Genomic DNA, 534,033 nt, shown 5'->3' on the forward strand with positions numbered 1-534,033 from the left:
ATACCATGATGTCAGTCATATGGCAGGCGCTGGGAAGGCAGCCCTCTTGGAGACTAGTAGGGAAAACTAACATTGGAAGGGAAACACACGCACGCACGCACGCGCACGCGCACACACACCAAAGTGACTACAAATGAACTACTAATTCAGTTGCAGGAGGGAGTCAGGACAAGTATCTTAGGTCTAACTGGAGCAGAGATCAGGCTTAGGCAGGCCTAGGCTGTGCAAATGGTCTGCGTTGCTGGGGCAGTAAGCAAGCCTGAGTTAGCAGCACGGTCTTAATTTTTTTTAATTGTGTGTGTGTGTGTGTGTGTGTTTGCACGTGGGTGCAGCTGCACGAATGCACAAACGTACACCGAATGTGGAGGCCGGAGGACAACTTGTAGGAAATGGTTCTCTCCTTCCCCCATGTGGGCCCAATGGATCAAACTCAGGTCAGCAGGTTCAACAGAAAGCAGTGAGCCTTCTCGCTGGCCCTTGGGTCTTTTTCTTAGAAGATCTCTCCACCAAGCCCTACCACTCCCTTCCGTTTCTTCCTGGACCCTGGTGGCCAGGACCTCGGTTAGGCTCACCATCCCATACCATCTGCAATATGTTTGGCAAAGGGGGCTGGAGAGATGGCTCAGCGGTTAAGAGCACGGACTGCTCTTCCAAAGGTCCGGAGTTCAATTCCCAGCAACCACATGGTGGCTCACAACCATCTGTAACGAGATCTGGCGCCCTCTTCTGGCGTGCGGGCATACATGGAGGCAGAATGTTGTATACATAATAAATAAATCTTTAAAAAGAAAAAAAAATATGTTTGGCAAAGAAAAGCAAAACAAGAAAAGGTCGATGAAGATCTAGCCACTCAAGGAACTGCAATAAACCATGAAGAAATGTGTTTTATTTCTCTCGAAGTCCACACAGTGGGGGTTTGGTGATGTTTGAATAAAGACAGAACTATGGTCTGTAATTAAGACACAGTTTGAACACATGGGCTCCAAACTGTGCGGTCTGTACCATGGGATCAGTAAAAGCCCTGGAAGAAGTGTTAAGGGGTATGGAGAAGGCATATCCCTTGGATGTGTTGAATATCCCCTGGTATGGCCTACAGCGGTGACTCACGCTGTGCACACACCCTCCTGGGGGTGAGCGCTGATCTAAAGTCTGGGCCAGTTAGTCACCAGCTTTCCTTAGGTGGAACTTTCTGGGGTTGAAATCCTAGGCACAGGATATGCTAATCCCTCTGCTCTTCCTGGGGACCAGGCCCCTACTCAGAGTGGGGGATGCCAGTGGAAATGGCCATAGAAGGAATACCACCCACATCCAGTCGGGGTGGGGTATTATCCCTCTGAAAGGTTCCCACAGACACCATTCTCTCCATCCCTCATGAGACATGTCACTCGAAAGAGATGACAATGGCCTTAGCTTATCCTAGGATGTGTATGTATGGGTGGGTGCTAGAAGTCGGAAGTACCAGGCCTGGCCTGCCTCCTGCTCCCAGGTTAGGCCATTCTCTGTTCTGTAGAGGCTGTCCCCTTCTTTTCCTTGGGATCCAAAACCCCAAACCTATGGTCCCCAAGGCACTGAAAACAAACATCCTCTCCCATCCGTGCCTCTACCTCTGCTTCTAAAAGAAGTCTGTTTATTGTTTTTTTAAGACAGTTTCTCTGTGTAGCTCTGCCTGTCCTGGAACTCATCTGTAGACCAGGTTGACCTCAAAACTTGCCTCTGCCTCCCGAGTGCTGGGATTAAAGGGGTGTGTGACCACCTCCTGGCTAAGAAGTCTGTTCTTTTGGGTAGATTCATATATTCTGCTGAGTTGATGTAGGGACACCTGGATTTGCCACTGCCTTCCTCTAGAATGTATCCCTGGTTCTCCCACTGCTCAGGCCACACCCCCCTCTGTGGGGTTTGGGTTAATTCTAGTTCTTCATTGCAAGTAGGGCTGACTTACCAATGAGGTGACCAGTGCCAGCCACGCCCAATGGCCAGCATCTGCTGGCTTCCTAAAGCAGTTACCACACTGACTGAGGTTTGCTCACTACGGGCCCCACTCTGTGCACTGACCCCGGGAAGTGAGCTGAGGATGGCAAACCTCCAATTCCCTGAGCACCTGGTTCCCTATGGGAGTTCTCTGGGCTTCCCTGTCCAGCAGAGGCTTAGCTTCCTCCAGCCAGGGCAACTGGGAAAGCTTCGGCACAAGGAGGACAGTGGGAACCTGGCAATAGCTACCGCCCAAACTCACCAAGAGTTACCAACCCTTAGGTCTACCTGCTTGCTCATCCTGGTGTCTCAGCTGGCCCCAGGTCCTGCGAGAAGCCCTGTTATCTCCAGCTCCAACCTCAGGGCTCCCCTCCCATGGGCAGTGAAGTGATGGAAGACTGATCAAGGGGCAGATGGACCTGTTTGAAGCTGCTGACCAGCGAGCAGGGTACAAGAAGGGCAGAGTGGCTGCCGTAGCCCAGGGGCCAAGGCAAGGCCAGGCCCATAGGGGATTGAGGCCTTGCATCCTAGCCCAGGCCTTGCAGTTCTGCCTCGGACTTGGCGTGGCTGAGGGGTCGCAGAGTCCGTGGGAGCCTGCCCTCAGGACCACAGTCCTGCTCTTCATAGGTGGGGTTCAGACGGCCCATGCTGAGTGGGCAGAACAGGCTGCGCTCCATCCCGGCGTGGCTCTCCACCAGGGCCTCCAGGCTGGGGAACTCTGCTGGCAGGTGCTGGGGAGGAAGGGTCTTTAGCTCTGTTCCTTGCCCCACGCTTCATGCCATAGATCAGCACCCCACCCCCACCCTGGTCTCCCATCATGGAGAGGGATACAATTGGAAAGGCGGAATGTGCAGTGACCATGGGACCAGTCACCATTTCCTATTCTTTCCAACCTGGGCAGGACTGAGGCAGTTGGTATGGAAGTACAGACGCCGTGTAAAAGCCTTCCCAGCCCAGTCCTGGAATCAGACCAGAGACTCAGAAGCTGTGTGCCTTTAGGTCAGCTCTACTGGAGGTAACCTCTGGATGACTCCTCTAGAGGGGAGGACCTCGGTGGTCAGGAACCTCAGAGATTCTCCTTGATGTCTGTGGTTAGCACCCAGCCAGAAAGAATGAAAGTAAGGGCTGGTGTGGTGGCCCACGCCTTTACTCCCAGCACAGGAAGGCAGGGGCAGGAGGCTCTCTGAATTTGTGGCCAGCCTAGTCTACAGAGTGAGTTCCAGGATAAGCAGAGTTATACAGAGAAACCCCGTCTTAACAAAACAAAACAACAACAAAACCCCAAAAGAACAGAAGTAGAACCAGCAGGGCCAAGGGGACAGGAGTGGACTAGGAGAAGGGGTGGGGCCAGAGAGCACCCAGTGGGCGGGCAGGATGAAGTGAGCTGGGTTCAGGAGCTCAGAGGGCTGGAAGAGGGCAGAGTAAGCATGACAAGGGATGGAGCCAGCGCGGGGGTGGAGCTAGAAGCCCCTTAGGGGAACCCCACAGTCTCACCTCTAGGCAGTACCGGCCCAGGTGGTTCCGGAAGACCTGGTGAGGCACCACGCCACACTGGGTCCGTACAGACAGGCTCCACTGATCACTGGTCCCCGGTTCTGGCCACAGCAGGAAGGCCCCATGCACATCTCTCCGCAGCAGGGCAAGAGCACAGGACCTGGGGGGACAGAGTCAAGGTTAAGACCACCAGTCTGACCCTAGCCCCAAGAGCTTGATGGTGGTGACAGAGGACTGATGTGTGCTCTCAGATGTTCTGGACCAGATCAGCCAGCCACCCCGTGAACAGAATTCGAAGGAACTCAGGCCTTCTGGGGACCTGACTTGCTGACTTCAAGGCCCTGGTCAGGAGAGGTCTGAGGAACCTTGGAAAGGCTGGCAGGGACAGGCCAGACACTGTGTCTTGTTCCTCTCCCATTTTACATTCTGGAAAACTGAGGTTCAGGTAGAAAAAGACCATGCCCTGACCTAGCTGGGAGCATCCCACACCCCCCAGTCAAGGCCCATACACTCTGCCTATGCACCCCATACACACAGGACAGGGGCCGGCCTCACAAACCCAAGGGACAGAGCTCCCTTACCTGGAAAGGCCAGCAAAAGCCCAGATGTTCTCAGTCAAGCTACCCTCATTCTCCACCAGGCACGAGGGACTGCCAGGGCTGCGGGGCCATGCCTCCCAGGCAGCAGGAACTGCGGAGACCACAGAGATCAGAAGGAGCATGGAGGACCCTCTCAATGCCAGACCTGCTCCTCTACCACACACACACCCCTATCGCTGGTCCCCCACCAGAAACCCTACGCTCACCAGCTAAAGTCCATATACAAATGTTTAGTCTCCCTCAAGCCTGATGCACAGGCAATCAGGGGAGGAGGGCGGGTACTAGGGGGTGAGGTCACAGCCTCAAAAAAATTATGCATGGGACTGGAGAGATGGCTCAGCGGTTAAGAGCATTGCCTGCTCTTCCAAAGGTCTTGAGTTCAATTCCCAGCAACCACATGGTGGTTCATAACCATCTGTAATGAGGTCTGGTGCCCTATTCTGGCCTGCAGGCATACATGTAGACAGAATATTGTATACATAATAAATAAATAAATCATCATAATAAAAATTATTCATGAATCCCTGCCCCCTGACAAGTCCACTAGCCAGCCAGCCACCTCCTCCAACTCACAGGCCTCCCGTGCTGATAGCTGCAGCTGAGTCTCGTAGGTGCAGCCTCGATAGGCCCCAGAGCGGATCACCTTGCTGCGAATGGCCTTCTTGCGCACCAGTGTGGGAGAGCAGTAGGGGTTCCCCAGGCGAGTGTGACGGCTGCCACCGCGGCCCTCGGGCTCTGGCAGCTCCTTCTAGGGCACCAAGAGGGGCCCGTGGGCAGGCAGATTCAAACCCATCTGTTAGAGCCCAGGCGAACCCTGCAAGAATCCCACCCCTCCAACATAACCCCCAAGCCCCTGATCCTTCCCCCCATCCACTTCCTGACTGGGGTGCTGCATACCCCACTACTGTCCAGTAGCCCTTCTGCAGGAACTCGACGGAAGGAAACCAGGGCGTGGACGTTCTGTGATAGCTGATCCCGGCTAAAGGGCTCTCGCACTAGGGCAGGGGGTGCCCCAGGGCTGCAGAGTGGCTTCGGGGATGTGTCCCCCATTGGCCCCAGGCAGGGCTCAGGCTGTGCCCTCTCCTCCGGGTGTTGCAGGAGGTAAGCAAGCTGGAAGGAGCGGCAGAGCAGCAGGTACAGGATCTGGACCTAGGACAGAAGGGGTGGGCTCAGCTGCAGCAGTGTCCCGGAAGTCCCTCATGCACCAGCCCACTCTTCAGAGCTGCAAATGCCCCCCTGGCTTCGGGTACCCCTCCCAGGACTTCCCGGGAAAACTCCTACTTAGCACTCAAAATCCCACCCCAGGCAGCCCCCGACAGCTACCAGCTCTCTCTAGTCTGTTCACTACCAAGTCAGTTTGTGCCGGGCCTCAAGCTGGGAGCAGAGAGCACAACCCTGGGCCCGCTTGCACGCCTACACCACACTCAACATCCTCCCAGTGCCCCAGCCCTCAACACCCCGAGAAGGAGCAGCTAGCAGCCTTGGCCCCGGCTCTCTCAATTAGGAGCTGTTGGGTGACCTAGGGGACAGCATGGCGCCCCTGTGCCTGTTTCTTCATCCTCGCCTCCCCACGATCCTCTGAGGAGTTAATGAGATGGGGCACTGTCTGGGGCCTGAACATGGAACCCCCTTACTCACTCACACAATCCAGACCCAGGATGGTGGAACCCTCAGCTTCAGCCACCTGCCACCCAGGGTCCACGTCCAGAGGTGAGGCCAAATGCCGGAACTCACTAAATGACAGGTGACCACGCCCTCTAGTACACCTGCCTATGACCTACCCCGTGTGCTACACAGGGTCACCTAGGGACAACTCAAAACCTGGAGCAAGCCTCTGCAGTTAAAGGACTCAAGGGTCTTGTCATCAGGGACAGCCCCTTGCTGGAGTGTGGATCATGTTACATTCCGGTGGGCTGGGCTTTGAAGGGTGATGGGAACTAGCCAGGATGAGGGAGGGTGGGCACCCTACAGCAGAGAAAAGTACCGGTTAGTCTAGGGAATGTTACTACACAGGGTCCTACGAGGGAAGAGCCAAAAGCCGGGATGGTGAGGCACGGATTCACTGCTACCACCTGATGACAGCACAGTCCCCTCAAGGCACACTACCCCCTGGGTCTCAGGTACCTCTCCAGGCTGGCTCCCCACAAAGAGGTGGCAGAAAAGCTTGCTGGCTGGGCTGCGTGGGTTCCGGGAAACAAAAGCAAACTGACAGGCAGCTGGGCACCAGGTGGCATAGAGGATGCGCTTCAGGGCATGGGCCATCAGGAGCACCTGTGAGGCATCGTGGTGACAACAGGTCGCACTCACCTGTGTGGCAGTGGCCTGAGGGCCTCACATGTCTGGCATAGGCCACCCACCTCCTGGGGCGAAGAGATCCTTCTTTCCCAGAGGTCTGCCAAGCCCCAGCCCTCAGCGCCCATAGCTCTGGGCGTGTTGCAGACAGATAGGTTGGGATGGTCACCCCAAGTTATGGAACCAAGGGACAGAACAGTGACCCAGCAATCTCTGGCTGGAACCACACAGAGGCTGTTGCAGCAGGCCCTGGGGTTCTGCACTGGTACCTGGGGTAGGCCGCTTGGAGTTCAACTCCCAGCTCTGCCACTCACTCTCCTCGCCATAGGAGGGCAGTCCCCCGAGTGTCTCTTGCTGTCACGTCAGACAGTAGCAATGCCTCAGGCCCGTGGTGTAGGACTCCTGAGCATTGCCACACCCAGCACTGGGCTTTCTAGAAGAAGCCTGCAGCTGTGGGTTGCATAATCTGGCCTGGCAGTCAATGGGCAGCCATGTTGGTTGTACAGTGGGAAGCCAGGGAGGGGCAGGCAAGCATGCAAGAGCTCCCTGTCATTTCTAGCCCATGGCTGTCCACAGCCACTAGCCAGTGCTGGGCCAGGCACTTGGAAAATCTCATGGAGTGTTTGTCTCTGATATTTAGGACAGGAGGTGGCTTATAGAGAAGATTCTGGAGGGCTAGGCAAGCAATTGCCTTCTGAGCTAGTCCTGGGTGGGCATAAGGCAAACTGTAAGAAGACCAGTGTGGCCCTCACCGCTGGGGCCCCCTCTACTCCTCCTACCTCACCCTCCCCACTGTAGACCTTGAGACCCTGAAGGCTGAATTTCAGGATGATGGCGCGGCGTCGGGAACAGTCCTGAGGGGACGAGAGTTGGCAAAGGTGGATGTCACTTCCTAGTTCTGGCCCAATGCAGTCCCGCCACAGTGCCCTTCATCAAGGCTGTTCAGCCAGTTTCAACACCCGTGCCCTGGGACGGAGACCTGGGTGACAGTCATGCTATGACCTGTGGGTCATGGGTCCCCAGGCATGCAGGAAGAGTCCTGGGACTTCTCAGAAGACCTTTGGTCCCATCGTGCTCCCTTGGCCCCCCATGTGTCCATCTGGACGATGTGGGGGTGAGGGGAGACTGGCCTTAGGGCTCCATCCAAGGCTGATACTCACAGTGTGCAGCTCTGGGTTGTGCCCCCCAAGACCCTCACCTGCAGTGCCCACAGCTGCTGCTGCACAAGGTACACACCCTCCTGCGTATCCAGGTCATCCACAGGAAAGGATCCCACATACTGGCGGTGACAGAGAAGCAAGACACAGAGTAAGGGCCACAACTCCAGCGCACACAGCACTCGCTCTGCAGATACTTTGTTAATGTTTTCAGCAGGAGACCCTGGTCAGGTCACATGGGCCTCTTCTTCTTACTTACACCAATGTTCACGTACACACATCATCCACTCCACAGGAGATGGAGTTAGGTCCTTGGGCCCCAGGTCCTCCCCAATCCCAGGAAGCAACCACCCCACACCTGTCTTCTAGAGCACACAAGATGGACACCCACCCACCTGGGCAAGCTTGGCAATGCACCTGGGCCGGTAAGGTACAGGCCCACAGTCGGAGGCCCTGCGGGCCCCGGCCCCAGCCCTCTGCATGGTCCCCAGCATGCCCAGCTTCGAGCTCCACGGAGAGAAGGCTACAAAGGGCAGGGCAGAGGTTGGTTTTCAGGCAGGAAGGTTGAAGGCTCCCTCTCAAGGGCTGGTGTGTTCATTCATTTGCTTGCTCCAACACTCATTCATTCATTCAGCCAACCAACAAATCCTCACTGAGGGCCTGCTACGTGCCCATCAGTATTCTGGGCCCAGGACAGAGAGACAAAAGACAAACTGTCTGCTTCTGAGAACAGCGCTCTTGGGCGGGGGCAAGGCGGGAAACAAAATAAAAAGCCCTGAACAGGTGAGACGGTGGCAAAATGGAGAAGCGCGACAGATGGGGTTGGAGGCTCCTCTGTGGCTGAAAACTGCACTGGCAGGCGGTTTGGGGAGGGACTGATTAGAAGTGGGATGGCTCATGGCATGGGCCACTGAGCTACAGCTGGGGCTGCAGTGCTGGCTGGCCCCTCTGTGATGGTGGAAGCTGGTAGAAATTCGGAACCAGTTCTTATTTAGTGCCAGAAGGAAACTGATATCTGCTAGTAATTCTGGCTTCTCAGGAGGCCAAGGGAGGGGGGCCAGAATCATTTGAACCCAGGAGTTCAGGGCCAGTGTGGGCAATACAAGACCCCCATCTTGAGAAAGGTGTCCTAGGAAAAGTCTAACGGTATGGGAAGAGTCCACTGAAGAACGGAGCAGCAGCTGCAGGAAGAAGGGAGGCCCTGCAGCGGACTGCCAAAACAGCCGGCTGCATCCAACTCAGGAGCAGCCTTAAAATGAGACTTGGGCTGCAGACAACGGGGAGCCATAGCAGGCCCTGGGGCAGCAGCAGGGCCCGGCGGTGGTGAGCTGCATGGCTGGCATTGGTGATGCCAGGAACCTGTTTTAAAGGCTGCTGGCGCATTTGTACCGCCTGACTCCAGTCCCTTCCTGAGTCCCAAAGCCCTTTCTTTGCAGGGCAGGAAAACCACGATCCATGCAAATGGGGCACCAGTACTTAGTGGGATGTGGAGAAGACGGACAGTTGCCCAGGAGACTGACAAACAGCACTCCTGCTTTGCCCCTGTTGTGTTTTTTTCTGGGACCCTTGGCCAGATCCATGGGGGAGGGGAGGTGGGAGAGTCATGTGGGACAGATGAATAACGGACGGCTATGCAGGGCAGAATCCCACAGACTCACCTCCCCCCCCCCCCCCCCGCCGCGCCCCGACACTCCTCTCTCACACTCACACCAACCTTTTTGCAATTACTGACTTGAGTCAGAGAAGTCTGGGTGCAAGGTCTGCGTGGCTTTGGGCCACCTGCCCTACCTCTCTGTGCCCTCACTTACTCACCTGCAAGCCTTGTGGAATTAGTGAGGTACCTGGCATGATGCCAACCTGACATGGCACAGGAGATGGTCCCGAGCCGAGCCGCGGTTGGGAAGGGAGCTTGGGAAGACAGCAAACTCTAGCGCTTTCAAGACTTTTGAACTGGAGCCCCTCACCACCACTGGGAGTAGGCTAGGAAGGCTGGCTAGAGGCTTTGACTCCCCTGGAGAGACCAGGGGTTAGTAGTGTGGCCTGGGTGTGCCAGAGTATCAGGTGTGCTTGGAAAGGGAGGGACTTGCTGCCTTAAAATTGACCCTCTTAGAACCCTGGAGAGGCCCTCCATCTCTAACTGACAGTGACCTTCAAGCCAGAGGCCAGCCAGGAAGAGCGGGAAACAAAGGCTGCAGTCTCCCTCAGAGCCCACCCAGACCTCCATGAGGCTGCTGCCAACCTGGGTTCTGACCCTCCCTTTCTAATCCTGCTCATTTTCCAGTCGCCTGTCCCAACGGCACATCTGATGTTTGCGGAAAGCAAACCACACTCCACCTGCCACGGGTTGCCCGCCCCTTCCCAGCAGGGGGACCGGGTTACCCGAGAGGCAGTGAAGAGCTTCTTCACTTTCCCATCACCCTTGTAGGCAGAGGGGAGCCAGGGGGCAAAGACCACAAGACACACAGCAAGCAATGAGATCCACAAGGAAGGGGGGTGGGGGGAGGAGGAACAGGGTGAGAAGAAAAGCAACCACAAAAGAGACAAAGAGCTGTCAAGAGCCCTTCATGCCCTGCCTGGGCCACAGGGCCCAGCAAGCACCAGGGAAAGGAGGGGTAAAGAACCAAGGGTTAGAGCACCTCATACTTTCACACAGAGACCCACTTGTTGTCTCGTGTGTGTGTGTGTGTGTGTGTGTGTCGAGGTAACAACCGCACACCCAGCTCATCTCTTTGAATCAAATCAAAGTTTTTCACAGGGATCTTCTGGGCCAGGGCCTTCCTACAGAAAGACACATTTGGGATGGTGCTGAGCTTCTGTTTTCTGGGTGGTTCTGCTTAGGAGCAGGGAACTGGCTAGGCTGACTGCAGAATCACAGGTCCCTCTATACCTTATAGCGGAACTACCCATCCCCCCAGGCTACTGGGGAGACAACCCTGCCTGCAGATCCCAGCTACTTGACCAAAGACACAAAGCACAGGATAGGGAGCTGGCAAACCCAAGACTCTCTGCCTAGGCATGGCAGTGCCCTTCTGCCTAGAGTCTATGGGTCCCCCAAGCAGGCGTCCATCCTTGGCACACACTGAATCTGGGTCTGCGCAGGAATAGGTGCCGCAGGTACAGCAGCCACTAGTAGAGTCCCATAGTCCGTAACAACTCAGGAGCTGGGGACAGAACTGTTTAGAAAGGCAGAACTCCTTCTCCCAAGCCCATCACACCCCTGATCCCCTGCGCCCTCGCTCCCCGCCCCCCACGAGTTTTGGACCCGCGCAACCAGGGACAGGACTGGGGTTCAGCAGGGTTAGTTAGTGTGACCTTGTCCTGCCAGCCTCCAGGACCTCAGCTGTGGAGGGGACCGCGAAGGCAGCCATGTCCTGGGAGCTGTTCATCAGCCTCTGTTCCTCCCGATAATCTATCTGAACGCGCAGAGCACGCTGGCTGGATGCGGAAAACACCGACACGGTCGCGCGCGGAGGTGCGGAGCGCGTGCGAGCGTTGACAGCGACCTCGCAAACGTCACCGTCCCCACATTAGGTTTTCGGGGAACTCAGGTGCCCCGGCGCCAGGAAGGAAGGGATGGAGACGAGGGCTGGGATGATGACAACAGCTCGTGGCGGGAGGTGGTGGTGTGGCTCGTTTCTGGGAGACCCCCTCCGACCCGACCCGCGCCCGGAGGGTCCCCGCGCGCACTCACCACCGCTGTCGCGTTTCTCGGCAGGTCTCACAGCTCGGGTCCTCGCTGCCTGCGCGCCTCCCCAGCGCCGAGCCCGTCCCGCCCCCGCCTCCCCGCCCCCCACGTGGCCCAGGGACCGATCCTCGGCGTCACCTGGCCGCAGCGCCGGCCTCACCAGCCAATCGGAGCCAGCGGAACGGCTCCGCTCGGCTCCGTCGCCCAATCAGAGGCTGTGAGGGTCCCTGGCTCCGCCCACGCCGCGGCCCGGGGCTGGGTCCTCCTTGTCGCTCCTCCTCCGAGAAGCCATCCTGACCCGTGGAGCTCAGGGCCTCGCGACTCGCCTGGTACTCCCACCTCCCACTCCAGGGCCCAGCTCCGCTCGGTTGCTCCATGACCACACCTTCACACGCAAACGGCAGGGGACTTGGTGACACGGATTACCTTTCCATGGAGGGATTCTCTGGGCTGCTCGGCTGGGGTCCAGCACAGAGCGCTGACCCTGTCCTTAAGGCTACGTGGAAATCCACTTAAATGGGGAAATGGTGGGTGAATTTAGCCAGCGCTCACAGAGAGAGGGCCCTTCTGATCCCATCAAGCAAGGAGCGCTGTAGGTGGCCCAAATAAATGACAAATTCGAGCCAGGCAGGCACTTGGTGTGTATTAAACCCGAAGTCCGCGGAGAGAACATATCAGAAACTGCCGATGCCCCACACGACAGAAATCCAGGACACCGGGGTTCTGGACCAGGGGGAGTAACTGCTGTCCCCATCTCATGGGACACCCGGGCAGATGACACCGCCAGCGTGAAGGTGAACCTGAATTTGCTGCCTCAGAGGAGTTCCCAGGGGCAGGTCGGGAACTAGGCACCCTGTCTCTACAGGGCTCCTGGCACCTTTTCAGAGGCAACAGTGAGGTATGATCCTTAGAGACCTAACCCACAATGGGGCGCTTCCTGGCTCTGAAGTGGGACTTGGATAAACATTTTAATCGCGTTAATCCTCCAGGGCCTCTCCAAGGTTGTTGCCACCCCTGACTCACAGCCAGGTAAGGATTGGAAGGCGCTGGCCAAGGCTTGAACTTGGCCTGGTGAGTGAAGGATCAGTAAATCCCGGTGATACCTGTGCAGAGCGCTAAGGGACCTAGCTGACAGTCTCCAGGCAAGGGCCAAGAAGGAGCAACGTAGCAAACTCAGTTTACCATTTGGCAACTCAGTAGACATAAAGATGAAAGGGCTAAGAAAAAGAAAAGAAAAGAAATATTTGAAGTAACTTACTCCATTTAAACTTATTTAATTTTGATTTATTTTTAATTGTGAGCAATGGTAGTTCATTCCTTTCTTCTTTCATTTTATTTATTTTTATCTGTATGGGTGTTTTGCCGGGTTGTATGTCTGTCCACCACATATATGCCTGGTACCCTCGCAAACAGGAAGAGGGAGTTAGACCCTATGAAACTGGAATTACAGTTTTGAGTTGGCTTTTGGGTACTAGGACTTGAACCCAGGTCCTTTGGAAGAGCAACCACTTAGCCATTTCTCCACGCAAATTTATTTATTTATTTTATTTTATTTTTTTGTTTTTCGAGACAGGGTTTCTCTGTGGCTTTGGAGCCTGTCCTGGAACTCACTCTGTAGACCAGGCTGGTCTCAAACTCACTGAGATCCGCCTGCCTCTGCCTCCCGAGTGCTGGGATTAAAGGCATGCGCCACCATCGCCCGGCTCTCCACCCAAATTTATGAGTATTTTGTCTGTATGTATGTAGGGATGCATGTTTAGTCACATGCATGCCTGGGTCCCTCAGAGAACAGAAGAGGGGCCCACACCTCTGGATCTAGACTTACAGATAGTTGTGAGCCACCATGTCGGTGCTAAGAACATAACCCAGGTCCTCTGCAGGAGCAACTAATGACCTTAGTGGCTGAGCTATCTCACCAGCCCCCAAATAAATACAACTTTTTTTTTGAAAGGAAAAAAATGGCAGGAGATCAGTGGTAGAGTATTTCTCAGGCGTGTACAAGGCTGAGTTGAGTTCCTAGCACTGACAAAAGAAAAGCCAGGCAAGATGGCTGAGTGGGTTAAGGCACCTGCTGCCAAGGCTGATGACCTGAGTTCAATTCCCAGGACCCACATCGTGGAAGAAGACAACTCCTAACAAGTTATCCTCTGCCTTTCAAACGTCCACAACCTTACATGGGCACGCACAAATAATGAACAAAATGTTGTAATAATAATAATAAGTTGTCCTCTGCCTTTCAAACGCCCACAACCTTACATGGGCACGCACAAATAATGAACAAAATGTAATAATAATAATAATAATAATAATAATAATAAAATCCTATAGGCTGGAGAGAGGTACATTGGTTAAGAGGTCCCAAGTTCAATTCCTAGCATCCACAGGGTGTTTCACAGCCACCTAGAAGTCTAGCTCCAGAGGGATCCAAGACTGTTCTCTGACTGCCTTGGGCATCAGGCATGCATGTGGTACACAGACACACAGGAACACAAAACACCCATACACATAAAATTCAAACAAAACCCTACATGCTCAAGGGTTTCCATCAAAGGTGACAATCTTTGGCCATCTCTGGGCAAGCTGACCAAGTCCCACTGAGAACTGTAACATGAAGCGGTTGTCACTACCTCATCTGTCACGCGTCTAACCCTGCATCCCTAAAGGCACGTGCTCAGGAGTTACCAGAAGCAGCATTTCAACTGGATGGGTGACTCACCTGTGCAGGAAGCCTGGTCTTACCCATATTAAGCAAGGAGAGGGATGTCAAATAAAAGACAGGCTGGGGCGGGAGTCATGATTGCCAAATGTGTTAGTGCTCACCTTGGTTATTTCCTGATGAGTCAAGCATGATCACTAAACCACACAGGTGGGAGCTTGCTATCACAATCTCCCCTTTTCTCCAAAGTCCCTGAATCTGGTGGTGTGCTTGCCAGCTGACGAATGTGAGTGGGAGTAACTGCACATCAGCAGCAAGCTGCTCTCCAGCCGGCTGCGGGGCTGGGTGATGCATCTCCTCCACCCCAAGTATCCAGTAGAGTCAGTGCCCAGGAGAGATGCCGTTTTCCAACGCGGAGAGGAAGCGGTCTGACAAGGGGGTGTCTTCCCAGGAACCTAACAGTTGGTTGCTGAGACAGACTGGGCATCTGGGGATGCATTTCCTACAGGAAGACTGTGCCGTACCCAACCCACTCTCTAACACCTACATTGAGAATCGGAAGCCGCTAAGACAGGGCTTTGCTTTGTACCCTGGATTTACCGAACACCTTCGGTTCTGCCCTCGCCTCTGCTGTTGATCCATGCTGACAGAGGTGCCTGCTGATGGCTGCATAGGCCTTGGAAACCCACATGGAACTGTCTGGTTTCTGACCACTGAGCCATCTCCCCAGTTCCCTACTACTGTATGTTATCAGCAAGATGGACTTATACCAACAGGCAAATTAAGAGGGTTGACAGAAGAATTCCATCAGATCCAAGGCTCCAGAATGGTGAAATGGAGTGAGGTTGTTGCACAACTCCAGTCTGAGACGAACAAGGGGAGGCTGGCAGGAAATGGGTTGGTAGTGGAGGGCTGCTATCATTCCAGCTCACGGCTGCTAAGTGAATAACCTACATTCTGGGCCTTCTCTTGGTGGGCATCATGGAAAATGAGCTCTTTTTTTAATATAAAGTGTTAAGAAGCCAACCTTTTAACACGGAAAGTTCTACTGACGCCATGGCTCCTGGGACAGCTCATCCTGTGTACTGGGTGGTGGTCCTGGTGATGGTGGTCCTGGAGTAAACTGACAGTACCAAACACAAAGCGTTCCAGGGCTAGCACCTGAGAGTGGCCGAGCATCTGTACAGTCCTCTCAAAACCTTAAGACCAGGAATGGAGAACTGGCTCAGTAAAGAGCACGCACAACTCTTGCAGAGGACCCCAGTTCGGTTCCTGATACTCATGTGGGGATACTCACACTTGCCTATAACTGCAGCTCCAGTGGGATCCAATGCTCTGGCCTCCCAGTAGTAGTAGTATTAGTAATAATAAAAATAATAATAATAATCTTTTAAAACCCTTAGGGCCACATAGATAGTATTTCCCAGTATATAAACAGCCTAACATTCTGGCAGCAAACACTATACTGAAGCTGGATATAGGGGCTATTGCCTGTAGACTCAGCACTGGGAGGCAGAGGCAGAAGAATCACTGCAAGCTCAAAGACAGTCTGTTTTATTGGGGAGTGCTAGGCCACCCAGGAATATATAGAGACCCTGTCTCAAAACACCCAAACAACAAAATGCCTGCCTGCCACCCTGACTTATTAGTAAACCTATCTTCCAATGGTTTCATTTCCCGGTCTTCATACAGTTCTTTGCTGTGGGACAATCCTTCCGTACACTGTATGTATTGCTTTCATTGGTTAATAAAGAACTGACAGGCCTGTAGTTGGGCAGGAACAGATTGGGTGGGAAAGCCAGACTAGGAAGATGCTGGGAAGGAGAGTAGAGTCTGGATAAGTGACAAGATGCAGAGAGAAGCAAGACGCCATGCTGCGACAAGGTACCAAGCTACGTGGCAAAGCATACATAAAAATATGGGTTAATTGAAATGTGTTAGCTAGTAACAAGCCTGAGCTACTGGTTGAGCATTTATAATTAATATTAGGAGTGGCTTGCAGGACAGAAACTTGTGCCTATAGTTCTTTCCAAGGGTAGCGATAAGTCACTGGGCCAAGAGGCACTTGGGACAATTCAAAAGCTTAAAAAAAAGAAATAAGGCCCAGGGGGGAAGTAATCAAAATGGTTCTGTAGTCAAAGTGCATAGGGCAGTAAGATGTCTCAGAGGGGAAAGGCACTTGCCACCAAGCTAATGACTTGAGTTAAATCCCTTGGTCTGCTGTGGTGGAAGGAAAACCAACTCCAAGTTATTCCCTGATCTCCACATGGGAGCCACAGCCATATGGGTGCCATATCACATGAAGACACACCAGATTTTTTAAACTGCACAGGTGCTAACTCCACCTTGGCATCTGCTTGTGACATACTGCAGAATTTTTTCCTCCCATAAAATGGAGACAATAAACCATTATCATAGAACTGCTAGGTATGTGATAACACAGTACAAAGCCTGGTGTACAGACAAGACTACTCTTATTATTTTAATTAATTTATTTTGGTTTTTTGAGACAGGGTTTCTCTGTAGCTTTGGAGCCTGCCCTGGAATTAGCTCTTGAGACCAGGCTGGCCTCAAACTCACAGACATCCACCTGCCTCTGCCTCCCAAGTGCTGGGATTAAAGGCGTGCGACACCACTGCCCGGCTCTATTATTTTTTTAAAGATTTATTTATTATGTATACAACATTCCTTCCATGTACACCTACACACCAGAAGAGGGCACTAGATCTCATTACAGATAGCTGTGAGCCACCATGTGGTTGCTGGGGAATTAAACTTAGGAGTCAGTGCTCTTAACCGCTGAGCCATCTCGCCAGCCCTACTCTTATTATTTTATATTAAGTGGTTTGGGTATGTGCTCCTCCAAAATCTTAGTCACCAGGTAGTGGGAGGTAGCAGAAGCTTTAATAGGTAGCAGTCCGGTAGAAGTTGTGCCCCTGCCATGCCTTACTAGAGAGCCAGTGTGTGGTGATTTGGATGAAAATAGGCCCATAGGCTCATTTATTTGAATACTTGGTCCCCAGTGGATGGGAATTGTTTGGGAAGGATAAGGTGTGACCTTGCTGGGAGGTGTGTCACTGGGGTTGGCTTTGAGATTTCAAAAGCCCATGCCACTCCCGTTCGTTCTGTCTCTGTCTCTCCCTCCCTCTCCCTGTCTGCTTTGTGCTTGTGATTAAATAGCTCTCAGCTACTGCTCCAGGGCCACATCTGCTGCTATGCTCTCTGCCATGGAGTCATGAACTCTAACCCTCTGAAACCACAAGCCTCAAATCAAACACTTTCTTTAATAGGTTGCCTTGGTCATGGCAATTGGAAAGTAACTGAACACAAACTAAAGGTGCTCCTCCTTATAGATTCCTTCTGCTGTTTTGTCACAGAAACAGAGAGCTAACACATTGAGTAGCAAGCCAAGTTTATATCCAAGCCAAGTGTTGCATTTGTTTGGTTCTTGTTTTCACATAAACTTCCCACAAACTATTGCCAACAGTCATGACTGAAACAGCTCCTGCTGCGGTGATGACAGGCCTGGACACCACTGTCATGGCTCCACCCTCGACCAGCAAGGAATGACGCAACACCCGGAGCTCTTCTTGCAGCAGTTTTCAGGACTTTATTCACAGCAATCTATCTCCTTCTCCTTCTCTTTTTTCCTCTCTCTCTTTTTTGCTCTTTCCTTGACCTCTCTCCCCGGGCAAACCTCTCCCAGCCCATAAGTAGGCATGGGCTGCCAACCCCGAACTGCCAGGTGGGCACTGCCCATAGGCTCACGCATATGCAGGCAGCTGATAATCATTGCGTGATCATAGCATAGGTCAGGCCTTAGCCATCTCAGGAGTTGATCATACATCTCCATCAGGTGTGACACCATGCAGCTCGCTACAGTTCCCCCTTTGTTAAGCAACAGGTAAGAGTAGAGGTCTGATCTCTGTTAAAAATGAAACATACACTAGTGTTTGTCCAGGTGTCATCCACTCAGAGAACACTAGTCCTGTCCGGTGCCTTTTTACAGAGCTGGGAGCTAGACACCAACGCACATGCAATCAGACTTGCTCTTACATCTCTAGCCAAACTTGGGGAGACTGTCCTGCTTCAATGGCCGTGAAGGCCTGAATGATCATAACTGCATTGCGATGCTGTGAAACCCTTATGTGACAAATGCACCATAGGCATACCAGGGAGGCAAGCACCATTAAGCCTTGTTAGGGCTCCTACTCCCGCCCACTCCTTCAGATGATCCATGGAGTGATCCAGGAGGATAGTTCTTCTGCCAGGCTGGTATCCATGCGTGTGGAATCTGCAGTCACCATCGCCACCCGCAACTTTTCCAGTTGTTGTTCGAATTCACCAGACCAATTACCTAAATGATAGCTAGACAATTCTTTAAATTTTTCATATCACGCACACAGCCCCGGATGGATAGAAATGTCTGACAGACTAGGGTATAGACTTAACATACCCAGCTGCCATACCCCCGTGGCACATTCATTCTTGTCAGCTGAGTGCATGGAAGACACCTTCTCCCTCGCACCTCTTAGGCTTCCCTAGCAGCTCAGCTGATCCTGCTTCTGCTCTGAAAGGGCCCCGCTTAAACCGTGTTTTAGGGAATTTGGGCGTTGTCAATCTCTCTGGCTACTTCCTGCTGAGTGGGGACGTCGCATTCTTAAAGGTATTTTCTACAATCTACTGCCTTTTTCTAGTCGTGCTTGGACTCAGGTCGCAGAGACTGCAGGGGAGAGGCGGAGACTTCCCCACCAAACTGAAAGGTGGAGGCGTGGCTGCCCCGGGCTAGGACAGAGGTTCAGGCCAACAGGTCTTACCCGTGCTGCGCTGCGCTTCTATGCCCTGAGGCAGGTCCCGGTGTTTGCAGTTTTGCCGACCCTCAGGGCTGCTTGGCCTTGGAGCCGCCGCTGCTCACACTCCACTACAAACTCCGGAGGCCTCAGTAACTCAAACCACATGAATATAATTCCCTTCCTTAGCATACCTTGTTCAGCGGCAAAATCCAGATCCCTACCAAGCCTATCCCAGGATGACACATTAAGATTGCCAGAGACTGCAAACCAAGGTGCAATTGTGCCACATTCAGTCAAGAACCTCTGCAATGCGCTCAGCAACAGCTCTTTAAGAGCCAGAAAAATCAGGTGTGATGTTGAAGCGCCATTCTAAAATCCCATTCTTCCTTTTATTTTCATTTTAAACCATCCACTTTGGTCGTGGCTATACTTTAAACCGTCCGCTTTGGTCGCAGCCCTATTACCCCCACTCTCCCTTCTTTCCGGCAAGAGCGGAAAACCCGCTTTTTTTTCGCGGATCCCCAATCTTTACCTTGAGGATTATTTGGTGCACCCCGTGACTGCAGCAAGTTCTGGGCTCCACGGAGAGAGATTTGAAGGTTCCCCATACGGGCCACCAACTGTCACGGCTCCACCCTCGACCAGCAAGGATATGAAGCAACACCGGGAGCTCTTCTATTTTTTTTTCTTTTTTTCTTTTCTTTTCTTTTTTTTTTTTTTTTTTTTTTTGCTTTTTCGAGACAGGGTTTCTCTGTGGCTTTGGAGCCTACCCTGGAACTAGCTCTGTAGACCAGGCTGGTCTCGAACTCACAGAGATCCGCCTGCCTCTGCCTCCCGAGTGCTGGGATTAAAGGCGTGTGCCACCATCGCCCGGCCACCCGGAGCTCTTCTTGCAGCAGTTTTCAGGACTTTATTCACAGCAATCTATTTCCTTCTCCTTCTCTTTTTTCCTCTCTCTCTTTTTTGCTCTTTCCTTGACCTCTCTCCCCGGGCAAACCTCTCCCAGCCCATAAGGAGGCATGGGCTGCCAACCCCGAACTGCCAGGTGGGCACTGCCCATAGGCTCACGCATATGCAGGCAGCTGATAATCATTGCGTGATCATAGCATAGGTCAGGTCTTAGCCATCTCAGGAGTTGATCATACATCTCCATCAGGTGTTACACCATGCAGCTCGCTACACACCACGCCTGTCAACTCTGAAACGGACACAGGACTAGATCTGCTGTAATTAGGCTCAGGTGGACCAAGTCTAACCCTCGCTAAATGGAAAGACATCAGAGAATGTAGCTTAAGTCAACCATCTTCCTTCCAAGCACCTTCAGATACTCATTTACCAAAGAGTTTGTATTTGTAGCAAGTGGCTTCGGAGTCTACAAAACACTGTAAACCAGCTCATTAGGCCAGAGATCCACTTGCTCTTCCCATTTAACACAGAAATGCAGATTATAAAGGTGTTCTGCTGAGTGCACAGAATTAAACAAAAATCAAGACATCGTCTATGTCAGTGCAATGAAAGTGTGTGTGTTTGACAGTTGGGGCTTTCCAACTGAGCAATCCAGTCTTTTCCCTTCTGATGATGTTAAAGCAGACTGTCCTAACCTGAGAGTTTGTAAAGTAATAGAATTCACAGTGGAAAGAGACATTAAATGACTTCAACTTCTCATACTACACGCTAAGTGCCTGATGTACATACAGATACCAGCTGATCACTCAAAAAATCTTTTCAGAAGGGCTGGAGAGGTGGCTCAGCGGTTAAGAGCATTGCCTGTTCTTCCAAAGGTCCTGAGTTCAATTCCCAGCAACCACATGGTGGCTCACAACCATCTAATCTATAATGAGGTCTGGTGCCCTCTTCTGGCCTGCAAGCATACACGCAAACAGAATACTGTATACATAATAAATAAATAAATATTTTTTTAAAAAAAATCTTTTCAGAAGCAATATCATAAAACAGATAAACCAAACCTCCAACTTTTGATTCCAAACCAGCAGAAAATTGTTGATATAGGCAGCTAACAACACATTATGAGTAACGATTACCTGGCAAGAGGCACAAGAGAAATTCAAACACTTTCTAGAATGAAGTCTCTAGTGTAGGCTACTGTCCTTTAACTATGCTGTCATTTTTTCCAGTCTAAGGATTTCCCTAAATATTGAATATTAATTAAACAAAACTTAGTATTAAACTCTTATGATCTTGAGAAAAGTCTTTTATAGAAGGTGATTCCTTAAGAAACCTTTAAGACTGGCATGGTGACACGACACACACCTTTAATCCCAGCACTTGGGAGGCAAAGGCAGACAGATCTGTGAGTTCAAGGACAGCCTGGTCTACACAATGAGTGCAGGACAGTCAGGGCTACAGAGAAACTGTCTTCAAAAACAAAATTAAAGAAATGAAAGAATAGGAAAGAAATAAACATTTGATTCATTAAACAACCAGCATACAAAATATTTACAAAGGAAACATCATTGACTATCAAAATAGGCTGAAGCTTGTCTTTAAAAAGGAAGTAAGCAGGGCTGGAGAGATGGCTCAGCAGTTAAGAACTGACTGTTCTTCCAAAAGGACTTGGGTTCAGTTCCCACATGACAGCTACAGTTTCAAGGAACCCGACACCTTTATGATGTGAGATTCCCCTCTGTATGCTGTGAATACCACTGGTTAGTAAAAAAAACTGCCTTAGGCCTGTGATAGGGTAGAGTAGAGTTAGGTGGGGGAAAACTAAACTGAAATGCTAGAAGAAAGAAGGGTGGGTTTAGGGAGACGCCATGTAGCCCTGCTGGAGACAGACACCGGAACTTGACTCAGTAAGCCACAGCCACGTGGTGATACACAGATTAATGGAGACGGGCTATTTTAGAATATAAGAGTTATCCAGAAGTACACTTAAGCTATTGGCCAAACAGTACTACAAAAAATATGGTTTCTTTGTGATTATTTTGGGGCTGAGCAGCCGGGAACAAACAAGTGGCCTCCTACAACAACACCCTTACAGGCAAAATAGCAATGTACAATAAATAAATTAATTTAAAAAAAGAAAGCAAGCAATAGTATTCCTTGCATGAGCAGAGATTACAGGGTAGGTAATGTGAGTTACTCTTGAGAGTACACTGAACACTTCTCGATGTAAGTTGTAGTTCAGCAGCTTTTAAAATTCCATGTTTATTCATATTTCTCAAAATATATGTACATAAAAAAGGAAGATTTACAACAGGAAAGATTGCCTTACATGCAACACAAATCCCAATGACTCATGATGGGATCTCACAGGTTATCACCCAATTCAAGCCCATTTTCTCAAATCCGTTTCCCAGCCATATGTAAGCTGCTGGGATCCCAGGAGACACTGCAAGTGGAATGAATCTCAAACAAACACATTCTCCTCTGGCAGTATGTAAGGGGCCAGAGGATGTACATCAAAAGTTTAAGACAATTAAAATGTCAAGTGCTACAGGGAAGGAATAAATGATAAGCAGAAACTGTATTTCTCAAGTAGAAAGCTAGTGCTATTTTACACAACCTCACAATATCCTAAAACAAACACAAACAAAAAGGGTTAGGTAGTACAGCTTCATTTGCTCTTCCCCCTCTCCTCTCTTCTGTTAAAATATCTCAAAAAGGAAACCATTTGCCTAATATCAAAAGTGTTATGGAAAGGGGGGGCACACAGGTGAATCTGAAATCTGGTTATTTTAGCAAATTATATGTTTTATCACTTAACATTTCTACATTAGTAATGGAAACTTGCAAACGGACTGACAACTCATGCCCCACATATTAAAAATATATCTAGACATTTGATCAAGAATATTCTGTCATTTTTGGTAATATAAGCAACACCAGAAATCAGATTCCACGTATTCCTGTACTTCCCCTTCAGTCAAAAACCAAGTGGTGCAGACAATTTGTGCTTGCTGTTACGGGAACAATGCTCTGGGCAGCAAAGCGTGCTTGGCAATTGGTCAGGGCGACCAAAGGAGCGGAGATCTTTAGAATCTAGAGGACCACAGAGACGAGGGCTTCTCCAAAGTTCAAGCTGGAGAGAATGGTGAGTGGAGTGACTTCATAGCCGGGGTTAATCACCACAGCTCGAAGTCTCCAGGCAGAGGCAATGCCTTTCTGAAGTGTGCCTGCCTCCTTGTGACTTCCAGCACCTGACCTGTTGGTGCTTACTACAAATCTAAGTCTTTGCAACTGTTTAGATTAACTTGAAGGGGAAAAAACCCAAATCAGACCATTTAAAAAAAAAAAAAAATGAAGGTTGAGATTAAGAGGAGCAAAAGGAATAGGGTAGATTACGTAGTTCAGCAAAGTCCAGGATTATTGCAGAAATGAAGATGATGAAAAGGCAGGCACTGAGAACAGTACCTAAAGCTAACAAATGTCTACATTGGTTTGTTTATATTCCTTCCCACAATGCTCATATGGGAAGAAAAAAAAATAAAATTTGAAAGCGTCATGACTAAAACAAAAAAACAAATGCACACTGACCTTATAAAATAAGATTTTGAATTCTATCATGATACCCTTTTTTTCCTATAAAATTTACTTTTTTGCCTTGAAAGATCTTTTCATGGTAGATCTGCCCTTATCAGGCAGTTTCATCTCCTTTCTGGCACTGGCTGTGGGCTTTTTTGAGGAGCTCCCGCTCGACTTCTTGATGAGTGAGGGTGAGGGCCTGGCTTTCTTGGCAGGGGTCTTGGCCTTGGGGGGGGCTTTCTTGGGCAGCGGCCTCACTTTCCCTCTCTGGGCAGCAGGGACTTTACGCACAGGCTTGGACCCTCTCTGCTTCATGGATGCAGCCTTCCCTTGGGACTTGGCTGGAGTTTTCTTCTGTAAGCTGTGAGAACAAAAGAATAAAGGGTATTCACTCTGCAGGACAGTCACTTTGCCAAGACAAGTTCTTTTTGCTTTAAGAGAAATAGCTTATACAGAAATCACTATGTTAAAAACAGAAATTTGACTTGATTTCTCCATACAGGGTATACACAAATTTAACTGATTCATGGAAGTCTACAGATGACTTCTTAAGATAGTATGGAATTATTTTTCTTTGAATAAACTACAGACATGTATATTATGTTTGAACAAACAAGAAACTACTTATTCACACTGCCTGAAGTTTGGAATCCTTGAATTTTCAAGGGAGATCATTTAAATATTACTGAGAATCTGAGAAGGATCTCAGTGGTTAATACACATTCCTCTGCTCAGCCCCTCCTATTAGTACCACTGGATTCTGAGTGATACTAGACACACTCTGTGCGAGCACTCTACTACTGAGCTATGTTCCTGATCTTTTATTTTTTGAGAGAGGGTTTCATTAATTGCCATGAATTTTCAATTTTCCTGCCTTAGCCTCCCTGATAGCTGGAATTTTATCCATCTTTAGCTTTGAGATAGTGATTATTCTGCCTCAACAGATTCCTTGTCTCACACCTTCTCTTGGGTGGTGGTTCTTCATCCTCAGAGTCCTCTGATGATTCATCCTCATCCTCATCCTCATCCTCATCTTCATCTTCATCCTCATCCTTAGAACCATCTGGCTCTTTCTTTGGAAATAGAACTCCTGGGCTAAGGAGGGGGAAAAAGTTAAAGTCTCATGTAGGACAAGGAAAATAATGTGACCCTAGAGCCTGTCACCAGACATGCCAATTCTAGACATACTCCCTCAAAAACGTCATTAGGTTACACATATCTGTTTAGAATTTAACCTACTTTGAACATATGCACAAAGTCAACATAAATCCAGGAAAGCTCTCCATCATATTTCACCCCCTTCCTACCATCATGCAGTACAAAGGTCCATCCTGTAGTAAGCAGTCACGAACCTTCTGCCCTGTGGATCTGCCCCCAAATACACAGCAGCGAGGGGTCTGCACAATAGTCACCATGTTTTGCATTCACAATACCAGCAAGTAACTCAAAAGCTAAAGCTCTTCAAAGTTTTTGAGAAATTGGGCAAGAATCTTGTTCTCTACACTCCTCTTTAACTTTTCTTAATAGTGTGTCCATAAATTAAAACACGTATATGACCTAACTATTCAATCTACTATTTAATGTCTAAAAATTCATGTGTACATTCACTAAAGTAATGTCTTTGTTTTTAAGAATTATATAAGCAAGTCTCAATGTAGAGCTGCCGAAAAAGAGCCCACAGCTCAGGCTATGGTCTTCCTAGAAATGGAAAGGCAGAGGGCTCCAGTACCAATACACAGAACGATGCATGGCTGTTAAGAGCTTCATGCCTGTTACTGTTTCGACAAATACATCATGAATAGGAGACAAGTTTTTCAAATAAAAGTTTGAAGAAGGCAGAGCTATGATTTATGGAAACAGGCAAAGGTATTCCCATCTGATTTTCTAGACAACTAAAATATTTAATTCTCTGGTAATCTGACTGCTACTACCATTTAAAAAGATTAAGAATGGCATCAAGTTGATTTCCCAAGAACTCGCAAACCTACAGCTCTCCTAGGACGGCAGAGATGCCTGTCCTACAAAGAACCTTTTGTAGTTGTTATTTTCAGATAGTTCCAGTTCAGAGTAACAGTAACGAGGCAAGCTCTTTAACCCAAGGCTGTAACCCAGAAGCAGATTCAAGCCTACAGTGGCCAGAGCTTCACTTTGGGAGCTCACCTGGGGTAATACGGGAAGCACAGCTGGAAAGTCCCACTGAACCCCTTCCCGGAGATCTGCTCCATCCACCCATTCTTCTCACATTTCTGCAGAGTTTTTTTCAGCAAATGCACTTTACAAAAAATTCAAGAATAAAGAAAAGTTTAGATATTCAGATTTGGTGAAATCGACCACAATTAAACGCAAACCAAGTTAACATTGAACACACATACTATCTATCTAAGTCCTTTCTGCCTAAATGTAGTAATTAGTTCTTAAAACAATTATTTTTGTGCCCATATATTTGGCCAAAGTACAGAGAGACATTAGAATCCATTGAGCCAAAAACTTTTTCACAGAAGAGGCTATTGATTCCATTAGAATGGATCAGTGTCTGCAGTCTACAAGTTCAGAGTCCTGTTCTCGGGTAGTACATAACTGGTAATCACAGTCCTGAAGCTAAAAATGTCACTTCTACTCATCTAAGCATCTAATGTGTAACCTCTAAATATACTGATATCACCTCAGAGTTATATATAAAGATGGGCAGGGGCTGGGCAGATGACCCCACTGGTAAGTGCCCGAGTCAAGGTTCGTACCAGACATGGCAGTGCGCATCTGTAACCCTAGAACTACAAGTGGAGACAGGAAGATTCATGGAGCTCAATGGCACGTGTGCCATGTGTACATGAACATACTAACTATATACAGAGACATAATGCACATGCAAAAAAAGATAAGCAGGACAAATTTCTTAAAAATAAAGAGGTAAGACTCCTGAGGACTTAGAATTCTCATGCAGAAACACATCGAGAACAGTAGGATAATTCAATTAATACAAGCCTTGGTGTGAGTGAAACTGAAAAGGTTACTAAATTGGCTTCCTGATGGTTGTGGTGGTGTCTACCCAGCTACTTGGGAGGCTAGGGCAGAAGGATTTTTGTGTTCAAAGCCAGCCTGGGCTATTTTACTTCTCCCCTACCCCAAGACATGGTTTCTCTATATAACCTTATGCCCTGGAACTTGCTCCATAGTTCTTGTTCTGTATGCTGGCATTTAACTCAGAGGTCTGCTGCCTCCCAAATTCTGGGATCAGTGCCACCACCACCTGGCCCACCTGGGCTACTTAAGGAGACTCTACATTATAAAAAAGAAAACTATTATTTTCATTTTTGTTTTTTTTTTTTTTTTTGAGACAGGGTTTCTTAGTATAACCAGTCTGGTTGCCCTAAAACTTACTCTGTGAACCAGGCTGGCCTCGAACTCACAGAGATCTGCCTGCCTCTGCCTCCTGGGTGCTAAGATTAAGGGCGTGTGTCACCACGCCCCGCAAAAGAAAGAAAGAAAGAAAGAAAGAAAGGCAGAAAGAAAGGCAGAAAGAAAGACAGAAAAGAGAAAGAAGAGAAAAGAATGTTCTTTAGAGCAAGTGCAATAGTATATGCCTTTACCTTGAGTGCTGAGGAGGCAGGCAGATTGGAGTTGGAGGTCAGCCCAGTTTGTATGATAATTTCTAAGCCAGCTGGGACTCACAGCGAGACCCTCTCTCAAAAAAAAAAAAAACCCAGCTGGGCGGTGGTGGCGCTCGCCTTTAATCCCAACACTCGGGAGGCAGAGGCAGGCGGATCTCTGTGAATTCAAGGCCAGCCTGGTCTAGAAGAGCTAGTTCCAGGACAAGAACCAAAAACTACGGAGAATGCTGTCTCGAAAATCCAAAAAAAAAAAAAACCCAAACCAAAACAAAAAGAAAACCAAAAACCAAACAAACAAAAAACTCCCTCACACTTCAAGATTGTGTTTCTTCTTTCCTTTTTTTTTTTTAAATTGAGATGGGATGTTTTTTTCTTACTAGGCTGGCCTCAAACTAATGGGCTTGAGTGATCCTCTTACCTAAGGCTCCCAAGCAGCACTATGTAAGACTATATTTAAGACTATCTGTCCTGCATGTACCATCATATCATGCAAAAAATTACTTAAACAGGGACTGGAGAAATGGCTCAGTAGTTAAGAGCAATGGTTGCTCTTCCAGAGAACTCAGGTTCAATCACCAGCACCCACAGGGCAGCTCATAACTCTCTGTAACTCCAGTTCCAATGGACTTCCTCACACACAGGCAAAACACATAAATAAATCTTTAAAAAAAATTAGATAAAATATGCTAATTTGTTGTTTCTGTTAGTTACAGAATTTCCAAGTCCTTGATAGTAAATCCTTACACAATTCCCTAGGAGCTTTTGATAAGGGGCCAACCTTGCCACTCTCTCCCAGAAGATTCAAAAATGTTAGGAACTGAATTACAACTAATCTCTAATCTCAAAGTACTACTTCTGGTAAATGTAATTTCCTAAGGTAAACGACATCTTGTTATAGGACATAAGGAATAACAGCCTGGAGTAACTGCAAATAAATGAAAAGCCCCAGTAATACCAGAAATCTAGCCCCTGAAAGGCCCGAGGATCCGAGTGCCATATGAGACAAAGAGACATTATCTCAAAAATGAAACCTCTAAGGGGTGCAGAGATAGCTCAGCAGTTAAAAGCCTTTCTGCTCTTCCACAGGACCTGAGTTTAATCCCAGCAGTCATGTTCAGGCAGCCTACAAGCACATATGACTTCAGCTATAGGGGATCTAACACCCTCTTCTGACCTCTACAGGTACCAGAGACATGGCATACACTCACACAAACATATACACATACACGCAAATAAAAATAATCAAAGTAAAATCTCTTTAAGAAACATAAAAATCAATCAGTAAAAGTCAAGTCTTGATTGCTTCTGTTTCTTTTTATAAATGACAAATCTGTAATGCCTCCCCTCTTAGTTTCTAGTTAGTCAGTAATCAATGCTTCAACATTAGCAGCATGATCTTTATGAGAATATTTCTCTAATCCCATATAATGCACAGAGCTCTGACTCTTACTTTGATAGTTAGAATTGGTCCCTGGGTGGTTCTCCAGGACGTACTTCTTCAGAGCAGTGGTGGAACAGGTCTTCGGTTCATTCATGGCAGCAATGGCAGACAAGATTGCATATTCCATCAGGCTTCCACCAAGCAGGGGTTTCTCCCCTGATTTCTTCAGCTGTTTTCCAAGGAGGAAGAGAAAAGCATCAAGACAACACTCTCCCAAAGCAGGTCAAGACAAGACTCCTCTGCACCAGGTGGGTCGGAGCTCCTGCATCAGCACAGATATGTTTTATAATGAATTATCAGATCAGGGCTTTCTCCTCCCACTCACCAGGTTTCAACCTAACTGAGGAGTCCCAACCCTCTTTTGGATTATTTCTTCTCCCATCAAACCCTTCAACTCTCCTAAAACATCAAGAGATACTGTAAACCCAAAGAGACTGATATCCTTATGCCCTGGGCCTGAAAAATATTGATAAATATATAAGGGATCATACAACAGGAAATTACATGGCCTAATAATTCCAGGCAGAGACTAAGAAATAAGGATTACTAACAATAAAGCTGGACATGGTGGCACATGCCTTTACTCCCATACTTGGAAGCAGAGGCAGGTGGATCTAGGAGTTTGAGATGAGCTTGGTCTTTACAGTAAGTTCCAGGGCAGCAGGGTTCTCTATAGAAAAACCCTGTCTAAAACACACACCCACCCCCCCACCCCCCCACCCCAATAACCAGCACAATAAGTCAAATGGGAAAAGAAAACAAGAATGCTTTACAGTACTGACTTATTTTTTGAGACAGGGCTTCAGGTATCAAAGTCTGGCCTCAAACATATATGTGGAAATATGGCTCATTCAGCAGATTGTTTGTCTAGCATACATGAAGCCCTGTGTTCAAACATCAACATCCCATAAACGATGGTAGCATATGCCCACAACCCAAAGACTTAGGAGATAGAGCAGGAGGATTAGAAGTTCAAAGTCATCCTCAACTACATATAAAATTCAACACTAGCCTGGGTTACACGAGACCCTGTTTCAAAAAAGTAAAAATCCACAAAAGCAGAAAAAATATTTAAAATTCTATATTTGACCAGGAACCTTTATCTATAAAAAAAAGTGCTCCTAAAAAATGGTCAATTTTTAAATTTTCTTTGATACAGGGTTTCTTTGTTTCTTTGTCCTGGAACTCACTCTGTAAACCAGGTATGACCTATAACCCTGAGATCAGCCTGCCTCTTTCTCCTGAGAGCTGGGATTAAAGGTGAGCACTACAACACCCAGGGAAAGTTATCTCTTTTTCTTAAGTATTTCTGCACGAGGTTTGACTTTCTTCATAAACCGATAATATATTAAAACAACTACTCTTTCCTACTTAAGCTGGACATTAAAAACATTAGCAAAATGTAGAAAGTGTTTCCTCTTAACCAGTTTTTTGAAGACAGGTATTTTTCATGACATAATATATTATTTAGCATGTAAGGGTTTAGTATTGTAGGATTTTGTTTGTGCTTTATTTTTTATTCCTACACATCTTTGACAGTCCTGGTATTCATTATGTAGACAAGCTGACCTTGAATTCATGGCAATTCTCCTGCCTCAGCCTTTTCAATGCTATGAGTAAAGCATGAGCAACTAGTTACTATTATTTTTTTTACAAATTAATTTAAAAAGATAGTTTGTTTTGGTTCTGAAACAGTGTCAAGTGGCCCACACTGCCTTTAACCAAACAGTCGAGGAGGAATCTCCACACATGATTCTCTGGCTTCTCCATCCCAGCATACTGCACCTAGGCAGTCTGAAGCATTAACATAAACACCTAAGAGTTTATGTAAACTCTCAGGAGACAGAGACAGGCAGAGCTGAATTTAAGGCTAACCTGGTCTACAGAAGAAGTTTCAAGGCAACTAGGGCTAAACAGAGAAACCCTGTCTCAAAAAACAAAACAATTAGTGTAAAATATCCAGATTTTCAAAAGTTTATTATTACATTTACTTATTTATGTGTATGTATGTGGATTCACACATGCCATGACACATGTGTGGAGGTCAGAGGACAAGCTGCTTCTCTCATCCTACCACATGAGTCCTGGGGACCAAACTCACATCATTAGATTTGGTAGAAGTTCCTTTACCTGCTACGTTATCTTTCCAATTCTTTCTATTTTGAGATATAACCTCACTATATAGCTTGCTGGTTTTGAATCTGAAATCTTCCTACATCTGTCTCCTGAGGCCTGGGATTACAGGTGTGTGCCACCATGTTTGGTTCTGAGTTTTAATTTCTTATTTAGTAAATACTGATAGATGTTAATACATATAAACAAAATTTTTGAGAGTTTTCAACACAGTTTGAGAATAGAAGAGGTTCTGAAACCATCTAACCTGGAATGTCCCCGAAGCCCCTTTGCCAGTTATCTGCTCTAACTGGCCTCTCTCCACTGCTCTCTGCAGAGCGTTCTTCAACAACTGAGGCCTGCAGAGAAAAAACAAAAAAACAAGGGATAAATCTGTTAATGAAAGAAAACTTGCAGAGAAAGAGCTGTCCTATTTCCAGATCTAAACGTGTAATTCCTGTTATGTGTAGTATCCTGTTAAAATGAACAAACACAACACCAAACAGCTGGCATCCTGGACAAGTAGAATTTTTTTCCTCTTAAAGAAGCTATTATTGACGTAGATATAATCCTTACCATACAGAACAAACTTTTCTAATTGCCAGGATGTGACAAAACCCTGTAATTTACTAACATCAGACTGATGAATGCCCTGAACAATTAAATAAAGCAAAGGCATCTTTTTCCCACTAATGGGTGCTAACCTGCTATGTTGTTCAAGTCACACAAAGGTTTTGGCTTTAATCATACCAACCAAATTCATATGTGGGATATATAAGAATACTTTAAAAAAGTCATTTTGGTGGTAACTGATACAGGTCCTAAGGAATAGCATCTGAAGTTGACCTCTGGCCTCCACATGCACATGTATACACATGAGTGTGTGTCCCCCAATATGTACACTCTATCATCCCAAAAGAAAAAAAGTAATAAGGGATCCTGCCAGCATCTTAACACAGTATGATTATAGATAGAAAACACTCATGCTTATCCACTATAACCACAGACTTCCAGACTGCATAACTGTGGGAAGCAAACTTACATTGTAATGTCAATGACAATGATGATGATGACAAAGCAATTAAAGCAGTCCACTGGAATGACTTTAAAGACCTGAGCAGCCAATGATACGGCTTAGTCAGTAAAGGCCTTTGTCAAGCCTGAAGACCTGAGATCACTCACGTGGTGCAAGAGAAGAACTGACTTTAAAAAAAAAAAGGGGGGGGCGCGATGCTGGAGAGATGGCTCAGTGGTTAGGAGCATTGCCTGCTCTTCCAAAGGTCCCGAGTTCAATTTCCAGCAACCACATGGTGCCTCACAATTATCTGTAATGGGGTCTGGTGCCCTCTTCTGGCCTGCAGGCATACACACAGACAGAATATTGTATACATAATAAATAAAAAAATAAATATTTTTAAAAAAAGAGAGAAAAGAACCGACTTCCACAATCGTTCTGTGGTATGTGTACTTGACACAAATACACACAGTAAAAAAAACTTTTTTTCTTTAAAAGGTTGTCAGGACTTCACTGTGACTGCTGAGAAAAAAAAGCGGGGAGGGAGAGATTTACAATAAAAAGGTGATGGAAACTGGGCAGTGGTGGCACACACCTTTAATCCCAGCACTTGGGAGGCAGAGGCAAGTGGATCTCTGTGAATTGGAAGCCAGCCTGGTCAACAACTATGACAACCTAAGTGATTGGTATAGATGTTCTGGGAGCCAGATGTGATATAAGCCTTTATTCCCAGCTTTCAGGAGGAAGAGACAAAGGCAGGTGGATTTCTGTGAACTCAAAGGGCAGTTTGAGCTAAATACTAAGACTCTGTCTCAAACACATGAAACACACACACACAAAGATAGTTTTATGTTTAAATGATGAAGATATGCTATTTCTTTTTTTTAAATATTTATTTATTTATTATGTATATAATATTCTGTCTGTGTGTATGTCTGCTGGCCAGAAGAGGGCACCAGATCTCATTACAGATGGTTGTGAGCCACCATGTGGTTGCTGGGAATTGAACTCAGGACCTTTGGAAGAGCAGGCAATGCTCTTAACCGCTGAGCCATCTCTCCAGCCCCAAGATATGCTATTTCTATACATTTATTAAGTTATCTCCCCTTTAAAAAAGGTTTTTAACTACTTTTTGTGGGCACATGTATGTAAATCAGATGACAATTATCAAAAGACAGTTTTCTCTTTACACCATGTGGGTCTTGGGGACCATACTAAGGCCATCAGGCTTGGCATCTCTATGGCTTCTATTTGCTATTAAAGCCAGAGTCCTCATCTACTCCCACAGTCACAGCAAATAGAAAATGAGTATCTAAAGCTGACATAAAGTTTGTTTTTGTGTTTGTTTGTTTCCTAGAGACAGGGATTCCCTGTGTAGTCTGACTGTCCTGGAACTCCCTCTGTAGACCAGGCTGGCCTCAAACTCAAGAGATTTGCCTGCTTCTGTCTCCTGAATGCTGGGATTAAAGATGTGCATAACTACTGCATGGCAAAGTTACTTTTTAATACTTATATGTTTATGGGTATTCTCCCTGCATATATATATATGTCTGAGTACCTGGTACCTGAGGAGGCATCAAATCCCCTGGACCTGGATGGCTCTGAGCTACCATGTGGGTACTGGGAATCAAACCTGGATCCTCTAGAAGAAGAGCCAGTAGTCCTAACCATGGAGCTATCTCTCTCTAGCCCAACAGGAAAAGAATTACAAGGACTGGGAAGATGGCTCTGTGGGTGTGGTGGTTTGAATAAGAATGGTCCCCATGGGCTCCTATATTTGAATAATTGGTTCCTGGTTGCTGGAACTGTTTGGGAAGGATTAGGGAGTGTAGCCCTGTTAAGGGAGGTGTGTCAGAGGTGGACTTTGAGGTTTCAAAGGACTGGTGCCATTCCTTTGCTTTGCCTAAATGGACTCTAATTCATTGAACTCATAAGCACAATTAAACACTTTTGTTTATAAGTTGCCTTGGTTATGGTGTTTTGCACAGCAACAGAAAAGAAACTACAACTGTGTAAAATACTTGTCATTTAAGTATGAGGATTCAAGCTCAGATCCCCAGATACCATGTAAAAGCCAAGTAGGTGTGGTGGTCCACCAGTGTTCTCAGCTTACAGGAGGCAGAAACAAAAAACTCTTGGAGTAAGCTGGCTAGCCAGACTAGCCAGAGTTTAGTGGGATAATCAGGATAGACATTCGATGTCAACTTCAGATAACTGTATGTGCGTATGCATCTGAACACACAAATACATGCCCCATATATATTCCAAAAGCACATGCACATCCATTGAGTGTGCTGTTACAAACTGTGAGTTCATCACTTGGGAGGTGGAATCAAGAGGGTTAGCAGCTCAAGATCATCCTCTCTGTTATGTAGCAAGTTGTGGCCAACCTGAGCTACATGAAGCCTTTTCAAAATAACAAAAACAAAACAAAACACAATAGGAACTGGGTGGTAGGGGCACACACCTTTAATCCCAGCTCTTAGGTGGCAAAACTCTGTTGAGTTCAAGACCAGCCTGGTCTACAGAGCTAGTGCTAGGACAGCCAAGGCTATACAAAGAAATTCTGTGTCTTGAAAAACAAAAAACAAACAAACAAAAAAAGCAGTAAGAGAAAAAGAATTACAGATGACTCTATATACTGCACTTTCTGCAGGAACAACTGGATCAAAAACATCTGGGGTGGGGGTAGCTATACCTATACTGAATACATATATACTTTTCCCTTACCATTATTTTATACATTACAAACCTATTTACATAATAATTATGTTAGGTATTTTAAGTATTCTAGGGAAGATTTAAAATATACAGGAGAACAATACCAGTGGTGCAGGCCTATAATACCAGCTACTCAGCAGGCTGAGGCAGGAGAATCACAAGTTTAAGGCAAGTCTAGGTAATTTAATGCAACAGTGTCTAAAAACAAAATGTAAAGAAGGATATAGTTATGTGGAAAAGGCTTGTCTAGCATGCGTGAAGCCCTAGCTTCAATTTTCAGTACACCAAAGTTAAACACACAGAAGCCAGGCATAATTCCACTATTAAGGGAGAAGCACAAATTCTATGAGTCTGAGGACAGTCTAGGCAACACAACGAACTATCTTAAGAACAACAAAAATTATACATGGAGACGCACATTGAATCACTCACAGACAAGACTATGTAAAGGTATGCTTGAGCACCTGGAGGACTTTGGTATCAAGGAGGCTATTGGAACTGCCTGAGAAGACACCTAAACTCTGTTAAGATCATGTAAGAATATGTAGTTTATGTTTAAACAATAAACAAAAGAACAACAAAACTCCTTACACATGGTATAAAAAAGAAAACATGGGAATTTGGAGACAAAAAAATAAAACCATACAGAAAGTTTTACCTCTGTCTCACCCTAAAAAAAAAAAAAGCTTCTTAATATGTCAGCTGTTTCCTTCTTCAAGAACAAAATGCACTGCTTTAGAGTTCAGGGCAAAGCTAATACCTGATATCCACTCTAAGCTTAGGGTAATACTGAGACACGTATTTCCTGATGAGACTGTAGGATGCTTCTTTAGGTTCACAAAGTCGAGTAAAGGCCAATGGGAGAATATCTTCCAGTTTTACTTGTGGTTCTGGATCCACCGCTGAGCCCTTCTGCAACACAGCACAAGTTACAATCATTACACAACAGAAAGCTGTCAGCCCACATGCTACCTACAATTCTAGGGCTTTCCTGCATCACTGTCAAATCAACTGGCAAATGGAAAAGTGTACTTTCTCCCATATTCAAGTAAAACAGAGCATGAGGTTCAGAGTGTAGCAATTTCAGATTCAAAGAATAAAAAAACACACAGAGAAACCAAAAGGAAGAAGCAAGTCATTCAAAGACCCACTTTCTCTCTTCATCTCCAGTGACCAGCAATGAGGTGTAGCACCAGGAAGCACACCACCAACGCTCTTTTCCAAGTGTTAGAGAATTCTATTTTTAAAAGGTATGAAGCTGTGCCTGGTGCTGCATGCCTTAACCCCAGTGTTCTTGAAGTAGGAGGATATCTGTGAGTTTGAGGCCAGCCTGGTTTATATGGTAGATTCCAGGATACCTAGCGATATGTAGAAAAACTGTCTCAAAAGTAAAATTAAAATAAATTTTAAAAGGCATAAAACTTTCAGAGTTATAAGAATGATACAGATCTTCATCATTGACACAGACAAATATTACTTCATTTAAAATTTTTTAGCCATGTCAGGTAGTGATGATACCACACCTTTAATTCCAGCACTCAGGAGGCAGAGGCAGGTGGATCTCTTGAGTTTGAGGCCAGCATGGTCTACAGAGCTAGTTCCAGAACAACCAGGGTTACACAGAGAAACCCTGCCTTGAAAAAACAAAGCAAAACAAAAAATTTTAGTCATTTTTTTTTTAAAAAATAAAACTGTTTTGGGTGATAGTACTTACAGAGCTGAGAAGAAAAAGGGGATCTGAGGTTTGGAGTCTCGTGTTGCAGAAATATACTTTTATATTTCCTCAAGCTTAATATTTATTTCACAAAAGAGTAGTGTAATTCATACAGCTGCCCATAATTCAATATAAGACATTAAAGACCACAGACTTACCAAGGATGGAGTGCTAAGGTTTGTAATCTGACTGGTCTTCACACTTATCTGGGGGATTCCTTACAACGTCTCTAGCCCTCAGTAGAAAGGCTGCACTTCAAATAGTACTATTCACGGGCATGCAATTAATGCTGCTGTCTACAGTCATAGTAATAACAATTCAACACCCAAACTGTGGTATAAACTTACCTTTCTGTTTCTGGATTTCTGAGGTGTTTTTCTTGATTTCTGAACCACAACAAAACTGCCAGATGCACCTTTTCCTTTGACCTAAAGTAAATATAATCTGAGTCATTCCAGTATTGAGTTAGTAACTTCACACTAGAGGGTTACAGAGCAAGAAGCAAAAGCTAATGTGAAGTGCTGCTTAAATCTGGAGAGAAAAGAACAATTGAGTCAGAGGCAAAATTTGGGATAGGACACCACACTAGTAAACTCTGGATAATCCTGTCACTCAGACTCATCTAATGATCAAACATTTCACAAAAATAAAATAGATTTATCAATCACATAAAAAGGAAATCACCACACAATAGAAATCACTTTATGTATATATGCACCCCTAAGTACCCACCACAAAGAATACACTCAACATATACGTACTGAATGAACTACTCACTGAGGGTTCCTAGGCAGAGTTGAACAGACATACCCCATCACACTCTGTAGAAAGTATCAAAGAACCCCAGGAGCTCTTGGAATGTGATAAACTACTTCCTAAGACTAGCTCTTTCTGCTATCATGGGATCTTAGTGGTTATTTTTATCACTGTGGACTTCTGAAGAGTACTTGAGATAAAAGTCCATTTTTGCCTTAAGGTTGTTGTGGTTTTATTCTAGGACAAGGTGATCAGGACTTCATGTGTGCTCAGACAAGTGTTCTAGCTGGAGTTGCAATGCCCACCCTAAGCTGTTCCAACTCTAAGCAATCCTTTGAGGAACTACACAAAGTTACACAGATTATGCTTGAAATGAGAGTTAATTCTATTCAGGTTTTATCCGATGCCATCTAGCTCTCAGGTGTTAATAGTTTAAATAATAATCAATTGAGGCGAATCTACTTAAAAGTCAATTTATTAAGCATCCAGTTGAATCACATACGTTAAGTTTTAGAGGTAACAAACCTAAAACAAAAGCAAATCTTCTGTTATGCAACAATAGTATTTCTCAACCTTATTATCATTTTTAGAGCTATGTAATTTTCATTATCATCCAGTCTCCAAAGACCCAACCAACAGCAAGCAAGCAGAGAAAACTCATACCATTGTAATGCTCTATTAAGAGTGACCTACAAAGGCAACTGCCAGCAGGATCTGAGGTCTGTCCTCACATAGTGAGACTAGGTCCAGTTGAATTGTTTTAGTCATGTAGCTTACTTTAACAAAAGAAAGATAAACCTAACTTGCTAGAAATGGACTTAGCATAACTAATATATGACATAATCGAGTTTTCTAAAGTGGTGTAATACCTGTTTGATGACTCCTCTGCTTAACTCCCTTTTCAGAGCTTGCTTAAGGAGATAGCCCCTTCTCTCCAGATCCAGAGAAGGGTACTTATGGATGATGTACTTTCGAATAGCAACCACTGATGCGCCACTCTTCTGGAAGCATGCCTATAAAATTTTCAAACCATACATATTAAACTAGTTATTTTTTATTAGAGACTCTGTATCATTTTCAAAATAAGTTCTTTTAGAAGTGAACTAAATGGTAAAGTGGTAGGGAAGAACGAACAGTGCTTCAGCTAGCTCAACTTAAGCATGTAAAGGCCATGGAGAAAAAACACTAACAAGTACTTCTGCAACAATTTTAATTTTTCAGAAGCACAAAACTCTGAGTATGGTGGCTCACACCTGTAATCTCACCTCTATAAGGTGGGTAGGTGCACTGCTGCAAGTTCAAGGCCAGTGTAGGCTACAAAGTGAGAACCTGTCTATAAAAAGCAAAACAAAATTTAGGTAGTGGTGGCGCCCACCTTTAATCCCATCACTCAGGAGGCAAAGGCAGGTAGAACTGAGTTGGAGGCCAGCCTGGTCTACAGAGCAAGTGCCAGGACAGCCAGGACTACACAGAAAAACCCTGTCTTGGAAAAACAAAAAACCCCACAAAACAAGAACAGTCAACCCCCAAACCATCTTAATTCTGAGTGGACCATTCCCTGGGCAGGGACTCCTGGGCAGTATGAGCAGAGCGGGAACTAAACAAATGCATGTATCTATCATTCTTCTGCTTCCAGATGTACAGCCACCACTTCCTTTTATTTTATTTATAGAATTTCTCCATGTTGTCTTGGCTGCATAAAACTCTTTTTTTTTTTTTTTGTTTTTTGAGACAGGGTTGTAGCTTATGAGGCTGTCCTAGACCAGGCTGGCCTCGAACTTACAGAGATCCGCCTGTCTCCACCTCCCGAGTGCTGGGATTAAAGGCGTGCGCCACCACAGCCCGGCAAACAAAGGGGCCCCAGGTGCCCAGTGCTCAAATACAGGGCACAACAGCTTTCTGTTTTTTTGTGTTTTTTTTTTTTTTTTGCATGAGATTCTTAAAGAGAGACTACGTAAAGGATAGAGGTCTTGGGGCTGGAAAGCTACCTCAATATGCTCTTGTGGAGAAACTGTACTTGGTTCCCAGCATGAACACAGTAGCTTACAACTGCCTGTAAGTCCAATTCTAGGGCGTTCAAGTCCAATGCTTTCTTTAAGTCTCCAAGGGCTCCTGAACTCATATGATATAATAAACTCACTCAGAAATACAGAAATAAAATAAATCTTTTTCTTTTAAATACAAGGCGGGGGACGGGACTTAGGTTTAACTAGCACAAGGCCTGATATTTGATCCCCAGCAGTGGGGATATTGGGAAGAGTTACATAATGAAGGCACTCTAAGATCAGACTTATTTCATCTGGTCGAACAGGAAAAACCTATAATCTTGCAGATGATTACAGGTTCAAAGTCATTCTTGACTATACAGGGAGTTCAAGACCAATCAGCTTGTGCTCCATCAGTAAATTCACCCTGAACCTCCCCCCCTACATACCTGACAGCTACATATGCTAATAAAAACGCTATGAAGGAAGGCTAATACTTTGAAAGGGTTAGTGAAGAATCAAAGCAACAGGATTTGAAGGATTTGAAGTTTCTTATTCTAGGTATGAAAAGTGCTTTATATCACCAGGCAGTGGTGGCACATGACTTTACAGCCTGATCTATCGAGAAAGTTCCACGTCAGCCAGAGCTGATACACAGAGAAATCCTGTCTCAAAAAAAAAAAAGAAAAAAAAGGGAGGGAGGGAGGGAGGGAGGGAGGAAGGGAGAGAAGGAGGGAGAGAATGATAAAGGAAGGGCTGTATAAATCATATATGTATGATATATTTGTATTAGAAACTCAGCTGTACAAACAAAACTAGAGAATAACTTTCAATAAAAGTTCTGCATGTTTTCTAATGATTCTATTTTCTATATGTATGTGTGTGTGTGTGTATGTGTCCCTGCAGGTGGAATTATAGATGAGCCAGTCAATGTGGGTGCCAGGAATAGAACCAAGTCCTCTGTAAAAGCAGCAAGTGCTCTTAACTAACAAATCATCTCTCCAGCCCCTTAATGTGAATTTTAAAAAACAAATGTGCTTTCAGGGAATGGTGGGGCACGCCTTTAATCCCCACCACCACTACACTTCTGAAGTGGGGCAGGCAGATCTATGAGTTCAAGACCAGTCTGGTCTACAGGGCAACTTCCATGACAGGCAGGGCCACGCAGAAAAACCCTGCCTCAGAAGGGGAAAAAAGTGCTCATCAAAGCAGGATTTCTGACGTCTGGACAAAATAAGCTGCTTTCAAATAAGGAAAGCTGAAGAAGGCAAACCTGAGTTGACTGCATGAAATAACAACTTGCCTTAATGGCCTCAGTTAGGATTGCATCCATCTTGGGTCGTGGGGAAGAAGCCATTGGTGTTTGTTTCTGGGCCCGGGCTAGCTGACTGGCAGAAAGAGTAGCCCAGGAAGGTATTGTTTTTTTCACCTTCTTTTCCTTTTCTTTAGACTGATCTTTCTCACTGAAAAACAGAGTTTTCATTATGAAAGATGAATTCTTCTGAAACACAATCAACATTCTGTACTCACAGACTTCACACATTTGCATTCTGCACTCAAGGACTATAAACACTTTAAGGGAAACAGCATCTGTACTGAACACGCAACTTTCTTTTCTATCATTAAGTCACATAGCACAGTAACTGTATACAAAGTACTCTCAGTGCATTAGGTTTAGAACATATAGGAGGACACACCTAAATCACATGTAACACTAAACCAACTCACAGAAAGGACTTGAGCACCTACAGATCTTGGTACTGTAGGGGTCCAAGAACCAATGGCACACTAACACCAAAGGGCAATCATATAAAGAAAAAAAAAAAAAAGGTCACAGAGGGAGAGCCACGTATAGGGGCTGTAATTCCAGCACTAGGGAAGCACAGTAACCCTAAGTTCAAGGCTCCACTAGCCTAGGCTAGATAGCAAGTTCCAGGACAGCCACAGGTACAATATGAAAACTTGCCTGGGGGGGAAAGGGAGGGAAGGCTTTAATTTATTTATACTTATAAATAAACTTATATTTACATATAATATATTGTATAAATTATTTAATCTATATACAAATTTAACATTTATAAATTGTTTTATTTATATATAGAATAAGCAAAAAATTACAAGATATTAGAAACTTTCTGGTACTATAACTGAATCAAGAGATTCCTCTTAGGTATGAGCTAGAAAGATGTTTCTCTTAGGCACAGGAAAGAGCAATCACATTAGCTGTCACTAAGAATGAAGTGAAAATTCTAGCTGGAGGGTTAAGTTCAGGGTAGGAGCACTGGCTGACAGAGGACCTGAGTTTGATTCCAGTACCCATAAAATGGCTCACAGCCATCAGTAATTCCATTTCCAAGGGATCCAACATTGTCTCCTGGGCTCCATGGTGCCCAGGCATGCACACGCAAAATACCCATACACATAAAAAATATAATAATACAAATTTGTAATCACTTCAAAAGATGCAATGGGATATGGGAAAAGATCTTAAAGTCCTAAGTGTATGATGTTAGTGTCTCAATCATCTAAACAGAAAAACAACATCAACTACCTTCAAGGTAAAGAATAAACAAATTTGAGGCTAGAGATGATGTGAATTCATTTTAAGTAGTAACAGTAATCTACTCACCTAACAGAAGTATTAAAATACTACAGAGTAGGCACAGCCAATAAAAAGCACAGGCCTTACTCTTAAAAATGGGGATAATTACTTCTTAGCTGGGCGTTGGTGGCACATAACTTTAATCCCAGCACTTGGGAGGCAGAGGCAGCCGGAACTCTGTGAGGTTGAGGCCAGCCTGGTCTATACAGTGAGTTCCAGTATAGCCAGGAGTGTTACAAAGAGAAATTGTCAAAAAAAAAAGAGAGAGAAAGAGAGAGAGAAAAGGGAGGGGAGATCAAAGATTTCCTGAGTATACATGGGAAAAGTATAACTATTACTACTATAGTTAAAAAAGAAATTGTGTTTGTGGACATGTGATGTGCTCACAGAGACAAAGGTAAACGTTGGCCGTCTTCCTCAATTGCTCTCTACTTCTTCCTTTTAGAAGAAAGACAGGCATATGGTGGCAAATACCTGTACCTCAGCACTTGAGGTGTCACCAGATACAGAGCTTATGCTGCTCTTGATATGATGTGACTGAATATTTTAACAAGCACATAACAAAGGGTGAAGTGTCTTTCAAGTCAGGATTTTGGTAGTTACCACTTCTTAATGAGAGTCTATCAAAGCTTAAAAAGTATCAAATGTCCCTTTAAGGAATTCTAAACACAAAAACACATTCCAGAAAACAGAAACGCTTACTCAGACTATCATGCTAACTAACACTACAAACTCTAAAAGGCATAAAAGCGCATAGTAAAACTTTTCCCAACAGTGATTTCACAAAGCAAGCCCAAACAGTGAATGCCCAGCACGAACAGCTGACCTGCAGTCTCACACAGCCTTCAGCTATAAAGAGCAAGAAAGCGTAGGCCTTACTCCTTCTTGGTCTCCTCAGAAGACTTGTTCTCTTCCTTCTCTCCACTCTCGGGCTCCCCCTTGGGCTGCTCCGCCTCACTTGATGGAGCAGGCGGGGTTTCATTCCCCTGTTCTTCTACAGTAGAAATGGACTCCTCGGAACTTCCATCCGGTTCTAAAACACAGAACCCCCCACCCCATCCAGTAGTCAATAAACGTCAAAGACATGTTACATAACAGGCTTGCCAACTGTTCAAATTAACAGATGCATTCTAAAATGAATCACACGGCTGTGGCATAAGAGTGCCACCATTGCACTGGCACCCTCTTCCATCTTAAATCATGAGTTGCCTGTTCAAGTAAGTGTTCACCCAGACCATTATGTGAAAAATACCCAACACTGCATGAACTAGGCAGAGGTGAGGATAGGGGTTTTCAAGGTCACCCTTCTCTACACAGCAAGTTCCAGGGATTGCTGTATCAAGCCTAAAGACTAACTCAAAAAAGAAAAACATTTTAAAAGAAGAGTTTAAAATTTGGACATGATTTCTAAAAATTCTTATGAGTGAGTCAAAAATGTAAGGGTTTGGTTTTTGGTGGTGGTTTTTGGGACAGTGTCATGCTATATAGCCCTGACTGGCCTCAAATTCAAAGCAACATTTCAGTCTTCATAGTATGATATATCATTCTGCTACACGGCCTGTAAACTGACACTTATCAGAGATGCAGTGATAAATAATCAACAGTACTTTTCAGCTCTGCCTCTCACATTCCCTATTACCTTAAGCATGACTGCTCAAACTGGGCAGCACTTAAGGATTCTGAGATAAAATCCAGATTCAAAAGAAGAACCTGACAGGGAGAGAATGGTGTGCTCATTTCTGCAAACCCAAGATGTACAGGGGAGAAATTTAAAAAAAAAAAAGAAAGAAAGAAAGCAAAAAGATCACATGACAAAGACTAAGAGGGAGCTGGAACAGGAGGCTAGAAACAGCGTGAAGGAACACCATTTCCCCAGGCTGATGGACCTAGTTCTCTGCCCTCCAGTCCTAACCGGCTCATATCCTCTCCACTGACACAGATCATACACAATGTTTTACAGCCCACAAGATTCACTATGGCGGGGCTGGAGAGATGGCTCAGTGGTTAAGAGCATTGCCTGCTCTTCCAAAGGTCCTGAGTTCAATTCCCGACAACCACATGGTGGCTCACAACCATCTGTAATGAGGTCTGGTGCCCTCTTCTGGCCTGCAAACATACACACAGACAGAATATTGTATACATAATAAATAAAAAAAAATGTAAAAAAAAAAAGATTTAAGAAAAAAAAAAAAGATTCACTATGGCCTTCTAATGATTTCACTGCCCATCCTGAAAGCCCAAGCCTTCCTGAATTCCAGAGCTATCTCTCCCAGGACACTACTATGTCTAAAATGTCACACCAATTGTTTCTCATTGTTGTTTTTAATTCCAAGAACATTATATTTTATTTTACAAAAGGTTTCAAATAGAAAATACACTCTTTACTTACACAGTCCAGCATGACATACCAATATCTGCTACTTCTATGTTCTTTAACATTTCATCATGAACACGAGAATAATTAAGTCCAAAAAGATTTAAGGAATATTTCAATTTTTTTTTTTTTTTTTTTTTTTTGGTTTTTTTGAGACAGGGTTTCTCTGTGGCTTTGGAGCCTGTTCCTGGAACTAGCTCTGTAGACCAGGCTGGTCTTGAACTCACAGAGATCCGCCTGCCTCTGCCTCCCAAGTGCTGGGATTAAAGGCGTGCGCCACCATCGCCCGGCTGGAATATTTCAATTTTTTAATTGTGGCTACTTTACCTTACCTGGCTTTTCTTCCTCCCCTTCAGCAAGCTTGCTTTTGGGTGGAGTTTCTCGGGTGGAATTCACAGTTCGACGTATCGGCATGGTGCTATCCTCTGCCTTCTAAGAAAACAGATGCCCATAATCACACAGGATAAAAAGATACCTGTCTCTCAAGGGACCTAACTGGGTATCAAAGATGTAGGAGAATTCTTCAAGTCTACTCCAGGATCTGAATCAAATTACTTTTAACAAACTGAAATTACTTTTAACAAGCTGTTTTTTTTTTAAGTGAAACATGATTTTGAAAATATTCAAAATATTCATTTGAGATAGAACATTAAACGGAAAGTTATAGGTAATGTGGAATCAATTCAGAAGGCTGAAAGTTTTATAAAGAATTTAAGGGGAAGATGAAGAGAACTTTGTATCTATGAAGAACCCAGCAGAGCCTGAAGTCAGGGATTGATCCAAGAGTGAGCTTCAAGAATGCATCAGCCCCTACCTCACCTAACTTGTCCGGGTGGATCAGCTGAGCTCCTACTATAAGTGGGAGTGCCTTAGGATGGACGAGTTCACCTTGAGACATATCAGTCGCCATTTAAAATAATTTTTAGGCCTGAATACTGGTGACACTCTGAAGCCTCTGCTGTTAATCACAAGGGTTTTTCCTAATGGCTTCAGTGTGAAGAGTCAACCTAAAGCACAGAAAAGACTTGGTGTGAAGATCAATAGAAACAAAACTAAACTAAATTCAATATTCCAAAGGGAATAAATATAACTAAAACTTTAAGTTACAGATGACTTAGTTATTACTAAAAAAGCAACATTGTTAGCATATTAATGTAAAGCAGCGACTAAGATGAACGCGTAAGCCACAGCAGCTTTGCAATTTCCACAGGAACCAAGGCAGCAAGGACAAGAATGAGCTAAGGAACCTGACCCCCAACCCCTCTTGCCATTCATCTGGAACTTAGGAAGAAGACTAAAGGCAGGTCTAGCCAAGGATCAGTTTACTAAAGATGACTTTTGTTGTTATCATTCACATGAGGTCAAGAAAATTATCTGTAATCTTTAACTCTATCTCCATTAGAGAGTAAAAATTTTCCCCTCATTAAAGAGAAAACCGAAGGGTAAAATTACTACTGAGAATCTAACATGGAAGAACCCCAAGAGCCAGGGAGGTGAGTTTAGCTCACCACCTAGATGAACAGAGTATACATCTAAGACCTTGGCCTAGTGTAATGTAAGCAAATGCACATAGAAAAAAAGAACATAAACAAATAGCCACAAAAAAGTCAGGCATGGTGGCTCATGCCTGAAATCCTAGGGCTCAGGAAGCTGAGGCAGGAGGGGGATGCACTGCATTCTAAATTCTAGGCCACAGTAAGCTAAAGAATAGACCTTAACATGTGAACAAATAAGCAAGCAAGCAAACAAACAAACAAAAAAAGAATCACAAACCTCATGCAGTTACCTAAATTTACCTTCTTGTGCCCTTAAAAAGAAAAAGAAAACAAACAAAAGAAAAAACCACTAATGTGGGTGGTAGTGGTTCAGAGGGTAAAGTGCTATGAAAGCATGAGGACCTGAGTTCAGATCTCCAACACGCATGTAAAAGCTGCATGTTTGGTGCCCATCTGTAAGACCAGCACTGGGAGTGGACAGGCAGATCCCTAAAGCTCAAGAGCCAACCCATGTAGCTGAAATGGTGAGGTCCAAGTTCAGTGTGAGAGACCCTGTCTTAAAATATTAAGATGGAAAGCAACTGAGGAAGAATCCTGTATGTGACCTCTGGCCTCCACACACGCACACATATGTGCACACAACTCTAATATATGACCCTGATGTTCTATAATAAAAATCCCTTAATAGAAGAAAATGGATATTTAAGTGTTTAGGCCTATGCACTAGTGAGCAATTAACAAAGATGGGAGTAATTAATTTCTACTTTAATCTCTAACTTTTTAGAAATCGAAGAGCTTTTATCCTGTCATGAATAGTCCCAGGCCACAGCAAACTGGGGTAAAATTATAAAACATTAACAGAGTGCTTTCAATTAGAGAAAAATCTGCAAACACCAGCGGCAATTCCATATTCCTCTATTAGCTGCAAAGAGAACTGAAAGAATGCAAGCTGGGGCAATGCACTCAGCAGTAACCCTGCAGTATGGGAGGTTGAGACCGGATGAGCACAAGTGCAACATCACCCTGGTCCTACCTCAACCTACCCACTCCCCCTACAGTGAAGTAGAAATATTTACAAGTTAAAATTCTTAACAGCACAAAGCATGTTGATAAGGTGAAGCATTCATTTAATCCCAGCATTAGAGGGTAAAGGCGGCAGAGAGATCTCTGAGTTTGAGACCAGCCTGGTCTACATAGTGAAAACCTGTCTCAAACCCCATTCCCCATTAAAAAAAAGTAAATAAATAAATAAATAAATAAGGTCAAGATGGTTCAGGTCATTATTTAGGTTCTTTGCATGGGGATTTAAACGCCAACAAGCAATAATGACACAGCAATGTGTTTTCCTGAAAATTACAATTAAAACTAAGGTGGAATTTTCCCAAGCAAACATATACAAAAGTAAAAACTAGGATCCCATCATCCTTTGTAAAGTGACAGTGCTGAGGAATTCTTCCTAACGTACACCACCACGAGGTGGACAAACATGCTGTAAAGGAAAACATACAGAGCTCCTGAGCATGGTATCCATCCACATGGTTAAGAGAAACCGTTGTCTCTGACCTCAGCACAGGCATGGCGCTGAACATACGCCCACAACTCACCACCCCAAATAAATAAAAGTATTAAAAGTCATAAGACACCTATAGTTATTGGGGGAAATATTTATTTATTTATTTAAAAAAATTTTTTTTTAAAGACTAGTCAAGTGCAGTAGTGAGAAGGGGGAAAGTATAGAACAGGAGTTCAGTCTGTAACTGACTGTGAACAATCAATTGAGATAACTCACTACCTTCGGACCAGCCTGGGGGAAATATTTAAAAACGTCTGCCTCAGCTCTTAATTTACTAAAAGGCCACAGTATTTTTTGTTCTTCTTTAATAGGGTAATAAGTTATGCTTGTTTTTGATACAGGGTTTCTCTGTGTAGCCCTGGCTGTCCTGGAACTCACTATATAGACCAGGCTGGCCTCAAACTCAGAGATCCACCTGCTTCTGTCTCTGGGATTAAAGGCATGAGCCACTAAGCCCAGTTTAAATTCACTTTTCATTAACAGCTAACAAAGCTACATGGATGGTTAACCCAGACTGCTTTAATTAACACTATCAATGCAACTTGTAACTGAATTTTCTGTTATAGCACTGTGAATGATGAAACCTTTCAGACAGCTATATTAGCTCCCTAGCAGGGAGTTTTGGGGTTTGGGGGTGGGGTGTTCCTGTAGCCCAGGTTGGCTTTAAACTTGCTATGTAGCAGAGGATGACTTAGCTTCTAACCCACCTTCCCAACGCTGGTTATCACAGCTGCACACTACTCTGGAAAGGGAACAAGTATTTTCAACTGAGCCATGGATACAAACCAGATGCCTAAAACATAGCAGGGTTAGAAGAGGAGTCTTTAAAAAGTATTTGTAGAAGAATAAAAAATTGCTTTTTAACATGGGTTCATATGGTGTGAAAACCAAAATATATTTTCACCTGTAGCTTATAAAGTTCTCCTATGGCCCCAAGTTTTTGGGTTCTTTTTAGCTGAATGTAAGAACAGTAACACAGACTTACTTTTGACAAAGGAAACGCCTAAACTGTTTTATTATAGGCAATAAAGGACTTGCAGAAGTGGAAAGCCCAATCCGTGGCTGTAGTTTGCTCCATTAGGAAGAGCAGTATGTCTGGGGCTGCAGCATGTGTTTCAAGCCACTGCTATCCTTTCGAATTTGTGGTCTTTAGAAAAGGCACCAGCTTCTCAAGCCACTCTACACCTCGTGCAATACACACGCTTCCTAACGTCACTAACAGGGGGCACTAAACACCTCAACCAGCTCCCAGGCTGAATTTTCACACTACACTCAGTAACTGCTGGCAGCTCTCCCATCTCGTTATGCAGCATGGAGTGATGTCTATCTTGGCTGAGCACACGGCTCCACATGTTGGAGGTAAGGCTTGCAGCGACATAGGCTTCAGTAACTTCCTAGTCATCTTCCAGTTGTCCAGCTTCCAAGTAACATTTGAAGAGTAGGGCCCAAACCCCAATCCTCAGGCTGTTACACATTAACCCTGAGATGACAGTGGCACCAATCCTCCCAGCACTCGCACTGAGAAAGTTGAAACAGGTTCAGAGCGAGTCCCAAGGCAGCAAGGGCTACATACAGGGAGACCGCCTCAAAAACTAAACTTGAAATAAGTTTTGAGCAAACTACTCTGAAACTGAGGTCCGACGTTTTTAAAAGTGTGTGGTAGTTTTTTTTTTTTTTTTATACCTGTGCTGATGAAGGAAAAAAACATGGAACGCTTCTCTAATCGCTTCTAGGCCTTTGGGCTAAGATCAAGTGCAGAATGACGCTCTAGTTTTATGTGACTCTACGATGCTTGCGCATAAGGTCCCAGGTATAAAAGACTCTCGTTCTCCAAGGCAAGGGACAGCCGGAGAGGTGCAGTAAGAAACCGCGGAAGAAGTGATGGGCAATTCTGGCTGGGCGGGAGGGTTTAGCGTCAAGGGCCTTAAGACTGCCTAAGTCTGGATCAACTCGGGCCCGGGCATCATGGCTGGCACTGGCAACCCCAGCTGCGTCGGCCTAGGGAGCGCGCTGGGGATGAAGGAGTCGTAAGCAGGCGGGGACGCGGAAGCGCATGGCCGTCATGGCAGCGGCGACGGCAGCAAAGCGACAGCGCCCACAGAAGCTGAGCATCGCCGGGAGGAGCAGCGAGGACAAAGGCGCGGGAGGCCCCGCGACGGCGGAAGAGCAGAGCGGGGGGGGGAAAGGTGGGGGGAGCGGGGGCCGAGACCGGCGCGGAGCTGCTGCGGACGACTGCGGTGGCTCGGAGCAGTGACCGCCCCGCGCTCCGATCCGCGAGGCCTCGGCTCCGCGCACTCACCACTGGGAGCTCCGTAATGGCGGCCGCGACGGCGGCGGGGGCGGAGAGCCCGAAGGGGCGGGTCCGCCGCAGCCAGTCACTACCGCCGGCATCTTTCGAACCGGCTTGGAGACCGTTGAGAGTAGGCCGAGGGGAGGGCGCGGCGGAAGTCGGGCCGCGGGCCTCGGAGCATGCGCGAGTCCGCAGCCAATCGGGCGCCGCGCTGCACGCCGGTGCATGCGCACTGGGACGCACGGGGGGGTGGGTGTCTCACACACACACGACAAGGGAAGACCTGCCCCTCCTCCCCAAATCCAAACAAAACAAGGGCGGGAGCGCGCGTCGCCGGGCCCCGGAGGCCTGCGCGGCAGGGGCAGGGGCCGGGTGGCAGGCGCGACGCGAGAGGGCGCAGCGGCCGGGGCGGGCGGACAAAAGGCGCCGGCTCCCGGGCCCCGCGCCCCGCCCCCTGCGCCTGGGCAGCAGCGGCGTCAGCGCCCAGGCCGGCGGCCTCCGCCACTCGCGCCCGGGGCCCGCGCTCACTTCTCGCGTGCCGGGTCCGTCCCGAGTTACCTCTGAGCTCCGGAGACCCGGCGCCCGCGATCCGCACGGCCTTTCTGCGTTGCCGCCGCCGCCGCCGCCGACCGCCGACTCCGACACCGCTGTCCTCCAGGCCGGGCACCGAGCTCTACCGCCCCGCCCCCCTGCCCGCGGCCTCGCGCGCGCGCCCCCGCGCCGGCCCCGCCCCCCGCGCGCGCCCCCGCGCCGGCCCCGCCCCCCGCGCGCTCCCTCGACGGTCCCGGGCGGGCGCGGGGGCGCGAGAGGGCGCTCGGGGACGACGGGCGGCGCGGGGCGGACGGGAGCTTCCTGACTGTGTCTGGCGCGCTCGGCTCGTCCTCTGTCGCCGACCCAGGGCCCTTCATGTTTCGGGTTCCAGCCTCCCGTAAACCCTGGAAGACGGCGCTGGACTAAACGCCAGCCACGATCCTGAGTCCACACGGGACTGGCAGTGTAGTGGCCAAGGACTGGAAGATGCTGTTCTCCATCGTGAGCCGGTCTGCCCGAGCTTCCTGATCAGCATGCACAAACAGGCCCCCCCCCCCAAAAAAAAAAAAACCTCGGGATTAAGAGAAGGGAGTTGCCTTTGAATTGGCACTTTACGTTGGGATTTACACAACCACCGCTGTTGAGAACTGTCATCTTGGGTCTGGAGAAGTTGTCAGTGGTTGGGATTTGTCTAATGTGAAGAAAGCCTTGGGTTCATTTGCCAGCACCTCAGAAAGACTAGTGTGCTGGCGCAGTCTTGCAAAGCTAGCACTCAGTAGGTGGAGGCAAGAGGATCAAAATTTCAAGGTCATTTTGGGCATGGAACCAATTTAAGGCCAGTTTGGGAATGCGTGAGAACCGGTTGAAATACGGAAGGGACATAAAGGAAAGGTGGTAGGTGTGATTCTTCAAAGCCAATTTGGGAAGAACCAAGTGTGTAAAGTAGCGGGAGTCTGTGGATATGGAGCTGGTCTCTGATGATGCATGCCTTGTGTTGAAGCTGGTGCGGTGGACCACTCAACTGTAGGTCAATCTTTCTAATGGCTGACTTCGGAAACCAGTTAAATATACCTCTATTCCCCTGATCTGCTATTGGCCAACGCTCCAAAAGTTCTAAGTCGATTAAATCACCACCGTTAAAAACTCCTCACTGGTGAGCATCAGCACTGGTGACATTACCAATCCCTGGAACACTGGTGTCATAGTCAAGCCCTTCAAAAGGGATTTATGGGGAGACCAGAGTTGGATTTATGAGGAGTTGAAGGAGGGAAAAAAACATCAAATATATTGTATGGAGAAAATATTAGAAAATGTTAAAGGGGGAATTTTGGTCATTTTGAGGGATTCTGTTTTCTTAATAATTCTATATCTTTTTTAAACCCTCTCTTGGAAATGTTTTTATTCTTGTATATGTGTGTATGACTGTGTGTGTCCTCCAAGTGTTTGCAGGTATTTGAGGATAGTCTGCATCCCTGGGAATTTAGTTGAAGTCAGTTGTAAACTGCTGGGAACCAAACTGAAGTCCTCTACAAGAACAAGGGACCTAAACCACTGAGACACCTTCTGTCCCCATCCCACTTGTGGTGGTTTGAAAAAAATGGTCCCCAAAGGGAGTGCCACTATTAGGAAGTATGGTCTTGTTGGAGGAAGTGTGTCACTGTGGAGGTGGGATTTCAGGTATCTTTTGCTCAAGCTTTCCTCAGAGTGGCAGTGGACTTCCTGTTGCCTGTAAGATGGAGGACCCTCAGCTTCTCTTGCAGACATTACCATGTCTGCACACCAGCATGTCACCATTGTAAGCAAGTGTTACAGCTCTGGAAGGAAAGGTATCCTGACTCTTCTGGGAGTCAGGCTGTATCTGGAACTGCAGTGGGCAGCCCTGGAGGGAAAGGTATCCTGATTTGTTGGAGAGTCAGGCTATATCTGGAGCCGCAATAGAACAGCTCTGGAGACTAGACAAGGGGACACCTGAAGCTGGGGTAAAGTGGGGGATGGTCTCCCCGCAGGATGCAGCAATCCTGCTCCTCTCCTAGAGAAAGCTGTTAGAGCTGAGCTCCACTCCATTCTCCTATTGGAAGCTACACGTTTCTTCCCATCTGCTCCAACCCAAGATGTCATTTCTGTTGTACTCTGCTAAAGGGGAAGCCCCTGCAGAAATGTAGCAATCTCCTTGGGCTCTGGTGAAAAATTAAAAATTACCTTTTCTGCTTAACTCCCAAGGGAGTCTCCTAGCAGATGTAACTGTTTCTTCTGGTTTTTCTGCTCAGCTCCTTAAGGGAACGTCTCAGGATGATGAAAGATCTTCTCCCAAAACTCTTTTAAGAAAGATTTATTTGGGAAGGAGTAGTTTTGGAGAGTGGCTGCCTCTGCCAGGGAGGGAAAGGATAGCCAGCTACTGAATAGGCAGAGGGGGTTATATAGGGTGTCTTAGGGGTGGAGTTTTCCAAAGGAAGAGTTGGCTCTGGTTTCAGGGTCAAACTATTTCTTTCACTGGCCTGTTTGTTTGTTTTTTGGCTCTAGTTTTGGGACCAGGACATATTTCTTTCGCTGGTTCTAATTCCAGGGCCAAAGTGAGTTTCTTTGGCACTGGTTTCAGAGTCAGGGTGTGTTTCTTCATGTTCTGGGTTCAGGGCTAAAGGGTGTGATTCTTTCACAGCTCTGGTTTCAGGGCCAGAGTGGGTTTCCTTGGCTATCCCTTTTACCCTGCATTCCCCCCTTTTTTGTTAATGAACCACCAGTGGAGGTTGGAAAGGGGGCAACATTTTTGTTAGACTACTTCCTGCTGAATGGGGGCATCAAGGTTCATGGGACAGTCTTGATCTTCATCCTCAGGATGACCTGTTTACCCTACAGCTATGTTCCTCACCATGCTGATAATGGACTGAACCTCTGAACTGTAAGCCACCGCAGTTAAATGTTTTCCTTAGAGGAGTTGTATTGTCATCGTGTCTCTTCACAGCAATAGGAAACCTAACTAAGACACCACTTTTGTGTATGAATATTCTGAAAAACTTCCTATAATTGGCATATGTTTGTATTTAAGACAGGATCTAAGTAGTCCTGTCTGTCCTAGAACTTACTATGTAGACAGACTGGCCATCTGCTACTTTCTACATTTTGAGTCCTCTCTCATGCAAGATGATTCCAATAAGAATTGGGAGGCATCTCCACAGATTTATACCTAAAATTAAAAGTATCTCATTCTGTTTACAAGAAAGCAGAATAAGAGAACAAAAATGTAAAGAACACACAACCATGTAATTGCCAGAAACTGAAGCTGTAAATCTCAAGAAAGCACTTGTAACCTGGTGTGGTGGCACACTCCTTTGATACCAGTACTTGGCAAACAAAGGCAGGCAGAGCTCTCTTGAGTTCAAGGCTGCCTGGTGTATATAGTAAGTTTCAGGACAGCTAGGGCTATGTAGAGAGACCCTGTCTAAATGGGTAGGGGCAAACACACACACATGAAAAAAAAAACCCTGGGAAATGTTCTGACCTACTGTTCCTTTAAGACACAAGCCATGCCTACTCCCCCTTCCACTTCCAGCCTCTTCCAGCCAATACTCTCTCTGTCCCCATCTCTCTTCTGAAGAGGTGGCTGAGGCCTCTCTCTCCTCCTCTCCTTTCCCTTTCCTTCCATAACCCACTGAATGAACTATACCCAAAACCCTCTCTCTCTGCATGGCGTCTATCCAGCTCTCACCCACCGCAGATCCTCATGGGACAGACTGCCTTGCTGAGGTCTCTCACCCGTCACCTCCCACCGCCTGGGACCCACAGAGGCCTTGGGTGGTGGGGTCTGGCTGCTGCTCATGGCCCACTGCCGCCTCTCAGGTAACTGTGCCGTTTTACCATTAGAGGAATGTCATCACATCATATCTAACTTTCAACAAAAGCTAAGGTGTATTTAACTGGACATAAAGCAAGCTTTGCCGAATCCACAGCCTGTTGTTAAGGCAATAATTGTTTTTTTTTCTCCCTCCTTGTCAGATTTATAGATGTATGGCATTTAAATCTGTTAGACTAAAACTTGATATTTGAATAGGAAAGAACAGGTGGCTTTGGGGTGTTTGGCATACAGATGGAGAAAGTTGAAGCCACTGATGATGACTGAGTTCCACCCCAAAGCAGTATCGTGGTCTTGAGGCTGAGCATGGAACAATAGTTACTGTCTTACAACGTGGCTCCCATTTGCCAGGAGCATGATTCGGTGCAGCAGGACCCATCAGGTCCTCCTAGAGTGCTTCCTCGGGGCTTATAGACAAACAGCCAAGACTTTCATTGTAAGAATAGGGTTTTTTACTCAGCCTTGAGTGTGCTGGGCAAGTGTCTACCCTGAGACACACCCTCCACTCTAGGATTTCCAGGACCACTGTCGAGTTTGCAGCATCTTTCATCTTGGAGCATTTACAGTTCAGCTCTCAAAGCAAGAACACAGAGACTGTTGTCAGAGATGTCTTTCCGTGTGGGAACAGATGCTAGGGTCCAGGTTACAAGCCTAGTCTGGCTAGTAAGGTCCCTCCCCTCCCCTTCCTTGATACTGGAGGGACCACAATTGCATTGGAGCTGATGAAGACCTTGCTTGCTGGGTATGCTAGAAAGAACAGACCTAGTTTTGATGTCACTGTGTAATAGAAAGTAAAAATGAGCTGGGCATGGTGTACACAGCCCTAGGGAGGCAGAGGCAGGCAGGTGGATCTCTGTGAGTTGGAGGCCAGCCTGGTCTACAGAATGAGTTCCAGGACAACCAGGGCCAGTCAGGGATTGTTTTTCTACTCCTTTGGCTCCTTGCTCTTTTGGGGGTCTGCCACCCAGTTCCCAAATCAACACACACACACACACGTAGTCTTTTTCTTGTAAGTGCCCAGCCTTAGCTTGACTTTTTAGCCAGCTTTTCTTAACTTTAAATTACGCCACCTACCTTTTGTCTATGGGCTTTCATCTTTCTTTTTTCTTTCTTTTTTTTTTTTGGTTTTTCGAGACAGGGTTTCTCTGTAGCTTTGGAGCCTGTCCTGGAACTCCCTTTGTAGACCAGGCTAGCCTCGAACTCACAGAGATCCTCCTGCCTCTGCCTCCCAAGTGCTGGGATTAAAGGCGTGCGCCACCACCGCCCGGCTCATCTTTCTTATTTTTGTATACCTTTTCTTTCCTTCTTGTTCCGTGTCTGGCTGTGTAGCTAGGTGGCTGTCCCCTTCTTTTCTCTCTCCTTTTTCTCTCTTGCTTCCTAATCCCTCTTTTTCTCTATTTATTTCTCTCTGCCTGTCAGCCCTGCCTATCCTTCTACTGCCTTTCTATTGGCTGTTCAGCTCTTTATTAGACCAATCAGGTGTTTTAGATGGGCAAAGTAACACAGCTTTAGAGTTAAACAAATGTAACATAAAAGAATGCAACTCACCTATAAAAAAGCACAGGCTAACAGATTAGATACGAAAACAGAATCCATCCTTCTGCATACAAGAAACACATCTCAACCTCAAAGATAGACATTGTCTCAGAGTAAACGATTGGGAAAAAATATACCAATGAAATGGACCTCAGAAACAGGTGGGTGTAGCTATCCTAATATCTAACAAAATAGACTTCAAGATAAAATCAGTCAAAATAAGCAAAGCAAAGCAAAGATTAAAAAATAAAGCAAGTAATGTGCTGGCTTTGTGGGAGCCTAGCCAGTTTGGATGTTCACCTTCCTAGATATGGACGGAGGGGGGAGGACCTAGGACTTACCACAGGGCAGGGAACCCTGACTGCTCTTTGGACTGGAGAGGGAGGGGGAAAGGAGTGGGGGTAGGGGGAAAAGGGTGGGAGGAGGGGGAGGGAAATGGGAGGCTGGGAGGAGGTGGAAACTTGTCTTTTTTTTATCCTTTTCTCAATAAAAAAAAAATAAAGCAAAAATAAATAAATAAAGCAAAGAAAGCCAGCCTACAAACCACAATCCCAGAGAACTTACACAACAATGCGGACACTAAGATTTACATAGATTTAATCTACATGGGAAGTAGAAAGTAGAAAAAGACAAGATCTTCTGAGTAAATTGGGAGCATGAGGACCTTGGGGGAGGCTTGAAGGGGGGAGGGGAGCAGAGAAAAAAAATGTAGAGCTCAAAAAATATCAACAAAAGTATATAAAAAAGAATGCAACACATCTTTGCATCATTAAACAAATATTCCACAGCATAAACAAATGTAGCACATAATATTCTACAACACAAAAACCAAACAAAACTGAAACAAAAACAGTAAAAGTGCCAACAATGCCATCCCTAGTCTTCCTTTTTTTTTTTCCTGGAAGCTGAACAGGTCAGTCTTTGCTGGGTAGTAAAGCAGCAGAGCCTGTGATAGGTAGCCAGAGACAGTGAGTAGGCTCAGTGACACCCAGTGTGACCAGCTGTCCCCATATATTCACAACTTGGAGGTTGGGAGTTTGGGAATGTACAGTTGGTGGTAGACTGGACTTTCAGGTTTATCTTCCTTGACAGTTTCTCTATGCAGCTCTGCCTTTCCTGGAACTATGGAGACCAGGCTAATCTTGAACTAGCAAAGATCCTTCTGCCTCTGCCTCCAGAGTGCTGGTATTAAAGGCACACACCACCATGCCTGGCCAAACTTTCAAATGGGCCTGCTTCTTTTTGCCAGGTGTGCCCCAGAAGCTGCCCCTACCTGCATCCGGAACAGCTTCAAGGCTACTGGCTGAGATGATCCAGCCTCACAGACTACTCCAGGCAAGACTTAACCAACATGACTCTTCTCAGGGTCCCCCAAAGATGTCAGCTTGCCCAGACAACAGGAAGCACAGACTACTCCAGGCAAGACTTAACCAACATGACTCTTCTCAGGGTCCCCCAAAGATGTCAGCTTGCCCAGACAACAGGAAGCAGGCTCGAGAAACAGCACGTCCAAATTCTCAAAAGACGGGATATAGATATTTGTCATCAGTTAAGGGGGATTGGTTACAAGTTGTTATTGATCAGTCATGAAAAAAACTAAACAAAAGGGTTAAATTAAAATATCTCTAAAGAAAAAAGGGGATATGATATAGAAATGAGATGAAAATGGCTGATTATTGAAACCATTTTAATCCAAAAAGCAATTATTAATCTCAAAATATTTTACATTGGTATAGATTTTAGATTATTGATACAAGCTTAAAGTTAGTTTTGCTATAATGTATGCATAATTTTACTCTTGTTTTGGGGTATTGTGCTTATGCAGCTCACTTACAAATACGGGTTAGTAGTTAGTCATCTATAATAATCAAACTTATAGTCATTTTAGTCATCCTATGTTTTCAGGGTTAGATAGATGGTCTTCAAACACTTCCAGAATATGTCACTTAAAATATTTTGAAAGGCTTTTCTTGACAGGGAGAAACATCTCCTCCTGATGGCATCAATTTACTTCAAAAGATGATGATGAACATCAAAGATGATCCATACATATGGAGTTTGCTTTCTTTATGGCAAAAGCTAGTCATTAGTGCAAGAAACTCACCTTGCCTCAATTGCTGACAGTATACTGTCCACACTGGACCAGCAGAATGCAAAAGAAAGCAACTCCTAACTTCGCCAAGGTAGGACGGTTCTTCAAAATTCCTGCTTCTCAAAAATGTCTGTCACATATACTAGGCCTGTAGGCCAAAGTTGGATGACCCAATGTTACAGAACTTTGGGTGACTGTCCAGGCAACCAGATGTCCCTGTCAGTAGGTAACATTACACCCTTCTGGAGTCCTGATGGAGTTAAAGATTAAATAATTAAACAAGTTTTTCTTAGTTATGATAATAGATTAGGTATAAAACTTTAGACTCACAAAGATAGACAACAGAGTATTTTCTCCAATTCTGCCAAATACAAATGGACTGGATATTGTAACTGTAATTCTTTTTTATCAGGGCGATTGAGTGCTAGCCTCAGATGCCCCCTCAGGATTCAGAAGGGTACAGTCAGTGTACGGCTCAAAGGGTCTGAGGACAAAGAAATCTCTTACTCTGTGCTTCTTTGTCAGTTTCTTTTTTTTTTTTTTTTTGGTTTTTCGAGACAGGGTTTCTCTGTGGCTTTGGAGCTCGTCCTGGAACTAGCTCTGTAGACCAGGCTGGTCTCGAACTCACAGAGATCCGCCTGCCTCTGCCTCCCGAGTGCTGGGATTAAAGGCGTGCGCCACCATCGCCCGGCTGTCAGTTTCTTTTTATTGTCATCTCGTGCTGCAAAGTTTTGTGCACACATACATACATACATACATACATACACACACACACACATACATACATACACACGCAATTCTCTGGTAACTGCAGTAGAATTTCTCAGGGTCATAAAGCAGGTAAGTGCTGTCCCTAGTGACACTATCAGCTTTTTTTTTTAATTTATTTTATTATTATTATGTTCATGGGTGTGAGGGTCAGATGCCTTGGAACAGGGATTACAGACAGTTGTGAGCTACCATGTGGGTGCTGGGAATTGAACTCAGGACCTCTGGAAGAGCAACCAGTGCTCTTAACTGCTGAGCCATCTCTCCAGCCCCACTATCAGCTTCTTTATGACCCCAGGGAGGTGTGGCTAGAAAGATGCCCAGTCAGCACTAAGAAGCAAAAAAGTTGATTTAGGAAGCTTTAAATTAGAAGGGAGAAGTTTGTGCACAATACTACCTTCGCAGGTTAAAATCCTGTATTGAAAAACCAAGTTAAGAGTAGGTGTAGGGCGTCTAATAACTATTTTAGGGCTAGAGCTGGGGGTCAACTTTCCCAAGTTGGCTGTGGGAGAATTTGGGGCACCCAGTCTCCTTATCAGGAAGTACTATGAATCAAACAAGCTCAGATTGCCATACCCCTTTATCTCTGAAGGTCCCAAATGTGACCTATATGAAAGACTCCTTTTCTGACCACATGTCCTGCCAAGTGGGAGATAATTGTGGGGGGTTGGCTCCTAATGTTTACCTCTGGGAATGGAGGGGAGAGTAGACTGTGGAAACCAAGGTTTTTGACTATGTGACTAAATTCACTGGAGGTCCCAACAAGCAAAGGTACAAAACAGGCTTTTAAGTGGCCAAAGTCCTTATGGGGCAAATATTCAATTATGAAGCATGTCCCAGTATACATTCTATGTATCAAAACTATTTGCTAAATTAAGTCATCTTCCTGACCACCCAAATATATGTCCATAAAGTTGAAATGCAGTCAGATTATGTATACACATCACATGAGATTACAGTGCAGGTACCGGGGCAACACCAAGCTCCTTTAGCAAAAGTGAGCAACAGTTTTCAGTCCTGCAGGCCTCACCTCCATCAGAGAAACACTCCTATGGTGGGTTGACATCTGAACACTAGGTGCCACCTGCTGTAACTGTCATGGCCTCTGACATCTTTTATTTGGGGGGGGGGGTGTGTGTTCAAGACAGGGTTTCTCTATGTAGCTCTGACTGTCCTGGAACTCTGTGTAGACCAGGCTGGCCTCAAACTCACAGAAATCTGTCTGTCTCTGTCTTCCGAGTCCTGGGATTAAAGGTGTGTGCCACCCCTGCCCAGTGTAATTCTTACTTGATAACTTTGTTATAATTTTACTATGTCAAAGTTAAAACCTTTCTTTTTAATTAGACAACAGGGGGAAATACTGTGGAACAATCTTTGTACACTGCAAATTTGTATTACTTTTAGGTTAATAAAGAGTTGACTAATAGCTAGGCAGGGTTCACAACTTCATTTAGAACTCAGAACTCATTAACTCCAGAATGACCTTGAGCTCAAAGCAAGTCTTCTCAGTTTCCCCCACCTCCATGCACACCACCAGCTCCTTCACAAAGCCTGCACCTCACAGGAGCTTCCTGGATGGGAATCATCTGCAAGAGGGTCCTGGAGACGTTACCACATTGTAACATTCAATCAGGTGACTGTTCTGAAACTTCCAAGGCCCCCAGGCCCCCCCAAACCACTTCCCAAGTTCACTATTATGGCTGATGCTGCTGACTCTTCCCCACAGAGGAACAGGCTCCATGACCGCATCCACTTGGATTCTGAGTGTGCTCAGCCCGGTGCAGGAAAGCCCTTTACCACAGTAGAAAACTGCTCTGCTGCCTCACGTCGGCAGGTCTCCTCCTGTGGACACCGTTAGGCAGAAGCGGGTACAAATCTCAGATTATGTGGATATGGAATACAAAGTGTTTATTTGGGATCAGGCTGGCTTTGTTCATAAATACATTTTGTAGGGTGAAAGCCCAGCAACAAACTCCATCTCCAAGTACTACCTTCATGGAAGGAAAGGAGAGAAATAGCAGCAGCATAGACCAAGCAGGTCACCAGAGGCCTCACACCCACAGAAGGGCCTGATAAAGCTCGAGTGGAGTGATGTGGTCATTCACACAGCTCGAGTGATGCTGAACTCTACTCCTACCGCAAAGCAGCACTTAGCTCTCGATTTTTTCCCCATTTTATGCATGTGTGTGTGTGTGCGTGTTCACACGCATACACATGTACCTTGAGCACAAGCACACGGGCATCAGCGTGCATGGAGGTTGGAGAACAATTTGCAAAAACTGACTCTCATGCCAGCATGTGGGCCCAGGGGTCAAGCTGAGGCCACCATGGTTGTCAGTGAGCACTTTTACCTGCAGTGGCATCTTGTTGGCCCAACTTCGTAGATTCCTTCTAAAGTTACCTTTGGGATTCCTTTTAATTTTTTTCTAAATGATTTTTTATTTTATGCATATTGGTACTTTGACTGAATAAATGTCTGTGTGAACGTGTTGTATCCCCTGGAGTTGGAATTACAAGCATTACAGTGGTGAGCAGCCATTTGTGTGCTGGGAACTGAACCCAGGTCCTCTGTAAGAGCTGCCAGTGCTCTTAACCGTAGAGCCATCTTCCCACCCCACCTTTGGGATTCTGAACTACTATAATGATTAATGAGAGATTTAAAAATCAGTGATATTATGGGGTGCTCTGCTGCCTAGAGTCCTCATACACACAGCTGCACTCCCATCTACCCACAAGCACCCCTGTATCCACACTGGACAGACACACATGGCTGTACACACATCATCAGCCACACCGTCAGAAGCAACTGGGAATAGGTAGTTAGCAGCCAGCCAGCACCTCCCAAGCTGTCAAAAGGAGACGTCGCTTTATTTTAAACTTGCAATGTTTGTCTTTATTTTGTTCCTTATATCTTGAAAGTGAAAAGAAATAGTATTGAGTCAGTTCCTTTTTATGTTTTTAAATATCTGTTCTATGTATTTACAAGCCTTAAGATTGCTCTAACGATTTCAATGGTATTCAGGGTATTTCCAGGGTAGCACTTTTTTTTTTTTTAAACAATTCTTGAATTTTTCTGGTCCACAGTACTTCCTTCTGTTCCGAAGTTATGTATGTTTTGATTACTAGTGTGATTTTTAACTTTTGGAAGCAAGCTGAGAGGCAGGCAGAAAGATCTGATCAGGGGTGGGAGTGGAACGAGAAAGAGAGAGAGAAAGAGAGAAAAGGAGGGGGAAAAAAGGATCTTTCTTACCTTGTTCACCCCAAACCTTCAAGTCTGGACTAACAGCTGTGTCTGAACACAGATGTGGGTGTAACTGAAGGGGAGGGAAATTGATTTCTCTGCTTTTCTATTATACAAGTTGTTTACAGAAACTGCAAATTAAAAATTACACACTGGCATTTGCAGTCCTTAAAATAAATTAAAAGTTCTCAACTGTTTTTTTTCCTTTCTTTTTTTTTCTTTTTTCTTTTTTTTTTGCTAAATGTGTTTTTTTTTTTAAGTATGAGTCCTCGTTTAAAAAGAAAAGATTAAAACAGAAAATATTTTCTATAAATAGTACATGTATTTTGGTTTTCGAGCTCCCGCCCTCAGGTTTGCTGTCTCCTTGTTCCAGCACCTTTATCCTCCATGATCACCTGTTTCCTTTTCCCTCTCCCACTCGTGCACACGTGGGGTTTCTGCGAGAGTTGGCCTTGCTGCACTGTGATTGGCGAAGAAGTGAAACTTTTTAAAAAAATACTTAAATTGTTTCTTTTGTTTCTTTTGTGTATTTGAAGTATTAGTTATCCTCGGACTCCTCTTCTGCTTCCCGCAGCCACGTGAAAAATGCTGTGACAGATTTGAGGGCCACGCCCTTCCCATTCTGCTCTGCAGGGTCCTTGCTGCTCTCCCATTTATAGAAGGCATCCTCTGAGATCACCTCCTCGTCATACAGGCAATCAAAAAACATCCGGAGCAAATCTGCAAGTGGGTGGAAACAGCCATTGGTTGGGGCATCACAGCAGCAAGGGAAGCAGTGATGTGTGGACCAGAGAGTGAGTGAATGGACCAAGGCAGTGAACAAATACTCACTTCCTAGTACCAGGCTCTACACACTTTTGATGCTGCAATCATTAACAGCCATTTGCAGAGGAAAACCCTAAACAGTCTATATTATTTTATACCTTTTATTTTATTCAAATCTAACATATTCAGATACTGGGGAAGCTATTTCTTATTATATAGTTATCAAATTAAACACTTCACAAATTCTAAGGCTGTATGAAAAACAAAGAGTGACTTTGTACAGAAAACATGGGCCACGGTGATCTCTGCACTTTGGGGTATTAAATATCTCAACTGTTTGAATAATTGGAATTATTTTTCTCTTACAGTGGAAAAGGGAGAACACTGGTAGAGACATTATGCTCCTTTAAATGTATTTATTCTTCCTTTAAAACAGTTCAACCCACAGCACAGCAAGAGAGAAAAAGATAATTCTATCATGATGGGGTTTTACTATGTAGTATGTAGATAATTCTATCATAATGGGGTTTTACTATTTACTATGTAGGCTGGCCACAAACTCACAGAGCCTTGAACTCACAGAGATCCAACTGCCTCTGCTCACTGAGTGCTGGATTAAATGTGAACACCATCACCCCTGACTCTTAGGACTCACTGCAGCTGGCTTCCTGACCATCACACTAGCAGAGGAGGCAGTGAATGAATGGTAAATGTCAACTAGTATGAGAACCAGACAGATTCATAGCCACATTTCTTGATTAATCTTTGTAATTATAATAGTTTAACACTGAAATAAATCATGCCAAAACCCAACAAAAATAAAATCAGAACAACTCCAGTTCATCTACAGGGAAATGGAACAAGACCACAAGTCTGATGGTGGCAGGTTCCCAAACCAACAGTTCCCAGGATGTCTGCGGTCGATATACCTAATGTTAACTTGGCAGCCACTTACTTCATCAGACAGCATCTCATCTGAAAAGCTACTGTCCTCTTCTGCAACACCTCAGAAGGACGCTATCCTGTCACATGACCTCACATGACTTTGAGAGAAGGAAAAACAACTACAGTTTTGGATTCAGACTTCAGGGCCTCTCTGACTAACTCTGATGATTAGATGCTTTAGTCCTTCCTCTCCTCTCTCAGGAGTCTTTCAGGAGCACTTCCACCTTCAGAGGATAACTCTGAGAACGTCAGAAGACAAAGTATCTGGGAACCACTCAAGGCCATCCCTGAAATAAGCCTGCTCCATCCACATGTACAAACTGCAGTAATTCTTGAGGGTGTCCAAGATTCACTGGCCAGCACCTGACACTGGGGTACATGGGTAATGGAAGCCTTGGTAAATGCCAGTGCTCAGGATGCTGAGATCACTGGCTCTCCTCTCAAGGCCATTAATCTGCATCTAAGATACCCACATGGGGCTACCTAAATGCAAATTAAATAAAATGGGAAATTCAGTTCTCAGTCACAACAGCTACATTTACATGTACCACAGCCACAAGCATCTCAAGGTGACTAGGTTGCCATACGGAGCAAGGTATACATCCATTGTGACAGCAGAGCCATTAGACCTGGTCCTATGGAAAGATCAACTCTACACCAGTTGCCTTTGAGATATATTCTTACACTGCAGCCCAAGCTGGCTTCTCTTGCCCTAGCCACACCCAGGGATGATGGGAGAACGTTACCTATCCAATTCAACTATGTATGTGTGTATATCTGTGCACCATGTGCACGCCTGGTGGGTGTGTAGACAGGAGAGGGAGTTGTATCTCCTGGAACTGGAGTTAAGACCGGCTGTGGGTGGCCATGTGGGTACCGGGAACCGAACCTAGGTCCACTGGAAGAACAGCCAATGCTCTTTACACTTGAACTCTCTCTCTCTCTCTAGGTTCTAAGCTAGACTTTTTTCCCTCCCAGAGTTTGAGACAGGGTTTCTCTGTGTAATAGCCTTGGTGGTCCCAGAACTTGTTCTGTAGCCCAGGCTGGTTTCAAACTCATAGAGATCCACCTGCCTCTGCCCCGAGTGCTGTGATTAAAGGCGCGCGACACCACACCCTACTTAGCTAGACTTAATAGCATCTTCTCAATAGATTTTCACACTGCTGATTCTGTAAGCTGTTGCAAGTCATCCCACTGCCCATGTCCAAACCCCAACTTTCAAGGCTTACAAATAATACTTGATTGGCTGGACTCACTGTACCAAGATGGAAACTTACTGGCAGGTTGGTCAAGTTTTACTATTGATGCTTGTAGTGCATAAAGTGCTTGCAGTTCCTTCTCCGTGTCTGAGTCTAGGTACTTGAGTAAGATCGGCACTCTCTGCTTGATGACAGCAGTGTCCACTCTGAAGGTAGAACAGTCAGCTGCAGTGACAAGAACCAGAGTTAACACAGAACCCTCTCTACTGCTGAGAACAGACATGCACATCTATGGAAGGAGAAGTAAGGGGCTCTAAAGCAAAGACTGAACTCTGTACACTCTTCTGTTGCACTGAACCAAGTGCCTCACACACTTGGCAAGCTATCCCTGAACTTTTCATTTTGAGACAGGGTCTCACTAAGCTGTCTCATAAGCCTTAAATATTCTCTGTAGCCCAGGCGGGCCTTGCGCTTTTGATCCTGCTGCCTCCACTTATAGGCCTCTGACACTAGTACACTTTTAATGGTATATTCTATAGAAAATGATATAAACCCTGAAAGGGAAACGCATGTGGAAGGCAGATTTCCCAACTTTTTACCTATGTAGATTATAATGAAACAATACCAAGGTTTTATGGCAACTTAGGAGAGCCATATTAATCAGATATCTCATCATAAAATTGGAGAGCTGACAGATATGTTGATTAGCTTGATTTAAACATTCCACATTGTAGACATTATCAAAACATCACTTTTAGCCTACGAATGTGTACAATTATAATTTGCCATGCCAATTAAAAATATTACTAATTAATAATGTGGGAATTCAAATGAATACTTTAAAAATGCAAAAATAAAGCAAAATTGGGAGCTGGAGTTATAGGTCAAGTTTACATGGCATAGATATTTAAACAATAAGCCAAACTTGGTCACAGGTAACTATACTTTTAACACAAGGGAGGCATAAGCAGGAGAGCTTGAGGTTAGCCTGGGCTACATGAAACCTCACCTCAAAAAAACCCATAAAAAATATTCAACCCGCTCTTGAATGGAGGACATGGCCTTGATGATGGAAAGAAAAAGTGGAAGGAAAAGTCTACGTGCACCCAAGGAGCAGTGCACAATTCCACTCAACTGCAGAACATGAGGTAGGCAGGCGAGGGAGGCTCAGACCTGTTCTTACTGAGAGATCAACTATTAACCCTTGGCTGAGACAGCAGGTAGCACGATATGATGCCACCATTTATGCAGAAACTGCAAGTGCCAAGAAATATAAAATGAGATCATGAAACGCAGAGGAGACAATGTGTACTTTAGATGCTCGGAACCACAACCGGCAGACACCACTCACCTATGATAGCTGCTTTGCAAACGGCCGTCATTAAAGCTCTAAGGAATGTAGGCGAACTCATCTGGTTTTCATCTAGATTAGCCTGGAAGTGAAAACAGAAAGGATGTCTGTCAGTGTAAGGCGCTTGCACTTGTCTGTGCAAACGCTCCAGGCAGTCAGGCAGGTTTGAGGACTTCGTTCTCTGACCTCAGTCAATCACGCAGCACCATGGATTATGGTCATTTAGAGCTGCAACCACTGAACAACATTCCGCCGTCACAACCCACAAGGAGACCCAACCTGTCTACGTATGCAAAAGTGACCGCACTACAGGCGAGGGGCTGCTGCCCATGTCTAAATTTTAATTTTAGCACTGAGGGTTTGGGGAAGGGGAAGAGAGAGAGGACAGAGGAGGACATTCTGTGAGTTCTAGGAAGCTTGGTTTACAAAGTGAGCTTGAAGCCAGCTAGAGCTACATAGGAAGATGCAGCTGCACCATGAAGCATGAATGCATTGTAGCCTGGATCATATTCTCACCATGCGACTGCATCCTTGGACCAACACTGCTGTTCATTTTCATCTACAGCAAACAGGGTTGATTTCCAGAACAGTCTGGAACCTTTCAGGTGTTGAGAAATTCATTCCACTGATGTCTAATGAAGTCAAAAGGACCCTAGATTCCACTCCACTGCATGGATGCTGCTTAGCCTTACACTAAGATGATGGGAAGCAACAGAAAAAGGCAAATGCACCGGGAGACAATCCCTAAGAAAGGGTTTCAAATATTTCCATAGTATCCCAGGGACTTTTCCATCAGAGAGGCAGCCTGAACACAGTGCCTGGCAAGAAACACTGAACATGTCATTGTTTGCTTCTGGGTTTGAAAGTTTAGCCATGTAAGGTCGTTTAGAGACAGGCCAGTGTAGGACTTTACAACTGAGGCAGATCAAGGAAACCTCTTCCTGACACCTGCCCTCAATCCCACTCAGCAGGAACTTGCGGGATCAGTGAGGGCAGGCAGTCAGATGGTCAGATCTTTGGGACCACCACTGTAGCTAGGAAGGACTTTATTCCATTAGAGTTTCATGACCAGGACAATCGCAGAAACAGAGGCATGTGGGGCCAGTGCCACATCTGGGGACGGACTATGGAAAGCAGTGGGTGCCAAGAGACATGCTGACAAAATGCACCTGCTTTACACTACTTTAAAAGTACTCAGCTGGACACGGTGAAGCACTGTCTGGTGAGCAGTGCACGCTCCAGGACTGCCTGATCTCTATAGAGAGACCTTCTCTCAAAAAACAAACTCAAGCCGGGCGGTGGTGGCGCACGCCTTTAATCCCAGCACTTGGGAGGCAGAGGCAGGCGGATCTCTGTGAGTTTGAGACCAGCCTGGACTACAAGAGCTAGTTCCAGGACAGGCTCCAAAGCCACAGAGAAACCCTGTCTTGAAAAAACAAAAAAAAAAAAAAAACAAAAAAAAAAACAAAAAAACAAACAAACAAAAAAAACCCCAACAAAACAAAACAAAAAACTCAAGATAACCAACAACAACAACAAAGGACAAAAACAAAACAAAAACCAAAAACACCCACACACAAAACCACCCATATAACTATATTTGGATTGAAGCCAAGCCTCAAAGAGTTACTTTTTCAAACATGGGAACAACTATTTTTGAAGAATAAATAATAGAAAAGAATAGTGTGTTATTTTAAGATAATGGGCTTTTACATTTTCACTCAACAATATTTTTATTTACGTAAGTATGTATGAATGTATAGGCAGGGCTTCTTTTGTAGCCCTGGCTGTCCTGGATCTCACTCAGTAGACCAGGCTGGCCTCAAACTCAGAGATTCATCTGCCTCTGCCTCCTAGATGCTAGGATTAAAGGTGCGTGCTAGCACTGCCAGGCTAAACTGACATTCTTAAAAACTCCAAATAGGGGGCTGGAGAGATGGCTTAGAGATTAAGTGTACCAGTTGTTCTTCCAGAGGACCCAGGTTCAATACCCAGCACCCATATGGCAGCTCACAACTTTCTATAACTCTGGCTCCAGGAGATCCAACAGCCTCACACAGACATACATGTAGGCAAAACACCAATGCATATAAAGTAAAAATAAGTAAGTTATTTTTTTTAAAAACCTCAAAACAATTTTTTTTTATTTAGCTTTCAGTTAGGCTGCTGGAATTGAAGTTGTACACCACCACTGCCTGGCCATTCAACAGTATTTTTTAAAAAAAGGTTAGCAGAGCAATTCTAAGTACTGGACAATACTTGAAATCCACAAAGGATGAGATTCCAAGCAAGGAAGCAAATAAACCAATTAACTAAATGTAATTAGACAACACTTGTAGACCATTTGAGTGTTTCTCCTCAACAGCTACAAGGGAATGAACTGCTCCTTCCTTGCACAAATAAGGACAAGTATTCGAATCCTAGCATCTCACAGTAGAAAAGACTTGGAGAAAACGGCAAAGAAGCCTCCAGGTTAAGCAACAAAGTGAAGGAAGGAGGATGCTAGGCCTGCTGAAGGCTGTTGACAGCCAGACTCACAGGCACTGAGAGATCAGCCACTACTATGGCTTTCCTGCTCTCTCTTCTTGGTTTTTAAAAAGTTTCTTTTATTAGGTAAAATCTACATTTGTTGAAACTTATCTTTATTTATTTGGTTAGAATAAGGCACGTGTGTGTGTGTGTGTGGCTGTGAGTAAGGTCAAAGGACAGCTTGCAGGCGCTGTCATTCCTCCATCATGTGAGTTCTGGCGACTGAACTCAGGCTATTAGGCTGCAACAGTCTTTACCTGCTGCCCTCTTACCAGAAGAGACATCAGCAAAAACATCAAGCTGGCTGGGCCTGGTGGCCTCCCTTTAATCCCAGCAGAGACAGACAGTCTCAGTGAGTTTGAGGCTAGCCTGATTTACAGAATGAGTTCAAGGACAGCCTGGGCTACAATAATAAGAGAATTTCTTTCAAATAAGATCAAAACAAACAAGCCGGGCGGTGGTGGCGCACGCCTTTAATCCCAGCACTTGGGAGGCAGAGGCAGGCGGATCTCTGTGAGTTTGAGACCAGCCTGGACTACAAGAGCTAGTTCCAGGACAGGCTCCAAAGCCACAGAGAAACCCTGTCTCGAAAAACCAAAAAGAAAAAAGAAAAAAAAAAAAAAGGAAGAAAAAATTCCTATGGAAAAGAAAAGAAAATCCTATAAAGCTGAGTGTGAACTGGGGAAGGATTTGGGAGACCTAGGGAGGGGAAAGAATATTAAAATGTATGGAATTCTCAATTATCCCTGCTAAGACTGTTGAACTGAATTCTAAAGAAACTACTGCAAATGTTAGTGCAATAGAACATAAGAGTGGACAAATATATGCATTTTTTTGGTAAAGCAATGTTAATTTATAACGAAGTTGGACAGTTTAAAGAACAAAAAGTAAAATCACAAGTATGTAGTGAATTCTGAAATGAAAGTTCGACCACCGACACATTGTCCATCTACAAAGTCATGAGGGGACGGCACTAAGCACATGAGTGGAGACCTGACTTTCAGAACAGAAAGCAGGAGACCCACGGCTCAGGCTACCTGAGTTCAAGAATAAAAACTGTGCTGCTGGCACAGTGGTCAGCACAGCTGCCGTCTAAGACTCATTATAGCAGAATGGGTTAAGATTAGGAAAGAGATGGCTACCCATCTATGGGTGGGAGTCCCAGAGATAAGCACTGCGGGAACCAGGAATGGTCAACACACAGGGTTCCTGAAAAGGAAGGTATCAGAAGCTGCGACCCATCCAGAAGGCTGGGAGACCTTTTGGGCTTTGTGAACAGACTATACTGATCCTCCCCCAAACCTTTATTATGAGCTTCTCAATCTACAGAATCCATCTTTATGGAAGATGTCACATGTAGTCAATCTACAGAACCCATCTTTATGAAAGATGTCACATGTATTTTACAAAGAGTTTCAAAGTAGTCATATCTTAAGCTTTATTGTACACTAGGATTTTTTTTTTTACCAAAATGTGCTAAGTTGTCTAAAATAAACTACTTGGGATTAGATTCCAAAGTTTGGATGAACATGGCTACTTAGTCATGTTGAACCAAACCACCTTCGTGCCTCCCTCAAATTGTTACTCTGCTGACCATGATAGTCACAGAGACCCCTGCAGCTACAATCGAAGTAATATTCAGAAAAATGTAGCCATGTTAAAGCAACCTTTAATCTTAATTACTCTTCTTAGAATGAGACACAATTCCTGAGTCCAGCAAGGCATCTGAAGCTATCTAATGATGGATCTTCCCTTGTGGGTGAGGTATAAATGGTAACTACAAAGCCAAGTGGAGGACAGCAATGTCCCCAGGTGGGGGAGCTGGACAGTTCGCAGTTTTGCCCTCAGAGCACTGCACTCATCCACCCCTCAGTTCCCCTCAGACCTAAGTGACAAGGCGGGCACATGAATGAAGCCTGAGGATGATGAAAAGTGAAGACAGCAGATGTCACGATTCAACCCAAATCGTAAGTATTCTCAGACCAGAAAGCTATCTGACTGAGAACTAATTTGAGTCCAGTGTGGGAGTTCCCAGGGAATAGCCCCAAATCAAAGTGGAAGATAAGGCTGGTGTGGTTGTGCACACGTTACATAGCACCTGAGAGGCGGAGCAGGAGGACCAGGAATTGGAGGTAGTCTTTAGAGACATGGGGGTAACACGTGACTCTGTCTCAAAACAACAAAAACAAGTATCTATTCAATGCATCTCACGCCCTAAACTGCTGGTCTGCACGTGCGGCCAAGCTCAGACAGCACAGACAGCACAGACAGCTTTCAAGGGAATGCCAGAGCCTGCCTGTCATCGTAAAGATGGTTCACAGGTCCAGTGCTTACTGCTCATGTCAAGAACAGAGTTTGCATGGGTGGTGGTGGAGCATGTGTTTAAACCCAGTTCTCAAGAAGCAGAGCCAGGTGGATCTCTGTGAGTACAAGGCCAGCTGGTCTACAAAGTGAGTTCCAGGATAGCCAGGGTGATACACAGAACACATAGAGAAAACCTGTCTAGAAAACAAACAAACAAACAAACAAAGAGTACCCTTGCTGTGCAGCTAACAACAACCTACAAATAATAAATAAATAGAGCAGTGATTAAGAGCTTGGAGAGATGGCTCTGTACTTAAGGAAACTTGCTGCTCTTCGAGAGAACCTTGGCTTGATTCCCAGAACCCACATGGTGGTTTACAACCATGACCATATGACACACTCTTCTGGCCTTCTTGCGCACCAGTCATGCACACAGTGCAGACATATATGAAGGCAAAATACCCACATCATAAAATAAAATATTAAAAAAAATATATATATAAGCAGTGATAAAAAAAAAGAGAGAAAGCAAGATTTCAAGAAAAGATTACCAGGTACTGACAAAAGAGAAAAAGCAATCAAGTTATTAGGGTCGGTTGCGTTATTTCTCAATGCCTGGAGTGGTTAAAGACCACAGCGGGTTGTTGTAAGAGAGGCCGCTTGTTGGTTCCTGGCTGCTCAGCCCCGAAATAATCACACAGAAACTATATTAATTAAATCACTGCTTAGCCAATCACTTAAGTGTACTGCTAGCTAGCTCTTACATCTAGTATTAACCCATTTACAGTATTTTATATTTTACCATGAGGCTTGTGGCTTACCGGCAAGGTTTCAGCATGTCTGTCTCTGGTGGAGGATCCATGGCTTCTCCCTGACTCCACCTCCATTCTCCCAGCATGTAGTTTAGTTTTTCCTGCTTAGCTAAATTCTGCCTTGCTATAGGCTCAAGCCAGCTTTCTTTATTCATTAATGGTAATCACAGCACTCAGAGGGGAATCCCACATCAGCGGACACAGTGGGGTAAGGGGAATTCTGCTTCTGTGACCTCATAAAAAGCCTGTAAGCACCTTCACAGATAAGCATTACCACTCAAAGAAATATAGCAACAGGTTAAAACACACAACATGCTCGAACACTGAAGAAAAGTCAGTGTACGTCACAGCAACTGCATGCTGCTCATCAATTTCATCTAAGCTAGTACACAAGTGATAGAATATGGAATGCATTCTAATGAAATGAAGTCCAGAGAAATGGGTCTGTGCTCTGAATAGGTTTTTACTTGACTTGTTAAAGACTAAAATTGACTGGGCATGGTGGTGTATACAAGCAGAGGCAAGGAGATCTCTATGAGTTCAAAGCCAGTCTTGTTTACTTAGCAGGTTTCAGACTAGCCAAGGCTACATATGTGATCTTGATTTAAAACAAAACAAAAAATAACCAAACAAACAATCCCCCAAACAAACCAATAAATAAATAAAAGTGGTAAAGAAGACTGAGTACTTGTAAAAACCCTCTGGTCTTTGAATTTCAAATACGCTACACACATATAGGCACAAAAGAAACAGGGCACGGGGGAAAGGTCTGAGGAAAAGGACTGCCGTGGGAACTCCAGAGAGACAGACAGCAGAGCGTGGCTGGTGTCCGTACCTCTATCCAGTCAAAGATCCGCTCGTCGTCTGCCCTGTCCTCCATGATGAGTTTCTCCAGCCGCTGAGACAGCTCCTCAGCAGAGAGTTCTTTCTTCGAAAGTGCTTCAGAGGAACAGGAACTTTCTGACTCTATGAAGTCCAATTTCTGGAACCAAATAGGTAACACTGATATCATTCGGTGTGCCGATTCCATGATACTGGTACTGTTCAATGTGACAATTATATGAGACACAGGTAGTGTTCACTGTCACTACCACGTTCAGTTCCATGGACAGGGAAGGTTGGCCATGAGCAGCAGACACACTCCACACGAAGCTGTGAACGTCTGCTACTTCAGCAGCATGTCCATCAGTCTCCAGCCTTTCAAACAAATTGTATGTAGGGGACAGAGAGATGCTCAGTGGTTAGGAATGCACACTGCTCTTACATAGGCTCTGGGCTTGATTCCCAGCACCCACTAGGGTATCACAACTGTCAGTTACTTCTAGCTCCAGAGAGATCCATTGCCTCTGGCCCAAGGGCATCTGCACTAAGAGACACATACACTTAATTAGATCTAATTTTTAAATTGAAAAAAAAACTATTTAATATTTGTATGTATGTACATGATATGGAGGCCAGATAATAACTTTTTAAAAAGTTATTTTAGTTTTAATTACGTGTCCTTATGGGCATGTGTACATGCAAGCGCAGGTGCTCTCAGCATCCAGAAGAGGGTGTCTGACCTCTTGGAGCTGTGAGTTACAGGTGGCAAGACATCCGCAGTCTGCCACGGAACTGACCTCCACAGCAACTGTACACACACTCTTATCTGCTGAGTCATCGCTCCACCCACACTTTGGGTCCCAAGGAATAAACACAGGTCCCCAAGGCTTGTGTAACAAGTGCCTTATCTGCAGCCATCATGTCAGCCCAATCTTCAAACTTTTATATTGTGCATTTCTATGCTCCATAAAAAGGCAAACTAACTCCCCATGGTTCTCTCTGCCTTGCTACCTCCAGATCACTGTGAACTGCATGCAGTCTTGCAGGGAGTTAGGATGCAGGGGGCCCTGAGGGTTAAGACTGCAGCTTCTCCATAACCCTACAGAGACAGCAGCAGCAATACGCCCTAAGGATCCTGACCATGCTAACCACAAGGGCGAAAAATGATGGTATCAACTGTCATGGAAACAGTAACCAAAACCCACACTGTTCCGTCAGGCAGTAAGTAAGATACATGGCTGTGCCTGGCTTTAAACCATATTTACATAGGAGTACTAAAGATAATTCAAACCAAGTTTTCTCCAGTGCTTTTTAAAACTTGGTACTGATTAAAAACTAAAACCTGGGCTGGAGAGATGGCTCAGAGGTTAAGAGCACTGGCTGCTCTTCCAAAGGTCCCGAGTTCAATTCCCAGCAACCACATGGTGGCTCACAACCATCTATAATGAGATCTGGTGTCCTCTTCCAACTCATTTGGATTCTGTTTTTGATTCCAATGTTTTATTTCTTCCACACACTGCCTCTCCTATCTCTCCTTCTCCCCGTTTTTGCAGTTTTTAGTGGAATCCGAGACTAAGAACGTGTCATATAAGCATTCTGGCACTAAGCCACACCAGCCTGGCCCAACATTGTTATAAAGTATTTTTCTGTTTCAGTGTTGGTAAACAGTATGCTCCTCACACTTCAACACACATAAAGAAGCCTAAGAGGACAGACATAAGTTTTATTAAGAACGATCAAGAGCTGGAGAGCTGGCTCAGTGATTAAGAGCATTGCACTGGACACTCTTCTAGAAAACTCAGGCTCAACTCCACCCACATGGTGGCTCACAACCATCTGTAATTCCAGTTCCAGGAGATTTCACTCCTTCTTCTGGCCTCCTTGGGCACCAGGCATCCACCTGGAGTCCATACATACATACAAACAAAACACCAACCCACGTAAATAAAAGCCATCAGTGTGTACAACTACAAACTTTCCATGACATGACCCAATGCTCTGAGGGATTAAAGTATCTACAAGGAAAACCTAACATTTCACCAGAATTTACAGAACTTACTTTGAGCTATGAAGCAATTAACAGTATTAACATATCAATAAAAGTAAAAAATTTTGAAAACAAAGCTTCACCACTGATGAAGGCAATGCTCAGGGAAACACACGTACAGTCCCTGTATAGTATTTGTAAAAGTTACCTCTCTTTCTAGAACCTTGAGCACTGGGCTGACTTTCACTTATACCCAAGTTCACCAAAGCAGCTTTTATTGTTGTGGGGTTTTGACACAGGGTCTCTGTGGGAGTTTGAATGTACTTGTCCCCAAGTGGTACTTCCTTGTTGAAGGAAGCAAGTCATTCTGGGAGCAGACTTTGAGGTTTCCTAGGCTTAGGATACCGTCTAGTTTCTCAGCTGACTTCCTGTTGCCTGAAGATGTAGGACTCTAAGCTACTCCTCCAGCACCATATCGGCCTACATGCCACCATGCTCCAACCACAATGATAAATGGATTGAACTTTTGAAAATGTAAGTGAGCCATCTCAATTAAATGTTTTCCTTATAAGATTTGCCATGGTCATAGTGTTTCTTCAAAGCAATAGAAACCCTAACTAAGACAGTCTCACAGGCTAGGTTGGTTTCCAATTCATTATGTAACCAAGGAGAACCTTTAACTCCCGAACCTACTCCGCACCTCCCAAGGGGTGGATTATGATGCTTGACCTCATGTCTTTGAAATCACAGGCAACAAAGGGAACATAGCCCGAATCCGAAGCCCACTTTTACACTGCCAGGACTACCAGAGGGTCTCCTTTCAAGTATGACTTCTGCATTGCTTCCCATATCAGCAACTTCATTTCCCTGTGTTCAAGAAAGAATTTTCAGCAGGGTCTCACTATGTGGCCCTGGCTTGGCCTTGAGCCAAGAGATCAGCCTGTTTCTGCTCGGCGAGGACCAGGAAAGTAGACACACTTTCTTGGTTTCCTACAACTGAAAGATTGCTTTGTGGAGTTCAGTATTATTTAGTATTACAGAAAGACCATGGATTCTCGATTTGTCTTTGCAGGAACATTTTGAACTACAACCTAAATTCTTGTTCTGGATACTGGTTCCCTTCAATGAGGCTAATGAATACAGTAGCATAGAACTGACTCAGACATCTGACTCACATTTTGGAATAGAATTCATAATAATGCCACTACTTTCTGTTGCAGTGGTGAGCACTCTTGCCTTTTCCTTTAAACTTTTCTTCTAGCTCTGTGGTGGTGGTGGCACATGACTTAGTTTTTTTTTTTAAATATTTATTTATTTATTATATTATGTGTATAGCATTCCTTCCACGTGTGCCTGCAAGCCAGAAGGGGGCGCCAGGTCTCATTATAGATGGCTGTAAGCCACCATGTGGTTGCTGGGAATTGAACTCAGGACCTCTGGAAGAGCAGTCATTGCTCTTAACCTCTGAGCCATCTCTCCAGCCCACATGACTTAGTTTTGTTCTGTTTTATTTTTGGATACAGGGTTTCTCTGTGTGGCCCTGGCTGTCCTGGAACTCACTTATGTAGACCAGGCTGGTTTTGAACTTACAGAGATCCACTTGCCTCAGTGTTAGCTACAGTGTGAGTTTAAGACTAACTGCTCAGCCATCTCTCCAGCCCTGTGGTTCTTCCTTCTATGAGCATGTCCCTAGTATACCTAGACTACAGCCGCAACTGCAGCAAATGCACAGCCACCCAGTCACTGTCTCTGTGCCCAAGATGACACTTCCTTGCTTTGGTTCTGTTATACTGCTCAAGCTGGCCTCAAATTTCTGGTAAACAAGTGATCCTCCTGCATCAGGCTTCTGAACAACCGTGAATTCAAGAACATCCACCCCATAGCGCACATCTCAATACACTGCAAGTAATTAATTAATTTATTTATTTTTACTGACATTATTTTTACTACTGTGGGGTTTTGTTGTTGTTGTTGTTGTTTTCTTCAATTTTTTACCCCCTTGGAGATAGGGTAGCCCTGGATAGCTTTCTCTATGTAGACCAGGATGGCTTCAAATGCACAGAGATGCCCTGCTGACCCCTGAGTGCTAGGATTATGTGCACCAGTAGTTATGGTCATTACTGATTATGTTATGACTGGCCTTAGTTTAACTTTGTTGGTCTGAGACAGTATCTCACCATTTAGCCCAGACTGATCACCTGTAGATCCTACCTTCAGCCCCCATGAGGTGGGATTCCAGGGACTGGCACACAATGCCCAAACTCAAGGGATTCAGGATTTGGATTTGCAGGGGTCCTGTGTGCCTTGACTTGGTGTCTTACAGTGGCTTGTTTAGTACCAGAATGTACTCTGGCTTGGAAATTTCTGCATTTGGCTATCAAATAGGAGGAAGCTAAAGAAGGTTCTGGTTTTAAGATCCCTCCAACTAGTATCAGTGGGGTTTTAAACAGTCTGTCTACAATTCTCTCTCTTATAAGCGGCATTCTAGTCCCACCTCCCGCCCCCCACACTCGAGAGCACCTCGTGGCTTCAAATTGGAGCTCAGAACACTGGCAGCTTTTGTGATGTCACTACTTATCAAGTCCACTTCTAGATCACCAAGTCAGTTAAGTATTCTTTTTTAAACTATGTGTGTGTATACGGGGCTATAGTCATGTGTGTACATGTGCATATATAGGTGTATATGCACATCCATCTACCTTGCTTTGAAACAGGGTCTCTCACTGGCCTGGAATTCACTTACCAGGCTAGACTGTCTGGCCAGCAAGCTTTACCAATCTTCCAGTCTCTGACTACTCAGTACTGGGATACAAGTCCACACCATTTTTTTACAGAGGATTAAATTCAGGTCTTCAATGCTTGCACAGCTTCCTGGTGTTGAGAACAGAGGAAGTCCCGAGTGTGCGGTTATCCTTGGTGAATGAGCTCCGCGTCAAGGACCCATTAGCCTCAGATCCAGGGGGAAATGGCAAAGCCTTCTTTACTGGTCCATGCAAAAATGATGATAGTGTGCGCAGAAATGTCCACTACAGCCTTTCCCACTAGACATTACGGCCTGAATACTGTCCCCTGCAGAGACTGCGGCTTCTGAGATTCATTAAAATTGTCTCTTTGTTTATCTGTATGCAGAAATCCCACCTCTCTGTTCAACGCTCTATAATAAACACGCTGAGCTTCCCAGAGAGGCCAGTTCACCCAAATAAAACTTTCCTGCCCATGCACCTACTATCAGCAGAGGGTCCTGAGATGTGCTGGATGTGGTACCTGACACCTGCCTTTACTATGGTTCTCATCTAAGTTGCTGAAATGTTGGGGTCAAACCCAAGGCTCTACTGAGCCAGTATCCTAGTCCCTTAACAGTACTACTTTTATTATTATCATTGTCTTCATCTGCAATGATGTGCCTAGAACCCAGGGTCTCATGAATGCTTTAAGGGCTCTAACAACCTCAAACCAACCATCGTCAAAAGGAACTGTTACTCACCTGCTCCAAGAGAAAATTATGTACATCTTCCCCTTCTGGTAGAAAGTCCTTCCAGCTGAGGTCAGCCTCCCTCCATAAGGCGCCTACTTTCTTATGGCTCTAAAACAGAGATAAACCAGTTTTGCTTGCAAGAAGGAACAAAATTTTGCGTGATATACCTCTAGAGACTAAAAATAAAATAAAATTCAGTACTGATCCTTACTAGCGGGACTATTCTCTTCCAAGTGGAAATGTTTGAATACATGTAACTGTAATGGTGATTCTGGCCAAACCAAGAACGCCCATACTTAGGAGGCTGAACTCATCTTGAGTTCGAAGCCAGCCTGCACTACATAATGAGTTACAGGATAGTCTGGGCTACAGAGTCTCCCAAACCTAAAAATAAATATATACATAAATAAATAAAACGGTGAATGACTTAGCATAACTGCTTATGAGTCAACTATTCATTTGCTAGATGCTTAATTTAGGACACTGCCAGCAATTACTAAACATCCTAACCAACTAATTTTACATGTTTATACTGCTTCCCCCTCCCAGACAGCTCTGCTTATACACTTCATGAAGCAGACACAGGCCTCTCTGGCACCCCGATCAGGGATCACCTTTTGACTCAAGCAGAACCACACTCAGCTGGACAAATATGAGCAGGTATCCTTGCTGCTTCACAAAGATGATGTAACAGAAAACACTAGAGGCTAATGACATCATCATATAGTAGAGCAAGAAAAGAGTTGGTTTCAGTTGCAGTGTGGCACATGCCTGCAATACCAATACTTGGGAAGGTAGCAGGAAGACAGTTATAAATCTGAGGCTAGCCTAGGCTGTGAACTGGAACTCTGTCTCAAAATCATAAAAATATACAAGTAAAAAAAAACCCATGAAAAAGAGACAAAAACACACATCAAAATCCTGGGTTTTGTTATTTGGTTTCTGTTACTGAAAATTAAAGTAGATAACAAATTTGAAGTGAGAACTGAAGAAGGTAGAAGAGGGAAAGCTGAACTATAGGAGTTCAGTAAACACTTTAGTGTTGCAAGGCAGAGAGAGCTATCACAAGACAGGAAGTCCCCAGAAGTGGGCTGTTGAAAGTGTCTAGCTATGTAATACGGGTTCCACAAATGGGGTCCTGAAGGGCTTTTGCATGTCAGAGTGAGACAGAAAGCTGTGGTTTAAAAAAAAAATAAAAATAAAGCTAGGCAGTGGTGGCACACACCTTTAATACTAGCACTTGGGAGACAGAGGCAGACATATCTCTGTGAGTTCAAGGCCAGCCTAGTCTACAGAGTTCCAGGACAGGCTCCAAAGCTATAGAAAAACCCTGTCTCAAAAACCAAAACAAAAAAGAATGAAAACTTACTAAACTGTAATCTATCACCCCAGTACCTCCAGCTCAGACAGAATCACAGCAGGAGCCCCCAGCATCTTCCCAGAGTCCTGCTGTGCTCTGACATCCTCTTCCAGGCAACATTGCCAGGATGGAGCATTCTTACCCCTTCTGCGTGAATGGCTCACCCCTGCCTATCTCCCTCTCCAGCCTACACAGACTTTGAAGGCTTAGTTATCTTTGAGTAACAGACATTTCCCTGAGAAAAATTCATCATCCCGTAAATCACTTTAGCACTTCTCTGCAGCCACATGAGACTAGACCTTGGCAGTCAAGGTACTAAAATCAACTGTTTGTGACTCCAGAAGCCCTGGAGCAGAGTTAGAGTCCTGAGTCACCATGTGGGTGCTGGGATCCGAACCAGCATACTCTGCAAGAGCAGAAAGTTCTCTTAATCACTGAGCCATCTCAATTCCAAGTATTAACACAGTCATTTTGTTTCAAGAAAAGACAAACTCACAGTCACAAATACTAAGTCTCTTCAGATTCTTTCGAACTATTATAGCAAACCATTCTAGTTGAGACTGAACAATTCTTCCCAGAGATCCTGATAAAAGAGTGAAGGCAACTCTGACAGAAACAAGCCAAGCAGTGGCACACTCTTCTTCCCGAGATCAGAAAAGGAACAGACTCACTGTTCACATCACTGCCCTCTGACCACACCAACAGGCCTGACGTTCAGCTAACGCTCACCATTTGTTTGCATAGAAGGCGCAGTATTTCAGAAAGCAGGATCCCAGCTCTTCCCACGGGAAGCAAAGGCTTGCTAAATTCTCTGTAAAAGACAGGAGCAGTTGAGTGAGAACTGACATAGCTTCTGTTCCGTAGCAGTCCACATTGGAGGCGTGCCAACGGAGACTGTGTGGGCCAGCTACTCAGACTCCCTGGCCACCTTAGGCTTGGTGGATGAACAGGAGTGGGACTGTGGGAGCCCGGGATTTGTCTTTATTGTTAGGACTTAGGTGACTCTACTTACCTGCGACATCAAATGAAAGAGTGATGTTCATTTAAGGCTCAGTCACAAGTACAGTTAAGAGAAAAATTTCTTTTCTTTATGGTATTTTCTGAGTGAGGTGAAAAGAAACCACTGTGCCATAGTCTAACCCAGTCTTTCCTAAACTAAGTTCTCTAGGGCCAACATTGTAAGCTCCCCAAGAAAAGGTTCTTCTGCCAAATAAATGAGACTATGCCCAGTTAAATCATTTTTCTTGCTTGTTTTCTCGTGAGAGTCTCAAAATACCCAATGTGCACTTTGGAAATCTTTAAGAGGAGGGTCATGTGATACACGTAGTCAATCTTTAAGGGTCATGTGGTTTGCAGAGTGTGACAGTATAAACTGCTTTAGGGACAGCAGTGTTCTGAAAGAGAGACGTATCAGTAACACAAGCAGCACTGATCCCAATTCACACCCAGTTCAGGATGCTGTCATTTTAACTGTGAGCCTGGGATGTAGCAGAGCAGCTCAGCAAAGGCAGGCACAAACAGAGACTAATGGGAAACTTCCAGAAACAATCACTTCCTGGACTCTGAGCTGTGTCTGCAATGACTGCCACCCTCCAAGGACCACAGGGCTCTTGTGTCCCAAACATATCTCCAGTGTACACAATGTAACAATTTCTCCTTGAAATTGAAGGCTGAGAGTCAGAGGCTGTGTTTCATGAGTGTCCAGAGGCACCAATGGACAGCACTATGCCAGAGCAGGGAAGTTTTGAGACCATTTACCTTAGTAGATGTTAAAAAGAACAAATACAACTTACACAATAAGTTCTCTCATGGAAATTCCCCCTTCTTTTAACAAGGGGGTGACTAGTTCAGCCAGGTACAACCAAATATGCGGAATATCAATGGCCATGTCATCTGCCAATTCCAAGGTTTCAGAAAAACTGAAAAAAGAACAAGAGAAAAAAAAATCACTGAAAATGTAATTTAAAAGTTAAAATTACACGGGGACCCAAACCAGTAAGGTACGAGTTTGTGGACGCTAAGCCCATCCTCTGTGCAGGCACTGGTCAGCTGCAGAGGGACACGAAGATGGGTGCAATGCTCTGGAGCTCACGTTAGTGTGGGGCGGGAGAGGCCAACTGAAGACAGAGTGAAGAGGCAAAACGGGCATGATGGGCAGCGCCAGTGGGGGGCAGAGAACCTCTGTACGGATGTGACTTCTCAAGTACTTAGCCATTTAAAGTGTGGGACTAAGCACATGCTACCATATAGCCAGAGACACGGGAGGAAAGACAGACTTCCATATCTTAGGGAGACACAGGACAGGAAAGCTGGAAGATGAGGCCGGACTGCTACAAACACTATTCTAAGTTGCAAGTTATGATGGTAGAAGAGTTCTGGCTTTTGTGCTATGGAATGTAGGTATTTCTTTATGTGAAGTAAAATAAAGAGGAATTAAATATAAAACTTAGAAGAGAGCTGGACGCAGGGTCACATTCCTGCATCCCCAGCTGTTTGAGAGGCTAAGGTAAGAAGGCTAAGTTCAAGTTTAAGATGAACTGTAACAGAGCCTGACCGTGTCTCAAAAACACAGAAAGAAAGAAAGAAAGAGAGAGAGAGAGAGAGAGAGAGAAGGCTTCTGGGAGTCAGTAGAGTCGTGTGTGCTGAAGGCTGCAGCTATGGACAATGCAAACTATTCAGGTCTGTTAATGGTTTTTCTGTCTTCCTACACCCCCCCCCCCCCCCCCCCCCGCCAAACTCTGGATGTCCTGAAACTCACTCTATAGACCAGGCTGGCCTTAAAATTCACAGAGATCCGCCTGCCTTTTGCCTCCCAAGTGCTGGGATTAAAAGTATTTGTTACTACGGCCTGGCAATGGTTTTCATATACAACAGATTTTAAAAGATTTTAAAACCAGAGGCAAAAAACATGCACAAATCTGCCAGCTAAGTCAAAAGAAGGGAGGAATGAAGGGAAAGCCAGGAGCAGTGACTGCTGTGTCCTTAAATACCACATGTGCTTTTTTCCAAGGCAACACCATATTCCAGTCAGGAGTCACCCAGCTGGGAGGGGGGGAGGGGCTCCACACTACTTCATTTCCATGTAAAAGGAGCTTGCTCTATAGGAGCTACCATTTCAAAACATTTGTACACATCATCTAACTATGCTTTTCAGATATGCTACTGTCAATGCTACGCAGAAGAGATTAGCCCATGCTCTCATTATGTACGCACACTCTGAGGTTCATGTGTCTCTGGGGGACACAATGGGAAACTCCAGGATTTCTGGGTTAATGACTTGATCTTGTCCACTCATGTTCTGTGTGCTCTCAGCATATAATGTGCCCAACAGACAACCGAAACCATCCTTGTTATTCAATAATAATACATCATTTTCATCTCGTAGTACAACTAAAAGCCACTCATATTCTTGATATTTGTGTTTCCACTTTGCAGTCAGCCAACCTTAGAGCAGCTGACAAGACACAGCTGGGAATCAAGTCCATACTGCTGATAAAACCACCACCTTTCCCCCTTCTCAACATAGGGTTTCCATAGTACAAGTTTTCAGGTATTTTTTCTTTCTTTTTCTTCTTGGGAGGGGGAGGGAAGGACAGGGTTTCTTTATATAGTCCTGGCTGTCCTGGAACTCGATCTGTAAACTGAGCCGACCTCAAACTCACAGAGATCCGCCTGCCTCTGCCTCCCAAGTGCTAGGATTAAAGGTGAGAGCTCAGCAGTATTCCCTTTTTAAGTTTATATAGTTAAGAACTTTTAGAAGAAAAAATTTTGGGGTATGCAAATTACTTCTATTTGCATTACTTAACCATCTTCTGTGTGTTGAGGGAATGAGAGAGCAGGATCATGCCCGTGTCCATGTATGCAGTGACCACAATGTCCATGGGGCTGCACAGGCTGTAGTAAACTGTGCTCTGTACAACAAACAGCAAACCACTGACCAAGGAAAAACCACTGACCAAGGAAATCCCTAGGTCTAAGTCTAACCAGGAAAGTAAAAGACCTCCACTCTCCTTAGTGGGAACTCTGAGGACATTAACAAAAAGTGAGGGAAAGAAAAGTCATCTTAAGACAATGGATTAGAATATTTAAAATGATAAAACATTCACTATCATTCAAAATGATCCACAGATATAGAGCAACTTGTATCAAAATTTCATATATAGCTCAATTTAGGATTTTGAAAAGCCCAGAACTTAAAATATCTTAGAATTACAAAAGACCTCAAGCAGCCAAAATGTTGGAGGAAAAAAGCTCCAAACAACAAAACAAAATTAAACAAAACAAAGTTGAACGCATGCCTCTAAAGAAATTATCTCTGAATTCAAGAAATTATTTCAAAAAAGTATAAAGCAGTTGTAAGCAAAACAGAATGACACTGGATAAAAACAGACCCACTGGCCAATGAAATAGGAGAGAAAACACAAAATAAGCCCTGCGCACAGCCAGTTCACAGTCCACAAAGAAGAACACGTAGTGGGGACAGGACAGTCTGAAAAGGGCAGTGAGAAAGCCAGGTCTCCACAAGCAGAACAGTAGGCTGATCCTCTGGCCCATGAAAAACTCCAAAGTGGACTAAAGATGTGACATTAGACCTGAAACTACTAAAAGCTCCACAGTGCTAACCCAGGAGACTCAAGGTTGCAGCAACCTAAGCAGCACTAAGACAAACAGGATGGGAGCGAACCCTGAAGCTGTGGAGCACAGGGAAGCACAAAATATAGACAGACACAGACAGCAGGCAGCACTGGAGCTAGGCAAGAACGCTTAACTGCCTCCCACCAGGAAAACAACCGGGGCACACTGTGTCATTTCAGCTTCTGGGAGGAAGAGGCGGTGGGATTAGCAGCTAAAAGTCCAACTGAGCTACACAGCAAGGAACAGTCTCAGGCAATCTCTGAGAACTCCATAAATTTAGACGTTTCTGGAGGAGAAACACACACATCAGTAAATTTCTTTCATGAGCCTTGTGATAATGAGCTGTGGTTATTTTGGTCAGGTCTTTTACATTACAGACATAAGATGGACGTCTCAGAGAAAGCCAGAAGATGGATGCATAGCCTAGCCTAGTATAGAGATTGCCATTATATCAATCAGCATTGCACATGATGTTAAAATACTACAGTAGACATAAAGGTCATTGATGGAAAATATTACCCATCAGCTTAGATGTGAGGATACCAACCCTTTGAAAAAGTCCTGCTTGCTGAGTTTTTCTGACTGCACCAGCTGATACAGTAACTGGCCCATGTGATCCCTGGTGATCTGGCTCCGTTCCAGGGTGAATTCGACACCCACCTTCACAAAAACATGCAGTGGGCCCTGGGCACCCAGCTCCTCAATGCACTGCGTGGCCTCCTGTTCAAACAACAAATAAAGGCTTGCTTCAAAACATACTTACATTAAAAGCAGTACAAAGCTTTATAAACAAGACAGTTTTCAAATCTAAGCTTTTATCTTATTTAACGTTAAAAAAAGCTTTTATAGCAAATTCCTAAAAGAAAGGAGGAAAGAAATAAAAATGTTCAGTCAGGTATGGAGACATGTATAAAGAAGGCCAAGGCAGAAGAATGCCTGGGCTATACACTGAGTACAAGACCTGCCAGGGTGACACTACTAGGGCCCATATCAGTAAATAAGTAAAAAAAAAAAATGTATCTAAATATAAATCTGAACACGGCGATACACATCTGTAGTCTTAGTTGTGATCAGCTGGTTGGAAGGTTGAGGCAGGATGATCACTTTAATCTGGCTTGAAAGTGGTAATTCAGTGAGACTTGAGCCTCCTCCCCTCTCAGAGGACGGCCTTACATGGCTGATACTCTGGGTGCATTTTAAATTTATCTTTGTAATTTACATGTGTGCACGCACCTGAATGTATGTATGTATACCACAGGCGTCTAAAGTTGGTTATGAGACTTGTGGGTGCAGGGAACTGAACCTGAATCCTCTGCAAGAGCAGTAAGGGACCTAAACTGCTGATCCATGTCTGTAGCCCTTAGGTCAACAGTTTTATTAAAAGTAATTCAAAGGACCAGCATCAAAATATATCCTAAACAGAGTGTGATAGTTCATACCTGTACTCCTAGCACTCAAGAGGCTGAGGCAGGAGGATTGTCACAAGTTTTGAGGCCAGTCTCCACTACAGTAGGAGAATGTTTGAAAAAACAAAAACATAACATATATGTGTGTGTGTATTATTTTATACTGTGTTTACTGACTTTGAAAAAAGATGTTAATTAACATTTATGCATATAATGTATATGGATGGTAGGTTGGTCATAAAACATCTTAAAAATCTAAAAACAAGATACTGTGAAACAGAAAACCGAATACCAAAATTCAAAGACCTTAATGTGAGTTGGAAGTGGTGGTGCATATCTTTTGTCCCAGGACTGTTTCACAGGGGACCTCTTCCCCCAAATACAAACAAGACCTAATGTCTCAATGAGATCAACCTGCCTTGGAATGCCAGCACTGGCACAATCTTCCATTGCACAAAGTTACATGGATTATGGAGCGACCTGGCTAGGCAATTCTCTGAACTGGAGAACAAAATCCCATCTGCCTGGCCTGCTCAGTTTCCAAAGCAGCTCTCTGCCCTCAGCTACTACAAGGGCTGGGGGAGGCGAGAAGGTGGCCACTGACTGCAGAAGTGTCTGCAGGTGTCTCTGTTTACACGGGACACAGGCTGCTGCTCCCTAAGTACAATGCAGCTCTTTGTTGGTGTGTTCAATAGAGAGCTGGAACCCCTTGTCATGCTGTGTCTTTAGAGCCCTCTAGTTACCACATCCCTGACATCTGAGACACATTCTTGCCAGCTGTCTTGGGACTGCTGCCTTTCTGCTCACCTTATCCTTGACAGGAGAAAGCACGGATGCAAACTATTCAGTCTCCAGGCAGCTGTACATGGCATGTGCCATGTGTCCCAGGAGACCCATGAGTTTGGCTCAACACATTTCAGATGACATGTCACATAGCTGGACATGGGCTGGTGAGACAGCTTAGCCATGGGGCGTGGGAAGACAGACGACAACTTGCAGTTCATGCCTTCCTTCTGGTCATGCGGGACCAGAGGATTAATTCCAGGCCTGCTAGCACGGCAGCAAGTATCTTTACCTGCTACATCATCTTGTTGGCCTTACTTTCCTTTTTCTAACTTCTGTCTGTCAAATTTCCCCACAACAGCCCACTATGCTATTTACCATATAGTAAATCTAGGTAGCATTCCCTAAAATGGGGTTGAAACACTTTAGAAAGTTCAGTAAGTATAGATAGCATAGGCTAAAAACTTATGTTAGAGAATAGCCTGGTTTATAAAGAGAGTTAAAGGACAGCCTAAGCTACATGGTGAGAACCCTTCTCAAAACAAGAAACAAAAACATACATGGTAGAGCAGGACAAATAGGAAGTCTTAAGTTCTGGCTCTGCCTATATTACTATGTGATTGCAACAGTGTAATAATTTCTTAGTCACACACACACCACTCCACTTCTCAGCTGGGGTTCACATGGAGCCAAAGTTAGCCTTGAACTCAAAATGTTTCTACTGTTTCTACCTCCTGAGTGCTGGAATTGCAGGTACACACTACCAAGCCTGCTAACTCAAAACCACAATTTTCTAAGAATGGGTGTATGAATGCATGTGAGTATGCACTTGAGAACTACCAGTCACAAAATAAAGGTTCCACAAACATTACCTTGCACTAGCACTGGTACCAGATAGCTAAAAGAGCACTTAAGAAGGTAGGAAGCACTTCCCTGGAGTGAGCTCTGCAGGTCCTTGTGCACTAACACTGTACAGGACATGAGATGAAGCTGTTTGTGGTCTGCAGCTAAACTCAGTATTGTATCTTCACAGGCGACTCAGAATGGCTTTACACCTTGTTTTTCTTTCTGCAAACGTGACTTTCACCATAATGGAAACTTCAGGACTCATGAGGTAGCTCTATCACTGGCTTCAAGTGCAGGAAGTACTGGGTCCAATTCCAAGGAACCCATAAACCAGGCATGATGCCTGCAGTTAAGGCAGCAGGGTCAGGAGGTGAAGGGCATCGTTGGCTAGATACATTGGGAGCTTGAGGTCAAAAATCAAGAGGCCAAAATCACTTTCAGAGGGTACTATATGGATTATGCAAAGCAATATATAAACGACTCGCAGAAGAGCAACCAGCACACAGCAAACTGTCAGAACTGTCTATCACTGTCCAGTCCACACAGCCCGTCTGCATGCACAGCTGCCTTCTGTGGGGAACAAATGAGGCCTATCTGACTCCAACAGTCCCATCCGGGAAACCTGGCTCAGCCCTATTCCTCGAGTTTAATAAGAACTTCCCCCTGGCTGGGCAGTGGTAGTGTACACCTTTATCATCATCAAAAGCCAATTTTCTAGCTAGGTCTGGTGACCCATGCCTGTAATTGCAGTAAGGAGGAAGATGAGGCAGGAGGATTGCCACAAGTTCAATGCCAGTCTAGTCTATATATTGCATTCCAAGTTAATATGTGCTACTGAGCAAGACCCTGTCTCAAAACAGAATAAAATAAAGCTGTGTTGGTGGTACAAACCCAGCACCTGGGAAGCAGAGGCAGGAGAACTCAAAATTCAAGGTCAGACCTGGCCACGGAGGGAGTGTGAGGTTGGCCTTGGCTACACAAGCCTAGGTTTCAAAAGCAACCAAAGCCAAAGCAAAATAAACACAACCAAACCAAATACAACTTCTCAAAACAAACACAACCAAACCAAATACAACTTCTCAAAACAAACACAACCAAACCAAATACAACTTCAAGCCTGGGACGCACATAATCAAGAGAGATGCACACAAAAAGCAGGTATGGACTATGTTATTCAGAAAAATGGATGATGAGATTTTCGATACTAAAGCAAAGTTATTTAAGACAGTTGACAAATGTTTAACAGAAGGGATACTTCCTGACCTCAGCAGAGAACTAGATTGTGTCACGTGACCTTTGCCATTTGCCAGCTCCTCCAGCTCAGAGGACATTTGTGGAGTTATCTGCTCTGTCTGTCACTGGACTGTGGGTTTCTGTCAGGCAGAAGGCCTATCCTACTGACCATCATTTTAAAGTCTAGGTGGAGAAGTTAGAAGGGCAAAATCACCTAAGGGTCTTGAAGTGTTGTAAGGCTGCCTGACTTGGAACACACAATGTCCTTCTGTGCTTCCCACTTACAAAATAAAGAAAAGTGGTGGCACCCATAATTCAAGTCAACATGAGAATGACGAGGATGTGTTCAAGGGCTCAGACAGGTGTAAGCTTCCCACTTACAAAATAAAGAAAAGTGGTGGCACTCATAATTCAAGTCAACATGAGAATGACGAGGATGTGTTCAAGGGCTCAGACAGGTGGATGTGGAGCCAGGAGAAACCAGTTGTAACATGCTGCCTCTGATCCCAATGCCACAGTCAGTTTAGTCTCCACTCGGTTACACTGTCACTAGGATCCATTCTCTCTTCCCATTACATTTGTGAATGACAGAGAGCATCAATTTAAAACATGGTACCTGTCAGAAATGCTTGAGCTAAGCAAACTGAACCTTGAGGACTCGATTACTTAATCTATGCCTTATTCGCTCATATTGACACTGTTCAGACCCAACCCCACGGCACTCTGACTCGGGCTGCCTAAGAGCTACTTCCCTTCGTCACTGTCAACATTTACCTTAAAGTCATTGATGTGCAGGAATTCATCAATGATAGACTTGGACTTCCTCTCCACTTCTTCTTCTGACAGTGCAGGCTTGTCAGGGGCTGACATTGCACACATGTCTGATTTCACTATGAGTAAGACCAGAAAGAGCAGGAAGTATCAGTAAAGCAGGGTCATGCTGGTAATATTTACACGCCTTTACATCAGTTTTGCAATGGAGATATTTTCTAGGTAGCAGTTTGACAGAATCAGACACATGAGAGCAGAATCAAGAAGCCCTTTACTTTAGAACAGACAGGCACAGAGTAAAGTAACACCGTGGTCTGCTCTATAGCCACGAACAGGAGTTGGGATATTGTTAACCTTTAGCGTTTATTTATTTTTTACATTGATTTCCCTGCAACATTCCAAGGTTTACTACACGAAGGCCTATAGCACACACAAGGGCTGGGGTCCTGCAGGCCACACTGATCCAGTGTGGTACCTGTGTAAACACGCCCTGGCTTTTCCCACTGCAACTGTGCATGCTGCTCCCTCAGCAGAGCTTCCCCTGCTTCACATCTGCTCATCTCTATCAGGCAGGCATCATGACCTCTAAGACCATTCACATCTTCACATCTGCTCATCTCTACCAGGCATCATGACCTCTAAGACCATTCAAAACCACTCTATCAGTTTTGATCCAAAAATGTCTTTATGCCAGTTTCCCACTTTATTTTTGTAAGAACTGATAAGAGTGTAGGTGCATGGAAATAAAAACAGAGCCCAGATTAAAGACAGTTACGGCATCACCAAAGCAAGTTTGGGGAGCACATGCATACTAAATACAAACAGACCCCACAGAAGTTACCAGAGAGACTGGAAAAGACATTCTGATACCTTCTCTTTGTTAAGCAGAAATAACGAGAGCCTTCACACCCTTCAGGGTCTTTAACCAGCACAAACACTCTAATGACAGTGGACAATGAGGGGCTGAAAGGACTTGTGAGAAACTCAGAATGACAAACATAAAGAAAGAGGGCCCTGTCACCTCGACACTCCAGAGACAGGGAGACGGAGAGCACTGTGAAGACAGCTCAGGAAAGAGACCCATGGCAGCAAATGACACTGCTGTGCAGGTGCTGCCAGTGTGGGCCCTGGATTCTGCCCATGCAGGAAGTCTTTGTGGTTTTCACTACTCCTTATCTCCCTTCATGGGTATTAGTGTTGTGCCTGCACCAGAGTGCTGTGTCCACATAGGTCAGAAGCGGGTGCCCAAACTGGATGGCTGTGAGCCACCATGTGAGTTTTGGGAAGGATCCCCTGGAGGAGGAGCCGGCGTTTTGAACTGCTGTTTCTCCAGCCCCTGTATTTTGCTTCTGAATTTGATGTCAAGAGCTAGTTCTGTCTTGTTCCCAAGAGCCCTCTCACCTAGCTCCCTCGGCTTGTTTCGGTCAGTATCGGAGCTGGCCCTGTCGGCGCCCACACCTCCAGTCAGCTGCTTCACAGTCTCCAGCATCTCTCTGCGTTGCTCCTCCTGAGACTGATCGTCTAGCAGGTCTTTGCTGCTGCCCCTCAGGAAGGTGTTGGGACGGGCTGTTCCAGCTGGAAGTGGCTTGTCACTCTTCTCCCTGCCCATGCTTCCACGACTTAAAAGACAAAAAAGATATGTTTTAAAAGACACTTTATATTCAAACCACAGAACAACACTGTAAGCATTACCAACTACCACTGAAAATGCAGGTTTTCTACATAGAACTATATTTTAGATGCGCATGTCATGGCCTTTAAGTAGAGGTCAGAAGGCAACCTTAGGGAGTCAGAGGTCTCCCCCACCTTAACATGGGTACTGGCGATGAAATTCAGGTCATCATCCTTGATTGGCAAGCACATGACTTGCCGATCCACTTTCCAGCCTCCCACATGACTTTAGATACAAGGCGCTGACTATATTTCAAAGCATACTACTCTTGAAACAGGCTCAAATCCAAGTTTCCAGAGGAATACTCCCTAAGATGGTTTCATTTCACCTGTAGTAGGAAAAAGGATACTTCTTTTTTAATCTGTGTGGTCTTTGATTTTTTTACTTAGAGTAATTTGATGGATCTTATATATAAAGTGCGACAGTTTTATTTTCAAGGATCAAAGGCCTCTTTAAAAATTCCTGCATGAGCCAGGTGGTGGCGCTCATCTTTAATCCCAGCACTCTGGGAGTAGAGGCAGGCTGATCTCTGAGTTCTTGGTTAGCCTGGTCAAGAGAGCAAGTTCCAGGACAGCCAAGGCTACAAAGAGAAACCCTATCTCCAAAAACAAAACAACAAAAACCAACAACAAAAACACCAAACCAACCAACTAAAGACTGCAGAGTCAGGAGCTTCTCATAAATGACACTGCTGAGGGAGACAGTCTGTTCTCCTTAGCCATGTGAGCCATGGCCTGCTGCCTATGCTCCTGTGAATGCCCTACGCCAGGGAGCATCTGGGCAGCTCTAACGCTACAATGGTTTCAAATATAGATTTGTATGTATAAACAAAAAGGAGCCAGGTGGTGATGGCGCATGCCTTTAATCCTAGCTCTTGGGAGGCAGAGGCAGGCGGATCTCTGTGAGTTTGAGGCCAGCCTGGTCTACAAGAGCTAGTTTCCGTGACAGAAACCAAAGCTACAGAGAAACCTTGTCTCGAAAAAACCAAAAAGTAGAAAGTATGAAGTTGGAAGGAGAATATAGGGGAGGAGGGCCCAGTGGTTTATAGGAATGTGAATAGATCTAAATACACTGTGTTCATATGTGAAATCACCAAAGATAAAAAGCTATTAAAGTGGAGGACCGTGAGAGCTCAGCAGGTAAATGACTGGAGTTTGATCTCCAAGACCAAGTCTTCCCAGTCGACCTGTCCCGAGCTCCACACATACCACTGCACCTGCCAGCCCCTCCCAATGCACACAAACGCAGTAACTCAAAGTGCAGAGTGGAGGACAGAGCTGTTTCCAGGAAGCACCGAGAGTCTATGTGATAAGACTGCAGGCCTACATGGCACAGCTCAGAAAATTTCATTATCAACTGGATGGTTCTGAGTATGGAGGTCTGAGATTAAACCCAGAGCCTTAAGGTGGTTAAGCATACGCCACACAGTCTAGGTATACCTCCACTTAACTAAAATATTTTAGAAGTCAATGCTAATTCCTTATTCATTTATAGAACAGCAATGAAGAGTGAGCCGAATGAATGGCAGGAAACCACCATTAAGAGAGCCCAGACTGGGCTGGAGAGATGGCTCAGAGGTTAAGAGCATTGCCTGCTCTTCCAAAGGTCCTGAGTTCAATTCCCAGCAACCACATGGTGGCTCACAACCATCTGTAAAGAGGTCTGGCGCCCTCTTCTGGCCTTCAGGCATACAGACAGAATATTGTACACATAATAAATAAATAAATAAATTATACATAATAAATATTTAAAAAAAAAAAAAAGAGAGCCCAGACTCACAGCCTGAGAGACTCCAGAAACTTTAGAGACTCGGGAATTATCTGAGAGAAGCACAAGTAACCTTTACCAGCTAAAGGCATGCACTTTATTATCTCAAGAGAACTCTGACGTCTCCCTGATGATTTATTCAGACAATTCTCGACTGTTGCGATGTAGAAGCAGAACACTGATGGGGGGGCGGGGTGGGGTGCAGAGGCAGACAACTCAGGCTGGACAGAAGTTGACCCAAAGAACATACACCAGCACATGAATATCAGAACCACCAGAGTCCACAGAAGCAGCGGGCCACAGACTAGTACTCAACAGACCTCTGCAGAAGCCTCAGGAATGAGTGACTGGGTCTAGACGTCTACTAATGGAATACAGTATTGAGCTTGAAGAACACAAGAGACAGAACTAAACGGCTGGCTAGTGACTGCTCGTGATCCTTAATTTACACACTCGAGTGCAAGGATATTTCCACGCTGGAAGAACGTTCCAAGGCCTAGACCTGCCTGCACTGTTCTCTATCTGGGCCACCAGACTTTCCTAAGGAAAAGTAAAGCCAGATATCCTGCTCTTCCCTGATTCCACCAGATCCCAACGCCAAAACATGATTATATCCCTACCTTAGAAACTATGGGGTGTCAAGGTTAAAGGAAGACATTAACTTTAGGGATGACAAGAATGCATGCAAGGATTATTACCATAGCTCACATGTGTTACAGGGAGAGAGAGAGGGAGAGAGACGGGGAGAGAGAGAGAGAGAGAGAGAGAGAGAGAGAGACAGACAGACAGACAGACAGAGGAAGGGACAAAATACACCCGTGTGCCAGGGAACAGCCATTAGTAAACGCGAAAAGTAAATTCTCACCTGGTTAATGCCCTTCGGGAATCAAACTCTAAAGGTGTGGCTGATGGCGACCCTGAAGGTGCTGGAGGTTGCAGAGGAGAAAATCTATTTAAACTGGAAGCACTTGACCGTAAGGCATCTATAGGTGTTATAGATTTAGAAAAAAAAAAAAACAACAACAACACAAATTACATGGTCAATATGTAAATACTCTGTTTTCTTGCCTCCCGGGAGTAATGAATAAAAGCAGGAATTTCTTTCCTTTTAAATCTGAAACAGGTCTATGTTGTCCAGGTGGGCTCTGACTCCGGGGACTACAAGTGAACTCCATGCCCCCTACTCCCCTGCCACCCTTGTTCATTTTTTGATAAGAACTCATATAGGCCAGGCCAGTATAGAACTCACTATGTAGCTGAGGATAACCTTTAACTTCAGATCCTCATGACTCCCATCTTCTGCAAGCTGGAACCACAAGCATTCTCCACCACACCCATTGCTTGAGTTACTAAGGCTCAAACCCAGCGCTCTGTGCACACTAAGCAGGGACTCTACCAACTGAACTGCACCCTAGCCCGGAGGGCAGAAACTTCTCTAAGCAAAAGAGTGGAAATGGACAGTTTATCAAGCAAGAGAGCCAAGGAAAGTTAGAAGCTCAATGACCAGTAAATGCTCCCATCTGAAGTTCTAACCAGGCCCACTGCTTAGTGTCTAGCAGTAGCAAAGGGGACATGGCTACAGACAGTAATTTTTTTTTTTTTTTTTTGATTTTTGAGACAGGGTTTCTCTGGAGTTTTTGGTGCCTGTCCTGGAACTAGCTCTTATAGACCAGGCTGGTCTCGAACTCACGGAGATCTGCCTGCCTCTGCCTCCTGAGTGCTGGGATTAAAGGCCTGTACCACCACTGCCTGCCCAACAGAGACTTCTAACAAGTGCAGCTGACACTTATCATATTCTGACAAGTACATTACAGGGCTTTAGCATATCAGAGCCTAGAGAGTTTGTTCAGCACAAATCTCTCTCCTTAAAAACATTTTTAGCCAACCACAAAAAAATGAACAGAAAAAGCCCCTAAGTATGTAAGTCACCTGAGTAGGGCACAAAAACAGATGTGGTAAGCAGGTGGAAGGGAACAAAGCAGGACACAGCACAAAACTACCCAACATAATGCTGTCATTTATGTAGAAGTAAAAAAATAGACATTGGGATTGAAAAGAATTTAAGAAAACTTAAAATTTCTTAGTTTTCCTTTGAGTCATTGGGTTTCTCAGGTCTTCAAGACAGGTTTTTGATGGTTCAGGCTTTTTCCAATTTGGTCACATGTGCTAGAGGCATGAATTTGGACCAAGATAAAACAATGATTGCAACAAAAACACTGTGAGATGGCAGTTGGTGGTGACACAGGCATTTAACAATCCCAGCACTCAGGAGGCAGAGGCAGAGGCAGAGGCAGAGGCAGAGGCAGAGGCAGAGGCAGAGGCAGATCTCCGTGAGTTCAAGGGCAGCCTGTACTACAAATAAAGTTCAAGACAGTCAGAGCAATTACACAAAAAAACCTTGACTCGAAAACCAAACCAAAAATACAGTATTGTGAGAATTTTGCATATTTGCAATAAGACTGTATGGTTCTTGAGCATAAACTTAAAAAATATTTTTACTAATTCCTTAAGAATCATACAATGTATTCTAATCATAATTACTCTCAATCCATTCCCCTAAATTCTCCCAGATCCACTCCTAACTCCTCTCAACTTACTGTTCTTCCAAAACAAAACAAAAAAAAATGCCCCACCAAGTTCAATTTGTGCTGCTTATATTACTTATGGGCATGGATCATGACAGACTTATCAGGGACCACAATTATTTTTGGTCTGTTTTTTGAGACAGGGTTTCTCTGTGTACCTTTGATTATCCTGGAGCTGTCGCTGTAGACTAGGCTCACTATGAACTCAGAATGCAAAAGATCTGCCTACTTCTGCCTCCTGAGTGCTAGGATTAAAGTCATGAGCCACCATTGCCCTTTCTTAAAGAAAACTAATCCTTCCTCCCTCAGAGGTCATCAAAGGTTAGTGTGGGAATGTGTGCCCTGCAGATGATAATATCCTGTCAGAATGTCACTCATTCTTAGTCCAAAAGTCAAGTCTGTAAAATATCTGCTCTTTCTCTCCTCCTCTGCTGCAGAGTGGCCCTTGAGCAGTTAGGCAAGCAATCCATAAGCCACACATTGGCCTGCTCTTTGTTTCTGAGACATGGTCTCACTGGCTTGTAGCTCTGCTGGTCTGGACTGATGGAGGAAGGTCATTGGTTAAATAAAAAGAAATTGCTTGGCCCTCATTGGTTAGAAGATAGGTGGGAGGAGTAAACAGAACAGAATGCTGGGAGGAAGAGGAAGTGAGCTCAGACTCCACAGCTCTCCTCTCGGGAGCAGACACCTCAGAAGACATGCCATGCTCCAGGCTCCTGGGCAGACACACGCGATGAAGCTCCGACCCAGGATGGACATAGGCTAGAATCTTCCCCGTAAGCGCACCTAGGGGCGCTACACAGATGATTAGAAATGGGCTAAATTAATATGTGAGAATTAGCCTAGAAGAGGCTAGATAGAAATGGGCCAAGCAGTGATTAAATGAATACAGTTTGTGTGTTATTTCGGGCATAAGCTAGCAGGCGGCCGGGGTGCTGGGGACGCAGCCCCGCCGCTTGTATTTCAACACTGGACCTTACTGTGTTGCCAAGCTGCGTGCCCAAACTTACAGCAGTTCTCCTGCCTCATGAGGGCTAGTATCACAACACCTAGCTGCAAACTAGCTTTCTGAAGATATGTAACTTAGGCAGGCTTGAACAGAGGATCTTCCCATCTTAATCTCTTGAATTCTAGGAGTTGAGGCATTTGGAGGAAAAAACAAAACAAAACAAAACACCTAGTGCTGGCCTGGCATGTCTTTAATCTGAATACTCGGGTCTATATAGTGAGTTCCAGGCCAGTCAGGGATACAGAGTGAGAATCAGTCTCAAAAAACAAAACAAAATATGTAAAAATAAAACAAACAGCTTGACTAAAAAAGATATTTTCTCTAAAGTTTAAATGTTACTCAGGTAGTAGTGGTGTACACCTTTAATCCCAGCATTTAGGAGGCAGAGGCAGAACAACACACAGAAACCCTGTCTCAAATTACCACAAACAAACAAACAAAAGCAGTAAATGTGGAGAGGGCTGGAGCAACAGCTCAGTGTTTAGAACACTGAATGTTCTTCCAGAAGACCTGTATCAGTTCCCAGCACCCACAAGGCAGCTTATAACCACTTGCACCTCTAGGTCCCAAATTCCAGACCCTCTTCTGACCTCAGCAGGCAAGAAGCAGGCATGTGGTATACATACAAGCCTCCAGGCAAAAATGGTCATACTGATAAAAACAAATCTAAAAAAGTTTACAATTTTTTTCTAAATATTGAGAGAGCCCTATAAAAAAAGAAGCTTCTATGTGATGTTATGGAGAGGCACTGAGGAAGTCCAGGCAGGTTAGACTATAGACCTTTTCCAAACAGTTCCAGATTCTGGGGAAGTGACACAGGGCAACGGTATTACAGACCCAGGCAGCCAAAAAGGGCCCTCCACACATACCAGTCTCGCTTGCCTTTGCTCCACCGCTGCTGCCTTTGCCCCAGCTGCCCAGCTGTGCCTTAGGAACCAGCTGAATCTTCTCGTCAATGGTGGGCTGTAACAAAAGTGGCCAAGGATTATTCACAGGTAAATTCTAGAATGGTTTTCTTCAGTGCAGTACAAACAATTTTAACAAACAAACAAACAAAAAAAAAAAAGTTGGTCTTTCAGTTTAAGAAACTTGAATTTCTCTGTAGCTTTGGAGCCTGTCCTGGAACTAGCTCTTGTAGACCAGACTGGCCTCAAACTCACAGAGATCCAACTGACTCTGCCTCCCAAGTGCTGGGATTAAAGGCGTGCGCCACCGCCACCTGGCAAGAAACATGAATTTAAGCAGTGGTGCACACCTTTAATCCCAGTACTTGGGAGGCAAAGGTCCACGCCAAGCCTAGTTTTACATAACAAACTCCAGGCCAGCCAGGACACCCTGCTTCAAGGTAAAACAACCAATTTTCTTGGATTAGGCAAACCAGACCTACATGATGGCCACACTGGTTTCCAGGATACTCAGGTCTGCTCAGAATGGCTTATTAACTTGCCAAATGAAACACAGTTTCAAATGACTCTTCTAATATAACAATGCCAGCAGTTTGCAAACTGTTTTGTCAATTTGTTTACATAGCCCTGACTGGCCACAAATTCATAGCAATCCTCCTGCGGTAACTACCAAAGTGTTAGATTTACAGGTGTGTACTGCCACACTTATACATGTTTAAAAATCTCAACACATACACCATACACCTATTTGGGGCTTGTGGGCTGCAAGGTTTCATGTAGCCTAGGCTGGCTTTAAATTGCTGTGTGGCTGAAGAGGACACGGACTTGCTCTGATCCTCCTAATCACTGGGATTACAAGCATGCACCCAGTTTTGTAAATTTTTTAAGCATCATACTTCTTGGGCAGTGATGGCACACAGCTATAATCCCAGCAGAAGCAGTGGACCTCTGTGCGTTTGGGGCCAGCCTGGTTTACAAGAGCTAGTTCTAGGACAGGCCCCAAAGCTACAGAAAAACCCTGTCGTGAAAAACAAAAACAAAATAAAACATTATGCATCATAGTCACCTTAGTGATTTTCAGAAATTTGGAGGGGTCCAGAACTCGGCTGTTCTTGGCTCCTTGAACAGTATTCCATCCACCTTCGTCCACTCTTTGAACACCTGCAAGGGGGACATAATATATCAGTTCCTCATCACCTCAAGTCAGTCTGGTACTAGGTGAGCAATACTGTCTACTGAGAGATGCCAGGAGATGACAAACAAAGTTATTAAAATATTAATGACATCCCTGTTGAGGAAGTTCATTTTCCCTTTTTAGAGACTGAGTTGTACTGTGTATACCAGGCTGGCTACATATGGAAGTAAACCACCACACCTGGTCAAGAACCTTTAATCCACATAGCATGACTCTCAACAAACATTACCAACAGATAAAAACAACCGACACAAATGACTCCTAGCTATTGGCTGAGGAGGAAGGAGTCTGGTGTGGGCAGAGCTAATGGTAACTGTATCTGCCCCATGGAAAGAGCTAAATGAATGGTTCTGTGGAATGGGCATGCTCTCCTCTCTCTCCCGATTGATCCTTAGGTGCTCAGGAGGAAAATCCTGACTTCTTTCCCTTTCAAACTTCATTTCTAATTGTAAGCTCTTGCCAAGTACACCTTTAAAATATAAGCAAAGCCAGGCATGGTGGCACATACCTGCCAACTCAGAATTTGGGAGGCAGAGGCAGGAGAATCGGGAATTCTAGGCCAGTCTGGGCTACACAGAGTTCCAGACTGGCCACATATACATAGCAAGACCCTGTCTCAAAAACAAAAGATAAAAGAACCAAATCACATAGTATGAGGATGGAGCCCTTTTCAGGTTGCTGAGTTCATGGCAGCTCTAATCAAGCTTCCAAGATCAGGATAAGAAATGGCTTTGGCTCTGTATCATGGCCAATAATGTGTTCTATAAAGTACAAACATCTTGCTGTTGTTCTGTTTGAAATACATCTGGTTGTCGTCATCCCAATGAGAAAAAGACAAGATGTACTAACAAATGGCCTACAACTAGTTATCAGTTTTCTGGTTCCCAGTGCTCTGTCCCTGTCTTTTGTGACCCTTTACCATCTAGGTCCAGAGCTCTAAGCACACTCTTCCTGTTGCGGGCCTTTGAGCTTTCTCTCCTCTGTACATCTCCCTCCTTACTCAGATGTGCGCATAACTTCCCAGCCTCACCTGTTTCAGGCTGGCTTGGCAGCACCAGCTTCTCCCTCATCTCCCTGGTCAAAGTCCTCGGGGATGGTGAGATGGCTCAACAGGTAGAAGCAGCTGCTGCGAGACCTGATGACCTGAGTTTGATACTGGAACCCACATGGTAGAAGGAGAAAACAGGCTCCTTCAATTTGTTCTCTGACCTCTAAGGCAGGCCATGGATAAAAACTATAAAAACTGCACCCACTCCCTTTAACTTTTTTTTTTTTTTTCGAGACAGGGTTTCTCTGTGGTTTTGGAGCCTGTCCTGGAACTAGCTCTTGTAGACCAGGCTGGTCTCGAACTCACAGAGATCCGCTTGCCTCTGCCTCCCGAGTGCTGGGATTAAAGGCATGCGCCACCGCCGCCCGGCTCCCTTTAACTCTTGCATTCCCCTCAGTTCTCTCTCCTCACTGTTCCATGGAACTGAGCAGTTCATCAATGAAATACTCTGCTTCAGTGTTTATTCACTGCTGCCCAGCACATGACCTAGCAAAGTGACAGGCACTCGGAACTTGAACAAACGAAGGGATGAGCGGTCACTTCCCTGCCATGGACTAACGGCTACCTGATCTTGGTGCCATCAACACACTCGTGGCTTTCAGTGGCACCAACACTCTAGCTCTTTCCCATCACTCTGCTGTCAATCACTTTCTTTTTTCAGTCACATGTGCACATTTCCTATGAATTAGGCCTTAACAAAATCTCTGATTCTTTCTCCATTTTGCTCACCAGTAAACAGAGGTCATTACCTGAAAGGCATGCTGCGAAGTCCTTGGTGGGGCAGCCCTTGAAATACAAATGTAAACTTTGCTTTCCTGACTGCTCTACAATGGGTGAAACTGTCTGCACCAGCCAATAGCAATTGAATGTTCACTCCAAGCCAGATGTTACTGCTAGACAAGGCAAAATTCCTTAAGTCCACCTTGCAAACAGTATCTTGTGCAAGATCATACAGCTATGAAACAGCAGAACTGACACGGGGAGCCGGCAGCTCGAGTTCATGCTTTTAGCCATTGCTCTACAAAACCTAGCCGAGTATGTCACCCACAGAGATGCTAACTACTGTGCCTGCCGTGCTCACTGACACGCAGGGCACACTAACATGACCTATGTTTACCTGTGACAAGTTCAAAAGAAATTGACTCTTTTGGGAATGTTTGGAAAGTTTCTTTCTTCTTCTTCTTCTTCTTCTTCTTCTTCTTTTTTTTCCTGAGACAGGGTTTCCCTGTGTAACAGTTCTAGCTGTCCTGGAACTAGCTCTTTCTTTTGGTTTTTTGAGACAGGGTTTCTCTATGGTTTTGGAGCCTGTCCTTGAACTAGCTCTTGTAGGCTAGCCTGGAACTCACAGAGATCCGCCTGCCTCTGCCTGCTGGGATTAAAGGCGTGTTTCAGCACCACCCAGCAAGTTTGGAAGGTTTCTACTTCTGCTGCTCCGAGGCCAATTTCAGACAGAAGGTGCCTTCTGCATTGACTTCACACAGTTGTATCTGTGGGTATGGGTGTTTTGCCTACATGTATATCTATGAACCATATGCACCCTTGGTGTTCTCAGAGGCCAAAATAGGTTGGATCCCCTGAGATTTAGAGTGACAGATGGTTGTGAAGCACTGTGTGGTGGTGGGAACAGAACCTGGATCCTCAGCAAGAACAGCTATTGTTCTTAATCACTGAGTTATCTCTCTAGCTCTGATTCCTTCTATTTCTATTGGTACAAAGTCTCAGCTCCTTACACACAGAATTTCAGAGACAGTTGCAATGCTGAGTTTTGTGGAATATTACTTGAACTATGTAAAGATGTGCTACATTTATTTAACGATGTAAAGCTGTGTTGCTTTGCCTGCATAAGGCACCTGATTAGTCTAATAAAAAGCTGAACAGTCAATAGCTAGGCAGTAGAGGAATAGGTAGGGCTACTGGGCAGAGAGAGTAACCAGAAGGAAGAATCTAGGCTGGGGGGGACACACACACCTCAGGCTGGCCAGCCAGCCAGCCAAACACAGAGTAGGACATGCAAAATAAAAATAAAGATAAAAAGACTTGAGGTAAAATGTAAATGAAGAGAAACATGTTAATTTAAGTTATAAGAGCTAGTGAAATAAGTGTAATGATGAAAATTCTTTTTTTAATATTTATTTATTTATTTATTATGTATACAATATTCTGTCTGTGTGTATGCCTGCAGGCCAGAAGAGGGCACTAGACTTCATTACAGATGGTTGTGAGCCACCATGTGGTTGCTGGGAATTGAACTCAGAACCTGTGGAAGAGCAGGCAATGCTCTTAACCACTGAGTCATCTCTCCAGCGCCCTGTTGAAAATTCTTAACTAAAATTAAGTCTTATGTCATGATTTGGGGGATGGCTGGTGCCCGCCCCCCAAGAAAAGAAAAAAAAATTGCTACAATGGAGTTTAACAAACACATATGATTGGTGCAAAAAGCCACAAGCCTGGAGCTTATAGGACATCAACTGCAGCCTGTCTAGCTGACACACAAAGGACAGGCGTTCTCTTGATAATTCCACTTGCTTAACATCAGTCCTTTGTTTACACGCTTAAGAGGGGCAGAAACTAAGTTCCTGATCTCAGTTCTCCCAGCAAACAATGTCCACTTGGTCCGAACATGAGAAATTATACCCGAGACAGGCTGCTTACTCCCCTTAGGAACTGAGTGTTTATTCACTTCACAATGAAAACCCTTTAAAATAAAAGCCAGGTTTCATCTATTTCTGGGCTCCTCCCTTAGAACTTCACACCATTCTTAAATCTAAATTTTAAAGCCTACATAGAAAATCTGTCTGCACAGAGGACAGCCCCATGTTCTCTCTACACATTATTTCCTGCGGCATCAAGCCGTGCAGTTCCAAGAGAGTTGTTTTCCACTGCTTCTCTTACCTTGCACGGATAGTGTAGAGGGAAGATGCTCACTGCAGGCCTATGAATGCCTGGCTTTGCATAAGTGAACACCCATTTAAAAGCAGCACTCTCTTAGTCAATGGTTGGTCTTAGGTGTCTTTGTGTTGCCTGACAACCACCTCTCTGTTCTTTGTGACCTCATTTCCGGCTCTTACCTAAGAGTACCAGCACTCCATCCCACCCCAGCCATCTCTGCCCTCACCTGGCCTTCTCTTCTCCTTGGTCATCAGCTGCTGGACTTTCCTCTGCTCTTCTTGTTCTTCTATTTTGGCCTCTTTGTGAATCTGCTCAATAGTTTTTGGGCCCTGATCTGCTCTTCGGGACACCCAATTACACTATGAAATAAGAAAATAAGCTTATCATTCAAGTAATGCAAAATTTCACAAAAAGGGCGGGGAACCTTGCTTGGTGCTTGCCTAGTATGTACAGGAACAATACCATAGTAATTTTCCAAATAAAAATAAATTAAATGCCTATACTTTTGCCTGGTGGTAGTGGCACACACCTTTTTTATTTTTTTTTTATTTATTTACTTTTTTTGGTTTTTCGAGACAGGGTTTCTCTGGTTTTGGAGCCTGTCCTGGAACCAGCTCTTGTAGACCAGGCTGGTCTCGAACTCACAGAGATCCGCCTGCCTCTGCCTCCCAAGTGCTGGGATTAAAGGTGTGTGCCACCACGGCCCGGCTAGTGGCACACACCTTTTATCACAAAACTCCAGAGGCAGAGGAAAGTGAAACTCTGTGAGTTTGAGGCCAGTCTGGTCACAGAGCGAGTTCTAGGATGGCCAGGGTTACAACAAAGAAACCCTATAGTGAAAAACAAACACAAAACAACAAAACCTCCCAACTCCATCCTCCACCAAAAAGAGCCTGTAACTTTCCACCACAGGGAACCAAAGGAACCCAATAAGATAGCGACACAAAATGGAGCACTGTGCACATTCTTAGCTGGTCACAGATGATGTGTGCTCTAGAAACTCAAGCTAACAAAATGATCAACTCTGGCAGAGTGCAGGGCACAATCCAACAACTGGTGGGTGAAATCAAAGGAAAGAAGATTCCGATACAGCCGTCATTACTGTCATCATGGGGAAAGGAAGGGACGTGGACCAGGAAGAACGAGGATCCCCCAGGACCTAGTAACATGAGGACTTGCCACAGTTCACAGGGTTCTGCGTCAAGGGCAATGGTCATTTTTAGTACATCAATAACATGACTCTGATCCCAGAACTAGAATGCCACATCAAACCGGCCTCTCTCTCTTCAGGAGACAAAACCGGTCTCCCTCCATCCTGGCTACCTCTCAACAGTTAAAATGAGCAAGTGTGGTGGAGATGGGTAGAATTTAGTGTGTGGGATCTAATCATCTGGTCACAGCTTTTGCTACTGAGGTCACACCTAGGTTTAGTGAGACAAAAGGGCCTCATCAATGCCATGGGGACTGGGTGTAATGAAGTGGGGCCTAGGATTTCAGCTGCAGTAGTCAACATAGGGCGTAAAGCAAGAGAAAAGGAGGCAGACAAACACTGCAGCTGGAATGACAGGGTGCACGCAGGGTACCGAATAGTACCATCTAGGAGTTTGCACTGTACACAGTTATCTCACTGAACATTTGTAAGACCTCAAGGGTAGCAACAGTGCTATTGTGGAAAGGAAAACACGAGGCTTAGGAGTTTAACATGTTCACTGTGGAGATGAGGCTTTGAGCTTACAAAGAGTGGGTCTCATTGCCCACCACTGGATTCAAATGGCCAATGTCAGAGCTGCAGTGTGTGAAGACACACTCAACAGAGGGCAACTTCCTCTTGCTGGGCAAGAAGGAAAACATCTTTTCACCCCTACAATCATCACCGTCTTATTTATCCAATTCCTTAAAACAGATGGGACTCCATTGTGGTTTTGTGGTTTCTTCTTTTTTCCTTTTTTGTCACCTTAACACAGAGTTGTCTAGGAAGAACTTCCATTGGGAAAATGTTTCACCCAGATGGTCTGTAGGCATTTTCATAATTAATGTAGGTGCATATAAAACCTGGACTGGTGATCCATGCCTGGTCAGCGTGCTAGTGTACACCTTTGATCCTTCATTTGGGAGGCAGAGGCAGGCAGAACCCAGTGAGTTTGAGGCTAGCCTGGTTTACATAGTGCTTTTGGTTAGGGTGTTTATCGAAATGACAGAAACTGAGCATACCAGTCTGAGGTCTATCACATCCTGAAGCATGAATCGAATCCTGGATGAAGTTTTTCTTTCCTTGACGATTTTCTCCATCTGGTTAAAGTACTGGTCCATACGTGGCTGCAAAACATAAAGCCACCAAGATTTCTGGCTGAGAAACCCAACTTTCTTCTTTCCATGTACTTTTGTTTTTTTGTTTTTATTATAAAGGGTCTCTTTCTGCAGCCCAGGCTGCTTTAAACTTGTGATCCCCCTGCCATAGTCTCCTCAGTGCTGGGATTATATAGATATGTGCAACCATAAGGTAACAAGGAAATTCTTACGTGATTTAAGAATAAGATTTTAGTTGGGCGATGGTGGACATGCCTTTAATCCCAGCATGTGGGAAGCAGAGACAGGTGGATCTCTAAGAGTTCAAGGCCAGCCTGGTATACAGAGTGAGATCCAAGACAGGCTCCAAAGCTACAGAAAAAATTCTGTCTTGGGAAAAAAAAAAAGAAAGAGAGAGAGAGAGAGAGAGAGAGAGAGAGAGAGAGAGAGTGTTAGATCTTGCCAGGTACTGGTGGCGTACACCTTTAATCCCAGTACTTGGGAGGCAGATACAGGAAGATCTCTGTGAGTTCAAAGTCAGCCAGATCTACAGAATGAGTTCCAGAACAGCCAGAGCTATAGTGAGACCCTCTCTCAAAACAAAACAAGAAAAGATAGTGACTTGAGGCATGCATGGTGATGCACACATGTCACCCCAGGGTAACATCTAAGAGGAAAGAAATAATCCTACTAGCTAGTTTTACTCCCATTTTCAGGTCTGGTGTGTTTCTTAACCCATTTCTGCTTACAGCCTATAAAATGGTAAAGAGGAAAAAAAGAGAAGGACCAAACAAGCTAGAAAATCTACAAACTGATCTGCATTTTACTAGGGACCTCCTCACCTCAGATCTAAAGCAACAGTACAGCCAATTTCTGTACTTGACTGAGAACCGCTACTCAGTCTTCTGAGTCCCTGGGTCTTTACCTTTGCTTTCTCGAAGTCCAGGTCCTTGCCGATGGTGGTGAGCAGGCGACACAAGCACTCTAGGGACTCTTCGTCATGGTTCTTCAGTAGCTTCACCACGCAGTCATGCATTATGGCCTCTGTCAGCATCTTGAGTTTAAAGAGTTCTCCAATAAACTTGATGTTGCCAATGGATCTCCGACGGGCTTTGTCCTTGGCTTCCTCCAGTTCATCATGAAGCCTTGTCTTCTCCTCTGGCTGTTGGGTAAAAAGGGGTAAGAGCATCTAAGATCTGGGGCCTAACGCTTTTTGGACTGAAATGCCCTCTGGGGCTCTGACATAGAACAAAGAAAGGGCCTAACTCCTCGAAAAGAAAATTACTTGCAGAAATGTGAATACATGAAGATTTATAGAACCCAGCATCCTCTCTCAAGGACAAAGTTAGACTGACTTCTGGTATGGAGCTGAGTGCCCCTGACATTGAGCAATAAAACATCGCTACATGCATGCGCACGCGCGCACGCACGCACGCACGCACTAAAAATAACAGGTCCCTTCGCATCTGCCACAGCTAGCTATGGGACCATTCTGGCAGTACTTGATGTGAAGTCCTTACAGCGCTGGCAGCTTCCAGTTCTTTCTGCTTCTTCTCAAAGACATCATCATCTGCTTTATCTTTTTCAAACTCCTTCTGGCAGCGGTTTAGCAGCAGTTTCCGGAAATTCACCGTGTTACCGGGCTTCTCTGCCATGGGAACCTTCAGCTGCATTCAGAGAATAAAGTACAAAGGCAGCGAGATTACTTAACGCAGATACACAAACAAGTAAGCATTCTAAAAAAGGCATTTCCACAGTCCAGTGAAAAGGAGAAAAATGACACACCCTCAGACACACCTCTTGTCTTTTGTGAATATGCTTCCTACCAACATCTGCAATCAGCACAGCTGTTAGCCTGGGTATACCTAGACATAACTGGGGAGGGTTACCTCTTTGTTTAAACCTTATTTATTATTGTATTTACACAAGGAGTGTATGTATGTATGCGTGTGCTCATATACACACATGTTTCATGGTGCATCCATAGAGGATTCTCACTTTCCACATGGATTACAGAGATAATTCAGTCTATCAAAGTGGTGTGACAGCGCCTCTGCTCACTGAGCCATCTCACCAACCCTTTTATCTATGCTCTGTTAAGGGCTTGCGCGCAACCGAGGTGGCCCTGAATTCTGATCCTCCTGCTCCACCTTCCAGGAATTTGGAATACAGGAGTGCCCTACCATGAAGGGATTTTGCACAGCATTGGGGGTAGGAGTTGCATGTATGCCAGCCACCCTACTGCCTGAGCCACACCCAAAGCCCCTAGATTAAAAAACAACAACAAAATGATTTAAACAATTTTTGCTTAAAGGAACAAAACGAAATAACAAAGTAGGGAGAATTCCAGGACCACAGCAAAACCTGGGAAAGGGCAGGGCTTTTGAAGACTGACTGTTGCCCTAGCTTTTCTCAGAGGGACGTCCTTACACTGGACCATACTTAGCAAGACTATCAGTATGCAGTAGGGTGTTTACTTTTGTTTCTTTTGGAGACAAGCCACAGAGTGTTGCCTAGGCCGTTCCTGAATTCACAGCCGTCCCAATTCAACCTCTAGAGGCATGCACCACAACACCTAGTCTTTTAGGTGGCAAAATAAAGATCGTGTTAGATTTGAGTTTGGCCTACAATTAGCCATTTTAGAAATTTCCTGACAGCATAAAGACCAGAGTGGAAGGGCTAGTCCACATGGAGGCAAGCAGTGAGGGTTTCTAGCTACTCCCAGTAAGAACTGCTTCCCAACACCTTCAATGGCTCCCTCCTATTGTTCCTATCACCTGTAATACCCTCTACCATCAACTTCTCCTGAGCAGTTACTGTACAACATCCAAAAGGGCTTTTCTGGGCTCACAAAGAAGATCCAACAGGTCTGAAATTGCACTGGAGGACAGAGCCGTGCTATTGTAGAGCAAGGGAGGACAGAGCCGTGCTATGGTTGAAGACTAGTCAAGTGCTCCCTCTGATGCAGGAAGAATTATTTACAGTTTCTCCTCAACAGTCCAGGGGCCAACACAGCAGCAGGAAACACTAGCCTAGGAAGCAGGGCAAACTAGGAACTGCAGTTTAGACAAATGCAGCAAAGCTGCCATAAACCAGATGTCAACCCACAAAACACAGCAATGAGATCATGATGCAGTCAGGCCCACAGCCTTCAAGATGACAGAGACTGTGATGGCACATGTGAAGTGGCACAGGGCTGCAAATCCAGCATTTGGGAGGTGCAGGTGGGAGAGGGAGGGTCAGAAGTTCAAAGTCATCTTTAGCTATAGAAGTTGGTCTAAGCTACAATAGAATTCTATCTTAAAACAATCCCTCCCACCCCCTTGAAATGAGAGAAATGAAAGCAAATGCCTTCCAAAGTCAAAGCCAAAGCTAGACCATGCCATCTACTATATGACACCCAATATATGGCAATGACTACAAAATACAGCAGAGAATCAGGAAGTGTATCTATCAACAGGCTGGTATATGAGAGAACACTAACCTGACTAGATTCTAGAAATACCTAAAGGTTCTTTTTTTTTTTTTTTAAAAAAAAATATTTATTTATTTATTATGTATACAATATTCTGTCTGTATGCCTGAAGGCCAGATGAGGGCGCCAGACGTCTTTACAGATGGTTGTGAACCACCATGTGGTTGCTGGGAATTGAACTCAGGACCTTTGGAAGAGCAGGCAATGCTCTTAACCACTGAGCCATCTCTCCAGCCCCCCTAAAGGTTCTTAATACCCCTATTTCTATACACTTTGGTGCTGTCCAAGGACACAAGCAGAACCAATACAGTTCCACCAGCATTTTGGAAAACCCACCAATCTCAATTATAATAAGTGCAAAACAGAGCGAAATGGGAATGCCAGGCTAACTGTCCATGGTGGTGCATACCCCTAATCCCAGCACCAGGGAGGCTGATGCAGGAGAGTGAGTTACAGAGCAGCCTCAGCTATACAGAAAGGCCCGATCCCAACAGGCCCAACCCTACGCCAAGGGGGTCTGACACTATACTATCAGCCCTCATGGGATGTTTCCTGTAGTAGAGATTATGTAGAAAATGGGAAGAACATGGAAGTTCAGAAGTGCACTACCCACAGTACAATGAAATAAACACAACTTGTGGTGGTCTATGCAGTGGGAAGAAATAAAAATGAGATGAGTCAGAGATGGAAAGATGGCTCAGCAGTTAAGAGCACCTGCTGCTCTTCCAGAGGATCAGAATTCCGTTCTTAGCACCCATGCCTAGCAGGTCAAAACTGCCTATTAACTCCAGCCCCAAGAACTCTGACACCCTCTTCTGGCTTCCATAGGCAGCCTGAACACACATAGCATGTACTTACACAGAAACACACACTCATACAGAAAAAGGAAAAGAAATCTTAAAAGAAATGAGCTGAGTGAAGCATGGGAGAACGCCCCACATACAACACTGCAAGTCAGGGGAACCTTTAAAGCTAGGCTGAGAGAGCCAGGCCAAGGGTTCAAAACCTCAAGTTCTAGTTATTTATGTTCATATGTAATTATGGATTGGATTAAATGTCTGTGGACTTTTTTATTTTTAACATTTATTTATTATGTATACAGTGTTATGTCTGCATGTATCCCTGTAGGCCAGAAGAGGGCACCAGATCTCATTACAGGTGGTGGTGAGTAATCATGTGGTTGCTGGGAATTGAACTCAGGACCTCTGGAAGAGCAGTCAGGGCTCTTAACCGCTGAGCCATCTCTCCAGCCCATCTGTGGACATTTAAAGAACAGGAAGGTATTTATTTATGTGCTTTTTGCTGTTGATAGGATCTTACTCTGTATCCTAGACTGGCCTATTCCTAGCACGCCTTCTCCTGAGTGCTCGGATTGAAGGCAGGAGCTAATACGCTCAACAGGACAGGAAATGATCAGATTTTAAACATTTTTGGTGACAACTATCTTTTCATTTCCAGAGGCCAGAATTAGAACAGTTAATTTAATTTTAAATTTAGTTCATGTTAAAGTTAGCAGCTGCTCTCGTTCTATAAGATGACACTCCAGACATAATTCCACATTGCTAACTTAAGCATCCTCAGTCTTTCCAGGTTGGAGGAATCATAAGCCTATGCCAATTTCAATCAATCTCCATAGACCCCCCAGTGGTGGGGACAGACATTACTTTGGCACAGATTCTTTTTAATCAATAAGGACACTACACATGAGCACTAGCAATATATTCTCCCCTTTTCATTGCCCCAATAACACTCTGGGAAGAATGTGCAGCGAGGGGAGAATATACCTCTTGGCGGTTCTGCTTTAACTGCTTCCTCTCTTCTTACCGTTACTAGGCATCGACACATGTTTGCATACGCCACAGAGAAACTGGGCTCATCAATAGCCTTCTCAAAGACCAGGTCGATGACTCCCTTCAGTCGCTCCTCGGTGTCCACGGTAAGTCCTGACACTTGTTTCATTAGTTGGTTGAACATTTGTGGTGTTAATTTATTTAAGATACTCCGAACTTTTCTGAAAAGTTCCTAGGAGGGTTAAAATAAAAAGAGCATTAACTAGTCTTACATACATCCACGTAAACAAGGCCAATGCCCAACACCCACTTTCGGGTACTGAGCATTTTAGGAAGGAAAGACTTCAGTTACTTAAAGGTCAGAAAAGTCACCTGCAGTTTTAATGCCCCCTATGGCCCCAGGAATTCCACCTGGGGCTCCCAGTACCCTATACAGGACCAACTGCAGAACAGCCTATTGTGCCTTTCTCAGAAAACAGGAACAAGAGGCAGCTAAAACTTTAAAAAGGTTACATGAACTTTTAAATCATGATTGTTTTTAGAAATTTATTGCTAATTAGGGTTAAGTAAAAAGATTTTAATTGCCAGGCAGTGGTGGCGCAAGCCTTTAATCCCAGCACTCGGGAGGCAGAGGCAGGCGGATCTCTGTGAGTTCGAGACCAGCTTGGTCTACAACAGCTAGTGTCAGGAGAGGCTCCAAAGCTACAGAGAAACCCTGTCTCGAAAAACCAAAAATATAAAAAAATAATAAAAATAAAAAGATTTTAATTAAAATGAATCTTTAAATAATGTAGAAATGATCCAGGCAGTGGTGGAATATGCCTTTAATCCCAGTTCTCGGAACACAGAGGCAGGTAGATCTCAGTGAGTTCGAGGCCAGCCTGGTCTAGCTACCAAGTGAGTTCCAGGACAGCAAGGACTGTTACACAGAGAAATCCTGTTCAAAAAAAGTACATGCATGAAAATGTCATAATGAAACCCATTATGTAAAAAAAGCATGCCTCATATGAACACAGTGAGAGCCACAGAAAAAGACACAGTGATTTCTTCTTTTATCTTTGTATTGGGGATCAGACTACAGCCTTGCCCAATCTCGGTAAGCCTTTGCAGAGTGACATTTAGATCCACCAGTAAAGACAAAATAGATTATCATTCCTAAGGCTTACAGAACAATGACATTAGAAAAAAAGGATAAAAAGCCAGGTATGATGGCTAACATTTTTAACGTGTCAGAATCTCTATGAACTGGAGCCAGCCAGGACCTGTCTCAAACAAAACAAAACAAACCTTTCCACATACTAAAAAAGGCAGAAGAACTTACAAAGGAAGGCTCAAGCTCACGGAGCACAGGCACAACCTCCTCACCTGCGTTTTAATGCTTTCAGGGTCGTCGGCCTGGTTGTCCCGCTTCTGGCTGGGCTTCCATGCATTCTCCGCCTTTCTCAAGTGCACATCTTCCTTTACAGACACGGTGATGATCTTTCTAGGCTCCCTTCTCTGGCCGGGCTGAGACCTTCGAGGTCCAACATTCAACAACTAGGACAAGAACATTACATTCATTCATTCAGAGAACCCAGAGTGCCTGCGTCTGCAAGGCTGCTCAAGCTTCATGCTCACAGCAAACCTTCTCCATGAAAAGATGAGGCATTAGGTGTTCGAGTTAGAAATAATCTTAAGAGGAAGAAAAATGGTCTCGAATACCATCACTACAACATCTCTACCTCTTAAAGTGCCAAAAGGATAAAAAAAAAAAGGGGGGGGGGGTCCATCTCTGATAAAGTGCCGTTTCCAGTCCTGCTCAGGAAACCTGTGCTCCAGGGAAGCTGCACTGCACAGGTCACGGTGGCCGAATCATAAACACTCACAGAGTAGACCACAGTGGCAATCTGCCCCAAACAGTAGCTGTTAAAAAAAAAAAAAAAAAAAGACAAGGAAAGAAGAAACTATTTGTACCAGTTGTGGTAGCACACACCCATACACCTGTCATCCCAGCACACAGGACAGGACACAGAAACATCCACCTGAGCTAAAGGTGAGACCCTGTAGTCATATTTTGTTTGTAATCTAACAAACAAAGCTTGCCTGAAGATCAGAGGGCAGAGTTAAGCCATTAGAGGCCAGGGAGTGGTGGCATACATCTTTAATTCCAAGACTTGGGAGACAGAAGCAGAGGGATCTCGGTTAGTTCAAGGCCACCCTGGGCTACTTAAGATTGAAATATGGCTAAAAAAAGAAACAGCTCACACAGAGGTAATCCCAAGCACTAGGAAGGTGGAGACAGGAATGATATGGCTGGGTGGAGAGAGGAATGTCAGGAGGGAGGAGACAGGAGCTCAGAGCAGTCTGAGGATCACCCCTGCAGTCTGAAGGACATGATGGTCCCTTCAGTTTGAACATCAGCAGACGTAAAAATTCTCTCTAGTGGCTGCTCTGCTTCTCTGGTCCTTCAGTTTTCATCCCCTAATATCTGACTCTGGGTTTTTATTATTAAGAACAATTAGAATTTGTGCTACATTTGACGCCCAACTTTCGGGGTACGAATTCATGAAAAAGCCACTTTCCTTATAGGTTTGGAGCCACTGGCCCACCAGCTAGGTTTTCCTTTTTTCTTTCCTGGTGGTATTTCCTTGGACCCTCTTCTGGGACTGCTGCCAGACTAGGTAACTGTCTTATAACAATCATCAATCATGCACTAGGAATGGTAGTGACAAGCGGGCATCAGAATAAAAGTTTGAATCCCCATTGAGATTGTCAGAAGAACAAGTAAGGACACAGCACTGATGACAGGGTCACAAACATTATAAACAAACAAGTAGATGGGGAGACGGCTCAGTGGTAAGCATCAACTGCTCTTCCAGAGCACCCGGATTCAAATCCTAGCACTCACATGGCAGCTCATACCTGTCTATAACTCCATTTCATTGGACCTGACATCCATGGGAAAACACCAATGCACAAAAATACAAAAACAAAACAAAAAACAATATGGGTTAACTGAGAGACACTAAAGACTAGGAAAATTCCATCAGGGACAGTTGCTAAACCAGGCTCTAAGGACACTCACTTACAAATGAATCTTCTACATAAGATCTAGGTCAAACAACTCTGTTAAGACACTCAGCCAAAGACAGTATGGATTTCATGATCCAGATGATGTTCCTGAGGCAGATCCTGTGGGTAAGTTATCTTTCCATCTGGTGGATATAATTCAACAACAACGTTTACAGACATTCAATCTAACACACACTTGGATATGAAAATGTGTCAGAACAAATGCAGTTGGGTAAAATGAAATGACATAAAGTCACGGAGAAGTCATGGAATGAGGGATTGGGAGACGAATTGGGTATCAAAGAGCAGGCTGCACAAGATAAGGACTGGAGTTCAGAATCTTCAGCATCCATGTAAAAGACACATGCATGGACGTGACAAAGCATATCTGTAATCTCAGTGGACTGGGGCGGAGACAGGTGATCCTGGAAGCTTGCTGCTAGCCGGTGTAGCTGAAATACGGTCTCAAAAAGTAAGGTCAACTGTGATACGGAAGGGCACTAGATATGGAACTCAGGTATGACCACGGGCACATACCCTGTCACACATTTGCACCATACACACATGGACCCCATACAACAAAAACTTTTATCTGAAGATAGTCACTTACAAAGACTACTGCAAACACCAGTGAGCAGAGCTCGAGACTATAACCTCCACCAGTCACTTACAAAGACTACTGCAAACACCAGTGAGCAGAGCTCGAGACTATAACCTCCACCATCTCTCCACACGCTTCATTCAATTCCCAGAGGAAGTCACCCTGAGATTAAAAGGTCACATACAAGGCAAACTGATATCTGAGCTTCTGTGAACCTGGAAAGCTGAATGTCACAGGTCCTAAGTCACATTGTCCTGGCTCCCGTATTATGCCATTTATTGTCCATCTCCGTGTTTGACCTAAAATCCCTGTGACCATTAGGCAATTCTCTTGGCATGTACTCACAAAGTGCTAGCTTCCACTAGCAGAGGGGCTAAGAATGTCATCCGACAGCCTGTGAGGCCCGAGGCCACGATTTCCCTGCTTGGTTATAACTCCCTACCTAAAATCTCCACCAGTATATTTGAAGAATGATACTCTTTTGCTGTTAGTACAAAAAGTCACAGAACTGCTACTAAGTTAGACTATGATATTTGACGAAACCTGGATCTGTTTTCCTGGGCTTTGACCACTCATACTGGGCTCTGGGATAAACTCTTACTGGAGTTTAAGATGAGAGCTGCAGTTTCCACTGACACTATAAATCATCAAATTTAAAGTATGTATTAAAAAAAAATAAACATATACATATATTCTTTAAAAACAGTTCCATATCGTGAATGACTTACATCCCACCCATCCATATACATATATAATTTGAACCCACACATGGGATCCTGTTCTGTGATTATGACAGACTGAAAACGAGGTGCAGGGGTGATAGGTGAGCACTATCATGTCTACACCTGGCTTTTCACATGAGTTCCATTCTAGGAACTGAACTTAGGTCCTCAGGTTTAGTGGTAAGCACTTTACCAACTACGCACCTCTCTCTATTCATTTTCTGTTTTCACTATTTTACAAGATACAGCTTGTCCCCAACTTACACAGCTTCCTCTGGTTCAACTATTGGAAAACAATGAAAAAGCTGGGAATAAAAACTGGGAAGGTACATGGCAAGGAGGCACCTTAATCTGTAACGTTCAGGAGTGACTTATGGACAATATTGAGCAAAACAGGAGTAGCACAGATGTCACCAGCCAGAGAATAACCAATCATCCCAGACATCTGCAGCTCTGCGAAGAAGTAAGCAGGGGCAAGTGTGATGCCCAGCGCAGATCCCCTGGGGATGCCAACTCCTCCTCGGAAAAGCCTGCCACTGTGTATATGACAACCTGTAGGTTACCAGGACTACACTTGTCATTTGTCTAAATTTCGACTTCATGGCCTAGAGTAAATAAGAGCAAACAAAAACTACATCACCACAGACATGTCTAAAAAATAAAATAAAAAGATCTAGTCAGTACACCCCTATAGGTAAACTCTTTAGGGGTGACACAGACATCACCACCAGTGGAGTGCAGCCTGGGGCTGTGCTCAGTTCCAAAACTGGCAATCCATGCCTGCTCTGTACTTAGTAAATCTGAGGAAACAAAGTCAGAGAGGATGAGCTGAGTGTCACTGGACACTCTAGGTGACCGTGATGTCTCAGCATCCTACCAAGGTTGGTGCTACAGCAAAAGTATGTGCAGGCCACTTCAAAAGAGAAGTCAGAGACAAAGACCAGACCAGCTCAGTAGAGAAAAAGGCATGCAGAGGTGCACTGTGTTTTTCTTTGGTATTGATAAGGACGCTATGGAGGGTTGTTTTTGCCTCTTCTACTTCTTGATCACAGGACTCAACAAACAATGACACCACTTCCTGTCCTCAGACAAGATGTCTACCACAGCTTTCTAACTGACTTGGTTGTTGTAGGAAGAGGCACTTACAGGCACGCCTCTTCCGCCAGGCGTATGCCTTCCAAAATCTGCAAAGGCTGGGGTGAAGTCGGGTCCGCGAGGCAAAATGCGAGGGTCCAGGGTTCGCATTGGCAATCTGGGCTGGTTGATCTGCACACATGAAGAAGCACAGAAAAGCTTAAAGCACACAAGTTCCCGTTCATTCAGGGCCAGAAAGTTAACACAGACTTCTGTGATGCCGCGAGCTGACGAGGTAAGTCCTGGACTCTCCACCAAAGGAATTAGCTCCTGAGCCACTAGGATGTCAGTGGCTGTCTCCAGGGACGATCGGCATTAGACCTGTGAGGCGCGGGTTTTACCCATGCTTCACCCCATGCCCTTACTCTCTTTTTTAAATAAACAGCCCTGATTTTTAATAATTTTCAGCATGCACCATATAAACCAAATATAAAGAGGAAGGAAGCTGGGGCTGGGGAGACAGTTCAATGGTTAGAGCACTTGCTGCCCTTGCAGAAGACTGGAGTTTAGTTCCCAGCACCTACGTGACAGTTCACAACATCTGGAACTCTAGGCCTAGGGGATCTGATACCCTCTTCTTGCCTGTAAGGACGTTAGGCAAACACGTGATACACATACAATCATGCTGGCAAAATCCCACAGACATAAAGTTAAGAAATACATACTAAAAATTCAAAATAGGAGGGATGTCTATCTAAGTGCAAAGGTCTAGGGACTTTAAATCACTTTAAGTAACTATTAAGACAATTTTTATATATACAATATCTGAATTATGTCGCCTGCCAGTGAAGCATCATTTTGGAACTGTCTCCTCGGGTTTCTGACCCCTCCTTGTTGCTACCATATCAAAGTTTAGAACCCGGGAAAGAGCGCTATGAATGCAGCCTTGTCTCTTCAACCTCACAGAAGGTTTTATCCCATCACTAGAAGAATAAACAATAAACAGACACATTAATACAGTCTTAAAAACCAACACTCAGGGCTCAGTAGTTAAGGGCACTTATTCCTGCAGCAGAGCAGGGTTCAATTACCAGCACCTACACAGTGTGGCTCACAAGGATCCTCAACCCCAGTTCCAGGGAATCTCTGACACCCTTTTCTGACCTCACTGGGCACTGGAAGCATACATGCACGTGAAACACTCATACACATAAAATTTAAAAGAAACAACAATTAAAAAAAAATCAGTACTGAAGAAGGGGCCTAAACATGCTTTTCAATATACTAAAGAAGAAAGTAATTTGGGAACACCTAGTTCTCAAGCATTGCATGTGGTACTTGGATGCTTATGATCTGATATAGATATGAATAATTTGTATTAGTATAGATTTTGCTTTATTGATAGAGATTTAAGGTCAATTTTGTTATATGTATATGCATATTTCTGCTATTGATTAAGATATTGTGATTGTGTAGTTCACTTAAAATGTAATATACATAGCTTATTAATAGATAATCATAATAGTCAAGTTTGTAGTCATGTTAGTTAAGATTTTCTAGATTTGCATAGATATATCTTAGATAGGCATTCTTCATATCTATCAAAGATTATAGGATATGGCATTTTAAATGTTTTAATAACTTAGGGTTTTTCATGACAATGAGACACTCTGCTCCTGGCAGCACTAATCTACTTCAAGAGGAAGATGGGCATCGAAGAGGATCCTTATGGAGTTTGATAGCCATTTGGGCAAGAAACTGCTCTTGCCTGGACGATTGCATAAACTGGACACAGAAAACCCACAGAGAGTGGACTGCTGAACTTGCCTAAAGGTGAGATGGTCTTTTGGGGTTCCTGATTCATGAAAGAGTCTGCGAGACATTCTGCAGGAAACAACAGATAGTGACTGAACTGACTTTGAAATTTCCTGCTTTGTGGAAATGTCTGCTGGAAACTATGGGCCTGTAGGCTGAACATGGATGCCCCAACGGTACAGAGGAACTTTGGGTGACTGTCCAGGCAGCGAGATGTCTCTGTCATTTCTAGAGTTTTAAAAGTTGCTTTTTTCTTGTTTGCTTAGGTAATATTGTATCTTTCTGGAGTCTTTGATGGAGTTAAGAATAGTTAGTTATAGTTATAGTTTTCCTTAGTTATGATAAAGATTATTGTAACTTTTACTTGATAACTGTTTTGTTATATTTTGCTATGTTAAAGTTAAAGCCTTCCTTTTTTTGTTTAAACAGAAAAAGGGAAATGATGTGGGAGTGTCATATATCAATCTGTTGATTTCATTGGTTAATAAACAAACTGCTTGGCTTCATAGCTTAGAACATAGGTGGGTGGAGTAAACAGAACAGAATGTTGGGAGGAAGAGGAAGTGAGCTCAGAGACTTGACAGCTCTCCTCTCGGGAGCAGACGTCTCAGAGAGACGCCATGCTCCCGCTCGTGATGAAGCTCCGACCCAGGATGGACATAGGCTAGAATCTTCCCGGTAAGTGCACCTAGGGGCGCTACACAGATGATTAGAAATGGGCTAAGTTAATATGTGAGAATTAGCCTAGAAGAGGCTAGATAGAAATGGGCCAAGCAGTGATTAAATGAATACAGTTTGTGTGTTGTTATTTCGGGCATAAGCTAGGCAGGCAGCCGGGGTTCTGGGGACGCAGCCCCGCCGCTCTTATTACTACAAATGGCGCCCATACGTGATGGACTAAACCCACTTAAAAAACCTGAGAAGGCTTAAAAATAAGGGAGAGAGAGTTTAACACAGATTTTTGCTGTTTGTTGGTGGCGTGCTGTGGAGAGATTTCCTGATTCGGCAACAGCAGCAGAAAAAACGCTGTGTCATTTTAAAGCGCAGCTTCTTGGGGCTGTGCTACCAGCATGAACTCTGGCTTTAAAGCATTTCAATGCATTTTATGGGACTGGATGTTTGTGTTCCCACATGGGATCGGAAGGAGAGTGCTCTGAGACGTGCTGATGGCTCAGGGCTCCCCGCCTGCACCTGGGCAGATGGCTGAATCAGGATTAGGCAGGTGGGAGAGTATGGAGGATTCCTGCCGCCATATAGAGACGTGTTTTCAGACTGCACAGTGCTCTGCGTGTCAGATTTGGATGTAAGTTGGATGAAAAGAATTTCTGTGCTGCACGCTCAGTCTCAGAATTAAAGTGCTGGCGGCCCCAGAGCTAGCACAAAATGGTACATCCTCCATTTTGAAATTTTCCTGACTCAGCAGCAGGAAAAAAACCTGTGTTGTTTTAAAATGCCAGCTTTCTGGGCCATCCTGCCAGGGCAAACTCTGACTGTTTGAGGCAGGAGGGCCAGCTACCGAGAGGACTTGAGTGTTGTCTGTTGTAGCTCGCTGGCTGGCAGGGACCTTGAAACTCCATAGAGTTGTGGCTATAAACATGGCTGCAGCCTGTATATCCGCCACGAGGCTGGAAAGCTAAGGAATGGACTGGATCTAGGTGGCAAAGCCACGGCTTTAGTCCTACTGATATTGCTTGGTAAATTAAAGACTCATGTGGTCAGAAAAAGAGAGATATACAGTAAAGAGAGATTCAAAGACAAAGAAAATTTCTAAATGGTTTACATTGTGTTAAAAATATATGCAGGCTAAAAGTTGAAATTCTTAAAGTAAAAAAAAAAAGAAAAGAAAGAAAGAGAGTTGTTGGGTGTGGTAGTACACACCTTTAATCCCAACACTTGGAAGGCAGAGGGAGATTGATCTCTGTGACTTCAAGGTGTGGTAGCACACGCCTTTAATCCCAGTGCCTAGAAGGCAGAGACAAACAGATCTCTGTGAGTTCAAGGTGTAGTAGCATACACCTTTAATCCCAATGCCTGGGAGTCAGAGACAGGCGGATCTCTGAGAGTTCAGGGACAGCCTGGTCTACAGAGTTACTTCAGGTCAAAGATACAGAGAACCTGTCTCAAAAAAGCAAAGAGTTAAAAGTAAAAATAAAAAAATAGAGGTTAAAACAAAGCTGCACAAAGATGGAAAATACACAGAGAATTTTGATACTGTATGCTATTATGCTCTCTTTAAATTATTTAAATGCTGAGGAAGGAGCAACAGATGCTAAAAGATATTTGTTTATAAATGCTGCTGAACTAATCCAACATAGATATTTTGATGCCTTGACTTTGAAATTTGGATCTAAGGACATGATGCTTTGGAAAGGCGTTTCTTATTTTGTTTTCACAGAGGATGAGACCCTGTTCATTTCTTCTATTCCGATTTGGTATGATGAACCAAGCCCTCCTGAAGGGTTGGTGTGAACACCTTCAGAAAATTGCTTCGCTCAACTGCCAACTGAGATGAAACTAGCACACAGGTTATACCATGAAAGACCTAATTAACGACGCCCCCATTCTGCAGGAAGCAGTTTGGAGAGAAATAACTGCGCCCATATTTCCAAAAAATGTTTATAAATGTTCTTTTACATTTAAAGGGGGATATGATATAGGTATGAATAATTTGCATTACTATAGATTTTGCTTTATTGACAGAGATTTACGGTCAATTTTGTTATATGTATATGTATTTCTGATATTGATTAAGGTATTGTGATTGTGTAGTTCATTATTAAAATGTAATGTATAATTAGGAAATATAGGTTGTTGATGGATAATCATAAATAATAGTCAAGTTTGTAGTCATGTTAGTTAATATTTTCTAGATGTGCGTAGATATATTTTAGATAGGCATTCTTCATATTTTTCAAAGATTATAAAATATGGCATTTTAAATGTTTTAATAACTTAGGACTTTTCATGACAATGAGACACTCTGCTCCTGGCAGCACTAATCTACTTCAAGAGGAAGATGGGCATCGAAGAGGCTCGTTATGGATTTTGATATCCATTTGGGCAAGAAACTGCTCTTGCCTGGACGATTGCATAAACTGGACACAGAGAAGCCACAGAGAGAGGACTGCTGAACTTGCCTATGGTGAGATGATCTTTCGGGGTTCCTGATTCATGAAAGAGTCTGTGAGACATTCTGCAGGAAACAACAGATAGTGACTGAACTGACTTTGAATTTTCCTGCTTTATGGAAATGTCTGCTGGATACCATGGGCCTGAAGGCTGAAGATGGATGCCCCAACGGTACAAAGGAACTTTGGGTGACTGTCCAGGCAGCGAGATGTCTCTGTCATTTCTAGAGTTTTAAAAGTGGCTTTTTTCTTGTTTGCTTAGGTAGTATTGTATCTTTCTGGAGTCTTTGATGGAGTTAAGAATAGTTAGTTATAGTTATAGTTTTCCTTAGTTATGATAAAGATTATTGTAACTTTTACTTGATAACTGTTTCGTTATATGTAATTTTGCTATGTTAAAGTTAAAGCCTTTTTTTTTTTTTTGTTTGAACCAAAAAAGGGGAAATGATGGAGGAAGGTCATTGGTTAAATAAAAAGAAACTGCTTGGCCCTCATTGGTTAGAATATAGGTGGGATGAATAAACAGAACAGAACGCTGGGAGGAAGAGGAAGGGAGCTCAGACTCCACAGCTCTCCTCTCGGGAGCATACGTCTCAGAAAGACGCCATGCTCCCAGCTCCCAGGCAGACGCACGCGATGAAGCTCCGACCCAGGATGGACATAGGCTAGAATCTTCCCGATAAGTGCACCTAGGGGCGCTACAAAGATGATTAGAAATAGGCTAAATTAATATGTGAGAATTAGCCTAGAAGAGGCTAGATAGAAATGGGCCAAGCAGTGATTAAATGAATACAGTTTGTGTGTTGTTATTTCGGGCATAAGCTAGGCAGGCAGCCGGGGTTCTGGCGACGCAGCCCACCGCTCTTATTACTACAATGATCAAGCATTTCCCTACGAGCTGCTCATACTGCACCTGTCACACGAGCACTCAGACTACCTGGCTTTCTTGCGAGCATGAGGCTTACCTTGTCGAGAACCACGTCGCTGATGGGAGGCAGCCCCTCTGGTTTTTGGATACAGGGAGGCATATACTGGAAGTCCAGTAGGAACTCCCTGTCATACTGCTTCTTGCCTTCAGTATCCACAGGCTTCCAGGACTCTAAAAGAGCATCATAAGCAGAAACCGTTTGTCCAAACCTGTTTCAACACCTCCTCAAGGAAACAAAGGAGTCAGCTAAAAAGCCAGCACAGGATGACAGCCAAAAGAATGAACACTCCAAACCAATCTTGGCTCTTTCAAAATTAGGAAAGCCAAAGCAAGGAGCAAGCACTTTCTACACATCCCCACGAGAACCTTATGACAGTCTCATAAGGACATACAGTAGTGCTTTTAGTAAATAAACCTTAAGCCAAGAAGACAGTAGGAATTGGGTAAGACGTCGTTTCCTGGGAATATGGTTGGCATATGGTTGGTTGCTCACATAAAAATGTTATTTTAGAGAAAAGAAAAGGTAAATAAAAAGACACAAAACAAAAAGAATTTGCTTCAGACAATGAAAATCTAGTCAGCTGAATAGAGATTTTCTTCTTTGTCTTCAGCTTAATTTGAAGAAAGCTGAGGGTACCCACACCCTTCCTCTACAACACCCTGACTTACAGGTTCTCTGAGTGAAAATGTCATTGTGTGTTTGGAAACAGTATGTCACTATGGAATTCAGCTCAGACTTCTGGGGTAAAGTGTGAACCACCAGGACTGTCTTAGCTCTCATCTTTATTAGGAAATTTGAATTAGTAGTTTGCCATAGAATTTACCTTTCTATTTGTACTATATGAACTATATAACCTCACCCTTGTAAAAAAAAAATCAGTTAAAACATTTAATTATGTGTATGTATGTATCTGTGTGTGGGATTGTGTCCATGAGAGCAGGGCCTGCAGAGGCCAGAAGAGGGAATAGGATCCCCTAGATACAGGCAGTTGTGAGTTGTTTGAGGTTAAGGCTGGGAATTGAACTCTGGTCTACTGTATGATCAGTATGTGCTTTTAAGGGTGTAGCCATTTCCAGACCCCTGACCTTACCTTTATTACATAAAATTAGAAAAATTCTATATGAAATTTTATTGGACATTAAAAGCAAGCCATTATCTCCTTCTCTCCTTTCCTTCTTTGACAAAATTCATTGAAAACAAGCCCCAGGCTGTAGTGGTGGTGGTGGACGCCTTTAATCCCGACATTCAGGAGGCAGAGGCAGGCAGATCTGAGTCTGAGGACATCCTGGTCTACAAAACAAGTTCCAGGACAGCCAAGGATACAAAGAGAAACCCTGAGGGGAAGAAGAACAGAATCAAGCCCCAGATCATGCCAGTGTAGCAATCTATTTTATATTAAATAATTTATTAAACATTAGGTAATTTATTGGGTCCTAGGATTAAACCACCCCATTCCCAACATTACTGCTACACACTGGATTACAAAGTCAAAGGATGTCAGAGAGCTGGACCCTGCAACTGGGCAATGACAGTACTGTCATCACAATTTGTGAAGAACAGGCTGGTGGTCACCGTCAGTGTTTAGTGATCTGGTATAAGACGGTACCTGAAATACTGTTCCTGAAGTTTAAAAAGAAGTTTTTAGGCAAATGGATTTTTTTGTTTAATAGTTACAAAATTCAATGTGCAGTATGAATGTAATACCATGATTTCAAAAAGCCCACGCCCAGCAGTGGTACCATACACAACAGGCCACTTGGGGAAGTATATGCATGTAATCCCAGTTCTTCTGGAGGCTGAGGCACAAGGACTGCAAGCCAAGGTCAGCCTGGAATACAGAGTGAGTTCTGTTGTAGCCTGGGTGACATCATGGCAGACAGTCTCAAAAGTGAAAAGAAAAATAGAGCTGCAACACAGCTGAGTGGTAGAACATTTTCCAAGCATTAAAAACTAGATAAAAATTTTAAAAATTAGTACTTCAAGATGGGAAATATAGGTTAGTCACTTCCAAACATTCCGGACTACACAAATGTTCACAGGACCTGGGGAAAGTGAGAGGAAGGAGCTGGAGAGTTGATATGATCAAGATGCATTGTATGTGTTTATTAATTTGCCCAAGAATAAATAATCATTTTTAAAAAGTCAGGAGTGGTGGACGGTGCCTATAATCAATCTCTCGTTAGGCTGAGGCAGGAAGATCGACACAAGTATGAGGACAGACTGGGCTGCATAACGAGATCTTGACTCAAATAAATTAATGAAGAAATAAGGATTTCATGAAGTTAAAAATAGAACTAAAATAAGTTTCTCAGAGCTATACTTACTTCTACGACAAAAAAACCAACAACAAACCATAGCAACATTTTTCATTTATTATGCTTTGTAATTTTACTGCTTATTGCTCTGCAATTGCAGCCTGTACATGGAGTTAAATGCTGCAGTTTGAGAAGCCCTGGCCTGGGTTATCTCCAAGTCTCACATGTTTACATTCTAACTCTGCAACTTTACTTTGCACTGGGAGTGGAAGAAAACCTTTCACCAATCCCAAACTTCTCATGCAAGGAGCCACCTCTCCACACGCCGACAACAAGGCCCTCCATAATGTCCCACAGCAATTAGGTGTGCAGTGGTTACTGAGGTGCTGAGACCAGATCAAACCTCTGTCATGCCAGGACAGGATCTGTATGCACCCACGGTGTCCGGCTGTGAGTGAGACCCTCCAGAGCGCATGACCCCCACTCTGCAGCACCTCCTCGCTATGCAAGTCCACTCTACCTGGATGGTCTGTACATGCATTCAGTCACTAAGAGTCAGTTCAGTCAGGGGAAAACAGACTCTCAGGGTACTGCTTATCACTACAATATAATACCCATTTGACCAGCGCAAAGAGAAAAGCCCCGTTTCCTCAAGCTGCACTGCAGATTCCCACTGGCTGCTGCTCTCGGGCAGTAAGGTTTGGACAGGACTCTAGATTTACTAGTCACTAAGCGCCATATTAGGCTAACCTATCTGTCCTGTAAATCTTACTTTAGAATGAGTATTTTTCTGTGGAGACATCTCCTTAAGACCACGCAGGAGGAAACCATGAAAGGACACAGGAAGCCAGGGCCAACTTACCTGCTTTAAATGGTAAGGTGATCCCATCCCCAGAACTATCAGTAGAGCCTGAATTGGCGTCACCTCCTTCCCCCTCAGAAGTACTCTCGGCACCATTGCGTAGAGGCTCAGCTTCTTCTCCATTTTCTTCCCCAGCTTTCACTCTTTTCAGGGCAGAGGGGTCTCTCTCAAAGTGAAACCCTTGGTTCATTTTATCTTGCTCAGGTTCAAGTACTCTGTCATCTGGAAGCTCCTCTTCAGTTTTAGGCTGGAGCACAAGGCAACACAGAACTCACATGAAATATACATAACAAAAGCATACACTACTCCATCAAAACAAAAATAATGAAACACAGGGAAACACGCCACTCAAGCTGAGTATCTGGACTCAGCACACGGCATAAGAACCATTTCATCAGTTACCACACGACAGACAATTCAGACAGCTATTGAAATGCTTCAAGCTGGGGCCGACGGAAGCTAAATGTAGTAAAGGCTTCGTGAGAGAACTGCTAACTCTCACTCTCTCTCTCTCCTTTTTTTGAGACAGGGTTTCTCTGTGTGTAGTACTGGCTGTCTTCCTAACTCACTATATAGACCAGGCTAGAAATCAAGAATACTCCTGCCTCTGCCTCCCAAGTAGACCATCCCCAGCTAAGAATTACTAATTGTTAAAAGCTTATGGCCATGAAAGAATCCAGGTCAGAAATCTAAGCAAGTATGTTCCTCTTGCTACCATAATTCATCACATATCAAAAGACACTAGAGGGCAGAGGATCCTACAAGCCTCTAGCTTTGAAACAGTATTGGGTAATTGAATTAGAGTCCTATAATCATACTCTACTTTACAAAGAGGCCATAGGTAGTTAAAAATCTGTTGTTAGAATCCAAGAGCATATATAAAGAATACACATACACAAGAATCATTTACAGAAAAAAAAAATCTCAGAACAGTGTCTTTCTGGGAGTCTATAGGCCAGGAGAAACTATTATTCCTCAGTTCATTTCTACCAAAAGTCTTGGTGTTGAGCAAGATGTCAAAGGTCTTCATGAGCAGCTGAACTCTTGAGCCAGCGCTCTCTGTGAAGTGAAGTGTCTGGTAAAGGGGGTACCCTGAATACAAGCCTTCCCAACCAGCACTCACAAGGAAGGGGTTGCGACAGAAGGTACTTGGCAGATAAGCAACGGAGCTGCTGCAACAGCACACTGTCCAGCACACAGGATGCTTTACCTTATCTGATTCATATTAAATCAATTTTGTTAAACTCAAACATTTTTACTTTATCAATTAAGTATTGAAAAATACTAGCAATGTTTTCCTACAATATAGCAGATAACAAGGAAAGACACATTTTAGCGTTTTATCAAAAGATATGGATGATCTAAAAGACCTACACCTGCCGAGTGGTGGCGCACACCTTTAATCCTAGTAATTGGGAGGCAGATCTCTGTGAGTTTGAGGCTAGCCTGGTCTACAGAGCAAGTTCCACGACAGGTACCAAAGCTATACAGAGAAATCCTGTCTCAACAAAACAAAACAGAAACAAAAGACAACAACAACAAAAGACCTACACCTACATAACACACATACCACTTATTATTCAAGGTCATCGTAGCTACATAGAAAACTCTCTAAAATCAGTAGCAGGTGTCATGCAGAGACTTGAGGGCTAGTATGTGATCTATGAAACGCTGTCTCAAAACAAAAAAGCAAGCAAGCAATCTAAACTCTAAAATCTAAATGTAGGTATCAACTTCTAAGAAAACAGACTGGAAATGATTTTTTTTCAAGGAGGCCACTTTCAACTTTTGCAAAAAGAAGACTGGGTGAAGCTAATGGTTAAGAGAAGGGCCTCAGTCCCATGCACCTGACACTTTAGCATGCTCTGAGTACACTGACAATGATCTTGAGTTACAACTTTCCACTTCAGTGCAGGTCATCCAGAAGATTCCTCTGCTACAGCTTCCAGCAGGGGGAACCACAGGCTCTATCACTAGACGATATCACTATTCTTCCCTCCTTCCCCACAACAGTCTGGCTGCTCTGGAACTAGCTCTTGTAGACCAGGCTGGCCTTGAGTTTACAAAGATCCTGTCTCTGCCTCCCTCCCGAATGCTGGGATTAAAGACATGTAGCACCACCGCCTGGTCTATATCACAGTTTTAAAAATTCTTACTTAAGACCTTGCGGGAGAACTGTCTACATTCTGTCAACCATGTTTCAAATAAACGCTGATTGGCCAGGCAGGAAATATAGGCGAGAAAACCAGACAGGAAGTAGAAATGACGTAATGAGAACAGAAGAATTCTGGGAAGGAGGAAGTTGATTCCTCCCACTCCTGCCCAGACCACTGAAGCAGCAGGATGTGATCTGCCCCACTGAAAAAAGGTACTGAGCCACATGGCTAATATAGATCAGAAAAATGGGTTAATCAAGATGTGAGAGTTAACCAGTGAGAGGCTAGAGCTAATGGGCCAATCAGCTTATAATTTATGGAGACCTATGTGTGATTTTCTTTGGGGCTAAACAGGTGTGGGGTACTGGGCAGTACAAAAAACACAAACAAGCTGCCCCGTTCATGTAAAGTGTAGAGGTGAAAGTCATTTCCTAAAACCAGAAGCAGGCAATCATGTACAAACACAGACTTGACACTTGGAAATCCAATTTGTAACCACAAAAGAAGCACAAGACACCTGTGGCATGAATAGTAAGCCCCAATGTAAGGAGGATACAGAATCACTGAGGAGACCATCTTGCTGATCCTTAAGGAGCAATTTTAAAGTATTTTCTTTTCCTCCTATTTATTTATTTGTTTGTTTACTTATTTATTTATGGTTATTTAAAGACAAGCGTTCTCTGCGTAGGCCTTACTGTCCTGGAACACACACTATCACTCTATAGTTCAGGCTGGCCTCGAACTCAGAGGTCCACCTGTGTGTGCCACCAAATGAGTGTATTTTCATGTACATTTTTAAGGCTGTAAATGACTAAACAAAACATTTGTATGAACACCAATATGTAGTCCCACATTAACTATTCCTTAGCTATATTATTTTTAATGGCTGAGAAAATAATGTATGAAAGGGTGAGACTACCTGTGAAAATTAAGGTAAAAGCAGCTAGTATTTAATACACTGCTCTCATGATTGTTGTATTAGGAAAGCACAGGACTACAATTCCTGAATGAAGACTATATGAAAAGGAGAAAATATTTTAAAAATTATAAAAATATTTCATTTCTGTGAGTGTGTACGTGCACATTCATGTGGGTGCAGTACCCATGGGGTCCAGAAGAAGTCATCAATCCCTAAAACTGGAGTTATAGGCAGTGATGGGTTACCCACTACGGATGCTAGGGTGTTCTGGAACAGCAGTCTATTCTCTCACCCCTCTAGCCTCACTACTTACAATTTTACACTGTGTAATTAGAGAGTAAGTGGCTGCTTCGCAAGGAACCAAAGCAGTTTTCACATCCCCACAGCACGACAAAACAGGGCTACAACAAACTCTTGCCCACAGTCTGGTTCTGGCTCACAAACTACTTTCATAAATTGTACAAATTAAGGATAATTTTTATTCTTGCTACGGTTGCTATACCAAAAAGAGCATGTGTCTTTTAAATACAAATTCCAATTTCAATACACATTAATAAGTTTACTGGAACACAACCACATTTCATCACTGACACAGTGTGTACACTGTGTGGCCTCAAGGGTTGTGGTGGGAATATTAGTATCACAACCTTTTAAAAGGAAGAGGTCCTGATCCACACTAAAGAAAACAATGAGTATGTGAAGGTTCATCCCTTCAGTATTCAGTAACTCTTAGAAATGGGTCCAGAGCACAACATGAAAAGAGTAAACTAAAGTGAATGAGCTAAACCCGGTGACGTCTCCAGAGGAACCCACGTGCGCCGCTCAAGCCTTACCCGGACTGTGTGTGACTCCCCAGCCTCTAGGAAGTATCTTATCCTCTGCAGGAACATCATTTTCAAAGCAAGCTTCAAGGCAGGAACCAACTACTTATACCTCTCTAACCTAGTGCTAAATCTTGTCCCTCAGCAGCACGATGATGTCACATCCATACACCTTTTTAGTGGTTGCTAGGGAACTCACTGTGACATCAACAGAGCGCCGTGTAAGGAAAATAATAGGACTGCAGAAGCAACAAAGGATACAGTTAGCTTTGTGAACAAGACCAAGTTTTTCATAGAAACAATGGCCTCATAGAATTATCTGAAAGCTGCCTTAGGCAGCGAGAAGCCTCCACAGGCAACACTTGCCTTGAAAGGCTGATGACATGAATTGGATCCCCAGAATCCACACAAAGGTGGAAGAAAGACCTGACTCCAAGGGGCTGTTTTATGACACATGGAACATGACATAAATGCAGGTACACAAACACAAGCTGACTCAATGGAGTGAGGCTTAGAATCTCCCTCCCCAATCCAAGTCTAAGTTGTAAATATGCCCCCTTCCTTTAGAAAAATACAGCAACCCTAAAATGTAAACATATTGTATCTTCAGTAACATGTAAGAACGAAAGAGTTTAAGGGACTATCAAGAAAGTCATCTGGGAATGTCCACTACAAAGTGCTAGGCACAAGGAACCCCAGGGTACAGAAAGGCATATCACTGGAACTCAGTGACCAGCCCAGCTAACTCATCTCCAGGTTTAGTGGCGACGGACTAGAAAGTTATGGATGAGGTGACAGAGTAAGACATCCAATATGGATGGTTTATACACATCTAATGTACATGCATGTACCTCAATATACAGATTCAAACAAATGTAGACGTATCACACACAACACACAAAACAACAAATAAAACCACAAAAAATCCTAAATATACAGTTCCTAACTAGGAAGAGTCGAGCAAACTTAACTATTTATAAGAAATATTTTCACAGAAGAGCAACAATTATTCAAGGAAATCAAACATGTTATCAAAAGTCTTAAAAACAACTCCCCCTCCCGACATTAGATTTTTAGTTTGATAAACCAAGATCTGATTGGAAAATGTTATCTCAAGAAAGCCAAATGTTGCAAGGTGGTGGTGGTGCACAACTTTAATCCCACCCAGTACTCGGGAGGCAGAGGCAGGCGGATCTCTGTGAGTTCGACGCCAGCCTGGTCTACAGAGTGAGTTTCAGGAGAACCAGGGCTACACAGAGAAACCCTGTCTCAAAATGACAAAAAAATTCCCCAAGCAAATAAACAAACAAAAAAGAAAGTGGGGGCTGGAGAGATGGCTCAAAGTTTAAGAGCACTGACTGCTCTTCCAGAGGTACTGAGTTCAATTCCTAGCAACCACATGGTGGCTCACTACCATCTATAATGAGATCTGGTGCCCTCTTCTGGCCTGCAGGCATACATGGAGGCTGAACACTGTACATAATGAATAAATAAATATATATTTTTTTTAAAAGAAAGAGGGCTGGAGAGATGGCTCAGAGGTTAAGAGCATTGCCTGCTCTTCCAAAGGTCCTGAGTTCAATTCCCAGCAACCACATTGTGGCTCACAACCATCTCTAATGGGGTCTGGTGCCCTCTGTTGGCCTGCAGGCATACACACGGAATATTGCATACAAAATAAATAAATAAATAAATAAATAAGAAAGAAACAAACAAACATGTCTTCATGAAATGACATCACTGGCCTTGGAGAAGCTCAAGGGGGCTGTCACTCACCTCTGCCTCTGCATCTAACACCTCATCCGGGGTTCGGGTTCGCTCTTTCACTTTCTTCCATGTCTTTGGTGCAGTGGTGATGGTTTGCACTGAAATACAGGATCAGTTCTGTTACTTACCTCTGCAGTCTGCATCCTTTACGTGATCCTACACGTAAAACATCCTTGCATTCAAACCCAGAAGCACAGAGAAAAATCACCTATGTTCAGGAGCCAGATGACGGCCAAGTGAACACTCATACGGCAGTAGCCTCACTAATGCAATGTAAGGTAAGTGTGTTAGACACAGCTCAGCTTTCCACTAGTGGCATGTGATTCAGAAGGGATGGAACACCCCTAATCTAAAACTTCAGAACCTAAAGTTTTGTTTTGGGTGGTTATTTTTGAGGCAAGAGCTCACCATGATGTGCTGGTTGGCCTGCAACTCTATGTAGACCAGACAGATCTTGAACTGAGAGAGATCTACCTGCCTCTGCCTCCAGAGTCTGAAGCAGCTGGACTTTCAGTTAGAGACACTCCTCTAGTCGTGTCTGCACGTGCACTTCTGAACTGCAAAGCTGAGGTCTGAAAGGCTGAAGTTCCCAGCACATCAGATCATGGTGACACAGACTGGCAGGAGAGCTAAGTCTAAACCCGAGTCTGGTCTTACTAGGCAATGTGTGATCTTGAGAAATCCCCAGTAGAGGTCAGCTAAGACAAGGTGTTCCTTGAGATTCAGGCTCCGAAAGCTCTCTGTGTAAGGAAAGCTCTCTGTGTAAGGTTTTTCTATGGGAGGCAGCAGTGACCAATACCCACCTTCATCTAAGATCAATGTCAATGGCCAAGGCTTTTATGGTGCTGGGGAAAACTGACCATAAAGGTAACTTTTTCCAAGTATTTCTATTGGATCAAAATTCTAAATGGAAGATTGAGTTCACAAAGGCTCTTCTCTTGTTGTTGTTATTTGTGGTGGTGTGGAGGACTAAAGGCAGAAACACAGCCATAAAAGAAATAAAATATTCATTAGACTTATGGATCTCTCACAGATCCCACGTCTGTGTCAATACACGGATATGAATTTATCTACAATTTAGTCATCACAGGGTGAGCAGAAAATGTTAGAAGGTCCAAGGGCCACTAAAGAGGACTAAAGATAGGCAGAATTTTGAATTAAGGAAAGTCACTTAACAGAAACACAAGCAGAGTACACAAGCCCAGAGTAGAAGGGCTCCACGTCTCCATGGCTGTACTGTGAACACACAAACTGTTTAGGATCATCAACATTCTCAAAATCACTCCGCCATCACACACATGCTACCGTCACTGCAGGAACGTGACGGCAGACCTCAGGTCCATTTACCTTTAATCTGTTTTTCTTCAGGGATCACACTCAGCAAGAAAATATTATGCCAGCTATTATTTTTCTTTTGTGGCCCATATGAAATAAAACATTTCGTCAGAGTATAGAAGTTGTGGGGATATATATTCTGGAGTTACCTGTTTCTCGTGGGTCTTTTGGTCTGACATAGACACAGCCTATTTAAAACAATTCTCCAGAATGGTTTTGGTTCTCATTTTGCTTTCACCCTACTAAGAGATACAGAGTTTGAAAAATCTTAGTATTTTAGGTTTCATTTATTTTAATATTGGCCTAAACTCGGTCCTAAATTCCATTCACGGAAAAGGCAAGGACATTTGAAGGATGATTTTTTTTTTTGTGTGGGAGGGAACTAAATATAAGCTCAGAAATAGTTTTCTATAAACAACAAAAACAACACAAAACATGAAAACCTATCAGTGATTTCTTCCAATAAGCGATGAAATACACTTAAATCTAATAAGCAGCAGAAATTGATACTAATAACTGGTAGCCGCCTTGTTCAACTGGCTAAAAAGTTACTTAAAAGAATCTGAAGCAGTAAGTTGTGGCGCACTGGAGTGGGAAGTGAATGAAAGAGATACCCCTTCCTTCTGAAAAACCGAGCGCTGCACGCCGGAGACTGCTCCTCCATTCTACCATGACTGATGGGGTGGAGCAAAATGCAGGAGTGAGAAGCTATCAGCTCTGGAGGGAAGAAGTTAGGAGGAGAGGCAGAGCTGCAGGCTCAGATCCCAGGACTTGGTGAACTAGGCTGAGGAAGGTGCTACAGTTGACAGGGCCTCAGGCTGTCGCTATTCTGGTCCCCTGCAGTTGCACTCGACAAGACCCAACAGGCTGTGGAAAAGAGGCGAACTGTTATTATCGTCTGCGCTATCAACAGTGCATCAGGCCCCACACATGCTACATTGGTAAGCCGCACCAGCAGTCTGAAAGAAGCATTTGAGACATTTCCCAGACAAGGATGGGGGGTCTCCACTCTTGTGCCAACACTGTTCAGGCAATAGAAACCCTGAGGTGTTCCTAGTCATATAAGCCTAGACATGCCCAGCTTTTCCCTTTAAGAATGACATGTCTACAAGCATGCATAATCAAAACATAAAATACTAAGTAACACAGATGACCCATGCAACATTATCATCCCATCCTTCTCCACACTGTTACATGGTCAGAGGAAAACTATTTAATTTTCAGAGTTTTCCATGAAGTGACTCACTGACAACCATGAGAACTTAAGGGAACACAGGAACATAACCAGCAGATGTTCACAAGACTGTCTTATCTGGAGGTTTGGAATAGAAATTAGAGGCGGAATTAGGGCAGGCATACTCCCAGTTACCCAGGCACACAATTCAGACCCTATATAATATTGTGCCACATTGGCTGTGTCAAAGAAAACCTAGAGCACATGCATCTTCCCAGTGCCTAAAAAAGGTGTAAGAACAAGTTGGACTTGTGTTTTAACACATTCCTCACGTAGTCTCTACTAGAGACAAGCTGCATTCTTCCAGAAAACTGTCTTCATCCAGTGTGGTGGTGCACACAATTGATCCCAATATTCTGAAGGCAGTGGAAGGCAGATCTCAATGAGTATGAAGTCAGCCTGGTCTACAGAGTGATTTCTAGGCCATCCAAGGCTATATAGTGAGACCCCCATCACAAAAAACAAAACCAACAATCATAACAAAAAAAGAATTAAGTATCTTTACAAAACCTAGGAGATAAACTTTGTCAGTGAAGTCAACAACTAGGTAAATGCAAAAACCCATACATCTGCTGATGTTTATTAAACCCATGTGCTAAGTTAGGATTCCTATTACTGTGAAAAGACAGCATGGCTACAGCAACTTTCATAAAGGAAAATATTTAACTGAGGTGGGGTTTTATGGTTATCATCATGGTGGGGAACATGGCGGCACAAAGGCAGGCGTAGTGCTGGAGAAAGAGCTGCTGCTACAAGCTGACTGGAATGTAATAGAAATTATCTGAGGTACTGGGAATAGCTTGAGCATAGGAGACCTCAAATCCCACACCCAAGGCCACACTTTCTCCAACAAGGCCAACTCTACACTAACAAAGCCACACCAGCCTCATAGTGCCACTCCCTTTGGGGGTATTTTCTTTCAAACCAAATGTGTTACTGTTTCTGTTACTATTACCTTGAGACAAATGTGGCTGAAATGGCTTTAACCTTACTGTATGACCAAAGATGACTTTGATCTACCTGTCATCCACTAAGCATGGCCAAATTTATTATTAATGATCTTTTCCAAAGCTCAAGGCAGTTAAAATAGTGAGCAAAACTAAAGTGTTGGCTCTCCAATAGATCCAGCCAAGAACAACTAAGAGCCTGGCTTATTCTGTATCCCAAGAAGACAGGTGGTTGAAATCATGACATTTTTCTCCTGGAGTATTATGCTCCATAGAACAAACCCCAAATACCTGAGCTTCCCAATTAGTTGGTCAGGTCAATGACATGACCAAAGACCAGAGCAAAATCAATTGAAGGAGCTAGTTATTTTGGTTTGTGTTTATTTTTATTTAAGTGTATGAGTGTTTTGCCTGCATGTATGTATGTGCACTACACGTGTGCCTAGTTTCTTTGGAGGCCTAAAGAGGATACCAGATACCATGGAACTAGAGTTAAAAAACCTGTGTTCTGCTGGCCTGGCCTCTGGGTGGCCAACTGTGGGAAAACACCTCCAGAGGCTGTAGTCAGAGCCCTGAGGTACCATTTTTAAAAAAAAGTATTTAAAGAAGCTCAAACCTTAGAGCAAATCATTATATACCCCAAGGTACCTTTTCTATAGTCTCATGGCAAAGTACTTGGCTTCCTGGTCTCCACGCTCTCCATCCACACTTGGAGAGAGGCTCTCACTATGTAGCTTTCACTGGCTTAAAACTCTGGGTAGACCAGGCTGGCCTTGAGCTCACAGAAATCCAGGCCTGGCTCTGGTTTCTTCCTAACAGATCTAGTGTCTTGGCTCTAGCATCCTAAGTCCCTGACTCACCAAAACCATCAATGCTGTTTTAGGAATTTTGCTTTGATTTTGCTGCCAATTCTCACTCTCGACTTGTCTAGAAAAAGCTGGCTATAACCATGCCACAAGCCAGAATGCTACATCTAGGAACTTCCTCCTGAAGGCCAATTAGTGACCTTTCAATTAGCTCAGAGTCTCAGGGCATGTGCAAAATAGAAAAAAAAATTTTTTTGATGCAATATGTAACAAACATTCCCCCAAATTCTCATCCTTATGGCAAAACCTACAAGCCTACCCTTGACTGTGTGTGTGTACTGAGAACAGTGTTCCACTCTCTACACTAATACCACAACTGCCCTCCAAGCCCTGCGCACAACATTCTGGGGGCTCTTCTAAAGTCACCCACATTCCTTTCCCAAATGCGTAAGAGCCAAGCAGGAGGAAATCACAGCAACAACTTTACTTTGCATCACAACTTTATACTCTGTCAGATTATCTGTGAGGGAAAATATGAACAAAACAACCCGAGGCAATGAAATTGTCAACTGAAGCAGAGGAATCTGTTATGGTGGCCAAGAAGCAGACAGGAGAAAAGTAGCAATAGCTGGTTCTCCCCTTCATCTCCTTCCACTCAACCTGGGCCCTTGGCAGGCCGTTCCTCGTTAGCTAACCTTCTCTAGGAATGTGTTCAACCCAGCAATGGGCTCCACTCATCTCCAAGACACTCTGCACAGTTGAGAGCACAGTAAATATTATCCAGTAGCGTCCAGAAGCCTGACTCATGCACTTCAGACACAATCCTTTGCAAGATGGGGGAAGGGAGAGGGTCAACCATAAAGCACAACGCTGAAAGTCATCTTATCCTGAAGTATCACAGGGATTTTGGCCAATTTTCTCTCTGTCATTTGGAAATAACAGCTGCAGGGCGGTAGGGCACACCTTTAATCCCAGCACGTGGGAGGCAGAGGCAGATGGATCTCTGTGACTTTGAGGCCACTCTGGTCTACAAAGCAAGTTCTAGGACAGCGAGGGTTATTAAACAGAAAAATTCCATTTGATTGTTGTTCTTAATAATAACAAAAACCGGGAGTCAGAAATAGGGAGGGGTTAATGCTGAAAGATCAGAGAAGTAGAGTAGCCAACCATCAAAGAGTTCTTACCTCTTACCTCTCTTACCAATGCTCAGACCAAAGAGGTCTCTACAAATCCTCAGACTGCATGCTCTGACCGAATCCTCAGACTGTACCTGAGCTCCTGTCTCCTCCTGCCTTATATTCCTCTCTCCTTCCAGCCACAGCATTCCTGTCTCCACTTCCCTAGTGCTGGCATTAAAGGTGTGGGGTCCCAAGTGCTGGAATCACCTTTGTGGAAGATGTTTCTCTTTTAGACTCAATCCTGTGTAGCCCAAGGTAGCCTTGAACTCAAGAGATCCATCTGCCTCTAAATCCTGGGATTAAAGGTGAGTGCCACCACTGCCTGGCTTCTATGGGTAAACAGTGTCTTACCTCTGCACTCTGATCTTCAGACAATCTTTCTTTGTTAGAACACAAACAAAATAGCACTACACCTATCTCAAAACAAACAAACAAAAAAACCCCACAAAGATAGAAATAACAGTTACATATATATTTCATGTTTAGTTTACAGTCTGGCTATTTTTTTTTATTAAATTTTAAAAATTAAACAAGAATCTAAACCTTTAATGTATTGGACTTTTGTGGAAAGTTCCAACAAACCAACTGCCAAAATTACTACATATTCACTGTGGGGTGAAAAGGGCCAAGGAAAAACACCCTGCCCCTGAGTAGACTCAAACATGGGCTTGAAATCCCACCAATCCCTAGCCACCCTGAAAGTTCTAGGCCCACAAGAAATCCTATATAAGCTCCAAATCCTGTTCAATTTGCTGCTGTTTCTCACCCTAGAAGTAGTCACGCTCCTGGAATTTTCCTTCCCAATAAATCTTTTGAAGCGGTTTGTTGTGTGTGTGTGTGTGACACTTTTGCCAGATTGGAGCCCAGCTTTAGCATTTGCCCAAAGCCAGGCCAAAGCAGAGCTGTTACACTCCATCAACACTTTCTCCTAGTAAGCAGAGATCTAACACTTGGCAGGAGCAGGACCTTCACTGGGGAAACTCTCCCCTGCTGGAGTAGAGCTCTTACACCTGCATTGGGGAAACCTTTCCCTGGAGCAGAGCTGTAAGCGCCAGGCTTACGTGACTTTGTGGTGTTCTTTGGCTCCCAGCGGCTAGGACACCTTGCTAATCAGAACAACAATGCTCACATTGGCTCCACCGAATGGGCCTTATATTAGTGTTCCGGGGGAAGAAAGTGCTGAGTCCCAGGGGTAAGGAAGGCTAAGGTTTCAGAAGGTAATAGGCAGTGAGAAGACCCGAGAGCTAAAGGAACAGGAGGTGGCTCTGATGAAGGCATCTGCCACTAAGCAAGATAACCTGAATTCAATTCATGAGTCCCACAAGGTGGAAGGAAAAAAAATCAATTCCCACAAGCTGTCCTGACAGCCAGACAAAGTGTTGCACACTGACAGAAATGCACAGAATAAAATGTTAAAAAGACAGTAAAAAGTAGGAACAGAATGGAATGTTGGACTAGCCTATGCAAAGTTCATATCAATATGAAGTTAACAGGCTTGCACATCCAGGGGCTCTGATGAGCCACTGTTGGTGGCAGGTCCTAGAATCCAGAACATTCCCTACGTCAGCACCATCAATCTACACAAAATCGTGTCCTTACTCCTTTCCATAGGACCCATTCTACACCTGCATCCCAGGGATATACATTTTATCAGGATTAACACACAGGGTCAAGAAGCAGCCTTCATAGCTTTGTCTCCCTGTCACAATGGGACTTCTCACCCAGGTACCGGGCCCTAGCAACTACCTGTCTGTCATAAAGACCTGAGTTGTGCTTTTCATTTGAAGAGAAGCAACTAACAGAAGGTCACTGCAATTCAGGATGAACAAGGTTGGTCCCTGACGAGATGGCTGAAGTAAGGGGAACTACAATTTAGGGAATGGTACGTGGTAGTTGATGTAGTACAACTTCATGGTTAAGACCAGCATGGACACAGGGAGCTCAAAGCCATGTTGGCCTACACAGAAAAAAAAAGCTTGCTGCAAGAAGGCAAGTGCTACCACTGCTCCTATCACTTACGGTAGTTACAGCCACCAATTATCAGCACAAAATACAATTATGTCAGAGTTACATCAAACTAATTTTTAATTTACTCATTTAGCTGACTTGAGCATAGCTCATGGAGGTCAGAGGACAAGGAGCTTGTCCTTGTCTTTCAGCATGTGGATTCAAGTGGAAGCCAGGTCGCTTGGTCAGGGCTGCAGATTCTTAGGTTCTGAAGTCTTTCTCAGGAACTTCCCAGGGAACTCAGCCCAGCACTAGCTTTAATAATGAAGTGGTTTTGCTGCTTTTCTGTGTTCCTGTAAATTCTTTAGACTGTGAAGAGACTTCACTCTCTTGTCGCAATCTGGTAATAAGAATTAGGAGTGTGGCTGCCAGGCGAGCCTCAATTACAGAAGGATGCTTTTCCGCCTTTCCACACTCTGGACTCGGTGTGCATTCCCCTCTAGTTTGGACCAGTGTGTTCAGAGTACAGGGTTCAGGGCTCAAGTGACATAAAAATGAGAAAGCATTTCACCTGCTGAAGAGGGGCAACTCATTGTCACAGGCGTATACATAAACAGAGTAGAATGTTCCAGCAATGGAACTCTCACAGGGTTCCTACCCTAGACACCTGGCTTTCAACCCTTCTCACCATCCTTTTCTCCTCATTTTAGTTTTCCTCTTAGCTCTCTGCCCTTCAGTCAGCACTAAATCACAGTCCTCACACTCCCAACCTCTGGGCCTCTACCAGGTTTCTTTAGGCAGTGTAAATTATTTTGTCCTCCCCAGTGACATTTTTGTTTGTTTCAGAAATTCCCATGGGATTCTAGAGAAAAAAAATATCGATTTATCTTGGAAACAAGGATAATATGGGTGAGAAAAGAGAAATTTTACAGTGAAGACTGCAGGGCATGATGGCAAATGTCTTTGATTCCAGCACTGTGGAGGCAGAGGCAGGTGGCTCTCTGCGAGTTTGAGGCTAACCTAGTCTATATTGTAAATTCCAGGACAGCATGGCTTGTCTAAAACAAGACAAGAACACCCACCACAAATGGCGACTGCATAGATAACTGCAAAGAATCTCATCAATGGGGAGATGCATGAACGCTGCCTGGGAGAGAAGCACTCAGGATGCTGCTTCTGAGGCTCCTGTGAGGTTGGTAACTGCTTCATGTTCAGTTTAAAGCTTTTCAGGGCTGAGCTTCGGAAACAAAAATAGGATAATAAAAACGAAAGGTTCAGCCTTATGTTCTACCAAAAATAGATAACTAGATCTAACTAAGAGTTTTTACTTCTTGCTCTAACATTATTCCTCAATAAGGCTAATTAATGGGTGACATCTAGGTGAATTCTATTGATGTTTTCAATAAACACCTCGTATTTTCTATTTTTAAATTTTGCTAATTTTATCTTCATTTTTTTCCCTTCCTTTGAATTTAATAATAGTTTCTGAAGGTGGATGCTGAGACCAAAACTATGAAGATATTATTCTTTCAAAATATATACAATTATTGGTTTAAATTTCTATATAGTTGGGTGGTGGTGGCACACACCTTTAATCCCAGCACTCAAGAGACAGAGGCAGATGGATCTCTGAAGTTGAGGCCAGTCCAGTCGACAGAGTTCCAGGACAGCTAGGTCTACATAAAGACCTTTCTTGAAAAACCAAAACAAAATACATTTTTTTCATCTAAATAATCAGCACTGCAATATACTATGCAGAATAGTATCACCCAAAATGCTCATATCACAGCCCTACGACATCATGTATGGCAGTGCCCTTGCAGATGTGGTAAAATCAAGCATCTTCAGATGGACAGGATGCCCATTATTGCCAAGTAACCAAAAAGGCGTTTTAAGATAAAGGAGGCAGGAGGACCGAGGGAGATGTGTGCAGGAGGACTGCACAGCAGGAAACAGTAACTAAGAAAGCAAAGGAGAGGCTCCCCCATGAGAACCCCAGAGATCTGGGCCTCTGGGAAGCTCCCGTGCATGCCATTGTGGACTTCTGACCCACAAAATTGTAAGATAATAAATACCCACTGTTCATAATAAATTTACAACAGCTGCTGTAAAACAGCATGAAAAACATTCCAGAAAACCTGCCATGTTGGGTTCTCATTCTGCTACAGATGAAAATGTTTGTACACTTCCCTTTGGCTTTTCCTCTGACCTACCAGGAAGTAATGGTGCCTGGATTCTAAGTGCTGGAAAGAATTGCAGAAGTGGTATTCTCGATGATTTCCAAACTAAATTGCTCCATGGCAAGAGAGAACACCTGCTCTAACTTAAAGCTTAAGGAATTTAAGATACTGATTGTGCTCGTACGACAGAGGACAGCTTGTGGCAGCTGGTTCTCCACCATATGGTCTCTGGAGGGAAGCAGGTCATCAGTCTTGGCGACACATACCTTTAACCATTGAGCCAACTTACAGACCCAACTAGAATACTTAATTAAGACTTTTTAGCCGGGAAGTGGTGATGCATGTCTTTAATCCCAGCACTTGGGAGATGGATCTCTGTGAGTTCGAGGCCAGCCTGTTCTGTAAGAGCTAGTTTCAGGACAGGCTCCAAAGCTACAGCAAAACCCTATCTCCAACAAAACAAAACACAACAAACAAAGAAACAAACAAGAGACTTTTTAAATGAACCGAAACGAAATCCATCTTGGTAAATTTGTCATGTGCACTTGAAAAGAATGTATAACACATGTTTTAAGGCTTTCCCACTAGAATTTCTTTTTAATTTATTTTATGCATTGGTGTTTTGCCTGCATGTTTGTCTGTGTGAGGGTGTCAGATTCCTTGCAACTAGAGTTTCAGACAGTCATGAGCTGCCTTGTGGGTACTGGGACTTGAACTCATGGGTCTTCTGGAAGAACAGTCAGTGCTCTTAACCCCTGAGCCATCTCTCCACCCCTCATATGAGAGTTTCGGGGTTTTTTTGTTTGTTTGTTTGTTTTAAGTCCAAATAATTAAACTTGACAGAGTAGCCTGCTCTTTTTTCTACACCATTTCTGTCTTTCGTTTTGCTAGTCTTGTCAAGTCTGTGTATTCCCTTCCTGTCAATTCGTGGTCTCCACAGTCTGGACATAATGAAACAGTGACAATAACAGCACAGACAAGGACAACTGGTTCAACCAGACCGTAAGGTATGGGTAAACTGGACCTCTGTTTCTCTTCTTCTTGAGTTATGTCTTTTCAACTAACTTACTGGAAAATTCTACCAAATATTTGAGGGAAAAAACAAGTATGCAGTTCTATTTCATCCTAGGAGGTCATTACATAAATATATAAATATGACAATTAGCCAGAAACAACACTGGCATGAATTTAGATGCAAGAATAAAAAAACGAATAAAAGCAAACAAACAAAGTTTCACAGGCAGAAATTCAACAATAAACACTGCCATACAAACCTTCTGATTTCAAGTTACTGCCCAGATTCCATGGTGGAAGGAAAGAAAACAACTCCTGAGAATTGTCATCAGACTGCCAGAGATGGACCATGGCACATGTGGTCCCACGTGCAGACACACAAACACATGCAAACACAGTAAGACAAGCAAAAGGAAAAATTGATTTTTAGATCAGGATCAAGTTTTATCTCAGGAAATCAAATTTGGTTCAATACTTAATACTAAAAAGAAAAAGTAAATAAAAAAAGAAAGCACTAAGAACATCTCAATGGATGGAGGAAGAACACTGAACAAATTCTATTTATATGCCAAAAATAATTTCTCAGCAACAAGAAAAACTCTCCAACTAACTGGGTACAAAATAGTGAGTGTGTGCTTGATTCATGCAAAGGAAGAAAACAGGGATAACTAGAGGGTCAACTGTGTTGACAAATAAATTAAAAATATCAAATCTAGTTACAAATGTGTTGAGAAAACATAAAACTGGTAAGAGGGAATAAAGGGGATGGCTCAGGACCTAAGTTCGACCTTGAGATCTCATTAAACAATGTATGGAAGCCAGGGACAGTGACACAAGGTTTTAATGCCAGCACTCAGAAAGCAGAGGCAGCCTGATTTGTGTGGAGAGTTCCAGGATAGTCAGAGTTACACAGATAAGAGTCTGTCTCAATCCCGAAACTCATTAAAAAAAAAAAAAAGTTGTTATTTGACCTCTACAAGTGTGTAATTGTGCATGTGCATGCATACATGATTGATGTATGTGTGATTATACACACAACAAGAATAAAAAGCAAGGGGCATAGAGAAATGGCTCAGAGATTAAGGGCACTAGTTGCTCATCCAGAAGCCCTGAGTTCAAGTCCCAGCACCCATACAGTGGCTCACACCATATAGAATGAGATCTGGTGCACTCTTCAGTTTTTATTTTTATTTATTCGTTTGTTTTTCAAGACAGGTGTTTTTCAGTAGCTTTGGAGTCTGTCCCGGAACTAACTCTTGTAGAGCAGGATGACCTCAAACTCATAGAGATCCACCTGCCTCTGCCTCCCGAGTGCTGGGATTAAAGATGTGCACCACCACCACCACCCAGCTAAGATCTGGTGCCCTCTTTTTTCATGCAGGCATACATGCAGGCAGTATACTGTATACTTAATAGATATTAATAATAACTAATCTTAAAAATAATAAATAACCTTTAAAAAATAAAAAAACTAGTTAAGTGAGCTTTATCAAGGTTTTCATGATGAGTTCAATATTGGCATTTCTCACACCAACAATGAATGAGAACAGACATAAAAGATGAACGAAAGTGCTCAGCAGTTAAGAGCATGTGCTACCCACTCATGAAGACCCAATGTTCAGATACTAAAACACACATAAGAAGCTGAGTATCTATTGTGTCAGGACAGAGAAAACGCTGGGAGGAAGCAAGAAAGCAACATGGTAGAATAAAGGCAATAAGGCTACCAGGCAGAAAGTAAATGAATAAAAATGGATTAATTTACGTTATAAGAGATAGTTAGAAAAAAGCCTAAGCTATTGGCCAACCTTTGATAATTAATAAGTCCTGTGTTGTGATTTGGGAGCGAGAAGGAATAACAGAAAACACCCACCTACAAATGGTGCCCAACGTCTGGCCACATATAACTACACAAGACCTGAGAAAATTTAAAAAAGGTTCGAAATACACAAAAACAAGAGTCAAATGTGGCTTCCTAGTCTCATGTCTCTCATGCTGGCTGCAGTACAGAGAGAGACATGTCTCTCAGCAACTGCCTACATGTTTGAGCCGCTAGTGTGTCATGAGCTGAGCGACATGCGTATTTTAAGGCTTTGTTCATGCAGACAGAAAAGGTTACAAATATACAGTAAAGCAGATTTACATGGGAAAAACCTCTTGATAGGTTACAATGTGTTTAACCATGTGTGTAAGCTTAAAAATAAGCAAGTGGGTATAGACAGTCATATTAAAAATAATAAAGTCTTTAAAGAGAGAGTAAAGTGATTTAAAAAAAGGCCACGTATGGATGGAAAATGTACAAGGAATTTGGATCCTATATGATGGCTTAACTTTGAATTTTTATATATAATGTACAAAAAAAACCCAAAAGAAAACAACAACAAAACAGCTGCTGAGAGACACTGGATTATGGAAACCGGAAAATTAAAAGAACCTATATATTTTAAAAATGTCTTAAGTATGGGGCTGGAGAGATGGCTCAGTGGTTAAGAGCACCGGGTGCTCTTCCACAGGTTGTGAGTTAAATTCCCAGTAACCACATGGCTGCTGGCTGAGTAGCCTCACAGACCACTTTAGCCAGGGCTTCCAATAAGCCCTGCACTTTCCCATTGCACAGAGACTGAACAACAAATAATATAGCAAACTATACCAGGACTTAACCATTATCCCAATTTTCCCAGGGGCTCCTAAAGATACCAGCACTCCCGGGCAACAGAAAGCAGTCTAGAGAACAAGAGACCCACATTCCCAAGAGGTGGAGTAGATGGCTAATGGTCATTCAATGGGTTATAGATGTTTGGGATATTTTTTTTTTTTTTTGAGGGGAGAGTGTGGCTGGTTTTACAAGCTATTACTGATCACATTATAGAAAAAAGCCGAAGAAGTCAGACTCAAGAATTTCCTGAAATAAAGGATATAGTACAGAAATGAAGGAATAAAGAGGTAGATTATTGAGTCTACACTTACACAATCACTAGTCTCAAATATTTGACACTGTTATGGACGTCTCTACAGTAATAAAAATTACGGTTTTTATTTATTGATCTCTACATTTTTCTCTGCCTCAATCCTCCTCCAAGGTCCCCATGCTCCCAATTTACTCAGGAGACCTTGTCTTTTTCTACTTCCCATGTAGATTAGATCTATGTAAGTCTCTTTTAGTGTCTGCATTGTTGTCTAAGTTCTCTAAGATTGTGGTTTGTAGGCTGGCTTTCTTTGCTTCATGTTTAAAAACCACCTTTGAGTGAGTACATGTGATAATTGTCTTTCTGTGCATGGGTTACCTCAATCAAAAAAATGTTTTTTTAGCTCCATCCATTTTCCTGCAGAATTCAAGCTGTCGTTACTTTTTTCTGCTGTGTAGTACTCCATTGTGTAAATGTACCACATTTTCCTTATCCATTCTTGAGTCAAGGGGCATTTAGGTAGTTTCCAAGTTCTGGCTATGACGAAGAAAGCTACTATGAACATAGTTGAGCACATGTCCTTGTGGCACGATTGAGCATCCTTTGGATATATACCCAAAAGTGGTATTACTGGGTCTTGAGGAAGGTTGTTTCCTAATTTTCTGAGAAATCACCACACTGATATCCAAAGGGGTTGTACCAGCTTGCATTCCCACCAGCAATGCAGAAGTGTTACCTTTTCCCCACAACCTCTCTAGCATAAGTTGTCATCAGTGTTTTTGATCTTGGCCATTCTTACAGATATAAGATGGAATCTCAGAGTTGTTTTGAATTGCATTTCTCTGATGACTAAGGATGTTGAACATTTCCTTAAGTGTCTTTCAGCCATTTTAGATTCCTCTGTTGAGAGTTCTCTGTTTAGGTCTGTACTCCATTGTTCTATTGGATTATGTGATCTTTTGGTGACCAATTTCTTGAGTTCTTTGTATATTTTGGAGATGAGACCTCTGTCTGATGTGGTGTTAGTAAAGATCTTTTCCCATTCTGTAGGCTGTCGTTTTGTCTTGTTGACCGTGTCCTTTGCTTTACAGAAGCTTTTCAGTTTCAGGAGGTCCCATTTATTGTTTCAGTGTCTGTGCTGCTGGGGTTATATTTAGGAAGTGATTCCCTGTGCCAACGCGTTCAAGTGTATTTTCCACCTTCTCTTCTAAATTTTTTTTGTTTTTTTTTTTTTGGTTTTTCGAGACAGGTTTCTCTGTGGCTTTAGAGCCCGTCCCAGAACTAGCTCTTGTAGACCAGGCTGGCCTCAAACTCACAGAGATCTGCCTGCCTCTGCCTCCCAAGTGCTGGGATTAAAGGCGTGCGCCACCACCGCCCAGCTCCACTTTCTCTTCTATAAAGTTCACTGTTGCTGGCTTTATGTTGAGGTCTTTGATCCATCTGGACTTGAGTTTTGTGCATGGTGATAGATATGGGTCTATTTTCATCCTTCTACATGTTGATATCCAGTTATGCCAGCACCACTTGTTAAATATGCTTTCTTTTTTCCATTTGATATTTTTTTGCTTCTTTATCAAAGATCAGAAATTCGAAGATGTGTGGATTGATATCTGGGTCTTCTATTTGGTTCCAGGTTATTTTGTATACTGTATAATATATATATATTATATATATTACACATATATATATTATACATATATACTATACATATATATATTATACATATATATTATACATATATATATATATTCATTCTTGTTTAAGGTATTGTACCTATGTAGCTCCTTTTAAAAGGTTATGCAATGTTTTAGGCACTGAAAGATATTTAGGATAATAAATACAGGTTAGTAGTTAGTGATCTAAAACTATCAAACTTATAGGCATGTTAGGTATGTTTTCAAGGTTATATAGAGATATAGATAGGTGATCTACAATCACTTCAAAAGCCTATAGAATACGGTATTTAAAAAGCTTTAATAGGCCGGGCGGTGGTGGCGCACGCCTTTAATCCCAGCACTCGGGAGGCAGAGGCAGGCGGATCTCTGTGAGTTCGAGACCAGCCTCGTCTACAGAGCTAGTTCCAGGATAGGCTCCAAAAACCACAGAGAAACCCTGTCTCAAAAAACCAAAATAAATAAATAAATAAATAAAATGCTTTAATAACAGGCTTTTCTTGACAATGAGACATGTATGCTCCCGGAGGCACCAATCTAAGCCATAAAAGAATGATGGATTTCAAGTAACCTCCATATGGAGTTTCTTTCATTATGGCAAAAATCCATCCTTTCAGGCAAAAAACTGCCCTTGCCACGAAAGGCTGACAGTTTTCAAACTGGACAAGCAGAACACAAAAGAAAGAGACTGCCAAACTTTGCTAAGACAGAGTAGGACAGTCCTTCAAAAATTCCTGCTTCACAGAAAGGTATGTCAGATATCATAAGCCTGTAGGCTAAAGATATATGCCCCAACATTATTGAGAAACACTGGGTGACTGTCCCATCAGCCAAATATCTATGTGGTTTTGAAAGTGGCTTGCAGTGCACTTTCTGTTCACACAGGCAATAGTATATCCTTCTGAGGTCTTTGGTCGAATGGAAGACTAGATAGCTATACATATAGTTTTCTTTAATAATGATAATAATAGAAGGTAAACTAGGTATAAAACTTTGGATTCACCAAAACAGGATAAAGAGTGTAATATTTTCTTCAAAACTGCCAAATACAAATGGACTGAACATGGTAAATATAATTCTGACCTGATAATTGTTATAATTATTTATAGTTTTATTATGCAAAGAGTTAAAACCTTTCCTCTTTAATTAGATAAAATGGGGAAATGTGGAATATCTCTTTATGTGAAGATATTTTATTGTGACTGGTTTAATAGAAAGCTAAATGGTGAATAGCCAGGCAAGATTTTCAGGGCAGAGAGAACACAGGAAAGAAGGGCAGAGGCCAGACATAGAGGAAGCAGGAAAGCAATATGGAAAGAATAAAGGAAGAAACCCATGAGGCAGAGAGTAAATGGACAAAAATGGGTGAAATTATAAAAGCTAGTTAGAAACAAGTCTAAGTTTTTGGACCAAGCTTTCATAATTAATCTCTGTGTGGTTATTTGGGGGCTAGCAGGCAGGACAGGTAAAGTCTGCCTACATGTATCACGCAAATGCATTTAAATTCAAGCTCCAATGGTACTGGCATGTACGTGTACCTACCTGTACCCACACAGGCATGCACAAGCAGGGTTTCTGACACGATAAAAGGTAGGAGACTTACACATTATACTTTAAAACACTGCTGAGACAGTGACTTACATAAGTAAAAAAAACACTATACTGAAGATGATAAGCCCCCAAATTACCAGATGTCAGTTAAGCTTCAACTGAATGAAAATCAACTAGGTCTTGTCTTACTTTTTTTTTTTTTTTTAACCAGGCAAGTTCCTGCTATGGAGCTTAAAGTGACCAGGAACTCTGCGGTAAAGCAGGGTATTTGTTTATATACAAATACACACACAGGAAACAAACAAACAAACAAAAAAACAAAACTCAGAACTTAAAAAAATCAAAATAAACTAAACCAACAAACCAACCAATGAGCAAACAACCAATGGAATGAGGAACTTAACAATATCTGACGTGAAGACTTAGCACATACCCCTGCTAATCATGCCCGTGCAGTGCTAACGTGAGTAAAGGATCCACAGTCAGGCATGGAGGCACATGCATAGAATCACTGACGTCTCACCTCAGAGACTGGGTTATGGTGCTAGGGCAATGAGAAGAAATTAGAAAATCCTGAAACATGTAGTACACAATGAGGTAAATGGACATAGGGCCTTGATTACTAACATACCTAACATCATAGATAACTTACAGAATTAAAAATGTTAATAAAACTGAAACTGCAGGGATTTATGAAATGTAAAGAAGCAGCATCCCCCCCCCCCACTTCCACCCCAAAGACAGGATTTTTCTGTGTGGCCCTGGCTGTCCTGGAACTTGCTCTATACACCAGGCTGGCCTCAAACTCAGAGAACTACCCACCTCTGCCTCCCAACTGCTGAGATTAAAGGCATAATACACCATCATCTAGCTAAAAGAAATTATTTCCATTTGTGTGTGTTTGTGTCTGTTGTGTACAAGCTCATGTGTGTGTATTTGCATGCAACAACAGGTGGCTGAATTCCTTGGAGCTAGAGTTGTAGGCATCTCTGGGATGCCTGGCTTGTTTGGGATCGAAACTTGGGTCTTCTGGGCAAGCAAGCACGTCAAGGTAATAAATATGGCCATGTTCTTGATGTTAGATTGCCTAACAAGAGTAAATGGTTGTGAAAATTAAATATGTGAAGTAGTTTTATGTAAACATCATATCACAACTATATTTCAAATGACAGTGTTCGGGAGTCTGAGTGGTTCATAAAACATTGCATGCGTGAAACCTAACAGCATGCTCACAGACAGTGGATTTCCTTTTATGAAAAGAAAGAGTCTGTGCATCAAGTAGTAGGCACCCAGACACCTTGGTCCAATTTCCTTTGATTTCTGTTGCTTTAAAATTTTTGTTGTAATGGCTGGTAAGATGGCTCAGCGATTAAAAGTACTGGCTGTTCTTCCAGAGGTCCTGAATTTAATTCCCGGCAACCACAACCACATGGTAGCTCACAACCATCTATGATGAGATCTGGTGCCCTCTTCTGGTGTGCAGACAGAACATCGTATACATAATAAATAGATAGATAGATAGATAGATCTTTATTAAATGACAAAAATGTCAACTAGAACAAATAACCATAACAGTAATGCCTATCTCAACTAACGCCTGCTCCTGCCACGGTGAACTTTGTCTACAGTATAGAAGTCTTGGGTGTATTTAACTATCTTCCTGCCCAGACTCCTCTACATAATCAAAACAGACAAGCACATTTATACACTGCAATAATGACTGTGCAAGCTTCCTGTTCACTTAAGAAAATGCCCCCTGGGGCTGGAGAGACAACTTGGTGGTTAAGAACACTTGCTTGTGCAAACCTGCAGCACTGAGTTTAGATCTCAAAATCTACGTATCAGGCCAGGCACAGCACAAACACCTGCAATCCCAGCTCTGAGAGAGGTATCTGACCCCCTCTTTTGTATACACCGGCTTTTTTTTTTTTTTTGAGACAGGGTTTCTCTGTAGCTTTGGTGCCTGTCATGAACTAGTTCTTGTAGACCAGGCTGGCCTCGAACTCCCATAGATCTGCCTGCCTCTGCCTCCCAAGTGCTGGAATTAAAAGAATGCGCCACCCTGTCCAAGCTGTATACACCATTCTTTCTTCAAGACTTTCTGGGTTGAAGTTTTTTTTGCTACAAAGCCACACACAAACTACATGCACGTGCACAGATGCACACAAATACTCCTCCAATGATACTGTTACTCCTGAGAATGTAGCAACAAAATTAAACATAGCTTTCCCCTTATATATTTACTATATTGCCACATATTTTCACCAAAATTTAAATTTATATTCTAGCTCACATATGATGCTTCTTTTTCTTCTATTCTCACAAGTATTCCATAAAAAAGTTATTAAATAAAAAATATTAGAAAATGAGGGCACCGGGCATGGTTAATAGCAGCACTCTGGAGGCAAATGCAGGCAGATCTGTAGGTTAAGGCTAGTAGAACAGTTCTGGACAGCTAGAGGTAGAGATATTGTATTGGGAGGGGGGAGGGAGGATGATAATCTTTCCTATTTTTATAACTACATCCTTTTTCTGTAAATTTACTAGTTATGTCAAATATCGAATATGCAATTCATTTATTTCCCTTAAGGAGTAAGACAATTTATTATTTATATCTCCTATGAAATCTTAGTTTGATTTTCTTTTCACTGGCAACTGTTCTGTATACGTAATTTTTATTTCTTGTCTACTGATGTCCTTTTTGGCAGGACAAAATACTCAATTCTAGTAGCTATAACTTTATTCAGAGGTTTCTCTAGTGAGTATGTGCTACCTTTGAAAACTATGCCATCAGGGAAACTGAGAAGGACAAGTGCTTCTGTCCTACACACAGCAGCGACAACTGGGGGGAAGACTTAGCCCCTGAAAAAGCCAGGGGAGGCCATGTCATATTTAACTGCAACACTTAGAAGGCTGAGGAGAGCAAGCCCAAAGCCAACTCAGGCTACACTGAAATCCTGCATCTAAGCCAGGAAGCACACCTCCCAGAAAAAACTGCTGGGTGGGCGAGCTACTATTCTGTTCTAGTTACAGATTATGAGATCAAAAAGAAAGGATATTAACAAACCTTCCTAGGGGAAGCCCAATAGTAGGTTCGTTTCCGTTGTTGACAGGGCTACCCTGATGGACAGCAGAACGGACATGATATGGTGTGCTGTAACGGGTGTCAGCTACCCTCAGGAGACAACTGTCATGACACAAAACTGAAAAAGGGGGCATCTGATTGACACAATATTGACCAACTGTTTAACATTTTAACAAAATACTAAAATACCTGAAAACTCCCAATAAAACTCAGGTAGACACTATTTGATAACTGATGGTACACGTTGTTAATTCCAGCATTCAGTGGAGTATAGAGAAGGAACTTGTCAGTCTACCAACTAAATAAAAACTAGCCTTCACTTACACAGTGAGTTCATGTGAGAACCTGGTTCAAAAAGAAAGAAAAATTTTCTCCTAATTTTCATTAGTAGATGATCAGACAGCTTATTTCTTATTTTGGGAGGAGGGATTTAGGTACATGAAAAACAAAGAGAAACCAACTTATCAAGGTGTGGGAAGTGGGTGTGTCCCACAGAACGGCAACAAAAATGTGTGGAACAGACAGAGAAACATGATTTCTATTTCCAAGAACACAAAGTTAATAACTTTAAAAATTTGCCTGTGTGATTCTCTCTTAGCCTATCTGTGTGGGTTCTGCGGCTCTAACTCAGATCTCCAGGCTTACACAGAGGCATTTCACTCACCCTTGCACAATTATGATTGAATTCAGCTATTTTGTATTCAGAACTAAATTAGAATTCTAAGCGCAGTAAGCCTTTGACACGGTTCAGCTCTTACAGCAGAAATCATCAGATTCTCATTTTTTTCTATGTTATCTGTTCTGACCAAACCCAGGTGGTTTGGTGATTTATCCTCAAAGTCCCGACCTGCACTTAAAGACTTGATAATAAACCAGGTGTGTTTTGTACCAGCGCCCTTGCTTGTACTCTGGGGGTGCCGCTTTGGAACTCATCAATCTGTGTCATGGAAAGCTCACGTCCCTGAATTGCCACAACTGCTGTATTAACATCCATTTCAAACAGTCTGCCTTCCTGCTGCTCCTGGAAACAGGCCGTGTGGTTCATCCAAACGTGTTGTTGTTTTAGGTAACTGATGTAGTGATGAAAATGTGTACAATTTGTATTTAGCCAATTTAAAATTACTCCATAGGAAATCGCAAATGTACTTAGTTATAAAGAAAAATTAAATGTATAAACAATCTCATTTTTCCTCTGATCCAAAATTGTGTAGGGCAATTTATTTATAAAGCAAATATAAAGGCCAAAAAGGTTAATGTAATTTTGACACAGAATAAGCAGTTAGAGAGCTCACATCATGTGACTGAACAGAATAAAGACAGAAGAAAGGAGGCCGGAGGCCACTGGTACATACTCAGAGAGAACTGATAGCAGAAATGCCGCGCCAGCTCAGCATGGACTTTCTAGAAGCTGACCTCAGTCCCTCAGTGTGCCTGAAGCACAGTTGCTGGGCTCCAGGCCATGATAGGGCCATAGGACTGCCACTGTAGCGGTTAGTCACCCGTCATCAAACTGGACTCCAGCATGAGCAGCTGGTCACTGCTGCATCGATGGCCTGCAGCCCGGGACAGCAGCAGCATGAGGAACTCACACAGGCTTCTGAGCCTCTCTCTTGCGTCATTCAGCCCATTCCGTCTATCTGTCTGGCAACTCTGGCTGTTTCCCCAGACTCTGTTGGCTACATGGCTGAGATTGGCGTTAACCTTTCATTTCACACAATGTTTCTGCATCTGTTTGGGTGTCTGAACTGTCTGAATTCAATGTCCTTATTCATCTCTATCCTCAGAATTAGCTGTGACATCCGCAGAGTTAATCACGACGTCCTTCAGCCTACTTTCCTACCAGGCGCCACGTTCTGCTCTCCACCTTAGGACTGTTTCAAGTAACAATTTCAGATGACTGGCCTCTTGTAGTTTTTTACAGTTTTAAAGGAACTAATTCTGAAATGAATTTACTTTTACAAAAGTGAAACCACCAAGGTACTTGACTTAGGACCCCTCTTCAAGACCCTTCACATAAGCTCAAAATTTAGCTTCTATTTGGTATCAGATCCATTTTCTGCTCTATTGTGCCAAAATGTTCACCACACTTCATTGTGTCCTTGCTATTCTTCACAAAGATTAAGTGTGTTATATGAGTTTAAGCATTTTAATGGAAAAGGATTTATTTTATTGATCACGTCTAATACAGATGCTTACTGAAGATGCAGGAACAAATAAACCAACAATCAAAAGCACATCTAGGGCAGTGGCCACTTAAGTCTTTGTGCCACCCAGCTAGAATTTGTTCAGCACAGTTTTAGAGCAAGGAAACTATATTGCACAAAGAATAACCTAGGAAGTAAAAGATGGCATGGGAAGGAAGCCCAAAGGTTTTAACTACAAACCCTTGTCCTTCCCATGTATCTCACAACTTTGCTTTGCTCCTGTGAAAGTTCCTTAGAATTCCAGCTGCACTTCGTCTCTTCCGCTCTGTAACTTGTGGAAGATGGGACAGGAAGTGCAGCAAAGGAGAACAGAGTGAGGAATGTTTTGTCTGTTGGCTGATACACATATGTCAAATCAATAAGCAAATGAAAAGTTTGCTACAGCACACTTAGCAAAGAGCAGCCCATTGAGTGACTTTGTCACCAGTGAGAACACAGATCATAGCAGCGAGACATTTGGCGAAGTCTACATATTATTACAGGACTTCACAGATTCTTCGACTAAGTACTTCTGTGCTTCTTTTACCATCATCAAACTGACTGCAGCTTAAGGTAAATCTAGTACAGATGCAGATATATGGATCTTGACAGCACCAACTTATAACTCAGAGAAGAGACTCCAAGACAAATAACTAGCTTTCCCTCTACAATGCTCTTCATCTCTGAATGAGAGGATTCCTGGGAACATGGAAAAATGTCCCATTTGCTCATCTAAGTTCTGGGGCCTACAACGTGGAGGCTGCAAAGACCTTCAGTCAAATGAAGCTTCACAAGCCCGAAACTCCTGTGGCTCTTCACCTTGTCCTTCCTGGAATTTACACACTTGTCTCTACAGAAAACCACTCAGAGGAAAGGAACGCCAGTCTCTTCTGGAGGTCAAAGGTCAGAAGATTAATATGTTACATGCAAATGAAAACCACCTAAAAAAATAAAATGAGGTTATTACTCAATTTAATCCCAGATATACTATAAAGTGACATGAGTGAGGATTTAATAATGGTCATAATTAGGCCACCAGGATTCTTGGCATTTTCTGACAATACAAAATTTGAGTATATTTCCCCCTGCTCTAAATTGTGAGTAAGAAGATGTAGCCAAAAAGGTATTCTAACTTATTTAAAACTAAACACCGAGGCCGGAGGCACTACTCGGGAGGCAAGCACATGACTGCATACACAGGACTCCAGGTCCAGCCCAGCACCTAACAACAAGAACATGTGCCAACAGCTGTCAGGAGGCCTGTGCTCCGTCACTAGACATGCAGAGAATGTCAGTACCACTTACTGCAATTAGAGCTGCTCAAATGATTGTTAAACCAACAGTATTAAATTATGAATCTAAGAAAGTAAACATTTTCTGCAATCCATTTATATGAAAATCTGACCTGAGGGGCTTGCAGTGAAGCCTGCTGAATTGAGCTTGAGCACCTGAACCCATAGTGATAGGAGAGAACCAACTCATGGAAAGTTGTCCCTGACTTCTCTCTCCTATTCACTCTAAATTAAATATATAAATCAAATATGACAAAATATAAAAATTATGTATGTACACACACATAACTAAGAATATATACATGTGAAACCAATTATACAAAATAGTTGGGTGGAAGGTAGGCAACATGGTTACTAACATCCTTGAGGTTCTGGCATATTTCATATGGAAGATTTTTCTGCGAAAATACATTTCAAGAAAATACATGTCTGCGAAGAAAAAAAGAGAAATTTGGACACAGGCTCTTGGTCACAGAGGAATACAATAACATACTCTAAGGAAGATATGTGGGATGCAGGGATGATCAACAGATGCATACATAGAAAGTAATAAAGGCTGAAGAGGGAGCTGGCTCAAGAGAAAATGGCTCAACAAAAAGCAAAACGACACAAGGACCCGTTGCATGCACAGGAAGCTGGGCATTATTTCTCCAAACACTGCCTTTCTGGGTTTGAGCACAAGGACCACTTCCAAGGCTGCTTTCCTGGCCCATCCAGGTTCCTCATTTGTGATGTCACTGAGTGTTGGTGGCTTTAGAATACTCAGCAGCTACCTCAAGACAAGGCTCTCAGATTTAGTGAGATGTAACTAGTACCAGTAAGAATTGTTTGGGAACCATAAAATCTGGGGCTGTACTTCAGGTAGTCAATAATGATGGAACTATAGCAACCTATTTCCCAAACTGCCAAGCCATTGCTCCCCTAAGACATTAGAGTTCCTGTCCAGCTGTTTGCTTTCCCAACCCCTGACAAGCATTCCACTTTGTTCTGGATATTTCCTAGAAATGAAACCATGTTTTATGAAAATGAAAACATTTTCAAAGGTCTGGTTTCTTCTGAAGCAGAGCAGATGCCAGCTTACTGTGCTTATTGTAATGTTAAAATGACATAATGTGTACAAAAACCTTTAATCAAAGTCACATCTCCATAGGGAATATTCTAGAAGATGTTGCAATGCAAGATTTTTCAGTCCTGGTCCTGGTAGTGCACACAGCTTTGATCAAAGTACTTAGGAAGCAGAGGCAGGCAGATCTCTGTGAGTTCAAAGCCAGTTTGGCCTACACAGTAGTTTCAAGCCAGCCAACAGTAAAGTGTTTCAGTGTCTTGTTTCCAATTTTTTTCCGAAAAGGTATCAATTTCACTTGTTCCGTGTGATGTCACTGAGGTATTATCAAATAACTGACAGACCGCTCAGCAGGCATACACTGAGAAGTAACACACTTTTGCTGTGGGACAATGGTCTTGTACTTAGTAAAGTTTTGTCACTTGTATTTTAATAAAACGCTGATTGGCCAGTAGCAAGGCAGGAAGTATAAGCGGGGCGACTCGGCAGGAAATAGAGATAGGGCAATGAGAACAGAATTCTGGGAAGAGAAAGCTCAGTCTACAGACAAAGAGGAAGCAAGATGAGAACACTTCACTGATAAAGGTACCAAGCCCTGTGGCTAACACAGGCAAGAATAATGGGTCAATTTAAGATGTAAGAATTAGTTAATAGGAAGCCTGAACTAATAGGCCAACCAGTTTATAATTAATGTAGTAGACCTCTGTGTAATTCATTGGGACAAACGGCTCCAGGACTGTCAACACATGTTACTTTAACAATTTTCTGAATGAAGAAACACAAACTCAGGGCAAAGGAATGAAAAAGGCTATGGCTCAGGTGTTTCTGTTATTTACCTCCACACATTACTGCTGAAGTTTAATCAAAACCAAGAGAAGCTGTATTTAATCATATACTAAAAGAAACACGTTTGTGCTTTAAAATCCTTAGAAACAGTGCTGTGGCTTCTGTACAGGGTGAAGACAGCAGTGGAAAGCTGGGCATCATTTAAAGACAAAGAAATTATATTAGGCTGTCTAGAAGAAGGTATGATAGCAATAGATCTGTGGCAGGAGGATCAGGAGTTTATAAAGTCATCATCAATTACACAATGAGTCTGAGGGTAGTTTGGGCTTCATGAGACACTGTCTCAAAAAGCCAAAAGCCAGCATAAAGATTCCCAAGACCACAAAGGAATACCCAATTAGCAAAGGGTTTGGTGATCAAGTTCAATCAGCATAAAAACATCTGGCTACTCTCTGACACTTGTTTGAGTCTAGAAAGACAGACACAAACAATTTTCACTTTATGTGGGCAGTCATTCTTTAACCCCAATTATGCAGAACTGCAGCATCCTGATGCACCTACGACCCCCACCTGGAACAAGGCAATGGAGTACAAGGTCCACTTTTACCAAGTTTATCTATTAATCAGTCAGGACAAACCAAGTGGCACCTGACTTTTCAGCACTGGGAATTGCTGATAACCAAAAGAAGTGCCTATCAACCACAGGGCATATTCATAGCCCATATGAACCCACTGTTCTAAGGAAAGTGGTTCAACTGCCAAGTGCACAGAGCACAAACCACACAGCCTAGGGCAGAGCTGCAGAGGACGATTGTGCGACTCAGATAAGTCAGCACTTATATATTCTGAGCTGCCAGTCAAGTGGGAAGTGCCAGGGAAACTTTGGTGTTTGATAACAATTTCAGGCTGGAGAAATGTCTCAGTGGTAAGGAGGATTGGCTGCACCTACACGGCAGTTCACAACCATCTGTAACTCGGTGACATCATCTCATCACACGCATGCATGTGGCACACATACATATATGCAGGCAGACCTTATACTCATAAAGTAATCTTAACATTTTTTAATTGATAAAAATTAAATCCAATCATCAGACCTAGGTGATACTACATTAAAAAAGAGTTGGTGAAGACTGTAAGAGTTTCAGAATAAAAACAAATATAGAAAAACTTAAGGCAGGGGGCTGGAGAGATGGCTCAGTGGTTAAGAGCACTGATTGTTCTTCCACAGGTCCTGAGTTCAATTCCCAGCAACCACATGGTGGCTCACAACCATGTGTCACAACCATCTGTAATAAAATCTGGTGCCAACTTCTGGCCTGCAGGGATACATGCAGGCAGAACATTGTAAACATAATAAATAAGTCTTTATTAAAAAAAAAAAAAAAACTTAAGGCAGGAGTGGTATACCGTCCTGATAGGCCAGAAGTCACTTTGTAGAGAGGGTAGCCTCAAGTTCGAGGGTGACCGGACTTCCTGCCCCGATTCCTGAGTGCTAGGATTACAAGTGCACACTATCACTCAAAGCCAGTGAAAAAGATTCAAGTATCTAACAAACAGAGCAGCTGGAACCTGTGGTGTCCTGAGGGCTCTTTCCCCCAACAGCTCTTCATGGCAGACATTTAGTTGTGGACTGGTCAAGACAGGATTGGGAGCTACAGACCACGCTGGTTTCCATGCCAGCTTCAAAGTAACAACGAAACTCTTGAGGAAATGAGTTTAAAAACAAAACAAAACAACAACAACTCAACATGTATAGAGACATATACCTTGGAGGCAATTAGTATATTTGGGAACTCTCATTTGCATTTTTAGACAATGGAGTAACTCTTTTGCAGGCTGTACTAAAAAACAAGCATACCACTGAAGAAATCAGACTAGGAATTTCTGCATTCATTCGATGTTTCTGGAAGTCAAGGAAAGTAGCCAATTAAAAAATAACTCCATCACTGTCTCTTCTTCATGGTCAGCAAGCATAAAATCATTAAGGGCAAAACGGCTTACCTGGGGCAGGGCTCCTTCTTGAATTTAAGTTCTGAGAATCCACAATCTCTTCTGCTTTCCCAACTACTTTTGCCTCCGTTTTGTTCAGAGTCTCATTTCCATCCTCTCCAAGGCAAGTCCTTATGTTCTCTCCCTCTTCAGCAACTCTCTGGACCACAGGGGCAGCAACAGGAGAACGAGCAGAGCAGGCAGAAATGACAGGAGTGCAAGGAGGAGAAGTTGGGGGAGTTGGAAGAGCTGGTGAAAAGGAAGGCAGCGTGGAAGGGGTAACAGGAGTTGCGGTACACTCCACTTTCATTTCTTCCTGGGGATATTGCAGAATCTCCAATTCAAGAGTCAATGGCAGCACTTCCTGTTTTACCATGTCCACAATGCTTTCCTTGGCTGGCAATTTTTCACCAACTCCATTCATTTCATTAATTAGATTAGTACTAGAAATCAGCTCAAGATTGTGAGGTGCTACACTACAGGGGTTCTTGCATATATCATTGTCATCTGTTAGTGAAGGGGCTGATGTAGCTGTGCAAGATGTGGGGCTGGGTACAGGAAGTGCATCTTCTTTTGAGGGAGGATGTTCACATTTGTCCTGGAGAACAGTAGTGAATAGTGGCTGGCTGCTCAGGGCAGCGGAAGTGGGGGAAGGAAGTGGAGGAAGGGTGGCAGGTGATGAAATCCGAGGAGGCTCTGGGGTAGGCCCTCCTGCAGTAGTCTCAGGCACTTGGCCTGCTTGCTCTTTCTTCTCCCCACTAAGGACAAGCCGAAGGACTGTGGAAGGAGACTGGAACACTGGATCTGGTTTTGGTTTTTCTTCTGAGGAAAAAGAAATAAAGAATTTTAAGAATGATTTTGAATCGCAGATGACACAGTACTACCTTAGACCAAGTTCACAGGCAGCAAAACAGAGACTAAAGTATTAGACTCCAAAAATACTGTCCTGTTTGTTTCTAGCCACGCTTACTAGTACTTCGTCTCCAGGTCACCAGACACTTATTTTCAAGGAAAAGAGGGAATCAGGTCCCCAAATGATGAGTCACAAACGAGCACACAAGGAAGACTCATAAAAACTAAAGTTAAATCTTTCCCATTGTGACACAGTCTTACTAGGTACCCTGTGCTCATGATCCTCTTGCCTATGGAATGCTGGGATTACAGGCATGTGCCACCCTATCCAGCCAAGTTCAACCACTTTTTACAGTAAAACTTTTATCTCTTCTGTATTTTATTCCCTGTGACTATTAAAAGCACACAACTGTCTGGCCATACCAATTTAAAGGCAAATAATTAAGAACTTGTTATAAACTCCATTTTAATGACCAATGACATCAAGCACCTGAACATGGAAGATAGTTTCAAAACTCACTTCCATTTCTCAGAACAGCTTCTAACCAAAACAACAGCGGTGTGGAAACAGAATCAATTGTTTAAGTAAGCCGTTCCAAAGTTAACAATCACATAAATCAATCTGAGAAAAAGAACACTGGACATCTCTATGCGGGAAATATATAAAAACAATCTGTGTTCAGAAAAAGTAAGATCAAGACAGGAGGAAATGAAAACCATAAAAGTACCACAAGTACAACAAAAAGAAATACTAATCAACGTTGACTATCTCTTGCCAAGCCAATGACTTGAGAATCAAAGGGAGAGCAGCTCCCTGACACTGCCGCGTGGGCTTCCCTAAACTTCCAGCTCTCTTGTAAGACAAGGCTAAGAGACTTTCCTTTCAATGCTGTATCCCAAACGTGACTACATGGCAGTGATGTCTGTGAATGAGACCATGGCTACCCATATCAAAACAGAACATATTACCACGCTAAGGTCAATGCATTCATAGCTTTGGAATTCACTTAAGTGACGGGCATGGAAGCTAAGGCATCTAAAAGAGTCATAACTGTAAAGAGCAGTAAGTGCTCACTGTCAAATCTCTCAGATTAAGCTATCAGGGCAGAAACCAAAAAATACATGGGAACCATAAGTGTTCATTATATGAGTGTGCTCTCTGTGCATCTTGTTTAACAGATATACATTTATTACAGCTCTGAGTAACTCCCATTTTGTGATCGCTAAAAAGGTGCCATGGTCATTTATTAGGCAGAGACCAAGAATAACAAGCATCCTCCACCTGAGGAACAGACATGCCATGAATGCTAACAGAGCCCAACAGAGCTAACAGCTGGGTAAGTGCATACAGTTTCTGAATGCAAAGGGAATGTCTCCAAAAATTACTTCAACAGACTGTAGAGAGTGTTTTACCCTTGTTTCAACACACCTGACTAAAGGAAGCATCTCCCTCAGGAAACAGAAAGTGCCCTAGCTATGCGTGCTGTCAGAGAGAAACACTGATAAATATCTTAATGCATTTAATAGTTTTTCTCTTTAGAAACAAATGTGAACTATTGTTTATCTTTATAAAATGCTAAACAAAAGGGAAATAGTACATCTGTCTTTAACATTTGACTTGTTAGCCATTCAGCTGCTCATGTAAAAGAATTCTGAGAGACCAGATTACTAATGGCAGTTGGCATTTATTAAGCACCTAGCAGAAACTGAGTTCAACAGCCTGCATACATTGTTCTTCATTTCTTAAAAGCACCTACCAGGATAGAGACAATTGTTTGACTAGCAAATGGTTTAAGTTTGATTTGAAAAGCCCATTTTTCCAAGCAGGGTGGAAAGGCTCATGAAAAAATAAAAGCAGTGAGATGGGACATTCTGTTACCCAGTGCAAACCCTCAGTAGTGGCATGTCCATTGGTAAGAACAGTGACAATGCAGTCTCCCTGTGCAGCCCCAAGCCTGGAACTACGTATGTATAAAAGGCTGGCCTCCAAGACAGAAATCTGCCTGCTTCTGCCCAAAGCTGTGTGTCAACTTACAACTCTTTTAAGTAAATGAGTGCATTCCTCCATACTTTCTTCTCCTAGAAAGAATCACCAGGTGGTGGTGGCACAAGCCTTTAATTCCAGCACTCGGGAGGCAGAGGCAGGCGGATCTCTGACTTTCAGGGCAGTCTCAAACATTTGCCAATCCACCCATATCTATATCAAGTCAGATCAAAAGGCTTTAATTTAATTTAATTCAAATTTCCTCTAAGCAAACGAAACAAAGCAAAATAAGAAACCTGAGGGGATTTTACATCTTCCCTTCTTGAAAATGTCAAAAACATGTATTTTTAAAAACTTAGCATGAAGGTCCAGATGATCATTATTCAGCGTGCTGTGTGGATGGTTTATAGCTGAGCGCAGCTGTGGATGAAGTAAGCATCCTCTTTATTTATGCCCCTGCAATGCTTACGCATGCACGGGTAACCCGTTTATGGAGGTTCTCCAGGTGTTCCACAGTCTTTCTTTTATGCTATCTATCCAGCGTTTTTTGGGCCTTCCTCTTTATCTTATCCTGTGTACTCCTCCAAGCAGTGCAATCTTCAGGTATCTGCCGTCATTCACCTCAAGCGCCGTTGGAAGTCCCTTCCTTCTACAGATGGAGATGTTACTTAATGTCATCATTGTGTAGCCTGTCTCTTCATGTGATGCTTAGAATCCCCGAGAAATGCCATCTCAAGCACATTCAGGTGCTATCTGTGGAGCGTTTCATTGTCCAGGTTTCGAGTTGTAAAGAAGACAGCTGAAGACAAGTGTCTCATATTCTTGTAATTTTGTTGTTGTTGTTATGTCTCTTGCTGACCAAACCTTTTCTAGTGCCTGGAATGCAGCCCTCCCTATCCCTATCCATCTCTTAACATTTGAAATAATTCCCTCCTTTGAACTGATGTTTCCTCCCAGACAGACAAAGCTGACTGTTTGCTTGAGGTTCTGACTTTTTATTACAATGTTAAAATCCTTGTGTGCCCTTCCCATGGGATGTATCTCAGTCTTCTCAATGTTTACTTTCATACAAGGTTTTAACTTACTTCCACCACTCTTGCAACTCATTGGGACTTTCAGCAAGTAGAGCTTTATCGTCGGCGAAATGCAAGTTATTGATTCGCTCACAACCTAATGCACACCTGTCTCCTCATTCTCCTGGGCTATTATTAATTCCTGCTATTATTATTTCCAGGGATATAGTAAAGAGCAGTGGTGGGGATGCATCCCTGCAACACTCCTACGATAGTCTTAAACTGATCACTTGGTTCTCTAGACTTTAATGGATGCAAAGGTATCTTTATAGGCATTTTCTAGTATTCTTATAATTGTCTCTGGGTACCTATAGAATCTCTTTGTTTCCCAAAGTCCTTTCCTCCAAATGCTATCAAAAACCTTCCTGAAGTCGAAGTATGCAAGGAAGATGTATTTAACAGACTTGTGCACGGACATGCTTAATTTGGCCAGCATAATTCTAAAAAGAATAGATTACATTTGTACAAGAGTGCACTAAAATTTTAAAGCAAAGCTCCTAAAAAGTAATTGTTATTAAATGTAAAAAAAAAAAATCAAGCAAGATGTTTGCTGCTAGTGTTTCGCAGCCAGCTGTGGCAGCACACGGCTACAAAGTCCTAGCACCCCAGAGCCAGCCAGCAGGACCACAGTCTGACAGCAGTTTGGATTCTATCTCATTCCCAAACAATCTAGCTTCAAACCAGACCCTGTTTGAAGTTTTTGAGACAAAAAAATAGTTTCCCTCGACTAACAACAGCCTCTGCTACAATTCAGCATCAAGCTCCCATGAGCCTTATATAGTTCTGCCAGTGATGTACCCAACAGCCTTCCGAAGCATGCCACCTAAGGGTTTACTTCTTTTTGGGTTAAAATCTTACAAAAGTTTTAATGCCACTTGTCAATACTCACGGGTGTGTGTTGTGTCTTGTATTTCACATTATCTTTTCATCTTGTTGACAAACTCTGAACTGGAGAGGTGCCTATCCTTAGCACTCAGAAGCCTGAGGCAGGAGACTCAGGGTTTAAAGGCAGCTTGCACTACAGAGCAAGTTCTAGGCTAGCCCAAGCTACAGTGTGAAGACTATTTAAATAAACCCACCAACAAATGGGAAAAAAACACCACAAATTAGATCAATTTAAAAGTCCACATTTCAAACTTTTGTGTAATTAATTTGTGAAACAAACCCTCTTAAAAAATAAAAATGGAACCATGCTAAAATTAAAAATATCTGTTAAAATATTTCTTTTTTTTAAGATTTATTTATTTATTATGAATACACTGTTCTGCCTGTATATATGCCTGTATTCCAGAAGAGGGCACCAGATCTCATTACAAATGTTTGTGGGTTACCATGTGGTTGTTAGGAATTGAACTCAAGTCCTCTGGAAGAGCAGCCAGTGCTCTTAACCTCTGAGCCATCTCTCTAGCTCCTGTTAAAGTATTTTTATCTTAAGGACAATCCCAAGTATCTTTTAAACAATTATGTTTAAAAAATATATTTAAAATTAACTAGCTCTAGTAGAAGAGACTTGGATGAAAGCGGTCAGCACAGAATGGTCTCTCCTCACTGGAGAGTGAAGCAAGAAGAGAGAACATGCTCCCTGCCCCCTGCCCCCTGCTCCCCGCTCCCTGCTCCCTGCTCCCTCCTGAGAACTAGTGCTGACTTCAGCGAAGGGACAGCTAAGACCTAGTTCTCAGGAAAGAGAAAATTTCCTTTAACGTTCATGTTTCTATGCCAAAAAACACTATATTTGTTCTTAACAAACAGCTGGCAGCTCCTTCCCCTGGTCAGAGCACCACAGTAGGGTTCCCGCATCCTGGCAGCAGGTGGGAGATTTGCCCACCAGTGAAGAAAATGGAAAGTACAGGTGAGAGGCTTTAGCAGGACGTCACAGCTGCCTGTGTCTGCTTCCAGAGCTCCAATTGCTTGTTCTCTAATGGGGTTTGGTGCCCTAGAGATATGTTATCTTCTATAAGAAATAGCAACATCCCCTAAAAATATGATTTGTGCTGTTTTTGTAAAGTATATGAGAGAAATGCTTTCATTAATCTCCCCACACAAACTTTGTTAAAAAAAAAAGCAAACAAGCTAGGCAGTTACTTACACATAGATACCAAGCGCGAGGCAGGTGCAATGTAAGATCCTTCCCCCTAGTTTCCTAAAAGTATACTTTCCATCTTAGATTTGCTGCTGAGCAGGTATCTGAGTAATTCTCAGGTATTTGATGAAACACCAAGATCAATATACTTAATAAAAGAAACTAAAGATAAAGGAAGGAAACAGTCATACACAAACCTTGCTTCTGGTCGCTAGCTGCAGTAACAGGGGTGCTGGCAGCAAGATGAGCGCTCTCCACAGTCCCATATACCACAGGGCTGTGCTCGGGGACCTGGCTGGGCAGCTGCTGGGATTTGAAGTACAAAAAAGGGTGATAATGAGCGCATGAACATAAAAACTAGCAACATGGAACTCAAGCAAGGAGGGGAGACACAGAGAGGAAGAGGTCACAAAATTAAAAGAAAAGCAGGGTGGGGAGGTAACACAGGGCAATTGAATAAAAGCAAGGGCAGGGAGGGGAGGAAAAGAGATGATTACTATTAACCACAGCAAGAGCAGACAGCACAGGCATCCGCACATCCACTCCAGGGTTCCTTTCAAGCACTCACTGACTTCTAGCAGTAATGGCTGCCAATGGAACAGGATGCCACAGTGGAACAAATCAACGTTCTCCCAGACTAACAAAAAAGTTTTGGTCAGCTTCACTTCATGTGCCCAAAGCAGGGCAAACTGAGAACATGAAGACTTTTAAACCCAGTAATGCCACTGAAATCTCAGACGAACATTAATGGGCAACTCAAGGCACTTCCACCATCGCAATAGCTGCAGCTTTGGAGACGCTTCAAAGAATCTGAAACCAAAGTAAAGTCTTTGGCTTCTCAGGATGATGAGATACTCTCATTTTGCACTATGCCATTCTCTGGGACTAAAAAACGCCTATCAAAATTGGAGCAAGCAAGTCGAGGAAGCTACAGTCATTGTGCAACTTAGAGGGAACAGAATTAACAAGAAAGTACAGACACACTCATCTGTACCCCATTGGGGCCTGAGGGTCACACGACAGCCACAAAAGAAAGCAGTGTCTCTCCTTGGAGAGCTAAGGCCCATTTCTGACAGCCCAGTATCATGAACTGAATTCTACAAGGACTGCCACAGAAGCCCCGCACTGCTCTATGTAAGAAGGGAGCAGTGCAGGGTGATTAAAATAGGAGGATGTTTAGGGCAACAGGGCCACTCAAATGTGAGGGCTAGTAAAAAATATTTTCAGTTCAATGTCTGCCTTAAACTTCCTAAAGGAAATATAAATGGAAAACATTGTTTAAAATAGGTAACAAATGATTAGATACTGTCTATATACAGCTATATGTGTAAGGGGAAAATATAAAAAAGGAGATGATGCTACAATTTTGCACATGTATTAGGCCATGAAACTGTTCACATTGCACAATTATTTATCAATGATGGCTACAAAAATTATATTGAAAGATACAAAGTCACTAGTTTTATTTTGAACTACAGAGAAATAAATGCCAACTACCACAATTATCCAGAATTCTTATTTTCGGGGAAAACATTATGTTAAATAAGAAATTAGGAAGGCCTCAAACCAAAGCTAAAAATGTTGATTTTGTTCAATTCTATGGGCTAAAAGCAGATAAGGAGAAAAGGAAAGACAAGTTATTTGGTGCTTATTAAGCAATTTACTACACAGGGAAGAAAGTTTTGCACAATGTGTTGATTATCTGAAAGAAAGAAAATATCCACTATATCAACTGCCCTGAAGATCAGGAACTAAAACCCAAGTTGACAAAATAGGAATAAACAGCTCAAGACAGTAAACAGTAAATCTCTCTAGCACAAAGAACTCTGTGACTAAGGACTTTAAAACAGTATGAATGGAGCAACTGCTATTCACTAATTGGAAACAAACTCTTGGTATACTGCCGAGGTTGGTTCTAAAGTCCTGAACTCAAGCAGTCCACGTCTCAACTTCCAGTTAGGGTGATAGGTGTGTATACACTCTGATTGTGCCATAGCTGGGAAACAGATCCCAGGTCTCTGGCATGGGCGAGCATGCTAACCCCTAACAGATCTAGAAACAAGCGTCGTAAAAAAGGCAGATAGAGAAATGGATCAGACACTAAAGTTGTCTGTCACATAAACATAAAGACCTGATTACTTGTGTAAAGCCTGGATGTGGGGGCATACACCTGTAACCTCAGGGGAAGAGGGTGGCAAGGTAGAGGCAACAAGATCTCATGAGCTCATTGGTCAGCCAGTCTGGCTAAATGGTTCAGTGAGACTAAGCCACAAAACAATGAGGTGGAAGAAGACTTCTTACATTGACCCTTGGCCTCCATACTTGAGAACCTGAGTTTTAATCCTCAAAGCCCATGTAATAAAAGCACTAGAAAGCATTCCTATAATCTCAGGTGGTGATGGTAGGAGGGGCTGGTGCCACTGGTGGATACATCCTCAAAGTTCACTGACTGTTCAGCATTACCTAATCCATGAGCTACAGGTTCAATGAAACCATGTTTCAAAAAATAAAATGAAATGAAATAAAGAAACTTGGGCATGGTAGCACATGCCTTAATTAATCCCAGCATTTAGGAGGCAGTGGCATATCTCTGTGAGTTTGAGGCTAGGCTGATCTATAGAGCTAGTAGTACCAGGACAGCTAAGACTGTTGTTACACAGGGAAAAACAAAACAAAACCTATCTCTGAACACAGAAACAAAAACAACAACAACAAAAAGTGGATAGTGGAACAAATGCTATACAAATAACCAATCACTTTCGTATTGGATTTAAGATCCATTCCGTAAGATGGAACCCATACCTGAAACTGCTAAAGTAGCCAAGAACCTGAGACTAGAGAGACTATAGTTCCTTTGGGAATATCTACTACTATACTACTATTCTACTAAACAAAGCAATCAAATCGACTCCTAATAACATACATTGCTATACTCATAGATGGGTGCTTCACTCAGCCCTCATCAGAGAAGCTGCTTTTTGCAGCAGATAGGAAATGAAACAGAAACAGAGACCTACAAGTGGACAATGTAGAGATTTTAGAGCACCCAACTCTAAATGGGATGTCTTCATCAATTCCCTTTCCCTCAGGGCTTAGGGATCTATGTGGAACATTCACAAATATTTTAAGAGTCAGAGATACTGGGTGACGCCAAACAAACTCCAAGGCAGACTCGTGTCCAGGAGCAGTTGACCAACACAATGGATTCCATTTTATTTGCAGGCAGGCAGGTTTTTTTGTTTCAATATTTTTGTCTTATTGGGGTGTGTGTGTGTGTGTAAGAGAGAGACAGAATCAGAGAGGGAAAGTGAGCACACAAGCATTCAAGAGCACATGGAAGAAGTTGGATGGAGAGGGAGGAGAGAAGATGGGGGTTTGAGGGAGGGGAAAGAAAATGATAAAAATATATGAAAAAATTAATAAAATAAAAAAGTAAACTGATTAAGAGAAGAAACCCAACACTGTCCTCAGATGTATACACACTCACATGATGGCAACTTGCACAATTATGTACAATATATGCATTAACAAATACCACACACACTTAGGTGCACACATGCACACTGACGAGCACACAACTAAGATGACTTCTTGAGTTAGCAGAAGTTCTGAGCCCAAATACCCACTGGGAAGGTGTAAACCCACAACCTTTGAGGACATGCTGTTGATGGTTCACTGTGTAATGAAGATCCACTAAAGGGTCTATGCTACCTTAAACTTGAACATTTCATACCCGATATTATGAAAATGACAATATTAACATAGCATATGCTTTTAATCTCATTCTCCATTAGTTTTAATCTACCATAATCTCAATTGAATCACCATGAGCCTAACAGAGGAGTCCTCTATCTTGCCAAACCACAAATAATCATAAACTGCTTCACCTAACAAGTCATAAAAATCAGAAGTACACAAAATAAGAAGACTCTAATATAAGCATCTGGACCCATGTAAAGAAACTGAGTTCCACCAAGAATTCACAGGACCCCCAACCACTGACTTCAGGCACATTCTCTATCAGTAGGAATGATAATGTCAGAAAGGACGACTTGGATGAACATATGAACAAGAAAGATGCTAGGAAGTCACAGGTACAAATCACGGCTAAGGCAGCAAATCTCTCCACATTGTTTCAATGGTTTATAATCTGTGCCAATGCTAAATTGTATCCTGCTAACCCTTGCTAAGATCCATGTTGTCAGGAAAAAGAGGAAACACATACTGACGAACACAGTGAAAGGGAAGTTTAAATGAGGGCAGCAGACAAACTTCCAATAACACAGGAAATGACCGTTTTCTAACTTCTGGTTAAGATGATCACTCTTAATGGGAATTTAAGACTCTACGATTAAACTTCGGGATCCAGGAGCAAATAATAGAAGGCCTGGGCCCAAATATTGGAGGAATTCACTCCTGAAAAGCAGGTTAAGCCAGGTATAGGCTCAGTCTATATAATCCAGCCCAGAACAGATGCTGAGATAGGAGGCTTACCACAAATTCAAGCATGCCAGCGCTGTAAATCTTGTCTCACAAAGCAAATACACAATGACAACAAAAGCATCTAATTATTTCCCTGCTAGACAAAGCAAGTAGCCAACAAGGCAGCATATAGCTGCCCTGCACTCGGGAGGCTAAACAAGAGACCTACAGGTGTGAGGCCAGACTGGGCTATGTGATGAGAATCTGCCTCAGAAAGGGAAAATAAAAGGCAACAGAAATCTGAAAATTGTTCTCAATATTTCTTTGCACAATTGAGTTCTTTCTATTACGGTCCACGGTTTCTGTATTCCGGCAGAGGTCAGCACATGTGGCACAGGGTGCACTGGCCAGGTCTGGACTTCATCAGAATATTGAAAGATACACATTTTGAAATAGCTGGGGCAGAAGAAATCCAGAAAAAAAAAACCTCAACACTTCAATATGTGAAAATATGTGTTGGTGCCCACGAATCCCCTGCATTGGAGTAGACATTTGGTGTCACACATGGCTGCTTCTCTGCTGAAATGCTCCAACCTACAGCACCAGAGACAATGCAGCAAGATTAGTTTTAATCTAGCATAATCTCAATTCAATCACCATGAGCCTATGACACTACCAGCCCATGACAGAAAACGTTTGCCCATCCTATTACTAATGAGAGGAAGGCAAAGACTTCCAATAATTATGTACAAATAAGCAATAAATCTAGGGCATTTGCTGCCGAAATCAAATACCACTTCAATATCACATATTCTATCTTTTCCAGATTTACCTGGTGTTCCTAAAAGCCCATTCAGTAACTTTAGAATAAACCTTATATAAAATGTCTCACATATTTAACATATATAGATCCAGAAAATAAATACATATAGAATTTCACGGAGAAACATCCAAGACAAATAGCAAAATAACAGCACATTTAATAATGGAATTAATTCTTTCATGAGGAAGAAAATATGCTACTTCCATAAGTGAGACAGAATTACCCATAATTACACAGCTGTGTTCACTATGTACAAAACACTGGGAACCCATGGGGAACTAAGACTAATGCTCCACAAATTTATGCACCCAATATTTGGTCAAAGTAAATAAATACCAAGATAAAAAGCACAAAAACAATCACCAGAATTCACCTGGCTATCAAGGTGATACTGGAGGGCCAAACAGTATAGAGAGAACACAATCTGGAGATGTAATGTGAGGCTGAGAGGGAGGGTGAAGGAGAATGAGAGGTGCTGGGACACCTACAGGAGGAAGTGCAGGAAGAGGAATTCCAGGCAGAAGGGAAGTTCATATGGGTGAATGGTCAGTTTATACGGGACTAAGAGGAAAACCCAAAGTGCCAGCAAGCTAGCAGAAGGAGGCAGGCCAGTCAGAACACAACAGGAGGACCTACAAGCTATACCTGGGGTTTAGGTTTTGATCTCCATGACAAAGAGGAAGAAAGGAATGGACTTTTACCATCAATGTGACACAATGCAGAATTCTGCTTTAAAAACTAGAAAATACTATCCTGAGTGAGGTAACCCAGACCCAAAAAGATGAACATGGGATGTACTCACTCATAATTGGTTTCTAGCCATAAATAAAGGTCAGTGAGTCTATAATTTGATATCCTAAAGAAGCTAAATAAGAAGGTGAACCCAAAGAAAAACATATAGCTATCCTCCTGGGTAGGGGAAGTAGACAAGATTGCCAGGCAAAAAATCGGGATCTTAAGGGTGGGGTGGGAGATGGGGAGAAAAAAGTGAGTAGGGTATGATGGGGAGAACTTGGGGCAACGGGATGATTGGGATAGGGGAGCAGGGAAGCACATATCTTAATTAAGGGAGCCATCTTAGGGTTGGGAAGAGACTTGGACCTAGAGGGGCTTCCAGGTGCCCAAGGCGAGGTCCCCAGTTAGTTCCTGGGACAGCTGAAGATAGGGAACCTGAAATGATCCTATCCTATAGCCATACTGATGAATATTTTGCCTATCACCATAGAACCTTCATCTGACGATGGATGGAGATAGAGACCCACACTGGAGCACTGGACTGAACTCCCAAAGTCCCAATGAGGAACAGAAGGAGGGAGAAGATGAGCAAGGAAGTCAGGACCAAGAGGGGTGCACCCACCCACGGAGACAGTGGGGTTGATCTATTGGGAGCTCACCAAGGCCAGCTGGACTGTGACTGAAAAAGCATGGGATAAAACTGGACTCTCTGAATATGGCGGACAATTAGGGCTGCTGAGAAGCCAAGGACAATGGCACTGGGTTTTGATCCTACTTCATGTTCTGGCTTTGTGGGAGCCTAGCCAGTTTGGATGTTCACCTTCCTAGACCAGGATGGAGGGGGGAGAACTTTGGACTTTCCACAGGGCAGGGAACCCTGACTGCTCTTCAGACTTGAGAGGGAGGGGGAGAGGAGTGGGGGGAGGGGGAGAGGAGTGGGAGGCTGGGAGGAGGCGGAAATTATTTTTCTCAAAAAAAAAAAAAAACTAACTCCAGTTCCAGGACAGCTAGAACTGTAATAGAAAAACCCTGTCTGGAAAAACCAACCAACCAACCAACCAACCAACCTACCAAACAAACAAAAACCCTAACTCTAAGGGCTCAGCTGTTACAATCCTCTGTTGTTCCCAGGGTCGACACAGTGGCTAACAAGTGCTGTGGGACAATGATCTTTTTATCCTGTCACTTGCATTATTTTTAATAAAATGCTGATTGGGCCGGGCGTTGGTGGCGCACGCCTTTAATCCCAGCACTCGGGAGGCAGAGGCAGGCGGATCTCTGTGAGTTCGAGACCAGCCTGGTCTACAGAGCTAGTTCCAGGACAGGCTCCAAAGCCGCAGAGAAACCCTGTCTCGAAAAACCAAAAAATAAAAAATAAAAAAAAAATGCTGATTGGCCAGTAGCCATGCAGGAAGTATAGGTGTGGCAACGAGAATTATGGGAAGAAGAAAGCTTCAGTCCACAGTCATCACCCAGACTCAAAGGAAGCCAGACACAGAGCAAGCAAGATGTGATTGCCTAGCCAAAAAAGGTACCAAGTCACGAGGATAACACAGACAAGAATTATGATATAATTCTAATATACGTTATAAGAGTTAATAAGTAGACTGAGCTAATAGGCCAATCAGTTTATAATTAATGTAGGCCTCTGTATGTTTATTTGGGACGAAACGGATGTGGGACCTGGTGGGACAGAAACCTCGGTCAACAAAGCCTGTAACTTCAGTCCCAGGGAATCTGATGTCTTCTTTTGGCCTCCACAGGCAGCAAGCATGTAAGTTTATACATGCAGGCAGCGAGTACATAAGTTAATACATGCAGGCAGCGAGCACGTAAGTTTATACATGCAGGCAGCGAGCACGTAAGTTTATACATGCAGGCAGCGAGCACGTAAGTTTATACATGCAGGCAGCGAGCACATAAGTTTATACATGCAGGCAGCCTGCTCACACATACAAAATAAATACTTAGAATTTTAAAAGAAAAAATTAATTCTGACTACTGATAGCGGGGCAACTGGAGGGAAGAGTAAGCAGGCCACATCATAAAGTTAATACTGCCCTGTGAAGGAAGCATTATAGGTGGTGCTGAGGGCTCAGGGAGTTTTACTGAAATAGAGGAAAGAACCTGACAGGCCTTAGCCACTGAATACATACAATATGCACAGGGTTGAGGAGGAAGACAGAAAGATTTGGTTTCAGCTATGTATGAAGGTGGGGAGAAAAAGACCATGAATTTAATTGTTAACCTCAAAATGCTACGGTATACCACATTATAGAGACTAAGTACAAAGCTGGCCAAGTGTCATAGTCAGGGTTTCATTTGCTGTGAAGAGACACCATGACCACGGCAACTCTTAAAAACAAAAACTTTTTTTGTTGTTTTTTTTTTCTTGCTGTTGTTTTGGTTTATTTTGTTTTGTTTTGTTTTGTTTTGTTTTTCAAGACAGGGTTTCTCTGTATAACAGCCCTAGCAGACCTGTAACTAGCTCTATAGACCAGACTGGCCTCGAATTCACAGAGAGTTGCCTGCTGGGATCAAGAAAGTGTGCCACTACCACCCAGCTAAAAGGAAAACATTTAACTGAGTGTGTAGCTTACTGTTTCAGAGGCTAGCTCATTGTCATGGTGGTACATAGGCAGACAGGGTGTTAAAGAAGCAACTGCTACATGTTAATATGCAGTTCATAGGAAATAGACTGTCTCACTGGGCATGCCTTGAGCTTATATGAGACCTCAAAGCCCATCTCCACAATGACACACTTCCTCCAACAAGACCACATCTATTCCAAAAAGACTCTATCTCGTAATAGTGCCACTCTCTTTGGGGGCCATTTTATTTCAAACCACCACACCAAGGAACCCAGATCTCTTAAGAATGGCCATAATGCAATATGGAATGGTACACAATCACTTCCTCACCTAGGAGTGGCTGCAGTGACTACCGACAGCAGCAATAAAGTGACAGTAGGCTAATTCTCAGCAGAATTAGAGAACTGAGGACTGGAATACATGGTAATACCTGTGCAATCTTAGAAAGGGCGGGGTGAGGGAGAGCAAAGCCCCGAAACACAAATCACTAAGGAATATCTAGACTGCCCAGTGTAATTGTCACACCCCTTTTAATCCTAGCACTCAGGACACAAAGACAGAAGTATCTCTGTGAGTTCAAAGCCAGCCACAGCAACAGAGAGACCCAGGCTTAAACAAACACAAAACAAGAAATGTTAAACATTTAAGACTATAAACATTCAAAAGCTTCTATGTATCAAAAAGGGCTATTAATAAAGGCAGAAGGAGACTATGAGACAGGAGAAACATATCATTGTAGTTCCTATATGTGAAGTTTGCTGCTGGAAACTTAATTGCCAACGCAACAGTGTAGTGGGTGGGGCAGGATTTGGTCATTATGTCATCAGGGCTCCCAAATGTATTCAAGTGCAAAGAGTAGGACTATTAGGGTCCACTGGGTGTGGTAGCAATTGCCCTTAGTCCTAATCCTTACCTCCTGAGTTTAGGGCCATGCTGGTTTACACAGGGAATTCTAGGCCAGAGAGGGCCTCATAGTGAGATCCTGTCTCCTACTAAAATAAAAAACAAAACAAAGAAAACCCAGCAAACTGTTGAGTAACATTAGTTTAAGATGTGTGATATTTATTTATGCTGTGGGGTACTTGTTTAATGATGCAAAAATGTGTTGCATTCTTTTATGCTGCATTTGTTTAACTCTGTGAAGCTGTGTTACTGTGCCTGTCTAAAACACCTGATTGGTCTAATAAAGAGCTGAACTGTCAATAGCAAAGCAGGTGAAAGGACAGGTGGGGCTAGCAGGCAGAGAGAATAAGCAGGAGGAGAAATCCAGTCTCAGGAAAAAAGTATGTGGAGCAACAAGAGGAGGAGAGGGAGACGAAAGGGGTCACCCAGCCGTGGAGTGAGAAGGAAAGAAAGATATATAGAATAAAGAAAGATAAGAAGCCCAGAGGCAAAACACTGTTAAAGAGAAATGGGATAATTTACGTTAGAAAAGCTGGCTTAAAAAAAGGCCCGGAATTCCCAAGTAATAATAAGTCTCCCTTCAGGAGCTGAGTGGCAGGCCCCCAAAGAGAAAAAAAAAAAACAAAAACAAAAACCAACCAACCCAACAAACAAAAAACCTACAGAAAACAAACTAGGTAGGTTTGTTATAAATGAAAACACTCCCTTCAGGACTGCCAGTCTTCACTCTTACTGTTTGGATGGAACATCAGACTTTCCCCTGCATGATCTCGAAGCCCTGTTCCCTCTCATTCTCCACCCCCCTCTCTTTGAACAAAGAAAAGGCATAAAAAAAAAAAAAAAAAAAAAAAACAACCCTCAGTTCTGCACTCTTGGCGGCTATTACAGCTTCATCCCCTGAAGCTGCCAGCCATCTAAGTCCCTGCTTAAGCACAATCAGCTTTTGATCATATTTGAGCATAAACTCAGCTTGTGGTTGACACATCATCACCCCTCACCTACAATCTATACAACTTTCCCGCCCTGGCCTCAGAGCTCAACTTCTCTGGCCTCGAACTCTGGGACTGGAGAACCAGCACAGGACTTGCTTTGCTCAATATACCTGTTGTTATAGTATTTCAGTTTGGCTTGATCTGACTTACTGAACACACACACCACCACTGCAGACCTGCTTTTTACAGCTACAATTCCACAGTCCAGAGGGCACATAAGGTGAAGCCTCACACTCTAAAAACAAAGGCTAACTCAGAATTTGATGAACTATAGTTTACATAAGTAGAAAAACAGAATCTAACGAGACGAACAGTTTATGTAACCAGCCAAAGCATGTTTCCTCACAACAGTAAGGAACTGCAGAAGTGGCCTCAAGTCAGAGGAATTTCCTAATTGCTTAAAAAAAAAAAAAAAAAAACAAAAAACAAAAAAAAAAAAAAACAAACAGGAAAAACTAAGTTGTATTTTTAAAATTAGATATTTTACCAAAAACAGACCAAGTGAAAGTCATTTCTTGGGTACACTTCACTCTAAACAACAGAACAGTTTAACAAGCAACAGGCCCTGTTCACCATAACATCATTTAAACACAAAAAATGCACGCCAGCTTAGTACCCAGAGTTTGCCAAGTTGTCGAACAGTACCATACTTAACTCAAGGGCTGACACTAACACTACTATATTGAAGGGAAGAACAATGTGGTTCAACTTCCTAGCTGCTATTTTACTGCAGCCACCATTAAAAACCATGACAAAATGCTTCCCAGAAGAGAGTGGCCAATTTACTGTGCCAAAGACATAAATGACACAACTTTAAAAGTAAGGACAAGCCTGGCGGTGGTGGCGCAAGCCATTAATCCCAGCACATGGAAGGCAGAGGCAGGCGGATCTCCAGGAGTTCAAAGCCAGCCTGGTCTAAAGCAAGACAGGCTCCAAAGCGACAGAGAAATCCTACTTCAAAAAAGCTAAGACAAGACTTTGTAAATGGTTCTGCCTCCAAGCTGTACATGCGGGAACTTGGCTCCTCACTGTAGTTTATGCGAACATCATCAGCATTGACCTAAGCCTCCAACCCAACGTAATGAAACAACGGACTGTTAAGGCATAAAATAACTCAGTGGTAAATGGTCACAGACTTCCATTTCCCAGAGGCCTGCAGAGTAGTTCTGTAAGGGACAACTAGCCTGCTGGCTTTGGCAAATTTCCAAAATACAGAAGAGGATTTCCCCTTTAAGCAATCAAGTTTCCAACCTTTTCCTGACCATGCTCTTTGGTATAAGACCCTTTCCCAAATTTTAGCTTTGCTTTAAGGGTGATCCTAAAAGGGATGAGAAGAGGGAAAGGAGAGGTGGAGGGTGAGAGGGAATAAAATGGAGAGCATTTTTTAAAAATGTACTTTGGGGCTGGAGAATTGGTTTAGCACTTAAGAGCATGTGTTGCTATTATAGAGAACCCAGGTTCAATCCTAGCACCCACATGGCTTTGCAATGACAGCACACGCAGCTGTGTCCAGAGAGGTACCGAGAGCCCATCTGCCATGGTGCACCAGCCAGATGCAAATCAGGGTTAAAGCAGATACATGGACACGTCTGCCATGCTGTGCTCAGGGGCCTGGGCAGAAGACTGCTATCAGTCCGAGGCCAGTCAGGGCTACATAACAAGAACTTACTTCAGAAGAGATCAAGAAAACGAGTTACAGTCACTCTTGGTAGTAAGAGCTGTAAGTTGGTTCTGGGAGCATTTCTTCTGAGGCTCCTCCTGGTAAACAGGCGGAAAAGCTGAGGGTGGGACAAGCAGACGCCCTGTGTAGAAGTTGTGAACACTCCTGTGCTAGCCTGGCTACCTTGAGCTAAAAGGCTGTCAGTTCAACAGCTGGGCAGACAAGCCTTATGTCAGTAGTGACCATTTGGAACACTCCATGGATTCCTTAAAAAAAAATAAAAAATTACAGTTACAGATGTTTGCCCCAGCTTCTAAAAACATAGCCAACCAGGTCTGCTACAGCTGTCAAGTTTGTGTTAGCACAGTCCCTGATGGATTCCAGATGACCCGGTAGCCATTTCCATCTGGAACACAAGGGGAGCAATTCACTTGCTGGCCTAGCAGAAAGGCTGTTGTAAATGATGTTAAGGAGACAAGACTGTGATTGGAATAGACATAAACCTTTGTTTGGATGTAGGGTAAGTTGTGATCGACTCAAAACACCTCTCCTATGGCTCCACAAGAAGGCTGTTCGAGCCCAAGTAGTGAGTCTGGTGATGTGACAAAGTCCAATAAAAGGCTTCAGAAGTTGCACTTTGCCTACTTTGGGCTGTATGGGATGAACTTACAAAGAAAAAAAGAAAGAGCAAGGTGACATCAATGGCAGAGAATGTTAGCAGGAATATCCCTGAGAGATGGTGGTAGATTATACAGCAGAAGAGGCAAGGCAGTTGTGGCTGCTTGGCAGCCAAAGGAAAGACAGCTGAATGGTTCAAGAATAGACAGTACAAAAGAAGGTGAAAGGAAGATGGCAAGGGAGGACAGAACAAGACTGAAGGATAAAGACTGCTGAGGGACCACAGGGATACAAACTGTGGAGCCTGGTCACTGGAAAGAGTTCCAGAAAGCTCTTGTACCTAAGAGCTGCAAGACTGCTGTTAAACACTAAGGGATCCTGACTGACCAGACTTACACAAGAACCACAGCACTGGCTGCATCATGGACACAGCAATCCCATCTTCTAAGATCTACATAAAGACTGTTAACACTAGGGGTGTCGCCTGCTCTCACACACCCAGAACCTGCTCACCTACCAACAATTTCGCCTGAACAGAGCAAAAGGACCCTAACCAGAAACAAAAGAGGATATATTGTGAAATCAAAAAAGACTCTTGGCACTGCACCGTGACACAGAGGGCTGTCCCTACAACAGGTTTTAAACCAGAAAGTCATTCAAGATGGAGCTGAAGGCTAGGTGTGGTGGGGCACGCTTTTAATCCCAGATCTCGGCAAGCAAACAAAGGCAGGCAGCTCTTCTTGAGTTTGAGTCAGCCTGGTGTGTACAGTGAGTTTCAGGACAACTAGAGCTAAATAGTGAAACAATATCTCAAAAAAAAAAAAAAGAAAAAAAAGAAAAAGAAAAGAAAGAAGGGAAGGGGAGGGAGGGAGGGAGGGAGGGAGGGAGAGAGAGAGAGAGAGAGAGAGAAAGAAAGAAAGAAAGAGAGAGGAGGGAGGGAAAAGAGAAAGAGGTGGATCTGGAAATGTGTCTGACTTGCAGATGTGTATTCTCTAGGCCCAAGGCTGAGGGCTTGCATTGGTCAGCACTGTTCTTCCTGGTAAGAGAATTCTGTTAACATCAGTGTTAACATCAGAACCTACAGCCCCAAGGAAAATAGCAGACCAGCTTCTGATAGTCAGTGTTTCTTCTCATAGTTAATACTTTTTGGCACAGCAGAACAAGGTCAGCCCTGTGCACAACTTTCTATGACTTCCCAGAAATGAAGCCAAGAGCTGTTGATTTTCTTATGAAGAAAAATATACATATTCATTTAAAAATAACTATGCAAGCCGGGCGATGGTGGCGCACGCCTTTAATCCCAGCACTCGGGAGGCAGAGGTAGGCGGATCTCTGTGAGTTCAAGACCAGCCTGGTCTAGAGAGCTAGTTCCAGGACAGGCTCCAAAGCCACAGAGAAACCCTGTCTCGAAAAACCAAAAAAAAAAAAAAAAAAAAAAAAAAAAAATAACTATGCATCCATCCCCAAAACTCCATGCATAAACAAAGACAAGATTTAAATGTATGCATTCAAATGTGTGTCACTTAATAAGAGACACTCATGCAACATAGAAGAGACAATACTCAAAAAGAAGCTCTTCCATTGTGGTCAATGACTGTGTCTCTAACCTGCTACAAATGTAGCCAATGGGTTCAGGATACACTGACACCAACACTTGTGTTCATGTCCGTGATCTCAAAAAAAGGGGGAAGGACTGAACATGGGCTGGAAAAGCATAGGACCACACTTGCAAGATTAAAAGGCAGGAACATGTTGAATAGAGATGGACCAAAAGCACTCACTGTGCTTACACAAGCTAACACCCACATCAGCATGTAACTCCAGCCCCAGGAGATACTACCTTCTGGCCCCTAAGGGCACCCATACATGAGTCAGACATTTACACAAACACACACACACACACACAAAAAAAAAAAAAAAAAAACAGCTAAACAAAACCACCAGGCAGACCAAGGACTTAAATGCAAAAAGATAGAGAATTTAAAGACAATCAACAGATGTTGTCAACTGCACCCTATTTTAACTGATGTTTGGAAACACACTCAAATATTAATGTCCTGATCAATCAATTGTAAACTTTCCTACAGTGTTAAAACACGGCTGTCCATGTAGGCTATTTCAAATTAGAAACCCTCCCTATTGCAAGTTCAAATCTAGAGAAGAAACCATATTCTTAATCATTCAGACGTTCAGGACAATTTTTAAAAAAAGTTCTTTAACAATCTTGAAACTCTCTTATCTAGGTGGTCACATATTCTTCGCTTCTCTGTAATGGGGACTGAGACAAACCATCATTCATGAAGAATCAACATTTCCAGGTGAAATATACCATTACACAACAGAGCTATTCAAGCTAACTCTAGTCCATGGGTGTATAAGGGTTCTAAGTCAAACTAGCATTCAGCGGCCTCGGTATTTAAGTGTACACCTTCTGTGACAATAAGTCGATGAGTCGCTATTCTGATGTGTCTTCTGTATTACCTACTTGTACACTAGTTCTGGGGACTCAACTTCCAACCACAGAGAAAAGCAAACCATGCCCTTAACAGCTGCTTCTGTCTATTGGACTCTAGGTGACTGAGAAAACTGGAAAGTCACCCAGCAAATAAATAAAGTTTCAAATTTAGGAAACCTATTTTATTTTTAATTACAAGTTACAGTTTGCTAAAAACTAGTTCCTGTTGGGATGCTAGGATTCCTTCCAAGACCATAGACACATTCTTCACCAGTCCCAACAAAATGTATATACAGCTCTTGGAAATAAGCAGAGGTGATATACACTCTACACAAGAAGCTCATCTGTATAGTCTTCAACACTAAGAAACGCCTGTGATCAATCCATCCAAACTTGCTCTAACAGAGGCAGTCATCTGAAGCATCGCAGTCTGCTAAAATGCTTCAATTCTCAATGTCATCATGCCACTCCACAGCATTTCCTAAGGCTCTAGAGTGAACTCATAAAATGCTCATCCAATGAGGTGGTTTCCATACGAACACAGCTCCTCTGGATATCATGCAATAGGTCCCTAGGAATAGCGGCAGCAACTGTGCTCTGAATGTGAAGTCAATACACAGAAACATCACCAATAATGTCTTAAAGCAACTAGGAAAGAGAAACATGTCTGTCTTAGCAATATTCAAGCTATGAAACAACCAACGTAAGTGGGAAGTACAGAAAGTGACCACTGGAAAAGAGAGCCAGTAGAGGTTAGTGAACTGGTGCCCATCACCCACCACCATACTCACTCTACTTACCTGAGGAGGAGTGGGTGTGGATGTGGGTCTTCCTATAGGTGGAGTGGGATTTCTGCTGCCACCTCCAGACATAATCTCCTCTGTTATGTCTTTACCTCCCTGATTTGGATCTCGAATTCTTATCTACAAAGTTAAATAAAACGTTAAGTATAAATCTAGGTGTCTATGTACGAGATTTAGATGATGAATCAAAGGTACACATGGAGATAACTATTAAATCTGTTAATCTCCACAGTGGATTAAACTTCAATCACAAAACTATATAAGGTCATCTCAACACAAATGTAGGCAACAAGCTGCAACCTGAACTAAATATAAAAAGAACTAAAAGCAAGGAAAGTAGGACCAAGCTGACTGAATTTCTAGGTCAAAAAAGTAAAATATCTACGCTTGTATAAGACTGCCAAATACATTGATTCTACTTATAGTTCTTAATATCAAGGAGAGCCAGATATAGTTTAAGAATAACTAAGTGCCTGAATAGGTTTTCAATGTTCTAAATGGTCCCCTGAAGCTCACTAACAAAATACATACATTTGCTAAGATTTAGGAATAGGATTTCACCTGCCCAGAACTTTGTATACTTTTATAAGGGCGCTGGCTGCAGAGTGCTCTGTACACTACGCGCACTCCTGTGAGGATGCTGGCTGCGGCGTGCTCTGTACACTACGCGCACTCCTGTGAGGATGCTGGCTGCGGCGTGCTCTGTACACTACGCGCACTCCTATGAGGATGCTGGCTGCAGCGTGCTCTGTACACTAGTGCACTCCTGTGAGGATGCTGGCTGCAGCGTGCATGTACACAATGTACATACCTGTGAGGATGCTGGCTGCAGTGTGCATGTACACTAGTGCACTCCTGTGAGGATGCTGGCTGCAGCGTGCATGTACATAATGTACACGCCTGTGAGGATGCTGGCTGCAGCGTGCATGTACACTATGTGCATACCTGTGAGGATGCTGGCTGCAGCATGCACGTACACAATGTGCATACCTGTGAGGATGCTGGCTGCGGCGTGCATGTACATAATGTACACGCCTGTGAGGATGCTGGCTGCAGCATGCATGTACACAATGTGCATACCTGTGAGGATGCTGGCTGAGGCGTGCATGTACATAATGTACACGCCTGTGAGGATGCTGGCTGCAGCATGCATGTACACAATGTGCACGCCTGTGAGGATGCTGGCTGCAGCATGCTCTCTGTACACTATGTGAACTCCTGTTAGGATGCTGGCTGCAGTGTGCATGTAGACTATGTACATTCCTGTAAGGATGCTAACTGTACTGTTGCTTTTTCCGAGTAAATGCCCAGACACATCATTCAAGCCAATAGGGAACAGAACAGATCAATATTATCCTAAACTTTTACAGTTAAATTATCAAAGTACCACTAGGAAGGACAAGGCAGATCTAAATGTACTGACAGAGGATCTCTAAGCTAGAGTGGAACACAACACTGTGACATGAGCTTCCTGTGAACTTTCAATGGCTCTCCATGCTTATGGATGTCAAAGAGGATGGTGCTGTAATGAGAGTGGAGGACCTGGGTCCAGGACCTCAGAGCTGGGACAGTGGGGTAGTAAGTAGGTTCCCTTCTGAAGTGCATTACCTGCACAACTTAGTAAAGTAACTAATTGCTTGAAAACTTCATAGAATTCACTATCAAGAAACTTTAGAATATCTGGAAGGCTACAGGGACCTAGGTGTCATTATCAGCTCTTTTTGTTTGCTTTTCAAACTGTCTTTCTATGTAGCCCAGAATGGCCTTGAACTCACTATGTAGCCCAGGCTGCTCTTGAACTTGATCAATCCTCCTGCTTCAGCCTCCCTAATATTCAGATAACAAGTGTGTGCCACCACATCCAACTTCCTCTTTTCTTATTAACGACCTTCATCATCACTACCTTTTACTTCTGTTAGCACCATTTCTCTCAGCATTGCAGACTGCCATTCAGTCAACTTTACCATACTGACTTAACATTTTAAAGTCCCATTTCTTGCCTGCAGTGTCATGCTAAATTGGAGTGTTCTGTTTATGGTGATATGTTCATAAGTCATTTATTTCTAGTCAAAGCACCAAATTTGAATTCTTTACTTGTTTTAAATAAGAGCACTTCGGGAGTGCTGGACAGCTCCACTCCCTCCTGGGGCACCTGTGGAGATATGGGCACTACTGACTGACAGTCAGCATCATCTATTGTGTGTGTTCTGCTGGGTAAAATGCTAGAAGCCAGTCTTCTACAAAACATCCTGCAATATATATGTGGTGCTGGGCTCTTGGGTGTGTCTTACTAGACAGAGGCAACACCTTTATAATAATGTAGTGTAAATAGATATATTTATTAAATTTGGCTTGCTGTTTCTGTCTTCCAAAGTTTCTTCCCCCTCCTTGTGACTCTTTAGGATTTTGGCTCTTTTTACTTTGGCGCTACTGTTTTCTTCTGGCAGTTCAAACTTGCTGCTCAGCACTGCAGTAAAGGAGAGTCAGGATCCACTCAAGCATGCAGTATGCCTAGCAGGGAAAAGGTGACACTAGGGGAACGGGTATGCAGTTTCTAGTTAAGTGCCCAGAAACACTAGGCTAGGGGGAGGCAGTGACACAAGGGAGAGGAAGAAATGGCACACTGTACACTAAGATTGATAATGATCAGATATGCTTGGTTGAGAAATGATTATATGCCCCAATTTATGACAAATCAATGAAGATCTCTTACAGTTTTTTTCTCTCTCTTGGCTGGAGGGGGCTGCTGCTGCGTAGGCACTATGATAGATGCTGACTGATACACTGGCTGACTTGGGTAAAAAGGCGTTCCTAAGGAATCAGAACAGAATAAGAAGCATTCAGTTATTTTGTCAAACACTACAGGCCTGCAATGGTGTGGTGCCCTGAACAAGCTCTTGGGAAAATGAAAACAAACTACCGACTTTTCTTCGCTTCATATAGGGTTTGGACTCTGTGGCCCACACTGACCTACAAGTCAGATCCCCCTGCCTCTGGTTCCCTGGGATATAGGCCGGAGCCACAAACCTGGGTAGCATTCCCAACCTCTGTCCTCCAGCTACTATAGTAGTCAAGAAATTACCCCTAAAATATGTAATATCTCTAAACACCAAAAGAATCTAAAGAAAACAGTTCAGTGCCCAATTCCTACAGAGTGACACCAGGATTATCTGGTGTACCCTGGTTACAGCTTTCAGGAAGAATCTTGTCTTGAGGCCCACAGTTCACAACAGTGACTCTCTAAGTTACTGTCTTCTGGGACTTTTGTTTGGGGTAGAGATGATGCAAATTCTTTGGTATCAAGAGCCAGAGCTGCAGCATGCCAGTGGTTAGGTGAAGAGGCACAGCTACAGAAGGCCAGTGGTTAGGCTCCCTACAAGTCCTTAAGGAAAGAGCTTTAACAAAAGATAGCAGGGAAGACAACATCCCAAGAAGAACCAAGCTCCAAGCTGAGTTCCAATTTCTGCACACTCAAGACTACATCCCCTTCTCTTTGCACCCTCTTCCTACTCTCATCCCTCAAGCACGCTGACAACAATCACATCCAAGTTAAAAGACAGACTTTATTCACGCTCTGACTCTACTGCCCAACAGTCAAAGCTATCTTCTCCCCAGACAGACCTAGATACACAAAGCGTTTTTTTTTAATATCCAAAATGTAGAATATTGTTCTAATTACTATCAAATCGTGGTACACAGAAGAACGGGAGGGGAGAGATGGTGCAGAATTAGAAAGCCAATCTTCAGTATCTGTTGACTGGATAATGGTGTGGAAGAAAACATATTTAGAAAAGAAAAATTGTTGAAGGTTGTTTTTTTTGGTTTTGTTTGTTTGTTTTAAATTTTTGTTTTGCCTGAGAGAAAGAACAGAAGAACTACTCAGGGAAACATGGAACATGAAAGAAATGGCCAGAAACAAAAGGATTTCAATTCTGGAGCTGTTTGAGATGATTACTAGTCACAAAACAGGCAGGAACTAGGTACCCTTGTATGTCTGGTTACTTTCATCCAGGGCATCAAACAACAAAGGCTGACACAGAGCTGCCTAGGCAGTCAAGACAGACCTGAACTTCCAATTCTCCTGACTTCACATTCCCAGTGCTAGAATCAGAAGCCTGGATCATGATACAGGTTTATGGGGTGTCCAAGGTGGAATAGAGCACTGTGCAGATTAAGCAGACACTCTACCAACTGAGCTACACCCTCAGCCTCTAAAGTTATTAATTTTGTAATCAGTAAAGGCTTTTTTGGTTTCTTTATTTTTCTGGAGAAGGGTTTCTCTGTATAGTCCTGGTTATCCTGAAACTCTCTCTGTAGACCAGGCTGGCCTCAAACTCAAGAGATCCAGCTGCCTCTGCCTCCTGAGTGCTGGGATTAAAGTAGTAGCCAACCAAACTAGCAAAGGTTTTTGTAATAAGCAACACCAAAATCATGGGATTAGATAAATGAGAAAATGAGAGCAGATAAATAAGCCCAAGAAGCCATCTTTGTCAGAGGCCACAGAAGAAAAACCAGCAGGGAGGGAAACAAAGGCAACAGCTGCAGCTATCAGGGAAGGAGGCAGGCATGGGGGTGCCGTGGGGCATGCAACTATCCCAGCACTGAGCTGAGGCAGCAAGATCCTGAGTTCAAATCCAGCCTGGGCTACAGAGTAAAACTTTGTCTCAAAAATAACAAACAGGAGAGTGTATAGGTCAGTTCTGAGATTAGGGACAGTAAGTAACCACTCAGTTTGGCACAGGGGGGAGGGGAAGGAACCAGCAACCTTTGGTCTCCAAATGAGCCCCCTTTGTCAATCTGAGGCTGGGCTAAACTCTGTCAAAGCAGAAAGCATGCTTACAAAAGCTGCTGAGGAGAAAGCTCAACAGAGAATGGGAAGAAAGAAAATAAAGATTGTGAAGATAGATAACCCTTTTATCTCCTTAAAAAGTTTGCTGAGGGGCTGGAGAGATGGCTCAGAGGTTAACAGCATTGCCTGCTCTTCCAAAGGTCCTGAGTTCAATTCCCAGCAACCACATGGTGGCTCACAACCATCTGTAATGGGGTCTGGTGCCCTCTTCTGGCCTTCAGGCATACATACAGACAGAAAATTGTATACATAATAAAGAAATAAATATTTTTAAAAAAAGTTTGCTGAGCCAGGAGTGGTGGTGTACATATTTAATGCTAGCACTTTGAGAGGCATAGGCAGGCAGATCTCTGAGCTCAAGGCCAGGTTGGTCTACAGAGAGGTCCAGGCCAAACAGGGCTGCACAGCAAGACTGTCTTTGTTGTTGTTTTTCAAGATAAGGTTTCTCTGTGTAACAGCCCTGGCTGTCCAGGAACTCCCTCTGTAGACCAGGATGACCTCGAACTCACAAAGATCTGTCTGCCTCCACCTCCTGTGTGCTGGGATTAATGCCATGAACCATCACCACCAGGCTAAGATTCTGACTTTTAAATTTAACATTTGCTTAAAGGAAAAATACAGAAACAAGGCTATAACTGAACAGGAGACTAGAAGCCCCTGGCCCCATATTATTGTTGATTACTGGATATAAAGGGTACCCTCCCTGGTGACTCATCCCAAAGGGAAAGTCTGAAAGTGACGCCGCAGTAGAGAGGCAAGGGCTACAGCACTATCCTTAGGGTCTGATGCACAAGAAGGAACACTCTAAGGTCACTGCACTGTAACATCTCCAAATGTAGCTTCCTGGGAGCTGCACGAGGCAGTGTCAGACTCTTTGGGTATCTGTGGCATCTCAAGTGGTTTGGAAAAGATCTAGGCAGAGGGCCACACTAGAGTTGCAGGAAGTTCAAAGGGAAAGAAGCCCTTCTGCTCCCCTGCCCCGCTGCAGCAAGCACACTACTCTGGCATCAAACACTCAGGAAATAAGATACAAAAGGTGACATGAGAGAACAGAATTGGTGAGGTTGTTGTCACACATCCGCCAGATGGCTGATCAATCAACGAGGTACAAATTGCTGACCTCAGCATAGGCTAAGCACAATCAGTAAAACACGGAGCTTTCTCAGCTTTCCAGCAGGGCAGGAAACTGAGTGAACCAAACAGGAGTTCTCTTTTATGAGCAAACCCAAATTCTGAGACCACCAAGAACACTTAGGAACACATAACTATAAAAATGAGAACATTTATCACTTAAGTTAGTTCATGTCTCTTGATCTCAAGGTTCTTGAGTGGGAAATGAGACAGGGTTGCTTAGAACAGGACTCAGTCAACAACGAGCAAAAGGCAAAATCAACCATTTATTTTATAATTAGGTGTTCTACTGAAGACACGCCCATTGAGTAGCACTTACTATCTATCTGCAGTAGAAAAGAAAAGAGCAAAAGCAGGGACCACAGCCTTCAAAGCCTGAGACGCCCACCTTCTCAGACAATCCCAGTGGTTCCCCAACCTAGACCATATGAAAAGCAGGAATGAGGTGAGTAAAACTCACACACTAAGAACCTCAAAATTCACATACACATAAACAGTCTTTTATTTACTTTTCTGGCACAGGAAAAGTAAAGAATCTTTAAGAATATAGATTTTTCAACGTGACATCTTTATAAATAACTGGTGCTATTTTTAAGTTACATCTTGTTTCTTATTGAAACATTCTTCCATTATAAAATAATACTGACAGCAAATAGCAGTTTTTAAAGGTCTTACTGGCAAAATTAAAGATGTACTAATCCCATATGGTTCAGTTTTGATTATGTTAGGTTTTAGCCATTTTACTTGCCTAGGATAGTGAAAAGATCAGGGAATTAGTGATGTACATATATTCAGTATTTAAGGCTTCATCTTATTGGTAAAATTCCAAGTATTAACAATTAAATGTGTATTTTGAGATGTTAAAGACAAAAATATCTTGACATCTACATTCTACAAAATATTTAACACCATGTCTTATACATCATAGTTCTGGGGAAAAAAAAACCAAGAAAATTTGCATTGGCCTTAGAAATGAAGATAATGTAGTGACTAAGTGTCCAGTAGGGATATCTTACGACACACTCAGAACAGCAGTTTGTCACTGTCCATCAACGTCACAACACACAGGATCTCTTTGCTGGAGAACAGAACAAATGACTCTAGTTTTGTTTTATCATGATTCAGTTTCCTGCTCGCTGTACAGTTCAAATGTGCCTGAGGGCTCCTAGCAGCTCAATGAGCCAGACTTCCAAAGAGGCCCAGGAGAAGAAGGAAAAGGTATAGGTGGGGTAGACTAGGTCAAAACAGTGTAGCAAGGCCTGTCATCTGGCAAATTTTCTCTCCTTTTCTTTATCAATATTAACTGCTACCACTAACCATACCCTTAAAAACCTAAAACTTCCGTCAACATGGGAGGCTAGTCTAAGCGTTCAGCACTCTACTTTCCTCAAAATTGTCAAAATACTTCAAGAATCCTACCTTTCCAGACACTGAAGGAGAATCATGAACCTGGGAACTAAGGGTGGGAATCTAACTCTACGGTAGAACATGTACCAAGGTCTCTCTGTCTGGGAGACAAGGACTGAAGGAGTGGAATACAGAGCTAGGAACCTATCCCACATACACTATGAATCTATACCCAAGAGAGGCGCAGGACTAGAGAGAGAAAAGTATCTGACAGCGGCACAGCTACAGAAAGGGACTCCAAGAAGAAGGTGGAGGAATGCCACAGCACACCATGAGATGGTCAAGTGTCTGCAACTAATGGAACTAATGTAGTAGGCCAGAATTCTGATTATGATAAAAGCACAGTAACTGGTAACACATTTTTACAGCTAAAAGTATCCATCCAAATGATGAAAAAATGTGAGTAAAAATTTGATTTATGATTCGTTCTAAAAACAGATTATACTATTTTTAAAACAAACAAATATGGGATTTTTTTTTAATTTTTTAAGGTGAAGAAGAAGAGAGGGCAAGACAGCTGCACAAGGGTTCCTGCCAACATGCATGATGACCAGATCCCCAGAATCCATTAAGTGGATTGTGCATTGACCTATGACCTCTACATGTATGTACACATACACACAGGAAGGGGGGAGAATATCAAAATGGAAATGTGTTTGAGAACACACTGAAATAGGAAAAGATGTGTGAGATTTCTAAATGCCCAGAAATTTCACGATATTGAAAACAGTTAAGTGCCACTTGAAATAAGTGAAAAAGAAAATAACAACTGTTTGTGTTATTTCTGAGGGACAGTAGCTTTCTGCATCCCGTTCTTTGAATTCTCATCACTGTTTTGGTTACTGACATACTGAAATGGAGATCGCTTTTGAAACAGTGTAGTATAGATGATGTTCGGCCCACATCATGGCTATAGGACATGCCTAATAATTTGTTTGTGGGAAAGGGACTTGTCAAAAGAAACAGATGTCAATCACAGAGGAGCTGAAACTACTTATCAACAGAGCTGCTTCATAAAGATAAGTAAAGCAGTGTACTTGGAACAGGAAGAAAAGTCAAAATTTTAAAAGATTTATTTATTTATAATGTCTAATATGTTCTGTCTGCATATATGAACGCATGCCAGAAAAGAGAGCCATATCTCATTACAGATGGTTGTGAGCCACCATGTAGTTGCTGGGGATTGAACCCAGGACCTCTGGAAGAATATCCAGTGCTCTTAAGCTCTGAGACATCTCTCCAGAACGAAAAACTCATTTTTAAAAAGTCAGTGTTTCTCTGTGTAGCCCTAGCTGGCCTTGAACTCAAGAGATGTCTGCCTCCAGAGTACTGGGATTAAAGGCATGCACCACTGCCAGGCTAGAAAAGCCAATGTTTAACATGACAGATTGACAGCTACATATTACTCTTATAAGAGTCATACTAAGAGCAACAGCAAGCAGATGCTCCAAAATGGAAGAAGAATTTAGTATGCTATTTCAGAGTCAAAAGATCATTCTAGTAACCTGTAAGGAAGCTGCAGATCGCAATTCAGGGAGGAACCACTGAAAACAGTTCTGTCGATCAGAACATGACCCTTTGCAACATGAAATTTAAGGGAATATTAATTTTAGCATGTTTACTATGAAAATTTCAGCTTTTCTAATTACAAAATTTTTGTATAATATTTATTGTGATAATACAAATTAACAGAGCTGACCTATAGTTAAGAAAGCTGTTGAGGTCTTGAGATTTTATAGATTATAAAATAAATCATTTTTAAACAGTGCCATGAGGCAGTACTGACCCACAAGATGGAAAGGTTCAAACTCCAAGAACCTCACCACCAAAAAAGACTGGTTACCCCAAAATACAAGTAACTGTAAAAACAACCTGGTGCTACTTAAATACAATGGGAGAGACTCAGTGAGTGGATTACTGCGTTAAGTTAGTTGAAGCTCCAATGCCTCTGCTTTGCTAGTACTACAAAAGACCACTGATGACTGAACCTTAAAGCTTCATTTTCTAATATCCTCTAATTTTCCTCCTTGCAGTTCAGGTTCTGTGGCATGAAACAAGGGCCATATACAGTAAGTGTGCTAGACAAACACTCGGCATGACTTCCGAGTTCTGACAACCCACAGGCCAACTCTTAGTTGGCATTTACATTCGTGCACTAAGAACACCTTAAAAGCTGAGGCAGGAGGATTCTGAGTTCAAGGACAGCCAGGCTACCCACTGAGAACCTGTCTCCTGTCTCCTTCCCCCACAAAAAGCATTTTTATCTCAACTAATCCTCAGAACATGCCCAGACAATAGCGCTGACTGAATATCTACAGGTAAGGAACACATCACTCGCTGGGCTTGTGTCATAGCAGAGAACAGAACAAACTGAAATATCTGCTTCATGGATATTATATGAAATGGGGGAAAGAGTGGGTTGACAATAAAGTTCGGGGTGGGGGGATAAAACTCAAAGATAGGAGGCAAATTTATATTATACTATTAACCAAACATAAAAATGTGCGTGACAGTTGTTTGGTGGGAGAAGCCAGAAACCTACCATATGGATTCAACAGGAAAAAAAAAAGTTGGTAAGATTTTATTTAAAAATCCTTCAAACCGCCGGGCGATGGTGGCGCACGCCTTTAATCCCAGCACTCGGGAGGCAGAGGCAGGCGGATCTCTGTGAGTTCGAGACCAGCCTGGTCTACAGAGCTAGTTCCAGGACAGGCTCCAAAGCCACAGTGAAACCCTGTCTTGAAAAACAAAAAAAAAAAACAAAACAAAACAAAAAAAAATCCTTCAAACCTTTAAGTGGTAATAGCTAATGTGAGCCAGCAAAGAGTAAGAGGAACATGACAAATGAGCAGAATGGCTTGGCTTTTTACTCACCGTAAGCATTAGCAAAGTCCCCAGGTCCTGGTCCAGGATAAAAAGGTCCCGGCCCTGGTGGCTGAACTGGATATTGCTGTGGGGGCCCCACATACGGAGGGCCACCATGGCGGTACTAGAAGAAAACACACATTTGCAGTTGACACAGGGGGGAGTTTTAGAAAACACAGCACTGTGTACAGAGACTTGAGAAGACCTGAAGGTGTGGCCGTTAAATGTTCGTTTGTCCGTGACGGCGAGAGTGAAGTGATGACATGAAACAACACCATAGGAAGGATGATACTGGGGAATAATTTCACTACCAATTTGTAAATTTGTGTTAAGAATCTTTGTACAGTTTTAGGAAAGTTGGCAAAAATGGCTAGACTTGCAATCAATTAAAAAGCTCCCAGGACACTAAAATCCAGTCTATCAATCACTACCACCACCCCGATCCCCATTAGAAGCCAGGCTCCCTTACCTGTGGTATACAGTACTGAGGCCCCTGGGGAACAGGGTATGGCATAGGCAGATGGTTAACCATCATGATGTGCTGGTTGGCCTGGTACACGGCAGTAGGAGTCTGTGCACCAGGACGAATGGAAGGACTGCTGTTTGGGATGGTCGCTCTGGGAGGCTGGATCTGAGGCCTCTGGAAAAACTGGGAGAGGAAGAAAGAATTTTTGTTTTTCCACAAAGGCTAATATATAGATCTAATATCTTGAGTTTTCTCCCCCCCCCACCCACTATTAAACTGATTGACTTAAGAGTTAGAATATGCAGAAGACAATAGGTTGTCTAATAACTGAATTCATAAACTATCTTCACATGGAATCAGATTCTGGTCCATGTCTCCAGACAACAGCACAACAGGGCAGTCTCAATGCTTAGCATCACCTATTTACAACTAAAAGCCATGCACTGTAATGATTATTTTTAACATCAGCGATAAAAACAACAAAAGAAGTAAGTGGTATTTCTCTACATGTTCTGTTTTATAAAAAGCACTGGCTTCTGAATAAAGAGAGAGTTGCTCAAAATCAAATCATTAAAAATTAAAAGTAGTCAACCTAATACAATACTGCCAGCCATTTGTAGAGTATTTAGGAGGACAAGAATCTCCACGGACACAAGCATTTTCATCCAAGCCCATCAAGCCAAATTAAAACCAGCTGTAAGGCTGTCACAACAGAAAGAAGCCTGTTAAAATGGTGATACAACCTCACTCTAAACTAAACCCATTTTTGCCTTCTCAAATATTTTGTAATAAAAGTGGAGAATCTAGTCAAGCTTCATAATGGCCTGAAATGAGCAGAGTTCAGCCCTCCCACATGACAGCCATCACTGTAGTTATGCACAGTTAGTTCTTGCTGCTTAAAGCTACACCCTATAGTGCATTTCTAGTATGACTAACCATTAGCAACTGCGCTGTAAACTAACAAGAAGGCAGAGTTATAAAGAGGCCATGCAGAACCAAGAGCTTGTTACCTGGATGGGTCTGAATCCTCCCTTCAGTTATGAAGCAAGCAGCAGCAGGAAACAGAAAGAAAGCCAATGGAAAAGCTTACAGATCAGTAGGAAGGGCAGGCTACAGCATGCAGCTCAACAAAAACAGCTTTCTGTTCAGTAACTCAGGAGAAAAATGAAGACTAGAAAATCAGAATGACAAGTCTTCACTTGAGGACTCTAGGACACATGGAATCAAAGTTCTAATATTTAGTTGAAAAATTGAGAAAAAGAAGAAATGCATCCACTGATAAACCCTTCTAGCGGCTTCTGGTTATCACACCCTAAAAGAAGTACGTGGTAGCTAAAGTACAGCTGGGACTACTGACTCTTATTTGGCTCTTAAATGTCCAACTGCATGACTTTGGATTATTTTTCAACAATCTAGTCACTATCTTAAATAGGGCATTAAAAAAAAAAAAAACCCACAGAAACCTCTAAATCAAAGAGCTCTAACACCAAGCTGAAACATTGGCCAAACTCTGAAAGCCCCTGAATTGCCTCCTGACCTCTGGCCCTCTCGGGTCTTTTTCCATCCTTTTGTTAATAAGCATCAAGATATTCCAAGTGTCAGAGTAAGTTCTCACTTTGCGCTAAAGTGGGAAAACGGTATGTTTAAGCCCAACCCTCACTCCCTTTCAACCTTCTACAAGGAAAGCCCTAAGGAGGTAATGCAGGCGATAGGAAGCTGTTGCAGGAGAATGGATTGAGTGAGGAATCCACTGGGGGGAGCCAAAAAGGAGTTGATGCAGATGAAAGGCACAAGAGGCAAAGTTGGTGTCTTAGGAAGAGGAAGCTGGGGAATGATAACCAAAGTTGTCTATCTCCACCGACAGCACTTCTGTAGCTGCAAACAAGAAGGCTGAAATGACGGTTCTCCCTTCCATGGCCAGCAGACACATTCACAGTTATATAAATCTGCTGTAAATACATTTTTTAGAATAAACTTCAAATTTTCTAATCCATTGTCAAAAGTATTGCTGGTTAAAGGAGGGACAGTCATTTACCTATCAACTACTGAACCCTGCAGGATGCAGGAAAGATGAAGAGATCCATGCAGTGAGATCCCTTTCCATCAACTCCAGAGGCAGTCAAGACAAGAAAAGCCACAAACCTAGAGGCACTATCTCTTTTGCCAGCTCATCAAATGAAATTCCACACTCGCACCTCCCCTAAAGAGTCAGTCCTATTATGGATTGGCAAGAAGAGAAGACAAGAAGGTACTTGGCTCACATACAAGTATATGGAAGGCCGACAGGGCAAATACTCCTACATCCTATGCATGAGTGTTTTTCTCACCATCCTGATGGATTTTAACCAGCTTATCCAAAAAAGTAACTGAGATTTCCTTATCAACAGGGTTTCTGAACAGTGTGTTCTCTTCAGTCATGTCGAATCTGAATGTTTCTGATAAAACTGATGTAAACATAGCCAAGCCAACACAACACAAAGCAAGACATTTTTATTATTTCAACTTTGAAACTGGGTAAAACCTATTAAGACAAACACATTAAGTGACAACAAACTAGCTCTCTCAAGCATTAAGGAGCTACCAAACTCGGCCAAAAGCTTTAACATAACACTAACTCACCCTCGCTCTGTCTCTAAGGCATGTGCTACTGTGGACGCCACAGATGCAAACAGAGAAGCAGAGTTTCACTAGAGGGCTGGGCATCCTCACCTGCAGTTTAAACACGTGGGGTCTGGACTGGTGGCTATCCAGTACTTCTCATGAGATAGAAAGTGATCGACCACAAGAAATGTATTCATTTCAGAGTCAAAGGGGACTTGGTGGGAGCTTGATCCACTACACTAAAGTACAGCACATCCCTAATCATAACTAACCACCAGAAAAATGCATTGATTACTTTATGAAATTACTGTTTCCTATTCAAGGCAATACCTTTCTCCTATCCCAAGACTTATTATGCCCTTTAAAGAAACAAGCACTTGTTTGTGTTCATGTGCATGTTTCCCACACCATCTGAAAGACCTATCCAAACTTTACTGCATGACACTTTAGAAAAACAAGCTACCAAGAGTTGATCTATTCCTCTTACTCATACAGATAGGCGCAGATGTGAGCGCACAAGCGCACACACGCACACGTACAGGACTACAAAAGTCATGATGCCTGGAAACACAAAGTAGGGGCTGAGTTTCTTTTCTATGCCCCTTCCTAACCATTCACTGGTATATGAATCCTACTTAATAGTAGAGTAAGAAATGTAGGTTATTTTTCAGATGGGTAGGCATGGCAGTAAACTGCCAGTTACTAAAAGAAATATTAAAAACTTGAGCAATGAAATACGTAACTGTTTGGTACTTAAATGAGTGTATGTCTTTCTTTTTACTGGCTCCAAAGTGTTCAATCTACATCACCTATCCACTCATTCACTGTCTGTCTCTGAGAACTATAATTACGCCTAACCCTTCTGTAGAAGGGACAGTTCTCAGTTATCTGAAAACCACCATCACATTTCAAGTGATTGGTGCCATACGCAGCCAGTGCTACAGTAGCGAGGGGAGTGAAGAGCTAAATGCCCACCATCACAAAGAGTTCTGTTGAAGTGCTGCCATAGAGGGCTGTGTCAGGTAGAAGAGAATGGGAACCAAGGATTCTGTAAAGATCTGCTCTGTCAAGTGGGGAGTCTGGAAGTGAACATCCTTTTAGAACACTTCATTCCTAGTTGTAAAATAATTGGGATGGAACTGGAACGGTCCATCAGTGGGTAAGAGCACTTGCTGCTCTTCCAGAGAATCCTAGCTCGAGTCCCAGCACCCCTGTCAGGTGGCTCCCAGCTGCCTAGAACTCCAGTCCCGGGAGGGATCTGATGCACTCTTCTGGTCCAGGTGGCTTAAGCACATGGACATGCACACATGGGGGAAGGGGAGTGCCAGAGACCTTTTATTATATGCCAAATATTTTAACCCTTGAATGCCCACACAGCAAATCAAGGAAGATACTGTCGAACCCATTTTGTAGATAGGAATGCTAAAGCCCAGGATACTCTGTAGTGAAGCTAATCAGCGAAAGCCAGCTTTAACTTGTTTCTACAACATCTTACTACACCGTCAACAAGACACCAGATTAAGAGTGCCCATCGTGGTCATTCTTCACACTCGGTACCAACCATTAGCACAGCTCCCATGCCTGGTCTGGTGCCCTATTTACTTCTACCATACTCTGCTGTACCCAGGTGTGCCCTCAGAGGAAGGCTGAAGCCTTTACTTACTTTTCTTTCCACATCTAAAAAACTGTCTACACAATACAGACATATCTCAGTAGTACACTTCTCTGTGAGAAACCAAGTCTATGACGGGAAAAAATAAATCACAAGCCAAACTGGTTTTAATGTTTTAGCAAAACAAAGCATGCTACAATAGGAATCCATGCATTTTGGTGCTCCTCCACAGTGCAGACTGTCCCAGCACACTCGGCTCATCTCTGCTTATGCTAACAACTGAGCCCTGCAAACACGACATATTAGTCAGCATCTGTCAATACCACACAAACAAAGAGCATGGAAGCAACTGCAAAATGACTTTGTGCTAGAAATACTTTAAGATACCAACTTCCTGGTTTTCTCTTAAAAGACAGAACGGCTGGGCATGATGGTGTATGCCTTTACTTCTAGAACTCAGAAGGCACAAATAGATGGGTATTTGTGAGCCTAAGGCCAATTTGTCTACACAGTGGGTTGTGGACCAGGGAGGGCGATACAATGAGACCCAGTCTCTATAAAATAGGAGAAAATAATAATAATAATAATAATAATAATAACAACAACAACTGACAAACTACAAAAAACAAATACGTTATCTCATTGTGAAACCCAAAAGCAGGATGAGGGTAGGAATACAGGGAAGTCCAAACTACACAAATTTCAAGAACTAAATACATCAAACAACTACTAGCAGGAGAAGAGTTTAACTCACACCGAGTGGGTTGTGCACATCTGCTCTCTCAGGTTCTAATCAGGTTGAGATTTTCAAGCAACAAGGAAAGATGGCTAGCATCTTTCTAAAATGGCTCAGCAGACATCTGCCTCTTCCTTGGAAGGAAAGTATAATGCTCAAAGTTCTGCAGTTACAAAATGAAAAAATAGAAAAGAACACCAAAAGAAGCCCTGCCCACGCCTGATACAACAGCATGGAGACTGGTTCAGACCTCAGTGGAGCATGGCCCTCCTGACAGGGCTGCAAAGCTAATTCTAGCTTACCAAGTACAGTTAAGGACCTTATAAAAAAAGCAAATCCAAGAAGTAGATTCCATAGCAATTTCTTGACTCTATGAAGAACAAACATTTAAAATGTTCAATGTTTTAAATCATGAGATTTTCCGTAATTCACATAACCCCATTTTACACAGGAGAAAAAAAGTATAGTTTTTAACTACATGAGACAATGTTCTCTTTTCACAGGGATCTCTCCAAATAATCTTCAAATGATAACTCCTTTCCATGACTACTGAGACAAGTACCAAGCCACAACAAGGCACACATTTGCCACACAATCACAATTATCCACTAATGTGGGTCACTTTACAAAACATGGAAGGATAGAGAAGACAAGGAAGTGACCGCTGATGAAAGACATGAATCTGCCAGTCTCAAAACCCTGGGGTAGGCGACGTGAGGATTTTTGTGTTAAAAATTTCACTGAGTATTTGGGTTGGCTTACAAATTAGGGTGCACTTGCTTCAGGCTCCTAAGCAGTAGGATAAATCTAAGGCTAATTCTTTATTGGGGGAGGAGGGTAGCACTGGCTGTGGCCTTGGCTATCCCGGAATATATAGACAAGGCTGGTCTCAAACGCACAGAGATCTGCACCTGCCTCTAAAGTGTTGGATCGCAGAAGAGTACTACTATGCTCCGTTCTGAAGCTAATTCTAATTCCTGCTTCAATCATATCTGGCCAAAACAAACGACCACAGGTAAAAAGTCTTTTGTAGCTTTAACATATGCCTGGGTCTTAACAAGCCTACTAGATCCTAGGACCAAGATGGACACATGCTTTTCTTTAAAACGTGTGTTTATGAACTTTGTCTCTGAACAGCTTTCGCTGTGCGGCTATGTCCTGTTTTGTGGAGCTCTGCAATACTGTGCCCCTACCTTCCTCTATAAGGAGATGGCATATACAGATTCATCAAGTCCCAAAGGAATTGTGGCACCATCTCCATGGGAGGGGATGGAACAAGTAGGGCAGGATGTGTATTTTCTGTCACTTTGAAACTGGCTGCAGTTGGGGGTCAAACACTGCAATTTACATGATGGTTGTCTACAGATGCTCATGCCACACATACTTTTGACAGTAAACAGACTCTATCCTGTGGAGGCAAGGGAGCACACTGTTCCTTTAAACAGACATACACCATGCCAACACTGGGATAGGCTCCTCCTGCTGGGAAGCGGTGCTTCAGTCCCTTACCTCTCCACAGTAACAAGCGCTGCTGCTGAAGCTAGGTGGACCATCCTACTTTCTGTTCACAGTCAAGGCAGGCCTCAGTTTCCACTACTATGCCCAGCTGAAAGCTCCTTATTCACTGAATTCTATGAGGTGCAATGAGGAGAATCTAAATGACATTTGAGCTAGAAACAGAAGCCACCTAAATTTTCTGTATTCAAAAGTAATGTTCTAGGTTTCAGCACTTCATCCCAGGAACTTGTCTCCAAAAATGACCATGAGAAACTATTTCTTTGAGGCTAAAGATAATTTGGTTGGTACCATGCTTTCCTAGCATGAGTTCAAGCTCAAGCACCAAGACACAGACCATGTGTGGGTCACCTGCTTACAATTCCAGCACTTGGAAGGTACAGGCAGGAGGATCCCAAGTACAAACCTTGGGCTGGTAAGTTGGCGCAGCAGGTAGGTGCTTCAGTGTGAGCCTAGAAACCCGCACTGGATACCTCTAACCATGTGGGGTGGAATGAGGACACTGCCTAAGTGTCCTCTGGACTCGGACATGCACCACAGTACACACAACCACACATACACAAATAATAATAACTTAAATGACAAACAAAAAAGGTCATCCTCAGTCACACAGATGGCTCCAAGCCAGCTTGCAGTCGCTACCTGATAGCCCGGCCTCACCAAAGCAAGCAATGACCTTTCCTGCTAAAGAATATAAAATATGTGTATACTTCTCTATTTAGCAGCAGAATTTTTTAATAGATTGTTTATCTTGTAAATAGTTTTATATATCCTTAAGAATTTCATCCTTTTTTTAAAAAGCAATCAAAAAAGAACTATTCTTGTTAAGTACGTGTTATAACAGGAAGCAAGGCCAACCACCTGTCCCTAAGATGTGCTGCACAAGGGGCATGGCTACTAAAGCCATCTTATCTCCTGAAAATCTCTGAAAGCCCATCACACACCTCGTGAAAAGGCTTAGGAAATGAGTGCTCAGAATCAGCTGCTGGTGAGTGTTTAATACAGCACACACCTTCAGGGCCACTGCAGCCCATGCCTTTCTGCTTCTGCTCCACCCTTCAAGAACAGAAAGGGTTTCAGATTAACCATCCTGAGAGCCTGTCACTCTAACAAGTGGGGCTGATACTAGTAACAATGCTTTGGTTTTTCAGGATTACCCTCAAGTCAGTAATCTGTACTTCGCACCACCTACCAAAAGAAGAGGAGAAGAGCGGCCAAAGGCAATCCTAATTACTGCTACTGGCGGTCTTCCCTGAGAAAAACCAATGTTTAAGAAACACAAATGTGAGTGAAATGCCCCTTATACCAAGGAACTCAAAAGGCATTGTCCTTCTCTCTACTGAACTCAAAACACCCCACTTCTTTTCCCTCTGCTTCGTGGGCACAGATGCCCCATTTCTCTCTTAGGAGCATTTGGTTTCATCCTGATTAAAAGAAAAACTTTGTCTCTGCAGAATTGAATAATTTCTTAAAAATGATAGTAATCCTGGATCTTGGAGGATTGCTGTGGTTAGAGCACTGGCTGACTCAGATTCGATTCCCAACACCTATGCAGTGGCTCACAACCATCTCTAATTCCAGCTTCAGGGGATTCAGTGCTCTCATCTGGGCTCCAAGAGCAACAATACACACATGGTGCAGCCATACATGCAGGCAAAACACCCAAATATATTAAATAAAATAAATCTGCAGACAATTCTATCATATTAATGATATCAATGCTAGGGAAATCTATTTCTAAGCTGGAGCAAGCGCCGTGTTCCACTGCATCCTGCTGGCCACCTATATTATATTACTGGTCCTCACGTACTTTCTTCTTTAGCATCATTCTCATCCTAGAGATGAGGAAACTGATGCTGAGGGCAGTGAGTAACTTATCCAGAACACTCAATTAATAAGGGGGAGGAAACCTACGTCTGTCCTAGTGCCAACATTCCCAAGTCTGTGTAGTAGGGTATCTTCAAGCTGAAAAAATAACCAAGTTACATTCTTCTCCCAGAAAAATCAAAGAATAGCCATCCATGCCATATCTATGCTTGGAAAACCTCAGAATCCAGTGGCCTTGTCTCCTCCAACTTGTTAAGACTACTTAAGAAATGGGGCCTTGTATTAAATCCCTCAATAAAAAGATTTGAAGTGAGGCAACACCTTTTAGTGAACAATAAGAATTCTGAACATAGGCCGGGCGGTGGTGGCGCACGCCTTTAATCCCAGCACTCGGGAGGCAGAGGCAGGCGGTTCTCTGTGAGTTCGAGGCCAGCCTGGTCTACAAGAGCTAGTTCCAGGACAGGCTCCAAAGCTACAGAGAAACCCTGTCTCAAAAAACCAAAAAAAAAAAAAAAAAAAAAGAATTCTGAACATAGGAATGAGTTAATATAGGAAGGGCCCACCTCATGTTTCTCAACAGAATATGTTGCTTTAAAACATCATTAAAAACAGCTGCCACTGACTGTGCAAGCTGTGTCACATGCTGTCACATCCTTCACACCTCCTGAAGTTTCATCTGCTTCACACAGAAGGGGCCTGAGGCTTAGAAAAAGCCTTGCCTAGTACAGCTGGTCACTGGTAAACGTGAACCCCAATATGTCAGACTCTAACCTTAGTTCTTCCTACTTCACCAAAGAGAAAATGTCTCAGGACACTTCATGAAGTGTTGGTGTGGGAGCAAGGAGATAACTGGAGTCTTTATTTCTCGCATAAGGTCACCTTTACTGCACACCTACGAAGTTACATAGGACTGGCTTCTTATTTTTTTAAACTTTAATTCCTATTAGGTTCTCATCTTTCAGAATTAGTCTAAATCATTAATTCAGATTAAGTATGGTATAGGCAGAGTTCTATGCATCAAATGAGAGCACCTTGTTGTTATGTTAGTTTCTTATAAGGTCTATGTTAGTGATTCACAGTAGTTGTAGAGATCCTAAGGCTGCTCTATACATCGGTACCAGTTACAGTAGAAGGTTAACAAAACCCTTAGAATGGTGCCCGCTCCATTAGGTTAAATTTATTAACAAGGCCTGTGAGGACTTAATTTACCTAATGTTCCACAGTTATCTAAATTCAAAGTAATCTTTTCAAAGAAAGAAAAGAAAGTTTTTAACCTTGCTATAAACATAGGCAAAGGGGCTTGTTAAAAACAAAATATCATGAAAAACAAGGCCAACTGACTCTGACTGGACAGAGGCTGCTCTTGAGGAGTCATTAGGGATAGCACCCGGGGTGGCAGCATTCTAAGGGCCAACAGCTACTAAGCCCCACATATTAGTCAGTGGAACAGTGAGGGGCAAGGGTACAGTACCTGATGATGGGCAGGTCGAGGCCCCGCTGCAAACTGAGGAAAAGGGAGAACAGACACAAAGGGAAAGGCACAAAGAGTCAGAAACACAACAGAAACCAAAGTTACACAATATACAACAAAATAAAAGCTAAAAACCCACAAGAGAAAAAATAAAAACACAAAACATTAAAGGCTTTGCTGCAGGACAGTGACAGACAGGCACCAAGATCCAAGAGGTCAACACCACCACCCAGATCTCTTCTCATTCAAAAGCTGGGGAAAAAGTTATTAAGCTACTAGCACCTGGGTGCTCACTCATAGGAATAGCATGAATAAATAACCCTCCCCTGAAAAAACAAAGGGAAGTGTGAAACACTAGATGGTTGTATTAAAACAAACATGAAAACCAAGTATGTGGCATGAAACTATACAGCTGGAGAACACCAGAAATGTTTTTAGATCGCAAAAGCACACTAAATGGATGTCAGAGATTAGATTTAAAATTTCTTTAAATGTAATGGGTGTCTGATACACAGGCTTGACGTGTGTGTGTGTGCATGCACACGTGCTGAAATGCAATTAACTAGTAAAGCTGAATAGCCAGTAAAGAACAACGGTCTCTAACACAATCGGTCAAAATGGCATTATCATAAACTGGAGGAACATGGGCAAAAAGGACAAGATTTCAACTCTATGTGCAGCTTGAAGCAAACACTGGAGGCCCCACTGTGGGGCCTGCTTGCCCAGATACTAGACACTGGCCATGAGAGAAGGGGAACTTAAGTCCTCTGGGATTTCCAACAGTTGACATGCACTCCCATTTGGCCTCTCTCAGAACAATTTCCCAGTCAGGATTTAAAAAAAAAAAAAAAAAAAGGTCAAACCTCTAGAATTGAACAATTTTTCAGAGCAAAATTTGGGTTCCTAATGATAATTTTAACTAAAAAGGACAAAGAGAATACATCATACAAAGCCATACCTAGATGCTCAAACCTCTTCGGTTCTAATGCAGGCTACTTTATTCATCAGTGAAGAGAAAACATACAAAAGCCATTCTGCACGGGCTTTTATTTACAATATGTAAGGACCAACTATCTGCGCCTTCACAGCCCCGAGGAACCAAGCTGCAGACTGAGATCACTCTTTTCTACTTAGCACTTCATCTACAACAGGAACACACCACGGTGTAACTCTCCCAACTAAGCTACCCTGTACTCAAAATGTCCAAAAGTGCCATGGAACATACAACCTCTGAACACATTTCTGCCAAGAAATCCTGTCTCTGAAGCTATAATGTCACCAAGTGTTTAAAAAAGTGACTTGATGGTCTGTGCTTGCTCAGGGTGTGAGAAAAGCTGCCAATTTTGGCAGATCGGTTTTCCAGAAGGATGGAAGATGGCAATTAAGAATCTTCTAGAAATTTCTCCTATCCAAATTGAGGTTTTGAATTTTAAGATTTTCATTTATGAGAACAGAATAGATCGTTCCTCCACTATGGGCATCAAGTTTTGAGATTAGGTAATACCATTCATAAACTAAAAAGTAGAGGGGAGAAAAAGAGATCTCTGCATGACACATTTGAAGAAAACAGAAGAGAGAGAAGAGCCATTTCAGACACCAAGCTGAGTGAGGGGCCAGTCTTCTCACTGTTCTGCTGAAAGGCCCCAATTCCAAGATTCTAACAAGAAAACCCAACTTTAGATAGGTGCAAAGTTCCATTCAAGAAAGAACAAAAGTGTGTGTGTGTGTGTGTGCGTGTGTGTGTGTGTGTGTGCGCGCGCACGCGCGTGTGTAAAGAACCCTAACTCAAGTCAGTCTGAAGTCCTGGCTGTCCCCTAGACTACTCTGGCCTGGTCCCTGACGGCTTAGGGGGTTTCTCTGCGGAGTGCTACCGCAGAGAAACCCTATGGATGACTGTAAGCAACAGAACAAACTGTAGTCGCTGCTGGCCCGTGTTAAAAATAGAAACTTTTCTCTTAAAAGGTAGAACTTTGAGATGGTGAGGATTATAGATATAAAAGAAAACAGCCTTATGTGAACTGGAATCCAGTGCTAGTGCCACTTACCCATGCCCTCACCCTGCTGTGCACAGTTGGTAACTGAGTATGGCCAATTAACAAAAAAAAAGATTACTACAAAAGCCAAATTGTCTCCACTCCAAATAGACTTCTCTAACTTCACTATTTTTTCTTAGACCATTTAAAAATAGACTGCAGTTTAAAGAGCTCCATCAAGAAAGTGGGGCAGACAGGCAACATTTTTAAATTTGGAACAAGATTTTCCGTATTATGAACTTAACTAAGAGACTATGTATCAACTAGAAATATAGACAGGAAGAGATCCTGAGGGAGGGAGGGGGCATTTGGAGCCAGCAGGATTGAAAAAGCAGATGATCAGGGAAGAATGAAAAGGCTATACTATGCATTGCCAATGGCCTATTAAAGCAGAGATAGAATGGAAAACACTCTCACTGCTCAGCAAGCTGCAGGGCACCTCCACACAGCCCCACGCCTCTCCTTTCCAGTCCAAGCAGCTGGAAAATGAATGAGACTAGACCATGGCAACTTGGGATGGAAACAGAAAATACAATCCTGCCAAGTTTCACTGCAACTCTACCCTCCCAGCATGAAGACAAATGAAATAAAAAAGATATCAGACCCAAAACAATAAGCAAGAGTAGTCTGTGTGCTGCTAGTCTTGCACTTGCTTTGGGCATGTAATGGAATATGTTACCTGTGGGTTTGGGTAATGTGGGTGGTAACAGTCACTACCAGAGGAAATGACAAAAAAATTGCATAAGGGATGGCATCTGAAGAGTTTATGACCACAGGGAAAAAATGGCTGATAACTGCAGACAATTGCCCCTTGATAGTCAATTATAAAGTAGAAAGGGTAGACAAGAAGCCTTGAGATTTATTTTTAAATTCAAATTATCTTTTAGATTTAAATCAGAAAGGGATATTCCACTTCACATTTAAAATAAGTGGAAAAAAATGTAAAACGCAAATTATTCCTGTCTGATTCCCAATAGAAGACCCACCCAATTTGTTATGGTTTTCCCACTGTGCCTGGCAGAAACTTGCATGCCAGGCTGGACTTCCAAAGAAGAAGTGATCAATACACTTCTGTTCATCAGCCAATATGTGGATGTGGTCAGAAATAATGCGTGCCAGAGGCACTGCTGCCTGCAAGAAGTACAGTTTGTTATATTGCTTACAATGCAGTATTTTATCCAGCCTCTTCCAGCCAAGGACCTGTAAACGGGAGTCTGTTCCAAAACCTTCCTCCTCTTCCAGTTGTCTGTGCAATGTATTGGCACTGTTCTGCTGGGCTGTCAAGAAAACTGGTTTAGAGATGCAGCTCTTCAGTCGGGTTTTGTGCCAAGCTCTAACCATGTAATTTCACTCTGATTGTCTTCCCCAATCATTAAAATGGGAGAGGGAAGAGGGCCAGAGAGTTCTCTGAAGTAAGAGCTTACCATAACATTCCATGCTTAACAATCAGAACCGGGGCCTATGGAAAAGGATCTGTTGAGATCTCAGGCCCATCCAATAGACAAGTATCCACATCCCCAAACCACTCTCAGAACAAAACTTGCACCAGACATTAGGTTCACCATTTCAGTGAAAAAGGAGACAAGCAAGCAGGCAACAATGACTGAAGTCCTACAACTCCAGAAATGGTTTCTCTGACCTCTGGGGAGGACCAGGATCTAAGAACAGGTATTGGAAAAGGCACCAAGGGAGAGGAAGGCAGGAAGAGGTGAGAAAGACAGGCCACTGTGTGCAGTCTAGACTCCTAGTTCTTCAAGCAGGGCTCCAGAACATTTCAACAATTCAAACTTCATGCATAAAATCAAATGAGCAGGAGCTAATGCAATGACCTTCCTATGCTACAAGCAAAAAAGCAGGTTGGGGTGCAAAAAGAAGATCCCTGTATTCCAAGAATACACAGAGCTCAAGTACAAAGAGGGATGTGGGGTACAATGAGATGTCACAGACACCTTCTGCCCAAAGCTACTCATGCAGGGTAGGAAACGACGCTAACAGTTGGACAGCTGAAGCCACTGTGCACTGTGAAACAGGAGGATGACCTGGAGTCCATCTTACTAAGTGCTGCAATCCACATGAGGGGTGAACAAGGAGGATGACTGCATTTACATCTGTATGACAATAAATCTACTACTGAAGAAATGAATACACCTGGGTGAATGTCATGCACGTGATCATACTGTCGAGTGGTTAGAACGATCTGGTGGCACGTGTTCAGAAACCCTACTTCCCACAGCACTCAAGTCCGAGGCGAACCAGTAAAATCCAATCCGCTTCTAACATCATGTTTCACTTTTCAAAATTTTGAATAACACAAATAAGACATGAAGGACGTGAAGGAAAAAACCCTGAGTGTACTGGATTGTGCAGAAGGAAGCTCATGGCACACACAGCTCCACCCTCTCCCCCCTGAGAAATGTAAACTACCCCTGCATCTAAGCTGGTGCAAATGCAAACGCTGCAGCCCCGGCACTGACAGTGTAGTGGCAGTGGTGATAATGACGGTGAGAAGTCTTCCCAGAGCACAGTGAGGATTCACAAAGAGATCCCAGCAGCTACACAGAGGAGAAAGCTGCACACTTACCGGAGACCGGGTCTGAGGCTGTGAATTCATTGTCTGAGGGGCTTGAGGGTAGACCAGTGTAGTTGGACCTGCATTCTGTCCAGAGGGATAAGGGGTCTGTCAGAGAATGGCAAAAACAACATTTAAAAAATATATAGGCACAGCAACTCAAATCCAACACATTTTTTAAAGTTCATAGAAGTGGTTTGCACTGTGGTCCGCAGCTGTTTTTAAAGTTGTAACTTAGTCAATGGAGATTTCAGAGTCGGTGTACACCTCCTGACAGTGCTATCAGCAACCCAAATCTAGGCACAAATTTTTCAAACCAGGAGTGCAGAAAACCTGCTGAAATCCCATCTACTTCTTGTGTGTGCATGTTGGGGGGGGGGGGGGGAGCTATGGACGTGGAGGCTAGAGGGTGATGAGCAATGCTTCAGCTCCATACAGACAGTTCCACAGCAGACAGAAGACCAAAGACTGTCTTGAGTTCTTTCTTTACTCCAACCCTATTAAGTCCAGCCACAAACTGAACAACAGGGCAGTAAGTTACCTGGTCATAATTATTACACATAGTCAATAATTAGATGGAACTGAACAAGCTGATTCAAGGTTTCATTTTATCTTACCAAAAATATTTTCATCACATACTGCATCGAAAAACTTCTCCATACCAACTTTTTCAAAAGTAATGTGGATTTCTTACCAATTTTGGTTAATAGAGTCGAAAGTATTCTTCAAAAACTTGCCAATATATATCAAAGCAAACATCTTAAATCCTGGAAGTTGAGGGGTGTATGTGCAAAGAATTGGGAGTCTGAGACCAACAAGGACTAAATAGGAAACCCTGTCTCAAAAGACTTAAGATGCTGTGTATAAACATAAAGAAACATTCTCTTGCTCAACCTCAGACCCTTCAGAGCATCTGACATTGCTTTTTCATGGGACATGCTGGAAAGATGCTGGTAGCCATAGTGACTTGAAGCAACAGTGACTGACAAGTCAAATTTTTAGTATGTCTTCAACACATTGGCCAACAAAGGCCACAAAAGTAGCCAATGGAGAACAACACAAATCAGCATTCAGGCACAAGGCTTTTCTATTCCGTAGAACAGCACACATCTAGCCAGAGGTACTGTCAATGCTGTTTACAATGTACCTTTCAAAACCACATCACCATTCCCAAACATTCCCAAAACCATTCGCCGTTACACATATAACATATAGAGCATAGTGTCTGGTGCAAGCACACACACATATAAAGCACAGTGTCTGGTGCAGGAACACACACACAACACACAGCACCTGGTGTAGAACACAAATGCACAGCGCCTGGTGCAGGAACACACACACAACGCATAGTGTCTGGTGCAGGCACACACAAACAACGCACAGTGTCTGTGCAGGCACACACAAACAACGCACAGTGTCTGGTGCAGGCACACACACACAGTGCACAGTGTCTGGTGCAGGCACACACACACACACAACATACAGCATCTGGTGTAGAACACAAATGCACACAACACACAGTGTCTGTGCAGAAACACACACAACACATAGTGTCTGGTGCAGGAACACACACAACACAGTGGTACAGGCACACACACACAATGCAGTGTCTGGTGCAGGCACACAAACTGTTCCGTTACAGTATAAGCTTCTGTGCCTTCAGCAACATATGCTCTTCATCAGTGCCATTCTGCCAACAGCGCTCTTGCTGGGCATTTGTCCTGTTGTGCTCTAAGCAGTGTAAGAAGCAGATGCCTCCAAAGCCTTTATTCCTTTCCTACACGTAAAGAATGACTAACCACATTTCTTGATGGACTTCTTAACTTACTATGGTGTTTTACTAAAAATTACACAAACACTTCAACAAAAAACATTCTGTTTTAATATTTATTTTTCACCATGTGACTATGTTTCTGTGTGTGGTATGTGCATGCGCTAAGTCTGGTACCTGCAGACTCTAGGAGACAGTGTTGGGTACCCTGGAGCTGGAGTTACAGATAGTTTGAGCCACCCAATGTGGGTCCTAGAAATTGAACATGGGGTACTATGCAAGAGTGCATACGCTTAACCACTAATCTATCTCTTCAGCTCAAAACATCCTTTTCTTAGTTTTTATAATGTGTTTCTTTATTCTTGGTATGAGTGCTCTTCCTGCACATATTCATGTGTCACTTTGTGTATGTAGAGGTCAGGATCCTGTTCTCTCTTTCCTCCATGTGGAACCAGGAAGTGAAATTCCAGCCATCAAGCTTGGTGGTGAATGGCTTTACCCACTAAGCCATCTTTCCAGTATCAGTACAAAGATTCTTTGACCTGGCTGCATAACATCAAATGCATAGAGGACAAGGGATAAGTTGATGAGGTAACATTTCAAGAATTACTAATGGTTTTGACAACTGTCCCTCTACAATGACTTTCAAAGCCTTCTCAAGGCTGCAGCTGGAACTCTGTGGTAGGTCAACTGCCTAGCACATACAATGCCCTCGGATTTAATATCTGACACTACAATACAGAAAAAAAAAAGGTAGCACACATCAGAACCATCACAGTAATTTAGTCTCACAAGGACTACACAGCACTTCCTGTATACTGTCCAAGTTCATAAAACCGTAGACGAATATTCAGATTTCTGTAGCTTAGTGTTTCAACTAATAACCTGATAGCACTGCAAGGTAACGAAGACAAGTCAGCTGCAGAAGGTCTTAGTCACTTACACAACTTTTAAGGCGATAATTTTTATTTATTATATATACAGTGTTGTGCCTGCAGGCCAGAAGAGGGAGCTAGATCTCTTCTACACAGTTGTGAGCCACCATGTGGTTGCTGAGAATTGAAAGCAAAATCTCTGAAACAGCAGCCAGTGCTCCTAACCACTGAGCCATCTCTTCAGGCAATAACAATGATTTTTAATCACTGATTTCAACAGTGAATTCCACTGGAAGATGAACAAAACTGCATATAAGCTACAAGACTCCAGAGACAGACACACGGGACTCAAACATGGACCTAGGATGGATTTTCTATTTCTACAATGGAAGACAACAAATTTAGCTGACAAAACAATGATGATATGAAACATAGCCTTACTGCATTTCACATGCTACCTGCTGTTAAGATTTTACACATAACTCAGAGATAAAAAGTCATTTCTTGTTTTAAGGTAATCTGTTCACCTTAGACAAATAATACCATTTGGACTAAACTCAATATGGTATGTGCATGAGAATGTACACACAGAGGACTGAGTAGCCGAGCTGCAAACTTCTCAAGGGCTGTAGGATGATCTTTACATTACTGACCTCCCTGACCCCAAAATTCCATCTCTAGGAATGCAGTCTATAGATGAAACTCATGCTTCCACCAACCCCAACAGAAACATTCTACACTTCTTTTTTTTTGGGGGGGGGGGTGTTGTTGTTGTTTGTTTGTTTTGTTTTTCGAGACAAGATTTCTCTGCATAGCTTTAGTTCCTGTCCTGGAACTAGCTCGTGTAGACCAGACTGGCCTCGAACTCACAGAGATACACCTGCCTCTGCACCCCAAGTGCTGGGATTAAAGGCATGAGACACCACGGCCCGGCCATTCTACACTTCTGAAGAGATGAGGATGATTAGTTATTATTATTTGGATCTCGCTATCTAGCCCTGGCTGTCTTAAAACTCGCTAAGTAGTCGAGGCTGGCCTTGAACTTAAAGAGACACACCTCTGTTTGCCTCCCACGTGCTGGTATTAAGTGCACCACCACGTCTGGAGAGATAATTAATTTTAAAAGAATTAGGCAAATGTACACATATATCAACACCATGGCGTCTTGCACATAGAAATACATGTATGAGAAGGAAGATCATAAGTTCTAGGCCATTCTGCGCTTATGGAATGAGTTTAAGACTGGCCTGAGCAACTTCCTGGCACCTTGTCTTAATTTAGAAATAAGCAAAGCAGTGGGGGAGTGGGGGGGACGAAGCACAAGGAAGACACTGGCAACAGCCTGCCAAATGTATAAAGAAAGCCCTGAGTTCCATCCCAACACCACAAAAACAATCTTATTAACTATCTTAACTATTGGAAGTGCACAGTACAGCAGTGCTAGCTCTTTATACAGCCAGCAAGCTCCATGCGAGGTGAGTAAACTCACATAGTGACCTTTTATCACAACTCAGCCAGGCACTTGGCAAACAGAACACTGTACTTCCTTCCTAATGAATTCAGGTATCCACTGCCATTTAAAATAACCTGGAACTCATGTTAATGGAGGTACTTATGATGAATCTCAAAGAACAGGGGCACCCAAGTATCAAAAAGAAGTGTCCATCATAACTCCTAGTTTCCCAAATAAATGAGCAGAATGTGATCACGTGTGCTTGGGCTTCTCCGTGTTCTTGCCCTCAAAAGCCAGACTATAAATAGGCTGGTGCATCACAGTCATGATCACATCTGGACACACTAACGGCTCAGTCACAGCACACGTGGCATAAACACTCCTAAAGGGGGAGTGAAGGCGAACCATTATGTGGGCACTGCCACCAGTATTCAACAGCGAGGAGAGCCAACAAATACCTACAATGACTTGCTATGAGGAAAACACAGTTCTTACATAAAATTTTAACAATGACCACTGCATTAATGATGGCACAAAATGGGCCTATTTGAACAAAAAACAAAATGAAAAGGTACCTAATTGCTTTCTAGGGAATAAGAATATCTTCAATTCCTATTCTGTATTTAAATATCAGAGCAATAGTACCAGAGGAGGATATAATGCCATTTATAAAAGAAAGGACTCAATACTGGGTCTCCAATATGACTTTCATCTTGCAATACTAAACAAAATATAAAAACAAAACAAAACCTACACAAGTTATATTTAGTTCATGGCTGAGCGGGATAAGTCAACATTGCCTGCTGTGTAATATGACTCCCAGAGAATTCACCCTGAGGACAAACATCACATGACCAAGTTCAGAGAAGAGCTGAGTCACCCACCTCTGGCTCTCCACTTTGATTTCCAGAAACTTGGTGGAATCAACTACAGTCCCATAACTTTCTCAGCTGTTCTTCCCACTTCCACCAGTAAATCAGTTTCCTTAATTAGGCTGGCGGGACACTTGAACCCAAGTGTACCCTATCTGCGTCAGAGGCAGCAGCCTCTATCCACCTGGGGGAAGTATCAAGCACGCTACATGACTTGTGCATTTTGAACAGGACCAATACATCCCTAGGGCTTCATTCTGACACATCCTGAACAGTAAAACTGCTTGATTTTCCTCTGGGAATGCTCATTACATCAACAGTAGTAATCAGCATTTGGCTCCCAAAGTCTTTTTCTTCAGATCAGAGTGAGAGAAGCAATTCAGCAAATGTATGGCATTCTGGGTAGATATTGAGAACAGTAAGACAGATGAAAAGGTGGGAAAAGATCAGTTAACAAGCGATTCACAATTCATTAAACAACTGTAAAATGTAGGTCATTACATGTATGTAGATAATAAGTAAAAATATACAATGAGAAGATTTCACTGAGAGGTATCCAGGTAGCAACAGCAATGACAACCTAGGAAACAATGACATTCAGTCATCAGTGTAAAGAGAGCAGCATCCTGAGGAGGCAGAACAAGGAGAACGTGTTACCTAAGCAGGAAGGGTCCTCGGGGGAAGAACTAAAGGAAGCAGAGTGAGGTGAGATTGAAGAATGTGGTTTTAGGGCTATACTAAAGTCATGTGTCAAGAGAAATAAGAATCATCTTAGAAGATGCTCAATGAGGCAGTGTTTGTTATCCTCAGATGTGCTAACTAGGAGAAGTATTATACAAAAGGGAAGGCATGATGGAGATCGGTGTAGCTATCAGAAAAAGAGTTCAAGCACATGGTACCTGCCGTGAGCCTGAATGAAGAAAGCAAGCAAAACAAATAACATACTTAGTAGGGTTAGCCAATGGCTCACCAGGTAAAGGTACTTGCTGACAACTCAGGTTTGCTCTCCACAGTGGAAGGAGAGAATTGATTCCCACAGGGGTGTGAACGTACACATAACCAAACTCATGCACTAAAAGCTAAAAACTAAAAGTGGAAAATAGTAGCAGGACTCTGAGCAAACAATCAAGGCTGAGCTCTGACATTCCTGAGGGAGCACAGAACTCAATGATTAAATGGCCAAGGATACCGATAAAGTGTTGGGCCTAGGACCCAACTGTCCCTGGCTCTTGGGGACAGTCCCCAACGACAACAATTGGAGGAAAAGGGATGCCACCCACCCATCCACCCAAGAAACACAGGCTCCACTGTTCCAGTGAGGAAGAGATGAGCAGACAGCAGTGCAGGAATACACTCAACATCATAAAGAGCAATACAGCACGACCAGAAACTAGGGATTCTACAACAGCAACAAAGACCTGAACGTCCCAACGCAGATAAAGAAGAAAATGACGTTAAAAATAACTTTATGAAGATGATTTAGGCCCTTAAAGAAGAAATGAAAACTTCCCTTAAAGAAGTGGAGGAAAAACACCAATAAGTTGGAAGAAATCATCAAATCCCTTAAAGGAAACCAAAAAAAAGCAATCAAACAGGTGAAAGAAATGATTCAAGATTTGAAAACTGAAATAGAGTCAATAGAAAACGCAACCGAGGGAAATCTGGAAATAGAAAATCTGGGTAAATGATCAGGAACCACAAAAGCAAGCATAAACAACAGAATATAAGAGATGGAAGAGAGAATCTCGCGTGTTGAAGATACAATACAGGAAATAGATTCATCGATCAAAGATAATGTTAAATACAATAAATTCTTAACACAAAATATCCAAGAAATCTGAAACACCATGAAAAAAACCAAACCTAAGAATAATAGAAACTGAAGAAGGGGAAGAAGTCCAGCTCAAAGGAACAGAAAACATAAGAGAAAACTTTCCCAATCTTTCAAAGAACATGTCAACGAAAATACAAAAAGCTTACAAAACACCAAATAAACAGAACCAAAAAGACAAAGTTCCCTCACCACATAAAAATAAAAGGCTAAACATACAGATTAAAGAAAAAATAAGAACTGCAAAGGAAAAAGGCCACATAACATATAAAGGCAGACCTATCAGAATTAAACCCTAATTTTCAATGGAAACAATGAGAGTCAGAAAGACCTACCTGGTCAGGCATCATGCAGACACTAGGAGACCACAAATGCCAGCCGCCCAAACTACTATAACCAGCAAAGCTGTCAACCAACATAGACATCCCATGACAAAACTAACATAGACATCCCATGACAAAACCAGATTTAATCCACAAATCTACCTTACAGAAAGTACTAGAAGGAAAACTCCAACCCAAGGAAATTAGCAACACCCACAAAAACACAGGAAATAGACAATCACACAACAGCAAATTCCAAAGAAGAGAAACCCACACATATACCAACAATAACAAACACAAAAATAACAGGAACTAGCAATCGCTAGTCACTAATATCCTTTAATACCAGAGGACTCAATTTGCTTGTACAAAGACACAAACTAACAGATTAGATACAAAAACAGAATCCATCCTTCTGCTGTCCGGGCCAGCCATGATAGGCTAAGTATCAACAGGTCACCCAAAGAAGTTCTTTACTTCCAATCATTATCACCTGCCAGAGTAGAACTTGGCCATCAATAAATTTAATAAGAGGCCTGAGTCTCAGTAGTTTACCCTGAGGCAATGCCTGGTTGCAGGAGAAACCACAAAGTGAGATTATCTAGCACCACCCAGAACAGACCATCCAAAGGAAATGCCTGGCATTCTAACTGCTGTAGAAAGGATCTCCTCCCAGTACACACTCACCACGACACCCCTAGATAAATGTCAGCCAATCAAGGGTCCTAAATCTCAGAAACCACTCACCCCCACTTTTACTACTATAAAAACCCATTTCTAACTGAGCTCAGGGCTCTCCAGATATTCCAGTAAGCTGGACAAGTGGAGAGACCGAGTTTGCCAACTTGATTAAAATAAAGGCTCTTTGCTTTTACATATGGGACTCAGTCTCCTTGTTGGCTTTTGCAGGGATTTGGGCATAACATCTGCTGCATACAAGAAACACAACTCAACTACAAAGACAGATATTATCTCAGAATAAAGGACTGGGAAAAGGTTTTACATTCAAATGGATCTAAGAAACAAGCTGGTGTAGCTATCCTAATATCTAACAAAACAGATTTCAAACTAAAATTAGTCAAAAGAGATGAAGAAGGTCATTTCATATTCATCACAGGAAAAATCCATTAAGATGAAGTCTCAATATTGAACATCTATGCCCCAAATACAACAGCACCCTCATTTGTAAAAGAAACATTACTAAAGCTTAAAAAACACATCAAGCCCTACACTAAAAAGTGGGAGACTTCAACACCCCACTCTCACCATTGGACAGGTCTACCAGATAGAAACATAACAGAAAAATAAAGGAACTAACAGATGCTATGACTCAAATGGATGTTACAGACATCTATAGAACATTTCATCCAAACACAAAAGAATATACCTCTTCTCAGCACCTCATGGATCCTACTCGAAAACTGACCACATACTCAGTAACAAAGCAAATCTCAACAGATTACAAAATACTCGAATAGCCATGTCTTATCGTATCATTATGGCGTAAAGTTAGAATTCAACAATACTAATTATTGCAGAAAGCACAAAAACACATGGAAACTGAGCAAGGCTCAACTGAATCACCACTGAGTCAAGGAAGAAATAAAGAAATTAAAGACTTCCTAAAATTCAATTAAAATTATTGTACAACATTCCCAAACTTATGGGACACAATGAAAGTTGTGCTAAGATTAAAGTTCATAGCACTAAATGCCTACGTGAACAAGCTGGAAAAATCCCACACTAGTGAAATAACAAAACACCTGAAAGATCTATTACAAAAAGAAGCAAACTCATCCAGTAGTACTAGACAACAGGAAATAAATTGAGAGCTGAAGTCAACAAAATAGAAAAAAAACAAAAACAATACAAAAAAAAAATCAATGAGACAAAGAGTTGATTCTTCAAGGAAAAAAAAAAAATCAACAAAATAGACAAACATTTTTCTAAACTAACCAAAAGGCAGAGAGAGAATATTCAAATTAAGAAAACCCAGAAATGAAAAGGGGAACGTAACAACAGACAAGGAGAAAATTTAGAGAATCATCAGGTCATATTTTGAAAACCTGTAATCCACAAAATTGGAAAAATTAAAGGAAATGGACAATTTCTGGATAAATATCACTTACCAAAATTAAATCAAGACCAGATAAGCAAATGAAATAGACCTATAACTGCTGAAGAAATAGAAACAATCATCAAAAGTCTCCCAACCAAAACCGCCCAGGACCAGATGGTTTCATCATAGAATTCTACATGATTTTCCAAGAAAAACCAATACCAATGCTCCTCAAATTGTTCCACACAATAGACACACAATAGACTCAAATTATTCTTTTGAGGCAACAGTTACCCTGATACCCAAACCACATAAAGATATTACTAAGAAAGAGAATTACAGGGCTGGTGAGATGGCTCAGTGGTTAAGAGCACTGCCTGCTCTTCCAGAGGTCCTGAGTTCAATTCCCAGCAACCACATGGTGGCTCCCAACCATCTATAATGAGGTCTGGTGCCCTCTTCTGGTCTGCTGGCACCAGAATACTGTATACATAATAAATAAATAAATCCTAAAAAAAAAAAAAGAAAAGAAAGAAAGAAAGAAAGAGAATTACAGACCAATCTCCATCATGAACATTGATGCCACGACACTCTATAAAATATTGGCAAACCAAACACATCAGAAAAATTATCTACCGTGACCAAGTAGGCTTCAACCCAGAGATGTAGGGATGGATGGTTCAATATTCAAAAATCCGTCAATGCAATCACCATATAAACAAACTGAAAGAAAAAAAACCCACATGATCATCTCATCTCATTAGATGCTGAAAAGCCTTCAACAGGTCTTGGAAAGAGCAGGGATGCAAGGAACATACCTAAACAAAATAAAGGCAATATACAGCAAGTCAACAGCCAACATCAAACTAAATGGAGAGAAACTCAAAGCGATCTCACTGAAATCAGGAACAAGACAAGGTTGTCCACTCTCTAAATATCTATTCAATATAGTACTTGAAGAGATCAGGGGATCTACTTGAAGAGATCAGGGGATACAAATCAGAAAAGAAGTCAAACTTTCATTATTTGCTAACAATATGCTAATTTACATGAGTGACCCCAAAAATTCTACCAGGGAACTCCTACAAATGACGGAAAGAGAAAAACAACTACACAGGCATCCTCTGGCCTCCACATGTGCGCCCCCACACACCTCAAAAAATAAAAGCTTATATATACCTGCAGAAGCTGATTATGTGCTTAACTATGGATTAATTCCAAATCCACAGGAGCAGACTGAGAACACAGAGAACAGAGGGCCACCATCCACCACTTCCCTTCACATAGGCTCTATGCTGCCTTAACACAGGGCTGCTTGAGTGCTTCTAGGAAAACTTCAGATTCACTCTTTCTGTTTCAAAACAGTACTAAGGTCACTAACTTCTACCTCTGAGGGATTTTCTGGATTTTTAATGCGCTGTATTATACACACAGTTTTCTGAAGGTTTTTGTGATCTTTTTAAATAAAAGTATAGGGGCAGTGGGAAAGGTGCTGCCACACAAGCATGACTGCCTGAGGTCTTCTTTCCGTGAACTGAAGTTTCCTCTGACCTCTCAGAACCACACATAAGCACACACCTTGCATGCATACACACAAAAGTAAAAATACATAATTATCCACAGCAATCCCAGCGAGGGTCTTAGCAACAATGCCTTGAGTATAAAGTGCCGTGACCTGACATCAAAGAGGAGATAAGGCACTAGAAATCTGCTATGGAAATCCAGCAATGCCAGCTTTAATCCTAGCACTCAAGAGGCAGAGGTAGCGTCTCTCTGCGCAGCCCTGGCTGCTCTGGAACCCACTATGTTCAAGACCAAGCTGGCCTTGAACTCACAGAGACCCTCGCCTGCCTCTGACTCTCAAGCATTGGGACCTGGACCAGTTCACTATTTTTTAAATGACATGCTGGAGAAATTACTTAGTTGGTAAAGTGCTAACAGAGCCTCCCTTTCAGATATACAACTTTTGTTTTAAGTAAGGGCAGGCTACACTATGTAGCCCAAGTGGGCCTCAAACTCAGGACAACTGCTTCAAATGGTAGGATGATAATAATGTACCAGCAAACATGGCTGTCTACAGCTGCCTTTATGCCACAGTGAACTGAGAACTTTTTTATAATGTGGATGTGCTAGAGGGTTCCCTAGCCCATAGAGAATACAGATGTGTGATCAATCCCCTTTTAGCTCTCTAACTCAAAGAAAAAATTTCCCAACAAGTTTACAAAATGCTCCAGTGGAGAGGTTATTCATTCTGGAAGAAACTGCCTTTCAGCACCAGGGGAACTGTACAACTGTAGAGGGCTATCTGCCACAAATACTACTCTACTTAATGGTGGCTTGTGGAAAGTTCTGAATTAATGTTTTAGGCAACCATCCATTCATTAAGACACAGTACTTAATTAGTCCACATTAAAGTCATGCAATCACCCTGACTGTTACCTTGTAAGCCGATAGCTAATGGCCACTGTCCTCAATACACGGAAACAGCTTTAGTCATTCACCAGCACCTATCTCTACGGCTCTACTTGTCACCCTCAGCAATCCAAGTCAAAATATCGATTATCTACAGAATCCTAGAATGTGGTCATTCTGAAAGCAAACTGGTTTTTCACCACCCTCTATAAACTGAAATACCAGTAACATAGTACAAAAAAAAAAGAAAACATGCATATAAACAAACAAAAACCTCTAATCTCTCATGTTACATTTTTTAAAATACTTTAAATCAAATAGGTGGGAATAGTATTTCGCTATATCTAAACACTGCCCATGTTTTCATAAATGCTTATTTGCTGACTGTGTTCTGGAAACATTCAGCTCAGAAAAAGATAACTCATTCTCTAGGTCACGCCCACAGTTTCCTGATTTTCCAGCTCAGGAACTCAAGGGAGTCTTCACAGGAAAGGGTAGCATGACTGAAGGAACCCTTCCTCCTCAGAAAAAGATCTCCACGGGCAGACTCAGCATTTTATAGCTAACCTTCTATGGTCAAAAAAAAAATAAACTTCTACTCAAAGTTTATCAGTACCCACTCACTCTTAATAAAAGATCTTCTCTTTTATATAAATAAAGCAAGCATTCACATCAATAAACAGTCAAAGGAAGTAACTGCGAAATTTCATTTACAGCTATTTTTCTCTGGTCAGACTCAGGACGTACTACAGGTCAAGTCAGGCACTATAAATCCTACGGAAGGATCTGTTTCACTGCCTTCAAATGCTTGGGAACAATTGAATTTAGTTTGAAACCCATGAAGACTTAACTGCACATAAGGGAAGCACCTGTAACCAATCAACAGTTAAAGCCTCAGGACATAATCCGGCTCAACCACCAAAAGCTAGAGAGGACACAGCCACAGAAGGAACACCTCTTGCAGCACTACATAAATATGCCTTCAATCAGATGAAGAAACAGCCCCGTCTCTCTCTCTCTCTCTCTCTCTCCTCTCTCTTTCTCTCTCTCTCTCTGTGTTTGTGTAGGACGGGGGCTGTGTGCTCCTTAGGAAACTCACTTCTGGCAGTGAGGAGCAAAAGGGCACTTCCCACACTTGTCTTCTCAAGGCTAGGCACTCATCATAGTACCCAGGCTGAGACCCAAGCACTGAAAAGTGCATCCGTGAGCAATGGGACTCACAGTATCAGTTGATTCCAGTAGGAAGATAAGACTAAGAACTCCTGAGATGAGTCTCATTTTTGAGCACTGACATCACAGAGAGCTCCATGAACAACCATTTTCATATTCTTTATAATTAGTTCAAGGTGACACGCCATGGTTTTCCCTGGGCCTTGATAGACTCATCTAAAAGTATGGAACTCAGAATACATTTATGTCTGGGGTGCTTCATAGTCTCGCAATAGTAATGATATTGTTCGCCCTACAAAGCCATGAAACATCAGGTGCCGGCAGAAAGATCCTAATGGTTCACTGAGTCCCCAGGCACCTACAGACATTACAACATCTACTCGGCTGGGCCTGGGCTAGACCCAACACCACCTGAACCTGCTCTGAAATCTGTGCTGCTTTCTCCCACCAGCCACACCTTTATTTAGTCTCTAGATTCTTCCTTGCATTATCTGCAGTAATGGCTCTGATTCCATGCATCTGTCAGAGCATATGCAATCTTGTGTGGGTCCTATAACCCCTCTTCTTTTTGAGTACTGAACAGATAAATGTTTCTGCTTTTGTGTTTTGAGACAGGTTTCTCTGTGTAACCCTGGCTGTCCTGGAACTTGCTCTACAGACCAGACTGGCCTAGAACTCAGAGATCTACACACCTCTGCCTTCCTGAGATTTAAGGCATGCACCACTACTGCCAGGCCTGTGCAAATAAATTTTTATAAAGTTCAATTGTTTAGCAAAGATTCTCAAGTTGACTGCTTAAAAAACTGGAATGTATTGTTTCATTTTGTGTGTGTAGAGTGTGCGCCCCCACATGTGGGTGCACAGGTGCGCAGTCATGTGTGGCAGACAGACACGACATCAGGTTATCATAATCAATTGTACTCCATCTTATTTCTTGAGACGGGGTCTCTCATTAAACCCAGATTTCATCACCTGGCTAGCTGGTCAGTAAGTCCCTCCCTGGTCCTGTCTCTCAGAGCTTGAAAATATAGACACATGCCATCACGCCTAGCTTTTTTTGTAGGGGCTTGCCCTCCTCCTTGGAAAGCAAGTGATTATCTACAGGGCCATCTCCCAACCCTAAAACATATAATGAAACATATTATTACACATGTGTGAGCGTTTCCCCCACACACACCGCATACACACAGGGAAAAGGAGGGTTTCAGATTACCAGCATCTAGAGCTAGAGGTGAAGTGGCACGCCTGATGTAGGTCCTAAGACATGAACTTTCATCTCCAGGACAAGCAGCAAGTGCCCTTAACTGCTGAGCCATGTCTTCAGATAAGAAATGGTATCAAAGGACATATCGTGAATGATAGTTGTGTTTCCAGAGTGAGCTATAAAAGCCTCGCATGCCTAAAAATGATGTACAATAGTGAATTATGAGAATACAAGGAAGACAGGAAGCTGGGAACTGTAGGTAAACAATGTGGCTCAGTGGTGGAGCACTTACCTCAGATGGGTGATGCCCTAGGTTCAATTCTCAGTAACAGAAAAAATAAATAGAAGCTGGGAACTGGGGGTGCTGACTTTGTTGTCTGCCAAAGATGGTATCTGAAGACATGAATCAAAACATTCCACCTATCAAATCAATCTGTCTCATTCTAAAAAATGAAAATAACCACACCTGTGTCACAAGGTGCCCTGAAACCTTAAGTGTTGACCATCTAGCTATCATCCTGGCAATAGCAACCTGGAATTCAGAGTACCTGTGCTCTGTTGTGAACAAGTTCTGTTGTGATCTAGGAAGAACAGCTTTCAGTATTTTAAATTCAATTACTTTAATGTTTGTAGAGTCAGATATGCCTAACACCCATCTCTAATCTAAGGAAGATCTGGTGTGTTTTAGAATTTGGCCTTCTGACGCCTGAAGACTGAGTGCTCCTTCGGGAGCTTTTATTGCACTATCCTTTTCAAAGATCCCAGAGAGGGCCACTCTTCAAGAAGTCTTTATTCCTTACAGTTTTTAAGAGTTAGGACAAGCTTAACAGAAGACAAAAATCTCTTGTGTATGTACCTACCATTTTTTTGGGGGGAGGGGGGGAGATAGGGTTTTGAGACAGGGTTTCTTGGTCCTGAATGTCCTGGAACTCTATAGATAAACAGGCTGATCTTGAACTCACAGAAGAGATCTGTGTGCCTCTGCATCCTGAGTGCTGGGATTAAAGGCATGTACCATCACCCTCTACCCATCTTTTTGATAGTTTTCATTTTTATAGAGATAATACTCTTTCTAGTATTTCGGTATTTGTCTACAAACAGTTTCTGCCTTTACTGATGCTCAAGCTGCTTTAACCATGCTCAAAGCAGAAGAAGCAAGAATGAAACCTGCAGGTCAGCCCTCTACACATCTGATCATCCCAGGCTAGCCTCCAGTGCCTAAGCTACTTCCTCCCTTCTAAAGGTTGCCAAATGGTTATGTAAATGAGCCAGCTGGCTTCTGAGTCATCACTCTTATTCCCAACTTCTCCATTCCCAGTGTGAACCTTGAATAGCTCTATGAGCCCTTAACAGCAGTCAGAATTTCAGTCACCTCCTAAACATGGAAACTGGACAGCTGACCTCCCTCACTCCAGGGGAGAGGCGAGTGACAGCTGTTGTTCAAATATTGGTTTCTATTACCTGTCTACTTGGTAACCCAAAATATTTCTCTCTAAACCTGCTCTAGTTTCCTAAAAGAAAATCTTCATGTGTGTACAATGCTAAAAGCTTTGCAACTTGCAGAAACAGGCACGGTGGCACACAGTTATAATACCAGCAAGGATGAGGCAGGAGGATAAAGAATGCAACCAGTGTGGGTTATACTGCAAAACTCTTCAAACAAGCAAGCAAACAAAAACAAAGTCTACTGTCAAATGCCTCTTTAGCAATCCCATTCCCTGGGCAGGCTCGAGAACAGTCAGGCGGTGATGCTCTTAATACAGGAAACTACAGCCTGAACGCCATGTCCTCTTAGTCCTCTGAAGCTAAGAACAACATCAGGAAAAATTATAAAAAGTACAAAGTGGGTATATGACACTAAGAAATAACTTGGATTATAACCAGTGGCAATAACAGAACTGATAGAAACTTTCAGAACTTATCAATGAAGGGCATCTCATGATGCTGGGCACTGAGGAGGCCTATCACCTTGGTCCAGAACTTCATTCCTAATCACTCTAAACACCTAGGTTTTTGCACTACCACCATTTCTATTTCACTTCTGCAGCTGTGTGGATAGCAGCTGTTTATCGCAGTGTTCATTTCTAGATTACATCAGCCTCATGTTAATCATTTGGCCAATACAATAAACTGATGTTTTGAATACCCTCTCTTTGAAATACCTTGCTGGATGGTGGTGGTATGTGCCTTTAAAAAAAATCTATTGAGCTGGGCGGTGGTGGCTCAGGCCTTTAATCCCAGCATTCAGGAGGCAGAGGCAGGTGGATCTCTGTGAGTTTGAGACCAGCCTTATCTACAAGAGCTAGTTCCAGGTCAGGCTTCAAAGCTACAGAGAAACCCTGTCTCGAAAAAGAAAAACAAACAACAAAAAAAAAATCTCTTGAGTAGATGGAAAAGGAGAAGTGAAATTCAACAGCTCAAGAGCTATTATGTGGGAGAAGTAAATGTGACCCATCACCTGGTAGACGGTTTAGGAATGATCTTTGCACTCGCAAGGCAGAGCAAGGCCTAGACTAAGTTACAAGAGAACCTGTCTCAAAAGAAAGGGAAAAGGAGTTTTTATATACTGTTCTTTGCAGTTCATGAACTTTCAAATAACCTTCCTGTTTGCTCCCTTTAGAGCCAACAGTCCTTTACTGAACTGTTCTGCTCCACTCCCTACACCCCTGACAGCTACCCCAGCAAACTTAGCTCCTCTCTCTGAGTGTGATGCTCATTCCCTCTGATGATCTTCCCTCTGGGGTCCTGCTGGTCCACCCCAGAGCTGCCTGCTCAATCACATGCATGCAGAGGGTATTTCTGCAAGAAATGTTACCAGCACTTGGAGTGATCAAACTGTCTTGACTTCCTAGTCTCTATAAAAGCAATCTGTTCCAGGACTGCGGCTCTAACTCAGTGGCAGAGCACCTGTATCACACACTGATCCCCAGTAGGGCACTAAAGATAAACAGAACACTACCCTACTTTACTCTCCTTTCCAAGATTCACTTTCATGTGCTGATTTCTGAGTGGAAACAGCAACACATTGAACTATCAAAAACAATGAATGAATGAATGAATGAATGAACCATCTGTATGTCTCATTAGTTCTAGAAAGTGGCAACACTTAGGCCAGCAGCTGATGTGGAAGTGTTATTAATAAAGAAACTGCCTAGGCCCATTTGATAGGCCAACCCTTACGTAGGCGGAGAAAACAGAACAGAATGCTGGGAGAAAGAAGCTGAGTTAAGGAGTCGCCATGATTCTCCCACTCCAGACAGATGCAGGTTAAGATCTTCCCTGGTCAGCCACCTCGTGGGCTACACAGATTATTAGAAATGGGTTAGATCAATATATAAGAGCTAGCCAATAAGAGGCTGGAACTAATGGGCCAAGCAGAGTTTAAATGAATACAGTTTCCGTGTAATTATTTCAGGGCATAAGCTAGCCATGCAGGCGGCCGGGTGCCAGGGACACAGCCCCGCCGCTCCTATTACTGCAAGCAGCAATCAGAGCTACAGGAAGTACAGATCTACATGAAATACAAGTGTCCACAGAAGGAAACCTGCATGGTAAAGCAAGGCTTTTTTGTTTATTTGTTTGTTTGAAGCAACTTACTCAAAATACCCAGGGATAGGAAAGGGGACGCAAGAAGAGTCCCCAGTTGTACTCAGAAAGTTATTATTTCCCCTGGCAGAATTTAGGTAAAAATGAGAAGCACCAATCACAAGCTGATCCCACATAAAAGGCAACAAGGATTGTCTATGAAATCACATGTTTGATTCTTATAATATCATTTCATGCCGGGCGGTGGTGGCGCACGCCTTTAATCCCAGCACTCGGGAGGCAGAGGCAGGCGGATCTCTGTGAGTTCGAGACCAGCCTGGTCTACAAGAGCTAGTTCCAGGACAGACTCCAAAACCACAGAGAAACCCTGTCTTGAAAAACCACAAAAATAATAATAATAAGCCGGGCGGTGGTGGCGCACGCCTTTAATCCCAGCACTCGGGAGGCAGAGGCAGGCGGATCTCTGTGAGTTCGAGGCCAGCCTGGTCTACAAGAGCTAGTTCCAGGACAGGAACCAAAAGCTACGGAGAAACCCTGTCTCGAAAAATCAAAAAAAAAAAAAAATAATAATAATAATAAATCATTTCATTTTCGAATTTTCTAGATTTCTAATATGGATTCTACCTGTGTAGGTAAGGTAGCTTTGCCAAGCAGAACCATACCCTCTGGGCTCACTGTGTGCCATCTGGGTAATAACCAGTCATTACTCTAACAACAGTACTTAAATATCAGGCAGGGAATTTTCTACGCCACTGGGCTATTTTTGCAACTATGAGAAATGCAATGCAAGGAAAAGTACAATGAAATCAGCATCCGAAGCTGCTCTGCAGGTCGGTTCACGGTGAGGTGGTGAGGTAGAAGACTGCTAAGGTGAGGCATCAGCAGGAACGCACGGCGAAGTCCTGCGTTATAACTACAATCGTACTGTCCTGTGAAGAAAGGAGCACACGGGCCAAGTCCTGCGTTACAACTACAATCATACTGTCCTGTGAAGAAAGGCTAAAGAAAACGGAGCAGTGGCAATTCCCTAGCTGTTCTGACACATTAAAGCTACCACAGTTACACATAATGTGAACATACCGCTAAAAAACCATTGGGTTGTTCCAGGGATTTAGAGTTTATTCATTATTTTTTTCCTTCTTTTTGCCTAGAATTCCTGATCCTCCTGTCTGATCCCCAAGTGCTGGAATTACAGTCATGAGCCACAATAGCAGGATACTATTTCCTTATGTTAATAACAACTATGAAGAAGAAAGATGACAGCACTTGTTCTAGTGGAAAATGACAGTATACTCTAATTCCAGGCAGGAGGGTTTTGAGTTCAAGGCTAGCCTAAGTTATATGGTAAATTCCAAGCAAGCTTGAGCTATACAAGACCCAGGCTCAAACAAGAAAACAGACAATAGTTTTTGAATTTTTTTTTCAAATGTTTTTAAGTATGATAAGATATTATCAAAAGAAAGCAAATAGCAGTTGGCACCAACAGGGCCTGCATGCTGTCAGTACTACACACAGCAAGACACCTTCAGCAGCCCCAAGGATGGCTTCCACACGCCACTTCCTCCAAAGAATGTACTTCAAGATAGAGGAAAGGAGGGATTGAGAGATGGGTCAGCAATTAAGAGCACTTGTTGCTCTTGCAAATGACCCAAGTTCTGTTCCCATCAGCCCATGTAGTGGTTCACAGTCATCATTAACTCTAGTTCCAGAGGTTCTGACTCTAGTCTCTTCTGGCCTCCTGGGTACCAGGCATATATGTGGTCAATACACAAATGCACACTTGTTCAGGCAAACAATGTATATACATATTTTTTTTTTCAAGACAGGGTTTCTCTGTGTAACAGCTCTGGCTGTCCTGGAACTCACTTTAGAGACCAAAATTCATCTGCCTCTACCTCCCAAGTGCTGGTATTAAAGGTGTGTGTCACCACCATTGTGTTTAAAAGTACTTTTTAAAAGATGGAAAGGAAATATAAAACTGTAAATTTTACTTTGTTCTTCTTTCTAAGGAAATCCAACAGCCATCTATTCCAGCAACAAGATATGACGAGGAAAAATAAAGCTTGAAACTTCCCTATTTAGTAAGGCTATTTGTCGAAGTCATGAAACTACAATTGTTTTCTAAATATATAAAAGTTACCAATAAGTAAAATGATTAGTCACGCTAATAATAAAAATAAAATAAAATGATTGTTTAAGTACCAAAAGCTTGTACTTCTTGCTAGGGAGAGACTGAAACAGAGGACTGCCACAAACAAGGCCTGCCTGAGCAACTTAGTGAGACCCTATCTCAGAACATTGAGTAAACAGACATAGTTCAGGGGACACACCTGCCACACCCATATGTGGGTGGGTGCGCGTGTGCACATGCTCTTCACTTACTGGATCCACTCATGAAATCAGGCACAATCTTAGCAGACAGACCCACAAAGGAACTCAATATAATAACTGGTGGTCCTTCTCCTAAGCTTCCTAGCTATTCATGTGTTCTAGTATCTAAAAAGCTGATGAAATGACAGAAAGGATGGCTATTGTGGCCTCACAACTGATACCCACTGAGAACACATCCTTTCTTAAATGCAAACTGTGCGATTCTAGTGGATTTCAGGACATTGAAGAACTTTGGACCAGCTGCTTTGGTCAAATCACACACTGAAAAGGTAAAAATCTCAGTTGTGGAGGGCTCTCTCTCTCCTTATTCACCAACTGTCAGCTGCTTGCTTTCAGATCAAAAGTTGCCTTGTTTCCTGTGATGGAAAAATGGATCTGGCTCTATAAATTATTTCAGCATCTCACCTGGAACACTATTGTCAACAGAGGGTGCTACGTAGGCACCCTTCAGAAGACATTGTCTTCCAGCCAGAACCACCTATCCTGGCTCCAAACTCTGGTTTCTCTGCTGGCCAGTTTCCAGATGGGCACAGCTTACTCTGAGCAGATGCCTGGTGCCGTACAGAGGGGCAGCAGTGCCCTGCAGCAAACAGCTAACTACCTGGCAGATTTGTAGGAAAGAACCTTCCTGAGAACGGCTCTCCCTCAACAGCACAAAGGGAGAACTACAGCCCTCTCCAAAGGGTAGATCTCCACCAGGGCCACTCAGTAAGCCATACCACTCCCTTTAAACAAGACCCAGAACCAGAAAGGGGACACTATGTACCTGTGCTGGTTAAAGCTCTGTCAACTTGACACAAAATAGAAAACATCAATTGAGAAGATGTTACTGTATAGAGACATTATGACCAAGGCAACTCCTAAAGAAAGCATTGTTTACAGCTTCAGAGGGTTAGTACATGACTATCATGGCAGGAACATGACAACACACATGGCAACTGGAGCGGTAGCTAAGAGCTACATCCTGACCCAAAGTGGGAGAGAGGGGAACTCAGAGATGGAGAGAGGAAGAGGAAAAGGAAGAGGAGAGAAGGAGGGAGGGAGTAAGGGATGGTGACAGATAAGACAGACAGACAAGGCCTGACATGGGCTTTTGAAACCTCAAAGTCCACCACTAGTGATATACTTTCTCCAACGAGGTCACACCTATATGAGCCTATGGGGGCCATTTTCCTGAAACAACCACAGCCTCCATCCATTTGGCTTGCAGGCAAGCCCACTGTGTACTTTTTAAATTGATGATTGATGTGGGAGAGCCCACCTCATTCTGGGTGGGGCCATCCCTGTGCTGCTGATCCTGTACACTATCAGCAAGAAAGCTGAACAAGGCACAGGGAGCAAGCCAGTAAGCATTGTTTCTCCACAGCCTCTCAAATATTTCCTGCCTCCAGGTTCCTGTTTAAGTTTCTACCCTGCCTCCCTTCAATGATGCACCGTAGGTTGTAAGCTGAAATCAATCCTTTACTCTCAAGTTGTTCTTGTCCAATGCGGTGCTTTGAAAAGAAATGGCCCCCAAAGGGAGTGTGGCACTATTAGGAGGTGTGGCCTTATTGGAGTACGTTGTGGTAGTGATGGAGGAAGTGTGTGCTGCTGTGGGGGCAGGCTTTGAGGTCTCATATAATCTCAAGCCAAGACCAGTGGGACAGTCTACGTCCTTTGACTTGAATATCAACATATAGCAACTTAGCCAGTACCATGTATGCCTATACACTGCCATGTCCCACAATGATAATAGACTGAACCTCTGAACTGTAAGCGAGCCACCACAGTTCAATGTTTTCCTTTGTAAGAGTTGCTATGATCATGGTGTCTCTTCACAGCAATAGAAAACAAACTAATAACATACTATATTTTAAAAATTGCACAAAGTTTAAGAGTTCCTTTTGCATTTTCTATGCAATGAATTGTAAGCAGAGACTGCTCATTTGTTTCCCGGCTGCCCAGAACCAAATAATCACGTAGAAACTATATTAATTACAACACTGCTTGGTCAACAGCTTAGGCATATTTTTACCTAGCTCTTTTATCTTAAATCAGCCAATTTTTATTAATATGTATATTGCCACAAGGCTGTGGCTTACCAGTAGGTTCTGGAGTCTGTCTCCTTCAACAGCTACATGGCATCTCTTTGAATCTGCCTACTCTCTATCTCTGTTCAGACTTCCTGCCTGGCTTTACTCTGCTAAGCCATTGGCCGAAACAGCTTTATTCATCAACCAATAAAAGTAACACATGTACAGGACATCTCACATCATTTCCCCTTTTCTGTCTAATTAAAAAAAGAAGGTATTAAGTTTAACATAGTAAAATTACATATAACAAAACAGGTGTTAACCAACAACTACACTTATAATATTTAGTCTATTTGTATTTGGAAAGTTTCATATCTAATTTATTTTTTATCATGACTAAGGAAAACTATAAATATTTATCTCCAACTTTTCAAAGACCCTAGAAGGAAACAGAACAGAAAGTGCAAAGCAGCTTTATTCATTAACTAATAAAAGAAAAGCAACACATATACAGGAGGACATCCCACATCAATGAGTACTGTATTTCAGTATGCGGCTAACTTCTAAAGTCATTTGGAAGTTTTAATTTTAATGAGGAAGAGGACAAAAGGAAATTCTGCAGCAAGCACAGCTTGCGCCACAGCTTCCACCACTGGTGACTCCTAACCCATTCACTTAACGTTGCTGTAAGGCCTGGACCATTTGTACTGCAGCAGCTCTTTGTTAGAGATCAATGCAAGAAAAAGAAACTTTCCCAACATTCTACAGGTCAAGCTTCTAGCAGGTTCCAAAGGAAGCACTGTGAGCAAGCTCAACGGTGCAGCACTAGAGACCTTTCTACCATAAGGAGTCACAGCTTCGACGTCAGCCCAAGAAACGGGTTCTTAGCCGGGCGGTGGTGGCGCACGCCTTTAATCCCAGCACTCGGGAGGCAGAGGCAGGCGGATCTCTGTGAGTTCGAGGCCAGCCTGGTCTACAAGAGCTAGTTCCAGGACAGGCTCCAAAACCACAGAGAAACCCTGTCTCGAAAAACCAAAAAAAAAAAAAAAAAAAAAAAAAAAAAAAAGAAACGGGTTCTTGTTTCCCCTTCACCCATCTGCCCTTCTTACATCCTCAGAGTACCTTCTTTTCATTCAACCCATCTCCACTACAATCCGTTATTCTTAATTCATTATACTCAATATTCCCTACTCAAGCTGCTGCAATTTTTCTCTTGATGAGATTCAGACTAATATACCTTAATAACAGGTTAGACAGTTCTGTCTAAGAGCTAAGTAAAAAGAGTTTAAATAAAGGTTTATTTATTTAATATATGAATGCTCTATTTTCATATACAATTTTATGCGAGAAAAGGGCATCAGATTCCACTAGAGATGATTGTGAGCCACCATGTGGGTGCTGGGAATTGAACTCAGAACCTCTGAAAGAACAGCCAGTGCTCTTAACCACTGAGCCATCTCTCCAGCCCTTAAATATTTAAAATTGAAGTTCTATTATATAAAAACAAGCATTTCACAAAATCCATGAAAAATTAATTCATATAGTCCTTAACAGAGCAACAAATGGATTATGATCTAGCAAATTATAATTCCTGTTGGAAACATAAACTCTGATTAATAACCCTAAACATCATAATCATCAGGTTTAGAATTGTTTTTATTAACTTTAGAAGCTTCCTAATCGTTAAGTTGTAAAACGCCTAAACTATGAAAACAAAAGTTTTAAATGGAGGCTGGAGAGATGGTTCAGCGGCTACAAGTGCTTGTCGTTCTTCCAGGGGACCAGGCTTCCTTTCCCAGAGGTTTCCTAAGTCTAGACCACTCTCAAGCACAAGGGAAAAGAACATGTGGTCACAGGACAGTATCTAGGGAAAGGCAAAGGATATAGGAGACCCAGTGATGCTATAAAGTAGGATGAACATCTGTGCTGCCCATCGAGCAAAACCTGCTGAGAGAGTCCTGATACAAAGCAAACCCAAGAATTCCTGGGGGGGAGACCCAAGTTACCCCATAAAAAAAGGCCATCTGGGGGGCTGGAGAGATGGCTCAGAGGTTAAGAGCACTGACTGCTCTACCGGAGGTCCTGAGTTCAATTCCCAGCAACCACATGGTGGCTCACAACCATCTGTAATGAGATCTGGTGCCCTCTTCTGGCCTGCAGGCATGGAGGCTGAACACTGTGTACATAATAAATAAATATTTAAAAAAAAACATATAAAAAAAAAAAGGCCATCTGCCTTTCACAGAAGCAGAAAAGCACTGTCCCCTCCACCAAAAAGAAACAGGAAGGGCAGAGGACACTAAAAGGCAGGTTCAGCACATCTAAGTATCTTCTCTTAACTAGTTTTAGAATCACTGACCAATTTCTCAAACAAACGGGAAAAACTAAATATAAAGTCAGTTTCTTTCTTTCTTTCTTAAACACCCCAAGACAAAAAGTGTAAGTTCCAGCTGCCAGCAGACACACAGGACAGGGACCCGAGCCTTCAAGAGCGCTGCACTAACTGCCAGTGAGCAGAGTCGAATTTAGAGAAACTGAAATACAAGGATTATAAGGAAATGTCTTTTAAAAGAAAACAACACAGAAAACCTGCATTTCTTACTTGAGAGAGTCCAGGGGACGATGCATGTCCCGGGGGCGTGGCCGCAAGATTGGGATGCCCCTTGTTTATTTCATGTGCTGAGTAAGGGGAAGGGGCTGGGGGTCCCGGCTGTCTTGCTACCTGTGTTACCTGTGAGGAAGTCAAAGAACAGTAGATTAGTGACCCGATCTACGAGTACAGCTGAAATGATTAAACCTGGACTCTATGCCTCACAAGTTACAATAACTAGTACTAGACTGAGGAGCGGTTTACTATCTTAGAATACATGAATATTTCCATGTTTGATAAATTCCTAAAGCATATAATCTCCAGACAAAGCAAAAACCCTAAAACAAAAATAGGTAAATGAAACTGTATCTAGCATTTTATAAAGACACAGGAAATCGATGGCTATGGGAGTGGAGAGGAGAGACAGGAGGCTCAGCTAGAAAAAAGAAGAAGAAAGTAGCATGAGGTGAGACTCACAGGACTTGTTAGTCAAGACTCTCAGAACAGCCCCTGTGATGGCTTTTTTTATAATCCCAGCACTCTGGAGGAGAATGGTGAATTCAGGGCTGGCTTGCGCTCAACAAAGACTGTCTCAAGAGAAAAGGGAGAGGCTGGAAGAGTTAAGCCCTCTTGGCTTAAGCCTAGGGGCAAACCTGGGCAGCACATAAACTGGGCTTGATGGTGCTGGCCTGTAACCCCAGCTCTTAGAAAACATGGGTAGAAACAGCAGGAGGAGTTCAAGGTCATCTGTGGCTATGTAGCAAGCTCAAATTCAAGGCTGGCCTGGGTTCCATGACACTGTCTCAAAACAAAGGAAACAAACAAAAAACTGTAAGATGGAGTGGCCTGGGCAGTATATGGAGCCGCTGGCAGTGGAACCAGGATCTAACTCTAATGCATGAACTGACTTTGGGGAGCACATTCTCTATGGAGAGACTGGGGGACACGATACTTGGTCCTGCCTCAAAGAGGTGATGGGACACATTTTGTTGACTTCCCGGCAGAGGTCTTACCCTCTCCAAGGAGCAGATGGATAGGGTGGGGGAAGGGGAGAGTGAAGAAGAGGAGAGAGGGGGGACCTGGGATTGGTATTTAAAAAAAAAACAACTGTTAGGACAAGGACAAAAGCAGCTATATTTCCTAGTTAAAACTGGCTTGAGACCCACTTGCTGAACTTTAGACGGCACGAAAGCACACCTGCAAGTCAATGAATTATAGCAGCTAAGCACTACTACAAAGCCCTCTGCCTGACTACAGGCTAGTCTAAATGTTCTGAGGCCAGCAAAGGCGGCTACACTATTCTACAGTTTAGTAGGTTAGATTCAATGCATTTTCAATTGACTTGAGTAAAGCACTTGCTACAGAAGCATGAAAACCCACACAAAAGACGCATGGCCACTCATGCCTGCAAACCCTACTTTGGGGGAGAGAAGGGCATGCAGATTAGGAGCTCCAGAGATCAACAGTTCACCTGTCTAGACAACTGGTAAGCCCAAGACTAAAAGAGGCCTCCAAAAGTTAAGGTGGACAGCCATGAGTAGTAGGGCCTGCTATCAGTCTCTGCACTCACACAGTCCCACACGGGAATGCATACTGTCACGTATGTGTGCACGTGTACAAACATACACACACACAGACAAAAATCTAATACAGCCCAGCTCCCCTGGACATTCTAAGACTTACTGAAAACTGCAGCAGACTCACAAGATTTTTTTTTCTATATTTCTCTTTTTTATATTCTATTTTATTTTATTTTGGGACAGGGTTTCACTGTACCATGGCTGTCCTGAAATTCGCTCAGTAGATCAGGATGGCCTCGAAATCACAGGAATCCTCCTGCCTATATCTTCCAAGTGCTGGGACTAAAGGCAAGCACCACCACAGCCCAGCTGACTTGTGAGTTTCTCCTCAAGATTTCTACCTAAAAATAATCTCCTGCAAAATTAATGACATTTAATAGCAACTCAGGAAGATAATGCAAATTAAGCTGTTCATTAAGTGAACTGGTTCAGCTATCAAGCACTATCTTAACTAATTTGATCAAATATAGTAATTTAGAACTACCTCAATATGCTACCATTTTCAAATAATAATTACAATGTGTGGTGAGGCAGGAGCCTGAACATGAGAATCCTTTCTTAGGAAACATGGGGTAGCTGACCAGACATAATCACATCTGGGAAGAATGGCCACTAGGGGGCGGGGCCAGGCAGGAATGTGGAGTAGTAACATAATTCTCTAAACTTCCACTAGAAACCACAACTGAGGATTCTGTATATAGCCACAGTGCAAGCTACTAAGACATACACTGCATCTGAAACACAGAAACAGCCACTGTGGATGCAGTTAGGTCACCTCCGCAGTATCTCCAAATCGAGGCAATGCAGATCCACACAAAGCACTCCTCAGTCATACGTCTTTAAGTTTGATGAAAACACATACTTAAGCACACAGTAAGTCTTTACCAAATAAATAAATAAATCTGACATCACCCAGAGTCCCATCAAATATATTAATCTCTCTTTCAGCAACAAATTGTCCCTATAAAGGTCAAGGACAAATGGCTTCTATTGACGTCACCACTCATTACTTTTCTCTAAGCTTGCCTGGTGGGCCACGTTTGTAGTCCCAGACAAAAGGATCAGGGATTCAAGGGTAGCCTGGGCTATGCGCAGAATCCCAGGTCACCATGTATCACATGAAAGATCTTATTTCCAAAAGCCAAATAAAATACAAAAATAAGTGCTCAGCAATTAAGAGCACTTATTTCATGTGCAGAGGACCCAGACTGAGTTCCCAGCATCCAGGTGGTGGTGCCCAACCATCAATAATGCCAGATGGATTCTAGGGGATCCAACACCTGCTTCTGACCTCTGAGGATATCAAGCACACACACACAGTGTAGACACATACATGCAAACAAAATGCCCATACACATAAAATAGCTCAGTAAAATAAATACAAAAACAGGCACTAACATTCAGATGGTCACAGTCCCACAAAATGGCTACTTTAACCAGGGTGACAGACAGATGCCTGAGCTTTGCTTTCAGATGTGACAGCCCTCATCAGTTTCCTACCATTCTACCTCTTCCCTCAGAACATATATTTTCCCAAACAGATACTAGAAAATAATAAAAGCAGATCTATGCGAGAAATAGTATGGATCTGCCAATATGACCAGTGGATAAAGCACACGGATCCCAGAGACCCAAGTTTGATATTCAGGACCCATGTGGCAGAAGGAAAGAACAGTCATCCACTATCTGTGTTGTGGAGCATGTACACCCACACATACACAGACATACACGGAGTAAATGTAAAATATGTACACATACAGTATTCCCTAAATGAACTAGTACAGTAGATACTAAAAAAATCTTATTGAACATCATAACAATTTTCATATTCTGATATCACTATTCATCCACAGGAAGGAAGAACTGACAGATGGGAGGACATGAGGAAGAAGGCTTTCTCCCCTTTTCTGTTCTACACTTTATTAGTTTGGGCTACTTGCAATCCCAGGTATTCCAGTACATTTTGACCTTTTATAAAACAAGTAATTCTTGCTACCAGACTGCCTCATCCAGTTCTAACAGATAAAGTGCCTAGCCTCACTGCTACTTGATATACCATGGCTGGTAGATATCCATGGCAGGGAGGTCTGTCTGCCTGTATCCAAAGAGAAACAATGGAGGAGGAGTGGATGGAGTGGGGGTGGGAGGAACTGGGATGAGGAGAGGAAGGGAAGCTTTGATTGAAATGCAAAAACAAAATGGATGGATTGATGGACAGAAGGACAGATGATGGAGGAAGGTCATTGGCTAATAAAGGAACTGCCTTGGCCCATTTTATTGGTTGAAAGATAGGTGGGAGGAGTAGGCAGAACAGAACACTGGGAGGAAGAGGAAGTGAGGTCAGACTCCACAGCTCTGCTCTCCTGAGCAGATGCCTCAGCAGAGACGCCATGCCCCGCTCCCGGGCAGACACACGCCATGAAGCTCCGACCCAGGATGGACTAGGCTAGAATCTCCCCGGTAAGCGCACCTTGGGGTGCTACACACAGATGATTAGAAATGGGCTAAATTAATATGTGAGAATTAGCCTAGAAGAGAATGGGCCAAGCAGTGATTAAATGAATACAGTTTCCGTGTAATATTTCGGGCATAAGCAAGCCGGGCAGGCGGCTGGGGTGTTGGGGACACAGCCCCTCCGCTGCCCTTACTACTTCAGACAGAGAAAAATCAAACAATTCCATGAGTCCTCAAGCCAAGCTTAAGCACAGAAACAAGCAGACTCCATATGTTTTATGATGAACTCAGAACAGGGCTCAGTTATGATGGATGTACCAAACAAGCAGATGTTTATTTTGTTAAAATGTACTTTTTGTTTATTTTGTAACTATGTTTATGTGTCCTGTTTATGTTTATTTTGTAAGTATGAACTCAAACAATGAAAAGAGGATACCTCTGTACTATTATTTATATGAAGCATTTTTCTCAGAACTGAAACTAGATTATAAAATCAAAATAGCAATCAATTCTGGAAAACACTAAAGATGCCCTCTGTGTCCTGTGGTATCAAACATTTAGACAAGATTTAATTTCTTATACAAAATTAAGTTCAAACATTCATTTGCATGCAAATTTAATTTTGTCTTTAATACAACGAGAGAAACAATGTGTGTATCTGTGTATACCAAAGAACTGTTCCCAAAATTTATTCATGATTATTGTTGTGCTGGTCTGGAAAAAAAAAATGACCCCCAAAGGTTCACAGGAGGTAGCACTATTAGGAGGTGTGACCTTGCAGGAGTGGGTGTGACTTTGTTGGAGAACTGTTAAGTCACTGGGGGCGGGCTCTGAGGTCTCAAATGCTAAAGCCACACTCAGTGTGACTGTCTCTTCCTGCTGCCTGCAGATCCGGAGGTACAACTCTCCAACTTCTTATCCAGCACCATGTCCACTCCACCTGCATGCCGCCACGTCCCACAATGATGATATGAACTAAACCTCTGAATTGTGAGCCCAATTAAATGTTTTTCTCTATAAGAGTTACGATGGTCATGGTGTCTTTTCACAGGAATGAAATCCTAACTAAGACAGTAGCAAGTATTTACAAAACTATTTTGTATATATATAAACCAGGACCACGTAAGAAAATTCTAACATGAAAAGGAGTCACAGACAGACAAGTATTAGAGTCACAGCAGTAAAGATAGAGAATGTAGACTATATCTTAGAGGGAGAGACTAGAATTATGACAAGACAGAACAAGGGCTGGCTGCGAGGCTCACTCAAATAACCAGTATTTACTGATGGAATTTACAGCGTGTGAGAGACCACTGAGCAGGAAAGAGTCCTACCTCCATGGACCTGCTACTCATGCTGACCTAAGACACATTCAGAGTCTCCGTGTGAAGATATGAATGGCCACCAACATGACATGCAGACCACACCGGCTGTAAACTTGAAGCCATTCTCCTTGTCCAGCCTCCCAGACATTAGTATTATAGCCTATGCTCAGCTTGTATACTACATTGAAAGTCCTAACTTCAAGAAAATCAGAAATCCTTTGGAGTTGTGGCTTGAAGTACTGGGTCTGGGGAAGTGCTGTTCTGAAATGAGAGGCTGAAAAGCAGGACAGACCTAAGGGAAGAGTAAGCAAGAATCACGATACAACACCTACCAGATAGCTGTCCAGTGGGAGCAATGAGTACCTGCTGGATCTGTATGAGCTTGAGGAGCTGGGGTCAGACCAAAGAACCTAGGGATGGGTTCATTATCAATACTATAGATGGTATCTAAACTAATTACCAAAACTAGCAAACAAAGACTTCAGAAAATGACACAGGGCAGAGGGCTGACATTAACTTCTGGATCAATATGGTCAGTGTAACTGTAGCGGTTAAGACCATATGCTCACCCCATGTAGTCACTGGGGTTTATATCTCTTCTTAAAACTATACAAGAAAAGCCGGGCGATGGTGGCGCATGCCTTTAATCCCAGCATTCGGGAGGCAGAGGTAGGCGGATCTCTGTGAGTTCGAGACCAGCCTGGTCTACAGAGCTAGTTCCAGGACAGGCTCCAAAGCCACAGAGAAACCCTGTCTCGAAAAAACAAAAAAAACAAAAAACAAAAAACAAAAAAAAAAAACTATACAAGAAAAAAAGAACCAAAACTGTAGAATAAATCAATAATGCCTGCTAAAATTAAATCAAATCTCAAAATTACTAAAGTGATTAAAGGGTTATCACAATTTCAGCTGTCCCAAGAGTAAAGCAGATGTCACAGCAGAGAAATCAGAAACAGAAGTTGTCCAATTGTTTACAAATAGGAGAATGAATACATCATGGTCTCAGGGACCGCATCAAGCCAACAAGACTAACTGCTTCTACCATGCTACTGAGAACCAGCACTGGGCCAAGCACCGGGAATCGGGCCTTCCAGATACAGATAAGGTCCTGCCTTCCTTCTAGATCCTTAATAGGAAGAAGGGCCACAGCAAACAGAAATGGGTAACTGTAAAGTGCTGCTGAAAACCAGCAACAGTTCCAGGTCTGAAGTGGGAGAACCCACATGTTCTTTAGGAAGGGAAAGGCTGAGTTCAGACTTATAGGTAAAGACGATTCTAAAAAGAAAAGGCTAGAGTTGCCACGGCACATAATATAAAAAGAAAAGAGGTCTGCGTGGGAAGAGCTGGGGAAGAGAATTACACGAAGAGAAGCCTGAGTTGAGACACTGGCGAGCCTGTGGAAACCACCCACATTTCTCCTGGTGGAGACACTTAGCAAGCAGGGGCCATGCACTTGCAGCATCATTACTAACTGTAGTATGTGAAGCCAGCCCTGACCAACACTGGGGCTGAGGGTGGCAGTTAGGACCCAAGGAACGCAGACTCTTTCAAAAGGAATGGAAATGTCCTAAAACTGACTACAGCGACAGGATACAATAAAATCTACTGACCTGGACACTTAAATGGGTTGTATGCTATTGTAATTATGTTAGTAAAAATGGGGGAGAAAAGGGAATGGTTAGACAGGCTAGAGTTGGGCAAATGAGGTTAAGTAGCCAGAAAGGAGATGATTTTCCCAAAGCAATCAAGTCAGAAGACCCTATTGAGAAACAGCAGTGACTCTAACCCAGACTTTGCAGGTGACGGCAAGCGCTATTGCAACTACATCCCAGTAAGACATGGTGCTCAGACAGAGACTGGGAAAGTTGGGAGGGCACCTCACACTGGATACTGCAATACCTGGAAGCTGAGGCAGGAGGACTACTGAGAGTTCAGGTCGAATAGCACACAGTGTGAGTTCCAGGCCAGCCTGGGCCACCTGAGACTCCCGACTTTAAAGAAATCAACCAAAGAATCATCTCTCACTGAAAGAAAAGTCATGGTCAATCTAGAAGTCTCTCTCCCATCACTAAACTCACCAGTAGTTTTGTAGCAAACACTACACTTCTTAGCTGCTATCCCTCCTCCAGTCTCTCACACCTTAGAACTGAAATCCTAAAGGCTCACATTGGCAACCAATCGTGAGGAGAGAAAGCAGGCAGACCAGATTGATTTCTGAACTATGTAACATGGTTTCACTTTCCAAGCTGTAATAACAATACATTTTAGAAAGTATCCAATATAGTGTTTGATATATAGAATTTCCACCTACTACAGTGTCTGCTCACATACTAAACCATGACCTCATGACCCAATCTCTTCCTGGCAATCCTAACCTTAGCATATGAGGCTTTGGGGACCTTTCAAACTCAACCTATCACAAAAAGTAATGGCAGAGAGACAGAAACTAAAAGTGCTCCCAAGTGGCTCCATCTAAACAAAGGAATGAGTAGGAATTGTTTCTATCATTAGAAATCCTTCTATATTATTTTTTCACGCCACATGCATTCAATTATTCTGATCATTTTCTTTAAGAAGGACAAATAAATGTCAATAAGATATTTAAGGATCAGCATAAAGAATTAAGACAACAAAGACTATAAGCAAGGATGCTCAACACAGCAAATACAAGAATACTGGTATAGAGCTGAAAATGTGGCTCCGTTGGTAGAGTGCTTGCCTGACATGGGTAAAGTTCTAGGTTCAATCCCCAGCACTGCATAAATCCAGGCACAACGATACACACTTACAATCCTAACACTCATGAGCCCGAGGCAGAAGGATTGAGAAGTCAGGGTCATTGTTAGCTAGAATCAAAGCCAGCTGGGTAACCTGAAACCTTATAACTCTACCTAAAAAAATAACAGAGTAATACAAATGCCATAACTTGAGAAGTAAGACTAAGCAGAGGAGAACAGCGGCAATACTGATAACATCCTGCCCCTGAAAAGGTCTCTTCTCAATATACCCAAAAGTTGGAAATGATTTCTTTCAGTACTTTATGGTACATCCAAGGTCTACTAAAACAAGGCACAATATATATGATAATAAAACAATATATATGACATATATATATGATAGATTAAGAAAAATGCAAAATGTAAGCTGTGTTTGAAAGTATAAATTAAAGGTGCCAAGAAGGCTCAGTGGGTAAAGGAGCTTTGCCACACAAGGTTGGCAAATCAAGAGTTTGAACCCCAGAACCTACATAAAGGAAGAAGGAGAGAACCAAATCCACAATGTCTTCTGACTTCCAGTGTGTGTTTTGGTACACATGTCCACATATATCCACCAAGCACAGAATGAAACAATTCAATATTCTAAAGATGTTAAGTATGAGTTTAGCATGTACATTTCCTATGTCTATGAAAAATCCTTCTCTCTAAACTGTAGGTATTTATCTAGAACATAAAGTAGTATCGTAATTCAGTTCTTTTCAGTTTGGGTATGTTTCTGTTACTATTTAATCAGGAAAGAAATGTAGGGCATGAATCTGCTATTTGACTATTACATTTGTGACAGTAAAATAATCATAAAAACAAGTCAATTGGGAAACAAATCCTTTAAAAAAAAGTCTATCTAAAATGTTTCATATTTTTCTGTGTGTATAAGGCATGTGTGTGAGGACAGATACATAGGCATCGTGCACGGCTCAGCAAACAACTTTTAGAAGGTAGCTGTCTTCTTCTACCTCGGTGATTGGGGAATCAAGTTCAAGTCAGCAGACTTGCCAGGCAAGCCATTTTAGCTGCTGAGCCATCCCATAAGGCCAAGAAAAAAAAATAATACATAAATGGGTGGCTCATTAGCCAGACAGTGCAGCAGCACCACCACCTGCCTTACATTTTAATCTGTATTTCTATTTTTCTAGAGAGCATCTATTACTTCAATTCTGCGATTTGGAACTTGGAAGTTTCCACACTGGTCTATAAAATTTCACGCAAGATGCCAGAGTATGGCACACAACTGTACACCCAGCACTTGAGATGTGGGACATGATGACAAGTTTGACCCCAGCCTGGGATACAAAGCCAGACTGAGGCCAGCCTAAGACTCCATAGTAAAACCTTGACCCCCAAAAGAAAGAATGTCCAGTGTGAGCCAATGGATGAGCAGAGGAGGCAGCCTGGCCTCAAACTCACAACAATTCTCTACCTCAGCTTTCCAAAGGCTTGTCTCCAGGATGTTTCCATCCAACAGGACCCCATGTCCTCTTTCACAAGTTCAGAGCCCACTGTACAGAACTCAGCTTTCCCCAGCGCACTGTCAAATACAGCAAGGGCTACCTCGGAATCAGCTGCCATCTTTCCTTATGTTTTGGTTTTTTTCAAGGCAGGGTTTCACTTTGGCTGTCCTGAAAGTCCAAGCTTGCCTCAAACTCACAGAGATCTGCCTGCGTCTGAATCTGTGTTGGACTAAAGGCCTGCAATACTACCACCCAGCCAATTTCCATCATAAAACATGATTTTCACATTTATACTTTGATTTTACTGCTGACCTCCCATTGTTAATAAACTGGTTACAAAACTGAGCCAAAGCAATTGGCTCTAATTCCAAGGTACTAGTGGAACCCAGTATAAATTAATAATAAATTCAATAAATAATAAGTTCAAATGTGTTATCAAAATCAAATTGTTAGATTGCTCTGGAATAGCACATGTCACAGAAGAAGTGTCACTATGTCCCCATTCGGAGGTTAAGTTACAGATCATTACCTACCAGACAAAAACTTAAAACAGAAACCTATAGACTGCAAACAAGTTTTATCTATTAATAAATACCTGTATATTTCTTAGTTCTGAGCTAGTGTGGGATTCCTTTTATTATGCGCCAGACCTCTCTTCGATCAAGGACTGTTCACCTTCAAACAGTATCAATCATACATCTGGAAACACCCTAACTCTAATGCCTCTTCTCCCGAATAGACTCTTACAGTCCACTGCCCTATGATGCAAGCAGACCTCCAGTTACTGCTCAGTTCATTGCCCTCCTGCAGTATATTCAATAAACTTAACCTTTAAAAATAAAATAAAATAAAATAAAATAATGAAGGTTATCATGTGAACTTCTTTATGAAATCTGTTAAAAGATGTATGCCTCACAATGCTGGAATCAAGTATTTAAACATGGTAGCTACTGTGTTTAATTTTGTTAACAACGTTTAAAATGAAGGTTTTAAAATCTTGAATGACAGTTTAGACTAAAATGACTGGTACCCTGACTTTTATTTTCACACCTGGGAGAATAGGAGAGGTTTAATCTAATGCAGTTGGTGTCTCTAGACTAGAGGCACTGGCACCACCTGGAAGCGGGATAAAAATGCAGAACTACCAACAGTAAGGCCCCAGCAGTGCTGGCACAGCACCCCAAATGTCCTGCTTGCTGTTTTCAGCCCACAGGACCATAACACAAATTAGCTGCAGACAGTCTACTGGACACGCACATGCTATGCTATGTGACCAATGCACACAACACTACCTGCTGCCACAAATATCTAGGTCTGAGCTTTTTTCCCCAACAAGCACGTCCCCTTTGCTGCTTGTGATTATTCGGCTCTGGGCAGCCAGGAAACCAAAGAACAGTCTCAGTCTATAGCACAGGGGCTGGAATACTCCACAGTTTAAAGAAACGCACTATCAGCCGGGCGACGGTGGCACAAACCTTTAAACCCAGCACTCAGGAGGCAGAGGCAGGCAGATCTCTGTGAGTTCGAGACCAGCCTGGTCTACAAGAGTTAGTTCCAGGACAGGCTCCAAAGCTACAGAGAAACCCTGTCTCAAAACACCAAAAGAAAAAAGAAAGAAACACACTATCAAAGTGCTCTGACACAGACTCTTTCTACTCTTATCTGGGAAACCTGAAAGCCATTCCTCACTGGCATTTACCAGCTGGCTACTCCTTTACATCTCCCAGCTTAATCCTCCTTCTAAAGGAGGAAATCAAGCAAATACATATTAAATAATATTTTAATTAGGTATCTGATTTAACATTTAATGAGAAATCCACATTAAATATTAATGAAGAATCTAAACTTTCATAAATGCCATTAATTGGCAGATACAAAGACAGGCAGGAAGGCAGACCCAGACTGGTAACAAGCAGCCTCTAAGGCCCTAAGGTGCTGACAGAAGTACTTTAGAGGGACTTCAGGACAGGGAGAGGTTTACTGGAAAATAGTGTGCTCTGCCTTGCAGTCAACAGACCTGAGTCTGGATACCCAGTACCCACATAAGAGCAGTGCATGGAGGTACAGAAACAGTATATTCCAAGAGTTTCTGGCCAGTTAGTCAAGCTGCTACAGTAGCCACAGACTCAATGAGAGACTCCCTTAGAAGACAAGGTAGAAACCCAGAACAGAGGCACATGCTTAATCCCAGCACTTAGGAAGCAGGGGCAATCTTGTTCCAGGAGAACCAGAGCTACATAGTGAGGCCATGTCTTATAAACAAACAAACCAGAATAAACGATCAATAGTAAACAATAAATAAGCCGCCCTACATCAACCACTGGGGTCTACGAGTTCCATCAGGTTCAATTCTGTCACTCTAGTACACAACGTGCACATGCACACATATGGAATGCACAGAGAGAGAGAGAGAGAGAGAGAGAGAGAGAGAGACAGACAGAGATCCAAAAAGTGGAATACAGCTCATATCTGCAAATACAACATTTTGGGAGGCTGAGATAGGAAGATGCCATGAGTTTTAGGCCAGTCTAAGATACATGCTAAGTTCTTGTCCTGCTTCAGCTATATAACAAGACCCTGCCAAAAAAAGAAAAAAGAAAGAAAAGAAAAGGCCCATGGCCACACCCAAACCCTAGCATTCGGGCGAATGAGACAGAAAAACTGTGGGTTAAAGAGTAGCCTTGGCTCCTCAGTCAGCCTTGGTCTTCTTGGGATGAATGCTAACCATTTCACCCTCACTGAGGATGCTTGTGGGCTCTCATAACACTTACCAACGTGCACATTCTGAGTGTGCAGAGCACTGTGCACCAGTTTTGTCTCAATGTGTATAAATAAATCACCACGCCACAGGTTTAAAACAATGGACTGTTATTCTGTGGGGACAGCACAGTCAAGCAGACTCTCACCTGGATGGACACTACTGCTCAACAAGAACTGACTGGGCCAGGCCACGCTTCTCGGCAGTAGGATCTCCACTGACTGCTAGTCTACTCAATACTCAGAGGCTGGGGAAATTTTGAAAAAACAGGATTTTCTATTTTTTTTTTTTTTTTTTTTTTAGCCATAAGTATTTATTAAGAAAGAGGGAGAGAGAGAAAAAAAGAAGAGATAAAAGGAGAGAGAGAGAAAACATGTGCGAACGTCAAGGAAGCAGAAAAGGAAGGGCAAACAGGATTTTCTAAACATTACATACAGCTACAGGATGGAAGAGCCGGGACTAAATGACATATAAAGTATAAACTACTTACAAAAATCAAAACTGTAACAGCAAGAAAGTAATTCATCTCTGAAGAGTAACTTAAGTAACACAGGAATCTCTGAAAATGAATGACTAGGAAAGCCTTCCTTCCAGTCACCCTGAAGACAGACTTCCACCCTGAAAGTGTGACTGCAATCCACATAGCAGGCTTAACAGTCAGAAATTCTAATTTCTCTAAAGACAAAAGACAGAATTAAACACACAACAGACAGACTGCACAGCCACAGAGAGTTAACAGCTAACACACTGCAGATCAGCTACCGCCTCCCCCAGCTGTCATCTCTCCTCTACCCTGAATACCCTAGTACAACTTTTCAACTATTTGTTTGAATGTTCATGGTTCATTAATGGAATCGATCTCTCAAATGACTTATCTTTGATAAATATTTAAAATAAATGAATACAAAATAACCTAACTGACACATGGAGTCATTCCAATAGGCTCGTCCAACTGCGGATATTCTTTAGATGACTGGCAGACTATCTATCAGAAGTGACTACTCAAGTCTACAGAAGATGACCAGTCACTAAAAAAGCAGAGTGCTGAGAGCTTTGGCCAGGAATACTACTGCCTTTAAAGAATTTAACCAACTCAATTCAAACATTATATGGCACTGCATGTCAGTGTAGGTAGGGAATGAGTGAGGGTTAGCCTTTATTTGCTGACACAGAAATGGGGAAAATGAACCTACAGAAAAATAATGACCAAATACAGAATCCTGATGCTTGGACGGGGGCACTAAAACCTCAAAGACCCCAGCCACATGCTCCCCTACTCACTGGCAACAATATGTACAATAATAGGAAAGTCTGGACTGGGAATCTTCAACCATTAAGACTATAATAATTTGCCAGGGTAGTGACAAACACCTTTACTCCCAGCACTCTAGAGGCAGAGTCAGGAGGATCTTTGAAAACATAAAGCCAGCCCGGCATATACAGCAAGCTCCAGAACAACCAGAGATATATAGTGGACACTGATGCAAAACAAACAAGAATGCAAATAATTCATTAAAAATGAAAGCACTCCAGAGGTAGAGGCATTTCCAGATCTCAAGTAAAATAAATGTAATTTTTAAGTTGAAGAAGAAACCTACTACCAGGAAGTCTAAGGCAGACTTCACTCTAATAGTCTGGGACCGCTCACAAAATACAGAAACAACTAGACATTAAAAAACAGAAATAGCTGGGCAGTGGTGGTGCACACCTTTAAAACAGTGACACTCTAAAAGGCAAATTAGTTCTATTTCTCTTTCTCCTCTTTTTGTATTTCATTATACCAGGTCTAAGTTTCAAAACCTCTACACAGCCTATAATTTCCCATGTTATCTGATGCCCCAAGTCCAACCTCTCTCCACACCAGCATCTGTGGTTTTGAAGACTCTGCTAACCCACAGCCATCCCAGGGGTTCTGTACTGCAGGGGTGCTCTTTCTCTAGAAATCATCAATTTTATTTTATTTTGTTTTTCTTGGCAGCAAAAACTATGCACTTCCAGAACTATGCACATGCTAGACCAAGTGTCTACTAAGTAGCTCACGCTAGCATGGAACTAGGGATCTTTCTGCCTCAGCCGCCCCAGTATTGGCATTAAAGTATGCACCGCCACTCCAGGCTTTCTAGTTCCCTAAATGCCTTTTCCAAGAGAATTTCCTTGAGCGCGTTAGCTAGGGGAGCATATCCATCCTCTACCCTTTTATCTTACTGTTTCCACCAAAGCACTGAATACAACACCTGAACAATGTAAGCCTTTATTTTGTTAAAAGACGAATGCTCCAACTTTGAGCTGCATGCACTTGCCTAGCATTTCTGAAACCCTGGGTTCAATCTCTACTACTGTGCAAGAATTAAACTGATTCAAGACTCAAACTATTAAGAATCATATTACTTTGGATTGCAACGATTTATTGCCCCATTTCTGTCAGACTCTAGTTTCCTTTCAGAACAGGAGTAAACGGCAGATATAGAACAGGATATTAATAGACAGGTATGTCACCATGTCTCTTAAATTCTCATAGGTTCACTGGAGAACATCATTTTAGTAACTGAATTTTCAAACTATAAAACGAACCTTCTCTTACAAATTCGTCATTCAAAACATAATTCAAACCTCCTCTTGGGTTCACTTAGCCAATATTTATGCATATTTTATATGGAATCAGGGACAGAAAAGGTAAAGGAAAAAACAATTAAGAAAAGGAAAACTGTGAGTTCAAGGCCAGCCTGGTCTATAGATCAAGTTCCAGGACAGCCAGGGCTACACAGAGAAAACCTGTCTGGAAAATAAAACTAAAAAAAATATATGTAGCCGGGCAATGGTGGCACACACCTTTAATCCCAGCACTCGGGAGGCAGAGGCAGGTGGATCTCTGTGAGTTTGAGACCAGCCTGGTCGACAGAGCTAGTTCCAGGACAGGCTCCAAAGCCACAGAGAAACCCTGTCTCGAAAATACCAAAAAAAAAAAAAAATAGTCAATAAAAATTAAAATTCAGGGGCTGGAGAGAAGACTCGGTGGCTAAGAGCACTCACTGCGGCTCTTGCAGAGGCCTCAGAAAGGATTCCAGCACCAACACGGCGGAGACAATCATTTCCAACTCCAACCCCAGGAGATCTGAACACACAGGTGTACAGGTACACATGCAGACAACACCATACACATAAAACAAGTACAAATTAGAAAATAATAATTTAAGTTCGGTGTAAAAATTATTAATTCCAAGGGAGTGGAAGCACGGCTGCATGGTAGAATACACGCAAGGACTTGCTCTATGTCCCCAACACTGCACAACAGAAGTCAGAGTTTAATAACTATAGAGAGAGGGCAACGGGCAGATGTGGAAGTCCAGCCAACCACATTACGGTGTTCACCCCACTTCCACTCTTAGATTACAATGGTCACATGATATACATCTAATTCTACTGAGAATTTATTAATCTTTTACTTGAAGCCTATGTCAATCCAACACTACCAGAAATTCTAAGCACTAATGTGTGCACACAGACAACATGACAGACACTTAGAATGCTTACTGTGCTGTAGACTGCAGAGACTGTAGGAGGGAAGATCCGATCCTCCAGAGGCTGCTGTACGGGTCCTCTAGGAATCCTGGAAAGTGAGTTAAGGAGGCGAATACACAAACAGAATTGCTTAGCAGCTAGAGAAAATTCTACCAATGACCCACTTTTTTTTTTTAGCCAACCTGTGGTGCTGTATACTTATCCCTCCCAAGAAACTGGAAACTCAAGTATTTCAAATTTCCTATCGTGATTAGCAATTTCTCCAACATTGCTTCCCACAATAACCTTCCATTGGAAATGAAAACAATGACTGAGTCCCCAAACTGTAGGCCCATTATGAGACTCTACCGCCTTTAGACAGAAAAGAAGTGCAAGCAAGGTCAACAGACCACAACTGGCGCCTCCAGCATAGCGGAAACAGGGCTGCCTTAAGGAACTTACTCTGTAGACCAGGCTGCCCTTTAACTCAAGAGATCCACCTGCCTCTACTTATGTGCTGGGATTAAAGGTATGTACCACCGCCACCCAGCAAATGTCTCACTTTTAAAAAGAGGTTCTCCACCAGTCACTTAAAATATTTCAGAATACAAAGACAACATTGCATTAAAAGACAAAAGACTATCATTTTATTTAACTTCAAACTAGGAGACAAGCGCTGTCCTAGATGATGTGGTACCATTTTAAGAAGAAATGCTTACACGATGTGGCTTATGTGAAAGGGAAAAGATCACAGCACTGTCCCTGAATGACACAAATGCATGCCGGATTATGTCTCTTTACAATAAACACAAATGATACAAATTATGTGAATTTTACCTATTTCTTTTTAACTCCAACAAGCCTGTAGTCAGATTCCAGTTGGCTAATTCATGACTAATTCATTTTTAATTATTGTATCACTAATCCCAAATGAAAAAATTTTCCTCAATTTAACACTTAATACTTCTTGTATAATGTTTCTTTCTAATTCACTGAGAGAGTTGGGAAGACAATAAAAGAGCTACTGCAGGTGTAGTGACTGTTAACTGTGACCCAGTACTAAAGAGGCAGAAGCAGGAGACCACTGAAAGTTCAAGGCCAGAATGGTCAAAGGAGTGAGTGAGTCCAAGGCCAGCCAGGGTAACACTTTACTGAAACTATTGCTTCAAAAAGAAAAGAGAGCCAGAGAGATGGCTTAGGAGTTAAGAACACTTGCTGTTCTTACAGAGGACCTGGGTTTACTTCCCAACACCCACACGGTGGCTTACAGCAGTTCCACAGGATCTAATTCCCTCTTCTGACCTCTACAGATACCAAGAATGCACGTGCTTTCCATACATACATGCATACACACACACACGCACAAAACACTCATACACATGAATTAAATCTTTAAAAATTATAAATAGAAAAAAAATTATAAATAGAGTGAAAGAAAAAAAGTAGTGGATGTTTGTTTGTTTGTATTTTAAGAATGACTCAAAGTTGCCAAAGTCTGAATCATTCATTAGTAGATTCTTTATTTCCAAGCAGCAGCTTAGAAGACTGCAAACAAAACAAACACACCCTCTGTTTTAGTCATTAAAATGTCTAAAGAGACTACAGTGGTCTCTAGACAGTTTTTAAACTAGCAACCTCACATAACAGTTAAATATTTTGTGTGCGCACTTGCTGTTCTGGGAAGCAATGGAGCTGAAACATTTCACAAAGGAACCATTTCATTTTAACCACACACAACATGCATACCACTCAATCCACATGCACCCTTCACACCCACATCCACATTCTCCACACATCCGCAAGCACACTGCAAGTACACACACTTTACACCCACAATCTACCCAAACATAATCCATACATATATACACTATACACACATAGCACATACACTCACAAAGCACACTATACATGTATACACATTATACATACACACTCCGCACTAAATATGCACACTATACACATACACACTGCACACACTATACACACACATCCTACACACTCTGTACACACTATCCATTCTCCACACAATCCAAGCACACATGGTATATATACACACTACACACAGCACAAACTTCACATACTCTCCACACAATCCACAAACACATATGGTATACATACATCCTAAACACACACACACTATAAAATGCAGAAGCCTAACAAGTTCAAAGACAATGCCTTCATTATGAGCTCACAACTCTTCACACGAGCTCTACATTTGCAAGGCAGGTGGAAACGGAGCCATACTTTCTTCTGTGCTTCCAACTGCCACAGCTTTTTTACAGGAAGGACCTAATTCTCATCATGGGAGAAGCAGTTCTCAAGGAGTTCAGGACTCTGCCTGAGAAGCTGAGGCTAAGCCAGTCAAGACTCCGCTTTCTGTTCCCCTGCTAACCAACCGGATGACTATAATAACAAGAATGCTAGAGCATCATTTGCCTACGTTACAGAACAAACTTTCTTCCTGTTTCTACAATAAAGAATGCTCATTTCATTTTTATATTCTACAAATAACTAAACGCTGCTTACATAAAACAAAACTGCAGTACTATCAAAAAATAATTTTTTTTTTAAAAAGTCAAATAGGAATCAAATAATGTAGCTCAAGTCTGGCTACAAGTCCAAACAATGAAAAAAGGAGCTCGGTGTGGTGGCTGTAATCCCAGAGCTAAACCAGGACTAGACAGAGATCTCTTAGCAAAAACTAAGGGAGCTGAGAAGACAGCTAAGCCAGCACTCACTGGTCTCTCATAGAAACTGAGCTCAGTTCCCAGTACTCATATCAGGACTGGACAGAGATCTCTTAGCAAAAACTAAGGGAGCTGAAAAGACAGCTAAGCCAGCACTCACTGGTCTCCCATAGAAACTGAGCTCAGTTCCCAGTACTCATATCAGGCAGCTCACAACCACCCTACTTATGGGCTCCTGCAAGTGCAGGCACACACACGCACGAAGACACACACAATAAATAAGAAATAAAAAATAATTTAAATGGAATTTTTTTGTCTGTTTGTTTTCCGAGGCAGAGTTTCTCTATATATCAGTACTGGCTGTCCTGGAACTCACTCTGTAGACCAGGACAGCCTCAAACTCAGAGAGAGCCATTCCCAAGTGCTGGGAATAAAGGTATGCGCCACCACTGCCCGGCTAAACTGAAATTCTTAACAACTCCAAATAGGGGGCTGGAGAGATGGCTCAGAGGTTAAGAGCACCAGCTGATCTTCCAGAAGACCCAGGATCAATCCCCAGCACCCGTACAGGAAGTTCCTAACTGTCTATAGCTCCAGTTACAGGGAATCCAACAACCTCACACAGACATACACATAAGCAAAACATCAATGCACATAAAGTAAAAACAAATTATTATTTTTAAAAAAAACACTAAACAAGTATTTTATTAACTTTCAGTTAGGCTGCTGTTTAGACCATCTCTCCACTTAAAACCCTGAGAGGGGTCAGCCAGAGACAAGCACTGGGGATCTGTTCTGTTCAGAGACAGGTGAGTTCCAGAAGTGATTCCACCGGCCTGCAGCTGAGTGCAGTTCTTACATAGCTTAAGTCACAGGCTCCTTATAACCCTTTGAGCTGAAAGAAAGAAGCAAACTTTTTTTTTTTAATTTTTCACAATTTTTTTTAAAGATTTATTTGTACTTGTTAGCGTGAAGCAGGTATGTATGGGAGCCATCAGAGGGCAGGAGGACAGTAGATCCCTGGAAAGCCAGAAGAGAACTCAGATGCCCTGGAGCTGGAGTTTCAGGCAGTCGGGAGCTGACAGAGCAGAGCAGAGTGCTGGGTACCCTTCTCGGGCCTTTTGCAGCAGCGGCATACGTGCTCTCTATCTCTGGGACTACTCCCCAGTCCCTTAGCTGTTTCTTAGCTTGAACTGCAGGTGTGTAGTTTATAATTGTACATCAATGTGACAAACCCAACTTTGAGTGCAACTCAGAAGAATGCTGCAAACCCCACCTAAGCTGGTTAATCTGTTATCTACATAGAGCTACAAGAACAACAAGATGTCTTTAGAAGGGTAGAAAATTATTTTGATTATATTTGAAATTCTTTGATTTGTGAAAATAGAATCTATGTAGCCCAAGCTAAACTGGACCTGAAAACCTCCTGCCTCTATCTCTCCAGTACCGGAATTACAGATGTGTATCACAGTGGCCAGGTGTATGTGTTTTTAGGTAAGAACAATATATGAATAGTCCCTTACATATAACTCCCAGCTTATCACACAGAGTATTAAAAAGATGGTGTATGTCCAAAGAGTTGGGTTTATTAAAATTAGTAGCTTTTGCTGTCTTATCAAATACATTAAGTGTGAGAGCTTGGTGAGGCACACACACTTGGAAACCCAATAATCAAAAGGCTAAAGAAAGAGGATTATAAATTGCTCTAGGCCATCCTAGAACATAGCAAAAACAAAAAACAAAGGGCAAGCAGTGTGCAGTGGAGAATACCTTTAATCTCAACATTCTGGAGGCAGGGCAAAATGATTTCCAGGACAACCAGGGCTATTCAGAGAGATCCTATCTCATTCTGTGTCAAAAAACTGGGGGTGGGAGGAAGCTGGGGTGGGTGTGAGGATGATAATGACATGACACTGGAGAAATGTCACACAAGAATGAAAACCTGGGGGGGTGGAGAGATGGCTCAGAGGTTAAGAGCACTGACTGCTCTTCCAGAGGTTCTGAGTTCAATTCCCAGCAACCACATGGTGGCTCACAGCCATCTATAATGAGATCTAGCGTCCTCTTCTGGCTTGCAGGTATACATGGAAGGAATGTTGTATACATAATAAATGAATAAATCTTAAAAAAAAAAATGAAAACCTGACCCTCAGCAACTTGTTAAACAGTCGAGAGCAACAGTGGGAGCCTGGAATCCCAAAGAAGGGGAACACGAGGCTCCTTGGGATGCCCTGCTGATAGTCTAGCCAAATCAGTGAGCTGCAGTTGGTAAGGGACTCTCCCTCAAAAATGAAGAGTCAGAATGAGGTGGCATTAGTCTCTCATCCTCACACCCGCACACACAGACAGCACACACATACATATACATATATACACACAAAAGTTAAATGAGAAGTCAAACTGTCTTCTTGTTGCTACTAGTGTTTCTGTTTGGAGAAAGCACACTGTTAAATCACATCATCACTACCAACAGTTGGGAGCCCACGACCTTCATAGGACCTGAGGTGCTCACAGGTTACCCACCTTTGATTTGGAGCATTAAGTGAAACTACCAGTAAAATGAGAAGTGACAAGGAAAATCTTACTGCACTCACTGAAACAGCTCTGATCCTATCTCTGCACAGCAGACAGGCTGCCTAGGAAACTCTTATAATTCCCCAGGGCCAGAAATTCAGCATTCCTCACACCTACAGTCAAGTACCTTCAAGTAAGAAAAACTTAGGTGAGTAGGCCAGAGGCACATTGCTCCAGGAAGAAAAGCATCAGGGACCCCTCCCTTCAATGGTGCCATGCCACATTAACTCAAAATCGGTCATCCAATGAGGTCATCAAACAAAATCCAAAGGGCTTTTCATTCATGCTGACAGAGAATCACTGTGCATTTGAGAAATGAAATATGAGTACTCATTAATGCTCTTTATGGAAAAAGAATGAGCTGATATGTCCACTGGTATGTGCTGCAGAAGGCACATTCAGTAAACAAAGTGGCAACAGTGAGTGGTCCTCTCTGCTGCTTGCCTGGAGCTGGTCTTCTATGGTAGCCTCAGGGGCCACAGCACACCATTGTTCACTGAACCCTTGGGGATCATCCCATACCTCCCTCCACTCAGAACAATTCAAATCACCAGCAAAACAGCAACTCCTCGCTCTCTCACTCGCCCACCCCTCCTCCTGTTCTTTGGCAGTGGGAGGTTTGAATAGCTGAGCACAAGCCTCAGCCACTACTATCAAGTGTTTACCTTGGCCATGTACAGCACCCAATAGGCCAACAGCTCTGGATGGATTCCTCACATCCCACAAAACCTTTCAATCTGTGAATGAGTACAGGCAATCTCAGCCTGTGAATGAAGCATATCAATTCTAGACTAACAGAGATTTACAAAATCACATTGGGCCTCAGGAAGCTACCCATCAGCTACCTACCCTACTTGCTGCCTGTCGCCCACCACAAGAGCTAAAGCTAACTTCTAGAAACACCATGGTTCGTCATAAAAAATACAGTAATGCCTAATGCAAAGGGTTCCGAGTCCTGTTGACAGCAGAGAAGGCACAAACAGCAAACACTCCCCCAACTAAAAGATTAAGAGCTTGGTTTCTCTCCAGCAAAAAAGATCAAACTGAGGCCCAATACTTCAATAAAATGCAAAATAACACATTTTACCTCAAGGCACATTTACACATCAGGTTGGTGGCATGCAGGTGAATTTCTATTATAATCCCATCCTTCCAAGTCACCAGGATTCAGATTCTATCTTGTTTAGGTTTTTTTAGAAGTTTTGATGTAGTTCCAATGTTTTAAGACAGAGCCTTGTTACATAGCCTAAAATGGCTTAAAACTCACCATGCCATCTAGGCTGACCTAGAATTCTCCATCTTTCAACCTCAGCCACCCCAGATTAGTCTTAGAGGCCAGAACCACTACACCTAATTCCTATTTGCATTCTTACAAAACTTTTTAAGCTGGGCCCAATGCACACACACAGCTCCCACCCAGCACCAGGGGTGGGGCAGATGTAGGCCAACTCGGATTACCAAGCAAGATCATGTCTCAAAAATAATTATTTTTGCTGGGTGGTGGTGGCGCAGGTCTTTAATTCCAGCACTTGGGAGGCAGAGGCAGATGGATCTCTGTGAGTTCGAGGCCAGCCTGGTCTACAAGAGCTAGATTCAGGACAGGTTTCAAAGCCACAGAGAAACCCTATCTCGAAAAAATAATTATTTTTTAAAATAATCCTCCACTTCACATTTATCCGATGTAACATAAAAAGAAGAACTACCAGGGTCGGAGTGAGAACAGCGCTAAAACGCAAAGGCATGTACTGCTCTTGCAGGGGACTTCAGTTCAGCTCCCAGCACCCACCCAGGATAGCTAACAACCACCCACAACTCCACCTTCGGGAGGATCCAAAGCCTCTGGCCTCCACTGAACCTGAACTCAAATGTCCACCTGTGAGCACACATGCACACACACAAGCACACACAAAGTTTTTTTAAAAAAGTTTTTAAAAAGTGAACTGTAATACCATCCAACACTGGTGATTGACTCTTGTGGTTCATAAATTAAAATAAAGCACAGTAATACCTTAGGGAGCTGCAGCCACACAAAAACAAATTTCTTGAGTTTTAAATGCAAATTACCTGAGTTTTAAATAATCGAATATAATTTTAACAAGACCAAGAAGTACTTCCACAGTGGCACTTTGATATAAAAAGGTACCTTTTCCCAATAAAGAACAGGGAAGTTTTTGGTTTACATATATTTCAAGAAACTTGATTTTCCTTTTGCAACTGTGAACTATTAAATAAAGAGGTGAAATTCTCAAAATAATACAGATGCAAAGTGCCAACAATGAGGTCGAGAGTGGCGAGCAAGAGAGCCAGCGTCAACCCAACAAAGGCTCTGCACAGCAGCTCTGGAGACCCTGCACCATGAAAGCACTCCTTGTCTTTCTGGTGAATACAAGTCCTTTCAATGTCACAGTATATAGTTTAAGAAAAACAAAAAAGGGCAAGTGAAGTGGAGGATGGGTCTACTTCTGTAGGGGACATCTCCTCAGCTGCCTATCTACGACTGAAAAGCTTTGCAAGCCTGAAGCTACTGAGTATGTCTATCCGCAGAGACCAGCAAGTAAGACTCCACAGCTGTTCCTACTAGAGTTCTAGGAACTGCATTTCCATCCCATTGATCATTCAGAAGAAACGAAATGTGCTGTCATCTACCTCTGTAGATGTTATCTATCTCAAGGATAATTGCATCAGTTTTGTCTGATGGGAGAGCAGAAAGGGTTAAGACAGACATCTGTGGGTGGTGGTGGCACATGCCTTTAATCCCGGCACTCAAGAGGCAGAGGCAGGCGGATCAATGTGAGTTTGAGGCCAGCCTGGTCTACAGATGAGTTCCAGGGCAGGCTCAGAAGCTACACAGAGAAACCCTGACTCGAAAAACCAAAAGCCAAAACAAACAAAAAACCCAAAAGACATCTGAGCCGGAAGGTGGTGGCACTCACCTTTAATCTCAGCACTCAGGAGGCAGAGGCAGGTGGATCTCTGTGATTCGGAGACTAGAGTCTCAGCCAAACTCTGTCTCGGGAAAAGAGAGGGGGTAAAGGAGTTCAGACAGACATCTGCACCAGGTGTTTTTCAGAAGGCTGCAGCAACAAAGGACTTCTCTAACAAAAGGCATTAAATGCTGTATTTGCATAATAGTGAAACAAGATGCCATCTCCACCCACTATCATTATTACTTTTAAAACAGTAAGCAACCCTTGGTATAGACCACAAGTGTTCTGATCAATACCAATCTTCACCAATCAATACAAAAGTAAAGTTTTCATCCATGAACGAAAGTGGAGAAGACTTCAAGTGTATGTCCAGACACTACAGGTGACAAGCATCCAGACGTCATTCCCTCTGGGCCTGTAAGCAAAGCTCCTTCTCTACTATAGGTTAAGAACAGAAATGGTGTTTGCCTCATATTTGCCTTCATGAAAGGAAAGTTTCAAGCTCCACCTCTACAAGACTTTGTGAATGCATGTGACCAGTTAGTTTAAGGCAGTCACAACAACTGAGAAAAGCAGCGACAAACCAAGCCAACGCATACTCTGCAACCTCTTCCCTAGGCTTCATAACCTCTGAGCACTCATCCCCCATGCACTCCCAAAGGCATCTGAACCCATACTGACTTCTGAAAAAAAGCACTCTTTCAGCTAGGCCGCCTGGTGGGTACTTCAAGACCTATCTAGCCGGGTGGTGGTGGCGCACGTCTTTAATCCCAGCACTTGGGAGGCAGAGGCAGGCGGATCTCTGTGAGTTCAAGACCAGCCTGGTCTACAAGGGCTAGTTCCAGGACAGGCTCCAAAACCACAGAGAAACCCTGTCTCGAAAAACCAAAAAAAGAAAAAAGACCTATCTAGACAACTTAGTGAGACCTTGTCTAAAGTAAAAGAGCGCTGAGACTATAGCTCAGTAGCAGGGCGCTGTGTGGCAAGTACAGGTCTAGGTCTGACCACCAAGCCTGAAATAGTTAACTCATTTCAGTGAGAATAAAGGAATATGATAAAGAATGTCAGCTGTCTTTACTTGATAAACAAAGGTTTAAAGACAGCTGTGGGTGGTAGCTCCTGTCTGTAATCCCAGAATTTGGGAGGTTAATGCAGAATTCTCCTAGGTTCAAGGCCAGCCTGGGCTACACAGCAAAACCCCATCTAAAAATCAAAATAAAAAGTACCTTAAAAAAACAAGGCAAGTAAAATTAAAGATATGTAAAAGCTAGCCATAGTCTGTAGCTCCGCAGACATGCTGGATTCCTCAGTGTCTTTCTAAAGAATACCTTGCTACCGGAGAAATGCTTACCCCATACAAGGGGCATTGCAACAAATCTCTAAGAAGGGTGTGGGATCCATCTCTGAATCCCCAGAGTCACCATCAAGCTGCCTGTATCTGTGCAGAGAATGTCTACAAGTACACATTTTAACAACCGCTAAACGCTGCTCCTAAAATTAGTGATCATTCTTAAATGATCCAAACTACCTAGTAACTAAAGGCTAGGAGAGGAAATGGCTAAGCTACCAGTCATTCATACTACCAAAACGTGACGAATATGGCTAGAAAAAGGCAATGAAAGGGGGCAGGTGATAAAAGCCTTTATTCCCAGTCCTCAGGGGGCGGGGCACTAGCAGGAGGATCTGAGTCAGAAACCAACTGAGCTCACATAGCAAGTTCCAGGTTAGTGAAGGCTAATCAGACCCTGCCTAAAATTATGAATAAATGAATGAAGTGAAATAAAGCAAGAAAATGTGTCCAAGTGTTAACTGATTTCATCATCCCAGCTACAAAGATCATACTCAGCACTTATTTCCACACAGTGACGCCAACTACAATATAGACACAAGATAAATGATGCTGCTGCTTTGGACAGTTGTACAATTTATTAACCTTTAACAGTCAATTTCATTTCCTCTGTTTCCTTTCAAATGCATTGGCTCAAGTCTGCTTTAATCCAGTAGTCATGCCTCAGAAAGGGAATGAGGCCAACCCCTAAGCTAGCAGCACTGCAAATTCGACATTTAAAAAAATCAGCATATGAGAACCAACGTGGCTACACAATCGCCATCACACTTTCCCACAGTTCTAAACTCAAGATGCATATATGTGTTTGTTTTTAGGAGATGGTGAAGCTCACTATAGTGCCAATACTGAACTAAACTCAAGCAATCCACTTGCCTGGCCCTCTTGAGTAGATGGGGTACAGGCATGTACCGCCATGTTTAGTTCAAAAACAACCAGTGTTAAACATGCATATCCTGACTGATGGGACATAAAGACTATACAGTACTGCACATAAATCTCACCAACTCATCCAAGATGCATTCTAGTACAAGGGTAAGAATGTGAACTTTAAAGTCAGGCCTGAATGGCAATTTCAGGTCCACTGCTAAGCTTCCATTTCCTAAACTGTACAATGACAGAAATGTGTTTGCTGAGACAGGGTCTCACTCAGCCCGAGCTGCCCAAGAGTGTCAAGGATGTCCGTGAACTTCGACATTCCTGTCTCTGCCTCCAGGGTGTCAAGATTAAGATTCTTAAATGCTATTTATTTTTCTTTTGGTTTTTTGAGACGGGGTTTCTCTCTATCTTTGGAGCCTGTCCTAGAACTAGCTCTTGTAGACCAGCCTGGCCTCAAACACAAAGATCTTCCTGCCTCTACCTCCCGAGTGCTGGGATTAAAAGTATGCGCCACCACCGCCTGGCTAAAGCGATATTCTTAAACAGGAAGGTACAAGGCAGAAGTTCAACACATGGGCACAATTATTATCACACTATCAGCATTCCAAATGAGAGCTCTCACAGCATGAGTAAATTACTTTTAGTTTTGAGACAGGATTCCACAATAGAAGCTGAGTTTGCCTCAAACTTGCTGTGGTCCTTCTGTCTCAACCTGCCAAGTGGGGAGTTCCAGGCTCATTGGTGAAGCACAGTTTGTACACAGGAGACTTTACCCACAAAAGCAGTCACTAAACAGAGATTAGATTATGATTTAAAGATATTGAAAATAAATATATTCTGTTCCCTCAGTTAATAGGTACACACATGTGTAATAACAGTTAAATCTTTTAGAAATATGAAAACTCCACATTATTATTACAACCTAGAGTTGAATGTCTCTAAGAAAGAGCACACTTCCCCTCCCACAACGCCTTGAAAACAACCCATACCTCAACCCTCAGCAGAGGGGTCTCCTCAGGCTAACCAAGGATTCTAGTAGAACACACACGACTTCACCCACAAATGACTACTTCCTTCCCTGCCCTCTGTCACTGGCAAAACAAAGCCACCACAGTTCCAGCAAGAATGCCGGCTTCCCTCACTCTCAGCTATGAAATCCTTTATTTTGAGAGCAGTCCACATTTACCATGTTTACCTGCCAGCTCTACAGTTAGGAGTCACAAACCTGTAACTACAAGAGTTGTTCTGAACAAAAGGGTGTCCGTCTGCTAATCCTGCCCCTGAACGTCCCACACACAAGCACGGCGAGTGCAGGCCATCCTGAACTTGGCTTGAAGTACTTCCTTCCCAACACTCACTGTTCACCATCTGTCCAGAAGCCACCTGCAACCTCAACTTCCCCAACTCCCTCACTGCCCAAGTCAACTGTGTCCAACAACCATAACCGTGTGGAAAGTGGAAAGAGGGTACAGTAGGGGTTGAGAGCACTTGGCACCCAGCACCCACAACACAATGGCTCTAAGCACAGACTCAGGAAATCTGATGCCCTCTTCTGGCCTCCAAAGGGTACCACACACAAGCCACGTACACAAACACACACACAAACATAAAATATAAAAAATAACTTATTTTTTTGGTTTTTTTTCTTTTCCCGAGACAGGATTTCTCTGTGTAGCTTTGGAGCCTGTTCTGGCACTCACTCTGTAGACCAAGCTCACCTTGAACTCACAGAGATCCACCTGCCTCTGCCTCCCAAGAACTGGGATTAAGGGCACCTATCATCACCGCCCAGCTAAAAATAACATCCTTAATGAAGGTCTTTTAATGAGGAATGTTTCAAGTAATCTGCTTCAGATATGCTCAACAAGTAAGTCTTGTTTAGCCACTGCAGCTAAGAGTCAGGCGGCATAGCGGGAGGGGAGGTCAAATCCTAATATCTGAAGACAAGTAAGAATGCATACTACTAAAATAAACAAACAGAGAAAAAGCTCCCGGCTCCACTTCAGTCTGCTCCAGGCATGAAAGAAAATGTTGGGTAATGAGGGAGGGGGATTATAAACCAAATATAGCAACAGTGTATGCGGAGTCCTCCCCACCAAGCAAAGGATTCACCTTTGTCACGTAAGACCCTGAAGAGCACGTATACCTACAACAGGTGCTGTTAACAGACCCTCACTACACCTCAGTGATTACACAACTCCCTCCCAGTCACATGGCTAGTAAGACTCAGCACAGACTCAACTCAGGTCACCAAGCTCCTCTCCCAGCCAAGCCTGCAGCCACTATCTTCTACCACTTCACCTCCAAAATGAATTTCTGTGTTCCAGAAACAAGTTTAAACACAAGCTTTCAGGAGATCCCAGCAGACTATCGCATGCCCTTCATGCCACACACTCAGGATGTTCAAGACAGAAACCTCCTCACACCAAAAAATCAACTGGAACTACTAAACAAACAGGAACAAGAAGTCAAATACCCCGCTTCTCAAACAGTGGGAAAACAAAACAGGACAGGGAGCACTAGGCACACAACAGTTTGGGTTGCTCACTGTGTCTAGAGCACATGGGAGAGACTTTTCACACAGTGCAGATGAATGGAACAACGGTCTCACATTTCGAAACAAGCGCCTCATCCGATGCACGGTCACACACCTGATGCTTCAATACTGCCAGTAGGGCAGAGACTTTCTCATCCCAGTTTGTGCTAATTCAGGTTTAACTGTGATTCAATTACTACAGTCCAGGCTAACAACGCTGAAGTTTCTTGTCAGCAAGTAACACAATTGAAACGTGTGAAACCAGCAAGTAACACAACCGAAATGTGTGAAACACTTCTTTCCACTGCATTTAGCACATCGGCTGGGGGCTGGTCTGCCAGGATGCACTCACTTGTGAACTGCGTCTAACCACACTGTACCAGCAGCAAGTCAGGTTCAGACCGCTCTCACTTCAACTTAAAGCAAACTCAAGGTGAGGAGGACAACAGCAAAGGTCAGACACAAGGCCACACCATGTATTCAGGCACAGTGTATATGTGGAAACATGGGAGAAAATCTAACATAATCGACTCAATTCAAAAGTGGATTCCGGAGTCAACCAAACACCTGAGTTGAGTCCCAGGACCTACATGGGAGAAAGAGAACTGACTCTCAAAAGTTGTTTGCTGACCTCTAAACAGACCCAGAAACAAAATAAAATACACAAAAGAAATAGTCAAATATAGTGGCCCACGGCTTTAATCCCAACACTCCAGGGGCAGTGGAAAGTAAATCTCTTTGAGTTCAAGGCCAGTCTGGTCTACATAATGAGAGATCAGGAATAGCTATGGCTCCACAGAGAGACCCTTTTGCCAAAATGGATGAATGAATAAATGAATAAACAAACAAGCTGACATAACTGGATATCAACATGTAGAAGAATGAAAATAGACCGATATCTATTACCATGCACAAAACTCAAGTCCAAATGGATCAAAGACCTCAATATAAAGTCAGCCACACTGAACCTTATAGAACAGAAATTGGAAAATACACTTGAACACACTGGCACAGGAGACCACTTCCTAAATAGAATCCCAACATCACAGACACTGAGAAAACCTCCTGAAACTGAAAAGCTTCTGTAAAGCAAAGGACACGGTCAACACGACAAAACGACAGCCTACAGAATGGGAAAAGATCTTCACTAACCCCACATCAGACAGAGGTCTGATCTCCAAAATATACAAAGAACTCAAGAAACTGGTCATCAAAAGAACAAATAATCCAATTTAAAAAAAAATGGAGTACAGACCTAAACAGAGAACTCTCAACAGAGGAATCTAAAATGGCTGAAAGACACTTAAGGAAATGTTCAACATCTTTAATCATCAGAGAAATGCAAATCAAAACAACTCTGAGATTCCATCTTACACCTGTAAGAATGGCCAAGATCAAAAACACTGATGACAACTTATGCTGGAGAGGTTGTGGGGAAAAGGGAACACTCCTGCATTGCTGGTGGGAGTGCAAGCTGATACAGCTCTTTTGGATGTCAGTGTGGTGATTTCTCAGAAAATTAGGAAACAACCTTCCTCAAGACCCAGTTTAGGGTATGTATCCAAAGGATGCTCAATCGTGTCACAAGGACATGTGCTCGACTATGTTCACAGGAGCACTCTTTGTCATAGCCAGAACCTAGAAACAACCTAAGAATGTTGTTTCCTCTCAACCAAAGAATGGATAAGGAAAATGTGGTATATTTACACAATGGAGTACTACACAGCAGAAAAAAATAATGGTATCTTGAATTTTGCAGGCAAATGCATGGAGCTAGAAAACATCATTTTAAGTGAGATAACCCAGACCCAGAAAGACAGTTCTCACATGTACTTACTCATAAGTGGTTTTTAAACAAAAAGCAAAGAAAATCAGCCCACAAATCACAATCCCAGAGAACCTAGACAACAATGAGGACCCTAAGAGATACATACATAGATCTAATCTACATGGGTAGTTAAAAAAGACAAGATCTCCTGAGTAAATTGGGAGCATGGGTACTTTGGGAGAGGACTGAAGTGGAGGGGAGAGGCAGGGAGGGGAGCAGAGAGCTCAATACAAACCAATTTTAAAAAAGGATAAACAAACAAATAACAAGGCTTCCTATGCAAACTGTTATTCCATGCAATGGTCAGGCTTTTCCACTTTGAGATGTCTTCACTATCTTCCCCAATCTTGCTTAACAACAAATTATCTAAGTATTTAATGGTTGTACAACCTTGGTCTCAAAGACCTGCAATTTTTATTTTTATTTTATGTGCATTGATATTTTGTATGTAAGAATGTCAGATCCCCTGGAACTAGAGTTCAGACAGTAGTGAGCTCCCATGTGGATGCTGGGAATTGAACCTAGGTACTCTGGAAGAACAGTCAGTGCTCTTAAGGCCTGAGTCATCTCACTAGCACCAACCTGCAACATTTTTTTTTTTTTTTTTTTTTTGGTTTCTCGAGACAGGGTTTCTCTGTGGCTTTGGAGCCTGTCCTGGAACTAGCTCTGTAGACCAGGCTGGTCTCGAACTCACAGAGATCTGCCTGCCTCTGCCTCCCAAGTGCTGGAATTAAAGGCGTGCGCCACCATCGCCCGGCTCCTGCAACATTTTTTAATCTGTCCTCAGTACCACTGATTCTGAGGCTACCACAATACACTGAGAAAGAAGTAAACGGAACCAACTAAAGAAAATAATAATAATAATAATTGTGTAATCCCAGTTATTCAGGAGGCTAACGAAACAGGACCACAAGACTCAGGACAGCCTGAGCTCCATAGTTAAAACACTGATGAATGAAAGATAAAAGGAGAGAAGAAAGGAGTAAGGGACACGGAGTAGAACGCCTGCTAAGCACTCAGGAGGCCCCGGATTCACTCTGATGTTCTAGACCAAAAGCTAAACACCGTGAAACCCCTCAGAGATGTGGCTCAGTTAGCAGAGCGCTTGCCTGATATCAAAGCCTCGATTTGAGCCGTAGCACTTCCAAAAACTGAGCACAGTAGTTAAGTCTTGAATCTTATCACTGCAGAAGTGGAGGAAGGAGTTCAAGGCTGGCTACTTAAGACTGTCTCAAAAATAATATAAACAAATTGATCAAAGAAGACAAAAAAGAAGAGATGAGGAGAAGACCAGTCAGAAGCCTTTAGTATCTACTTGGAAGGACATCAGAACATTTGCTCCAACCATCAGACTTAAATGTAAAAACAGGAACAGAGGACTGAGACTACATCGGACAGTTAACATTAAAAGCAGAAAACAAACTTATCTGCAGAAAAAGTTCTTTGGAAGTTCATGATAAAACGACATTCTGCCATAGAGATGCGGGGGAAAGACCACACTCACCTATGCTATCATGCCCTGCAGAGACAAGCATGCTAACCAGCAGGTGTTTTCCAAGAGCATTGTTGGGGTTGTTAGCATTCGGGCACCTGCACTGGACCCCTTGGGGACCTGACAGGATAAGCACGTGTTCTTGCCAGTGCTCAGGCAGTACAAATGGTCTGCTCAGGATCCTGACAACTTGGTCTCAGTGCACATGTGCTATGTCCCCTCCCAATAAGAGACAAGCTCCACCTGCCTCCTCTATCTGCCTCTCTGCTTGTTACTCTCTGTCTCTCTTTCCTCTCTTCCCCGTGCCTGTCTCCAGAGTCAGGCCTCCCTCATCTCCCCTTCCCCTCCCCAACAAATAAACCCTCCATCTGTTGTGCGACCTGACTCCTTCCTGCGGTTTGTTTTTTGTTGTTGTTGTTGTTGTTTTTAATTATGGTGTAAAACTCAACAGGCTCTCCTGGTAGTTCTCCTGCCCATTGCCAGTCTGAGGCATGCCGGGACCCTGTCTACCCACAACAGACACCTTCCAGCTCACCACCCCATTTACCAATGGCAACTGCCTTAAGTTTTCCCTTCAGTCAGTGTAAACATTTACCTGGACCAAGAAAATAACCACTGATTGTCTAGCACCCCTCTGGCACTCTTAGGGGCAGAAGTACACCAGACACAACCCTAAAGGCTATGACTGTCTCTCTTCACTTGACCCCACCTCCATCCTTAGAGCTGCAATCCTGCAGTTTCACTAAGCCCAACTGGGCTTTGTGACCCAATTCTTGACCTTTTCCTATGGATGAGGCCCCTTGGTCTTGGCTTTCGTCCTGGCCTTCTGGTCTCTACAAAAGCTAAGGTACCAGGCACAGAGTCTCCTCTGGCTTGGCCAGGCTAAGCCTGACCACTGCTGAGTTGGATGACAACCCTCTGATTGGCTTGGTCCTCATTTGGTTCTTCCCAAACCTCAGGAACCCCACGACTACAGGCTGTAGTGACCCTTTTCTTTCCCTCTCTCATCCATGGGAACTGAGTCTTCTAAACCCTCTTGTAATGACTCTTAGAAACCTTCTGCTTCTACATCTGACACCTGACCTGAAGGGCCCTAAACTACTTCACTTTTACAATCAAATTTTGCCTCAACACCCCTTAGATATCAATCCAAACGGCCACTTCTGACAGCCTTTTTAACATTTTAAGACATTTTACAGGACCTTTTCATCATTCTACCAGTGATCTGACAGATGGAAGCGGGTACCCTATTCTCAATCTTTCAAGTCCTTTCTCTGTTGTTTCTAACTCTGCTTCTTTCATTAAAAAAATTCCAATGGAGCCTGGCGGTGGTGGCGCACACCTTTAATCCCAGCACTCGGGAGGCAGAGGCAGGCGGATCACTGTGAGTTCAAGACCAGCCTGGTCTACAAGATCTAGTTCCAGGACAGGCTCCAAAACCACAGAGAAACCCTGTCTCGAAAAACCAAAAAAAAAAAAAAAAAAAAAAAAATCCAATGTTAGTTTCCGCAGCAACAACCTGCCTCTGCCGCCCAAGTAGTTCCAGGTGGCCAGGTTCTTTCCGCCAAAACTGCCCGCCAAGCAAAGCTCATTCTCTTTGTCTCTTGTCTTCCACTCCTTTGTCTCTAATTTCCTCTCTTGCTTCTCTTCTTCCTCCTGTCTGTCTGCCTCTCAAGTCTGCACTTAGACACAGTCTTTCACTCTTTCCCTCTCCCCATTCTCTCTTGCACTAACTCTGTTGTTGTGAGAGGCATGTCTAATTAGTGGTAGGGCCTGCTAAAGGTACCCACTTTCTCCACTGCCTTTTTCATTACTCCAAAACCTGCTGTGTCTGTCTGTTCTCCCTCTCTAAATGTCCTGTCTAGGTCTGCTTCAACGTGGGAGTCAGAGATGGAGAAGCCAGTTTCATCTTGCTCAGCACCCACCAGTTTTCTCTTTTAATTTATTCAACTCCTTTTTAAGATAGAAAAATATTGTTTTAAACAGAAACCACATGGCTTTCCTCCATCTTGGCTGGTGACCTCATCATGATGGAAACAGCCATTTAACTAGCAGTCATCCTTTACTAAGGTTAAAAGTACACTTCTTAGCCAGGCGGTGGTGGTGCACGCCTTTAATCCCAGCACTTGGGAGGCAAAGGCAAGTGGATTTTTGTGAGTTCGAGGCCAGTCTGGTCTACAAGAATTAGTTCCAGGACAGGCTCCAAAGCTACAGAGAAACCCTATCTCAAAAAATTTTTAAAAAGTACACTTCTTGGGGCTGGAGAGATGGCTCAGAGGTTAAGAGCATTGCCTGCTCTTCCAAAGGTCCTGAGTTCAATTCCCAGCAACCACATGGTGGCTCACAACCATCTGTAATGGGGTCTGGTGCCCTCTTCTGGCCTGCAGGCATACACACAGACAGAATACTGTATACATAATAAATAGATAAATATTTTAAAAAAATAATAATCTTTTCTTCAACTCTTAACCAACGGAAGAAAATAATTAAGGTCTTCTATTATTAAAGTGTTTTCTGGTTGTAACTATTTAATACCAAATAATCTAAAAATCATCTTCAGATATCAGCTGTTTCAACATTCAAGTTTATAAAGAACTCCTGCAAGTCCTTTCAAGTGCTAAGTTCCGTAAGCAGGCAATGCAGGCTACCAACAGGCAGTATCAACTGCTATCATGACTTCAACAAGGTGTCAAGAAATTTAAAGTCCTAAAAAGCTAGGCTAGGAAAATGGGTTGATGCAGAGTATTTATAAAAGGATGAGAGTTCGCATCCAAAGCACACAGAGAAAGAGAGAGGGTGTGGCAGCAGACATAGAGTATCCAAGGAACAAGTTGACTAGCAAGCCAGAAAATTCAGGGAGTCCTGGTTTCTACTGAGACCTTGCCTCAGTAAATAAAGGTGCTTGACTTCAACATACACACACACACACACACACACACACACATACACACTTACCCAAATACATGCATACCTCTGCTTCTGCCTTCCAAGTGCTGGGATTAAAGGTGTGTGCCACCACTTGGCTTATACTTCCATCTTGATGACTGCCTCTCTTTTCCTTGAAGTAGCAGTAATGTGCCATTCATTGGTGCACAGCACTGTCTTGTCATTCAGAAAGCAGAGTTTGTGTTTGACCTCAGCTGCCTGGGAAATGAAATGCTGCTGTAGTCGGCAAGGTGGCTCATCTGGGAAAGGGGCTCGCACCAGGCCTGATGACCCAGGCTCCATCCTGAGATCCAGCTGGTGGGAAGAGAGAATCTAGCCCTGCAAATGACTCTCTTTTTACCAAGCACATACATGTGGCCCCCTTCCACAAGGAAACACATCTCTGTAGTATTACTCAACTCTGGAACCGTGTCATTTTGTGTAATAGGACTTTTTATTTTGTTTTGGGTTAAGTAAAAATGCTTACATGGCAAATATATAAAACCAAACCAAACTTAATTCACTATTCAGAGAATAGTAGTCATCCTCTTTTTGCTCTTTGTGGTCCTGCTGGGTAAAATGCTCTACTTCTAAGCTGTATTTCCAGAGCAGTTTTCAGTTTTCCTGGCTAGTCTTGACCTTATAATGCAGGAAGACATTCACCTTGCAGTCTTCCTGCCTCAAGTAGCTGGGATTATAGGTTCTCTACACCATGGCACCTGATCTCACAGAGATCCATCTGCCTCTGCCTCCCAAGTGCTGGGATTAAAGGCATGCGCCACCACTGCCTAGCTGATATTCACTACATGTTGGATTTGGTATTCTTTCTAGAAGAAACTGTCCCCGTTTGAGAATATATTCACAACAGATTAGGTACTTCCTCAGAATTAACAGAGCGACATGGCTTCAGGAGAAAGTGCCTTGCTCAGGCTGTGCTGTGGCTTCATCCTGGTCGATAGGACTAGGATTGCTTTTGTCTCTGTGAGTTCGAGACCAGCCTGGTCTACAGAGCTAGTTCCAGGACAGGCTCCAAAGCCACAGAGAAACCCTGTCTCGAAAAACCAAAAAAAAAAAAAAAAACTGCACGGAGGCAAGATGCCTTTTCCATGCCTCATCTCCACAGTTAGTCTGTTTATGAAGTAGCATTAACCTTTATGAGGCTCTTCTTTGTGTCTTTAGAAGTGAAGTAATGAGCAAACAAGGAAGTCATGTTTAGTCAAAACTGGGCTATAAGCTCTCTGGCTCTCCAAAGAGCCCCACAGGAAATCTTTGGCAAGTGGGAGTAGACTGGTGGTCTGGCTGGGGAGTCCATTTGAAGGCCGACAGCCTGTACTGTCAAGAATCACTGCACTGTGGCTGGGTGTGATGGTGCACACCTTTAATCCCAGCATGGGAGACAAAGGCATGTGGATGGATCCCCGTGATTTGCGGCCAGCCTTGTCTACATAGTGAATTCAGGCCAGCCATACATGGTCAAACTCTGCTATTCCCTCCAACCCCCCACCAAAAAAAAAAAACCAAAAAAAAAAACAAAATAACAACAAAAAAACTCTAACCAAACCCCAGGACAAACAGGAAAGAAACCAAATCAGAGTAAGAGAAAAGAATCACTGAGTTTTGCACTCTCCTCAGTTTCCTGTCATCTTTGTTTCTTGCAACTTCAGCTCTGATGGGTTTAAGACAGCTTGATGTATTTTAGGCTACATAGCCCTTTTTTTTTTAATTTTTTTTTTTTTTTTTTTTTTTGGATTTTCGAGACAGGGTTTCTCCGTAGCTTTTGGTTTCTGTCCTGGAACTAGCTCTTGTAGACCAGGCTGGCCTCACAGAGATCCGCCTGCCTCTGCACCAATGAATGGCACATTACTGCTGCTTCAAGGAAAAGAGAGGCAGTCATCAAGATGGAAGTATAAGCCAGGTGGTGGCACACACCTTTAATCCCAGCACTTAGAAGGTGGATCTCTGAATTCGTGGCCAGCCTAGTCTATAGAGTGAGTTCTAGACAGTCAGGGTTACCCAGAGAAACCCTGTCTCAAAAACAAACAAAAAAGATATAATCACAGAACAGCACAGGTTCAGAAGCCAGCAACAGGAAGCCACCAAGCTGCAGGTTAGCCTGGATTCTATGGTGAGACCTTGTGGGGAATTTACAGTGGAAGAGTCTTTGTCCAGCAGGTGGAAAGCCCTTGAGTTTGTCCCTCAGCAATGCAAACACGAAGAGAGGGACTACATTCATTTTGATATACACCTAACTAGGTGGAGTGTTTTAAACAATGGCAAACTAGATTTCAAAAATATTACATTTTTTTAAAAAACTCAGGCAGACCAGAAATAAAGCAGTAATGAAAACAGGCTGGAAGAGGAAGCAAGCAGCTGAGAAGACCTTGAGAAATGCGAGCCTGCACGCAACTGAGTTCACAATGAGTAGACTGTTCCCTGACAGTCTAACAAGGTCTTTATTGGTGAATTACTAATTACCATGAAATTGAATCAAATACACTATTAAGATATAATTCTGTTATTTGGGTTATGACTCAATTATACTGTTTAAAATTCTTTTACATGTGAGCGTGTGGGCTGGAAGAAGAAAGATTTCACCAGACTACATCTCAAAAAACGACTTCATTCACAAATCCTGTTCAATAACTAGCAGATACCAACAAGCTTCTTTTGTTTCCACTTTAATGAACCGTGGTGTAACTATTTCTTTCATATATGTCTGACAAAAAAAAATTGCTTTAAGCTAATCTGGAAAGAAACTGCTAGTCTTCGCAGGCACCTTTGCCATCTATTTTCCAGAGAGTTGCAGAACAAATACAGTCTACAGACAAGCAAAGCGTGAGACAGGCCTGGGCACCCACTGACTCACATATGATGGGCCCATTAATGCCAGATGTACATTCTCAATGAATTCCTCCCCCCTTAAGACTGTTAGTTGCCTCCGTCAGCTTCTCCCCAGTTTCCTTGATAAAAACAAAAGGGTCAGCTGGGAGGGCACACCTTTAACCCCAGCACTCAGGAGGCAGAGGCAAGCGGATCTCTGTGAATTTGAGGCCAGCATGGTCTACAGAGCAAGTTCCAAAAGAAGGCTCCAAAGCTACACAGAGAAACCCTGTCTCAAAAAAACAAAACAAAACAAAAAGGGTCTAAGAGGCTCTGGTGTTCTAAGACGTCAGGAGACTCCTGTCCTCCCCTCTCCTTCCTGCTAACTGGGACACAAGCAAGCAGGACTGAAGTAGTTCAGCCAACATGGGGTGAGTATCTCTGACACCCAAGTGCCTCAATGGCTCAAGATCAGATAGCATGCTAATTAGGGATATTCAAATGAAAAAGATCCACTTCTGTTTCATACCAGGGATAATACATTCACTCCTGCAGCACTCACCATCTTTTTTCAGGTTTTGTAGGCTTATAGATTTTCAGAGAATCTGACGTCTTACTGACTCGCACAAAGTCCCTGTAAAAGAAACTGCTAGCTAGGAAAACCCACAACAGGACAGAGCTCAGTGGTGTGGAGCTGTCGGCCTGATTCCCACCCAACACCACAAAAGAAAAAAAGACAGTTGACTTTACAGTGGGCAGGAAGATGGGTAGTGGCTGTCAGCAGCCATTACTATGTTAACCTGACAAACTACATACCAATAATTAATGTTCTAAGTTCTAAGAGGATATCAGGTGTCAGGCATAAAGGGTGGATTTTGCACATCAGGTCCCAAGAGATTTCAAAAGAACACTTAACTCGTTTGACAATTCTACTTCAATAGTAATGTAGAAATAAAAACTAAAGGGCATATCCACTGAGAAATTAAATCAATTCATTTTTCCATCTCTCTTGCACTCAATACTCCCAATGTATTCCTGCAGCAGGGGCTGGCAAGGTGGCTAAGAGAGTGATGGTGCTTGCTGTGCAAGTCTGGTGTGGAGGCCCAAAAATGTGAGCCTATTGCCACCTTGTCTGATAGCAGCAGAGAGTTTGGAGGTTGCTCAAAATGGTTGACAAGCACAGCTGCACTTCCCAACTCAGGACGTGATTACCTGGTTCTTTTGACATTAAGATGGCTCATACAAGTAGATCCATTCCATCCTAACCGATGGTCAGGATATGCAAAGGTACTTCTGCTCCTTCTTTTGTAATTATGAGATTACCTAGCAAATGGCTGTCTTCAGGATACTTGGTCTAGAGTGGTTTCACCTCCTGAACAACAGAATGCTAATGACTTGATGCCTCAAAGTGTTGAAGCAATAAACTGTTCGGTTGTCCCTTGTAGCATGTTAAAGAAGTCTTTTGTTGCCTTTGTCCCCTTTTGTATTAGGATATAAAAGCATATGGAAAATTAAACAGGGACGATTTCAGTATTGATTGGAATGTCCTCTCGGTACTGTTCTATGGTTTCTGTTATATTATTTTCACAAACGTCTTCGTATTCTTTACTAATATTTCTAAATCCCCATGCCCCTACTCTGGAAAGAGGTGTTTTTGTTAAGGCCAGTTCCCACAGTCTGGGAACCAACTTCAATCCCAAGCCACTAAAAAGTGAAAGAGAACAATTCCACAATGACACTGTCTGTCTCCACATGTGCCACATACACCACAAACAAAAACAAATCATAATAAATGAACTATAAGAAAAAGGATTGCCCGAATAACTATACAAGCCCCAATTTAACATCACATTTAATATTTAAGACCTAAATTAACACCCAACTTATAGTTACTCTAACTTTCTAAACCAGATATATTTTCCTACCTATCACCCACAGCTCTGAAATCTAATTCAGGTCTGCCCCTCTCTTTTTTTTTTTTTGGTGGGGGGAATGAGCTTTGCTGTGTAGCCCACCGCCCTTCAATTCTCAGACTTCAAACTTCAGCCTCCTGAATGTTGAGATTGCAAGTGCACTTTTGTTTTGTTGGGTTTTTTTTTTTTTTTTGGTATTTGGGTTTTTTTTTTAAAGTTTTTTGAAACAGGGTTTCTCTAAGTAGCTTTGGCTGTGCTCAGGAGGAAGAGGCAGGCAGATCTCTAGTTCAAGGTCAGCCTGGTCTACAAACTGAGTTCCAGAACACCCAGGGCTACAAAGAGAAATCTTGTCTCAGGGGTGTGGGGGACAGTGTAATAAGTGCTTTTCCCTAGAAGGCAGAATGTTGTCTAGACAAACGTAGACAGCTCACAAAGATGAACTGACGTCGCCCTGCCTCACCACAGGCACATGACGTGAGCAGAAGGAGAGAGCAGCAGCATGCACACGGTGACTTGCTCTTCCCCTAAAATCCAGGACCCTGAGTCTGCAAAATGATACCACACTCAACAGGATCATAAACCAAGATAGCAGTATTCAGACTGCCAGACTCCATGCTCCAACTACATAACAGCATCTTCAGAATGCAGACAAAGCTGGGCATGCCAGCACATGCCTACAGTTCCAGCATCAGGAGTGGCAGAGGTGGTAGGCAACCTCCACAAATTAAGGCAAAAAAATAAAAAGGCCAGACAGACTAGGATGGAAGATGGTTCCTTATTTCTCTATTTTGTAAAAGCTTTGAAGCTTTGATTAAACTCTTTACATACATAAGAATAAACACATGTTACCAGCTACAAAGATAAAATCTACTGCTGTAAAATCACCCACAGGGAAGTAGGTAATGCTCGAGGTCTTCAGCAGCAAGAGCTCACACGGAATCTCACTATATACACTGCCGGGCTAGCCTGGAACTCACCAGCCTCCAGGTTCTCATCATGCGCACACACCAAACATCCAAATAAAGTGCTTTGAAGTACAGTTAGCTACCTATCAGTTCGAGAACAGTTAATAATTCCAGCTGGGAAAGACTGTTGAGTCAGGAAGAGCTTGTCTTGCATTCACAAGGACCTGAGTTCAACCCCTAGAACACATACTTAAAAAAAAAAAAGTCATGGGGCTGGAGAGATGGCTCAGCAGTTAAGACCACTGACTGCTCTTCCAGAGGACATAGGTTCAATTCCCAGCACCCAGATGGCAGTTCACAACCATCTGTAACTCCAATTTCAGGAGACCTAACATCCATGACGAAATATCAATGAACATAAAACAAAAATAAAGTTAAAAAAAAAAGTCAAGCGTGGTGACGCCTGCCTTTAATCCCAGCTCTCTGGAGGCAGAGGTAGGCAAATCTCTGTGAGTTCAAGACCAGCCTGGTCTACATAGCAAGTTCCAGGACTGCCAGAGCTATATAGAGAGAGCTATTTTTTTTTATTTATTTATTATGTATACAATGTTCTGTCTGTATGCCTGCAGGTCAGAAGAGGGCACCAGACCCCATTACAGATGGTTGTGAGCCACCATGTGGTTACTGGGAATTGAACTCAGGACCTTTGGAAGAGCAGGCAATGCTCTTAACCTCTGAGCCATCTCTCCAGCCCGAGAGAGCTATTTAAAAATAAAAATTAATAAATAAATGTAAAGGCGTATCAGTACAGGCTTGAATTTCCAGCATGGGGAGATGGGGACAGAGGGGTCACACTGGTGGTTTCAGTAAGAATGGCCCTCATATGGTCATACATTAGAATGTCTGGTCCCTAGTTGATGGATGTTTGAGTAGGACTAGGAGGTGTGGCCTTTGTTGAAGAAGGTGTGTCACTGGCGATGGGCTTTAAGATTTCAAAAGCCCTTGAGGCGCAGAATGCATACACATACACTGCCACTCTCTGTGATCAGAATGTAGCTCTCAGCCACTTTCTTTTTACAAGAGTTGCCTTGGTCATGGTGTCTCTTCCTAGCAATAGAACAGTGACAAAGACACAGAGAAACACACTGTATTTTAAATAATAATAGTAATTAATGAGTAAGAAAGATTTAAAACTCCATCTTTTTTATTTTTATTTTGTTTTGGTTTTCTTTTTTCTTTTCTTTTTTTTTTTTTTTGGTTTTTCAAGACAGGGTTTCTCTGTGGTTTTGGTGTTTTGGTTTTCTTGAGGCAGGGTCTCACTGTGTAGAACAATAGGGCCTTAAATTCATGGAGATTTTTTTTTCCTGCCTCTGCCTATCTCCTCAGTCCTGGGATTAAAGGCCACCAGCCCAGTCATTTTTTAATTCTTTTACATTAGCATTTATCGTTTGTACAAAATACCAGGTTTCGTCTGACATCTTGTATATGAATGCACTTGGTCACTTTCACAGAACTGAATGCTTTTAAGTAATGAAGGAAACAGAAAAGGGGCTGTGGCCTGGCATTAGTCCATGCTGTACACACAGGCCCCCTCCATACCTGACTCTGAAAAAGCTGAATGAAATCAGTGCCTCACTTTCAACCACTGCATTTATAAAATCCAGCTGGGAGCAGCTCTGCCACCAAGCACTTCCTTGGCATGAGAGAGGCCCTGGGTTTGATCCTTCAAAAGCACAGACAGCAAATGAAGTAAAAATGCTGTGCACAAAAAGCCAGCCCTGAGGCCATGCTGGGAAGTGAGACTAACGCAGACAGAGGAACTGCTGGACATTCTGCGCTCCAGAAATCTTTCCTAAGGAAATATCTGAAATACTGTCAATGAACTGCACAGAAATAGTCCCAGCAAAACTACTGGACAGCCATAAAGACCTCTGACCTACAAACACATACACCTGCACGCGCGCATGCACGTGTGCACACACACACACACCCATTAGAAGAGGAAAAGCCCTTTTACGTTTTCTTTAAAGATGACCGTGTCTTACTGCCCATGGAGATATACTATTTCTTCCTGGTTGCTAAGCAGCCGATCCTGGTATCCGACATCACATCAAATCTGTGTCTAGTCACAGACAGAAAGGGCAAGAACTCAGGCAAAACACATCCACCCAACCGGCAGTGTATCCAGTACAGGGAGTGGCCCAGGCGTAAACACAGCAACTTCAATTCCCAAATCCAACCACACCTACCTCTCACCTGGGGCTTCTGAGATCGGAGTATTCCTCACCCCAGCTGCACATCAGAAGACGCCTCTTTAATTCTGCCCCATTTGCCAATCACTTCACCCTCAATAACCATTTGCATTTCATCCAATTTGCAAACTAATCAGCAATCTGAATCATTCTGCACACTGCTGTCATCAACTGCCAGACAGGTATGCCTTGCTGCTCCAAGCAGCCAACACTGCTTGGCAAACGACAGCATCTGCTAAGGTTTCTTGCTGCGGCAGAGAAGGGGTGGGTCCCTTGCTGGAGCTATAAATCCCAATACTAGTGGCATTTCCTCCCAACTGCAGCATCCCTATATACTCTCCCCTTCAAGCAATCGCCATTCTGGCAACAATAATTCAGAGAATCCTGGCCCAGGGCACTGTCCCCCAGCTCCTCCCGCTTCACCCCAGGAAGAACAGCAGCTGGATCCTGTACCAGCAATACTGCAGTAGCAGCCATTTTTGGTTCAGCTCTGCTGGAGCTCCAGCTGGAAGGCAGGACAGCAAGAAAAGACGCCAAACGACTTTGAAAAGGAAACTACTGAACACTGTGTCTCACAAACACTGCACTCATTCTTCACGTCATTAAAAAGACAGCCCTCCTTTACATCAGATGTACAACTTCCAGCTATCTCCTAGCTGCCAGTGTCCCAGTACCAGTGTGGCAACTATGGTAAAACACAGACAAATCCTACTGATTCAGGAGCAGGACACTCAGCGAGTTGGGCTTCTATTAACTTAGACAACAAGCAGGTTTTCCATGATTGCTTTGGGATGGAGGTTCAGTGGTGGGGATTACACCCAGGAGCCTGTCCACACTAAGCAAGCACTCTAACATTCCCAGCACTTAAAAGCCAAACGGAAAAACAAACAAGTGCTGTGATAAGAAGCAGGACCGGAAGGTAGGAGGAAGCCTTTCTCCTCTTCTCCCTCATTTCCCTGTTGAACCTTCATAAATGTTAAGTCCTCTTTTTGCTCTTAAATCAATGTAACTTAATCTGTTTTACAAATACAGGCCCCTAGAGAGCCAGACGAACTTTATTTCATTTTTCAAAAAAATGTTCGTGTTCCCGATTATAAAAGCAGCACACGAGGGCTGAGGATGCAACTCAGTGGTAGAGCACTCATCTAGCACATGCAAGGACCTGAGTTCAAACCTCAGCACCAGGAAAACAAGTATCACTTATGTAAAAACTACCTACCCTCACTAGATGATCCTAGGAACACTAATATACACAGGACCTTTCCACATTTATAACTTTATTATCTTGTGTGTATATAATGAGTCTGTTAAGCACACATGTCACAGCACTTCTATAAAGGTCAGAGGACAGCTATGTGGAGTCTGTTCTTTCCTTCCACATTTACATGCTTTCTGGGGATGGAACTCAGGTCACAAGCTACTGAACCATCTCGCTGGCTCCTCCAGGCATATTTTAAAAATAAAATTTGAGCCAGGCAGTAGGGACTTATGCCTTTAATTCCAGCACTCAGGAGACAGAGAGGCAAGCAGATCCCTGAGTTCAAGACTCAGACCAAACAATCGAAAAGCGAACTATTTTTCAGTGGTATAGCACTTATCCACCACAAATGAGACCCTGGTGTAATCCCAAGAACTTGAAGAAAAAAAGAAAGAAAAGAAGCAGGGTTGATTTGAAATCAATCAATCTGAAATCAGTTGCAGAATATTAAGGATATCTGAGACTAGAGAATAGGCCCAGCTGTATCAGGCCTTCCCTGCAACCCACCCCCAGCACAGCAAGATGATTAAGTACTAAACATTATTTATATTTAACATAGTAGTAGAGCTCAATTTCTACTGTATCATCTACGGGAACAAAAACTAAAGTCCCCGGCCAGCTGTCTCTCACCTGCCCTGTTAGGGAAAAAGAGACTGGGTGGGTAGGCATTTGCTTTAGTTCCAATGCTAGATATTCATCTATAAACAAGAGTATCTTCAGACAAACGCTCATATCAGAATCTTAAATCACTCATAATTTATGATCCAGGAGGCTGAGGGTGTAGTATCATCGTACATACAAAGCACTGGGTTTGATCCTAAGCACTACACACACACACACACATATATACTGGAGAATCAAGGTTCAAGTTCAAGACCAGCCTAGGCTACACAGTGAGAACCTGTCTCAAAAAGCAAAGGGAAAAACAAAAACCTGCTCCAGCCCTCCATCTGGACAACGCTGAGCCCCATCCCCAGACTGCAGGAATTAAAGTACACAGAAGAGGTTCTGCACACGCAGGTCCGTACCTGACAACTAATCAAGCACCTCTAAGTTGCAGTGAAGCTGAAAGCAACAAGTGCACTGCCAAGCACTGTGAAAGCTGAGGAATGATCTCTAAAGATTAAAAAACAAAACAGAACAAATACTAAACTACTGACCGAAGTGCTAACAAATTTAAATAAGCATTATTAAGTATCAGGTGAAACTGAAATAACGGTGTTCACCTTTAAGACCAGTAATGGGGAGACTAAGGATCCCCAGTTCAAGGCCAGTCTGGGCTATACAAAGAACTCCTGCCTCAAAAAATAAATATAAATACCTGGGGCTGGAGAAGTGGCTTAATGATTAAGAGCAATGGCTGTTTTTCCAGAGGACCCAGTTTCAATTTCTAGCACCCATGTGGAGCCAGGTGGTGGTGGTGCACACCTTTAATCCCAATACTCGGGAGGCAGAAGCAGGCGGATCTCTGTGAGTTCAAGGCCAGACAGCTCTACAAGAGCTAGTTCCAGAACAGGAACTAAAGCTACACAGAGAAACCCTGTCTTGGAAAAACAAGATTAGATAGATAGATAGATAGATAGATAGATAAAAAATAAATAAATAAAATAAAAAAAATGACTAGCACCCATGTGGCAGCTCTCTTCCGGTCTCCTCAAGCACTGCATGCATGTGGCACACAAACATTCCGGTAAATAGACAAACACATAAAATAAAAATAAATAGCCGGACAGCAGTTGTGCACACCATTAATCCCAGCACTCAGGAGGCAGAGGCAGGTGGATCTCTGTGAGTTTGAGGCCAACCTGGGATACAAAGTGAGTTCCAGAACAGCCAAGGAAACAGGAAAAAAATCTGTGTCAAAAAAACAAAAACAGGGCTAGAGAGATGGCTTAGAGGTTAAGAGCACTGCTTGCTCTTCCAAAGGTTCTGAGTTCAATTACCAGCAACCACATGGTGGCTAACAACCATCTGTAATGAGATCTGGTTCCCTCTTCTGGCCCACAGGCAGGCAAACCACTGTATAGTTAATAAATAAATCTTAATAAAAATAAAATAAAATCTCCAAAAAAGTTGTCAGCTAAAAAAAAATAAACAAAAAAGTTGTCAGCTAAATAAGCGTACACACAGTTACATTGATCCCTAAAATGTCCCACTGTTTCCCACTCCTCTCTCAAGTTAATGTTCTAGTTACATTTACATCTTTTCCAAGTCCAGGGGTCATTCTTTACTTCATCCTATGGTCCTCCTGAGACAGCACCGTATGCTACTCCTACACCAAGCAGCGTTCAGCCACTGTCTCAAGAGTCTCATCTCCAGGATTCCTAGATGAAGTCCTGACTCCTTCAGCCTGGGGAAGGCTAGCTCTCTAACTCAGCTGTGGCATCTGCCATTGTAACATGTCCTTCTGGTAGCTAAGGCATTGAGAAGAGACTGAAAAGAGGATTTCCATGACCTACTCCAAACCAAACATTCTAGCTCTTTGCATCCTCAATTCCAACATAAAATGATGCCGGTTGCTGTGGGCAGTCAGACGCTGGCAGATGACTAAGCAGGTGAAACCATGGGTGAGCAGCGGTTTCATTACACTTTGGACAACAGAGAAGCCAGCAAAAGACAGCTGTCATTGTTTACATTGCTGAACACGCTGTCGGGCTTCACAGGCTTGTAAAGCCACCCATTGTAAAGTCAGCATGCCCATTTTCCTTAGTTAAGGGTTCAGAAGCATCAAGTTTAGCAAGTAGCTCCTAAAATGCTGTGAACAATCTCCTTTCCCAAAGGACAATGAACTCATCATTTCTGGAGAGCTGGGGACCACAAAGCAGGTAACTGAACACTCAACAACCAACCTGATCACTAAAGCCTGCTCTAGTCACAGTAACCTGAACAGACACAGGAAAGTGCTTCAGTAACACACAAATAGACGTCAGAGGCATTAAACTACTTAAAATACAAAGAGAGGAAGTGAAAACAAGTGAGATAGGAATTGCTAATCTCTCTGTGACAGTCACTTTCTGTGGCAAAGCACCATGAGCAGTCAGTGAAACTCTGCTTTTGAATGTTCTCTACGCAGTTTCACGTCTAAGAGCCAAAAGCGACCACCTTTAAGGACCCTTGTGTCGTAAGATCTCCCTCTCCAAACCCACTTTTCTAAGTTTTCATTTATAACAGAATGACCGAGAAGTTCCCACTGACATCATACACAATGGTTTACCTACATATTTTCCCCTGTAGTCCAGTTACTAGAGAGAGTGGGGCAAGAGGATCAACTGAGAACCCAAGAGTTCAGGACCAGTACTCCAGACCCCATTTAAAAAAGAAAAAGACAGAGAGCCTGGAAATTAGCCATCAACATGAGGCACGAGACCAGCTGAGTATCAATAGTTCCTCCTGCTTAAAACTGATCATCAGCCTTGCCCAGTGCTAGGAAGGCAAGGGCAGGCAGATCTCTGAGTTCTGAGGCCAACCTGGTCTACACAGGGCTTCCAAACCAGCCAGCGTTATATAGTGAGACCTGTCTCAAGAAAATAAAATATAAAGCCTGATAAATAAGGGTGAGGGACAAAGGGATGAGAGTGCACATTTAGCAGGCAGGATCCTGGCTGCCAGGAAACAAAACTTAACACTGTCCATCAACTGCACATCATTCCACATTAGCATTTAAAGATCTTTTATCCATAAGGAAGCTCAGCAGGAAGACTTCACAGCTGTCCCGACTCACAACAGCTTCCTTATCAGATCACCAGCCACAGCACGGACTCTCAGGACCTTCACCTTTCTTGGTCCTTCCACTGTACTGAAATCATCACAGACTTGTTTTCCAACCCTTTCTGCTCACATGGTTTCTTCTCATTGCAAACCCCTTCAGGTATCTCCACTTACTAAACAAACTGAACGTGCCTTCCACTCACTTCAAGCCCAATATATCCTAAACTAACGAACACAATTAAATTCTACATCTTCCTTTATTCGTTCAATGACAGCAGTCTCAAAAGGTAGTAATAGAGGGCAGGAGAAATGGCTCAGCAGCAAAGAACACTGGATGTTCTTGCAGAGGACCAGGTTCTATTCCACATAGTGGCTCACAACCCATCCTTAAATCCAAGGTCCAGGGGATCCTATGCCCTCTTCCAACCTCTGCATGCATTAGGCATGCATAAGGTACATACGTGGAGACAAAACACTCACACATAAAATAAAATCTAAACAAACCAAAAAAACCTTCCAACTATTGTGGGAGAAAAGCACAGACTGCACAACTAGATAGTCAAAGGGCCTCCTAAACTGCCCCACACATGAAACCTTCAATGCTTTCCACTAGTAGGTCTTCTGACCACAGCAAATTCACCATGGGCCATTTTTTTTTTTAAGATTTATTTATTAAGCATACAATGTACTGCTAGCAAGGAAGGCACCAGGTCTCATTACAGATGGTTGTGAGCCACCATGTGGTTGCTGGGAATTGAACTCGGGACCTCTGGAAGAGCAGCCAGTGCTCTTACTCTCTGAGCCATCTCTCCAGCCCCGATCAGTTAACTTTTTTAAAGCAAATATTTAAATAATTTATTGCCATTTAAGTCACAGACATGCATCTACACACTATGGAAAATATGGATACTTGCTACAGACTACATAGCTGAAGTTGTCCCAAACAACAACTTAAAAAAGAACTGGAGTTCTGAGTACAAACTCAAAGACACAGTTTTCTATACTCAGAGGCTAAAATACAGCATGTACACCTGTGTGTGTATGTGCGTGCCTTAGTACATATTAGCATTCCCAGCTGTGTGTCTAGACCATGGCATCACCAAAAACTGAATGAATACGGTAGGGTGGTGCCGCCACCCAGGACCCACACTTTGTCTCCAGCACCGGCCGCCAGTAAAGACAGGCAGGGTTGTGGGGGCGTGGGAGGCATATACGGCCTGTTCAGGGGAAATACTAGATGAGTCTAAAACTAAAACACTTTTTAGTGCCAGAAAGTAAAAGAAACACTTTCTCAAGAGGGTGACTGGCAGGAAGGACCTGCACAGACCTGCAGGAACGCCTCCCGGCCAAGGCTGGCACAATCTGAGCAGCAAACAATAATAGTAACTGCAGGTTTTCCCTCAGAAGAAAGCACTTGAGCCCATGATATGAACAAATAGCTAAATATGAGAGAAGCTTCCTGGAAGACTGAACAACCAATAGAGAAAGAAACGGCAGAGGAGAGAGTCACAGTCGAGCATCACCAATGTGTATGTGAAGGTAGGACCAGGGATTGGCAGGAAGGCCCTCTGCAGAAGCCAGCTTCGCGCACATCTCTCAATCAACTAAACATCCTCACACTGCAGAGGGATACACCGCACTGCTCTCATGAGAAAACACTAAGAAAGCAAGGGGCATTCTCTACAGTGACTCATCACTAACATTCTGAGTCAAGGACAGGAATACAGGGACAGGGCAGAGGTAGCACAGATGATTAGCATGTGATGCCCAGAGCCCAAACCCCAGCACCTCAACAAAAATAAAAATGGAGCCAGGCGGTGGTGGCTCACACCTTTAATCACAGCACTGAGAGGCAGGGGCACGTGGATCTCTGAGTTCGAGGCCACCCTGGTACAGTGAGTGAATTCCAGGACAGCCAAGGCTACACAGAGAAACCCTGCCTCAAAAATAGCAAAAATATGAAAATGTAAAGAGTACCGACGTTATGAAAGCTAAGACCACTAAGTAAATACAGAAGAGGAAATTAAAGAAAAAGGATTAGGCTGGTGGTGCTGCCCTGTAAATTATAGCTACCTGGGACGCTGAGGCAGGAAGAACACAAGTCCAGGACATTAGCAAAAATTAATCTGAGCCTGACCGAGCTATGTGAGGCCTTATTTTTAAAATGCTGGGTTTGGTGCAAATCACAGCCTAAGGCAGAGAGATTACAAATACAATAGCAAGACCATCTCAAAATAATTTTAATGAACCAGGCATGGCTCACACCATCTCTGGAGTCCCACCACTCTGGAGATGCAGGCAGGCAGGGGGATCAGATCATCTGCGGCTACGGCAAGCTAGAAGCCAGAGATTTTTGTCTCAAAAATTAGTACAAGCCAGATGGTGGTGGCGCCTCTAATCCCAGCACTCAGGAGGCAAAGGCAGGTCAGTCTCTGAGTTCAAGGCCACCTTGGTCTACAGAGCAAGTTCCAGAACAGCCAGGGCTACACAGAGAAACCCTGTCTCAAAAGAAAAAAAAAATAGTAAGAACAACAAAAAAGTGGAAGAGGATCACTGGACAGCAACTCTCCCAGAGGATTTATCGGAAGGTAACATTTGAGGATGGGGAAAGTAGGGGATACCTGCAGGGATGGAGTCACCGGTAAGGAGCAGATGCCGCTAGAAACAGGCTCCCGCTAAGGCTCCTGTAAACAACTCTAACAAGAACCTGCAGGCATGGCCCAGCTAATGAACACGTACTGGTCTCCCAGAGGACACAGTTCAGTGCCCAGCATCATGTCAGGCAGCCCAGATGTCTGTCCACCTGTAACTCCTTGCTCCCTATTCTAGCATCTGCCTATACTTGAATACACACACACAATAATTTTAAAATCAATCTTTAAACAATTATAATGAAACTCTTCAGTTCACCAAAAATTAGACGAGAACCTCAGCAGGTAAAGGCGCTTGCCACCAAGACTGACAACCAGAGTTCAATCCCTAGAACCCTCATCCCGGAAGGAGAAACAACCCCTGCATATTGTCCTGACCCCCACTTTACTACAGCACTCATGCACCCACATACATGTACACCCACAATAAATAAATGTAAATAAAAAGACATAAAAGTAGAGGAGGACTGGATTCAGAGTAGGAAGAGGACAAAAAGAAGCTAGGAGGAAGGTGAAAAACAAAACACATTATATATGTGTATGAAAAAGGCATAAAGAAATCCATTATATGACCCCAGCTAAGACCCTAAGCAATAGTGGAGAGGGGGCCTGAACTGTCCTTCCCCTGTAATTAGACTGAAGACTATTTCAAATGTTATCATCCAGCAACTGATGGAAGCAGATGCAGAGAACCACAGCGGAGCACTGGGCTGAGCTCCCAAAGTCAGTCGGAGAGGGAAGAGTGAGAATATGAGCAAAGAGGTGAAGACCATGATGGGGACACCCACGGAAACAGTTTACCTGGGCTAAATGAAGCCTTCCAATTCTGGCCTGACAGCGAGGAAACGAACATAGAACCAAGCTAGGTACTCTGAATGTGGGTGACAGTTGTATGGCTGGGGCAGAATGTGGGGCCACTGGCAGGAAGACCAGGATTTATCCCTACTGCTTGTTCTGCCTTTCTGGAACCCATTTTCTCTGGAGGGGTACCTTGCTCAGCCTAGATATAGTGGGGAGGTCCTTGGTCCTGCCTCAAAACAATGTGCTAGACTTTGCTGACTCCCCATGAGAAGCCTTACCCTCTCTGGGGAGTGAATAGGGGTGGGACAGGGAGGGAAGGGGAGGGGAAGGTGGAGGGAGCAGGAGGAGTAGGAAATGGATTTGGCACGTATAATAAGAAAAGATAGTTTTAAAAAAATAAATTAAAATAAAAAAAGGTCAAAAAAAGAAATCCATTATATATAACTAACATGCTATTAAAATGGAGGAATTTTTTTTTAAAACAAGATTAAAATAGCTCAATGGCAAACAAGTGTAAGGCACTGGGTTTGATCCCAGCAACAGAGAAGGAAGACAGAGAAAAATCAAAAGAAGGAGGATGATTCTGGAAAAGAAAACATTAAAAACAAATCAGGTAAGCCGGGCGGTGGTGGCGCAAGCCTTTAATCCCAGCACTCGGGAGGCAGAGGCAGGCGGATCTCTGTGAGTTCGAGACCAGCCTGGTCTACAAGAGCTAGTTCCAGGACAGGCTCCAAAACCACAGAGAAACCCTGTCTCGAAAAACCAAAAAAAAAAAAAAAAAAAAAAAAACCAAATCAGGTAAAAAACAGGTGAGTTCTGCATCTTACTAGGTAGTACTGTGTGAGTGTCTCACTTTCTCCTTTTTTAAATTTTATCTTTTAATTTTTATTTTTTCCAGAGAAAACACAGGGTCTCTCTATATAGTCTTGGCTGTCCTGGAACTCACTCTGTAGACCAAGCTGGTCTCATACTCTGCCTGCCTCTGCCTCCCAAGTGCTGGAATTAAAGGTGTGCACTACCACCTGGCTAATTTCTTCTTCTTACTAATCATGCCAAGGTTATAAGAGATGCTAATAACAAAGTGGGTACAGGATCTCCTTCAACAACTTTCCTGCAATTTAAAAGCTAGTTTCTACCTAGACAGATAGCTCAGCAAGAAAAGCATTTGTCAAGTAAATATGAGAACGTGAGTTCAAATCCTCAGAACCCACACAATGGCCCCAGTGCTCCTACAGGGAAAGGGCAGAAACAGGAGAATCCTACATCATTCATGGGCCGGCCAGCCTGATGTTCACAGCCAGAAATGAAGTTCCTGTCTCAAACCACCTGAAAGGCAACAGCCCAAGGCTGTCTTCCAGACTCCAAAAAATAAATCAATCAATAAATAAAACTAGCTTAGTAGCTCTTCTTAAACAGGGGTGTTGACAAGAATTTGCTCCTATTTAAGTTTACGTGTTAATGTCACAGACCTTCGCAACTTGAAAAAATTAAATGAAATACAAATTACTGGACAAAGGGCTACCTCACAAAGCATTTCAGCAATACACCTAGAAATAACACGAAGCCTTCCAGCTCTAAATTCTAAAACAGATACTAGGTGGGGTAACCATATGACTTGCCATCCAAATCAAGAGAGTAACAGAAAAGGGGGCTACCCAATTAGATAACTGTCAGTGTTGCACAAGCTCTCAAATCACTAAGTTCACAAAAAAGAAATGCTCAGGCAAGTGACCCTCTCCTTGCTAAGTCTCTTAAAAGCAAAGGGAAGATGGGAGCTGAAAGCTAAATCCAAAAACCCCCAAATTCCCTTCCAACTTAAAAAAAAAATGAAAAGCTGGAGAGATACTCAGAGGTTAAGAGCACTGCTGCTCTTGCAGAGGACCTGGGTTCAAGTCCCAGCAACCACAGGGGTGGCTCACAACCATGCTAACTCTAGGACCAGGGGACCTGACACCCTCTTCTGCCCTCTATGGGCACCAGGCACGAATATGGTACAGACAAAAAAAACATACACAGAATAAATTAAAAAGAAAAAAAAAACAGCTCATGGAAAGACTCTTCAAACTTTATTCTTCACTTTTTTGTTTCGTTTTTTTCAAGACAGGGTTTCTCTGTATAGCCTCACACACAGAGACCCACCGCCTCTGAGTGCTGGGATTTGAAGGTGTGCACCACCATGTCTGGTGTTTACTTGATGCTGTTAAATTTACTCAAACACATATTTTTAAATTTTCTAAATACTGAACTAAAGTACACTTAGATGTCTGGACAGTTATGATTTTTTAAAAAATATATTTTCTTATTACTTGGATGTGTGTATATATAAGGCACGTGTGTGTAGGTGCTCAGAGGCCAGAGAGGGTGTAGGATCCACTGGAGCTGGAATTATATGCAGCCATGAGCCACACAACTTGAGGACCCTCTTAACCACTGAGCTACCTCTCAAGACCCCCTTCGTAATTTTTTTTTTTAAAGTCAAGAACGGAATCACTGATTGTCCACACCAACACTCAGCTTTTAATGTTGCCTAAGATGAAAGCACACTCAGACACATCATGAAGGGTCTATACTAAGGTCAAGTGCTCATGTCAGCTTCAGAAACAGAAGTTACCTCAGGAAGTTGAACTGGTTCCAAATTCTACTTCTGAAAGATTGACAATTTTAATATTGAGAGTACTGGCTGCCTCAATAAGCCTCAAGAATTCAAAAATTTAGTCGCTAGATACTTGATGGCATTAAAATTCTGCAGAGGCTAATGAAGATCCACTTCTGCATATTTATCAGGGAGACTTACTAAAAAGTAGATACAACCTTACTGCTCTAATATTTAGAATTCAAGTCATGGAAAAGGTTTTGTTTTTGTAGGGAAATTTTCTGGCTAAAATTAATAAAGCCCCTGTTTTATTAAACTCATGTGGTTATTAAAATCCCTCTCTTCCTTTTCTGAGGAAGCATCTACCATGCAGCACTGACTGATGTGCAGCTTTGTGTAGAGCAGCCCAGCCTTGAACTCATGACACTCACCTGCCTCTGCTTCCTGAGTGCGCACACAACATTAAACGTGAAAAGGCTGAATGGGAGACTTTGTCAAGTCCTTGTATTTGATGGAAGCCTTACATTCTGAATGGGAATAAAAACTAAAGACTCGGGCTGGAGAGATGATTCAGAGGTTAAGAGAACTGACTGCTGTTTCGGAGGTCCTGAGTTCAATTCCCAGCAACCACATGATGGCTCACACCCATCTATAATGAGATCTGGTGCCCAGAACACTGTATACATAATAAATTTAAAAAAAAAAACAAAACTGGTTGGAGAGATGGCTCAGTGGTTAAGAGCACTGTCTGTCTGCTCTTCCAGAGGTCCTGAGTTCAATTCCCAGCAACCACATGGTGGCTCACAACCATCTGTAAAGAGATCTGGCGCCCTCCTCTGGCGTGTGGGTATAAATGGAGGCAGAAAGTTGTATACATAATAAATAAATCTTTAAAAAAATAATAAAATGTGTTTATAAGAAAAAAAAACAAAACTAAAGACTCAAGGGGGCTGGAAAGATGACTCTGCAGTTAAAAGCACTTGTTTCTTGTTCTTCCAGGGAACCCAAGTTCTGTCCCTGGCAGTCAGTGGGCTTCCAACTACCTCTAACTCTGCTCCTAACTTCTTCAGACTCATTCCGAGCCCCTCAGAATCTAGATTCATTTTCTCAAGCATTCCACTACCAGAATCAGGAGCTCCCAGCACTCGGGTGGGGGACCCTTAGGACCCAGTTTCTGCTGTGCTTGTTTCATAGTGGATAAATAAGAGTCCCTACTCTTAACTCATTTCCTCTGCATATCCAGACCCTTTTCTCTTTACACTCATCTTTGCATTCAAGCTGTTTGCTTTCTGTTGGTGGCAGTGAAAATGTTTTTCCGAGACGATGTCTCGTGTCGCCCAGACAGGCTGTAGCCACGGATCACTTTCAACTTCCAGTCCTCCTGTGTCCACCTCCCATACTCAGCTTGCAAATTTATTTTCTATTCTTAGAAATTATTTACTGTGTGTGTATATGTACATGCATTTGCACAAGACAAAGAAGATGAAAAGACAGCTTATGGAAGTCAGTTCTCCACCCATGGTTCCTGGGCCCAAACTCCGGAGGTCGGATTTGGCAGCAAGCAATGATAATCTGGCCAGTCCTCAGGTTTCTTATCAACTATCTTCCAGGGCCCTGCAAAGCCTAGTAAAAAGACAAACGGCGCCTCACCCTTCCTCACAGGATTCTGCCTATCCTCAAGGATTTAGACTGCTGGTTAATTTTCTATCTCTACCTAGTTTTGCTGTCATTTCTAACTTCTCTTTGTCCCCCCTCAGCCCTGCTACCTAACCCACTAAATCCCTCCTCTCGCAACTCACTCATCACAGAAACACTTCCTGAAACCAAGTTATGATCTCTATGAGTTTGAGGCCAGTCTGGTCTACAGAGTGAATTTCAGGACAGCCAGGACTACACAGAGAAATCCTGTCTCAAAAAACCAAAAAGAAGAAGAAAAAAATCTAAAACTATAGACAGACATTCTGACTGTATTTTCCAAAAACTAACAGAGTTTAAGTCTAATACAATTCAAATCCATACAGACCCGGTAGCTCAGCTCAGCAGCTAAGCATATGATTAGCTTACTTGTGTACTGACAGGATACGCAACCCGGAAACAAGTACATTAATAAAACACAAGGGTACATTAATAAAACACAAGAGCCCAGGAAAGTTCAGTGGCCATACTCTACAAAACCCCCAGGCGTGGTGACATACACATGAATCCAGCACTAAAGGCTAAAGCAGAAGCCGACCCTGTCCAAAACCAAAAACCAAACCCCTTCCGAATCTTAATCTTCTAAGGTTGACAGGAAATGTTTCCGAGCCAAAGTCTAACGTCACAGGGGTGGAGGTCTTATGAGACACACGTGTATTTTTTACTTCTGTTTTTTAAATTTTCTGCTAAAGCCGGGCACAGTGACAGTGCCTTTCATCCCAGCACTAGGGAGGCAGAGGCAGCAAATACCTAAGCTTGGTCTACATAGTAAACTTCTAATGTTACTTTGTATGATAAACCGTTTTTAATCTACAGATGTTGCTTCTGTGGCCTCTGCATGACACCCTAGTCCCCATCCCCATAATCTAAACCTCAAACCCAAACTAGCCACTTCAGATTTGTAAACTGGGCCAGCACTAGTCCATCTCACAGGAAATCACACCAGATTGTCAATTTCATCATGGATCAGGATGAAACAATTTCAAGGCAACCCGGAATGCTGAAAGTGAGTTAAGATGCCATGCACCGTACCCCTAAAACCAAGCACTATTTATTCTAAGTCCTGGCAAGCCCACGGTGAACAGGATAGGCACTTGCACCCTATCAACAAACACTAATATCTTAGGAGTCAGGAAACACAAAGTGGGCTCAGCACACACCAAGAAGCTGTAGCTAATAAAGGTCACAAACTGACAAGTTTCAAATGCACTTAAAATAGACTCAACTATCTCCAGTTTCAGCTGAGGCACCAAGAGAGTGAAAGGCTCCTCCTGGTTGGCACAAATCCAAAGCACTGCAAGTCATCTGAGAATCCTGAAGTCGCATGGGACTCTGCGGCATGTCATCCGTTGCAATCTCAGCTGTGCTTTGGCACTGCTGAAGTAATCTGCCTGCCCAACAATCAGGAAACCGTTTCTTACTGTAGTAGCTCAAAACACTATCCCTAAAGAAAAACAGCTCTCCTCACCAGAGTTTACTCCAGAACCCACTTCCGCTCGGACCTCATAATAAACTAACTATCCTCACCCAGAGTGACCCAGTCACTGACCATAATAACCTTATTTTATGCTCTCAACCAACTTTATACAGTCTAGAGCATGACATGTCACAGAGACATTTCAGTCTCTGGCTAAATCTAGTAGGAAGCCTTATACGAGCAAGCTATCTTCACTGGGTCCATATTAGCATCCTTGGAGGACCAATAAATTGCCACAAAAACATGGGTCCACCAGACCCACAAAGATAGCATTAATTGGTCCAAATAAGTCCTGCCCTATACTTGGAATAGCAAAACACACCTGCAAGCCATCTTCAAAATCCCAAGCCCTTGTAATTCAAGGTCACTAATCCCTTCACTTCAGAGAAAAGGAAGAGATAATGCCAATACAACAGCTCTAAAGACAGAAGAATCATAAGTTCAAGGTCATCTTCAGTGATATAGAGTTTAAGACCAGCCTGCCCTACATAAGAACCAGTCTCATAATTAAATAAATTAGTAAGAGCAAACACAAACCCTCCAATTCAAACACAGCACTTCTGAATATATCAAGCTCAATCTTGTATTTTAAGGTTGACAGAGATTATTTCAAAATTAAAGTATAGTATCAGAAGGGCAATGATCTTTTTTAAAGATATGGTTATTTTAGATTTCTCTTATTATTTTATGTGTTCTGTGAGCCGTGTGTGCACGCTTGTGTCTGTGGGGGAGGGGGTGCCTGTGGAGATGTCAGAAGAGGGCATGAGAGCCCCTAGAACTGAAGTTGCAGACAGTTGTGAGCCATCAAATGTGTATTTGGAATACAACCGGGTCCTCTGCAACAGCCAGGACTCTTAATCAAAACCAGTGCTCTAGCCCCAAAAAGTCAATGGTCTTATGGGATAAAACGGGAGGACGGCACTGAAGGGCAGGTGAAGCACAAATGCTCAGACCATCATGTAGGAGACACTTTGAATCTAGAGCAATTACATTTTCAATAGTACTTCCTCTCATTCCCCACACTGGGGAGAGGCAGACAGAAAAGCAACATGACTATAATCTACTAACATTCTTTACAGCAGTCACAGAACTGAGGAAAGCCAGCTGGTGGGCAGGCAGCTCTAGGAAGCTGGATCAATTCTAAATCATGGGTCTAACCTGCTCAGACATCAGCTCCGCCCAGGAAGCTCTAACTCTGCTGTCTGCGGAAAAGATGCACAGCAGAGTCAACCCTAAGCCCGACCTCAAGAGTGCCCTCTCTATTGGCCGGCTGGGACCAATCTCTCAGGGCAAGGTAACCACAACCCTAGGTCTAGCCCCAGTCTGGAACACAGTAGGTGATAAACGAGTAAATTCATAAACTCAAGAGAAACAGGCAAATGTAGTCATTCTCGCTATCACATGGGAAACACCGTTCTTAATTTTTTTTCAAAGAACGTCCCTGTCAAGATTTATCGGAAACGTCAATGTAAAACATCAACCTATTAGTGCTGAGGTGGCCCACACTCAGTCTGACCAACACCCACCCCTGTCACCAGTCAACCCACTGAAGGTGAATGCAGCAGCTGCTCTGTGACACAGGTACCTGGAAAGAGTTCCTCTCCAATCCCATTTTGCACTGTCTCCCTTCCTCCCTCCTATGAGGATCTGCCTTCAAAAGTTTGTTCCGTTTGGCTTGGTTTGAGACAGGGTCTCACTGTATAGCCCTGGCTGGTCTCTAACTCAGAGATCTCCCTGCCTCTGTCTCCAAGCATTCAAGATTTGACACTTGCTTAATGGAGGGGCTTAGGAATGGAGACTTGTTGGACGCCGTGGCAGCCTCAGCATTCCAGTTACTAGCTATAATGGAATTTTGCTGGAGGCCTTGCTGACTCCTGAACAAACAGAAACATGAGCTCAATCCAACAGAGGGCCCCTATGCTGTCAGGCTCCGTGAGAGAAGACAGCACACTTGTCTAGCAGTATGTGGCTGTGAACTAATTAAAACCCTGTACAGTGTGGCTGTGTTCTAGATTACTCCACATGGCTTTTCTCAAATACAGGGGAAAAATGGATTCTTCCTCCCAGGCCCTATATGCAGGCTACTCGCCCAGCTGAGGAAGAGAGGTACCATGGGCTTAGCCTTGGTCACTAGTCTGCCCACACACTACCTTTCACGAGCATAGGAAATGTAACTAACTTTCCTGAACATCAATCAGTACCCTGTCTGTAAAACAGACAACACCTACCTTATTAGACGTCCTGGAAAAATTAAATAGACTCCTGCATGTATGACTTCTAGAGCAGTGGGTATTATCCAAATCTAGTTATCAGAGAGGCAAAAGAAAGACATTACAAGCTTCACCCAGTAAAGACCAGCTTAAAATCAATGGGAGGAAAATTTAAAAACAAAACAAAACATAAAAAAAAAGAAGAGCAACAAGAATATTGCAAAGACAGCAAGAACACTTATGACAAAGGAGCTAGAGACAGAAGTCATATTCTGGTTGACACAGGTCTCTACCTATTTCTGTTCCTGGGAAGAGCTACTGTATCGTTTTTGCTTGTTTTTAAGACAGGGTTCTCTGTGGAGCTCTGGCTGTCCTGGAGCTTGCTCTGTAGTGCAGGCTGGCCTCAAACTCACAAGAGATCCACCTGCCTCTGTCCTGAGTGCGGGGACAAAAGGTGTGCACCACCCCAGAACAGCATAATCAGCAAATGTCTTTTTTTTTTTTAAGATGACTTACTTATTTTTATTTCCTGTGCATTGGTATTTTGCCTGCATGTGTATGTGTGTGAAGGTGTTGGACCCCCTGGAACTAGAGTTACAAGCAGTTGTAAGTTGCTATGTGAGTGCTAGAAACTGAACCCAGGTCCTTTGGAAGAGCAGATTGTGCTCCTAACTACCAAGACATCTCTCCAGCCCCTCTGCCTTATTTTAACTGGCTGCCCCAAAACAGTAAGAAGACTCCCCCAAGAGTTTCAGCAGCCCTGAGAGAAATCATACCCTGAAGTCCACTATGCACAAGGAATACTGTATTGCTAACATATGGGCACCTAACTCAAGTTCATTTATCTAAGATTTTCTGAAAGGTAGGCAGGCAGTTTCAATCTAAAGAGCTAGGATTTTTTATTTTTTTATTTACTTATTTATATTTTGTTTTTTTGAGACAGGGTTTCTCTGTGTAGCTTTGGAGCCTGTCCTGAAACTTGCTCTGTAGACCAGGCTGGCCTCAAATTCACAGAAATCCGCCTGCCTCTGCCTCCCGAGGGCTGGGATTAAAGGCATGCACCCGGCTAAGAGCTGGGATTTAATGGGAGACCCAGTAAGCCCCTAAAGAAATTCTGTGCAAAGACAAATTTTGATGAAAATGGTAGTTACTCTGTCAGCCAGAAAAAGGATGAACACTGTCAAGATTCTCAACAGAGCAGTCTCAACCTCAACAGAGAGCTGAGCATACCTCAAGACAAATATTCCCATATCCTCCTTGCTTTTAGTACTTTTCCTGTCAGGCAGGTTTTTCACTGTCCTGCCCTGCCATCCACTGACTCTCTGCAGTCTATGTGGCCATTTCTCCTTCACCTGGCCTCAAGATCCTGCTGTGCAAAACTGCGCCTGCTTAGAAATAGCTTCTCGTTTACATTCAGAGCCTTTGTTTTCAACACTTCCCTTCATTTCAACCACACTTGAACACTCAGAACAAATGAAAGACACCTGGCCATGCATCGCCTCCCCCCCTTTTTTAAATAAACTGCTTGAGCTAATTAATATGAAGCAAGCAATTGTACCCATATGTTTTGAGAAAATGGAGATCTACTCAAGCCACGGAAAGAGCAACTCCAGCTCCAGGGCTTCACTGGCACCAACTCACTGCACGACGGCGCTTGACCAACCCAAATTCCCACATTCCCTCTAGTTCCAAAAGCAGAATTGCTCTACTTCGATCTATTTCCGACCTCCTCCATTACCAGATGACAACATTTTACCACTGATGTGTTCTGAGATGCCTGTAGCCTATGCTTCATTTACTATCTAGATAAATGCTTACAATTTAGCAACGTAATCTTGCCAGGTGAAAGGCAGGAATGGTAGAATACATCAAGTCTAAAATGCCAACTGCCATACACGAGACAAAATATGACCCCAAAACAACATGGCTGAAGCCAATATTGCCACAAAGAATTTAAAATCATCTCCTCTGAAAAGGCCACCTTAAACCCACTCATCCTTAACAGCTGCAGTTTCTACTTTATAGAAAAGATAAAAATTTAACTTGAAGCACCAATCACTACTGCAGCTCTGAGGTTTTCCAGTCCTTCAACTGTGAAGTGCACAGAAAAAAGGCACACTTGGGATACTCAAGTCACCCTGATTTGTATCCGAAGAAGCCACCAACTTTACCGAGGGCTGCCTGTCACATACAGCACTGTGACTCCCTACTTGCTATTCTGTACGTCACAAGCGCACACTACTCACGTCCTCTGGTTTAACTCCCTAAAAGAACAGGTAATGAGTAACTCTCTTGAGACAGAAACCTACAAGCACAGACCATCAGGACAACAACCCTAAAATTAAGAAGGAATTTGAACTAAGCATGAAGGGAAGCTAAGCAGACCAAAGCGACCCAATTCTACACTGAAGCAGGCTAAACAGCCAACCTGCTCCTTCCCAGGCCAGCAGCTGCGCATGTGGGTCAGAAGTAACTGGGTTTTCCATGAAACACTAAACATTCTCAACAGTGAGCGCTCGCAGGGTCAAAACATTATGAAATCAGTACACACAGCACACTGGAGCATTGAAAGATGTGGACTAACAACACTTGGAGAACACAGAAAGGACACTTGACAGAAAACAATGACCTGAGGTGACCCAAGAAAGGAAGTGTTTTTCCCCTTCTCAAAGAAATCAATACAGACAAGAATCAAACTAGACTAAGACGATCTGCAGCCCTTGCTGCCAGGACTTACTAGCTCAAACACCACTACTGCGTGTAAAGTCAAATACAGGGTAACTAATGCAAAGACCACAGCACAGTAGACATTCAATAATCATTTGTTGATTTTCACCAAGTACAAGGGACTTAGGGAGGAGGGGCGAATGATGAAATGTTATTCTCAGGTAGCTAACAAACACCTTCCTTGCCTGGCGGTGGTGGCACACACTTTTTAATTCCAGCACTCAGGGGTCGGCGGCAGGAGAATCTCTTTAGTTCGAAGCCAGCCAGGTCTAAGCCAGGGCTACACAGAAAAAGCCCGTCTTGAAAAAAACCAAAAAACAAAAAAAGAAAAGAGGGGCTGGAGAAATGGTTCAGTGGTTAAGAGCACTGACTGCTCTTCCAGAGGACCGGGGTTCAATTCCCAGCACCCACATGGCAGCTCACAACTGTCTGAAGATCCAGTTGCAGAGGATCTGACACCTTCACACCAATGCACATAAAATAAAGTTAAATAAACCATAAAAAAATTAAAAAGAAGAAAAAAGAAAAGAAACGCCTCCTTGCTGAAGCTCCGTGGGAGCTGTAAATTCGACATTTCAGTCGGACTAAAACACCTGGTCGCCAAGACTTTTCAATCAAAGCTATCCCGACTTTGACATCATGAAATTAAGACACGCTGGAAACTAGACTCTTTCTGGGGAGCCCTGGTACCCTCCAGATATTAGAGGCACACTCACTAAAGCCCTTAGGGAAAAATGTTCAGCATAACATCAGTCTTGGAAGAAGTGACACTTCTGGGGGTGCTGGGTAATGTGAGTTAACTTCCTCTTCCTTTAAAAAGGTCAAAGAAAGGGAAGAGTCCACTGTAACATTTCCTCCTTAGCCGGTTCCACCACAAACCACAACACAACTCTAATTGCTTAAAATAAAAAAATAAAAAAGCATTAGCCAGAGGGAGTGCTTTCTGTACACTTGTACGATATGGCAGAAGACCCAACTTACCTCGGGAACGAGCTGATTCGTTTCGAACAGGAAATTTACCAATAAAGTTTACCGTAGATTCTAAATAATAGAAAGGCCACCGAGCGAGTGCCGCTGACGGCAGGGCCTCCCGACAATCAGAAAAGCCTTGCCTGCAGGGCTGGTCCCAGGCACCAGCAAATTCTGCCCAATAAAGGGGAGGGGGCCTTCGAGGGCAGAGCTCCCCCAGATCCTCGAGAGCTGCAGAGGCATGGACCGGGGGAAGCTAGTGCTCACGGTACCGCAGAGGGTCCCGGGGTCCCAGCAATGCGGCCACCGGTGCACCCCAAAAAGCTCGGGCCAAGCCCCGTCCCTTCCCTTACTGGACAGTGGTGGCAGGCAAGGAGGTTCCCACCAAGGGTCGCTCTGGACCGCTGGAAGGCGAAAAGGATACTGTTGGGGCGCCGGGGTCTGGAGGGCCCTGATGTTAGGGTGAGGAGGGGCCGCCGCCGCCGCTGCCGCTGCCGCCGCTGCCGCCGGGTGAGGAGGCGGTACCGCCGCCGCTGCCGCCGCCGCTCCGGTACCGGGTCCGGTTCCTGCTGCAGCCGCTGAGCCTGATTTCAGAGCCGGTTTCTGCGGTAAACTCATGGCAAAGCGAAGCCACCAACCCCCCCAGAGCGGGACCGGGCGCGCCGGGGTGCAGGGGCCGGGGGCAGCGGAGGGGCGGGATGGGGGCAGACCCGGGGAGGCGGCGGGAGCGGGGGGCCGGGGGGAGGCTGGGAGGAGGAGGAGGAGGGGGCCGGGACCGGTCACACACGCCCTCCGCCGCCGCCGCCGCCTCCGCCGCCGCCGCCGCCGGCAGCAGCAGCCGCCCCGCGGGCCAGCACCACCGGCTGCCGGTCTCCGTGACAACGCGACCCCGGGGAGGGGGGGGCCGGACCCGGCGGGGGCAGGAGGCGGAGAGACCGGACCTTTCACGGCAATATCCTCATGGGCCGGCGGCGGGGGGTGTCTGTCCCCCTCCCCGGGGGAAGCGGCGCCCTTCTCGGTAGCGGGGCTCGGGCGATGCGGACGGATTTTCTTCACTCAACGAGCAGAGCATCCAACATGGCGCTGCGGCCGCCTCCAGCAGTCCGGCAGGACGGCCGCTCGGAGCTTTTCGGCCCTTTTCGGAAGGGCTCGGCGGACCGAGGGTGGAAAGTTCCTTCGGCTCTTTCCGGAGACGGCGAACGGCCGGGGTTCTTCGGGAGCGCTCGGGAGCGTCTTCGGCCGCCGTTCGGGAGAGCTGCTGGAGCTGACTCTATTTCTCGCGAAAGATCGGTGATCCGTGGCTGCTGAGGCTCTCCGCGGCACGGTATCGGGCGGAGGGATAGACCAAAGGAGAGGTTTGTAGGGCGAGAGCCCTCCCCTGCGGCCCAGCCTCGAAGAACAATAGTAACGGCAGCCGAGGCCAAGGTCCGCCGAGACCTACCAGCAAGCGTCGAGAGGCGCCGGAGCGAGAAACCGAGTCGCTATAGAGAGAACGGCTAAGCCGGAGCACAAGGCGACTGATAGGAACCCGCCTGCCGCAGGGACTTATTAACATAACAGATGCCACTCGCCGGCACTTGACGTCGCAAGTCACGGGCATTATGTCGACACGTCGTCCTCGGATGCTCTTCAGTGCGAAATGGAAAGAAGAGTCCCATTTGCGGAGGAGGCCCAAAGAAGAAAAGTGACTTCCTTAAGGTCACCCTGCTGGGATTGAATGAAGCGAGCCCGAAATCTGGATTCCACCTTCTCTGGGACAAACCTTGCCTTCCAGGATGCCAACGGACCTGCCTTTCCAGCAACTTTAACCCAGGGCTCTGTAGGGTTTTCCCAAAACCTTCCCAAGACTGTAGTCGGCTCCCCATCATCCTTTGCTGGGATGACACTTGTTGATAAGGTCTCCACCTCCCATTCCCATCCACACTTTGCACACCACACCTGCACCCCTCAGTAGGAGCCTTGTCCCCAGCACACAGTAACATTAACTGACAAGGAGTCACAGGCATCTCCGAACTGTGAAGACAGAGTATTTCATTAGCTCATACAGTCCCAAGAAATAGGTAATCCCATTCTTACTAATGAAGAGTCTGAGCACCAAAAAGCCTAACTATCATCCGAGAGAGAGAGAAAGAGAGAGAGAGAAAGAGAGAGAGAGAAACTTGAGGCTCAAAACTGACAGTTTGACAAGGCCACGTGATCACCAATGCCTTGAACAGAGGAAATTAGTGGATGTGAGGACATACTTCAGTAATAAAGAATGCTTGTCTTGCAAACATGAGGACCCAAGTTCAGTCCCCAGAATTTACCCAGAAAGTCTAGCAGGATGACCTACCTGTGTTTACAATCCCAGCACTGAGGAAGTGGTGACCAGCAGGTCCCTCATGCTCACTGGCCATCCAGCTGACTCTGTCTGGTGAGTTCTAGGCCAGGAGAGACCCTGTGTCAAAAATAAAAAGGTGGGGGCTGGAAAGAAAGATGGCTCAGTGGTTAAGAGCACGGACTGCTCTTCCAGAGGATCCCAATCCCATTCCCAGCACCCACATGGCAGCTCATTCCAAGATCTGACACCCTCACACAGACATATGCAGGCAAAATAGCAATGCAAATGAAATAAAAGTAAATAAATTGTAGATAAATAAATAAAAAGGTGGCCTCCACACACATGAACACACATAAGATTGTGTCCAGGGCAGTGCTAGCAAATGCCTTTAATCCCAGCCTTGGGGGTAGGGTCGCAGAGGCAGGTGGATCTCTTGAGTTCGAGGCCAGCCTGGTCTACCAAGTGAGTTTCTCCAGGATGGCTAGGGTTACACAGATAAACACACTCTCTCTCTCTCTCTCAAAAAAAAAAAAAAAAAAAGATTGTCTTCTAATTCCTACTACTGTGGTGGGTTTGGGCCAGGATATAGGTTAATATTTCTAGGGTTTTTTTGTTAGCTTACTTGTTTTTTGAGAAAGGGTCTCAAGGGCTGGAGAGATGGCTCAGTGGTTAAGAGCATTGCCTGCTCTTCCAAGGGTCCTGAGTTCAATTCCCAGCAACCACATGGTGGCTCACAACCATCTGTAAAGACGTCTGGCGCCCTCAACTGGCCTTCAGGCATACAGACAGAATATTGTATACATAATAAATAAATAGATATTTAAAAAAAAAAGAGAAAGGGTCTCAAGGCTCAGGCTAGCTTCAACTCTTTGTGTGCCTTAGGATGACCTTGAACTCCTGATCTTCTAGCTTCTTCTGGGATTATAGGCATCTACCACTGTGCCCTGCTTGGGTTTTTTGCTTTTTCGAGACAGGGTTTTTCTGTAATTTTGGAGCCTGTCCTGGAACTGGCTCTTGTAGACCAGGCTGGCCTTGAACTCAGAAATCCACCTGCCTCTGCCTTCCAAGTGCTGGGATTAAAGGCGTGCGCCACCACCGCCCAGTACTTTTTTTTTTTTTAAGCTTTCCGTGTCGTGGATACTTAACTCGTAACAACTCCTGGAAGCCCCAGGTGCTCCCAGAAGGAGAAAAGAGCATCCAGATGGCATAGTCCCCACCACCTCTACCTGGCTGAGCCTCCATGGTTCCCAGCACCAAAAGGAAAGCCTCCTCCTCATCTCCTGACCAGGACACAGCAGCTGCTTCCTACTCTGTCATCCTCAAGTGCGGATTCTCCACTCCTCCTCAGGCTTGACTAACTCTGGGGAAAATTCCCAGGTGGTCCTTCAATCCCCCAGATTCTCATTTCAGGTTCTGATACCTCAGGCTTTTTTAACCCAATCAAAATCTGTTCCCAGATGAAAAGATCTGACTTCTTGTTTACCCTAGGCTGATAGCAGATTGATAATTGCTTAATTATCTGAGCTAGTTTCCTTTTTTTAGTCTTTTTTTTTAAATTTATTATGTATACAATATTTTGTCTGTGTGTATGCCTGCAGGCCAGAAGAGGGTACCAGACCTCATTACAGATGGTTGTGAGCCACCATGTGGTTGCTGGGAATTGAACTCAGGACCTTTGGAAGAGCAGGCAATGCTCTTAACCATTGAGCCATCTCTCCAGCCCCTCCTTTTTTTAATCTTAACAATAGCTATAAGCATCATGCATGCAGTTAGTGTGTGTCTGGCCTTTGCTAAGCATTTTGTGAGCATTATCAGTTTCAGACAGGGTAGATCCTGGGGAAAATGATGTTAAAGTGTAGATAAGATCCTGGCCTCAGGTGATCAAGCAAAGGATGCTCCAAGAGCAAAGTCATGGAGATAACGCTCTCTCCTTTCAGCCAAGTGTGAGCCTTAGGGCCAGGGCTATAGTTCAGTGGTAGAACAAACGTCCTGGCTTCATCTTTAGTGTGTGTGTGTGTGTGGTTTTTCAAGACAGAATTTCTCTGTGTAGCCCTGGCTATCCTGGAACTCGCTTTGTAGACCAGGCTGGCAACACTGTAAAATGAGTGCTATACCTCATTCACCAGCAAAGAAATTAAGACTCAAGGACCTGAAAAGGTAATTCATATGGCTTCTAAGTGGACACCCTGGGCTTCAAACCCAAGGTGTTTACTTCTAGATCTGTTAGACACCTTGCCTTCAGCATAACAACCCTCTCAACACAGACGCTGGCAAGAAAATCTGATTGGGTGTAAAGAGAAGGTTCACAGGTTATGACCACTAGTTGCTCACCCAGAGGACCCAGATTTAGTTCCCAGTACACGTGGCAGCTCACAACCATTTGTAAGTCCAGTTCCAGAGAATCTGATGCCATCTCCTGGCCTCCTTGGGCACCAGGCATGTACATGCACAGACATATATCAGGTAAAATACCCAACACATAAAAAATATTCAAAGATCTGATTTCTTCACCTTGTCCATTAAGAACTTTGTATGAGGACAATCAAAATAGCTTAGTAAGTGTGAGTTCCTGCTGTCTGATGACCTGAGACTAGCTGAAACCTGCATTGTGGAATGAAGGTGGTAGGAACAGGCCCAAATGCAGGAATGGGGGCCTGGTTGCCAGAGACTAAAGTAGCTACTAAGACTAAAGGATAGAAGAGGAGCCTGGATTCTGAAGAATCTTGGATTTAGGCTAAATCTTGAAGGGTGCGGAAAGATTCATGGCATTCATGGAAGGCTCTTATTTTCATTGAAAAGTGTGTGTATGTGTGTGTGTGTTTCATGAATGCTGGTGCACAGAGACCAGAAGAGGATATCAAAACCCCTGGTGCTGAAGTTGACAGGCTATTAGTGCAGAGAATTGAACTCAGGTCTTCTGCAAGAGCTGTACACACTCCCAACCACTGAGCCTTCTCTCCAGCCCCTAGAGAAAGGTCTTAATCCCCTTGAAGCTAGATTTTCCTCATCTGAGAAACTCCACCTCCTGGAGTGTGGGGAGTAAACACAGAGCTCTTCCCCAAGGATTCCCTGGTGCGCAGTCATTTTTTTTTTTTGGTACACTTTAACCGTTATGATTCATTTATGCAGAGACATTTCATTGTCTTTTAAAAATCCCTCTGATGTGGCTAGTGCTCAAATGGAATATGAAATTTGAATGACTTAATAATTATGAATTGCCAGAGGATTTTATGTTACCCCGCAGGAATCTCGGGCAACACAAGCCAGGCTCTGCCTCACCACACAGGAAGAAAGAGGGCCAGAATATCTTAGAACAGGCAGACTTCATGCCCAAGAGGAGTGTTGTCAATTTGGACGGCCAGCAGCTATTCCCAGAGCCCACTGCACCTGTGGCAAACACCTGCATTCCCTGTGAGCAGAAAGAACACTCATTTTATGCATATTCTCAGTTAGGGGTATTGCTGTTTGCATGAACATGAACTGACCCAGAGTTCAATGCCCAGGTTGTCTCTACCTCTAACTCCTAGGCTTCAACAATCCTGCCTCAGCCTTCCATCCAACCCTAGATGTAGCTTTTGTTCTTTCCTCCTTCCTCTTCCCTGCCCTCCTTCCCAACGTTAGGGATGAACCCAGGACCTCATCCGTACTAGGCAAACTACCACTGACTTACTACCCCGGCCCATTCCCGTGGGGGGGGGGGTGGTGTTTGGTTGATTGGTTGGGTTTTTGGTTTGGTTTGGTTTGGTTTTTAGAGACAGATCTGCCTGCCTCTGCCTTTTGAATCCTGGGAATAGGCAGGCAGATCTCTGTGAGTTCAAGGCCAATCTGGTCTACAGAGCTAGTTCCAGGACAGCTAGGGATGTTACGCAGAGAAACCCTGTCTCGAAAAACCAAAATAATAAATAAAACAAAAAAATTATTTTCTGGGCTGGGCAGTGGTGGTGCACACCTCTAATCCCAGCACTCAGGAGGCAGAAGTAAGTGGATCTTTGAGTTCAAAGCTAACTTGGTCTGCAGAGTGAGTTCCAGGACAGCCAGTGCTGTTGCACAGAGAAACCCTATCTTGAAAAAAAAAAATATATATATATATATATGAAATATGGGCTGGACAGGTGGCTTAGAAGCCAAAAGCACTGGCTGCTCTTCTCTCCCAGGGCACCCAGGTTTGATTCTCAGCACCCACAGGAGAGCTCACAAATCATCTGTAACTCCAGTCCCAAAGGATCCAATACCCTCTTCTGGCCTCCGTGAGCACAAACATGGAAATAATGCACAGACATATGTCCAGACAAAACATACACATAAATATAATAAAGGAAAAAACACAATTATTTTATGTAACTATGTATGTGCTTGGATGTATATATGTGTACTACATGTGAGCAGGAACCTGTGGAGGTCAAAAGAGAGCCCTGAATGCTGTAGAACCAGAGTTACAGATGGTTGTGAACCACTGTGGTCATTTGAATGTACCTGGCCCCCATAAGCTCATAGGGAGTGACACTATTAGGAGGTGCGACTTTGTTGAAGTAAGTATGGCCTTGATGGAGGGAAGTGTGTCACTGTGGAGGCAAGTTTGGCTCAAGCCACACCCAGTGTCTCAGACCACTTCCGGTTGCCTTCTGATCAAGACGTAGCCAGTACCACATCTGCCTGCACACCACTGTGTCCCGCCATGATGATAATGGATTAAACTTCTGAAAATATAAGCCACCCCAATCAAATGTTTTTTCTTTATAAGAGTGTCATGGTGGGGGGCTGGAGAGATGGCTCAGTGGTTAAGAGCATTGCCTGCTCTTCCAAAGGTCCTGAGTTCAATTCCTAGCAACCACATGGTGGCTCACAACCATCTGTAAAGAGGTCTGGCGCCCTCTTCTGGCCTTCAGGCATACACACAGAATATTGTATACATAATAAATAAATATTTAAAAAAAAAAGAGTGTCATGGTGTCTCTTCATAACAATAGAAACCCTAACAAAGATAGCCATTATGTGGGTGCTGGGAACTGAACCTGGATCCTCTACAAGAGCAGAGCCACCTCTTAACAGCAGCGTGATCTCTCCAGCGCCCCCCCATCCCATCCCCGTGTGCTGTCTTTCTGCTGTTTTTTGAGACAAGTTCTCACTGTGTCACCCTGGTTGTCCTGGAACTCATTCTGTAGATCAGACTGGCCTCGAACTCAGAGATTTGCCTATCCCTGCCTCCCAAGTGCTGGAATTAAAGGCGTGTGCCACCACCTCCTGTGATTTCTTAATTTAAAGCCCGTGAGGCTTGGTTCATAGAGTCCTGATGATATAATCTTTAAAAAAACAAATACCTTCCAAAACTATGTTGGCAAGCTAGAACTACGTGGTCCTTTTGTTGGTTTGTTTTTACTGGAGGAGCAACTTTTTGGCATAAAAACCAGCCATGTTAATGCCAAGAAATGCCATCTCCATTAGCCACAGATGTTATGTGGTTATGTCATGAGGTTCATCTACTTGATGCATACCAAGCTTTGCTAAGAGCATGCTCATGTGGGCCTTGATGGCCCAAGATCTAAACACAATTAAGTGCAGACATGAAAAGCCCAAAGGAAAGAAAAACAGCATGTGGGAGGCAGAGGGAGGAGGATCAGGGGTTCAAGATGCTCCTCAGCTATTCAGTGCTCCCAGGCCAGCCAACCACACGAGACACTGTCTGATAACAAAACAAAGCTGAGGTGGAGACATACTCTTGTAACTCCAGCCCTTGGAAGGTGGAGGCAAGAAATTCAGGCATTCAAAGTCTTCCTCAGCTACCTGGCAAAAGGAGGGTCACATAAGCATTCCTAGACCCTGCCCCCAAAATCAGAGAGCTAGGGAGGTGGCTCAGCAGGCAGAGCCCTCTACTGCACAGCATGAGACTGAATTCTCACTGTTAGTCCACACAGAAGCTGGTGCGTGTGGCTGCCCTCCAGTGACCCTAGTGCTAAGAGTGGAGATGAGGGATCCCTGGGGCAGGCTGTCAAGAGAAGCCAACCCTGGGAAAGAGCCACCCGATGTGGCCCTATGGCTTACGTGTGTGCATGGGAGATGGGGGATTGGCAGACATACGGGTGTGCACACACATACCACGAAGTGAGAGGTTGGGGGGACAGATGGACGACAAAGACATCGAGATTGAGATTTGTTGGTATTCCAGAGACAGGAGGGCCGGCAAGTTTGAGGCCAGGGTGAACAGGGAAGTTGCCAAGTTATCTATCTCCACCTCCTGAATTGAATGCTGGGATTGCAGGTATGTGCCTTAAAGCAGCCCACTACAGAGTCTGTGGTTGAAAGTGACAGATGAACCCACCTTCTCCCTCCTTGTCTAGCAAATCACTCAACACATTCAGGTGGCAGTAGCTGGACCTGAGGACAAGGTGACCTGTGGCCATGCTGGTGCCAGGCTTCCTTCCTTGCACCAACCCCCTCACTTCAGCCCACTGAAAAGTCTCTAGACAGCTATGCCAGGGTATTTCTCTAAATGACAAGCTCATAGCATCTGGAATCTAGAAACCACATCCTTGTTCCTGGGTGGTCCAGCCCTCCCCTGACTCTTAACCTGAAGCCATTTAAATATCCTGCCAAGCTGGGTGCCTTGGGAAGACCCTGGATTCTATCCTGCCTCTGTCTAGTGACTGGAGGAGGAAGCTGGATTTCCAGATGCCCACAGCTGGAACCAGGCTCCAGGCAGCCTCCAGCGATCTGATCTTCATGGGAGCTCGCCAGCACTTCCCAACACCTGGAAAGAGGCTGGGGGATTGTTCTGCCTTTGGCCACCAGCAGGAGACAAAAATAGCATTTACAGTTAGAATTAATTCTACAGTTTAATGTCTTTTGGTTTCCCAAATTCAGCGAGTCCCCCACCCCTCCTGTCTCTTTCTCCACCCTCATTACGTGCTTTCTCTCCCACTGGAACAGAGAAGTTGAAAATGCCTGGTGCTCCATGTGTATGCAGCTTAAGTGACAATAAAGAGACTCCAAAATTGCTTGACTAAACGCGCGTGACCCTGTCACATATGGTTCTTGCCATCCTGGCTTCTTAATTCTTATTGTTTCCACCCACACTCTGAACTCCCGCTTTCTATCCAGTTTCTCTCTCCTCCCACCTCCACTAACGCCTGTTCCTGGAGTACCTACAAGCTCCTATTTATCCTTCAAAACCCAACTGAGAGCCAGGCATGCACCTGTAACCCAGCACGGGGGGGGGGGGCACAGCAGGCTTGCCAAGAGTTTCAGACCAGTTTGGGCCACATAGCAAATTCCAGGACAGCCAGGGCTACATAAAAAGAACCTGTCAAGAAAAAAAAAATTAGGAACTGAAACAAACTAGGAACTAGATTTACAGTCTTATAGGATGAATTTACCACAGTTTCTCCTCTTCCTTAGCCAGATGCAACTGTTCTGTTCCTTCTGCTTCTCCTGTGTTACGATCTTATTTCTTGTGATTCTATTACACCGTAGTAATAAGGGACTTACACAACTCAATGCATGGAAGATAGTAGGTACTCAGTAAATCACACACACACACACACACACACACACACACACACACACACACGGTCCCTAGACCAGACTGACCTTAACCATCACCCCACTCCCTGTGTAGGTGAGAATCTTTAACTTTTGGTCCTGCATCTGCCTTTGCCTCTGCCTCCGCCTCCTGAGAGCAGGGATTCCAGCATACATGTTCCACCATGCTCAGTTTATGCAGTGCTGGGGACTGCATAGGCAAGCACTCTACCGACCAAACTATAGCCCCAGCCCGTGAGCTGCTTTCCACTTGTGAGACACGGTCTCACAAAGCTCATGCTGGCCTTAAACTTGCTGTGTAGCCAAAGATGATGCTGAACCCTGATCCTCCTCCTGCCTCCATCTCTAACCTGCTAGGATTCCAGGTATGTATACCCGGCTTCACAACTTCTTTGAACATAAAGAAAAACCTCTTATGCCTTTAATCCCAGCACTCAGGAGGCAGAGGCAGGCAGATCTCTGTGAGTTCGAGGCCAGGCTGGACTACAGAGCTAGTCCCAGGACAGCCAAGGCTACACAGAGAAACCCTGTCTCAAAAAACCAAAGAGGGAGAGAAATCTCATTTCATTCTTAAAGTGAACCCATCCAAGGCTGTCTCCCAGGGACAAGGGCTATGACTTTCACTTTTGTCACCAATGTCCAGAGCCTGACTCACTGGGACATGAAGAAGAGCTCCAGACACTGGAGAGATGATGATTCATCTTATGTAACTCTACTTTGGCCAGTTTGGGGGACAGCCTTCACTTGGAGAGGAGGGAGTCCTCTTCCTTCCTGGTGTATGTGGAGTCCTTTCCTGCTGAGGAAACGGAGCCCGGTTCTTGGCACTGTGACCAGGGACTATGGGATTAAGGCCCAGGGTTGACCTACTTCTGCAGCATAGGAAGTGGGTTTTAGAAAACTGTGGATCATGGCACTGAGCCCAGCTCTGAGACCGTAGTTAAAGTGTTTTTCTCTCTGGACCTTGTCAGAAGAGGCCTGCGGTAGTCCTGACATTCCAGCAAAGTCATGAGAAGAAAGATCTAGCAAGATCCAGAGACATGCAGGATGTTGACAATAAATGAAGCAAGCACCCCTGCCTTCCTGGTAGTGATGGTGCATGCCTTTAGTACCAGCACCTGAGAGGCAGGTGGACCTCTGTGAGCTTGAAGTTAGCCTGGTCCACAGAGCAAGTTCTAGGACAGTCAGGGCTACACAGAGAAACCCTGCAAAAAGAGGAGGAGGAGAAGAAAGAAAAGAAAGGAAGGAAGGAGAAAGAAAGAAAGAAAGAAAGAAAGAGAAGGAAGAAAGAGAAGGAAGAAAGAGAAGGAAGGAGAAAGAAGAAAGGAAGGAAGGAGAAAGAAGAAAGAAAGAAAAAGAAAGAAAGAGGGAGAGAGGGAGGGAGGGAAGGAAGGAAGGAAGGAAGGAAGGAAAAGGAAGGAAAGAAGAAAGCAAAGTGCAGGTCTGACGCAGCCAGGTGGCTTGGGATCAGATCTCTCAGCTCATTAGCTGGGTGACGGCTACATCCGTCTTTTTCTCTCTGATAGTCACTCATCTCACCAGACTTCATAGTGAAGTAGTGGAGAGTGCCCGGTGGTGGGGACTGTGACTCACCGCTAGAGCGCGTGCTTAGCATGCACAAGGCCCCGGGGTGCAAATCACTAAGAGTGTAAATCTCACAAAAGCAGTGTGAACCAGCGCTCTTCCAGTCTAACAAATTTGCACACTCTCTTGCGTGAAACATCCTGCTAACCGCCCAGGACCCGTCATGCCACCGGGACTCAGTTTCTCCGGAGGGTATTTCGGCTTCCATTCCTTGCTGATTCTCACTCCAGTCCAGGCCTAGAATGGAAGGGAAACCTGACCTCAGTAAATGGACCCAGGTTTACAGCACGGCTCCAGCGCGTACCCCCAAAGTTCATGGATTGAAAACGGGACCCCCAGACATTACACTGATGGTACCTAGAGGGTAGAGGGTAGATCTTGCAAAGTAATGAGGAGTCAGTGAAGCCATGACAGAGTGGAACCCAGTGATGGTGTTGTGGCATAATGTACCCAGTCTGTGTGTATCTATGTATGTTCACATGGACATGTGTGTGCAGATGTATACAGATGCGTGAGCATGCACGTGGAGCTAGAGATCAGCTTTGGATGTTATTCCTCTGCAGATACTCACCTTGTTTTACGAGACAGGGTTCTCCTGGGTCCTGGGCTCACGGATCGGCTAAGTGAACAGGCTTCTGGTGACCAAGTCTACTTCTTCAGCACTTGGATTACAGAAATATACCATACAGCTGACTCTTTTACATGGGTGCCAGGGCTCAAACTCCGCTCCTCATGCTTTCAAAGCAAGCACTTCACTGACTGAGCTGTTCATGGGCTTTTTTTTTTTTTTTTTTTTTTTTTTTTTTTGGTTTTTCGAGACAGGGTTTCTCTGTAGCTTTGGTGCCTGTCCCGGAACTAGCTCTTGTAGACCAGGCTGGTTCGAACTCCCAGAGATCCGCCTGCCTCTGCCTCCCGAGTGCTGGGATTAAAGGCGTGTGCCACCACCGCCCGGCTGTTCATGGGCTTTTAAAAAAAGGAAGGGAGCGGCAGGGCAGATGGTTCAGTGGTTAAGAACATCTCCTGTTCTTGAGAGGACCCAACTTCAAGTCCTAGCCTCCACATCAGGTGGCTCCCAGACACCTTCAACTCCAGCTCCAGGGGACCTAGTGCCCTCTTCTGGCCTTCTGCAGACACTCATCCACATGTGCACTGGCACAAATATGATTAAAAGTAAAATATGTGAGTCAGGCATGGTGGCACATGCCTTTAATTCCAGCACGCAGGAGGCCAAGGCAGGCCGAGACCAGCCTAGTCTACATAGTGAGTTCTAGGACAGCCAGGGCAACAGAGTGTGACCACCCCCCTTTTGGAGTTTCTCTGTGTAGCCCTGGCTACCCCGGAACCTGCTCTATAGACCAAGCTGGCCTCTGCCTCCCAAGTGCTGGAATTAAAGATGTGCACCACCGCTGCCTGGCTTTTGAGACCCTTTCTCAAAATAAATAAATAACCCAGTCTGTGGTATCAGACAGCGGTAAACAGACAAGGAAGATGTGCAAAGTCTGGGCTCTGGATCTGGATTCGAATCTCAGCCTCGTACCTCTCTACCTAGCGGGCTCCTCTTCTCCAAATCCCAGATTCCCATTGAGAATGACCCTATCCATCTCACAGAGCCAACTTGAAGAGTACATGATCAGAGGGTTCATTCTGGGGCCAGGCCTACTGCCAGTGCTCAGGGAATAGCAATTTCCCTCCTTGCCCTCTGGCATCCGCCTCCTTCCCCAAGCTGGCACTACACACCGAATTCCAAGTGGCCACGGTGGCCATTGTTTCTGAGAATACAACCCTTGGCTAGTCTGTGTCTTTTCAGCCACACCATCCTCCAGCCCTCAGCATTTCAAAGGAGGAAAAGCCCAAGTGTTGTGCCCCGAGGTTGGCAAACACACCAGAGAATCTGTGGGCCAGCCACTGAGCCTAACACTCAGCCCCTCAGTCCCGTTCACCCACGTCTGACAAGGTCAATGAGGAAGGTACACAGCAGTGATCAAAAGGTCTGTCTAAAGCTCTCAGGCGCAACTCTCCCGGCAGGATGTCTCACCACACAAAAGTGCGTGCAGGGGGTGCTCCATAAAAGCTCCTCCACTCACAGACATCCATCATGCCCGGAGATACCAAAATCTGGTTCCCATGACAACACTGCTTCAAACGTTATATATAAATGTGTGTGTGCGCGCGCTCCTGTGTGTGTGATCCTGTGTGTACACAGTCACCCAGAGATGCACGGAAATAAACTCTTGGCACAATCTCCCCCGCCCACACTCCAAACAGGAAATAACCTGCAAGGATTGATTGCTGGCGGGCCAGCTTTGGAATAAACAGGCTTCCAAACAAAGGCCTCCCAGTGAGTGACAGCTGTTTCGGTGTGCATCTGCTTAGTCTCCTGCACCTGGAATAAAGCCATAAATCACTGCTGAAATAATGAAGAAGTGTGGCTCAGAGGTTAAGAGCAGTAACTGCTCTTCCAGAGGTCCTGAGTTCAAGTCCCAGCAACCACATGGTAGCTCACAACCATCTATGAGATCTGGTGCCCTCTTCTGACCTGCAGGTGTACACTTTATACATAATAAATAAAAAAATCTTAAAAAAAAAAGAATAAAGAAGTGTGCCGGGAGTTGTGGTACATGCCTTTAACCCCACACTCAAGAGGCAGAGGCAGGCAGATCTCTGTGAGTTCAAGGCCAGCCTGGTCTACAGTGTGAGTTCCAGGACAGTTTCCAAAACTTTCTAAAGCTACACAGAGAAACCCTATCTCAAAAACAAAAACAAAACAAGCAAACAAAACCAGAAACAAACAAAAAAAATGAATATGTGATGGATAAAAAAGAAAAGAAAGCCAGGTGTGGCGGCACATGACTTTAATCCCAGCACTCAGGAGGCAGAGGCAGGAGGATCTCTGTGAGTTTGAGGCCAGCCTGGTCTACACTACAAAGCAAATTCCAGGACAGCCAGGGCTACACAGAGAACCCCACAAAAGGGGGGAGGGAGGACGACAATCGGGGCTATAAATGTCTCACTGAATGTCAAGTCACATCTAACCCATTTTGTTTTGTTTTCCGATGGAGAGACTGAGGCTCATGAGGAGGATGGTGTTAAGTTGGGAGCATAGCCCTCAGCCCCTGGCATCCATCCCAGCCAACCTGGCCTGGGAGTTGCATTGCTCTGGACACCAAATCCCAGCATGCCACTCCCACAAGGTATTTAAATGGGCTCCCAGAGGAGAAACACGTGGTTTTCGGGTCTGCATGGGCTCCCTGCTGTCCTGTCTCCCTGCCATGCGCTTGGCCACCTAAGAGCTTCTTACTTAATAAAACTATGGGCATTTTGATTCTGTTTGATTTGACCTAATTGGATTTCTTGCACCGGCAGAGCTGCCCATTTCTTATTATTTTTTCTTAACAGATGGAATTGCTAGGCATGGAAGAATCTGTAATCTCAGCACTAGTGGGGCAGAGGACCCGAAGGAGGAGGATTGCACATTCAAGACCACCTTAGGATAAAGAGTGAGTTCAAGCTCAGCTTGTGACACACAGTGAGATCCTCTCTCAACTGATTAATTAATTTAATGAAATAAACCGTCCTGGAGAGGACATGTCCATTGCACTCATAAACTCCCCTTAGCTGCGTTTACCTACACGGGATCAAGTCAGCACTCTGGCAGGCCAGCACTAACTGGACTTGGTTACAAAAAACAAACCTCCTGTCCTCCCACCAACTGACACAAAAGAAAAAGACACACGACAGGGAGAGTTTGGGGTGGGTAAACATGGCTGGGGAATATTCTTCTCAGCTGTGTTGCTTCTGTTTATGCTGCATTTGATTAACTGTGACGCTGTGAGTCTTTGTCTAAAACACCCGATGGTCCACTGAAGAGATGAACGGCCAATAAAGAGGGAGGAGCAAGGATAGGCAGGGCTAGCAGGCAGAGAGGATAAATAGAAGGAGAAACTCTGGGAGGAGAGAGAATGAAGAACAGCAGGAGAACAAGGAGAGGAGGACATCACTAGGCCCCAGCTGCCCAGCAACACAGCAAACCATGGAGAAAGAAGGAAAGTAAGGTATACAGAAATAGAGAAAGATAAAAGCCCAGAGGCAAAAGGTAGTTGGGATATTTTTTTTTCTTTTTTTATTGATTTTATTGAGCTATACATTTCGCATGCTCCCTTCCCTCCCTATCCCCTCCCCCTCAACCCTCTCCCATGGCTCCCACGTTCCCAACTTACTCAGGAGATCTTGTCTTTTTCATGTAGATTAGATCCATGTATGTCTCTCTTAGGGTCCTCATTGCTGTCTAGGTTCTCTGGGATTATGATTTATAGGCTGGTTTTCTTTGCTTTATGTCTAAAAACCACTTATGAGTGAGCACAAATGATATTTGTCTTTCTGGGTCTGAGTTATGTCACTCAATATGCTTTCTAGGTCCATTCATTTACCTGTAAATTTCAAGATGTCATTATTTTTTTCTGCTATGTAGTACTCCATTGTGTAAATGTACCACATTTTCCTTATTCATTCTTTGATCAAGGGGCATTTAGGTTGTTTCCAGGTTCTGGCTACAACAAATAATGCTGCCTGCTATGAACATAGTTGAGCACATGTTCTTGTGGTACGATTGAGCATCCTTTGGGTATATACCCAAAAGTGGTATTATGGGGTCTTGAGGAAGGTTGCTTTCTAATTTTCTGAGAAATTGCCATATTGATATCCAAAGGGGCTGTACCATCTTGCATTCCCACCAGCAATGCAGGAGTGTTCCATTTACCCCGCAACCTCTCCAGCATAAGTTGTCATCAGTGTTTTTGATCTTGGCCATTCTTACAGGTTAGGATGGAATCTCAAGAGTTGTTTCAATTTGCATTTCTCTGATGACTAAGGATATTGAACATTTCCATAAGTGTTTCTCAGCCATTTTAGATTCCTCTGTTGAGAGTTCTCTGTTTAGGTCTGTATTCCATTTTTTTATTGGATTATTTGTTCTTTTGGTGACCAATTTCTTGAGTTCTTTGTATATTTTGGAGAACAGACCTATGTTTGATGTGGGGTTGGTAAAGATCTTTTCCCATTCTGTAGACAGTCATTTTATCTTGTTGACCGTGTCCTTTGCTTTACAGAAGCTTTTCAGTTTCAGGAGGTCCCATTTATTAATTGTTTTTCTCAGTGTCTGTGTTGCTGGGGTTATATTTAGGAAGTGGTCTCCTGTGCCAATGAGTTCAAGTGTACTTCCCACTTTCTCTTCTATGAAGTTCAGTGTGGCTGGCTTTATGTTGAGGTCTTTGATCCATTTGGACTTGAGTTTTGTGCATGGTGATAGATATGGATCTATTTTCATTCTTCTACATGTTGATATTCAGTTACGCCAGCACCATTTGTTAAATATGCTCCCCTTTTCCATTTTATATTTTTTGCTTCTTTGTCAAAAATCAGGTGTTCATAGCTGTGTGGATTAATATCTGAGTGTTTGATTCGGTTCCATTGGTTCTCCTGCCTGTTTTTATGCCAATACCAGGCTGTTTCCAGTACTGTAGCTGTGTAGTAGAGTTTGAAGTGAGGGATTGTGATGCCTCTAGAAGTTCCTTTATTGTACAGGATTGTTTGGGCTATCCTGGTCTTTTACTTTCCCATATGAAGTCGAGTACTGTTCTTTTGAGGTCTGTGAAGAATTTTGCTGGGCATTGCACTGAATCTATAAATTGCTTTTGGTAAGATTGACATTTTTACTGTGTTAATTCTATCTACCCAAGAGCGTGGGAGATCTTTCACTTTCTGGTGTCTACTTCAATTTCTTTCTTCAAAGATTTAAGGTTCTTGTCATGCAAGTCTTCCACTTGTTTGGTTAGAGTTACTCTGAGATATTTTATGCTATTTGTGGCTATTGTAAAAGGCAAAAGGTTTATACGATCTAAGAGAAACCAGAGTATTATTTGTAGCTATTGTGAAGGGTGTTGTTTCTCTGATTTCTATATCAGCCCATTTATCATCTGTGTGAAGGAGGGCTAACTGATTTTTTTGAGTTAATCTTGTATCCTGCTACACTACTGAAAGTGTTTATGAGTTGTAGAAGTTTCTTGGTGGAATGTAGCCCAGGCTAGCCCCAAGTTCCTGCCAGTACAGAGATCACAAGTGTGACCTATCACACTGATTTTGCCTGTGCCCAGTACTTGGAATGATCTCATTGAAAATTGCGGCCATGCAACAGACGTGCTAAAGCTCTATCCTACAGGGACAGGGATGGAAACGGCAACTCAGAGAGGTCCCTCGGGACCTTGATTGCTCTCCCTAGCTGTAATAAAACACTGACTAGGGCCGGGCAGTGGTGGCACACGCCTTTAATCCCAGCACTCGGGAGGCAGAGGCAGGCGGATCTCTGTGAGTTCGAGACCAGCCTGGTCTACAAGAGCTAGTTCCAGGACAGGCTCCAAAACCACAGAGAAAACCCTGTCTCGAAAAACCAAAAAAAAAAAAAAAAAAAAAAAAAAACCACTGACTAAAATAAACTTGGAGACGAAAGGGTTTATTTCATCCCTCACTTCCAATACCAGTTCTTCCTTGAGGGAAGTCAGCGCAGGCACCTGGGAGGCAGGCACTGACGCAGGGACTATGGAGGAATGCATCTCACAGGCTCGCTTTTCCTGCTGCAGAGGTTTGAAGAGAATGCCCCCCCCCCCCCCCCCCCCCCCCCCCCCCCCCGCCACCATAGGCTCATAAACTTGCGTGCTCAGTCCCTAGCAGCGTGGAAGGATTCGGAGGTGTGGCCTTGTTGGAGGAGGTGTGGCCTTGTTGGAGGAGGTGTGTCACTGGGAGTGGGCTTTGAGGTTCAAAAGCCCATGCCAGGTCTAGTGACTTTCTTGGCCTGTCTGCCTGCAGAACGGGATCTAAGGCTCCCAGCTACTGCCACGGCACCATAGGGGCTGTCATGCTCCCGGCCATGACAATCACGGACTAACCCTCTGAAACTGCAAGCAAGCCCCCAATCAAACGGTCTCTTCACAGCCGTAGAATGGCGACTAAGACGCCCAACTTGCTCCAGTACTTCCTTATCCAGCCCAGCACCCCTGATTAGGGGTGCATCAAATTGGCAATTAAGAAAAATGTCCTCCCCATGCCCGCAGGCCAATTTGATGGAGGCAATTCCTCAACTGAGGTCCCTCCTTCTCAGGTGACTCTAATATCAACCAGGTTATGGTTAGGGGTTGGCATGGAGATTAAACTCAGGTCCGAAACGCTGAGTTCTGAGCTTCCAGATTGGCCAGCCGTCTATAAAATGAGGGTGATGTGGAGCCTGGACCTAGGTTATAACTTCTGTTTTTGTTACTGTTAAGGTTCAGAGATCAAAGTAACGTGCCCACGTCAGGAAGGTGTGGGAGAGGAACGAGGGACTAGAACTCACATCTTCAGGAGCCTAGTCCACGGTTACTTTAAGTGTCCGCCCTGCCTTCTAATGTCTAACGAGTTAGGGTGGGTCCTGTCAGCTAGATTACCAGGATGTGGACCCAGGCCTGAATCCTTTGTGTTTTGGCGCCACCTAGTGGTCATATGTGAACACTGTCGCGAGAAACTGCTTGCTTGAGCCCGCGTATGCTCTCTGAAGAACCAGACACGGTGGTAGAGCCCAGACACAGGTTCCTTTCTACCCTGGGTGTGGCACACACCCCACTTTCCATGCTCCCTGACGGACTGCTGTTTCCATTTCTATTCCAGACATCTGCCACTCCGGTCTTCATACAGCTCCAGAACCAGCTGTGAAAAACCTTTCAATGCTGGGTCAGGTGTGGTGGCGCACACGTTTAGTCTCAGTGCCCAGGAGGGAGAGGCAGCTGAATCTCTGCTTGATCAAATCCTACATCCTCCCTTACATGGTGCCACTGCCTCAGAGTTACACACTTCCCTTTACCTTAGGTCACTGCATGATGTGCTCACCTGGCAGGGTCAGAAGACACACATTTCACATGATGTCCAGGGTTCCACCTGGTGCACACCTGTAGTCTCCACTCCTGGGAGGTGGGGCAGGAGGACCAGGAGTTTAAGATCAGTCATCCTCCGCTACATAGTAAGTTCAAGGCCTGCCCGGGCTACATGAAATTCTGTCTTAAATAATCAGAACAGGGGGCTGGAGAGATGGCTCAGAGGTTAAGAGCACTGCCTGCCCTTCCAAAGGTCCCGAGTTCAATTCCCAGTAACCACATGGTGGCTCACAACCATATGTAATGGGGTCTGGTGCCCTCTTCTGGCCTACAGGCATACACACAGACAGAACATTGTATACTAAATAAATAAATATTTAAATAATCAGAACATAACATAAAACAGAATGGTCCTCGGTACTGCTGTGCTTTTTCTCATCAACATCAGTCAGCTTCACAAATTCTGTTTAAGATGACAATGTATCAGTCGGGTGGTGGCGGCACACCCTTTAATCCCAGTACTTGGGAGGCAGAGGCAGGTGAATGTCTGAGTTCAAGGCCCGCCTGGTCTACAGAGTGAGTTCCAGGGCAGCTGGTGCTACACAGAGAAACCCTGTCTCAAAAAACCAACAACGAAAACAAAGACACGCTGCTGCGGAATACTATTTTAACTAGGCGAAGGTGTGCTACATTTGCTTATATTGCATTTGTTCAACTACGTAAAGATGTGTTGCTGTTTTACCTTGCCTACCTGAGGCACCTGATCCGTCTGAGAAAAGCTGAACAGCCAATAGCCAGGCAGTAGAGGGATAGGCAGGGCAGAGACAGTAAGTAAGAAGGAATCTAGGGTTGGGAGAAGAGAATGAGAGGAGAGAACTGGGGAGAAAGAGGGAGCCGCCTGGAGCCAGCCAGGCAGGGAGCCGCCAGCTAAGCACGGAGGAAGAAGCAGTAGAGTAGGATGAGAGAGAGAGAGAGAGAGAGAGAGAGAGAGAGAATAAAGAAAGGGAAAAGGCCTGAGGCAAAAACGTCGATGAAGAGAAACAGGTTAAGTTACAAGAGCTAGCAAGAAACAAGCATAAGATAAGGCTGGGCATTCATAATTAAGATTCCACATCATGATTTGGGAGCCAGCTGGTGGCCCAAGAGGAAGCCTGTTACGATGACAATGTAGCTTAGTGGCTGTAGTGCCCACCAGCACCGATGCTCTCACCCAGCACCACACCCACCTGCATACACTCTCACAGATAATTCTGTTAGGAGTTCGGTTGTGAGAATGCTGGTGTCTATGAGCACTGAATGGCTCCTCTAATCCCCCCCATGCACAGTATACCCGCTGGCTCTCTGGCTCACAGTGAAAGACTTCGGATCGCTTACATTTTCAGTTCTTCTGAAGACACAGCTGTTGTCTCCACCGTCCTCAGCTGGAAGGGCAAGCCCCAAATAGCCACGCAGGAAGTTCAAGTCCTGCGTGGGGAGGGGCATGGCTAAGGATGGCAAGGATGTATTGTTTTCAAAGAGGCGGGCAGAGAAGAGATGTGGGGACTCAGGGCTGGGGACCTGGAGGCCATCTGTTCTCTTGGTTGTTGGAAAAGGGGTCCTGCTCAGAGTACTAATGTGCTGGGTGGTGGTGGTGCACGGCTTTAATCACAGCACTCAGGAGGCAGAAGCAGGCGGGTATCTGTGAGTTTGAAGCCAGCCTGGTCTACAGAGTGAGTTCCAGGACAGTCAAGGCTACACAGAGAAACCTGTCTCAGAAAAAAACAAACAAAAAAAACAAACAACAACAACAACAACAAAAAACCCCGGCTGGGGCCTGGAAATTAAGCGGGAATCTGACAGATGTTAGGTGTCTCTTCTTGGGAAAGGGGTGGGCAGCAGCCAGTGCCACCTCTGTCTGGTGTGTGCATGGGTGTGACTCCCTCAGGAGCCAGGAGAGAGGCCTGGAGCATTCTTCCTGACATGCAGAGGAGGAACCAAGCCTGTCACCACCTTGATCTTGACCTTTGAGCTTCCAGAACTATGAGGTAATGAATTTCTGTCATGTTAGGTAGTGAGTTCCTGGTAACTGTGTTGGCTCAGAAAACTGACACACCCTAGTCGGAAAGAGAAGGTCTGTGTGGAGTAGGAGGTGAGAGAGGGCTTCCTGGAGGAGGTGATACTGCATGCGGCCTTGAAGGATGGGAAGTTTATAAGGCAGAGAAGCCAAGGGAAAACGCTGTAGACAGAGGATGTTGTGGGCTGTTTTACTCTTTTGGCTTTTTTGGGGGGGCTCACCACCCAGATCTCAAGTAAATCACATATACATGGAAGCTTCTTATTACTTATGAATGCCGGGCCTTAGCTTGACTAATTTCTTGTCAGATTTCTTTAAATTATCCCAACTACCTTTGCTTCTGGGCTTTTATCTATCTCTATTTCTGGACCTTTCTTTCCTTCTGACTCCATGACTCGCTGTGTAGCTGAGTGGCTGCTCCTGATGTCCTCCTCTTTCTCCTTGTTTCTCCTTCTATTTATCCTCTCTGCCTGCCAGCCCCACCTGTCCTTCTCCTGCCTCGCTACTGACTGCTCAGCTCTTTTAGACCTGCAGAGAACCAACCACAGCTTCAGTGAATCAAATGCAGCCTAAACAAGAGCTACACACCTGAAAACAATATTCCCCAACAAGAAGATGCATAGAAAACTGCTGGCTCGCTCTTGAGCCTCTTTGAAAATCTTTACTGGAAAGTTCTTTGCTCTAAGACAACGGAAACATGACTTTTCAGTGTATGTGCACACATGTGAGCATGTGGGGGGCACAGTTCTCACCAACAAGGGGTACTCCCACGAGCACCTCCTTGAAAGAGTGGCCAGGAGTGGGCACAGGAAGCAGTAACTTGGTATTCCTCAGGGTCTGAGACTTCTACAAGGGTGGGCAGCTTTGGTTGACCAGGGTCCCTCTCATGGCCCCACAGGACACACATCACCCAAGGACGGACACTCAGACACAGGCGCTTGGTACAAGAACTTTATTGTAATTACAATAGTGCCACGCCAAAACTACAGTAGCACAAACGTAATAATACAAAAAATAGATTCCCTAGCTCTGAACCCCACGTTCTGTACCCGCAGGGAAGCTCCCAGCATTGAGAGGAGGGGTCTTTCTGAGAGCAGCAACCCTTCTCACTTCTGCCTTTCTCCAATCTCTGGGGGTGGGGGTGGGGGTGGGGGTGGGGGAGCAGGCTGCTGCTTTTATACCCACCCATCCTTGCTCAGCCTGGGCTTTCCTGCTATGGCTGCCTTGCACACCCTGAGCAATGACCGGATCGCTGACTCCCGGCTGAGGACCCTGCTTCTACATACCGGTGCTGGACTCTTTCCAGAACTGCCTCTCCACAGGAAGGCAGGACGGAAAGGGGCAGGGGCCTGGAAGGTCCACCTTTACGTGGCAGGACATGGTTCCAGCACCTTCCTGCTTCCCGTGCTACCTTTCCCTGAAGAGCTATGAGACCTTGACCGAGCTTACAGGAACCAGGAACTTTGTCAGGGGCTAGCTTTCAGCTCCCTGGCCAAGACCTAAGGCTAACCCTAAACTGGCAGGATAGAGACTACATTTCTGAGCTTCTTGACCGAGGAGGAATATGGTATTGGGGTGGGGAGGCTTGCTGTGCGACGTGGGGCAAGGCCTGCCAGGTGGTGGGTGGCACTCTTGGGCTCCCTGCTCACAGGTCTGGGGGCTTGCCTCCCTACAGCAATCATGAGAACCACAATAAGTGCCACCCAGTGGGGACCCATACATCTACTACTGGGTGATGCTGTCGGGCAGACGACTTCCCTGTAGCCCATATGGGGCTGGGATCCTTCCATTCTCAGCCTCTTCTGGCTCACAGATGCGCACCTCCCCCCCGCCCCACCTATAAGAACTGGCTTGATTCAACTCAGCCATGGGAGGCTGGAAGTCTGAGAGGGATCAACAGCTCCCAACACTGGACATCTGGAACAGCTGCTCAGTAGGCAGGCTGGGACGGCAACCCTGGGGGTCTTGGGTGAGGTGCTATGGTAGTGGCTTCTAGTCAGGTGCTGCCTCCTTGGTGGAACTCAGGGGCCACAGCCTCAGTTAAGGCACTAGAAAACAGGTCCTGGGAACCAGGCCAGGGCAACTCTGGGCTACAGAGCTTGGAGGGAGAACTGGACTACTTCCTTGTGCCAAGGGTCAGCGAGGCGTATCCCTTCAGAATGTCGGAAGTGCTACAGAGTGGCATCCGATCCTCAAGGCCAGAAGAGGTGGGACCAGAAGAAAGACATCTTTGGAGAAGAGTGGGGGTCATGGGACTCAGCCTTGAGGGGCTCCTGTTCAGGCTGCCTCAGCTCTGGGTACCAGACCATCCTTGTTGGGGTTCCCACGGTTAGATTCCAGAGACAGGGCAGGTGAGCTGAGAAGGGTCATGCCCAGACAGGAGGTCCCTCAGTTGGCTCCTCCCTCGTCCTGGTCCCTGCGTCTCCTGTCTGCACGGGTGACTGCAGAAACAGTCACACCACCAATGGGCAAATGTAGCGTTCAGTCTAGGGGCTTGTTCAGCAGCCTGGGGTCCCCGGGGTAAATCAGTGGGGCTTCCTTTGTCCACAGATTATTTAGAAAAAGAGAACATAATAAATATACTAATCTTTCTTTTTTTTTTAAAAAAAATGTTTTAAATGCATTTTTCCCTGAATATTTCCAGTGTATTCCATAATGCTTAAAAAATAGTCTCCCCAAAAAATATATCTTTAAAGCATTTGACACAGTGGTATTGTGGTATAACTGGCATTGGATGTGGGCGAGGGCTGTGTCCCATTGCCGTTGTCAGTGTGAGGCCCACCAGCTCGACATACAAATGCCCTCTAGCATCCTACATGGGTGCCAGGGCTTTCACAGGGGTCAGATCTTGGGGTCGAGTGATGGACCGCCACCATAGGCTTAGACGGGATGGCTGTATACCCTCCAGGGTGGGGAAGGGGTCCTAGGCAGCTGAGGGGCTGGGCCAGGAGCTGGCTGCGGGCCCCTTACCCTCTTCCAGGTGTGCTTTCTGTGCTGCCGCCCTTACCAGACTTCGCATTTGTGATGAGGGTTCATGGGGGACCCAAGAGGGCAGTGAAAGTGTTCTGAGAACTCCTTGGAGTTAGAGACGGAGCCGATGACCCGGAAGCGGGAGGGGCTGTGTGGGTCGGTGATGAGGCCTTCATGGGAGCTCTCAGGTGTGCGGACGGAGCACCAGACCTAGGGGAGGGGTTAACAAAGGAAATCTGGGGTTACCATGGGGCCCTGAAGCTGCTCAATTGGTCCCACCATGACAGCAACAGAGTGAGCCTGAGATCTCGGGGAGCCAGGAGGACCGCTAGGTGGATTTCTGCCCTTCCATGACCCTTGGGATACAGGGGAATATCCCAAAGACAGTCTGCTGATTTAGGAAGGTGCCATTTGTGGGGAACCTGCCTTTGGCTGTGGAGCTCGTGTACATGCCCACGATGGAACACACCTGCCTTGCCGCCCAGTGAGCTCACCTGTGCAAATCCCAGGAAGAAGAGCTGGTTGTTGGTGAGACCCAGGGTGGGCAGCGTCTGCTCGGCTCCATTCTTCTTCACCCAGTTCTGGTAAGCCTGGGAGGAGAGAAAAGCAGAGGCGAGACACGACACAGGTGAGGGTGGGCCCCACAGGTGAGGGTGGGCCCCTTGTGGAGGTTCAGGGAAGCCCTACTACCGGGCAGAGGTGGGCACCCGGGTGTCAGGGTCCTTCTGTGTTCTCGTTCAACCCGATGGCCCAAAACACACACCAGTCAGGCCAGTTGTCAACTGTATGCTTTCCACTCCAGTCTCTTTCCCACGGACACCTGGACAGGTACCCATGAAGCGCCTCAAGTTCAACACAGCAGGAATGTCCTCGTGCACACACAGGTGTACACCAAGCTTTCCCATCATAGTCAACGGCAACCCTCTCCAGCTGCTCAAGCCCAAAGACCAGATAGAGCACTTCTTTGATTCTTTGCTTCCTTCCTTTTGTTTTGTTTTGTTTGTTTGTTTGTTTATCGCTTTTTGAGATGGGGTTTCTCGGTATCTTTGGAGCCTGTCTGGAACTCACTCTGTAGACCAGGCTTGCCTCAAACTCACAGAGATCTGCTGTGGAATAATACTTTGTCCCCAGTAAAGATTTGTCACTTGTATTGTTTTAATAAGATGCTGATTGTCCAGTAGCCAGGCAGGAAATATAGGCAGGGTGACCAGACTAAGAGAATTCGGGGAAGAGGAAAGGCAGAGACGCAGTCACCAGCCAGACAAAGAGGAAGCAAGATGAGAATAATGCGTCACTGATAAAAGGTACTAAGCCACATGGCTAAACACAGATAAGAATTATGGGTTAATTTAAGTTGTAAGAGCTAGTTAATAATAAGCCTGAGCTAATAGGCCAATCAGTTTATAATTAAAATACGCCTCTGTGTGTTTTGTTGGGACTGATGGCTGTGGCACTGGGAAGGACAGAAATGCTGTGCTACAAATGGCACCAACATGAGGCAATGACATGGACGTAAAACCCAAGAGGGTTTGGGAAGGAATTCTAGACACAGAAAGAACAGAGTTAGGCATGGCTTCTTGGTAGCAGCATTTTCCCAGCTGAGCTCTATTTGCTAAAGGCAAGCACATTTCCTTTAAGAGAAGATTCATGACTCAGTATTAGCAGCATAAACTGTGGAGCTCTTTTAAGAGGCCCTGCCACTAAACACTTACATGGTGTTTATGAGCAGCCACTGGCATGCTTCTTGGTGGTGGCATGGACTGAGAAACTCCACAGAGTTGTGATAAAAAATATGGCTCCCACCAGTACCTCCGCCATGAAGCTAAGCTCTCAGAAAGCCAAGGAGTGGGGTGGATGCAGTTGCCAAAGCTGCAGCTTTAATCCTAGCCATGTCACTTTGCAGACTAAAGGATTCGTGGTCAGAAAAAGATATACAGTAAAGACAGACTCAGAGAAAAAAAGAAAAAAAAAACACCTCTAAACGGTTTACAGTGTGTTTGAAAATACATAGCCTTGGCAGAGAAAGAAAAAAGGGCAGAGAAAGTCCTTAAAGAAACATAGTTAGGTGTGGTAGCACACACCTTTAATCCCAGCACTCCGGAGGCAGAGGCAGGCGGATCTCTGTGAATTCGAGGTCAGTCTGGTCTACAAGAGCTAGTTTCAGGACAGGAACCAAAAGCTACGGAGAAACCATGTCTTGAAAACAAGCAAACAAACAAAAAAAAACCAAAACAACGACACAAAAAAACCCCTAACAGCAACCCCAAAATTAAAAATAAAGAGTTAAAAAAAGCCACACATAAAGATGGAAAATACACAGAGAGTCTGGATACTGTATATTATTGTGTTGTCTTTGAATTGTTTGCTGAGAAAGGAGCAACAGCTGCTAAACGACATTTGATTATAAATGCTGAAGAATTAACCCAACCCATATATCTTGAAAATGCCTTGACTTCAAACCTTAAGTCAAAAGATATATTACTTTGGAGAAGAGGTTTTGTTTTTGTTTCTACAGGAAATGAGAGGCTGTAGATTCATTCTGGGTTTAGAAAAAAATCAGGTTTGATCGAGGAATAGCCCTGGAAAAAAATCTCCAATGGGAGCAGATGGCCAAGATGATCCAAGATCTCAGAGCACCTCTGTTGCAGTTTTCTCTGAGTTCTGCATCCAGAACAGCTTCAAGACTGCTGGCTGAGATGATCCAGCCTCATAGAACACTCCAGTCAGGATTGACCATAATGCTAAATTTTCTTTAGGCCCTCATAAGATTATCAGTGCCTCCAATCAGTAGGAAATAGCCTAGAAAACTATGCCCACATTACCAAAAAAATGGATTATGGATGTTTGTCTTTGTTTAGTGTGTTGGTTACAAGTTGATAACGGTCAGGAAAAAGACAAAACAAAGGAGATTAGATTTAGAGTTCTTGTTTTGAAAAGAGAAAAGGGTGAAAGTACTGTGAGATAATACTCCTGTACCCTGTAAGGATTTGTCACTCATATTGGTTTAATAAGATGCCTTATTGGCCAGTAGTAGCCAGGCAGGAAGTAGAGGCAGGTGGCCAGACTTGGAGAATTCGGGGGTGAAAAGGAAAGGCAGAGATTTTGGAATCACCAGCCAGATGCAGAGGAAACAAAATGAGAACGCCTCACTGAAAAAAGGTATCAAGTCACATGGCTAAACATAGACAAGAATTATGGGTTAATTTAAGTTGTAAAAGCTAGGTAATAATAAGCCTGAGTTAATAGGACAACCAGTTTATAATTAAAATAAGCCTCTGTGAGTTTTGTTGGCACTGAATGGCTGTGGCACTGGGCAGGACAGAAACTTTGTGCTACAGAGATCTGCTTGTCTCTGCCTCCTGAGTGCTGGGATTCTGGAATTAAAGGTGTGTGCCACCACTACCTGGCACAAACCTCTTTTCAAAAATAATTTTTACCAAAGTTTCTTTTACATTTATTTGCTCTAAGAATCTGAGTGCTTTGCCTGCATGTATGCGTGTGTATTGTCAGAAAAGGGTATTAGGATACCCTGGAACTTGTGTAATGAATGGCTATGAGCCATTCTGTGGATACTGCAAACCAAACCACTTTGTTTTGTAACCTAATTATGCAGTTCTCAAGCATGAAGTTTATTGGCAATAACATCATGTTGCAATGTCAAAGATTGGCCAGCCCTGGTAGGCTACAGTTCAAATGTCATTCCTTCTAGAAGGCCATCTTTGGACCCAACAATCCATCACTGGCTCCATTCAATGCTCTTTCCACAATTAATGACATACAGGTTCTCCCTTCTGTTGTCAGGCTCTCTGTGCTTGCCTTCTGCCCCCCAGTTCATGTCACAGGCTGGGCAGGAGCAGCTCCCACCTGTCAGCTACACTCTGTAGCAATTCAAGTGCAGCACAGGTGGGCAGAAAGCTCCTAATACATGCCTGCTGGCAGACAGATGTTAGGCCAACTGTGAAACGCTACTGAACTCAGTTTCCAAACCTGCGAAATGGAGATTCAGTGCTGCTGAGGAGCAATCTTTGTACACTGTAAATAAGTATTCCTCTCGTTGGTTAATAAAGAGCTGCTGGCCTAGAGCTGGGCAGGAAGAGACTGGGTGGGAAAGCCAGCCTAGGAGGACACTGGGAAGAATAATGGCTGAGTCTCAGGAGTCATGAGGAGACGCAGAGAAAGCAGGAAATGAATTTGTCATACTGAGAAAAGACACTGAGCCAGGTGACAGAGCATAGATAAGAAATATGGGTTAATTTAAAATGTAAGAGTTAATAAGCCTGAGCTATTGGTTGAGCATTTATAACTAATGCTCTGGTTATCTTGGGGTGTGTGTGTGTGGCGGGACAGAAAAGTCCGCCTACATGATGCCAACACCAAGTCTTGAACTTGCTGGGGATCCTGAGCCTGCTCGCAGAATGGCCCCAGTAAACAGTACTTTTCTGCATGTCTGCCAGATGCCTACCTGTTCTCGGCCAGTTCTCTCTTCTACTTAACTGACATCTCCGAGTGCCTCTCTGGGTCAGGAGTGGGTCCCAGGCACCTGGCTGTTCTTTCCCAACAGCCCATTGGCGTGGCTGTGAGTTCTCAGGCACACAACTCGGGTCAATTATGCTAGCACTGGGACTCGAACCCAGAACTCTCTCAGTTCAGTTGGGATCTGAACATGAAGTGTCCCCCACAGGCTCACGGATCTGAACACTTGGTTACCAGGTAGTGGTGCTGTCTGGGACTGCTGTGGAACCTTTAGGAGGTGACTTCTCACCGGAGGAAGTGGGTCACTGGGGAGGGGGACTCCAGGCTTTACAGTTCAGTTCACTTCCTATTTACTTTCTCAACCCTGACTGCAGAGGCTATGCGGCTCCTGCCACCATGCCTTCCCACCACAACAGACCATCTCCCATTGCAAACCAGGACAGTGCCCACGGGGAACAGACATACCCGGTAGGCGGCCTTAAGTCCCCCATTGTCGGCGATGTTCTCCCCGAGGGTGTGCCGGCCGTTCACGGGCTCCCCGTTCACGCTGTAGTTGCTGTATTGTTGTACCATGCACTCGGTCTGCTGCTTGAACGCCTCCACGGATGAGTTCTTCCACCAGGGCCGGAGGTTCCCGTCCTTGTCATACTCCCGACCTGTGGAGGAAGGAGAGAGGTCACACACTGGGACCTGCTGCTACTCCTCTGCCACCCTGCAGGCCATGTGACGGAGGTTGGCCAGTCACAGCAGAGACCACACGGGGAAATGGTCCAGGCCATGTGACGGAGGCTTGGCCAGTCACACCAGAGACCACATGGGAAAATGGTCCAGGCCACTGATGGTAAGGTCCAGGGCACAGAGGACTGGGGCTGGCTTTTAATACTGGCAAAGAGTCCCTAACCCCAAAGAACAGACTCCTAGCCAGGGCTGGCAGTGCCAGGATCACAGGTAGGCCCCAGCTTTTCCCTCTGGGCTATGGGGTTCCCAAGGCAGGAAGCAATAAGTGGGATTCTGTCTTTTAGCTAACGATGTGGGCTTGACTGCCATTTCTCTATGGTTAGACCAGAGAAGTTTCTAGAATGGTAGAATGTGGAATATTCCTTTAAATGATGTCACTGTGATTGGGTTAATAAAGAAACTGACTTCCAATAGCTGGACAGGCAGAGGTAAGGTGGGACTGGCAGACAAAGAAGAGCTGGGAAAATGAAGAGACCGACTCTCGGGAGTCTCATGGAGACGAAGAGAAAGCAGAAGAACCTGCCATACTGAGTCACGTGGCAGGCGTTGAGCGGAATATGGGTTAATTTAAGTTATAAGAGCTAGTCAGTGACAAACTGAGCCAACAATCAAGCTTTTATAAATAATAAGTCTCGGTGTGGTTATTTGGGAACTGGCTGGCGGGACAGAAAAATTCTGTCTACAGCAGAGAACTGTACACTCCCTGCTGAATACTATTGCTGACCTCTAAGTAAGAGCAGGGGCTTCAAAGTAACCATAGACCTTCCCAGTGCTACACGAAATCCTCATGTTCACAGCAGAGAGAAGAGGCGTGGACAGGAGATGGGACTAGCTGAAGCTTATACTGAAGGCAGCAAAGCCAAGCTCTAAACACCCATACTTCCATACTAAGAACCTCAGCAGTGAAGAGACCAGAAAACAGACAGGGCGGGCAGGAAGCAGACAGGGTTGGCAGAAAGTAGACAGGGTGGGCAAGAAGCAGACAGGATGGGCAGGAAGCAGACAGGGCAGGCAGGGAAGCAGCCAGGGCAGGCAGGGAAGCAGCCAGGGCGGGCAGAGAGCAGACAGGGCGGGCAGCAAACTGGCTGGTTCCACCAGAATGGGGGCCCCATGTCATGTGTACCTTGATCGTCGAATGCGTGTGTCAGCTCATGGCCCACAACAACACCAATACCACCGAAGTTCAAGGCGCTGGAGGAGGGTGAGAGCACAGGTGAAGGTGATGCCCGCTATGTGACCTCTGGTCCCAATACCCAGTAGGGACCCACAGGGGTTTCTGGAAATGTGGCCCCTGGAGACAGGAGGGGGCTGGGCAGAGTCAACCACAGTGGACTCTGCCCTCTGGGAGCCACGCCTGTGTAAGTCACCTCAGCAGAGCTGGGTCTTTTTTTAATTGATTTTTATTGAGCTCTACATTTTTCTCTGCTCCCCTCCCTGCAATTCCCTCCCAAGATCCCCATGCTCCCAATTTACTCAGGAGATATCTTGTCTTTTTCTACTTCCCGAGTTGGGTCTTTTATTTTTAAATGTTTTTTTTTAATATTTATTTATTTATTTATTATGTATACAGTATACAATATTCTGTCTCTGTGTATGTCTGCAGACCAGAAGAGGGCAGCAGACCTCATTACAGATGGTTGTGAGCCACCATGTGGTTGCCGGGAATTGAACTCATGACCTTTGGAAGAGCAGGCTTAACCACTGAGCCATCTCTCCAGCCCCCGAGTTGGGTCTTAATACTCATGAATGGCTGGGGGCCAGGTCAGCCTCTCTGCCTAAGTGTCACGCAGTGAATATCCAGCCTGGAGTTCAGATCCAGGATGGTACCTTTCAAAGCCTGCCTGCGTGAGATACAGATATAATGTCTGCCCTCCAGCTGTGTTTTAAGATGCTGTCCAGAGAGAACCTGATCCTGTGATGTGCTCCTCCAAGTCCCACTGTGTGGGGACATTCACAGCCAAGAGAGGCCAGGAGGGAAGGGCCGGGGCCACAGAAGCTGTTCCGTCCACCATCTCAGACCTCCTGGCACCCATGGCTTGCTAAGTGGTCGGCTATGGGAGCTGGGCCAGACTGGACTAGGGGCTGCTGAGGCTGGCGAATGGTTGGTGTCAGAGCACCCGGCATGACCTACTTGGGCGAGGAGCGGGTATAGAATGGCGCCTGCAGGATTCCAGCTGGAAACACGATCTCGTTCTTGGTGGGAGAATAGTAAGCATTCACCATGGGCGGGGTCATACTCCACCTGCAAGCCACAAGCACACGTGAGATCTCTGGCAAACTCGGTGGAAGGGGAGGTGGGCAGGACTTAGACATCACTGTCAAGTGGCTGAGCCGGGCGGTCGTGGCACATGCTTTGATCCCACCACTCGGGAGCCAGAGGCAGGCAGATCTCTGAGTTTGATGCTGGTCGGCCTACAGAGCAAGTTTCAGAGAGCCAGAGCTATGAAATCGAGTAACTCTGTCTCAAAAAAGGGAACAAACAAACAATGTAGATTCTGGGGCCTCGAAATGTAGTTTAGAATGGTGAAGTGTTTAAGTTGTACAAAGTCCTGGGTCCAGTTCCCAACGTTGCATAAACCAGGGTAACAGTGTATGCCTGTAACCACGTCATTTGAGAGGTGGCATTCAAGGTCACCCTCTATTAATGTGTCACACATTCGAGCACACGGCTCAAAAGCTTTTACGGCAATTCTCCAAGAGCCTTACGTGCCACCAGGGCCTCCCCAGCAGGAACGCTACCAAAACCAGATCAACATCGTAGGGATACTTTGTGTTTTACCAGATGAAGCTTGCCTGAAGATCAGAGTGCAGAGCTAAGCCACCAGAGGCCAGGCAGTGGTGGCACACACCTTTAATCTCGGGACTTGGGGGACAGACAGATCTCTGTTAAAGGCCACCTTGGGCTACAAGAAATTGATCCAGTCTAAAAGAGAAATGGAACCCAAACAAAGGTGATCCCAGCACTTGGGATCCCACGCCTTTAATCCCAGCACTAGGGAGATGGAGACAGGAGCGATGTGGTTGGGCTGAGAGAGTAAGATAAGGTGGGAGGAGACAGGAGCTCAGCAGTCTGAGATACAGTCTGAGGACAGGATCGCCCCTTTGTTCTGAGCACTGGTAGAGGTAAGAACTCTAGTGGCTGACTGCTCTGCTTCTCTGATCCTTCATCTTTCACGCCCTGGTTTTTATTATTAAGAACAATTAGAATTTGAGATACACAACACAGCTGGGAATGGTGGGATATGCCTGAAATCCCAGCACTCAAGGTGTGGAGGCAGGAGGATGAGAGCAGGAATCCAAAGTCATTTCAGCTGATGTGAGGTCAAGGCCAACTAGGGTGACACGAAATCCTGTTTCAAAAACACCTAAAAAGGGGCTGGAGAGATGGCTCAGAGGTTAAGAGCACTGCCTGCTCTTCCAAAGGTCCTGAGTTCAATTCCCAGCAACCACATGGTGGCTCACAACCATCTGTAATGGGGTCTGGTGCCCTCTTCTGGCCTGCAGGCATACACACAGACAGAATATCGTATACAAAAACACCTAAAAAAAAAAAAAACGGGGCTGAGAAGCCGGGTGGTGGTGGCGCACGCCTTTAATCCCAGCACTCGGGAGGCAGAGGCAGGCGGATCTCTGGGAGTTTGAGGCCAGCTCTGGTCTACAAGAGCTAGTTCCAGGACGGGCACCGAAACCACAGAGAAACCCTGTCTCGAAAAACAAAAAACAAAACAAAACAAAAAAACAAACGGGGCCGAGGTGGGGTGGGGGAGGAGACTGGGGAGATGGTTCACTGGCGAAGAGCTGGCTATGCAGTATGAAGACTCAAGTTCAGGTCCCCAGCAGCCGTGTAAATGCCGGGTGTCATACACAAGGTGGCTGGCCTGCAATTCTAGCACTTGGGAGGCAGAGACAGAGAACGTTGGAACGAATGTGTTAGAGCTAGGAGACCCTTCCTCAACAGAGGAGTGGAGACCGACTAAGGAAGACACCCACATTTGCCCTGTGTGACTTCAGAGGTGCACACACGCCCACATGAGCTCACACTCGGGCAAACACACCAAAAACAAGCCAGAAAAATCCACAATCAAAAAGAAAAGAGAAACAACGCCCCAAGCCCAGCCCATCAAGTCACCCTCGCTCTCTGAATGCTCTTTAGAGGTATTATAGCTGCTGAGTCCATTAAACCCCTCCCCATAGGAGCCTCTTAATTTTCTGTGGGATCACCCACGAAGCACTCTAGCCTTCTTGATGCTGTTTCCGGCGTTTCTTTCAGGATGGCTGACAAACCACAGTAACCTTGGATACTGGATGCTTTCTTGCAAATGGGCAAAGGAAGTTCACAATCTCTGGGAAAACAACTGATGTCATCTGTTTACCCATGACAAGAATGTGAGGCTTCAAAATAAGTTTTGGGTGGGCTAGAGATGACTCAGTGGTTAAGAGCACTGGCTACTCTTTCCGAGGATCTGGGTCCATTCATTCAGTTCCCAGCTGCCACAGGTCAGCTCACAAGGGTCTGTAAATCCAGTTCCAGGGGATTTGATGCCCTCTTCTGGCCACCACAGGTACTGCATGCACGCGGTACAAACATACATAGGCAAAACACACAAAATGAGTAAAATTTTGAAAGGGATGAGAGAAATTATGTAGTTATATTATAATCTAAAAAACTAAAGAAAGTGATAAAAATGTATAATCTTGGGTGGGGTGTGTGTGGTGGCGCGTACCTTTAATCCTAGCACTCAGGAGGCAGAGGCAGGTGGAGATCTGTGAGTTCAAGGCTAGCCTGGGCTACAAAATGAGTTCCAGGACAGCCAGGACTGTTACACAGAGAAACCTTATTTCAAAAAATAAAATAAAAAACATCTTTTTGGTTTATTTTTTGAGACAGGGTTTCTCTTTGTATCCCTGGCTGTCCAGAAACTTGCTCTGTAGACCAGGCTGGCCTCAAACTCACAGAGATTCACCTGCCTCTGTCTTCCAAGTGCTGGGATTAAAGGTGTGTGGCACCACCACCTGGATATTTTTTATTATAAGCAGAATAGAAATATATATATATATACATATATGTATATATGTATTAGAAAAGACTATTAAAAATTTCCCTTCCTGTGGGACACGGTGGTACACACTTTTAATTCTCAGCACGTAGGAGGCAGAGACAGGTGGATCTCTGTGAGTTTGAAGCCAGCCTGGTTTACAGAGCAAGTTCTAGGACAGCCAGGGCTATGTAGAGGGAGCCTGCCTAAAACAAAACAAAACAAAAAAAAATCCCACAAAAATAATAAAAATAAGTCTTCTCCCTTCCTAACCATATGTCTGTGTGAGGCTGGCTTTTCTATCTCTACTTCAAAACAACTTGTGAGAGGAGAGGATGCTGAGGCAGACATGAGAACCCAGCTGCATTCTGTTAATTAAAGAAATCTGAGCCGGGCGGTGGTGGCGCACGCCTTTAATCCCAGCACTCGGGAGGCAGAGGCAGGCGGATCTCTGTGAGTTCGAGACCAGCCTGGTCTACAAGAGCTAGTGCCAGGACAGGCTCCAAAACCACAGAGAAACCCTGTCTCGAAAAACCAAAAAAAAAAAAAAAAAAAAAAAGAAATCTGAAGAGGCTAGGGTATAGCTCAGCGGTAGGGGAAGGCCCTGATTCTACCCCTAGAATATGTTCTGAAAAGAAATGTATAATACTTCTGCCTCTCTCCTTCCTCCCTCCCCCCCCCCACACTCACACACACACGCACAAACACACGCACACCTATGAAGATTTGCGTTTCAGGGGCCAAGAGATGGCTCGTCAGTTAAGAGCACCCGTTCTTACAGAAGGTCTGGGTTTGGTTCTCACCACCATGTGGCGGCTCATGGCTACCTGTGGCTCCAGTCCCAGAGACTCTGTCCTATCTTCTGATCTCTCTGGACACCAAGCATACACAGCAAGACAAGCAGGCAAAACACTCATATATGTGATTAAACAAATCTAAAAACCGCGTTTTTTTATGTGTGCATGTGTGCCTATCTGTGGGTATGGGCAAGGGTCCAGGGAGACCAGAGGTGCTGGGAACTGTATTCGGGTCCCTAGAAAAGTAGGGTATGTTTTCAGTTTTTTGTCTTTGTTTTATTTTCGAGACAGGGTTTCTCTCTGTAGCCCTGGCCATCCTGGAACTCTCTCTGTAGACCAGGCTGGCCTATGCCTCCTGAGTGCTTGGATTAACGGTGTATACTAGCACACTTGGCTATAGGATATGTTCTTTACTGCTGAGATTTTCCTGCCTCTGCTTCATGAGTGTTTGGATTATAGGCACATGCTACCATACCCTGCACATAAAACTTCATAAACTTCATAAAACCAGAGAATGCATGTTTTAAGAGCTTTCCAGATGTCTGCATTGTTTTAGATCACGTTTCATGTATGTGAGGCTGGACTGGAATTTGTTATGTCGCAGGGGTGACCTTACTCTCCTGTTCCTCCTTCCTCCGTTCACCTAAGTTCTGAAACTACAGCTGTGTACGTCACCCTATTTTTTATGAGGTGCCAAGGGTCAAGAATGCCAGGCAAGCGCTCCATCGTCAGAGTGACACCTGCAGAGCTGGGGACACATATGGAAGCCCCTAAGACCAAAAAGGTGGTAACTAACCACATACAGTGAACCAGATAGCCGGCATTTCAGCGTTTTCCTGGCGCAGCGGGGAGAGCCAACAAAGAATGGGAAAAGAGAAAGGGCATTTTCCACATGGGCCCAGTTGTTCTGTTTGCTCCCAGCAAGCACCACAGAGGTATTCTGCCGGGAGTCATTAAGCCACATAAAGATATCGAGAGCTTTCCCACATCACATCTATATCCAAATAACCACTGAAATATTCGTGGGTGTATAACAGAATTTAGGTGAAAGACCAAGTTAAATTTAAGATCAGATGAACTGGCAGCCGTGCCTGTGCTCTGACGCTTAAAAGCCCTTCTCAAGCTTTAGGAAGTACTGGTGAAGACTTCAGAGGAAACAGAGTTCTGCGCCTCTTGTCCACAAGAGGGCGCCAGAGGCAAAGAGGAGTTGTCAGTAGCGAGGTGAGGAATTCTGCAGGATGCTTTTGGGATGGAGAAAGGAAATCACAGGAAGAGGCCTGAGCCGAGAGGGTGCCTGACTTTTCTAAAGAGACTTCGTTTGTTTTATTTTATTTTGTGTTTTTGTTTTGTGACCTGGGGATAGAACGCAAGATTTTATGCACACCAGGGAACCTGAAGCCTGCAGATTTGGCTAGACTGGCGGGTGGGATGTGCCCAGGGGTCCTTTTGTCTTCTCTGCCTGCACTGAGGGAAGGTGACAGACACACAGCGCCCTCAAACCTCTACAGCAAACACTTAAAAAAAAAATAAACTAAATAAAATACCAACACACCCCTAGTTGTATGCAGTAGCCCGTGCCTGTTGTTTGGGCAACTGGGGATGCAGAGTCAGTGGAGCTCAGGAGTTCAAGGCCAGCCTGGACAACATACTGAAATCCCAATCTCAAAACAGTAAAAGACAGACACTGGTCTCGCTCCAAGTATTTCTGACTTAAGAAGCTCTGGGGTTTGTTTGCTGGGAATTCGAACTCAGATCCTTGCATTTGCCAGGCAAGCACTCTACCACTGGGTCACATTCCAGTCCAGAAGGTTGTGTTGATGAAAAAGTTCCCCAGATGCTGCTACTATGGAGAGGTACAGTTCAACTGTTACAGCGGTTAGGGCCCCTCCAGAACCTTCCGCAAGCCCCTATGGAGAAGTCACCACTTTTGTTCACGAGGAATGGAGGGACCACCGTGGGGCCTGCCCCTCCCCAGGACGTCTATCACTTCACTGTCACCAGGGCCCAAGAGTGAGCTTCTTCCTCTGAAAGCTGCTGAGTCAGCAGAGACAGGGCCGGAAGTCACAGCAGGCCGGGCGCTGGGGAGGATGCTGAAGTCCCAGCTCCCAGCCAGGACCACTCTGGCTTTCCATCTCTATCTGCCGAGTGGGAGCACCACCGTCTCCATTCCTTAGACAGCGCCCACGACCACTGTATTTGGCTTATGGCGAGCCAGTGATGAAGCCGCACTCCACCCAACACAGGTCACTCTGGGTCTCCCTGCGCTCAAGGAGCCCACACTTCTGGGAACTCACTGATCTCTGTTGGGGGCTTTCCTGAGCTGGTCGGCTGTGACCCTCCACGAGAAGTTAAAAAATCGCATGGCATTCTCAAAGTAGAGATCAGGAACTGCCGTGTACTGCGGAAGCAAAGTGGAACGAAAGATCAGCGCATGCGCATGGGAACCGAGGCCCCACAAAACCAACCCATTAGTCTTCAGGCCAGAGACAGGATGGAGGGCACAGGGCTGTAGGCCCAGAGCCTCTTTCGGCCTTGACCTTCCTCTCTAAAGACAATAAAAGCTTCACCCAGGGGTGCCCGAGATGCCCTGTTGCAGCATTTGGGACTTCAGCAAGAATATGCTCAGCATGGCAGATATAGCCTATGCCAGTCCCATTCAATATGGCAAACACTGACTGCGAAGAACTTTAAATGGACTTGTCTGGCTTCTACACTTTACTTTAATTGGGTTGGGCGCGTGCTCAGCTGGGAGAGTGCTTGTTTACCAGGAGCAAAGCCCTGGGGGTGCAATCCCCACCTTCATACACTGGACTTCGTGGTACCCACCTGGGACCCCAGCACTTGGGAGGCAGAGGCAGGAGGATCAGAAGTTCAAGGTCACCCTTGCCCACACAGAGTTCAAGGCTAGCCTGGACTATTGTAAGACCCTCGCTCTGAGTCACTAAATGAGATAGAAATGAATTGTTAAATAGGTCCCTGTGAGCAGCACAGACCTAATGACCGGAGCGAGACACTATCTCAGAAGTGGAGGGGCGGGCACACTCCCTCATATGACGCCCTTCAACACCCAGCTGCACCTCCTCATATATCCCTCAACCAGCAGCCTGGATTCTGTCCCAGCCAAATGCAGAGTTCTAGCTTAGATATATTCTAGATCTTTCTAGCTACTGGAAACAGCCAAGGAGTCAGGCCCTGACCTGGGGCAGCACCTGGTGGCCTCCACGAGTCCTTGGTTCTGACAGCCTGATACCCAGGGCCACTTTAAATGATTTTCAAGGAATCGGGCAATGGACAAGAGTCTAACAGCTTCAGAGGTAATTTTAACAGATTCAGGGTTTAAATGTAACCACAAGATGAGGCTACTGTAATGTCACAAGTGCCCCAGCTCACAACTCTAAACCATGAGAGCAGGGACCAATCACAGAAACCGGAGAACAGCAGCCTGCTCAAGGCAGCTGATTGGCTGAGGGCTCCAAGCGCAGGGAAGGGCAATTACCCTTTGCTGCCTGAATGAAGCTTTAAAAGACTATTGGGGTGTGCGTTTCCTCTTTCTGTTGGTGTTTCAAGGTCAAAGTCAAAAGTTCAATCATCTGAGGAAGGAAGAGAGGACCTGGGGCAGGAGGACGTCTGGGAGGAGCAGCAGGGGTGGGGGCCCACTCGGATGCTTTCGGCTCACTGATTCTCACTGTGCCTTTGAAGGTCTGCTTTCTTCCTTCATTTCTTCAAAGTAATAATTTAAAAAACGTATGTGTGTGTATGTGTGTACACCTGTGTGTGCACGAGTGGCCATGGAGCCAGAAGGAGTCAGATCCCCTAGAGCTGGAGTTGCAGGCAGTTATAAGCTGCCCAACACGGGTGCTGAGAACCCAACCCAGGTCGTCTGCAGGAGCAGTGTGTGCTCTTAGGCACTGAACCAGCTCTCCAGCTCCTCCCTCACCCTCTCCATGGTTTGTTTGAGATACGTTCTACCCTGTAGTCCAGGCTGGCCTTGAACTTGCCAGGTAGCCAAAGATGGCCTTGAACCCCAGCTCCTCCTGTCCAAGCTTTTGGAGAGCTAGGATTAGAGACGCGTGTAGCCACGTCTGGTTATTCCCCTATTCCTTTTTTTCTGTTTTGTGGGTGTTGGGGAAGGAACCTACGGCCTCACACGCTCTAAGTTCATGCTCCACCACTGAGCCACCCTGCCCTGGCCATTCTCCTGTACTTTCCCACTTGCTCCCTGGAGCTGGCCGTTTCTAGTGGAGCACACAGCTTGTGCTACAGTAACAACCACTGAGCAATGGCTGAGGGTGGCTCTGGGCAGACAGAAACGCCCACTGACCCATCACCCAAAGGAACAGGGAAAGCCGTCCTCAGGCCCATATCCCCAAACCCCACTCTAGGTCACTTTGATACAGGCTGATAACCATGTTATCTCCAGCATCTAAATCAGGCCAAACTTGGACTTTCTGACGTGGGCATAAGGGAGTTTGAGAGTCAGGTGGAAGCCACTTACGTCATTGAAGACTTTGTCCAGTTCCTTGGGGTCCATGATGAAGTTGGGGTAGCCTATCATGTTGTAGATGGCATCCGCCTGGACAGAAGGGATGGAGTAAGTCAGTGCCAAGTGATGTTGGCCAAGCCTGCCCTGGATCTGTGGGGTCCGGGGCTCAGGGTGTACGTCAAGGAGAGCCAGGGCTAGCCTCCAGCCCCCTTAGGGCTTCTCCATCTTTTCCCGGAACAAATCTCGTAAATTCTGATGAAATGCCACTTCCCCCAAGAGAGCCATTATGGTTTGGATGTGTGCCCCCAGAGCCGATGCACTGTAACTGCATCCCATGTGGAACAGAGAGGAGAGGCCCTCTTGGCCCTCGTGGATGCCACCACGGTTGCAGGAATGAGAGGGGAGGGAGGTTAACCATTACAGGCATTAGCTGGCTCTTATGAAAGGGTTGATCCAGTCCCTCTACAGTGTGCATCTTCCTTGCCCTTCCCGCCTCTGCTATGGGAAATCTCTGGATATCTCACGCCAATGTGGGCTTCAGGGTACCAAGGGTCCTGATGGAGTCGTGGGGCACAATGGCATCTGTGAGCATCTTGACTGGACAGAATCTCTCCCACCCGCTCCCTCCTCCACCAGCAGCCTAGTGCCCTCTGAACTCCCAGGCAGCCTCACCTTTTCCTTGGCTGATCTCCGGGTGTCTTCATCCATCCACTTCAGGGTACTCAGGCTCTCCTCAAAGGCCTTCTTGATCTCTGAGATTATCTCGCTGGCCTGAGGGGACAGACGCCACGACAGTAAGGGCTGGGCTATGACATCACCGAAACGCAACAGGAGCCCTGTGTAGAAGGATGCTGCCAGCCAAAGGCTACTCTCTGGTGCTAGGTCAGGGAGGAGCCCGGCTTCCCACGAGTCCTCTCCCGACAGGCCTCTTGCTATCATGACTAGGGTCAAGTAAGATGAGGCTGGCTTTGGGGAAGTTGGGAAAGCTTCCATTGCAGGATGTTCTCAGAGTCTCCAACATGAACCAGTACACTGAGATTCCTTCAGAGAAGGAAGTGGCCTCTCCCACACTGACCCGAGCAAATAACCCATTTTTAATGGAATGAGCTTTGAATTCTAGAGAATTTGCTTCTGAGGGACATTTCCAAAAATGTTGCAATCACTCCAGAGACAAACAGCAGCCCTGGAAGGTAAGTCTGTCATGGCTATACCAGGAGGACAAAGACAGGTGGAAGATTCTAGAGGACCGTGGCACTGTCCAGCAACAGAAAGGGTGGGGTTTGAAGGCGGAGAGCCCTTGACTCCCAAGGAGTCTGTATGTTAACCACCGACTGCAGTTGGCACTATCAGCAACAAAGGCTAGGGACGCGGCTCGGTCACTAGAATGTTCACCTGGCATGCACAGGGTTCACACCTCAGCGCCCCTAACCACAAGAGGAACTTACGATGTTCTTGCTGTCTTCAGCAAAGGTGGCTTTCACAAACATGGGGCCCAAGGCAAAGCCCAGGTTGTTTTCCGTGTCACTCACGCAAAACTTCCAGCGGGGCAGGCAGGTCTGGAAAACACATATGTGGATGTCAGGGGCTCAATTGTTCCTCCCGACCCCTTCCTTCCAGGAAGCGGTGCCACCAGGGGCCTGCGCTTCCTTCCGGAGCTTCAGAAAGACACCTTTTTTGACCCAGTACGGCTTCTCAAGGCACTGAAGCAGGAAGACACAGGCCTAGGGGTATAGCTCAGCGATGGAGTGCTCACCCCAGTACGCAGCGGAACCATGTCTCCCTGGGACCTGAGCCCACAGCCACAGCCACAGCCACAGAAGAGCCACGTCTCCCTGAGACCTGAGCCCACAGCCACAGCCGCAGCAGGACACACGTCTCCCTGGGACCTGAGCCCACAGCCACAGTGGAACCCACGTCTCCCTGGGACCTGAGCCCACAGCCACAGCCGCAGCGGGACACACGTCTCCCTGGGACCTGAGCCCACAGCCACAGCCGCAGCAGGACCCACGTCTCCCTGGGACCTGAGCCCACAGCCACAGCCACAGCGGGACCCACGTCTCCCTGGGACCCTGCCCATACACGGGTGTGTAGAGCAGCGCGCTCACCTTCTTGGTCCCGTACATGACCTCCATGAACTTCTCATCGGCGTCCTGAAAGCGCTGATCCAGGAAGGAGCTCGTTTTCCTCACCAGGTTCCACATCATGTAGTTGTTGAGGAGGCTGTGGCAAAGGGCCAGGGAGAGCTCAGAGACCCCAGGCAGCATTTCAGCTCAGTTTCTGACCTCAGCTCTTCTCCAGCCTGCCCCCATGGCTGTTTACCACCCTCTACACACAGGGAACATAAGCACCTCATGGTAAAGCTTTGTTCCTCTACCACAGAAACCCCCGGGGTCTAATGCAATCACTCGGATGCGGCTAGTACTCAATAACCACCATGGCTTGATTACTCCATCTGGGCTAGAACGAAAGGGAGGGGCCCACGACCTGTCAGACTCAAGGTTCCATCATTGGCAGCTCCCTCTGACCCATCTCCGGGGTACAGGAAACCTGCCAACCACACTTGTAAAGGAGCCACCTTAGCACAAAGATGTCTGTTTAAGCTGAACGCCTGACAAACGTATGTAGCCAAGCAAACTCATGCATATGATGGGACACTGTGCAGCCAAGAAGACTCTGACCGAGACCTGGGACGTTATTAGGGAAGATGACAAAGGCCATGGGAAAAGCATCTGGTCCTGATGATGGAGAAGTACCATGTATCAGGAAACCTCTCTTTCTCTGTGAGCACACATGAACAAACAGACACATATCCTGGGAGCTCCCTTTTCCCTACACCTTCCAACATTTCTGTCTGTAAAATCCTAAAGTTATCTGAGTATCAGCTGGAACTAGTACATAGCATGTACTGGACTGAAGTACTTCTCAGCGCTAGCTTCCCTTAGCTCTCCCTCTCCACAGCCTGGCTGGGGGGAGAAGGACCCCAGGGAAGGATGCGACCTGCCCCAAAGTTACAAAGCTATGAGAAGAGGGGCTGGGATTTGAACCTGCACTCACAACCAGAAGCATTACACAGAAGCCCACCCAGGGCCCCTTTCCTGAGTCCCCACCAGGCCTGAGGGTGGGGCTGCCAGCCAAGGAGCTGTCCCCGACCATGTGTCCCTTCAACACCTGTGTGCCGCCGTTACCATTTGTCAGTGTTGTTGATGAGGGTGGAGACTTGTCCCAGGTATTCCTTGTCATAGACCACGATGGGCTCAGATTCATTGATCTCCACCGGGTAAAAAATGGTGTTGAGGAAGGGCAACCAGTTGATGGCGGGTGCCAAGGTCTGCAAGGGCAAAGGTCAGTCAGTGTGAGGGTGGCCAGGCCACATCCCCCTCAACCCAGGTCTCTAGGCCATTCCTCAGAAGAGGGCCTCATCACGACAGGGAAGAGTATGATGCTGTCTGCCAGGGCACAGGGCAGAGTCAGGGCCGGCCGGCCAGTTTCTGTCGGAAGCAGCCTAAGGAGCCAGGAGACAAGACCTCGTGGGAGGGGTTGGCGAAGTGACTGGGGGTTTAAGAGTGCTTGCTGCTCCTGTCTGCAAGTTTGGTTCCGAGCGCCCATGACAGGAGGCTTACAACCACCTATAACTCCAGTCCCAGGAGATCCAACCCCTTCCTCTGGAGTCTGTAGGTACCTGCACACACATACACATCCCTGGCAAAACACACATACATATAAATAAATAAATAAAAATTAAAAGGAGACCTCACTCGAGAGCTGGTGTAGCTGAAGCCAGCACCGAGCAGACAGGGGCAGACAGATCTCTGTGAGTTTGAGGTCAGCCTGGTCTATATGGCAAGTTTCAGGCCAAACAGGGCTCCATGGTGAGATCGTGTCTCAAAATAATTAAATATTTTAAAAATGGGGATAGCTGGTCGGTGGTGGCACATGCCTTTAATCCCAGCACCCGGGAAGCAGAAGCAGGCAGACCTCTGTGAGTTTGAGGTCAGCCTTGTCTACAGAGCAAGTTCCAGGACAGCCAGGGCTGCTACACAGAGAAACCTTGTCCTGAAAAACCAAATAAATAAATCAACGACTTGAAAAAAGTGAGAGTATGTGTGTAATTTTGTCTTCCCCTTGGGCTCTCCTAAGGACTGGCCAAGGCTCTGGAGTAACACGCATGTAGCTTTTCCAGTGCACGAGCCACGCATGTGGGGCATGGTGGATGATGGCAGCTACATCTCCGTCTTCCCTCATTTTGATGAAGTTCCCCTTCAAAAAATAACAGGAGCCTCATATGGCCTGTTGGGATGAGAGGCCCGCATCACCACGTCTGGCTAGCCCCATTTAAAAACTACAATCGCGTATCTGCGTATGTGTGCACAACACAGCACGCCTGTGGTGTAGAGAACAGCTCGAGGGAGCCACTTCTCTTCTCCCACTGTCTGAGAGTCATGGATCCAGCTCAGGTCGGCTTGGCGCAGGTGCCCTTCACTTGCTGAGCCATCTCGCCAGCTCTGTATCATCTCAACTTTTTCCCCCAACAAAGTTTCATTATGTCGACCAGGTTAGCCTTGAACTTGCAGTGATCCTCTTGCCTCCGCCTCCCGCTGCTGGGACTGCATCATCATGCCAGGCTCATCTTAGACACAACTGAGCCCAGTTGAGTGGTATTAGTCATTCACTGTTTTGCCACCATGACCCCGTCCCCTCCCCAGCCTCAGGTTCTTAGCATCTTGCCAGACTGAAGATGTCTACTACCAACTTCTCAGGTCCCCAGAAAGCAGAACCATCCACTCTGTTTTCTGTCTCTACCAAATCTACACCAAGAGCCTCAGCTAAGTGAAGGCGAAGACAGACTGCTCTTGTCTATTTTTTCCTTCTGATGCTTGAACCTGGGGCTTTGCACACAAGGTCAATGCTCTTCCACGGAGCTGCCCCTCCATCTCCCAAGTTTGCTCTTTTGTAGCTGGCTGGTTTCACTTAGCAGTGTCCCTGAGCAGAGTTGCACAACTTTGGAACCATCAGCCCCAGCCCCGTGTCACCCACGTGTCCTGTTATTTTTAGTGTGCCACCTTTCAGAACGTGCGGTCTTTCAGGGCAACCGAGACTGAGCTTGGGCACAAATGACCATCTGCAGAACGCACCGCGGACACCAGGCTCTTAGCAAGCCAGCCGTCAATGGCAGTCATTCTGATCATTGTTCAAGTTCTGTCCCAAGCGGCCCTGGCCCTGGGGAATTACAAATTCCGTTCTCACTTCCTTGAGGAAATAAAAAATGTCAGATAAACAAAGGCAGGAGTGACACCTCCGCTGTAAAAGCCCTTCACATGGGAAAAACCAGGAAATGCCACGAAGTTCATCTGTAAGATCAGAGCAACACACAGCCTGTCCTCAAGGAGAGTGGAGGTCAGCCCTAAGACTCTCTATTTAACAGGTGACTGCATGGTGAAAAGTGACCTTCCTGAGGTCTCGTGTCAGCTGACACCTGTGCAGGGCTACAAATCAGGTTCAATCACCACTGGGTTTATTTGCTTGTTGGCAGTGTTGGGAACTGAACTTGGCCTCCCAAATGCTAAGCCCGTGGGCTACACCCATAGGACACCATTTCTGGGCTTCAAAGGGCATTTCAGCTATTGCAGTACAGAGAGCTGGAAGGACAGACATGAAGCTGAGGCTGTGCCTGGCTCCCAAAGGCACTGGTGAGCCTGTTAAAGCTACAAGTCAGCTTCCAGCAAGGGGTTGATTTGTGCCATTGATGGTGACTGTACCGGGCTGGCGACTGAACAGCACAGCGGGCAGGGAGCCAGTGGGCCACAATACATCCCTGCTGCACGGGAGATGTCAGCAGAGCTGATGGAGTCCCTGGCAGGAACCAGTTCAGGGGTTCAGAGCCACTTCACAGCCTTTCTCTAACATGGAGACAACTCCCTCAGCTGCCAGAGCGGTCTGCTCTGTCCTCTGGAAATGGCCTGCCCTGTACCAAGCATCCTTGTCTCCTGGCTCGTCCTCCCTGCCCTCCTCCTGGCAGATCCTCCAGCTCTGGGAGGCTAGGAGGCTGAGAGGTGCACTCGTGAGATCTTCAAATAGGACTCAGTCATTAAAGCCACCTGATGGCAAGATCCTCTGGCAAAGACCCGGGGAAACAGATACACTTTCAAATGTCACTGCTCACATAATTTGTGAGAACCAGGAGTCACTGGGACTCGCTGACAGAGATATGGATGGTGAAAATCACCGCGGAATCTACACAACCTGTCCCTGTGGGGCCAGCAGATGTTCCCAGTGGGAAGCTCCTTGGCTCTGAAGTAAGGAGCCGTGGGGGAACACTAGAACTTTCAAATTTCCAGCCTCGATTGCTTCGGTGATTCTTAACTTAACATGTTTCCATGGAGATTGCTGTTTTAGTCAACTGGGACATTCTCCTGTGACTCAGTCCCCCTGAGGACACTGATGAGCTCTATTTTCCATGCTTGAAGCCAAGGAGCCCTGCTGAGTCCTAACCACCGAGGCGTGGGGAGTTAGAGAGACCAGCCGAGTGGCACACATCTACAGTCCTGGCACTGGGGAGGCAGAGACAGGAGGATCACTAGTTTGAGGCCAGCCTGTACTATAGTAAGAAGACCCTGACTCAAAATTCCCAAGGCTGGGGTGTGATATGGACATCTCACTGATGGCCTGACCTTGTGCAGGGGCAAAGCAGTGTCTTCTGGGACACAATGGGGCACTGTACTCATAGCAGCTGTGGCTACTTGCTTGGGATCAAACCAGTCAGCATTCCAGCATGGAGTGAGAGGGTTCCCCAAACTCCCACCCCAGCCGGGGAGCTGCTGACATTGATGCTCCTGGAAGACGAGTCACCTTTCATTAAGGATGTGATCCTTGGTAGGTGGACCATGTCCAGCGGATGGCCCCATGCCCATGATACAAGGGCAGCACAAAACAACTTGGTAGTTATGAAGAAGGAGGAGGAGGAGGAGGAGGAGGAGGAGGAGGAGAAGGAGACGGCATGAAATTGGGTGTGGGGTGGAATCTGGGAGGAATTAGGTAGAAGAAGAGGAGAAGGTGAATTTGGCCAAAATATATTGTATAGCTAGCTGGGTATGGTGGCACGTGAGTATAAGCCTAACACTTGGGAGGCAGAAACAAGTGTTAGCTGTGAATTTAAGGTCAGCCTGGTCTATATAGCAGGTTCCAGGTTATGCAGTTTGAGGCCAGCTTGTTTTATGCGCGCGCATGCGCATATATACACACACACACATACACACACACACACACAAAGAGACACACACACACAGCCTCTGCACACACAGCACAGGCTGGCCTCAAACTATATAAAACACACACACATAAACACACATATGTGTATATATGTATATATACACATATATATACATGTCTGGAGAGTGGTATATATGTCTCAGTGGGTAACAGCACAGAATGCTTTTGTAGAAGACCCAAGTTTGGTATATAGCACCCATGTCAGGTGGCTAACAACTGTCCATAACTCCAGCTCTAGAGGGTCCAACACCCTCTTCTGAACTCGGTGGGCATTTGCACTCATGTGTACATTCAAGGGACATACACATATACAGGCAATTTAAAAATAATAAAAATAAATCTCTGAAAACCAAGCTAAGACTGGGATGCGGCTCAGTGGTAGACCAGTTGTCTAAATGTGCAGGTTCAGTTCCCAACACTGTAAATAAAATGGGAACAAAGGGAAGAATTGACACGCTAAGATTCCTCCCCCAGTGGAGAAAACAGGCAGAGAAGGGAGCCTCGCCTCCAACAACCTTTGACACAGAAGCTCCTACGAAGGAATGGACAAGTGTCTGGAGAAGGGATGCAGGATGTTTGATTCGTGGGCCTGAATTCAGCCTTTACTCTGGGCTAGCCTGAAGCCATCTGATACAGCAGCAGGGCTAGCCGAGACCCACCATGAAGCTGGCTGTGCCTTTATCTACCCAGAGTCTGGAAAGAAAGTAAGTCTCTGGCAGTCAGAAAAGATGCTCTGTGCTAAATTACTTGCAGCTATTTTAGTGCCGGGGACCCAGGTAGCATTGCCAGTCACAAAGAACAACCATCAGCAGTGTTCATGTTTACCCCTCTCTGCCTCATCATACCCCATGCACAGGTGGGGAGCCAGGCCTACGCCAGCCTCATGGGGTACAGGGTACCTGCACATCTGCCCAGTGCTCCTGGCTAACATCCCCTGGCAGCCGTTTTCCAAAGACCTCGAGAGTTAAGGCGGAAAACTGCTGGCCGTTTGGGCAGGCAGGGGCTGTGTCCCATTTACCTTGGTGTTCTGACCCAGAGCAGGCTCAGAGAATGGGTCATGTGTTACTTTTCCAGGAAGGGGACTGAAGCTCAAGGGGTTGAGCCATGCGACCTGCCTCAACTCACACAGTTTGAGATGGAGTAGGGCAGTGCCATGTTCTGACCCCAAGCCCAGGCTAGCGCTTGTAGGCTGCTGCCTCTGAAGGGACTGTCCCACCTGAGCACTGAGGAGCAGGCTAGGTAGAACCAATCATCCATCTTTTCTCCCCTTTATTCTGGGGACAAATAGCTCTTAGGTACGGGGCAGAGGAGGTGGGGTCCAGACTCCAGTGACCACTGGCGGACCACAGTTGTTCCTTATACCATTGTGGGCATCAGTTTCAGCATGGCAAGCCCTGTGGGGCTGGAGCAAACCGAATTACGCCAAGCAAACAACATCTCCCTCAACCTTTTAGCCTTGGAGTGGAAAACAGTGCCAGATGGTGCCCAGCACAGACTATCTGTCTCCATAACAACTCACTCGGTGCCACGTCCCCTGGGAACCTGCAGGCAGCTGGCAGCTACCGGAGGCCTGAGTGGGCTCTGGCTCCTCCCGGAACTCTTACCGCCTGGCTTAAGTGTGACAATCATTAAACTTGAGTCCCTGGCCTTCCTTGCCCAGGTCAGGGCTCAGCTTCCCCTCCTCCAAAGCTGTTAGCAGAGACATACAGACTGTTTCCTAGGGCAGGCTAGCTCCAGGGCACAGGAGAGCAAGCCCATATGCACCAGAAGGAAGAAAAGAGGGTAAACACAGTGTACTGTCTGAGGGAAGGGACAGACAGACAAAAGCAGGCTGGGTGAGATGGGAGGACACGGTGGTGAAACTATGGGTCCATGAAACAAACATCGTGTCCCTCCTGGGGCAAAAGCAAGGCTCAGTCTACAGTGTCACCTGATGGAAGGCCCTTTCCCCTTGGGACCTAAGAGAAGGCTGAACAGCAAGACAGACCACAAAGGAGGATTCAACAGGCCACCAACTGAGGAGTCCTGAGGTCCAGCCAGCCAGCAGGGGGCAGAAGAAGACAGGCCCGACTAAAGAGGCCACCGCGGGCCTCTAGCAAGCCTCTATTCTGGTCACGCCAGAGTAAGTACAGGTCCAGCAGGCAGTGACAGCTCGAGGATGGGTCACAATCAAGAGCGGAGCTCTAGGAAGCCAAGCCTGAGTCCCAGCTTAGGAGCCTCTGGGCCCTAACCATGCTACTTGGCTGACCAGCTCAGAAAAGGCTGGGGGTATAGTTCAGTAGGGAGAAGGGCAGAGGCAGGTGGAGCTCTGAGAGTTTGAGGCCAGCCTGGTCTACAGAGCGAGTTCCAGGACAGCCAGGCTACACAGAGAAATCCTGTCTCAAGAAAAACAAAACAAAACAAAACACGGTATAGTGTTGCCCATCTGTAATCCTGGCTCTTGTTAGAGATAGAGGCAGGAGGATCCGAAGTTCAAGATTTTCCTTGGCTACCTGTGAGTTCAAAGTCAGCCCACGATATATAATACCCAATTACAAAAGAATGAAGTGCACTGAGCTTTGTAGGAGTTTTTCATAAAAAAGAAAAGGGACAAACTATATCCCACCAACTCTGCGGTATCCCACCAACTCTGCGGTGCTCCATCGCCAAGCACGGGACACATGGTACACGAAAGGATGCACCCATTCCACCTGTGGGAGCTGCCATCACCACCACGGTCTTCAGGGAAACATCTCAGAAAGCAGCCTCACCCTGGCATCCCTTCCTACCCTCGTGGTCTTTACTGGGTAAGGTTATCTCCCCGAGCGGATGGATCAACACCCTCCTTCATCAGAAGGATGATCCTTGATCTTTCATCAGGACCTGGTAAGGTGGGTCCAAAGTGCCCGTGTCCAGTGCCTTCACGGATGCCCCGCCCCCACCCGATGCACGGGCACTCTTTAACCCACCTGCAGCTCGGCAGCCGTCACTTTGTGGTAGATGAGCTCCTCGTCACGGCGCTTCTCCTGGGGGATGGTGATATTGGCCAGCGCTGTCTCAAAGTCCAGGATCTGCTGCATCTGGGGCCGGATGGAGTCCTCGTCCCCACCTCCCAGCAGTTTCCCCAGCTGGACCATGTAGTTCAGGTAGCCGGTCAGCACCTGTGGGATCCCGCACCCCAAAACTGTTGGTGGCAGCCTCCTGCTGCCCTCTGAGCTAGAGGAGTGCAGGACAGACTACAGCCTGTACTTATAGCCAAGGAACTCACTATATAGACCAGGCTGGCACTGAATTCACAGAGATCCACCTGCCCCTCCTCTAAAGGTATATGCCTGGCTTGTTTTCCTATTTTTTTTTTTAAGATTTATTTATTATGTATACAGTGTTCTGTCTGCATGTATGCCTACAGACCAGAAGAGGGAGCTAGATCTCATTGCAGATGGCTGTGAACCACCATGTGGGTGCTGGGAATTGAACTCAGGACCTCTGGAAGAACAGCCAGTGCTCTCAATCACTGAGCCATCTCTCCAGCCCTTGTTTTCCTATTTTTTGAGACAAGGTTTTACTCTGTAGCCCAGACAGGCCCGGAACTCATGGCAATCCTCCTGCCTCAGTCTCCCAAGTGCTGGGATTACAGGCATGTGCCACCAAGTTCAGCTTCTGAAACACAGCTTCAAGAATGATTTTGATGCAGTGTCTGTCCACTGGCTCCCTACAGCCTTCAGGATTGAGGTGAAGTGCTTCCACAGGTCCCAGGAAGGCCCTGCTGCCCTGGCCCTATCTCTCTGGGCTCATTCCAGAGTTGATCTATCTTTTCCATTTTTAGTTTTAGTTTTACACTGTGTGTGTGTGTGTGTGTGTGTGTGTGTGTGTGTGTGTGTGTGTGAGGAGTGTTGGAGGCTGCACGCACCACGCTGTGTCTGTGTGTGCGGAGGCAGAGGACAGGCTTTGGGGCTTAGTTCTCCCTTTCCACCTTTACAAGGGTTCTGGAGCTATCGAACTCATGTTGCCAGGTTTGTGTGGCAAGCCTCTCTGCCTGCTAAGCCATCTCACTGGCCCAATTTTCATCCCTTTAATGCGCCTGCTCTGAAGCACCTGGCACTGTGTGTCTTCTGATCTGAGTCAAGTCCCCGCACTGCATTTCCCCAGCTGCCTCTCCACACAAGGCTGGGCCTCTAGCTGGCTCATCAGCCAAGCGAGGCTTGCCTCTGCTAGACCTCGAGGTCCCTGGGGACCACCTCCTGAGCACTGGGCACCGAATAGGTGCAGCTGGGATAATGGAAGGACACGGGTGTGAACCTCTGACCAGGTGTCCCTTGAGGGCATTACAGGCACAGAAGGTTCTGGAGGAGCTGGCTTGCGTGTACAAACTGAGCAGTCTCCGAGAGTCCCCGAGTTAAAGGCAAGGTAAAAGGCCCATCAGCTTGACAGCGGTGATGCCCACAAAGGCCTGGTACCTACAAACGGTGACGGCTGTCACCACTGTCTTCTTTAGGGAAGGGACAAATGATGACCTTGTGCCTGCCATGCCTGACTGTGATGTCGGAGGATGGGGACACCCCTCCCCCACCCAGGGCTGCCTGTCAACCCCCAGGAGACCGAGCCCTCCACAGAAGCTCAGTTGCGCTGGGCGTGCGCAGCGGGGCAGGCTGGGCAAGCTCACCTTCTCGTTTTCCGTCTTGTTCAGGTAGTAGTCCCTAGAGGGCAAGCCCAGGCCAGACTGGTCCACCTGCAGAGGGACGCAAGGTGAGAGGGAGGCTCCCTGCATGGCTACCACCCTCCCTGGGGACAGGTCCCAGCAGGAAGGGGAGGAGCTGCTAGCTCTCACTGACACATCCACCCAGGGACCAGGGATGGGACGTGCACATTCCCACCTATCTGAGGGACTTGGTTTCTTCCAAAGGGCTAGACAATCCTCTTTAAATCACCCCTGGCCTAGGCAAACACTCTGTTTCACCAAACACTGTCCATGTGGTTTGAGCTACCCCAAGCTATGTGGTTGTGGTGAGGTGACCAAACTTTCCTGATCCTTTGGTTCTTCCTCTAGAAACTAAGGGGAATGGCAGCTACCCTGTGGAACTGGAATGGGAACTTGTGGAGACAATGGTGGCAATGAGTCGGGCAGAGAGGAGAGGAGCATTCTAGAGAGCTGTCATGGAAGCCTTTTGGTTCCCATCTTGGCATACCTCATCTCAGGCAGGAGTCATGATAGTGCATTTAGTCAACAAGGAAACTACTGTTCAGAGAGACTGAACCACTTGCCTACGATCACACAGCAAGTGTGATGTACGGATGGGTCGGGTGAAAGCACGGAGAAATGGACTCCAACCCATTCCAAGCAGAGCCACAAAGCCCAGGGGCCGAGGCAGGGGAGCAGAGGGTGTCATCAGTCCTGCCCAGGAGTTAATGTCACTTCCTAGGCTTGGCCCACCTGGATCACATTGCTGTTGGAGTTCTTAGAGTCGGCACTGACGTAGACAGAGAAGAAGGGCGAGGTGCGGTAGTGGGCTGTGACCACCTGCAGCGTGTCCTGGAAGTTATCTTTGGCCCAGGGTCCTGTGATATTCCAGCCTCCAAGCTGTGGGGAGAGAGCAGACGGGGTGGTGTGTGTGTGCACAGGTGTGTGCCTGTGGTGAGCTGGTGTGAGAACACTATGCAAATCAGAGTCACATGTTCTATCACCCTGGAGCAGTCCAATCATCTTCCCCTTTAAGCCAATGAATGGGGTGATGCTCACTGAGGAGTTCTGTGCATCTTTGTGTCTGCAAGTCTTGGTACTTAGGGCACCATTCATCTTGGGTTTTTAGATTCTCTTTTACAGACAGCCCTGACTGTCCTGGAACTCACTATGTAGACCAGGCTGGCCTCAAACTCAGAGAGATCCCATGCCTTCACTTCTACAATCCTGGGATTAAAAGTGTGTGCCAACACTTAAGTGTGCTAAGAGCACGCGAGGCTGTTGCTCCCGCATGGCTAGGAGGGAGGTGGGTTGGGATTCTGCCATGGATACAGTTTCTTGAGTCACACAGACACAGTGGTATTAAAACATAATTCCAACATATTGGGAAAAGTCTGAGAAGTGACAGTGGTCTTGTCTTGCAAACTGGTGATGAGCGCTTGCTCCACAAATACAGGAATCCAAGTTGAAATTCCTAGCACCCACAATAAAAGCTGGGTACAGCTTCTTGCAGGAATGGAAGGATCGCTGGGGCTTTCTGGCTATCCCCCAGCTCCATGTTCAGTGAGGAGACCCGATCTTAGGGCAGTAAGGAAGAGAGTGACAGAGCAGAAAACCAATGCCCTCCTCTGCCTCCACGTGCCCACATGTGCATACGTGATACGTGAGCGCGCGCGCGCGCACGCACGCGCACACACACACACACACACACTACCTTCGGTTCCCCCCTAGCCTGGCACAAGCTGCCCCACGGAACCTGTGTAAGAGGGGGGACAGATACTGCCCCACAGTCACTAACCCCATGCAAGACCTTCCTTAAGGTGAGCTGAGAGGCAAAGTCCATGAGGAAGCAGGGGTGTCTAGAAAACATTCCCAGCCACCTCTTCCTGCACTGGAAGTCTGGCTAGCCTTGGGCAGCCCTCCCTGGAGGCCACTTGAGACTGCAAATGTGCCCAGAATGAACTGATTGGGGCGGGAGACAGCGATATAGCTCAGCTGGCAGAGTATATATCTAATGTGCACGACGGCCTGGGTTCAATCTGCAGTGCTACACAAAACCAGGCACGATGGTGCATGCCTATAATCTCAGCCCTCAGGAGGTCAAGGCAGCAAGATCAAAAGTTCAAGGGCGTCCTTGGCTACACAGCAAGTTTGAGGCCAGCCTGGGCTATGTGACTCTGTTTCTAAAAATCAAATCAAAACAAAACAAAACAAAACACAAAAGAAAAAACAACAAAGTAAAGAAGAAATGGTTGGGTGACTTAGTAGTAACCAGCAGGTCCTCCTCCTGCAGAGAGCTTAACATCATATACACAGGGCCGCAGCAGCAACAGAGAGGAAGATTTTGATCCTGTCTCCACCTAGACATAGACATTCCTCTCCCCCCAGATGTTGATACACACCCTATAGCATCCACGCAGACAGATCCACCCACATGGAGCCATGCACACACATGCTCAGGCAACCCCAACACCCACAGCAGACAGATGGGCACCAAGCTCCACCTGGGTGGGGTAGCTGGAGGTGTGGGCTGGCTGAGAGCTGGGGCAGAAGCCGGAGGGCCTGGCAGGAGGCTGAGCAGAGGGAGGCAGTGGACGTCCACCTGAGCACCCACCTTCTCAATCAGCTCCATCAGGGGCTTGGCCCGCAGCTCCTCAATCCTAGTCTCGTTCATACACGCACGGTAGTATACTTGGGCCTTCCTCTCTGCCTCACTCACGCTGGCCGTGGAATTTTCTAGAACGTCAAGAAATAACAGAGTTGTGTCCCAACTGGGTGAGTCCTTCCCGGGTCCTCAGCACTCTGGACTGTACAAAAGCACACGGCAATTACTGTCCATGGAGGAGAAGCCTTGTCCTGGGGCTGTAAATGAGGGCCTCTGGGCAGAGCTGACAAGACTAGGTACCCCTGAATCTTAGCTGATGTTTTCCCTCTCTGCAAGATGGCCTTATGGATATGTCACTGGGATGGCAATGTGTGATGTGCTGGACAGTATTATGTCAACTTGACACAGGCTCGAGTCATCTGTGAGGAGGGATGTTAATTAAGAAAATGCCTTCAAAAGATCAGGCTGTAGGCAAGCCTGTAGAGCTTTTTCTTAATTAGTGATTGATGGGGAAGGGTGATTGATGGGGAAGAGGGAGGGCTCAGCCCATTGGGAATATATACATCCCTAGGCACATGGTCCTGGGTTCTATCAGAAAGTAGGCTGAGCAAGCCACAAGCGCAAGCCAGTAAGCAGCTCCCCTCCACGGCCTCCGCATCATCTCCTGCCTCCAGGTTCCTGCCCTGTTTGAGTTCCTGTCCTGACTTTCTTCAGCGATGGGTTACAAAGTAGAAGCGTAAGCCAGATAAACCCTTTCCTCTCTGACTTGATTTTGGTCATTGTGCTTCATCACAGCAGTGGTAACCCTAACTAAAATATGTGTGCCCACCCAACAGATGGTTGGTTTTCCTACAGCCAGCACATGGCCCTGCATCTCTGCCTGAAAGGTGGGCATCCTGCCATGGTTTTTAGATCCCAGATGACCTCGCCTGGGAGAAAGGCAGGAACTGGATAAGGCTTGAAAGGCTTCATTCATTAGGAACTGACTTCCGGCTTCCTCCTGGGAGGGCTAGATTATGTTTGCCAGGTTTACAGAGGGCTCACGGGGTTGTTTTCCACGTCCCACCCTGGGGGCCCAGGCTGTGGCTGTATCTCATCCCACTGGGGGTGGGCTGGGCACCCAGGAGACTCCTTCCCCCTCCCCCTCTCCTGTGCTACCTGCCACCTGCTGAAGGCCAAATGCCTGCACATGTGAGGCCTGGAAGGTTCCTGTTGCTCCCAAGGTAGTCACACCACTGGACACTGCTCAGGTTCTCAAGGGGTCTACTGTGCACTAGAGCTCCTGCCTCTGAGCAAGCACACATGCATGCACACGCGCACACACGCACGCACACAAACACCAGAGTCCAGCTTCAGAGTGGGCCACTCTGAGATGCTGAGACCATCTTTTCTTCCTCTCACATCAGTTTCTGACCTGGAAGCCTTTCCTTTGCCTCCTTCCAAGACCTCCCCAGCCCTTCCTCTTCCTGAACACATCTGCCTCCATTCACCGGGCAGACATCAGAGGTTGACTCTGGGTCACACACCGTGTAACCACTGGGAGACCAAAGGCAAGGCCCCTGCCCCATGGGGTTTCTGCACAAAATCCTGTGGAAGCCAGGCTCAGCTCCCAGGTCTCCTCAGAAGCTTGTGGATCTGAAGCTTTTTATTCTAAGCCTTCAGCACACTGGGCAAAGCCTGGATGCCGGACACCAGGTTGAGCATGAAGTTTTACAGACAGACATGGGACCTGCTCTCTGACTCCAGAAAGGGATGGGAATGTGCAGAGAAAAGCCTGCAGGGGATAAAATGCTTTAAAGAAGGCAATGGCTCTGGCTTCAAGCTGGGATGACCTCAGGCGCCACCATGGTCAGATCATCCAGTGCTGGTGCCACCCCCAGGACCCAGCAATGCTGGGCAACGCTGGGCAAGCATGCTACCAACTAAGTACAGCCCCAGCTCCAGATGATGTTCTGTGTGAGCGGAGTCTCAAAGATTAAAGGGGTTCACAGGATGGGGGAAGGGCTCTTGAGGGGGACAAGACAGCAGAGAACCAAGGAGAGGAGCAGAAAAGGACAAACCTGTGGAAGAGAGAGCCCTTTGTCACAGGCAAGTGATGTTATTTCCTGGGAAGTCTCTCTCTGTCTCTCTGTCTCTCTCTCTCTCTAAATTATGTGTGTTGATGGTTTGTCTGCATGTCTGTCTGTCTGTATGAGGGTGTCAGGTACCCTGAAACTGGAGTTACAGACAGTTGTGAGTTGGCATGTGGGTGCTGGGAATTGAACCTGGGTCCTCCAGAAGAGCAACTCTTAACAGCTCTAACTGCTGAGTTGACTCTTCAGCCCCTCATGGGACGTTTTAATCAGCAGCTGCATCTCTCCAGAGAGTCCTATTACCCATCCTTACCAGAAATGGATCAGCAGTCCCCAAGGGAGTAATGGGACAAGGCCTCTATTAGAGGGAGGGTGGAAACAGGAGAGCCAGTGTCTCAGGCTTGATAGGCAAAGCAGGGATGGGAAGGGGAAGTGCCCCATACCCCAGGGCCTCATCTCCATGGCAACACTCCCACCAGCCCAGCTCTTAGAAGGGAAAGCAGGAGCACCAGGTGCTGTCCAGGCCCCAGAAGCTTTCCATCTACATCTGGTTCTGGCCATGACCCTAAGAGGTCAGCGCCAGCATCAGAGGCAGAACGCTGTGCTCAGAAACAAGCCTGGCATCTGCTTTCCCCGAGGCCCCAAGGCCACGGAGATAAGAGACCTAAAGACAGGCTTCCCAGGGACAGCCTGGCTGTGCTCATCACAGTGTGTTCTGAGTTCCAGCTGGAGGCCACTGACCCGACACCCCTCCATCCCCACCCCAGTATCTGGAGGGAGAGAGAACACTTGCTTCACAAGCGGCCAACCTTTCACCTTTCCTGTGAGTCTTTCCTGACCAAGTTTGGTTTCTGTGGCCATGCTCCTGGCTCCCAGAGCAAATCACTCAGTTCCCAGGGTTGGCAGTGGCTGGGCTAGGTGTAATGGATGCATGGGCAGGGAGCCAGCCACCAAGCAGTGGCGAGACATCTAACTACATACTGGGATAGGGGCTACGTCTAGCCTGCCTGGGCCTCATGGCCTGTATCTCAGTCATCTTTGTGTTCCTAGAACCAGGCACACAGTAGGCCCTCAGTCACACGTGTTACAAGAGCAGAGCTCAGTTCATGGAGAATAAGGCAGAACATCCTATCTGGAAGAGCAGGGTGGTAAGGCTCTCTAGCAGGCCCGAGCATGGCAAACACGGCACTATGGCCCTGGCAGGTCTTGCCCCCTCCCTTGCTGAACCATTAGATTGCACTCCTAAAGTTAGCCCCCAAGGTCCATTCCCTTATTTGGCCTCTGACTCCTTCCTGAGACTAAACACCAAGGTCCAACTATCAAACTTCATTATTCGGCTACACTGGCTGACCTGTCTGATTAGGACTTTCCAACTCCCTCTACCAGAGACTTCCCCTTTTCTCCTTAAGAGAAAAGTCACTCCTGCAAAAACCAAAACAACAAAAACCACCTGCTGCTGCTCCTTGCTGCCTGCTTTTGTCTGATCCAGAGGCAGCCCCCTACCCCTGGGTAATAAATCTCCTTTCTGCTGAGAAACTGCTGTCTGGGTATGCCCTGTACTGACTCCAAGGGGCCCCCCATCCCCTACAATAAGGCCAGTGACAGGTTGAGATCTATCAAAAGAGGAAGGTAGGCAGGATGTGTGGGCACACTGGGGGATGGGCATTCATATCTCTGCCCGCTTTATCTCACCTGTGTGCCAATGAAGACCTGGGTGGGGCAGAAGTTCAGGGATAGCCTGAGGCTCAGCGGCCTCCTCTTCTCCTCACTCCTCATTCGGGAGCAACTATCACCTTGCAAGCTCCAGAGGGACCCGAACTGAATCAAGTTAGCCATATCGAGCTGGGGGATTGGCTTGGTTGGTAAAGTGCGCTATGCAAGCAGGAGGACCTAGGTTCAGATCCCCAGAACCCACGTAAGAGCTGGGTATAGCTGCACACACTTGTAACCCCAAGGCTGGAGGGTGGGGGTGGGGACACGGAGACACAGGTGGATTCCTGGAGCTCATGGGTCAGTCAACCTAGCTGAATCAGTGAGCTCCAGGCTCAGTGAGAGGATCCAGTCAAAAAAACAAACAAAACAAAACAAAAAAACAGTAGAGAGCAATGGAGGAAAACACCTGCCCTTGCTCTCTGGCCTCCAAATGCACGCAGAGGCGCGCGTGCACGCACGCACACACACACACACACACACACCTGTGGGAGAACACAAATGATGGTTGCATGAGAGGTACTTCCCTAGACCAGGTAACAAAGGTAGGTCTTGGGCCAAAGCGTGGCAGAGGCAGGGTGGGAAGCTCTTGGGACGTTTAAGGAAAGACTGAGCAGTGGGCTCAACTTCTTCGGAAGGAGAAATCAGGGAGAAAGGAGACCTCCAGGGCTCAAGTGGGGTGGAAATCATCTGGCAGCATGGGGCCAGACAACAGAGTTTCCAATTGCCTAGGTACTTCCTTCCAGGGACCCCATGTTCCAGAAACTTCCACAGTCATTTCCCCAAAGTCCCAGAGAGGAAAGACAGCACACTGTTTAATTGGCCCTCTCTTTCCTCTGGGAGTTTTTCTTGGATCCCTTTCTCGTATCAGTGCTGGGCTTAGGAAGCAAACGCCCAGGCAGCCAGGCAGGCAGGGGGTCGAGGTGGGCTGCAGGAACAGGGTTCCTGTGAATTCCATGGTCTCCCTGACTGCCACGGCATTGTCTGGTCAGAAGCATGTGGGGCCTGGAGTCTCCATCAGGGCAAGGCCAGTGTTTGTTTTAGATAACACCACAGACTCAGTTCAGACAGCTCCAGGCCTCAAGAGCTCCATACTGGAGGGGAGAAGAGGGACTGATAAAGAGGAGGCCAGCTCTTTGTGACAATACCATGGGTATTTCCTGGTGCCGAGTGCAGGCTGGGCCAGGCCTGTGTCTCATCACCACACGACACAGGGATGGATGTGGTGTTATCAGCCAAAGGGAAGAAAAAGGAGGCCAGGAAGGTGAAGGAGCCTGCCAACAAAGGCTAATCCATTAATGAGCCTCCTGGAATTTGAACCCCGGCATTCTTAAGTCTCCCTGAGAAAGCGAACTGCCTCTTTGCACGTGGGTGTGGCCATGTGTGCAACTAGTCATAACACTTCCCACAAGTGGCTCTTACTTGGATCACACCCAATCTAGAGCCAAATAACTGGGAACTCGTCCTACGTCACGTAAGTGGCTGAGGCCAGGACGGGCGCCCCAGTCTTTCTGTTTGCTTGTTCCTTCTTGCCAGTCAGTATGCTGAAAAATCAGGCCAGAAGACAGTGCTCGCCCACCCCCGAGAAGTCCGCACCCACCTCTCCGCCTGAATCATCAAATCCACTAAAGCCATTCTGCAATGAAAGTCCGCCAACGGCTGCAGACACTACACCAGGGGAAGCCTTTGCACAGCAAACAGAGGACAGGAAGAGGAAACCGAGTGAGACAGTAAGCATTGGGAAAACATAACCAAAATGAAAACGAGATGATAGAATCCGTGCCAAGTCACCAACATGCACTCATCATGAGACTGGAATGTTCTGTGCTCTCAGAATGGCTGGTATCAGGGATATAGGAGAGGAAGGGAGATAACTATCTCCCTCCTACCCCTGCCCATTCGCCGCCCCCCCCTCCCAGCCCTGGTATTGGGGGTGGACCCAGGGGCTTTTGTATGCTAGGCCAGCACTCCCCCTGAGCTGCCTCCCTAGTCTCAACAGCCGATTGTTCTTTACGGCGTCTGTACGGCTTCAATCATCACAACAAATCTGTGATAAATATTTTAAGTATCTATCCTTGTTTTGCTTTTGAGTCTGGGTCTCATAACCCAGGCTGACCTTGAAATCAATATATAGCAAAGGATGGCCCTGAATTCCTGATCTTCCCACCTCTGCCTCCAGAATGCCACGATTAGGGGAATGCAGCACCATGCCCAGCTTTATGTTCTCATCTTATAAGATGTTGTCAGTCTGAAAGGTACAGCCGTCAGTGTGGTGCAGGCCCCAGGAGGCCCTTTGATGAAAGACATAACAGGCAAATAGGCTTAAGAGAGTTTAAAAGGGCTTAGGAGATGGCTCAGTGTCCTAGAAACATGAGGATCTAAGTCTGGAATGCCAGCACCCACATAGAGGCTGGGTGTGGCAGCACAGGCTTGTCACCCCAAAGCTGGGGGATGGAGACAGGTCAACTCCAGGCCTCGCTGGTCAACCAGTCGAGCACTAAGAGTGAGATCTAGTTTCAGGAAGAGACCCTGTTTCAAAAACGTAAGGTTAGAGGAGTAACTGAGAAAGATATTCAGTCTTGACATCTGGCCTGAACACAGATGTGCACAGGCAAGCGCGCGCGCGCACACACACACACACACACACACACACACCCCAAACAAACACAACACTGTACAAGATAGCTATCAGTCTGGTGGGTTTGTGGGGCAGGCTCTCCAGATGGTGAAATAGTATGAGCTAAAGCCAAAGGCATGGCCAAGTCTAAGGGCTGACAGAAGCCAGTCCCAGTAATCCCAGCACTTAGGAAGTGAACACGGAGGCTAAGAAACTGAAAATCATCCTTGGCTTCCTACGGAGCTCAAGGCAAGCATGCGCCAGGGACCCTGAGGGAAGAAGGGAGAAAGGAAGGCATGGCTCCTTCAGAAGACATGGTCTGGTCAAGGCTACACTTCATGTTCATGCTAACACCGGCACTGTTGGGTCAGGAGCACACTCCTCACTTGACACTCCAAATGCCTCACTTTGTCTCCCTAGCTCCCGAGAGCCGGCCCCTGGTTACCCTGAAGGTTCTAAGCACCCCGTGTTCCAGTGCCTGCCAGCTGTTAGCCCTGGCTCCTCCTGAGGCCTGAGGGCCGACCCTTTGTCTTAGCGAAGCTGAAACTGGTTGCTCCTTTGGAGGTTCCCAGGTATCTAAGACATAGCTGAAGAGCCACTTGGCTGGGGAAGGTGACCCTAGGACATGCCTTGGGAGTGTGTATGTGGGTGTGGGTGTCCTCAGTGATGTGGGACCCAGGGCTTGCCACAGGCCTCACTCCCAAGCAAAACCAGGCCTCTCCAGAGTAGATGTGGCTTAAAGAAAGCCAGGAATGAGACAGCACAGACTGAGTCTCCACGGCTCTCAGTCTGAACCCCTAGCTCCACCGTTTCCTAGGAGACCCATTTTTGCCTCTGAGTGTCATTTGCAACAGAGTCACAGGCCTGGACCTCTGCGGATGCATCGCAAAAAGCCAATTAAAACCTTAGCACCTTACAGAAACACCCAGGACCACCTTCCCTGATAACTGGACCACATCACGCTGAGAAATAAGACAGTCTAGGATTTTGCTGTCCTCTGATTCCTCGCCACATCCTTACCAGTGATCTGTGTGAGATTCCACGCTATGGAGGAGTCAAGAACCTGGAGCCCCCTCTACAGTCATGCAGTTCGCTAGGCAAGAGTCTGTTTGGAATTCACACAAAGCTATGCTTTGCTGAGCACTTCAGGGGCCATGCAGGCCCCACGTTCTGCCTCTGAACTGCTGCATAAAGGGCAATACTCACCGCAGCCTTCCCTGTCTACTGGCACTGAGAGCCATGTTTCAGGGGGTTTGGAACTGTGGCATAGATTAGAGCCCTGCGTGAGCCACCAGCTTGGTCTGCAGGGAGCATACCTGGCTTCAGAACTCTACAGTGTGGTCCCAATACCGCAAGGCCCTGCTGTTCCCCAGGTCTTAACACTGCACAGGGCAGATCCCTTCCATCGACTTGACCCCGAGGGGCAGAGTGGATAGAAGGTCATAGCCCAGAACTGGAGGTCACGGCCTGTGAACCCTGACAACTTAGTGGGTAAAGCGATGGCCTGAAGGGTCCTGTGACCTGAGGAGCTGCTGGGGATGGTGGGGGGAGAGGCTGGGTAGGCAGCTTGGCAACAACAGCCCTGGTCTGAGGCTGGGGGTGGGAAAGAAAGGGAAAGTGTCCTTAACCTACTTGCGTCTGAAGGACATGGCTGCCTAAAAACCAGCTGTTAAATTGGAATCATTCCCTATCTCCTGAGAGGACTTTCGTCGCTTGGAGAGGACCTGTCCTCTTTTAAGCAGCTCCTTCTGTGTCACCTACTCCCCAGTACGTTGAAGACAAGCCCGTCATCCCAGCCCTGGGAGGTGAAGACCTGAGGATTGTTTCAAATCCAAGGCCAGTCCGGAGTATACAGGGAGACCCTGTCTCAAAAATCTGAACAACTGCCAAGACACAGATAAGTTTTCATGAGGCTAAACTGTGTCACTGACACATGGAGTAATAGATGCTTCACTATCTGGCCCTTCCCCAGTTTTGGGAGCCCCCTCCCCCTCAAGAGGGCAGAGGTCAGCAAGAGACGGAGCTGGAAAGGTTTGCTTGAGGTCAACGCATGTGGTCTAACACACAGTGGGACTCCTGGGAGAGGAGGCAGTGGGTGGGCACGGTCTTATATATCAATCCGGAAAATAGCACAAACAGCACGGACCTGGGGTCTAACCATGGACTCCACGGTCAAAGGGACTTTGGATAGTAAGGTGTCCTTCAAGGCTGATGACAGCCAGCAGCCCAGGTGACTCTTACCTATGGAGTGACAAACTCTGATCACCTGTTAGTATACATTTTTTCCTGTTTTTTCTTTTTGAGACAGGGTCTGATGCATGAAGTCCAGGTTGACTTTAATTTATTTAATTTTATTTTATGTGCATAGATGTTTTGCCTGCATGTATGTCTGTGTGAAGGTATCAGATCTTGGGGGTTACAGACAGGTGTGAACTGCCATTTGGACACTGGAGATTGAACCTGGGACCTCTGGAAGAACCGTCAGTGCTCTTAACTGCTGAGCTATTTCTGCAGCCCCCAGGTTGACTTTAAATTGAACTTTAGATCTCCCCGCCTCACCTCCCGAGTGCTGGGATTGCAGGCGTGTGCAGATGCCACACCAGGTTCAACATGAGCTGGGTATTGAACCCCGTGGCCCTGTGCTTGCCAGGCAAACATTCTAGCAACTGAGCTATATGCCCCGCCCTCTGGGACACCACCGCTGATCAAAATGTAGTCTGATCTGGAGCGTCTCGCCTCCATTCCTTTCACTCACAACACTGCAGACTCAGTCCGTTTCAAAGAGCTCAGAGCTAGTGCGAGCCAGGCGCTGCGCTGCGCTGTGCCTTGAAAGCTTTGGTGAGAAGCTGTGTGCCTGCTCAGTGCCAGTGGCCTCACCCACGCTCTCAGTGCTGTGAACTGTGCGTGCGACTGATCTCATGTCACAGATGAAGAGACTAAAGCTCGGCATTAACCAGCTCACTCGGGCTCGCACGGCGAGGGACATCTCCCTCCTCAGTCCCGAGGTTGGTCCCCCTGGTTCTTACCCAGCAGATGCTTGATGATGGCTTGATTGTGTTCCCAGAGGTTGCTGAAGGTCCCCCAGCGTGAATGTCCATCGGGCACGGGGTTGGCCTTGATCCAGCCCCCACAGGCGTAGCTGAAGAAGTCCTGGCAGGGGTCTACCGTGGGGTCCATGGAGTTTAGGATGGAGCTGGTCACTGAGACGCAGGCCTCACTCAGACATACTGGGGGTGTTCCTGCGGGTCAAGGACAAGAGGCCAAGGAGAGGTGAGCAGTGCGGGTAACCTGGAGCCCAGGGTCCCAGGGGCCATAAGCCCCACCAGGTCGGGACCTAACTGGGCAGCTACTAGATCCCCTACGAGATACAAACTCGGCAGATTTAGCGTCTCTTGGCGCTTAGAATAAAACCTCTGTTAGCTGAGTAAACTCCCTTCCGTGGTTTCAAAGAGCTCAGAGCTAAGCCGATTTTCTCTTAGCAATCTTTTCTCCACAAAGACTTTTGATCTTGATGCCAACAAATTCATTTGACTTTTCAATACAATTAACAATGAATGTCTTCCAGGTTCTCTCTCTGTATGTGCATGTGTGTGCGTCTGTGTGTGTGAGAGAGAATATTATGCAATGTACATGTCACACACACACATGTGTGTTCATATACCATACATATGCACACATGTATACATACACACATGCACGAACACATACATGCATGCACACAATTAGGGCAGAAAATGTAGCTCAGTTAGTAGAACCCTGGGTTCAGTCCCCAGTACCACACAAAACAGAACATGGTGGCACAGGACTTTCATCCTAACATTTGGGAGGTAGAGGCAAGAGGATCAGAAGTTCGAAGTCACCCTCAGTTACAAAGCGTTGTGGGAAGCCAGCCTGAGGTATATGAGACCCTACCTCAAAACAAAAACAAAACAAAATTATTGGGCTGTTGGCATCCGAGTTGAATAGAATCTTCAAGGGCAGGGAACGGAGCCAAGGCCTTCTTGCACATGGTAGATACGTGTTCTACCACTGAGTCACAGCCCACGGAGAGGCGTTCTGTGGCAGGGGTGACGGTGTCACTTACAGTAATTACTCAGATCATCAGAGTCGCACACTCCAGTTCCCGGCCACGAGGAAGACCAGCACTTGAGGGGAAAGGGAACGTGTGCGCGTTTGAAAAGGGCTATTCGCTATTATGGCATAACTTCGTACTGGCAAAATAATACCCATTGTTTCACTCAGCCAACTGCAGGAAGTCTAGCCTGACAAGATCCTGGCAGGGAATGCCCAGAAGACAACAACATGAGAAGTCGAGCGGTGGTGACGCTGGTGACGCACGCCTTTAATCCCAGCACTGGGGAGGCAGAGGCAGGCGGGCCAGCCTGGTCTACAGAGTGAGGTCCAGGACGGCCAGGGCTACCTAGATCAGCCAAGGCTACACAGAGAAACTGTCTTGAGAAACTGAAACAACAACAACAAAAAACCCAAACATCCCTGGTCCATCAGGAACTTAACGTCTATCTAGCTGACTAATGAATGGTTTGGGGGTCCCCATCTGACCAACTGATATTTGGGGTCCTCTCATCTAAGATCGCTGTTCCTCAGAAACCTTTCCAGGCCGTTTTGTGCTGTGCTCCTTCCTGCCTTTGCACCTGCCGTCCTTCCATGGACTGTGATACACCGCAGCCACATCCCTGTCAACCTCCCGGCAAGGGTATGAACTTGTTCTCACACAGCCTTTGTCCAGCCCCGTGCTGGGCATCCACTGCTGTTCAGTGGATGCTTGTGGCATGAATAAAATGACCTACTGAATGAAAGTGTTTGAAGACCTGGTCACCTGCTGGAGAGGAGACAAATATTCCTTTCTTTTGGGACACACACAATCAGCCGAGAAGGCAGAAACCAGCTCAGACGCAATTTACTCATCTGACAGCACCTGGCCTCCATGCCATTTAAGGTGCTTTAATTCTTTAAAAACACATATTTATTGCGTAAGAATGTGTTTAAGCTCACGTGTGAATGTGTGTATGTGTGAGCGTACTGTGAGATTGTGTGCCACAACATGCGCGCGGAGATCAGAGGATAAGTTCCAGGCACCAGGGCTCTCCTCCATCTACCATGTAGGCTCTGGGGATTAAACTCAGGTCATCAGGTTGACAGCAAGTGCCTTTACCCACTTAGTCATCTATCTGGCCCTCAAGATGCTTTAAAGTGCTCTGCGGAACAGGGTTAGGGAAACAGGTTAGTCAGTAACCCCAGAACCCATGTACAAATGCCAGGAGTGATGGCACACACTTGCAATCCCAATGCCAGGTGCTGGAGACATGAGCATCCACGGGTTTGTTGGCAAGCTGGTCAAGCATAACAGGTGAGCTCCAGGCTAGTGAGGGTCACTATCATGATGAATGGTGTCCCTAAGGATGACATCCAAGGGTTGCCTGGCCTCTTCAAACACACACACATGCGCGTGCACACACACACACTCCACAATCAAAACACCAACAACAAAACTTCCCAATAAAGAGATGGATTGGTGGTTAAAGAACACCTGCTCCTCTTCCAAAGGACCCGGGTTCAGTTCCCAGCACCCACAAGGCAGCTCCCAACTGTCTGTAACTCTGGATTCTAATTTCCAGTATCTGCTTCTGACCTCTGCATGAGGTGCGCAAACACATAGGCAAAATGCTCAGACAGATAAATAAAATAAATAAAAAATTAAAAGTATTTTAAAAAAATTCCCAGAAGAACCTTGCGTTGGTTTTGTTGCCGTTTGGAAAGCGGCTCCAAGTCTCTGGAAAGGAGGCTTCTGAAGCAGGAAAATGGGTCAGAATGTCCTCAGGGGCCCAGACACTGCAGAGAGGTTAGGCTTCCAGAATCGTCTGAGGAGCTGCTTTGCCTGGCCTGGCTGTTTGCTCAGATGTGGCCAAAGTCAGGGCCTGTTGATGTACAATGAGGTTCTGCCAAGCCCCGAGGTGGCTGCTGCTTTCTCGGGTGCTGCACAGATTTCCCGAGCCTTAGCCCAGTTCTACCCTAAGGTGAGAGGGCCATTCCATCCCTTGTCCAGGCTTGGAGGCAGAGAGAGGAATGGACCGAGGCAGACACTAGACTCCTCCCCAGGAGCCTCATCTGGCACAACCACAGCTGTGTGAGGTCTGGGTACCAAACTCAGGCTGTCGGTCTTGGTAGCAAGCACTCTACCCACTGAGTCATCCTGTCAGCCCCACCATGCTTCTTATCTAGGAGTTGTCCTTTGGGAGCTCTCTCTGAGTACTGAAGAAACCTGTTGGGGTTCCCAAGGGGAGTCCCAGGGCAGCATACTTGCTGAGGTCCAGCCTGCTTGTCATTTCTCGGCCAAGAGTGAGCAGACAGTTCCGGGCCCACCCTGACAGCAGGGTCAGAGGGACCCACCGTGATGGCGGGATCAGAGGGACCCACCCTGACGGTGGGGTCAGGGGGACCCACCATAATAGGTCTGGAGGAGCCATCATGTGCCCATTCAGTGTGGAAGAGAGTCATGTGTGCACAGAGACACACAAAGGCCCTGGGGCCTTTCCAAAGAAGCTGCCTGCCCTGGAGTACACTGTGATTACAAAGAGAGGTGGGGCCCTGGCTCTGGATTCCTCTGAAACCTGGAAACTGGCGAGCAAACCCAGGCTCCCACTCAATCCCCCTGGCCTGCAGCCTTGGCTGAGTTGGTCTTAGTGCCTCCGCCACACCTCACAGGGCTCCGGGGAGGAGGAAATAGGTTGCGCGTGTGAGGAGAGGGTCCATGGGAAGCACTGGTAAACAGAAGCCACGACCGACCTTCTACTGAGACTAGGAATGGCAGGAAGTCACAGAGCCAAAGCTAACTGAAAAAGTCCTCGGGGACACCAGATACACGTCATCAGAGTCACCCCTCAAACTGGCATCCCTTGGCCCCATTTAGAGAAGAGGGGGAAAAAATACCCACGTAATTTTGGAAATGAAGAGGTTTGTTCAGCCATTAAGTTGCTGGACCAGGGTGTGAGCACACGCCCTTTTCATTGTGTGGCCTTGAGGCAGGGTCTAAGGTAGCCTAGAAAGGCTTTGAACTCACTAAATGGTCCAGGCTAACCTTAAAATCCTTATCCACCTGCCTCAGCCTACCAGGGTGTTGAGATTATAGGCAGGAGCCATCACACCCAAATTTGCCCTTCTGACTTCAAAACCTTTACAGTACTCTTTCCACCCACCTGTCTGCACCCCGAGCCCCTAGGCATCTGTTTCCTTGGCTTTGGAGGTCAATCCCAGCTTGAACAGAAAGACCCCAGCCTTGCACCGATTGACAGGCGGAAAGGATGGTTACGCCTACCACAAATAATAGATGCACCTACTTGTCCGGTACTGGATACCCAGGGCTGCCAGGCAGGCCACCAGCCCTGCCGCCAGAAGTGCCACCAGCACCACCAGTCGCTTCTCCACCGAGGTCCGAGCTGCCCAGCACCTCTGGCCGCTCCGGGGGCTTCGAAAGTTCACCTGCAGGGAAGGAGACAAGAGGGGTGGCAAGACTGTGAGCCCCGAGCCCCCCTTCTCCAAGGGGAAGGGGTTCTGCTGCAGGCCCAGGCCCTGGGGAGGCATCAGGCTGCCGGTCTGTCTCAGGGGTGGGCCAGTTCCCACAGAGGCTGCCTTAATCCAGGAACAGAACCGCCACCCCGGGCAGTAGCTTAGAATTGCGCTCAGACATCAGAACTAGCAGCTCAGCCCAGGAGGGCTTGTGTTTTCTGTGACACCCGATACCGGTAGATGAAAAAAATCTACAGTGTTCCCATTTCTCCAGTAAGAAGCTCAAAAAAAGAACAGGATGTTTGGACTTGAAGGCATTCAGAGGGCGGCCAGCTGGGCCCTCCTTGGAGCTCCCGCATCTACAGAGCCCGAGACGAGCAAGACATGACTGATCACAGCTCTTGCTTCCTACAAGTGGGGACACATTCGGCTTCTCAAGCCTTTCTAATCCGATCAGGGCTGCCTGCCTCGTTGCTTCTCTTTTTACAAAGGAGGAAACTGAGGGTCCCGGTCTCCTGTCACATAGCTGAATGGGCAGCTCTGAGATCTGAGGTGGTCTGTAGATCCAGAGCCCACTAACGGGCCAGAGACATGGGCCTCAGAAAATGGCCAGGGAAGACAAGACAAGAAATAGCTTCGTTTGGGCAGATCTTCGAAGGGAGAAAAATGTGCCAGGCCCCCGTCGTCTGGCTAAACAGGAAAGGAGGCACAATGAGGGGAAGTGGAGGGTGTGGCAGGCCCTTGGGGGCAGGGTACTCGAGGAGGGACATGCCTGCCAACAGCACTCAGGACCCTCAACCCACGCTCTTCTTCACACCCAAAGTCAGCTCGGGGGAGTGAGGGTGGGGAGGTCTCTTCTGTTCCAAGAGGTACTTCCTGCAAAAGCCAGGAGGGGCAAAGCCAGGAAGAGTCCCCAGAAGGTGGGGCTGTTCAGTGACGTCACCCTGGACGAACAGCTGGGCACCGATTCAAAGGGGAAGAGCTGGATTCCTCTGTTTTCATCAACCGCTTACAGCCAAGATGGGAGACAGATAACGAACAGATGCGTGGGCATGGAAGGCTTCCTGGAGGAGGTGGTGTCTGGGTTGGAGGTGGAGATAAGACGGCCGGGGGTGCAAGGCATGGCTCTGAGAAAGAACAGGAACTTCCTCCACAGGACTGGCGAGAGATGTCGCTACACCTGCCCTTTAGGGTGAACAAGGAGCAGGGAGTGATGCTCGCAGGGAACAGAAGAGGAACAACACGAGTCCCTAAGACATCCCTGGCATGCCAGGGGACCTAGCAATCCCTGATTCCGTCTCTCTGACTCCCCACACGGCTGTGCAGGGGCTGCCCCCACTGCAAACAAGATCTAGGTGGGGCACCCTAGGGAAGGGCATCTTAGTCATCCTGGGGTACCCCCTAGGTGCTAAGAGAGAAAGAGGAACACGGGGACTTCTTATGAAAGAAAAACTGGGATCTAAAACTGAAAAGGGGACACCAAGAACTGGGACACTCTGTGTGACCGCCCAGGAGGCGTGCACCCCATGGCGGTAGCCAGCTGGTAGTGGGGTGGCCAGGTGGTGGCAGGGCCGCTTGAAGAGATCCTCTCATCTTTCTCAAACAGGCTTCTGACCAGGGTACTCTCTCTCACCTGCTCGGAGACAGCCTGGGGCGTGTGCTCCCGTGGGCACAGCACCTTTTGGCCATCTTACCTTGCTCAGGCTTATCTCAGGGTCTGTTACCCAGAGGCCCCAGGTGCCAGCCAGGTGCAGCCTTTCCCCGGGGACACTGACATCAGTGGCCCGTCACCTGGATGGTCTGCTCCAGGACTTGTCCCAACCTTCCTCTTCCTTCTCGTAGCCTCTCCGGCCCTACGGTCATGGCTCAGTTGACAGAGCATGAACACAGGGGGACCTTGGTTTAAGAGGCCTCCTCTGCTTGGTGCCAACTCTGGGGAGCTGGTGGGACAGACTGTTCAGCTTGGGGAAAAGCAGGGGAACCACCTCATCGGGACACCAGAGGGCTGTGGTAAGGGGAATGAGGAGACAGCTAGGTGCAGAGACATCAGGGAGATGAGAGAGGACGGAAGAGACGGCAGATAAAACAAACAGATAGCAACTTAGGAACACTTGAGCGCTGACGGTTGGGCACCTAGCACCCATTTGTTCTGTCTTGTTGACTGGTGGGGGAGCTCCCAGGAACAGGTACCAGTGGGAGCTCTAGAGGAGACACAGCTAGCGGGGGGTTAGGGGACGGACGCGGGAGGGCAAACCGAGAACCATCTCTCTATAGAGATCATGCAGTCTTGTCCACGAGGCCCTGCCACCTCCCCTACCAGAAGGCAGGAAGGCTGGGACGTCGTCGTTGCTCCACGTCAAGCTAAGTGTTTAATCTAAACAGATGGCATCCACTGTGAATTAAATTAGAATTAACTCAGAATTGAATTAAAAAGCCACAGTTCCACGTAAGACCAGTGAACGGGATTTGAAAATAGGGTCATTAGCTTTTGTCATGCTTATTGCTTGTCTTTCAAGGCTGGGCCAAGCACTTCTAGGTTTCTGGACAAGCCTTGCCTCTGAGGGCAGAGGGAATTCAGAGCAGTTCCTGGGGATAAAGAGTCACCTGGAAGTTCTGGGTTGGGAGCAGGGGAAGCTGGGTAAATGGTGGTATGGTAGACAGGTCTGGGTGGTTTTAGGGTAAAACTCTGTCCCTTTTCTCTGAGCCTCCAATACATGTGTCCGGAAGTGGATTCCATGAGATGAGAAAGAGAACAAGGAACTATGTTAAGTGTTTTCATGCTTTCTTTCAGTAACGAGGGCATGTCAATCACAGGAGACCACGCTATGGCCACCTGGATTAGTGGCAAGCAGCCCAATCCATTTTGGGAGAGGTGACTGGGAAGTGGCCGTTGTCCAAGTCACAGAGCTGACACCTCGAAGACAGATTAAAGCCACTGGACTCTCAGCCCACTGGCAGGCTTAGCATCCTATTTGACACTGTGAGGTAGAGACAGAAGGATGCCCTCCCAAGTGAGAAGGGGAGGGAGATGAGGAACAGGGAGAGGGAAGGAGCTCGAGGTGGGAGGGAGAAAACAGGGGTGTGTAGCCCCTGGTGTTCCCAGGGTTTGCAGAGCGCGGAACAAAGCCTATTAGAAGCGGGGATAAATATTTGGTTACAGAAGTTGAGTGCCTGGCTCACCTAGGCTTGTAGCAAGAACGAGTTCTACAGGTGAGGAAGGGTGTCTGCCCCGGGGCCCAGGAGAAGAGCCAGCAGTGCAGGGGTGGGAACTGGGCTAAGTCTGCTTTCAGAGTCTAAGGGCCCCCAGCAACCTGGCTTCAGAGAGCAGCAAACAGGGGTTGCCTGCCAAAGTGCTGGCAGGGAGCCTACTCCTCACAGCCCAGAGGCCCAGCATCGTGATGGCTGGCAGGGGGACCATGCTCTCTGTCACAGACTCAAGTCTTTCAGAGCAAGCGGACCATGACAGCTCAGCCTCACGGGGGGCCCTGCCTCTGTGGAGAGATCATCTGGGGAAGTTACTTCCAGTAAAGTTTCCATGAGGTAGACTTCCGGCTGAGGCCACTGAGGTCAGTTCTGAGCAGAACTCTGATGCCTTACCAACTTTGCCCGAGCACCACCTGCCAAAAGGCTCCTCTAAAGGCCTGACCTTGGAGAGACTGGTGACACCTAAATACCCCTCCTGTGGGAGTGGACTTCAGAAAAATCAACCTTTAAGAGGAATCGCAGACTCAGGAAATGTGTGTGTTCCCAGAAGGAATAGGCAGCTCTCCAGCATGAGGGAAACAAGGTGAGCCAGGACCCTGGGAGTGAGCTAAGGCAGCCTCTGGGCCTGTCTCCCAGCTCTAGTACTAGGAAGCTGGGGTGAAGTCCCCAGGTGTGACCATGTCAGATTCTAGAACCTGCCGGCCAAGAGTCTTACGCTGTAACTGGTGGACAGAGCTGCAGGTCCCTCCTGACAAGAGGAAAGTTGTCTGAGAGTCTTAAGTGGGTCTGTCCTTCATATCACTCTCCTAAGACATCCCTATGCAGAGGTATGTTATGGTTCTGGGATTTTCATATCTCAGTTTTCCTTTTCTTATTTTTTCCCAGAAGTAACTGGATGTTTTGGTAGGCAGCTGTGGCCAGGCCCCTCAACTATTTTCCTTTAAGCAACTGCAATCGGGGTGTGTGTGTGCGTGTGTGTGTACCCTCGTGTAAGTGCGAGAGAGAGAGAGAGAGAGACAGAGAGAGAGAGAGAGAGAGAGAGAGAGAAATGGGGGGAGGAGGTAGCTGGCATTTACAAAGCAGAGATTTGAAGGAAAATGCTACTATCACAGGGTATCCCAGAGGTATCAGGCACGTTAAGTTTCTGCAACAGCTAGACTCATTTTCAAAGCACCGGGCATGACATTTTTTCTTAAAAACCAATATTGCCTCATTTGAATCTTGGCTCTAAGAGGTGGATTGCCAACAATAACCCATCTTGTAAAGAAAGCTGTATGAGTAAGGTTCTTTTAGGTTTCTAAAGCCGATGACAGACAGACAGGGCTGCATGGCTTTAAACTTGTCCTTAGAGTGCTGGGGCATGGAGCTGAAGAAACAGGAAGCCCCAGGTTTGGTCCCCAGCACTGACTGACTTGGGTTTACTCTGGGGATGTCATGGAGGCTCGAAGCAAGACTTGCAGGGCACCTAGAGAAACGGCTCCAAATTCTCAGCAACCTTTTTGAGGGAGAATCAGGAGATTCACCCACACAGGCAGCTTGCTGTGGAGACACCAAGACTGAGGTCCAACCTACACAAGGATGCCTTCATACCTGTGCTGTGCCTCACTCAGCTTCAGTGTCTACGATATGGCTACCGTGTGGCTACCAGCCCTTACCTCGTGGGTCACATAACAGTGATCCTAGCAGAGACACAGGTCACTCTATTTTCTCTTGTCCTGTCTTACAGATGTGGGCTTCCAGCCCACATCTTCCAGAGACTCTATATGGCTTGCTCAGAGTCTCCAGTGGAGTCAGAATTCACAGTCAGGCCCCTGGCTTCAGAGAGGGAGAGAGACAGAGACAGAGACAGAGACAGAGAGTTCTCTGTGCTCCAGGGGAACAGTGCTCAGATGAGCACACTGCTGATGTGGAAAGCTATCCATCTACATACACCTGGGTGAACCACTGCAGACAGCGTATTATTTCCCTGTGAATTCGGAGTTGCTTTCACGCTGATACACTTAACACCTTCTAGGAAAAGTCAGACTGAAAGAGACGGCGGATGGGAGAAGGTTGCTTGGCCCCTCATGAGGAGTCCACAGGAAAGAGGTCCCAGACAGGCAGGGCGTGACTGTCCTGAGGTGAGCTGTCAGTCTTTCCAGGTTTCTTCCAGTGCAGGTAGGGGAAGTAACCCTACAGCTTAGAGGAAGTCCTGAAGGTTGTGTGGGATGCTGCAGGGAGGGGGCCATCCCAGTGAGTGGAGGCACTGGGGAGAAGGAGCATGGAGTCTCCAGAGGAGACCAATGGGGCTTACATCACTAACCAGAGGAGAGCGAGGCAGGCCTGGCAGGCTGAGCCTCCACTCCTTCTGTGAGATAAGTTTTGATTAGGTGTCCTTCACAAGGTACCCGAGACTCTTTTCTGTCCCTCCCTTGGCCTGCACAGCAGAAATCTTCTTGGTCCTGGCCCTCTCGGGGATGATTTCTCAAGAACCGGATCCCAGAACTGCCCTGGGTGTTCCTATTCAAAACTCAGTTTACCTACCCATGCCTAAACCCTACCCACAGAGAGGGCTTGGCCAGAAAGGTCTGCCCCAGGGCAGAGGAGAGGAGGGAGCCAGGCAACAACCCTCATGCAAGACACTGTCAAGCCAGGAGGCGATGTGGAGTCTCTGTGAAATTCCCACAGGGGCAGACCCTAGAAGGAAGGAACCAGGCTTCCGGAGTAAGCTGGCAAAGGGCAGAGGTGGGGGAATGAATGGGGGTTGGGTCATTCCTTTCTCCAGTTAATACAGGTAGTCAGGGAGGAGAGAGAGAAATAAAGAGGTCACCCTTCACAGATAGTGCTCTAGGGAGGCAGGACACGCCATGCAGAAGCTAAGACAGCCTTAGACTGTCGGTGCGGAGAGCTGGGCCCGTGTTACCGGGGCGGGTTCCCCACCACCATCGCCACCACCCCAGCTGTTCTGTGACCTGGAGGATCTCGGGAAGGATGGAACTGTAGGTGGGATGGAAGCCAGCCTCTGAGTGCGCTTCTTGGGGGACTCAGAGCTGCGGGGTGCACGGCCCACCTTCTTCCCCTCCCGGCTAAGTGGGGGCGGGGCACAGCTGAACTAGGAAAGGTCAGAGTTCCTACCTGTAAGCCATTGGGGTACACCTCGCCCTCAGAGAGTGAGTCCACCAGGTCCTCTTCGTCCAGCGTGGCCCGCTTGTAGGATGACATCTGCAATGCCAAGTGCAGTACGGACTCCCTCAGCGTCTCCATAGCCAAATGGGGAAGCGGGCCCCGGCGCCCCGCCCCACCCCGGCCACCCGAGATCAGCCCACGGATGGCTGGCCCTCCCTGCGCACCACACCCGCCTCACCCCCAGAGAGGACAGAGCGGCGGCCAGCGGCGGCCATACGCTCCGCATGCTGTGCCCCAAGTTGCCCAGAACGGATCGGATCCCCTGGTATCTCCACACGCTGGCTGCCGGGGGCGGGGACCGCTGGGAAGTGGGCGTGGCCTTTTGGACACAGGTCTCTCCCTGGTCTTCCGCGTTCAGAATGGGGACCTCTTTCTTCACATGCCCAGCCCCTGATCATAGCTGGCAGGACAGAGCCCCATAGAGGCTTCATTCATAATGGGACACCCCCCCCCCCCAATGGCAGAGACCAAGAGGCAAGGTCAGCAAAGGCTAGACGGGTCAAGACACATTGCTTGGCCATTGGCCCTTAGGTGAGACAAGGGGTCTTCCGTCTAGCTAGAAAAAGGCTTGCAGGGTGGGGGTGGGAGTGAGGGGCGGAGATGGAGGCAGGAATCCCTCGCACATCTCAGTTCCTTTCCCCTCTAATTCCGAAGTTTTAAAGCCATAGTTCTGAGTGAAGTTCACACAAATCTAAGAAAGTCCCCTGACTGCTGAGTGACTCTGGAGGTTTCTGCCTTCCAAAGACCCATCTCTCTCTCTCTCTCTCTCTCTCTCTCTCTCTCTTTCTCTCTCTCTCCCCCCCCCCATGCAGGCAAAACACCAATTCACATAAACAAAAATAAATTATTTTTTTTAAAGGTGTATGAAAGTCAGGCAGTGATGGCAAATGCCTTTAATCCCAGCACTTGGGAGACAGAAGCAGGCAGATCTCTGTGAGTTTGAGGCCAGCCCGGTGTACAAAGTGAATTCCAGGACAGCCAAGGCTACATAGAGAAACCCTGTCTTGAAAAAAAATGTGTATGAGTGTTTTGTCTGTCTGTTTGTATGTGTACCGCATCTGTGACCGTGAAGGTCAGAATGGTGGACTGGATCCCAGGACTGGAGTTATGGATGGTTGTGAGCCCCAGTGTGGGTGCAGGGAACTGAACCTAGGTCATCCAGAAGAGCAGCCAATGTTCTTAACCACCGAGCCATCCCTCCAAAGCACCACATGTTGGGCATGTATACAGGTGAACCAGTGTGTATGGGGGGTGAGGTGGCTGTATAAGGTAGGGGAGGGGTTAGTGAGGAAGGTGGGTCCTGGGGTTTCCCAGGCTTTATGGGCCAGCAAGATGGCTCAACCAGGTAAAGGTGATTGCCGCCAAAGCCAGCCACTAGAGTTTATCTCTAGGACCCTCCCTGTGACAGCCCACTCAACTGCCAGAGTCAGCCGGCCATTGTAAACGACATACTCATTACACTACACTTGCTTCAAAGTCCTCTGTGTTCCCCAACCTTTTGCCAGGCTCAGGGCTGCCCCTCCCTGGCCCTCCTCTTCAGTTACCACCCACCAAGGCCCCAGATCTCTCCCCTGGCTTTTGTTCAGATCTGCGAATACCCAGGCTGCTCCTTCTCAGCCAAGTCCTTTGTAGCTGCTGCTCCCTCCATCTGGAACATTCTTTTCTGGCTTTTGCTCCTCCCACAGGCAGCTCCAGTCTCAGACTAAATGCCACCTGCTCAAATGTCCAAAACACCCTAGGTAGCTGCTCACATTCTCTTACAGAAGCCTCTTCCTTTCCTTATAGATGTGATTGCGGTCTGTTACATTTGCTTTGTTTTGGGAGGTAGGGGTTTATTACGAGGCCTAGACAAGCCTGGAACTCACGATCCTCTTGCCTCTACCTCCCCAGTACTGGGATCAGAGGTGTGCACCTCCACATACACCCACCAGCTCTCGGTTAACATTTTGTCTCTATTTTTATGTGCTGACTACCTGCTGCTTTTCCCCCTCCCCCCCAGACCCGTGAGCTTTGCCTACAGCAGCAGGGCTCCTGTGGGAGACTTGCCATCCCCAGGCGTGGAACAGGTGCTCAACAATAGTTCTTCAGCTGAATGGTGGAGCAAGTCACGGTGCCTTCGAATTCTCACGAAAGCCTCAGTGTCTAATGTACTACCTGAGAGCACACAGAACACAGAAAGACAGCCAAGGGACACCGGTCCTGGGGAAAGCAAGGTATGTGTGGAGGGGAAGCATCTCTTTCTAAAGATTCATTTATACGAGGGCTTCAGAGATGGCTCAGTGGTTAAGAGCACTTGCTGCTCTCCCAGAGAACCCAGGTTCAGTTCCTAGTACCCCACATGGCAGTCACAACTATCTGATCCAGTTCGAGGATCAGATGCCCTCTTGTGGCCTCAACAGGCACTGCACGCATGTGGTGCACTTACATGTTAAGTAAAATGTTAAAACAAAACAAAACAAAAAACCCTGCAAACATGAAATAAAATTTTAAAAACGATTTGCTTCTGGGTGTAGTGACACACACCTTTAATCCCAGCACTCAGAAAGTAGAGGCAGGTGGATCCGAGTCCAAGGCCAGTCTGGTTTAAAATATGAGTTCCAGGACAGCAAGGGCTACAGTAAAAACCATTGGAGAAAAAAAAAAAGATTTATACACTCTTAGTTTATGCATGTAAGTGTTTTGCTTGCACATATGTATGTAAGGAAAACTGGTGCCCAGAAGAGGGCACTGAGTCTCTGGAACTGGAAACACAGATAGGTGTGAGCTGCCATGTGGGTGCTGGGAACTGAACTTGGGTCCTCTGCAAGAGCAGTCAGTGCTCTTAACTCCTGATTCATCTCTGCAGCCCCACCTTGGGGGTATGGAAGCAAACCAAATTCTTGACACGTCTGCCTCTCTTTCACTGGGTGGAAGATTTCCTATTACCTCACTCCGGGAGAGGAAGACACCTTCCCAGGCATCCAGACTCATGAGGTCCCCTCAAAACCAAGAGATTTGGCTGCATTAAGTGACAGGCGCTAATCACCTGAGGAAAGCCCCCCCCCCAGAAAAAGAGCACTGGTCCCCCAACACTCCCCTGGGACCTGGGAGGGCAGAGCGGTAACAGTTCCTACTCTCAGTCTGCTGTCCTTTCCCTTTGCTGTGTTTCCTTGCCCCCCCCCCCTTTTTTTTTTTGGTTTTTTTTCGAGACAGGGTTTCTCTGTGGTTTTGGAGCCTGTCCTGGAACTAGCTCTGTAGACCAGGCTGGTCTCGAACTCACAGACATCTGCCTGCCTCTGCCTCCCGAGTGCTGGGATTAAAGGCGTGCGCCACCACCGCCCGGCTCCTTGGCCCCTTTTATGCAGACTGAAACCGAAGCTAAGGGAAGTAGCTTGTGGATAGGCAGGTTAAGCAATGGCTCCTCCCACTTCAGTTCATTTCAGAGACCTCCCCTTCTGGGAAACCTCCTGACCACTGACAGCATCTAGTCCAGAGGTGTCCTCCCAGTCCCTCCAACCCCCGTGCTGCCTCCTCAGAGCAGATATCTCAAGATAGGAGTGGGCTAAAGACAGAGCACGGCCTGTTTCCTCAGGGGCCTGGTCTGGGGCTACAGCCTCTAGATGTTTAAGCAAAGGTGCTTACGGGTGGGTGGGTGGACAACCATGTCCCATCCATCCCAATGGGACGTCTATCTAGTGACTAGACGACATGAGGCTCACATACCTCTCAAGAGAAATAAGCATTGCAAAAAGCTGTGGATTTCTCAGCCCACAACTGTCAGCTGAGGCCTGAAGTGAAACTTCACCTACCTGGGAGGTGTGGAGCATCTTATCCCACCTCTCCTCAGTGGGGAGCGTGTTATGGCTGAGTGGGGGACATCCAGCAATGGTTGTCCTCTGTCTGGACCTGCCAAGTACTCCACAGACGACGACAGGTCCCCACAGCCACCTGGGCTGGCCCAGCAGGTTTATTTTCCATTTATAGAGGGAGGAAGGTGAGGTGGTGGCCGGACCCTACACCTACGGGGTATCACTTAAGATGTCTTAAGTGTCCCTTTGGTCTCACTCAGTACTTCATCCCTCTCAGGCAACATCCTTATCTCCACTTCACAAACAATTGAGTGAGGGTCGGGGAGGATTCATCCTTCAGTGCCCTGGCTGAACCATGAGGTAGCTAGGACACAAGCTTTTTTACCTTCCTGTAAACTCACCCACACTGGCTTCATTAAGTTGTCTCAAGGAGGCCAGGCCACATAGCAAGTCAGTCAGTACCAGAGTCAGGTCACAAGCAGGGGCCCTGGATACCAGGGCCTATGTTCTTTGTGCAAGGCAGGACTACTTCCGGTGGGGACCTCCTGAGTCTGGAAGCCCTGGGAAGACTAGACCCTGGGCTGGTGGAACAACCAAGCCTTGCTTTAATGGCCTCATTTGTGGTTATCTGGGCACCACACCCTGCCCTTGGGAAAGCAGAACTGCTGCTTTGTGGGGACCCCCCCCACCCAGAAATCTGGACTGCATCTGGGCCTGGAACGCACAGAACCGCTTGGCTGAGACCAAGAATGGTGAAGTGGGAACGGCAGCGCCCTGCGGAACGCAGGTCTGGGGTCCCCGATGCCCTGGGGGAAAGTGATGAAAACCGACCTGGAAACCTGCCCTGCAGCGGCCATCGTGGGTCTGGGATGAGCACAAGCGAGACCCAAAGATGCTTCCATGTTTCTGAGGACAAGGCTTTCCTCACTCAGATGACCCTCACAGTTGGTTTGCCCAAGGCAGAGATCTTCTGGGAATCTTGGAGTGGGTCAGGCGTTGGCAAAGGGTGGCATTTTGCGCCTGGGCCGAGAAGCCACACCCTGAGCTGTTTTCACATGCTACATCTCCACTGCTTAGGGGGCCACTCTCGCGGCCAAGCACCCATCAGCTGTCCGCCAGCAACAGGCTGGGATCTGGGAGAAGCTACGTGTCACCCGGTACACACTCAACAGGCATGAAGATGGAGCTAGCGAAAGCTCTCACTGAAACTTCAGTCTGCTAACCCATTCTGCCACTTCCCAGGGGCAGGGAAGTGCCAAGTCCACAGCAAGTGCCTGTGGTATTCCTACCATTAACAGATAGTGTGTGTGTGTGCCCGCAGGCCAGAGGACAACCTCAAGTGGGGTCCCACAGGCACGGCTGCCTTTTTCATTGAGACAGGGTCTCTCACTTGGCTGTAACTCCCTGAGCAGGATGGACCGGCTGGCCAGAGAACCCCAAGGAGTCTTCTGTTTCTACCTCCCCAGCTCTGGGATAACAAGCCCCACCTCTACACACTTGGCTTTAATATATATATATATATATATGTATGTATGTATGTATGTATATGTATATGTATATATATATATTCTATTTTATGTTCTTTGGTGTTTTACCTGTGTGTATGTCTGTGTGAGGGTGTCTGATCTCCTGGAACTTAAAGATCTCCTGGAGTTACAGATAGTTGTGCGATGCCACATGGGTGCTGGGAATTGAACCTGGGTCCTTTGCAAAAGCAGCAGCCAGTGCTCTCAACTGCTGAGCCATCTCTCCAGTCCCAACATTTGGCTTTTTACGTGGGCTCTGGGGACTGAATGGAGGTCCTCCTGACTGGATGGCAAGCATTTTACTGACTGATCTCTCCTCCCCCACACACCCCCGTAGCTACTGCCGTTACTTTTAAAACAAGGTTCTCACACTGTCAATTGATCCCTGCAATGAAACACAGGGCTGGGGACGTAGCTCAGCAGATGGAGCGCTTGCTTAGCATGAAGCCCTGGGTCCAGTCACAAAGTGGGTATGGTGGCACACACCTGTAATCCCAGGACTCAGGAGGTAGGACAGGAAGATCAGGAGTTTGAGGCTATTCTTGACTACATAGTAAATCCAAGGCCACCCTGGAAGATAGAGACCCTGCTCTACATACACCAAGCAAGGAAGGAAGGAGGGGAAGGAGGAGGGAGGACAGAAGGGAGGAAGAAAAGAGATGTCAGTATCAGAATGAGGATAGAAGGCCGTTCTGACTATATAAGACTGTCTTAAATAAAACAATAAATAAAAATAAATGTAACTGGCTAAGGCTAGCAACCTGCTTGCATGCCCAAGTCTGAGCAAGCACTAAGTAGTAGTAGTAGTAGTAGTCGTAGTAGTAGTAGTAGTAGTAATAACTAATAATAATAATAATAATAATAATAATAATAATAATAATAATGTAATAACTGGCCACCCCACCCCACGCTGCTGACTCTCGACAGGCTCTTTTATGCCCTTATCTTATTCATGTCTATGATCATCTTGTGGAACCAATCCTGAGACTCTTATTTCACAGGTTTGGAAACTGAGGCCTGCCAGTTAACACAACTAAAACTTGATCTCAGATTTTCTTCATCTTCTCTCATTTCCCCTTTTCTTGTTGCTCCCCACAACAGGGCCTGGCACTTGGGCAGGGCTCTTTGGAGACCACAGGCCACTCCATCTGAGCTGTGGGAATAGAGGGCTAGAACTTGGTAGATGAGGGAAAGGGACTTGGCTTTGGGCCACCAACCATTCTGGTGGCACTGGCCTAGCAGGGAAGGGGGATATTGGGCGAGAGGTGGAAGGCAGAGAAGGGCTAAAGCCGAGGTTCAAGGAATCACCGTAGGTTACAATAAAGAGGGGAGATCAGGTTGCTGGCAGCTTCCTTTGAGACACATGGCAGTCCTCCTAGGAGTGGGTCACTATGATCGGTCTGCAGTATAACGGAGACTCTATCTACAGATGCCCACTTGGCCCATTGTGATTTGTGTATCTACACCCCGAGGAGTGTTGTTGTTTTGGTGCCTATGGTAGAAGTGGTCCATGCCTGGCAGGCCATCTCCCCTTCTTCCCTAGTGTATGGGTGACCCAATGTACTCGCTTTCCCCTTGCCTGGTATCCCCACCCGTCACCTTTGGCCTCCATGAACAGCCTCAGAGGCTCAGCTCCTCCAGGAAGCCTTAACTTATTAGATTCCGAGACCCTGGCTCTCCCGGTGGCTCATCTCCTACTGAACTCTGGGTACAAAGATGCAAATTACCTGACAAGATCCAGCCTGTCTCCCGCTAACAGACTGACTTCCTGGGGCTACACAATGAAAACTGCTGGCTGGCACCTCCATCTTCTCTCCGTCCACGGATCGAACTTAGTATCTCTCTTGCTTAGTATCCCCCCCCCCATGCACATTGGAACCACAGTGGAACACAGGATCGGGTCCCCTAAGTACGGGTTTCCTGCTCCCAAGCCTTTGTATGCCCTCGGATTTCTTGACCAGTAAACTTCTCGGCTCAGATATCTTCCTCCAGGCAGCTTTCCAGGACTTCACCAGGACCCTTCTGCTCTCCTCTCAAACAGGTCTTCGCTAAGTATCACACTCTAAGCACAGCACGGCTTTGACATCTCAGTTCCTTCTGTGCTTTGATACCTCCCCCCCCATCTCATGGGGATGGCAAGAGTACCCAGCATGTGGGGTCTTTATAGGTTCTGGGCGAAGCAAGGCACATAGGCTCCTTAGCTCGGTGCCAACCAGGCAGGGAAGTGACATCCAGTCACTGTCCTCTTGCATGTAGTAGACTGAGAAAGTGCCCGTTTTTCAGGAGGGAGGAGGACCCACACATGAAAATTGGAGGTTGGCAGAGGGTGTTCACACATGCCCGACAGTCACATACCTGGAAAGCCAGAGTCTGGGTCCCCTCCCTGGGGGTTCCAGCCCTCGGCAGATAGTTCTACCGTGACAAGAGCAGCCACCATCTCCTACCTTCCCACCTCGCACCTGTCTGGTACTGTCTGCCTCGGGCATCGCTCCCTGGGTCTTCTCAGCGCACTGCGTACAAAGCAGACCAGTGAGCTGGCCCTGAATCCGGAGCCACCAGCAGATGCCTGTACCTTGATGCTCCAGCACCCTTGTGAGGAATAACCCAGCTGGGTAAGTCCCAGGCTGAAGAGGCCAGGGGTGCCGGAACAATTCGCTGACCTAATCGTGTAAAAACACAGGACAAAGCGAATCTGTCTGGTTTAATGATATTTATAACGTGCCTGACCTGCTTGGTAATTAGGTTCACCCAGGAAGCAGCTTGTGAAGTGGCGGTAATTAGTATTTGCGTTACCCCTGGTGGGCAGGCGGTGGCTGGGGAGAGGAAGAAACAGATGGGACAGGAAGCTTAGGCGCGCCCCAGATTCGTGAACCCCAAGTCAACCAACTTATGTGGACAATCCTATCCAGCCCTCGTTGAGGTCCAAGGTGGCCATGATAAATCCTTCTGAAGGTTGAGAAAATTAACCCAGAAAGGTCCATGTCACATGACAGCCAGGGTTCACATAGGTTTCTTATTTCCTTGGGCAGCAGGAAGTCAGTAGGGGAAGGGGTGGGGGACAGGAGGGTTACGTAACAGATCTGACATCGACTTGCCCTTAACACACAGACGCTGGAGCGGCCGAGGGTGTAGCCCAGTTGATACAGGGCCCAACACACATGAAGCCTTGGTCCAACACCCTGAACCACATCTGTGGGACGTGGCAGTGCACATTTGTGATTCCAGCATCTGGAAGGAGGAGGCAGGAGGATCAGAAGTTCAAGGCTGTTCTCAGCTCCATAGTGAGCTGGAGGCTAGAGAACATATGAGATTCTATCTTTAAAAATTTTTTTTAAAGGGGGCTGGAGAGATGGCTCAGCGGTTAGGAGCATTGCATGCTCTTCCAAAGGACCTGAGTTCGATTCCCAGCAACCACATGGTGGCTCACAACCATCTGTAATGGGGTCTGGTGCCCTCTTCTAGCCTGTAGGTATATATGCAAAAAGAATACTGTATCCATAATAAATAAATAAATATTTAAAAAAAATTTTTTTTAAAGAAAGAAAACAACAGCAACAAAAAAATCCGGGGCTGGAGAGATGGTTCAGTGATTGGGAACAATGGCTATTCTCTTAGAGGACCCAGATTTGAACCCCAACACACACATGGTGGCTCATAACCATCTGCACCTCCAGCTCAAGGGGATCTACAGGCACTTGGCATACATGTGAAGCCCTCTGTCATCTACAGGCACTTGGCATACATGTGGTACACAGGTACACACAGAAAAAACACTCATATACTTAAAGCAATTTAAAACAAGATTCAGCCCAGCACCCAAAATACAAAGGTAACCTAAGTCGAACCAGAAATGATGGCACAGTAGAATGAAAACCTCAGTGCCATCCTCAGCTACACGGAACTAGAAGTCGGCCTGGATTAGCTATACGACACCCTGTCTGAAACAAACGAAAAGGTCCAATGAGGCTGAGGGTCTCTTTTATGGGGAATTCTGGCCTTGTAGATTAAGCTTCATTGGGCTAAACTGGGAACCTGTCTGTCCCCATCCTTAAAAAGCCAATGCTGTTTCACAGCCGCTTCATAGACGTCCTGAGAGCAGGTATTTAAGCCAGGCTTTCCTCACAACTCTTCCCATTTCACAGACTGAGAAACTAAGGCTTCAGGAACTTCAGAGTGAGGGGACACAGGCAGCATGGGTTTTCCCCACCACCCAGCATTGGGTAGAGGGGAAGAAGCCGCCTGAGAGTAGTCCTGTGCCCAGACTGCAGCCCATGCCTCTTCCCACCCTGCCACCCCCTCTAGCCATGTGGCTGTGCACCTCTGAGAACTCTGGGGAGAGAAGTCAAGTGTGGTGGCACACACATTTAATCCCAGCACGCGGGAAGTAGAGGCAGGCCAATTTCTGAGTTTGGGGCCAGTCTGGTCAACAATGCGAGTTCCAGGACAGCCAGGGCGACATAGAGAAACCCTGCCTTGAAAATAGATAAATAAATAGTATAATAATAATAATAATAATAATAGTAAATAACATAACACATCTCAAAAGCAGGATTTAAATAAAAACAGCAAATGTTTATTTAGCACCAACTCTACACCCACTGAGGGATTTGCAGGCAGGCTACAGCCACAGGGGAGAGTCTAGATAGGTCTGCAGGCCCTTTTATGCCATTTTCTTCAAACACTAGAGATTGCAGATGCTTTTCTCCCCAGAGTGGGTCCTGAGGATGCAACAAGGATCCTGGAGTGAGAGTCGGGATGGGCGTTCAGCTGAGCTCCCCAGCCTCTTCCCTGGGAAGCAAAAGGTTGCCCTGCCAGTGATCCTTATCCTCCGCTTCTCCAGATAGCAGGCCTGTTAGGACACATCCTCAGGAAGTAGGGGTGCCCAGCCCCTAGCACCCCTGAGGCAGCAACATGTCCTGGCCCTGTCAGATTTCACCCTCGTCTTCCTGAGCTGGGCCCCACTTCTCACCTCCCACAAGTCCTCATCAGGCATTTACCAGGTTCCTAGCCTCCTCCTCCCCTCGCTGCCATGCCAGCATTACTAAAGTTGGGGTCCCATCACCCAGATGCAAAGAAAGCACCCAGACGTGAAAGTGGTCCATACCAGGGCAGTCTCAGTGGGCAGGGCTAGGTCCTCCCAGGCCTGTTCTGGGAAAAAGCACCTCACTGGCTGGCAAAGCTGCACCTCAGGTGGCATCGCCATGCCAAGCAGCCTCATCTTCCCTGAACCCTGGAGGAGCATGGGTAATGGTTAGGAACCCAGTACCTGGAAACGGCAATGTTCAAATCTCTGCTCATCCTGGAGCCGGCACTCAATCCCTGCCTGCGGCTCAGCTTGCTCAACTATGATATGGGTTTATTAAAAATCATTACAAGGATTAGATGGCTTCTCAGGACAAGGACCTGCAACAAAGGGAGGGCTGGACCAAGCATCAGCTGCTCCCGCCACTGCTGTCTGCAGGCTCCCACTCCCACTGCTGGCTGGTCAGATCTGGCCAACAGATGTGTCAAAGTCTTTAAAATACCAGCACGGTAAGGATTTTATGTGGAAATCAGCATTTTTAAGTTTCCTTTGTAAAAGCAAACAAAACACAAACACACGAATGCTGCTAGGTCCACATTCTCAAATAGCTGGAGGGAAGACAGATGCCCCCAGTGGACAGATCACAACTCCCCAGGGTATCACAGCCCAGCCTCACTCCTCCTGGCCTCCTCTCTGAGGCCCAGGCTTGGCCGCTCCTTTTCACCACGCTGGCACCATGACATGCAACAAAGAGAAAAGATGCCTCCCGCTAGGAGGCTCCTCAGTCAAATGTGGGGAAATGATTTAAGCCAGACCAACTAAGCAATGGTGACAGACCAGAGGGTGGTGACCTCAGAAGGCAGACTTCCTAGAATGGAGCAAGGCTGGGAAATAGGGACATTTTGGAAGGGTCCTGTCTTGATTTCACTGTGGTTGCCTACACGTGTTTGTCAAAACACGTGTAGCTGCCGCCTGTGTGCTTTACTCTATGCAAGGGACACCTAGACAGGAAAGAAATGGAAACCGAAGCGTGGGGGTTGGGGTCGAGGTCCAGACCGGGTCTGACTCCTCTGGCTGTGAGGATGAGGCCTTTTAATGTGGCATAGACCAGAGACGACAGCAACCAGTCCGCTCTCCTTGCACAATGCCGGCCACATCAGAGGCTGAAATCCAGAGTTTAAAGCTATGAGTGGATGAAGAACACTGTACAGACCCATGGTGTCCAAAACAGAAGCCATCAGCTGCATGTGACAACCTATGGGTTGAACTGGGGCTGGGGATGTAACCAAGTTCGTAAAGTGCACTGTGTAGCACGCAGATGTCCCTGCATTCCAACTCCAGCCCCATGGAAACTGGGGAGGGAGGTGCACTCAGAAGGTAGGGGCAGGAGGCATCCTCAGCTTTAAGAGTGAGTTCAAGGCCAGGACTGTATCAAACTTTTTTTAATTAATTAGTTTTGGTTTTTTGAGACAGAGTCTAGAGCTCCGTGTAACAGCCATAGGTCCTGGAACTCACTCTGTAGAGATCTGCCTGCCTCTGCCTCTTTAATGATGGGATTAGAAGTGTGTGCCATCACTGCCTGGCTAATTTTTTAAAAATATAATTCAGATTTTTAGATTCCCCGGAGCTGGAGTTACAAATAGTTGTGAACTGCCCTAGCACACCTGGGGGTAAAGCCACTCCTGGCCCTCACCGCTATAGGGCATCCAGCAGTCCTGTCCCCCAAGACTCTGACCTCTGTGAAGGGGTAACATTATACCTCACCTTCCTTCTTAAGAGTGGGTACATCCACTCATGTTTCTAGGGCACACAGAACACTAGGGGCCAGTACGAGCTTGCAGGAGAACTGCTGTGTCAGGGGCCCACCCTGAAATTCTAGAGCGGGGGGGGGGGCGGCATAGGAGCAACAGGGGGGGGCAGGAGAGGGCTTTCCATCTGTGACAGTGTGGAAAATGCGTGGGCAAGGAGATAAAACAGGCTGGACTCAATGCTGCGGGCCTGGGAAGAAGAGTTGCTGAGCACAGGGAAAAACTCCCACTGGCCCCCATGTCCGTGGTTGGCCTAGGATCCGGGAACAGCACTGAACAGACACTACTGTGGTCACACTGGTGCAAAAGGGAGCCACACCCATCTGCAGAAAGGTTCCTCTGCCTGGGGGGGTATGGACCCCATTGGGATGGTAGAAGCGGCTCGCTGGCCATAGGGACTGCTGGGAATAGAGTCAGCAGGGCTCAGAGCTCACAGTCAGACAAATCTGCCTTTTAAACCTCCACCCAAACCTCCTACCCAGATTACCCTCTGCACTGAGCAGTGTGGGCCTCCCTCAACACTGTCCCGGGCAGGGCTGTGTGATGTTGACTACCAGTTTTAGCATTCCTGCATGGGGTGAGTACTCTCTGTGGTTGGATGTTGGGTCACACTGTAATATGACAAGAAGGTTGACTTCTGACTTAGCCACTTAGGGACCATGTCATACTGACAGCGTCTTGCCACCTCTCAGAACCTCAGTTTCTCCCTGTATACAGGAGGGCAGCAGTTTCTTCCTCACAGGGATTCTGAGGGAGAGAGGACTCCTTGGGTAAGGTACCACACACAGTGGCTGGCTTTGAAGCCTCCAGAAAAACAAGGTTTAAACTGGCATAGTCCTTGATGCAAGGACTCCAGCTGCACAAGAACACTGGGGAGACCTTATCATGCACCCCAGAGGACATCCTGGTTACCTGCCCCCCAGGCTTGGGGCTATGGATTCTTCATACCTCAGCAAAATAACCAAAGGCAGGAAGTGGGGAGCTCAGACTCGACAGCCAAGAGAGAGAAGCACTTGTGCCCACACCGACAGCTGCTCTGAGCACTGGGCTCTAGACAGGAAGTGGGAGGAGATGGGCAAGCCTCTAGCATGGAGATGCCTAGCAGAGGAGAGGTCCGCTCTGCTCAGGGTGGGATCTGGCCTCCAGCATCCCTCTGTGTGCTCACTGTTTTCTTCTTTTCTTGCTTTCTTTCAAAGATTTATTTATTTTTATCTTATATTATGGGAATGTTGCCAGCATGCACAGATATGTGCACCACATACATGCCTGGTACAATAGATCCCTTGGAACTAGAGTTACAGACAGTTGTGAGCTGCCATGTGGGTGCTGGGAATCGAACCCGGGTCCTCTAGAGGAGCAGCCAGTGCTCTTAACTGCTGAGCCATCTCTCCAGCCCCACTCACTGTTTTCTTAAACCCACAGTGGGTCCCATTTGTGTCACCAGGAAGTCTAGAACAGTCACTTTGAAGAAACCTGGCTGGCCTGCTCTTGGCAAGGAGCCATGACCAAGCCCCCTGATGTGGGAATGATACACCATCCCCTTAGGATCCAGATCATCACTGAAGTTGTCCCTGTCACCTCCCTCTGGCTCTGTTGTTAGCAAATCCTAACTCCCAAGGCTGGGCCTCTGCTGGGTCTCTTCTGTTACAGAGCAAAGTGGCTATTACTCAAAGACAGGCCAACGAGGCGAAGTCCACAAGGGTGGACAGAGCCCAGCACATGGGCTGTGTGACCTCAAAAAAGTTTTTTGCTCTGGCTGAGCCTCCACCTCTCCCTTGTAAACAGGGCTTTCGCCTTTGAATGAGAAAAGCAAGAGGGAGGAGCCTGGGTATGGAGGAGGGCAAGCTGAAGCCTGGCTGTGGCAGAAGGATGGGGAGGGGGCGGGAGGGGCTCCTCTGTTTTCCCCGTTTGCGGCCTGCAGTGCACACTCCCCCTCCTGCCAACTCAGGGCTTCTCTGGCTGCAGTCACTGCAACTCCCCAGTGCTAGGCTACCAGCCAGGGCTTCTTAAAGTCACCAGCTTCCCGCCGAGGGCTCAGCAGGGCCTAGCCAAAGCCCATCACTCACCGCTGGAGATTATCACATCACAGCTTGCAGAATGGCAGGGTGCCTGGCAGGAGCCTGGCACCAGCCCCACGTCCGCCTGGGCTGGGAAATGGCTAGGACGGCAGCACCCCACCATCCTGTCCTCCGAGAATCTTTCTTCCCTATCTCCCGGGCCACACTGGGGCTCCAGAGTTCCAGGGCCACATTCCAGCTATGGACACTTTAGCCTCATCCCCACTAGGCCAGGAGACAGGGAAAGAGCTCCGGGTTGCGTTGGGTTTAAGAAGAGAAACTCAGGTGCAGATAGAATGGAGTTCAAGTTTAGCTGTGTGACCCTAAGTGAGCAACTGAAGCCCTCTGTGCCTGTTCTCATACCTATAAAGTGTCGAAATAACGGCATCCACCATCCTGCTCCTTGGGAGGAGAATCAGTTCTTTATAAAGTGTCTGGAAAGCAGCCTGGTTCTGCCTGAATGCACGGGTGAGAGGATGAGTGTGTCACATGCTCAAGCTCTGTTGCTCAGACATCAGCATCCTCTTAGGACTGCTATCATGACCCCCCCACCCGCTGTCTTTGCCACTGCTCCACAAGAGCCCTTCCCACACAGGATCTCTGAGACGCTTCCTTAATCGGGACCCTCGTGTTTGTGAATGCTATAACCTCAACTCCGGCCGGGTTTCTGCCAGGCAGGACTTGATCCTTCAGACATGCTGCTGGGAATGCCCCCCATGCAGGCAGTGCCCTCCCCACGTGCTACCCACACTCACTCCCACCTCCTGAGACCAGACATCCTTCCCAGTAGGGGAGCCAGTCACGCTCACTGTGTGCAAGCCTAAAAACCTTCTCCCTGTCTGGTCTGACGGATGAAGTCCAGGAGAGAACTCAGGCTGGCCAGGCCTGGGCTATGCCTGCATGTTCTCCTTGTCTGTACAGCCATGCAGCAGACACCATGGTACTGCTAGGGATGGCTCTGGGGATCCATCTGCTACCAGAGCATGGAGTCTTGGAGGCCCAGGCTCTGGTCACTTCGGTCCCACACATCCAATTCAGCAGAAGATCTGAGCTTGGGCTCTTCCAAGCCCTGGAGACTTATCCCCACTCAGCAACGTCACTCCAGAAACTCCACGTGATAAGGAAATGGTGATGTCATCCCTCAGGAAACAGGAGAAGGGCCACTGTGACCCATGGAGGAGACAAGATCTATACTCAAAACAGATTTCCTCACCCCACATGAGGTCCAGGTGTTTCTCAAACCCACATTGATCATCTTGCCTTCATCTCCCATGCATAAGCCACTAGCTTGGTCTTTTTTCTCGAGACTAGGTAGTCCAAGATCTTGAACTTCTGATCCTCCTTCCTCTACCTCCCAAGATTACTGGTACGTGTGTCACAGGACCATTTTATGTGGTTCTAGGGATGGAGCCCAGGGCTTTGCCCATGCAAGGCAAGTATTCTACCAAATAGCTATGGCCACAGCCTGTAAGCTTCTTTATTACCAGAGAAAAGAATTCCAAGGGTCAGTCGGGCGGTGGTGGCGCACACCTTTAACCCCAGCACTCGGGAGGCAGAGGCAGGTGAATCTCTGTGAGTTCGAGGCCAGCCTGGTCTACAGAGTGAGTTCCAGGACAGCCAAGGACACACATAGAAACCCTGTCTTGACAAACCAAAAAAGGGCTGGAGAGATGGCTCAGTGGTTAAGAACACTGCCTGCTCGTCTAAAGGTCCTGAGTTCAATTCCCAGCAACCACATGGTGGCTTACAACCATCTGTAATGAGATCTGGTGCCCTCTTCTGGCCTGCAAGCATGCATGTAGGCAGAATACTGTATACACAATAAATAAATAAATCTTAAAAAAAAAAAAAGAAAAACAAAAAAAGCAAAACAACAACAAACAGACCCAGAATCCCAGAGTCTCGGTTTCCAATGAGAATAGATGCTGTTCATTACACCTCAGAATAGGTGCTGGCAGTGTCCCCCCAACTTTGCAGATGTGAAACCATCTCTTGCTGCACAGCCTTCTTATCCCCACCATCCCATCCATGATACCAGGCTTCCCTGCCAGCATGAAGGGCTGGTCCTCACCCCACACAATGCCCAGGCCTCTTGGGATACCAAGGCTCCACACTGTCAGCCCCAGCCAATCAGAGTGGATCCTCAGTCAAACAGGCTCCTGAGCTGCAGTTGCCTTGGTGACCAGGAATGTCTCTGCCTCAGGAAGCCCACCCAGGCTCAGCTTCCCACCAGGTCCCCCAAACTCCACCCACCACCACCACCACACATGATCATCTTGGGGTGGGAAGAGCCCAGGAGAGGCCTTGGAAGGGGAGGGAGAGTTATCCTGGCTCAGAGGACACAGTCTTGGCTCAGGGTGGTCCCCAGGTATAGGGTAGATTTGAGGGGCTTTGGGGAAGTTCTAGGTTCAGCGTAAGCAGACTGGGAGTGAGCACCAGGCTCTGAGCCCTTGAGAACCAACTGCTCCCCCAGTCTTGGAGGTGGAAGAGCCAAGATGGGAGGCTGTGGACTGTGCTGTGGGTCTCTGTGATCGGCACTGTGTGGTCTCACCACTCTGAGTACGTGTGAAACACACATGAAAGTCGACCTCACTGGCCCCGGATAGAAGGAAGGTGAGGATGCAGGAAAGGACACATCACAATCAAGCACTGTCTCCCGAGAGAGGCACTCCCAGACACCTGGCGTGACGCTGCATGCTACTGTGACCACACAGGAATGTCCTGGCCACAGGAACACGGAACAGAAAGCTGGAATATACTCCGGGTTCAACCCGAGGACTCTGGGGCCCACTGTTGATGCTTGCTGCTGCTTGCAGTAACCAGCAATGGCATCTGTGACAGAACAAAAGCCACTTCCCGGAGGGGTGACTCAGCTGGGGCCATGCAGGTTCTAAGGTAGCCATGCCAGCAACCCCATGTTAGAGATGTGAACCAGAGAGGCACAGAGAGGGTGAATGCAGCCCCAGGTCACACAGCTGGCAAGAGGGTCTCCGCTGTTCTTAGTGCTATGCCACAATGCCAGATGGAGTGTCTGGGAAGGGTGTCTCTGCTGGGAGACTCACACAGACGACATTCCCAAACCCCCTCTTGGGTCCCCGAAATGCTGACTCTGTAGTCACCCAGCCTGGGGTTCCCCTCCCCTCTAGGGCTTGGCTCTGCTCAGCCCAGCTCTAGAGCCAATTTGCAATTGCATAATGGACAATTAGGGACAAGCTTTCTCCTCTTCCAAGGGAGCAGTCGGCCTGATGGCAGAGACAGAGCAGGGAGGACCCAGGAAGCCCGTCCCCTGATCCCTGTCAAGACAGACAGCCCTTCTCCTGGATAAATCGTAAATCGGGACTTGAGTGTACTGTCTGTCCCATACCCCTTCCCCCCTCCCCTGTCCTCATCTGCCTCCTGTCTCCCCTCTAGGAAGACATCCTGACAAGGCTGGACTGTGGCTTTCCTGTGATGCTTGCCACTCCAATGCCATCAGGCTGGTGACACCTGGCCTGTCCCACGGTCACGACTACCTAGGCATTGTACCCAGAGTTACCTTTATACTTGCTAATTCTCCACCCCAGTCGCTTCGTCCATATTCTCACTTCACACAGCTAGCAAACAGGGCAGCTCACGCTGCAATGACTCCTATCAGAGGACATCAGCTAGTCGCTGGCCCAGATCCAACCTCTGCACTTCCCCACGGGTCAGTGTCAGACACAAGAGCCTCTTCAACCAGTCCCCGGTGGTCTCCTAGGCTAAAGGTGACCAGCCAGCTGGCTCCGCTCAATCTAACAGCTGCCAGGATACCTCGGAAAGCCCTGCATACCGACGTCTAGGCCACCAGGCATCCAAAACCTCCCTCATTCCCATGTTCCCAAATGTGTACACAACAGCTTCAGGAGAGAAACAGCTGGCCTGGGTGCTGTAACAGGACTGGGGGGGGCGGGGGAGGTACATGATTAACTGTTCTCTGAGGTAGGAAAGACCCTCCTCAAAAAGGATTAGGCAAGCCCCCAGCACCTGGTACAACTTAATCAATAACCAGATACCTGCACGGACCAGACACCGTTCTGGGCACTGCTCATCACTGGCTGATCCGGAGCCTTTTCCTGTTCCCCTCCCTAATGTATAGCTGTATATACCCAGCGACATGCATCCCCTCGGAAGCTACTGTGGCAACCAGGAACCAACGACGGAAGCATCAGAACACTGGTGACAGCAGGGAAGCAGTCACCCAGGGCCTGGATGGACCCCAGGACACCAAGTGGACACAACTCAGACCCAACAGTTAGGGAGCAGCCAGCAGCAGAAGTGAACAGTCTGTCGTCTGTGACTCACGTGATTCCTGTTTAGGGCACCAAGCCATGCTGTGTATCACTGGAGCACAGCCACCCAGGACAGGAGATTCCCCAGAAGAGGGAGTGACAGGCCAGGCGGTGGTGGCGCACGCCTTTAATCCCAGCACTCGGGAGGCAGAGGCAGGCGGATCTCTGTGAGTTCGAGACCAGCCTGGTCTACAAGAGCTAGTTCCAGGACAGGCTCCAAAACCACAGAGAAACCCTGTCTCGAAAAACAAACAAAAAAAAAAAAAAAAAGAGGGAGTGACAAGCCATGGGACCCCAGGCCACAGGGGTGTGGCCCACTGTACTCAGAATGTTCTATTTCAGAGGCTGGATGGCTTGTCTGCCATCCGTATTTTCGTTGAGGCCTGTGCTTTTCCTTTTCTTTTTTTTAATATGGGGTTTTGCCTGCACATGTGTCTATGTGAGGGGTGTGAGAGTGTTGGTCCTCTGGAATCAGAGTTACACACAGATGTGAGCCACTGTGTGAGGGCTGGGATTGAACCTGGATCTTCTAGAAGAGCAGCCAGTGCTCTTAACTGCTGAGCCATCTCTTCAGCCCCTCAGATTTGTGCTTTTGATGGATACCACAAAAGGCCTGGGCTTTGGAGGGAGACAGATGTGGGGACCCTGAAATGCACAGAGGTTGAGAATTGGTCCTCAGGCCTCAGACGAAGGGCCCACTTGTCACCAGGCCAGTCCCAGCCTACAGTGCTGCTCAGTTGCTGGCATGCTAGGCCTCATGGTTTCGGGCAGTCTTGACCTCTCCACCATGGGTCTGCACTGGCTAGACTCCTCCCTATGACATTTTAAACTTCTGTTCCTTGCCTGAGGAGGAGGGTTCATGTCACCTGGTCCCTTCCTCTCACCTGATGTATTCTCTACTCTGGCCCTCCTGAGACTCTGTGTCCCATTCTGGAAAAGTACCTAGCCTGGACCAAAATCAACCTCCTGGTGACATTTACAAATCCCTGCTATAAATACCACTTTTGGGTATATATCCAAAGGATGCTCAATCGTGCCAGAAGGACACGTGCTCAACTATGTTCAAGGCAGCATCGTTTGTCATAGCCAGAACCTGGAAACAACCTAAATGCCCCTTGACGGAAGAATGGATGAAGAAAATATGGTACATTTACACAATGGAGTACTACACAGCAGAAAAAATGATATCTTGAAATTTTCAGGCAAATGGATGGAGCTAGAAAACATCATTTTGAGTGAGGTAACCCAGACCCAGAAAGACAATTATCACATGTACTCACTCATAAGTGATTTTTAAACATAAATCAAAGAAAACCAGCCTACAAATCACAATCCCAGAGAACCTAGACAACAATGAAGACTCTTAAGAGAGACATACATGGATCTAATCTACATGGGAAGTAGAAAAAGACAAGATTTCCTGATTAAACTGGAAGTATGTGGACCATGGGAGAGGGTTGAAGGGGAGGGGAGAGGCAGGAAGGGGAGCAGAGAAAAATGTAGAGCTCAATAAAAATCAATAAAAAAACATATAAACAAAACAAAACAAAAAAACCAAATTCCTGCTATAGCAGGACTATTCAACTGTACAGTGCAAGTATCTATCTCCTGGCTCAGAGACAGACTTGGATGGGACCCTAATATTCTCTGACCAAATTGGAGCCAGTGTCATCTCCTCAACTTGAGGTGTTTCCTTGAAGGCACCAGGGTGGTCCCCAGCTCTGCCATAGCCCTGGTGGGCTCTCTGTTTGGCTGGAAGTTGACTGTAGCTAGGGGAAGTGTCTGAGAGTAGTTTATGTCTCAGGGCTGGGAAGTAGAGCGCAGAAGGCCCCCATGGAGGTGCTGAGCGCCTGAACCACTAGAGAAGCCATGCTGTGGCCCATGGGAGGGGCTTTATCCAAGTTCCTGAGCACTCTAGGGCGGTACCAGGACTCGGCTCTATGGTAGCAGAGTAGTGTGACAAATGGTTTTGGGTCATGGCATCTGGGAGATCTATGGGCTTCATCTCTGTCCTTTCCTGACTCTGCCCCATGCCATCAACACAGGGAAATTTGGCCTTAGGCTCCTTCTTGGGGACCTGAACTCCAGCTTCGCCTTAACTATTCTTTGTGACTCTCTGGGGGGGGGGGGGCTTTCCCCTACTCCATGTGATGGGTGAGGTGGTACTGAAGTCCACCCACTGCTCTTCTTCTCCTTTTGTGACAGGGTCACACACTGCAGCACAACACAGTCTCAAACTCATCGCTGCCCCCCTTCAGAACCAGGGGTTAGGATGATGGCTGAAACCCCCTTTTTGAGGACATCAAATTAGTGAGCCTGTCTAAGACCCAGTACACAGGCCTAGGCTTCCAGAGCTGAGGAGATCTTTTTCCCGGTGGGGAGAAAGAGACCACCAGAAACTACAGAGGGACCACTGCATCTCAGCCACCCCAACTGGGCCTGTCCCTCACCCTGTGACGGAGAAGGCTCGAGGTGAAGTTCTGTGGCAGAACACTTACTGGTCTGGTACACACAAAGCCCTGGGCTTCAGTCCAATGCTTAAACAAATGATCGAAACAAATTTCACTCTTTTTTATTTGGGGGGGGGACAATAAACCCAGTAGTCTACAGCAGGAATCTGAGTAGGCAGATGGTGGTATCTCTGAGGTGGAGGCTGATGGTGCTGAATAAGGATTGGAACTAAGTTTCCTGGGAAACACTGAGGCAGGTGCAGGTATACTGTCCAAGCCGCACTTCCATCTACCCATCCTCTGCCGTGTTGTAATGTGTCTCTCAAAGTCTCTGTGGTAGAAACGTACGCTCTAGACTCCCATTAGCGTGAGTGATGTGTGGTCTTTGGAGGTTACTGGGGATGGATGTGGCCGGAAGGGTGGGGATTTCACTGCTTTATAAGAAGGGAATGAGAGAGGTAGGTATGGTAGCCCACACCTTGAATCCTAGGGAGGCAGAGGTCGGCAGATCTCTGTGAGTTCAAGGCCAGCCTGGTCTACATAGAAAGTTCCAGGCCAGCCTAGGCTACACAGTGAGACCCAAAATGCTATGTTCTCACCCTGCTGCATAAAATGCTCTGGATCATGTATAAAATGGCAGGGAGGGCCTCACAGATACAAGCACTGTGTTCTTGAGCGTTCCAGCCTCCAGGACAAATAAACCTCTGCTCTTTAAAAATGACCTAGCCTTGGTTATTTTGTTATGGCAACAAAAAATAGACCAGGACACCCTCCCGGAAAACCAAACTTTGTGGTTTTCAAAGGAATTAGATTTGTACAACTCCTATGGTTCAGTTTCTACATTAGCTAAGTAAAAATAATAAACCAGACTAAGACACTGTCTGGAAATGGCCTGGCACATGCCAAGTGGGCAGTAAATGTCAGCTCCGTGGCACCCCTCATCCATCTACCAGGATGCCCCGGCACCAAGTGAGGTGCAGGTCGGCGCTAGCAGCTGGTCCCTGGTTTGCCTCTGTCCGCCAGTGTGCTGACAAGCGTCCGGATGTTTACACTAGATGGTCAGGGCCCCCTGCCTGTCCAGGACAGGCTGTATAAACACATGCAGTCCCACGGTGCTTGCCACGGGCTTCCCAGGAACACACACACTGCCCACCTCTGGGTTGGCCTCATTTTGATGCTCTGCCTATGGCTGTTTGCTCTGTCCCGCTGGCACCTGCGAGACGTCCTGACCAGGTCCACGCCCACCGCAGACAAGGATGAACTGAGAGAGCTGAGTTCTGCTAGATCAAGTGCAGATAAATAATAAATATAAATGTGGAAACAATAGAGCCAGAATATGATGACCATGAAGTGATGCAATGTGGCAAAAACACTCCAAACAGTGCCCGACTCGAGGAAGGAACCAGAAAGATAAGGCTGAACAAAACGTATTATTGTTTCCTGGTTAGAGCATGGCAAGAAGTCAGTGAGACACTGAGAACACATCCTAAGTACAAACAAACTCCCAGATAGACTGTGCCAGCGATTTCCTTATGTTCATTTACGAACCACTTACAACAACCTCAGAAGCTACATCACTGCCCAACATTTATAAAAGGAAGCAAGTCTCAGAGAGGCCAGGTCACTTAGCTGGGGTCACACAGCTCCACCCTACAGAGGCTTGTTTCTGGGTTTCCCTCTCCATGTCTCTCCTCATTCTGGGAAGCTACCAAGGTGGTCCCACTGCATCTAAGCCAGTGGTTCTCAACTGTGGGTTGCAACCTCTTTGTGGGCCAAATGACAATCAGAAAACATAGATATTACACTACAATTTATAGCAGTAGCAAAGTTACAGTTATGAAGCAGCAACAAAATAATTTTGTGGTTGGGGTCACCACAACATGAGGAGCTGTATTAAAGGGTCGCAGCGTTAGGAAGGTTGAGAACCGCTGCGAAGCCATCTGGGCAAGGGGAGCTTCCCGAGACCCTGGGCTCAGCTGTCAGGCCATGTTTGTCCACTGCCTGAGGGCTGCCACTGACAGGCCTCTTGGTTTGGAAAGAGGAGGAAGGACTTCATTATCCAAGTACCTCACTGAGACATCTCCACGGCCCTTACGGCCACCCAAGGCCACAGGTGTTATTGGTCCCTTTCACAGAGGAAGAAAATGAGGGTCCGGGAGACCTCGCCTAAGGTTCACAGCCACTGAGTAAACAGGACAGCGACTCACACAGCTTACCCAACAGGAGTCTCTTAGGTGAGAAAGGACAAGGATATAGACACCTTCACATGAAAGATAAGGCCTTCCAGCTAGGAGGGTGGGACACACACAGTACGGGCTCCTGAAGAATCTGTACAGCATACACAAAGGGTCTCCCCACTGGGAGGAGGGCCCCTCAGACAGACCCAGAATCTGCTGGGAGACCCCGGAAATCCTTTCCCTGAACAACCACATATAGACAGCACCTTCCTGAGAAGAGACTGCCCGCAGGCATGGATTAGCTGGGCCAGCTATTAGCCGAGTCCATTCTCCAGCAGGCCTGCTGCAGAATTCCATTTGAGAGAAGAGAAACTGAAACTCCGAGGGGCAAGCAATGTTCTTTAAGACTTATGACTGGAAGGTCTTAATGACCCTCGTGTCCCTGGCCACCTTCCTCTTCTCTCTGAAGACCCCTGATTGTGGCTCCTGTGACTCCCAGGCAGCTGGGACAATATCTGAGGTCAGGGTCAGCTGCCTGCATCAGTCACTTTCCACATTATTGTGAGCAAATACCAGACAAAAGCGACATAAGGAGGGAGGTTTATTCTGGGCCACAGTTTGTGGATGCGGTCTATCCAGTTTGAGGGTACCCTCTATCATGGTGGGGAAAGTGGGGTCACAGGAGTGTGGGCCACCAGTCACACCGCATCCACAGGAAGAAAGCAGAGAAAGATGGATTCTGGGTACTCAGCTCACTTTCTGTTGGGACACCAGCCCAGGGGATGGTGCTGCCCACATTCGGGGAGGGCCTTTCCACCTCAGGCAATCTAGTCCGGAAACTCTCTCACAGATAGGCCTACCTCCTAAGTAATTCTAGATCCTGACACATTGCCCCATCTTAAACAGAAGGAAACAGAAACTTGGAGAACAGTCTCAGGGCAGTCTTCCATGATGGGTACAGGGGAAGGTGTGTGTGAATATGCACCCCCTACAATCCAGGGTGTGCTTCAAGCTAACAGGGTGGATTACTCAGTGACAGCCCCCCCCCCATATCTATCTCTTGACAGAGACTCCTCTCTCTATGACATGGACCCCCAGCAAGAAGGATTTTTTTTTCTGAGACAGGGTTTATCTGTATAACATCCCTAGATGTCCTAGCTTTGTAGACCAGGCTGGCCTCGAACTCACAGAGATTCACCTGCCTCTGCCTCCCGAGTGCTGGGATTAAAGGTGTGCGCCACCACTGCCTGGCTGCAAGGAGGATTTGATGGTCCTTTGCAAGCTGAAGCAAAGCATCCATCCTGGCTGCACAGTTGCCATAGAAATACCAAAAGATGTTCCTAAGGGAAGCAACAGGTCAACCTCTCTCACCGAGCCAGTACATAAAGCAGCAAGGGCATAAACTAGGGCTGTGCCAGGGCCCTTCCATATGCCCCGTCCCAAAGCCACAGGACTTGTGACAAAGATGGCAGGCTCTAGTTGGTCTTTGACCAATGAACTAGGAAGAATGTGGTGTCATTTGGGGCCCCAGTTGTCAGGAGTTGAACTAAAGAGCTACCCAGGTGAGCAGGACAGAAAAGCACAGGCACGAAGCCAGGTGTGGTGGCACACACCAACAATGCCAGCATCTGAAATGTGGAGGTAGGAAGATCGGGAATAGTTTTCCTGCGCTATATAACAAGTTTGAGGCCAGCCTGGGCTCCATAAGACCCTGCTTCAAAAACAAACAAAGAAACAGTTGGTAACCTCAGAGAACCCTCTTTGTGTGTTATGGTTTTGGTCCCTTTAAGAGACAAGCCACACCCATTCCCCTCCCCATCCGCTGAGGCAAGCTGATCTTCAGCTTCAGGCCTGAGCTCACTTCTCTTTTCCATCTTCCTCTCAGAGAGGCAGCTTCGCTTCTGCCTCTCTCCCCGCTTCTCTGCTTCCCCCCTTCTCTCTTTCTCCTCTTCTCTCTCTCCCTCTCTCTCGGTCCCCCCCTTCACCCTTCCTCCTCCATAACCCCCTGAATAAACATTCAACCTCACCCTGCATGTTGTGTCTATCCATGTTTCTGTTTTCTGCCTGCCCGCCCGCCATGTGTCTCCCTGCCTGGGACCAGCCATTGCTCGGGGACCAGCAGCCGTCTCTGCCTGGGGCCCACTGCCTGCTGCCACATGGTCTGCCACCACTGCTCTGGGACCAGCATCTCTCTCTGCCTGGGACTGGCTGCTCCCAGGGCCCGCTGCCTGCCACCACATGGCCCGCTACCACCATTTGGGACCTACAGCATTTCTGCTGCCTACCGCCGCGGGGATCTTGGAGCATTTTTAAAAAAGAACAACATTGTGTGCTTCATCTTCAAGTCCAGCAGACGGGAGTCTCTCTGGGCGCACTCCTCATCTTCAAAAAGGGAAGCGTGATTTGTGGTTTATATGACAGCTGGTGGCTCAAACAAGGTCACAGATATGGAACATGGACACAGTGCTTAGGGACGGGAGCACAGTTCACCCAGAGCAAGCCACATGCTGCCTCGAGAGGAAGTCAGGAGACCTGCGGTCGGCTTGCTATATATTGTGAGAATGAACGGCTCTCACCCCGCCCAGTGATGCAGCCAGGCCACGGAGCTGCTCTCTTAAAGCCCATTGGTCCAAGTAGGACTAGGAAGGGCAGGCCATGGGGATCTTAGCACACCACCGATCAGATGACACTGGGTGGGGACAGATTAGATGGGGCAGGGCAGTCAGAAAGTGATTCCTTACCTCCCAGGGCAAAGGTCAATGGTGGCCAGCAGGGACACAACCCAGGTTCCTGAGGTGAGAGGAGAAGGCTGGGCTAGCCTGGAATAGGGGTTTGTCAGGAGCCTTGGCAGCTTGGGGCCATAGCAGAGGTTGGAGAGGAAGGGAATTTATCAAACATCCACACGCGCAGCCCCAGGGATGGCACCTTCACGTTCCCTACAGACCCTGGGATCCAGCAGTGTTTTCAGGGGGGCACACAGAAACTAAGGCTTCAGTCCTGGTGTCCAAGGCCACACCACAGGAAAAGATGGAGATTCCCCCCCTCTTTCCCTCCCTCCATTTTCCATCTACACCACTCCACTTTATCTGTTTACCTTTTTTTGAACAGGGTCTTACACAACCCAGGCTGGCCTTGAACTCCTGACCCTCCTGCAGCACCTCCCAAGGGCTAGCACTGCATGCGTGCACCTTCACATTTGGTTTTCTATCCTGCCGGAGTGGGGAGACTGGGGACCAAGGCCTTTACGCATGCTCGGCAAGCACTCTATAAGCTAAGGTACGTACTCCTTCAAACCCTACTCAGTGGCCTCCTACTGCTCTTAGAATAAGGGTAAAACTCCCAACTATGGGGGCTGGAGAGATGGCTCAGTGGTTAAGAGCACAGACTGCTCTTCCAGAGGACCCAGGTTCAATTCCCAGCACCCACATGGCAGCTCACAACTGTCTGAAGATCAGTTCTAGGGGATCTGACACTTCACACCAATGCACATAAAATAAAGTTAAATAAACCATAAAAATGTTTTAAAAAAAAAAACTCCCAACTATGGTCTACAGCCTACAAGGATCCCAGGCGTCACCCTGCTCTGCCTCATTTCACAAGCTGCGCCACCGTCATGATCCTATATCCTAATCCTAGTGAATGCTTTTTCCCCTTGCTTTTCTTTTTTCCTATCTATCTATCTATCTATCTACCCACCCACGCCTTTCACATTTCCTTAAACCACAGGGCCTTTGCACACACTATCTTCTGACCCCACAAGGCTCTTCCCTCCCGCCAAGTCAAGCACCTCCTCTGCAGGAAACCTTCTCTAAGCTCCCAGGCTGGGGCATGTCTCCTGTGACAACAGGCGTTTGTCACTGCTGTAACATTACGCTTCCTGTGAGTCTGCTAAAGCTCACCCTTGCCTTTTGCTTCGCTGGGTTAAATCGGAGGCGTTTGTGGAACACCTACTATGCTCTAGGTCCTATCCAAGGTCCTGCAGGGACATGCTATTGTAGGATCCCCACATTCATGGAATTCAGGGTTCCTGGGCAGGAAGTGAGAAGGGCATGACCTAGGTAAAGGTGTGGAGGAGGGAGGAAGTGGAAGCTGTGTTACAGGACTTCCTGTGAGGCTGGGTGGGAAAGGCACACAGGCAAAGGTTGGCTGGCAAGGCACGCAAGCATTCTGTGGGGAAGACAGAGCCTCTCCTCGGGGTAACAGGCAGCCATGGAGGGTTTTAGGCAGGACTCCGACCTGTCTAGATGCAAGTTTCAGAGATACAGTGGGACTCTGAGGAGAAGGGAAAGCAGGAGGGTACAGGTGGAGACTCCACCTTCATCCAGATGAGCATGTGGCCTGGCCGGAGCCACAGAGGGAAAGTGGGCCATAGACAGAGGAAAAGGAAGGGTCATCAACATCTCAGATCCCACACTGATAACCCCTGGCTGGGGTCTGGAGGAGCAGCAGACTCTGGAACTCTGGAGTTGGGCTCACTTCCCAAAGCAAGGTTTCCTGTGCCTTCCCAAGGGGCCCCGGGGATAGAGGTGTGACCTGTGCCTGGGGGCTGGAGGACTGGGCAGAGCCTTGGCAGACTCGCCTTTCTGTCTAAAAAGTACGCCAGCTCCGCATTCCACTCCCAACAGTGCCTTCTGACTTTACCGTAAAAGTGCCCGCTCTGTGCCCCAGGGCAATCTCGTGCCCAACTGCGAGACCACACGGGGGCAGCTGATGCTGGGCAGGCGGGTGAGGGACCAAAATGTACTTGGCCCCGGTCCAGGCTGGTCACTGCTGGCTGCTCACATTCATCCACTCACTTACACATTCACTTCCCCCAAATGCTCCTTTTATTTCAAGACGACGATGATGATGATGATTTTCAGGCAAGGTCTCTCTATGTAGTCCTGGTAGTTCTGGAACTCTCTATGTAGACCAGGCTGACTTCAAACTCACAGAGATCTGTCTGCTGCTGCCAAACAAGTGCTGGGATTCAAGGCATGCACCATCACATCTAGTCCAAAGGTTATTTTTTTTTTTAATTAAAAAACTGTATTTACTTTATGAGTGTTTTGCCTTCCTGGATGGATGCATACCACGTATGTATGTGCCTGGTGTCCACAGAGGTCAGAAGAGGGCATTGGAGCCCATGGAACTGGAGCTACAGATGGCTGTGAGCCACCATGTGAGTGCTGGGGATCAAACCTAGGTCTACTGCAAGAGCAACAAGAGCTCTTAACCACCGAGACACCTTTCTAATTCCCTAAAGATCACTCTTTTTATTTACACAGATGTGTGTGGGGATGCTCTTGGAGACAAGAGGGAGTCATAGCACCTGAGATAGAGTCACAGGTGGTTGTGAGCTACTGTGTGGGATGTGGGACTCGAACTCCAGTCCTCTGCAAGAGCAACGAGTGTTCTAGCCACTTCTGTAGCCACATTTATTTATTTACTGACTAGACACACCTGTGCACACGCCATGGCGTCCACATGGAGGCTGGAGGACAGCTGCCAAGAGTCAGGTCTCTCCTTCCACAGCGGGTTCCGAGGACAGAACTCAGGTTGTCAGGCTTGTGGACATGCGCCTTTGCCTGCTGAGCCATCTTGCTGGTGCCCTAGTTACTGCTTTTGCAAATACCTGCATGCCAACTATGTGTTAGCACTGTGCTGGGTGGGTTTAGCAGGGGACACAGCAAATACAGCCCGTGCCTTCACGGAATGTCCATGCTAGGAGGCGGAGGCAGAACGAGTAAGACAGAAAATACAACCAGTTTTGGCGAATGCCAGAAAGAGCAACTAACAGCGAAGGGAGTCAGGCTGCGGCACAGTCCTCCCATGCCAGCTCCTCGGAGATGAAGGCAGGAGTATAGCGAGTGTGAGGGCTGCCTGAACGACAGAGCGAGTTCAGGGCCAGACCAAGCAACTTGGTGAGACGCTGGCTCAGAATCCAAAGTAAAAGAGAGCTGGGGCTGGAGCTCAACGGTACTTATATAGCATGCAAGAGCGCCTGGGTTTCGTTCTTGGTCACATACACACACACACACACACACACACACACGCACGCACGCACGCACCATGAAGGGGACAAAGGCTGCAAGGTGAGGGCCGAGGATGAGAACAGCTCTCTGAGATGGCCTGCGAATGCAGACTCGGAGGAAATAGCTGCTGTACAGATGTTTTCACAGCTGGGACTGGTGCCTTACAGACAAGAAAAGGGAGACTCGAATAAAATGGCGTATTTCAAGTTACCTAGGAAGCGCCCGGAACAGCGTATGGGCACCGGACTGAACCAAGCCTCGGAGTTTGTCACTGGAGAACCTGGAACAACCATCCTTGCTTGCCCTGACGGCCATCTTGCTTGTCTCCCTCACTAAAGCCAGATTCCTAAAGCCCCACAATGACTACGGCCAGTCAGTGGGTGAGAGCCGCAGTATGGATGGACCAGGACTGAGGAGCGGATGGGGGGCATGTTCAGGGGTATTCTACACCCACTGTGGGCCTTCTAAGATCATTCAGGTTTAAGAGGATTTGAGGGGATGGATCTATATGGCCCCAGGCTAAATCCTGAGGTGGGCAGAAGAAAGAGGAAAAGGTCTATCAGTCATAGCCAGGCCACAAGACAGAGACCATCTGTGGGGGACCAAGGGGACCCTCTACCTACTCAGCCCTCCCAGTGCTGTAGGGGTGACTTGGTGCTCTCAGAGCTGGGAACCACTGCCATAATCAGTTCTGGCTGCTCCACAGAACACTGACCCTATTCTTCCGTACATGGCTGAAGTGTTTGTTCCTCAGAGCTGAGAACTGAGTCTGAAGGGGACTAAAGGGGACTGTCCCTACCCAACCCTTTCCCCTCCCTCCTCCTACACGAAGTGAAATATCTCCTCGTTAGAAAAATGACTCATTTTCCTTGGGCCAAGGCAGAGCAAGCCAAGCTGGGGAACCTCGGGGTCACCAGACCCATCTTCCACCTAGCTGGGGGCTGAGATGGCTCTGGGCCCCAGGAAGACAGAAAGGAAGGTGCAGTCAAGCAGAGAGAGGGTGCTGCCTCGCTCTCCTTACCCAGTTTCCCATGTGTCACTGGGTGTTGCCCACACTGCTCCATTAGAACTGACTGAGAAGAAAAATTCCTCTGGACTTTCCTGGGAGAGTTCTGTGGCTGACTCACGGACAGCTGGAGACAGGATTAGAGACACAGGCACCAAAGAAAGAAGAGCCCACCTTGATTTGCAGGCTCCTTGGTGGAGGGCCCAAGACCTCCGCAGACATGTGCAGAGGTGTTGTGTTTGGGATTCTGCTTGCTTTCCTTCCTTCCTTCCTTCCATCCTTGCTTTCCTTTCTTTCAAGATTTATTTATGGGGCTGGAGAGATGGCTCAGTGGTTAAGAGCATTGCCTGCTCTTCCAAAGGTCCTGAGTTCAATTCCCAGCAATCACATGGTGGCTCACAACCATCTGTAAAGAGGTCTGGCGCCCTCTTCTGGCCTTCAGGCATACAGACAGAATATTGTATACATAATAAATAAATATTTTTTAAAAAAGATTTATTTATTTATTATGCGGTGTTCTGCCTGCATGTATGCCTGCGGGCCATAAGAGGGCACTAGATCTCATTACAGATGGTTGTGAGCCACCATGTGGTTGTTGCGACTTGAACTCAGGTCCTCTGCAAGAGCAGCCAGTGCTCTTAACCACTGAACCGATTCTACAGTTCCCTGTCTACTGCTTTTTATTTATTTTATTTTTTTTAAATATTTATTTATTTATTATGTATACAACATTCTGTCTGTGTGTATGCCTGCAGTCCAGAAGAGGGCACCAGACCCCATTACAGATGGTTGTGAGCCACCATGTGGTTGCTGGGAATTGAACTCAGGACCTTTGGAAGAGCAGGCAATGCTCTTAACCTCTGAGCCATCTCTCCAGCCCCTGTCTACTGCTTTTTAAAAGACTTTAAAAATTACTTTATTTGGGGTTGGAGAGATGACTCGGTGGTTAAAAGCTCCAACTGCTCTTCCAGAGGATCCAGGTTCAGTTCCCAGCACCGACATGTCAGCTCACAACTGTCTGTAACTCCTGTTCCAAGGGATTTGGCATCCTCATACATACATGCAAGCAGAACACCAATAAACATAAAATAAAGTTAAAAAATAAACTTAAAAATTTTATTTCATTTATGATTTTTGTGACTCTAGTCCTAGGGGATCTGGTGTCCTTTTCTGACCTCCTATGGGCACCAGGCACACATGGTATACATAAATATGTATGCAGGCAAAACACTCGCACACAAGATAATAAAATAAATCTTTTATTTTTTTTTAAAAAAAGTGATAGAGCAGTAGTTAGAAACCAGGTTGGACGGCCAAGGGCAATTTTGTATGTTTGTCATTAGCTAACACTGAACCCTTAACAATATCTCCCTGGTGACCATGTGACTATGAAGTAGCCCTAGGACTGTCCACCTGCACATGGCACAGTCCTGCCAGGCGCTCCTTCCCTCCATTTGCCCCTTCCTGAATGCAAGCATAGAGCCAGGACATATGCTGCAACCCCTGGGAGGTTCCATCTCCTCCAGGGGACAAAAGTACCAGTCACTGTGGAAGGGCGTGAGTGCCCTAGGACAGACTGGGCTGCGTCCTCATTCAGCTCTGAACCTGCCTGCACCTGCCTGCACCCCTTCACAGCAACCCCCGTTGGCTCCCAGGCAGTCTTCCAGCAGCAGCCTTCCTGAATCCAAACAAAACACCAGTGGAGATGCTTCCCAGGGCTGTCAGAGCACCCATTGAGAACCCTGGCACCTCTCGGTGACGGGCCCTGGACATGTTCCCACATCCTCTAGGCTCCAGTCTCCCCGTGTAAAACAATGGGACATAAATCAGAGAGTCCCAGTTACTCAGGAGGCTGAGGCAGGAGGATTACTTGAGCTCAGGAGTTCAGAACCATCCCGAGCATCATGGCAAGGCCTTTGGTGTGCGTGGGAGGAGGGGTAGGAGCCGTCCCTTTGGGCTGACTCTCTGTGAAACAAGCCAATGTATTTGCCACTTAGCCTGGGGCTCGGCTCCATGTTAATGCTTAATAAATCATGCTTTCACCTCCTGCTCCCTGGAGAATGGGAGCAAGGCAGCGAGGCAGTAAGCACAAGTGGCATTAAGGGTCCTGGCTTCTGTCCTCCAGGTGCCAGGTGAGGTTTAAGGACACCTTGGCTTCAGGAGCCATCGGAGGTCTGTCACTGTCCACCCTCTTTGGAAACTCGCTATCCTATGCCCTGATGCAATCAGTGATCCCATAAGAGAGCTGCATCCTGACCCACTTAAACTTGCCTCCCCCCTGGTCCACAGAGCATGGGGACCTGAAGCTAGAGGCCACTGGGCCTGGACCCTTCAGTGTTCTTCCTGTTCCTCAGCCTCCCTCATCTTCTTCCACCCCATGTCCTCAGCCAGCGATAGCTACTTTCCAACCGAGTCGCCATGCCTAGCTCCCTAAACAGAGTACTCTCACGTGGGAGAGGCTGGGGAATCTTGGGGGTGGGGGAGCAGAAGAGATTGGTTACATTTTCTGAGCACCTATTAAGCATCAGGCTGATGTCAGAATACAGAACCCTGGGAGACTGAGGGAGGGGAGGTGAGGGCAGAAGACTGGGTCCCAGAGCATGGGAACTGGGTCCAGGGACAGGGAGGGACAGCAGCTCAAGACCAGGTGAGAAGAAAGGGGGAACCCCAGAAAGAGCTGATGCAGGGGATTCCCCACTGTGGCCCCCAGGAAGGAATGAATGCCCCAAAGGAAGGAGGTGGAGGCAGGCTCCCAGTTGAACATTCTGGTAACTAAGCTCTTACAGATAACACTGGCCAAAGACGACCAACCAAGGAAAAACACAGAACTGTCTGCCAGAGCTTCCAGCTCAGGAGTCAGATGAGGGACCAGACTTTGTTCTGCAGCTCCTTTCTGTGGCAGAGACATCATGGCCGACCTCTGGGACCCCTCCCCATCCACGGTACTTTTTGGACACTGTGGATCTCGCAGCATCCCTGGTCCTTGTGAACCTCCCAGATACCAAGGGCCTGGGTCACTCCAGGGTCACAGAGGTCACAGGGAAAGAATTTGAGGTTAGAGTGCTGCCCCTCCCCCGTTAGCTGCTTCAAAGACAGAAGGCATTCTGTCCTCACAGCACTCCCTGCCTTGAAGTCCCAGGCTCTGCAGAGATGGGGGGAGCAGCAGGGAGCCGCAGAGGCTTGGAGGAGGACTCCAAAGAACAGCTGCCAGCAATGTGGATCCCAGTCAGGGTCTGGCTGGAAGGCCTGGGCAGGGGGGCTGTCTTCCCCCCAGCATCTGGGCTCTGCTGCTTCAGCTGTGGCACCAGTCACTCATGCAATCCTTTTAGACTCTGGACTGTCACCTGTCAAAGCAATGGGCTGGATCTCACCCTGCCTCCGTCAATCACAATGCCCTGCCAACTCCATTCCTCTACCAGTCCCAGGCATGACCCTCCCCGACCAAGGGCCAGAATGAGCACGACAGAAGGCAAGAGGGATCTTGTCATTACCCAGATGGCAACCCTTCCAATTCAAGGCAAGTCTCTACTCTGCCAGCTACCGATTTTCACCTCTTCCTTTCAGGGTTTAAATACGACCTTTGGTATGGAAGAAATAAAAGTGTGACTTGAATCGTCTACACAGCCTTATGGCTCTGCATTCACTGCTTTGGGGACTAAGTTCAAAGCTCTTACCTGGCTTAAACAGCTGTGTAGGGCCCAACCCCTGGCCACCTCCTGCCCTCACCTTAGATCACCTTAGATCTCACCCTTGGCTACTGATTCCAGCTCTATGGAACAATACTATATAGGTCACTTACCACAGGGCTTTCACACACAAATCTTCTCTCACATAGGCCCAGAGCCTATGTGAGCCATCTCTTGTTAACATTTAATTCACCCTTCCAAGTCCTCCAAACAGGTGTCTCCCCCCAGGGAACAACCCTTCTGCCTGAGGGCGGGATGGTTCCTCGGGCACTATGATTACAGCACACACTGCTCTTTAGTAGTCAGCCTAAGGCTAGCACATACTGGCAGGCGCCATCGCTGTTCATGTATCTATTTATTTGTGTGTGTGTGCGTGCACATGTGCATGCGTGGAGCTCAGAATACGCCGCGTCGGAGTCATTTCTCTTCTTCCACCACGTGCATCCCCAGGACAGAACTCAAACTGTCAGGTTTGGTGTCGAGCGCCTTTACCCGCTAACTTTGCCTGTCCTTCACTGTCACCACTGGTCTCAATAATAAAAACCAGGAGTCAGATATGGGGTGAATGCTGAAAGGTCAGAGAAGCAGAGCAGCCAGCCCCTAGTTCTTAACCTCTACTGCAGACTGAAAAGGAGATCCTGTCTCTACTACAGATTTAATCGCAGCTCAGACACTAAACTAGGTACATTTCTTGATGATATACTGGACAAAAAGCAACTTAAGTGGGGGCTCACAGTTTAAGGCGGGATACAGGAGCTGAGATGGCTCAGTGGTTAAGAATGCCCTGCTCTCGCAAGGACCCGGGTTCTGCTCCCAGACCTCATGTCAGGCAGCAAGGCAGCAGCCAATCACCTGTAACTCCAGCTCCAGAGTGAATCAACAACTTTGGCTCCTGTGGGGTCTGCATGCTCGGGCACGCGCGCGCACACACATGCATGCACGCACGCACACTCCTAGCAGGAAGGCAAGAGTCAGGGGCCCGTGGCATCAAGTGACACTGTAATCTGGGGTCAGGAAGACTTGCTCAGCTTCTCTTCTCTTTTTAATTCAGCCTGTGACCTCCAGGCCATGGGGTGGCGCTGTCCACATTCAGGTCAGCTATTTTCAACCCCAATTAACCCAATGTAGAAACTCTGACAGCATGTCTAGAGGTTTGCCTGCTAGATGAGCCTGCATCTCATCAGGCTAACAGGATTGAGTACTACAGCACTCTGGCTGGCTTTGGGAAAATTGCCCAAACTCTCGGAGCCACTATTTCCCCATTTGACTGAAGATTCCCAAGGTCTTCATGACTGTTAGAAATCTCTCTCAAGACTACCTGAATTCTTTGCATCAATTTCCCCAACTGAGTGATACTCTGATGGTGGAAATGGTAAAACAGAACACTGGGGGACAGTGCTGGGCCATGAGCACTGTTGGAATTTCCCAAGAGAGACCTGTCACTCCCCAAGGTGAGAGTCAGGAAGTTTGCTGGAACTGCAGGTTTCGGAACCTCACTCAAAACCTAATGAGTCAGGATCTCCGGAAAGAAAGTAGAGATGCCCTGGCAGCCACTATCCCTCTTGGCTCAGAACCAACCTGGCATAGCTGACAACAGTGTCGCCAGGAAGGTGTAGGACCCATCACATCCCAGGTTGTTCCTAGTAGCTTAAAAGCATGGCCCGAGTCTCAGAGTTGGACCTGTCCAGGGGCAGGTTCCAGTCCTTCCACTTGCTTAGGCCTGTAACGTTGAACTCTGGGCTCATCAGTTAAGGGCCACCTCCCCTGTGTCTGAGGGCAGCTAATGGCCTTGTTGCTATGAGCAGAGGAGGTGCTGGCGTAGGGTAGAGGGTCCCTGCAAAACAGAACAGAAACCACACCTCTGTTGCCAGCTCCAGGGATGGAATCGGTGTATCCTGGGGACCCCCCAAGTCCTAAGCATCCTCAAAGGCAGAGTCTCTCCCTGGCAGATGGGCAGGAGTCTGCAGAGAACAGAGGCAGAGGGTGAAAGAGAACGCAACTGGTGAGCTGTCTGAGGCTCTGTGGAGCCACCAGGACACAAGTCACATCTAGTTGGCATGCTATGTGGGTGAGAACACGGAGTCTGGAGCCAGGCTGTCCAGGTTCTGGCTTTGCCACTCCTGGCTCTGCCTGACTGGCAGACTCCAGGAGCCAGCTCAAACATCAGATCCCTGGGCCCAGTTAGCTGCCAGTTCCTCTGGTCCATCAAAGCTGCCCACACACCCACACAATACCATCCAACAACTTCCCTGCTGGCTTGTCTAGCTCTCCCACAGGCCTCTCACTTCCTGATGAGCCCAGATACCTCATGCCTGGCACTCAGCAGATGTTAGTTCTGTCAGAGTTCCACCATTTTTTGCCTTGTAAGTCCCTTTCCTCCCCCTTCTAAATGCAGCTATGCTAATCCCCATTCCTCCCTCCAAGGCAGCCCCTGGATCTGCTAGGGTCTGAAGTTCTGGATTCCTTTTCCTGGGGGTCTGAATCTGCTCATCCCAGAGCTGTGCTGGAGACTTCAGAAGACCTACTGTGACTTTGTTCCCACAGCAGGTGGAGCACGGAGTCCACACAGCCATAGTGACAGAACCATCACAGCAGCAACAGCCCCCATTACTAAAGACTCTCCGTGTGAACCGCCTACAGGCCTGAGAACTTGACATCCGTCCTCAGCCATGCCACACAGCGGAGGTGTTAGCCATCCTATGTCAGAGAAGACCAAGGCCCAGAGATGGTTGGTCACCAAAGGACCCAGCTGGGACTCAGAGACAGGAGTGAACCAGAACCCATGCCTGTTGGCTCCAGAAGTCACATTCGGAACAGGAAGAACACAGGATCAAGACCCTGGATCGGGTTCTAAGACACAGTACTGAATTTGCTATGTGGCCTGTGGAGAACTCTTGTCCTTTCTAAACTTTTTTTTTTTTGCTTTGTTTTTAAATTTTTGGTGCCCATGAGTGTGATGTTAATGGTGTACATGTGTGGTATATGAACATATATGTGTTTGCAGGTACAAGCTCCCAATGTATGGTGTGGAGGTCAAAGGAGGACATCAGGTATCCAGCTCCATCACGCTCCACATTAGTCCCTTGAGGCAGAATCTCCCACTGGACCTGGAGCTGGGCTGGCAGCCAGCAAGCCCGTGATCCTCGTCTCTGACCCTCACAGCACTGGGGTTACAGACGAGTGTAGGGAGCCAGGCGGTGGTGGTGCACGCCTTTAATCCCAGCACTCAGGAGGTAGAGGCATACAGATCTCTGTGAGTTCGAGGCCAGCCTGGTCTACAAGAGTTAGTTCTAGGACAAGCCCCAAAGCTACAGAGAAACCCTGTCTCAAAAAAACAACAACAACAAAACAAACAAACAAACAAGCAAAAAAAAAAAACCCAAATGAGTGTGAGGCCAGGCCCATCTTTTTACGTGGTACTGGAGACTGAATTCAGGCCCTCATGCCTTGGGCAGCAAGCATTCTTATCCACTGAGCTGTTTCCCCAGCCCTCTTTCTATTCTTTGCCTCCCCAAGAGGAAGTCAGTCTGGAGGACGCCTACATCCCACTTCCAGAGAATTCCGTGAACTCTCCTACCCTCTTATGTCTCCCCACCCTGTTCACTGTTCCTGGAAGTCCAGGAAGAAGTCCACTGACCACCTAGACACTCGAGGAAAACGAAACGCCACCCGGGAACCACAAAGCCACAGGAACGCCCGGAACAGGGCAATAGCCGAGGGCATAGGGCTGTCCTTGTAACTATAGCCACCCATGCCCTCATTCTCAGGAGGCCGGGTATGTAAAAACAGGGGAAGCAAGCTCAGGCTCTGCGGGTTTCTGGGAGCCTGGTGGTGAGAACTGGCTCACTTGGGAGAATGATGAGGCTGAGTTCAAGCACGGGTGAAAGATGAGTCTGTCTAACTGGAGAATAACGACCACCGAACCTTCCTACCAGGAATGGTGGTCCGGATGCATTTTGCACTACCATCCTCTAACCCTCTGCATCCCTAAAGTAACTAAAGCCCAGCCTCTGGAGACACAAGCACAGCCTCACCCTTAGGCTAGGGTGCATCTCCTGCTGGACACAGCCTCTCTTTGCCTCGCTACTGTCCCCTTCAGTCTATCCCACACACAACAGCCAATACCTTTCTAAAACAAACCCAAAGGAGTTGCCGCATTGAAGACCTCCAGGGACTTGACATCACTCTGGGAATGAGATGCCAATTCTCTTCCCCTCCAGATGTGGCTCTCATGACTAGCCCCGGTCCCATCCACCTCCTCTGACACCTTCCCATGATGCCTCTGCTCAGCCATGCCGGCCATCTTCCACCTTAGCATGCCAAGTCCTATGGTTCTATACTGCGCTCTCTGTACTTCCTGTTCTTTCTGCCCCAAATTCCTCCTCTACATCTTTACCATGCTGCCCTCTCCCCAACCTTCCCGCTCTGGCCACCACCGAGAGCCGCCACATCACAGACATTCTCCCGTGCCCCCCAGCTTTGCTTTCTTGCCGCTCTCTGAAATGATGTCTCTGGCAGGCAGGTTTGCACGTGGTGCCAGATTTTTCTCCACTGGACCTGAGCTTCTTGCAGGCTGGGGTTTGATGACCACAGAGATTTTTGTCCTTTGGATGAGTTGGGACCTCATTTGTCTTTTACGACCCCGTAGGTGAAGACGGAGTGAATTGCCCAAGGCCAGAGCCTTGGCGTGTGATAAAAAGCACACGTCCAGGCTGGCCTGATGCCAAGGCTGTCTCTTCTAAACCTCCTAGGGTGGGGCAGACTCAGAAGGAAGCTATCGGGGAGGAGATCAAGAGAGGAAGAGCCATCTTCTCTCCCAGGGCCTTCTGTAGAGGGAAAGGGTAGCTGGGGCTAAGGGATTATCTTGATCCAACCCTGGAGGCAGAAAAACCCTATTGATGGAGAAAGTGGTCCCCCAACAAGGAGACCACCAGAAGCCAGTGATGGGGATCTTCAATCCACAAGATGCTTTGCGGGGGCGGGGGGGCGTGCTCAGGGTAGGGGAGTGGAAGGTACAAGCCTAAGCCATATAGCCAATCAGTGGCAGGACATGCTCGAGGGCCAGGAGAACCTCTTCTTTAACCTGAGGAATCCAGGGCTGGCAGAATGCAGTTCAGGGTTTGCCAGGGCCCGAGGGCAGGGGCAGGGCTATAGAGGAGGAGCCAAGGGATGAGACCATCAGGCCCTGGAAGCATGTTCTAGGCCAAGCACTAGCTGTGACAGGGAGGGCAGTGGCAGGCTCCGAAATGGAACACCTACGTCAGAGGGTGATGGGGCAGCTACATAAGTCAGACACGTATGGACATGAACAAGAATGTCACACTGGCCCCAAACTGAGAGCAACCCAAATGTCAGTCACAGATGGTTACAAGTTTATCTACTCAACAGGACACAACTCAGCTTAACAAAAAACAGATTCTGGAACTGTACAATGTCACCTGCCTATGGGGGCTGTAGAATGTCACCCGCCTGTGACTGGACTATGAGGGCTGTAGAATGTCATCCATCTTGGTCCAAACGTTAAACAGAGACCACACTGGCAAAAGCAGGCGGGGTAGGATGCGTGCGCCCTGGGGACACTGCCAGTACTTACAGTAGTGCCTGATCTGTGCACCAGTGTCACCGCATCACAGTCGGGCAGTGACAATGACAGCCGCCGAGCGCCAAGGAACCCCTAAACTCCCCAACACTGAGCTGGGCTTTGCGGAGCCCCTGGACGCCTCAGCACAGATCCTGAAACAAGATGTGTTCTAACTTGGGCAACTACTGAACGAAAACGTCCCAGCAGGTTCACCCTGGAGAGGAAACCAAGCTCACAGAGAAGACACAGAGCAGAAAGTGACACAGTGGAAAGGGGCGCAGGCATAGCCCAATGGGTAGAGTGCTTGCCTAGCGTGCATGAGGCCCTGGGTTTAATCCCCATCACGGGGTAAACCTGGTGTGATTGTACCTGTAACCCCAGCACTCATGAGGTAGTAGCAGAGGTTCAAGGTCCCCTTCAGCTACACAGAGTGAGCCAGGCTATACAGAATGATCCAGGCCAGCCTGGGCTACATGAGACCGTATCTCAACTAATTAACTAAACAATTAAAAAAAAAGTGATGGAACCAGATTAGATCCTGGGTTTCCTAGTTTCCAAGACCAACTCCCGAGACTCAGTTAGTCCCCAGGGCCCTGCTTTGCTGTGCCCTGCCCTGTCCCGCCTTGCCTTCGTGGGCTGTCCACCCTCAAGCCTGCCACCTGCGGTCCCTCTTCTCAGGGTGGAGGGGACTGGCCTACTCACGTGCTCAATGGACTCACTTCTACAAAACAACTGCTTAGGAAATTAGTCCTCCCTCCCTCCCCATGAGCTGCCTGCAACCTCTGCACCGGCCACACATCACTGTGGCCATTGCAGGCCTGGACCTCAGCCCACACATCAGGAGCTCCACTGTCTGACTGGGGGAGGGGGTTCCGACTCAAGTCCTGACCTCAGAGCACTGGGAGGCCGTGAGGTTAGAGTCCCCACCCTCGGCTGCAGTTTCCAAGTGACGCAAACCAGAGTCTGGATTCAGAGAATCACAAAACATTTCTTTGGAATAAAAGGGCTACCACGACCATTTCTCCTGTCCCTTCCTGTGCCAGCTCTGTTGAGTGTTCTCTCACTGACCATCCAAAACGGGGGCCGTGAGACCCCCCCTCCTCAGGGCTCAAAGTCGGAGTTCAAGGGTCATGTGAAACTGTCCACCATCCCCGGTAGGGAAATGGTAAGGTTAGGTGCAAACCAGACCGACACATGATCAAGGCTGGGTTCGCTATGCTTAGTGCTCTACAGGAGGAGCCTGAAAATGGCTGTTGACAATTCCAGCTTTGTCATTGTGCAGGTGGGGAAACTAAGGCCTGGGAAGGGAGAGTGTCTAATTGGGGGGTCTCTACTTGGCCTTGGTTCTCCTGGAGCACCTGCAGAGGCAGCAGATGGGAGGGGGAGGTTCTGGCTCCAAGCAGAAGTAAATATTGACATGATGTGTTTACACTGTAACCCGAGTCCTCCTGGCTGCCGCCCACACCCGCCCTTGCATCCCAGCCAAGAAGGCAAGGGAGCAGGCCAGGAGGTGGGCTTGGAGAGACCGCTTCTGGGCCAGGGGCTGTGTCATCTACACACAGGAGCATGTGGTCCGAAATCCCAGGATACAGCCAGTCAGGAGTCCTGGGCAGTGCCAGGCAGAGAGTGACTGTCATAGAAGCCAGGGAGATGGGAGGTCTGGACTGTGTGCCAGGCCTGGCTCTGCCTCTCCTCAGCAGTGGGACCCAAGAATGGTGAGCAAAGGTGATCCTGTCCAAGGAAGCAGGCCACCAGCCTTTCAGCCTGGCCAGCAGCCTGGCCCAGCAGCCCCCAGTACCTCTGCCTGTTGCCCAGGGGTCCGTCCCCCCATCCCCAGGAGCTTTCTCAGGAAGGTTAAACAAGTAGCAGTTAGGGGTCAACGCCCTTTGCTCCCTGGCTAAAGACCTCAGCTCCCGAAGGGAACTCTGGGCATCTGCTCTCACAACCCCAGGCCTAGGAAGCTTCATCCCTAGGGCCTCATCCCTAGGGCCTGGGGAGAAATGGGGGGGAGCCCTAGCTCTAAACTCCTGAGTCACTCCCCACTGGCCTTAGAATCAAGACCCAAATCCCTCCATAGCCCTCCCCAAGTGCACCGCTCTGGCCAGCTGCCAGACATCCCCAGCACCCCTCTTGAGCGAGCAGAGGCCAGCTGCTGCCTCATCTTGCATGCGCATCCCCACTGCCTGAAGCCCCTTCTGGACTCACTCGCGCTTCTGTGGTGATGGAGACTGAGTTTCGAGTCCCTCCGTTGGCCTCAAACTCTGGCAACCCTCTTGCCTCTGCCTCTTCAAGGTTGGGATTACAGGCTTGCGCCGTGAAGCCTGGCTCCACTCATTCATTCTTTCTTCGGGCTGTAGCCTGAAGAATGTCATGGTCTCAAGGAGCCTCTTCCAATCCCCAGGCCAGGTGCCCCATCCCCATCCCCTCCCGCCCCCACGTCTCCATAGCAACAGGAACTGCACTTGTCACTTCCTGCCCATAGGCTTGCCTACCCGACTGTGGCCGAGACATGTCAATCTCAGCCACACTGACCACAGTCCCGGGCTGACTTGGTGGATGCATGAACCGGTGACGAACACAATTACTGCAAGTGGACATGACAGCGCAGACACACCAAAACCACCTATCTGTGGATGGCTCCCCCTCCTTGTAGCCGCCTCTGCTCTCCACGCCCCCTACTCCTAACAGGATGGAAGTCTCTGTAAACTGATCTTAGAAACTGGGCTCATTCCTTCCCAGAAGGCAACAGCATCCTTTTTTTTAGCAAACACGGAGGCAATGCAAAGACACATGAGCAGCAGCCACTGCTTGGCTACTTAACCAAGCACGAGCGCGGGGCCATGAATAACCTAGCGTAACCCAGTCTCGAGGCCAGGCCAGGGCAAGGTGGCCACCACCCTACTCTCAGAACCCCCCGCCTCCTACCTTCAAACAATAACACTGTCCCTTGTGTTTTTAATAATTTCTCCATGTTTCCATGTCGGTATCCTCACAGCGACGTCCTCAACAGCAGAGTACAATTGTCCCGCACGGCAGGAACAGGAGCACAGAGAGGGAGGACGCCTGCCCTAAGGTCACACAGTAATCTGATGGGGAATCAGGATTCAAATTTGGGTCCTGGATCTTGTCTTCAGTTCAACCTCTGTTCAGTGAAGACCTCCCTCTATTCAACAGCAGCCCCAACTCAGCTGCCCTCTCCACTGTGTGGAATGTAAGACACCACGGGAACTGTGTGGGAGTTGGGGGTTGCTTCCTTTCCTTCAGCCCCTCTGCTTGCTTCGTCCTCCTAGACCTGGCGGGCTCATGCCTTTAACATCCCACTAGTGTGCCGCTGGACCACCTCCTTCCCATCCCTGCCGCCGGGTGGTTTGAGGACATCTGGAGGTAGGAGATATAAAAAGCCTCTTGGGAGTTCGCATCCCTATAGCTTGCGCTGAGGGACTGGTGAGGGGTGGGGGTGGGCGCTTTAGACAGGAGGCCATTAAGAGCAGTGCTGATTCTCTGCCAAGAGGTGAGGGACCTGGGTGGAGAGCTGGGAGTCCCAGGGAGACCCAGAGCCAACCACAGGAAGCAGCCTGTGCAGGGCAAAGGAACCCCATTAGAACCTGGGGGTGCTCTGCCGCAGGGGTGGGAAGCTGGATTGAAGACCAGAGTGAAGCAGCCCTGAATCCAAGCCCCTCTTGGGAAGGATGGCAAAAGAAACCAGCTTCAGGGGAACCCAAGGAGGCCTGACGTCAGTCCTCACCCCACCCACTCACGGCGGCGCATCAACACTGTGCGTCAGCGGACTATAGTGGGCTTCCGCCCCCTCCCCTGGTGGCAGTCAAGGCCTCTGCTCTCTGTCCTCGCTGTTTCCCAAGCCTGCCTTGTCCCCTCAGCTGCTCCCACATAGCTGAGCGGTAAACAGCCCTACTCTGGTCCAGTCCTGAGTATTCTGTGTCCTCACACCTCAGGTCCGCTATCACACAGGTTCCCTTAACTGGAACAAGTGTTCCTCTTTGGATCACGTCAGCTTGATCACTCCCACCTCTCCAGCCAGAAGGGAACACTCACTGGCCGTGACACAGCCACCTCCCCGAAGGACATGACACCTGGCCTGAGGACATTTAGGGATGGGTAGAAGCCACATCAACACATGGTTTATGTCACCTTTTCTCCCTTGTAGAAGGTCTGGCACAGAGCAAGCATCCTGTAAGCCTCTGTTAAACAAGAAACAGGACATTCCCTTTCTTTAACAATCACTGTCATCTTCTCCTGGATCAACAAAGATCAACGGAACTTCCTAATTGGAGCTTAAGGTTGTAAAAGAAAGTAAATGGTATCCCAGACACTCTCACTTGGGATTATCTCAGCCTGATCCCCACACTGTCCTAGGAGATGGGAACCATCAGCCATCTCACTGATGAGAGAGCAGGATGGGGTTATAATAACCCGACCAAAGCCCCTGTGGGGATGCGAAGGAGAAGGGACGAGAGCCCAAATCTGTTTGGGGACAAAGTCTAAGGTCTTTCTGATGGGCTAGGAAGCTTTTCAAGTGTTAGCCGGAGATGGCCCAGTCAGGTAAGAGCAGTTGCTCTTGCAGAGGACCCCCAGGGGTCAGTTTCAAGCACCTACATGTGGCTCATAACTGTTACTCCGGGTCCAGGAGATCCGACACTCTTTTCTGGTCTCCCTAAGCACCAGGCATGCATGAGGTACACTCACATACATGGAAGCCGAGCACTCATACAAATAAAATCAAATTATAAAAGAAATGTCACCAAGGCTGTTAGTTGGTTTGTTTGCGCTCAGGCTGCCCTTGAACTCATGACCTGCCTGCCGTCACCCCCCAAACACTGGGGTGAGAGGCAGGCACCAGGACACCAAATTTCCTGGTGCTTGCTCAGGAGGAAAAACCTCCTCTTTGTGAGCAGCTCAGGTCGGGGTGGGTACAGAGAGAGGACGTGTGACCTCAGAGTCGGTCCCTCTTTTATTGCTGTCTCACATCCTCGGGTTTTAAATCAAGAGCTGGTCCACAGGTGACGCATTCTCCAGCCATGAAACTATCCAAGCAACACATTCCTGGGCGATTCTTAATGGGGAGGTAAGTCAGGTCCAAGAGGATGCTCTCTGGGCACCTTGGGGGTCGAATTCAGTCATCAGTCTCTAGAGGGACAAGTGATGTCTCGTGGGAAAGATGCCAGTGGGTAAGAGAAGAGCCTCAGAGAACAGAGGAAAGCGGCGTCTAAAGGGAACTTATGTTCCTATCAGTGGGGGTTTGGGGGACCTAAGGGCAGGACAGCTGATCCTGGAGCTGTCACTGCAGACTTTTCTGCTCTCTCCATTCCTCACTGAACCCCTAAGACTTGAAAGTGACATCATAGGAGTAGGCAAGTCTCTGGGACCAACCACAGAGAGCCCAGACGAAAATCAGGTCAGACAGGGTGTCTTGGATCCAGTGCACAGGCCAAAAAGGAGGCAATGAGAGGTTCACAGGGAGAGAAGCACACCTGGCGTGTGATGGAGAGACAATAACAGGCTCTGGAGAGGCAACCTGAGGCTTTGGCTCTGCGTCAGAGACAACTCGCCTACCCGAAGCTCTCAAAAGCAACCGGGTCTGGATTAGATGGGTGTCACTCCTGAGGCTTAAGCTCCAACGAAATCCCCTTCTTCAAGAAGCCCTTTACCCTGGTGCTTTTGCCCAAAGGAGCTAGCACTTGGCCCCTCCTCTGAGTATTCATTACTGGGAGATGCTGGAGACACCAGATAACTCGCAGAACCTCAGACTGTCCGCCCTCCTCTCTGAGCCACCCTACACCACGCGCCACACAGCAGGATCAGCAGTAGGAGAAAAGTACCCGTTCTCCCAAGATGTATAGAGCGTTCTCGAACCCCAAACCCACTTGAACTATGCGGGATGGGAGCTCAAGGCCAGCCGAACCCTGACGTCTCTTGAATCGACCCGGCCTGGCTGCACAAGGTCTCCACGCCAACCAAGCTCAGAGACTTACGCATACCTTAAACCTATCTCACCAGCTGTCCCCCCGAATCCAAAGCGCCACCCCAAGTCTTCCACGCAAGGCCGGAACTAGCAGTCCAAAACCAAGGTACTCGCGGCCCGGACGCCCCCCGGCTTCACGCCTAAGAACAGCGGGACGCGAGCCGCGGGCCGCAGCTGCAAGGGACGCCCAGCCCCCCGCAAGCCGGCCAGGATGCCATCACCGTGCTACTGCCGGGACCGTCGGGGCTACATCGACCCGCGGCGGGCTGCGGGCGTACTCACCATCGCTCGCGGGCTCCGAACGGCCCGGCTCTGGCTGCGCCTCCCACTGTGGCTCAGGCTTCGGCTGCTCGGCGCTGCGCTGCGCTGCGCTCTCCGCTCGGACGGCGCGGCTAGCTGCCGGGGCGGCGCGCGCGGCTTGGGCGCCCAGGCCAGGGGGCGGGACCCACCGCGAACCAATACCGAGGCGCGGGGGCTGTGGGCCCGGGGAGCAACAGCCAATCAGACGCTTAGACCGAACTCCCCTGCCCCCGCGGGCTTCTTAACCCGTGGCCTGCCGGAACGCAGGAGCCCCCGGCTGCCCGGGATGCTGGTGGATCCAGGGGCGCGCGCCCGGTCCTCCAACTCGGCGTGCCTAGACTAGACTTCGTCGGGACCCTCTTCTAGGGTCAGATGGAGCTTGCGACAGGCCCACCTGTGCCCAGTTGGGGCTCTGAGAGTTTGGGCGACCTTTGTCTCTTGCCTGGCGCCTGCACTGGAGTATGACCCTGATCGCTGCAGCTGCGAGTGTGTGTGTGTGCGTGTGTGTGTGTGTGTGTGCAAGGAAGGAGGGAGGAGACAGAAAAGGGGGAAGGGATGGATTCTGCATGCCTGTGTGTTTATGTGGAAAGACAGAGGACTATATTTGGGGATTGTTACTCGTGTGTGTGTGTGTGTGTGTGTGTGTGTGTACGTACACGTGCGCGCGCGCTTGAGAGAGGGGCAAAGCAAAGAGAAATGGAATGAAGGCCCGGTAGGCGTGGGCACTTACACCTCCAGCGGAGAAACTTTCTTCTCATGCCTGCTGTGCAGGTGCAGAGGAGGAAAGAAGAGGAGACTGCGTGTACTGTGTGAGCTGTGCATTTGTGACCTGTTGAGCATGCATGTGGGTGTGGTAGAAAGAGGCTTCGTGCCTCTGTTAGGAAAGAGTAGACGGTGAATCCCGTTCGCTCCACGTGTAGGTGCCCATACACAGTTTAGGAACATGGCAGAGATTTACCACAGCTTTGTAGATGACTCGGTTGGTGAGACATGTTGCCTGTGAGGCGAACATGTGTGCTTTGTTTTGTTTGTGTGACTTTTCTCTGTGACTTTTTTTTTTAAAGACAGGTCTCAGGGCTGGAGAGATGGCTCAGTGGTTAAGAGCATGTACTGCTCTTGCCCAGATAGAGGGTGGGGGAGGGGTGGAGTGGGGGTTTGGTCCCCCAGAAGCAGTATCACACGGCTCACAACTGCCTGCAGCTCCACTGCAAGGGTCCAACACCCTATTCTGGCATCTTCAAACACCTACATTCACATAACATACACATAATTTTAAAAAACAAACTACTGTGCCAGGGTGGTGCCCATGTTTAATCCCAGCACTCGGGAGGCAGAGGCAGACAGATCTCTGAGTTCATAGAACTCGCCCGGTCTACAGAGCGAGTTCCAGGACAGCCAGGACCACATAGAGAAACCATGTCTTGAAAAACCAACCAACCAAACAAACAGAGATGGGTCTCCCAGTACCTAGCCCAGGCTGGTTTGGGAATTCCAACCTTGCCTCTGCCTCTAGAGTGCTTGAGGTTACAGGTGTGCTCACCATGTCCCTCTTACATGACTTTTGTTATTACATTTGTATGGTATCAAGAAAAGAAACAAATGTGTAAGGGACGCGACGTCTATGTTGCAAGACAAAGACATCCTGGAGGAATTGAGATGAGTCTCTGAAGGATGGCTGTGGTTGGTGAAGCCGGAAGGGGAGACCTGGGGAATCTCCGCTACCATCCACACGGAGGCAAGGAGGGGGGGAGGGTTGAATTGGCTGGGGATGGCAGAGGTTTGAATTGGCTGGGATCAGCGGTGGATTTGCGAAGAGAAAGAACCAAATACTAGTAAGGAAGAATAGAAAAAAATGGCTGAAACCCCCTTCCACGGTTTGTCTCTTAGCGCCCCTTGACACATCAGGGAATGAAAAGCCAGACCCAGGCTTTGGATGCAAAGCAGGGCTGTCAGCTCCTGGACGGTGTCTGTGGGAGCTTGGAGGGGTGGACACAGCGTTCCATAGCCCCTTCCACCTGGCGTCACCCTGAGTTGTTTGCTGTGGAGGTACAGGTGCAGGAAGGAGGTCACAGGGCATGCACGGTGACATCAGCAGGTAGGATGCATGGGCTTGAGTGCAGGCTGTGCTGGGCCGCATGTGTTCAGGCTTCAGTGGGGACAGGCCTAAGGTGTCAGAACCCTTCTGCGGGACATATGCATACAAACCATCAGCCTCTGACCTATTTTTCTCATTTCTTATAACCCAAGCTAGCCTCAAACTCCTTGTATAGCATGTAGTGGGAGCATCCTGGGACTCCCTATCCTGTCGCCTCCACCTCCCATGTCTAGAGATGCAGGTGCTCTCCACCGTGCCCTGCATATGTGGTGTTGACTTCATGCATGCTAGGCAAGCATTCAACCAACTATGCTATGGTTTAAGCTTTTTGGCGCCTCCTCAAGTGACCTCCAGGAGTCTCAGTGTGCCAGCTGGAGAGATATCTTAAATCCAGGGAGACAGGAAAGCCTACCCAGTTACCCCAGCTCTGCCCTTGTCAGTACATGGCTTTGGACAGTTCTCCCTCCTCTCTGAGCCTCAATCTTCTCCTCTATAAAATGGGCTTTGCCATTCCTGCCTGCTTCATTCTGCTCATGCCAAAGCTCTGGGAATTCACGTGCAATGTGGCTACTTTGCAGACTGCTACAAACCCTGAAGCCATCTTGCTCTACTTACAAAAAAGTTTAGACATTGTTTGTAGTGGATACAGCCTCTCATCTCAGCACATGGGGACAGAGGCAGAGGCAGGCCAGGCAGATCTCTGTGAGTTTGAGGTCAGCCTGGTCTACATAGTGAATCCCAGATCAGCCAAGATGACAAAGTGGTACCCTAAAAAAAAAATCAGAAAGAAGCAAAATGAGACTGTTGACAGTCCGGCTTATTTCGGCCTTAAAGAGGGAATGATTGACAGGTGGCACTGAAGCTTCTGGTCTGCCCTGTGACGTCAGGGCTTGGGGACACAAGTGAGTGTGCTCAGTTAATAACAGCTCCCGTGGTGTCTGTGTGCCCTTTGTTCTCCCTTACAGTCTAACAATAAATTACGAGGAGGGTGTGGTGGCACAGGCCTGCGAGCCCAGCACACAGGAGGTAGAGGCATGATGGGCAGGCGTGCAAGGCAGCTAAAGTTATGTCAGCCTAGGCCAGCCTGAGCTACATGAGAACCTTTTGTTTTGTGCTTTTGGTCGTTTGAGACAGGATTTCTCTGTGGAGCTCTAGCTGTCCTGGAACTCACTCTGTTGACCAGGCTGACCTCAGACTCACAGAGATCTGCCTGCCCAGGAGACCGTATTTTAAAACAAAACAAAGAGAAAAGGTCAAGTCTCATGTTGCTCACACACACCGTAGACTTCCTGGAATGTGCTATCACTGGGTCAGCAATAGTAGGTGTGGTCCCACCTCTGTGAAGATGGTGGAGGGCGTGAGCACTGACGAGAGAGCCCAGTGGGTAAAGGTGCTTTCCACCAAGCCTAAGGACCTCAGTTTATCCCTGGGAACTCGCGTGGTGAAAGGAAAAAACATCCACAAACCATCCTCTGACCTCCGTGTGCACTGTGACACTCATACACCCCACCCCGGCCCCGCCAGCAGTAAACACAGAAGTACATAAAAAAGCAAAGAAGACAGCCTATGCCTTCCGTGTTCAAAGGCGCATGTGGATGGACAGGACGTGCAGCCTGACAAAGCTCCTGTCTGGCCCGGCACCAAAACTGGGAGCAGAGTGGACCAAGGCCTGTCTGTGCGTGCCACCCTGTTGCTCTGGGAAAGGCCACTCTGGGCCTTATGGAACTCAACGGGAGGTGGGGGGGTGGAGGGGGGAGTGGCCCGTCTGGCACCTCTAACCTTTACCCAGGGATCTAGAGGTCATCTCTAGATCCTGAGAACACAGGAATGCCTAGCATTTGCCGTGTGCTAGACACATACCAGGTAGCTGGTGTTTGTGGTATTGGCTTGACTCAGCCTGTTTCCACGTTGCCAGTGAGAGAATTTAGAAGAATTTCGAGAGCAGCCAGTGCTATTAGCTCAGCAGGGGACCCAGGTTCTACTCCCTGTACTCTCTTGATGGCGCTACTGTAACTCCTGTCTGTAACTCCCGTTCAAGAGGTTCTGGCGCCCTCTTCTGGCCTGCACGTGGTATGCAGCCATACACCTATAAACAAAGTAATAAAATTAAATTTAGAGAAAAATAAATTCAAGACCATCTCCTGCTCCAAATTCGAGACCAGCCTGGACTATACAAAATCCTAATGACAGAGAGAGAGAGAGAGAGAGAGAGAGAGAGAGAGAGAGAGAGAGAGAGAAACAGTGGGATATCCAGCACTAGGATAACAGAGTTAGCGACGACTGTGGGAGGAAGACCACAATAGCTGGCCCACTCCCTTCTTTCCCAAGGAAGGAAACTAGGCAGCTGTCCTGGGTTTTACCCAGTGGGCAGGGTGGAGGGATGGGAGAGAGATGAGCTGCCGAGAAAGGGTGGAGGCTACAGAGAGAAACCAAGAGGAAAGGACTGAGGCTGGGGGGCTGCACCCTGACCAGAGGGGGCTGCTGGGTGAGGTGTTGAGCGAGTGTGGGACAGGTGGGAGGGAGGAAGGAAGGAGACAGAGAAAGTGTCAGGAGGCCAGAGGCCGGACCTGGAATCCCAGGACTAGGGAGGTGGAGGGAAGAGGGGTCACAATTTTGAGGCCAACCTGGACTACAGAAACAGGGACCAAAGAGAGAGTAAGGCTGGTGGGGCAAGCGGGGAGGGAATTTTGGAAACTTATTAGGGTGATAAGTGATTTGATTTTCTAGACCCAAAAAGCTGAATAAATACATATATTGTTTTTTAAGTGGCTGAGTTAAAGGTAAAGACACTTGCTGTAAAACCTGATTTCTTGAGCTGGATCCCTAGAGTCCATAGATTGTAAGGGGAGAACTGACTTCCACCCATTGTCCTCTGACCACCACACACTCATGTGGCATGCTTGCACACACACATACACAGACATACACCATGCACACAGACACACACCATGTGCACACACACACACCATGCACACACACACCATGCACACACACCATGCACACACACACCATGCAAACACACACACACACCATGCACACACACCATGCACACACACCATGAACACACACACACCGTGCACACACATAAAATAATAATAAATAAATAAAAATTTAATTCCATTCTTTTCAGCAGAGGAATTGACCAAGAACGAAACCCAGGCGCTCATGCGTGCTATATAAGTACCATTGAGCTCCAGCTCTCTTTTACTTTGGACTCTGACCCAGGGTCTCACTAAGTTGCTAGGTGTGTGTCACTACAACCATGTCTTTAAATTTCTGTGTATTTATTCCAGTGCTGGGGATTGAACGTGGGACTTTGAACATGCAAGGCGAGCATTATAGTATGGAGCTACACCCCCAGCCTACTGGAAAGGTTTCAATTTCTCTTTTGTTTGTTTTGTTTTGGACCGGTCCCTCTAATTTCAGTTGTCCTGGAACTTGAGACACTCCTGCTTCTGTCTCCAAGTGCTAGGATTACAAGGGTCCATTGTGCCCTGCTCGATCTTCTTTTCATTTTTAATTGTTTTTATTTTATTATTTTGGAGGCGGTGGATTGAGACGGGGCTTACTCTGTAACCCAGGCTGGCACAGAACTCGTGATGTAGATCAGGCTAGCCTTGAACTCACTGCAATCCTCCTAGTCATGTCTTCCAAAGGTGTGCGCCACCAGGCCCAGCTTGAACTTCACTATGTGTGTGTGTTTGAGATAGGGTCATGATTCCAAGTTTCTATTGCTGTGAAGAGACACCATGACCACAGCAACTTCTAGAAAGGAAAACATTTCACTGAGGTGGTAACATAATTTCAAATGTTTAGTCCATTATCATCATGGCTGGGAGCATTGCAGTGTTCAAGCAGATATAGTACTGGCTTCATCTTGATCAAATGCAACAGGAAGTGGACTGAGCATTGGCTTGGGCATATATGAGACCTCAAAGCCCATCCCCCACGGTGACACACTTCCTCCAACAAGGCTACACCTAGTAGTGCCATGTCCTATGAGTTTATGGGAGACAATTACATTCAATCCATCCTAACCGTACACTTCTGATCTTCCTGCCTCCATTGCCCACCTGCCTCCAAGGCACTGAGTTTGTTCAGTGTTTGGTTTCAACCTAGGACTTTGTATACACTAAGCAAGCAACTACAACATCACTGCCATCCTGAGCTACATGAGCGTTCTCTCTCTCTCTCTTTTTTAATTCACAGTGTGAATGAGGAGGTTGAGAGCTAGACAGAGGCAGATTGCTGGGATATAAAAAAGCATGGAACAGGATGGGGGTAGGCAAGGTGACTCGAAGGGCAGGTACAGTAAAGTCAGCTTAGCCTTTTGGAGAAGGGGCAATTGGTGCTGAAGGTATCTGTTGGGGGAAGTGGGATGGGAGGGAAAAAACCTGATAAAAACTGAGAAAGAGAGCTGGCTACATCGGGAGAGCCTTGAAGAGCCCTCCAGGTAGTGGGTCTCACTTGTGTAAAGTTCTTAGCACGAGAAGAAGTCCAAGGCCTCTGAAGACGGGCCAGCAGCTGAGCCGCAGGGAGGGCTGGAGAGATTCACCCTGGGCCGTCTGGGGACCTGCTGTGGTTAGAGCTTTCCCGGGAAACTAGCCTCAGAGACAAAGCAAAACCCGGCAGTCCCAGGGCTGGGCAGGATCTCCACCGGGAGGACATCGGCTGCTGCAGTTATGGCTGCAGCTTTTGAGCTGAGGTGAAGGCTGGAGAGAGGCACCGAGCCGGGCACCGTTGAAATAGAACCATGTTATTCTGCCTGCTGAGCCCAGGGCATGGGAAAGGTCAGATCCACCCTGCTAAAGCTGTCCCCTCTGCCTTGAACGCCCTTTTTTTCAGCTGTCGGCAGCTTGAGTCCAGACCATCACAGCCTTCATGAGCCTTTCCTGACCACTTTGATCTGACAGGGGGCAGGTGGGGTCTTCCCCATCTCGGCTCACACACACCATGTGGCTGCTCATATATACACCTCTACACTACTCTGCCCAGTCGGTTCCCTCTGGTGGTCTCCTCAGCCTGACCCCAATTCTGCAGTCAGCACACAGTGCTCCATAAACGTCAATCAAACTTCTCTCTTCAATGACTATTACTTTAGGCTCCATAGGACTCCCATTTAACAGAAGAAAATCCTGGTGGGGTCAGAGGAGTGAAGTGGTTTGCCCCGCATCACACAGTCTGTCTGTGGCAGTGTGGGATTTGAACCTGCTTCTCGTTTATGACCCTTACCCTCCACTAAGATGTGTCATCATACAGCCTGTTCCCACGGAGAGGACAATGTAGATCCCCCACTGCACCTGTGTATGGTGTGGCCTGTGGGTACAGAGAAAGCTATGTAGAATCTGTAAGTGCTCAGACTCCTTGAATATGAAATGAAAGGTTGGGTATCTTGGGTTTGTGATCCTGCTGGTCCTTTTGCACCAGCTGGGAAGCTGTGGGAAGTGCTTGAAGGCCGATCCTTCCTGGTCAATTGACTCCTCATCCCTAGGGGAGAGGTCTCCAAGTATATAAAACCTCAGGGGCTTTGTATTCGTGGATGGAGAACTGACAGTTAGTGCTAAGTAGGAAGCCACTCTTCCCTTCAGGATGCAAAGAGTAGGACCTGGAGCTGTGTAGGAGTGGATTCTGGTCCCCACCTACCCCTTCCTTTCCCAAGCCTGGAATGAATAGCTTCACTCAGCGCTGCGGAGGTCACACAGCTGGGAAATGGCCCTGGGCTTTCATCCAGTTCTGTTGCTAAGAGCTACAGGTCCTTGAGAGAAGATCCTGGGCAGGTACAGGAGGAGAGTGGGCAGGCTGATCCCCTCCCAGCCTGCAGGTCTCCTAACATCCGTGTTGGCTGCTGTCCCTGTGATCCGTCAGGGGTGCTGAGATTCCCACGGCGCTTTAACTGCATGACTCACACTGTTTGGGCTGCTGCTGTCTGTGGAGACAGCATGAAGTCATTGTGCCTCGGCCACCTCCTAGCCCAACACGTGCCCAGGCACCTCCACTACCCACTGAGGTCCAGGCTCCCGTTGCGGCAGTCCAGAAAAGACATGTAATCACTGAGTATGACATCATGGTTTGGGTTGGGGTGGAGCAAAAACCAACCCTGTGGGAGACTGATGCTGTGAATGTTGATGCCAGTCACAGGCAGACCCCATGCCCAACACCTGCCCCAAAGTAAAGTACTCCTCTCTGTATCACATTCCCCTTTAAATGAAGACAAACATTTATAAACAATATTTGGGAATTTGGGTGTTGTTCTCAAGACTACTTCTTGCTGATTATTAGGCAAAGTATTTTTAGGGTTCATGGAGACTTTTTTGGGGGGTCTTGTTCCATCAAACTACTTTAGCCTGGAAGGAATCCATAGGTTCCCATACTCTGTGGAAACAAAAGCAGACCCTCTTTTCCAAAGTAACATATCCTTAGACTCAAATTTTGAAGCCAAGATACCTTTATGTTTGTTTAACTTAGCAGTCCCCAGAATCAAATGTCTGTCTGGAGTCAAAAAATTCAAAGAAAACACAATAATATACATAATCCAGACTCTGTGTTTATTCCATCTTTACATGGCTTATTTTTCTTTACTCCTTTAATCTATGACTGTCTGTGCTCTTTTATATTACTTTTACTGTCTCCTTAAAGACTTAAAGACTTTGTTTTAATTTTTAAAGCTATTTACTTCTTTTTATAACTGTCTATACTCTTTTTCTTCTGTCTCCATTTATCCTATGTACATTTATCCAACACGGTGACCCATTTAGAGGACTTTTAAATCTGAATTTGTCTTTTTTTTTTGTTGTTGTTTTGTTTTGTTTTGTTTTTCGAGACAGGGTTTCTCTGTAGCTTTGGAGCCTGTCCTGAAACTACCTCTTGTAGACCAGGCTGGCCTTGAACTCAGAGTTCAACCGGGTGCTGGGATTAAAGGCATGCGCCACCATGAATCTATCTTTTTTTTTTTTTTTCTGAGACAGGGTTTCTCCGTAGTTTTTGGTTCCTGTCCTGGAACTAGCTCTTGTAGACCAGGCTGGCCTCGAATCACAGAGATCCCGCCTGCCTTTGCCTCCCGAGTGCTGGGATTAAAGGTGTGTGCCACCACCGCCTGGCTTGAATCTATCTTTATTATATATTTGTGATCATTTTCTGACCAGGAGCACTTCTTTTTTAAATATTAAGTGGGGCATGGCTAGGACCAAGTCCGTGGCCCTGCATGTTTGCTCTGCCCAGTCCATCATGGCGGAGGCATGTTCACTGCTTCTGCAAGCCATGTACGCTAGAATCTTCCTGGTGGGTCACCACCTTGTGGTGTTACACACATTAATGGAGGTGGGTTGATAAGGATGTGAGAGTTGGCCAGTAGGAAGCTGGAGCTAATGGGCCAAGCAGTGTTTATATGAATACAGTTTGTGTGTTGTTATTTCGGGTGTAAAGCTAACCATGTGGGAGCTGGGTGGGATGAAAAGCAGGCCAGCCCGCTGTTCCCACTACAAACACATATACAGAAGGACATCCCACATCAGAGACTTCAAGATATATTTCTGAAAGGGGATAAACAGGCTGTATTTGAACCCAGGCCCTCCTGTCAGGCCGGGAAAGGAGCAGTTGGCTCAAGTTCTCAGGGTCTTCAAAATCTAGAAATATATTGATAGGGTCTTGCTTTGTAGCCAAGGCCAGCCCCAAAGCCTGTTCTTCTGACTCTCTGGAGACATGCTTGCAACACTAGCACTTGGCAGATGGAGACAGGTGGGGGAGCAATCTCAGGTCAGCTTCAACTATACAGTGAGTCTGAGGCCAACCTGGGTGACTTGAGACCCTGTGAGATGGTTAGTACAAACTGGCAGTTTGACAGGATCCAGAATGGGTCTCTGAGCATACCTGAAAGCACTGCAGTGATTATGTTCATCGATGTGGGACGATCCATCCTAACTGTGGGCGGCACCCATCCCTGCAGGAGGCAGGCAGATATCTGAGCTCCAGGACAGTCAGGGATACACAGACAAATCCTGTATCCAAGAAAAGCAAACAACAGGGCAGGGCACCTTGACTTCTCTTAGGACTGGAGAGGGAGGGGGAGTAGGGAGAGGGGAGGGGAAATGGGAGGATGGGAGGAGGTGGAAATTTTTAATAAATAAATTAAAAAAAAAGCAAACAAACAAAAACTTAAATGAAACTTAGCTTACATCACAAATAATGTGTGTGTATGTGTGTGTGTGTGTGTGTGTGTGTGTATGTGTGTGTGTGTGTGTGTGTGTGAGAGAGAGAGAGAGAGAGAGAGAGAGAGAACGAGCAAGCATGTGGCATGGGGTTTTGAAACATCAAAGCCCCCCCCCCCCAGTGACACACCTCCTCCAACCAGGCCACACCTCCTAACCTTTCCCAACAGTTCCACCAACTGGAAACCAAGCATTCAAACCTATAAGCCTATTGGGGCCGCCCTCATGCAAACCACCACACTTTTCATTCCCCAAATAGCCTCTCTTTTACTTTCAAATAATTTTTTTTATAACCCAGTATGTTTTATTAGGTTGCTTATCCAAGTATGGGCACCTCAGCAGTGACATACCATTGAAGAAAATGTCTCTCCCTTCTCCGAGATTACTCCTTTTTATTCCTCTGATTTTTTATTCTCCATATAATCTTGTGGGTTTTTTTTAGTGAATAAAAATATTTACTAAATATATATATATATTAACCTGTGTAGTCTTTTAAGACATAAGTAAATATATATTTAAAAGAGAAAGGAAGGAAAGAAAGAAAGGAAGAAAGGAAGAGAGAGAGAAAGAGAGAGAGAGAGAGAGAGAGAGAGAGCGCAAAGCAATAGTGAACACTCTGGGCCATCACAGCAAGAGGGGCCAAGGCCCTGCAGTATAGAAGCTGCCAGAATATTGGTGCAAGACAGGGAAGTGAGGGAAGAAAGCACACCAGAAAGGGAGCCAGAGCATGTCGGACTGTGAGGACCAGGCCAGAGAGCTACACTTGACCTTGAGAGCCACAGAACTTCACACTGGTTCCCGTCTCTGGGGAGCCTCGTGTGTGTTCCTAGGAAGAAGCTGCCACTGCGATTTCAGAATGCAGACTTCTCCATTTAGTTAGACCTAGCAAGAAGGAGCCCAAGCAGATCCTGCTTCTTCAGAACGGTCCAGCCCAGAGCTGCCTATCCCAAGTCAGTGCTTAGGTCTGCTTGGACCTCATCCGCTGTTGGCGTTATCTGGGGCAGATGAGGAAATCGAGAAGCTGGACTCAGTGTGTCTGTCTTCTTCAGTGTCCTGAGCTCAGCTCTGGAGCCTGGGAGAAGTCCAATGGCCTGGAGCATGCTTCCAACTTGAAATAAGAATTTAAATGATGCCAAAGTAACCACGGCCACCAAAACAACACACCCCCAACCTGTGAACAGAGATCATTTCCATTACAAATTATAAAACTAGATTCCCCCCCCCAAAAAAAAATGGGCTGGAGAGATGGCTCAGAGGTTAAGAGCATTGCCTGCTCTTCCAAAGGTCCTGAGTTCAATTCCCAGCAACCACATGGTGGCTCACAACCATCTGTAATGGGGTCTGGTGCCTCTTCTGGCCTGCAGGGATACACACAGACAGAATATTGTATACATAATAAATAAATATTTAAAACCAAAAAAAAAAACAAACAAAAAAGCCCTAGATTCCCTAATCCCTAAAGAAAAAAATCCATTTGATATGGGGAGTATGTATGTTTGAGTACATCTGATAAGAGAGTGACCTCCAAACGCTGGCACACCAAAGGTCCTTGACGGGCCATGAAGTTACTATGGTTAAAATGGGAGCAGGGCTGGGGCATGGCTCAGTGGTGGATCCAGAGCTCAGTGAAACATGTGGGAGGCCCTGGGCTCCTTCCCAGGGACAGCAAAAGCAGCACAGGATAAGCAGGAGAGGATGGACATGTCGTGTGTGCAGCTCAGGAGAAGACAGACATACGTGTGCAGCAGGGGAGGCCACAGGACAAGCCAGTGGGCTTGCCCAACCCAGTCAGGGCAAGAGCAGGTCAATTGGATCATCACCAAAGGGAAAACAGAAACGTCACAGCTTCTCCGAGACGGAGGCAGCAAGAGCGGGAGTTCAAATTTGTCCTTGCTACATAGAGACTTTGAAGGCAGCCTGAGCCACAGGAAACTGGTTGTGGGAGATCTGGGCTTTGGCACTTTGGCACATTCTTTTTTTTTTTTTTTTTTTTTTGGTTTTTCGAGACAGGGTTTCTCTGTGGCTTTGGAGCCTGTCCTGGAACTAGCTCTGTAGACCAGGCTGGTCTCGAACTCACAGAGATCCGCCTGCCTCTGCCTCCCGAGTGCTGGGATTAAAGGCGTGCGCCACCACTGCCCGGCAGGCACATTCTGTAAATAACAGTACTTTAAGAATCTTTTCCCTGCCAGGGGCTTGTGTCTACCCCCTTCTCAGAAGGTCTCAGTGTCAAACCAAAGCTCAACTTCACCAAAGCTAGATGAATCCAATGAGTTTATTAAGGGGATCCAATGAGTTTATTAAGTTTGCTTACAGAGCATGATGCGGGGTTACTGACAGAAGTGTGGGTGACCCCACTGCAGCTAGAACGCCTGTACCCAGCATGATGGCTCCACTGTGGCTGTGTAGATGGAGCTCCATACCCCCCAAGTCTTCCCCACCTCTATATTATAGCTCCTCCCTGAGACCTGAAGGTCACGTGCAGTTAGCGCAGAGTATCACACAAGCTGGTTGGAAGGAGTGGCTGGATATCCAGGCGAGGGTCCTACATCCTCCCCACACCCTGCTCTCTGAGGGACCGCCCACAGCCAACTCCCCACACCCTCCTCTGTGAGGGACCGCTCACAGCCAACAAACTTAGCTGTGATGATCTACTGCAAGCGGGCATGGTTGAATTCATGAAGATGGTGGCCATTTGGCTTGGAGGATCGAGCTGTCCGACAACTTGTGTTTGTGTGGACATCAGTTCCCAGCCGGGGTGAACACTGAAGAGTTCGACTGTTGGACGGTGTGTGATAAGCGCGCTGCGCGCTGTGAGAAACTGACATTGTTTTCAAAAGGGGCTGCCCCCTTCCTGTTCGCACCAACCTCCTCCAGCAAGCGTTCTGGGGGCTCTACTACCTTGTCAGCATCCGATGCTGCAGCATCCGATGGTTCGTTCTCATAGGGTGTGTGAGGAGGGAGATTTTTTTTCCTTCCTTCCTTCCTTCTTTCCTTCCTTCCTCTTTTCCTTTTTTTTCTTTTTGGTTTTTCCAGACATCCAGACAGGGTTTCTCTGTAGCTTTGGAGCCTGTCCTGAAACTAACTCTTGTAGACCAGGTTGGCCTCAAACTCACAGATATCCGCCTGCCTGTGCCTCGTGGGATTAAAGGCGTGCGCCACCACCACCCGGCTTGAGGGAGATTTTCAAAGTATAAGTATTCTGTTGTCAGAATTTAATGACTTTATGCCAAGCTCAGAATTAAATTTCTTGGGGCAGCCTTCAAAGGCTGGTGCGATCTACCTCTGTCACCCCTGTTCTACTCCTGAGCACCAGCTACCGCCACATTCCTAGAAAGTACCAAACTCATGGGCCTGTGGCCTTTGCAATGCTGTTCCCAGGCCTGGCGACCTCTTCCTTCAGGATGAAGCAAGGTGTTCTTCCTTCCCGGCTGAGTCCCAGGAATGCCACCTTCCCAGGGGGCTTTGTCCCCTACATCCACATGCCACACAGCAGCCCTGCTGTACCAGGCTTTTTCTTTTTGGCCACCAACCAGCTCCCATATCATGACAGGGAGACTTTACTGGTTATGAATGCTCAGCCTAGCTTAGGAACGTTTCTGGCTAGCTCTTTTAACTTAAATTAACCTGTTTCTCTTTATTTACCCTTTGCCTCTGGGATTTTTACCTTTCTTCCTTCTGTATATTTTATTTTCACTGCTTCTCAAGTCTGTCTGTCTGTCTGGCAACTGCCTGGCTGGCCCTGGGTATGTCCCTCTCTTTCTCCTCATTCTCTCCTCCTTACTTCTCCCTGCCTATCCTTTCTCTGCCTAGCTATTGGCCGTTCAGCTTTTTATTAGACCAATCAGGTGCCTTAGGCAGGCAAGGTGGAACAAGTTCAGCCCATCTTTACATAATTAAACACAGATCCCTATGACGTTAAACAAATTCACTAACAAATAGAACACACCGTTACACAGAGTAATATTCCAGAGCGTAAACTAATGTAACCCATCTTTGCCTAGTTAAAATAATATTCCACAACACCTCACCCTTTTCTAGTACACTGCCAAAGCCCTCGTAACTTAGGACATTACTTACCGTTTTCTAGATCCATCTTGTGAGCTATTCTTTCTTCCTTTGGTGTCTAAATCCATGCAGATCTTTCCACAGAGGTAGGTGGCATCCAAGTCCTGTTTGTAACTAGATCTCCAGCCCTTCACCAGAGCTTGGCACCCAGAAGGAACTCAGTAAAAGTTTATTGCACGGACCACAACATTCCATTTCACACCCACTGGAATGGCAAGCATCCAAAGGGAGGCCGTAGAGAATGGAGAGCTTTTATACATTGGCAGTAAAATGCCCATTCCCCAGGAAGGTAAACAAGGAGCTGTCTGTGCCTCAGGGACACGCCCAGGAGAAAGAGAAAGCCACGTCCACACAAAAACGTGCTCATGTTCATAGCAGCACTACTGTCCTGACAATGCGGACGTCCCTCGGCTGCCATAAAGCATGGCTGAGGGACAGCGTCTCTCACACATGCACTCGCTGTGTGACTTCACCTAGGTAAAATGTTCAGGACATCAGACATACTCCTCTGACCTCTCCATCCAAATGCAGACATGACAGACAGACGGACGGACGGACAGACGGACATACAGACACACTGGTGAAAGAAAACTCTTTGGGACTTGGGAGATAGTTAAGGCAGCAAAGTTAAGCCTTGTAAGCATGAAGAACTGAGTTTGATTCCCAAAAGTCCACATGAAAATTAAAATAAAACAAAACAGCAGCTCAGGGCTAAATAGAGGTACCCTGTCTCAAAAATTAAGAGGTAGGAAGGAAGGGAGGGAGGGAGATGGGGGTGAGGGAGAGGAAGGAAGGAAGGAAGGAAAAGCCCAGCATGGAGGTCTGCCCTGTAATCCCAGTGCCGGAGAGGCAGACAGGCAGGTCGCTGACAGCCAGGCCCCTGGTGCTCCCTGACCAATCTGCTCAGCCTGCTTGGGGAGTCCCAGGCTAAGTGAGAGATCCCGCCTTAAACAAAAGGTGGGTTGCTCCTGAGAAGGATCCTCTGGCTGCCATATGCATCACACGGGCACACGCCCCCACGCACACGCGTACCCTCACACACACCTGTGCACCCATCTGCCGTGATTATCACACACACACACACACACACACACACACACACACTGCTGTTTACGGGCAACAGGTTAGGATGCCTGAACAGCAGAAAGGTAGATGCTGGCATGTGGGTCCTGGACCTATGCTCAGGGTGAGAAGCAGTTTGCAAAACAGTGTGCGCACGGGACTGGATGCTCCTTCTCGAGCTTGTGTCTCCTCATTGTCTTTCTACAGCAGTCATCCATTGCTCTTGTGACAAGGGAAGAACAGTCGCTGGACCTCGTGGCTCGGGCCTGCCATGCTCAGCACTTGGAGGATGAAATTAGTTTGGGCTACCGAGTGTGGTCGAGGAAATCTCAGGCAACCTAGTGAGATGGCTTGAAATGGAAACTGAAGAAGAGAGGGGGTGGGGGAAATGACGAGGGGGTAGAGGAAGAAGAGGAGGGGGTGGGAGAAAGGAGGAGGCTTGCACATATAGCTCAGGGTTGAAACGCTTGCATACTGTAACTGAAGCTCTAGTATAGTCCTCAGTACAGAAAAAAAGAAAAAGGAAAGAAAAAAAGCTGGGCATAGTGGTACACCCCTTTAATCCCAGTACTCGGGAGGCAGAGGCAGGCCGATCTACAGAGGGAGTCCAGGACAGTCAGGACTACATAGTGAGACCCTATCTCAAAAAAAGAAAGGAAGGGAGGGAGGGAGGGAGGGAGGGAGGGAGGGAGGAAGGAAGAAAAGCAAAACCCCTGGATGACTTAGATACTACGTGTGTATGTGTGTATGTAGGCTTGCATGTAAATGCCAGAGGCCAGAGAAAGATGTCAGGTGTCCTTATTCCCTTAAGACAGTGTCCTTCTGGACCTGGTGCTAGGCTGGGGGCCAGCAAGTCCCAGGCATCCTCTCTCCACCCCATAGTATTGGGGTTAGAGGCATATATGTGAGTGCACCCAGTTCTTACATGGGTACCGGGGGATTTGAACTCAGGTCCTGATGTTCAGGCAGCAAATCATTTCCCAGCCAACATCCATCTTCCTTTTGAGACAGTGTCTTTCACTGGTCTGGAAGTCACCAAGTAGGCTAGGCTGTTTGACCAGTGAGCCCCCGGGATCTGCTGGGATCTCCACAGCTCTGGGATTACAAGCATGTGCCACCATGTCCAGATCTGTACATGTGGGCTCAGGAGGATCGAACTCAGGTCCTCGTGCTTGGGGGACAATCACTTTACAGAGAGAGCCATCTCCTCAGCCCTAGAAACCTTTTTTTAAAAAAATTTTGTTTTCTTTTTTGTTGTTGTTGTTTGTTTTACAAGACAGGGTTTCTCTGTGTATCTTTGGAGCCTGCCCTGGAACATACCCTGTAGACCAGACTTGTTTTGAACTCACAGAGATCCATCTGCTTCTGCTTCCCAAGTGGTGGGACTAAAGGAATGTCTCACCACCACCTGACTAACATTTATTTATGTGCATGAGTTTATTTTTGTGCTGTGAGTGCCCAGTGCTCCAGATGTGGGGGTCAGATGATAACTTGTGGGAGGTGGCCCTGTCCTTCCACCAGGTGGGTCCCTGGGATCCAACTCAGGCCTTCAGGCTTCATAGCAGACATCGATACATGCTGAGTCTCCAGCCCCCAGTACTTATTTTTTTTAAGATTTATTTTTATTTTATGTGTGTGTGGACAGAGTGTTGGATCTCCTGGAAATGGAGTCACAGACACCTGTGGGACACCATGTAGGTGTTGGGATTCGAACCTGGGTCCTCTGGAAGAGCAGCCAGTGCTCTTAACCACCAACCCATCTCTTCAGCCCTACCACTCCTTCTTGAAGTGACTCGCTACGTGGTCAGATGGAAAGGCTGGGTTCACTCACTCCATCCTTCTGCTGCGCTGTGGTAGCTGACCCCTGACTCCTGAACAAGCACAGATGCGTGCCCACCCGGGGACAAGTCTGGAAATGCGTTGAGCATCATCTCGATGAGCGAGGGAGGGCATTGCAAGATGAACTGTGCTGGAAGAAAGGACACGGCTCCCCGAGGAGGGTTGTCACAGTACTTGGTCTGTCCTCAGGGTCCCATTCAGGGTCTCCTTGAGAAGGGAGTCCTTGAGGTGAGCTCTGACGGATAGTTAGAAGCTAAAGGGAGCGGGGGGGGGGGGGGGGGGTAGGAGGGAGTGGGGAGGTGGGGGGGGACTGACTCCAGCAGGCAGTAGGGCGGTTGTGGATCTGGCCATGGTGCTGGAGTGCCCAGGGGTCGGGAGAAGCATTAGGGGCCAGAGCATGCTGGCCTTGAAGACTGCTCTTGGATTTAGACCTTGCCCCAAAGAAAAATGGCTGCCACCTGTGTTTCATATAGAATGACATCGCAATCAAATGTCCAATCTGCTGCCATGTGGTGAGCATACTGAATGGGGACACCTTTTTGGAAAAGCCTAGGCTGCTGTCATAGTTAGGATTCTATTGCTGCAAAGAGACACCGTGACCACGGCAACTCTTAGGAAGGAAAACATTTCACTGGAGTGGCTCTCTTACAGTTAAGAAGTTTAGTTCATTATCATCACGGCACGAGACATGCGGCGTGCAGGCAGTCATGGTGCTAGAGAAGGAGCTGCGAGTTCTACACCTTGATATGCAGGCAGCAGGGAGAAACTGTGCCACACGGGAGTAGCTTGAGCATGTAAGAGCTCAAAGCACACCCCACAGTGACAAACTTCCCTCAACTAGACTACACCTATCCCTGAAAGGCCACACCTCCTAATAGGCCACTCCCTATGGGATAATCATTCAAATGCGTTAGTCTGTGGGGGCCATACATAGTCAAACTACCGCAGCAGATGTACAATAGAGGCGTGGGGGAGATGCTGAGATGGGCGGGCCAGCCATGGGATGGATGGGTATGGGCAAGGGAGAGGGAGCTCTTCCCAGTGAGTGCTGGGTTTCTAGGTGGTTTAGAGAGTTAGACTGGGGAGCTCTGAGTTGACAAGCTGAGGGGGAGATGTGTTTACGGTGTCCATGTGGAGATAGGTACAGCAGGACGCCCCACTTGGCACCAAAGGAAAGATTAAAGTAGAATATGGCATGATTGACAGGTGGGCTACGCCGCCTTGAGGATTGCAGGACTCCTCTTTGTTATAAGCCAGTAACGCACCCCCTGCCAGGGAGGTACCCCACAGTGGTGGCATGCATGTGGGAGCTGCCAATATCTTCATGGTCACCCAGGGAGAGAACAGGGTGAGGGGAGGGTCTGAGAGGGTATTGCGGAGCCCCAGCCATCTTCAAAAGGGACTGGGAAGTAGAGTTATGAGGGAGAAAACCAAGCAGAGGCCTGGCCAGTGGAGGACGCATTCAGCGGTGTCAGGGGCTGCCAGGAAGGAGGTCACGTGGGCTGAGGCTGGACACTGGCTGCTGGGTTAGAGAACATTCGGTTGGCTTGACTTGGAAGCACGGGACAAAATCCAGAACATCCTGTGCTGAAGGAGACAAATGGGCGTCCTTCCAATGCTTTTTAAAAATTAGTTCTCTGAGAAAGGAGAAAGGTACGCCAGGCTGGTCTTGAACTCTTGATCCTCCTTCCACAGCCTCCCAGTATTTGGAGTCACAGAAATAGGGTTTTTTTGTTGTTGTTGTGGCATTGGGTACCAAACTCAGGGTCAGAACTCTACCATTGAGCTAGGTTTCCAGGCCCTCTTTCCTCCCCCTCCGCTCTACACGACAGGGTCTCATGTAGTCCAGGCTGGTGCTGACTTCTCTATGTATCTGAGGATGGTCTTGATTTTCTGGTCCCCCTGGTTCTGTTTCCAGAGGATTGCAGTGCGCAGCACCATGGCGGGCTGATATAGTTCTCGGAGGTGAGCACACGAGGCAAACGTCTCCCAACAGAGCCACAGCCTGAGCTATAGTCTCTGTCCTACTTCTTGCAAGGATTTTCTTCCTAAGGAAACAGGCAGGCAGTTCAAGTTTGGGCCAGGGTGAGGGAGGCTCTTCTGTTTGCTTTTTTTTTCCTGCAAGATGAGACTCCCAGGGTGTGGGTTAGACCCTGTGTAGAGGAGGGTACGAGGGGGATGGCTGAAGCTGACTTTCAATTCGCTGTGTAGTTAAAGGTGACCTTGAACTTCTGATCCTCCTGCCTCCGCCTCCTAAGTGCTAGGATTACAGGTAGGTCACTACCAGACATATATCTCAGGAAGGGAAACACACACACACACACCTCAGGAAGGGAAATTGAGGCAGGAGGCCAGTGCAGAGAGCCTTGAATACTATGTAGATAATCTGAGAGTAACCCAATGAGGGTAGAGAAGACCAGGCAAACTGCACCTGGGAATGGAGTTCAGGGAAGAGTGGAAAGTTTCAGTTTCTAAGGAGCTATAGGGGCAATTCTGAAGCTTAGGTAAAGCTAGGTTAACTCTCTCTCCCTCCTTCCCTCCATCCCTTTATCTCTCTCCCTCTGTCTCTCTTTCTCTCTCTCCCCTTGTGATATGGCTTGACTGATCGATAACTCCTAGCTCAAGTGATTCCCCTGCCTCAGATACTTGACTAGCTAGGTCTACAGGCCCAGGCTCTGGGTTTTTGACTTTATCTTAGTGCCTCAGTTTCCAATCTATAAAAAAAGGGGGCAATCACAGACCCAGTTCCTACAGTTGCTGTGTGGATTCCTGAGTCTGGTTTGGTCTTGTTGTCAAGGACTCACCCAAGGAGATGTTGAATGTTGAAAAGGCTGGCTTAGTGATCAGCTGCAAACAGGAAAGTTGCCGATGTTTGTAATGAACTGACCAGCAGGGGGCGGCAGATACCCACCGAGGGAGGATCACATCTGCATTGAATTATGGTACCCAAGAGAGCAATGCTGGGGACAGCTCTGAAGCCCCGGCCAAGCTGGTCAGGAATCTGTGAGAGGAACAGAGTAGGAATAGGACATACTACTCCTATCCCAGATTGGGTGAGAGCAACCAGGTCTAGCCCAGGAGGGAGGTAAGGACCAGACCTGGCCCGGTTTGGGGTCAGGGTGGGGGACTCTGTAGCAGAAAGGATGAAGAAACAGCTCTGGTTAAGAGCAACTGCTTGTGCCAGGCGGTGGTGGTAGTACATGATTTTAGTTCCAGCACTTGGGAGGCGGGGCTCTGTGAGATAGAGGCCAGCCTGGTCTACAGAGCAAGTTCTAGGACAGCCAGTGCAGCACAGAGAAACCCTCTCTCGGAAAACCAACAAGAACAACACAACAAAAAAGAATAACTGCTTGGGTAAGAGGCAGGGCAGTGGGGGGAAGGGAGCAGATGTGTCCCATAACTGAGGGAACAGAGTCCAGGCTAAGACGGGGGGTGGGGGCTGTGGAATGAAGCAGGCTGGGAGGGTCACCTGGGCTAGAAGTTAGAGTTGCCATCAGGGAATAGGGCACAGAGCAGGGTGGGGGGAAGGGCCCTAAGAAGAGAAGGGGTATGGAGAGGATGGAGAGCGGGGGCAGATTGGATCCAGCAAGGTCGGGCTGGGGAGACCCTGGGGTGGGGACAGTGCCCCATCACACTTGATCCTCTTGGCAGTGAGTAGCATGGCAGCCTCTTCCCTTTCTTTTTCCCTTGTCATCCTTCCCTGTTATCTCAGAAGACGGTGGTCCAGAGTCAGGGATGCAAATCCATAGCAGGCTACAAATGCAGTGTCCATGGGCTTGCAGATGGAGAGCAGTGGCCACATGCAAGGTGGCCCTGGAGCATCTGAGGCCTCCAGCTGCCAGGGTGGGAAGAGCTCCCCACATTGTCATGCCCAATGCCTTATTGTATGGAAGAGAAAACCAAGACACAACTCCCTTGTGGCCGGGGGATGCCTTCCTGGAGATACAGCTGTTCAAGGGCAGGCACAGTGAGTCAGGTCATGGCTGGAGCCCCCTAAGCTTGGACAATCCAGGCTTATTGACACCTCCAAGGGGAGTCTTTTCAGAATAAAAAATGCTGCCACACCTCCTTGGGAGCTTATGAAATCCTACGTCTCAATTCTAAAGCGAGGGTTCCGAAGAAAGAGGGTGCAGTTAGCGTCTTTAATACGACTGGATAATCTTACTTTCAAATTGAGAACAAACCGAGAGAACGCAATTATAAGCTCTTCTCACCCTGAACACAAAGATGAGAAACTTAGGCAAAGTATCTGTTAGCTCAATCCTGTGTTTATTTTTCTCACCAAATGGGGCTTATCCCAGATGAAAGAGCAGAATTTCGCCTTCTGAAAACGCAGCCATTAAGTTCTCCACGTTAATCAATGGACTAAGGGAGAGAAGTCACAAGATCACCCCTTTGCAGACATACATACGTAGAAAGCTTTTCAGAAAGTCACCACCATTTGCATTTTCAAAAATCCTTAGAAAACCAGGAATAGAAAAAAAAAACTTAGCAAAAGTTGTATCAGGGCTGGACATGTGGTTCAGTAGTTAGAGCACTGGCTGCTCTTGCAGAGGACCTAGGTTCAATTCCCAACACCCACACAGTGACTTAGAATCATCTGTAACTCCAGTTCCTGGGGATCCAATGACCTCTTTCAGACATACAGTCAAAGCACTTATACACATAAAATAATAAATAAATCTAAAAGATTTAAGGTATTAAGACCAGTGAGATGGCTAAGCAGATAAAGGAACTTACCCCTGAGTCTGGAGATCTGATATCGATTCGTGGGACCAATATGGTGGAAGAGAATCAACTCCCATAAGTTTTCCTCTGATCTCCACATGGACATTATGGTATATATGTGTGCGTGTGTGCGCGCATGCACACGCGTGTGCACACAGACGGATGCATGCTCACACACATGCATGCACGCACTCACGCACACATGCTCACCCACACGCACGCATGTGCACGCATGCACACACACACGCAAACACACAAATGTAATTTTTTAAGAAGTCTTTTAAAAGTGTGATTAAAGGCTGGGCATTGCTATATATGCCTTTAATCTCAAGCACTCAGGAAGCAGAGGCAGGCAGAGCTGAGTTCGAGGCCAGCCTGGGATGCATAACAAGTTCCAGGTTAGCCAGAGCTAAATAGTGAGACCCTGCCTTGGAAGACAAACAACAAAAGAAAGAAAGAAAAGAAAAAGGATAATATAAAAAGTGTAGCCAGAGCTGGGCGATGGTGGCGCACGCCTTTAATTCCAGCACTCCGGAGGCAGAGACAGATGGATCTCTGTGAGTTTGAGGCCAGACTGGTCTACAAAGCAAGTTCAAGGACAGGCTCCAAAGCTACAGAGAAATTCTGTCTTGAAAAACAAAAACAAAACAAAAATTTTGTAGCCAAAGTTTAAGGAAACATACATATTTTTAAACTTTATTTCTTTTATGTATATGATTATTTCGTCTGCGTGTATGTTTATGAACCACGTGTGTGCCGTGCCAGAGACAATCAGAGAGGCTATTGGATTCCCTGGAACTGGAGTTACAGGTGGCTGTAAGCCACCATGCGGATGCTGGGAATTGAACCCAGGCCCCCTGCAAGAACAGCTAATGCTCTTTACCACTGAGCTTTCTCTCCAGCCCATGAAAAATACATATTTTTGAAGTATTAGGCATCAAATCCGGGGCCTTGGACATGCTAGGTATGTGTTCTCTACCTCTGAGTTTTACACCCAGCTCAAGTGTCCTCTTTTGTTTGTTGTTCTCTTTCTAGGTTGGCCTTGAACTCATCTTGGTCTCCCAAATACTGGTATTACGGGCACACAGCACTGTGTGACCCAAATTAACGATTATTATTGTTATCTAGAGGGTCTCACCCCAAAGCTGTCCCGAAGTTCCCTGTGTAGACCATGCCAGCCTCGAACATTTAGTGATCCTCCTTCTCCTCAGTGCTGGGATTGCAAAATAGTTTACTTATTTTTACTTTAGGTTCATTGATGTTTGTTTAGCTTGCGTGTATGTCTGCCTGTATGAAGGTGTCAGATCCCTTGGGACTGGAGTTACAGACAGTTGTGAGCTGCTAGATGGATGCTGGGCATTGAATCTGAGTCCTCTACAAGAGCAGCCAGTGCTCTTAACCACTGAGCCATCTCTCCGGGCCCCCTAAAAGCCTATTTTTAAGGGAGATCAGGGACAGCTGAAGGTTGCCTGATGTCATGGTTACTAGTTCGGGTTGCTCTCAGGTTCTTGCTGACGTTCTGAAGAAATGTAAGGGTGGGAAGAGAAGAGGCAAAATGGTCATTACAGATTAAGTTGTTATCCACACAGAGAAACCAATACAATAATTATCAGATCAAAGATCCACCTATGAAAACTAATAGCACTTCTCCGTGTCAGCATGACTGCTAGAAAACACGGGAAAATAAAATACCGAAATACCCAGGAATCAGCTAGCGTCGTCCTGTCTCCTTTTCTCTCCCTTTCCAGAAGTCATCAGATGGGTGTTTGTGAAGAGGGACTTGGAGATGGGGTGGGGTTGGGTTGACCCTCCAGAACAGGAGCCTGGAAGCCTGTCTGGGAGACTGGTGCCCAGTCAGGGTGGGAATGGGCTGTGTGCTTACTAGTTCCTGCTGTTGAGAAGGACCACACAGTGACATGCTCAGATCCTGCCTTCAAAATACTGTTCCCCACCAAAGACCCCTGGTCCCTTGAACAAATGGTAGAACCCAAGATTGGGGTAGAGAATGTAGAAGGGGACCTTGGGTCATTTTCACAAGAGAGCAAGAAAGTGCCTGAAGAATGATGGGATTGACAGTTGTGGGTGGGTAGGGAAGGGAGACAGTTTTCTATAAGCGTGTAGTCCATGGTAGGTGGACCCTGCTTCAGCAGGTGGCCCCACACTTGGGCATACATGTACAGTCCTAACTGCATTCAGGAAGTTAATAAAAAGCAAAAGGAAGGAAAGAAAGAAGGGGAGCCAGAGAGACAGCTTAGCAGTAAAGAGTATTTACTGCTCTTGCAGGGGACCAGGGTTCAGTTCCTAGCACCAGCGCAAAGTGGCTCATAGCCATCTGTAACTCCAGATTTAGGGTATCTAATGTCTTCTGGTCTCTGTAGGCACCTACATACACATGGCACACACACTCATGCGTGCACACACATACACACACGCACACACACACGAATAATACCCTTAAAAAAGAGAAAATCGGGAGAGGGATGTGAGTGGGGAACCCAGGAGAAGTTGAAAGAAGGGTGCATGTGACTGAAATACATTGTGTGCTTATATTAAATTCTGAAAGAATAAATTTAAAATGCTATATAATAATGAAAAAAGAATGCTGGGGACCGTGTTATAAGGAAAAGTTCAACTTGAAAAGTCTCTCACTGGTTAGCCAAGGGAGAATTTGGGGGCAGAACTGATAATGAAGGGTTCGGTTGACTAGACTAGAAAGCCAAGAGCCCAGTTGCAGCTGGATGAAACTAGAATAGTCAGTAGAATAGTCGTATAATTCTAGAGGACCAGTGCCACAGGGCCAGGGGGACCGCCCAGCCAGTAAGTGCTGAGGGAGCGTGAGGACATGGCTTTATACACAACAGCCACGTAAAAAGCCAGCAATGGCAGCTGAGACCTGCACAGTTAGGGAGGTAGAGGCAGGAAACATCCAGGGCTCACCAGTCAGACAGCCTTGCCAAATCAGAGAGCCCCAGTTCACTGAAAGACCCTATCTCAAACAAAAGTGTAAACTCACTGAGGAAACATATATCTCTGGGTTCCATACACACTGTACACACCGTATAGACATGTGTATGCCCACACCTGTACTAAAAAAAAAAAAAGACATTTTAAAAATGGTGAGTTATCCCAGCACTCGGGAAGCAGAGGCGGGCAGATCTCTGTGAGTTCGAGGCCAGCCTGGACTACAAGAGCTAGTTCCAGGACAGGAACCAAAAGCTACAGAGAAACCCTGTCTCGAAAATCCAAAAAAATAAAAATAAAAATAAAATAAATAAAAATGGTGAGTTGAGACAATAGAAAACAATATAAAAATAGAAAAAAATGAGAAAACCAGGGGTACATGTTGCAGCTAGGATGAACATTCCATGGAATAGGTTCTACACACCAAGGGGTAGATTGGTAGGACCTGTCCGATGGCATCTCCATTGAGAGAGCAGAGCAGAGAGAGCCAACGGTGGGACACGGAATGTACTCGCTGACGGGAGCGATGGGAACAGAGTAGCTCCCGAGGCTGGGGTTAGAGACATGCACCACCATGCCCGGCTGGATTCCTCAGATGGTATTTCCTTGGTTCAGCAGGTTAAGGCATTTGCCACCAAGCCTGATGACCTGAGTTCAACTGCCAAGACCCACATGGTAGAAAGAGACAAGCAACTCTGTGAGTTGTCCTCTGACCCTCTGGCCTTACACTTACACCCATGCACACGAAATAAAGCAATAAAATATTTAAAAAAAAATAGTAGTTTTTCAGGAAGCCAGGAAGCTTCTGGTTATCTCCTCCTCCTCCTTCTTCTTCATAGCGTGTATGAGTGTTTTTTCATATTTTTTGTAATCCTTCAGCATACGCGTGTTTTGCCTGCACGTATGTCTGTCTGCCACATGTGTGCAGTGCCCTCAGAGGGGATCCCTGAAGCTGGAGTTACAGATGGTTGTGAGCTGCCACGTAGGTTCTGAGAATCTAGCCAAGTCCTCTGCCAAGAGCAGCCAGTGTTCTTAACCACTGAGCCATTTCTCTAAACTGTGTTTCCGGTTATCTTTTGGTTGGAAAATATAGTCTGAATAATTCAGTTTGTAAAAATGGAGTGTGTGTGTGTGTGTGTGTGTGTGTGTGTGTGTGTGTGTTTCACGGTCTAATATATGGCTTTTATGGAAAAAGCTGCATGTTTGCTTGACAAGATGTCAAGCGGAGCTGGAGAGATGCCCAGGGGTTACGAGCCCTCGCTGCTTTTCTAGAGGACTGAGCTCAGTTCCCAGCTTCCCAGTCAGGGAGCTCACAGCCTCCGCTACTCTGGCTCCAGAAGATCTCCCCTGTCTCTTCCAGCACCTGCACTCCCATGCTCATACCTACAGACTTTAAAATAAATCTTTTTTTAAAGGAAAGAAACGCTCTTTGAATTCTCAAGTCACATTTGTTGACGACATTACTAACTGATCACAGAAACAAACTCTGATGTCACACCTCAGGGATCCTTAGAATCTTTCTCAACCCAGCCCCTCATGAAGCCTCCACCCACTGGCAGGAGAAGGCCACTCATTATGGAACCCATATCCTGTCCAGTGTGTCTCCTGGGTCAGAAGTCTGACTGTGGGCAGTCAGATCTCAGCTCCCCTGTCTTTCGGTTCTCGGGAGCCCCATCTCCCTCAGATTTCTTGCCGGTACACACTGTTAATGACAGTCCTGCTGCCTACTGTGGAGAGGATTAAGTGAGAGCCAAGTGCTTAACTGAGTGACTGCCGCCCAGCAAGCAAGCACCAGCCAGCCCATGCCCTCCTTTACCTGTATGCCTCCTTCCAACCTTGGGCACTGCCAGGCAACAGGAGAACCGCCTGCCTGTCCTCATCAGCTCCTGCTGTTGGCATCCGTACCCCACTCCCGTTCTCCCAGAGGCACCTCTCCCTCAGGAGTCCCATTGCACCAGGTACAACTGCCTCTAGCTGTAGAAGCAAAATCCTTGCAGCTGGGCATGGCTGTGTCACTTTGGCTAACCAATCAGACATCTCCCAGGCAGCTTTTGCAGTCAGATGAGGGACAGAAGGGTAATGGGCAGAAATGTAGTGTCTTAGGGTTGCTATTGTTGTGACCAAAGCAACTTAGGTGGGAAAGGATTTATTTGACTTACATGTCCACATTTGTGGTTTACCTTTGAAGGAAGTCAGGACAGGAACTCAAGCAGAGCAGAAACCGGGAGGCAGGAGCTGATACAGAGGCCAAGGAGGAGTGCTGTTTACTGGCATGTCATTGCTCAGCCTGCTTTCTTATAGCACCCAGGACCACAGGCCCAAGGTGGCACCACACACAATGGCTTGGGCCCTCCCCCATGATCACTAATTAAGAAAATGCCCTACAGGCTTACCTGCAGCCTGATCTTAGGGAGGCATTTCTCTCAATTGAGGTTCTCTCCTCTCTGATGACTCTAGCTCGTGTCAAGTTGACATAAAACTAGCCAGCACACCTGGTCTCTAATTTGGCTCTTGAGTGATGGTAGTAATTTTGAGGTAGGGCCTGGTAGGAAATCCTTAGGTCATTAGGTGTTTTCTTGATGGGAGTTGTGGGACTTCAGAATCTCTCTCTCTCTCTGTCTCTCTCTGTCTCTCTCTCTCTCTCTCTTTCTCTCTTTTTCTCTCTCTCTGTCTCTCTCTCTCTCTCTCTCTGTCTCTCTCTCTCTCTCTCTCTCTCTCTCCTGGCTAGAGGTGAGTGATTTTACCCTTCCATGAGCTTCTGCAAGGTGGTATCTGTCCCACCAAATCAAAGGGGCCAACCAGTTACAAACAGAAACCTCTAAAACCGTGAGCCAGAACAGACCTTTTCTCGTAAAGCTGACTTCCTCAGACATTTGTTTTAGTAACTGTAAAGCTGAGTGATACACGCTGAATAGCTTGGCATTGGCTCATGTCAAGCTTTTCCACGAAATAAACATTGGGGATGCTGTATAGCAGTTTCCTCTGCAGTTAAAGCTTTCCGTCTTGGAGGGGAATGTCTTAAGACATGGGATGTTGCCAGAAAGTGGATGGGTTATGTTGAGCAGGATGTTTGTGAGGAGGTGAAACAGCAGGCTGTTTGAAGGGAAGGTGATGTACTCCATTCTGCAGAGAAGCCCTTTTTTAAACACCAAACAAACAACTGGAAATAGCTTTAGGAAGTCCCTGAGGCTGACCAGATTCACTAGGGCCTCCCTCTCCAAGAACACACATGCAGGGGAGCCTGAGAACCTGATGTGGGATTCCCCTCTGTATGCTGTGAATATGTTTCATTACCATTGTTTAACAAAGAATCTGCTTTGGGCCTATGGCAGCGCAGAATAGAGCAAGGCGGGAATTCCATGCAGAGATAAAGAAAAGAAGGCAGAATCGGAGAGACACCACGTAGCTGCCCAGGAGACAGGTGCCGAACCGAACCTTACTTGTAGGCCACAGCCATGTGGTGATACACAGATTAATAAAAAATGGGTCAATTTAAGAAGAGTTAGCTAGAAATATACATAAGCTATTGTATTGGTCAAACAGGGTTGTAATAAACATGTATGTGGGATTATTTCCGGTCTGCACGGCCAGGAAACAAACAAGCAGTCTCTGCTTACAAGAACCAATCTCAAAGGAGCTGAGCTGCCAAGAAGACTCAGAGAAGCCAAGCAGGAAGAAGCAGAAAGCAGCTGAACCCCCCGGAAAGGACACTCCAGCCTGTGGAGCAGCCTGCAGGCTGTGCAGTGTGCTCCAGGTTCCCAACTTTGTGAGCTGTCACCAAGGTGGGGTGGGTCTTGGTGACGCATTTGAGTCATTTCTGCTCCTGTAAGTAGCCTCTCACCCATATTCCTATAAGTAACCCCGTAAAACTCACTGGCTCACTAAGTTGGACTTTGGTGGCATCCATGCTTTGGTCTGTTTTGGGCACCCTAGGTTGTTAGTAGGTGTATGCATGTGTGCGTGCATGCGTGTGCGTGTGTGTGTGTGTGTGTGTGTGTATTTAATCCTAGCCATTCTGAAGGTGTAAGATGGTATCTCAGAGTTGTTTTGATTTGCATTTCCATGAGGGCTAAGGATGTCGAGCAACTCCTTAAATGTCTTTCAGCCATTTGAGTTTCTTCTGTTGAGAATTCTGCTTAGATCAGTATCCCATTTTTTAATTGGATTATTTGATATTTTGGTGTCTAGTTTCTAGAGGTCTTTGTATATGTTGGAGATCAGCCCTCTGTCAGATGTGGAGTTGGTGAAGATCTTTTCTCATTCTGAAGGCTGTCGTTTTGTCTTGTTGACTGTGTCCTTTGCCCATCCCAGGGTCCCCTAACCCTGCCTCTTCAGGGAGTCTCCACACATCTGCCCCTTTCTGTGCCTAAGCCTGTGTTAGAGATCAGGCAGCGGAGGAAGGAAAATGCCGGTTCATTGTTCCACAAATGAGCAGGTAATGCCGAGTTCCTCTCCAGAGCCGACCACAGGCAAATGTCACACCTGTGCTGATGGTACAAACTCAGGCGAATGCCCTGAGGTCTCAACCAACTGGGTCCTGGCTTTGGCACTCAGCCTGCTCTGGCCTCTCTGGTGTCTTTGCTTCCTGACCTCAGGGTTTTACAAACCATACAGGTTTTGGGAAAAGATAAGGCTCACAGCTGCCATCTGACTTCCATACGTGCTTTGTGGCCCCTCAAAAACAAATTAATGTAGAAAATAAGTCATTGGCCTTTGTGGCCCCTCAAAATCAAATTAATGTAGAAAATAAGTCATTGGCCTTTGCGGCCCCTCAAAATCAAATTAATGTAGAAAATAAGTCATTGGCTTTGTGTTGAACCAGCGCTAAGAACCTTCTCGAACCCCAGAGGCAGGCTTGGTTTTTAAACAGGTGCGTGGTTCAGGAGCGCTAAGTAACGCGGAACACAAAGTCACCCTTCTTAAAAAGTACGGAGTAAAGACTGAAGCGCAAACTTTAACTCCCACCCAGCTATGTCTCTCCAGTGTCAAAGTATTCGACACATTACTACACGCGACTCGCCTGAGAGAGAAGGTCCCAGGAATAAGATGGCTGAATAAGAAGTGGCTGCTGGACTCTCACGGTGCGCAGAGGAACTTCCTGAAGACAAGTCCTTTGCCCACGTGTCAGCGCTGGCTCTTCCACCGTTCTGAATGAGAGAGGGCGCCTTCCACCTGCACAGCCCAGGACTGTACCCACTGGTCCCAGGGGGCTACTGGGCACTTAACCTGTGGCTACTGATGGGGGAACAGGATCTTCAGTGTCATTCATTTTTAATTAATTTAAATTTATGCATAAATCACTACCTGCGGCTGGTGGCTTCGGTGTTGGACAGTACAGCTGTGTGACTTGGGGGCTTTTAAGCCACATGAAAGGAAGCTGCAGACAGATGTCTGACACATCACCCCCAAGTGCTTGGGTTTCTGTAGCTAAAATAAGGACGCTTTCCTGCGTGGGCTGCTTTCACACTTAAGAGTTTTATCCCTAAAGATCTTTGCATAGTTTTAAAAAAAATTTCATGTCTTAGCCGGGCAATGGTGGCACACGCCTTTAATCACAGCAGAAAGAAAGAGACAGGCAGATCTCTGTGAGTTCAAGGCCAGCCTGGTCTACAAGAGCTAGTTCTAGGATAAGCTCCAAAGCTATAGAGAAACCCTGTCTCAAAAAGCCAAAACAAACAAACAAAAGGCTATGTCTTTACTTTTATTGGTTGAATATTTTGCTTTCATATATGTGTGTATGCCCATGTGTGCCTAGTTCCTGTGGAGGTCAGAGAAGACATCAGATCCCCTGGAACAGGAGCTACAAGGGGCTGTGAACCACTGTGTGGGTGCTGGAACTCGAACCCAGGTCCTCTGCAAGAGCAGCTAGTGCTCTTAACCACTGAGCCCTCTCTTCAGCCACTGACCTTAGCATAATTTATGCCTCCAGTGTGACATTGAAAGACTTCCTTATGTCTATTGAGAATTTACAACCTATGGAACTCACCCCCTTAAGAATATAACTCTTGGGGCTGGTGTGATAGCTTAGTGGTTAAGAGTGTTTGCTGCTCTTGCAGAGGACCTGGGTTTGGTCCCCAGCACTGATGTTGGGTGGCTCACAACTGCCTAGAACTCTGGCTCCACAGGATGTTGTGCCCTCTTCTGGTCTCTGCAGGTACTGCACTCAAGTGTAAGTACCCATACACAGATTCACAGACATACACATAATTAAAGATAAAATAAGTCTTTAAAAAAAGAGGTGGTGGTGGGAGGTAAAATTCTAGGCCAGGTGTGGTGGCACATGCCTGTAACCTCAGCATTTGTGAGGTGAAAGCAGGAGGATCAGGAGTTCAGGGTCGTTCTTGGCTGCACAGTGAATTCAACTCCAGCCTGGACTCTATGATACCCTGTCCCAAGATGCCAAACAAAAAGAATAGGGTTCTAAATGCTTCTGTTATTTTTACAGACTTCTGAAGACAACCCACTCAACCTGTGGACATTTTTATCCCCCTAAAAAGAAGTCCATGTCCCTGGTGATCTCTCATCATTTCCCCCCAGCCCCTCCTGTCCCCAGCTCACGCCCACCCCAGGCAAACACAGCCACTTTCTGACATCACGGATTTGCATACCCTAAACGGTTTTATTTAAATGGACTCTTTGTGTGGTCCTCAGACTCATTCCTTCTACTTTGCAAGGTTTTAAAATCCATGCTTTTTATAGCATGCTCTGGTGCTTGAGGTAATGACCTGAGGAGGTGCCTCAGTTGGCAGAGCACTGGCCCAGCGTGCCCAAAGCCCCGCGTTTCAGCCCCAGCAGGGCGCAAACCTGGAGCTGTGACACACGAGATGGGGATTCCCAAATTTAAGTCAGCCAGGCGAAGTCCCACGACCTTTCATGCCAGCACTTGAGGCAGAGGCAGGCAGATCTCCACAGCCACTTCCAGCCAGGGCTGCACAAGGAGGGAAAATAATCCCCAAGTCACGGCATAGAATTGGAAGCTAGCTGGGGTGAAACTTACATTACATTGGTAAATTATCGTGTACTATATGAGAAGCTGGGCTGCTCCTGCCCGGTTTCAGATCGAAGCATATTTGTCTCTGGGTCCTCACGGGCTCCTTGTTTGGGGCTGGGCTCCCCAGCTCTGTGACAGGAAAGGCAGAACGGTCTGAGAGCAGCTGGAGGGAGAGGCATTTCCGGCTAGAGATAGATATTGATTATCGATGGTATAAAAGTTCTAGCAGAGGCTGGAGAAATGGCTCAGCGGTTGAGAGCACTGGCTGCTCTTCCAAAGGTCCTGAGTTCAATTCCCAGCAACTGCATGGTAGCTCACAACCACCTGTAATGAGATCTGATGTTGTCTTTCTGGCCTGCAGGCATACATACAGACAGAACATTATATGCCTAATAAATAAATCTGGAAAAAAGACGGAGTTCTAGCAAACGGAAAGTATTCGGAATCTCCACCATGGACAGAAAGCTCACATGAGGGCTCCAGTTACCTGCCTTACTTTCCCCAGTTAGTATCTGCTGGACGCTTTGAGTTCTGAATTTGGTCATATTTTGTTCTTTCCCTCACTACCCCCTCGCTCTTTTGCTCTTTACTCTTTTACCTTGGCTTGTTGTGTGCTCAATAACTTTCACTCAGAGCTGAAAATATGGGTGTCACAGATCATTCTCCAGGATCTTCAGAACACTGGGCTATATGAAATCCTGTCTGAGATAAAACAACCACAACAAAATCCATTTGCTTTTTAAAGCACTTTACAGTGTACACTCCAGCGCCCCTAGGGCACTCGCATTGGTGGGCAACAGTCTCAGGCAATCCCTGCTGCTATAACAAAATACCTTGGACCGGATAGTTGATAAATCATGAATGTCGTGGACTGGACACGAAAATCACTTTGGTGTTTGGTGCGGGCCTGCTTCTGGCTGGTGGTATATTCTCTGTGTCTGCAACGGCAAAAGGGAGTCAGTGTCTCCTTCAGACCTGTTGTAAGGATGCTAATGCGTTTGTCCCAGAACATTTTCATCTCCCCCTACAGACTCCCTGTTCTGGTTCAACAGTCACACTCCCCACCCCTACTCTCTGCTCTCGGCAACCTGAACCTGCTTTCTCTCTTTGGGCCCAAAGCCCTTTCTAACACTGCTTCCAAATAAACACAGTGTAGTGATATTTTATTTATATTTTAATAAATAGAGCTTGCCTGAAGATCAGAATCCAAAACTAAACCACTAAAGGCCAGGGAGTGGTGGCATACAATTTTAATCCCAGGACTTGGGAGACAGAGGCAGGTGGAGCTCTGTGAGTTCAAGGCCATCCTGGGTTACACAAGATTGATCCAGAAACAGATCCAGGTGGTGATGGCTCAAACCAGTGTTTGGGAATCACACACCTTTAATATAAGCACTAGGGAAGTGGAGACAGCAGCGATGTGGCTGGGCGGAGAGAGAAATATAAAGGGGAAGAGACAGGAAATCTCGAGTGTGGAGTCTGAGGATTCTTGGAGATGTTGTACCTGCGTCACACAGGACCCCTAAACAAGACCACCACAGATCCAGTATCCAGCGCAAACACACTGGGCTTATTGATTACAAGTTAGCTAACTTGGACTGAAATCCAACACTCCGACACAGCAGGTGAGGGAGAACTCTCAGGGTAATGGGTTTTTAAAGGGAAAAATCACAAGCAGGGTGGCACAAGCCTTGGCGTTTCGGGATTGGGTAAAAGTAGACAACTTTTGAATTCGTTGGTTGGGGTATAGAGGAATTTCAAACAGTGGCTGTCAGCAGACAGGAATTTTGAAACAGCAGTTAATCAGATACCTACAAGGACGTTTGAAGCAAGCGGATGTTGTCTGGACACCCTGGTGGGTCACTTTGACCAGGGCTGACACAGGGCTGACACAGTTTCTTGGGGATGTTTATGACTTTGCTGGGCTGCATTCACCCCCCTCCCCCAATTAGGTCCTGTCTAAAATGGAGTTCTTTCTCAAAATGGAGTTTGTCCTGCTCCTTCAGAGACAGATCTCTCCCTTTTGGTCTGAAGATTTGGTAGAAGTAAAAGGTCTCTTTCGTGGTTGGCTGCTTTGTTTTTCTGATCTTCAGCTTGAGCACCAATATCTGTCTCTGGGTTTTTATTATTTCTGCAACAATGTAGTCTGACTTTTTACATTTGGGTTCCTTCCTTCAGCACAGTTTCCAAGAACTTTCCAGCTACAAGTTCTAGTACACGCCTGTAATCCCAACACCTGGGAGGCTGAAGTAGGAGAACCTGAAGGTCAAGGTTGTCCTCAGCTACAGAGTAAGTCTGAGGGCCAGCTTGGGTTACCTGAGACGCTGTCTCAGAACAAATAAACAGAAACGTGAACGTAGCTGTGTTTCGCTGTGAACAGCACACTGGTGTGTGAGTGTGAGTGTGTGCAGGTGTGTGTGAGTGTGTGCAGGTGTGTGTGTGTGTGTGTGTGTGTACCAGCTTTTGCTGTTTCATGAGTTGATGGACATTTGAGCTGTTTCTACCCCTTGGCTACTATGGGTAGTGCTGTTCAAAACACCAGGGTAAAACTTTTAATCTTTTGTTTTGTCTTGTGTTTGTATTTTTGAGACAGTCTCATTATGTAGCCCAGCTGGCCTTAAACTTGTAATCCTCCTGCCTCAAGCTCCTGAGTGCTGGGATCAGCGGTGTGCACTACCGCCGTTCCTGGTGGGATGATGTTACTGTTGAAACACTTGTGTGAACTCTTGATTGTCCATCCAGGAGTGGCACCACTGGGTTATGGCAATCAGGTCTTTCATATTCTGAGGGGCTGTAGCCCAGCTGTCCCAGGCTCTGGCTTGTTTGTTCACAGGCAGTGGGCAGATTCCCATCATCTGTGACATCAAGTGTAGCCACCCTACAGAGGGACTGTGGCACCGTGGGACTGTCCATCATTCCACCTTGGTCTTCACTTGTATTTCCCAGGGGCTGTTTACTATTTTTGTTTTGTTTTTGCTGAGACAATCAAATGTACTTTTTTCGCTTTTCTCTTCCATGCCACTGGGCCACATCCCCACCCCTTAGACTGTGTCAGGCATATGTTCTGCAAACCTTTACTCTGTGGTCTTTCTTAATTTCTTGTATCCTTTGATGCATGCAAAATTTTAATGTCAAAGAAATTTCCTTTGTCTGTTTTCTCTTTTGTAGTCTGTGCGTCTGGAGTCATGCTTAAGAACCCATTTTGAAACCAAAGCTCACGGCCAGTGGGCCTTTTCTTTTCTTTCTAGAACTTTACAGTTTAACATTGTATATTTTTTTTTTTAATATTTATTTATTTATTTATTATGTGTACAATATCCTGTCTGTGTGTATGTCTGCAAGCCAGAAGAGGGCACCAGACCTCTTTACAGATGGTTGTGAGCCACCATGTGGTTGCTGGGAATTGAACTCAGGACCTTTGGAAGAGCAGGCAATGCTCTTAACCGCTGAGCCATCTCTCCAGCCCCTAACATTGTATATTTTGACCTCTGACCTAATTTCAGTTAAATTTTGCACATTGTGCTAGACTCTTTGCCACTGTGACAAATTCCTGAGGAAAAACGACATAAGGAAAGGATTTGTGTCCGTTTCTGAGTTTTCCCCTTGTGGCCAGCTGGATTCCTGCTCTTAGGACCATGGTCAGGCAGGAGGCTATAGGCATGAAGGGCCAGATGCCTGCCAGAAAGCAGCAAGAGACAGGGACACCTGGAACAAGACATAACTTCTAGACTGGGAGGTGGTGGTACATGTCTTTAATCCCAATCAGGGCTACACAGAAAAACCAAAAGAAAGAAGAAAGGAAGAAAGAAAGAAAGAAAGAAAGAAAGAAAGACGGAGGGAGGGAAGGAGGGAGGGAGAGAGAGAGAGCTTCTATAAGAACAAGTCCCTAGTGACCTAGTTCTTCCAACCAGGCCATACCTCCAAAAGTCCCCCCCCCCTTTTTTTTTTAGGAAGAGGTTTTCTGTGCCCACGAAGTCCCCATTTTCTACACAGCCTTGGCTATCCTGGAACTCACTATGTAGACTAGGCTGGCCTTGACCTCACAGAGATCCTCTGTCTCCTGAGTGCTGGGATTAAAGGCTTGAGTCACCACTGTGTCTGGTGAAGATTTATTTATTTTTATTTTATGTATATGGGTGTTTTTCCTGAATGTATGCTTGTGTACTGTGTGCATGCCCGGTGTCCATGAAGGCCAGAGAGGAGAATTAGATCCTTTGGATCCAGTTTGTTACAGACAGTTGTAAGCTGCCATATAGATGCTGGGAATTGAACCTGGGTCTTCTGTACTTAGCCAATGCTCTTAACTGCTGAGCCATCTCTCCAGCCCGTTCCAAACTGGGTCTAACTAGACACCGCTCCCCCCCCCCCCCCGCCCCGAGTTGAGCATCAAGCTTTTAACATGGCAGGCTCGTGTGTGTGCAAGGCAGAGAGTCATGTCTCAACAACAGCACGCACGATGTGAGGGAAGGCTTTCACTTCATCCCTAACTGCCAAGCCATCTCACGAACTGAACTTCCTTGTCTACCTAGAGCAGAGGGTTGCAGGAGTCAGTTGTTGCAAAGCCCTTCTCCAGGGAAGTCTCCAGGCACTGACCTGAGACACCAGGACAGTCCAAAAATAAAATTATGTCAAACCTTACCGTCCATTTAGGGAAGCCTCAAAATGGCCCTTCTCCCACACCTTTGTCTAGAGAAGCCTAGAAATCTGGTAGCATCTGTGCAGTGAACTGTCACTAAGTGGTACCCTGAGTACATGCAAATAAACCTGCTCTGCTCCCAAGAATTTGCCTGTGGGCAGGGGACTTGTAGATTGTGACTGCTGGGTTCAAGTCAGAACCATTTACCTCCATAAATCTACTTCCTCCTCCTGCTCCTTCCCCTGCCCTGTTCTCCTCCTCCTCCTGGTTTTGCTGCTTCTCCTCCTCCTGCCTTCCACCTTTCTTCTTCTCCTCCTGCTACTCTCCTGTTCCTCCTCCTATGATCCTTCTGCTCCTCCTCCTGCTTCTCCTCCTGCCTTTCACCTTCCTTCTCCCTCCTCCTGCTTCTCCTCCTCCTGGTCCTCCACCTTTAATGGCATTTCATTTGTATTTTAATAAATAAAGCTTGCCTGAAGATCAAAGAGTAAAACAGCGTCACTGGTCAGCCTTATAGAACAGGCAGTGATAACATACCTTTAATACCAGTAGCCACATTAGTTTGACACAGAAACTGGGCAATGCATGCCTTTAATCCCAGTGGTACACCTCTTTAGTCCAGCCATAGAGAGAATTATAAAACGGGAGGAGACAGCTCACAGTCTCAGTCTCATTCTGAGATTCTTGGAGGCAGGTTCACCATTTTTGGACTGAGGTCAAGGTAAGAGCCAGTAGCTGGCTATTTTGCTTTTCTGACCTTCAGGTTGAACTCCAATTTCTCTCTCTGAGTTTTTATTTAATTGTGCATCAGTTGGCACCCAACAAGGGGCACAAATTTAGGAAAAAGTCATTTGCCTGAGGCTTTTCAACCACCAGCCCAGGCCAGAGCTGGGACTGGAATTCCAGGTCTAGGGATTGGAACCCAAACCTAGCCACCTGGGTCAGGAAAAGCACTTGTGCTCCCAGCTCCCATCCACCAGGGCTTAGCTTCCTCTCTTGCTGTGCCCGTCCTTGCCATCACCCTGTGGGGCACCCACATGGCTTTCTGTGGATCCTATGGTCCTGTGGCTGCCCCAGCCCCGTGTGTGTGTGTGTGTGTGTGTGTGTGTGTGTGTGTGTGGTGTGTGTGCCATTCCCACGTGGTTACTGCAGCTTTCCCCTACTCATGTGACCGCGTGCAACTGCTGAATGACTGCTCTGATTGGTAACTCTTTAACAAAATTCTGTTCAGTTTGGATTTGAGTTCTTCTTAGAAAATACAGTTTTTTCTGGCCCATATCGTTATTACATCTTAAAAGTTTCAACCAAACCAGCATTTTAACAGAGGCTAGTCATCTGCTAACTATAATTTTTTTTTGCAGTTTGTAAACCACTCCTAAGATAATGCAGATAATATTCCCATCCAAGAATTTAATAATCTTTTTTGTTTCTATCATGGATGAAATTCTAGGAGAGGTATATATGACCTACCTGGGATATATACATTCTTAGCCATAGCTGCTATCAATTTGATAATTCATATTTTATCTTTAAAGAAATGGTTTGATAACAGAGTCAAGAATGAGAAACTTTTAGAAGTGATACAGACTTTACAGACTAGTAGTGAGAAGTTGGCTGAAAGGATTCATACCACTGAAAATGATAGACAAAATTCACTCCAGGTCAGCGGGTCATGAGACCTTACAAAATGGTATTGAGAGATTATCTGAAAGGATTCATACTGTTGAAATTGACAAACAAAATCTGTTATAAAGTTATGACAAGCTAGCAGATAGAATACCACTCCCAGAAGGCAATCTGCACACCATCTATCCAAATAATCTCTAAAGATGAGAAGAGATCATTAATGGGAAAATTTAAAAACTTGGAATCACATATGCAGAATGAAAACCAGAAGTTAATTTGTCTGATGAAATCATTAGAGATATTACAGGTCAAGAGATTCAAACTTTACAAAAGATAGTGGTAAAAAGTTTTGAATCAATTGAGAAACTTGTCAGAACTGATTAACAAGGAGCGGAGGTACAGGCAAAAGACAATAGTAAAGATTTAGCATTGCCTGTACCTCTCAGAGTCAGGGATGACTTACCAAGAGTTTTAGCTACTTAGCTTGTTATTACCTCTGAAAAGCCAACAAATACTCAATGCCCAAAAGGATATACAGATTGTGAATGGGAACCTATATGTATGAATCATCTAAAAGATATTAAGCAAGCAGTAGTATCTTATGGAATGCATTCACCACATATGAGGAAGTTGGTAAAGACATGGGCTTCAAGAAATAAGGTCACTCCACATGATTAGATTCAACTAGTCTCAGCTGTATTAGGCCATGGTCCACAGCTTCAGTGGAAGAATTTTTGTTTTGTTTTGTTTTTCAAGACAGGGTTTCCCTGTAGATACGGAGCCTGTCCTGGAACTAGCTCTTGTAGACCAGGCTGGCCTCGAACTCACAAAGATCCACCTGTCTCTGCCTCCCTAGTGCTGGGATTAAAGGCGTGCGCCACCACCACAAGGCTCAGTGGAAGAATTTTTGAAGAGAAGACTTTAAGGCCCTTGAACATCAAGATAAGAGTCCGAGGTTTTGAGGCCTCCCAAGATCAACTTCTTTTTTTAAAAAAGATTTATTTATTAAGCATACAATGTACTGCTGGCAAGGAAGGCACCAGGCCCATTACAGATGGTTGCTGGGAATTGAACTCAGGACAAATTAGAAGATTTAAGTCATGAGGAACAAAGCCCTTATGATTCTGTCCAAAAGTCAGAATTATATGCTATTCTCACGGTACTAAGGGATTTAAAGATCCTCTCAATATAGTTACTGATTTGCAATATGTAGGAAGAGTTGTCTTGCATATTGAAACTGCTGAATTTATACCAGATGATACAGAATTGACTTCATTATTCATTCAGGTTCAAGATATAATCAGGACTAGGCTTTATCCCATATACATAATACACATCTGATCCACCCTTCTCTACTACCCATTCTGTATTTCCTCCACCCTCAGCAAGCACTTCAGTAGGCCTTGGCTCCTCTTGGGAAGGAGTGACCCACACTTTCATTCCTGACAGGTCTATACCCTTTTGTCATCCTGCCTGAATTATGGGGTAGCTGTTTCCCACTGCTATTAATCAGAGAACATTGCAGCACCTCAATCCCATGACAAAAGATGCCCTAAAGGACCGCCTGCACTTCAAACGTAATCCTTCTTACCTCTGTTGTGGAGAAGCAATCCAGTTTTCCCTTGGTAATCTGGACCAATCACCCCTACTAACACTGTTACTCCTTTCTTGGCCTTTTAGTTTAAGGGCATCAGAAGCCCAAAGGGACCAGGGGAAATTCTGAGCTTTCAGTCCAATGGGATGTTTGTTGTGGCTCCTGACAGGAGCGCTCTCTCTCTTCTGGAACTAAAACTTCTAGGTTAGCAGAATTTAAGTTCTTGGGAACAGGAAGCAAACATTTTTCTAGTGGGTCACTAGGGATGACAGTGAGTGGAAGAACTATTCCCTTTCCCACCCCCTAATTCCTGGGCTATAGATCCTGGCTACGGAAGAAACATTACATGGGATGCTAACTCAAAGCATATACCTCCTTCTGGAGAACCCTGGCCCAGCCCTCCAGGCTGCTGCCATCTAATTGATATTATAACTAGTGTTTTCAAAAGACCATTCCAGCATCTTATCAGGCCATGAGCTTCAGGATGGTGAGGAACATGGTAAGACCAGTTGTAGTTGATTTCCTCACTCTCTGGGGGTCCACCACCCAACTCCCAAATAAAGACACAGAAGACTTATTCTTACTTATGAACACCTGGCTTTAGCATGGCTTGTTTCTAGCCAGCTTTTCTAACTTAAATTATCCTGTTTCTCTTTAGCTATGTTCTGCCTCTGGCTTATCTTTTTTCATTCTATGTATCTTTCTTTCCTTTTTACTCCACGGCTGGCTGTGTGACAATGGGGTGGCTGGCCCCTGGTGACCTCCTCTCCTCTTCCCTCTCCTCACTGCCTCTTCTAGTCCCGCCTATTTATCTCTCCTGCATAGCTCTTAGTCATTTAGCTTTTTATTAGCTAGGGAAGGAGCTGGCTGTCCACAGAATGGGTCATCCTGTCTCTTTAATTCTCTTTCTCTGCTGAAGTTTATAAAATAATTTATGCTTTTATTTTTATGTGCATTGGTGTTTTGCCTGTATGTATGTCTGTGTGAGGATGTTGGGTTCCCTAGAACTGAAGTTACAGACATTTATGAGCTGCTGTGTGGGTGTTGGAAATGGAACCCAGGCCCTATGGAAGAACAGTCCATATTAACTACTGAGTCATCTCTCTCCAGCCCCCTGAAGTCACCTTTCAATGAACATTCACATGGGACACAGGCACCTTTACATCCTTTGCTCACTTGGAGAAATTCAGCCACATACTTCACATGTCTCTCTCGCCAGTTTCCAACCATGCTCCTTCCAATGTTGAAATAGGAGCAGCAGGCTGCGTCCCTGGCACCCGGCTGCCCGCACGGCTAGCTTTACCCGAAATAATTACACGGAAACAGTATTCTTTTAAACACCGCTTGGCCCATTTCTATCTAGCCTCTTCTAGGCTAGCTCTCGCACCTGGACTAGCCCATTTCTAATAATCTGCTGTAGCCCACGAGCTGGCTTACCAGGAATGATCTTAACCTGCGTCTGTCTGGAGTGGAAGAATCATGGTGACTCCTGACTCAGTTTCTTTCTCCCAGCCTTCTGTTCTGTTTACTCCTCCAACCTATGTTTTAACCTATGAGGGCCAAGCAGTTTCTTTATTGCTTAACCAATGAAATCAACAGATTGATATATGACACTCCCCCATCCCTTCCCCTTTTTCTGTTTAAACAAAAAAGGAAGGCTTTAACTTTAACATAGCAAAATTACATATAGCAAAACAGTTATCAAGCAAGAATTACAGTTACAATATTTATATCTATTTTATCTTTTATCATAACTAAGGAAAACTATAACTATCTATTCATTCTTCAACTCCTTCAAAGACTCCAGAAGGATATAATACTATCTAAGTAAACAAGAAATAAGAAAACTCTAGAAATGACAGAAACATCTCGCTGCCTGGACAGTCACCCAAAGTTCTTTTGTACTGTTGGGGCATCCATCTTCAGCCTTCAGGCCCATAGTATCCAGCAGACATTTTCATCAAGCAGGAAATTCCAAAGACAGTTCAGTCACTTTCTGCTGTATCCTGCAGAATGTCTCGCAGACTCTTTCATGAGTCAGGAACCCCGAAAGATCATCTCACCTTTCCTCTCTCTGAGGGTTCTTTGTGTCCAGTTTATGCGTCAGTCCAGGCAAGAGCAGTTTCTTGCCCAAATGGCTATCAAGTTCCATAACGAGCCTCTTCAACGCCCATCTTCCTCTTGAAGTAGATTGGTGCCGCCAGGAGCAGACATATCTAATTATCATGAAAAGTCATAAGTTATTAAAATATTTAAAATGCCATATTCTGCAGTCTTTGAAAGATATGAAGAATGCCTATCTGAAATATATCTCTATATATCTAGAAAATCTAACTAACATGACTACAAGCTTTACTATTATCGATGATTATCCATTAACAACCTATATTTCTTAATTATACAGTACATTTTTAAATGAACTACACAATCACAATACCTTAATCAAGATCAAGAAATACATATACATATAACAAAATTGACCTTAAAATCCATACCAATGCAAATTACTCATACCTATATCATGTCAATGCAAATTATTCATATCTATATCATATCCCCCTTTAAATGTAAAAGAACATTTATAAACAATATTTTGGGAACATGGGCGCAGGTTTTTTCTCTCCAAACTGCTTCCTGCTAAATGAGGGTGCTGTTAATCAGATCATTTAGGGTGTAACCTGTGTGCCAGGTTTATCTCAAGTTGGCAGTGAGTGAAGTAATTTTTTAAGGGTGTTCACAGCAACTTTTCGGAAGGTTGTGGTCTATCATACCGTATAGGGATAGATGCAATCCACAGGGTCTGGTCCTCTGTGAAAATAAAAGAAGACCCTCTCCAAAGCATCATATCCTTAGACCCAAATTTTGAAATCGTAATACCTTTATGATATCTGTTTTGGTTCCATTTGGCAGTCCATATAATGAAATGTCTGTCTGTACTTAGCTCCTTCACAGTCAAAAATTTTAAAGAAAACACAATGATACAAAGAATCCAGACTCTCTGTGAATTTTCCAATTTTACGTGGCTTATTTTTCTTTATTTCTCTTAATCTATAACTATCTGTACTCTGTCTCTTTAAAGACTTTACCTTTTTTTTAAAACCATTAACTTTATTCTCTATATTCTTTTTCTTCTCTCTCTCAAGCCTACGTACATTCATCCAACAGTGTGACTCATTTAGTGGTCTGAATCTGTCCTATTGTGATTCTGCAATTTTTTACTATCTAGGAGCACTTTTGATTTGTGCCTTTAAATCACTAAGCGCTTAAGAATCTAAGCTGTGACATTCCTAGGTCAAAAACAGGTACTGCCTGCTGGCCCCGCCCAGTCCAACGTGGCGGAGCCGCTCGTGCCTCTGATCCTTGCACATTGCACCACTAGCATGGCGGAGCTGCTTGAGCCTCTGAGCTGCGGCATGCAATGTCCCCCTTTTAGGCACACAGCTGTCTAGTTGCCATCAAACAAATCGTAGCACTTTACTCCAAATGCTCCATTCAAAAGCTCTGTCTCCTGCAGGAGCCAGACAGAGATCGCAATGGCGGCAGAGCCCAGAAAGCCGGCATTTTAAAACAGCCAGTTTTTTCCTGCTGCTGAGTCAGGAAAATTTCAAAATGGAGGACGTACCATTTTGTGCTAGCTCTGGGGACGCCAGGTAGGAGCGGCACTCAGCACTTTAATTCTGAGACTGAGCGTGCAGCACAGAAATTCTTTTCATCCAAGTTACAGCCAAATCTGACACGCAGAGCACTGCGCAGTCTGAAAACAAGCCATGCCCTTCCGCCTGCCTAAGCCTGATTCGGCCATCTGCCCAGGTGCAGTTGGGGAGTGCTGAGCCATCAGCACAGTCTCAGAGCACTCTCCTTCAGATCCCAAGCGGGAACACAAACATCCAGTCCCATAAAATCCATTGAAATGCTTTAAAGCCAGAGTTCACGCTGGCAGCACAGCCCCAAGAAGCTGCGCTTTAAAATGTCACAGCGTTTTTTTCTGCTGCTGTTGCCGAATCAGGAAATCTCTCTACAGCACGCCACCAACAAACAGCAAAGATCTGTATTAAACTCTCTCTCCCTTATTTTTAAGCCTTCTCAGGTTTTTAAGTGGATTTAGTCCATCACGTCTGGGTGCCACTCTGTTGAAATACGGAGCTGCGAGCTGTGTCCCGCCACCCGGCTAGCTTTAGCTTATGCCCCGAAATAATTACACGGAAACTGTATTCTTTTAAACACCGCTTGGCCCATTTCTATCTAGCCTCTTCTAGGCTAGCTCTCGCACCTGGACTAGCCCATTTCTAATAATCTGCTGTAGCCCACGAGCTGGCTTACCAGGAATGATCTTAACCTGCGTCTGTCTCGAGTGGGAGAATCATGGCGACTCCTGACTCAGTTTCTTTCTCCCAGCCTTCTGTTCTGTTTACTCCTCCCACCTATGTTTTAACCTATGAGGGCCAAGCAGTTTCTTTATTGCTTAACCAATGAAATCAACAGATTGATATATGACACTCCCCCATCATTCCAAGTCCATGATCACCCAGCCAATCCATTGGCTACAGCCCATGAGTCAGTAAACAACCATACATTTGGCCATTTCTTCTTCCAAACAAAATGTGTGACCCCATTCCTGGTACCAATTTCTGTCCTGGTTAGGGTTAGTATTGCTGTGATAAACACTATGACAAAAGCAACTCAGAGAGGGAAGGATTTATTTGGCTTCCCCTTCCACGTCACTGTTCATCATTGAAGGAAGTCAGGACAGGAACTAAAGCAGGGCAGGAACCTGGAGGCAAGGGTGGATGCAGAGGCCATGGAGGGTGCTGCTTACTGGTTTACTCCTTCTGGTTTATCCACTTTGTTTTAGTGTATACCCTAGTACCCCCTGCCCAGAGGTGACATCACCCACAATGGGCTGAATACTCCTACATCAACCACTATTTAAGAAATGCCAGGCATAGCGGCTTACACCTTTAATCCCAGGGGAGGATTAAATCCCAGGGAGACAGAAGCACATGGATCCCCCTGTCACTTCCAGACCAGCATACATAGTGAGTTTCAGGACAGCCAGGATTACAGAGAGAGAGAGAGAGAGAGAGAGAGAGAGAGAGAGAGAGAGACTTATGGAGGCATTTATTTTTTTCAATTGAGGTTTCCTCTCCGATGATCTAGCTGTGTCCAGCCAGCACAGGAGGCTTTAGTCCATGGTCACTTGTCCTATTGCTTTCAGGTCCATGGTAAAACAAAGCCCAGAAGAGAAGAAGCAGGGCTTGGACCCCAATACCCGTCTAGGTCCAACTCCTTCTCAGTAGTGTCACAGGATGGGGACCAAGCCTTCAACATGTGGACTTAGGGGAATATTCAAAAATCTAACCAAGAGCAGTGGTGCCTCAGTAGGAGTGGGGCTGGGCCATGGCATGATCAGATGTGTCTTTTTTTTTTTTTAAGATTTATTTATTACATATATAGTGTTCTGCCTGAATGCACACCTGCTTGCCAGAAGAGGGCACCAGATCTCATCCTAGATAGTTGCGAGCCACCATGTGGCTGCTGGGAATTGATTAAACTCAGGACCTCTGGCAGAGCAGCCAGTGCTGTAAATCTCTGAGCCATCTCTCCAAGTCCCAGGAGTGTCTTGAAAGGGAGATCAGGGGCTGGAGAGATGGCTCAGAGGTTAAGAGCATTGCCTGCTCTTCCAGAGGTCCTGAGTTCAATTCCCAGCAACCACATGGTGGCTCACAACCATCTGTAATGAGGTCTGGTGCCCTCTTCATGTCCAGCAGGCATACAGACAGACAGAATACTGTATACATAATAAATAAATAAATTAATTAAAAAAAAAAAAGAAAGGGAGAGCAGGGCCACCCAGAGTCAAGAGGAACCCTCACAACCATTCTGGTGAGCAACTGGCTGTCCGGACCTGGGGCAGTGAACGGAGATGGAAGAGATGTCAGGATTGGGACATTTTAAGCAATTTCCAGTAAGATCGCCTGGAGTTGGGGATGATCATGAACCTGGGGAGGGTGGAATGAGGTAGATGCCCTGATCTATGGATTGAAAGGACTGAGGGGCTTAGGGTAGGCGGGCTCTAGAGCAACGGTTCTCAACCTCCCTAACACTGTGACCCTTTAATACAGTTCCTCACGTTGTGGTGACCCCCAACCATAAAATTATTTTGTGCTATTTCATCACTGTAATCTTGCTACTGTTATAAATTGTAATGTAAACATCTGATATGCAGGCTATTCCATATGTAACCTCTGTAAAAGAGTTGACACCCCCACCCCACCCCACCCCCGTCCTGCCGCCACCACCACCAAGGGTTTGAAAACCACTGCTTTAGAGCCTTATTTTGAAAAAGAAGCTGAGTTTCTGTGCTGGGAAGAGATGTGGTAGCTCGCACTGCTCAGAACACCTGTACTTCTGGCAGGGTGCGGGGGAGGGGGAGGAGAGAGAAGGCGCCAGGGCGGAAACCCTCCCTTGCCGGAAACCCTGCCCATCTCACAGGGAAGATAGAGCCAACAAGGCAGAAGTGGAGACACAGCTCCAGAGACTTCAGAAAAGCAGTCTCCTGTGGTAGTAATCCCACTCTTGGGATGACAGACAGGTTCCCATGAGCCCAGCCTGGGGAGAGTTCCAGGCTAATGGGAGACACACCCGAAGGCACCTTAGGTTGCTCTCTGGCAGCTACATACATGTGCACACATGTGCATACACACAACACATATGTAGAATGGTAACCTGTTTCTCCAAAAAAAAAAAAAAGTGCTGAGAGGTGAGAAGACCTTACTGTGAGGATTTCTTTTCCAGATTGATCTGAAAGGCAAGTGAATCTTTGGTCTTATAAAAAGCTAACATAGGTATAGACAGGGGACAAGTTCAAGGACACTTCAATGTGAGGTTCCAGCTGCAGCCTGGCCTGTCGCTCCAGTCCCTTGGGGGCAAGACAGGAAGTGGGAACCCAGCAAAGGAGGTTGAAATTGGTCCTGCTGCTCCTCGGGTGGGGAATGGGATGGGGGAGGTAAGAGAGGGTCTTGGCAAAGCTGGGATTTCATCTTGGTCCTAAGCGTTCACACACTCCCATCACACACCCCTGGGAGTAAAACTCCTCAGGCTAGGGAGACAGCTAGGCTTGGCAGCCGGCTGGGTAAGCAGCCCTGAGCATCACAGAAGTTTGAAGAAAACCTGGGAGAAGCGACCTCAGAGGAGTGCCCTGAGAACGGTCAGTATCGACCTGTGAGACTTCGTGGTCCCAGCGTAGAGATGGACCACCCCTCCTCCCCACAGGGCTCAGAGTCAGGGGCGGATGAGGTAAGGAGACCCTTCACCCCCACATCCCAGAGTGTGAGACCCTAAACGCCAACAGCAGGCACTGGACCCAGTACACAAGATCACAGGCCACAGCCCCACGTTATTAGAGGTTGCTGGTCTCAGATTTAGCCTGTCACAGCCTTCAAAGACTGAGCTAGTGTTCACGGCCAACCCCCACCCTCACTCCACCCCCACCTAGCACTCTGAATTCACAAGATTCTGGGAGACGCGGTGCTCACAGCCTTGCTGTCCAGCATAAGACCCCAATGTGCTCTTAATGACCCCAATTCACAGGCCAGGGAGGCTTTTCTGTTTTCAATTTTCTCTCCTTCTACCCGAGTCAATACACCACCAGCGCTCCCTGTTATTTGCTAAAGTCCAGGGTAGGCAACAGATTGGAGGTAGACTTTACTGATGCATTTTGTATTCATGGAAACCTGAGCTCACGATTGCCTTCTATTTATAGCAAGTGAGATAGGCTTTCCAGCTCCTATTTAATTCTAAAATAAATCTATTGGTGTTAAAAAAAAAAAAAAAGCCACCGGAAGTAACATAGCAACCAAGTTTCAGTTTGGGTGGTGGGGCGAAGGCGTGCCATCTACGGGTACAGGGAAAACAGCTGTCTAAAATTTGAGAGAATTTTCTAGAAGAGGAAGTGCCTTGCCTCCCACCCAGTGTCATGGACTGGAATTCGCCCTGTTGGAGTCCCTGTCCCGCTTCTTTCCAAAATACCCCGAAGATCAGAGAACTTTCCTTTTGGCCCAGCACCAACTGGCAGAGATCTGCTAGGGAGCAATTAACAACGTGGTATTGTTTTCAGGGGACTTGTTTCCTGCCTCCCCCACAAACCCTGGGAAAAAAAATATATAAACAAATCACCAGGACTCAGTCAACACTGGTGGCTCATGCTCACAGCTCAAGTTTCATGATGCTTCAAGCGACAGTAATAAAGTAGATGACAGAGTCTAGAGAAAGAGGGAGAGGGAGACTAAGAATGTCTGCGGGGTGGGGGAGTGGGGAGGTAATGAGATAGAACATTAGCTAGGACCAGTCATTCCGATGTTGGGGACCCGACTCCTGGCTCCAGGGCCCACTCTGGACCTTAGGTGGCCTGTTCTCGAGCGTGCCTCTTACCAAACTCTCCCTAGGTAATTCCAAACATAAATAGCATTAAGTCACAAATGCATACCTAACAAATATGCCAAAATTTTTAAGCCTAGGTAAGTTCACTGATTGCAAAACACTAGATAAGACTGTGTGAGTTGGCTTTTGTTCTCACCACTTTGACTTGGTCTTTTCTTTTCAGACTGTAGCGATCTTCCTGGTACTCTAGAGAGTTTTAAGATTTTTAAATTTTATGTGTGTATTTGTTTGTATATATATGTGTGTGTGTGTGTGTGTGTGTGTATTTCTAAGTATGTATGTGTGTATGTGAATGTTTATATATATGTGTGTATATGTATGTGTGTATATATGCTTATGTATTCACGTACGCATGTTTGTATATATGTATGTGTATATATGTGTGTGTGTTTGTATGTATACGTGTGACTGTATGTATGTATGTATGTGTATGTATGTGCTTCAGTACCTCCAGTTCCGGGAGATTTGGCACCCCACAGGCATACATGAGTGTGGAGGTCATAGGGCATCATGCAGGAGTCTGTTTTCTGCTTCCATTGTACAGGTCCTGGGTATTGGATGCAGGTCCTCAGCCTGGCAGCAAGTGCCACTTGAGCCATCTTACTGTCCCTGGACACATTGTTTTAGAGTGACCACTAGCAGCAAAGGGAGGGTAGGGTGAGGACAGCACAAGGGGTGGGGTTGGGCCAACCCAAGGGCTGCTGCTGTGCCTGTCCAGGATTAGAATGCGGAACTGTCTTATTTTTATGTCCTTTGGTGTTTTGTCTTCTTGTATGTCTGTGCGGGTGCCAAATCTCCTGGGACTGGAGTTACCGACATTTGTGAGCTTGTCACCTGTGAGGGTCTTTGCAGTCAGACTTCAGGCCAGTGAGTCAGGGACCTCTCCTGTTCCCTACCTCCAGCTGATCGTCAGGCTAGCAATTATTCCAGTTTATTCCATGGAAGCCCCCTGCAGTACTGCATGGGGAGATCTGGATACAGAATATATTCCTTCACAGGCAGAGAAAAAGATTAAAGAATAAAGAGTGGGCTGGGCGGTGGTGGCATATATCTTTAATCCCAGCACTTGGGAGGCAGAGGCAGGGAGATCTCTGTGAGTTCGAGTCCAGCCTGGTGTATAGAGCAAGTTCCAGGACAACCAGGGCGATACAGAGAAACCTTGTCTCAAAAAAGAAACAACATCAACAAAGAGAATTTAGAAAAGAATAAAAGGGGGCTGGAGAGATGGCTCAGTGATTAAGAGCACTGGCTGCTCTTCCAGAGGACTTGGGGTTCAGTTCCCAGTACCTACATGACAGCTCACAACTGTCTGTAACTCCAGTCCCAGGAGATTTGGCACCCTCACAGACATACATGAAGACAAAACACCAATGGACATAAAATAAAAATAAGTTCCTTTTTTTTGTTTTTTTGTTTTTCAAAACAGGGTTTCTCTGTGTAGACTTGGCTGTCCTGCAATTCATGCTATAGACCAGACTGGCCTCAAACTCACAGAGATTCTCCTGCCTCTGTTTCCCCAATGCTGGGATTGGAGGTGTGCACCACCAATATATAATATAATCTTTTTAAAAAGTCAGATGTAGTAGTGCACACCTTTAATTTCAGGACTGGGGAGGCAGAGGCAGGAGGATCTCTGTAAACTTGAGACCAGTCTGGTCTACAAAGTGAATTCTAGGACAGCCAAAGCTACATAGTGAGACCCTGTCTTGGAAAAAAAAAAAGAATAGGGGGAGGGGACTGGAGAGATGGCTCAGTGGTTAAGAGCACTGGCTGCCCTGGCAAAGACCTGGGTTCCATTCCCAGCACCCACACAGCAGCTCACAACTGTCTTTAACAGAAATTCTAAGGGCTCTGTCTCCCCCTTCTGACGTCAGAAGGCTTTGTATGCACATGGCATACTCACATACATGCAGGTAAAACATTCATGTACATAAAACTAAACAAATAAAAATAATGAATAGCTGGGCAGTGGTGGCGCACGCCTTTAATCCCAGCACTTGGGAGGCAGAGGCAGGCGGATCTCTGTGAGTTCGAGACTAGCCTGGTCTACAGAGCTAGTTCCAGGACAGGCTCCAAAACCACAGAGAAACCCTGTCTCGAAAAACCAAAAAATAAATAAATAAATAAATAATAATGAATAATGAATGGGCGCTAAGAAATATAGAGCTCACAGTCAGCAGAATGATTACCTAGCATGCAGAAAGCCTCGGCTTCCATCCCCGGCACAGCATAAAACCCAGTATGCCTGTAATCACAGCACTCAGGAGGCAGGAGCAGGACAATCAGAAGTTCAAGGTCATCCTTGGCTACAAGGTGAGTTTTAGACCAGACTGGAATACTTGAGACCTTATTAAAAGGGTTGAGGGGCTGGGTGGTGGTGGTGCACAGCTTTAATCCCAGCACTTGGGAGGCAGAGGCAGGGGGATCTCTGTGAGTTTGAGTCCAGCCTGGTCAACAGAGCTAGTTCAGGATAGCTAGGACTGTTACACAGAGAAACACTGTAGAGAGACCAGGATGGTCTGCCACTCACTGTCTTAACAAACACATGTGACAGGGGACACACTCTAGATCAGCAGGCAGGGCAAGGCCCCATACCTGTTCAACCTTGTCCTTTGGGAAATCAGGAAATACAAGTTTACTGTTACCTGTGGCTCCTGTAAGGGACAGGGTGAGTGTGTGATGTAATTACGAAACTGACCTAGCACACACAGCTGGTGATGAGAAACTTTGTATCTCTTCAGAAGGAATCTTGTTGGCTGTAGGAGCAGAGACAAGGTTGCAGCTAGGTTCTGGGGGACCTGCTTGGGCACTGTAGGCATACAGGCAAATGGTAACAGAGGCAACAGACCCCGGTTCTCACCTGCTTCATCCTTCCGGCCAATCATCCACCCAGTCGGTCTCTTTCCTTGTTAACACAGAGTGGACTGAGCCTATCTCTCATGCCCTCCCCATTTCACAAGGAAAGAGCCAGTGGGGATAGGAGAACATGAGTCTGCCTCCAGGGACAAACTGGACCCCCATCTGGACCTTATATGGGAAGTCCTCTCAAGCCGTGAGAACAACAATATATATACTGTCCCCAGGTTAACCAACCCTAGACTCTTCCAAGGACTGCATTGAGCCGTGATGGCTCCTGCTCATGACAGCCTGCATCTCCCCACCCATGTGGTCCCCACCCATGTGGTCGCCATTTTTTCCTAGCTAAGCACTTAGTTCTTTCCTCCTCCTTCTCCTCCTCTTTCCCCGTCTCTTCGTCTCCTCTAGTGAGTCAGATTGTCATGCAATCCAAGACGTCTGTAACTCACTCTGTTGCTGAGAATGACTAGGCTGGCCTTAAACTCCCCAATAGTCCTACCTCCTCCGCCCAAACACTGAGGTTGTGGGCATACGCTCTCACGCTTGGACCCAGCCTTTACTTAGACAACTTCTAGTTTGGTATCAGAGATATGAACAGGTAGAAGAGCTGGGCAGGGGTGGTTTGAGCAGAGACGGACCCCACTGTCTCAGCGAAGGAGTGGGTGCCTGGACGGTAAACAGTTTCTGTATCCAATCAAATATAGGCACACTAAGATTGGTGTTTGGGGTTAACATTTTCCAGAAAGCCCCGCTTGGCCTCTACTTTGACAAGTTTTAACCAGCCGGGCTCTGAAACCTGGAGAGTCCTCCCTTGCCTCTGCCCTCGGGATACGGTACCCACGCTCTGGGGTGGTGGACACACCATCATTTTTACTGACCTTCTAGGGCAGGTTACCACCTGCCTGCTCTCTCCTGGCAGAGGTCAGGCAGTGCTGGGACAAGGATAATATTATGGTGTGCAGCAACAACCAGAATTTCCTTAAATGGCCCTGAGCATGCTCCAGGTCCAGGCACCAGCGCTTGAATCCGTGTTCACAGGGTCTCCCTCAGGAGGAGCACAGGGGCAAGTGGAATGCAGCTTCTCCCCAACCCCCAAAGAGAAATTGGCTTGCTTGTGGCTCATTTTAGGAAGGAATGAGATCGTGGATTTTTAAAGTAGTGTACAAGTAATTGGTTTCCTTATGGCATTCTGCACGTACTCAGTTTTTGGCTGAACCTCTCACCTCTCCCCATCCAGTTCCGTTATACTCCCCGGTCACACGTATTTATTACCTTCCACACCCCTCTCTCTGAAAGCCAATTTCCCCCCTATGGACTCCTTTCTAATTACAGACACACACACACACACACACACACACACACCAGCAGCCAGGTGTGGTGGCACATGCCTTTAAGCCCAGAAATCAGGAGGCAAAGGTGGGCCTCTGTAAGTCCGGAGCCAGCTTGGTCTACCTAGTGGATTCCAGGACAGCCAGGACTATCTAGAGAACCCTTGTCTCAAACAAGCAAATGGGGAAAAAAATAACAAAGTTAGCAGCTGATGAGAACATGCAGTGCCTCTCTTTCTAACCCCAGGTCACCTCACTGAATTTCTAGTCCCATCCGTTTTCCCGAAAATGTCGTAACTTCACTTTTTTTCTGTACAGCTGAAAAGGATTCCATGGTGCATGTGGACCACATGCTTATTGTCTGTTCTTCAACTGACGGACATGCAGGCTGATTCTGTTCCCGAGTAGCTGCGGAGCAGCTGTGAACACGGATGAGCGAGTGTCTCTGTGGTGTGTCTCAGGAAAGAGACAGCCGGGTCCTATCATAGTTGCAGACTGCGGTTCTGTACAGAGAATTCCGCTCTGGTTTCCATAGCGTCCACGCCAGTTCACACTTTGACGGGCAGTGACTAGAGGCTCATCTTTCCCACGTCCCTCTCAGGGACAAATGTTTCTTACCATTTGTTTTCCTGATGGCAGCTCCTCAAATCAGGTTTAATTTGCATTCCCCTCTCGGCTAAGGATGTCATGCACTTTGAAAAAAAAAAAAAAAAACTCCTGGCCATTTGTATTTTTGTTTCTGAAACCTTCTAGTGCATCGGCCCATTGATTGACTGGCCAGTTTGCTTGATTGTGTGTGTGTGTGTGTGTGCACGCGCACATGTGTGTGCGTTTAATTTTTGCAGCTTTTAGGAAGTGGCTTTTTCTGGGCAGGACCCGTTTTGATCACATGAAAGATCGGAGTGGGGGAATTTGAAGATGCAACTGAAATGTTGAAGGTAAATCCAGCCTTCTCAGGTCCTAGAAGCAGAAACTAGAAAGGTGAAGATGGAGCCACAGCGGAACTGCCTTAGTTTCCCCTGTGCCCCCCCTCCAATCCCAGCGGTGGATTCTTCTTCCTCAGGTTCCCTGGCTCAGCTTGGCTCCAGCACACAGGACAATTTGACCTTACACACTTTATGGGTAGTTCGTTAGTTCAGGTTCCGATTTTGAACTTGGTTGGTGCAACTCTGTTTTGTGTCTGGGGGCAAGACCAGGAAGTGGCTGGACCTGGTATGGGTGACATGGCGACGGCTGCCCATCTTCTCCATTTCAGAATGAAACAGGAAGTGTCAAGAATTTGTATGATCGGATCTAGTCTGGGGCGTCTTGTCCCAGACTTAGGTCAATGCCTTCATCTCTGGGAGCTACCAGGTTGGCATTGCATAACCTCTGCCCAATCCATGGTTGACTGCACAAGGAGTGGATGTGACCCAACTGGGTCAATCTGGTTCTCTTTCCTGGGCCCTGGCAATGTGATGCATCGGTGGGGTTACAGGGAAAACCCTGGGGAGGCCTTGTCATGCTGCAGAAGCCAGAGAGGTGGAGGAAATACTGTCTGCACCGGTGACTGATCAAATCCTGGCTTGCTGTCTTCCACGGGGTCGGAATGGCCACAGCAAGCCATCAGGAGAGCTTTTCCGTTGCCTCTCACTAAACCCTCGTTAGTACTGATAGCTGCTAAGGCACTGGGAGTACCGGCTGCCAATAGGAGGTTTAGCTTGCACCCTGGATTCTCCCAAGGGATGCAGAAGCACAGAGCAACCCACTTGCTCAAAGTTGTACAAACATTGGGGTCACATTTGAATCCAGATGGTCCTTCAGAAGTGATCTGTGGCCTGTCCCTACAGTCTTTCAGTGGGAACTTCAGAGGTTCACACCTTCTAGCCCATCCTGGCTCACTCCAGGATGAGATTGGAGGGGTAGCAGAGGAGGGGGTGACCCAGTCTCTACCCAGTTTTCCCAGACCATTCCCACTTCCTGAAGATGAAAGGAGAATCTGAAGTCCCTGGGCTTGGGTGATTCATTACTCGGGGTTGTAAACCCTAAGCTCATAGGTTTTCTTCACTTGGATTGTAGAGGCCTCTGGGACCACATTGGAAGAGAATGGAAAAGACCCTGGGCTTCCTAGAAGAGTGTCATTTGAGAATTTGACCTTTTTTCTTTTGTGGACATCAAAGTTTGGGGTCATTTACTAATACTACTTAGATAAGGTTATGGGGGGTGTATCTTGTGTCTTTTTTCTTTTCTTTTCTTTCTTTTTTTTTTTTTTTTTTGAGAAAGTGTCTCATACATCCCAGGTTAACCTCAAGCTCCACGGAAGAGGATGATCTTGAATTCCTGAACCTCCTACCTCTACTTCCTGCGTGCTGAGTTTATAGATAGAAGCCACAGGCTCACTTTGTGCCATGCTATGGCTCCTCCAGGGCTTTGTACATGCTTGTAGGGAACTTCAGGATTCTGGAGTGGTCAGACACTTTTTTCACTCCTTGGTGACTGCCTGCGGAAAAAGAGACCTGCTGTCTTTGAATTGGGCCTGTGTAGACGGAGAGGGAAATGGGGCTTTGCTAAGAGGAATGGCGATCACAGCTATCCAACCCCAATGCTGAACTCACTACCTTATAGCATATTTAGAAGCAAAAGCTGGGAGGCAGGAGACTTAGCAGATCAAACTGGAGATCTTAGACCCCTCCCAACCACACCCAGTTAAGCCTTTGTTTGACAAGGGGATTGGCTTCTTCAATCTGCTTCTTCTGTTCCCACTAGGGCGTGGGCTTTGGGCCAGAGGCCAATTAGTGGTGCCCAGCCCCTGTCGTGGCTTTGACCTGCTGTGCTAGAGACCCTCTGTGCTCACAAGGGTCAGGAGATTCACAGATCTTAAGAACATTTTCTTTTTAAATAAGATTTATTCTCTCTCCATCTTTGTGTGTGTGTGTGTGTGTGTGTGTGTGTGTGTGTGCGCGCGCGCGCGCACGCGTGCACTTGTGTGCTGGTACCTGCAGAGGCCAGAAGAGAGCATCATTTCCCCTGGAGCTGGAGTTACGGGCAGCTGTGCACCCCTGATGTGGGTGCTCAGGTCATCTCTAAGAGCGGTACATACACTCTTAACCTCTGCGTTGTCTCTCCAGGCCCTCAGCATCTTTTCTCAGATCAAGGATCAGATTTTGTTTTGGGTACAGAGATCTGGCAGGACCACGGAGTTGGGCCGCTAGTGTAGCAGCCGAATGGAAGTGATATAAGTCAGAAACCGGACCCCCAGAGAACACTGAAAACCCTTGCTGCCAGCGCCAGGGAGGAAGCTTGGTGGGTGAAAGTACAAAGAACCAGATGCAGCAGCGTGCAGCTGTAATCCCTGTAATCTTGTGGCAATACAGGAAGTAGGAGCAGGTGAATTACCTAGATGGGCTGGCAAGCCTAGAGGACACTGGGCTTTAGATATTAAGAGTAATTCTAACTCAACAAGGTGGAAGAAGTAAACAGACTCCCAAAAGTTGCCCTCTGACCCCCATAGGCGTGGCATGATGTGTGTGTACACTACACAGACACACACACACACCATTTAAAAAGGGGCCTGGTTCTGTGCACATGTTTAACACATGAGGCCCTGTCTAATCCCCAGCACCAGCTGTTTGTATGAAGAGCTGTCCCCAATCTTGCCAGTCTAAGATTGACCGCCTAGCAGGAAGCAGGATGCTAAAGCACTGTCGTTCTCAACGAAGTCTCTGCATGGTCCATCTCATATGGCTCCATGGAAGAAGGGAGATGGACCAACGGACAGACAGGAGGGTGGAGGATATATAGGGGGACAACGGGGGGGGGGAGAGCCCGGGGTGGGAGAGATCTTTCCTCTGCTGTCCTGCACACAGCCAAGTTCCTGCCCTGCTGATAGGAGCCTGCCTTCCAGACTCCACTGTGGTGAAGTCCTGCTGTGTCTGCTGGGGTCTGCCTGGTCTCTGGAATCCACTCCTAGAAGGCTGCCTCGACCTTTGCACTTGGCCTCCAGCCACCTTTTCCGGGGCTGAGAGTAGGAAGTAGCATGCTCCCTCTCCCAGTCTGGAGCCTGCTCACAAGTCCCTTGAGAAATAAGGACAAAATGGGCACACTGTTTGGTGGTGTAAGAAAACAATGAGGTTTTTCTTACAGAGCGGCCTTCTGCGGACCCTGTCAGGAGGGCTTTCCTGAGGGGGAATGGGGTTGGAGGACACCCTGTGGGCCAGAGACCGGGAGCAGGGCTGACATGCTGGGAAGGTACTGGGGCTGGGGAACAGGGTTGCATGTGGTGTGCAGGGACCAGAGAAACAGGAGGTAAGCAAGAGCAGCAGGAGCTGAGAGTAGGAAATGGGCGGGGCAGGATCGGGAGGTTCCATTTAGGACAAGGTGAGGCTCGGGGTTGGTCCCTGGAGGGTATGTTGCACACTGCACAAAAGCCTAGAGAATAGACACACGATCCCTGGCTTTATATTTTCTTTCTTTCTATCTGAGTGGCGGTGGACAGCCTTCTCTTTCTCCCTTGAACAGTCGTATTTAATGCTACAGTTGGCCCCTCTTCAGCACACCCGAATCTGCTCTGGCTTTATCTGTAACCTTATCGTCTTAATTACCTCATAGTCCACTCGTTTATAATGTGTGATGTCTTCTTAAGGACGTCTGTCACCCTTGCGTTGTTCACCTGTGTCTGGGCTTCCTGGAGCAGCGTTGGCCACACACGAGGCATCCGATACACCTTTGTGGAATGCATGGAGTTGCTAGCCTGTCCTAGCTGTGCTGAGTGCTTCCTCCTTTGAAAAGAGAATGGAGCTAGGGATGTAGCCCAGGAGAGTGCTCACCAAACATGCACAAGGCCCTTGATTCCATCCCCAGCACTTCACAAACTGGACATGGGCACATTGGCCCGTGTCTGTAATCCCAGCATTCTGGTGGTAGAGGCTGGAGATTCAGGAGTTTAAGATCATGCTCAGTGGGGCTGGGGATGTAGTTCAGTTGGTAAAGTATTTGTCTAACATACATGAAGCCCTGGGTTCGATTCCCAGCACCACATACATCAGACGTGGTGACACACATCTGCAATCCCAGCATGAAGGATACGACCTTGACTGCATGTCCATTGTGAGGCCATCTTGGGCAACATGAAACCCCCTCTTCTCTTTTGTTTTTTCAAGATAGGGTTTCTCTGTGTAGTCCTTGCAGTCCTGGAACTTATTCTGTAGACCAGGCTAGCATCAAACTGAGAGATCCTCCTGCCTCTGCCTCCCAAGTGCTGGGATTAAAGGGGTACACCACCAATGCCTGGCAAGACCTTCCTCTTAAAATTGGGGGAAGAAGGTAATAGAGAGACTGTCTCCATGGCTACGAAATGAGTCTTTCTGTGAAGAGAGCTTTATGTCTGGTTGATAGGCACAAAGGAAGTGTCCCTCAAATGACAGCTCACAATGGGCTTTGCTTTCCCCCCATCTGTGACTCCCCCATGCTGTAGGGCTGCTCCGAGGAGCCAGTGGGTCACGTGTGGAGTCAGCAACCCACGAAGCAGGCTCCTCATTCTAAATCTCCGAGTTTACTTTCATACTGAGTTGAAAGCAGGACCACAGGCAACCCAGGGAGTAAAAAAGCTAGAGCTTTGGTTGGTTAGACCTAGGCCTGAAACAAAACAATCACACCTTTTAAATATCTACCAGATTTCACAATCTTTCCTTCCCCTGGAGGCCACACTGCCCTTTCCAGTCCCTTTCCGTTGTCCCTGTCCACTGAAGTCCCTACTCCCTGCATTTGGACTCCTGGCCCTCACTTGATTTTTTTCCCCCTGAGACATGGTCTCTCTTTGTAGCTGTTTGGCTCTGGACTTGTGAACTTCCTGCCTCTGTCTTCTGAGTACCAGGATTACAGGTGTTGGGGTCACCCGATTAGTGACTCTAAAACCAGGGCCTTGTTTCAGGCAGGGAGCTCATGCATGGAGCTAACAAGGACAAAGTGAATGAGCAGCTCCCAGGCAAGGGAGCTTGGAGGTCAAAGGGTGGTGTTTGCCCATTTCTTTCAGCTAGGAATCGTACCTTGGAGACCAGGTGTGAAAAGATAGGAGAGGTCTACATAAGGAGCTAGCTGCCAATCAGCTAGCTAGGTGCCAAGCAGGCCTGGCACCTTGGAATCTGAGCTATATTTACACATTCTAGAGGGAATCTGGGTCCCAACAGAGATACCTTCTCAACCCACGGGCCAGCCAGGGCAGAGCTGGCCTTGGGCTCCTTGTGTGAAGGCCTGCTTTCCTCCTCATTTCAGGGAGCATCAAAAGTGGTACCCAGAGGCAGGGAAGCAAGGGGTGCTGGGAGACACCATCTCAGCTGATTGCTTTGTTCCGTGCTGAAGTTGGGACCCAGGGCTTCAGGCACATAGGTGAGCGCTACACCATGGAGCCACATTCTTCAACTGAATTCTTGAGGGATGGAGATCAGCAGCAGGGAAAGTGTGAGAGGGCAGAAGGCAGCTGGACAAGCAGCCACTCCAATCATTAGGACGGCCATGAGCCAAACCAGAAGTGCCCATTCCCCAACCTTGGGAGATGAGAAGCCAGGAGATGGTACTGGGAGCCCACAGTGATGAGACAGAACACTTCTAACTCCCAGTTCAGCTTCTCAGCTCTGCCCATGTTGGGAAGGAAGACCTTCTGTGCTTGGGATGTCCCTTGGCACACAGACACTGATACTATCTCAAGCCTTTTGTATCCTTGAGCTCTTCCTTGGCATTAGTGAGCAATTGCCAAGCGTTGTGCTCTGAGCTCCTTGCTGTCCTTGAATTCCCAGCTTCTTACAGACAAGGAGGTGAAATGGCCAAAGTGTCATTTACTCATCGGCCCCACGACTTTTGCCATCGAGACCTCGCTGCAAAATACATAAATAAAGAATATTTACCCAATGCTTGGACTCACTTTTTAAAAACATGAACTTATTTCTAAAGAGAAATTTCATAGCACTAGTGTAAATAAGCAGCATTATTATTAAGATACAAGAAGAAATAAAAACAAATTCAGACATTCTTGGGTTTTGGCATTAGGCTCCTTTCTGGCCCTGAACTTACCCATGAGTCACAGGCTCTCACCGGGCCTTGATTTCCTTCCTGTACAATGGGCTCATAGGGAAATCTCAGATAGAAGGTACCTACGATGAAACTTCAGGCTCCACTTGGTCAGAGCTGGTGCTTAGGTGCTGAGGAAGATAGGAAGCGGGCAACTTGTGATCCTTGCCTTCAAATCTCTGGCTGTTGGGGGTTCGAGAGGCACAAATTATAGAGGCAGCCTCAGTAGTCCTTAAGAAGATCTTCCTCTTAGGAGGAAAGGCGCTCCCATTTAAAGGAGGTGTTTAAAGGAACCCCGGGAGCTCTCAGCAGGAACTGATCAAAGACTTCCAACTCAGCCTGGCTCTCACGGAAGAGGCCTTGGGGAAGGGAGGAGGTGGTCTCAGGGGAAAAGGGGAGGCCAGCAAGCACCCAGCGGCTGGCTACCTTCCCTATCCCATTGATCTAGAATTTGTTTCCTGTGCACTTTCCAAACATGGTCTCTTAGCTCCCCTCAACAACCAGAGGAAAGGGAAACCAGTGTCTCTGCCTGTTAAAGAGCACTGGCCAGTCCCCGGAGGCCGCCAGAGCAGGCTTGTGGCCTTGGACAGTCTGGCTCCATTGCCACAGGCAGGTCCTGGGGCCTCCAGCTGGGACCGAAAGAGCGTCCTGACTCCCTGAAGACAATAGAGGGGGAGGACCCTGCTAGATGGGGTCTCCCTGGGCTTCCTTCTGCCTTAGCTAAGGGTGAGAAAGAAAGTGGCTGGAAAAGGGATGGGTGTGGGGATCGGAGGCACACACGATTACAGATAAGGATGTATAGGCAGAGAGAGACACACGGACTTAAGGAAAGTCAAGTAGGTCTATAGACTCCTAGACAGACGCGCGGGGACAGGCACAGGAATCGAGGCTCAGACAGCCATCGAGGGACAAAGACTTCGACAAAGAAATCAAAGATAACGACGGTAGCCCGCTGCACCCCAGAGGCCAGAATCAGCTGCAGGCAGAGAGAGGGAGGCAAGGCTGGTCTCCTTGCCGGCTGCAGCCCTCGGACCGGGCCGAGAGCAACGCTACCGGCAGGGGGCGCCCTGGCAACGCGGAGGCACCGTCCTGGGGCTCGGGGCGCGGGCCGGGGGCGGGGCGGGCGGGGGCGGGGAGGCCGGCGGGCGCTCTGGCCGGGCCGCCTTCATAAACCCGCGGGGGAGGTGACCGCCAGCGTACGAACCCGCCACTGCACTCCCAAGGACTGCCGCTCGCGAGCCGGGACGGACCCTCCCCACGAGTGCCTGCAGGTAAGGAAAGCATGCTGCACCCGCGGCTGGCTCGACTCCCACACGCGCGCTCCGCTGGCCCCGCAGTGTCTGTCCCAGTCACGGTGGGGACACGTGGAAGGACAGGCGTCCTGGGAACCCACGACCACTCATTCCTCTCCGGCCCCCGCGCGCATCTCTCGGGTCCTGACTGGATGATGGACGGGGCGCCCGCGGAGCCGCTGCCCAGGACCCATCCTCATGCTAAGCACCTGCTCCCGGTGTCCACTCGGCTGCGTAGCCCACAGCTGCGCCCTTCGTGGTTCCAAGCCACTCTGTCCCCCTTGGTGTCTAAAATAGTTGGGGAGCATCTGGGAAGCACATGCTGGGATCCTTGGCGGGAGAGATTGGAGACCGTGTGCTAGTGTCTGTTTGAGCGTGGGGGAGCCCAGGAAACAGAAGGAGCCTGCAACCGGCTCTGGAATGCGTGCAGGTGAGAGTGGGGCTGCTGCCTTGTCCAGCCTGGGTAAGAAAGGGTTAAGGGCACGGTCACAGCGGCAGGACCTGAGGGGGAGGAAAACCTCTTCCTCACCCCGCTTTGTCCGTGGTGAACCTTTTCAACAGTAATGGGCCTGGGGGAGGGGGCCTTACAAAGGACTCTGGGGTGTGCCTGTGCATCCTTGATTAAATGAGGGTTGGAGGGGGGCTGCTGGCAGTCTGGAGGCTGAGGAGCACTGTGAGTTCGTGGCCAGCCTGAGCTACCAAGGGAGATTGTGTCCCCAAATCATATGTGCATACACATACAAGCATACATACATAGATGTAAAAAGAGGGATGAGTCTCAGGCCTGAAAGAACTTTTGGGCCCCAAGAAGAACTCAGGCAGGCCCAGGTTCTCAGGCCGGGTGAGAAATTAGAGAGGATGACAACTGTTTATTGAGTGCCTACTATGCACTAAAACCTGCCCTGACACCTGGCAGACATCTCGTTTACAAATGGGAACAGCGAGCTGTAGACAGTGGAGGCAAGTGCTGTCAGGGTTTAAATCTGGTCGCTGGCCCTGTCCCTGTGCTCTCCAGCAGAGTTGGAGAGCCCCCTTCCGGTCCTCCTGGACTGGACCTGCCTCCCTGCATCCTGCATCCTTTAGTCCTCCCCACCAACTCCTGCCCCAACCCCTGTCCATCTCTCTCTGCCTCCCTGCCCAGTTTCAAAACTGTTCTTGAATTCCCTGGGGGAGAACACAGCTTCTCAAAGGCCCCACTGGTGGAAAGAGACAGGGCTGGGCTGGTCCCCATCCGTGTCCGTGATGGTCCCATCTATATCTTAAGACTACAATGAATCAAAAGACCCAACAGGCCAGAAAAGTGGTGCCTTCAATCCACACAAACTTACTAGCCACCAACTTTGTGCTAAGTGCTGATCCAGGTGCTGAGAATGTCGCGGTAAATGACAAAATCCCTTCTCTCCAAGTAGACATTGGCATAACAAAAGTTTTTAAGGCTTTGAAAATTTGAGTGTTACCGGGTGGGTGGTGGTGGTGCACGCCTTTAATCCCAGCACTCAGGAGGCAGAGGCAGGAGGGTCTCTGTTCGAGGCCAGCCTGGTTAAAAAAGAGGGAGTTCCCGGACAGGCTCCAAAGCCACACAGTGTCAAAACTGCTATGGTAGACTCCAAATGAGGTAATTCTCAAAGAAAGGGGTAAAGAGGTAACTAACAAAGTGTGTCATCACCGTGAGCAGTCGGCACATGGTACTGATGAAGACTGGCCATCTAGCTGTATGATCAGGGCACAGCTCTGGTCTTATTGTAGATGGAAGTCTCCTTGAGGGGGCTGTTCAGGAGCTGAGTTCACAGGTCCGTAGCACCTGCTGGCGGGGCGGACTCTGTGTGAATACAGCTTGCAAGGTGTTTAGCAGATTCATGTGCCTTAGAAAACAGTGGCTGTTCTCAGCTCTGGTCTCTGCAGAAATTGCATCAGAGTCCATGTACGTAGCTATGTCATTGCCTCTGAACCCTGCGTCCCCGTCAACCACCTTTGCCCGGGCTCTGCCCCTTCCCCAGCGGACTGTGCCGTGAGGGAGCAGGCTGCCATTATTGTACTCAGATGTCACCTCCTCCCTCCTGGACACAGCCTGGGAAGGGAGCCTGGAGCTCCAGGCTGGGCACAGCTCTGGGGTCTCCTGTCATCCACCTCCACCTCATTGCACAGCCTAGGACCAGGCCCTGTCCTGTTCTATCCTGCAAAGATAGGAGGTGTTAATGATCCTTTCCCCGCATGTGAAGGAACCTCTTGAAGGGCGAGTGGCTTGATCTGGGACACACAGAAGCCATCTAGGCATCCAGGGCTGGGACCTACAATGTCAAGTCCAGTGAGCTCCCTGCCATACCATTTGTGGACTTCAGGCTTCTGGGGAAGGGAGATGGGGGTCTAGCATGACATGGAATTTAGGGGTGGAGCTTGAAGCTCTCCGCGCGAAGTCTGTCTGACTGGACTTATTAACAAAAACCCTGGAGCTGGAGGAGAGTATTGTGGAGCATGTGAGCCAGCCGGGCTGAGAACTGGTGCTCAGAATTCTCCACGTGGCCACAGGAATGCTGACTGAGCTCCCTCGCACAACAGCCCCATCGTCATTGGCACACCAGGGCTGGGCTGTGTGGTATGTTTGTTATTTTGGCTTTTTTTCCTCCCCTTCTTTTTCTGGAGCTGTTCTAACCTTCAGAATACAGTGGGAGGCAGTAGATTGAGAATTCATTATCTGTACTGTTGTGGGCCTCTTGGACCCTTCGTGGCCTCATCCGTGATGTGAGGAGGTCATCATAGGTACCTTGCAGAGTCGCTGAGGGTCCACGAGGACGAAAGCGGTCTATCAACTTGAGACTTCATCTATATGGATTATTCTGAAGATTTTATGTTCTCTGGGAGGCAGTTTCATAGCCCAAGGGGACAGAGCAAGGTCTTTCTAGGCACCATGACCTAGATGTCAGGGAAGGTGCTGGCTTGAGTCAGTACCTTGGTTCCAGTCCTCAGCACATGTGACGTGAAGCCAGTCTCATTTCCTCTCTGAGTGTCAGAGTGTCCCCTCATAGTGGGCCCGGCATCATTATTTGATGGTCCATGTCCAAAGAACACTCCAAAGAGCACTCTATATTTATCCGCCTTCTCATACCCCCTCACATTTTGTAATTGCTCCCAGAAAAAGTCCATGCTAAAGTTTCCATGCTTCAAACCCCAGCCCCGCTGCGGCATGAAATCAATTGTTTGCATTTAATTTAACTTCTCAAATGAAGGGGTAAAATTTGGGATGAGGGTAGGGGCTGGGGAAGGAGATCAAGTTAAAGCAGATGTGTTTTTGTTTAACTGCAGGATGGTGGTTAAACTGCTCCCCCCCCCCCATGTTATTACCATCGTCCCTTTTGAATTCCAGTAACCAAGAGTCGGGTTTCTCTAAAAACTGTGGTGTTCTTTCCTGGCTAGCGTGGACTTGCCCTCCCTGTATTATTATTATTATTATTGCTTTATAGTCATCGGAGGCCGCAAAGTGCTGGCTGGAGAGGAGACCTCAGAGATGCCTAGAATTGTAGACCGGCCAGGCCTTCAGACGCTGGCTGTGTACATCCATGTCTTTGAGGCCCAGAGTGGGAAAGAGGCTTGCCCAGAGGTATCCGGTGGCTTACACTCAGCCTCCTGGCTCTTTGGATTTTCCAAAGGTGATCCCCACACTCACCACGCCCCTCTTGGACTTGGGCTGTCAATTTCACGTCCTTAATTTACTTTCATTTATTTATTTGAAGCAGAGTCTCATGTAGCCCAGGCTGGCATTGAAACTTGCTGTGTAGCAAGGGCAAAACCCCACCACCACCACCACAATTGCTTCCATCAAAAACACTTGAACTTTTCTGGCCAGGCGGTGGTGGCACACACCTTTAATCCCAGCACTCGGGAGGCAGAGACAGGCGGATCTCTGTGAGTTCGAGGTCAGCCTGGTCTACAAGAGCTAGATCCAGGACAGGCTCCGAAGCAACACAGAGAAACCCTGTCTCGAAAAACCAAAACCAAACCAAACCAAACCAAAACAAACCCCTTCACCTCCGGTGTTCTGGGATTACAGTAGAGTACCTGGTTTATGCGCTGGGACTGGAACCCAAGACTTCGTGCATGCTAGACATGTCCTCACCTCCAGTTTCCCTTTCTTTGAAAAGCTGCAGTCACTCAAGGGATGGGGAAGATAGTGCGGAAGATGGGAGAGATCTCGAGCTCTGGAGAGAGGTGTGACGCTGGGCAAATCACCTCTCTTCTCTAGCCTCAGTTTCCCCCTCTCTAAACCAAGATGTCCCAAGAGGAAGGAGGATGGGATTTCCTTAAACTTGGAATGGGTCTCACTGAGGCCCCTCACATCTGGCCTACTGTATGTGGAGGGAGGACCCAATGCCTGGATGGTTGAGGGGACTGGGGGTGGGACACTTGGCTCCTTACAGTGAGTTCAAAGCCTCAATTTGGTTGCTGGTGTTGTTAAACTCGGGGTGGTTTCATTTTACATAAAAACACTGGTTTCTGGCTTCTCTTGAAAGATCAGAAGATGTAGCTCTACGGGGCCACGCCCCTGCCTGGCCACAAGGCTGGAGCTGAGTGGCAGCTGCCTAAGCCTTTTAACTACAGTTCCTGAGGCGCCCCAGTCCCTTGCACAGCCCACTCCCCTCACCAACATCGCCAGCTGCCTCTGAGTTTGTAGTTTAGGGGCAGAGTTAGACAGGCCTTAAAACAAAGAGGCTCAGGTTATATTTGAGTAACTATGGGTGGCCGGGGCCAGCCTACAGGGGACTGGTTGGGACCAAGGATACAGAGGCAGTTGATCTGCTTCTGTGGCCTAAACACAGCTCTGAAAGATACTGGCTGTGCGGGCAAACTCTTCCTGCTTCGGTGGAATCTAGGGGCTCCAGAGTGGTTTGGGGGGATGGGACATCATTGCCTGGCCTGCCAACATGTAGCTAGTGGGGGACTGCCCAAGACGTAGCTACTCTCTTGAACATGAACAACCTAGGGAGAAGGCATGCCCATGATATATGTCACCTCACCTCATCTTATACCCATGTCACACACAGGACCTGTAACCTTAACCACAGCTCTCTTCTTCATCCCTTTGCTGGCGCCAAAAAGTCTTTGACGACAGGTGGGTCTCAAAGTGGCCTCGGTCGGTCAGAGTCTCAGAATCACTGAGAGAGCAGGAGGGCACCATGAGAGGCTGTGGGACCCAGTGGATAAACAAGGAGAGTAGCCAGGCATAGAGTCTAGGTCCACAAGAATAAGTTGTTTGAGGGCCACAAATTAAACTGTGGCAGGGGGACTTCAATTGCTGAGAGTGACTCAGGTCCCCTGCCCCTTGCACTTGACAGCTCTGTAATCACCCCGGGCTCTCAGCACCCGCGTACACATGCCCCATTCTGCCCTCTTGCTGCTGAAGAGACTCAGAGTTTGTAGATCCGTGGAAGGGTCTGGAAGGTGGTGTCTGTGTAGTTAGACCAGTCAGACCTGCTGTGAGCCACCAGCCCCTCCTGCAGCCATAACCCCAGTCTTTTTTTTTTTAATATTTATTTATTTATTATGTATACAATATTCTGTCTGTGTGTATGACCGCAGGCCAGAAGAGGGCACCAGACCCCATTACAGATGGTTGTGAGCCACCATGTGGTTGCTGGGAATCGAACTCAGGACCCTTGGAAGAGCAGGCAATGCTCTTAACCTCTGAGCTATCTCTCCAGCCCAACCCCAGTCTTTTGATATTCTTCTGGTTTGGGTTTTTTGGTTTTTTTTTTTTGTTTTTTGTTTTTTGTTTGACACAAAATGACCATATAGCTCAGGCTGGTCTCAAACTTGGCAGTCCCCCTGCTCAGCCTGCCAAATACTGTAATTACATCAGCCTCACCGAGCTTATGTCTGAGCCTTGTCCTCATCCTCTGGGATGTCTGGGTTGAAGTTCTGTCCTTTATCTGGTGGTCAAGAGGTGCTGGGCAGAACTCTGGCAGCATTTCCATGGACCTTCAGAAGCTGTCAAGAGCCACAGTGAGTCACTTTCGTTTGGAAAACCCTAAGTGTGACCTTTACAAAGATCTACCCAATGGGGTTATTTTATTTTACTTTTTGCAAGAGAGAATATAGGACCCCAGAACTTCACTCTTGCTAGGTCAGCCCCCAGCCAATGAGTTCGACTCTAGCAGCTGAGTTCCGTCCTAGTCCTTTCCTTTGTCAAGGACACAGCAGGAGTCCGTAGGTGAGATTCCTTTCCCTGGAAACTCCCAGTCCAGCCTGCTGCTTAGGCTGAGCCCATCTCCACCCACCCACCCCAGAGTGACTTACCTGACCTCTGCATAGGACCGACTCCCGTTTTTTGCTGCTAAGTCAGGATTGTCCCGGTTGCCCTCCCCAACTTCTTCCTTCTTGGCATGCCCATTGCTGCACTGTTGTGACTGTCGCCTCTACCAGGCTGGGATGTGTGTGTCTCAGTTGGTAGAATGCTTGTCTGTGATATACAAAGCTTGTGATTTACAAAGATTTACTTAGCTTACACGCAGAAGTTCAGGGCCATCCTTAGCTGTATATGAAGTTTGAGGCCAATCTGGATTACATGAATCTGTAAAAAAGAAAAAAGGCCTGGCGCAGGCCTATAATCCCAGTTACCTAGGAGCTGAGGCAGCAGGATAATAAGTTCAAAGCCTGCCTGGGTAATAGGTGAGTACTGTCTCAAAGTGTTGAAACTTAGTACCACGACAGAGAATAGAGGGTTTACTTAGTGTACGTGAGTCCCCGGGCTTCAGTCCCCAGTAACACACAGACCCTTTCCTTCCCTTAGTCTGTATCTGTAACATTCATGATGACATTCATTTGGTCCTTTGACAGCCCTTGCTGGGAAGTGGGAAGCAGAGATCTCTGCTTGTTGCAGTCTGAGATGCTTCTTCGCTGAGCCACAAGTGGCATAAGCCAACTTCCTGGAAGGGCCAGTTCCTTATTTATGTTGAAATAAAAAAGTTTTGTAATTCCGTTTCGGGCGATCGTGGCTGACAAGCGTTCCTCTTTGCAACTTGTTCAAACCCTTATCTTTCAGCACTCATCTCCGATAGATTATTCGATTTGACCCATCCTTTTACCTAATAGTAAGGGCCCTTTTACCTAATAGTCTGGGCCGGAAGCTGGGCTACTTATGTTGAATGTCTTTATTGTCTTTAACTTGCTATTTTGTCCTTACAAAGTACAAAGCTCAGAGATGGTAAGTAACTTTCTGAAAGCCACACAGTTACAAAGTATCCGCGCCACCTGGGGTTAGGCGGTTAGGTCTTAGGCCTGATCAGAAGAGCTTTTATGTTTGGGTGCAGATCCGCAGGAGACTTGCCCGTACACACTATTTTCAGTTGAACCGTCTGTCTCTGGGATTTGCAGCACAGGGTTGGGGTCCCCAAAGGAAGGGGACTTAACACCACCGGGACATCTAGTTCAGCGGCAGCATCTGCTCTCCCAGACAAATGAATCTCCGCCTGGCCACGCCCCTTCCTGGTCCAGCAAGCGTCTGCAGTCTTAGCAGGTGTCCTCCGGAGCACCCAGAGGGCACGGATTTGAATTCCAATCCAGCTGAGTAGCCTTGTTTTTGTCCTCCTGTCTGCACGGTCTAGTGTCTTTCCTGAAGCCCCTCCTTCGTGCAAATGAATCAGGGCCCTAGGCCTTTCCTAGTTCCTTGGTGACAGCCACTTCCCTTATCATCAATCCACTGTTGCTCTCTCTCCTGTTGAAGTTCCTCCCACTACAGTATGGTGCTCCCGACTACCGCGAGTCACTAGTGAGAACTGGCACACAGGAAGAAGGGACAACCCAGAAGCAGATTAAATTTAGCCGTGCCGTGGACCAGGGGTGGGAAACAAATTGGTCCAGGTAGCACTCAGTTCAGTGGCATGGTCCTCCTCAGTCCTAGCGCAGGCCGCCTGTGCCAGAACTGGCTTCTGCTGTGGTGCAAGACCTTTTATGGGGCCACAGCGAGACCCCACATTTAGCCTCAGGAGGAATTCTGGTTTGTGGATCTGGCTGTTGCCCTGACTTAAGTAAGAGGGGCAAGGAAGGGGCTGTTTCAGGCTTTCCTGGAAAGAGCTGAAGGTTCCCACCTCTGCCTTGCCTAATAACCGCAATGGTGGTAACAATAGTAACAGAAAGGAACACCCCTCCCCCCAATGTCTTATCCATGCCCCTCTGCTAGCCTTATTTATAAGCATCCGTGCTGTTAATTAGTAGAACAGCCCAGTGTTCTAGCCACAACTTGACTCAAGGGTTGTTTGAGTCTCCTGCTTGCTTCCCAGTCAGTTCTGGGTCACCAGGGTCACTTACGAGGTGACATTTCTTTTTTTCTTTTTTAAAGATTTATTTATTTATTATGTACACAGTGTTCAGTCTCCATGCAGGTGCCAGAAGAGGGCACCAGATCTCATTATAGATGGTTGTGAGCCACCATGTGGTTGCTGGGAATTGAACTCAGGACCTACGGAAGAGCAGTCCATGCTCTTAACCTCTGAGCCATCTCTCCAGCCCCTGAGGTGACATTTCTTTACAAGTCAGAGTGGAGAGTGTTCTACCTTGGAACCCGAGGCCTAATCATGTGCTCCCTCACGAAGCCACAGCTCAGTCCTGGCCCTTCCTTAAACTCTAAAGGGGGCTGACCTCTGCGAATGGGAAACTGATGCTCAGGGAGGGAGGAGGGTAGGGCAAGGATCACACAGGGCGTGCACTGCCTGTTGCCTGTGTGGACCCATCCCAGGTTTATCCCAATTCACTCCGTGCTGTGGGTTTGTCACTTTAACTCCCTCAGCCTCAGTTTCCAGGCTTTTGCTGTAATTCGTGTTTTAAAGCCATTTCTTCCCTTTTTGTTTTTGAAACAGGGTCTCACTAATGTAGCTCTGGCTGACATGGAACTCTGTGTAGACGAGGCTGGCCTTGAACTCACAGAGATCCTCCTGCCTCTGTCTCCTGAGTGCTGGGATTAAAGTTGTGCCGCCATACTGGGCACTAAAGCCATTTCTTCTTCATGGACTCCGAGGACCCTTAGAGACATGTCCAGTCAGCCTGCGGCACATGGCTGAAGATGGCTAAAAATGGCTCAAAATTAGGGATTTTTTTTTTGTGATTAAAAAAAAAGCTGGGTGTGGTGGCGCACGCCTTTAATCCCAGCGCTTGGAGGCAGAGGCAGGTGGGTCTCTGTGAGTTCTAAGCGAGCCTGGTGTACAGAGCGAATTCTGGGACAACCAGAGCTGTAACACAGAGAAAGCCTGTCTTGGGGTGTGGGAGGGAGTAACTGTTATGTGGCTCTTGAGTGTGAATTTTATAGATGACATCTTGTCACAGTGTCAAAAGGTTAGTCATAGCTGAAAGTAATGTCTTCATTTAGCAAGAGGGGGAACTGAGGCTCAGAGAGGCAAGGCAACTTGTTCAAGGTCAGATGGAGGGCAAAAGTCACCCTCAAATTTAAGTCAGGAGCTCAAGCAAAGGCCTTCCCTGAGTGTGTCCCCAGCTTTTTGTTTTAGCTCTGCCCTTCCCTGCCCAGCCGCCCTACAGGGAGGTCTCCTGGCCTGTGGTCCCGCTAATATCAGGCTGCCTTCTAGACGTTGGTCAGAGATCTCAAGCATGGTGCATGAGGTCTGATCTCACACAGGTGCCCGGCCTAGAGTGTGAGCTCCAGTAGGGCGGTGCCACAGACACCCGGATGTGGTTCAGGGCCCAGTAGGGGACTGAGGGCCCAGCACCTCCAGGCAGCACACCTGCCAGACTTCCCACAGCCTGCCAGTTCTGTGGCCTAACAGCATGTGAAGGCTTACCATCTGAGCCTCTGCTGGCCTCTCCCTGGCCGACCTGCCCTCACTCCTGTGGTCTTCCTTGCTCCGTCCATGACACTGGCTCTCCACAGCCCTGGTCTCTCCACTGGGGCGTAGAGGCAGGAGGCTAGAGAGTTCAGGCAAGCCTGGGAGACAAAGCAATATCCTGGTTTGATAAACGTAAAATAAACACAAAGTCGTCCCAGGGATCATTTCTCAAATCCACCTGTCCCCGCTCCCTAGTGCACGGCAGACACTTCATACAAGCTTGTTAGATGAATAAATATTTGAAGAATAAAATCCTACAGAGATTAAGTGTTTTTTTTAAGTGATCGTGTGTGACTCCTGGGTCTCAGTTTCTACCCGAGGTCTGCTTACTGATTTATACATCAGTGCTTGTTTGCTTAAATATGGGGTAACCTGAGCCCAGCTTTGTTCTGAGCCCATCACAGGCATTTACTTATTTACTTCTTGTAACCGAGGCTCAGAGAAATTGAGCACATATTCTCCAGGTCAGACGGTTGCTGTCCAGTCCAAAGGTTTGACTGTCCCCAAGGCTGCAGGTGCTCCGAGGAGCACAAAATAGGAGCGCTCCACCCCCTTCATCTCCCCCAACGTAGAACCCTGCCCCGGATTCAAGAGTTCAAACGAGAGCGTGGAGGGCTGAGGAGAGTACTTCTGCTGCCCAGACCATGAAACCGCTCCAAGAAAACACCCGCCCAGCCCGGTGCGGAGCACATGCTGGGTCTCGTGACCGCCATCGTCGGAGTAGGCAGCGGCGGTGCCCTAGGTAGAAGCTGCTAGAAGGAGACCCACCTGCAAACCAGGAGTGCTTTCATCAGAGAAAGGACAGAGGTCCTGACCCCGCTCCGACCTGTGGTAGGTGTGATAACTTAGGGCCCTTTCATTGCCTCTCCTGGGGGAGGGGGAGTGCCTGCTGCTCTCTCTGTTTCTGCTCACCCTTGGGGACTTGGCCAATACATGGTGAGTGACTGGTCGGTCTGAGTGTGCACTCCATCTGTTAGGCTGTGGCATCTGTCTGGACGATTCGGGATGTTTCCTGTTGGCTTCCTGGCACCTCATTGGGCTGGCCCTGGGCAGGCAGGTCTGTGTAAGTGCTCAGTCAGGGCTCTGTGTAATGCGCGGGGAAGAAACAGTAGCCTCACTTCCTTGAGGCCTCTCACTTACTTTCCTGGAGGTTGGGTCCAGAGAGATTGTTAGGGATGGTGACTGACCTGTCACCGCCCCAGCTGGGGCAGACCCAATATGTCAGCTCCTGGATCCCTGGCACCACCCAGAGCGGAGAGTGTGTCGACTGCCATGCATGTCTCTAAGCTGGGGAAGGAAGGTCTCAGAGTTTCTAGGTGGGTGGGGAGCCATGCAGTGTGTGTCACACAGACACAGGAACCCTGAAGTGCCCAGGGCTACAGAACTGGCTGCTGGTGGTGCTGAGATTCAAACCCAGACCCTGGACTCTTTGTTCTCTGGTTTCTAGGTTGGTTTGTACCAGTCTGGGCTTGACTTTGGGGAGTGAAGCTCTGTTTCCCTCGGGAATAGTTGGTGCCCAGTTCCCATCCTGGCTCTCCTTAATCTGTTTATTAATGTGACTACGGAGAGCTGTCCTTTACTAAAGCTCCACACAGCACAGGCTGCGAAGAGGACTTGTTACCCCTCCTGTCTCATTCAAGAAGTAGGTTCTGGAGTCCTTTTCCTCCAAGGTGAAGGTGCACAGAGAAAGGGAAGGGATGCGTCCCAGGTCACAGAGTTCGTCAAAGGTTAATCCAACATTGAACGCCAGCAACTTGGCTCCAGATTCTGGACTGGGCCCACTCAGTTGCTGGAGAAATCTCTGTGGGCTGGATATGCCTAACTGCTTGAACCAGTTGCTTCTGGAGCCAGACTTGGGGGGGCAGGAGTTGAGCAAGCTGAAGGATTAGATGACAGAACACCCCAGGGAGTCACTGAGCCGCCCCCTGCCCCAGAGCTGACGTGAAGGGTTTATCTGTTGTCCTTGATTCCTGGAGTCTCCAGGTCAGGGGGAGGCCACTGCTAGCTCGGGAGTCCTAGTGGTGGAATTGGCCCAGCCGCCAGTTGCCAGCCGGGGCTCTGGCCTTGGGCCTGATTCTGCAGGATTTCAATCCCTTGCTTCCAGAGTCTTCCTGGGCTCCGGGAATCTCCCTGCAGTGACTTATGCAAGAGTTTTGCTCTCCAGTTTCCTCCTCCGCCATGGGCTCCCAGGCTGTGCCAGGCCTGCCTGGTTGTCCTGCTTCCCTGTGGTGGGGGAAGTGCACCCTTTCCCCCTGGGCAGCTACCCCGGCTGAATAACCAAGTGCTTCCCTATGGCTCTAGGCCAGGCAGGGCTCACAGTGCAGACCTCTGCCAGCCTCCGTGTCCTGTGGCACATTCCAGCTGCCCAGGGTAGACTCCAGGGAGAATGCCCATCCCAATGGCTGTGGCAGCCTAGGACCAGATGCCACCAGGGATAAAGGCAGCCCTGGTAGGTAGGGCTTTGCCTCTCTCTGCCTGGAGTGGTTCCAGGTAAAGGAAGCAAGGCACTCTTGTCCCAAGAAATTCCTGCTGGGGTGGCATTTCAATGGCTCCTCGGTGGGTGCCAGTTTTCCAGTACCTGTGAAGGCAGAGAAGAGAGAAAAGAGCCAGGAAGAGGAGGAGATAGAAGGATACAAGAGGACCTCCATTTAGCTATTCAACAAACATTTATTTCTACATATTATTTTACTTATTTATTTTTTTTAAATTTATTTGTACTTTATGTGCCTTGGTGTTTTGCCTGCATGCATGTCTGAGTGAGGCATACTAGAGCTATGTCTAGTTCTAGTCCCCTGGAACTGGAGTTTCAGACAGTTTGAGCTGCCATGTGGGTGCTGGGAATTGAACCCAGGTCCTCTGGTAGCGCAGTCAAGGCTCTTAACCACTGAGCCATCTCTCCAGCCCCTACTTATTTATTTTTAAATTTGATTGTATTGTTTTATATGTGTGGTGTCTTGCCTGCATGTGTGTCTGTGTAGCACTTATCTGACTGGTGCCCACAGAGGCCAGAAGAGGGTGCTGGATTCCCCTGGAACTGGAGATGGGTCGTGGGCCACTATATGGGTGCTGTGAATTGAACCTGGATCCTTTGGAAGAACAGCCAGTACTCTTAACCAATGAGCCATCTCTTCAGTCCCTGGTTTTATTTTTTGAGGCAGGATCTGTAACATAGACTGGCCTCAAACTCCTGATGTGGCTGACTGTGACCTTAAACTCCCAATTCTCCTGAGGTGTGCACCACCACACCCGGTTTATGTGGGGCTGCAGGTGGCATGTAGGACCTCGTGCACTCTAGGTGAGTACTGTCCTCTGAGCCACATCCTCAGCCTTTCAACAGATCTGTCTTTAGTCTGCTGCCTGCAGGGCCTTAGTACATCAATTCCCAGCAAACGTTCCCTCCTTGGGGAGGGGAGCTGATCAGCTTCAATAGCCTACACAAAACTAGTGCCTTGGGTTGGAGGAAGTACAAGATAGGCTACCTAACTAGCCGGTGGCAGAATGAACAGGAAGGGCTACCAGGGAAAGTGGCTTTCATCCTATAGACAGGTCTGGTTTAAGAACCACAGCAGTGCATGACCCTGCCCAAGCTCGATCACCTGGGAAAATCCAGCAGAAGTTAAAGTTTATCTCCAATATGAACAAGGATGACGAGGAATGGCCTTATGGAGAGTCAAGGGGCTCCAGGGCTGGGGTCTCTGGAGGTGGTGGCCTTTAAGCTGGAGGGTAAGAGAAAGGGGGTCACACAAAGACCTCTACAAAGAGTGTTCTAGGAGGTCAAGGGCAGACCTGAAACAGTAAGAAGAGAATAAATTGGGTATAGTGGTGATACATACCTATAATCCCGGCTTTGAGGGGTGAAAGCCAGAAGGCCAGAAGTTCAAGGTCATCCTCAGCCACCCAGTGAGTTCCAGGCTAATCTGGGTTGAGACCCTGTCTCCAAAAAATCTCAGAAATAAAACAAACCAAAAGAAAGAGAGAAAATAAAATAAAATAAAACTTAGGGGAAAGGGAAATTGGGTGGAGCTTGGGGTGATGTCAGAAAGATGGGTGGGACCTGGGGCATGTGGCCTTTGACCCCATGGATGCCAGAATGCAGAACTGAGTGGCCTGTTTCTTGGTGGCCCCTTCGCAATGGAATGGCTTTGGTGCCTCACTGCTGCCCCCTTCAGGTACAGACGGAACTGCAAGGCCCAGGGACAGAAAGGATCCTCCCAAGGTCATGGGTGGAGGGGTGGGATAGGCTCCCTCCAGTGTCTGCTCACGCTGCTCCTCCGGGTCTAAGCAGCTGCTTACTAATCATTTACAGGAAGTCCTGTCCTTGCCTTGTGTGACAGGTGGAGGGTAAAGCTCTTCTCGGCCTAGGGGATTTAGTGACCTGACCTGGGTTCCGAATGGTGAATCTACAGAGCCTCAGAGACAGTGAGAATAACATGGTTTTTAGTTCCTAAGATTGATTGGGCCTCTCTGAGCCAGAGTGAGTAGCAGGTCCTTCTTAAGTCTGCCTGTCTGGCATGGCATGGATGCTTGCTGTCCTGGAACTAGCTCTTGTAGACCAGACTGGCCTCAAACTCACAGAGATCCGCCTGCCTCTGCCTCTGCCTCCTGAATGCTGTGATTAAAGGCGTGCTCCACGACCGCCAGGCTTTGTTTTGTTTTTATGGAGCAGGGGATCTATTCGTGGTTTAATGGTCTACCTGTCTCCAAGCAGCCTTCCCATTGCTCCATAACTGGAGCCTTGTTTAGTTGCTTATGTTGATAAATTCAGAGACCCCATGTCTTAGTCAGGGTTTCTACTGCTATGATGAAACACCGTGACCAAAGAGGCCCTGGGAGGAAAGGGTTTGTTTGATTTACACTCCCATATCGCTGTTTATCATCAAAGGAAGTCAGGACAGAAAGTCAAACAAAGCAGGAACCTGGAGGCAGGAGCTGACACAGAGTCCACGAGAGTGCTGCCGATTGGCTTGCTCCTTGTGCTTGCTCAACCTACTCTCTATAGCCTAGCACCACCAGCCCAGGGATGGTACCACCCATAATGGGCTGAACCTGCCCCAATCAATCACTAATTAAGAAAATGCTCTACAGACTGACCTTATGGAGGCCTTTTTTGTTTGTTTGTTTTTTTCACTTGGGGCTCCCTCTTCTCTGATGACTCTAGCTTGTGTCAAGTTGACATAAAACCAGCCAGGACAGCTGACCTCTTGTCTACTTGACATGCAAAAACACACCACTGTTGAGCCACCACCCCTTTCTTTCTTGTTCATACCAAAAGTCACACACTAGAAAAAACATCACAATATAAAACATTTTACAGATTTAAAAAGTCCCACAGCCTTCCAAATTCACAGCCTTAGCAGTTGTGTCTTTAAAAACATCCAATCTCTTTAATAAAAGCCCAAATTCTCTGTAAAGCTTCAATCTCTCTCTCCTGTGCAGCAGAGGGTGACCTTGAACTCCTGACCCTTCTGCCTTCACCTCTCCACACTGGGATTGCAAGTGTGCACCACGACCTCCGGCTCTCTTGCTCTTTCACCATTTGTACTTATTTATTTATTTACACAGAGTCTTACTGCCTTCACTGCTAGGATTAAAAGCATGTACCACCATGCCCCGCTTATTGTTATTTATTAGTATTAATACTGTACGTATGTAGTAGATAGACAACATGTGTATGGCTTGTCACCCCTCACCCACTTTTATACATATTTGTGGTGTGTGTATATACTAGTTAGTGTGAGCGTACGCATGCATGTGGGTATGTGCACATGTGTGTGCACTCATGTCAATGGTCAGGTTAGCTTCGGGTGTCTTCATCAATTTCTCTCCACCTTTACTCTTTGCAGGAGGTCTCTCGCTGGACCTACAGCTCATAGGCTGGCTGACCAGTGAGCTGTGGGAGTGTTCTGGTCTCTGTACCCTCTCTGCTGGGGTTGCAGGCATGCACCACAACTCCCTGTGTTGTTAGTTGGTTCGTTCTCGAGAACACTATAGGATCTGAGCTCACGTCCTCATGCTGTGCCACGGGCACCTTACTGGTTAAGCTTTCTCCCATGCTCCCCTTTGCCTTTGAGATTAGTATTTACAGCCATATGTCTATGTAGTATGCATGTGCAAAATACATAGTTAACCTTATGAAAGGCCTTCACGCTGTATACAAATTCTCAGTCTTCTATTGCTGAGGCTCAGCCATATTTTTGCATGTATTCTGTGACTCACTCCTTCCCCGCTGTATAATACCTCCTGTGGATGACTATTCCACAATATAAATAGATATGTTTATATATTATATATATATATATATAATATATATATAATATATAACATATTGTTTTTTTATCTTGTGCTAAGAATGGGATCCAAAATCTCAAGCTTGCAAACACTCTGCCCCTGAGCTATACTCCCAGCCTCTATGTGTGTTTGTTGGCTCTGGTTCTCCTCCTTTTGCTGATGTGGAAAGAGAGCACTCAGAAATATTGATGAACACAGGACTGGGCAGATGGCCAGCCACGCAAGTATAAGGACCTGAGTTCAGTTCCCGAAACCTGTGTAGAAAGTAGGGCTTGGTGATATAGACTTGGGGTCTTGTGGTCCCAGTGTTGAGAAGCTAGAGACAGGTTGATCCTGGGGCTTGCTGGCCAGCCTAATCATCATTCCAGGTTCTAGTGATAGACCAGTCTCAAAAGAGAAAGGTTGAGGAGGCATGAGAAGACTCAGTAGGTAAAGGCATTTGCCACCAAGCCTGAAAACATATGTTCAATTCTTGGGACCCACACGGTGGAAGGAGAGAACCAACTTCTAAGACTTGTGCTTTGTCCTGCCTCACATACACACACACACACACACACACACACACACACACACACGTACATACAGTGGTTGTATTAAGTGTCTTGAACTTTTTATGCAAGACCTTAAGATTCTGATCTTCTGAGCCAGGTGGTGGTGGCGCAAGCCTTTAATTCCAGCAGTCTGGAGGCAGAGGCCAGCCTGGTCTAGAGAGTGAGTTCCAGGACAGCCGAAAGATTCTGATCTTCCTGCGCTCTGCTCCCAAGTCCCTCAGCTGGGACCACAGATGACACTCCCACCCTGGCTGATGTGCTGGGGTAGATCCTAGAGCTCTCTCACGCTGTGTAAGCACTCTAGCAACTGAGCTACAACGGGCTACACCCCTGGCCCTACTGGGAGCTTTTAAAAGAATCTTAATTTGTGTTTAGAGTGCATGAAGTGCTTTTACAATTATTTTTTGAGATGATTATATGGCTTTTCTTGTTTAATCTGTTAATGCCACTCATCATATAAAAGACTTTCCCATGAAGCCTCTCAACCTGAGCTCCCAGGCTTGACCTGGCTGAGGACCTGGCTGGTTTGCTGTGTATTTGGCTTGCGCCAGTGACATATTGTCTAGAATCGTCCATCCCTCTGGGTTTGAGGGTTGTGGTGACCATGGGCATCATGCTAGATGGTGGTTTTTTACTCTCCTTCTGCAAAAGTTCAAGTAAAATCAAGAACATTTGTTTCTTGAAATTTGGTAGTGTTTACTGGTGAGGTCATCCTTGCCCGGCGTTTTCCTTGGGAAAGATATTTCACTGTGGTCTCAGTTTCTTTATTTAGGTTCTCCACGGCTGCTTACCTCAGCTTTGGTAAGTTCTAGTTTTAGGAATTTATGCATTTAATTTACATTTTGACATTTATTTACATACAGGTCTAGCATTTTCTCATAGTTCTTTTGACTATGGTAGCTCTCTCTCTCTCTCTCTCTCTCTCTCTCTCTCTCTCTCTGCCTTGCACATGCTAAGTGTGAACTCTGCCACTCTTATGTCTTATGTTTCTAAGATGCGTTCTCACCTGTTGGGTCAGAAACCCCTTCCTCTGTCGGGAGGTTGGTCCCTACGCCAATAGTCCGCCATTGTTGAATCATTCGTCTGCTATCTATGCTTCAGCCTTCCAGTTTGGGCTGTTACAAATCAGTCTCTGTTCAATGCTCTTGTAGGAATCTTCACGCAGATAGACTTTCATTTCTTTGAGCTAGTACTTAGGGTGAATTTGCTGACCATATGATACACATATGCAGTAGCTTTCATCTGTAACTCCAGCACTCCTACAGGGAGATAAGAGGGCGGAGCACGAGAATCCTTGAAAGCTCACACCCCCAGCTAGCCTGGTGTACACAGTAGCAATGTACACTGTCCTGAACAAGGTGGAGGGTGAGGACCAACACCGGAGGCTGTCACACGTGTTCTGTGCATGCGTGCACTCATATAGGAGCACGCAGAGAGCTCATGGTGTGTGCATGTGCACACACACACATGCATGATGGTGCTAGCTGTGGTGGTACACATGTGTCGTCCCAGCAGTCAGGAGACAAGATTAAGGTCCACCTAGTATACATAGAGACTTCCAGACCAGCTATGGCTACACAGGGAGGCCAAGTCTAAAAAAGGTTACAGGGCTATTGTATGCTCTTGTGACTAAGATGTAATAATTCTAAGTTTTTCTATGTTCTTGTTAATGATTGGTTTTTCTAGTCTGTTTATTTTATTTTATTTTATTTTGGATTTTTCGAGACAGGGTTTCTCTATAGCTTTTGGTTCCTGTCCTGGAACTAGCTCTTGTAGACCAGGCTGGCCTCGAACTCACAGAGATCCGCCTGCCTCTGCCTCCCGAGTGCTAGGATTAAAGGCGTGCGCCACCACTGCCCAGCTGTTTATTCTTTTTTACTTTTATATCATTTATTTATTTATTTTAAGGCAAGGGTCTTACTATGTGGCCCTGCTTGGCCTAGAACTCAGTATGAAGACCAGGAAGACCAGGCTGGCCTCAAACTCACAAGAGATCGTCCTGCCTCGGTCTCCTGGGTGCTGGGACCACACCCAGACTTATTGACTTACTGACTGATAGAGACAGAGTCTCCTGTAGAGAAGGCTAGCCTCCACGTAGCTGAGGCTGGTCTTGAACTTCCGATTCTCTGACCTCTGCTTCTGAGTGCTGAGATCATGGGCCTGTGCTATCTGCTCTCCTGGTCTTTCTGATTTGGTTTTAGGCCTTCCCATTGGTGTGAGTGGGTCTCCTTCCCTCTGCCTGGTGCTAATGCTGTCAAGGTCCTCCCTGTCTTCCTGGTTCCTGTACTTTCTTCTTGGAGTGAAGGGTTGTGCATTTTATTATCAGTGCTTTTTTGACTAGTTAGAAGTCCCCTTCAGATATAACTGATGTCAACATTTAATCCGATTTTGCACTTTATCTATTGCTTTCTTAAGTATCTTTAAATAGTTTTTGTTTTTGTTTGTTTGTTTGTTTGTTTTTTGAGACAGGGTTTCTCTGTAGCTTTGGAGCCTCTCCTGGAACTAGTCCTTGTAGACCAGGTTGGTCTTGAACTCACAAAGATCCACCTGCCTCTGCCTCCCGAGTGCTGGAATTAAAGGTGTGTGCCACTACCGCCTGGCCTCTTTAAATAGTTTTAAACTACTTTTTATTTAGTATGCGTGCATGCACACATGAGCTGTAGCACCTGTGTGGAGATCAGAGAACAACTTTGGGGAGTTGGGCCTGTGCTTCCATCATGTGGGGTCCCCATGATCAAACAGCAGACTTGGTGGGGAATGTGGAGTGCTACCTGCTGCACCATCTTACCTGCCCTCTAAAATTTCTTTCTTTCTTTCTTTCTTTCTTTCTTTCTTTCTTTCTTTCTGTCTGTCTGTCTGTCTGTCTGTCTTTCTTTCTTTCTTTATTTCTTTCTTTCTTTCTTGGTGTTTTTTTGTTTGTTTGTTTGTTTTGGGAGACAAGATTTCTCTGTGAAACAGTCCTGGCTGTCCTGGAACTCACCCTGTAGACCAGGCTGGCCTCAAACTCCCAGAGATCCACCAGCCTCTTCCTTCTGAGTGCTGGGATTAAAGGTGTGCACCACCACCACTCCACTAAAATATCTTTTAAAGAAAGGACATTTTATAATTTTAATTAAGTCCAATTGACCATTTGTTTTTCCCTTATGAAGTCACAATAATATGCTTTTATGATTATCCCAGAGGTTTAATAGTTCTCTTACAGTTACTTTGCTGAGACATCTCACTGGTCCCCATTTTGCTCCACTCCCTCCCAGAAGTCAGTCGTGTCCCCCCGAAATACCCTGGCTCCTGCCTGGACCTCTCTTACTTTTTTTTTTTTTTAAATCTCCTTATGTGTTTTGTTTCAATGCCTGTGCAGACTGTTCCTTCCAGGGTTTGGTTGGTTTGGTTGTTTTGCTTTGTTTTGGTTTGGGTTTGTTTTTTTTTTTTTTTTTTTTTTTTTTAGCATTTTCAGTCTTGTTTTGTGTTGCTAAGATTCCTGTTGCCCCTGTGACTTCCCTTCCCAATTTCCCAGTGCGTATTTGGAGACCTCTGTTCCCACACAGCTGATTCCTATGCTGTCTCTGATGAGTGTGTCTGTCTTTCAACATCACTGTGCTCTGTGAGTGCTAGCCCTTTAGCTGGGGGTGCATTACGGGGTTCACCTGGTTTGTGGATACTGTGTTTTGGGGGGAGGGAGTAGGCTTAACTCTTATCTTCAGCCCCAAGAAAAGGACAGACCATGCTAGAGATATGGACCACAGGCTAGCTTGCTGTTTGGATTTGGCCTGGTCTGTTCCCTCTGCAGGCAGCTGATACCTCAGGCCTGAGCCTCGCCTTCTCTCCCCAGGAAAAGGTCTGGAGGAAGTGGTCCATCCACTCAGGTCAAAGTACGCCATGGTGCAGTCGGGCATGTGTAGAGTGACTATGTGTGGGGGTCCCCTTCTCTTTCCTGTCACCCCGCACGTCTTTAATATTGTCCAGGCTGCCTGTTTCTAACCCAGGCTTTCAAATGGCCTTTTCCCCACTCTGGGCACATGCAAGCCCAGCTCTGGCTGCTGGGGGCTTCCGTTTCCTCAGTCAGCTGGGCAGTCACATTTGCTCCACGTTATGGGGAATCGACTTCGGGGTGGAATGCAGGAGCCACTTCTGATACTTGTTTTTTGTTTATCCTTCCTTCCTTCCTTCCTTCCCTCCCTCCCTCCCTCCCTTCCTTCCTTCCTTCCTTCCTTTCTTAAACACAGTCTTATGTAGCCCAATCTGATCTCACTACTCAGCTCACTCTATAGCCAAGGATGACCTAGAACTCGTGATTCTTCTGAGTGCTGGGGTTACAGCCACGCACCGCTATGCCCTGTATCTGTGGTGCTGGAGATTCAGCTCAGCCTCCTAGGTGCTAGGCAAGCGCTCTGCCAACTGAGCTACATCGCCAGTCCCCTTCTGTTTATTTCTGATCAAGGCGTGCAGCCCCTGGCCTGCCCCACCACACCCGAAGCACGGTGCCCCGAGCTCCACCCCGAGCTCCAAAGCAGCGTCACAAAGACACTGAAGTCACCAGCCCTAGACTCTAGCTCAGTTTAGAAGAGACAGACCTGCGCCTCTATTTAATTAATTAATTTTTTTGCAGTGCCAGATGGAACCCGGTGCTCCACCACTGAGCTGCACTTTTTAAACATTAGAAACATTGCAAACAAAGCAACAACAGAAAAGAAAAACACGAGCAAATTAAACCAGAATGAGAGGCTAGTACAGTGGTTCACATCTGTAATTCCAGCACTCGGGAGTGCCAAGCCAGGAGAATTAAGAGTTCAGGCTCTGGCTGTGTGACTTTGCAAAGGTCACGTAACCTCTTTGGATTTCAGCCTCCTGAGGAAAAGCCCCAAAAGCCTGCGGCTGTCCCCTGTAGGCCTGTGCTTTTGTGAAACGTCAGCTGAGTCACCCCAGCATGACGGCAGACTGCTTGAACTTTGAACAGTTTAGACTCAATCCTAGCTCCGCTGCTCCTATGCTGTGTGCCCTTAGACAGGTCTCTTCACCTCTCTGTGTACCCTAAAATGAGGATGACCCTACCTCAAAGTACAGGTGTATAGCTCTATAGCTCAGTGATAGTGTTTGCCTGTCATGGGCTAGGTCCTGCATTTCATCCCAACACTGCAAAAATAAGTCAACAATAGCTCCTCTGGGAAACACTTTCCACATGCATCCTATTGACTGAGGCTTTGAGCAGACGTGGCCTGCTGCATAGCGTGTGTGTGGTGGAATGGGTACAGCATGGGGCTTGACCATCAGCGGGATGGGGGATACAGCATGGGGCTTGACCATCAGCGGGATGGGGGGTACAACATGGGGCTTGATCATCAGCAGGATGGGGGGTACAACATGGTGCTTGACCATCAGAAGGATGGGGGTACAACATGGGGCTTGACCATCAGAAGGATGGGGGTACAACATGGGGCTTGACCATCAGCGGGATGGGGGGTACAGCATGGGGCTTGACCATCAGCGGGATGGGGGGGTACAGCATGGGGCTTGACCATCGGCGGGATGGGGGGTACAGCATGGGGCTTGACCATTAGCCGGATGAGTACTGGGAAGACCAGAGAAGCTGGGTCTACCAGATGAGCCTAGTGGGGGAAACCCATTGGAAGTCACCACCCCACATGTGTGCAGATGGCTTTGATAGTCTTGACGTGCAGCCTGGAGCCTTCTTATCTTCCGCCGGATGTATACAGTCTCTCAGCTATGTGATACTGCTGTAGAGCCTGGAGATGGGTTCTGGTGAGCCCAGCCTCTCTCTTTCTCTCTCCCTCCCTCACTCCCTCCCTCACTCCCTCCCTGTGTCTTCCTGCACACTAACCTAGCTTACCTTTGGCAGGGTTCATTTCCTTGTCCATTGCCTTATCATTGACAGAGGTTTGACCTATTCTGTTGGCCCCTGGTGGGCAGTAGCTGCTAAGTAAACAGCAGCCTGGGGGCCATTGTTTGAGCACAATGTGGAGGCACAGGAGGTGTGAGATCCACATCAGCTGGGCCTCAGGAGTGGACAGAGGTTCCCCAGGAAATCGTGTGAGGCCCAGATGCCAGGCTGCTGGGCAGCAGTGCGCTCTCTATGGGAGAGCATTGCTGAAGTCCCTGGGCACTGGGGCAAGCAAGGATCCCAGGACACTGTGCGGTTCTGTTTCTTTTAACTTTTAAAACTGCTTTGAAGGCTGTCAGGCAGAACAAACAGCTTCTGAGGAGCTACGGCCCAGCCCCACCCCTGCTACCCAGTGACCAGGGGCAAAGGCCCCAGGCTTGGGGCCAGCACATCTGGTAAGTGGCTGGTTCTGCCCCCTCTTCTGCTCAGGGACCTTGGGTGAGTCACGTCACCCCTCCGTACCTCTCTCCTTCCCTGAGATGGGTGTTACACAGTTCTGTATTAGCTACTTCCTGGGGGCTGACTGATCCTGGCCTGAAGGGCCCAGTGGGCAGAGTGGACACCTTCAGACCTAGCACAAGGCTGGGCACACAATGTTAAATAAAACCCATGACAAGCTGTGGGATGGTGTGTGACTGTAGCCATGCTGGGCAGTCCTGCCCAGAAATCCCTCTTAATTCTCCCCTCCTCCTTTTCCCTCCTCCTTTTCCCTCCTCCCTTCCCTCCCTATCTCTCTCTTCCTCCCTTCCTTTGTCTCTTCCTCCCTCCCTCCCTCCCTCCCTCCCTCCCTCCCTCCCTCCCTTCCTTTCTTCTGTGACAGGGTTCTCACTATCTAGCCCTGGTTGGTTTAAACTTTCTTTGTAGCTCAGGCTAGCCTTGAACTTCAGCAATCCTCCTGCCTTTGCCTCTGGAGTACTGGGATTACAGACATGCATCACTGTGCACAGCCCTGGATTCCACACGTGTGTGGCTCATGCTCCTGTGTCCAACCACCTTTAGCTTGTTTGTCCGGTCTCTCTTCCCTTTGGTGGAAATAGCCAGCTTAGCGTGAACGAGCAGATGTGATTGTTTATCGTGTGGGGAGCTGAGGAAAACCCTCTGGACTGGAGTTCTGAGTGCAGAGTCTGGACTCCAGGCAACGGAAAAGCCAAAGCAAACAGTGGGAGAATGAACTGGCTCCCATTCAGAGGTGAGCTTCAGGCATGCCTGCGTCCATGGCCTGGACGCCACCGTCCGACTCGTGAGTTTCTCCATAGGTTTCTAGTCCACCCTCCCGGCCATTGTTCCTCTTTTGGGGTTCCCCACTCCCAGCACCGTGCCATCCAGGTGGAGAAGATCCTAGCATCTGCCAGTCACAACAGCTGAAGGGGGTGGGCTTCTCTGTCCCCGTTAGGAAGGGGAATGGATTTGGAGTAGCCAGATAGGACAGCAGGTATCACCATGTCACCGCGGGGGCAGCAGAGAACACCAAAGTGGTCCTGTCTCATAAGCTGATTTCGGAAGCTTCATGGAGCGATCACCCCTGTGCTGGGGATGGGAGGCCAGCCTGGGGTTGTCCCTGTAGGCTCACTTTCTCTCAGAATGGTGACCAGGGAGAGAGGGAAGGCCGGGGACACTAGCCTACCCTTATGTGCGTAATGCCCCCAGGAGGCAGGTCACATCCAAGACAGGAGGAGCTGGATGAGAGCCGGAGTGGCCTGAGATGACATGGCTTCCTGCCAGTTCCCCAGCCCAGGCTAAGCCAGGAGACTCTGCTGACGTAGGGTCCCATGTCACAGCCCCAGTCCGTGTGGAGACGGTTCTGTTAGATGCTGGGGTGCCAAAGGCATTGCATGAGGGGTCCACCAGGTCCGGCTGCCTCCCAGCACTCCCACACCTTGCTGAGGGAGCCCTGAGTTTTCTCTACGGGTGGGCCTGAGAGTTCTGCCCACACTAGAGAGATCGCATAGAAAGCTTCAAACACACAGTAGGTGCCCTGTGAAGACTTTCTCCTCTGATTATTATTGCTGTGTGACCTTGGCCATCTTGCTTCACTCCTCTGTGCCTGGGGAGCAGAGACAGCATCCACCAGTCAGAACTGTGCTGGCTTCCTTGCTGGCTTCCTATCACGATAAGTGACAGTGTTTTCCTTCATTGTCCCTTATCCTGTTGAATCCCCATTCCTACAGGGGCAAGAGCGGTCAGTGTGATCACAGCCTCTCCCCTGCCCCCCACCGTGGGTCTAATTCTTTGAGTTAGGCACTCATGTAGCCCAGGCTAACTCTTCCTGCTCCCACCATCCAAGTGTGGAGATGACAGACCTGAGGCACCACACCTGCCTTGATTAGCTCACCACAGACCAATGTTCCCGCCCCTCTGGCCCCCACAGCTGAGAGCCTCTGACACCCCAGTTCCTGGGAGCCTAACAGCAGTCACAGGCTCCATCAGAATGCAGAGAGGATGCTGTGGGGGCCCAGCTGCCAACCTCCAGCTTCTGTGTGTTCCCTGTGTCAGGCCCACTCAGCACGTCACAAGTTCAAGGCTAGTCTCCACACAGTTCGAAGCCTCGTGTCTAGGGTGCTAACCAGGTCCTCCCAGGGGGAACGCAGCCAGGACAGAGCTGGGGGTGGAAAGGGCGTCTGAGTGTGGGAGCCGTTGACTCCCATCATTCTAGGGGGATGATCTGAAGCCGGGGATTGTGGGAGAGGTAGGGTGTACCCAGGATCACATCCTGCCCGAGTCCCATGGGATTTCCACAGTATGGCTGGCTATGGGTTCTGGGGCAGGGAGCTGGACCCAGCCTGTCCCGGGAGTGACTCTAGGCCTTTCTCAACATGTGACCTCAGGCAGGTAACCTCATCTCTCTCTGGGGCTAGGGGAACCCCTCCCCCCAGGAGTCCAAGGCAAGCATGCCAAAATGAGATTTGGGAAGAATGCGTTCTGAGTCATGAGTCACCAGGTGTCCGGTCCCTGTTGCGTACGTATTGCGCAGAGCGAGTAGTGTGGCTCATTTCCAGTCAGGCAGGGTGCTGTTGCAGGAATTTACGATCGGACCCCAAGAGGCTTCCCCAGAACAGAAAGACACCCACACGGAAGGCTGAATTCTGACGTGGTCACTTGCTGTTCGACTATGGGAAAGCTGCTTAACCTCTCTGGGCTCTTGTTTTCCCATCTGTAGAATGGGGAAAACTGTAGTGTTTAGCTTGCAGGTTACTGTGGATTAAATGAGTCAATAGAGGTACAACTAGCCCTGGCTAGCCTGGAACTTGTTATGTAGACCAGGATAGCTTTGAACTCGGAGAGATCCGCTTGCCTCTGCCTCCAAGTTCTGAGATAAAAGACCTTCACCATCACACTGCCTACGTATCTCTGTCTCTGGGCTAGCCAGGGCGTCACAGCCAGACCCTGTAAGCTCGGGGCAGGATGAGGGAGGAGTGTTCTCTAATGCTATGTTTGATGTATCATCCTCTGGCGGTGTGCATAAATGAGTTCCGAAACACCAGCATCTGCACCGTGCCTTGCAGACAGGCTTACTCCTCTAATAAACTCCTCCAATGGGAAGAAGACCCATCAAGGTGCTGTGTGACTCTGGAAGGTCGTGGACCCTCTCTGTGCCTGTCAGTGATTGATGGTAGTGAAAGGAAGGACTGGACTGCCACGCCTCCTGGTAATGGAGGGATTTCCACTGCCAGGGCTGGGTACAGCATCGGAGGAGCCGCGGGGGCCTGAAACACACCTCAGGGGTGCATGGCTTGTGTGTGCCTTCAGCCTCTTCCCTGCTCAGCCTCCACGCTCACGGGCCTGAGGGAGGGAGGGAGGGAGGGAGGGAGGGAGGAAGGAAGGCTGTGGACCTATAAAGTGGTGCCCTGGACCTTTCGCCTCCCTCCCAGCCTGCCTGTGTCTCCTCCCACACTGGCCCTTTGCCTGCCACAGGCTGTGGCCCACAGGGTTGTCTGGTGTCCCTGTGAAGTGAGCCTTATGCCCTGGGCCTTCTGATTCCAGCTCTGATAGCCATGCCCTCACTTATGAAATCGGGCTGGTGACGTGGATGAGTGAAGGCACAAGCCAGGTCCTGCTTTGACTCTGTTGGGGCCACTCCAGGCTGCTCTATCGTCAGACACCTGCTGTCTGCTTGGCCACTGTCCCTGACTGAAATACTGCGCGTCCTGCCTCTTAGCTGCCGATCCTCTTGGCTGTTCCTCTCACCTCTCCTTACTGCCAGGCCTCCTGGTGACCTTCCCTCCGAGACTACCCTTAATAGTCTGTCCCCTCTAAGGGGACAGAGCCTTATACTGCCTGGAGGTTGTTTCTTCCCAGTGTGTATGAGACAGGCCAGGGAACGGGACCTGTGACCTCCTTGATCCGGATGCTGAACTTTGCTTCAAACACTTAGGGCAGGAAAGATCATTCTGGCCTCAGGTGAGCAGGCATGCGGACAGGCTCGTGAATGTGTGTGTGTGTGTGTGTGTGTGTGAGTGTGTACGTGTGTGTGTGTGTGTGTGTGTGTGTGTATGCTTGCACGCACACATGTCCATCAAGCTCCCCTCTGTCTCCCCCATTCTCTCTGCCCACTTCCCTGCATTCCTAGCTGCTTCTGCCCCACAAACCCTCATGCCTGCCTATCCCCAGTTCAGATTGAGCCTTCTGCCACAGGTAAAATGTCCAGAATCTTCAGGACAGCCCCAAATCTCTCTCAGACCCTCACTCCACGAGAGAGTTACCTGATGCAGGGGCGAGACTTCTTACTTCAGTTATCCAGCTTAAGGGGCAGAGACAAGGCTCACCCTGGCAGCCTGGCCCAGTGTTGCCCTCCTGCTGCCAGGCTGCCTCTTCCAACACCCACTATTGGCTGGCCTGGCAGGCCTTGCCTGCCTCCTGGCTGCTGCACGGGCTTATCCAGCCACAGACTGCCCAAGGGCAGAGACGCTCATGCTGTGTTAGGAGGTGATGCCTGGCTGGGCCTGGGGTGAGGGCAGCTGGCAGGCAGAGCCCTTGGGTAAACTTCAGAGAACTTTCCAGAACATGAAGGGCAGTATACAGCTGTACCAAGGCTGGGGGTGTGCCGGGATGGCCGGGGTTCCCTCCTTCAATCTTGTCCTCCTGTGTGTCAGTTTCCTGCCCAGGAGGGGCATCTGCACCTGGAGACCTGAGACCTAAAGCTTGCTCTGCTGTCCTCCTGCTCCCCATTGTCTGGCTTAACACCATCTAGAGACATTCCTCTCAGATCTAACCGCAGCCCACGCCCACCAGCAGGCATCTCTTCCTGAGCCCTTAATATGAATGAATGAAATTCATTCCATCTGTGAATGAATAACGCCCTGGGCAGCAAGGATCATCACAGACACCTGCGTTGGGGGAGAGGCAGGTCCCAGGTCCCCTTTGAGCCCCTGCAGCTAAAGCCAGCCTGCAGCAGGGCCTCCTGCTGGAAACCCCTGTCCCTGCTACATCCTCCCCAGTCTCTCTGCATCAGGGAGCGCTCTAAATTCCAGTTGGCAGGGATGTGACCCGAGCTGCACCTCTGCTCTCCCTGGGGCCCAGAGGTGACTAGCTGGAGGACATGGAGTCACCACTAGCCTCCTGACTGCGGGACTACAGGTGTATGTCCCCATGTCTACCTCTTCTTTTTCAACTTGAGTACATCCACCCCTCCAGAAAGCCCATCTTCCCCAGTGCCCCTTTAAACCCTTCCATGGAATGCCCACAACCCCCAAGAGTGCAGACAGGCAGATGCAAAATTTTCATTATGTTTTTTTTAAAGATTTATTTATTATGTATACAACATTCTGCCTCGATGTATGCCCGCACGCCAGAGGAGGGCACCAGATTTCACTACAGATGGCTGTGAGCCACCATGTGGTTGCTGGGAACTGAACTCAGGACCTCTGGAAGAGCAGCCAGTGCTCTTAACCTCTGAGCCATCTCTCCAGCCCTTTCATTATGTTTTTATGTATGTATTTTGTGTGGCATAGAATCCACCATCAGGATTCAGGTGAACACACAGTGCTGCTTGGTTCTTCTTCTTTCCCAGGTCAGGACTCTAGTCCGGGAATGGTGCCACCAGATCTTCAAAATTCAATTTAATCATAATAGCTCCCATGGGCACACTCAAAGGCCCTTCTTGAGGATTCTAAGTCTGTTGACGATTAACACTAGCCGGCACAATAGTGAAGGGTGGCCTTGAACTCCTGGCCCTTCTGTTGCCACTTCCCAAGTACTGAAATGACAGGCAAGTGCCATCATGCCATCATGCCTGGTTTACACTGTGATGTGAATGGAGCCCAGGGCTTTCTGCATGCTAGGCAAGCACTCGACTTTGTGGGCCACACCCCTGGCCCTTCTTTACTTTTATCTTATAAAGTGCCCGGCACATAGTAGGTGCTTTGTTTACTGGCTGCTCAGTAATCTCTTTAGAACCTAGAACCGAGTTGGGTATACAGCAGGTGCTCAGCAAATGTTCTGGGGTCAGGTGTGGAGGAGCAAAGCTGAATGAGCAGCGTCGGGTAGCCCTGCCCACAACCTCACCCAGGCCTGGGGTGGGGGATGGGACCTTTGTAGGTTCCATCTCCTCCTTCCTGCCTAATCCCCTGAGATTAGCTCAAGGGTAACCCCGGGCTTCAGAGTCAGCAGGTTTGTGTGACAACCACATCTAAAGGCTCGCTTCACTCCAAGATGGCCCTCCTGTCACCCACCCTGGACATGGTGGTCACAGCAGTTGGCGGCCTCCTCCTGTTCATGCTGGCCCTGGGCCTGCTATGCTTCTTCACCTGTCGCCTGGCCAGGCCACTCAGGTAGGAGATTCTAACTCCTGTCCCTGCTGAGTGCTCTGTCCCTTATGACTGTTCATGTGGGACAGAAGAAAGGTGGACAGTAGTCTTGGGGAAACTGAGGCCAGAAGAGGACAGTCCCCTGGAGAAGGAGATGGCGGAGTCAGCCTGGGTGTGTATGTGATTGTCAGCTAGCCGGTTGGATTTTAGTTAAATTTTCTGAACTGAGATGGGAGGCCAGGAATACCCGTGGCTGGGAGGCCGTGAGAGCTCACGGTGTATATAACCGAGCTCACAGGTAGACATGACAAGAGTGCCTGGGAATGAGCATCTTCAGCGCGGTCTCTCAGATTGTCCCGGCTCTATTGACACCAGCTGGAGACTGGCGTTCTGCCAAACTCTGGAGCCACTGCCTCAGAATGCCATTGTCAGGGCCCCGGCCCAGCCACTCAGCCTCCCGCTGGCCTGCCAAGTAACTGCTTCCTCACCCGAAGCCAAAGCCCAGCCAGAGCCATTGCGCTCCTGTCCTAAAGAGTCAGATCACGTAGCTGGAAGCCTGGCAGAGAGACCAGGCAATGGAAGGGGACTGTGGGACAATGGGTGGCAGGCAACCAGGACCCCCCCCCCCCCCGACTGGGCCCAGCAGAGTCCCCAACCCTGAGCTGCCTGAAGCCTCTGGGGTGAGGGAGGGGAGGAGTCTGAGCTGAGGCAGGAGGCTGAAGGATTTTCTGGGTCTCCAGTTCTCTGTGCCATGCAGCCTTCTTAATGTGGGGCCCTGGGAATAGAGGTCAGCACCCCAGGCAGACGGTGGGCTTCAGGCTCAAAGTGCAAAGACCTTCACTGTCTGGATCTGCAGTTCCCAAAGCTTCACCCTGGAGGGAAGAGACTCTGGCCCCTCAGACTAACCTTGCAGGCTGCCTGAGCCCTTTCAGTGGCCCCCTCAGTCCTTTGTCTTGGACACTAGGTGCAGAGAGTGGAATGAATTCTCTTTCTCGGGCCACAAGTGCCGTAGCTCCGCGTCCACTCCCTTTTCTCCTTCATCCCTGCTCCCTGCGCCACCCACAGTGTTTGGTCCTCTGTGATCCTTCCTCAAGTTCTGTTCATGCTGCAGGCTTGACAGCTAATTTGCTACTGATACAGCACAGCCGTAGATGTGGCGTTGTTACCGACATGTTTTCCTTAGTATGGACAAGAGCTTGCTGGGTACTAAGCCAGTGTTAACGGGGAATTCGCCATGGTTCTCTCCATAATGGTTTCCGTAAAGTTTTGCTGTAAGGCTTTGGTCATTTGACCAAGTTAAAGAAAAGTTTTGGGGGCCCACCTAGAGTGGAGTTTTGGGGCTGAAGCAGTTGCCTAGCGTGTGTGAGGCCTGGGTTCTGTTTAGAACCAAGAGTGGAAGGTGAGGAGGAGGGAGGGAAGAAAAAAAGACAAAGAGGAAGGAAACCCCCACAGTTCTTTTTAGCCTGGCTCTCCGAGGGCTCCCGCCATGTTGTTTTCATGCCCTGTTTCCTGGCCGACATTCTTACTGAGTCTCCTCAAGGTGGTGACAGTAAGCCCTTGACCTGCCAGTCCCATCTCCAGCTGCCTGTTCTTCCCAATGACACCTCAACCCATCACATCCAATCCAAGTCCCTGAACTGTCCCCACAAAATCCCCTCACTCCACCTCACACCTCCAAATGCCACACCCATGCTGAAAGATGGATTCTTCCACCCTAAGATCAGAAACAAGGAAAAACATGGTTATTTTTGCCCTTTCTGTTCCTCCTGACACCAGACGTACTGACCAGTACGAAAAAAGCAAGGGGGACAGAGTGGAAAAAGCCACGTGACTAGAAAGTAGAAAGTAAAGCTTTTTAATTAAAAATAATCATTATATTTTATTTAGTTTGTATGTGTGTGAGTGTGCAGATGCATATGTGAGCAAGAGTGTGTGCATGTACGTGTGGCATGTGTGGAGGTCAGAGGAATGTTTCAGGAATCTGTTCTCTCCTTCCATCCTATGGGTCCCCGGGATCGAACTCAGGTTGTCAGGCTTGGCAGCAAGCGCCTTTACCCATACAGCCATCCCGCTGGCCCTTAAGCTCTTGGTAAATTACCTGCTTGTCTACATAGAAAATGCCAAGGAGCTGGGTGGTGGTGGTGCACGCCTTTAATCCCAGCACTCAGGAGGCAGAGGCAGGTGGATCTCTGTTAGTTCAAGGCCAGCCTGGTCTACAAAAGCTAGTTCCAGGACAGGCTCCAAAGCTACAGAGAAACCCTGTCTCAAAAAACAAAAACAAAAACAAAAAAAACAAAAAAAAAGAAAGAAAGAAAGAAAGAAAATGCCAAGGAATCCCCACTTGTACACCCAACATGCTTAGAATTTACGTGAGTTTGGCATTGAAGGTCAAAATGTAAACAACAAGGAATTTCTTTTTAGTAGCATTAAAGAAACAAAGGCGGACATATACAACAACTCCCCCACGAGAGAACTGCATAGGTGTAAATGTAACAAAACCTGTCTAAATTCTCTGTGCTGATCAAAGTGCCAGAGGGATGGAGAGAGATACTGTGCTCATGATGGAAGAATCTACACCACACAGACAATGATGGCTTTCTCTATAGATATTAAATTTTTATTTTATGTGTATGAATGCTTTGTTTGTATGCCTGTGCATTGTGTGTGTGTGTGTGTGTGTGTGTGTGTGTGTGTGTGTTGTACCCTCAGGGTTCAGAAGAGGGCATTGGAGCCCCTGAAACTGGAGTTACGATGGTTGTGAGCTACCCTGTGGGTGCTGGGAATCAAATTCAGGTCCTTTGTGAGAGCAGTCAGTGCCCTTAACCAGAGAGCTGTATCTCTAGCCCCTATATTAATTTAAATTGATTTGTATTGATTGTGTGTGAGAGACAGCATGCGTGCTCACGTGCCGCCATGTATGTGTGAAGCCAGAGGTCAACTTGCAGAGTCAGCTCACTCCTTCCACCTCGTGGGCTCCAGGGATCGAACTCAGGTCGTCAGGCTTGGTGGGAAGCCGCCTTTATATGCTGAACCACCTCATTGGTTGAATCTGTTGGTCACGTGGTGATAGAGGACAAATCAGGGACCGCCATGTGTAGCAATGGGGACTGCTTGATCTCAAAGGGATATACAGGCTTGGGTGGCACGGCAGGTCCCCACCCTAATCATGGCGGCATTGGAGGGATCTATTCTTGTGTCAGGCCTCAGAGCCTTTGCTTTACGCTTGAGGAAATGGAGGGGTTGGGGTTGCCATAGTAATCTTGCTGCTATTTCTGGAATCAGAATGCCTATGGTCAAGGTTCCCTCCACCACCGGCTTGTTAGTCAGCACAGGCTCCTCGTGTCTCCCCTCCAAGCCTTGGTCTTGTCATCCGTCACGGGGGACTGTAAAATGTCCTCTTTTCTTGCTGCGGAAGTTGCAAGAGATGATTCGATTTTCAAACAGCCCACGGGCAGACGGTGCACCTCATCAGTAAACAGCTCCTGAACCTCAGAAGTTCCCATGGTCCCCTTTAGGCTCCACACCTACACCCTTGCACTGCCTTATTCCACTCTCTCTGGTGGAATAAATACCAAAACAAAGGGGTGCCGCATGGTTCTGCTATTGACGCCGGTGTTGCCCACGGTTCTGCTTTCCCGGCTCAGCCTTACATTGTTAGGGCCGTGTGTGTTGCTGTACGGCATTGTCAACCGTGAGTTCTGAACTCCTGTGCGAGCTGGGATGGACACGCATAACAAGGGCTGGTGTGGAATAAAAGGGGTCCCGTGGCAGCTGTGGTGGGTGACGCCAGGTGCCCGACGTTGCACTCATTGGCACTCTTCTGGTAGTGAGTGACCAGCACAGTCCTCCTGTGACTCCCAGGGCTAGGTGCACAGTTAAGCGACGCATGGCCTTGGGGCGGCAGATCTAAAGCCGTGAGTCGAGGCCTCTTTGGGATCGCATTTCAGAGACTTTCATTACATTCCTAACAGTAGCAAGATTACAGTTGTGAAGCAGCAATGAAATAATTTTGTGGTTGGGGTCACAATAACATGAGGAGCTGTATTAAAGGCTTGCAGCGTTAGGAAGGCTGAGAACCTCTGGACTAGAGGCTGGGAGAGACCAGGAAAGTTATTTTGAAAACAGAGTCGTATGTGCTAACAATTGAGGCTGTGTGAAGTTGGAGGAAACGTGTTAGAATTCATGCCGAAAGAGGTGGCTTCGGGTTTAAAGAACCGTAAATACTATTAGAATGCATTAATATTTTATAGCCACTTGATGGCTTCTTCTGATTTTAGGATTTGCTATGAAATTATTTGGCAACTAAAGGAGAATAAAAAATTTAGATGCTGAGCAATAGTAGCGCACACCTTTCATCCCAGCACTTGGGAAGCGGAGACAGGAGGATTTCTGTGAGTTTGAGGTCAGCCTGGTCTACAGAGTGAGTTCTAGGACAGCCAGGGCTACACCATGAAACTCTGTCTCAAAAAACAAAACAAAAAGCAAAATGCATTAGAATTTGGGTTTGTGCTGGTGGGTCAATGGGGAAAAAGCACAAGGACAAAAGCTTGGACACCTAGCCCCCAGTGGGGAAATCCAGGCAGGGTGACACATGTCTATAACCCTAGCCCTGGGGATGGAGAGGGAGACAGGAGGACCCCTGGGGCTTGCACCACATCCAACAAGAGACCCTTCCAGAAACTGATGTGGGCAGCAATAGAGGTGGGCACTCAAAGCCTCCACAGATAAATCCAGTCCACACACATGTCTACACAAACACACACATATACTATGCCCATGGTGTTTTTACTGCGTGTGTTTATGTGTGTATGTGAGGGGTAGGTGGGCCATTGGATGGTGTGCCATTTCATGTGTGTGGAGGTCCAAGAGCAACTTTCAGGAATTGGTTCTCCCCTTCCGCTATGTGGGCTCCAGGAATTGAATCCGGGTCATCACTCTTGGCAGCGAGTGCCTTTATCTACTGAGCCCTCTCACTGGCCAAAATCGGTTTTTAAATTTAGCAGTCACCTGAGTTGACCTCGGAGTTGAGTGCGCTTGGGCACTAGATGGAGGGTGTTCCCTCCGGATCGCTACCTTCCTCTTACCCACCCTCTCTGCACCGTTGCAGTTCCTTGTTCTGGGAGGTCGGCAGTTTGTCTGTCCCAACATTTTTCATAGAGTTCTGCCGCTCTGTTTCCCATCACCAATGGGGTAATCACATCCGGCCTTGGGCTGACAGGGTAACATTATTTCCCAACGAAACACTTGATATTTAAAATCACACCTCTTCCTGTAGCATCCTCAACCAGATGGCTGGACATCCTGTAACCAGCTGCCTGTGATCACAAGAACATGACCGCGGTTAAAGCATGCTTAAGCCATTCATACACACTCATTTTAGGTGGCTTGGGAAAAAAAATTTAAGAGGAACTAATCGTTCCCAGTCTTGCCACCCTGTGCAAACCACCAGTGGATGTTTGCTGTGTTTCTTCCAGTTCTTTTAAAACAGATTTTTTTCTTTTCTTCCCTCCCTCCCTCCCTTCCTTCCTTTCTCTTTTTTCAGACAAGGTTTCTCTATAGCTTTGGATTAAAACATTTTTAGCTGGGCATGGTGGTGCATGCCTTTAATCCCAGCACTCGGGAAGCAGAGGCAGGCGGATCTCTGAGTTCAAGGCCAGCCTGGTCTACAGAGCCACAGCCAGGACAGCCAGGACTGTTACACAGAGAAACCCTAATGAAAAACCAAAAAAGAAAAAAAATATTGTAAAAAAAAATTTACAGTGAGCTGAGAGTGTTACTGTATGAAGCCTGAAGCCCAGAGTTTGGTCCCCAGCACCGAGGGTGGGGGCGGGGAGCAGAATAGTCTTCAAATGTCTGTTGTCGTTGTTGCTTGAGTTCAGGAGGGCAGTGGTGCAGTGGGGAGGTCAGAGGGCAGTGTGGGCATCACAGTCAGTTCCCTGCTTCCACCCTGCGGGGTCTGCTCAGGGAACAAATCACGTTGCGTCATCAGGCTTGAAGCAAGCGCCTTTACCTTCTGAGCCACCTCCGCGGTCCCAGGGACAGCTTTCAAAGTCAGTGCTCTTCTTCCACTGAAGGTTCCGGCATCAAACTCATGTCCCCAGGCTTGCTTGGCAAATGGTTTCACTTGACGAGCCAGCTCCCCAGCTCCCCAGCTCAAGGCAGAATATCTGAACAGATACGCCAGCACAGAAGGTGTAGGTGTGCCCAGGGCCGAGGAGCCTGTGAGATGCTGCTTAGTGTGTGAGTCAGACCAAAATATCCGCAGTTCAAACTCTGTGGCAAGCAGCTGTCCAGCTTGTATGAGGCCCTGGGTTTGATCACTGGCATTGTTCCCACCCCCCAAAAAAAGAAAAAAATTGGGAAAATACAGAGATCATTAACCAAAAAAAAAAAAAAAAGAAAGAAAAAAAAAAAAGAAAATCGAAGTCAGCTACTGAGCCGTACACCTGTAATCCCATACTTGGTAGGTATAGGTAGGCAGGAGAATCAGGAGTTCAAGGTCATCCTCAGCCAGTCTTCTTCGGCTTCTATACCTCTTACCAAAAACTGATTCGTCCTTGAAGAGAATCAGGCAAATATTGGTGTCCTAGGTACAAATACCCTTGTGAGGAAACCCGGGCTGTTTATCCCTGCTGGGTGAGGCACACGGAGTCAGAAGGCCCTGCACTCAGTTGTAGCTTTACTTCTTGAGATGTGGTCCATGAGCCAGCAGCAGCCAGAGCATTGCCTGAGAGCTTCCAGAATGACGGACTAGTTTAGGCTGGGCCTAGGACTGCCTTGCTGGGCGACTCCAACACTGTCCTCTAGCTGGCATGAAAAGTCTGCTCTTGGGGAGGTTAGGCAGCTGGGGTTGGAGTATATATTTGCAGGACAGGTGCATTTAGGCCCGGAGAGATGACTCAGCAGTGTAGAGCACCGCCTGCTCTTCCAAAGGTCCTGAGTTCAATTCCCAGCAACCACGTGGTGGCTCACAGATGCATTTATGTATGTTTGCTTGCACAGGTACTCACGTGATTCTGTCCCTGAGTGGTAGCCCACTGCGGGGCTTTGGTATTCAACAGCTTGCCGGATGGACCAAGGAACAAAGGCCTGAATGAAGAAACTGCCCTAGGGTGGCATCCACATACCTTTTCTCCTCTTTTCTAACTTCTAGGATTGGAACATCAATTAACGTCTGACGCTGCCAGCCTGCCTCTTCCCACCCACCCATCTGGGCTCCGGAGCAGAACGGGTCTCAGGGTACACCATGATCTCACTATTCTTAGTACTGGCCATCGGCACCTGCCTTACCAACTCTTTTGTGCCAGGTAAGACTGCCAGGCTCAGGTGGAAGGAGTGGGTAAGCAGGGTTGGAGGAGATTGTGGTCTGGGTTCGAGGTCATGGACATCCAAAGTATCGAAGAAGACCCCCTCAGCTTGCTTTTGAACTCGCCTTCAGTGGGAAGGCGTGTGTGTGGTGTGTGTGTGTGTGTGTGTGTGTGTGTGTGTGTGTGTGTGCAGGTGCCTACCGAGGCCAGAAGAGTGCCCCAGATCCCGTGGAACTGAGTTTAAAGGCAATTGTAAACCATCCCACATGGATTCTGGGAATCCAGCTCCTGGTCCTCTGAGTAAACAGTACATCTTCTTAACTGCTGATCCATGTTTCTGTGGGAATTTTTTGTTTTCACCCATGGAAGCATTTCTATGATATGGTGTTGTGTTTAACCCTTTCCACCATGGAGGCCAGAAGAGGGCACTGGATCCCCTGGGACTGGAGTAACAGACAACTGTGAGCCACCACGCGGGTGCCGAAAATCAAATTGAGGTTCCCTAGGAGAGCAAGAGCAGCCAGTGCCGCTAACCCCCAAGCCGCCCCTCCAGCTCTCCACCTATTTCTGAGATGGGGTCTCTGACTGAACCTGGAGCTTACATTTTTTTAAAATATTTATTTATTATTTATTATGTATACAGTATTCTTTCTGTGTGTATGCTTGCAGGCCAGAAGAGGGCACCAGACCTCATTACAGATGGTTGTGAGCCACCATGTGGTTGCTGGGAATTGAACTCAGGACCTTTGGAAGAGCAGGCAATGCTCTTAACCACTGAGCCATCTCTCCAGCCCCCTGGAGCTTACATTTTTAACTGAACTAGCTGACCAGCAACTCCTAGGACCCACCTGACTTGTTTCCCCAACACGGGTTACAGATGCATGTCGGGGATCTGAACTCAGGTCCTCTTGCTTGTACAGCAAGACCTTTAGCCCTGAGCTATCCCCTCAGCTCATCTGTCCCAGCATTTCTGTAGCTAGAGTCAGCAAGGAGAGTCCTCCTCGGCTCCCTCCATCGTGTGGCTGCAAGTCCTGCTGCCCTGCTCTCCATGAGCCTCAGTTTCTCCATCTGTCTGGTGGAGATAACGCCATTCTTCTTTGGAGTCATTAAGGAGTTGTAGGGACTGAGCTGACTTAGTACCTGACAAGAAGGGAGCTCATGGGCTGGAGAGATGGCTCAGTGGTTAAGAGCACTGACTGCCCTTACAGAGGTCCTGAGTTCAATTCCCAACAACCACATGGTGGCTCACAACCATCTGTTAGATCTGGTGCCCTCTTCTGGCCTGCAGAACACGGCATATATAATAAACATAATAAATCTTAAAAGTGGGGGAGTGGGCCGGGCGATGGTGGCGCACGCCTTTAATCCCAGCACTCGGGAGGCAGAGGCAGGCGGATCTCTGTGAGTTCGAGACCAGCTCTGGTCTACAGAGCTAGTTCCAGGACAGGCTCCAAAGCCACAGAGAAACCCTGTCTCGAAAAACCAAAAAAAAAAAAAAAAAAATGGGGGAGTGCAGAGAATGCTGGCTTCTTAGGAAGTCTCTTACTTCAGCAGAAGAGATGGGGGTGCAGAGTGTTTGCTCCAACAGTGGTGGGGTTCCTAGGTCAGCATGTTCTCTGGAGTCCAGTGAGTCCCATCCATGGGTACCCTTGGGAATCCAGGTTCACCTGGATGGGGTCCCTGCTTCTCAGCATTCCCGCCTCCTGGATATGAGAGATGAGCTAGAGACAGAAAAGGAAGAGAAGTAACTCCATTCCTAGGGGATCCAACAGAATGATGGGTTTTCATAAATATATATATATATATATATTCATATGTGTATATATTTGTTTTCATATACATTATGTATTGTGTTTATATTATATATTATGCATATATTGTGCTTGTGGAGCCACCATTCAGATTAGGGAGGCGTTCGCAGGCACAGAACAGAGGCCAGTTTCTCAGTGCCCCTCCCAAGCACCACTCTGAATGTTCTGGACCCCATAATGGATTTATGCAATGGGTACTAATTAGTACCTTAGGACATAATGTCACATCCTGGGCATCGGTCCCTGTCATTTGTCCCTTGAGACAATGGTCTCCTGGTATTCAGTCATCTAAACAGTTATTGCTTAATACTGCCGGTTCTCTAGCAAGGCGGTCGGTGTGATATTGACTCAGCCCTTGCTAGAAACAGGCTCTGGAGTCCCCTTCGGATTCCCAATCTAGCAGAGGCTGGTTAAAACGGTGGCAGGGCCAGTATTGAGAAAGATCGCAGACATGGGCAGACTGGCGTCAGTCAGGCCTGGTGTCTGCCTCACTGCTGGGGGTAATGGGCATGTGGTCAGAATGGACTGAGGTGGCACCAAGTGACGGCAGAGGCTCTGTGACCAAGGGTGTGAGAGACTGGAATTGGCCCTCTTTGTAGAATCAGTGATCTAAACCATCGGCCTGGGTGCTGGTGAAATGTGGGCTCAGTTGGTCAGGAGCTGGGTTTGATCCCCAGCTGCCATGTTAAAAGCTAGATGTGGGGACGTAAGCTCATTATCCCAGGGCTGGGAAAGTGGGGATTGGGGGGTTCCTGGGGTTTACACAGCCAGAGCAGCTCCAGGGCCCAGTGAGAAGCCCTGTCTCCTAAAAACAAGGGACTATCTGTTATAGTCTCACCAGCTCCCCATTCCATTCCCCCGGCCAGAAAGTAGAGTGAAGAACTTACCCAATGGCCAGAGCTGGACAGCAAGGCCTAGGCTTCCAGGTTCCCCTGGGGGCCTCCACTGTGAGGTCTGAAATTGGGGGTCCCAGCAGACACTTGTGACAGAGGAGGGACTGGAGCTTAGGGATGAAGTCAGCAGGCAGAGTTTGGGGTGCAGGACACATGAGAGATCACTGAGGAGGGCTGGAGGCTGGGGTGCCCAAGGCTTGAGGTAGAGTATAGTCCCCCTCCCTGGGTTGTCATAGTGGCCGTTGCCGGGCGATGTGAAATATCCTCAGATCTTCCTCAGTGGCTCATTTTTGGTCTCTTCCCTTCCTGCTGGGAGGAAGTGATGTAACACCTCCTCTGAGGTGGCTGAGGTGACACAGAAGGTATGCATGTTCCGAACTCTTGGCACACAGGCTGGGATCCACACAGGTGCCAGGACAGAGTGGTTCCTCAGGAGCATGCTGTCCTGAGAGGCAAGTGTGGGCCTGAACAGGCTGGAACGTGTGGCCATATCTCCAGCCCACAGATCGGCACTGTGGCCCTGGGCTGGCCCCTTCACCTCTCCTGGCCTCTGCCTCACCATGGCCAGAGTGGGAGGTCTCTGAAGGAGGTATCCACACAGGGCCTTCAACCCTGGACTCTCAGTTCTGTGGATGGGTCTAGTGGGGCCAGGGAAACCCATAGAGGAAGCTTTGTAAACAGATCCGGAGATGGGAGCCTAGGGAGAGGGGATACAGGGTGGGAAGAAGGCGAAGGGGCATCTTCAGAACCTCTGGGAAGCAGGTGTGTCGTTTCCACAGTTAGTGCGGTCCTCAAAAAGATCCTGAGTCAGCCTGGCGGTGGTGGCGCACACCCTTAATCCCAACACAAGGGAGACAGAGGCAGGTGGATCTCTGTGAGTTTGAGGCCAGCCTGGTCCACAGAGTGGGTTCCAGGATATCAGGGCTACACATAGAAATACTGTCTCAACAACAACAACAAAGTGAAAGACCCCAAATCAAAAGTACAGATAACCCATTTGACAGGCAAGGAAACTGAGGCTCAGGGAAGTGATTTGCCTGGAGTTCCACAGCTATGGATTGGTTGGTACAGAAGGTAGAGAATGGAGAAGGGGGGTGGGAGAAGAGAAGAGACTCTATATTTATTTATTTATTGGTTTTTTGAGGCAAGGTTTCTCTGTAGCTTTGGAGCCTGTCCTGGAACTAGCTCTTGTAGATCAGGCTGGCTTCGAACTCACAGAGATCCGCCTGTCTTTCCCTCCCGAGTGCTGGGACTAAAGGCATGCACCACTACCACCCCACTGAGACTCCAGTTACTAACTCTACCGGGAGGTAGTGAGGGTTAGAGAGTGAGGGGTGGGGATGGAGACTCAGCCAATCCCTTCCCAGCTACCCCAACAGGAGTGCCTTGTCCGTACACGTGATGCATTCAACAAAGGCTGGGCTTACTTTCTGGTTCATCTCTTAGTGTTCTCATCAAGAAGCTCCAATCCAGCTGAGCCCACTGTAATAAACAAGCCAGGTAGAGTTTATCATTGATAGCTAGCTACCTCTAGGAACTTCTGCAGCGGTTTGTCCTTGGTTAAAAATTACCCTGCTTGCTGCTGATTGAAGGACAGATATGGGTTTGGCAAGGAAATCTAACTTTGCCAAAGTTTGTTCATACTGTGTGTCTTTGGAGGAGTCACTTGGTGTCTCTGGTCTCTGGTATCTTCATTTTGAGATGTGTGAAATTACCAGTGTCCCAGGGTAGTTTAAGGGTTTGCCTGGAACCTGTTCACAGACGTTCATTATCTCCTCCGTGTTTAGATCATCTCAGCCCCCAGGAATGAACTACTGGGGTGTCTGAAATTCTGGGGATGGATAAACAATTCCCCACTTTGCCAAATAACCGCTTCTCTCTGCAGAGAAAGAGAAAGACCCCAATTATTGGCGACATCAAGCCCAGGAGACCTTGAAAAATGCTCTGAAACTCCAGAAACTCAACACAAATGTGGCCAAAAATGTCATCATGTTCCTGGGAGATGGTGAGGCTGGGGGCAGTGACTCTGAGAATGGTGGGGCTGGGGGCAGTGACCCTGGGAATGGTGGGGCTGGAGGCAGTGAGGCTGGGAATGGTGGGGCTGGGGGCAGTGAGGCTGGGAATGGTGGGGCTGGGGGCAGTGACACTGGGAATGGTGGGGATGGGGGCAGTGACCCTGGGAATGGTGGGGCTGGGGGCAGTGACCCTGGGAATGGAGGGGATGGGGACAATGAGGCTGGGAATGGAGGGGCTGGGGGCAGTGACCCTGGGAATGGTGGGGCTGGGGACAAGGATGTTGGGAATGGTGGGGCTGGGGGCAGTGACCCTGGGAATGGTGGGGCTGAAGGCAGTGAGGCTGGGAATGGTGGGGCTGGGGGCAGTGAGGCTGGGAATGGAGGGGCTGGGGGCAGTGACCCTGGGAATGGTGGGGCTGAGGGCAGTGACCCTGGGAATGGTGGGGCTGGGGGCAGTGAGGCTGGGAATGGAGTGGCTGGGGGCAGTGACCCTGGGAATAGTGGGGCTGGGGGCAGTGACCCTGGGAATGGTCGGGTTGGGGGCAGTGACCCTGGGAATGATTGGGCTGGGGGCAGTGAGGCTGGGAATGGAGGGACTGGGGGCAGTGACCCTAGGAATGGTGGGGCTGGGGACAGGGATGCTGGGAATGGTGGGGCTGGGGGCAGTGACCCTGGGAATGGTGGGGCTGGGGGCAGTGACCCTGGGAATGGTGGGGCTGGAGGCAGTGAAGCTGGGAATGGTGGGGCTGGGGGCAGTGAGGCTGGGAATGGTGGGGCTGGGGGCAGTGACGCTGGGAATGGTGGGGCTGGGGGCAGTGACCCTGGGAATGGTGGGGCTGGGGGCAGTGACACTGGGAATGGTGGGGCTGGGGGCAGTGACCCTGGGAATGGTGGGGCTGGGGGCAGTGACCCTAGGAATGGAGGGGCTGGGGACAGTGGCCCTGGGAATGGTGGGGCTGGGGGCAGTGACCCTGGGAATGGTGGGGCTGGGGGCAGTGACCCTGGGAATGGTGGGGCTGGAGGCAGTGACCCTGGGAATGGTGGGGCTGGGGACAGTGACCCTGGGAATGGTGGGGCTGGGGGCAGTGACCCTGGGAATGGTGGGGATGGGGGCAGTGACCCTGGGAATGGTGGGGCTGGAGGCAGTGACCCTGGGAATGGTTGGGCTGGGGGCAGTAAGGCTGGGAATGGAGGGGCTGGGGTCAGTGACCCTAGGAATGGAGGGGCTGGGGGCAGTGACACTGGGAATGGTGGGGCTGGGGGCAGTGACCCTGGGAATGGTGGGGCTGGGGGCAGTGACCCTGGGAATGGTGGGGCTGGGGGCAGTGACCCTGGGAATGGTGGGGCTGGAGGCAGTGAGGCTGGGAATGGAGGGGCTGGGGGCAGTGACCCTGGGAATGGTAGGGCTGGGGACAGTGACCCTGGGAATGGTGGGGCTGGAGGCAGTGAGGCTGGGAATGGTGCGGCTGGGGGCAGTGACACTGGGAATGGTGGGGCTGGGGGCAGTGACCCTGGGAATGGTGGGGCTGGGGGCAGTGACCCTGGGAATGGTGGGGCTGGAGGCAGTAAGGCTGGGAATGGAGGGGCTGGGGGCAGTGACCCTGGGAATGGTAGGGCTGGGGACAGTGACCCTGGGAATGGTGGGGCTGGAGGCAGTGAGGCTGGGAATGGAGGGGCTGGGGGCAGTGACCCTGGGAATGGTGGGGCTGGGGACAAGGATGTTGGGAATGGTGGGGCTGGGGGCAGTGACCCTGGGAATGGTCGGGTTGGGGGCAGTGACCCTGGGAATGATTGGGCTGGGGGCAGTGAGGCTGGGAATGGTGGAGCTGGGGGCAGTGACCCTAGGAATGGTGGGGCTGGGGGCAGTGACACTGGGAATGGTGGGGCTGGGGGCAGTGACCCTGGGAATGTTGGGGCTGGGGGCAGTGACCCTAGGAATGGAGGGGCTGGGGACAGTGGCCCTGGGAATAGTGGGGCTGGGGGCAGTGACCCTGGGAATGGTGGGGCTGGGGGCAGTGACCCTGGGAATGGTGGGGCTGGGGGCAGTGACCCTGGGAATGGTGGGGCTGGAGGCAGTGACCCTGGGAATGGTTGGGCTGGGGGCAGTAAGGCTGGGAATGGAGGGGCTGGGGGCAGTGACCCTGGGAATGGAGGGGCTGGGGGCAGTGACCCTGGGAATGGTAGGGCTGGGGGCAGTGACCCTGGGAATGGTGGGGCTGGAGGCAGTGAGGCTGGGAATGGAGGGGCTGGGGGCAGTGACCCTGGGAATGGTAGGGCTGGGGGCAGTGACCCTGGGAATGGTGGGGCTGGAGGCAGTGAGGCTGGGAATGGAGGGGCTGGGGGCAGTGACCCTGGGAATGGTTGGACTGAGGGCAGTGAGCCTGGGAATGGAGGGTCTGGGGGCAGTGACCCTGGGAATGGTGGGGCTGGGGACCGTGACCCTGGCAATGGTGGGGCTGGGGGCAGTGACCCTGGGAATGGTTGGGCTGGGGGCAGTAAGGCTGGGAATGGAGGGGCTGGGGTCAGTGACCCTAGGAATGGAGGGGCTGGGGGCAGTGACCCTAGGAATGGAGGGGCTGGGGGCAGTGACCCTAGGAATGGTGGGGCTGGGGTCAGTGACCCTGGGAATTGAGGGGCTGGGAGCAGTCAAATTGGGGGCATTGAGGCTAGGTCATTGGAGCCTGAGGCGATCGATGTTTGGCTGGAAAAAATGACTCCTGCTAGGAAGTGACAGGGCCATGTGGCGGAGGGTTCTGGGGCATAGAATTAGGAGAAAGGGACAGACAGACATTTACAGAGCCTTGCCCTTCTGTCTGCTGCCCACTCTCCTTGGCTGTCTTGTCACTGAACTAGAGTGCTCTGGGTGCCTGGGTAGGTTGTGTGGAAGGCCTGAGAGTCTGAGCTCTCTGTCCCCACACAGGGATGGGCGTCTCCACAGTGACAGCTGCCCGCATCCTTAAGGGCCAGCTACACCATAACTCTGGGGAGGAAACACGGCTGGAGATGGACAAGTTCCCCTTTGTGGCTCTCTCCAAGGTGAGCTGTTTCAGTTCCACCCTCCACATGGTGGGCTGCAAAGCTTTCAGACCTCCTGGGTCCTGTGGTCCCATCGTGACACCTGGACAAAAGCAGGCATTCCCAAGGTTTTTGGAGGCTTTTAGCTCATTGATCCAGAACCTATTGTTGGTGTGTAACACACTCAGGTAAAAGTGAGTGTGGTCCAGTTTGAATCTGTCCCAAGCTGCTTGTGTCTGAGTAACTAACATCTGCTGTCCCCTGAGCTATGTCTTGTCCTTGTCCCTTCCTCCACTGACAGTTGCCACTGTCCTGACCCCTATACCCATGATTGATTGTGACTGTTTTCTGTAAGCAGAGTCAGCCTAGTTCACACCTCCCAGGTTAGATTATCCGCGTGAACCATTCGGTACCCTGCATGCTGTGGGCAGCTGTGGTTCTTGGGAGAAAGAGGTTGAGGGGGTATATAACAAGCACCCCCTAGCCACCCAGAGTCAGGCCTCAGCTTCTTCTTAGGGAAAGAGGGGGGACTAGTTTCTGGACCTCCAGGGAGCTCTCAAGCTCACGGGAGCCAGGAAGGTAGGCCTATAGGATCTCCCTGGGAAGTCTGGACAGAGTGGTGACCATTTGCAGGGGCAACAGAGAAGCCAGGTTGGTCTCTCAGACCCACTGTCCCTTCCCCTCAGGTGGGACATTCTGACCCACCTGCTCCCTGCCCTGTGCTGGTTCCACAGACCCAGGCTTGGAGGGAGACCCTGAGTTCTGCCAAGGCATGGGAAGCAGGCAGCTCAGTCAGGTGACCTTCTGGTTCTGGGGGACCTCAATGAGTGGCAGCAGCCCTCACACCCTGTTCCCCTGATGGAAATGGGGACTGGGTGGCCATGCTGGGTGCCCATCCCCTGACTCTCCCTCCCACCTGCAGACATACAACACCAACGCTCAGGTCCCCGACAGCGCGGGCACCGCCACTGCCTACCTGTGTGGTGTGAAGGCCAATGAGGGCACTGTGGGAGTGAGCGCGGCCACTGAGCGTACGCGGTGCAACACCACTCAGGGGAACGAGGTCACCTCCATCCTGCGCTGGGCCAAGGATGCCGGTGAGCCATCACAGGCAGAGGTTCTGTGACTGTCTGGGTCTTAGCCTCCCCGTCCATGCATGCGAGGGTGGAGGCAGGTTCTCCAGAGCCTCTTGTTCCCCTGTGCAGAGGAGCCAGGGAAGCCCCTCCTGAGCTGAGGAGCCTGCATGGAAGGCCTGGGTCTGTGTAATTCGCTACAGAGTGGGCAGAGCAATGGAACCCCCAATTTTGAATAGAGGTCAGAGCACCAAGCTAGGGCCAGCCCGCAGCAGTTCAGGGTGACTGCGCCTTCCTTCTGCCCCAGGGACTTGGAAGGCAGGGTGACAGAGCCCTTCTCTCTCCATCTGAGGTCCCTTTGGGGCTGCCTAGGGCTTCCTATAGGCATGGGCTTCACAAGTCACGCATGGAGGAGAGGACCTCAGCCTGCCTCAGGTACAGGGAAGGGTGTTCAGCTGCTTCTGCCTTCAGGCAAATTAGGGAAACTGATGCCCAGGCAGCCAGAGGAACTGATGGGAGGCAGTCTACGGCAGGAGGGGGAGGTAACAATCTGAAGGGCATCCCTCATCTGCAAGGTGTGCTCACCTCTCCTGTCCCACACCTCAGGGAAGTCTGTGGGCATCGTGACCACCACGCGGGTAAACCACGCCACCCCCAGTGCAGCCTATGCGCACTCGGCTGATCGGGACTGGTACTCGGATAACGAGATGCCACCGGAGGCTCTGAGCCAGGGCTGCAAGGACATCGCCTATCAGCTGATGCACAACATCCGGGACATCGATGTGAGTGCGAGCACCAGGCATGGCTATGACAGGGTGGGGGACAGTGGGGTGCTGGGGGAGGCTGACCTGGGAAAGGCCTGGGTTCTCCATACACCTGGGAGAGCTCTCAGACCATTAGGGGATTTGTGGTTGGAGCAGGCAGCCACTGTAAGATTTCTCTGCGGTGGGGCTGTGAGTCGAACCCTCATGTGGCTGCCACACCCCGAGAACCAAGTGCCCAAGGATTATTCCATGAATTGGAGTCTGATGCTGCACCCTATCCCCAGTATGCACTGATACCTCTCTGATATGCACTGACATCATGCGCACACACACACACACACACAGTATGCACTAACACCCCCCCATACACACAATACACAATGACACTCCCCACAGTATGCACCGACATACAATGTGGTCTTAGGGGATGGTCCGCCCTACATAGTCACACTGCACAGAGTGGCACCTGCCTGCACACAGAGCTGACGTGCCCAGGAAACATCCAGAGCACGCCACGCCTTTCCCAGTCTCGCTCCGCTTTTGGCTAGTTTGTATGACCTTGTGCCGTCACTTAACCCCTGAACGTCCCCTCGTGCAACCCTTCTGCCATCTGGACCTGCTCTGGCAGCTCACTGCAAGAACTAAGTAAGAAAATCCCAGTTGAGTTTGGTGCAGAGCCTGCCCCGTGAGGGCTCAAGTGGCAGCCCTTACATGTAAGCCACCTGTCCTTGATGTACACATTTTAACACCCAAACAGGTTCTTACACGCAGGCCTCAGCTCTTGGGGAGAGTTTCTGGGTTGTTCTTTTTCTCCTGCGAGGGCTGACAATGTCTTAGACCCATTGAGCCTGACATATGGGCTCAGTGAGGCTCAGGGGAAGCCCCGAGATTCAGGTGCCCTCTCTCCCAGCCCTCCTCAGTCTCTCATGCCCCCAGCTCTCTTTCCACTGCCTTCAGGGCCAGTGGTCCTGTTGCCTTCCCTTAGGAAAGAGCCACATGGGACGTAGCCACCCACCTGGCTTTATCTCCACCTGCCAGGCCGCACTCCCCCTCCTTTGCCCTCCCATTTCCCACCTGCTGGCTCCCAGGCTGCGCTGCGGGAGGCCAGAATGAGGTCATATGTGAGCACACTGGTCCCAGGGGTAATTACAGTAACTCTAGCCAGCTCGGGCAGGAGTTGCTGAGGCAGGGCGAGGCACTTTAGAAAGAGATGCTTCGCAGGCAGTGAGGGGAGCTGGGGTCTCTTAGAGCCATGAGGACATGAGCCAAGGAGTCAGAAGGGGAGCCCTTAAGACCCCCCCTCTGCCTTTACTCTCCTCTTCCAGTCCCCCCCATTTGCCCCTCTGTCACCACCACTAACCCAAAAGCCCTCCAGACCGTCTATGAAATGAAAATCCTGGTGTCCACTCTGAAAATAAATATCTCGAGCTTTAAAGAGAGAGAGAGAGAGAGAGAGAGAGAGAGAGAGAGAGAGAGACAAACCCAAACCCCAAAGTCGAAGAGTGAGCCTGTTATTTGGGAAGCTTAATGAGGCCGTGTGAAGTCTCCACTGGGCTGGGAACCTCATGCTCCGGGCAGGAAGATTGGGGGATTTAGTTCCACTCTGAAAATGCCAAGGGGTCAGGTTCTGTGGGAACAGAAGGCGCCAGCGACCTGGAGTCCTTTCCTCCCCATCCCAGTCTGCACTGCCCAGGCTCCTCACCACACGGTGAGGGGAAGACCTGGCCTCCTTGGGAGCGGATCTTCCATGGTGGGATCTTCTCTGAACTGCCATTCCCATTTTATAGACTGGGAAACTGAGGCCCTGCAAGGTCAAAAAAAAAACAGGCCCTTGGTTAACAAACAGTAGAGTTGGGTTTTTACTTCAGTGTCCTTGGCCCTTCTGGGTGCCCATGGCTGCCCCAGGGGTGCCTTCCCCACATCTACTGCCTGCTCAGACGCCCAACCCTCTCCTTACCCCGTAGAACCCTGGGAAATAGAATTGAAAGTAGAGGGAGAACTTTGCCCCATCTGGGGACAGTGGATCTCAGGTGTCAGCCAGGGGCAGCAGCTTGGGCTGTCGCCCACGGTGACAGGAGGACACGGTATGGCGGTCACCATGGGCTGTGGCTGTTATGTTCTTGGCCTCTACTTTAAAAATAGTTAGGACTTCAAACATGGATTCCCTAGGAAAACAAACAACCCCGCGTCCGTCTGCCCGCGCATCCCAGCCACAGTGGATAAAATTAGCCTGGCGGTGACTACGCAGACGTGAGGCTGGCCCGTGTTTGCCTAGGCAGTGGGCTGGTTCCCAGCTGGGCTGCCCTGAGACCTCCCTGGCCGAAGCTCACTGTGAGAGAAGAGACTCCTGAAGGCCCCTTCCTTGGTTCCAAGCATACAGCAGAGCCACCAGGGGCTTCTGGTAGAGAAACACTGGGTTCTGGGTTTGAATCTTATCTGCGTCATGCACCACTGTGTGGCTGAGGGGCAAGATCACATCTCTGTGCTCATGTCTGTATTGAGAAAATGCTGACCGCTTCCCTTGCAGCTTGGGTAGGAGATTGAATGAGTTACTCTATTTCAGTGGCTCAGGGCCTGGCACACAGTAAATGGGTTTTCCTCCACAGGGGGTGTTAGCCTGGTGGAGTAGGCATTTAGGAACACTAATATTCCACCCAGAAGCCCCAACCACAGTTCTGCCAGATCAGTGATTTCATTTCTCCAATCTGAACAAGTAGGGGCTGAGAGAACACGGGCCCAGGACTTAACCGGCTGGGCGAGCATCCACACCTCCACCCAGACTCTGATGGCTGCTTTCCAGGCTGGGACGCCAGGGGCTTCTGAACAATTTAGAACCCTGGGTGTGATAACTCATGTGTCCTTCAGGTGATCATGGGGGGCGGCCGGAAGTACATGTACCCAAAGAACAGAACCGATGTGGAGTATGAACTGGATGAAAAGGCCAGGGGCACAAGGCTGGACGGCCTGGACCTCATCAGCATTTGGAAGAGCTTCAAACCCAGACACAAGGTAGCTGACGGCCGCAGGTGGGGTCAGCTATGGGACCTTGGGCTATGGGACCCCCACCTGTGTCTCAAACGTTCTCTTCCAGCGAGGGTCCTGCTTCTACCTTTGTTCATTCTACCCCTTACAGACCTATGACCGACACTCGTGCCCCCTGCAGGGCGGGCACCAAGGGGGGTAGTGACAGGGTTAGGGAGTCACCTGGATGGACCCCAGGCAGAGGGGGCACCTACAGAGGCACCAGAACAGAGGGAGTGTCGTGTGTCTGGCTGGCAGGAAGTTGGAATCATCAGGCATGCAGAGGGGTTATCACAGAAGCCCTGGACAATTGAGAGGGCACGGGGAGGCAGTGCAGGGCAGATGACAGAGACACAGCTGAGGAGAATTCCTGGCTGAAGAGGGAGGTGTAAAGCCCTCAGAATGCATCCCCGGGGCCAGGGCATGGGTGGGCTGGGACGGAGGCTGCAGCAAGGTCAGGTCAGGCTCTGATTCCTCCGAGAGGCCTCTGGCCCTTTAAATCTGCAACAGTGGGCCAGCCGGGCAGCTGGGTCTGGAAATGACTGTGGTCAGAGCTGAAGACAGTGGGGAGCAGCCTGGCAGCCGCTTTGATGTCACTCTGGGGTTGGGTTTCTCAGGGTTCCAAGGCAGTCCCTGGGGAGGCTTGGTGGGATGAGGTTGAGCTAAGAGTATGGTTGGGACAAGGCTGGGGACAGCCCCATGCATGGGTACAGGGTGTGGGAGCGACTGACTGTTCTCTTTCCCCTCTTGGGCCAGCTTGGACAGGCAAACCAAAGAAACACCGGCCTCTTTGCCTCAGTGTCCATAATCAGGGCCAGCAAGCCCTTCTAATTGTCCCAGGACTCTATCTGGACTCCTAGCATGGGGAGGGGCTCATACTATGGCCATGAGCTGTGCCCGATAAGTCCCTGTTGGATCCCAGATTTTGGGTGTCAATTGAAAGGCCTAGAAGTCGTTCTCAGTGCCCCTGATGTTTGTGTGTCTCAGTCTGTAAAATGGGGGACAGTCTTGAGGCTGCTGTGAGGATTGCCTGACACGGCAGAGCACTGGGGACCTGAGTCCCTTCTTACGTCCTTTCTGCCACTCCCAGAGAGCAACCTAGAATATTGGGAAAACAAAACAAAACAATAAAACTGCTCCTAAGGCAGCTGCCCAGAGAAGGCAAGAGGGCTGTCTTGACAGCAAATTCCTCACAGTCCTGGGCCCTGGATAATCCAGGCAGAGTCTCCCTGTGTTCCTGTGCTGTGGGGGAGGGATGGGATTCCCAAGGCACAGCCAGTGAACTTCACTCCTTCCTGGCTCTCCAGGGGCCCCCCAAATACCACTTATTCCCTTCTGTAGGCATCCAAGGTCCCTGTGACCTACACATCTCACCTTTGCCTATTGACACCCTTATGGGACAAACAGCTCCCTGGTCCCAGATGGATCGGTCTCTACTTTGCTTCAGGACCCCCAGAAGCTGTCACAACCACCAGGAAGCCCTGCCTGGTCTAGCCCCCAGGATCCTTGTCTACCTGGGTTGTACACTATAATGCCCATGTGTCTGTCAGTTTTTGAGTACTGAGATGGTAGGTTCCCAAGGCAGGATGTTAAATGATGAAGGGGAACTGAATACCCTGACTCCGAAGCCAGTTGGGGCTGTCCCCAGATTTCCCAGCCTGCACTGACACAGCTCTTCCCACCCCCAGCACTCCCACTATGTCTGGAACCGCACTGAGCTGCTGGCCCTCAACCCCTCCATGGTGGACTACCTCTTAGGTAAGTAGAGAAGGCGGGGACCCCATGACTAGGGCTGAAAGAGGCAGCCCCCTGTTGCAGGGCCTTTCCAGGATGCAGGGAGGAAAGGAGGTTTTTGTTTGTAGAGTTAAGCTGTTGGAAGAGATGAGCCCCAGTTGGCATAAGAACCCAAGATCAGAGAGGGGAGCAAGCATGGCACAGCCAGGGCAGAGCCAGCCAGGCAGCCTCTGCCAGTCCTCAGGGTGACCACTGTTCCCTAGAGAGTAGGGACCAGCAAAGCGTGTGGGCACTCCAGAGGCTGATTGGCACAGAGGCCAGCTTGCCAGCAGGAGGGACATAGGGTCTGAGCTGCAGGAGGCTGGTGGCTCACACCGTCTTGAAGGTCAGCTCTTGCTTCCAAGATGCTCGAGATGGAGTGGCATAGAGGGTGTGCTGGGCTCAGCTGGCATACGGTGACAGGGTGAGGGATGGCTCTCATATGGGAGTAAACCGGGGACAGTGAGCAGAAGACACAATGACCCCGAAGTTTCTGCCACTTTGCCGCACAGGCCTATGTGCCCTCTAACCCCATCTATAAAAATGCACAGGCCAAGCCCCGGCCAGAGTCCATGGCCGGAGAGACGGGGTGCCGTGTCTTCTTGGGTTTGAGTCGCAGGTTTGCCCTTTCACCTGCTGAAAACAGCAAGTTGCCTGGGCCCCTCAGAGCCTCTGTCTCCTCCTTGGTGAGGTGGGCCATAGACACACCCACCTGTGCCCCTGGTGAGGTGGGTGTGCCCCCGGCGAGGTGGGCTGTAGGCCCTGTGCCCCCAGCGAGGTGGGCTGTATGCCCTGTGCCCCTGGCGCGGCGGGCTGAGGATAATGAAAACTGAGTCCCCTTCTGGATCCACAGAGCCTTCCAATAAGATCCCTCCCTCCTACATTTGCCCCAAGCTGAGCATAGGGATTTTGTATCCTCTGTGACACCCCAGGTTTCTTGGGGTCCTCCCTGCAGACTCAAGACTCTTGGCACCCACACTCTTGCCTACGCCCACAGGTCTCTTTGAACCCGGGGACATGCAGTATGAGTTGAACAGAAACAACCTGACTGACCCTTCGCTCTCTGAGATGGTGGAGGTGGCCCTCAACATCCTGATGAAGAATCCCAAAGGCTTCTTCCTGCTTGTGGAAGGTAGGGCCTGATGGAGAAGAACCTTCCAGAAACATGACTCGGGTTAGGCAGAGGGATGGTACAGCTTTCAAAGAGAACTGCCAATCTGGGGGTGAAGAGAGAACTCCCTCGTAGGAGAGGATGCTCCCAGGGAAGACTGGAAGGTCAGAGGATGGGGAACTGCCTCTCTGTCAACCCAATCTGAGAGAGCTTCCTGGCAGAGGAGGCAGTTGTCTTTCTCTGAGACCTGGCTGTGGAGGGCCATCCAGCCGCTAAGCCCCACCTCTGCAAAACCAGTTCCACCTGCTCTTTGGCTGTCAGGGGTCAGGGAGATGATGCTTGGGTTCTTGCCCTCATGCTACCATGGCTGCGGGGCCTTTGCTAACCATGTCTGTAAAATGAGGCCAAAACTTGTCCCCTGTCCTAGAGCGGAGACTCAGCTCCGTTGTGTTCAGAAATGTAAAGCAAGGACTTGGGGTAGATGATCCAGTCAGTGAAGAGCCTGCCACGCAAGCGTGAGGACCTGAGTTCAGATCCCAGAACAGGCGAGAAAGTCAGGCCTGCTGATGAGCGCCGGGAAACGCGGTCCTGAAGGGGTGGTGACCAGTAGGGCCAGCCAGGTTCACCTTCAGGTTCACGGAAAGATCCTATCTCAAAAAGTGGAGGCGAAGGGGCTGGAGATATGACTCAGTAATTAAGAGCAGCTCCCAGCGCCCACATTAGGCTGCTCACAACCACTTGTATTGCCAGCTCTAAGGGATTCGACACCCTCTTCTGGCCTTCACAGGCACTTCCTACACAAAGAAAGAGAGAAGAATAAAAGTACATCTTAAGGCTGGGGAGATGGTTCAGCAGTTAAGAGTGCTTGCTGCTCTCCCAGCAAATTTGGTTCCTACCACCAACACCAGGCTGCTCACAGCTAACTCCCTGTAACTCCAGTTCTTGAGGACCTGATGATGTCTTCTGGTCTCTATGGACACTGCACACATGTGCATAACCAAGCGTGTGTGTGTGTGTGTGTGTGTGTGTGTGTGAGAGAGAGAGAGAGAGAGAGAGAGAGAGAGAGATTAAGGTTAAAAATAAAAGCTGGGGGGGGGGCTGGAGAGATGGCTCAGTGGTTAAGAGCATTGCCTGCTCTTCCAAAGGTCCTGAGTTCAATTCCCAGCAACCACATGGTGGCTCACACCATCTGGAATGAGGTCTGGTGCCCTCTTCTGGCCTGCAGACATACATACAGACAGAATATTGTGTACATAATAAATAAATAAATATTTTTAAAAAATTAAAAAAAATAAAAGCTGGGTGTGGTAGTCCACACCTTTAATCCTTTAATTCCAGCACTTGGAAGGCAGAAACATGCAGATCCTTGAGTTCAAGGCCAGCCTGGTCTACAGAGTGAGTTCAAGGCCAGCCTGGTCTACAGAGTGAGTTCAAGGCCAGCCTGGCTTACACAGCAAGTTCCAGGACAACCAGGGCTACACAGTGAGACCCTGTCTCAAAAATAAATAAATGAATAAATAAATAAATAAATAAAATTCTTTAAAAATAAATAGAAGGGAAAGTGATTGAGAAGACACGTAGCCTCCATCTCCAGTCTCTACACACACATCCATGTGGCCCCGTGCACACACCCATAACTAACCAGTTCACAAACCCTGGGGGAGCAGGCAATGAGAGTTAGACCTCAGTGTTTCCATTGCTATCACTGTAATTACATAGTAGCCAAAGCAACAATGGGAAGTAACAAAGTTTCCACAGTCTTCCAGAATTTCAACAGCCCTTGCCTTCTATGGTCCCTTGCATGGCCCTGCTGAGATACGCATGTACTCACCCCACGCAGACACACAGGCGTGTCTGCACACACCGTGCCCAGTATACACATACCCGCTCAGGCTCCTCCACCCTCCAGAGGCCAGTGGCCACCAGCCCAGTTGGCTACCTTTTTGCCAAGCCCTGGGGTTCCCACCAGTGCCGCGGTCTGGCCCCAAGCAGGCCTCCGATCTGAGGAAGCGCCAGGATCCAGTGGTGGTGAACACGGGTCCCCGGGAGTGGTCCTCTTTGTGAGCAAGGCCAGGCCAGCTGCTCCCAGAACCACAACAAAGGGAAGGCCAGCCTTCCTGCCCTGCCAGCCAGCCCGGCCAGCACTGAGGGTGAAGTTAGCAGGGAGGGAGCTCCTCCTGGAGTCCCAGCTGAGGACCCTCAGAACTGTAAGTGACCACTAGGTGGCATCCTGCAGGCAGATTTAAAAAAAAAAAAAAGCATTTGCTAAGGCCTGCATATATACTCCAAGGGACTAGCGTTGGGATTCAACCTGCCATTGGCCTTTCTGGAAAGGCCACCGTGACACTGCCTAGGCACTTGTGGGGCTTGTGCTGCTGTGAATATCCAGAAGTCCTCATGCTTTCTGCTTATAGGGATGTGTTCATGGAGGAAGCAAAACTACGGGCTTCGGAATGAATCAGACCTGAGCTCCTATCCAGTACCCCCTATGGGAATGCCACGCCCCCATGCTTCCTCAGATGGCCTAAGCTATCTATATATACATGGCTGAGTCACCATCCCTGCCGGGGGTTGCTGTGAAATCAAACAAGATGCCTCTATCATACCCAGCACACAGTAGAGACTTAAGCGTGTTCCCCTTCCCTTTCGTTCGCTTCCCTGAAGCCTTCAGCCACCCCTTAAACAGTTGAGGATGCTGAGCAGGGAGCAGAGGGATGGGGGAAAGAGCCAAGCTCTGACCCGCATTTCTCCCTTCGCTGGGTGACTCTGCTCTGCCCACGTTCACCTTGCCCGCCCTCTGAAAGCCACTTGACCATGTGAGACACCTGAGGTGGACCTGGGGAGTCCCTGGGGAAGGTCACTGTCATTCCCTATCAAGGAACTGTCAATCTAATGACAGTGTCCTGGGGCCTGTGGAGGCAAGGCTCCCTCCCCTGTCACTTCACGGGAGGCCTTTGTCTTGATGTCCCCAGGAGGCAGGATTGACCATGGGCACCATGAGGGCAAAGCTAAGCAGGCCTTGCATGAGGCCGTGGAGATGGACCAGGCCATCGGAAAGGCAGGTGCTATGACTTCCCAGAAAGACACTTTGACCGTGGTGACGGCTGATCATTCCCATGTTTTCACTTTCGGTGGATACACCCCCCGAGGCAACTCTATCTTCGGTGAGTGGGCCGCTTCCTGGGGTAGGAAAGCCGGCAAGGTGACTGGGACCCCATGCGAACTGAGGAAGAACAATGAGATAGTGGTCACGGGAGGGAGAATACAAGAGAGCTGAATGTGGCGGACGGGCGAGTCAGCTGTGGCGGCATAGAGAACGGGAGAGAGAAAGGGTAGATGCATGGGGAGGAGATATTGACGGGATGAAAGGCATTGGCATTTGGAAGGTGGCTTCATGGAGGTCATTTGGGCTCCTGAAGGATCTCAGGAATACCAAGCCACAGACCCTGAGGAGCTTGGTTAGGGGGCTGCCAACCAGACTTCCAGTTCTCTGTGGTGACCTATGACTCCCTTCCCTGCACAGGCCTGGCTCCCATGGTGAGTGACACGGACAAGAAGCCCTTCACAGCCATCTTGTATGGCAACGGGCCTGGCTACAAAGTGGTGGATGGTGAACGAGAAAACGTCTCCATGGTGGATTATGGTGAGACCGCCAAGGCCGGGGCTGGGCGGGGAGAAGGTGTCCCTCCAGCATGGGCTGACGTGGTCCTGGAGAAGCCCAGATTTGAGTCAGAACTTCAGTTCGGGTTCTCTCCTGTGCTTTAGCAACTTGGACACAGGATTCCACCTTTCTCAGCTTTGATTTCTCTCATGAAATGCAGCTGCCTTCTGGGGACTTTACCCTGGAAGGTGAAATTGTCTCATGAGCCTAGCTTGGTACCTGGCCTGGTGGGTACCACCTGTGTTTTACCAGATGGATATTCTGTAGGGGGCTGAGAGTGTTGTTTTCTGGGTCAGGCAGGCTTGGGTTTGAACCCAGTTGCCTCTGGTGAAATACCCACCTCCACCCGGCTACCCCTGCTGCCACCATTGCCGCCACCAACCCACCCACCCCACACCCCAACTATCACCATTCTGGGTGCTGAGCCCTGGCTTCCTCTTCTGTGAAAAGAGCCTTCAAGCCAGTCTGGGGGTGAAGGAAAGGGGGGTGCTGCTTCTCTTATAGCATTGAGGCCCAGGCAGGCACTCAAAAGATGTTTCTGGCCTACAGCTCATAACAACTACCAGGCCCAGTCTGCTGTCCCCCTGCGCCACGAGACCCATGGTGGGGAAGATGTGGCCGTCTTTGCCAAGGGCCCCATGGCACACCTGCTTCACGGCGTCCATGAGCAGAACTACATCCCCCACGTGATGGCCTATGCCGCCTGCATTGGGGCCAACCTCGACCACTGTGCCTCCGCCAGCTCCTCGAGCAGCCCCGCCCTAGGGACCCTGCTGTTCCCATTGGTGCTGCTCCCCCTGAGCACTCTGTTCTGAGGGCCCACGCCCCAGGACCACAATGGATAGCCAGCTCCCCTCCCTATGTGGCCCACCACCTGGCAGCCCACACTCAAGGGAGAGGCCCAAGCAGCCTCCAGCGGGAACAGAAGTTTGCTGCCCATCTTCCGTCTGGAACCCTCCATGGGCTGGAAGATCCCAGGCTCTGCCTTTACTCCCTACTCAGTACGCTTTGGCCGGCAGGGCAGGTCTCTCTCTTGGGCAGGCAGAACACAGACTGCACAAATTCCCAAAGCACCTTATTTTTCTACCAAATATATTCTCCAGACCCTGCAACCTCCATGGAACATTCCAGATCTGACCTTCCCTCCCCTCATCCCTTCCTTCTGGAACACTGGGCCCCATAGTCATGGCCAGTCCCCAAGCCCAGCCCTTCCTGGAGGGGAGACCAGGTCTGCTCAGGATGAGACTCCCAGGAAGCCACCTCCGGGGTTGGCTGTCTCCCCAGGGTGGCCACCGGACAGGACGCACACTCCCCACCCAGCTCCAGAGACACACGCCAGCCCTTCACTGAAGCGGTCCTCCTGTTTGGAACAGCAAAAAAAGAAAAAAATTAATTTCTCTTTTTGGTGTTGGTTTAAAGGGAACACAAGACATTTAAATAAAAACGTCCCAAATATTTCTGAGACCAAAGCTGAGTCTTTGTGGTCAGTGGGAAAGAGACCAAAATAGGCCCATCACTCAGGAAAGAACTGGACTTGGGGTCCAGGGTGAGGGCATGGTGAGCAGAGACATCAGTCAAGGGGTTCACCACTCACCAGCTGCGATGATGTGGATCCCTGGCTTTGCGTCCCAGTGCCCTGGTGTATGGCAGTGGAAGACAACCCGCTTGTGGGTCATTGTGAGTTGAAAAAATAAAGAGTCCTTTGTCTCTAAACCCACAGCAGGAAAGGCTTCAGTGACCCAGGGTGCCCTCACAACATGACACCCACAAAATACATTGCGTGGCCTGGTGCAGCGTATGCAGCTCATTGCCTTCAGCAAATCCCGAGCGCGTGCCAGGCACTGTGGAAAGGCTCAATAATTGCATGGCAGTGGCCAGCGAGAAGGTTTAGCTCATCAAGCCACTTGCCGCACAAGCACAACGACTCAGGTTTGATCCCCAGAACCCATGGAAGGTAGGAAGAGAATACTGTCCCCACGAGTTGTCCTCCGACCTCCCACGCATGTACTGCGTGACACACGCTCGCACACCATCAATCCTAGAGGGTCGTGGTGAATGGGATGGACATACGCCTTCCCTTGCAGAACTTCTAGCGACTGATTTTCCCATGCCCAGTTCCATGGGAATGCTCCAGATATTGGGGTACATAGAGTCCCCCAAATTTACTCCTCTTGCCTCAAGTCGCTTTGCTCATGACAATGAACACTGACCCCTGCCTAGAGCTAATAACTCTGGCCTGATACTGTGTGTATATTCCTTCAGTGTCCTCTTGGAGGAGGCTTTTTCCCATCACCCATGTTTATGAATGAGGACACCCACAGAGTAGGAGGCCATATGATTGTCAAGGTCCCCCACGTTGTAGACAGGGATTTGAATCCAGATTCGCTCGATGCCAATGTTCCTGCCCTTAATGACATCTTTTATTTGTTTATAATACATTTCCAAATTCCTGCCCACCCAGTCCCAGCCCGTGCCAACGACGCACAATCCACACCAGTGAAACAGGAACCAAGACCGAATAGCCGGAGTGGACTGAAGAGGACACTGAGCAAATCCTACTCCGAGCTCCCTGGCAGTCAAAGCAAAAAGGGAAGCACAGCCAGGCTGATGCTGGGTTGAAAATTAAATTGTATGTGGTCTCTCCAGGACAGAGAACCCCGCCTCATCTTGAACTGTGTATTGCAATGAATTGAGTCTTAGCACTATACGTTCACAGTCTTTGCCGGTTCTCCGGACTATCGTTTAAGCAGTTCCTTCTATTCACATGGAAGCAGTCCTTTAAACATTTCCCAGCACTCTCTGTAGCCTATCAGTGTTCACAGCTGAGAAACACGATCGCCACAGGGACTGGAGACAATGGGCCTGTGAACCGTGACTTTGCGTCTCAGGCTGAATTGGGCATGAGTTGCTAAGCTGAAGTAGTAGAAACAGAAAGAGAACAAGAGGGTTGTGTGCCTTGGCAGCAGGGTGCAAGAGACACACTTGAGAGTCATGCCCAGGGTGTGGAGGAGAGGGGATGTTTCTTCTCTAGCTCCCCTCCCTCACTGGTCAAGGACTAGGCCAGAGAAAGAGCACATTGAGCTCCCAGCTTGCTTCTTGAAGGGCTGAAACCCCAGACCAGTTATAGGAATCAATGCTGGAGGGCATGGGAGCATCTGCTGAGCCTAGGGGCCAGCATGGCTGAATCAGAACCACAGACACAGTGGACTGGGGCAGAGTCTTGCAGCCCCTGACACCTGTGCCTAGCACACTGTGGGCACCGAAGACCCCTGGGAACATGCAGCTCTTCCTCTGTGGGATCCTGTCAAAGTTGTCCAGGTGCTCACGTCCCAGAGGGCAGAGTCCTGCCTCATACACATCATAGTACCACTGTAACCGTGGCTGCTGATCACAGGGGTTATGCATCCCAATCTGAGCCAGGGATCTAGGCACTGGGCCCAGCTCTGTCCCTAGCAACCACAACCATCACAATTGGCATCCAGTGGCTCACAGGTTCCCTTGTCTTCAGGTTTCTCAGGCAAGGACAAAGATGGGCAGGCAGGTCCTCTTCATAATACAGTGAGTCTGTTTCCATGTCAACAGATGGGTACCCTGGCTAAGAGGTACAGACCCAGGCTCTTCCCACTGGCAGCTACCACCTCTACCTGCTGCACCGGTGCCCTCTCTATCCGACCAGTAGTACCTCGCTCGGTAGCAGAGCCAGCACCCAGTCCTAGCTTCTACTTGGAGTTAATTGGTAGGAACTGGTCATGTGTCCATCCAAGTGCAAAGGGTGCTGGGAAATGTAGTTTTGTTTGGGAAGCTACCCTTTACCAACACAGAAGCAACGTCCTGGGAAGAGATGAGCTGAAACAGCTGGGCAGCAGGAACTTCAGGTGCCACTCTGAAGAGGCTGAGGGTTGCCAATGAAGGCCCTGGGGAGCCACAGAAGGTCCTACACCTGGAGAATGAGCCCCATTGCTGACACATTCTCTCCGCAGCCAGTTTTGAGGAAATTTCTCGGATGCTGGAGGCTGGGCAGCTGCGCTAAGACTGCTGCACCAGATCAGGGAAGTCTGGGGCCATGGAAGTAAGGTGGGAGATGCCCAGACACGGCCCTCAGCAATCTGGCTCCTGGTTATGGAGGAGGAGTTTAGTGCTGTACCTGAGTGCTGTCAACACGCCAATATTCTGAGATTAAGAGCTGGTGGCAGCAGGACACCGTACTCAGTGCCCCAGACGTGGAAGTGAGTTGCCACCTAAACAAAAGGCATGCTTTGCACATCATCCTGTCTGGTAGATAGTCTCACCCTTGCTTACAGATGGAAAAGCTGAGGCATGATAGCTCCAGGCCCCCTTGCTGGGTTTCACCCCCTCCCGTACTTCTAAGGTGTTAATCTATCCAAGGACAAGTGCTCCAACCCCACAAGCCACAGGACTGTGGGTTCCTTGGGGAGAATTGGGGAGAGACCTAGACAGTGAAGTTTGTAATTACCCCTGGGCTGAACTAAAGACCTCCCACTGGGATGCTCCCTGGGATGCAGGGGAGTGGTGATTAAGCAGTTGGGGAGGGGCTCCTGGTCCCTACATGGTTTCCTCTACCTCCATCATGGCATCAGGCCCTTTCCCCACTCCTCAGGGTCCTCAGGGTGACCCTCAGGTGAGTGAGCATGAAAGCTGACAGCAGAGAAAAGACAAAACAGGCAAGGCTACTGGCTGGACCACCTCCACCCTGCCTGTAGGAGCACAGACACAGGCTCCTCACACAGTAGGTTATCTGCACAGTGGGTGCATAAATGCTCTCCCAAGCCCATAAATGCTCTCCGAAGCAGTCCCGACTCCAGCGATTTCCTTGGTGTCTCCTGGGTCTGAGGCACTGTCCCTAAGTGCTCCTTGACGTGCTTGGGTTCACTAATTTTTTACCAACCATGTTTGGAAGGCCAGGGCTTATTATCTCATTTTACAGATGAATCAACAGGATCAGACAAGAAAGGTGATCAACTCCAGAAAAATGTAGCATCAGTGAGGGTTAGAGCCAAGGCTCCAAGACCAGCAGCACAGGCTTTTAAAAAATTTTTATTTATTATTGCATGTGTTGTGAGCATAAATATAGGTGCGTGTCACAGTGCACCGTGGAGGTGAAAAGACTTTCAGGAGTTGTGTGTTTTCCACCAAGGGTTCCGGGTAGTGGTGAAACTCCGAGGCAGGCGCCCTTTTACAGATAAGAAATAAATCCTGAGTGCTGCCTGTCGGGGAGACTGTCTGGGAAAGTGGCATGAACAGGGACCCAGTTAGAAAAATGGGGGCCTGCAGAAAGCTGAAGGGCAGGTCACTGGAAGCAGGGGCAAAGCCAGGCAAGAAGGAACTGATGTGTTCAAGGAGTAAAGAGAGGATGACATGCTGGAGCCCAGTATGACATACTGGGCAGTGGGGGTCGGAGAATGAGGGCCAGCCCTAGACTGTGGTACATAGCAGTCTGTGTGTTCTGGTGGCAGAGGGGAAGCCACCATGGGACCCAAAGAGTGGAGGGTCGGGACCTGCGCCTTTGCTTTGTAAAGCAGACTTAGCTACTGTTAACCGAGCCGGACAGCAGTGGAGGCTGCTATATAGCCTGTGGGCCCTTGTGTCCTCGGGGACAGAGGTGGTAGTGGCTTGGAGTGGTGGAGAGTGGTGGCCGATGGCTGGATCATAGACATGTTGGGGAGCTAAAGCCAGCAGGGGTGTCTGGCCAATGGCATGTGGAGGGAGAGTGGAGGAGCCTGGGGCACAGCAAGAGCCCCAGTTGCCCACAGACAGGGTCACAGAGGTATGGAGAGTTCTGAGCACACAGGGGAAGTGATTTGCCCAAGGTTACACAGAGCCGATGGCCAGAGTGTCCCTTCCACCCCAGGACCTCTGGGAGAGTGAGGAGAGATGTAGCTGAAGGGGCGCACTTGTTACCAGACTCAAATAGGGCAAGAAGAAGCCCCAAGGATGAACTCAGACAGATCCCTCCAGCCCGGGCCACTGCCCCTGGAGGAGCCTTTTTTTCAGCTGTACCCTGCCTATGGCATGGATGGAAAAGCTCACCAGGGGAGGAGGGGCTGGGGTCAGATGATTGACAAAACCATCATTTCAATGGTGGGCTTCTGCCTAGGCCAATTCAGGAGCTGGGTGGAAACCGTCCAACTATGAAGCTCCTGGTGTGTCTTCCTGGACTTAGGATCTGGAGCCTGAAGTCTTTCCTGAGCATCCCCAAGCACCATTTGCCTGATGCCTGCTTCTGCCCACTCCCAGACCTCGGGACCCCTCCAGGTCCCCTTCGGCTTGGCTCTGGTCATGGCTCCTTTCCTGAGGCCAGGACTGAGGCCTCCCTGGCTACTGCCCAGACCACCCAGCGCCAGGCCCTGGCGGAGCCCGTCAGGGCCTGGCCAGCCGTGGTCTGGCTCCGCCTGAGGGGCTGTGGCCTGGGAACCACTGGCTGTCTCCTCAGGGAAGCGGCTGGGTCTCCAGAACAAACATGGAACCGCAGGCTCCTCTCCTGCCCACCGAAGAGGGAGCTGCTTCTGGCTCCTAGCCACAGGCCACTCTCCAGGCCTGGCTCCCACTATGTGGGGGATGGGCTGGGG

The 534,033-nt window shown here is 46.7% G+C and overlaps 5 protein-coding genes across 34 annotated transcripts; 1 reads left to right on the forward strand and 4 right to left on the reverse strand.

Moving 5' to 3' along the window:
• Positions 1-859: 859 nt before the first annotated feature.
• On the reverse strand, positions 860-11,295 carry Sh2d5 (SH2 domain containing 5). Of its 6 annotated transcripts, none has more exons than XM_041651166.1 (10): positions 11,202-11,279; positions 7,906-8,033; positions 7,552-7,632; positions 7,133-7,207; positions 6,186-6,332; positions 4,959-5,210; positions 4,635-4,806; positions 4,044-4,152; positions 3,463-3,622; positions 860-2,699 (listed from the first exon to the last, which is right to left on the reverse strand). In XM_041651166.1, exons 2-10 carry the CDS (start codon positions 8,002-8,004, stop codon positions 2,496-2,498), a joined length of 1,299 nt encoding a protein of 432 aa, XP_041507100.1. In that variant the 5' UTR covers positions 8,005-8,033; positions 11,202-11,279; the 3' UTR covers positions 860-2,495. The 6 variants fall into 6 exon arrangements, with proteins under 6 accessions (XP_041507100.1, XP_041507098.1, XP_041507099.1 ...); XM_041651164.1 differs by having other exon boundaries at positions 4,635-4,809; XM_041651165.1 differs by lacking the exon at positions 11,202-11,279 and adding an exon at positions 10,823-11,156 and having other exon boundaries at positions 4,635-4,809.
• A 10,501-nt stretch (positions 11,296-21,796) lies between these two features.
• Positions 21,797-49,508, reverse strand: Hp1bp3 (heterochromatin protein 1 binding protein 3). Of its 5 annotated transcripts, none has more exons than XM_041651561.1 (13): positions 49,375-49,508; positions 44,272-44,464; positions 43,790-43,889; positions 41,963-42,116; positions 39,785-39,944; positions 37,366-37,509; positions 36,088-36,168; positions 34,787-34,938; positions 30,559-30,649; positions 28,188-28,347; positions 25,290-25,401; positions 24,090-24,224; positions 21,797-23,490 (listed from the first exon to the last, which is right to left on the reverse strand). In XM_041651561.1, exons 2-13 carry the CDS (start codon positions 44,365-44,367, stop codon positions 23,196-23,198), a joined length of 1,680 nt encoding a protein of 559 aa, XP_041507495.1. In that variant the 5' UTR covers positions 44,368-44,464; positions 49,375-49,508; the 3' UTR covers positions 21,797-23,195. The 5 variants fall into 5 exon arrangements, with proteins under 5 accessions (XP_041507495.1, XP_041507496.1, XP_041507497.1 ...); XM_041651562.1 differs by lacking the exon at positions 49,375-49,508 and adding an exon at positions 48,826-49,017; XM_041651563.1 differs by lacking the exon at positions 44,272-44,464.
• Positions 49,509-61,036: 11,528 nt separating this feature from the next.
• Eif4g3 (eukaryotic translation initiation factor 4 gamma 3) lies at positions 61,037-291,630 on the reverse strand. Of its 20 annotated transcripts, XM_041652795.1 has the most exons (36): positions 290,966-291,630; positions 243,403-243,478; positions 227,542-227,670; positions 203,033-203,128; positions 201,615-201,728; positions 198,419-198,451; positions 189,667-189,687; positions 188,660-188,839; positions 188,200-188,314; positions 180,652-180,749; positions 177,936-178,058; positions 162,134-162,242; positions 155,960-156,769; positions 128,785-128,873; positions 123,113-123,359; positions 120,032-120,165; positions 114,196-114,315; positions 110,041-110,211; positions 108,710-108,907; positions 104,931-105,077; positions 104,336-104,572; positions 103,336-103,440; positions 101,351-101,483; positions 97,059-97,153; positions 95,957-96,050; positions 92,359-92,476; positions 89,456-89,673; positions 88,058-88,173; positions 83,563-83,735; positions 80,174-80,299; positions 79,110-79,191; positions 77,030-77,128; positions 71,572-71,718; positions 65,092-65,173; positions 63,819-63,965; positions 61,037-61,551 (listed from the first exon to the last, which is right to left on the reverse strand). In XM_041652795.1, exons 1-36 carry the CDS (start codon positions 291,157-291,159, stop codon positions 61,370-61,372), a joined length of 5,358 nt encoding a protein of 1,785 aa, XP_041508729.1. In that variant the 5' UTR covers positions 291,160-291,630; the 3' UTR covers positions 61,037-61,369. The 20 variants fall into 20 exon arrangements, with proteins under 20 accessions (XP_041508729.1, XP_041508712.1, XP_041508723.1 ...); XM_041652778.1 differs by lacking the exon at positions 198,419-198,451 and having other exon boundaries at positions 203,033-203,107; XM_041652789.1 differs by lacking the exon at positions 201,615-201,728 and having other exon boundaries at positions 92,359-92,419.
• Positions 291,631-312,863: 21,233 nt separating this feature from the next.
• Positions 312,864-411,175, reverse strand: Ece1 (endothelin converting enzyme 1). Of its 2 annotated transcripts, none has more exons than XM_041651754.1 (19): positions 410,929-411,175; positions 365,193-365,279; positions 358,706-358,847; positions 354,377-354,589; positions 344,961-345,082; positions 343,100-343,246; positions 342,332-342,397; positions 340,638-340,829; positions 333,609-333,751; positions 332,529-332,643; positions 331,869-331,979; positions 331,096-331,194; positions 330,436-330,513; positions 328,235-328,338; positions 322,239-322,349; positions 321,231-321,298; positions 319,835-320,025; positions 315,391-315,486; positions 312,864-315,106 (listed from the first exon to the last, which is right to left on the reverse strand). In XM_041651754.1, the coding sequence occupies exons 1-19, from the start codon at positions 410,929-410,931 to the stop codon at positions 314,930-314,932; spliced, it is 2,265 nt and encodes a 754-aa protein (XP_041507688.1). In that variant the 5' UTR covers positions 410,932-411,175; the 3' UTR covers positions 312,864-314,929. The 2 variants fall into 2 exon arrangements, with proteins under 2 accessions (XP_041507688.1, XP_041507687.1); XM_041651753.1 differs by lacking the exon at positions 410,929-411,175 and adding an exon at positions 365,422-365,502.
• Positions 411,176-498,473: 87,298 nt separating this feature from the next.
• Alpl (alkaline phosphatase, biomineralization associated) lies at positions 498,474-528,894 on the forward strand. Its single transcript, XM_041652037.1, has 12 exons — positions 498,474-498,657; positions 508,156-508,309; positions 512,899-513,018; positions 515,949-516,064; positions 516,966-517,140; positions 517,723-517,898; positions 520,746-520,889; positions 522,590-522,659; positions 523,672-523,806; positions 526,758-526,949; positions 527,309-527,428; positions 527,996-528,894. Exons 2-12 carry the CDS (start codon positions 508,249-508,251, stop codon positions 528,259-528,261), a joined length of 1,575 nt encoding a protein of 524 aa, XP_041507971.1. The 5' UTR covers positions 498,474-498,657; positions 508,156-508,248; the 3' UTR covers positions 528,262-528,894.
• The last annotated feature ends 5,139 nt before the right edge of the window (positions 528,895-534,033 follow it).

The sequence above is a fragment of the Microtus oregoni genome, unplaced genomic scaffold (genome assembly GCF_018167655.1).
Source record: "Microtus oregoni isolate MIOR12 unplaced genomic scaffold, Mior012 000005F_ref0000423, whole genome shotgun sequence".
NCBI lineage: Eukaryota > Metazoa > Chordata > Mammalia > Rodentia > Cricetidae > Microtus > Microtus oregoni.

Bases quoted from the DNA above. Each gene is read 5' to 3' on its own strand.
- Sh2d5 (XM_041651164.1), bottom strand. From the start codon at position 8,004: ATGCTGGGGACCATGCAGAGGGCTGGGGCCGGGGCCCGCAGGGCCTCC. The intron at 4,153-4,634 runs GTGAGTTGGAGG...TGGTCTCCGCAG, and splicing joins GCTATCAGCACGGGAGGCCT to TTCCTGCTGCCTGGGAGGCA. The intron at 2,700-3,462 runs GTGAGACTGTGG...CTTCCTCCCCAG, and splicing joins TGGGCCGGTACTGCCTAGAG to CACCTGCCAGCAGAGTTCCC.
- Hp1bp3 (XM_041651561.1), bottom strand. From the start codon at position 44,367: ATGGCGACTGATATGTCTCAAGGTGAACTCGTCCATCCTAAGGCACTC. The intron at 30,650-34,786 runs GTATTAGCTTTG...TTTTCTCTGCAG, and splicing joins AAGCTTAGAGTGGATATCAG to GCCTCAGTTGTTGAAGAACG. The intron at 25,402-28,187 runs GTAAGAGTCAGA...TTTTTTGTAAAG, and splicing joins GACCAATTCTAACTATCAAA to TGCATTTGCTGAAAAAAACT.
- Eif4g3 (XM_041652795.1), bottom strand. From the start codon at position 291,159: ATGAGTTTACCGCAGAAACCGGCTCTGAAATCAGGCTCAGCGGCTGCA. The intron at 108,908-110,040 runs GTGAGGAGGTTG...TAACCCTCCTAG, and splicing joins CTGAAAGCATTAAAACGCAG to GAACTTTTCAGAAAAGTTCG. The intron at 79,192-80,173 runs GTAAGTTGTATT...TGTCTTTTACAG, and splicing joins TCCATGAGAGAACTTATTGT to AGAATTTAGCAAGCCTTTGC.
- Ece1 (XM_041651753.1), bottom strand. From the start codon at position 365,469: ATGCGGAGCGTATGGCCGCCGCTGGCCGCCGCTCTGTCCTCTCTGGGG. The intron at 358,848-365,192 runs GTAGGAACTCTG...CCTTCCCTGCAG, and splicing joins TGTACCCCAATGGCTTACAG to GTGAACTTTCGAAGCCCCCG. The intron at 340,830-342,331 runs GTGAGCTTGCCC...GGGATCCCACAG, and splicing joins ACAAGACGGAAAACGAGAAG to GTGCTGACCGGCTACCTGAA.
- Alpl (XM_041652037.1), top strand. From the start codon at position 508,249: ATGATCTCACTATTCTTAGTACTGGCCATCGGCACCTGCCTTACCAAC. The intron at 516,065-516,965 runs GTGAGCTGTTTC...TCCCACCTGCAG, and splicing joins CCTTTGTGGCTCTCTCCAAG to ACATACAACACCAACGCTCA. The intron at 527,429-527,995 runs GTGAGACCGCCA...TCTGGCCTACAG, and splicing joins CGTCTCCATGGTGGATTATG to CTCATAACAACTACCAGGCC.